The sequence below is a fragment of the Anastrepha obliqua genome, chromosome 3 (genome assembly GCF_027943255.1).
Source record: "Anastrepha obliqua isolate idAnaObli1 chromosome 3, idAnaObli1_1.0, whole genome shotgun sequence".
NCBI lineage: Eukaryota > Metazoa > Arthropoda > Insecta > Diptera > Tephritidae > Anastrepha > Anastrepha obliqua.
Genome location: NC_072894.1, coordinates 5,187,784 through 5,764,499, shown reverse-complemented (window position 1 = coordinate 5,764,499; position 576,716 = coordinate 5,187,784). Strand labels below are relative to the sequence as shown.

Below are 576,716 nucleotides of genomic sequence, written 5' to 3'. Positions count from 1 at the left end.
ACTCGAATGACGATACTAACGCGGTCACCTGTAGAAATATGAGGATTAATTTTTCAAAATAATATTAAGTGTACATACAGGCTTTGATCAAGGTCGATTTAAAATTTAATTGCGCAGACTTTCAGTATGAGAAATCTCAATAAAATGAAAACAAGAAAACAGAGTCAAATTGTAAATGCCTAGTAATAGAAATAGTTGATAAGTTCCATTACAGCAGAAAAGTTGCAAGTCCTCCATGAATTTATAGCAAAAGAAAAACAATAATCGGTTAAGTAATTTTTGATTTGTAGCAGTTGGGAAATTTATTTTTGTGATTTTTAACATATTTTGACTTCTAGGCATTTATATTTTGTATGTTTGAGATAAGCTTCAAAATATTAAAAATACTGTGCAAATCGTAGCATTCTTTGCATATATATTAGCTTGAAGATGTACATATTTTGGGACTTTATTTTATAAGAAGTAAAGATAAATGTAAAAAATGCACACAATAATGAACATGGGATTGAGGCGCTTAGTAGTTGGACTTGGTACTACATTTCAACCCATATTTCAACTTGATAACTACGTAATTAATGGATCCTCAAGCACTTGATAACGGTCGTGAACAACTTAAGACGCATACGAGTTCGAGTGCTTACGGCGTCTCAAGCTGACGATAGCTCTAGAAAGAATGTAAAGTACTTCTCGTCTCTTAACAGATCGGTTTAAAACTGTAGGTGCCTCTATTTGAGGAGCAATAGAATAGTGCACTTTGCCGTATAGAGTAGATAAATTCGGGCCAGGGACAGGACCTACGAGTCCTTGTATTAAGGCGAAGAAGTTTTCTTTGAAACAACTCTCTATTGTCCCTTTGTAAGATAGCTCACTATTAATCTAACTGCATTATTGCTTAATCCGAATTATGCGTAAAGCTTCTGGAAAAAGTATTTTATGGCAAGCAGTATTAGATACTTTGGAAAAGTCCAATTACTTGAGAATGGTGTGGTCGGCCTTATAAAAGAATGGTCGTTTATGATCCACGACTTTCAGCATAGCAATTGAACAGCTATGCTCCTATCGAATTGATATTCCGAAATGAAACCATTTCCTTGATTAGGAGAAGAGAAGGTATCCCATTATTCGTTTTGGCATCAATGATTCAAATACCTTCGACAATGATGACAGAATACTTATTGGCCGGAGTCAGAAAGTCGAGCGGCATTACATGTATTATATTCGCTACTTTTAAGGAGTCAGGTATTCAATGTCCCCACTTTCTATTGTAGTATGGTCAGTGAAGCTATCGATAACACTTCCTTCAACTTTAGCCATATTTTAGGTTCAGAAAATTTTCCTCTACTATATAACTAAATTCCGGAACTCAGTCATATTTTTATAAGAGTTGCTGAGTGAAACTTATCAGCACACCTTCCGCATATTGTGACAGTCGGAAGAAGAGGAATCGCTACTGATATTTCATAATTTAGTAGAGTTATTACAGCAATATTCCACAATACTAAACTCTCTATAGGCCGCCGCCAAACTATCTGATAGAACTATTGCTGAATTTACTTGCCCTCTTTGCCCTCCCTTTTCGGAAGAAGATTTCTTTCACTTCGGCAAATTCACTGCCACACAATTTGTTCTTATTACTTGCTTAAAATCTTACAGAAAACGTTTCCAGAAAAAAAAGCGTAAAATACTACCAGACCAGATTGATTGAATGATCGTTAAATTGTCAAAACAGGATCTCAGGAAGAGTGCTGACATCTAGTAAGAAATTTTTGTTCACCTGGAAAAGCCAATAACTAAAAGATTATTTGCGTTTCGATAGGCAGAAGTAAGGATTCACGGTCGGCTGGCACAGAAGAAGCCATTGGTAACAGCATCTCAACGACAACGACGAATTGAGTTTGCTCAAAAGCACTTATCATGGACTCAAAATCAGTGGCGTTATATTTTAGTTAGCGATGAAACGAAATTTATTTTTAGAGTTGGTCCAGAAGGTAGGAAGTACGTGCGTGCGGTGACCAAAAGGTGCAGCATTCGACCCCAAGTGCGACTCAACAATCATAAAGCACGGAGGAGACTTAGTAATAGTGTAGGGCTGCTTTTCGTGGAACGTTTCCGGGCCAAATCATGGTATTGAAGCTAATATGGATACGATCAAGTACGTTCAGATAATTCAGTAGTAACGTTACTTCATGCGGAAGAGAATTCACGGCCGATTTCGAAATTTTAACAAGTCCATGATTCGAGAAAACCACTTCTCGTGTTGCTAAAAAGTTTTTCCAGTACTATTCTGGATTAGCTATTTTCGAGTGCCGACTTAAATGCAATAGAACATCTTTGAAACGCCGTCAAAAATGCACTCAGGACGCAAAGTATTACAAATTTTGATGAAATATTTAAAAAGGCTAAGGCAGCATCGGAATCCATTCCTGTTGAAGCTGTAGAGATTTAAGGTCGATGAAAAGGCGCCGTGCAGCAGTAATAAATCAAAAAGAATTTTCAACATAATATTAATGTACATTTTTCCCTTTCACCTATATTTTTATTATTTTACTATTATTTTGTTTCATTTTTAAGAAGTTCCGGTGGTCTAGAATTTTCAATAAATCGATTTTTTGTTGATATTTCGAAAGTATAGGCTTTTAAGAACATACTGCCAAATTTTTGGAAGGATATTCCCTATAATTTCGATTCCATAGCCATTTTAGCAGGTAGAGTCAGATCCGACTTGCGGCGCCATCAATGGTCTCATTTAAATGGACAAAACTTTAAACTTAACTTTAAATTAACTCAAAACTACTTTATCGGCCTGGTGTTCTCAAAAAAAAAAAAAAATTAATATATTATTTAACTGAATCGCCCGTACTAGAATCATATTATTATTTCAATTATTTCGAATTTTTTAAATTAAAAAACCGAAAAAAAACCCGATTCCAAACCGCTCCATTTTGTCAATTACTTTTTTTTCTAGTACGGGACATAACTACAGCCATACTGATTAATAATTTTTTTGGTTTGTGTGTTTTAGATAAATATAATAGCCAAAATGGACAAAACCGTTCAGGTCCAATTTTTCGGGAGGGTCAACTTCAGCGCCATTTTTAAAATAATTAAATTTAAAAAAAGTTCTTTTTTCATTTTTGTATGTTCAAGAAGTTAAATAAAGAGTCTAAAAATTTAAATATCGTTTTTAATTTGTAAAAACAAAATTCCTGAAAATACCCAAAATTTTCGAGCTCTAGACCACCGGGACCCCTTCAGTATTTTTCTCGAAGGTTTTTCGAATTTTATTCTCTTTTGTACATGAAGTAAAAAAATGTATGTATCTATGTATTGAACAAAATCTTAAATGGAGAGAACTGGGTATCGTTCTTAAGAATTTTTCAACGGCTGTAGGTACAAGGGTGCAATATTTATATATGTATTTGTGTGTAGTGACTATCTCCTCTACTAACTGCAAAATATTTTCCCAAATGTGGTAATTTAATCTGGTCCAGCAGTATGCGAATAGCTCTTTATGATTTTCAGTATTTTTGTTATTTTCTCTCTCTTAAAATTGAAAACTTAAAACTTGAATATTGGATTAACTTAATGGTATGATAATTAATCAAGTGATTCAACATATAAAGTAGCTGATTACATAACCAGACTGCTTCACACACATACATACATGGATTATCACTCACACGAATTTTAATTTCGATTTCGTTCAATTCACTATTCCAACCTGACTATTCTTTAAAACCAGGTTTATTTTATGTGATTGTTGACCTTTTTCCCCTATAAATATTTACTGTCTCCACATTTGTATGTACTTAGTTAGCGGTCAAGTTGAAGCCGTTTTTTAAATTACATATTTGTTGCCCTCAAATAGATTGTGGATCTGTAAGAAAAGCAGCCGCAAGGATTAGTGCCCAAATGTTGAGCGCTTACAAGTCGCTTATCAGAGGAGCGAAACAATATTTACAGTGACAAAGTACATAAATATGAGCATAAATACCCTGTAGGGAAAACCATTAGTACCAAACTGCACTTCTAGTGAATTTAGCACAATGACTAGCTCGAGTTCCTTCTCTTTTCCATATAAACAGCAGATGAATTTAGCACAGCGATACCCTAGAAATTTAATTGTCGTCCACTTCATCTGTTTATCAATAGTTTGGAACTGGTACTAAATTTAGAGCTAAGATCTCAGATGAGACGAACTTTGCTGTTACTTTTCCATAAAAGTTTTTGTTAGGCAAGCAAAGAAGTGGCGAATCAAAAACAACTTATAAGAAATAAAACAGTTAGCTACTCGGGAATTTCCTAAAGTTGGTGAAATTCAATCATCGGAAGCTCCCTTTATAGCAGTTTAAGAAAAATCCTTCAAATTGCTCTTTAGACTCTTACAAGTATTTTCCTACCCTCTTCCATCTTACGCTGCTCGCCGTCAACTACTAAACTTACAGGCCTCAGAAAGAAGAAGCACCATTCGGTTGCTGATGTTTCTTTTCGCCTTGGTTTGTGGATATTGTGATTTTCCTCAACTGCTCCAGCAAATTGGTTTTAATGTTCCTCGCAGAATCTTACGTTTTCAATCTCTGCTTTATTTTGGTACAGCCAGTGCTAACTAAAGGTTAGTACGTAGCTCCTATTTTTAGAGATCTTTCGGAATTTAATAACATCTCAAAGAGAGTTAATATTAATTAAGTTTCCATTCCATCCGTTTTACTCTTAGTTTAAGTAGCAAATAATTTGTAATCTAGTTCTCATGATTTAGTGTAAGTTTCTTATTAATTTGTAAGGAAGACTTTTATACCATAGAGTGAAATAAATTTAAAATGAAATTAAATAGAATTATTTTTCGTTCCCGATATATATTTCTTTATCCCATTTAATAAGCGTCTCAGATCATTGATTTTATTAATACCACATAAAATAATATTTCATCTAATCATTCAAATTAGTTAGAAATAGCCGACTTCATTCGATCATTAATATTAATTTTTTTTCCTAATTTTCTTTTTTCACTTATGGAAATCAATTGCATTCTGGAATGGGTAAATCTGGTGTTTAGATGATTAAGTTTTGCGAAGTCAGGTCAAGAGTCTTAGGAATAGACGCGTTGTCATGCAGAAGTAACACACTTCAAATCCCTTTTCGTCTTTCTTGTTTCCTTAATGCCGATGAGAAGAATTATGAGTCCCAAAAACATAGTTTCTATCACCATCCTAGTGCATTGTGGCACTTTGAGCTTTTGCAAAAGCGATGTTCCACTTTGTATCTCTACATGCATATACTCTTGCTACGATTCAAGTTCAATGTGAAGAATCCTAGTATCGTATGAAGTAACACTCCGCCGCATAAATCAATTCCGATTCTCGCTAGATAGGGCAATCTCTCCAAATAGAAAGAATTGAAACGAGGAGAAAAGCTACACCGAAGCTGGTACCACTATCTTCACAGACGGCTCCATGATGGAATCGGTAGTCGGAGCAGGGATATTCTCTAAATCAACCTATTTATCTACTTCATAAAAATTGCCGAATACTGGCAGTATTTTTTAGGCAGAAGTTTTTGCGATCGGACAGGCCTAAGGAACGTGGGAGCGAGGTAGATATTAAAATGTTTTCTGTAATCAAGAGTCAAGCTGCGATCAAGGCTTTGACGACGCCAAGGTGCAGACCCAAACTAGTCAACTCCTATAAGGAGGAGTCTGAATTTGTCTCAGAGATCTCTTACCCGATCGTCAGCATCCACCAGACTTTTATTAAAGGATAATTTCACAACTTACTTCTCAGGAAATATTAAAAAACTTCGCGTGAATACCGTACGCGCTGTTGCTGCTGCAGTGCTGTGTGGTTTCTCGGCGCGTAAGTTCCACTGACCTTAGAAACACGAAAGTGATCATGGAGAATATTTACACACGTCGTAGATGATAATCCAATTATTTCTACAAATTATTTATTTATCGAAAATAAAGCCTTCAGAAAAAGTTGTTCTACTTTTCGACCAAAAATGTCTGAGCATGGCGTCTCAATAGGACGGGGTGAGCTTTGATTGTTTTCAATTAACTCTTCACCTTGCTTGAATAGGCTAGGCAATTTATAAATCTTCATTTTTTCTGGATAAGGGTTTCTGATATTGGGTTCTCAAAAATTGAAAAAATTAGTCCTTATTAAAATTTTATTATAGTTATTTATTATTTTGGAAAAAACGAATGATTCTCCAGCCCTGCTCAAACCAGCAACCTTCTGCAACGGCAGCCTAAGTCCCGAAGGTATGGAACTTGTGTGCGAAAAACAGTTACTTTTCGGCTTTGTTACGACCACTCTCCGAAGACAGATATCGCTACTCGCAACGGGATTAGCGGAGTAGTTCGCAGTTGGCGAAATCAGATTAGCTGTAAACCAGCAAATGTCAGCACGAGTTTGAGGTTTCCCTACATGGCAGGTATGCATGCCCATATATGTAAATATGTATATGTATGTATGTATGTACATATGCAAATATTTGTTTTGCGCCAGCGAGAGCAATTAAACAGTTTCCAATACAGGCTTTTCATTGTACTGCTGACTGTAACACTGCCACTGGCCCAAATTCTTGCTATGCGAGTATGCATGGCATTTTTGTTGTGGCTACCATCGATTGATAACACAAAATCGAAAATCTATAAAATTATTATTGACATTAATGGCAGTGAAAAATTGCTGAAAAAAATTTCGTTCTCACGATTTCATTGCACGTCTGCAAAAAGGCTCAAAGCATACTTACACCCATAATCGTAAACACACACACACACACATGCGCACACGCACACGCAACTTACACGTACGTACATATATCACAAATTATCGACAAAACCAAAAACACATATTGGCGTTGGAGGCACGAAAGGGCCAGTATTTGATTATTTTATTTATTTACTCAGGTGTTGCAAGCCGCCAAATTGCAAGTCGCGTAATCGCCCACTCAAGTGGTGGTGGATAAAAAGTCACTTGCGAAAAGATTTCTCAATCCGTTGGGCGAAGCGAACCGTGGGAAAATTACACCCACGGCAAATGAAGCTCTTACATACAAACATGCATACATAAGAACACACGATAACACATACTTACACGTAATATTGTTTAAGAATCCTCACTGCGTGCACACACGTTGGTAAACATGTGTATGTGCACGCATGTATGTATGTATGTATGAACGATGATGATAATGTCAAAAGCAATCAAAGCAACAAGCAGGCGGATCGCATGCGAACGAGCGGTCGAGCTGAGCGGAGCGGAATGGACAGTTAAGCGCGGATTTGAATGCACACCTGAGATAAGAGAATTTCGAATTTTGAAGTGAATTGAAATGTAAAGGAATGTTAAGGTAGTAGGATGGATGGGTTTACATACATACATACATACTCGTATGTACGTAGCGAGAAATCGTAAGCAGCCATAGCATTAACCGCGAGCAGTAGAAGTGCCAGCTTGGCGGCATCAGCGGCGAAAAATTGCCATAATCACAATGTGTGACGTAATAACGAACCGCGCAAAAGAACCTTCATTCGTATGTATGTATATATGTAGGTATGCACAACTTCATAGGCGCAGACGAATTGAGAAATGACTTGCGCACCGGCATGCCAGCCGGACTCAGCGGCTAAGCTGCTGCCAGGAAGCCAGCACCACCGACCCATTCCCGGAACATAGCGCGTCGACGCATGGCGGCTGCAGAATTGTTGCTTATTTCTGCGGTTCGGTTCAGCAGCGGTTGGCGGCTGATAGCTGGTGGCTCAGCTCAGCGTGTGAATAATTTTTCATTGACGACTGCGTGGCAAATACAATGTAGGCAATGTACAACCGAAATGAGTGAGCAGCAAACAAATGGCAAAATTTTTACACATAGACACATGTATGTTATTTGTACCTACACATGTATGTATGTAAGTGTGTTTGTCAGAATATGCGAAAATAATCGTAAGTGCTTTAGCACGTACGCCTGTGCGCATAGCTGGCAGACAAAGAACGCGTTTCAGTAATAAAAAATAAAAAATAATTTATTTGCTTACAATACAATAACAATAAGCGCAAATATGTAAAAGAAAGCAGCAGTCGAGTTTTTAACTTTTCTTATTTAAGAAGACTTTTACATATCTGCGTATATGGGAGTGTTGCTTTCATACATTCATACAGTGAAACTTCGATATAACGAGTCTTGACAAAATAAAAAATTCAATATAACAAACTTTTTGATCATTCCTCTGGGAAAACCACGTTATTACTAAATTTTCCGTACAAAAATTTTCCATAGATACAACGAAGAAATTTTGAATATGACCTATTGACGGTTAAAGTCACGTTAGCCAAACTCTCTACACAACGAAGTCTGATGCGTTGAGTGCACATTGTCAGTATTATTTTAAGAGGGCCAGTTGGTCTAGAAATTTCAAAAAGTCGATTTTTTGTTCTTTCGAAAGTATAGTTTCTTGAAAATATACTGTGAAATTTTCATGCGGAAATTCCCAAAATAATGGCTTCTACAGCCTTTTAACTAAGTAGAGAGCGGTCCGCGCGCTCCTGTACCTCAAACGTTAAACTCATTTATCTCGAAACGACTTTTTTCGGCCTAGTGTTGTCAAAAAAAAAAAACAGAAACTATAGAATCGAATCGTCTGAAATTTTAATATATAAACAACATCAATGGCTGCCGCCCGTACTAGAATCGTATTAATACTATTTCAATTATTTCGTATTTTTTTGATTAAAAAACTGAAAAAAACCCGATTGTCAAATTCAAAACCGCTCCATTTTGTAATTTTTTTATTCTACTACAGCTACAGTCATACTGATTAAGAATTTTTTTGGTTTTTATGTTTCAGATAAATAGAAAAGACAAAATGGACAACACCGTCCAGATCCAATTTTTCGGCAGGGTCAACTTAGGCGCTATTTTTAAAATTATTAAAACTAAAAAAACAATTTTTGAAGTGAAACTTCTTAAGCGTCGATGGATGAGCGAGTATTGAGAGTAAAATTTCAAGGCCATGCAACGTTTTTGGGGATTTTCCTTCCGCGAGAGAGAAAAAAGATATAACGCAGAGGAATAGGAGAGAGAGACCTATACCTTATATATATCTTAGCTAAACTTTAGTCTACTTTTTCTGAGTTTTTCCTTGTGGTTGCTAATTTCTAGGGAGAAATAACACTGCCTACTTTTTGGCGCTTGTTTGTTGGTGCAAACTTGTAGGATATATATTTTTGGTGCCTACTTTTGGGCGTTATATTTCCTTGGTTCCTACTGTTTGGGGCGTTTTTTTGTCCCAATTTTTTGGCGTGTTTTTTGGTGCCTTCTTTTTGGCGATTATTTCTGTTTCCTGGCTAGTGATTGTGCATACTATGAAGTGCTATCCATTCCGGCGTGGGATTTATTGGTATTACCTTGCGGTAATTTGTGCCGTTGCTGCGGTCCTGGAATCGCTGGGTTTGTGCGTGTGATAAACGCTCGGAGTAGTGCGCGTTGCTGCCACGGTTTGTGCCCGGCGTTTACCTACACGGTTCGACCCTTCTCCGTTTGTTGTAAATTGTGTCTATTTGTATTCTCTCCAAATGGGGGTCGTGGAAAACCCAATATGCCTATCCTGTCTTCAGAATGACGACACTGCATAGCATTTCTCTGTAGCTGTCCTGCATTTTCCAGAATCAGACTTAGGATATTGGGATGCGATCTTCCGGATCTCTTAAAATTCATCAATGAATCAAGAGATTTGTGGAAGAGTGACCTCAAACTAATTTATCCGTTTTTACCATCCACCTTTTTATCTTTCCTATCTCTATTCTTTCTACTATATCTATCCGGGTGTAGTAAAATGGTCTACTGACTGAGTGCTTGGACTTGTCCAGCCCCCACAAATCTTATCTAATGTAATAATACTTATGGCGGAATTTTTCCATAATTTTTTTATTTTCCGTTGTATCGAGGTTTTGATATTCTAAAAATATAACGAAACTATAGAAATAAAGCAGCATTTGTTCAACCCCTTCATTCTCATTATATCGAGGTTTCACTGTATCATCACGTGTATCTTTTATTTGCACCTTGTACGCATTTAACTTTATACCGCAACACCTTACCCATACCAACGCAGCACAAATGAGCCAAATGAAATTATCAGCCACTCTATCAGCCAGTTGGGTAATAAAATTTCATGAAGAATTGGTAATACTTTCGATTATTCGCATATATCAGATAAATTTCCTATATCTTATTTACATTGGATGCAAAATAATACAACTACATCGAAAAAAATAGTTTTTGACAATGAAAACGAAGGAAGTTTAGAGACAAGGTGCGGAGGTAGCCCTAAACCAAAAATTACTAAACGTTTAGAGCGATTAATGGTGCGGAAACTTGATAAAATCCCCGGATCAGTCTCAGATTAACCAGAACTCTTCCAAGGAGACTCAAGGAAGAGTGTGGAGCTGTCGTTTCCCATGAAGCTTCTCGCCAGACCGGCAAATATTCTTCGAGATCTGCAAGCAAGGAACCGCTAATTTCTGTAAGAAACGTCTCGGATGCTAATATCGAAACCTATTTACTGACCGACTGTGAAATTCGGAAAAATTTCTGATATTATTTTTAGATTTATCTCAAGCAGAGGATTCGGAGACTTTTATAAAGGGTGAGTAAATTTTAAAGGCCAATGTTGAACGTGAACCACACCCAAACGTCAAGCTTTTTTCTGCATTTCATTTGACATTTTTCAATTTCAGACTAACTCAATTTGAACCACGGAAGAAAATCATCTTCAGTGATGAGGCACATTTTCACTTCAGTGGATTCGTCAATAAGCAGAATTGCCGCATTTGAGCGAATGATAATCCAAGAGTGATTGCCGAAAAACCAATGCACCCACAAATAGTGACTATTTGGTGCGGTTTATGGGCCGGCGGCATCATTGGGCCGTATTTTTTCCAAAATGAGGCCGGTCAGGCAGTTACTGTGACTAGTGTTCGCTATCGAGAGATGATAACGAACTTTTTAAGGCCCGAATTGGAAGATATGGATGTGGACGATATGTGGTTTCAACAGGACGGCGCCACTTGTCACACAGCTAACGAAACAATGGCTCTTTTGCGCGAAAAAGTTGATGGCCGAATAATCTCACGCCGCGGCGATGCCAATTGGCCGCCAAGATGATGTGATTTGACACCGTTGGACTTCTTTCTTTGGGGTTATTTGAAAGAAAAGGTGTACGTCGATAAGCCAGCAACAATTCAAGAGCTAAAGGATGAGATAATTCGGCACATTAACGGCATAGAACCTCAATTATGCCTCAGCGTCATCGAAAATTTGGACCATCGGATGGAGGGGTGCCGCCGAGGTCGCGGCGGTCATTTGGCCGTAATTTTTTTCCATTCATAATTGAGCTACACCAATATTATCATAATAAAGAGAAATGACACTAATTTCCAAAGAATTGTATTTTATTTAAAATCAACACCGGCCCTTGAAACTAAACCCGCCTTTAGTAAACACAATGGACGTGCATGCCGGGTATTTGCTTGTGTCCTGCCGAATTTCACTGAATGCATAATTTTCTTGCCGTGTAAAATATATTTAATTTATGCCTGTTGACCTGTTTGATTAACCTTTGCCTCCATCAATTGCTCACAATTTCAGAAAAAGCGTTTTACAGGTGAGAATCAGGGAAGTGAATTAAAATTTTGTAAGACTTCTTTCGACACTTCTCCTTACATACACATACATACATATATGCGAATAAGATTAAAAGAAAAACTCAACGTAAAATTTTAATTCTCGAAAAGTATTCGTTCTGCGCAAACTTAATTAGACATTTACGTGAACACACATACATACATAATCGTACACACAAACACTCTCACCTCTTCATTGTCGAGTAAAGATTCCAAGCACATAAATCTCGTTCCGCTGAGGATACTGATTGTTCGATTATTGATTTCACTTACTTAGCGGCAATTTGTATTTTGTAAATTATGCGATTTTGCTATGTATGTATGTGTGTAGATATAAGGAACCCACAGTCCATTGGTAGCCGAATGCCAATCGAGTCAATTTCCAGCGCTCCGCCCGAACTCTCCTAGTTCAGTGCACTAACTTAAAAGCAACACTTAAAACCAACAAATGCACAAAAACATCAGTCGCCACATCAGCAGTCGCAGTCGCCGTCCCAGAACTTGTTGCAGTGGCAGATGCATCGATTACATCTTAACTTTATTGCCACTCGCCGCTGAGCTGATAGATAAATGCACTTCAGTTTACTTATTAGAATCTTAACGTCAGCCGACATTGTATGGCTCAAGTAGCGTGCAATGTTTATGGATTAAGCTGAAAAATTATTACCAATTTGCCAAAGAAAGGCGCTGCTGGAGTGCCGCCCTCTGTCGCGCCACACCGATGCCACAAGCGCGGTTGCTCCTCTGGTAGCTGGCGCTTGATTGCATCCGGCTGCTAGTCTCTTGCATGGGCGCATGGGCGTGCAGGCGAATTCTTTGCTTGAGAGTGAATGCTTGGACAGCAGTGGCAATTTGTAGAACAAAGCAGATCTCTGGGTATTAGGTCTCTTTTTGTTACTTCATTTGGGGATTTGCCATAGAATTTGTTACTACTTAATTTATTTGCGACTTTTTGAGTAGAGGATTGGCAGTGCTTCAATGGGAAATTGCAATGTCTTATTATACTATTGGTTACATATTTTCTTCATACACATACATACACACTAGCATGCACGCATACATGCATGTACAATATATCTTTTTAGTTGAATAAACCTTTAGATTGGCTGCCTAACTCCATTGGGGGTAGTGTTGTAGTCAATGGTCATGCAAGCGGTCAACTCCCAACGGTGCCATTGAAGAAGACATAAAATTATGCACAGCCTTTGAGTTACGAATCTAGACTTCAACTACAGATAAGGCTTTTCAAGTCCAATGTGAGCGACGTACAGTTTTAAGAAAATCCAATTTGAAAAAAAATCCTAATGAAATTTCATAAGAATACTTGAAGGGTTTTTGGACGCTTGTCATTAAAACGAATAAGACACAGTCTTATAACAGGGTTTCTAACAAGGAGTATATTTAAACTCTTGCAAGAAGTTTTCCACTGTTCCACGCGCTTTTTCTTAACCCAGATTCCACCTTAGAAAGCGAAATGATCTAGCGCCGAAATGCTGTACCTGACTGCAAGCCTCTTGACAGACTTTGCAATTGTTGCACTTAATATTTTCCGGGGGAGGCGAGAAAAAGGCAACCCTAGTGCGAACCAAGAAATATGTATATATAGGCTTCGATTTTTTTATTAAGAGAGTCGATTTTACGCAAAACAACTAGCGATCGCCAGCTTTTGAGATATGCGCACTTCTTCTATGCCACAATCAGTCTCATTATTTAAAACACACTTCGTTTTATAGTCCGCATCTTTGGTTCCTGCTCGAAATATGTCTCAACTGATTCAAAATAGATGTTATTATGAAACGTAGTAGACCCACTAGAAGGTGCTGGGATATGTGGAGACATACCAAAACATCGTATTTCTGACCTGGGGGTTACGCCTTTGCTACACTACGTATGATGAGCTGTAACTCGATTACAGCAATGGAAAAGATTGGTATTTTTTAGCATAAACTTACATACAACGTTCCTGGGACTTATCCTTGAAAGAGGTCCTACGTAGAAGCGAAACATTGAGAAGGCAACAGTCGCCTTGTATGGTTGCAGGGGCGCTATCGGCAAAATATGGGGCGTCTCGCCTAAATTCACTTTTGGGCTTTATAACACGATTATAAAACCAATCTTGCTGTACGGAGTCCTTGTCTGGTGGAACTCGCTAGAAAGGATGGTATCAGTTAAGAAGCTGGAGAGGGTACAAGGGTCTGCCCTCATTAGAATCAGAGGGCGCTCCGTACCACTCCTACTGTAGCGCTTAACGCTATGCTGAATGTGGCACCCGTGGACATTGTAGGAAAAACTACCGCTGCCTACGCCGCAATCAGATTAAGGTGTTCGGGCCATAACCTAGACTTAAGTTACGGACACTCTAGCATTCTTAAAAATTTTGAGTTCATTCCCATGGTGATGGATCACTGTACACCCACGCTAGGTCCGAGTGGACCTTTTTCTACCCATATTCTCTCAAGGGATGAGTGGGCGGGTTGCAACATTTGGCGGCAAGGCATGGCAAACACGTTCACGGATGGTTCGAAGATGGACGGAAGGGTTGGTGGAGAAGTATTCTGTAAGAAACTTCCCATCAAACCCAAATTCAGGCTTCCGGACCACTGTAGTGTTTTCCAAGCGAAGGTATCCGCAATTAAGGAAGCAGTGGCTTGGTTGCTTACCTCGGTAATTACCGTTAAGGCAAATAGGGCCTTGGACTCGTTGTTTGTGCGTTCGAGATTGGTCGGGGAATGTCTGGCTTCTCCCTCTCTTGGATCCGAATACTTCGACATCAAGCTCATTTGGGTTCCCGGTCACAGCGGCATAGAGGGAGACTGCTGGGCTAATGAGCTGGCTAGACGGGGAACTTTGGAGACGGTTTCGTCGCGAAATGAGAGGATTGGGATTCCGTTAAGAACCTTTGATCTACTCCAGGACAGATAGGTCTCGAGTCAACTCAGCGAGCGCTGGCATAGTGCGCAAATGTGTAAGATCGCAAGATCCTTCTGGGATCGGGGACGCTCGAAGCAACTCTTAAGGCTAACGAAGCCCCAGCTCTCGAATTTGGTGGGTATCCTTACCGGACATTGTCTGTTAGGTGTTCATGCGGTGAGACTTGGGATTGCCTTAAGTCCGTTCTGCAGAAGCTGTCTTGAGGACAAGGTGGAATCATCTCAGCACCTTCTTCTCAGCTGCCCTGCTCTCGTCTAGCAAAGATTTAGACATCTGGGCTCTCAATTTTTCGCTACGCCTGCGGATATAGTGGGTCTAAATATCACAAATCTGGCGAAGTTCATCAGCAGCTTGTTGCTGCTAATTACGAATGGAAATTAGACACCGTCGGCGTCGTCGTAAATTCATGGTCATCATCGTCTCTAATTCCAAGCCTCCTTCTTCCTTCCCCTATCCTTTCTCCTCTCCCCAGTATGGTGTCACAACGGACGAATTTTTAAATATTTGTCCGAGTGTGCCCTAAGCTAGGGCAGCCATTTAACCTAACCTAACGAATCTACGTATAACATTTCCACTTACAAGCTTTATTTGTTCTGTTTTCATACAGTTAAAAAATTCATATCGCCCAAAAAATAGAATTAACTCATGGAAATTTCCATGCTATGATTTATTGCGATTTTCAACGTGGATTATCGAGCCAGTAGTACAGTGATCAGCTTACTTCTACTTTTGGCGTTGAAGCACCACACTTAGCCACTGCGAAACGCTGATACAACGAGTTCCAACGTGGTCGTCGATCCTTGCAGGATAAATTTCGTGAAAGCCGTCCAAACGCGGCTGTTGTGCCAGAAACAATCGGTGCAATCATTTGATAATGCAGATTGTTATATGACATATCGCGAAATAGAGGCATTCTGGGACTGGCACAAATTCCATATTGCATGAATATTCGTGAAGGAGATATGTTTTCTTTAGGTAAAATTATCCAAAAAAGTAGTGTTGATTAAAGAAAGAAATTTTGAAAAAATCCAGGCGCGACGGTTCAAAGCACATCTGTAATATCATAACAGGTCGCAAATCTTGAATCTATGCAAATGAACTGAAAAAAGAGCAATCGACAGTATGGGTATTTCACGATGCGCTTAATCGAACAAAAGCTATTTGCGAAAGAAACTCGAAACAGCCCTGTTTTTTTTTTAGAAAATGTACTCATGTCGCAACTATACCACTAAAGAAACTTAAATCAGTCAATTCTCAGTGATACACAACCATTTGTTTGTCAGAAATTTTCGGAAAATTAAACAAAACCAAACGTGGAAGACGAATCATCCTTCTTCAAGACAATGCGAGCTCTCGTGTATCGGATTATACAATAAAGTTCTTGAATACTCAAGCGATCGAATTACTGGGTCATCCGCCGTACAGCCCTGATTTGGTACCTACTGATTTCTTTTTGTTACCGAACATCAAAAGTAAAATGCGAGGTCAATGTTCTTCAGCCCTTAAAGAAGCTGTTGAACCCTTTAAATAGCTCGTTTTGGAGATATCCACTTCTGAGTGGCAAATGCGATTTGGAAATTGGTTCAAACGGATGCAGAAGTATATTGACTTCCCAGTAAAGGGTGATCAATTCAAAGGTATCGAATTTTAGATTGCAGTAAAACAATGAACATTTAAATTGATTGGGCAATAAATATTTGTTATTGTTGTGTAGAACCATTCATGACATTTATTTTTTAAAGATAATCACTTTCGAATATTGGCCGCAACTGCTCCGTAATTTGGCCGCAAACACCAATTTTGAAAAAACTCGTAGGAGGACTTCGGTCGGTCGGTATCTCGTGAATAACTTTAGTAATGTTGTGTCGAAGTTGATTTATCCACAAAGGATTTGGACTTTACACACCTTCACAAATAAAAGTCCAAAAGTGTGATATCACACCCCAATCCACTAGTCCGAGACGAGAGATATGTTGCTGACCGAAACGACGACGCTGTTTCAGGACTATATATTGTTTCACGGACTATATGGCAAGTAGCGCCGTTTGGTTGGAACTAATGTGGATGGTTATGGAGATCATGGGCTTCAATTTCTTGCGTCAAACAATCGTGACGCGATAGCGTTCGCCATTCACTGTTACATTGATGCCAGCCTCGCCTTTGAAGAAATATGGGCCGATGATTCCTCCAGCCCGTAGGCCACACCAAACGGTTGTTTTCAATGGATGTAATGGCTTCTGGTTGCTTTTCAGCCCAAATACGGCAATTTCGCTTATTCACATAGCCATTAAGCCAAAAATTTGTCTCGTCGCTGAACCCATAAGTTGGTCTGAGCGTGCTATGAATACTTTTCACAGATCGTCGATTTTCGTAATACGATTGCACGTAAACGTTGTTGAGGCGTAAGTCTTTCCTTGACGAAATATCAATGAATACTGAAAAAAAAAATTAATTTAAAAAATTGGAAAAGTACCATTGGAAAAAGTACCTCCAATCTTATCACCTTTTACTAAAACTCATTCTTCGCCAAACAGTAACACATCAACATTTTCACCAATTTTGACGAATTCTCTTCTTGTTTTTTTTTTGCTTCAACTTTCATTATGTTTTTATAAAAGTGCAGCTCATTGTCTTACACAAACCATATAAGTCCTTTTCCACACTTTATAAAAAAGTAGAAAATTTCCGCACACCTTTCATCCCAACTTTAAGGTTTTTTATTAGAATTTCTGGAAAAATTTTTAGTATGCAGTTTTATAGCTTTTTAAATTTTAAATTTAATAAAGTGCAAGGTTGAGGTTGTCAAAAACTCTTAATGATTTTTCATAATTTTTCTCCTTGAAGGTGTTGCGAATTGTTTCCATATAAAAAATTTCGTGGGCGGCGGGTACGGAGAAAGCAAAGAAAAATTACTTCCAAATAAATAACCTTTAATTTTAAAGCAAAAATTCCTCTAAGGTATCTGTATATAATAGCGCCGGTAGCTAAAATCCAAATGTCCCTTTGGATGTAGAAATCACATTTTCTTTGCTTTTGATTAGGAATCGGATTCTGATGTTTGGGAGGAGTTTGGTCGTTGAGGTTTAAATTGATAGATGACCTAATTATGGGCAATTCTCTTATTATTTTTATATTATCCAAAGCACGTGGATTGTATTGCTACCTGACAGAGTGGTAGAGAAGCGTAAGCCTTCCAACTTGCATCCTCAATTGAGTGGGCCAACAGTTTCAAATAGTTTGCTCAATATTTATTTTTAGTCGATATATATTGAGTTGAATTTCTTTTGATTCATTTTTAAAAGGAAAAACAAAAAAGCAAAACTGCCATTACATAAGAAAATGTCAATACTCTAATCCGGATGTAGTGGAAATTAAGATAACAAAATGTGCATTTTCAAGTAAAATACCAAATCGCAGCCAACTGAGCTCACCGAACCACGCAAATGTAGAAGCTTCTCATACGGTGTTCTACCTGCGCCTATAAATCAACAAGTCAAGTCTCTCAGCAGCAACAAAAGCAACAGCTTTGCGCATACTTGCAGCAGCATTGCAGCACACAATGAGTGGCTTTTAGGCGGACAATTGCATCCTGCCGGGCAAAACTCCTACTGAAGTGCATGCGACTGACACAACGTCCCCACATGTTACACGAGTGCATAGCAAGGCGGTGGCGCAGTAGCAAGCTGCAGTCGCTAGCTGCTTATGCGATGGGCATTGTGGCGCACAGGCGTCGTCCAATAGACGTAATTCGTACACCTTTCACGCTACCACCGTCACCACCACCACCACCACCATTAGCAATGGCTGCAGCAACAACAAAACTATGCGCATTCATAGCCACATCGCCACCATCATCATGAATTTCGCAAATGTTGCCAATATTTGCTACAATTTCCTTAGCATTGTCTGCAATTCTTCTTCTACGTCCTTTCCTGCCCTCTCCGCACCCTTCACTTCGTGCCTCGCACGGCGTTGCTGTTCTTGTGTTTGTCGCAATGAAAACTGCGAAGGTGGACTGGATGTGGCCACGCGGTTTTGCAACTGAAATGATTGTGCATTGCATCGATTTGAATGTGAAATGTTGCACAGCCGGCGTGCAGTAAATCATGGCAAGTTGCATCGTTGCAAATATGAGTTAATCCCATTGGCCGCAACGACTGTGATGTGTTTATTTTTGAGCCTACTATAAATCGCAAAGACGCAACAGACTCATCCAGCTGAGATTGAGTTGCAACCGATTTGTGCGACGCTGTGGCATTAAGCGTTTTCGACTTGTAATTCACGCTACACTGTTGCATTTACATGAATGTTGTTGCCTCAAAACCTGCTTTCTTGTCGCTTAATAAGAACGATTTCGCATTACTTGGTGGAGTGCATGATTTATGCCGCAGCAGCTTGCGTTGCAAGTGTCGTCTGCGTGACAATGGTGTGGGTGTTGCCACACGGCAGATTGGCGATATTTATGAAGCGCCATAAAAGACACTTTTTTAAAGATTTATGTAAATGCATTCATACACACTCGTACATACTGCATATGTGCCTGTGTGTGTGTGTGTGAGTGCAATAAAACCGTATGCACACAAGTACGTTTCATATCAATTAAATGGCAATACCCCCGCAATTGCATGTGGCAGGGACACACAACCCTTGAAGACTAACCAAATATGAAGCTTCTCCAAAACGATGCCGGTCTTTCACTTCCTTTTTGGGTGTTGGTCAATTTGTAATCGCGCATTTTAGTGGCGAACATTGGCATGAACTCGGCCTGTGCGGTGTGGATGCATGTGCCGAGGCGCATGCGCATGCACCGGCGTAGAATTTCATACATCGACTATTGCATTGTTTTTATAGCATTTGAAATTTGAATTTTGCATAAAATTTTGGGCAAATCGCAGAAGGTGATATTCACGCACGTGTCTGCATTTATTAGCATGCGAAATTTAATAGAGGAATTTAGCCAAATATGCTTGTATTGAATGCCAGTTGTATCGAAGGCTCCCACATAGAACGTTATTTATTTTAGAGGCTGCTACATTTTTATTTTTATACATACGTGGTCGAGCATTGAAGTCGCTTACTCAGGTTTATTGCTACTACAGGGTAGGCCATTTAAAGCGGGCCCATCGGGCAACCCTATAACTTTTGACAGGAACGTCAGATCGACTAATGACATAGCGCGTTGGAAGCGTCAGTCCAAGACAATTTTTACCATGGAGCAGTACACTCCAAAAGAACGCGCTGAAATAATTCAGCTTTACATCCAAAATAACTTCTCAATTGTGAAAACTCAACGTGCGTTTAAAAAAAAAAATAAAGTTAAAAGTGCGCCATCCAAAAGCACTTTACAGCGTTTATACGCAAAATTTATTAACCACGGTAGTCTCAGCAATACCAGCCACGCATCCAGACAACGTACACGACGTTCTGCTGAAAATATCGAGGCTGTACGAGCCAGTGTTGAGGAGGCTCCGCGAACATCGAGTTATCGTCGTGATACGCGATTTTGTTATGCCAATCATCGAAGAAAATGACATGGAAGGCTACTGGTTCCAACAGGACGGGGCTACATGCCACACTTCACGCGCTACAATCAATTTTTTGAAGCCATTGTTCCCTGGAAGGTTGATTTCGAAAAATGGTGATTTTCCGTGGCCACCGAGATCACCAGATTTGACGCCACCGGACTTTTATTTGTGGGGTTATCTGAAATCCAAGGTATACATCAACAAGCCAAGGACTCTAACTCAACTTAAAAACAATATCCGACGCGAAATCGCCGCCATACCGGCCGAAATATTGGCCAAAACGATGGAAAACGCCGAAAAAAGGACACATTTGGCCATCAAGGCCAGAGGCAAACATTTGAAGGATATCATTTTCAAAAACTAGCTGGAACAAATCTCCTTGAATCAAAATAAATGATTTTTCATATCAACACAAAAAAAAATGTTTTTTTCAATGTTTTTTTTCAGAAACAAATGGGCCCGCTTTAAATGGCCTACCCTGTACTATATTGGGGCAACGTTCAGGTTATAATTCAAGTTCAACTGGTAAACCAACTTACTGGCCAGCGAACGCAAAGAAAATTCCGAATTTAATTGATTTTTCGCCTAAAAACATTCAAGCAGTCCTTTTGTCTGTTACTGGAAATTTTGACATGAGATCGGATCCCTCACTTGTACACCTAGTAATATCGTAAGATGCAGCACGAAGACACGGGGCAACAAAGCTAGTTAATGCTTTCACTGACTGGAAATATTTTCAACTTCAACTAGAGCAAATCAGTTAGGCAAATTGAACTACATAAGCGCCAGCGAGCACCTCGATGACGCGGTACCCACCCTTTATCAGAAACTTAGTAGTAGAAAAACGGGAACTACGGTAACGCTGGCAACAAACCAGATCCCAGAAATTTAAACAAAATAGAACTTAGTAAAATAAACAGTCACAAACAACGGCCAAGACATTTAAAAATGCTAGGTTAAGTTACGTTAGGCTTGCAAAGTTGCTTAAACCACTTAGCTTTTTAAGAAGGTAAATAGTCACTCCAGTGAGATATTTGGCAAAATGTCCAGGTCTTCAAAGAAATAATCGCCAATATATTTCGCACGGCTTCTTGGAAGTCCAGAGCATTCACAGAAGAGGTGTTGTGTTCATCTTCAAAACTCCTATGAGGTACACCCTTTCTACGGGATCGGATCCCAATAGTGCTGTGACCCGTTATAACACCTGTGAGGCCTGGTAGTTGATCTGTTGAATCAAAGTAAACATTTTGTCCTTTTAACATTCAGTTCTGGCCAGAGCGCTTTGCAGACTCTGCAGTTAGTAGTCAGAGACCACCTTCTATGGGTTTCCGCGATTACGCTCAAGTCAGTCGCAGTGAATAGTTCGTTTATAGGAATGCTTATGTACTCTGCCACTCGCTGAAAGTCGAGCCCAGAGTCTTTCTTTGCACATTCATTCGCTCTTCCATTTCTCTCCACTCCAGAGATGCCGGGCACCCAACAAAGTGTGATCTTGTGTTGCTTAAAAATGATGAAAGATGAATTCAAACGATTTCTATCTGGGTTCACAGCTGATAAAAGCACAGAATATTCCATATGGAAAGCGACTAAATTTTTCATTTGACCAACTCAACAAAGGGCTTCTGTTAAAATTGATGAGAGAAACTGGGGTAAACAAACAAGCAAAAGGCCGAATATATTTGGAAAAAACCTTTAGCTCCAATGAAGGCACTGATGAAATAGAACTTGTTGGAAATTGCCCTGAGTACGATGAATATATTATTCCTGTTACACCAGCAGAAGAAAACAAACAAAATGCTGCTTAAAAAGTCCGCTGGCTTTGGTTTAATCACAGCTGAAGTCCTTCATAATTTGCCAAAAAATTGCATTGTCCATTTGACCAGTTTATTTAACAAGTGCCTCAGCTTGAGGTACATACCTATTTATTGGAAATTCGTTACCATGGCACCTAAGTTTGGTAAATCAGACATTGAAGTGACCTCTTACAGGTCCATATAGTAATTTACCAGAGAGCCGCACTGAGTTATCAATTGCACCTTATTTAATACACCTTGGCCCCGCCTGAGGCAGCGCGCATTACGTGATAGCAATTTTCATCTGAAAGAACTAAATGAAACTTTTTTTAAGTTAGATAAATTACCTACAGTTAAAAAAAAAAGTTTGCAAATTTTTTCTTTCGCTAAAAAGTTAGTTGAAAAAAAGTTCAATTCAAACAATCGAAAAAACATACCTCACTGTTTGTAGAATGTTTAGAACCGTTATCATGCCAACTGTTGAAGAATGTGGTCTTGAGAAAAACGCAAAAGAAGATAAAAAAGCTCTCTGCGCTCTCTTGCAGACTTGTCTTCAAATAATCATAACTGTTCTAATTATTCAGATTTTTTTTTGGTTTCCGATAGAGATATTCCTAAAAATATCTACTTTAAAACGTAACAAAAAAACGAATCGATCTTTTTAAATTTCAGGAAGGTTTACCTTTAAGGGGGTATTCTGGTCTAGAAATTTGAAAAAATTTATTTTTTTTGCATATTTTCAAAGTTTATACCTTCAAAAATATGCCCTTCAAACTTCAAACGCGATTTTCTCAAAACTAATTTTTTTAGATGGACGTCATGATATCTCAAGTTCTACTTGACCGATCGCTTTGAAGTTCGATAAGAATTTTTTATTATACATCTGTCTAACGCGCCTGTCTCGGATTTTGAAAATCTTAAGTTTGAAGTGTTTTTAAAAAATTTGAAAAGGTTTTTTTAGAGGGTAAAAAAATTATTTTTTTTTTTTTCAAATTGACCCCATTTTGTAAAATTTTTTTGTTTTTTCTTTGATTTGGCGTAATCCGATAGCGACATCCTAACTAATGAAGAATTTTTTTAATTTGTTTGTGTTTTAGATCACTACAAGGGTTGGAATCATGTCAACCACGGAGCACCGTTTTTTATGTAGTCCCTACTCCGCCGGCTTGTAATTCCACGATGTTTTTTTTTTACTAATTTTTTTTACTTTTCCAATATTAATAAAAACCATAAAAAAATGAATAGTAAAAATTGTTTCCATTTTTTTTAATCTTAGTTCTAAAAATACCTCAAATTAAGGCGTCTAGACCAGAATACCCCCTTAATCAACACGCCATTTGCACGCCTTTCTGAGTTGGCGAACGAGCTATCTAAGTGCATGTCGGGTGTCGATATCGATAACTGTGATGTGATAGCTGAAAATGGCAAACAGTGGTGGAATTTCAGTAAGGTTTGGCAAGTCATAATGAGTTGTTTAACGCCAGAACAACGCTTCCAAACTGTAAAAATTTACTTTCAAAACAAAAAAATTAATTTTTTCGAGAAGTTCGTGGAGGAATGTCGGCATCAGCCGTGCTTAATTCTTTCGTAATGAGGAAGGAGTTGCCGTTACGGTGAATGGAGAGCGCTATGAAGTCTTGCTGACTGAATTTTTGTTTCCAAAAATTAATTAGCTAAACATTGACAAGACGACACAACTTGCCACTCAGCGCACTTAACAATCGATTTATTGCAATATTCAAGCCACCATTGACGCCTTACGGCCAGATTCATTAGGAAGAGTAGTCAAAAATTGGACTGAATTGAATTGAACTCATATCCGCGGTGGGCATATGCATCCGGCAAAAACTAAAATAATAAAAGAAAATTCATTGTAACAATATTTCTGTTTTTTAATATCATTTGAAGTTCTCGAGCTCTTTAAAAAAAACACCCTTCATAACCTTCTTCGGAATATTGTTTTGAATGGGAGTCACGGTGGCTTGAATAGTTTGAATTTATTCGTGACGCTTTCATTTCATCGCAAAAGGCAGTTTCGGGAATTGGAATCAGGTGAACACGGCGAATAGTGTAAAGAAACAATTGACTGCGAGGAATTAGCGCATTATCGACTTGTGAATCGTCTATAAGCTTGTACTCCACAAATCTTGAATAGAACTTGTAAAGACCTTAAGATCCCCAATCCCATTTCAAAAATATTCACTGGTGATTTGTTATTATTTTTAATGAATTCACACAGTTTATAGATGTTCTTTTGAATAATACATTTTTTGGACGATTTGGTAACAAATCGTCACTAAACGAAATCGAAAAAGTCAACCCTTACCGTAGACCTATCAGCTTCCAATTTAAGACATACTTAACCACTCAACTTTACATTTTTCATTTCAAAGATGAAATTCATCGACTAGAGGCCGTAATATTTGCGATAAGTTTTAAGTCAAACGTTCCCAGCAAAATGTTGTACATGCGAAGCAAAGCGGATAATTTAGAAAGCCGTAGACGGAGATAATTCAACGAAGCACGATATAAATTTAAGCTATCACCATTACACTTTGATAATTTCCTCCATGCAGTTGGTCACTTAAACTAAACACGCGCACAGAACTTTGTTGTCCATGCCTGTACCCCTGTGCTCGGATTAATTGTTGCATACTTTTAGGCTCACATTAGAATAAAAATAATAAATAACCCAGCAGAAAGAAAATCACATTTCAGAGAAATGTAAACTATGCTGACAAAATGAATATTTTTTTCGTTTTTTAATTTTTCTAATCTTATGTATATAAATGATAATCAAAAATTCTATATGTTTAAATTTTATGGTTTAAGTTTATAACTTATTCAAATTTAAGTTTTTAAATTACTTTTTTATCAATACGAAAAATAAAACGAAAAAAATATCTTTAAGTTTTAGAAATTAATTTTGGTTAATTTGGAGTTCTTTCCAGAAGCGCCCATAAGTGTTGAATAGGGTTTAAATCTGACGATTGCGGAACATTTGGCACTATTTTGGGAACATTGATGAGATATCATAACTTTACTATATGAGCCGTCTGCTTGTGGTCGTTGTCTTGTTAAAAGCAGTATTCATTTGATAACCACAGCATCTCTTCGCCTTGCTTTAAATTTTATTTTAAAATACCCAAATAGGCAAGCGTATCCATTGTTGAATCAATAAACTCCATTGTGCAGTTTACTGTTGGTAATAAATTTTCTTATTTCAGCACTGTTGCGGTGAACCAAAAAAAAATTTTTTTTTTCGTTTTTACCAATTTATTAGTAACTCTTCCATGATAGCTGGACTCTTCAGACTCTTCTGGCAGCTGAAGTACTAATATACGAGTGTTTTCAAACTTATTCGTTATTTCATCTTTCACTTTTGAAGCTACAGGGTGAGCCATGTAAAATTTGCTTTTTGAATCGGCTATAAAAAAAAAACTAATCATTATTTTTTCAAACTTTTTTTTTTATTTTAAAGATTGAAGATTCTCATTTATGAATGAAAAATAATATCGTTCAAATGACTGCCACGACTGGCTTTACAGTAGGCCATTCGACCAACCTAATTTTTAAGCACATTTTCGATTGTTTGGGCTCTAATTTCATGAATGGCAACTTCAATTTCTTGTTTTAAAGCACCAATCGTCTCTGGATGGTTCGCATAGCATTTGTCCTTAACGGCTCCCCACAAAAATAGTCCAACGGGCTTAAATCATAGCTCCGAGACGGCCAATTGATATCGGAATTTCAGCTGATTATTCGGTTTTCAAAAACGGTAGCCAAAAGTTCGATTGTAACTTTGGCAGTGTGACAAGTTTCACCGTCCTGTTGAAACCAAATGTCGTCTATGTCAATTGGAAACAACTCGTTGAGCATGTCACGGTGCCGCTCGCCATTTACTGTAACCGCGGCTCCTCGCTCATTTTCGAAAAAAATGGCCCGATGATGCCGCCAGACCAAAAACCGCACCAAACAGTAACTCGTTGTGGATGCATTTGCTTCTCTACAGTAACGTGTGGATTTTCTGAGCCCCAAATGCTTATTGACGTAGCCACCGATGTGAAAATGAGCTTCATCAAAAAATATGATTTTTCGGTAAAAATGCTCATCTTCGGTCAAACGATTTTCTGCCCATTGTTCAAGCGTATAGCGTCCCATTTCGTAAATGTCAAACCTTTAAGTAAATTATGAACACATTTGACATGTCATTTGTGTTACCATTCTCAGAAAATAGGTGGCTCAAAAAGCTAACGCTATATGGCCCACCCTATACAAATAATACTGCGCTTTTTCCTTTCTGCTAATTTACAAAGAGGCTTTGAGGCTTGAACGCAATGATACATTCTTGCTTCGGCTGACAGTCTTCCCACCGCTATAAACGCAGCTGGCCATCATTATTATATTTTCATATGTGTCCAAAATTATGTAAAAAAATTTAATCGGCAAAGGAAGTTTTGCTTTTTAATTTATTTTACAAGTTCGCCTGACGTATTTTCCCCCCTCTACGGTGCAGCTGACTATTTTTTTTTATTCTACTAAATGTCAACAATAAAAAAAAAATTTTTTGTCGACACGTTTCGCAGCATCCCATCTCCTTCCCTATCACTCATAAAGTATACCTATACTCGCCAGCGGCGAAACCCACTCAATAACTTTGTTGTTGTTTTTACATGCAAACTGTTCGTGAAGTGAACAGAGCTTAGGGATAGTGAGCAGAAAAGTGGCGAATCGAGAGTGTCTTTGATAACACTTCAATTTTAGTGAAAGAAAACGTGTGCAAAAGTTCAACAAACCTATTTGCAATTTGTAAGCAATTCTATCAGTTGTATCAATCATCCAAACGTTAGTGCTGCCAGTACGTCTTCTTAAGGGGACAGATGCCTATGAATTTTCAAAAAAAAAATTTTTTTTCATAAAATGTTAGTATAATCCGAATACGAATAGGTCAACAAAATTTTAGAACGTAAATTTAAGTATTTCTTATATTATAGATCGCCAACCGTGACGACTCTATTCTTTCCGTTCGAACGAGGTATAAGTATAGTTACGTTGTATTCAAACTTTAGAAGCGTTTTTCTCAAAACTATATTTTTCGCATTGGCGTACACGATAACTCGAAAAGTTATTGTCCGATCTCCCTGAAACTTTGCACACACCTTTTTTATGATATTACTTTCTATGTGAATTTACTATTTAGTTTTCGAAAATTTTTCGAAAAAATAATTTTTTAAAAATAGTAGGAAAATTCGCCCCAAATTTAATTTTTTTTTTTTTTTTTTTGAACCATTTTATTCTGCGAATTTTTTTCCATTTTTTTTATATAGAAGTTATGACATTAATAAACAAAAAAAACTTTGGTTTTTTGTATTCAGGTCACTGACGCCGATGCTACAATGCCCGCCGATTTAGTAGCCCAATAAAGTGCATCTCAATGAGCGCAAATTCAATCCCACCATTTTTATTGAAAAGAAACCCAGTTGTGTTGGCTTAAAACTAATTTTATTTAAAATCGTATTGGTTGCAAAATATAAATGAAATGGTAATAACAAATTGGAGCAAAATTTAATCATTTTACGAGAAATAATTTGACGAGCGATAATTCTACAATTTTTATTTATGCATTAAGTCCGATGATAAAAATTATGAGGCAAGAAACAAAACAATAAATCTATTATCGGCTTGCAATCAGTTTAGTAATTAAAATACATACAATCAATGAAAAAGTTTTGTTTTATAGTGTTTGTGTTGACTTTTGAAAAAATATATTTAGCACAGCTTTGTTTGCGAAATGTCGATGATACAAAAAAGCGTATCAACGCATTACGATTTTGAAAAATTTTCTTTAAAAACTGTTCGCCGTTGTAGGTACATATATACACACACATCTTAGTATATAATACAATGCGCGCATATGGGTATAAATACGATTACATACATATCTTTACGCATACATACCAAGTTTTATAGTGAGCATAAAATTTATTGCCAAGGGAAATTCATTTGTAAAACGCTCAAAAATCACTTTATATGTAAAATTGGGTATTTTTAGTTTTTCATTTACTACTATATTTTATATGTAAATATAATAATTGATTTTTTTCCAAATGAAATTCTTTATGCCAAGGCTGTGTTTCCACTTATTCATTCAGTATTCAGTGGCAAATCAACCTTAGCGCGAGCCCCATGTGAACAAACCATGCCCATAAATTACAAATACAATTCAAAACATAAACAAAGACTGTTTTTATTTTTTGTACAAATTATTTTTGTATGGCTTTGTTATTTTCTGCGAATGATTACTCAACATGGAACTCGCGATAAGGCTGAATGACTTGACATGACGTAACCGATGAATGACTTAGTTGTATTTTAAAATAACAACAACACAATTGATTTAGTGTTAGGAACATAGCAGCAATCAATATTTAGTAGGTAATTTAAAATTAGTTAGTCAATTTATCAAGTGGCCGCGCATCCGCAACGGAAAAGCGGTTCGAAAACGCAGTACGTAGATGCGTTCGCTTTACTAAACCACTTTCAATGCTTACAACTGGCAAATAAGTTTCATTTAATAGTAAAAACAATGCTTGTGTGCATGTATGTATGTGTGTATGTGCATGTGTGTTGAACTAGCAACGAAAAATAGCCATCAACCTAAACACTAATAAAATCACTGTACAGTCACAATTCGACTACAATTATTGGGTACTTTATAAATTAAAGCATTTTTCCATTTTAATAACCATTTTGTTTTTGTTTTTTGTTTTTTTCATTTCCGCAAACTATCAGTTGACAATCTGCGTTAACAGCCACGTAAACCACACAAAGTGAATACTTCGTTTAAATATTTAGTAAATTAATATGAATTGAAATAATAATAAATTCTTTGTTTCTTTGCAAAAGAAAAAGCTTCACAGACCAATTGGTGTTCGCCAGCCGGGCGCAGTTGGACGCAGCCGGCGAAGGAACAAAAAATACTACATTATTACTACTTTGTTACCACTTTCTGGTTGCCGCGCCACTTTCAGCAACGGTTGGGCGGCAACTGAAATTAAAACTCTACATACATATGTATATATATCTCTTTACAAACTAAATAAAAATCTTACATTACTACGATAAATCCATATTTTAGTTCAGCCCATTGCATTCTCGCTACAAACTACAACGGTAATTTGTTCAATTCGTTTCCTTTTTCAGGTTTTTGGTTTTAGTGCAAGATTTCTGTTTTGTTTCTTAGTTAAATGTTATTGTAATTTCCACGCTTATAATTCTAAATTGAGTTTTTTCTTTTTGTGCTTTTTTGTTGGTGTTGTTTTTGTTGAAATGTGTTAACTTAAATGTTTCTTTTTATGTTTTTGTTGTATTGTTTTTTTATCTTTCCTTTTGTGTTAAAAACTTTAAACTACGCTACGTCACTAACACTATATGCATATGTATATATGTATGTATGTATATTATATTATATAATATTATTATTATCTTTCATTATTAACTTTATGATTTTGTGATACTGCAGGTCATCATTTAACTTCGTCTATGAGCCAACATGGTCGCCACTGAACTCTGCATGGAACTCGAGTATGCTCACATACAGGCCAGTTACGAAGCCCACAATGCCGAAAATAATCAGCCCAATGTCCTTCCATAAGCGCCACTTGAAACGCCCGTAGCCGGGATCCTCGTGGTACACAGCCAGCTCGATGATCGACGGTATGATCATGCCGAGCGTGCTCAGGCACACAGCGCCAATCAGCGAAATGAAGGGGCCCAAATTGGGTAACGCCACCGCAATTGCACCGCAAAGAATCTAAAGTAACAGAGATGGAAACATTTAGACCATATATACATTTATTTTTTGCAAAAGCTTTGCAATTCGAGGCTACACTCACCACCAAGACTATACGTAGCGCATATTCGCTGATGTTCTTTCGCTCCTCGGAGATCTTGTGGGAAATGCCCTTCCAAATGATGCTAACTGGCACATAGAATTGCAGCGTAAAGGTGAAGAAGATCGCTATGGCAATCATCAACTTCACAGATTGCGCCAATCTGTAAGCAAACAAATATCCAATTAATAGAGGCTCACATTTCCGGTGTATGTGTCTCTACAAGTAACTTACTTGTCTTCCTTAGGTAGATTCAACGTGATGCTGCCCTGTGTCTCTGGTCCGTATTTCAAGTAGCCAAAGAATCCAACCAATGTGTAGAGCGAAATGACAACACCCATGCCGATGTTCAACACCGAAGGGCAACCGATGAAGTGTGTAGGGTTCTTCATGTCGTTCTCCAGCGACATCACTACACCAATACCTTCCAACGCAAAGATCACAGTGCCGAAGAAGAGTGGCCATTGCACAACATTCACGATGCCAGCACGTTCCTCGGGTGCTGGCAAATCGTCAAAGACATAAATGAATGTAATCACGATGCCAATAAACATCAACACGTTGGCGATCATCGAAAATGGTGTAAGGAATTTCAGATTGCGTATCAAGCACATAACCAGTAGCGGACAAGTAACGATGACGATCCACAAGCGTATACTCAACGCTTCGGCCATGTACTCATCCAATACCGCCTTCACATTTGTTCCGACAAATACCAGATAAATGCAACAGCAGCCAATTAAGTCGAGCACAAGGAAGACATTCACCATGAAACGTATGAAACGAGACCAGCGATTCAAACCGGGCGGGCCATCGAGAAAGGCTTGCTCGGCCACATCTGCAAAACCCATCATGGGAATCTTACGCCGCCGACAAAGGATATGCGCGCATTTGACGAGAATGTGTACGCAATAGGTGCAGAGACCACCAACAGCAAAGGTGGCCACCAAACCGAACCATAGACCGGCATTCATGAAAGCCATGGGCATGGCAAGAATACCTGAGCCCAGCGAACCTTTAAGCAGGTGCATTAGGGTCTCCATGTCGCTGTAATGAAAAGGAAAAACAAAATATGTAAGTAAATGTTTTAAAATATTGCGCTATTAAAACGTAAGTGTGTATTGGTGTATAAATAAAAAGCGAAGATACGAAATGGGTATAAAAAAGAAAAGAGCGGACAAACTGTATCAAATCTAATTTGAAACTAAGAAACATTTGCTTATCCTATATTTGCGAAAACCGTTGGTTCTTGTTAAGTTTTCTATAACGATAATCTTCGCTCAGAAGAGCAACTGTCGTTCAAACCCAGCTCCAGAGGTCAGGGTGACCCATATAGTGATTTCTTTTTAAAGATTAGAAAAATGAAGAAAATTCAAATTTGTTGGTATATTGTTGGTTTATTCATTATTTATGCAACGCAATGTCATTCATTGCGGCCGCCGTAGCCGAATGGGTTGGTGCGTGATTACCATTCGGAATTCACAGAGAAATCGTTGGTTCGAATCTCGGTGAAAGCAAAATTAATAAAAAAAAACATTTTTCTAATAGCGGTCGCCCCTCGACAGGCAATGGCAAACCTCCGAGTGTATTTCTGCCATGAAAAAGCTCCTCATAAAAATATCTGCCGTTCGGAGTCGGCTTGAAACTGTAGGTCCCTCCATTTGTGGAACAACATCAAGACGCACACCACAAATAGGAGGAGGAGCTCGGCCAAACACCTAACAGAAGTGTACGCGCATATTATTTATTTCATTTATTTAATGTCATTCATGGAGGCCATTTGTTCCTCCTATGAACCACGGGAAATATATCTAGGTGCTTTGGTTGGATTCTCAATAGCACCTTCTGTGTTTCAAAACTTTGGAGCGAGTTTCTGGCTCTACCTAATGAATGTTTTGTTCGATACTCGCCTTAGGGTTTAAAGCATTAATGGACTGTTCGCATAAAAACTTTCCTTCACGGTAGGCCCCAAAATGAAGTATAACGACACCGAGTTGCAGCTCCAAGGTGACTAACTGACAGCACCAAGACGGCTACTAACACAATTTCCGAACTTGTCGCGCAAATGATCGGTTGTGAGAAGGCTGTGTTGCATGGCGCGCCAGTCTGCTGTAGCCAAAGTTGTTCTAAGTCCAAGTCTAAGACTCAATAGTACTCACAGTTGATCGAAATGGCGCTTGCAGCAGCATTTTCAAGGAAAAATGGGCCAATAATGTTACCATCTTATGGACTTTGCCATATCAAACAGCGACTTTGTGAGGATGCATTGGCATCTCGGCGATCACGTGCGGGTTTTTTGAACAGTTCCGGGCCAAGCCTGAATGTGCAGAAAACAAACATCTCTTGTGAATTGGCTTTGAAGATTAGTGTTATGCGTAAAATCGAGATAGAATCAAGTTTCTTCAAACTAATATTGGCCAAGCCATCTGTGAGATAGACCCAGAAACCGGCAAAAAGATCTTAGAAAAGTGAGCTGATAGGTTAACCTACCATAACCTAGCCCAAGCAGCTATTTAAAAATGGTTATACAAATGATTTGGAAAATTTAGTATTTCTAGCAAGGTAAAAATCGTTGAAAAATATAGACGGATATTCTTTTATGTATGTATGTACATATGCATACATATAAGTATATAAAAATCCGACTGTCTTGGCGAAATTGGTTTGTGTACAAGTAACATTCGATTGGTTCAGGTCCAAATGTAGACGTTAAACCGGAAACGATCGGTAAGGACTTTTAAAATAGCGGGCATCCCTCGGCAAGAAGAAGCAAAACTCTAAGTGCATTTTTGGCATGTAAAGCTTCTGATAAAGATCATCTCCCTTGAGGATATGACGTAAAAGTATAGCTCTCTGCGTATTTAGGGCGGCATGAAGCCGCACACCACAAGTTGGGGACGAAGCTCGGCGAAACGTCCATACAGGGATGTATGTAAAATATATATATTTACCTATATTTATAAACATACATACATATACATATGTAAGAAGGGCATCGTGCCAAAAAACAAAATTGACATAGGCGCCAACAAAACAAATATTTTGGCTAAACACAATTTTGTAGGTGTACAAAACAACGCTTTACGTCAATGTTTTAAGAATTCACGGGAATGGACAACATATATTTTATATTTAGACATGTCTTCTTTTAAAAGAAAAAACAACAACAATTTCAAAATTGATAAATTAAATAGGAACGAAATAAATTAACGTAAGCCGCATTATTTAAAATCGTTTCGCAGCCCGTGATCATCCCATGATGTCAGCCTCACTCAACCCGATTTAGTTGGCAATTTCTGGCGCCTTTCAATAATACTTGCAAATCGACGCTAATTGTCAGAAAGTCTAGATATGTAAGTGCATATGAAAATGTCAAGCACGAAAGCGCAAAGTTCAAAAACGTTCAGTGCCAAATTTGATCATCGGCCAGCGAGAGTGTGAGAGTTGAGTGATCGCCCTTAGCTGGTGGATTGGCGCTAACTCATACATATGCACATTGAGAAATTCCCTGCAGGGAAAAGCTAACTGGTATGGAAATATGCTAATTCAGTTACTAGTATTTAGTAGAAGAAATCGTACTAGTTCGTCATTGACTAGAAAAAAAACCCGGTAGTAGAATGATCAATTTGTCTGCGAATTAGTTGATATCATTTTAGATAAGAAAGTTTAAAACTCGTCTATGGAAGCGCCAATGCATCGCGATGGCCGGAGATTTTTGATTCGGCAAGATTCCACGAGAGGGTCGAGCTCTACAGAAGGTTTCAATAAGGTGAATGAAAAGGTGGTACCGGAAAAACGTACTATGATGGGGTGTGTGTATTATTTTCAATCACTAAAAAAAATACAGAATGTTAAGTATAAAAAGTTAGGTTTACCTTTCATAGATTTCTGCAATAATGGCAGACTTCCTCATTCTAAAGCATTATATCGGCAAAAATCTTAAAAACATATTTAGCGCCGGTATAATAATGAAGTACAGCATCATAGACGGAGAAAGAGCCTAAAGGCTACTACTAAGTTCACAGCCGTGAAATTTCGCCAGCAACATGCATTTTATTTGCCGTGAAACTTTACTAGCAACATTGATTTTCAAATGAGACAAAACGTTAAAAAGAAAATTGTAAAAATCGCCCGGAAGCAATTGGAAAATTTTGATAAGAAAAGGTATTTATAAACATAATAATAAAGGGTGGTTAAGTTTCAAGGGACGGTGTTGATTTTGAATAAAATATAATTTTTGTAGGAAATTATTGCCATTTCTCTTTATTATGATAATACTGGTATAGCTCAATTATGAATGGAATGCCGCTGCGACCTCGGCGGCACACCTCCATCCGATAGTCCAAATTTTCGATGACGCTGAGGTATAATTGAGGTTCTATGCCGTTAATGTGCCGAATTATCTAATCCTTTAGCTATTGAATTGTTGCTGGCTTATCGACGTATACCTTTTCTTTCAAATAACCCCAAAGAAAGAAGTCCAACGGTGTCGTTGACGTTTAGGTGTGGTTCACATTCAACATCGGCCCTTGTAATTTAACCACCCTTTATAACTAATTCTCTTTAACGGGTTTTACTTCATTTATCTTCTTTATTCAATTTTGTGGTGGCTGCTGTGTTTTCCACTATACTCGTACACAAAATACAGAAACGGTAGATTTATGTTTTCAAAGTTGATATTTTTTAGTAAATTTACTTGTTGATTGATGAAATTTCAGACAGTTTGTCAATTTTAACGAACGTCAGTTTTCGCTCCATTTTAAATGATGTGTGCATTTTAAATTGGAATGAAAAAATGTTGCAGGAATCATGTTGCTGGCATCATGTTGCTGACATGTTGCGCGAACTGAGTACTACTTTGCCATGAAATGCAAATGAAAATTCACGCATATTTCACGGTAAAGCAATTTGTATAGATTTTGACAGCGGTTTGACGTGAAAAGCGAACTTAGTACTATGATTAAGAAACAAAAAATGTGTATGCCGTTTTGGGGTAATGAATATTAAATTAGGTATATCAAAATAAATGTAAATATGTATTTTATTTCAGCCTTTTATAGATGACTTTACCAGCGCTGATGAACCAGGAATGTAATTAAGAAAAGCACTTCAATTGAATAAAAGAAGGATCATTGACGAAAAATCTTCGCTGCACGGAAACATAAAATATTAGTCCGAAATTAAAATAGCATTAATTTTATTTCTAGAGGCAGGCTAATCACCTGTCGGAAGTCAAAAGTATATTAACGAAACCAACGCCAGGCTGAATATTGTCGAGGCCCTATGCGCCCGATAGGAGTGAACAAGAAACAGAAAATTATTCCTAAAGTTTCTAAACTGAATGCATTAAATTTCATTTCTTCATTGGTTTTTTTTTATTTATTTTATTTTATTTTTTTTTTTTAAGATTTACTTATGCTGTAAGTTATTAACAATTTTTAAATATTTAACCTGAAGTAAGTTTCATTTAATTTTAAGAAATCAAAAATTCTGTATAGGTGCCTTCGATTCACTACTTCTCTGCTCGCTATGTTGGGGTTCGGTGAAAAATTTGCATGTGAAAGCAACAATAAAGTTATGGAGCAAGATTCACCGCTAGTGCGTTTGGTTATATCTCAAAAACCAGTATAATCCACTATTTTCAATGCTGCCAACTATCTTTGAAGAGAATTTCATTAAACGGCGCTCATACAGGGAGAGTTTTGTTGCTTCAACATTGCAAATTCTCTTTTGGTGTTGCGCGCCATATTCAAACACCTAGCAATTGTTAGTGTTTAGCCTAAAGTCAACAACAACATTAAGAAGAACAAGCACACCAAAACTGTTGACAGAGCACGAGCGTCACAAGTAACGAGTTGAAGCAAGAAATGTTTACCTGTGTGAATGCGGTCTTACTAGTACTCATTAAGTGCTTCCAAACAAAAGTAATTTTTGGCAGCTCTTTTCCAGTGCTACCAGCAAATGTCTGTTTATACCAGATGCTTTCATCTATTCGCCACTTGTCAACGCTTAACGAGTCGAAGAGGCCTTTATTATGAAATAGAATATTGTTAATCATTGGCCTGAAGCTGATTATTTTAGAAACATATTGTACTCGATTTTTCTTCTTTTTTTGACTAGTATGAACTGGTATTTTTCTGAGCATGGCCGTACAGTTGGCATTTCCTAGTATATCGCCGACTTTCTCTCATACAAAAAAGGTAGAACACGAACTGGTTGAGCTGATAAGTTGTGAACTGATAGTATTTTGCTTCACTACTAGTATTTTTCCCTGCAGGGTTCATATCTTTCATTTATGCATGATAATTAGTTTTTACAACTGTTATGTACCTTTATGGCTAAATTGCTTATTTAAGTGCATACTCCTATGCATGAGTACTTATTGTTCCCTTTTGTGTTTACGTTTCCTTTGCTCTGCATTTTTTCGCGCTCTCTGCGGTTCTCTTCTCATTTGACTATTTTCGGCAACGACAACTAACCGAATATTTTTTGTCTCATTACCAAGGACACTTGCCAAATTCTGTGCCAATTTTCGAAGACGCCATGAAAAAGTTTCCGCTGACGTCGTGTCGCGATCTACAACATACCTTTGCATGTACGTATGTATGTATGTGACTTTTTCGAGTAGGATTTAAATAAAAACGATTGCTCAAGTGGAAAATTACCGGTCTCATTTTTTCTACAAACGCATACACATGCATGTATAATTTGAAAAACAATTTATTTTTGCTTGAGTATCTCGCAACGCTTGATCGAGGTTAGTAATTTCACCGCTTCAACGGCAATGGCTGTTTGAAGTTCAAGATAATGAACGAGCATTGACAAAAAGATTGGCAGCTAGAAATTTTTCGCGCCGCATGCTGCTGATTTATTGAGCGCAAAAGTGATTTTCAATTATCAATTTGTATGTCTGTATGTAAAATAATAGGAAAACTGATTACTACAATACTCTCTGTTCCCCCAAAAAAAAGTAAGGGTTAAGGGAAGTGACTGTTCTTCGACGCACCTAGGCTAGTTAGAGGGCCCTTGCGCTGCCAAGAAGGATACCGGAACTATTCTTTCCCTACTCTACTTGGTCCTCTTTAAAACATTGTGTGGCCTTCAAAAATCTGGCTAGTTTAAGATTCGCAACATTCGCAATGTTGCCCAGAAAAGCGAAACCGAGCAGTCTCAACCGTACATGCGGGTCCAAGGTGTTTGACTGTCTCTTCCTCTTCTATATCCTGACACTGCTGCAATAACCATTGGATGGTGCCCCCCCCATCTCCTGGCATGTCTTCCTATTAGACAGTGCCTAGATAGTAAACCTACTAAAAGTCCTAAGTCCTTCCACTTAATTTGAGTAGCGTCTTAGAGCGATCCATATTCCATTCGGGCCATGTTTGTCTACTAATAGCGCAGCTGTGTAACTGTTTCCTATTGGAAATTGCAACAGTAATGGTATGTCTGACTATTAAAAGTTTACATGTTGCCAGGAGCATAGGTATGTGGATCTTGTTCTGATTAATTTAGAGCGTGGAGCCCAATCTAGGTAAGTTATCTGCCTTAGAGTTACCTTTACTGTTACTACATCCTGGCACCCAGAGTAGATTAATAGAAAAATACTGTGCAAGTATTTTTCATAATTTGTAATACTCTTTTACTGTCTTAGACGAGTTTTTACGTGATAGGAGCGATTTCAGAGCTGTCTGACCCTCGGAGTAAATGAAGGTTTCTCTAACCGTGACTATACTTTTATTTGGTACTAGAAGGCTTTCTGCGATTGCCCAGATTTCGGCTTGGAATACCCTGCAAAGATCAGGCAAGCGAAATGATAAATTGGTGCCTATAGTTTTGGGCCATACACAACCTCCCACTTAATCATTGAGTTTTAAACCCTCAGTATATATACTGACCCAGTTTTCGTTATTTATTAGATCATTTTTCCAGTCCTCGCTGGAGGGGAAATGAATTGAAAAAGGCCTGTCTAGGTATGCTTTCCCCGAGTCACAAAAGTCAGTGGTATTAGGAATACCAGGAATACTAATACTTGAGTGTCCCTGGTTGTTTGGCTTGAGCATCGACGATTCCCTCAATCTCAATTGGCAATAAATGCAGCACAACATTTAGAGCCGATGTTGGCATTGTTTTGAGGCTAGGAACTCTTTGACTACTTTCTAGCCTTTTGATTGACGTTTTCTTATCAAGGGTTGCGAGGATTGTATTTCTCAGAATTTTTATATTTTTTCAAAACTTTACTTTCCTTTCTAAGTGCATTGGGACAACACAGATTTTATTTATGTTTAGCAAACAATCGTTGCCAAAACAGCAATTAAAACAAAGGAATTCGCGTTATTGAGGCAATCTAAATACTTCAATCAAATAATATTTTATTTAGCGCAAGCTTTTGCATTCAATACACCACCGAATCGGTCGCAAATAAAGAAAAATTAATTCAAATTTGCATACGCACAAGGTGGCGCGAACTTAGTCACCCTATGGGAAGATTTTTTTAATTTTTGCAAATGACGTCCTACGTCAATCATATTTGACACTTGCGAACTAGACTGCTGCAGTATACACGCAGGCAAGTAATGGAAAAGAAAGTAATTTATTTTTTATTTAGTAGAAAAGTGATTCAAAAACAAAATTGGTGATTAATTTTCTGCCAAATTGTGCATATGTATGTGAGCGTTAACCGTATATGTAGGTGCGCTGCTTATATAAGCATACCACGGTATTCAGAATGCTATTCGGAATGTTAAGTATTCTTCGCTTATTTTTTATAAAAATAAAGTTCTTACTATAAAAAAACAAACCGCGTAAGTTAAAGTTTCACACTTTGCTTAACCCTTTCAATACGAATTTTTTTTAAGGGGAAAAAATATTTAACCATGAAAAGTTATTACTAGTGATCTAAATAGTATGTCCTCTTGTATAAATAAAGAAATTATTTCTAGGAATTGAGAAAATGTCCTGGGAAAACATTGTCCCACCCGTAATGAACACTCAGTAGATCTATAATTGTCGTTTTTCCACTTACTGACCTAGCACGTGCTACGATTTAACTGCGAATGCAAAACATGTGTAGAGAAAAATACAAAGTATAACGGGTCATAAGGAGCATAATTGATGGTATATCTCGTAAAAAACTGATGGGAAGAAAATACACAGCGATGCAAAGAAATATTTGGCATTTAGTAAATCGAAAACATTCATTGGGACGTATGTGTCCCGTTAGTATTGAAAGGGTTAAATGGCAAAAAAAAAAATTTAACAAAGTCACTTGAAGTCACTCAAAAATCGCGTTAATTAAACAATTTTGTTTTGCTTAAAATGTTGAGAACTTTCGCCCATTTGTTCAGAAGTCTTTCATGTACACACATACGAGTATATAAGTAACTATAATACCGAATATGTATGTGTGAGCCAACGCCATAAGACTTTGAGATCTCGTAACTCTGAAATTGTTTGTAAGAGAGCAGATAACTCTTTAACTGGCAAGAACTATTAATGTTTTTCAACTTTGACGATACAAAAGATCTTCATATTCAGTATTGCAACGAAGGCACTATAGCAACAACAACAAGTAGATGGGAAATTATTACACTTGCTAAAAATTAACCTCATAAAACCAGAACAGATCTCAGTAATTTAAGAAAGCAAATGAAAAAAAAAAAAATATTTTCATAGACACAGAATTTGCTGCTATTTTGTGAGGGCGCAATCCAGAGATTGGACCAAATCCGATTTGCTTTAATAAATTTCGTAACAATATTTACTTTCTTTTTGAATTTTGAGCATGCAAAAAAAAATATTTGGAATACACTTTGGGTTCTGGTTTTCTGCATTCAAATATTGCAAATATTCTTTGAGTTCAGAAAACCAGAGCTAAAAATGCTTACTAAGCCACAAACTATTTATATGTGGAAACTTGCTAGCCTATTTTTCTTCGTACATTAAAAGAATAAGCATATTACGGATACCATTATAAGCAAACGATATTAAAACTTCTGATTAAAATAAAAAAAATTCTAGATACGGTACGTGCCACAGCGATGCCCTTACAAATGATCGGCAAAAACTTACTTTGTGGGATTTCGCCCACTGAAATATTTCAGGATTCACTAGAAAAAATGTCAAGTTATTAGTTTTTAGTACGACTGAAATTGAAGAGGTCGAGCCAAGGAGCACCAGGAGATTTGGTGGCTCCTAAAACACTCAGGCTAAAAAGCCCATTGTATTTAAACGACTGAAATTAGTTAGAATTGTATTTTCTATAATAATTTTATTATTATTATTAAGTATTTTCTATAATAATTTTTTGTGAAGCTTATACGTCTGTTTTCACAACCAAGTTTAACTAATCGAGCTTTGCAAGCCTATCGATTTTTCCTAACGTTTACTGCTGTTTAACTATCTTTGTTTTTTTTTCTTTTGCCTACGCAAGTTAAATTACGTAGTTCAGAATCTATGGCAATGTTTAAAAAACAATTCACTATTTTTTGAACTATTTTTGTTAAACTACCTATTTTTGTTCAACTATATTTGTTCAAATGTTCCATACTTCGCCTTAATTAATTGCATCAGATAATTTTTTAGTCTAGTTGGTCTTTAAACCAATTCACTTAGACCGCTGCTGATCCTTTGTGATATTTTTTACTCTAATCCTAACCAAAGATTTTATTGTAAAATGCATATCAATTAACCGTTAAATATATCGTCCCGAGCGTTTAACAATCTTTGAAGAAAACGAAAATTGTTTATCATTTTTGGGAAAAGGCCAGGAAAAAAGCCTCATATAAGGTCTAGTATGGGGTGTAAGTAAGGAGTGTTTTGGATATCATTTTGCTTTTATAGAATTGAAGTATTTGCCTTTATGTTATCTTCCGAATTCGCTTGCTTTCTCATTCATACAAAGATAATTGTTATATAATATACTTAAAAGAGCTCGTACGGCTTATGCCCCGTCAAGAGTTAAAGGAAAACATATAACTAAGTATATTAAAAAAGCTTCCTGGTAGTCCCGGAAGCATTTTGGCACAATAAACCACTACCTCTCTCATACCAGGCAGGGTGGCGAGAATGGTTGCCATTTGATTTACCAGACGAGGAAAATTCTCAGGCGGTGATCGCTACCATGACTTTACCGGACAGGCTATGCCCACTACAGTGGGTGGATTCGAGTTAACATATTTGCTGCCGAATCTTTCTGTGTCAGTCAGGTAAAGCACCGGTCTACTAAAATACTTAACAAACCACAATGATGAATAACTGATTCAGTACGAAATGAGCCTAATCAGTCGATTCCATGCCGCTCGTAATGATTTAGGAATCTCTCAGTCCACAAAACGAAAAGTTTTGCAAACGATCTTATCTCACTCAATAAAAGGGGCTTTTAATAATTTGGAGTAACGAAAATTCTCTGGTTGAGCTCTACAGAAGTTATATCTGCGAAGGTTTCTGCATCATTTCCACGACAGTCGGTTCTGTGTTATAGGATAAACGCGAATTTATAATTGACTAAAGACATACACAATTTAGAGGGAATGTTTCTACTGTTATAACAACAACAATTGTTTCTTTATATTGATAAAAATTATAAAGCAAGATTCACTTTTTCAAACCAAAGGTGCTATCGCACGTCTCAAGAAAAATACTTTCAGAAAGTCAGTTAAACTTGAGATTTTCGGAATGTTATTACAGAAACAGTCACACTTTGCTTGTAAGGCAACTTTTTATTTCTAAAAATTGTTCATGCCACGAAAGTCAACAAACACACCCCTTTTTAAAATTAAATTTCGGCTGTGTGGTCGAAGGTTTTTATTATGATATATAATATAATGAATAATCTTTTTTTTTATTATTCAAGATGAACTCGAAGCTGCTGAAAACGAGCGGGCGCACTATACCATAAATAGGCTTATATGTTCCGGCTGAAAACTAATTTTCCGTTTATCAAAGCCTTCAAAGGCTAAGCAGAAATTAGATAAGAGAAAACGTATTTTTTGAGACCTAAGCATTTTTTTGTGAAATCGCCTTATAAAAACAGATTATTCTCATTAACTATGGACGATTATTCTCATTAACTATGGACGCAAAATCAAGTTTATCTAAATATTTGCCTGATAGGCAGTTTAATTCCTGCTTTCCAGAAAAATATTTCGCAAAGGGCTAAGGATGCCACGAAAAGAAAGTTTAATTTTTTCCCATTCCTCTAAATCACTTACTTTCAAATTAGATATTCCACAATTCCGATAGCGGCTCTCTTCATCAATACTACGATTAACATTTGGGAGCCGTCTCGAAAAATTTCTTGTTTTTCTTCCAAAAGTGATAATTCTCTATGGCAAAATATGAACTTCCAAAATCAATTATACGTAGAAGTTACAAGAAAAGTAAACACGAAAAAGTAAGAGCAAAGTGAAAGTTTCATGGTCTACTTCGACATTATGGAATGCATTTAAGGTGAGTAATAGTTATAAAGTAGCCATGTAGCAAATAGTGTAAAAAAGTATCGAAAAAGGCATCGCGTAAAAAACTACTTGCTTCCGAAAAAAAGTATAGAGGAAGTATTTGCGACTACTGGTATCGAGGAATCTCTGCTCAAACCTCAACCTATGCATCCCTTACACAAAGTAAAACATAAAGCACATTTGATAAAATTTTGCAGGCAGTACTTACGAGGTTGGATGATCCACTTTCCGGTGCTCGAACGGATTATAATTGACGTCCTCTTCGTCGCCTTTTTTTCGCGTCAACACCAACGGTAACGTGGATCCGGCGGCCTGCTGAGCCGGCACATCAACCATATCCGAACGTATGAATCTGTTCGAAGAAGTGTACATTTCAAACATGTTTGTTGATGAATTATTTTCAATGTTTTTATACATTTTGATATATGTTATTAGATAATCTCAAGTTTATTCACAACACGAAAATACTACGAAATTATAAAAATAACCACCACCAAAACTACAATAAGGCTATATTTAATTTTTAATTTTTTTTTTTTTTGGTCAATAAATATAAGTCTTTAGCAAAATATGCGTACGTATGCAAAAGGTCACTATTTAAAACAACATACTTTGGCTGACTCGAGTTGATCGCGCTACTCCTCGAACCGGTGTGCGTCTCGTTGTCATAGCTCGCCGATACTGTCGGGATTTTCTGCAAAGATATTTGGATAGAGCAAAGAGAAATCGTTAAATTCAAGCCAAATACAACAAGTAAACATTTTTATTTTGATTTTTGAATTACATTCTATGCCCACACATACTCGCACATGCCTATGGCACAAATCATTAATTTTACATTTATTTTTTATCTTCGAATTTAATTTTCGTCCATCGTCTGCGTTCGTCTCATGAGTGAAAAGTTTCGGCTTTTCTTTTGCCAATATATGTAGATACGAAATACGTAAATGTTGCACTCAAGAACACATACGTACAAGCACGTGAATTCGTGTATCTACTGCTTATGCGCTGCACTATGTCTCGACTATGGCCAAAGAATTTCTTAATTTCTTAATCCAACTTTACGTTTCATAAAATTCTTATAACTCAGCAAATATGTAAGGATTTTATTTATAAGACTGTAAGGCGGCAAATAAACCAATTAAATCAATACTTATTTGCAATCAATGAGAACACTTGAGTTGGCACTTGAAATAAAAATGCACAGTAACATATTTGCACTTTACAAGCGTCGTCTACTTGAGAGGCAGTCGCATTTTGAACTAAATATTCCATTATCTCAAGTATCACTTATTTATTTAGACAGATTTTTGAGGACCTGTGAACAGCTAATTTTTAAACTTTCAAGTTGACTACTAAAAAATATTTCATGGATACATCACTCGTTTATTGGTAGAGTGTCATCATCCAAACAAACTATTTTTGTTTTTTTTTGAGATACGAAAGTATGCGAAAATTACTGGCAGCTCTTTTTTATGGCGTTATCTAGTTACTAAGAGCATCGGATTGCATTTATTTTTACTTGAGGTGGAATAGTGCATAGAAAAATTTAAACGGATTTTTTGCAATATAAAATTTTTTAAGCAAAAGCGCAGGTTAGGTTAGATGGTAGTGGTTGCCCAGGGAGTGGGCCCATTTGGACGAAAGAAGTTTGGTTCATCCTTTGTGATACCATTGCAAAAGGGAAAAAGAGGTGAAGGAAAAAAAACGATAGAACGAAAAGGAGAGGGATGGGGAGGGTTGAGTATATGTGATGTTATGCTGCTGATGAAGTTCATCAGATTTTTGATACCAAGACTTGCTATATCAGCAGGGGCAGAAAAGAAGTAAGAACCAAGATGCTTGAATCTTAGTCCCGCGAAAGCTGGGCAGCTAAGTAGCAGGTGCTGAGATGATTCCATCTCATCCTCCATACAGCTGGCGCAAAAAGGACTCCAAATAATTCCGAGTCTCACGGCAGGTATACCCCGCGGATAGTGCCCCGTGAGGATGCTCACGAAATTTGAGAGATGAGATTTTGTCATCCTGAGAATATCCCTCGAACGCCTCCTATCCAAACGTGGGCAGAAGGACTTCGCGACCTTACGCGTTTGTGTACTTGCCCAGCGCTCGCTGAGTTGGTGCAAAGTCCATCCCGCCAGGAGTAGAGCGCAGGTTGTCAGGGGATCCCGATCCTCTGCCTCACCAAAAGCGCAACTAGATACCACTTTTTCTGAGTATAAATAAAGGCCTCACGATGCGAATGAAATCATTAAATGATTAAATTCCAAGCTATAAAAAAATTAACAAAAATTAAAAAAACTACAAAAATTGAAGAAATATCAGGGGATTAATAAACCACTAATAAGCAAATTTCTAAATTTCCTATCAGGTTACTGAACCCTGAGAACGCCAAAAAGTAGTCCGAAGGAGCATGAAAATCCCTCTTCCACGAAAATCGATTGCTAACCGTAAAGAACACCTGCTCAAAAGAAACTGTTTTCGCTATCGGTTTTAAACGGTGATGAATATAATAGAAAAATATTTGTGGTAGGTGGTCGAAAACTGAAGGTGGTCGTAAGCCTGTATTTGTTCGAAATCTGCCAAAATAACACTTTTTATCACAAAAATGCGCAAAAAGCATTTGGAATGGGCAAAAAAATATGCAAATTAGTCGATGAGTCCTAATTCAATTTGTTGTGATTCGATGGAATTAGTTACGCAAAACGTACACTGGGCGAAAATAATTCAGAGAAACGCACTAGAGAATGCGTTAGACAGGCAAATAACCGAATGACTGGAAGCATTATGGAGAAATCTCTAATTCTAGCAATAGAAAACTTGCATTCATGAACAAATTTGCTGTCTCTTCAAAAAAATTCGGTGCTTTGCCTGGTATATTATTTCTTTTTTCTTTCTTTTTTGTTATTAATTTATTAGTTAATAAAAAATTAATACTAATAAAATCAAATATTTTCGGGTCAGAATAGAATTGGATCCTATCGATAAGCTTTGGTAAATCATGAAGATGCAGGTAAGATAGTAGAGACTTAAATCTCTTGCTGAGTTGAGCAAAATAATCGAATGTGAGTGGTATAATAAAATTACAACACTTTTTCAGAAATTCAACAAATCTGTGCGTGAGAGGATATGAGCGGGCATAAAAAATGAAGAATTTCTTACAAAATGTTGAGAAACTACATTAATTGCTACTTAAAAAATGATTTAATAATAAAAAAAATAAAAAAAATATTTAATAATAAAAAGAATAAAAAAAATTATTTGATGCTAAAAAAAATAAAAAAAAATTATTTAATAATAAAAACAATAAAAAAAAATTATTTCATATTAAAAAAAAATAAAAAAAATTATTTAATAATAAAAAACATAATTTACAAATAAAACAAATAAGTTATTTAATAATAAAAAAAAATAAAAAATAAATTAATTAATAATACAAAAAATTAAAACAAATATTTAATAATAAAAAACGTAAAAAAATGATTTAATAATAAAAACAAGAAAAAAATGATTTCACATTAAAAAAAAATAAAAAAATTATTTAATAATAAAAACAATAAAAAAATTATTTAATAATAAAAAAAAATAAAAATATTATTTAATAATAAAAACAATAAAAAAAATTATTTAATAATAAAAAAAAATAAAAATATTATTTAATAAGAAAAACAATAAAAAAAATTATTTAATAATAAAAAAATAAAAAAATTATTTAATATTAAAAAAAATTAAAAAATTATTTAAAAATAAAAAAAATATTTAATAATAAAACAAATATTTAATATTAAAAAGAATGAAAAAAGTTATTTAAAATAAAAAAATAAAAAAAATATTTAATAATAAAAAGAATAAAAAATTTATTTATTAATAAAAAAAATAAAAAAACATTATTTGATATTAAAAAAAAAATAAAAAACAATTATTTAATGATGAAAAAAAGAATTTAGTAATAAAAAAAACTTATTTAATAATAAAAAAATAAAAAAATGTATTTGAAAAAAATAAAAATAATGTAATAAGTAGTACAGATATAGTGAGAAAAAAGCAAAAACAATTTTTTTCTAAAATTTGACACCCATTTTAATAGAATTCAACGGTAATTATATTATATATTCTCACTAACTTGCGTAATAGCAGAAATACCTAACGCTAGAAAGTGTGATTTATTCAGTTGCTGACATTTTTATGACCGCCACCTTGTATAAGTATACTATATGATAATACATCCTAAGATTTTCTTATCCCTTTCAAAGTATGTATGACACGCCACATCTTATGAGAAAAAGTATGTCAAACTTTGAGCCAGCTAAATATGGATTACGAGATTTTATAAATATTTATTTTTTAACCAATCATGTGAGAGCCCGAAAAAGATATTTTTGGGTTTTTTGTCGCAGAACATAATTTTCAAATATCTTTTAAATTCATTTCGAATGCTGCTCCAACTCATGAGAGGTACACTCATTTTGGCACAAAAAAACATAAACAAAAAAAATCTCACTCATTTGCTGTTTCTCCCACTGTGTCTCGCTGCCGGCATACGGTGCGTATACGTATCAAGGCGACCCTGATTTCTTAGAATATCCTACAGATGCATGCATATGTATGTATTTGTTTACAATACACGTATATACTGTACCTAGACGTTGAAAGGCAATAATATTTGATATGTACACATTTATTTTACGACATATGAATGCTTTTTTTTTGTTTTTTTTTTTTTTTTTTTGAAAATATGTGTCGAAGAAAATCTGTTTGCGAAAATATATGATAAATCAGCGCAAATGGAAATTTTCGGGCGGTCAACTACATGCCAAAAAAACAAGCCGCCCACACGCAGAAATTTAGAAGAATAACAAATAACAAAAAAATAAAAAATAAAAAATAGCATATCTGTGCATAAACAAAGCCCCAGTGGTGAGTAAAAAAGAAGAAGAAGAGCAAAAAGGCACAAAAAGAAACTTTTAACCAAAACATCCATTTACTATTATGCGTCAAATTCAGCTGACCACCAGCAAAATAGTAAATAATAGAATAATGAGCTCACAGTTGTGGCGTCACAGCATCAATTTAGAGACTTACGTACATATGTACATATAAAAAAAGTAATCAAAAAAATAGAAAACAAGTAAATGAAATTAAAATTTTTATCAATTGAATAGAAGCCAAACAAAAACTAGATCTTTTTCTCCGCTACTTATAAAATTCAACAGTTGCCCGATGTTAATAAATAAACAAATTTATCTGCATATTTGCATGAATTTCTATATGTATGTTAATGGGCAAGTAGGTGCACATTAGGATGGTCCAAAAATGATTTTTTTTCGTATATATGTCAATGGATAGGATTTTCCAAAAACATATTTTTTTTCTGATACATTTCCAGAGCTTTAGATCTTAAAAAGATAACATAATGTAAAAGCAGAAATATTGTTAGAATGAGTTTTTTTTATTATAGATTTATTAATTATAGATTTCGGAAATGACAAAGATTAAAATCAATTGGTATATGGATGCCAAAAATTGGAACTATTTTGACCCCGAGTGGTTGTCGGTTGACACACCTAGGCCTGCTCTAGGCCCATTGTGATACCACCGGGGCTGTCCCCTCTCCTCACTCTACATTGTCCTCATTGAACGAACCTGTGGCTTTGATATATCAAACAATACTTGTTATTTTTATATTGGCTACTTCTGCCAAGTTATTAAGGGAACTTTTTCCTAAAATATTAAACCTTCTTCTATCCAGAGCCAAGCAACCGCATAGCTATGTTCTATAGTCTCTTTTTCTTCGATGTCGTTACAGCTTCTGCAATAGTCGTTATATGGCGCTCCCAGTATGCTGGCATGCCTGCCAATCAGACAATGCACGGTTAGGACCCCGAGAAGATTTCTCATATTTTTTCAGTTTGGTTTCAACAATCGGTTTGTGCGGGCCAGTTCCATTCCGGCCACGTCATTCTACTAGCTGCACAGGTCAGGGGCTGAGACCATAGCCTGTTGGCAGCACTGATAGTGTGTTTATCTTACAAGTTGCTAAAGGTATAGGTACGTTCGCTGTGACTGGTTGGATCGGTAATGTGGTACCCAATCTCGATTGTTCATCTGCTTTGCAGTTGCATTCTATGTCTCTATGACCCGGCACCCAGAGCAGGTTTATTACAAAGTACTGTGATAGTTCTGTCAGCACGTCGATACATTCTTTTACTGTCTTCGAGTTGGAGTAGCAGTTAGTCGATACAAAATTCTTAAGGGTTGCAAATGTGACTTTTAAATCGAAACTTCTAAATCTTTAACAGTAGCAGCAAATTTCAATTGAGATTCGGAAATTTTATAAGTTGCACTTAGAAACTAAAACTTTCTGGAAAAAATGCAATAAAAATATTTATTAATGTTAAGAAAAGGTAGCTACTTCAGGGATCAAATCTGAAGCTTGTCGAGATCAAACTAAGGCCAGCTTTATTATTTATTTCTTTTAATTAATATTAACACACACTTTTCCATAAATCTAGCATAAAATGTTTAAATATTAAATCTCTTAATTTTTCTTTATAAATCTGAAAAAATAGTACCAAAAATAAAAAACAAGGAAATTCATATTTTTTCTTTTAATTTGAAAATCATAATTTTTTTTAATTTTGGGGGTTTTCAGGGCCACTATAAAAAATTGTAAACATTTTTTTTTTAAATAATAGTTTTGGTGAGCTTATTTTATTTATTTATTTTTTTTTTTAATTCTTTTATTTAATTTTTTTTACTTTTTTTTTGTTCGCCTTCCTAACGCGCGTACATATTTATGAAGGCATTTATTAATGCGAATACTGTGAACCTAACAGCTGTGGCAACTTATTTACCATTTGAATACATTTTCATAAATAACCGACTCAAAAATTAAACGATTAGTATGTCTGAAAATTTTTGCACACTTAAAAAAAAACGTAAACGAGAAAAATTGGCAAACTTTCGCATTCTTTATTTATTTATTTATTTATTTTTTACCAAATCTTTTTTTTCAATTCAAGTTCATTCACTACACAATGGCTATGCATATACATACGGACAGAGGTATGTATGCATGTGCATATTTGTGTGTGGGCAGGGAACAGCATTTACATGATTTGGCAGCGCCTACAAAGACTTAGAGAACAAAAAACTAATTCTGAATGTGAAATGCACGGCATTAAAATAGAATTCACGAGCGTAGCACGGAAATTGAAATGCAAAATAGTAAAGTGAAATAGACTCACTTCACGAGACTCAGAAGGCGCACGCTTCAGTGAATGGCAGAGCTAAACGACGCTGATTTACTAGCTTGTTAAAAGCTCAAAGGTTTTTTCACACACACACACACACACACACACACATGTATAGGAATGTTTCAATATCGACTGTGATACCAGCTAGGTATCTATGTATGTGTGTGTGTTTGTGCATTATTTTCAATATATATATATACTCATATATGTGTGTATGTATGCATATTAGAACGACTAGCAGATATAATTAATTTGCATGAAAAATTAGAAAAATGCAATCGAACAGATTTGCGCGCGATAAAATAATACTTGAAATACTGAATGCTACAAAATTAGAGAAATTCCATTAGTGAACAAAATATTTCAACCAATAACCGCAAGAGGATAAAATTAGTATTTATTTTGCACATCAAGAAAGTTTTACTCAATATTGATTTGCGGTGCTAAAAAGTATTTATTAAGCCTCGGTTGAAGTGAGTGTTGCGCATTTTGCCAAGTACGCTGTGATCTGCAATCAAGTCAGTTATGAAATCAAATTGGTTTAAAGCCCCTACATATCTTTAGTCTCGTTTGAAGTGTCAAAAAATAGCTGTCAACAGCTGCCATTTCATCAAATCTGAGGCTACGCTCAGTGCGCCTAAAATTTCTATATCAAAAATTGTTTGTCTACTCTTGCACAGTACGCAGCTGCCTGATAATCTCTGGATCTTCTTTGTCATAGCAGCTGCTGCGAAAGTCAATGTGAAAGCACTCTAGTCGGCAAGAATGAGCGATGTAAGTAACTCCATAGCTCGGGATATTCTTTTCCTATTTAGGAAGAGAAACTCTTCCAATTTCCCCGCGTTCCACTCTGCCCACCTGAATTTGATTTTGTTTGGATTTCGTTTCGGAAAAATTCCTAAACTCTGATGCTGCAGAATCCGAGCTACGCATATATTTTTATGAAGATCACTGAAAGTTGTCCGGAGGTACTCTTTCTTGCCAGCTCGTTTGCCTTCTCGTTTCTGATACGTTTCAATACCGCGTACCCACAGCAGCCGAGAAGAGACGATAAGGTACTACGACAGTTCGCTTAATTGTGCCTTCATTAAATTGAATTATTAAGCGATGGAGCACATAAATACATATATTTATTTAATTTGTATAACTCAATAATAGGCCCGCGGTTATAACAGAGATGCTGGACGTTGAGCGGTCGAGAAGTGCATGTGGCTATCAAAGGAGGCTTGTATGTTCTACCCACCCGCCAGATCGTCACACAAACGTACTGTTGTTGTTGTGCCCATAAACTGGGAATTCTGCTGAAGTGACAGCCCTTGGAGGGTTATAAATCCGGATCGTTCCGGTTGCGTAGAACCGCCTGTCGTGGGAACGTCGTACATGGCGCTTGCAACAAATATTAGCATTTTTTGTATTTTTGCTAACGACGCTTTTTTATGATCCTAACCTCTGCTGGCAGCACCCGTTCGTAACAAGCTTCTCACAAGATGGCAGTAATTACACTACGCAATATTGCTTTTATTACCATGAATAGGTAAACTTGTTTCGGTAGACTTGGTTAGCTAATTTCGAAGCCGATCTCTTCGTAACAAATTTTCTGGAAACTAATGCAAAAGTTTTGAGATTAAAATCCTTTTTGGGGTTCCACGAGCCAATCTCCCAGTGAAATATAAAAAAATCAATTTGTTGCATAGTGTTATTACTCGATCCTTTTATCATCTTAATATTTGACAAACGTTTCTAAAACCAGGTGGAACTGTTACACGTCAACGCTTACTGCAATAATTAATTGACTCTATGCTCTGCTTCGAAAATACTCAGAAAACTGAAGAAGGCAACACCTGCTTACTTCCTACCAAATACGCCGAACAAAGTTTGCGAGGCAAATGGTAGAGACACATAGTTGGGAAGCACTGCGTCATGCAGCGTATGTACTGACAAGAGGGGCACAGTCCGCAAGAAGTGCAGATCATTTTTGCTTGGCGCCGGGCCAAGAAAGGTAGGAGTTTTTTGAGTGTCGAGATATAAATATGTTCAGCAGCAAAAAAAAATCATCAACTGAATAGAACGTTGGAGGTTTGCCAACGTTACTCATTTGCTAGGAGAGGATAGTATAATTTTCTTGGCCCGCCAGATCTACATGAACGGAGAAAAAAAATTGTATTTACGTGCAATAATCATTACTTTCATTAACATATCCACTACCAGCATCAAATAACACACATCTATTTTTAGTTGAAAAAATTTCGGTTTCATAGGTATTGGCTTGGTAAGTCCATTGAACTCTGCAGGCGTGCAACATCTTTAAAAGATTTTAAAAGATTTAGAATGTTATTGCAGTCACGAAAAAACCGTACTGTTGCCCCTCAATATCATGTCCGCTGCCATGTATGAAACTTTAATGCTAACATAACGACCAGACGACCTTGACAAAGCACTTGCGAAACTAATAAATTTTGTATATACATAAACAAACATTGACTTGTGTGCACTCTCCACCACTTCTCACTCACTAATCTTTTGTTCCACTCACACGCAACAAATTTGCCGTTCCCATGCCCGTCGAAGGCGCTGGTGGTGGTCCTCCAGAATTACTCACTCCTGCACCAGCCGCGCCACCATTGCGCATAGCCATCTTCAGTTCACGTCTGCTGAGCGCTGCTGGCGATAGACGCGTTTCGCGTATCCTGGCTTTCGCCGCGCCACCGTCACGCACCCCACCCCCGCTGCTATGCCTTCGTATCGCATTCGCTGTGTTGTCGCCGCTGTCGTGCCCGTATTTGTTGCCGCCAGTCGTAAACGTTTGCAGCTCGTGTTGCGAGTACTGCGGAATCGGTGGCTTTGACGAGCTCAGTTTGAACGCTTGCGCTGGTCACCGATGCTAAGCGCGAAAAACTTTGCGACATAAACGCGTTCGAACGCGGAATTTAGGAAAAATTCAAAAAAAAAAAAACAAAAGAACGCGCGTCCAGTGTTTACTACCAGTGGCTGTGAACGCCAAGCAAACGATTGGCATACAAACAACAATTGCAAGCGACTGAACGAAATGTGTCGCCAATTTTAAAAAATTCAAGTGCAATTTTTCGTTTGATTTACAAATTTCACAAATTGCATTTATGCATTAATTCAATTAGAGAATAACGCGGACGCTCTGTGCGCGAGAATTATTTATTGCTTTTTGTGTATTTTTTTTTTCTTTCTTTCTTTTTCTTGTTTGTGGTGCGCACCACCAGTGTAAGTACCGTCTTTCCGGAAAATCTGACCTCGACTGTTTCAGCGTGAGTGGAACTGCGCTGATGAGCGAGCACAGAGCAGCGATTTCACCGTCGACAAAATTTGCACATTCCACTGAGCATCCATCCGCCAACTGGCAGTGCGACTGACAGCCAAATTGTCGCGCTGACATTTTGGTAGATCGTCAACCGCGCGGGCGTGCAAAATGAGCTCGCGACCGTGCCGCTCAAAACACAACAATGTGCTTCCACTTTATAATGCTGTTTAATTCGGATAAATACAGACTAAATACTTGCAAACAACTGCCCAAATGAGCGCGTAAGCGTTAAGGGAAGACAAAAGCAAACAACAATAGCTGAGCGCGGGTGAACGAAAATTGTGGGCTCGGTTATGTGCAAGTAAGTGTAGCGTATAATTCGAGATCAACGTTAGATGCAGTGATCAGCAGAGGGGCGATGGAAAGAAAATTGAGAAATAAACGATTTTTTTCTTTAATAGAAGAAAGCTTTCAGAAGAATGAACAGAAATCCCTTAATACTTTGCATAAGACTTGCGCAAGCATACTTTCAAGGTCCAAGAGCCGAGCTTCACCTCCAACTTGTTATGGGCAGCTGGGTGTTTTTCCTATATGAGAAAGATCCTGAAGTGTCATGTCGTCCTGAAATAACAGATGGTTTCTATGAGAAGAGTTTTTAATGCCGAAATACATTCCGAAGTTAGCAGTTGGCTGCCGAACGACAAATATTTTTTTTTTGATACTAATAGTAGTTGTCCGCAACAAGCAACGAACCCTGGAATAGCAGCATGCATGCTACACACAAACACATATGAACATAGTGAGCAACTCTGGTTCAACTGAGAAAATATCAAAAGTTCTGTGTATTACTTTGTACCTACTAAATAGAATCTCAGACAACTAAAGCCTCTATTTAGTTTATGTGCGGCAAGAAGTTGAGTTCGGCAAGAAATCGAGCAATGGATTGTTGAACCTGAATACGCTAATGAAGAAAAGCAAACAGTCGGTGAAGGAACTAACGACGTGACAAAATTACATCAGAAACATTATCATTAAAAATTATTTTTAGATTGGGCAGAGCAAATCGAAGCGGCAACCTCGAAACTTGCACCGATCCCGGTTTTTATTACGTGCAAGAATAGAGAATCTATTGTAAATAGGTAACAATGGAATCAGCAGTGTGCCTTGGATGAAATCTACATTTCGCAGATTTCTGAGCCACAAACTATAGCTACAGAAAAACTCCGTGCGGTTGAGTTTTCATTTGAATTGTACTCTGGTAAGATAACTTGGGTCAGCTAACTCGAGTTTACGTATCAGCAGCTTTACACTATTGACTAAGTTCACTATAAGTTCGGTTTGAAAATGTTGAGATTTTTAAGAAAAGTAGTAGGCGTTACGATGAATGGTGAACGCCATCGAACTTCGCTGGCAAAATTTTTGTTTCCAAACATTAATCAGCTGAACATCGACGACACTGACATAATCGATTAATTGCAATAGTTAAGCCACCATTGAAGCCAAGTAGTCAAAAATCGGACTAATCGAATGGACCAAGTAACTCATAGCCACAGCGCACATATGCGGGATTTCATATTCAGAAAATAAATGCCATGCAATTATCTACCAGGTTATAATAAAAAAAATATATTCCAATAATATTTCTGTTTTTAATTATCGTTTTAAGTTGTTAAGCCCTTAAAAAACACCCTAATAATGCAACTCTTTTTATAAAAGCAGTGTTGATTTATGCAAAATATTGCCTAGTTTTAGGGGCGTACTTAATTTATTGTTTCTTTCATGCAGACTTTCGCTGATGTCATGACTATGAAGTAATTCAAACTAGGGTTGTGAAATAAATAATAAAAAATTCAAAATTGCTAAAATCCACTTAAGACTTATACTTTTTGTAATAAAATATAATAATTTTTGCTTTTGTGAATAAAAAATATCTTCAGTTGAAAATTATTGTTTATGGCGAAAAGTTGAGCCCTGGATATTAAATATATTAAATAGATATTAAATATTCAAATAACTAAGGTTCGTCTTTCAAAAGATTGATGATTTCTAGAAGCACAAGGAAATTATTAAACGATTTAAATTTTTTCATATAAAATTATTATATAATAAAAATCTAAAATTTTCAAATATAATTTTTACAATTAAACCTCAACCTATTAATAGCCGAAAGAGAACGAAATTTCTTTTGACAGAGGAAATATGAAATACAATACAAAGAAGATAGCCAGAAAAGTTCTTCTCTTACCTTATCATAAGCAACTAAACAGAAACGTATCTCGTACGTTGGCGATAGGTCTGTACAGTTGATATCAGAGGAAGAGGCAATCAATTTAGATGAGCAGCTTGATGGGATCGGCAAATGCAAAAACCATATTCAAATGTTTACCGTACAAAGCCAGATTATAAAACTAGGTTGTTCAAAAAATGTTGCAGTTCGATAAGAAAAACAAAATTTTGTGGTTTGTAATACACCTTTTTATTCAGTATAAACTCTCTGAACAGCAATATACTTACTCCAACGAGATTGCAATTTATGAACTCCATCCCTGAAGGGATAATCTGGAAGGGCTGCAAAATACACTTCCACCACTGTAATAACCTCATCATTTGATGGAAAATGCTGAATTTTTTTAGGTCTAGAAAGGATGCAATACGGGGATGCTCCAACAATTCGAACTTAAATTCAAGGGTTTTAGCCATCGCCCTTGTGTGATGGTGCATTGTCTTGATGAAAAATAATTTCATTCTTTTGAAAACTTTTCTCACCAATTTTTTCCTTAATTTGGTCTAAAAAGTTGCAATAATATTCAGAATTTATTGTTTCACCAGTTTGCTAGTAACCCACAATCAAAATTCCTTTCGCATCCCAAAAACTGATGCTAACACTTTCTTGGCCGATTTCTGGACACGAACTCGTTTCGGAGGTGACGAACCGAGTTCACACCACTCGTTAGCCTCTTGTTTTGATTTAGGATTATGGTGATAGAACTAAGAATCATCCATAGTGATGAATCGACACACAAAATCCACTTTATCCTTTCGAAAACGCTTTAAATGTTGCTGAGAAAGTCGCATTCGAATGTGATTTTTTTCCATTGCTAACGAATGCGGCACCCCTTGCGCGCACAGCTTTCTGGAACCCAATACTTCAGTCCAAATAATGCTTAGACTGCCCAATGAGATGCTAAGGGCTTCTACTAAGTATCCAATACGATATCCTAATTTTTTCCCCACGATTTCTGTTGTTGTTGCTGTTTTTTGACGGCCTTGACGTGGATCGTCTTCAAAGCTTGTACGACCACTTATGTTGGTTTAAATTAAGCAACCCCTCTTTCTACTGTAATAATTGATGACGAAAAGTCATTCGCTCATAAATTTCCTTAGCTCGTAAGCCTCCCAAAAATGAAAATTCAATCACTGCACGATACCGGATTTATCCCATTGTAGAAAATACTGTGGCACGTCGAAACTAAATGGCTTACAAACAAAGAAGCAATTGGCAGATTGAAATGAAACTTCACAGACGTTCATATGGAGAGTGAGCCAAAGTAACAAAAAAACGCTATCTCTTATCGAACCGCAAAGCTTATTGAGCAATCTAGTAAATGTCTACCAGCATAAAAGTATGAACAACTTCAATGAGGATTAAAACATAGTTTACGGGTCAAGCTTTTTAAAGCTTTTACACCTATCAGTGCACACAGGCAAAAGCTCTTTCTACACTGAAAATCATGGGAGTTGGAATCACATGTTGTTGTGAAGTTTTGTTTGCAGTGGTAAAGATTTAAAAAGTAATACATATACCATTTCAGTTCAAAATATTGAAGTTGTAACTTGCTTTAAGTTTTATGGCTGTAAAACAAATTTACACAGCTCCGTTTAAGCTTACAAAAGTATTAGACCATTTCGCATTAATGATTTAAACTAATTATAAAAGGCAGGCATAAACTGAAAATTGCGCTTAAAAGATATTAAACATTTATAACCACCTATTTTCTTATGTCATTCGGAGCTGATTTCATGCAATGAGTTCTTCTAAGGAAATGAACGGGAGTTGGGCTGGCTTGTAGCGTTGAGGAAAATAGTGTAGAAGTGCATAAATAATTCAGTTTTGGAAATTAAATCAATGAGATATGAATTTTGTAAGCAGATATTCCTATTATTTAAAAATAAATGAATTGAACCTCAGCAAGCAACAATGGACTTTTAGGAAATTGCTTAGACCTCAGCCGAAGAAAGAACCCTTCATTCATTATTAGTATCGCTTAAAGTTTCATTTTCTTTATTAACATATGTGGATCGATACATTATGTAAGGATTGGGATGGATACTTGCTTTAAAATACACACAGAATTCAATTCTCAATAATGTTGCTACAGATGGGCAGCCTTACTGTGAGTACGCACTTTTCTATAATCATTAAGAGGAACAAACTGCTAGACCTCAACTGCTCGAAATACTACAAGGAAAAAAATAATCATTTCAATATGTGGAACCGACTACTCATCACATAACCGGTATTAGCTATCCCGCTCTATGCAGCAAACAATGTAATAAATATGTCAATTAAACTGCAATATAAAATACCATAAACTGTCACCTTCTTGGCAAGACTCGCTACCACATTTTATGTACGAGCACGAAATTTTGTTAGCTAAACTCAATAGAGTATAAAAACGAGAATTTCTCTAGCAAAAGAAAATGAAAGGCTAAACAGTAAACTCAAATGAGTGAATGATCACTGAATGTGCAGCAGCAGTGCTCCGTGGATCTGCAGCTCGTGTCAGCGGCATGGCTATGCGATGCGATCGAACCGTGATTGGTGACCAACAGGTTTTTGTAGTTGTAAATTTCGAAAAATTGCTTAATTCTATTTGATGTCTACATTGTATTTATTCACGTAGATATGTTTGTAGCAGATAGAAAGGGTTTAGAATGGTTATGAGTTCCTCCAAGAGCTGTCAGCAGCTGTCCCACTTGACGTGGAAATGGAAATCATAGCACATCGCGCACCGCGTGACGTTAATGCTCACTCAGCAGTGAACAGCAGCAAGGAAATGCGTCAGAGCGTACAATGAAATGCGAAAAGCGTCAAACAGCTTTTAGAATTCTCGATTTTGGCTAAGCTGCAGCATTTCAATTTGCATTGTATTTATAAATTTTTTTTTATTTATTTTTTTTTTTTTTTTGTTACTTTGAGTTTTTTAACATAGAGTATATGTGTGCATACCTATTTAAGTAAAAACAACAATACATATGTATAAATATGAGTAAAATAATGGCATTACCGACTACCATATTAAGGCAAGGCTACAATTTTCTTCTCATACGAACTGAAGTGGGCAACATAAACAAGGCGTGGGGCGTATAAAATGCAATGCAGCTTACAAGAATTACATTAAAATAGACAGCAGCAAAAACACATACATAGACATATAAATTAAATTAAGGTATTTTATATAGCATAAAAATTTCTTTCAAGCATACAAAAAAATATTTTTAAATTTTTTAATTAATATTAATATAATAATATAATAAATTGAAAAAATTCGCCAAGCTTTTATTCTATTTCGAATTACTTTTTATGTTTGATATTCAACTTTATTAAATTATATAAAATAAAATTGCATACATCGAGTTCAAAAGCACAACGCAAACAAGCAAACAATCAAACGACCACTTCAACGCAATAAATATCTTTTTGAAAGCTGTTGAAATATTTTTCCTCTATTCAAAAATATTATCATATGCAACATATAACACGTAATGCACATAGAACGTGGAAGTGCTTATGTGCAATTCTCCCAGTTATGTTATTCTTTCACAACATACACGAACAAAAAGCATACGAAAGACGCGATCACAATAAACGAACGTAGCGCCAAGCGCGCTCAACGAGGCGTATGAGCAACCGTGACCCTGACATTCACATGCGCGCATTAGGGATGTCGATATTGGCGGTAATTGCTGCTCATAATAGTTTCCACATAATCCCGAAATTTCGGTACTCATCACCAGATATCTCACCACATCAAATTTCATAATTTTGCTGAAATTTTTTTAAAACTTTTTTTTTTTAATTTTTTTGACAAGCAAACATTTCTCAAATTCAAAACTAGGTTATGGAATGATAAATTTTTTAAATCATATTTACTTAAACTTAAGTTAAAAAGCATCGATGAGATGAAAAAATTTTGACGCATAACCTTAAATTTCTGTTTGAGCTAAAAAAACACTAATACAAGTATAAAAATTCGAGATTTTTTGGTGTATTATAATTATTTAAAATGTACCTGGAAGCTAATTCTCCGAAGCATTTAAAGTTAAAGTTATCGATTATTACACACGAAACCTCGCGAGGAAAATACAATTTTATAGGTAAAAGTAGCAGATATTCTGGTATTGCACAGACACACTAATTTTTTGTTCGTCAAAAGGGAGAGAAATTTGTAATTCGCTTCAATGTAAACTTTTTTCTATTCCAAATCCTACATGAAGAAAAATTTATATATTAACCCGTGGTTCATATTAACTATAGTAATACCCATTTTCGCTGCTTTAAGAACACCGAAGCTCGGGATCTCCGCATTGGCATCCCTAATGTGCATACATACAAAGTATCCGCATGTATGTATACAGTATGAGCGCCGTAGACTGATCTCATTAGCTGCCCTGCGGGAAAAACTTACACTGGTGGAAAAGTGTTGCCTTTCTATCTAATGTATACTAGTGCGTTAAGGGTGGAAATCATAACCAGTTTAAAATCCTATTTTACTTTTTTTCAATTTTTTTAATTAATTTTATATTAGTGTCATTGCACATATATATTTATTGCTAAAGTGTATGTGATGAGCTTAAATTAGGGAAATATAACAGATAAATACTGCGACAGTTTAAAGAAATTTAATGTCGTTTATTGAAACTTCTCTTCAATGTTAACCAAGCTTGACTGTTAAGAAACTAAATACGCCATCAGTAAGTTTTCTGTATGCACAAATCGATATTTTATGACATATTCAAAATGCAATCCTAGTTGAGTACGAATAGAGAAGTCATTGTCACTAGCTAACTAGACAAATATGAAATATACAAGCGTCACACTGCCTCGTTTTGATTATTTGAAAAAGATGATAGAGTTTCATCATATTTCGTTTTTTATTATTTACTAGTTGTACGCGGCGTGCGTTGCTGCTCTTCAGCGCCACCTGGTGGCGAGTGGCATCAATAAGTATATTATACGAACCTTCTCCGTTCAAAAATACATAAATATACCAATTTTTATAATAATCGGCTCAGTAGTTTTGGAGTTCATCGATGACATACAGACAAACATTCATTTTTATATACAAAGATTTCAAAGACATTCTCACAATAAGTTCAGCATCAGTGTTACAAATTCTGTCTTAGACCTTCAATTTGAAAATTATGAGTTTTCCTAAAACACCAGCTGCTACCCTTCAGTGCGCGCGATAGGGGTTCGCTTTTTGTAATTAGAGTTTAGCAAGTACTGAGGTCAATCGCCACCGCAGCATTACATTGTAGATCCCAAAATACGTGCAAAGGGTGTATCGCCCTTTCTGCATCATATTTCGTCTGCTCTGTGACAGTCCATTTTCGCGGTAATGAATGGATAAGGAAAAATATAAGTAACATAAAACATAACAAAAATGAACATAAGTGCGCCGAAAAACTGTTATTTGTTTATGCCTGCATGCGCCTTATGAAGTTGTAACCGAGGAAGAAGTCGAATTAAAAAGTGCACATTTTTTAGGTATTTTGTGATTAGTTAAGCAGCGGCATAATAATTTTTAATTTCATCAATTGTTATGAAAATCAAAATCATTTTAATTTTAAACCCTCCAACAATACAGAAGAATTTTTGTATTTTATGTCCAAAACATTCCAAAAGATGAAAATTAAGAATAGCGAATCAAAAAAAATTTTAGTATTAAGATTTCTCTCACACTACGGAATTTCAGAGATATTACAAGAAGAAAAATATATTTTTCGGAGTGGCCGCCGTAACCGAATGGATTGATGCGTGCCTACCATTCGGGAGAGGGTAGATTCGAATTATCGCGCATGAAAAAATGATAGAAAAACGTTTTTGTAATAACTGCCGCCTCTCGGCATGCAATGACAAATCTCCGAGTGTATTTCTGCCATGAAAAAGCTCCTCATAAAAAATATTCGTTGTCGGCTTAAAACTGTTGGTCGGTCCATTTGTGGAACGGCACAAAGGCGCACGCTACAAACAAGAGGAGAAGCTTTGCCAAACACCCAAAACGGATGTAAGTGCCAATTATATAATATATATACTTACTTGCCGGAAGAAAAGCATTTCTAGGAGTATTCCATACAAAAGATAATAATAATATAATTTACAGACGTTTATTTCGCGTTCTAAATTATTAATAGAGACTGACCAAAGACGTGCGAAATGTAATGCAGAGGTGGCGATTGTCTCCCAGGGTGTATTTTATTTTTTTAAATTTATAATAAATAAAAATAGTGTTAATTTATGCATCTTTTCCGAGTTTCTAGAAGCTTCTAAGAAATTAGAAACCAAAATATAAGTAGAAGGTAATACACCCCACTTTGATTATTTTGATTATTTTTATAGGTACGTCATAAATGCCCCAGGGCTGTTACAGCGTTGAAATAACAAATCTTGATACTATATTTTCTACTCTTCATACCGACCCTACAACGCACCAAAGGCATTCACTATGCCAAAAGCCAATTGGATCCAATTAGATTCCTGTTTGAACCAAATTACATTTTGTATTTGCATTAATTGGTTTATAGCAGGGTGAAGGTCATTTATGAATTTTAGTACTCGCGTTGCAGCTTCTCTGCTTAATAAACACAAAGCAGATTTTAAGTGCTAAGAAAATAAGACAGAAGTTTTTATTACAATTTATGGTTTAATAACAAAATGATTAGAAAAAACGTGAATGCAAATTAATTACACTTTACAACGGAGTCCAACATTTTTCAAAATAACAAGGTTCCGCCAACCTAATATGGTAGGGAGCTAAGCAGTAATCTCTGCTGAATTTTTTTCTCACCTTCTCTGTAAAACAACTGCGTCCGAAATCACCTTATATGTTATATATCCTCATATCAATTTTATATGTCTTTTTTCATAATTTCTTTTTTTTTAATTTTTTTTTCCTTTAGTATGTGCATATTAACCCACAGAGAATGCCTAAACAGAAAATGTCTTCAAACTCGCGTAAGAAACTTCCCATGGCGAAATCTAATTGGTTCAAATACGATTCAAATCGGTTTCAATCGGATTTCAATATAGATTTTACAATGGCGAATTTGCATTGCGAATTTTTGTACCTTCTCTGCCTTCTCTAATTCAGCGAAATATTATTTTACAATTGAATTTTTGTATTGAAAAAATTAACCTTGTCAAAGGATTTCCACTTTTAGCTTTATAGCAGCCTATAAATCACAAACATCATTTAGCATTAGCTCCATTTGGCACTCAGAACGGATATCAATAAATACCAATTTACTGATATTTAAATCTGAGCTAAAGTCGGTCCTCCTTTATGCCTGCGAAACGTGGAATCTGTCGCAAAAAGATGCCCAAGCACTCGAACTCTTGCTGCCCGCTGTCTTCGTGGTTATTATTGTTTTTGTTGCAGCATGTACGGGAAATGCTGTTAGAGTCACAGTCGTTGGCCAGATGTAAATTGGGGTCATTCCGGTAGCATTGAACTGATTGTCATGCGCATATTCTGACCAAATACCATCCAAAACACTCTGATTTGGCTAGACAAAAAGCAGAAATAAATTGCAGTTGAATGGAACCCACAGCGCATCCGCCGCAGAGGGAGCCCGTCTAACACATGGAGAAGGATGATTGAGGCGCAGATGGAAAAGACGAATAAAGCGTGGAGTGAAATCGAAGCGAGTAAAAACAATGTGTTGCGGCCCTATGTTCCATATAGAAATATAGTTTAGCGATGTAGTACTTGCTTTGGCCAGTGTTCCAAGTATAGCAGAGATATTTTTTATTATATCTTGTATACTTTTAGACAGGATGCTTTGAAAAGCAATGGTGGAACAGAGCGCTGGTCTTTTGACCGTCCTACGGCGGGATAAAACAATTTTGCATACCTTCAGGCGAAATGCTTTGAAAATCAATGAAATTACATAAATGCTTGTCTAACCGCAAATAATGGAGTGCTGCCAAATCATTCGCAACGTTGAATTCAAGCGACCCTTTTTTTAATCACTACTCGCCCCTAGTGTTGGTGAATCGAATGCCACAGTAGTTAAATGATAGTTTTCCGGCGGTCAACTCGACATCTCTTGATTATTCTATTTGCGGTATTCGATTTAATTTAATATTTTCCAACTTTGTTCAAGCGAAAGGCGACATATTTTATTAATGTTGAACCGCAAACTAAATTTCTGATGTCCAAAAAATCGTTAGTTCAAATATCAAACGCTAAATGTATCACCCTGTAACTATAGACGAGTATAAAGTAGATTTTTTCCTCATGCAGTTAACTTGAAAATTATTTAGTTAGTCCCATAGGAATGACCTTGATTCAAAAGAGCGCTTTCAACTGTCAGTTAGCTGTAGTTTTAATGATTTTACTAATTTTTATTGCACTCCTATATTTTGCCAGAAGTGGTGCTGCCTCAAAGCAACTACAAAAATGTTAGTTACGAAAACAATTGGAATAGCGAAACTACGTCGCAAATAAAAGTGGTCACCAGCTCACCAACTCATTTTACAAAGCCAAACAAAAACAGACAAATTTCACATTAAAATGCAAAACTTAATAAAATTAAAAAAAAAAAACTAAATAGCTGCACATTTCAGCTAAATAAACAAAAAACTTCTCACTTACATGCACATACATATGTACGTGTTTATAGTTACTTATATGTCATTGTGCAGTACTTATTACAAAAACAAAAAAGCGGAATATGAAATTACAACCGAATTGTTTCTTTGTTCTCTTAAAGAAAACGATGCGACTTAATTCGAATTGAAGCGAGCTAATTAGTGAGCGCAAAAAGCCGGAGAGAAAATTTTAAAATAAAGGAGCTGACTATTTAATTACGAGTATATTTCATCTGATGCTGCTAACAAACTTTGAATAGTGTAATTTCAATCAAACACCTCCTCACCGTGCGCTGTGCCGGAGTGAATCGAAATATGCAAGTGGATTTAAGTAGTTCGTTTTTATCTTTTTCAAATAGCAAGCGCCTTGAAGCTTTGTAGTGCGCCAACGGTAGCCTCAACTTATCGATACTAGGCACAACTTGTCGCGCGATATGCTACCGGAATGTTAAGAATTCAGTGAAGTTACTCCTCTTACGACAAGTATCCTCTTACGATAAGTTACTGCTAACAGTCGGTACAGGCAATACTTAGAAGTGCATAGTAATGTTTGGGCTATCTCACCATTTCCGCATTGTGAAGCATGTTTTAGAGACGTGAGTGGCAAGCAGTCGATACTGAATGAATTTTTTGGACAGTAAAACTTCTTACTCGAGGTTTGGTAAAAAAATTAACCGGCAATGCTCCTTTTTTCGACAATCTGGGACAGTGCGCCAACCTAAATTCCAGCAATCTTCTCCGTTACACCAACCGCTCTGGCTGGCTGTAGATATCTGCCTGCAGAAAGTCTTATAATAGTATCAAAACGTCGCTTTAATGCTACTTGGGGAATGTTGGCGCGGTTCTTCAACCATTACACCTATCTGCCTACCCGACCTTGCAGCTTACTTATATTTCTGTCGGTATGATTGAAAAAAAAAAACAAATCATTATTCAATATAACCTTCAAAAGGTTCGATTGATTGGGAATGGCAACTTTCTGTGAACTTCTTAAAATGTTTATCACTTGGTTCCTATCCCCTTTATTCGGCGTTTGACCGCGGTCCTCCTCCCATTTATGGGGTGCGTCTTGATGTTGTGCCACAAATGGAGGGTTCCACAGTTCTAAGCCGACTTCGAACGGGAAATGCTTCTTTTATGAGTTGTTTTTTTTTTTCTATTTAGAAATACATCCAGAGATTTTCCATTGCCTGCCGAGGAGTGACCGCTATCAGCAATTTTTTTTTATTTTTGGCGTAAAGGAGGGGCCTAGTGAATGCATTTGCCAGACTTCCATTTCTCATACGAGATGAACTTAAAATTGATAAATGTTTTATGAAGCATGAAAGCGTGAGCCTGCTCCAGCATAAAAATATTTAATTATTTACAAATTTAAAAACGGAATACAAAAACAGATAAGAATAAGAAGAAATCACGTGGGAGGTAGGAGAAACAGAAGTTCGAAACACCATTTTTTTATAAATTTCATATTCAGCTTTTATGCATACATTCGTTTTTTATGCCAGAGGCTTTCCAACAACAAATCGCATACGATTTCAGAATTTCCGCGTAATACAGCGGGCATATTTGGAGAAAATGGGAAAAAGAAGAAAGGAATGGATATAATTTTTTTTGTAATAGGGCTATGAATAAGTTCGTGCGGTTTTACAACAGATGGCGTAACTTGATTATTATTCCATCGATCCACATTTCCAAACATTCATTGGAGAGCTACTGTCGTAAGGCACAAACGTCAGTATAAGTTTTTTATTTGAAGCGTAAACAACAATATTTTTACCACACTTGAAAATGTCGAATTTCGTGCCAAATAATGTGTTTTTGCGGGGAATTCTTCTTCATTATTTTAATATGAAGAAAAAAGCAGCCGAAAGTCATCGTATCTTGGTGGAAGTATATGGTGAGCATGCTCTAGCTGAGCGAACGTGCCAGAAGTGGTTTGCACGCTTTAAAAGTGGTGATTTTGGCTTGGAAGACGAAGAACGCGAGGGTGCGCCGCCAAAGTTCATGGATACCGAATTGGAGGAATTGCTCGATCAAGATCCGGCTCAAACGCAAGAAGAGGTTGCAAAAACTTTGGGAGTTGATCAATCAACCATTTCCAAACGTTTAAAAGCCATGGGAATGATCCGAAAGGTAGGCCATTGGGTGCCGTATGAATTGAAGCCAAGAGACGTTGAACGCCGTTTTATGGCATGCGAACAACTGCTTCAACGGCACAAAAGAAAGGTTTTTTTGCATCGAATTGTGACTGGCGATGAAAAGTGGGTCCATTACGACAATCCAAAACGTCGGGCAACGTATGGATACCCTGGCCATGCTTCGACGTCGGCGCAGAATATTCATGGCCTGAAGGTTATGCTGTGTATCTGGTGGGACCAGCTGGGTGTTGTGTATTATGAGCTACTGAAACCGAATGAAACGATTACGGGGGATGTCTACCGACGACAATTGATGCGTTTGAGCCGAGCACTGCGAGAAAAACGGCCGCAATACGCCGATAGACACGACAAAGTTATTTTGCAACATGACAATGCTCGGCCACATGTTGCACAAGTGGTCAAAACATACTTAGAAACGCTCAAATGGGATGTCCTACCCCACCCGCCGTATAGTCCAGACCTTGCGCCATCCGATTACTATCTCTTCCGATCGATGCAACATGGCCTGGCTGACCAGCACTTCCGTAATTACGATGAAGTCAAAAAATGGATCGATTCGTGGATTGCGGCAAAACCGACCGAATTTTTCACAAAGGGAATCCGTGAATTGCCAGAAAGATGGGAAAAAGTAGTAGCAAGCGATGGACAATACTTTGAATATTAAATTTGTAACCATTTTACGTCAATAAACTAAATTAATATTTTTGCAATTTTATTCAAATTTTATTTATAAAATGTTGAGAAAAAAAGAGCGAAAAAATATGATTGTACGATTTTCATGTACTTGAATGGATATTTTCATCAAGTTTGATTAGTCAACTGAGTCCAAAAGTTACTACAATTGAGATTTTTCATATGTAATGAATATTTACTTCATCGTTGACTACAAAGAAGCACTCGAGTGAGCAGTGCAGCTGTATGTTTAATTTGTCGGCAAAATCTATGAGTTGGAAGGGGATGTAAAATAACGCATATTCAAAAGTTTCCATCAACTTTTTCACATTGGTATTAAGATTGTGATAGAAACTTTGTTCAGCGCATTTTTGAATACTTTCATCAAAATCAAATGATTATCACTCTTCTTGCAGGAATGATGTCAAACAACAAAACGATTCATTTGAACATGGACTCAGAGTATGGACAAAGGAAAGAAACGTAAACCCTTTCTAAGAACACGCTTGACGGAACAATATTCTACTTATAAATACTTTTATGTTTATATTAATTCCCATGAATGGTTCAATGCCCACTTTTTACACAACCAATTTTCATTGCGCAATTTAATTACAATTTTTAATTAAAAAAATATGACTTTTTAGCTGCTACTAATTTTGCACAGAAAAGTTCCAAAAGTTTCCATTGAATTTCAGCAAGTCTTAATAGCTGCACCAGCTTATTTTTCATAGAATCCACGTACTTTACAGTCAACTCATCTACATAAAATTCCGAACACGCCCATCTAGTAGGCCCTCTAGTAGACACCCTCGGAGATACGCTCATAATAACTCCCCCAATCGCAATCGGATGAACTGTACTGGAATACAAGCAGCACAAACAAATCCGTTATTCAAAACAAGGATGATATATTACCAGGTTTGGTCAATCTGCTATCGCAAAAAAAAAATTGTGAGAGTAACTTTAGTTAACATGATGGTGGAAAAAATTCAGAATTTCGATCTATCATCCACCACCGGTTTGGCCTTCAGCTATAGTAAAAAACGAAAATTGTGCGAGCCACGTCAGCGGGTACGCGGCAGTCGAATTCTACCCGCTCATTTCACTCGTAAACAAATCAGCTGATTTTTTCAAATTCTCTGAGAGTCGACTAACGGTCTAACCTTGGACACACTTCTAAAAGTATGTTCACCATGTGTTTGTCGGGTCCACGCAAACGAATCAATAATGCGCAACTCATCGCAAGTCTTAAGTGTAGCAACTCGAATTCAGCTGTAGAATCAGCCAAGCCAGCCATTGGAATGCGTTATAGTCCACATACATCGGAGGGTTTACGCTTTCTATAAAAATAAAAACTAATGAAAAATACTAAATGTTTGATTTGGGATCGAACCTCAGCGTAATAGCCAATTTATTATGTGCAAGAACATTCGTTTGCAGCTGTCGCTGTTTCAAATTAGTTAGCTCAAAATTAATTACTGTTCATACTCGCAAACAACAACAACAACAACATGCCTTTTCGATAATTCCACATAAATATGGCAGTTCTAAAACTCTAATAAATAAACAAAAAATCACGTGGCGTTTTACTTCAAGGTCACATGCAATTTCACGCTCTTTTCCCCCTCCATTGCTTATTCATAGGTGAAAATTGTGGCCTTTAACGAGCTAAGCTGCTTTTTGCGCAAATATCTGTTTGTAATTGTATGCAGTAGTTATCTAAACTGCTTTACACCTGGATATATTATACATACTTGTGTGTGTGTGTGTGTATTTATATATGTATGTATGCGCCAAAGCACTTACTCGTACGGGTGATATATAAATACTCGTATACAGAAGTTCTATTTATATGCAGCCCAATTTTAGCTTACTTAGTCGTAGACTATTTCCGCTAATTGAGAAATAATTACAGTTTCATGGGAATGTCTGTAAGAAAGTCGAGTAAAAACAAAATAAAATAAATATTAGCTGTCACAATTCAATGGCTTATTCGGAAGTTGCAAATTACTAGGCGCATTGTTCTCGGTTAATGCTAAAATGTAGAAAGCCCACGCAAAACTTACGTACATATGTATATGTATATATGTAAGTAGATGAAAATGTATGTATGTATTTATATGGGCATATATGCATATGCATATTTATGCAATAATTTCTCTAAATCTCCATCAGAACACAAAATTTTTAATTTCTATGAATTCAATTTGCGTAATATAATTCATAATTTTCTATAACTTAAAGTGGATCAGGAATCTCAATTGATAAAGGGAACTAAAAATTAGTCTAAACAAAAATACCTTCCACTACTTTTTGAAAAATCCTAATAGATATGAAAAAATTAAAAGAACTGGTCCAAAACCCAAGATTGCCGACAAGTGTTAGAGAGAAATAAGACGCTAAGCTGTCAATAAAAACATCAGAATACATCAAATGAGATGTGAACTTTCTCTCAATATGACGAAGAGAAGAATACAGAAAATATTAAGGCTATTCCGGAGCTTACAACACGCCACAAAGCAGCTGGACTCGAATTCCCCGAATCTATTATTTTTAACGATGAAAAAAAATTATATCTCTATGGGCCCGATGATTGTCAGAAGTATTGGAGAGATATTCGCTAACCACGACGAACGCGTCACTCCCGAAACTTCCACGGCGGCTCTCTTGTGATCTGGAGTGCTTTTAGCTAACGTGGCAAATCCAAAATTTTTATTTTTCGCATAAAATAAACACTCAAAATTACGTTGAAATCTTGGATAATTTTTTATAGAATTTTCCGCAGAATTTCACGGTGAGTCTTAAACGGCTTTTACGTTAATCGTCCATTACTGCTCAAAGTGCAATAAACTTAAAGGAGGTTGTCCTCGAGAGGCAATCTCTCAAGGAACATGGTGGCATTTTTAGGCAGTATTTCTCGGGTTTGAGGGCAATCTTTCCAAATAGGCAGGATTGGAACGAATTGAAAATCTGCACCGAAGCTGGTACCTTTGTCTGCACTGACGACTCCAAGATGACATCGGAAGTAGGAGCAGGGGATTTCTCGAAATAAGCGAATTTATCTATTCCTTAAAATTGCCGAATACTGCTAATGTTTTTCAGTCAAGTCCCGATTAAAACTCTAATGATGTCATGGTGCAGATCCACACTAGTCAACTTCTGCAAGGAGGAGATGAACTCTCATGGGGTGCAGTTAACATTTCTCTGATTTGGGTTCCAGTGCATACGAACATAAAGAGAAATGAAATTGCTGATGAGTTTGTCAGGAACGGGTCGACTGAATTGGTCTCAGAGACCTTCTACCCGCTCATAGGCATCGTCCTGACTGTTGTTGAAGGGGAACTTCACAACTTATTTCTCAGGAAAACGCAAGAAAAATTGAGTTTCATTTCTTCACGTGCTATTTCGGGAACTCCGTGGCCCCAAAAATAGGCGGAGGACTCTGAAAATCCTAGGGACTTCATATCATTCAATTTCCAAACTCTTAGCTGTGTTTTTAAGCCATTTGACCATCGGCTAATACGCGGAAAAGCTCGGTTTACCATTTAGCCCCCATTGCAGAAGCTGTGGGGACCTTTCGGAGAAGAAGACTGTTGAACACTTTCTCTGTAAATTTGCGGGCGCTGCAGTTAGACAATTCTAGTGGCTTCTTCTTCTTCTTTCGACAGCCTGAAGTTTATAAAGGCGAACGCCAGTTCAATAGCTATTCAAGAGGAATGGGCAAAAATCGGCATTGGTGTGCTTCAGGCACTCATAAATTCGAAGACTAGTTTCTGTTGCAATAAACAACGGAGAACATACAAGTTATTAAATATTATCTATTTTATATTGTTTTCTAAAGACTTATTACTTCCTTAAGTTTATATTAGTTTTGTTCCATATATCTACTCCCTTTTACGCCCTTGAAAATTATTAAATTTTTGCTATAAAAGGCTGAAAGAAATCCTTTAAAACGTTTTATTCGTACGTTTGTTTTCTGCCCTTATGCCGAAAGGTACAGAGATTTAAGCTCTCATTATTTTATTACAAAAAAAATTTTGTTCAGTGTCCCACATAACTATTTCGCTTGGTGTATATGTATGTATGTATATGTGTATGTGCGTGCATATGTACCTGTGTAAGTACGCGAGTTGTATAATAGCACTTAAAATTGCGATCAAATCATACTCATAACTGCGTATACATACATACATACGTACATATTACAGCAGCTATAAAAATATCAACTACTCGCGTCAATTGATAGGCAGACAGACGATTCAGAACCTCGCGCCTTCGTGCAAACGGAAGGAAAATCTGCGGGCAATCCAATTTCGACGCCTTTTTATTATCAACAGTAACTGGCATTCAGTGGGCCAATGTGTGCCGCGTGTGTGTATGTATGTGCGTGTGTGCGTATATAGGTTACATTGCGATATTGCACTGATTGCTACTGTCCGGAATGACGCCGGAAGATAACGAGCAAGAATCGACAGCGAATGCCAATGCAACGGTGTGGCAGTGCAAAAGTCGTACAGTGGGGCAAAATGCAACAATAGCAAACAAGGAAATTGATTACAGGCACATTTACTAATGTATAAGCAAACACAATTAGCCCACATGCATACCTACACACATACATGCATACACACATAAATGTATTACATGCACACAAAAACAAAACTTCATCGGCATTTGCTGACGTACACTTCCAGATACTTGAGTGCGGGTGCGCTTGTAAACTGAGGCTCTACACATGCGAATAAACAAACAAATGCACGCAATGAATCAGTGGGCAATGAGCTTATTCACCCAGCAGCAAAACAGTTTGTATCCAATTCACAAATATTTACATACTTAAGTACTGACAGGCAACTGTCTATACATTTCCACTCTTTATCCGGCTTTTGATCTGAAATATCTGTAGCTCACAAACTATTAATTCGAGTAGAAGAAATATTTGAATATTTGAATTTTTTTTTTCTTAGAAAAAGGCTTCAAATGCTTTGTCATCACATCTGCTAAATTTTCAACTTTGTGCCTCGCTCTGTTTCCCCCACTTATGTACAGTGAAACCTCCCTTAGGCGCACACTCACCGCCAGCAAGATTTTTAACCTCCAAGAGAGGGGTCCACTCAAAAGAGGGTTACAGGGGGTAGATATAGAAAAAAATGACCCCTCAAGGAAGATGTCCGCCTAATAGAAGTGAGGAGATGTTAGAAGACGTTACACTGGTACTTATATGTTAAAATAAAATCCAAATTGTTTGTGAACAAATCTTTACAATGAAGATATTCTAAAGCACTTCAAAATTTATCAAATAATTGGGGAATAAATTCCTCATTTTTGTCATATACATATTTGGTATTACAGATGCGAAAGCAGTATAGCTAATGTCAACTATTGATATATTGACTAAGTATTGATAATCAGTCCAATGAGTGAAAATTGGAACTTATTCGTAAGTGTCCTTTTTAACACACTTTTCCTATCTGTTGAAAAGAAACATACTGAAATATTTTTTTTTTTAATACTGAATACTGAAATTATTATTTTTTGATCCATAAACAACCACAAATTTACTTACAGCAAATGTTACAGAAGGATATGACTCCGTTGTTTTTTTTTTTTTTTGCTGCTTTTTTCTCATTTGTCAAGCCAAAACAATAGAAAGTAAGTGAAATAGCTTTCATCGTATTCCGGACACGAAATTTTTCACCAAAAAGTATTCTAATTTTTTGGCATTTTATGCTCTTTGAAGGAAAATATGTCGCTGACACCCTAGGCCAAGGGTTTGGACCACCACTGTGAGTACAGGTGGAACCTATTCTTTATTAAAATTAACCTACGAATTTCTAAAGTCCAGTGGAACTCGTAAAATATGTGCAAACACAAAAACTAATAAGTAAACACATTACAAAAAATAATAAATTTGTTCTCAAAACCGGGCCTATTTCCAGCAATTAGAGAGTAAACAAAAAATTACCTCACAAAGAGAGGCAAATGTTCAGAAATTCGACAGTGCAAACTACCATATTTCGTCTCACATTCTAGTATCTGGAATCGAGAATTAATCTAAGTAGCTTTATTGTTTGTTTTTGTTGTTATGAATGGACATGCCCACAAAAAAATTTTGTCGAAATTTTAACTTTTTCCACATAGCTGAATACTCTCCGCGTGTCTTTTATGTCTATGAAAAACCTACTCGGCGAGGACATAGAACTGTCCAAGGATGATAGGTTACTAGGTTTGGCCATGCGAAACAAAATTGTGAGAGTAACATCGACTACCAGGTCACCGGTATCTCGGCAACAGAACTGCCGGCAAATTTCACACACATTCGCCCGATCAGTCGTTGTTCAGATGGCAACGAAACAATTAACTGTGTTGATTTTTTTCGTATATCAATACTCGTAAGACAATCTCAGTTTTTCGTGAACAAATCGCAGGCACAAACCGGTCTAATGTTGGCCACACCAACAGGAAGGAACTTTCGTCATTTGTAGAACAAAATCAAATTACATACCACAAATTGAAAATGAAGGTCATAATAAAAAAAAATATCGAAAAAACGATTGGAAAGTTTTCAATCTGCTATGCTTTCCTAAGTAAAAGTAAAGGTATTTTCAACTAACGAGACATTTTTTTAAACAGCTTAAAAGCAAAGCTTGTAGTTATTTATGCATAATTATCTAAACCAAATTGCTTTCATGATTATGACTCTGTTGAAGTAAATGAGCGACATATACACACAAGCGCACACATACCAGCATGTAGTGCACTCATACATACATACGTAAAAATTTAGAAGGCATACAAAATAGTAAAGCAGTTTCCCGAACACGATCCACTTTTTACAGCAGCCTAATTTCATATGTGCAGCTACCCCACAAGACATTTCTGAGCCTTTTAGACACTAAGCTATAGACAATGAGAAGTTTTAGTCAGCTGTAATTGCATTGTAAGCATAGAAATACATACACAGTTGCCTCTTTGCCTTTGCCTCTTTGGAGCTATGTGATTATGTATATTTCTCTCTTACAATATTAAATTACTATGAGGGAAAAGATATATGTACCTCGCCTTGATCAAAAAGTTCCCGCAATATATTCAAAAGGTTCAAACTAAACTAAAGTGTATTCCTCAAAAGTGATATTACCGCCTACAAAGTACTCCCCATCAACTGCAACGCACTTATGCCAGCGTTTGACCCAGCTTTTGAAATATTTCTAGAACTCTATTTTCGTTATAGACATCAGAGCTTTGTTCGATGTTTTCCTTTCGGCTTTTAAACTCGTTCCCCGTAGCGGTTTTTCACCAGCATAACAGGCGAATTCGATAGCTGTTGGATGGTATTCGTTTCGTTCTTAGCCACAGTGGGTTATCATGGTTCAAAATCCCCCAGTTTTTGTCCCACAAATCCTCTATTTTTTGGCGAATTTTCTCACATAAACGTCTCATAACACCCAAATTATAGTCCTTATTAATTGTCTGAAAGTCTGGAAAAAATTCGTGGCCTACAATACTGTTGTAATCCATGAAAACTACGAGCATCGCTCTCTTTTTCGATTGACGTGTTTTTCACGTGACTTGTACAAATGTCCAGCAAAGGCCACAGGCGTGGCAACCTGACAAAACAACAACAGAACTCAAATCAGTGGACTTAGAGCTTTACCTTGTGGTTGTTCCGTGAACTTTTTTATCAAGGTGGTATAGTAGGAGGAAAGTATATATAAAGAGGAAAGTACTCAGTTTTTTCACGAGGCTACCAGAAATATGAGTACTTTGCTAAGCACTTTTGTGATGAGTGGTAATGATAATATAAGCACTCATTTGATGCTCAGCTGCCTTAGCCGCCGCTTAATGAAGATGAGCACATACATGTGTACATACAAGAAAGAATGTCAGCTTTTTATATGCCTAAAATTATCTGTTACAGTATTTATAGCCAAACTGAGTATGAAATTGAAGAAGCAGAGCTGAAAATTGAACATCTTCACGTGTTGGTGACAATAAAAATTAATAAACATGCACATATGTATGTATGTATATCACATTTATGGGCGTATGCATGTAAAAGAAAGCAAATAAATGAATTGACAATTGTTATCACATATTTTCGTTACACTTAAATTTGTTTTATTATTTCAGTTTTTTTTTATTGTATTTTATAACTTACAGTGAAGGTAATAAATTTTATCTTCCATTATTATCATAATTTTATAAATAATTATTTAAAACTGCTTTTTTATTTTAATTATCATAAAATTTACGTATATATTTATTTTAATAAAATATTGTCACAGCTTGGTTTAAAATTCTATCTATTTCTTTCAAGTTCGCATTACCTCTTTTTTTATTATGGGGTGCCATGTGAGTGCAAATATTATTGTATTACATTTTTCACGCTATCACTTCATGGGCGAACACTGTGATCCAGAAGGGAAAATCCGAAGTGGAGAAATGCAATCTGTTCATACGAAATACAGCTCAGGCTCAGTGTTTACATTAACAAGCAAATTTGCATATCGCAAGTAGACGAGGGAGAAAATCGATTAGCTACATATATAAAAATTTTAACGCATACACATATACATATATCACAAAACTATATGCGTTTCTAGGATACACTGGAGTTAACCAAACTCAATAAGGTCGGGGAGCTTCATTAAAAATGTGCAGTGATTGTAACGCTCATCCGAAAAAAATTTTTTATGAAAAATATATGTAAGAATAATACTAGAAAATACCCGACATGTACTGCTCTGCTGTTAAGGTCAAATATTTTATTCTAACGCCTTAGAAAACACACTCTAAAAGTCTTTCAGGCGGCCTAATCATTGTAGCATATTTCAAGCTGAAATCTAAGCCCAGACTCCCCTCGATACTCACACAAACATCTTCATCGATAGTCAAGCTGCTAAAGCAAGAATGGCGAGCTCTGCGAGAATAGACAGGTCACAACTTACTGGGTACCATGGCACAAGTGAAGAGATAGAATGAGAGAGTTAACGAGCTGCTGAAGCAAGCAAGCTGGCTGGGATAAGTACGTCGGACATATACCCGCCACTCTCAGTTTTGAAAATGAAACTAGACGAGGCACTAACTCTGGAAGCACAGTAGATATGGGAGCCACGACCTCCCACATAATGGCCAAAATAATGCCACGAACTTACAACACGAAAACAATCAACTTTATTTTATCACTCCCAAGGAAGGAATGTAAAATATTGTTTGGACTACGGACGGGATATTGTCTCACTCCATATAACGCAGCTAAAATGGGGTTGATCCAGAACAACGCGTGTAACTTATGCGAAGAAGAAAGGAGTACGTTAGAACACCTCCTTTGCCAATGGCCTGCTCTAAGTAGAACTCGTTACAACTGCCTGGGATCGGTATGCTTTTCATATCTGAAGGATTTTGTTTCATTGTTCTCTCCACTCGGGAGCATAGGGCCTCCAGTAGACTCAGTCTTACGTTGGTTTCGTTAATCTATTTTGCTTTCTAGCAGGGTAGGTGATTAGCCTGCTGCTACATCTCTGAAGGATATTGCTGACAAAAGTTGAAACTGTTTATTAAAATTTGCCTAAACATGTATCACGAACCAAGTTTAACACGACTCCAACAACTCTGGTAACACTACGGACCCTTGTGGCCTATGTGAGATCTATTCAGGTCACCCAGATATACATACATAAGCTAACCTAGGATACACTACGTTTTTTGTTCTCCATCTTCTCTAAAAAAAGCGAACAAGACTGATTTCATTAGTGCCGGTTTACACACAGAGACATCTGGAAGGGGGACACTGAAAATTCTCTTTTGATGTTTTATTCGCGGTCACACAGGCAAAATTGTTTTTTTGTATTGTATTAAAAGTACTTCATATATAAATACTTAACTTAAAATAAACTTGAGTATATAAAAATGGGGGAAAAAATGAGAATTTCACATAAACATGTCCCATAACCTTTTTAAATCATACCTACTTTACTAACAAAAATCAACCCGTATTTTCCAAGCGGCGTTCATCGTTTCTCTCTTCCATTTGATTGAAAATCAACAAAGAACTCAGAAGTTTATCGGATAAAAGAAGAAAACGAATGAAGCAACAGTCAAAAATTGTTTTGCAGCCAACTTTAAGTTTGACAATACGAATAAAAAGCACAAAGCTAGTCGCGAGTACGGGCGACAAAATCCCTTCTCTCTTCCCCGTCCGCATATCCTCAGAAACAAAATGTTTCCCTACCAAATGTTTCCCTGTGTAAATGGGCACTTACAGAAGCGAGAGAGACTACAATTCGAAAAAAACAAAAACAAAACAGCATCAGTTGCGCTTTGTATACATTTTGAAGTGAAACTTCTTAGGCGTCGATGGACGAACGAGAATGGAGAGTAAAATTTCAAGGCCATGCAACTTTTTGGGCATTTTCGTTCCGCGAGAGAGAAAAAAGATATAACGTAGAGGAAAAAGAGAGAGACAGCTATACCTTACATGTATATATCTTAGATAACTTTAGGCTATTTTTCCTGAGTTTATCCTTGTGATTGCTAATTTCTAGTGAGAAATAACACTGCCTACTTTTTGGCGCCTGTTTGTTGGTGCAAACTTGTAGGAAATATATTTTTGGTGCCCACTTTTTGGCGTTATATTTCCTTGGTGCCTACTGTTTGGGGCGTTTTTTGGTCCCAATTTTTGGTGCCTACTTTTTAGCGCTTATTTCCATTTCCTGGCTAGTGATTCTGCGTACTATAAGTGCCATCCATTCTGACGTCGGATTTATTGGAATATTCAGAATAATTGCCATTTAAATGCAGCCTATTTCATTCCAAAAATGAAAATATTGAAGCTCCTCTTCAGACACTTAAAGTTTGCTAGGACTTTAGCAAGTCAATTGGTTCTTTTTTCGCTTTACGAGTTTTCATATAATTACGTCCGTCATGGCGGTACACGGGACGCCAAAAGCCAGGCCTCGTGGACCAGTGTACGTAATTGCATTTGTGACATTTTTTTTACAAAATAACTTAAGTGAACTTAATATTTTCTGCCGGCCAAGTACTAACTTGCTCGCAATATTGGAGATAATAATTATTCATACTCGTAGCGGGAGAGTTCGTCAGAAAAACTTGACTTAAAATATTCAATTTTTGCGATAAAGTAATATTTAATGGCTTGAAAGAAAAAACTGCTAATGTCAAATAAATTATTTTACGAGCCCAAGTTTACAAATACATTCAACTGCATGGCACTTAGAGAATTCTGTCGTTAACAGAACTTTGTGTGTCTCATAAACCAATAGTTAACGGTTTTATATATTTCCATTTAAATTTAGCAAAGCCAGTAAATGCATGTGTGTGGGTGAAATATAGTATTTATGTAAATATTGTATTTAGATGATTACAAGTACCGACTTGGATTACATCATTTCAAGATTTCTTTCATTTCAACAGTTTTATTTTTAGCACTTAGAAAAGTAAGGTGGGAATATACTCGTATGTATGGTACATACAATTTTTTATTTATTTATTTATTATTATTTTTTACACATCATTTCTTTCGTCTAGCACATGTCTGCACTTTTCAGATAGCTCATGAAATGGTAAACTTAAAACGTAAGCTGTATGCAATCTAGACTATTCGCGAGAGCCGTCCGAACAAGGCAGACTCGACTAATCGAATTAAGTGAAGCAACATCAGAATAGCCCGCTGAAATGTCGTTGACAGCGCAACAGACCTTTCGACCAACTGATTTTATTGTTGTTACAATAGTAGCAACAACAACCACTGCCATTATTCAATAATAAAAGGTTGTGTAAAGTTTGACAACTGAATTCGGATGCTACTTAATCCATTGAAGCAATTTGGAAGTAAAGGCAACAGTTTGAGTTTATCTCCTTTCTGAAAACATAGTAAAAAATTGAAAAAAGGTCGATGAGCCATAAAAAAAGTGTATGTACAAGTCCAATAAATTGTTTTGTTTGGGTATTCCAACTTTTTAATCTGCCACTCAGATATGAATTTATCCAGTTTCACAAGATGGGCCAGTTCTTTTTCCAGGTGAAATACACGACAATCAGTAAAGATCTAAATCAAAATTCGTTTAAATTCAACTACACTTTTAAATAAAAAAATTGTTTAAATAAAACTAAATATTAAATATTTATCGATTTGCGTAGAAGCGTCAGCCAAAGGATGGGCCGTCTCGGGTTCATTCCAGCAGTGCAAAATTTCGATAGGCTTCGGAAGAGCATCGCTAGACAACTTCGCTCTCTTTCGATGTGGCCCGATTTCGAAATCGATTGTTGAAAAGTGATACATGCAACTTTTTCGCCCGATTTCAATAAAGTGCCGCATGATTTTACTCAATATTTTCTTTTCATTTTGTCTGTTGGGACATGAACAAACTTAACGCCTTCTTTTGCCCACGTTTAGTGGCTCAACAAAAAGAGTATTACCTGCTAACCTTTTTAGCAAAAGTTTTCATTTCTATGCTTTTGAGTACTTTTTTGTTAGAATTTGCTTTGAAATAAAAGGAGGCATTTCCAAGGGGACATCACGGGAATCAAAATGGCCCACACAGAGTTAAAATTAGACATCTTGCAACACCTTTAATTACTGCTTCATAAACCACTGCAACAAAAAAAAAAAATTACAAAACCCAATTGTTTCTTTAGCCACCAGTGACCCAGGGACTACTTACTGCTGAAACCAGTATTGCCTTTTTCCTGTTCATTCTATCCATTTCTGGCATGTAAATATTCTTATCTTAAAAAATGATGAAATATTTAATTGAGTTTATATGGATATTTTTAAACGCAATAAAAACAAACTAGACGCCTATTTTGAGTAATTGCTTCAAAATGCCTTGCGAATATTTTTACTGTCGGGTCGGAACTTAGCAAAAAATGGAAATAATTTCGACTCACTCGCATAATGTTTTACGAGTAGAAAAACGTATGAAAAGAATGGATGGGCATAATGAAAAAAAAAATGCTAATACACACGCGTGCATAAATGTAAGTACAACACCAATACTAATGTAATTAAAAACCAAAAATAAATAAATATTGAAGTGAGCAAATGAACAAACAAACCAACTGTGCGGCGCTCTAATGTGCACGCTAAAGTCGACCAACTAAGCAGAGAGGCAACCCAAAGGCAACTCGACCGACAGAACGGCAGACCGATCAGCCGACTGACCGAATGACATTTCGGCCACCGACCAACCGACCAACCAACCAAGCAAGCAAACAATTGAATTACACTTGGCCGCTGATTATACCCGCGGGCACTTGTGCAAGAGGGTATTATAATTGAGTTTAGTAGATACAGGCACATACAGGGCGTTAAAAAACTAGAGCACAGTGACTTGTTGACAAGCTTTGACAATTTGTTTGTTTCTTATTTAATTTTAATAATTTTTAATGAAAATTAATGCTATATATAGAAGAAAATACAGCACCGTCAGCAAACATTTTTTTTTAATAAGCGCGATTGTTCGCCACTTTAAACTCTTCATTATATAAAAATTCAATGGGCTATAAAACTGCATGCTCGAGATTTTATTAGAAATTCCGATTAAAAAGTTTGAACATTTTATGACATTTTTACATTTTTTTTTTGTATTTAACACAAAATCTTAAAGTTGGATTTATATAGCTTTTGTTGGAGAATCAACAAGGTTAGATGAGGTTGAAGCGGAACACAACTAGGCACATAGCTCACTGTAATTTCACGTCTAGAACTTGTCTTTAGGCATGCCTGCCTATTGGGCAGTGTCCCATTATAACTAAAATCAGTGTACTTAAACTGTAGAGCTTATTTTGGTAAATGTGGTAAATGAACTATAATTTTATAAAAAAATATTAAAATTAATTAGTAAGCAAATAGATTGCCGAAACTTGTTGATAAGTTTATGTGCTGTAGTTATTTAACACACTGTATATTTTTTAATAAAAAAACATGCTCATAATGACGAAATGAGTCGATTTAGGCGTGTCTGTCCGTCCATCAGTGCGCGTGAAAACTTCAGCTAAAATTAATATTAATATTTTAATAGCTCTTGGTGCTAGATAGTTTGGTGATAAAAGTAGACGAAAACGGTCATTAATACCTTCCATGTGATGTGATTTAAAAAAAAGCGTAACATCTCTGTTGTAAACGATGCAAACTTACTAAAATTTTCTGCAAATAACGAATCCAAGCTAAGAAAAACGGCATAAGTAAAACTTTGAAAAATAGCAGGTGCCACGCCCACTGGATACACGTATTACTTCCCACCTCCCTTCGATCCGACATGGGTATTACTGAGAATGTATAAAAACCACGCCCACTTTATATATTAAGATTAAATTTCCGTCCATCCGATCCTATGCCAACAAGCAATAACTCCCAGTTTGATACTAAAAATTCCCAAATTTCCGCCTTTCCGCCAGATGTTATAAGATTAACTCTCATCGCCTATGAGTATGATTCCAAAAATCAACAGCCAGCCCACATTAAATGTTACTAAATGTGCCCAAAGTCCGGTATATAAAGTTCGGTCCGAACCGAATTTTGCACTCCCTTACTTATTTTTTCTTTACGTTGCACTTTGGTAGTTCAAAATCGCTGACAAAGTGAGAGGTAAGTAGTCGAACAACGAAAGTCACTGATGAACTCGTATATACATAGCTGTGTTGGGGCGTGTGTGTATGTGTGTGCATGTGTGAGTATTTGTGTGGCAGCACAGCAAGAACTAAAAATTCAACTACAAAAATAGCATTAGCAATAACAGTGGCTCAAAACGACTGCCGCCGGAATACAAGTAGATGTCTGACAGTGGCGAATACGATTCAAATTGTTGATTTATAATCGGCATATAGTATTACGAGATATCAGATTGAAGAATGTTTGCATACATACACATATTCGCAAGGTATACTCGTATATAACTACCCGATGACAAATGTAGCATGCCTCATGCTTCTACCAAGAATTCTACTTGCATACATCCATATACATACATACATACAGCAACAGTGTGTCTCTTTCGCGCTTTTGTACTTCGATAGTGAAAAGACAAGGAAGTAGCGCGACTACTCTCGAATAGCCACAAACGAAACTGGTATGGTGCGACGAACCGACAGACTGAATGCAGAGTGCGCACAGTGGAAATTTCCACTGCTTTTTCAAGCAAGAAGAACAATTTTTGTAGCACTGCATGCAATAGAATGAATGCTACACACACGCACACACACACATGCACACGCAAGAGCGCGGGTTAATATGGCTACACTGCGTGGAATACAGTACAACATGAGCGAATAAAACGTGCGGTGTTCCGATATGATGCATAGCTGTAACGTGAGACCACGTCGAAAAAATGCTAAATGCGAAAGATTTAACAGCAGTAGTACAAAAAAAACCTCAATAATAATAATGGAAAAATTTTACGAAAATTTGTTTGTTTGCGTTTGTTTTAGAAATTGTTCATGACACTTGATTTATTTATTTACGGGTTAGGGCGAAAGTTTTTTTTTTGTTTTTTGGTTTGTTTTTGTATTACTTGAAGCGTCGTGTTTTTATAGCTTTTAAAATATGGATTATTGTGAAATAATAAAGAAAATGCTTTGAGGCATGCGAGCGTATGATAAATGCGAACTTTTGACAAGACAAATTTTTATTTTAAAATTTAATATTTAGTAGCATTTGTTTTTAGATCCATAAAATGAGCGAAATGCAATATTTATGTAACGAAAATTTGAGTACACGCACAATTAAGTGACAAAGTCATACATACGAAAAAGGAAAATAAGCTGGGATTGATTGACTTTGTCAGCACAGCGCCATCACAGTCAATTGATATCAAAAATGTTACGCTTATTAGCCTCAATTATGAAGCAGCAGTTAATTGACTGACTTTATTTATTTTATTTTATTTTTTTATTTTATTTTATTTTATTTTTTTTTTTATTTTTTTTTTATTTTTTTTTTATTTTATTTTATTTTATTTTATTTTATTTTATTTTATTTTATTTTATTTTATTTTATTTTATTTTATTTTATTTTATTTTATTTTATTTTATTTTATTTTATTTTATTTTATTTTATTTTATTTTATTTTATTTTATTTTATTTTATTTTATTTTATTTTATTTTATTTTATTTTATTTTATTTTATTTTATTTTATTTTATTTTATTTTATTTTATTTTATTATATTTTGTTTTATTTTATTTTAATGAGGTTGTATTTGTAAGACTTTTCAGTCTTTTATTAGAATTCAAATTCCAATATGTTGCTCCTAATACTGTAGTTACTGTATTCGGTGATCGCAAGCACAGCAGACTCTATAAATCTTTAATCTGATTAAGACAACGTCGTTGCTTGGTGTAAAAGAAATAAGTTAGATTTAAATACAAGCCAGCTTTTTATGTTTCTTATTCAAATTCTTGTTCTTGTTCTCTTATACCCACTTCCTACCACATTGGTGGTTCTAGTTTATCCAATCGCAGTGAAATTATTGATCTGGGTGATTTAAATTTAAATTATTGATCTGGTATCCGACTTTAAATTCTCTTTTCAGAGACATTTAAATCACACCTCTGCAAAGTCATATTCTATACTTGCTTTCATTCGACGTTTTATTTGAGATTTTGTTGATCCACATACTCTAAAGTTGTTATATACCTCTCTAGTGCTTTAGGCATACCTCTCCAGAAAGCTTTTGTGCGTCATGCTTTGCGTTCTTTGAATTACTCTAATCCAATGCCACCCTCCAAAAGTCGGTGCTTGCTCATTAATCTGAAAACACTAGACATTAGAGGGACTATTCTCTCCCTCACTTTCCTTTTCGATTTGTAAGTGGAGCGATTGACTCCCGATTGCTACTTGAGAAAATTTATTTCAATATTCCTCAGCTAGGCTTACGAAATCACTATATTTTCTGGTTAGGTTATGCTTAAAACTAATTATGCTTGCAATACTCCGATTTCTAGTACCTTAAGAGAATTTAATTCGCTTTCAAATCATACTGGCCTAGATTTTTCTTCAACCAAGAATCGCTTCTAAATGTTACTAAATGAATTGTTGAACTAAATTCTAAGTATTATCTAATATTCTTTCTTTGTAAATCACAAGAAATATTACTTTTTCTTTCATTTATTACAATGAAACTAGTAAATTATAAATTTAATTTTTTTATTGAATTATTTATCATTAAACGGTATTTCAGAGTCCGTTAAAAATACTGCAATAGACTATTAAATGAATAAATAAATAAAAAATATGCAGTTTAGGTTTCAAATTTTGGCTTTGAACTCAGTAATAAGTGCATTGCCAGTAAGCAGTGCCAAGTTAAATGTACTGATTTCTCAAATTTGACTTTCTAACAGACACAAATGAATCTATTTATACGAGTAGTACTTCTATTTCATAACACTCTGAAAACAGGTAGCTATAAATATAAATAGAATAGAGAGTTATTAATATATACTTATTAACATGAACTCAATCTGAGTTGTAGCAGCCGAAGCGTCTAACTTCAAGCCAGAACTACATAAACTTTCAGCTATAAGGCATGACTTGTTAGTGGAATAAAGTTTCAGCGCTTCTAGCTGTGTATGTACTGCATATATTCGCGTTGTTGCCGAAACAATCAGCCCACAGTGGTTGCATCAGCTACACTCGGTCGAAGCGGCCCTATGGGCGGTGGGTAGGTATTGCGTGTGTAGCTTCAAAGTTGACTGACATTTGCTTTTGGGGGTTGTAGTTGGCAAAATGTTGAGTGGGTAGTTGCGGCCTACTACACACTTTAAATGCAAGCATACACACATACATACATATATGAATGTGTTTGTAAATATACACCTACTTGCAATTTATATGTAGATCGTTTTCAAAGTGTGTGGCTGGGCGCACCGGTTGGTTGACTGGGTTTGATGTGCGCTCACGGCAGTGTTAGTAGCCGAAAAAAAGCTGCGGCGCACCGCTAGGGGTGGCTTTTTCATTCATCTATATCATGTGCATACGTATGTGTGTTACATATACATACATACATATGTACGTTTGTATCTTATTCGTTTATTAATTACGCGTACATCGCTATGGCAGCGCCGGCAACGCAAATGTGTTTTGGTTATTTATTTTTACAAATGGCATGCAATCAGACCTTGCCAATTATTAACCTGGCTAATTATATCAGCATCAATATACACATACATACATATGCATACGTGCATGTACATATATTTATAGATATAATAGATCACCAGACTGATACTTGCGCGCGGAAGTGCCGGGCGTAGCGATAAGGCGAGTGAGGTAGTGCAAAAAAAACGAAATCAGAAATCAGTAAAATTGGAAAAGATAAGGGTCGGGACCCCATTGGGAGGTAGCATGACTCACTACTAACTGAACGGTTTTCACTAAATTTCTACAACTGCGTGCAAAGCTAGGTAGATAAGTAAACTGAAACGGGTGTGTTTCTAGCAATCCATAAAAAACCGTGTGCTAAAACATATATTTCCCTACCCCATTCCTTTCATTCAACTTCACCACTCAACATTTCCCATTTCATTGATCAAATAAACTTTCACGCTTTTTGCACACACGCACACACACACCCTTTTCCTTATGCAACCCAAATGAACAAAACGCTCATTAAGTGCCATTCTAAGCAAACTTGTAAACCATAAAAAATTAATTTAATGTACCGGCACGAAGCCGCGCATTCACCTCATCCCCCGCCATCCACAGTCATTGTCGCAAGACACCTCACTACTGCACTACCTACGTCCAACGGCAATTGATACGCTGTGAAAAGCGCACCAAATCGCCTCAAACCAGGTATTTGTTAACAGATTCCAGTTTGGACCAAGCGAAGTCCAGCAACTACTAGCGAATTTAGCTTTTCTAAGTACTTACAGTGTATGCCGTTGGCGCCAGTGGCGTGCGTGAGTCACTCTTGTGGAAACTCATGATCGTGAATGTAACAGCTCTTCAATCGCACACGAGTAATATCCGATATTCTTCGACCTCGATTCCGACCTTTGCTTATACGCTGATCGACAATTCCGTAGTGGTTAATCGAATAATTTGCTAAATGCTAAATATCACTATGCAATTCAGGGCTTTCCTTACGCGTTTACTTAAGTACGTACACGGTTTTTGAAAACGCGTCGGCTTTACGTTTTATTTTCGAATGCTTTTCAAACTGTTTCAGAAATTTCCGGACTAAACTTGTACGTTTACGGGGTTACTATGCAATCGTTATACGATTCGAACAGTCTTTGCTCATTTAGAATTCGATTAGTGATATATATATATATATATATATGTATGTATGTATACCTATATATATAAATTACAAATATGTATATCGGTTATATCGATAATACGTTTTTAAGTACTGGAATTTAGAAATGCTTTATTTTAGATCATGAAAATTTTGAATATTTTGTATTTGCGTTTGAGACTATGCAGTGTTGTAGTTTATTATTTAAAAAAAATTGTTATAAAACTGTTGCTTTGCTCATGTAAATCTACGAATACCGAAAAGAGACAACCGCACTGTTTAACATTCAAAGCAAGAATGCCAACATTGCCATTTCGACGAACGAACTCAACCCGCCAGCCAGCCGCAACCAGAGTCCAGAGCCAGAACCGAGACTGGAGCGCCACCACCGACAAACACAGTCAGTTAACCAACACAGACAAGCACCATTGCCGCCGCTAGAGCTCCGTTCAGTTGGTTGGTTGGTTGGTTGGTTGGTTAGTTGATTAGTCAGTTCAACGGTCTGACGCTCTGTTCGTTCCTTCGTTCACTCGCGTCTGTACTCTTCGTCGTCGTTTATTCATTTCTTTGGCTATTTGCTTTCATCACGAACATACATACAAATGTATATGTGTTTGTGACTTCCCTTATGTAACGGTCGTTTGTCGTTTCGGCTACATCAATTGACATGTCTGTCTCACCGTTGGGCTTTCTGCTTCCCTTAATGTCGGTCGGGACGACCAGTTGGTCAGCAGTTCAAAACGTCAATACTGTTTTGTGATTTCGTCCTTCTGAATTCGGTTTGAGGTTTCATTTATTCGTGTTTAGCGCCTTTGTTTCACGTGTGAAAGTAGTGGTGGCTCGCATGGTTGTTGTTGCACCTTTGCGTTCATATACAACTGTTGTTATTAGAAGTTGGTAATGCAATTGCGTAGTATCTAATATTGTTGTAGTTTCAAGTAGATGTATGTACATACGAGTAAGTATGCGTGCATTTCATTGCAAGTATAGAGAGAGAGTTTACGAATGAGAGTTTCACGCAGTATACTCGTACATGTTGTTGTAACTGTAACTCGAAAAGCTCAGACTTAACTTATTCGATAACAAACGTGCATTCACATGTACATACACTTACATATGTATGTATATACACATTTTTTTTAAGTGAGCTTTAAAAACATGACAAATATGAGACCATAAAATATACGACGATAAAGGATCAATGAATCAAAACCTGCGTGTAGGATAAGCGCCGGATTTTGCGTTCTATGATTGAAAATAAGTTTGCTTATTGCCTAAAGATCAATACTCAACATGCACTGGCAAAAACATTTTTGATAGGCACCTTTGCGCACTTCCCTATGGCATAAGCATAGAAAAATACAAAAAATCGCCGAGTATTGTGCGCATTGTCCCTGCAGCCTTAATCAATGGAAATGTGTTGTTCAGTCGGATGAAACAAATTCATTTCAATTGTACTCAAAAAGAAGATCAAGGCTGTGTTTACTCTTTTACTCTTTGGTGAACTACACATGACTTGCAAGCGGATACCCCGACTTACATATATGTTTTTGGCAAGGAAAAATGAGTACATAGAAGCTCAGCATAGTTTCTTATTGGCGTTTTTTGTAGAAGATATTGTTTTTATGAGTAAGTCTTCCAAAAACAATGCATAACCACTTACGGCACTTTATACTCCACTTATACTTTGACAAGAATGTCGAGACATTAAAGTTCAGGTTATATAATATATATATTATATGTACATATATGTATATGTGTATATGTATATGTATAAATAAATTTTGTTCTGAAATTGTCGAAGGCTATATAAACTACAGTGGTCTTAAACTTTTGCGCGAAACTGCATATTCAGACAAATGTATGCATGTTTCTAATAACTAAAAGTTGCACTTGCAAAGAGAAAAACTTTTGATTCCGTTGATAAAATTTTTTTACATTTTTATACAAATATTTTCACATTAAACTCTGCTATCATCTAACGTGAATTTTTGGAAAACAAATTTTCAAATTAATTTTATTTAAAAAACAAAACTATTTCATAAGTTATTTTCAAATGAGTCAAGCTGTGTAAATCTTAATATTTATCCGAAATATTTTCTCGGTAGTTTTAAGATACAAAAATTTTTATAATTCCTGTGGATAACCGCAACTTTTTTGTTATTGCCAATTTTACTGGAATTTGTAGTAGTAATGGTTATTGTTTACAGTAGTGGTAATGTAATGGTAATGTAAATGATATTTATTACATGATATAGTAAGTAATAGTGATAGTAAAAATATTTTCAATGGGAATGATAAAGGAGGTCAGAATCGCGAAGGTTTCGAATATTATTGCAAAGGTATTGGTACTTTTATTAGCTTAATATGTAATGTGCAGCATCATTTTGCATAAAAAAAGAAATAAAATTAGTTTTCCAAAAGGCAACAATCTTAACTTTGTATAGGCATACACACATTTTTACAATATGTAAGTGTATTGTTGTATATCGAAAGAAATCTTATCTTGCATAGATACATACAAACCTAAGAATCAACCGTTTCTTATATTTCTCTTTTACTCAGGCATTCGGATACATGGAAACGCAAAACGGATTAAACGAGCAGGTAAGAAAGTACGAGTATGCCGAAATGGTACATAAAAATATAATATTGTATTTATATTTGCTGACAAACTAGCGTGAAGTGAAGGTAAGTTAAGTTAAGATATGTTAAGTTAAGATAAGCTAAGTTAAGTTACGTTAAGTTAAGTTCGGAAAAGCTAAGTTGAGTTAAATTGGATATGTTAAGTTGTTAATAAGTTAAGTTAAGTTAGGATAAATTAAGATAAGTAACGTTAAGTTAAGTTAGGATAAGTTACGTTATGTTAAGTTAGTATAAGTTTAGTAAAATTAAGTTGAGTAAAGTTAAGTTATATTATAAGTTAAGTTTATTATATTTATAAGTTAAGTTAAGTTAAGTCACGTTAAGTTAGGAAAAGCTAAGTTGAGTTACGTTAGGATATGTTAAGTTGTTAATAAGTTAAGTTAGTATAAGTTTAGTAAAATTAAGGTGAGTTAAGTTGGGAAAAGTTAAGTTGAGTTAAGTTATGATAAGCTAAGTTAAGTTGCGTTAAGCTAAGTTCGGAAAAGCTAAGCTGAGTTAAGTTAGGATATGTTAAGTTGTTAATAAGTTAAGTTAAGTTAGGATACATTAAGATAAGTTACGTTAAGTTAAGTTAAAATAAGTTACGTTAAGTTATGACAAGTTGGGATAAGTTAAGTTAAGTTAAGGATTTAAAATAAAAAAAATTAATCCCTTGTGGTCGTATGTCTATTCCCAGTCACCAAAGTCTTTTTACCATCCCGTCGTTTGTCTACTCTCAGTCACCACCGAAAGGAATCATACTAATTTTATACTGTATAGAATTAATAAATCTTGTTTATCCTTCATAATCTTGCACGACATGAATTACTACTCTTTCAACGGAAATCAATTCCGACCAATACGACACACATGGTCAAATATATGACCGTAGAGTGGTTAGGTTCTCTAAAACGTTTCTCTGCTACATTCTGACTGGATGTCTGGTAAAATTCCATATATTTTACAATTCCATTTAAGAGCTGTCATGTTGATATTAAGTAAAATAGCTACATATCTTTATTCGTCATTTTTGTTTTTCCCGGTCATCCCTTACAGTTATCTGCTACCGTCCTAAGCCCCAGACAATATCTTATCGATAAAATAATCGCACTTAATTTGAATACTCAAATGCCTTCCAATAAGAACAATGAGTAGCAAATGTCGTTCGGTTGCATGTATGTATGTACATATACACAGACACATATATGCATCATACCTGCCATAAGCAGGAGCAAAAAATGTCAACCGCCTCATGCATTAAATAGAATTAAATTTAATTAGTAACTTTCCAAGTAGGAGCACCTACTCACACTCGTATCAATGGCATTATTTTGAAAAAACACGTAACCAACGGCTTCTTATTTTGAAGTGAGTAAACTGAAAATTAAATATTTCTTTAGATATGTATGTATGTACTTATATATTAATAATGACTATGCAACTAATCAGCAAATATCTACCCTGCAGGTAAATCTGAAGTAAGGAAAAAGTACACAACCAAAGTGGAGCGCATTTTCCAACAGGGTATGTGCGGACGTCTTTTGTGTATGTATACAAGTATTGGGTTAATATATCTACGTTAATTATGTGAGAAAGAAAACAATTTTAGAGCACTCATTAAACAAAAATGTCAATTCATTTTTAGCTGGGTGATGACGTCAATATTTTGTACTTATGAATGTATGTGCATATACTCGTATTTGTACCCATGGTTGAGGAAATACAGAAGATTGCGCATATGCGGGATCGCTACGCGACGCTCAGTACCTGTAATGAAATCAACTGTTGCGCCTACGCAATTTTGGACTTTTATTTACATTTTTTTTTTTTGGCTTGCAAACAATTTTCTTATCTCTATTTACTTTCTATTTTTGCCATTGTTTGAATTTACCTCACCAAATATTTAATTTCGTTCTTCTTTATACTTCTGTTAGGTGTTTGGCCGAGCTCCTGCTCCTATTTGTGGTGCGTGTGTTAATAACCGTTACTAGAAAAAAAATTTTCCTATAAATTTGCTGTTTCATGTACAGAGATTCGAACCTACGCACCAACCCATTCGGCCAAGGCGGTCACTTACAGTTATGTCATGGTGAAGTTACGCTCATTTTCCCATCTCCAATCCGCATTACCTTCTATGCTACCATTCTTGGTTTTGGATACACATACGCACACACATACCCGTATATATGTGTTTAAGTTGAAGGACACCTGCTGCTCTTTAATACGCCACTGTCGCATTGTTCATTTGGTCAGTATCCTTTTTTATGCCATTTAGTACCCACGCAAAGTGAGTATTTACTGTAAAATAAAAGACTTTCCGCAAAATTGATGTTTAAATGTATGGATTATTATCCTGGATGTGGAACCACTTTTATATTATGTGTAGGTATGTGCATACACACACCCACTAACAATTGGCGGGCATCGATCCCTGCAGGAAACAAAGTTAGTTACACATATTTTCGGTTCAGTACCACAACCTTTTTCAAGCGGACTTTAAAAAGCGTCCAAAGTATTTCAGCATAAAACATTTTACTTCAGAAGGTATTAAATATATTTCAAAATAGTGAATTATATTTCAGGAAGTGTGAAACGTATTTCAGAATTATAAATTTTAATTCGAATACCTTTAAATTTACTTTAGAATAGTTTAAATGTACTTAAAATTAGTAACGGGTGTTTCAGAACACGTTAAATATACTCCAGAATAGTTCATTATACGTCAGCATTCGTTAGATATACTCCGAAAAGTGTGAAATACAACCCCTTGAACTTTGTGCAACATTTATAAAAATTCGGTAAATTTCATCAAAATTTTTTAGCAAAATTAAAAAAAAGTGCGTGAAGCGTAGTACACATAACAGAAGTGAAACTTTTAAGGCAGGCAAAGAAAGAGGGAGAGACCCGAGAGAGAATGAGAGATAGAGAAAGAGAACGAATATATATCTAAAAAAATTCACAACATTTGCAGAGAATACAAATAGACAAAATTAACAAAAAACGGGGAAGTGTCAACCGGTGTAGGTAAACGCCGGACACAAACCGTGACAACAACGCGCACTAATCCGTACGTTTATCACCCGCTCAAACGCAGCGATTCCTGGACCGCAGCAACGGCACAAATTACCGCAAGGCAATACCAATAAATCCGACGCCGAAATGGATAGCACTTCATAGTACGCACAAGCACTAGCTAGGAAACGGAAATAAGCGCCAGAAAGTAGACACCAAAAACAACGCCAAAAAAATTGGGATCAAAAAACGCCCCAAACAGTAGGCACCAAGGAAATATAATGCCCAAAAGTAGACACCAAAAATATATTTTCTACAAGTTTGCACCAACAAACAAGCGCGAAAAAGTAGGCAGTGTTATTTCTCACTAGAAATTAGCAAACACTAGGAAAAACTCAGGAAAAATAGCCTAAAGTGTATTTAAGATATATATAAGGTATAGCTCTCTCTCCTTTTCCTCTACGTTATATCTTTCTTCTCACTCGCGGAACGAAAATGCTCAAAACCTTGCATGGCCTTGAAATTTTACTCTCCATTCTCGTTCGTCCATCGACTCCTACAAAGCTTAAGGTCGCTCAAAATATTCGTGGACTCTTGATATTTTTTTCCTCTGACAGTTTCGCGCTTTTCCCCTGATGTAGGTATAAAAATAAAATGTCGTGCATTCGCTATAAGTAGAGTACATACATAGTACCTGCACATCTTGAGGTAAATGAGGTTATTGTGGAAGGGGTTGGTGTAAGAAGTTTAATACGAAATACTTGTAATGTTTTGTGAAATACTTGTTATTAATTTGAAAGTTAGTTGACGCTTTCTGAAATAGAACTGACTATTCTGCAGTAGATTTTAGTATTCCCCCCCCCCCCCCGTACTCTTGATACTACAGATAACGGTTAGTAATTCCTATATAGGAAAATGTGCAGTACTAAAGTAGTAAAGCGATATCTGCCATCGATCTATGCATTCAAAAAATGCTCCTTGCTTAGTTAAGCCCGTAGAGTTGATCAAAAAATGGAATACTGCCACTAACGTGGCCTCGAGTAGTTAAAATGGCGGGTAATGTAGTAGTGACGGAGAGAAGCCGTAAGCAGTTTCCCAATTTGTCATTTATTATGTCAGTTTTCGAATTTGTTAAAATGTAAACTATTAAATTTACAATTTAGAGCCAACCAAATGAAAACAAAAATTCAATAAAAATTAGAAATAATTTGTCATATTGAAAAAACGGCAGTAGCAGAGCAGAGCTTCATCGCATTTGATGAATTTAGTGGTAGTTTCAAACTATCGAAAAAGACATGCACCGAACACAACTGAAACTTCTTAACGTATAAGGCCCGAAACAGAATCGGAGCAGACAGCTTGTAACAGGTTGACGGGTGGTGAACAGCTCATCCATTTCCGCAGGAAAGTTCGCTCGATTAAACACAATACGACGGAGACGAAAAATACTATTGCGGCGGAACGGTTTTCAGCTGACGTTTTGAGGTTACAATAAAATTAATTTTGTAGTGAAATCTTTTCGTTTGCTGTATTTGTGAAGCAACTCATTGAAGCTCATTGTTGCAAAAAGCAAACAACTTATTTCTAAAATTAGTTTAAATTAAATAAAAAATTCTAAATTATTGATATTTTGCGAGTTTTCTTGCGCGAATCAAATATTATTTGCTTGTTATTTGCCTGCTGTTGCCTGTAAACAAACAATGATCAGAAAAGCAACCCTGAGTATTCAACCCGGCGAAGAAAATATAAATGAATCTAAATATTTTGCCGTGGCAAAAATAACCGACTGCTATAAATCCGTCCCCCGCTATTCTGTGCAATTTCATGCTATCAAATGTGTTCTAATTTTACCAGCGAGTACCCCTCAACCCGTTTGCTGCAATTCTGTTCAAGGGGTGACTGTCAAGAAAACACCAAGTGCAAATGTAGAGAGGAGAAGCAAAGAGAAAAAGTCACAGTTCTGCATACATTTCGGCGCGAGCATATTTACCTGCAGGGATGCTATGTTAAATAGAGCCGCAAGCAACAGATAATCTTCGGTGCGCGCGTCTTCGTAGATCATTCGGAACGGCTGGCCGCAAGCAGTTAAGCAAGAAACTGGAGCAACATTCATTATCCGCTAATCGACCGACTTTTATAAAATACGGCTGAGGTAGTAGTAGTGGTAGTGTCCTATAATATTTTATGCTCATGAACTTGAGTCGGTACTAGGACTAAGTGGATGACCTAATATTACTTTCCAACCTAAAAGCTGCCGATTTATTTGATAGCTGTGGGTACTTAATTTAGTACTCCATCATAAATATATAATAGCGAATGTTCAATATGTTATTTTTATCATTTCTTTATGTGTAAATAATTTTTCAATAGCGCACTATTTAAGAAATGTACGTATATATATATATATGTGTGTGTAATATATTTATATGTATGTTCATATGTACTCGCATAAGTCGTAGAGTTATTAAAATAAAAATTTCGTTAACAGTCAATTGCACATGTCAAGCACTGACATTTCTCATTTCTCTCAATTTGCGAAGTCATTATGCCGTTACGATTGTACGGCACTGCGCAGCTTTGACTATTTATTTTTTCGTTGATGACGATATGACAAAAAGTGGAAGTCTCCCAACCCACCACAGCCGTTGTCAATTTTAAATATTCTAAATTTATTGCTTGATTACTATAAATTGATCATCATCGTATTGGAAATAAACTGAAATGCTCGGAATGCGTATGACGCGTGCGACAGAAACAAAAACAAAAACGAAAAAATTAATGCCATTCGGCAATTTTCAACGCCACCAACTGACAATTTTGATGCGCAAAAGGCGTATTGCGCTAATTCGTTGTTGTTGCCGCTGCTGCTGACAAAGTTGAAACCAATTTATGCATTGTTTGCAATTTCTCGCTACTTTTTTTAGCTTCATTTCTTATTGTTAAATTAATGTGCGCCGTAATATGAACTGCAAAAATTCCAAAAAGTTGCTATGCTTGTGTCTGAGGCAAAGAGTTGCCAGGTTTTGTAACAAAATCGATTTACAAGTGAACTACCTTGTGTGTATGTATGCATGTGCATCAAAATGAAACTGACAAGTTTGAATATAATTGGAATTTAACCTTTCGCCCTCATAACAATGATTGAAGTTCTAATATTTAAATTCTATTTTTGATCATTTTTGGATTTTGTTTATACAATATGAAAACTAATAGAAATTTCAATATTACAATATTTTTGCGACCGGTTACACAAATTAACAACTAATTAAAGTTTTTTTTACCCAAGAAGCAGACCATACAATTCAGTAATAAAATTCAATCAGTACTCCACGTTTAACAAGTGCGGAGTGTCAAGTCTCCATCTCTCTAGAATGTCTCTCTCAATATCTGTAGAATGGTGAGAAAATTGATCAGCACCAACAATCCAGCTGTTGTTGCCGATCACACCGTCTATTAGCAGTAGCGTGGGCGTGGACAAAGACACTTTGAAGCTGGCAATAAGGCATAACAGAGCATACAGCGATGACCTTGAAGAACTTGGTTGCCGTCCTGGAGGCTGTCAGCTCTGGCGTTGACAAAGTAATCAAAAATACAATAAATGTAAAGGATCTGAAAGATTTTGGTGCGGGCAACGAGTTCTATAAGTGTTACTAATCACTTATTACTCTGCATTACAACTCAACTACAAAACTACTTAAGGGGACAGATACCTGTAAAATTTCAAAAAAAAAATTTATTTTTCATAAAATCTTAATATAATCCTTTAAGAATATGTAAAAAAAAAATTAGAACGTAATTTTAAGTATTTCTTATATATAGATCGTCAACCGATTTGCGTTCGAGCGCTGGGAGAGGTAGGTATAGTTACGTTGTATTCAAACTTTAGACGCGTTTTTCTCAAAACTATATTTTTCAAATTGGCGTACACGATGACTCGAAAAGATATTGACCGATCTTCCTGAAATTTTGCACACATCTGTTTTATGATATTATTTTCTATGTGAATTTACAATTCGAAAATGTTTCGAAAAAATAATTTTTTCGAAGCACAAATAGTGGGAAAATTCGACCCAAATTTCATTTTTTTTAACCATTTTATTCCGCGAATTTTTTTCCATTTTTTTTTAATTCATATGGAAATTATGACATTAATAAACAAAAAAATTTTTGGTTTTTTGTGTTCAGGTCATGCTACAATGTCCACCGAATGAGAAGCCCCGCTGCGACCTTCCGCGAAGATTTGAGTGTACATCCATTCACACTTTGTAATCGAGTATTAATTAAAAAAGTTACGAAGAAAACTCCATTTTGACTATTTTTAGGACTCGCCAAAGAGAAAATGCTCATGACCCTAAAATTATCTCAAAGTAAGGAAAATCCACCATCGACCAGAAATTCATAATACACCAAGTGTTGGAAAAGACCCAAGAAAGGAGAATCTTTTTGTCGGCTTGCATTCGACAGTACGAAAAGGAGTTTGCCGTGATGTCTGAATTTGGTATCGTCACGAAACTAATACAGCTGTGCAGAATATCGTTGCTCAATACCTGCAGCACCGTCAGAATTGGGAAAGATCTTTCCGATCCGTTTGACACCAAACGAGGATTTAGACTCGCTGAGGGGGGACTTCTCTAACCTGATGTTGGAAAAGATCGTGCGAGCCGCAAAACTTAATCGCTTAGGCACTATTTTTTATAAGAGCGTATGCCGATGATATCAGCCCTAGCAACCACGCTGTTAGTGCTGCCTTTCTCAGGCTGGATAAAGAAACAAAGCGAATCGATCTGGCGACGGTTATGCTTTCGATGTTGCAAGAAACTTCGTTTATTTAGGACCCAGCAACGGAAAATCTCTCTTGCGAACAAGTTTTACTTTGGACTAAGTAGGAATAGTAAAATCCTCTCTCGACGAATAAAACTAACACTCTACAAGGCTCTCATCATGCCCGTTCTAAGGTATGGCGCAGAAGATTGGACGATAACAACATCCGATGAGATGTCCCTTGGAGTGTTTGAGAGAAAGATTCTGCGGAAGATTTTTGGACCTTTAGACGTTAGTAACGGCGAGTATCGTAGGCGTTGAAACAATGAGCTGTATGAGCTTTACGAAGACATCGACTTAGCGCACGAATAAATATCCAGCGGCTTCATTGGCTGGGTCATGTCGACCAGCGCATGTCGACAAACGTTCCGAGTCTGAAAGTATTGGAGGGGTACCAGCTGGTGGTAGCAGTGAAAGAGGAAGGCCTCCTCTGCGTTCGAAAGATCAGATGGAGAAGAGCTTGGCTTCACTTGATGTGCCCAACTGGCGCCGGTTAGCTCAAAAAAAAACGACTGGCGCGGTTTGTTAAACTCGATCAAAATGACTTGAACAATTATCGCGGCAATTAAGAAGAAGAAGAAAAGTAGAAAGACATACATAATTCATTTTTATTTCTTTTTTTTAATATCAATTTTTCAAAATTACCGTCAGTGAGGTTTTGCTTGTCGATGGATTGATAATTCCGGCAAAAGAATAAAGTTTTTCCACTGGTGCAAAGGAAGGAAGAGGTGTGTGGTATCTTAAAAATCTTTTTTTTTTTGTATAATAGCAAAGCGATGCGAACACCCCTTACAACGTCATTCAAGTACAAAATTACTTCGCTTGCTGCTAAGTCTATACATTTATTTTCGTCTAAGAAGGAATTTTTTTACAGAAACGTCCTGGATTAGTTGCTTTAATCGAAAAGCTGTGGACCCCTTATTAAATTCGAGAAATTATGTATTATCACTAAATTTCTTTCTTCTCCTGCTGGCTGCCGTTTAAACTCCAGCGCATTTTCTTTAACTTTATCTCGGGCATCATCTAGAGTGTATGACTCAGTACTTTCCAGCAAGGCTTTTGAAAATTTTAATTTGAATTTTATTATTTTTCAAACCCTTTCAGTAACTTTGATTGCATTTGAAGTTTTCGGAAGCTAAACGTTGCATTTTTATTTTGATGGGCAGTAACGCGGGTATAAAATAATTAAACCACAAATTTTGTTCTCTTTGAGTGAAGTCGATTACTTCTGCGATAGGTTGCATTACTCTTGCGTATTCTTCGCTTACTCATTAAAAGTATACCTTTCCAGCTTGTAGCATATTTCAACCTGCTTTTGACTTCTAGAATTTCGAGAGTGCCAAATATTTAAATAACTCTGCTTTTGGCACCAAGAAGTCGTAATTCATTTTGCTAGATTGGATTAAAGGCATCATTTGCTTACACCGCCTATGTACCAAGAATCATTTTTATCAACAAAAGTTTAGTGATAATTCAGTTTTTTTGAACCGACACCAAATTTTCAATGATAATGGCTTTTGCAATTTGATTACCACTGAATAGCCAGCCAGTGGCAGCGCAATTTAGTGATAGTGCAAAGATGTCCAACTCTGTTAAATAGTAAATGTAATCAATGAGTTGGTGCACACCCACACTTGTACGCATACATATACATATATACGTGCATGCGAGTAGCAAAGCGAATCTGTACAAGTTGGTGTTGTTTTACCTGCTGATTGATGCCAGATGATAGAAGTGAGAGTATTTGAATTTTCCTTGCTCTTCTTCCTTCAGGAGAGAAAAGCAGAATTTTACAAAAACCTACCAAATTGTTGTATTTATGGAATCGGTACCACCTTGCTTAGATGCACCTTCATACATACATACATAAGGTCCGCATATAAACAGAGTTTTTGTTTTAATGCTCCAATATAATAAAATAAGTGAGACAAAATTACACTCACTAGCTTACGGTGAGCAACAATTTTTTATCTCTTTCAGTGGCTCATTTTTAAGACACTTGTAGACTTCTCCCAACAACCAACCACCAACTAATTCATAAACAGTTTGTAATTGCCGAGACTATTTACAGGTTCAATGTCAATGGCATATCATTGAAGAGAAAGATGTGCTCAATTTCATGGTATTTCTATTGTCATTATTGATTTCAGTAGTCTGAGCACATATATGTATATATGTGTGAGTATGTAAATTGAATGCTTTACATAATTTATTACAACGTTGGTTGATTAAAACTAGAAAAGTTTAGATTTCACCTGAATGGAAATTTATTGCACAAAAAGTGCGTTATAGTTGGAATTCAATGAAAGTCGCGTGCATTTATATTTGTACATATAAATATTTTAGTCAATTAAAATAACACGTAATGTAAACATCGGCTGAAAAACTTTAAATGAAAGTATTAATTAGAAGAAAAATGAATTTAAATTAGCCAGTCACTTCTTTTTCAGCCATCACTGGACTTTTTCCAGCAAATGCGATCAACTATTTTCTTCGTATGACATTGGGTGTGACGATTGGCATTTTGAAGGCAGTTAATGAAAAGGATTTGGATAGTTATTATTATTATTTATTCTTCTTTATTATTATTTTTCTACTCTATTTTACAGTTATTCTTAATTATATTACAATTTTAAGGCGGCCGCCGTAGCCGTAGTCGGCTTGAAACTGTAGGTTCCTCCATTTGTGGAACAACGTCAAGACGCACACCACAAATAGGAGTAGGATCTCGGCTCAAAAAGGGTGTACGCACCAATTATATATATACATTACAATTTTAACTTAAACATTTTTAGCTTATACAGATAGGACCGTGTGATTTATAAGTTTTTAATACCTATAGTCTTCAAGTCTTCATAGCCTCAATCTTCTCTGAATATACTCATATTATGCTCATTGTTTATATTCTCTTTATAAAGCTGTTAAATAGCTGAAATCGCTTTTAAAAGAGCGAAATTTGTGCAGCATTAGGATTTCTAAGGTGGTATTTTGGTGCATAATTTACATATTCAACTTTATCTGTTAGATAAGGCGGCGCATTAGCATTTTTGATTTCGAATGTCATCATAAGCCACTTTTTGTGTTATATTTTCCCATTTCAACATTTCATGAATTTTTCTGACAGTTGTTGCATTTTAATATGCCTCTCATGCCTTTATTTTGCAGTTTTTGTAATCTATTTAATTAGGTTACAGCAAGTAACCCAATGTCTCTTAATAATAACTGTTCCCGCCTCTCCTTAATAGTTTATCAACGCTGCATATGTACTCCCAATTATCGTCACACTTATCGAATATGCATTCACGCTCTCTCATCACTGCTAGTATATTTCTGCCATAGATCCCTCCATTTGTGGAACAAAACCAAGACGCGTACCACATATTGAAGGGGAGCTCGGCCAAACAATGAACAAGAGATGTAAGCGCACATTGTACAATATTACTTTGAATGGAAAAACTGTGTATTAGTGATTGCTTAAGCATTGATTGTTTTAATTTGAATGTTCATTTTTAAAATCACTCTCGACTATTTTCGATATGTTAAAAAACTACAAAAAAAATGTCAGCAAATTGTTTGAAACGCGGAACAAGTTTTAACGCCTCATCGCACCATGTTATGGGCTCACTTACATATTTCTTCATTAGATACTTTTCTAAATGACTTAAGTCGCCTTCAAACTAAATTTTTATGTAATCTTCAGCGCAGATATTTTTATCAATTTGGAGAAATTCGTCGAAATCAAACGCGAAGTCGAGTACAACCTGAAACTTAACGTCGATGTCCCCGTTTATACTGGATTTTTCGATGAAAATGGTTTGAAACATATTGTTCGCGTCCTGTTCACGTTTTTATTAATATCCAATAGAATGAACAAGAAAATTTACAAATTATTTCTAGGCAAGGTTCTAAAGAGTGAAGAAGGATAACCTTTCTCATGAGGGCATCGTCCTTGTTTTTTTGGAGCAGCATAAATATTTTTCATACATATACGGAGAATACTGCTGAGGTGACAGTCCTTGGTCAAATATAAGTCCGGGTCGTTCCGGTTACGTAGAACTGACTGTCCGACTGGGAACGATTAATTAATTAAAAAACTAATTTAAAAAATACAGTTCATTCAGTGGCATTTTTAAAGTTTGTTTAGAAGACGAAAAATCAAAAGCCAAAAAATTTGAAATTTTATTAAATTTTTTCAATATTCTATGCATCGGAGCATAAAAGGTTTCAGCCGCCCTAACCCACTATAGAATGAATAAATTAGTACTCTGCAAATTTTTTGGTGGAATGTAAAACCAAATGCACTCTAAAATGAGGGGAAGTCTATTACACCACTGATGAGATAAAAAATTAAGGCGAGTGAAAGAACACTCCTTCTATTTTGTAAAGACTTCAAATTTATTAAGGCACATCTTAATAAAGGATGGAATCGGATAAACAAAATTAAGGGATCTGAGTGCGTAGGGAAGAATTTTTTTTTTTAATTTCGTTCAAGTCCACATCAGTAGACATTAGTAGACAAAGATGATGGCACCGACATATAAAAGCAACATATTCCAACTTAGATCGCGCAGGTGAGGTAAATAATAACTTTAGTGTGTACATATGAATCACTATGGATTTGTAGCAAAGATAGTGGAAAAGAGTGTAGTTATAATTAGCCGTGTTTATTCAGTATTTTATATTTATAGCAGCCAGTATTTCCTTACCTATTTTAAAGTAAGTTTAACATTTTCTATTACCTCGTCTAAGAATGCTTGGAGCTTAATTCAATATACCTTTAAATCGATCACATCACGTGCTTCTAATTTGATTTGTTAACTATGTTCCTGATGAAAACAAAATAAAATATAATATTTGGTGCATAGCTCAACCGTCTAAACGGCCTGGTAGTGGCAACCGCATGAAGAAAGTAATCGCATCACTACAGAGGCATTGCACACAGTAAGCAAAAGCCAGCGAAATAATCACTCACACATATTACGTACTCGTATTTGCATGCACATAAACGATCCTACACAGAAACTCAGATCTACCTCTTTCACTCCTGCCAACAAATGTCCACACTAAATCTCTTACGTGTGCAAATTCACGAAATATATTCACTCAATGCACATCCGCTTCCGCACGCAACCTTTGGCTGAAATTCACCTCACTTGTAGATTGCTGTTTAACTTTTGCGCCTGAAAGTGTGCTACGATAATTTGCCATTGTAAGCATTTGATTAGCCACCCAATGGATGTATTTAAATATGTATGTTTATAAGTGTTTATCGTAAGCTTTCAAAGCGATATGCTTTGATTCATAGGTTAATTAGCAAGTTGGAATAGAATGTGGGCCGACAGCTTTTATTTCTTGCTCAGTTTTCATTCATAAATTCGGTTTGTTTATAGATTTGGAAAGAGCGCAAGAGAGTAATTGAATTGTGAATGAATAGGATTTTGTTTAGTGCAGCAAATAATGATGAACGCTTAGTGGCAAATGCCAAATACTACGAAATTAGTGATGTTCGAATTTTTTTTATGTACCGTTTTATTTTATTTTATTTTATAAATATGTGGAAGTCAGGGCATGGGGAAAGCCGAGAATGCCGATTGATTATAAGCATGTGGCGAAATTTCTATACATCCACACCGAGAGATTATTAAAAAAATTTTATTGAGTTAGCTTAGGGTAGATGGTTGACCCTCGAAGGAAAAAGACTCACTTTAACGATGTCAAGTAATCCGTTTATTGTGAAAACCTTAAAACAAAAGGGGAGAAACAAGCGGATTAAGAACTACGGATGAAAAACTATGGACGCGAAACAAAAAATCTTGTTATCTGGCGCTACATCCGTCTATCGGTTTGGGCCGAATCCAAAGTAGCCCGCCAGCTGTTTCTGTTTTTGATGCAAAAAATACTTTTTTTTTTTTTGCATAGAAGAAAACACAACCATCCGTTTTATTTAAGCAAAGCCAGAACGAGCTATGCGTACAAGCTCCAATTGCTTGTTACCTTCGCGAATTAAATGATTTGATTTTTCAGTATCGAAACTGAATTTTTCTTCACAACTGAACTCTTTATTATATATACTTAGTCCTATCATAAGTTCTGTTACAAATTAAGTTCATTATAAATATGAAATTAGAATACTTTTTTTAATGAAATAATAATCATGTAAACATTAAACAAAAAAATTCAATTTTCGTTCGAAACGATCATCGTTTGCTTTTACAGCCTTCAAACGCCAAGGTTCCCATGGATATTGACGGCGGTACCCAAACCAAAAAGTGCTTGAAACTTTCCAAAATTCTGTGAAGTCTTCCACAGGCCATGTTCTCTAATTCTGACTACAAACTGTAGTCCAATGGACTCAGATCTGCACTTCCAGGCGGCCAAACTTCTGCGGCTATGAACCCAGGAATATTGTTTTTAGCCACTGCTCGGTGGTTTTTGCCTTATGGGCTGGAGCGTAATCTAGCTGGAAGATCCAACACTCTCCATTGAGGCGAGTACTGTTCAACTGCTTCACCACGCCTACTAAAACATTCTCCTGGTACACTTTTGCCCCGGTCTTAACCCCTCTTTTGCAGAAATGAAGAGATGTAACGCCTTTAGATGACACTCCCCACCACACCATTACGGAGGCTGAATGGTGGCCACGCTGAATGCACCCTTGGAACAACATTTTTTCCGTCTTTAGAAGCTTTCGCATAGATTTTGTAATTTACTTATTGAAAACTTCTTCAACAGTGAACATTTTTTCATGTGTGAAAATAATATTTTCATGGCCGCGTGCCACCGAAAAAGCTGCTTGCATCTATCGAGTCTAATTTTCTTCAAGCGCGTTGTCAGTTGAGCAAGTGAAGGCTTTCATGTGGAGATCATCTCTAATTGGTCTTGATATGAATCTGATCGATGCATTCATTTCCCTGGACAAGATTTTCTGCTTTCTAAGGATTCTTTCTCGAACGGCTTTTATGGCTGAACTGGTTCGAACCACGTTTCGAACAAAGGATTGATCGTGCGGTAAACAAACGTTCTCGAAATATTAAGTCTTTTTAGGAATTTGTAAATTTCGCTTGCACTTTTACCACACTTTTCTAGTGCAATCACTGCAATGCGGTTTTCCTTAGCTCCTCACTCCATTGTTAACCAGCGAAATTTGCCACGAAACTGAGTATAATTTATAAGTAAAGAAAGCAAAAATAAAGCAGATAGTTTTTATGAGGAGCCTTTTCATGGCACAAATACACTCGGAGGTTGGACATTACTAGCTGGAAGGCGACTTTTCCTATTATTTTGGTGTTTCGTACACGTAAATTCGATTTATGCACCTCTGATAGGTAGTCACTCACCAACCCATTCGGCTGCGGCCGCCGCCTCTCATCTCCATAATATAAATGAACATAATTTTAGTTATGTTGCACCAGTTACAAATAGACAGTAAGAGCCTTTGTTTGTTGGCTTATGAAATAAAAACAAAAAAAAAATTAGAACACCCAGAACCGTTAGTAAAAAAATTCTCAAACTTGCGCTCTATTATATCAAAATTCAAAGGGCTATGAAACTGTATAGCCCCACCTCTACCAAAAACAATTTGCAGCGGCGTTTCTATTTCCTTAACAGCTCATTGGCTGCCCATATTTACATCTTTGAATAGAAACTGTCAACCAACTCATCTCTCAACAACATCTCTCCTATTAACAGTTGTCTTCGTTGGTAGTCATCTCATCATAGAATTAAGACAAGCCCATTACGCATTGCATTCTCCATTCTTCACATACGTTCTATGCTCACACTAGAAAATATCTCTCCACCGCCAACACCACCGCAAAAGGTGTAGCTTCAAAGCATACAGAGAGTGGATAAAAGACATCCGTATATGTTATGCCCTTCTCCTTGCCTTTTTTCATTGCTTTATCTAATAATAATTTTAATTTTAATTTTAATACATAAACCGAAATTGCCTAGTTTTATTCTTATTAACTAAATTAACGGAAAAAGCTTTGCTAGCTGCATCACTAATATTCGAAGTTTTTCTAAAAATTCTGATTAAAAATTTGTAATTTTAATGATAATTTGTTGAACTTTTTTAAATTTATTTACTCAAAGTTTTAAAAGTGGATTTATGTGGTTTTTGTAAGAAAATGAACTATATTTTCGTGCAAAAAATATTAAAATTATAAATAAGAAACAAATAAGTTGTCAAAACTTGTCAATAAGTCACTGTGCTAGTAATTTAACGCACTCTAGTTTTATATGATATCTGCTATCTCCTATATGTAGACGTAGTTAGAGCCTTATCATACAGCCTTAAAAAACAAATTAAGAAGCTCAGATAATTTAAAAAGTAGATACCCCACGGCACCATGGCGTTATTTCATTGTCATCCAATTCAGATTTTAGATAATAATGTAAATTCTATTTTTAGCCTTCCCGGCACGGTGGTCTTATTTATTATAATTATTCGCAGCAACTTAGATCTACATATGTGCAATATCCAGCCTTGATTCTTACTTTCTGTGTGTATGTTTGATGCATAGAAATTCCGCCTGCATTTAAAACCTTTATTAGCAAATTGCCTAGATTACAACTGAATTGTTGAAGAAGTCACGCCACTACATTAACAATAAAAAATGTGTGACCTTTCATGTCAGGTAAGGAAATTTCTAAATCACCAGCCTTTTCGAATTCCCACTCTCTACGGCATCCAGTGCATTTCTCTAGACCTTGAAGAATAAACAAATAATAATGGAATTGTCCAACGCCTACATAAATCTAACAAAGGCATTTATATTGCACTTGATTCCTAAATTATCACAATATGCTGCCACTAAGCATTACAATTACAACGTTTTTTTAGATGCAGCAACTGTGATGTAATACATTTGTAGTCGTGCAATTGAGCTGTAGAATATATGCAAAACTATGGGCGAGACTGCCGGAAGCAGGGTCGGGGGGTGGCATCACCAGTTGCACTTGAAACTCCCACACACGCAATTATGCAGCACAATGACTTACTCACACTTGGGTATGTATGTAGGTGTGTGAATACTTACCCTGCAGGGAAAACTACCAGTTGCCAGTTCACTTTTCAGCTCAACCAGTTCATGTTCCACTTTTTTTTTGCTAGCGAGTGGAATTTTTGTCCTACGAAATGTCAATCAGGCGGTCATGCATCAGCAAAATCTCAGTTAAAATACCAGTTAATACTGGCCAAAAAAATGTTAGTCTCATATGTTCCCTAACCAATCAGATATAGACCAGTAGGTAGGTAGGTAGGTAAGATGGCAAGAGTACCCCAGGTACACTACAAGTAGCACTTACGTGCCGTTTTGATACCATAATGTGGACCACTACCTGTGATAGGATTTAGGGAGGAGATAAGACCGTCTACAGCCATCCAGTGCTGTTGATGTAGCGGAGGAGAGAAAAGCGATCTAGGCGGGAGAATTTCATCAAGTCATCCCCAAAGGGGACGCTGAGGAATCTCAAGCGCCTAGCCGCCAGAGCCGGACATTTGCAGAGAAAGTCTTCCACAGTCTCTTTCTCTGCAGGATTCCCACAGCTTCTGCAAGGTGGGTTGTACGGAATTCCAAGCTTCTCCGCGTGAGGGCCGATCACCCAGTGGCCAGTGATCACGGCAATGAGTTTGGAAATTGAATGGCGGGGGGTTCCCATCACCTTAAGCGTTCTGTTTATATCGTATTGAGGCCACAGTGCTTTTGAGATGGCACACGATGAGACAGACCTCCATCTGTCTTGCGCTTTCTTTAGAAATAAGTTGTGTAGTTTTCCTTTAACGACGGCCAAGGGGATACCGATGTCTGAGAAGGGGGCAGCTGGATCCGGTTCTGCCGCCCCCTTCCTGGCAAGCTCATCGGCAATTTCATTTCCCTCTATATTCCTGTGCCCAGGAACCCAGATGACGGAAATGTTTCCTGCACGTCCAAGGCGTTTAAGTTCCTCCTTGCAGGATCCTTGCAGGAGTTCACGAGAAGAGAGCTGCAATATGGTGACGACAGTGCCTTGATTGCAGCTTGGCTATCGGAAAAAATATTAATGTCTCCCTCCCAACAGCGATCCCGAAGCATTTTGCATGCCTCTGCTTGAAAGACGCTGCTTGTCTCCGGCAGTTTAAAGGAGACCGAGATGCTGGCTGATTTAGAGTAGACCCCCGCTTCCACTCCAGACTCCATTTTAGATCCGTCAGTGAAAACAGAGGCATCTATATCCGCACCAGCTGTCCCCTCTTTCCAGTCTTGCCTGCTCGGAAAGATAGCTCTAGCACAACCCTCAAAGCACAGTTTGCGGATGGAGAGGTCGGTGCGAATATCAGAGAGGGAAGGGGAGATCTGCTTCAAGATGTTGCTATGTCCTACAGGAAGTTGTTTCCAAAGGCCAAACTCCTTCAGCCTAATAGCACTCTGAGCAGCAATGTATTTAACCTGCAGATCCACAGGAATTAAGTGGAGAATAACGTTGAGCATGTTCTACAGGCCCCAGTGATGCCCACACATGTAGTTCTCTGCACTCTCTCTAATTTAGTGGAGTTGTAGCCCTTCTGAAGAGCTACCCACCAAACTAGGCAACCGTATGTCAAAATTGACAGAACCACTAAGTTGTACATCCAAAGTACGACACGTGGCTTGAGACCCCATTTTTTGCCGAACATAGATTTACAGTAGGGGTGGGATTATTTTCGAATAATATTCGAATAAACATTATTCGAATAAAACGAATAATACTATTCGTTTCAAATAATTCGAATAGTTCATTATTCGAATACCTTACTATTCGAATACCTCACTATTCGAATAGTTTACTAATCTAACCGCTAATCTAAATAAATATTTACCAAAAATATTCGAATAGTGAAGTATTCGAATAGTGATGTATTCGAATAGTAAGGTATTCGAATAGTAAGGTATTCGAATAGTAAGGTATTCGAATAGTGAGGTATTCGAATAGTGAGGTATTCGAATAGCATTATTCGAATAAACGAATAAAAAATTCGAATAAATATTATTCGAATTACGAATACCTCTCGAATAAAAGATTTTATTATTCGAATAATTTTTATTCGAATAGTCCCACCCCTAATTTAGAGGCGTAGCAGGCTATATTCGCCTTCTTAGCTCGATTTTCTATGTGCAGCTTCCAGTGGAGCTTGGGGTCAAGTATTACACCAAGATACTTGACTTCCGATGAAAGTGTAAGACACTGGTTATTAAATCTAGGAAGCTTAAAAGGTGGAGGCTTATATTTTCTGGTGAATAGCATCAACTCCGTTTTGTCAGAGTTGACTTTGAGACCGCAACTGGCGGCCCATCTGCTGAGTGTAGCCAGTGCACCTTCCAAAATTTCAGCCATTACTGATGGGAAGGGACCTGAGACCATAAGGACCAAGTCATCATATGCTACCACCTTTAGACCAGTTAAAATGAAAAAACAAAAACAAAAGAAATACCTCGCCTTCGATTCCATCGTTTTAAAACATAAATAAAATATTCCATTTCATATTAAAAGTGTATACAGAACTTTTTTTTTCTTAAAATTAAGTGAAACTTCTTTTAGGTACAGTAATTGATTAAGCATAAAAAAATTGCTTCAAACTTACGCCATATTTACACTGACGACTCAAAGATGGACAATGGCACTGGATGGAGAGTGTACTTGGAACAATTATCCTTAAATATCTCCTTTAAATTCGCAAGCCCGTGTAACGTCTTCAAAGTTGAGATGTGAGCTATAGACAAAGCAGCATAAGACGATACCACTAATGTACTTAATTCCGGCAAACCGTGCGATTTTTGTTGGTAGTCAAGCAATGATTAAGGCACTGGTTTCAGCTCGCATCAATTCAAGAAGTGTTAAAGCATGCAGGAGGCCGCTCTCGATTATCCAACAACACGACACTCCACACTTTGTTGGGTTCCCGGTCACGCCCGGCCAGTGGAAGGAAATGAAAGAGGGAATGAGTGTGCAAGGAAAGGCTCTGGGCTCAACTTTCAGCGAGTGATAGAGGACATAAGCATTCCTCTAAATGAACTCCACACTGCGATTGACTTGAGCGTAGTCGCGGAAACCTATAGAAAGAGGTTTCTGACTACTAACTGCAGGGTCTACAAAGCACTCTGTCCAAAGCTAAATCTTAAAAGAACAGATTGTCTGATTGGAAACAACAGATCAACTACCAGCGTCCTCGCAGGTATTGTGACGGGTCACTGGACTTCAGTAGAAAGGGTGTACCTCGTAATGATTTTTGCAGGAGTTGTGGAGATGAAGAAGAAGTCAAATCGGTACAACCTCCTCTGTGAATGTCCTGCTCTTCAAAGAAGCTGAATCAAATACGAGGGGTACCTTTTATATTTCGGGATTTGGCAACCCTGGTGCTGCAATCTGGCAAATGACAGCTGTATCGCAAAGTTTGGCATTTTTTGGCTTTTACGTACTCAGAACGTTTTGAAATACCAGCGCTATTTGTGTTGTTTACAGTAACTTAAAAGATTCATCTCGGTCCAAAAATGGAATTAAATCGATTATTTTTTACAACTTTCGACGTGGATTAACTCAGCAACATTGCACGGATGAACTTAATTCATTTTTTGGCGATGAAGCTCCATCAAGGACCAGTGTTTATCGATGGTATGGTGAATTCAATCGTGGTCGTAGTTCACTCCAAGACGAATTTCGTGAAGGTCGTCCAAAATCAGTTGTTGTTCCGAAAACCAGTGATGCTGTGCTCGAACTGATATTGCAAGATCGTCATGTAACCTATCGTGAGATTGAGAGAATCTTAGGCATTAGTGGGACCAGCATACATTCAATATTGCTGTCAAAAAAATTTGTTCGCGTTGGATACTACACAATTTGTCAATCGCCCAAAAAAAGGCTCGTGTCGATTGGTCGAAGAAAATACTCAAAAAATACGATCGCGGGGCTTCGAAACACGTCTATGACATCGTGACAGGTGATGAATCATGGAAAGTAAACAGCAGTCGACTGTATGGGTGTTTCAAGATGAGCCAAATCCAACAAAAGTTGTTCGCGCACGAAGCACTTCCAAGCAAATGGTCGCCTGTTTTTTCGGAAAAACTGGACATGTCGCAACCGTACCACTAGAAGAACGCAGAACAGTAAATTCTGAGTGGTACACAACCATTTGCTTGCCAGTTGTCTTCCAAGAAATTAGGAAAACCAATCGCCAAAGACTGATCACTCTTCACCTGGACAATGCGAGCTCTCACACATCGGCTCAAACAACTGTACTTTTTACACCCAAAACATCGAATTAATGGCTCATCCGCCGTATAGTCCTGACTTGCCACCGAATGACTTCTTTTTGTTCCCGTAAGTAAAAAACAAACTGAGAGGTCAACGTTTTTCGACACCTGAAGAAGCGGTTGCGGCATTCAGAATGCATGTTTTGGAGGTACCTCATTCAGAGTGGCAAAAGTGCTCCGACAATTGGTTCAAACGCATGCAAAAGTGTATAGATCTTCATGGAGAATATTTTGAAAAACAATAAAGTGATTTTCGATGATTAAAATTTGTTTTTGTTCTCTAATCCCGACATATAAAAGGCACCCCTCGTACTATTATTTCTTTGAAGACCTGGAAAACTGCCGAATGTCTTACTAGAGGGACTATTTAGTTACCTCATTCAAAAGATCTTAGTGGTTTAAGCAACTTAGTTAGGGGATGGAAATCCAATGCAGGTATCACAGGGCCTTGGGGTCAACGAGAGTCTTGCCTTGGACAAGCAACCTGGCTAACCTAATCTAGCCTACACCATAAGTACGGTAAATCCTACAAAAATTAAAACAAAACCCCGGGCACGAAACACCAATTCATAAAAAAATGTGTTTCTAATATTGGTCGTCCCTCGGCAGACAATGGCAAACCTCCGACTGTATTTCTGTCATGAAAAAGATCTTCAAAAAAAACACTGTCTGCCGTTCGGAGTCGGCTTGAAACTATAGGCTCCTCCAATAATATTATTTCTTCTATTAAATGCCATTATCTGAACTAGAATGTTCCCATACTGTTTTCCATGGCTCTTCCCTGCTGGGTAGTTGTACCATATTTCATAGGAAATAAATATGCATGTGTGTGTGCAAATCAGTATGACACCAGACAAATAGGCGGGAATTAACACGATTTTGGGTGCGATGTGCGTGGAATTTAGATTAGTTAAATAATACTTTTTACTCATAACTGAAAATCCAACACAAAAACGTGAACAATTTTGTCAATTAGGCCTCACTCACTCAATCACTTATTTACATATTTACACTTTATTTTGTTAACTACTTTTCGAGGAACAGCAAAAAATTCATTAACAATAAAAAATAACAAAAAAGTAAAACATTTCACCCGAATTAAAAACCGCAAATAAAAACAATATATTTTTTTTAACTAAGTGTATCCTTGGCGCATGCGGACGTGTGTAAGCGAAATGCGCAAATCAGTGAATGATTGATTGCCATAAACACTGGAAAGTCACAGCTGCTGGCGTACATATGTTTGTATGTGTGTGCCTATGTAAATAAGTAAGAGCACTCACGTCTTTTCCACGTATGTGTGTGTGTGTGTATTCAACGTGCGAATCAATTAAACACACATTTCACGTTCTTATTAAAAAGCGTTGTTGTGCTTCGGTAATTCCCAAACACGGCTGTGACGTAGAGGCCATTCAAATTGAATGCAATAAACTTTGTTTATCAGTTGTAATTCGCAAAATTTGTGTGGGGCCAGTGATTTAAAATTCAATTAATTGTGAAAAGTGATTTTCAAATTGTTTATTATTTTTTAATACAAATACAGTGAAACCTCGACTGGCAGACGCCTCTCGAAATCGGATGAGCGTCGAAAAACCAAGTTTTGGTTTGCATGTTTGGAGTATTTTTTTCCTTCATTCAATAATTGGGAAATTTAAGCAAAAATAATATTAGTGTTGTTGTCTCCTAATATTAGCATTACAGTTATGTGTTGCGTATTTTGAACACTGTCTTTTAATAAAGTTCTCTTAAGACTGGTATGAGTTGTTCGGATTGGAAGCGATGCATTCGTATGTGTCGAGTAAAGTTGGACAGTTCGACAGAAGTTGGATTCGGTTTCATTGCCATACTAAAAAACGAGTTTAGTCCACTGAAAAATTAAAGAGTTTCATGAAATGCTCGTATATGATATGTTTAATGATCGACTACGAGTAGGTACTAGTTTTTGAGTTTTATATGCTCAACGCCTCTCTCAAATTTTTTTTTCGTAAAAGCTCCCTGCTTACAGGGACGCAGACGTCTCGTCTGCCAAGTGGCGACCACTATTAGAAAAATGTTTCTCTATCATTTTGGTGTTTTGTACCCATAGCAAGTTTCGTCTACTAAACAGTACTCAGGCAAAGGCCCATTCGGCTACGGTGACCGCCGTATTCTTCAGCTATAATATATTTACTCATCTTTACTATTTATATTCATATTTACAATAAACAACAAATTCTTACAAACTACTATCACAAACAAAATAATGAGTTTAATGAAAACTTCAAAGAAAAATCAACTCGATAAGAGGAGAGAAATGGTTGAACTCGTTAAGAGAGTGAACAATTGGGGCATTTCGATCGAAATTTCTTTTCTTATTGCTTCAATAAAAACGGGAAGAAATATCGAAGTTCTGTTCTTGGAACATTCAAATTTTTTTTTTCGAGAAGAGCACCATAGTCAAAATCTCCCTTTATAATGTCATATACAAAAGTTAAGGAGAGTACAGACCTTCTACTTCCTAGAGGTTAGATATTCAAAAGAAGTAAACGAGCACTTTGATACCAAACGGGGTTGGTGCCTTTGCTTAGAAATTGAAGACTCGACAGAAAAAAGCGGGGAACTATTTACTATGTTTGTTTAATCGAAATAAGGCGAAAAAGTTTGGAAACTTTTTACTTCACTTAATATATAATAATACATATGTACATACAGGTGGCACAAAACTAACCACCTTGTGGGAAGATTTATACCTTTTTGACTCTTGTGAACTGGACAGCTGGAGTATACACGCGCAAAGTTCAAAATAAAAATTCTCATCACTCAAAATATTTTTTTTATTTAGTAAAAAAAGCTATTTAAAAACAAAATTGGATGATTAATTTTGCGCCACGGTGCCTGCATTATAAATGTTATCAAGCCAACAGGCATCTAAACGCCCTTTAAACGCCCAGCGTAAACTGCGTACACAAATACGGAAGTAATGAGCCGCACAAATGTTTACGAATGAAGCTTCACACAATTGGCGTTAAGAATTCAACAAACTTCATTGTTTACACACTTTTTCATCTTGCATTTTGTTGAGTTTGCTTTGAGTCAATACTACACTCGTTGCCACAATACCGCGATTGCCATTAATCTGAGAAAGCTGGTTAATTTTTCTCCCCCTCCATAACAGTAAATATTCAAAAGTACTCACCTCTTTCTCCTCAGCCATTGCAAATGCTGCTTTTTATGAAATTCGTACTAAAATCACTTCAAAAAATGTAAATAAAAAATCACTTTATAACATATTTCGAAAATTCGCTTCAAATAATTCTCATGCCACCATCACTGCAGATATAAAAATTCTTTAATTTTGCAAAAGTGACAGCACTTCTCAGGTACCTTCGACGGCAACCTGACAGACGCGACTGATTTCGGTCGAGGTGCGCGACCCGACAAGAACACTTTGAGTGGTGGCTCTAAATTTGTTTATATTCACGGACGTGCCAATTTATTTAAATTGTGCGCAGAGATTTGTATGACAATCGTAAATGAAATGCGATATCTGCTGGCATGCGAAGGTGGTACAAGTTTAGGCTTCAAACGGCTAACTCTTCCCCGAAATGCGAAAAATTCTAAAATATGGCAAACAGTTAATTAAAAATATCCATAGGTCAGTCAGATAAAGCAGTGCTGGGCGATTAGGTCTCAGGACTCTTAAAAGCACATTGCGTCCCGTTGACCTTTGAATTCAGCGAAGTGCTGCAGAAGGTCAGGGCGTAATTTCAATATTTATTAATTTAATTAAAAATAATGTTAGATATTAAATTTTTCAATGCCAATGAAATAATTTACAAGTGTGTAGGTGCATACACACATACACAGATGGTTTGATACACATACACATAGATGGCTTGATAGTACGCGCGCTTTGCAAAGCGAAGAAGTATGATTTAGCGTATGTATGTGTGTGTTGAACACCCGCTGAGCTTGAAATTACTCGAAAATACTGAAATTTTATTATTTGCAACTCTGATTGTGGTTAGTTTCTGGCTGTATCAAAGCATGTGCGGAACTGGTCCATTTAAAACTAGTCCTATCAGTGCCATTTGAAACTGCCAAGTTTGAGCTCTCCCTTACTCCTGTACTTAAAAAGAGACCAAATCAAAGGCTTTGGTGAATATTTATAGAAGTCTAGGCTAACTTTTTCATAAAGGCAAACTTTTTTTTTGTTTATGAGCCTGATAAATACATCTATTGTGAACCAAGATTAAAAAATTAAAAAAAATTAAGAGCAGAACAAAAATATAAATTTACTGTTACCCCCTCTCTGATACGCGCATTGTCGAAATTGGTGCCTTGGTGAAATTTGCTATCAATGTTATGCTAGGCACTATTTCGTTAAGATTGATCTGTCATCAAGCGGTTAAAATTGCATTGCCTTAGGCCGAAAGTTTTTTAAAAGTGTCAAACCCCGATACGGGAGGTACCAGAAGGCCAAAATATATGCTTAATAAAGACTTGATCATAAATGGCACACTTCTTCTTCTTGATTGGCGCGATAACCGCTTAAGCGATTTTAGTCGAGTTTAACAAAGTGCGCCAGTTGTTTCTTTCTCGTGCTAACCGGCGCCAGTTGGAAACACCAAGTCCTTCTCAACCTGATCTATCTAACGCAGAGGAGGTGTTCCTCTTCCTCTGCTACCACCAACTGGTACCGCATCGAATACTTTCAGACCCGGAGCATTTGTATCCATACGAACGGCATGAGCCAGCCAACGAAGCCGCAGGAGCTTTATTTGCTACAATATGTATATCTCATCGTAAAGCTCATAAATCTCATTGTTCCATCGCCTGCAACACTCTCCGTCGCCACCGTGCAGAGGTCCAAAAATCTTCCGCAGAATCTTTCTCTCAAACTCTCAAAAGAATGCCTCATCGGATGTTGCCATCGTCCAAGCTTCTGCGCCATACGATAGGACGGGCATGATGAGAGCCTTAGAGAGTGTTAGTTTTGTTCGTCGAGAGAGGATTTTATCACTCAATTGCCTACTTAGTCCAAAGTAGCACTTGTTGGCAAGAGAGATTCTCTGTTGTTAATGTTAATAAATCCCACTTGCCATGTATGTAGATACATATCTCAATATCTGTGCCACCAATAGAATCCATTTTTTTACAAGTAGTGCGTATTTTGAATTTGCATCAAACCAAATCATAAATAAATAAATAAATAAGATAAATCATAAATAGTTTTCGAAATATTCCGACCGCTGCGCCACCCAGCGCGAACCTGTATTGAAGAAGTATTTATTTCCTCAAAATCTTAGATATTTTAGTTACGAGCCAAATCGGACCTTAAAACTATTATAACTTTTCGACATATCTTCATAATAAGAGATAACCAATAATACTCATATACTCCGTACATTTCTCTACTTGTTTCGCATGTCGATATCGGATCAGCTATTTCGGAGAACAGCCTGAGCAAACTGGCAGACAGACAAAAAAACAGCTGAATATATTTGTTAAGGTTTTGTTTACATGCCAATAAATAAGTAACTGACCTTAAGCAACCATTTTGATCATCAGAAAGACACTTCAAATTTATTATATGTATATACATATGTATCTATGCGTATTTAAATATTATTCTTTCCTCATTTATATTCAATAGAAGTACATTCGCTTATTTTATATACACTAATATACTCATATATTTTGAAAGTCGTTTCTTTCTGTTCACAAAGCTCAAGAACGATAAGACCTTTTTTTTATTTTTGGTTACGGATTTTAAAAAACAAAAATTTGAAGTTTTTTTATAAATTGAACTCCAGTACTCCTTTAGAAACTAACACACATGCCCACATAACAGCGATGCTCACTTGCAAATCCCAAATGAGAGCGCTCTGCTTCTGTTAATATATACGCAATAAAACGCACAGAGTTATGTATGTCCTATGTTGATCGTTACATATGTTAAGTAACTAATATGAGATTTGTACTCCCTGTAAAGAAATTACTAAGAATTTGCCAACATTCGCTCTGAGAGAGGCAAAACTAGTAAGAACAAGCAAATTTTGTTGTTGTTGTTGTAGCAGCATAAACATTCCCCATGCATATACGAGGAATGCTACTGAAGTGACAATCCTTGGCCGGATACAAATCCGGGTCATTCCGGTTACCTAGAACCGACTGTCGTGGGAAATTTTCATGGGGCGCAGTTCAAAAAAGTTAAAAAATGAAGAATTGTGAATTGTGAATTACATTGCAATCTGGGTATAGCCTCACACTAATCTTAAGTTAATTTGTTTCTATTTAAACTTTTTCACTACAGATTTTTTTAAATTCAACTTTATAATTGTTTATTGTTCGAGCTTATGATTGAGAACAGCTTTTTTCCGAGCTTTAGCTTAGTCAAGCACAAAACTAATGACGTCGGCATATCTGTCAAATTCCCTCAGAGCTGTATAACGGTCTGCCATGTAATGCACCCCTAAAAATCTTTTTATCATGGAGCAAAGTGTTGCTGAACAACCGTCAACATCGATATGTCGACGTTCTCAACAATTACATATTCATGAGTCGACTTTTCGAAGTCCCACTAAATGAAAACCACTATCGAAAAGAGGAACTCTCGATTGCCACCCACCTGACATCACTGAGACCTCATACTGCACGGCAAACATTGGGCAAGCTGAACGAGCTCGGATGGGAGCTAATGCCGCATCTACCATACTCTCCGAATATCACCTTTTCCGTGCTCTTCAATCCCATATGAGTAACAAGAACTACTCCTCAAAAGAAGCTATAAAAAGGGATATCGAAGAGTATTTTGGCTCCAAGGACAAAAATTGTTTGAGCAGGGAATTAAAAATTTGCTGTAAAGTTGGGAAGACATTGTAAATAATGAAGGAAAATATATTATTGATTAATAAATACTTTAAACATCTTTTTTATTAATTTTAAAACCACCTTTAACAAACGCACGAACTTATGGACTGACCTGATATAATTAAATACAAACTCATAAATAATTTTGGGAAAAATAAACGGAGATGAAGTGACGTAAAGATGAATCAGCTGTGTATCTAATCGAATTTTTAAATATCAAAACTTGTCAGTCTGTCCCTTTCAAAAACTTATTGTTGTTAAGTGTATACGATATTTCATTTTATATGTAAGCTGGTTTCGTTATAAGATAACAACTCTCTCTAATCGACACTTTTGGAAGCACCAAGATTTCACAAACATATATGAAAAGTAGTGATGAGCTCGTATAGACACAGTGATTATGAATGAAGAAGTAGAAGAAGAAGTATTCCATCTTCGTCAAATTCAGCTTTGACAAAAATTCATATATTACTCTCGATTCATCTAGCGCTATTTTGAAGTTAGTCCCAAGGACAGTACTCTAGAACTAGTCCTATTTCAGGACTGTCTCCCCTTTTCCTGCTGGGTATACATTCTACAGCAAATGTTGAGAAGGTATACATATCTCATTTTACATTTTTATCACTTAAATGATGTCGGTCTATTGGATGTTTTAGACAATAACTTTGCGACTATGAGTCATGCAATACAAAGAATTTTATTTCGTTAAAATTGGTTCTAGAAATAATGTAATTGATCATTAAACTGTTAGCGTCAGCTCAATAATAAACAAACCTTACTTATATATCAAGAAAGCGAACCATATGTAATTGCCTGTGATTATGTGTCATTATGTTACTAAAGCCATGAATGACTAATAAAATATTTGTTTTGTTTCCCCTCCTTACGCTTCGCTACGGTCTAAGCGCAATTCTAGAAGAGTTCAACAAACTACTCAAGCCATTATTTCAGGTCTCATTCATAAAGCAAAAATCTGCTGATTCTACTAACCCACCAGTAATGCGAGAATCGCTCAGAAAACCAACTTGAGCAAAAAGTTTCCGGAACAAACGCCAGGTCACGCTCTATGTCAGCTAATTTGAGTTCTATTTGTTTTTTTTTTTTTCTTCGTTAGGTCGCATCTGTAATTAACATTCCTAACAAAATTTTATCGCCATTGCCAGACATTTGTAAAAGTTGCGCCGCCTTGCGCAAATCTACCTTCACACGTGTTTTCGATTTTATATAGTTTTATAAATGGATTTGAATTTGCAACAACGAATTTGTATTAAATTTTGCGTTAGAAGTTGATTCAATAATGCGAAAACCTCAAAAATGTTGGGAACGGTTTCGGCAATGGTACTCTAAAGAAAACGATCATTTACGAGTGGCATTAACACTTCAATAGAGATCGTGAGTCCATCGAGGTTGACGAATGTAGTGCCAGGTCGTCGGCATCGAAAACTCATGAAAATATCAATAAAGTGAAAGAAAAATTGATCAATTACCTCAAACTGGCAGAGGACTTGAACATTGATTATAGATCCGTTCAGGGCATTATAGTCAATGATTTGGGTTTGCGCCGTGTTGCTTCAAACTTGGTCCCAAAAGACCTGAATTCATGCAAAAAAGAGATATCAATGCGATTGTCAAAGACATGATTTAAAAGGCTGAATCCAATCCAATATTCATCAAACGCATCATGTTTGGAGACGAGACGTAGGTGTATGAGTACGATACGGAATCCAGATAGCAGGCGAGTGAATGGGGAGCTGAATGAATCAAGACCCAAAAGTCATGTAATTTTCAGTCAAAATAGATAGCGACACTCACGTTTTCATGGGTTAGAATGGATGGTATTGTACATCATGAATTTTTGCCAGAAGATCAGACAGTTAATAGGGACTATTATTTCGGCGTTATGAGACGTTTAAGGGAGGGGTCTAGGGTTTGAGCATTTTTTTAAATGAATTTTTGAGACTTTGCTTTAGAGATATGAATAGTGAAAATGTATTTAAACTTTTTGTACATTATAAAGCATCATTTCAACAATATTGTACTAAATTTTTGTAAGAAAATATCGGGAAACAAGCCGGTGAGGTAACTTTTCCGAAAACGCCTTTTCCAAAAGGTGATTTGCGGTGACTATCGTATCTAGTTGTAGAATCACCTGAAATAAAAAAAACAGAATTATTTGGTTAAATTATCACCAAAACATCCCCCCCACTGGCTCCGATTTTTTTTTTTTTCATTTTTACGTTGCCAGCGCGTTTTTGAAGCAAACAGTGCGATTTTCACTGATTTTTTCGCTGTATAAGTGGAAACCGCCCTTAATGTAAAACAAAAAAGTGAAAAATTTCTCAGTGGGGGGGAGGTATTTTATATATAGAAGTTGTATACCAAATTTGAAAAGGATCGGTTAAATATTGTTGAAGTTCTAATAGTCACGGACTTTGAAAAAGTGGTTTCGAGAAAAATGCGTTTGAAAAAAACGCTCCGCTCCAAACGCTCGCAGCTGTCGCAGAGGAGTGGGGACAAAAACGTCTATAACTCCAAGAGTTTTGCTCCGATTGAGCTGAAATTTTGGGACAATATTTTTGAGATGATTTACTATAAGAAAAAGCTATTTCCAAAAAATCGATTTTTTGAAAGTCAAATCCTAGACCCCTCCCTTAAGTGAAGCAATTCGCTGATCAAGAGAGGACTTGTCGGAAAACAACTCGTAAATTGTACAGCCTGATAACGTAACGTCGCACATGCAACATTATCCGTGAATTTTTGACCAAGAACGAGACGAATCTAACAACCATCAAAATCACCTGATATGGCTCCCTGCGATTGTTTCTGTTTGATCGAGTCAAAAAACCATTACGGACATTACGTTTTAACAACCCAAAGGAAGTAATGGAAAAATCGAACACGGCTCCGAAAATAGAGTTTCAGAAATGTTTTGAGGGCTGGATCAAACGCTGGAATAAATGCGTTGCAGTTGATGGAGAGTACTTTCAAGCCGATAATATACATTTTGAGGGGAATAAACTTGTATTTTGAATTTTCTGAATATATTCCGAGAACTCTTTGATCAAAGTGGTAGCTTTGTGATCATGCCGCTCACTCATCTGTCGTTTGGCCAATTTTAGTTCAAAATCCGAATAGATGTCACCAAGCGACACTTAACTGCTAATGACAAATACTGCGAAGTTTTGACAGTGGATTCACAGCGCTGAACGGCATTTGAAAGAACGGCAAAAAGAACGGTCTTGAGGTTTGAAATACTATAAGGATGTTTATGCCTTTAAAATATATTTTTTCAAAATAATTCATTAGTAGAAATTTCAAGGATATTTGGACTGGCGAAAATAACACGAAATTTGTCTCTCGTTTGATATCCAAAATAAAGTTATAGAATGTATGAAAATATTTACAAGAATTTTTGAAGTGAAACTTCTTAGGCGTCGATGGACGAGAGAGAATGGATAGTAAAATTTCAAGGTCATGCAACGTTTTGAGCATTTTCGTTGCGTGAGAGAGCAAAAAGATACATATAACGTAGAGGAAAAGGAGAGAGAGAGCTATACCTTATATGTATATCTTATGTGCACTTTAGGCTATTTTTTCAGAGTTTTTCCTTGTGGTTGCTAATTTCTAGTGAGAAATAACACTGCCTACTTTTTGGCGCTTGTTTGTTGGTGCAAACTTGTAGGAAATATATTTTTGGTGGCTACTTTTTGCCGTTATATTTTCCTTGGTGCCTACTGTTTGGGGCGTTTTTTGGTCCCCATTTTGTTGGCATTTTTTTGGTGCCTACTTTTTGGCGCTTAAAGTTCTATCCATTCCGGTGCCATTTATTGGTATTGCCTTGCGGTAATTTGTGCCGTTGCTACGATCCTGGAATCGCTGCGTTAGTGCGGGTGATAAACGTTGGGAGTAGTGCGCGTTGTTGCCACGGTTTGTGTCCGGCACTTACCTACACCGGTCGACCCTTCTCCGTTTTTTGTAAATTTTGTCTATTCGTATTCGCTGCAAATGTTGTGAATTTATTTAGATATGTATATATTCTTCCTCTCTATCTTTCTTTCATTCTCTCTCGGGTCTCTCCCTCTTTCTTTGTCTGCCTTGAAAGTTTCACTTCTGTTGTGTGTACTACGCTACACGCACTTTTTTTTGTAAATTTCTTCTGAAACTTTAAAGAGCCTTTTAAAAATCAAATTGATGAGGAAATGAAAAAGCAATAGAACTTACTACCAAGCAGCAATTGAATGTAGAGCAGCATATATATGAGCTGGCTAAGCTGTTTTTGTTGTTGTAGCAGCATAAACATTCCCCATGCACGTATGGAGAATGTTGTTGAAGTGGCAGTCCTTAGTCGGATATAAATACGGCTAGTTCCAGTAGCGTAAAGCCGACTGGCGTGGGAACGAGCATAACAATTGTTATGTGGGTCCCTGAGATGACCAAGAAAAAAACTAATTGTAAATCAGTCGACTCGGCACTGTATATGGGCATTGCTTTTTCCTTAAGCAAGTTCTAGATTAGGTCGGTCTTCACCACACAGGCCAACAATTGATAAATCACTCAGCCCACTAGTGAGTTTAGTAGTTAGATCTGGCCTAAAATGCATAGACACAGACTTAGGCCTCTCATTCATCTCGACCGACTTTCCATTAGGGCTGTAGTTTTGAGCATCACTGCCCACCAGGAACACATGGAAAATGTGTGTAATTTCCCTCTACTGTATTCTCTCACAGCGGCAGACTCTGGAGGAAGCATTACTGCTCTATAGAGATTTAATGAGAGCTTAGCTGAGACATACTACATATCGGTCACACCTACCATACGAATGAAAAAAAATGAAGAAAGGCTGTTTGCATTTCTATTGAAAACAGGGTAAGACTTAATTTCAAGAAGCAATTCCGAGATATTCAAAAAAACAAATTTGAACAGTAGTTACGCACGCTTATAAAAAGCATTCATATCTTAATTATGTCTATGTGTGTACGTGTGTACTCATATATATGGTATGTAGTAAATTATTCGATCATTGCAACAATGCTAAAGTTATCAAAAGTGTTCTCACGTGGCGTATCAGCAATCAGTTCTTAAAATGATTTACCACCTGACCACTTGTTACGCTGATTATTCAATACAGTCAAAGTAGAGAGTTTGAGAAACGCCGCCCTGCTGATTAAAAATAAAAATAGTAAGCATTTTAATGTCAAATATATGTGCAGTTGTATGTTTGTATGTACCCGTTGACCAAATTAGTAGTTAATTTTAATTGTTAATGGATTGTTTGATATTCACATGTACATACATATGTAGATAGGAAGTTATTGCGTATAGTTTGTTTGCGACTTAATTGCGTATAAGCAGTTGCCATCAAGGTAAGATATTTATATTTTATACTGACAAATGATTAATTAAAATGTTACACACATTTTATTTCAGCAGATCCAGCGATAGCTAATCAGCTGTCTACAGAACATGAAATAAATACTTATTCTAATTGGCAGTTAAATAAATATTTTCTGTATTTCGGATTTCCCATGAGTACTTAGAGTCGTACTTATGTGCGTAATTGCCAAATAAGATTAGATAAAGATGTTTGGAGAAAAAGTTACATTCCGCTCCATATACAATTTTATTCTAAAATCATATATTTTTTACATATTTTCTTCCCACATCCTGATTACCACTCAGTATCAAACCTCAGTTGAACAACATGAGTCGCCTTAATGTAATGGATGGGTTACTGTGGCAATGAATTTAATCAAATTGCTTTCTATATTGGCAAAGCTCAATATATTCAATAAAAACTGATGCAATGAAAAATGTTAATGCACCTTTTATTTATAGCCAAATTAAACTTCAAATGCTAGAACAGGTAAAAGAGAAATGCAAAGTTTAATTTTGGCACAAGGGTCATTTCTGTGATTTCGGTGAAGTAGTTTAGAAAAACTTTTAGAAAAAAAAGTATTTTCAGAAAATCTCTCTAAAATCCTTTTTAATTGCATCTACATATCTATTCTCGCTGATTGGGCGTCTGGATGAGAATTTTCTAACTGAATATGCAAGTATGTATGTATGCATATGCAGCGGTTTGTCTTACTTATAATAGTGAGAAAAGAAACAAAATCAGCTATGTCTCATAGAGATAATAATTTATTGCAACAAAAAGCACTGCTTAAACCTAATAGTGAGTAATACTCTGGTATATGTTAAGCCGGTGAGAGTGCAGATGCCACCTATAGTATGCTGGTTTGCCAAGCAAGAAGGAGAAATAAAATGAGAGCTTAGAAATAGAGCAGCGAGTTTAAGTGTATATGTACTTATGTATGTATGTATGTCAAAGTTCAGTACTGCAGAATTTTTCTAAAAATTTGAATTTTTTTAATTTTGTCCAAATTTTCAAACTTATATGGTTTTTGTATATTTTTTATATGTTTTATAAAAAAATAATAATAAAAAATAGGCTCCTGTGATTCACCATATGTATATTAACGAATGGCGAATAGCTGAAGCAAAAGGTATAAATACACTATTATTGGTAGCACTGGAAAAGTGTTGCAAAAAATTACATTTGTTTGGTACTCTTGATGAGTATTGGTACGACTGTGTTCATACAGGTAATTATTTGTTGATTCAGCTCGTTCCTTGTGATGTTCGTGCTCTGTTAATAGCCTTTGGGCTCTCATTCCTCTAAAAACTAACGATTGCAAGGTATGTGAACGCGACGGGAACATCATAAGAGAATTCGAGCAGTTAAAGCAACAAAACCCTCCCTGCATAAAAGAGGTGTAATTAATACCTCTGGAAAGAGATTTGACAGCATTGAACATAGTGAGTTATACGAGTTTTATGAGATATAACCAAACGCGTTAGCGGCTAATCTTGTTCGATAACTTTTTTGTTGCTTTCACATGCAAATTTTTCGTCAAGTGAGAAAATCCCAAGCTAATAGCAAAACTTTCGTCGCGCTGTTAATATTGTGGACACAGGTGTAGTTAATTACTTATATTGTATTCTAAACGTTTTTTTGCTATTTTTAGCTACCCTCCAAAGACGCTCACTCTTTGAAACTCTTTTTTTTTTTGGTTCGATATTTTAACGCCATCCCACTTGTTGAAGAAAAAACCAAATCACACAATAAACTGGCGGGGTCCCTGAACTATATTCTTGTTATTACTATTTAACCCCCAATGTGGCAAATATTTGGTAGTCACATTTTCTCTATATGAATCTGCCCACGCCCACAAATAATTTTTCTGATACTTTTTTTATTAATTTTACAAACAAGGGACTTGAAAATTGATTTACTTTTCAAATATTTTATAAAACAAAAATAAAAAAAAAATATCACAATCATTTGCCGAATGGAGCGATTTATAAGCGAACATGTCTATGAATACAAATGTAAGATTTACGACTATATACTTACTATATATAGTATTGTAATAAATATATATATAGGGTTTTTCAGTAAGAGCGCTTCAACTTTTGAACTTTTTTGAATAAAACACAAACGGTTTGACTTTTTTAACTAATTTTTTTTTATTATCGAGTTTGAACATATACATTTAAGTATGAAATTCGATTTCTTTTGCATGACCACCGCGTGCACGTTTTACGAAGTCCAATCGTTGAACCCAATTTTCGACCACTCTTTTGCATAAATCGGCCGAAATTCCAGCAATTTCGCGTTCAATATTGGCTCTGAGCTCACAAATCGTCGCCGGCTTGTTACTGTAGACCATTGACTTCACATAACCCCAAAACGGGACGGCTTGTTAAATGGACCGTAAAATGGCCGTAGTGCTCTTAAAGTAGCAGCAACAGAACGATTATTTTCATAAAAAATTTGCACGATTTGCAATCGTTGCTCAAGTGTGTAGCGTTCCATGATGAAATGTATACTAATGAAGTTTACAAATGACAAGCGAAAAATAAAAAATATTGCGTCGTTCGCCCTCCCTATCGGAAAAAAGCTGAAGCGCACCTATTGAATAACCCTTTACTTGCACTCGAATTCTGATAGTAGTTGGAGTATTTTGCATCCGGTCTGCAACCGAACACTAGGGCATTTAGTGAATTACATATAAAGCATTACCATTCTGAGGTGCCAGGCACGAAACACAAATCGATAGAAAAAAGTAATATTAACATTTAACCAAATTGTTAAAATTAGTTATCTAAATCAGTGCTCTGCATGTCAATTTCTTCACTGCCCACGAGACATTGAATTTATTGGATGAGAAGTTTGAAAGTTTCGTATTTTTTTCAAGTGGCCGATCGACTAATTTCTGTCGATCTATGTCAAATCTGTGGTGTATGCAGACAAACCACCGTCGTTTGCCACCCTGAGGTCCAAACAACTGTCTTGCGCTCATCCAAAAAGAGGAAGAATGGTTCATTGGCGAACGTTAGATAAGGTTCGGTTATGGTGGTAGTCGGTCTATACGGCCAACTCACTTATGATAAACGCTCCACTAGACAGGGCTAATTTACTGCCAAAACATTGTTATTCGGACAGCGACGGATTACCTCCTGTGTCCCCTCATCAACTCCTTCACAACGAGGCACAGATGCTCCCAGTAAAGGAGGACAATAAACTACTCAACAAATAGGTTTCACCCTTGCAGACACCTGCTTGAGCCAGAGCCGCCTCACAGGCACGTCAGGATACACCTGCCCAATTACGTCGGCGAGACCCAGGACAAAACGAACAAACATTTACTGGACCAGACAGTGTTTAGACAGACAGTAAACGACATTCACCGGGAAATCATCACCCCCTTCTTAAGCTCCCGATCACCGAATGCCATAATCGGACTCCAACCACCACCTACAGCAGATGAAGAGCTCCAGCTTCCCCGTGAAACGGACGTAACACTGGCACAATTATGTTCTGGATACTGTAGCAGTCTAAACTCCTACTTATCCAGAATTGACCCCGACATGCTAAACATATGTCCTGCATGTGAAGGCACCCCACACGACACTAACCGCCTTTTCACATACCCCTTTAAACCTTCATCTAACACCCCTCTCCCTCTCCCTCTGGATCCAATTTGTCGAAACAGCATGTTTCCTGGGCCTACCTTTAAATGAGTTAGACGAAGACCACTGATGATATACACTAACTTTTCAGGGCTTTTATTGCTGCTTCAACAACAATAACAACCAACTCACTTAGATCTTACAGGTCCGTTTTGATACCATTGTTCCGTAAGAGAATTGGAATAGTAACTATCTAGAAAACCTGCTCCGATTTTTGCTAAGGTGAATCTTAGTATATTTAATGTAATCAAATGCAGGGAAAACTAAAAATAAAAGAATTATGGCAATACCGCCTTAACTACTTATTTAGTTTAATTTCAAGATTCACGCATTCTTGTCGAAAACCTTTACACCCCGTAGTTTTACAATCTCATAATGTAGGGAATTTTAAAAGGAAAAGCTAGTCTCGAATGTGACCGTATAATAATTACAAGCACACTATCAAATTCCTGCTGGGTACTTAGGCACGATAGTTGTATTTCTCATGCAATTATTGTTCTTACGATAACTTTAAGTTACATCGACGCCAACGAATTAAGCCCCAACCAGGCCATAAACCTGTTTTACCAAATCTGAATTATGTTCAAATTTAAAAAGCACTGAGCGAACAAGCAAAAAAGAATTCAAAGGTCATTCATGTTTAAGCGAACAACCAACCAACAAACTTACGGCCAACTGCATTTGTGTTAGTGCCGATGATTTTATCAATTGAATGCTTGAAGTTATGGGTACATAGCCAGTTGGAGGTAGGTTTGGCATACTGCAAGTCTTAAATTGCAATTGTAGCAAATTTTGTCGTTGTGGCGCACCAACCTACCATTTGAATGCTTTAGGAAACCAAATTATTAAATTTAAATACTTCTAGTTTTAAAATGAAGGTTTTTCCTTGCCCATTTAATATGTTTTAATAGAAAGGTGGTAAGTAATATATGCAGGCATACATACATACATACGTACTTATATACATAAGTACCTTTAAATTTTTTTTTATGAGCTTGTTGCTTAGTTTTAGTGCACAGTACATTGTTTTACTGTCTTGAGATTTTATTGGCGCACTACAGTGTCAAAAATCTGCTGACTAATAATAAGGCACACGATTTTTGCTCCTTAAGTAGTGAGCAAACGTATTTATATCTATGCAAATGTTTGACATTCAATGCCACACACAATGACACACTTGAACCAAGTAAACTGAAACTATCTCCATTAACCCATGCCCGCCAGCTGCGCTTTAGAAATTGCAGAAAAATTGGCTGATTTTCGCAAAGTTTAACGTGTTAAGTTTATGAAGCAACCATGTGTGCGCTGGACTTACATTTTAACATTTTCGCTATGTCAAAGCCTCTGCAGGCACATAAAAAGTGTGCCTGTAAAGTAATAAAAAAGTGCATCGTGTTGATGCAAAAAATTTTTTTAGTTAAAAACGTTTGCCGGAAGACAGCAGTAAATGTATTTTATCTAAGATTTTTTAATAAGTTGGCTTATACTTCTTTAGTTGTGCGCGAATATTTGGTGTACTTTGTGCAGTTTGCGAATTGGATGTGATGGGAAAAATATGAAATATTATAAAAAAAAAATAGTTTTATCATATAGAGGGCAAAAGTAGCAGGTGCAGAGAAAAATCAAAGAAATCCGTCAACGCATTATGTGTCACAGCGTTAGTAGGTTAATGGAAAATGTGTGAACTCATCTTATCTCTGATAAGCAGGAAGACGTAGGCATCATTTGGCTGGTAAAACTATTCACGATTAGAATATTTTAAGTGCTTTTAAAATAATTGTTTGAGTTTGAAACTCAGAGTAGTTGAGCAAAAATTGAAGTTTATGACATTTGCATGCGGATTTTTCTTTTTACAACTGAAGAATTCATAAACTTTTTTGCTATAAAGCAGCTGCGTAAGCATTTACGAGCGCTCGCTGCTTTCACGCAATTCGAAAAAGCAGCTACGTAGAAAAACTCTCTCTGTCTCTCCACTTGCAGATTGATTATGTTAAGCTTTTATCTTCAATGCCAAGAATTAAGCAGTATTTTATATATATATAATATCACCTTATGGCATGCCAGTCGCACTGAATAAAAAATAAAATATGTGTTTGGTATAAACGTTTTTTTGTACAATATGTTGTATCCAAATTCAGGCTGATGAAATTCTATACTATGAAATTATACTTCATGAAATTCGAAATGCGAAATGATGTGTGTCAAAATTTTGCTTTGAAGAAATTCGTTAATAAAAATTCATCTTCAATTCATCATTCAAATCGTGTCATACTCTCATTACTGGAAGAGAGACGTGGGTTTATGAGTACGAAACGCAATCCAGACATCAGGCGAGGGAGTGGAGAGCTCAGAATGAACAAAACCAAAAACAAAACACGTCGCTTTAAATCAAAAAAGAGAACGATTCTCATGCTTTTATGGATTAAAACGGTATTATACACCACGAATATTTGCCAGAAGTGAGAGAGTTAATAAGGACTATTAGTTCGGCGTTATGAGACGTTTACGTGAAGCAATTCGCCGAAAACGAATGAATTTGTGGGAAAACAACTCGTGGATTTTGCACCATAATAACATAAAGTCGCACAGCGCCATTTTAGCCGTGAAATGAATGCCATCCAACAGTCATCGGATTCAACTGATGTGGCTCCCTGCGTTTTTTTTTTTTGTTGTGTGTTTAAAAGAGTCAAAAAACCACTACGGGGAATGCGTTTTAACAGCCGAAAGAAAGTATTGGAAGGCGGCTCTGATGGCTACACCAAAAATAGAGTTCCAGAAATATTCCGAGAGCTGAATCAAACGCTGGCATAAGTGCGTTGCAGTTGATGGGGAGTATTTCAAGACGATAATAACCCTTTGGATGGGAATAAACTTGTAGTTTGAATTTTCAGGGAACTTTTTGATCGAGCTGCTATGTACATACATACATACTGTAATAAAAGAGGTGCTAAATTCTGTATTAGAATATTAATTTGCGGAAAAAATGTGAAATAAATTCTGAATAGCCCAAAATTCGTTTGGATCGGAAATTTGTATTCTCTGTCAAAACAATATAATGAAGAATTTTGACTATGTAAATTCTGAATACAAATTTATTTTTGTTCTTAATTCTGTATTTTTAAAGTAATATAAAGAAATGTATGCTATGTTTTAAATTTAAAAAAATAATATTTTGCAAAAAGAGGTGAAAACAATTAGCAACTCAACAAGATTAGCTGCGTTAGGTCATTGGTCAATAATCGGGATCCGTATCATTGCATACAAATGCAACAACAATGATGTGATCCTGATAGAGATCTGTTTCAATTTATGATCCGTTCTGTTCGCTTTGATTTTCGTTCCTAGTGTGGCAGCACAGCCTTTTGTACTATTTGGTTGCACAGACAAGCGAAATTATGCGTACAAACGAATTCATATACCTACATTTGAGCCACTCAATACACACATCGATTAACTCCACTTTTTGAAAAATCTTAAATTTAAGTGCCGAAGCCCTTGGTATAGTCATAACTTTTTATATTTATAATAACTTTCCTGAATAATAAATATTAGCACCGTTAAATGGCAAATTTGATTTGCAACTGAATAATAAGTAATTTATTTCAAAAGCCATTTCGATTAACTCCATAGTCTAATATAAATGGTTTCAGTAACGCCGTATCTGTTCTGGCCCTGCATCGACGCTTATTTGTTTTTAAACAGCCGAAGATGCTCTTTCCCTCTCAATAATATTCGTAACAAAATCGCATCGGTAAACAGGTAAAAAGAAGCGCAATGCAAGCGGTAATTAGTATAGCAGAGATCTCGTACGCTAAATGTTACTGTGTATTTCTTAGCCTTTTCAACATTACTCCCAGATTTTTTGTTTGTTTTTTTTTTTTTGAAGAAATAAATATTATACCGTTATAATCAAGATGAGTGAGACTAATAATGTGAGTGAAGAAAGCAGTGATGATTCTTCAATACGATTTATCAAGAGAAATTCTGGGTTAAGAAGACGTTTATCGTTTTCATCGGATTGCAATAGTACAAACCCAACAAACACATTGATTGGGAGAAAAAGAAGTCGTAAGTGGGCACAGCTATTTGCCCAATGACTCAGATTTTGCCATTATTGAGTCATGTGCGAAAAAAATCACAACATTTTTTCACCATATAACCAAAACATGGAAAAATAAAGCGCCGTTTCATCTAATCCAAATGCCTCACGAAGATTTTTTGTCAATAAAACCTTTAGAACAGTCTACCATTAACAGAAAAATAACCGTTAGAGGGCTTCCAGTAAACTGGCTTGAAATAGATATGCTGGATAAAGTTAGAAAGGTCCAAACCCCATCTCATACAATTCAAATGTGACTATAATGAAGATAGAGAATTTCAAGCCATTAATATAAGAAAATATTTAGTGGGTAGAGAGCAAAGTTTGAAAAATATAAATCAGCCTTTATTATATTCTAAAGGTCGAACTGTGTCAAAAGAAAAATGGAGAGACATGATGGACCTGCTAAAATTCATTCCTCCTTCATTCCTCCTGAGGAGCTCATCCAAACACGCCGTAAAAGGTGCATGCGCCAGGAACTCCATCACTCAAAATTAGTTCTTTTTTTTATTTAGTAAAAAAAGTTATTTAAAACAAAATTATTCACGCTAACGAAAGATTTATAGTTTTTCTATATTATTGTAAGTGCCGTCGTATATCAATCATATTTGACGCTTTTGAACTGGACAGTTGCAATATAACAGAAGCACGTAAATGTCAAAATAAATATTTCCATCACTGAAAATATATATTTTTTTTAATAGTAAAAAAGTTATTCAAAAACAAATTTGGATGATTAATTTTGTGCATTTAAAGCGAACACAAATAAATTATTCAAACAAAAATAATAAATGCTGTCATAATAGGACTATGAATAAGTTCGTGCGGTTTTTTTTCGAAATTTGAAACTTTATTGACGTAAAATGGTTACAAATTTAATATTCAAAGTATTGTCCATCGCTTACTACTACTTTTTCCCATCTTTCTGGCAATTCACGGATTCCCTTTGTGAAAAATTCGGTCGGTTTTGCCGCAATCCACGAATCGATCCATTTTTTGACTTCATCGTAATTACGGAAGTGCTGGTCAGCCAGGCCATGTTGCATCGATCGGAAGAGATAGTAATCGGATGGCGCAAGGTCTGGACTATACGGCGGGTGGGGTAGGACATCCCATTTGAGCGTTTCTAAGCATGTTTTGACCACTTGTGCAACATGTGGCCGAGCATTGTCATGTTGCAAAATAACTTTGTCGTGTCTATCGGCGTATTGCGGCCGTTTTTCTCGCAGTGCTCGGCTCAAACGCATCAATTGTCGTCGGTAGACATCCCCCGTAATCGTTTCATTCGGTTTCAGTAGCTCATAATACACAACACCCAGCTGGTCCCACCAGATACACAGCATAACCTTCAGGCCATGAATATTCTGCGCCGACGTCGATGTTGAAGCATGGCCAGGGTATCCATACGTTGCCCGACGTTTTGGATTGTCGTAATGGACCCACTTTTCATCGCCAGTCACAATTCGATGCAAAAAACCCTTTCTTTTGTGCCGTTGAAGCAGTTGTTCGCATGCCATAAAACGGCGTTCAACGTCTCTTGGCTTCAATTCATACGGCACCCAATGGCCTACCTTTCGGATCATTCCCATGGCTTTTAAACGTTTGGAAATGGTTGATTGATCAACTCCCAAAGTTTTTGCAACCTCTTCTTGCGTTTGAGCCGGATCTTGATCGAGCAATTCCTCCAATTCGGTATCCATGAACTTTGGCGGCGCACCCTCGCGTTCTTCGTCTTCCAAGCCAAAATCACCACTTTTAAAGCGTGCAAACCACTTCTGGCACGTTCGCTCAGCTAGAGCATGCTCACCATAAACTTCCACCAAGATACGATGACTTTCGGCTGCTTTTTTCTTCATATTAAAGAATTCCCCGCAAAAACACATTATTTGGCACGAAATTCGACATTTTCAAGTGTGGTAAAAATATTGTTGTTTACGCTTCAAATAAAAAACGTATACTGACGTTTGTGCCTTACGACAGTAGCTCTCCAATGAATGTTTGGAAATGTGGATCGATGGAATAATAATCAAGTTACGCCATCTGTTGTAAAACCGAACTTATTCATAGTCCTATTACATTTACATCATTTACATCTAATTACATTTTACATCCAATTACATAGAATTAATAAGGTTGGGCATAGTGCACTAAATAATTAAAGCAATAAGCGGATACTTAAAACACTGAAAAACTGAAGGTTTAGTGACAATGAAACCCTTATTTTAACTACCACTGAAAAATTAGTGGTAGTGCAATTTAATGGTAGTGCAAAATGCTCTGCCCTGGTAATTAATAGCACAAACTCGCAACATTTTATAATTTTGCTGCATTCGTTTAGCTCATTTCGCTATTCAATTTTCAAAGTTTTACCGTTATTTTATGTAAATTGTTTGGCCAGTACCAGAGCTGCATGACCCTTGAGTATTGAATCAAGTTTCATCGAAGCAGTTGGCACTCGCAGCCGATTTTTCTTACAATTTTCAGTCTTATAATTTTGCAACAACATTGTGTACGCCCCATTCCACACACATATATACACATGCACAAAGGCAGGAATCTTTTAATAATTGTCCATCTATCTATCAGAAATGCAAGTGGATCTAACTGTCAAAGAGCGACTTACATTCTCCACTCGTGCACTGCCATTAGTTGTGTTGTTGTGCTGCGTTTTCGTCGCGACCACAGTCATCCTGTTGTTTACAAAGGTGCGTTCAACTCGCGCGCAATTATTTCATTCAAAACACGAAAAAGCAAAAACTTCACCCGAAAACAAAAAATGCATATAACGAATTTCGCCCGAGTTTGCCCGCCTCTTTTAAGATTGTTTTTAACTTAAAGTGTTTTTTTTTTGGTTTTTGGTTTTTGGTTGTCACTCAAACGTTTTGCCAAACGGGTTGGCCAGAGTTACTAAATAGCACAGTGTGATGTTTATTGTTTGCACTTCTAAAGTAGAATAAATTTAATTTCTAGCAAATCTTACAAACATGCCGCCCCATTGCACATTCCACTCAAAGTTAACAGAAAGATAATCAAAAAACAAAACATAATAATACAGCAAGTAAGGAAGTGCTTAACTCGGTGCGGAACGAACTTTATATACCCGCGCATATTTAAGTAAAATTTAATGTTGGGTCGAGAAACTTCGACTTGAAATATAATATAAAAATTGGGCGTTGTTTTTTATTCGAACTCAAAAATATTTAAGTCGAGTCTAAATGCGATGGAGGGACACGTGCACCAAGTTTGGACAATTTTTATGATAGTATCGTAAGTCGCTATCGCTGCACGCATTTACCCAAAAGTGGCATGGAAGTACTAATTTTTCAAATTTTTTCCATTTAAAGAAGGTTCGTCACTTTTTTAGATGAAAAAAAATTCCAAAAACTCAGGGCCATTTTTAAGCCAGTTCCAACTTGCACTTTACTGCACAAATATTCAATAGACTACATAACTGCATACAGTAGATTCTGTTTTTATGCGGTCTTGAAATAGTGCGGTTTTTAAAAAAATTAAAAAATGCATGTCGACCTATCGGGAATTGTACACATAAACAAGATTCTAAACCAGCAAAGCAAAAACTCATCACAGATTACATCAAAAATGCTCATCACAGATTACATCAAAATGCAGATCAGACGTGTACATTTCCTCAAGTGACGGAAGTGATTTTACGCCAAATCCTAAACGAATGCGCAACATGCGTGCATTGTCTGATTATATTTCTGACGGTGTAAATTTACTTTTTCGACTCTGACGTTTCTTAAATAAAGATATAATTTTCAAAAATACAATTTTTTGTTTGTGCGATTTTATTTTATTATTTCAGATTCATGCAGTCTATGGAACATGTCTATAGTTATAATATGGGACTAGTGCCCTTTTTTATGCGATTTTATTACATTATTTCAGATTTATGCGGTTCTTAGCACTTTTTAAACGTATCTATAGATTTACTATAGAACTGGTAGCTTTTTTTATGCTGTTTTTTATGCTGTTTCTTGCGGAACGTATATACCGCATAAAAACAGAATCTACTGCACTATAATTTTTTTCAAATGCTAATTAAAATGATTGGAGCAATCAAAGATCACAGCGAGTGGCACATAAGTTGGAACGACGGGCTAGACCAGGATATAAATGGCGAAAATGTTATAAGTTTCATCAAAGCGCACCGGTTAAGATGACTGGGTCATATAACAAGAATGGACAGTACGAGGGCGCAGAAGAAAATTGTAGAAGCCGGAGCGTACCGCACTAGAGTAAGAGGAAGACCGAAAACTAAATGAGCCGACAAAATAGAGGAGGACATCAATAGACTTGGGATAAGGAATTGGAAAATGTCGTAAGCAATCGAGATGTATGGAGGTCGCATGTACAGCAGGCTGAAGCTCACAAAGAGCTGTAGCGCCAAAAGATGATGATGTTGATGATAAATTAAAAAGATTAAACTTTTTTTCAAAATTATAAATTTTTTTTTTTATTTTTACAAAGTTGGAAACATGGTTTTATATGGTTTTTGTAGCAGAATGAACTATAGTTTCATAAAATAACTAATAAGTTAATAAAAATATTTTTTTTTATAAAAAATGAAATCAGAAGCAATAAATTGTCACAACTTGTCAATAGGTTCCGGTGCCATAATTTTGAAACGCACTGTATTTGTTTATACCTGCCTCTGTTCCATTATTCTTTTACATACAACCGTTATGTTGAGAAAATTAGAATACCTTTGTGCACATGTGCGCGTGGTATAACAAACCAGCCACCTCAGCGCATGGAAGCTACTTAAAACAATTAAGCAAAATCAGAATCCAAATAAAACATTGATATTCACTCACTTATTCACCTGGGAGTGAGCGATCGGTGCAAGAGAGAGCCGCTCCACACACACACCTGCAACTTTACTCACAACAAAGCTTTGCAGATTGGAGTTAATTTTCGCTTTCCTTTGACATTTATGGGTTAATTTTTCTACTCATTTAATTCGACATCATTTGTTAGAGCGCTTATTTTGAGTCATTAGTAAGTTTGCACCCCAAGCGAATGTGTATGTGCGTGCCTTCATGTGGAAAAGTAGATACCTGCCCTGCAGGGAAAATTACTAGTTATGAGTTTCACAGTTCACTTTTCAACTCAACCAGTAGGAAAAATACAGTTTTCTAACACGGCGTTGTCCTACAAAATGTCAATTAGACGGTCATGTAAAACAAATTTTATTTCCATATTTTTCCAAAATAAACAGCTTTACGAATTCTTTATAAAAACTATTACAGAAATAAAATTTAAGGTAATCACTTTAGGAATTAAAAGAAGGAATTAAGAATAAAAAAACTGCTAGTTAAACTTCGGTTTCATAATTTATCTGTCCAGTTGTTACGAGTATTTTATATATATTTAGTATAAAAATATTTCGGGTGTTTGCAAAAAACTTAAGCTAAAAATGGTGAATATTGCATCCTTATTTAAGTTTATGGAAAGAAATCATACGTAAATGGTGTGAAATAATTATTTTTTTTTTTGACATTTTAAAGCTTAAAAAAAAAGCATTTTATTCCGCGATTTTTTTTTTTTCATTTTCATTTCATAATTCATATAGAAATTATGACATTAATAAACAAAAAAAATTTCGGTATTTTGTATTCATGTTACTGATGCCGATGCTACAATGCCTGCCGATTGAGAAGCCCCGCTGCGACCTGCCTGGAAGAATTGAGTGTACATCCGCCATTTTAAATGATTAAAATAAAAAAAATTGTATATTATTTTAATGTATAAATAAACTGTATGCCAATTTTGAAAAACATATATTGACTTCTTCACTTTAAATAATTTTAATGAAAATCAGGGAAAATATGGCCGTTTATAGGTATCTGTCCTCTTAAAGAGGTTGTCCGCTGTGGAACACACTCAGACTCATAGCCCATGGGGATGCCGTGTGGGGAACTTGTCCTTATGTCACCTAAGCCCAGTGTGTACTTTTCAAAAATTTTAGAAGATCCCCTATTTCCATAGTACTGAGATCTTCTAATTCATTTAAAGATGTTCTACCTAAAATGATAAATCTATAACTGGATAGAACAGAACAATGGCACAGGAGATACGAGATCGCCTCTTTCTCATCTAGAGTGCTTCTGCAGAAGTCCATGTTTGCACACCCATCCTCTGGGTGTGCCTATAAGACAGTGCACCGTTATAAACGAAATCAGTGTGCTAAGACTATACTTATTTTGGCTTAACAGATATTCTCTGCGTTTTGAGAATTGCATTGAGAGTAGGCCACAATTGTCGCGCGATTCTGCAGGTGGTTTCATTACCCCATCTTTCATTCGCTACTCTTACAATTTCCTCAAAGAACAGCAACCTCAGCAACATTTAGAGCGTTTTCGAAAGGATAAAATAAATTTTGTGCATCGACTCATCGCTATGGATGAGACTTGCGCCTATCGCCATGATCATAGATTAAAACAAGAGGCTAAAGAGTGGTGTGTACCTGGTTCTTCGGCTCCGAAACGAGTTCGTGTCCAGAAATCGACCAAGAAAGTGTCAGCATCATTTTTTTTTTTTAATAAAAAGAAAAAAATATTTTTCATGCACCGTGTCACAAGCACATTTTGAAAATGGCTTCTTCTTCTTAATTGGCGCGATAACCGCTTACGCGATTTTAGCCGAGTTTAACAAAGCGCGCCAGACGTCTCTTTCTCGTTCTAACCGGTGCTAGTTGGACACACCAAATGAAGTTAAGTTCTTTTCCACCTAATATTTCCAACATAGGGAAGGATTTTATCTCCCTCTGTTACCACCAACTGATACCACATCGAATACTTTCAGAGGCGAAGCGTTTGTATTCATTCAGACGACGTGACCCAGCCAAAGTATCCGCTGGATCTTTATTCGCTGCGCTATATCTATTTACTGCGCTATATATAAATCTATCCGTAAAGCTCTTACAGCTCAGCGTTCCATAGCCTGCGATATTCGTCGTTGCCAACGTGCAAAGGTCCAAAAAACTTCCGCAGAATCTTTTGTAATCGTCCATGCTTCTGCCGCATACGTTAGGACGGGCATGATGATAGCCTTGTAGAGTGTTAGTTTTGTTCGTCGAGAGAGGACTTTACTACTCAATGGCCTACTTAGTCCAAAGTAGCGCTTGTTGGCAAGAGAGATTCTACGTTGGATTTCAAGGCTGACATTTGACAATGACTACAATCCATGAATTAAAGCTTGAATTGTTAGAGCATCCAATGTATTCACCATATTTGGCCACTAGTGACCTCCATCTGTTTCCAGACCTAAAAAAAATCAGGCGTGGAATGCGATTGTCATCAAATGACGAGGTCATAACATCTGTGGAAGCGTATTTTGCAAACCTGCCAGTTTCTCACTTCATAAATTGGAATCTCGTTGGAAGTAGTGTATTGCTGTTCAGGAAAACTATACTGAATAATAAAGTGCATTTCAAACCATAAAGCTGAGTTTTTCTTATCAAACCGCAAAAATTATTGAGCAACCTAGTATTTTTCTGGGTTCCAACCCCCATTTTCCTCAATTAGCCGTCCGCAGGGGTGCAACGCCGTCATTGCTTTGCGTACTTTATCTGCGACTGTAAGCCACCAATTTAGAGATCTGAGATCTGCGTTGTAAGAATAATATAAATCCATTCCTCTAATCTTACTGACTTGCGATGCGAGACTACACACGAGAATAAAGTGAATAAATTTCGTGTAAATATTAACTAATTGTTGCTTTTATTTGATGGACTTGGATATTGTATTTTTCAAATAAATATATTCATCTTTAGTATCTATAAGTACTTATACATAACCCTCTTTTCATGGCGGTGCATTGGTGCGTCCCCACACGAGTCTTAAGGGGGCGTCCATAAATTACGTGAGATGTTTAAGGGGGGGAGAGGGTCGAGTTAAATCTCATCTAATCTTACGTTGGAGAGAGGGGGGGTCTCGGCAAATATCACGCAATTTTTTTTCTGATTGAAACAAAAAAAATTATACTAACGGGTGATCAATTAAGAGGAGTTTTTTTCATTTGCGTTTTTTTTACAGATCGCGCGCGAGTTGTGGCAAACTGTCATCGTGGATTTGTTGAACAGCGTTTGGCATTTCATCATGGAAAGACTCACACCGCAACAACGTCTACAAATTGTTCAACTGTATTATGAAAATCAGCGTTCTGTGACAAATGTTTTTCCGCTGTTTTCGAGCAATATTTTGTTCAACGATGAGGCGCATTTCTGGCTCAATGGTTACGTCAATAAGCAAAATTGCCGTATTTGGGATGAAGAGCAACCAGAACAGGTTCAAGAGCTACCTTTACACCCAGAGAAAACAACGGTCTGGTGTGGTTTATGGGCTGGTGGAATCATCGGTCCATATTTTTTCAAAAATGATGATGGCCGCAACGTAACTGTGAATGGTGAAATTGAATCTAATGATCTCTACGACATTTGGTTTCAACAAGACGGAGCCACTTGCCATACAGCTCGTGAAACAATGACTTTATTGAGAAGTCATTTCGGAGAGCAGCTGATTTCACGTTTAGGACCTGTGAGTTGGCCACCAAGATCTTGTGATATCACACCTTTGGACTTTTTTCTTTGGGGATTCGTGAAGTCCAAGGTCTATGCTGATAAACCAGCTACGATTGAAGCTCTGGAAGCCAACATTATGCGTATTATTCACAACATACCAGTCGAAATGCTCGAACGAGTGATTGAAAATTGGACCTTCAGAATGGACCACCTTAAGCGTAGTTGCGGCCAACATTTGAATGAAGTCATATTCAAAAAGTAAATTTCAAAGAATGTCCTTTCAAATGATAAATAAAGGTTTTGAACATAATTTACATTTTTTTTTTTTTTTAACTATTGAAAAAAGCACCTCATGATTGATCACCCGTTATTTTGGTCCATTATCCAGATTGATCTTAAGCGTAATCGTAGTATGATTAAGATCATTCACTAATTCGTTCGAAAGAAAATAATTTCATTCATACTTCGACGTTATATGTACATTACCACTGTCAAACCACCATATTTGTTTTATACCAAATAGCTCAATTTAATCTGAATTTACAGTACAGTGTAGCCCGTCGTTTGTTTTCGCGCCACTATCAGCCGAACGCGCGACTCGATGAACAAGAGCGTACGAGCTGAGTGGCAGCGACACACGGACAGGTTCCAACCTTCTTTGTTTATTCTTGTAAATGTTTTACTCGACTCAGTTCATGCTCTTACTAATTTAAAATGAGTTATCCAGATTTTTATAACGCATACGTCAAAAGATATGTCTATAAGGCGAAGAAGTCCTGCCACGACGATGTGATAAAATTATGAAATACCTCGAAGCGAAAATTCCCGAAGAAAGAAGAGTTAATACATCACATTAAACATGAGATTGAACGGCTTCTCAGGGAATCCACTGAGAGAAAAGTTCGGTCTACTTTATCATTCCTTCAAAAGGTAGGTTAAATATATATGTTTTTAAGAAAATACTTTTTTTATATAAAGTTTATTGTTACAATTAATAGCATAAAAAAAGCTGAAACAGTGAAATTCTTGATAAAATATGCTAAAATCGTAACTACAAAATATTAGCGCGGTCATTTCCTTCACTGTTTTCACATAATTCAAAATCAGCTTCTTGTGATCAGCGATGATGTGGATGAAGCTATGTCGAACACTACACCATCTAACGTACGTCCCACTCCAGCACAAGATACTATGAAGAAACAGATTGCTAAGCTGCATATGGAGCTTGACCTAAGTGCTGCAGCGCACGGCGGAGTGATCTGCATATGATTCTTCACGACCGTTTTCTGCCACCTCAATACCCTATCACTCAGGTTGATGGACGTTTGACAATTTCGGACTTTAAAGAACATGTCCAGCTAAGCAAGCGCGTATGTTCCGCTAAGTGCGACCTTCACGGATTGTCACAAGACGAGCTAATGAGTTACTGTGCGCAAGCGTCAACGGCTTAGAGTGGCTAGATCAGAACGAAGTTGAAGGAGCAGATGATTTTACTGAAAATCATATGGACATGTTGGTCCCAATAGTCTCTCTTGAAACCGCGCATGATTCTCCATGGACTGAATTAGAGTAGATATTTTTTTTTTTTAATCGCAGTAGTTACGATTTAAGTCTTCTATTGTTAAATTTTTATTACACTTATAACTCTCAGCAATATTGATTACTAGTCTTAAATAGTCGTAAATAAGAGCACGGAGCAAATTTTTTTTTTCTTTTTACAATAACAATCCAACGCGTTTACATAAGAAACCCACATTTCGAAAAATCTCACGTGAGATTGGGGGATGGTGGAGGGGGCTGAATAAAATCTCACGACATCTCACCCCTCAGAAAATAAAAAAAAACACCTCACGTAATTTATGGACGCCCCCTAAACTTTTTTTTTTTTAAAACTATTAAAAGAGGAACCGGTATGATTTCTTCTATTAAATACCAGCATCTGAATGTTTCCATTCCAGTTTGACTTTTCCCTGCTGGGTGTATATGTGTTAACATACGTGTCCATTTATGTATGCATGTATGTGTTTGCGGTTTGGCAGTAAATATACTATTATTTTAATTACATCTGTACTAAAAAAAATGTACATTTTTGAGTGGAGCGACACACAGGTGATTGTTGCGTGCCTGCATTCAGTTGTGATAAGGCATTTCAGATGCTCAGATTAGAGAATGTTGGAAATGCTAAATCACACGCCTCAGGCGAAGCTATTACTTTGCCGATAATGTCGAAAGAATGTATAATATTTCTCATAAAATGTCATAAAGCAATTTGAGATAACAAAAACGTAAATATGCTGAGGACAAGTAAAGAGTAGACACAATAAATGGAGAGCTGGAGCTTGGTAAAGTTTCTTATGCTAGTTGTAGGTAATAATAAAATTAATTGAAGCGAATAAATACAGAGCTTTTCATGTGCGAGTTTCTTTTATTTCCATTTACTGCAGACGAGATTTCCGGAAAAAATCATTTCACGTCTTTCTGCAGCATTTTAATCGCCAAAATTGTCTGGCTTAGACGATATGGAGTATTCTATGTAGCCTTCTAAATGACAAGGTTTATGTAAATAAACCAAAAAAAATTTAGTTTTGCAAGAAAACCGATTATGACTCAACGTTATCGAGTACATCGCCTAAAAAAATCGGCATCTGTAAAAGTGCACGCAAGTGACGTCTGTTCATAAGAACTATTATGGTAAATTAAAGGGCAACAGATAAGGAATTCCAATACAGGATACTTTTGTGTTTAATTTGAATTTAAAAAAGAAATTCGAATTTAGTGGCTCTTACAGTTCAGGAAATATCAAAAGTCGAAGATCAAAACTTCAAATTATAAATATCTAAAAAATAAAAAAAAAATTATAGTTGTACTTTTGAAAGATAATTAAAACGTAACTCATCCCTTATTTCCCTTAACCGATTTGCTTTTTAGAAATGTTTTCTTACACTATATTATCAAAATATTTTGGTTAAAGAAAAAAGAAAAGAACCACGACTGCCTCTGCCACTCGAATTTCCATCCATAAGAGCACAAATCGTAATTAAACCAGTTGGTACCATTTTGGAGTCTACCAGGCAGGAGTCTTAGCCATAAATCACAAAATGGATCTGACTTACACAAAAAAAAAAACAAAATCAAAAAACAAAAAAGACCTGATCACACGAGAACTATTTCAGTAGAAATACTCAACCACTTCAACAACAACAACAATTTAGCCATAAAGAAGGTAACTCTGTATCTTAACACATACGTCATAACAAAAACTTCGTAAATAAATAAATATCTTCTCGGACAGGAGGCAGTTATACTAAGATCAAAGCTTGCTCAGGAACACCTGGCAGCTCTAAATGATATTCGCACCGTCTTCAAGGCCAGCCTTATTTGGGTGCCGAGCATAGAGTTATTGAGAAAATTGCAAGGACGATGGCCGGAAAGAGTACTAATCTTCAACTGCTTGAACACAAAGGCAATATTGGAACTCCTATGGCAACTGGCAAACTAAAAATAAAAGACAATCTTCTTCAGGAGGCCAATAGACCATGGAGAGAAGGAAATACTTGTGCTACAGCCAGGATAATTTGGCCGCAAGTAGATAAGAAAAGATCAAGAGAATAGCTTAACCTCTCAAGAGAGATCATCTCGAAGGCAGTGGCTTGTGTCACCGGCCATTGGCTGTTCTATAGGCACTCCTCTAGGATAGGAATATTTTCGCATGAATACTGCAGAAGTTGTAGAGACGAGGAATAAGAAGAAACAGTAGAGCAGTTCCTCGATAATTGTCCAGCCGTAGCTAGGAGTAGAGCAAGGTTGTTAGGAAAATACCATTTTGATTCTCTCACGGAACTATCCGGTGTTGGGATAAGACCTATCCTACGCTTCATAGGAGAATCTAACTGGCTCCATGAGAAATAAGCAGTAAGGTTCCCATGTTACACAGTGGTACCTAAGCAGGCCTACAACGTCTAAATGAGTTGTCTACTCTTAGCCGACTACCACAAAAACCTAACTTAACTAATCTTTATTCACGCTCCCTCAAAACCTTGGATTACAGATAACTTCGAAATGAGTAGAATTTTATAATTATACCGCAGCTGGGAAATCTCTTAGGATTCATCAATTGCCTAATCTAGTAATTTCTCGTAAGAGGAATGTGGAATGAGGAAAATGGTTATCAATTTTTTAGTGACCTTTTGGTGTCTTCCTCAATGTTTTATTATAGCACTGGCAGTAATACTTGAATAGCCCAGCGCGCGTATCCCAAGGAAATGGATTGTCTGGAGATGAGTCAGAAACAAAGTTATCACGAAGAATTTCTTCCTCATTGACTAATTTCCTTGCTTTTTAACCATTTCCAATGCTCTTTATTGAGGACTCAGAGGCCAAAAGTTGCGAATAACAAACATTTGAGAAAATTTTATTTGGGTAAACTCGATATTCGCAACGATATTCGAGATATTTAAAGTCATGGGAAAACACATCAACATTTCGTCGGAATAACTTATAAGTTAGGTTAGCTGATCCACAACGATCTCACATAGACCACATAACTGGTTCCAAGTATTGCCACGAGATAATATGAAGAGTGCACTTCTGTGGACCTTTTCGTAGTAGAAATACACTCACATGAATATCGAAAAATATATTTCATGATCATAAATAATTTTAATACTTCAATGCAGCTACATAAATCGCGATCTGCAAAATGCCTATGTTGAAGGGTACACCCAGGATTGTCTGCGCATGATGCTTCGCTTTGCGGCAATCTGAACTCGGCCGTAAGTTTATATTCCGCCCTTGAGTGTGTTCAAACTTTTCGGAGTAATACAAAGAAGATATACATAAGTATAATTTCCGCCGTTCTGCAAGATATTAGTGCATGCCTCAAAGAATTCGCTTTTAGCTGGTGTTCACATGAGAATTACATATGTAGATGCGATGAATTTAGCTATCGACTCAGTTGCTTTAGATACAGTGAACATTCCGGTTTGAAACATACCGAAATGCTCCCCTCATAGAGACTTCTAGTCTGTAAAACGTCTGAAGCTCGAATTCCAGGGACCGAATCCGGTCAGTTTAGATGGCACTGTTGATGTCCACTGTCAGAGGCAACACTTCTTGAATTTGTTAAATGCGGACAGCGGCGTATGTCACAGAGAATGTGAAGCTCCCGACCCCAATCATTGACAGCACGACTGTCGCTCCGCTACCCGTCCATGAGGAGGTGAGAATGTGATAACGCAGCTAAAAAGCAACAAAGCCGCGGAAGCCAACTGGCTATTCAAACCTGGCGGTCACGAGTTGATAAGGTGCATGCATCATCTCCTATGCAAAATAGGCCAACAAAAAGGCTGATCCTGCAATCTGTTCCAATTACCGCGGAAATAGTTTTCTAAATATCGTCTTACAGGCGGTAACGAGCGTATTGTGGGAAAGGCTGATTGGATCTTATCAGTGTGGCTTTAGACTTGAAACATCCACAATCGACAGATATTCTTCTTTTTTTTTTGTGGGGACAACTAGCAAGTTCAGCACTCAGACATTAATTAAGTCCATTGTACTACACTTGGACTCCCTTTTAATTTCCTTTAAATCTACCCGATCTCCGAAGAAATCTAAGTAGATCTTGTGGTGCCAAGGAGCCAAGATGGTCGCTTCTTAACACATCAGTGCCCAAGACCTCAAACCTGATTCGTGCGAAGGCAGGCCAGGCGCACAGGAAGTAGATTTATAGAACTCGACTACCCCTGATGTGGTTAGGGAGCTGTCTAAGGTCATGAGCGCAGCTTGGCTGGCATTGCAGACACATATGGATCTGCCTCTCCATCGCTTTTCCACAACAAAGTACATCGCTTCTTGAACTGCATACACCTCCGCTTGAAACACAGATGCACGCATTTCAAGAGCAAAGCTCAGTTTTGTCCTGCTGGATTCCACGTAGACACCAGAGCCGGAGCCATGCTCGGTCCTAGAGCCATCCGTGAAAATGCGAAAGCAGTGTTTGCCAGGCTCATTTTCTGAGTTTGACCACAACTGAGCCTCTGGTAGCTCTACACTGTATCTCTTTTCAAGTACGACTCTTGATGGCATTGAGTCAAGGGGCATGGAGAGAATCGATGGGTCGAAGTCCATGCCTTCTCTGTTTTCCAATGCCGGACAGGGGCCGTACCAGTTCACATTGTGTTTCAGCCTGCAGATTGCCTTCAAGGCTTTTCCTTGGATGAAAGCATCAAGCGGTGGCAAACCAATCAGAGCACCTGAAGTAGTCCGAAAAGCTCCGGTGCAACAGATGACCACAGTGCGTTGTACTCTCGATAAGGTCCTCCTGACTCCCACGAGTGAGAGTCTACTCCTCCAGCCCACTGATGCATAGGACAGATATTCACAATGCACTAAGTCTTGGAAAATACCCTTGAAGGGAGGATCGACGCACATCATATTTTTGTCGATTTTAAAGCTGCATTCTACAGCACTAGAAGGAATTGACTATATCCCGCGATATCTGAATTTGCTATCCTCTCAAAAATTATACAGAGTCAGCTGAAACAAAAAACCAAAATATAGTTGTTCAAAAAAATGTTTCTCGAGGTATCCCTTTTTTTGATTTTTAAATTTTTTCAGGCACTTGTAAGCCACAAAAATAGAGTTCTAACCGAAAATTAGCTTATTTGTTATTGTAGGTATAATAATTATTATCGCTTTGAATTATATAAAGAAGGGCTGCGAGAGAGAACATTGAGTAGATTTTGAGTTACGGCGTACACGGACGTCGCAATTAACAATTTTCTGAAAAACGCTTTCAGTCGCGCAGGAAGCAGTGGATGCTCAAGCACTCACAAATTCACCAATATTGCTCCAATTAATTTAGAAAATCAAAAAAAAAGTTAAATTTCTTACGAATTACTCCAAAAAAATTTGGTAATATTCCACCTGATTAGACTTGAACGGCGAATTTGGTCGGCACGAAGAGTACTAAAGTTATTACCCAAATTGTAAGTATGGTAACGGAAAATTCCCATTAACCATCATAAATTTTAATTACCACTAATAAAAAGCATAACATTTGATAATTGGTTTTAACACAAATACTTTAAATCAAAGCGACAAATAGTTAAATATTTACTGTCTCATTTATTTTTGACGTTAATGGCTCTACACAAACACACATCCCATGTACGTATAAGTAAAAATAAGTGGAAGGGTAAGTGTAAACGTGCCACAGAATATGTTAGCATTCCACAGCAACAACAACATGTACAGATAATAACGGAAGTTGGGGGCCCTTGAAATAGAGCAATAACACCAAAAAAGTTCTACGCACAAGTCAATTAGAAATATGTATGTAAGTAGTTACCCACATTCCAAATTAGACGAACGCACACTAACACTGACGCATTATGCTAAATTTGTGCCAGTTTACGATACTAAAATGTAAACTAAATTGTTTAGAAAAATTTGCAATTGTATTAAATTGGATTAAATCTGATAAGCGATCAAGCAGGTATGTGCATGTGTGTATGTGTGCTTGTATGTGTATATGTATTTAGGTGCATACATACGTACAGATATTAGGCTAAGCTGTGGTTTGAGCTCAAATTGGAAATGTAATCGCAACGTACGAAAGATATAAAATTTAAATTGGCATAAAATCACAAAAATTAGCTAAATATATCCTCCATACTTTAAATAAATATAGGGTGTTTCAAATACTTTCTGTTTAACTCTCTTTTCGGTGAGAATTCTGAACAAAAATCCTGGATTGTCTATTTACAAAATTTATATGTTTCAGTAGTTGCTGGCATCACTCTTCACTTCGGTGCTTAGAGCAACTCCAGGTGGATATCGGAGATGCATTTTCATGCCTGCAAACTGAAATATTTGAAAAAAGTTTTTGAGAAAACTCTTCGGAACAGGCAAAGACAACAACGGCGAGTGGAGCATAAGAACTTAACCATGAACTAGACCCACTAGTAAAAGGCACGAATGTTGTGCGCTTCATCAAAGTCCTAAGAATCAGATGGTTAGGTCACGAGAATGAACTCAACGTAAGCTCAACGAACAATAATTTACGCTAAAACATTTATGACGAAAGCAAAAGGTAAACCAACATCAAGATGGATTGACGAACTGGAGGATGACTTGAGGAAACTCAAATTAAAAAACTGGCGGAAATCAACCAAAGATTGGGTCAAATGGTGACATTTTGTTCAACAGGTCAAAACTCATACTAAGCCTTAGTGCCAAACGATGATGATCATGTGCTTAAGGCCAAGAGAAAGAGGCAAAAATCGTCAGTAACCATTGAACCCATTTTATTAAGAGAATGAACTGCGGCCGTCGAGCCAGTCATGTGTAGTATAGGTATATATGTAACCCAATTCATGCAAAAATTTGTCATAAATCACCACACTGTCGAGAGCTAGTTACAGTTATAGTAGAGTTAAATTTACTTCTAACCATGACAACTAGATCGTGAGCAAAGCTGTGACTTCGTATCCGAGATCATCGACAGTCTGTAGGAGCTCGTCAATGATCAATAGCCAAAGGAGCGGTGATAAAACGCCTCCTTGAGGAGCATCCTTTGATTGACTTGACACAGCCCCAGTCTCACAGATTGTCGATCTATTCCTCAGCATATTGAGAACCCACGTTATGATTAGTCTATTTTTTTTCTCCTAACCATACCTTCCTCAACAGAGCTGAAAGCAGCATTGTCGAATGCTCCCGTAATGTCAACCGTTGTGCAGAGGGCGATTTTCGTACCAGGCAACGCCTTTTCGATCTGTGGCAGTTTCTGTCGATGTGTGGCAGTTTCTGTCGACTTGCCTGACTGGTAAGCGTATTGTTCAACATTGAGAAGCGAATCCCTAAGATAAGCATCTCTAACATATTGATCAACTATTTTTTCCATAGCTTTGAGCAGGAAAGAAGTTAAGCTTACGGGTCGAAAGGCCGTGTCCGCCTTTTGGCCCGTTTCCTCAATGAAAGCCACCCTGGCTTTACTCCAATTTTTAGGCACTATGCCTAATTCCAGGCTTATCCTGAAAATATTTGTTAAAACCGGTGCTAATACATTCGTACCGCACTGTAGTAGACACGGCTGTATGTTATCAACACCTGGTGGTTTAAATAGACTGAATGTAGAGATCGCCCATTTAGGTTTATTCACCGTAAAAATTGTACGGCCAAGGCAGAATTCTCTGCGTGTAGACATTAAGAACCGGATGTCCCCAGTGTCTTCACTGTCCTCACCCACACTGACACTGTCCGGAAAGTAAGTGTCCAGCAAAAGCTGTCCCATTTCCTCTAGACTCTCCATAAAACTTCCGTTAGCCTTCTTGAAAGTAGAAAGGCCATTTGAGTGATCTTTGCTGAGTGACTTTTGAAGTCTGCTAGCCGCTGGTAAGGATGCAATCTCCTCACAGTGCTTACTCCATGAGTCTCTCTTTGATTTTCTCAGCTCCTTATTGTACGTCGTTAATGCACTTCTATAAAGGCCCAGTCTTCGGTGCCTTGGCACTATTGATTTCGTCTAATAAAAAAAAAGTTTATGAAGAGCTTTTGGGGCTTTAAAAACGTTTGGCTTAATTACCATGTGGAAATTTCGCCCCCAGCTTCAGTCTCTTGGCGGAATTGATTTACAATTTGGCGCTTTACTTCTTCTGTACTTTCCCAGTCAATTCTATAACCGTTATTTTCTCTAATTTTTAATTTTCTTTCTCATAAATTCAATACGCTTTTAGTATAAAAAGTTGTTTCTAAACTGCAAAAAAATGGTATGAAATCTCAGTGTAATAAATGAATTACATAATGGGAACTCCCATCGTCTAGCCGCCTGCCTAGCAGTTGACAGTGATACACAAGATAATCATACTGATCATAGAGGCTTGAAATTTAATTTTTCTATTTATTTTGTTTCCCAAATTTGCATAAATGCAAAACATGCAAGTGCTTAGGAAAAAGCTTAGCAATCTTTCAATTAAACCGGCCGCGCAATTTTTGTGTGAGCGTGAATATTTTCATAATATGACCGTAATCTACATAGCATCGCCTCCTCTCCGCTCTAACAAGCTACGCCGATTTCCCCTCCTCGCCCATCGCCACTCATTGGCTGTTGACATTTTTAGGTGGCGTGAGTTCGTTTAAGTTTGACTTAATTTCGGCTATTCTGCTAGATTAACATCCAGCCCCTGGTGTAACGGTTATTTATGTTAAGTTATTTAGTATGCGCATGTAAAAATATGAACAAATAAACAACGCAAACACACATTGCGCTGATCACCCACCCACCTTCAATCGAAGTCATTTTCTCATACTCGTTTCGGTGCGACGGGTCGTATGAGTACGCAAATGCACCTACACTCCATTGTGGTGGCTTACAAATCTACATAAGCAGTAATATATGGTATTTGTTTTGTCAATATTTTTCAATGCAAATTCGCACACGTCTAACATTTGAATAGAAAAATGTTTTTGAAAAATTTCAAGAAATTTTCTAACGTTAAATTCCTGACTTTCGAGGTCTCACAAACGTTGACTGTCACGTTCATTACCGTTCACTTGTTTAAAAATTATATTACTTTTTTTTTTTTAGCGAATTCCATGCGCTATTTTTTATACTTATAATTGAGGAAAGCATTTCTACGTACGTGCTACAGCTACTATTATTTACATACTTGTAGTAAATTATTTAATTACACTGATGGTATGTCATAGATTTTGCCAACTAGTTACGCTGCCTTCATTTGATACTCGCCACATTTTACTGTTGTGTAGTTGTCATTTCCGTAGCTAATTAAATTTGAACGTTGTAGCATTTCAATGTGGGAGATCGCATTAATAATTTTCACACGACATGTCGCGACATATTAAAATTTCAAAACCTGCATATCGCAGTTAAATAAAGAAATATAAAAATCAGAAAAAAGTGCATAAAAACATTTAATATTGCGCTTTTACTAAATGTAAGCACATTAAAGGAAAAAATATTATGTCAGCTTGAGTTTAGAAATATGACACCACAGCACTTTCTTTAATTCAAAGTTAGTGTTTGGTTTTATTGAAAATATATTTTCTTAGAAGATAACAAGGCAAAATGGTGTTTTCACCTCAGAATGAAACAAGGCGAATTCGTTATTTATTTTCTGGTACAAAGCATTGTTGTTGGTCTAGTGCCACCACCTTTAATGAATGCGCCTTGGGAGATGGCATTCGACGTTACTACAGTAATGTGCTTGGATATATGCCTGGAGCATGATTCAATTATTCGAGTTTTGACACTTCCTTACAAAAGGGAGTAGAAAGTGGAAATAAATAAATCCTGAGGCAAAAGATAAATCGTTCTACAAAATTGGTATTGAAAAGTTAGAACGACGCCCGAATGATTGCGTTTTTCTGGAAGGAAATTATATACAGGGCCCGCCATCTATCGTTACGGATTTGAACTAGGTATTATTTGAAGAATGGTAACACTTAGCTGTTATCTGATTTGACAGAAAATTAGTTTTACTCTTCCGTTGAACGAAAATGGTTGTGTATACGCTCAAAGGATCGACCACCCAATGCCTTTTCGCTTCGCTTCATGGGCTTGAGATCGACTTGAAGAAGATGAAGACTTTTACCGAAAAATCATCTTTTCGGATGAAGCTCATTTCCATCTCGGCGGGTATGTTAACAAGCAAAATTGCCGCATTTGGGGCTAAGAAAACCCGCACGCACTCGAAGAAAAGCCGATAGCGCTACTTGCCACACAGCGAATGCTACGATCAATCTTTTGCGCACTGTCTTCGAAGATCGCATTATCAGACGAAATTCTGATATCGTTTGGCCGCCTCGGAGCTGCGATTTGACGCCGTTGGATTATTATCTTTGGGGTGCCGTCAAAGACCAGTGTTATGCCAACAAACCAGCAACAATTGATGCACTGAAGACCAACATACGCGATGTCATAGCTAAAATACAGCCGCATACAATCGAAAATGGGTTGAAAAATTGGACAGATCGTATGGGATGGTGCATGGCTAGCCGAGGCAGCCATATGAATGAAGTTGTGTTCCATCATTAACCGGAAGGATTGTACTTCAAAATACAAAAAATTGTTCGGAAAAATATTGAGTAGTTTCTTTTTTATAGCATTTTTAATTCCGTAAAGTTATATGGCGGACCCTTTATATATATATTATATTATTATTATATATATGGTGCAATTTTGCAGTTCGTACATCAGATTTATGCTATTTCGTGTTTTCTTTATTTATTTTTAAGTAAAATTGTTGCATTGGATTTAATTTTACATATTTCCAAGTTAATTATTTATTTTTATTGGTTATTCATCACATTTTTTATCATCAGTTCATAGCATAAATCTGATGCACGAACTGCAAAATTGCACCATATTGAATCCGCCATATTGGATCCGCCATTTTGAATTTCAAGAAGTGCCACTTTGCTTTCGAAAGTAAACATAATTACCTACATTTTAAGCCCTCATAGACCTCTTTTCGTCAAAATCTATTCTGGGGGCAGGGGGTCTCACGTTCAGAAAGAATGCCCCATATATATACAGGGTTTGATTGAAAAGTATATTAATAATCCTAATTTTTTTAAGCAGTTTTATTAAACCTTTTGGCTTATAAAGGGTGTTTTTTTTAGAGGTTAGGTTTTCAAGATGAAATAAAACGTATATAATTTAATGTTATGGCCAAGAATTTAGCTTTATTATAAAGATAAGGGTTTGCCATTATGTTTTAAAAATGATTTCGGGCAATTGGCCGCCGCGGCTGGCTCGAATAAATTCCAGCCGAGAGGCCCAATTTTCGACCACTTTTTGCAGCAATTGGGGCCGTATGTCAGCAATAACGCGCCGAATATTCTCTTCCAAGACGTCAATCGTCTCGGGCTTATCTGCGTAGACAAGCGACTTCACATAGCCCCACAAGAAATAGTCCAGCGGTGTTATATCGCACGATCTTGGAGGCCACGCCACAGGTCCACGGCGCGAGATAATGCGCTCACCAAAAGTTTCCTTCAATAAATCGATTGTTGCGTTGGCTGTATGGCATGTAGCGCCGTATTGTTGGAAGCAAAGGTCGTCCACATCAACATCGTCCAATTCAGGCACGAAAAAGTCATTAATCATGGCTCTATAGCGCTCTCCATTGACTGTAACATTATGGCCGACTTCATTTTTAAAGAAATATGGACCAATGATTCCCTCTGCCCATAGAGCACACCAAACAGTGACTTTTTGAGGATGTAACGGCGTCCCAGCAATGGCTTGTGGACAATTTTGCTTATTGACATACCCATTCAACCAAAAGTGAGCTTCGTCGCTGAACAAAAACCATTATTTTCGAACCACGCGAACCGAACCATTATTTTCGTAATAAATTTGCACGATTTGCAAACGTTGTTCAGGTGTAAGTCTATTCATTGTGAAACGGCAAACCAAACTGAGCATAAATCAAGTGACAGCTGTCAAAAAGACCATCTACAAAAAAAGTAGTGCCAACTTGAAAACCTAACCTCTAAAAAAACACCCTTTACAACTAATATTCTTCAAAATAGAACCCTTGAGCTTCAATACACCGCTGGTTCAATTCGGCTGTCACAGTTTTTCGGATCGCCTCGATGGAGTCGAAACGCCTCCCCTTCAGCTTTCTTTTCAGGTTGCATACCCTGTGATACAATTGTCTAAAGTATTATCCTAGCGCTAAGCTCGTTCAACCTACCATCGAACGCTTCTGGTCAGACGGGCACCTTCCAGGCGAGCTTAAGGAAGGAGTTATAATAAAAATTCCAAAAAAAGGCGATCTCTCGCAATGTACTAATTGGAGAGGAATTACACTTATATGCAGCGTTAATAAAATCATTGCCCATATTATAAACAAACGAATCCACGAAGCTTACGCGGCATCAATATTTCGTGAAGAACAAGCGGGCTTCAGGCCACGCCGATCATGTGTCGACCACGTAAACAGCCTTCGGGTAATAGTGGAGCAAAGCGTGGAATATCGGTCACCGTTTTATTTAATATTTATCGACTTTGCTAAGGCATTCGATACTCTTCGTCACGACGCTATTTGGGCCGCGCTCCGATGTAAAGGCATTCCCGAAAGAATGATTAATCTCATTATAAACTTATATACGGACGCACGCTGCCGAATCCTACATGAAGGACAGCTAAGCGAGCCAATAATTGTTAAAGTTGGAGTAAAACAAGGTTGCCCGCTCTCTCCAACTCTCTTTAACATTGTCCTTGACGCCATTTTAGGTCAGGCTCTTGCTAATCAGAGAGGCATCACATGGGGTCTTCGTGGATCCTTAAACGACCTCGATTACGCCGACAATATTTGCATCCTTGCGCACAACTACGACGACATGGCACGAAAACTCAAATCGATATCGACACTAGCATCGAAAGTGGGACTCAACATCAATGTCTCTAAAACCAAGGCCATGCGCATAAATGCAAACAACACGCGCCCATTCCTACTAAACTCAACACCTTTAGAGGAAGTTCAAAGTTTCTGCTACCTAGGATGCATTATCTCAACCTCTGGCGGCTGTGCGGAAGACATCGAAAACAGAATAAATAAGTCGCTGCAAGCATTCGGTCAATTGAAAAACATCTGGAGCTCCTCATTCTTGTCGCGTGGCACCAAACTAAAAATATTTAATTCCAACGTCATATCCGTTTTACTATACGGATGTGAAACATGGAATGCTGCGCCACGGCTAATACAACGCATGCAATCTTTTACAAATCGTTGCCTTAGTCGTATACTAAAGATAAGGTGGCCAGAAACTATATCCAACGACAGACTGTGGGAGCTGACGAACCATACGCTCATCAAAACAAATATTCTGAAAAGAAAGTGGAACTGGATCGGCCATACGCTCAGAAAACCCGCACAAGATATCACGAGGCAAGCCATTGAATGGAACCCACAGGGATCACGCAGAAGGGGACGCCCAGCGCATACTTGGAGAAGACAGCTAGAGAAGGAGATAACATTAAGTGAAATGAACTGGAATGAAATTAAAAGAATGTCATTGGACAGGGACAGATTTAAGAGTTTTGTTGTAGCCCTATGCTTTACTATGGAGTAAAAGGAATAAATATATATATTATCCTGTTTCAATACTTCACGACTCTTTTCCACACGCAATTGCTTTTGTTCATCAGTCAAAACCTTTGAAGCCAATTTGGCACACACTTTGCGCATTTCAAGTTTTCCGGTCACGATTTCCCGCACATTGTAATAAGTTAAATTTAACTCTTCCCTGATCTCACGTAGACTAGTACGACGGTCAATGTTCAAAAATTCACGAACCCGGTTCACATCTTCGTCTGTTTGCGTCGTCGAAGGCCTTCCAGATCGCTGTTCTTCTTCGACGTCCTCCCGGCCTTCCTTGAACGACTTGTGCCACCGTTTTACCTGGGCACTGGACAGAGATTGGTCCCCGTAAGCCTCCTTGAGTAGCCCAATGGTTTCGGTACACGTTTTGTTTAGCTTTACGCAAAATTTGATCGAGTAACGTTGCTCCAACGATCGCTGCATTTTCGCCACTGCAAAATCCTAACACACTTTTAAAACAGCTTTCACGCGCGGAGCGATGTTGACTGCAGCGCTGTTGCCAGCGAACTGGGACCGGTTTCTAGTGGAAGGGGAAGGTCCAACGATCATTTTCCCCCACCAGATTCGGTTGATCGCTTGGCAGACGCTCCGCGCGGGAAGGCTCATGACTTTTCAATCAAACCCTGATATATATAATTGGCGCGTACATCCTTTTTGGGTGTTTGGCGAGCTCCTCCTCCTATTTGTGGTGTGCGTCTTGATGTTGTTCAACAAATGGAGGGACCTACAGTTTCAAGCCGACTCCGAACGGCAGATATTTTTATGAGGAGCTTTTTTTCATAGCAGAAATACACTCGGAGGTTTGCCATTGCCTGCCGAGGGGAGACCGCTATTAGAAAAATGTTTTTCTTATTTTGGTGCTTCACCGAGATTCGAACCGACGTTCTCTCTCTGAATTCCGAATGGTAGTCACGCACTAACCCATTCGGCCACGGCGGCTGTGGCTTAGGCGAAGTCTAAGTCGGTTTAATTTAAAAATTAATAATAAAATTCTGAGATGGTTTTTTAATATTTGTTGCGTAATTATCCGAGCTTGGTCAAGCGGGGATTAAAACATTGGAACTCTACTGAATTAAAACCCATAGCGTTAGAATTTCCTCTACCAAGAAGCAACCACAGTTGTAAATGCATTACCGGGATACAATTTAGCTTTGAATCCTTCCGCTACACCTAAAATTCTATCCATCCAGTTATTATCTAAAACTTTACTTTTTTCATCACGGAATGCATCGCTGTCCCCTTTTCGTCGATTCTATGAAAAAATCACTGGGAAACTAGGAAACGTTTTTCAGTCTCTGAAGAAGAGGAGATTGCGATAGCAACCCCCGTCTCCTCCAGGATACGCTCTAGCTCATAGAGATGAGAGACTTGTCAATCCATGCCCCTGCCGCCGAAGCGGGTGGATTGCCACTCGTGTGGGCTCCCCTGTAGTAATAAATCCATCGTTTTCCATTACCTTTTCGGTTTTTGTTCGGGACTCCTCCCTAGCCAGTTTGGTTCGCGAATGGCACCCTGATTCTATGCCAACTTTGAAACATCACTCGAGTGTTGGAGCCCAACACAGCTGGGAAGTGTCAGGGCTTCCCTATCCACCACCTGGGACGCGCCCGATGGGAGATCAGGCAACTCTACACGGGAACTCCTGTAGTTTACAAAACAGCTACTTTTTTTCTTCCTAAAGAGCTCTCTGTAAGTATATCGTTACTTTCTACGAACTTCTAAAAGCTTAAAGTTATATTTCCCGCGGTTTATTTTAACTAAAAGTCTTAATTACAAAATAATTACTTGCGCTAAATCTTAATTAAACTAAATTTATTTTGTTACCAGATAGCCGATGGTCGATCCTGCTAGTGCTGCTGCCTTCTTTATATTGTGGCCGAGTGGGTTGGTGCGCGGCTATCATTCGGAAGTGGCCGAATCATTCGAATCATCGAATGATAGAACCAGTTTTTCCATCCTGGCTCGGCAGGCAAAAGCAAACATCCGAGTGTATTTTTGCCATGAAAAAGCTTCTGACCAAAAACCATCTGCCATTTGGTGACGGCTCGAAACTGTAGGTATCCCCATTTGTGTTAGAGGGAGGAGGTCGGCCAGACATCCAATAAAGGGTGTTAGCGCCAATTATATATGTATGTATGTTTAATATATTTCTATACAAACTTGACTTGATATTTTAGCAATGAAGATTTTTTCTTAAAAAAATGCCTTCCACTTCCTAAGCATTAAAAGCAGCTCTCAAGATTTTCCGCTACATTTAAAGTACTCTTAACATTTTCTGCCTTTCTTCATAAAAAAACTGCAGTCCCAGTGAAATTCATATTACGCAGCAGAAAATGTAAATAATTGCAAAATAATCGCCAAAGAAATATTTTTTAAGCTTAAATTTGTTTGTTTACTTGGCTGCTTGTCAGCTGGTGTCGAAACATTTTGCATTTGAGTTTTGCTGTATTTCTGTTTTTTCAAATTCACACGAATTTAACTTTCCTACGACGTCCTCAGTGCTAAGAATGATAGTCTCTATGTTGTCGAAGTTGAAGTCCATCGGCAACGAGGAAGTGAATGAATTAAAGTTAATTTGCCTACTCCAGCTGTTATCAGTTGTTGTTGCCTTTCCAACGAATTACATTTGCTAATATGTGCAAACTCGATAATTTGTGATCTGTGGACCATAACAAGTAAACTGGCTCTAGTTGCTACAACTAATTTACATGCATACCATCCCACTAATAAATATTTGCTCATTTTGTTAGTTCGTTTGCCTAATTTACGCCTTTTTCACGAGTAATGCTGGAAATTCGTTGATGATCAATAGTCTACGATCTGCCGGCTATTCACGTACATATTTACTTTCATCCCACAACGGACGTCACACAGATTCAATTTATTGACCCAGTCTATTAGTTACCTGCGAGTATGTATGTGTTTGTATATGTAAATGAGTAGCGTTATGTAGTCAACTGACTTGAATGTGTGAAAATCAATTTTGTTACAATTGAAATAGGAAAAGCGCAAAATCGCTTTGTTCGCATTGTTCGGAGCGGATTTCATGGAATCTCATTAAATTGTTGACAGCGTTTACGATGCGCTATTATTCTGTTTTGAGCTGATATTCATCATATGCCAAAGTATCAGAGTATCCATTACGACAGTAGGGCGTTTAATTGTAAGTTAAATATTGCTTTTCCGAGTGTAGGTAATTTGCGAGAATTTCCCTGCAGTACCAAGCCAAGCTACGCGGCTATGAACAGGTATTTAAAGAAAGAAATCTTACTAGTGCGATAGTGACCAGAATTGCACCAGTTGGAAATTGACCAAATGGAAGTGCATGTATACAAATAGTCTTGTATTGAATAAGAATGTTTCAAAAACTAAGAATCCAAGCAATGAGGATTAGCCGAATACCACCTTGATCAAAAAGTTCCCGGAACTAAAGCCAGGTGAGACTCTAAGTGTTGTCGCATCTGTGTTTAACGTTCTTATCCAAATTTTATCGCCCTTTCTTGATATTTGTAAAAGTTATGACGTCAGGAGTAAATCTACCTCTGCACGTCTTTTCGATTGCAAAGAAGAACCGTGTTAATATCGCCAAAGACACGATTTCCAAGGCTGAATCCGACCCAACATTCATCAGACGCATGGTAATGGTAATGGTTGTACGGGTTAGGCTAAGGCCTTTATGCACTGCGACCAAAGTGATCTATTGTGCGCCCCTAATTACTTAATTATAATTATTTAGTATACCGAGGCGATTCGGGAGTCTACGCACAAGCATATGCGGACGATGTTGCTTGTTTGGTAACAGGCTCTTCGCTTATGAACATCTGCAGGAAAGTGCAGAAAACTCTGGATCGGATTGACACTTGGTGCTGTGCGAACGGGCTGTCGGCAAATCCCGCCAAGACTGGTATTGTCCTCTTTACCAGAAGGAGGAAGCTTGATGGACTCGTTCTGCCTAAGCTAAAAGAAGTCACAATCCAGCTATCCAAGGAAATTAAATATCTTGGAGTAATCCTCGATAGTAAGCTCCTATGGAAATCACACGTTGAAACAAAGGCATCCAAAGCGCTGACAGCTTTCTGGCAGTGCAAAGGCGTCTTTGGGAAAACGTGGGATCTTTCTCCTAGCAAGGTCCTATGGATCTACACGGCTATGATAAGACCCATTATCACCTATGCATCAGCGAATGAGCAGACTTTCCCTAGTGGGAGTCAGGAGGACCTTATCGAGACTACAACGCACTGTGGCCATCTGTAGCACCGGAGCTTTTCCGACTACTTCAGGCCCGGCACTAGATGCTCTGATTGGTTTACCACCACTTGATGCTTTCATCCGAGGAGAGGCCTTGAAGGCCATCTGCAGACTGAAACACAGTGGGAACTGGTACGGCCCTTGTCCGGCATTGGAACACAGAGAAGGCATGGACATCGATCCAACGATTCTCTCCATGCCCCTTGACTCCATGCCATCAAGGGTCGTACTTGAAAAGAGATACAGTGTAGTGCTACCAGAGGCTCAGTTGTGGGAAGACTCAGAAAATGAGCCCGGCAAACACTGTTTTCGCATTTTTACGGATGGCTCCAGGACCGAGCATGGCTCCAGGACCGAGCATGGCTCCGGCTCTAGGGTCTACGTGGAATCCAGCGGGACAAAACTGCACTTTGCTCTGGGAATGCATGCATCTGTGTTTCAAGTGGAGGTGTATGCAGTTCAAGAAGCGATGAACTTTGTTGTGGAAAAACGATGGAGAGGCAGATCCATATGTGTTTGCAGCGACAGCCAAGCAGCGCTTATGGCCTTAGACAGCCCTCAAACCACATCAGGGGTAGTGAAGTCCTGTAAATCTAGGCTGAACTATGTCGGCAGACATAATAGCCTGATGCTAACATGGGTCCCGGGACACGTGGGTATCGCCGGTAACGAGACCTCTGACTCCTTAGCTAAGATGGGCTCTGAGGCCAACTTCTTTGGCCCAGAGCCCGCTTTGCCACTCCCCTCTGTGGCCATCACGTCCACGGTTAGCAAATGGGTAACTACTACCCACAAGCGAGCTTGGCAGGCTGAGAGAGGCTGCAGATGGACAAAACTGATGTTACCGGTCATGTCCGATCGACTGTCGCAAACCCTTCTGTCATTAAGCAGAGGGGAGTGCAGAAGGCTGGTTGGACTGATGACGGGCCACTTTCTATGGGCAAAGCACATGGAAAGGTTGGGCATGTCAGACAGTGTACTCTGCCCAGCTTGTGAAGAGGAGGATAAGACGGCGGACCACTTCCTGTGTGTCTGCCCCGCCTTCGCTCGAATCAGGTTTGAGGTCTTTGGCACTGATGTGTTAAGAAGCGACCATCTTGGCTCCTTGGCACCACAAGATCTACTCAGATTTCTTCGGAGATCGGGTAGATTTAAAGAAAATTAAAAGGGAATCCAAGTGTAGTACAATGGACTCAATTAATGTCTGAGTGCTGCACTTGCTAGTTGTCCCGACAAAAAAAAAAAAAAAAAAAAAAAAAATACCGAGGCGTCGAACCAGCTCCCTAGGAGCCAGCAATTGTAGGTCTTCCTCCTTTAGTAGGTACGAGCCCAGGAGTCTGTGTCTCCTGTGGCCTAATGCCTCACAGTTGGTGATTTAGCGTTCCATAGACTCGTCTTCATCACAGTAGAACCTGCATAATCTTGGACCAGATAATCCTATTGTGTTAAAGTGTTTATTACAGGCAAAGTGACCTGTAAGTGCTGCACAGAGTAATCTAAGGCCCTTTTTATCTAGGGTTAGAGCAGATTTTGCTCTGTAGTCATTGAAGCTCAAAAACTTTTTGGAATGATTATAGCCGCTTGTGCCATTCCAGTGTTCCCTGATTTTAGTTTAGATCCATTTTTTGGTTTGCTGTTTTATATTATTTTTGTTAAAGCCGAGAAATGGGGTTGGCCCAATAAATAGCCACTTTTTTGGTATAAAAGTCTGCCTTCTCGTTTCCTTCGCGTCCGTCATGTCCTGGTACCCAAATCAGTGAGACCTGATTATGAGTGGTCAGTTTGTTGAGTGCATTGTTACACTCTATTAGAACCTTTGGCTTGAATATGAAACTATTCAAGGCTTTAAGAACCGATTGGCTGTCCGAAAGTAGTTTAATTTTTACTTTCTCGAACCTTCTTTTGGATATGATTTCCACTGTTTCCATTATGGCGAAGAGCTCCGCATGGAAAATTGTATGTAGTATCTGTACTTAGTGTTAGGAATTTGTGTGCTCTAGGCCCCCCTATTCCTGCTCCTACTCTTTGGAACGTTTTGGAACCATCTATGTACCATTTTTGTGGGTCATTTATCCATGCTGGGTTAGTGTTCCACTCTTCCCTAGACGGGAAGATAACCTTGTATCTCTTTATAAAATTGAGTACGAGTTCCGTGTGGTAAGTTCAGACGCATTCATCGATACGCAATCCAGACATCAGGCGGGTGAGTGGAATGCTCCGAATGAACCAAGACCAAAAAAACCACGTCGTTTTCAGTCAAAACAAAAAGCTATACTCGCGGGGTTTATGGATTACAACGGTGCTGTGTTTTGCCAGAAGGTCAGACAGATAATAGGAACTAATATTTGAGCGCTACTGAAGAAGATTTTGCACCATGATAACGCAACGTGGCACAGTGCCCTGATTACACGTGAATTTTTTACAAAGAACGAAGTGAATACCATCCAACAGGCATCGAATTCACCTGATTCATCTGATATGGCTCCCTGCGATTTTTTTCTGTTTGTTCGAGTGAAAAAACAACTACCGGGAACGCGTTTTAAGAGCCGAAAGGAAGTAATAAAAAAATCGAAGACTGCTCTGATGACTATACCGATCGATCTTTTTTATACTCAAAAACTTTCTTGTATGAACCGATACGTAAGAGCTCGCATTGGCTTGGTGACGGCTGATTCGTCTTCGGCGGTTGGTTTTCCTTAATATTACGAAATTTCCGGGAAACAAATGGTTGTACACCCCTCAAAATTGACTGTTTTAAGTTTCTCCGGTGAAAGAGTTGCAACATGACCACATTTTCCAAAAAAAAACCAACCATTTTTGTTAGGTGTTTCTTCCGCGAACAACTTTTGTTGCATTAAGCGCGTCGTGGAATACCGATACTGTCAATGGCTGTTTTGTTACCATCTATTGTTATCATCTGTTATGATGTCATAGACGGTGGCTGAATTTCTTCAACATTTCTTTACACCAATTAAGATGAGTCTTTTTTGGGCAATTCTCGAATTCTGCAAGTACAAATCTATTTGAAGACCAAACATTTATGTGTTGGGTGTACAACTAATTAATTTCGTTTTTGTTACTAATCTCATATCTATTTATGTAGTCAATATTTTGGCAGTGACAGCTATTTTATGTTAAAGCTCGCCAAAAAATCAAGTAAATTTGATATATCACAGTGAATATTAGTAAACACACAAAATTTTTTTGTTCAAACGTTTGAACAAAACAGCATTTGCGGGGAGGTTTGCTTTTGTTCTTCAATTTAAAGAAAAGTGCAACAGAAGCACATCGTTTACTCTCAGCTGCTTATCCTGAATATGCTCCAGAGATTAGAGTATGTCAGCAGTGGTTTGCACGATTTAAAAGTGGTGATTTTGACACAGAAGACAAAGAGCGATCAGGTCCATCAAACAAGTTTGTAGACGAAGAATTGGAGGCATTACTCGATCAAGATCCATGTCAAGCTCAAGAAGAACTTTGAAAAACATTAAAAGTCGCTCAACAAGCCATTTCTAAACGTTAAAAGCACGTTCGTGGCACACGAATTGAAGCCGAGAGACGTTGAGAGACGATTTTGCATGTCTGAAATGCTGCTTAAGCGCCACAAAAAGAAATCGTTTTTGAAGCGTATTGTCACTGGCGATGAAAAGTGGATTCATTACGACAACCCAAAGCGTAAAAGATCATATGTGAAGCCAGGCCAATCAGGCAAATCGACACCAAAGCCGAAAATTCATGGTTTGAAGGTAATGCTCTGTATTTGGTGGGATCAGAAGGGTGTGCTGTACTGCAGGGTGAGCTGTTAAAATCGGGTCCAACGATCACGGGAGAGCTATACAGGCAACAATTTATACGTTTGAAGCCAGCAATAGCCGAAAAACGGCCAGAATGGGCGACCAGGCACGAGAAATTGATTTAACCATCATGACAATGCTCGGCCACATGTTGCAGTACCGGTCAAAAATTTTTGTGGAAAATGCCGGATGGGAAATTCTACCTCATCCGCCTTATTGCCCAGACATAGCTCCTTCTGATTACCACTTGTATCGGTCGATGCAGAATCACCTTTCTGGAATACGGTTCACCAATGTTGAAGGTATTAAAAAATGGCTTGACGACTTTCTCGGCTCAAAAGATGAGAAGTTTTTTTGTGATGGAATCCATAAATTGTCTGAAAGATGGTAAAAAGTTGCCGCTTCCGATGGACAATATTTTGAATACAAATTTTTTCACTTTTATACTTAAATAAATGGTTTTTTTACCCAAAAAAATACGAAATTAATTAGTTGAATGTATGCTGGTCCTACTACTGTCCAAGGATACCTCCATACCGCAATATATCACAAGACGAATTTGCGTTCTCAATTGGCTCACAGCACCGATTGTTTCAGATATAACAATCATTTTTGAACGGCCTTCCCGAAACTCATCCTGCATGGATCAACGGCCACGTTGGAACTCGTTGTACTAGCATTTCACAATGGCTAAGTATGGTGATTCAACGCTAAAAGTAGAAATGAGTTGATCTCTGCACTCCTGGCTCGATAATCCACATCAAAATTACCAAATTTTTGCAAATGCGACCCACGTATTTTAAATATTATGAAAATTATTTCCAATCAAATAATAGTGCATTTGAATAAGTACCAACTCTTGAGTGGGTTCCAATCTGGATTTAGATCTGGTCACAGTTGCTTCAGTGCAATGCTAAAGGTAATGGGCCAAATTCGCCCTGCATTCGATAGCAAATATTTAACTATTTTAGTACTCTTCGACTTATCTAAAACTTTAGATATCAATAGATGTCAATCATAATATTTTACCCTTAAAATTGCAACATTTCTTTGGCTTTACTAAAGCATTAGTTAAATTAATGAAGAGCTGCTACCTTTCCGATTGACTGCAACCAGCGACCATTCGATACCACTTTGGTATTGATACTTTTACTAGTTACTCGAACCGGAGCAAAGTATTGGGTACTGAGCACATAAAGGGAAAGGTATCGCGTATATTCAAGTATCGAGAAAAAAATTGAAATTATAAATACTAGAATTTCTTTTCATTTTTATTATTGAATGGAATTTAATTTGTATGCTTTGTTTGAATTTTACTGAGGGATATGCGCAAAAATTACCTGTAACATGTTTACATTTAGCATAACATACCTACATATATGTATGTATGTATGTAATAAATCCAAAAACCTTTCTCACTAACTGAGGCACAAAAAAGCAATTTCTCAAAATATTTGTGTGATAAGCATGCTTTGTGCTGCATGATGTGAGGGATTATGTGGATTAAAAAAAGTGTTAAAGATACCAGACCTTGTAATTAATAAAGACGATATTGATATTGACTTCCCTTATGCAAATCCGGCTGGTAACAATAGTAGTGACAACATTGTTCTTACAGAAAACTTACATAAAATAAATGCATTAGCCTATAAGTTTGAACAAATACATCGCCAGAACCAGCAACTCGGAGATACAAATTTTGCAGCTCATGTTGAAAGTAGTATGTTAGAATTAGCTAACACAGCTGAGCCAATTGTACATTTTACGAACAGCATAACAGCTGATGGTGAATAAACTACAGTTGAATCTCGATATACTTTTATAAACGCGGAGAAAATTGACATAATCTTACGATTAAAAAATAATAAAAAGAGCTGTGGGGAAGACGGTATCTCAAACTGTTTGCTAAAGAAAACAACAAACACTTTCTGAAGATTCTTAGCAATTATCTTTAATCACTCACTTAATATAGGCTATTTCCCACTGGAAAACAGCAAAAATAAAATGCATTCCAAAACCAAACACTGACCTTAGTTCTCTTGTTAATTACCGCCCAATATCTCTTCTTTCAAATATTAGTAAATTATTGGAAGATTTTTTGCTTGAAGAAATAAAACAACATATTGAAGAGCGACATGTCTTAAAAGACTATCAATTTGGGTTCCGGCCATATCTTTCAACATGCCACGCACTAACTTTACTCTTTGATTTTATTTGTAGTAATTCAAATCGACGACAGGCGACGATATTAGTCAGTCTAGATTTGGAAAAAGCATTCGATACTGCTTGGGTGGAAGGAATCTTATTTAAAATGTACAGGAAGTTCAACTGCGAAAAAAATCTTTGCATAATGTTGTATAGTTATTTAAAAGAGCGATCATTTTATGTTAATGAAGGTATATTTAATTCTTTGACAAGAGACGTTAGCTCAGGTGTGCCACAAGGTTCTTTGTTGGGGCCAATTCTCTATAACATCTTCTTAGCTGATTTCCCTGACCCACCATTAAGTTCCGAAATTAATAATTGCGATATTAAAGTGCTCATATACGCAGATGATATAATTATATTGGGATCTCACCAACGCATAACCAAAGCCAATGAAGCCGTTAACTTATACCTAAATGAATTAAATACATACTTTCACAAATGGAAGCTAAAACTATACTTTAATAAAAGCGAAACAACTATTGTTAAAAAATACGCAAAAACTTATATGAGCCTCAAATTAAAATAAATGGATTGAACATAAAATACAAAGATCAAATTAAATACTTGGGCATAATTTTGGATAGCAAATTCACCTTTGTAAGACATGTAGACTTCATTTTGACAAAAGCAAAAAAAATGTTCTTTAGCTATTGTAATTTAGTACGAAGGCAGGGTGGACTATCGAACTGCATTAAAATAAATATTTACAAACAAATAATTAGACCAATCATATCTTATGCTCATCCGATATGGTTCAACATTTCGTCGAACCAAATGGAGAGACTAAGACGATTTAAACGATATGTTTTAAGAATTTGTAGCGGTCTTAACCGCCAACCTTACAGAAGTGGTACTTTTCGGAAAAGAGTTTCTAATAAAAGTTTATATGAAAAATGTAAAATATTACGCATAGACTTTTTCTTAATGAAATCGTCAGTAAGATTTGTTGATAAACTGATATTCATAGAAAATGAACTGATAAACAAATATCTATCAAAGGCAAGGGAAATATCATTACCTCTAACAGAAAAACATTTATCACCAATATATTTAAAAATACTAAAAAATAATAATATGTTACATAAAAATAGTAAAGCAATATATTATCATAGGCGATACAATACTTACAACTTCAACGATGAAAATTTAGTTTATAACATTTAATATACGTTATCTCCTTTTTAAGCCCTTTTTGGGAGAATATAAATAAGTTTTAAAATTATGCCAAAGACATTCCAAATAATAATCATAACCTATTGTATATATCAAAAGAAAAATAAGCTTTAAACTCCTAGATAAATACAAATGTAATATATGTTAGGATAATGCTAAACAATCTAATTTTATCATAACTTTGTAAACTCCTATGTTAAAATGATTTTGGGCAATAAATGAAATGAAATGAAATGTGCTGCTTTCTAGAAAAGTTTTTCGCAATTGGCAGAATACTTTGCCGGGCTAATACATTTTACGTTTTTCCCCTTGTTTACTCCACTCGGGAGCATAGGGCCTCGACATTTTGTATTCTGCAAGTTTATTGGAGTAAACTCTTTCGTAGTATTTCCATACGGATGATATTGGAGGTTTTGCAACTTTTCAAAATTAATCACACACAGAAGTTACAAGAAAATTAGAACGAAAAAATTACGGAAAATTCAAATTTACGTGGTGATGGATGCAAAAAACATAATTGACAGTCGATATGATAGCTCAGAGGTCAAATTCATCGCATGGAACAGTTCACAGGCACCTGGTTAGGTTGTAAAAGGTTTCAAAGCTGGCAAATAGGGTGAGATTTTTCGACGTATGTACGAAGCGTTTAAATTCGTCTCTGAGACTCGGTAGGCGTTTAATAATTTATTTCTTTTAATATATTTATTGAATTGAAATGTGTAAGCACGCAATAAATTCTTAAAAAGATTTTTTAATGCTGTTTTCCCCTAATTCTCTTTTCACAAGACTTTTTGTAGATGCATTTTTTGGGAACGTATCTATGGTATAAAAAGAGATTAAGGTGTATAATAAACAGAATAGAGTATAATAAATGTAATAAAGCGTACGTTTAAATTTGCTAAAAAATTGTGTTGATTTTTGAAAATTTTTTTCGTCACAGTTTCTTCCATATAACAGACTTTCGAACTTGGGGAAAACAACTGGCCAAGATCAACGCAATTTTTAAGCGTTTTCATATTTACATTTTATTGGACCTAAATTGGAAAGGATTCTGCGATTTCGGCGTATTCAGAATTTTAAAATTATTTCGAAATTCAATGGGTTATAAAGCTGCATACCCAACGCACGAACTTATGGACTGACCGATATATACAAAATATAATATATTAAGCCAAGTGTTATTGAATTTGGAAGTGCTCTCATAAGAAACATACGAGGGCGGTTCCGTAAGTAGCCGTGTTTGATAACAGAGGGGGTTACTGAGGGAAGTTGGTGTTAGCGTCGTGTGCTACCACCTATCAAACGACGGCAAAACAAAATTCAGACTGATTGATAGGTTAGTTAGGATTTGGCAGCTATTCGAGTAAGACGTGTTTCGTGATTTTCGCTAAGATGGAAAAAGAGCAGTATCGATCGGTGTTCGCTTTTTGTTTTTGGATGGGAAATCCTTCAAAAAGACCACGACATGATTCTCGCTGATCGCCGAACGAAAGTGCGCGAAGCAACAGAGCCCAAAGGATTGTCGACTAGAATGGCAGTTAATATTTTACATAAGTTGGGGATGAAAAAATTGTCGGCCCGATGGGTGCCGCAATTGCTCACAAGCAAAAACAAGCGGATGCCGCTGTTAACATCGAAGTAGTGTTTGGAGAAATTTAAGCGAGATCTGAAGGAATTTTTGCATCGGGTTGTCACCGTTAATAAAACCTGGATTCATCATTACACACCAGAAACTACATAAGCAACAATCAAAAAAATGGATTTCTACCCGTGAATCTGGCCCAAAGAAGGCGAAGACCGTCCCATCGGTCGGAAAAGTCACGGCGACGGTTTTTTGGGCTGCGAACGGCGTCATTCTCATGGATTTTTTAGAAATTGAATTGTTGCCGCACCCCACGTATTCACGCAATCTGGCTCGCTACGACTTTTTCTTGTTCTCTAACATGAAGAAATGACTCGCGGGAAAATATGTATTTAGTTCAAACGAGGAAGTCATCGCCGAGACAGAGGTGTATTTTGGAGAGTTCGGCAAATCCTATTTTTTGTAGGAGTTAAAAAATGGAAAGAGTATATCATTCGCAGTCCCTGCGTTGCAAAAAAACATTTTTTTTGAAAAAATGGAGTCCTCATTTCGAGCACGGGTACTTATTGAAGTCCCCTCGTATTACTTATATAATGCATATACATATATAAGTAGTATATACGCACACAGGAGCAGTAGATGCCGGGAAGAAAATGAAAACTTTGAGAAAATTTCTATAACAATCTTTGATTCAAACTTTCGCTTAAATTATTTCGTCTCAATTCAATTTTAAAACAAATAATTAACGAATTGATTTCGTCAATTATTTTTGGTGCCTTGTTTTTAGCAGCCCGCCATTTTGTCTATTGATTCTTCATCAACCCAAGGATTGGCAGTGCTGCCAAGTATTCAAACGAGTTCCTGAGGTGCAATTCGGTATAACACTTCTTCTATAGCAGCGCTAATCTCGTTATTTAATAGTCATACCTCGTATATGGTATAAATGGCGGAAGAGCGATTGCGTTTATTCTATAAAGCAAAACATTGCCTAAGTGGGAGAATGACCGCTTGTCAGGAAGTTCAAAGGTAGCTGCCATTAGCTTCTAGAATCTAGATGAGCTCATTATCATATTATTTTTTTTACGATGAATCAGAAATATGGCGAGAGGCTTTAGCAGCTGTTAATAAAAGACTGATTTAAGAAATTAAGTGTAAATAAATTTACAAATAATTTTTCAGTTGGGAAACTGGCTGCTAAGACCTTCAACTCCAAGTGAATTATTTCGTACATTTTGGCCTGCAATGTAATTTTGAAACTGAATAAATAAAGCACCAAATTTCATAACAACGGTTTAATTTTTTTTTGTATAAATATTGTTTATTAGTATAATCTGGCGGCCGCCGTAGCCGAATGGTTTGGTGCGTGACTACCATTCGGCATTCACAAAGAGTAATTTTCAGAATCAAAAATTCAGTCGTATGACTCGATAGCACTCGCCAGTCACCTTATTTCGAAAGAAATAAGGACCAATATTGCCCCGCCTAACAGAACTTATTGTCAGAAGTGTATTTTGAAATCTCTGCGCTATATCATAAATGAAATTTACTTAAGAGACCAGCTGTAGGGCAAAAATGAGCCAATGCAAGGTGGGTGTGCGGAATTTTTTACCGCTTGTTTCATTGGTAATAGTGTCGCCTAGGCGTTTAGCTAAGTACGCTATTCGAAAATGGAGCGTCTTTTGAATGCCGAATTCGCGTGGAAGCTCTGATGTGTCTGTTTAAAACACTTATACTGGCCGGTAGATCTGTTTGTGTTAACCGGGAGCGCATCGAGAGATCTGGTATAGATTTTGCTTTAAGAAGCAGCCTCGCATAAATTGTCCATTATGCGCCAAAGTTGCCAATCACACTGAATGCCCGCTTAAATGTAAGGCATCTCGATGTCGCTTTAGCCAGCACCAACCTGTTACTTGCTGGCATTTCAGTACACATTCCCAAGCACTTGTCTGCAATAGTATGACTACTTGTGAGTATTCCGTATCCGCAATTTGATGAAGACCATAAATTCTTCTCATGAATGATACGCCAAGAGCGTCGCAAAAACAAAAGCAAAGAGAAACAATTGATTATGCAGCAAGAAGTTAGTGTACAACAACAAAAGCGGTTAGTGATTACGACCAATTGATGATGAGCAAGTGCGCCAAACAATGATGCCATGTGGTTCAGGTATTCATTCAAGTTTTTTTCATGGTTTCTATGGATGTGTGTAAGTGTGCATGTATGTGCATATGTACGTAATGATGTATTTATGAGGTTCGCTGTGAACTCATTGGCAAGTACGGCGCAAAATTACAGGTTTCTACACCCTAGGTAGTGCGCTTTTTGAAAAAAATCGCCAAAGACGCAGAAGAAGCAGCGAAAAAGAAAACGAAGATGCAATTCCCTAAAAGGAACGCTGCACCAAAAAATTTCAGTTTGGTATAGCGGCAAGAAAAAAATGTTTAAAATCACGATAAAAGCAAGTGAATTTAGTAATTTCAATTAAAATTCATCAACATTTACCGTTGCTCACACAAAAGGTGCATAGTTGTTATTACACTGAAAAAAAAACATTGAAAATGCTTGGAAATAGTAAAGAGTGCGAAAAAACTATTTGTAAAAAGCAAAACTTAAATTTTTAACAGTAAATTATTGAAAGCTTTCTAACCTAGTTATATGCATTTTGTTGGGAGCAGCACCTGATTTGAGGGATATAGTTTAATTATAGGTTACTTGTATAGTTGCAATATCGTAATTTAGTATTGTAGTCTGATTTATAATATTGCAATATTTTTTACTCGTTACGTCTGGTCACCCTAATTTTTGTATAGGGTGGGCCATATAGCGTTTGCTTTTTGAACCACCTATTTTTTTGAGAATGGTAACACAAATGACATGTCAAATGTGTTCATAATTTACTTAAAGGTTTGACATTTACGAAATGGGACGCTATACGCTTGAACAATTGGGAAATATTGGAAACCTATTTCCAAAGTGGTGAGTCTTCTTCTTCTTTTCTGATTTTCACATCGGTGGCTACGTCAATAAGCAAAATTGTCAGATTTGGGGCTCAGAAAATCCACACGTTACTGTAGAGAAGCAAATGCATCCACAACGAGTCAATGTTTGGTGCGGTTTTTGGTCCGGCGGCATCATCGGGCCATTTTTTTTTTCGAAAATGAGCGAGGAGCCGCGGTTACAGTAAATGGCGAGCGTTACCGTGACATGCTCAACGAGTTGTTTCCAAAAATTGAAGAGGATGACATGGACGACATTTGGTTTCAACAGGACGGTGCAACTTGTCACACTGCCAAAGTTACACTCGAACTTTTGGCTACCGTTTTTGAACACGAAATCGAAGTTGCCATTCATGAAATTGGAGCCCAAAAAATCGAAAACGTGCTTAAAAACTGGGTTGATCGAATGGCCTACTGTAAAGCCAGTCGTGGCACTCATTTGAACGATATTATTTTTCATTCATAAATGACAATGTTCAAACTTAAAAATAAAAAAAAAGTTTGAAATAATATTGATTCGTTTTTTTTTATAGCCGATTCAAAAAGCAAATTTTACATGGCCCACCCTGTACTTGTACTCGCATTATATTAATACACATTATCCCATATTTGTCATTTCCTAACGTTCTTATCGACTTACATTCTTATATATGTACATGTATTATATACAAGCTGTGCCTAGCAAACATTTCGAGACTTGAATTTCGACATCAGCTGGGACCGGTCAACCTTAGCAATTGTAAAAAGAACAACAAACACACGATCGCGTAAATCTGAAATCGGAAAATAAATTATAAAGTTGTATGAAAATAAAAGTGTTTTTAGTAATTTTAAAATTAATACCTGCCAAAAACACATTTTTTTTACTTGTTGTTGTTGCATTATTCTATATGTATTGTGCTGATTAGTGATGAAATCAATACAATCCTCGAACACACCTCCTCCTCCCGTTAGTACATTCGCATGCAAAAACCTTTTAACTGCTTGCATTTCCACATACACAGGTCTATATGTGGCTGTGTGTATGTGTTAACATTTATATGAACTTTTGCATTTGCATTCTCTCATAATTGCGTTTGCTAACCGGCGCGTTAACCGCATACTTTTATAAACATTTACGACATCAACAAAAATGTTTATGACATTTTCTTAAGCTTTATTACCTACTCAAAAGAGATGTTCACTTACACGCCAACAAATATGTATACACACATATGTACCTTGCATATACTCGTATACTCATTTGAGTCCCTAAATTGTTGTTTCTTTTTTGTCACCACTCACGCGGTGAAATTTTTGGCAACTTAATTTAATCTCACTGGTGTATGTATGTATGCATGGATATATGTATATAATTGTTGTCAGATTTCACCTACACTACTAGTTGCTGAAATTCAACTCTTTTTTACGGTGTGTATACGTATGTGGCTCATCTCTTAATCCTGTTGCTCTCGGCTTGCGCTGTAAGCCAATGGAAAAATTCTGTTCATAAGAAAACCGATTTTTAGATAAAAGATCTGTTGAAGTGCGGCAATTTACTGCAAGGGACGAATCTGTGTTACATCACCGTTGCCGAATGAAGCCAGTTAGAAATTTTGTTTGTTTTTGTCAAATAGCAGTCGCCCCTCGGCAAGTAGTGGGAAACAGCGGAGTGTAGAAATATTTCCACCATGGAAAAAAATTCCCTTTAAAGTGATATCTGCTTTTTGGAGGAGGCATAAAGTCATTGTATGGCGTATATACTCGTATCTGTATACATATATGTTTTTATAATCATTGGATTTATGAAACCTTAAATTTTCCAAAATTTTATTTCGATACATTTCAATGCTAACGCCGCCTGGCGTTTAATTTTTGGCCTAAATCTCACATCTGTAAACTTATTTGCATGAACAAAAAACATTAAAGACAGCGAAAGAAAAGTGAAATGCAATATTTACTAATATATAATATGACGAAAAAAACGATGCATACAAATGAGGTGTTATTTAATTTTGCATTTTTTATGAATGTATAATATAGGGTGCGTTCAGTACTGCAGCACAACTTGAGAGTAAGACTAATTAGCTTTTATTTGAGGCAGAATTTAATGAAACTTCACGAATTTTTTATACAACATTAAATTATTAATAATTATCTATAAAATCATGCAATAAAACTTCCATTAGCGTCGGAAAGGGTTGCATGCCCGAATCAAATTATCCTTATTCATATTGCCCATAACGGTATTAATTGTAGCCTTCAGAAAAGAAATGGTGTTATGAGGATGCTTATTGGTTTCACACTCAACAACGTCCCGCACGTACCAATCCAGGGGAGTAAGGTCTGGGGAGTTAGGCGGCCATAAGCTCGGTTATAATGGGCCATGGACGTTTTCAGCCATCCAATCTTGTATCGCCATCACTCGGTTTTCAGGTCTCTAGAACATTGATATACTCGTATGCAGCAGAAATCCTTGAGTAAAGAAGTGTGGCGCATGACAAGTCATTTGTTGCTCACAACCCTTAAAATCATAACAGCGGCTAGAAACTTCATGTGCATGGCAACGGGAACTTCTGTAGAATTGGAACTTAGCCATCTGCATTTTTTTTAATTTCTGTAGTTTCTTGGCCTTGGCCAACATTTTTTTCGTCAGACATCATAACATCTCAGGCGCAAGGCGTTTAATTTTGTTTAGAAGGCGTTTAGCGGTTCTCGTGTTTGCCCACAAATAAGATGTCTTCTGCGAATGACGAAGGACTTATATCGGAGATCTGCACTAACAACTCGACGGATAAGACCCTCAGAAACCTTAAGCTCACTCACTAGGGTCTTCGTCAATTATCGTTTGCACTTGTTGAATAAATTCTGCAGATCGGATAGTATCAAAACGTTCCTCGTATTTTCTGCGTTTTGCAACAGATTTTGAATCGCATATTGATGCTTCCGATTCATGGCTCATATTTTCAAATCGATGTGATTTGCACATATAGCGACGGTAACTGCATGTCTCTTAATCTTTTGAGTTAAGTTGTAGTTCTCCATGTCTTTTCTGAAAAGAAGCAAAACAAAACATAATAGTTTCGCGAAGTCCTCAAAATCCGTATGCACCCTGTACCTCAAGAAAATGATGTCAAAAATGTCGATCGGAGCAAAATCAATAAAATTATAAGTATTTGCGTACCGTTGCTCCCGGTCGTGTTTCCACACCTGTTCTCTGTATAAGAGTCTCAATCAGTTTATTTGAAGAATCTCTCCAAAGTCAGTGAGTGGCACTTCTACAATTATTTAAATTTCTACTAATCTAGCAGCATGAACTTTCAATGAAGGTTCTTCTGCTTTGCTGACCTCTATGCAAGCGACACATTTCAGCACAGGGCCTAGTTTTCAGAAATGGACGCGATAACTTGACGAGTTGCGAATTAGTAGAGCAAAGGAGCACAGGATGACATCATCGGCTTTAACAATCGCCCTGTTAGTTCTGGATAAAGAAGAAAAGCGCTTGGGTCTATTGATGAACGAGGACAAGACGAAGTATCTCCTATCTCAAACAAACATTCGGTGCACTCGCGCATCGGCACCCTCGTCACTGTTGATTTCGAAGTCGTAAGAGACTTCGTTTATTTAGGACCCAGCGTTAACGCCTACAACAATGTCAGTCTTGAAATCCAACGGAGAATCTCTCTTGCCGACAAGTGCTAATTAGGACTAAGTGTGCAATTGAATAGTAAAGTCCTCTGTCAACGAACAAAACTAACTTTTTATAAGGCTCTCAACATACCCGTCCTATCGTGTGGCGGAGAAGCTTGGGCTAGTATTTGAAAGAAAGACTCTGCGGAAGATTTTTGGACCTTTGCACGTTGGCGACGGCGAATCCCGCAGGCGATGGAACGATGAGCTGTATGAGCTTTACGACGACATAGACATAACGCAGGGAATAAAGATTCAGCGGCTACGTTGGCTGGGTCATGTCGTCCGAATGGATACAAACGCTCCGGCTTTGAAAGTATTCGATGCGGTACAAGCTGGTGGTAGCAGAGAAAGGGAAGGCCTCCACTGCGTTGGAAAGATCAGGTGGAGAAGGGCTTGTCTTCACTTGGTGTGTCCAACTGGCGCCAGTTAGCACGACGCAGAAACGAATCGCATGAACAAAATGGCTTAAACGGTTATGGCGCCAATCAAGAAGAAGAGAAGAAGAAAAAGTTGAAAGATTTTGGGAAAATAGACAATCCCAATATCGAGTTCTTGAAAATAGCTAATCACTTAAATCCAGACTGAATTTGTTTACATTATTTTTTAATTAAGGCAACTTAAAGAAGAGAATTTTAACCGCCTTGAAATAAAATTTAAATAAACTAAAATATTCCCTGAAGCCAATTGAATGTAAAGTTTCCGAAATATCCGGCAAATAATTAGTGGCGGCAAGTACAGTTCACATTTTTCGAAACTATTGCGTTTTTCTTTCGAAATTTATAGATAGATTTCAAGATTTTTTTTTTATATATAATTATATTTTTTTTTCAATTTGGATGTATGCTTTTAAATTAAAAAAACAATGCTTGATTAAAATACCTTGATTAGTAGATTTACTATTTAAATAATTTTTTTTTATTTGCTTGATTTTAGGTGACTCAGCACAAAGTTATGCTGGTCGGCCCAAGGCACTACTTGTGGGAGGAAGTGGAACAGAGATGTTTATAACAGTATTCAAAACACATTTGCTATTTTTAACATTTATTTAGAGAAGTCAAGCGAAAATATAAATAAGGTCTACCAAATAAATGAAGTTACTATAAAAAAATTCAAAAATACTGATTTTTTAATGATTTTAACTACCTATAGCACCCTAAGCTGGATCCTATTTTGGATCCAGTATTTTGAATGCTATAGCTCTCTTACTTAAATGTGTTGCTCTGGCGGCATTTCCTAAATGTGTTAAACTCATTCGCTAATTAACAAAGAAATCGCCAGTCCATTTTTATACCCTACTAAAATTTGTAATATCCACAAGCGGGTTAAACTTCCTTATAATGAAAATATCTAAATTAAAAAAATCACATCTCAGCCGTGAATAGAAAACTAAAGGCCCACTGTGGGGCCATCTAAGACAACAACCTGGATGGACAACACAAATTGGAAGAGTAGTTACGTCACAAAACTAATTTTTATATTCTCTCTTGGTTGGTTTGGCCTTTAACGGCATTACAAAACTGTTGCCATGGGGTAACATAGCGTAACTGAGGTAATTTGACCTAATTTATTTTAGCTTTTGATCTGCCCTTGACAGAGCGAAAAGTTCTGTAAAGTTTTATAGAAGCAAAGATAAGCTGTGCAAAATTTTATCTCAATTCGACTCAAGATAATGGAACTTCAGATAATGAGGTAATGAGGAAAGAATCAAATTTAAATATAAATATTTAAACGAAAATATAAACGAATGTCAAATTTTTCTGATAATTTGATCAATATATTTCTTTTAATTTTAAAGCCGCTGCTAATTATCAGAGAGTATTGTAACTAGTCCTGTTCTACGCCCAATTCAGTATATTTTTAAATTAGCAAATAAAACGGAAATAAAATTTTCGAATTTTTCGACTATAACCTCTTTTTTGATTGTATCGTCCACCCGATTTCAATGTAAAATGCACCGATTTAGGGGAAAGTGACTGCCTTTAGTACAGAAATGATAACCCTGATATATAGACGGAGTCTGGCATCTGACTCATAGACCAAAATGAGAAAACCAATATGCATTCTGTAAAAAAAGTACCGAGAATTATTAAATGAAATCATCAGAATTTAATTTGTCACCTTCAAAATAGGCTTCATTCGAAACAATACACATACATATACCATCGATTAGTCCAGTGATCAAAGCACAAAGTAGTCACCACAATATGAGCCTTGTGAGACGGTGCGTTATCATGGTGCAAGATCCATTAGTTTTCTTTCCACAAATTGGGCCTTTTCCTACGCACATTCTCTCTCAAACGTCGCATAACTTCCAAATAATATTCTTTATTTACCGTTTACCGTAGAAACATTTAGAACGGATTCCTACTGCACAACACCATGATAATCAAAGAAAACGACTAGCAAGACTTTCTCTTTTGACCAACTTTGACGTGATTTTTGGGGGTTTCGACTCATGTTGATAGCACCATTAAGCCGTTTGGTTGCTTGTTGATTGGTTTGCATGTCAAACTCATATACCCACCTCTCATCACCTATTACGATTCGCTGGATTAACGTGGATCCGAATTCACTTGCTCAAGCATGTCTTCAGCCAACTTCTTCCGATGAATTCTTTGAAAGAAATTCAACTCTCTTGGAACGAGTCAATCAGCCACTCGTCTCATGCCCAGCTGATGATGTAAAATGTTGCAAACTAATTTGTGAGACACGCTAAGGCCCTGAGCTACCTCGCTCAAACTTAAATGATGTTTTTCCAGCACCATTTCCTTGACTTTGTTGACGTTTTCATCCGTTGAAGACGTCGATGCGCGTCCAGATCGGGGCAAATCTTCCACGACTTCTCGGCCCTTTGCAAAAGCCTTATACCATTAGTAGACCCTTGTTTTTTATAAAGCACACACGCCCTAGGCTTTCTGCAATATCTTCAACGGTTCGGCAAACGAAATCCTGTTCAATACTTAGCGATCAAAAATTTAAGACAAATTCTTTGTTCGATATTTTTATCCATAGTGAAAATCGCAGAGCACTCTTGCGGTTGACTGATATAATTAAATGCAAGCTAAGTAACACATCACGCTCAAACTCTGTGACACTATAGAAGACAGTTGTACCAACATTCCAGCAAAAAAGAGGTTGTCTGTAAAGTCGGTTTACTGACGATAGTTTAACGTGACAACGTCATAAGAAAATACTGATAGAATGGTTGCATTTTTCAAAACAAAATTTTAATTTTATTTGTTTGATAGATATTTTGTATGGATATAGAGGAGGAGGTAAATGGCATCGCAATGGAATAGGTCAAGTTACATTTACACAAACGTGAAAAATGACGAAATATTTATCAAATTCATGAAAGATATCTTCAATTTCGATTGTGCATCAGACGTTAATAAGTCAACAACAGTAAGAGGCACCATCATCGATTTGACTTTTTCAAGACACATTACACTCGAAACACCCCTTTCATTTCCTACTTTTCCTATCATAGTCCTATTCTCTACAGAGAAATGGTGCATTACCATGCACACAGGAAGAAGGCATATGCAAATACAAGTATGTGAATTTATACACAAATGCGCATATACATACATATATACGCTCACTTAAGTAGGAGAGAGCCAGATGTCAAACGTAGCCGAACGTGAGGGCCGATTGTGCCTCTTTATCGTTCGTTCCGCGCTCTCGCTTGCAATTCAAGGAAGGTAACGACGTGCGTGCAGCCGGCTACATCGAATTATAAGACGTTATCACGTCAAAAAATTTATTTATATTTATTTCTATGGAAGAGATGAAGTTGGACATTTAAGGGTTAAGGGAAAGTAAGTCAAAACGAAATCTGAAGCCAAAGTAACAACGATCAATCAGACCTTATCTGATAATAAAATCTTACAAAAGGTTTTTGCCCCACGCTATTCTTATTGTAACTTCTAATAATAGGAGATACTCGTAATTTGTTTTAACATCGTAAAATATTCCAATAAAAAATTTGTTTTTTTTTTTAATTTTTATACTACAAATAGAGGAAAATTTTCAGTTGTCAACCATTGAAAATTTCATACATATGAAGACTTATCCTATCGAGACGCTAATTGGTTTAATGCATTTAATGAGAAAAATAAGCGAGAAAATCATGGCACGATAATACACACACGCATAAATGAGTATGTATGAGAATATTTCGATTTGTATGTAAATATACAATATATAGAAATAAAAAATTGCAGTCACAGGGCACAATTTTCACATTACCCAAAGTGCGATCTGACGAGATTCGGCCACGAACCACGCAAAGTACATATTCAAACAAAGTGCATACATACTCGTATACATATGTAAGTGTGTACCTACCCGTATGTACTTTAGTAAAAAAACTCCTAATGCAAGTTAACAAAATGGATCGACATTAGCAAAGAAACCAGTGCAAATTCACGAAAATTACACCTTTAAAATATACCTACAAATGCACACATTCATACATACAAACATACAGGCGATAAGTGCCAAATATGCGAAGGCATAGATGTATGTGTGTTTGTGTGGATATATTAAACCACTTATCCCCATGCACAACAATACCTACGAGCATTAAATGCTTTACACACATACACACATACACATGCAGACGAGTATGCATACGTACAAATCCGACACACAAAAGCGTACTTAACTACCCACCAAACCAAAGTAAGAGCAAAACGAGCCGAAGCGCTTGCGCTGCTTTTTTGTGGCAGCTTGGCAGTCGTCACTTAAAACCCGGTGGCTCAATGTGAATGGGATTTAGTCGTTAACGAGCGGCCAACAAGATCATATCAAATTCGGAGATTCAGTTTTGGTTAATTTTATCTGATATCTGTGTACATACAAACATACGTCTCTCTGCATACGAGCATATTTGTCAATGTATATAAGCGTACATGCATACATACATATATACATAGAGAGAAAAATCTGAGATCGGTGTGTGATAATATCCAGCAATAACAATTAGTTAATTTATACAAAAGCATTGTAAAAAACGAGCACAAAAGTGTTGTGAAAACAAAGTAAATAAAATAAAAGCAAACAAGTGAGCAGTAGAGTACAGCACAAAAAAAGGCCGACTGCGCAAACAGCAAAAAAATATAGAAAAATCTTAAACAACATTTTTCGAAAGGTAAATAAATGGAAAATATGCAATGAATGCAAAAACTGTGTGGCATTTGCCGAAAAACTTAGCGTTTGTTTTGAAAATGCGAAAACAGAGTAGGAAAAGCTGCAATATCTGCAATATCTGCAATCTCTCAGCCATTAAATTTCAAAGCTGTAATGAAAAACGCGCAAAAACAAAACATCAACTAATTATTGCCCGCAATTAAAATTGGCATCTCAGTGCATTAATTACGCGCCAGTGCACAGCGACCGCAGCTGCTTGCGGCTCAGCATTGTTACAAGGCCTTCGAAGGTTTTGCGCGCAGCAGTTGCGAAGTTTGCCATTTGAAACACAAGATGAAGAAAGAATTTGCGGAATTTCAGTATTTATTGTTGCGATGCTAATTTTTATTTTATTTAATTTGATTTATTTTTTTTACTTACTTTTATTTTGTTTATTTTTATTTTATTTGTTTAAATTTTTTTTGCTGCATCAGATTTTATTTCGTCTTCATAGTGCATAGTGCAGATATTAACGATGCAGAAGAGCAGCAACAACAACAGAAATAGTAGACCGTATAAATTGTATTAAATCAAAATTAAGCTATGCAAGTAAATACCAAATTTACGCGCATACTTTAGTGTATAAGTATGTATGTGTGTAAATATATGTATGCGCATTACTATAATTTTTTAATTTGCATTAATTTTGTATAGAAATACAAAAATTCCCTTCTTCAACAAATATCAAATAAATGACAGTTAGAACATTTACAAAAATTCACCAAATTTTCTTTAAAACTTCGAACTTTTTAATCAAAATTTAGAAGAAAAAATACACAGTTTGACTGCCCAATAAAATTAAGTATAAGAAAGTGCAAGTTTGAAGCAGCTCAAACTTTCGTTCATGTTTTGCAAATTTTTTCCTTTGACGTGTTTTTTGCGTGCATTTTTTATAGGGCGAAAATGCACAAGACCGGTAGCGAAATAAAATTTCCAAAAGTCAAAGCAATTTCTCAGCCACTTCAAGCTTGCACTTTATTATACCGAAACTCATTGGGCTATAAAAGTGCATACCCCAAAATTTACCAAAGTTTTTCATTAAAAGGTTTAAAATTTTGATAAGAATTTGCTGAATTTCTTTTTTTACTTTGCACAAAGTTTTAAGCCTCAAGTTATATAGTTTTTGTAGGAGAATGAACTATGTTTTTATAAAAAAAAATTATTAAAATTAATTAAGTTGCAAATAAATAGTCAAAACTTGTCAATGAATGCCGGTGCGCTCTATATACCCGTCTGACGCCAGTTAGAAATGAAGCGATTTACTAACACACAGTAAATCTGTCAAATTTCAAAACTGAGCACGAGCTCAGCTCATACATTGCAAACAGTACAATAAAACACCGAGATATGATAGATCATAAATAGGGTCTATGCAAAATTTGGCGTTCAGCCGTCGCACCAGTGCGTATACGCGACATCCAACGCAATCGCTGCGTCCGTCACTTGTGGCGATCCGTTGCTCTCTTTTTTCTTAAACGCCAAGATTAAGAAATATTACAAATAAATTGTGAACAATAAAGTTTCAATTGCTCGTCTTTCGCTAAGGCGAACACTTTGGTTGTGTATTTTAGCGCAATGAAAAACAAAAAATTAACGGAAACGGAAATAGCGCGTAAATAACCAGTTCATATAGAACGACAACAACCACCTACGGATCATAGCAGTACATTTCGCGCTTTATTCTGTGATGTTTATCAATGTGCACATTAGTGACGCCATTAAATTATCCGCAATTTAAGCTAAATGATGCAGAGCTGCGATTAAATGGCAGTCAACTCGTATAGGTTCGCAAACACACGCGCGCTTATGTACAAATTTACTCAAATCAACATACAAGCAGATTATTTGTGTATGTAGGTGGTCAGGCAGTTAGCCGCTCGTGTCATTTCAAGCGCTAAGTGCGATTATTTATCTGTTCAAAAAAGGGTTATTTTGCTTTAATTCACGTTTTCGCTCGGTCACGATTTGTGATTAGAGATTTTCGTTGCAGATATACACACGAACATCTACATATGTATGTACATACATGCAGAAAAGTGAAGTTAAGCAAAGTTCACATATAGATATTTTAATAAAATGTGCCGTTAATTACCGTCATGTGAAGTTTTTATCATTATGCGATTTTTTTTCTTTTTTTTTTTGGCGCGCGATTAACTAAATCTTATCATTTCGCCAAAAACGGAACGACTAGAAGCTTACTTTTATTGCATATAGCAAACATTGTAAAAATAACTTAAGGTTGGGTGAAAAGTTTGACTGAATAAATTATTAAAATAAATAAATCTGAGCAAATAAATAAATAAAATATTTAACATAGTAGTAAAGGTAGTAAAGCTGTAGATTCGGCTGGAGTTGAGTAATAAAACTATTTATTAGCTTAACACTATCTGGCTACTACTAAATACATGGAGGGTGTTAAAAATATAATCTGTAATATATTAACATTTATTACTCTCAGACAAGCCGCTCATTCTCAGTGATCTGCTAATCTTACAGAGACATGTTATATATCAAGCAACCGCGCTACAGCGGCACATTGCCAAAAAATGTTCCCCTTATCTCTGAACATACACACACATACATAAATCTTACAGGATTTGCTTTGACGTCTTTTCAAATGAGACAAATTTGAATTTATATTTCAAATATACATATATGTGTGTGTCTTATTCTTCTTTTTTTTCTATGATTGAAATATGATAAAGAAATGACAAGAATGGGAATGACTTCTTCAATTGCCTATCCACTGAGGGATATTGGTGGTCACCACTAGTTATTCGCATTATTTCAACATGTATTATTTATTTATTTATTTATTTTAATAATACACAATACAAATTACCTTACAGACTAGACAAAAATGTAAAGAAAAGCATGCCAAATTGGGCAACTAATATAAAATATTAGCAATCAATTTAAATTCAATTTTAAGCAACTAAATCTCAATTTTTCACAAAATTAGATCTAAATAAAATGAAATCAAGCATTACTCACAAATTTAGTTACCGGGCCCGGCCAAGCAACTAGCAAACGGTGTAAGCGCCAATTATATAAATAAACGCAAAATAATCATTCAAATTTATTTCACTGAATAAAAACAAATATTTTGAGTGTTTGTTGGAAATCTTTATTTTGATCTTTACGCGCTCCATTGCTCGTCTGTTTGTATTTTGCAGCTCTCCAGTTCACAAGAGTCAAATATGATTGATGCATGACGCCGTTTGCAAACAATTATAAATCTTCCGATAGGGTGATTAATTTTGTGCCACCTTGTATATATATTGTAAGTATGGTATTGGCACGAGAAATACGAATCTGTTGCTGCATTTATATCTTATTCCACCAACTAATCTTGTTGACCGCTATACCTTGCGTTTGAAAACCCTTTGGTTGGTCGGCTTGCAAAATCTATGTACTATGGACTTGAAACTTTAAATTAAGTACAGTAGAAATTCGATTCTTGCACACCTCGATGCTTGCGACAAATTTTTTTTTTTTTTTTCATTGCGTATTCAGTACTTGCGACATTGGGAAATGTTTACCTCGACACTTGCAACATTTTTTGTTTTGTCTTTCTCTTGTTTTTTATTCTTTTACCGTCAATGTCATTCTGGAATGACAATTTTTGAATTGAATCAGTTGAATGAATTTATTTGCTGACGAAATGACAGTTTTGCGCTAACTTTTGAATGATGCGGCCTCGTAATGGAAAAGAGAAAATTTACGCTACTTACAATGAAAGGCAATGAAAGACATTCTGAAGAAATTAATTGCGGGATCTTCCATTTATGCATTAGGTAAAAACTCTCACGTGCATAGAGCAACAATAACTCGTATTAAAGAAAGTTAACAATCGGGAAAAAGTTTGTGCGTTGCTCAACTGATTTGCCGATCAAAGGGCGAAAAACTTACCAAGCCAAGTTATTTCATGCCAAAATTCTGGAAAAACCTGGAGGCTTCCACGCTAGCAATGGTAGGGTGACATGCAATACGATGGCTAATAGGTTAGGTCAGGTTAGCCTGGTTGGCAATAAGCCACGCATAGAACTTTTGATCCCTAGCGATACCAGATGGAGACCGACCTCTATGAATACCGAAAGTAGACATCATGTAGGATGTCAGCGCTTTTGGCGAATCTAAGCAGAGTTGAGAGATCCGCTTGTGATACATTCTCCAGACCCTCAAAAAATGGTGCTCCTAGGCATTTTAAACGCGTTTTTAACAATTCCGGGCAGACGCACAGAAGATGTTCTAAAGTTTCCTCAACATCCTCTCTGCATTTCCTGCATTTGTCCTTGTTAGCAATCCCTATCTTGTACGCATGTGCAGCCAACAGATTATGACCTGTTAGCATACCTATAATAGTTATGCAGTCCTTTCGCGAGAGCGTTAGTACGAATTGAGTCAGTTTTTTGTACTTTGTTCTACACATAACTTTTGCTGTTTTGCATGTGGTCAGATTAGTCCACCTAGCTTCCACTCGCCTTTTCATGTGGTCGTCCATTTCATTGTGTATTGTATTTAGCGGTTTTGGTATGTCGTTCTCTTGTTCAAATGGTAGTCCAACAGCACTTTTTGCTATCTCATCTACTATTTCGTTCCCCATAATGTCTTTGTGACCAGGTAGCCAATAGATATGCCTACTGTTTGCGGCTAGCCGTTCTATGGCCTCCCTGCTCCGTCGAACATTTTTGGACTTAATACAATATGAGCTTATTGCTTTTGTTGCTGCTTGACTGTCCACGTATATACAGGGTGGCTGATGAGTTTTGCTACATTAAGAAGCTCAAATAACTTTTTTTAGTGTATGGAATTCATTTATTTTTTTTTCAGGTTGAAGGTCATTAAATTTTATTAAATGTAGCTTAACTAGTTTTAAAAATAATTGAATTTAAATGCCCCCCATGCTCGTTGACCCAAGTGCGGCATCTTAGTAAAAAGTTGTTCATTGCTGCTTTGAGAGTTGCGACAGGAATAGCCGCAATTGTTGTCCGAATGGATTGTTTTAGTTCATCCAAATTAGTTGGCTTTGTTTTATAAACTTCTTGTTTACATAAACCCCACAAGAAAAAGTCAGGTGCAGTAAGGTCAGGCGACCTGGGGGGCCAACGAAATTCGGAATTTCTTGAAATCAGTTTATTGGGAAATTTTCGTCGCAACTCTGTCATAACAGTCTGGGCTATGTGAGACGTTGCCCCATCTTGTTGAAACCACACAGAGTTGAAAGGAATTCTCTTTCGGCGTAGTTCTGGATAGAAAAATTCTTTCAGCATTTTCAAATAACGGTCTTCAGTAACCGTAACGGTGTGACCATTTTCTTCAAAAAAATAAGGCCCGACAATACAGCGTGAAGAAACCGCACACCACACTGTCACGCGAAGAGGATGCAATTCCGTCTCGTGGAGTATCTGTGGGTTAGAAGTACTCCATATTCGACAATTTTGTTTGTTCACATTGCCGTTTAAATCGAAATGGGCCTCATCAGACATGAAAAGGCAGTTTAACATGTTTTGGTCTTCTTCCACCATTTGCAGGATCTTCTGGCAAAATTCCAAGCGAATCGGCAAGTCTGCTGCATTCAGTTTGTTAACCATTTGAATTTTGTAGGGAAATAAGTCTAAATCTTTGTGCATTATTGTTTGCAAAGACTGTCGGCTGACACCAAGTTGAGCAGATAAGCTTCTTGTTGAAACCCTTGGATTGCTTTGTAAAGCTGCAGCTACAGCAGCGATCGTTTCCTCCGTCCGAACTGGTGGGTTTCGATGATAAGGCCTTCTTGCGACTGTTCCTTGCTCAGCAAAATTATTCACCAGTCTCATTATGGTCCATCTGCGCGGGGGATCGCCGCCAAACATCCGCCTGTACTCTCTCTGTACCAAAACTACGGACTCCAGTGCGTGATAGCGGCGGACTATCCAAATTCTTGTTTGCGTGTCCCAGTTATCCATTTTAATAAATTTTAAAGATCAATCTGCAAATTAAAACAAAAATGGAACAGATAACTTAAAAAGAAAAAAAGTTATTCAATTTTTTTTGGTAGCGGCTTTCATCAGCCACCCTGTATTAATTGTTGAGTTCTTTCCTGTTCTTGTGTAGACTAGCTCCGCGGCTCTCCCCACAGCAAAAACTTCGATAGCTAATAATTTACGGAGAAAAATTATCAACTAAGAGTGACTCCATCAACACATTTTTGGGCAAGTTTAACAACACAATTATTGATTTAAACTTGACAAAAGAGCAAATATACAATGCCAATGAGTCTGGCTTATTTTGGAAGCTCTTGCCCGATCAAACTTTTTTGCACTCAAAAGAAACCTCGGCTCCGAGGCATAAGATCAGTAAGAAGAGAATAACGTTGCCTGTTTGTTCAAATGCTGCTGGAAATCATAAAGTAAAAATAACGGTTATGCATCGTGGTACTGTGAGTCCCTTTCGGAGTTGCGATTCGAGATAGCTGATGATTCATCTAATATTCAATTCATTGCAAATTTGCTTCGGAATCTTTAATCCAGCAATGGATTGTTCAACCTCATTCGGAACCCACGAGAAGAATAAATAATTCTTTATTGAAAACGACGAAAAAGTCGGTGAAGGAACTAACGAATAAAATTGCATCGGAGAAGGCAATACTTGCTTAAACGATGTTATACTATTGCGCAGGCTCCGAAACAGTGTGGCACTGAACAAGCGAGTGTGTACAAAACAAACCAAAATCGAAAATTTCTTTAATTTCAAATTAAATGTATCTCTTTGAATTGTATTTAATCAATATATATAAATGTGAAAATCTGTCCCTATATTCGCTTAAAACTCGAGAACGGCTGAACGGATTTATCTTATCTTGGTCTTGAATTATTCGTGGAGGTCTAGGGAAGGTTTAAAAGGTGAGAAAAATTCGAATAATTACCGGGAAAATGGTCAAAACGTGGACCCGGGTAACCTTTGGTTGTGTATGTACAATATGGGTATCAAATGAAAGCTGTTGATAAGTACTTTAATACGGGGTCATTTTCATACCTATTGATGACTAGGGTCTCGAAATATATGCCAAAACGTGGACCCGCCGTGTCTTTAAACCGAATTAAACCAAACTTACACACATTGTTAAGTAGGTATTGAAGATGGTTTCCGTATAGTTTGAATACCTATTGGTAGATAGGGTCTCGAGATATAGGTCAAAACGTGGACCCGGGTAACCTTCGGACGTATATGTACAATATGGGTAGCAAATGGAAGCTGTTGATGATTTCTATAGTATAGACTATTTTTCATACCGTTCCGTGACTAGGGTCTCGAGATATAGGTCAAAACGTGGACCCGGGTAACCTTTGGTTGTGTATGTACAATATGGGTATCAAATGAAAGCTGTTGATAAGTGCTTTAATATGGGGTAATTTTCATACTTATTGATGACTAGGGTCTCGAAATATATGCCAAAACGTGGATCCACCGTGTATTTGCCCAGCGAAGCGGGCCGGGTTTGCTAGTTAATATAATGAAAACAAAAAACTTAAATTGCTGAACTCCAGTAAGAAGGAGATCAAATCTCTTGGGTGTGCAGTTAACATTTCTTTGATCTGGGGTGATTAAGAACATAGAGAGAAATGAACTTGCTGAAAGGGACAAAATTGGTCTGAGAGGCCTTCTATCCAGTCATCGGCATCCCCCTCACAGTTATTAAACGGGAATTGCACAACTTATTTCTCAAGAAAGCGCAGAAAAATGGAGCTCCATTTCTTCATGTGCTATTTCGAAATCCCCTTGGCCCCAGTACAATGAAAGGAGGACTCAGAAAGTCCTTTGGACTCTTCGCCATTTAATTTCCGAACTAGTAGCTGTGTTTACCGGCCACCGGACGATCGACTTACACACGGAAAAGCTAGGTTTACCATTTAACCCCCATTGCAGAATCTTTGGGGACCTTTCAGAGAAGAAGACTGTCGAGCACTTTCTCTGTAAATGTCCAGGTTTGGCAGCTAGACGACTAAGGTCACTGGGTGCTTTTTTCTTTGACAGCATGGGGCAGTGCGCCAACCTAAATCCAATCAATCTTCTCCATTTCATCAACAGCTCTGGCTGGCTGGCTGTAGATATCTTGCTGTTGGAGGTATTATAATATTATCAAAACGGCACTTTACTGCTACTTGGGGAGTACGAAAGACGTACTTCAACCATTTCACCTACCAAATACTTGGATTACCATCAGTAAAAAAAATATTTTAATTTGCTTGGAAAAATCCGCGACAACCTCAAAACTTGCACCGAGCCCGGTATTCATTAGGTACAAGAATCGAGTTTCTACTGTATATAAATAAATAAACAAATTTTAATAACTTCCCAAATTTGCATCGTAATAAATTCAAAATTGTATAATTTTGTTTTGATGGATTTCTTAGAAAAATTGTGGTATATTTTGACGCATTTGATGGGTTGGTCACTTAAATATCAATACCAATACACTCATGACTGAATGAAAATCAAATCCCGTAACCAGTCCCGAATTATTCGGTATTATATTAAAAGCAGTAATTTGTATGCGATTCCATTTATCGAACTCTTACTGTAAACCAAACTATTCACAACCAAAGTACAACAATCTTCTCTTCTAAAAACCAAACGTTGTTTTTTTGCCTCTAAATAAATATTTGAGTCAATGCCATTCTAACTAAAGATTTATGTTCTTCTTTGTTTCAATTAATTTGTTTCTAATTATTGGCCGCTTCGAACAGCTTTTTAAAAGTTATTTTAATTGGGTTTCCAGTTGCTGCATTCACTTCCGTGTATGATACACCTGCGCATGCTGATGTATGTAAATAAAGTATATATGGGCATATGTATGTGTGTATATATGTATATCCGCATATAAAGTATGTTCGATTGGTTTTTTGTTTTTTGTTTTAGTATTATACTCTGGGTATACAGACCATTTTCTACATTTGCATGTAAGATAATTTTTACAACTCTTTTATTAATTAACTCCAGTTATGATTACATTACGGATATGGTTTTTTAAGCATTTAATACATTTCAGCCTTTGCCCGTTTTTAATATATAATTTTATATTGTTTACTTATTTACATGGCCTTAACTCATTTACTCAACTTTTGAGGTTGATGCGATACTCAATTAAGTCATTCAAAAATGTTGAGCTCCGCTGCGCTCTAAATTGAAACATCTGTTCTACCCAGCAAAACGCTAAGAGACAACAATGGAAAAACAGCTGCCGACTAGATAAGGCACGCAGCAGTTAAAAAATGCTGAAAAGTAAAGTACAAATACATATATAAACACGCATAAATTCATCAGAATTCCAAAAATTAGAAAGCATCAGAACTACTTCTAAATAATCATCTATGGCGTCAAAATTTAATCCATTTGTTATGCATCATAGAATTGCTAAAAGAGGCGATTTTTCTGTCTCCGTTTCATATGCTTCGTATTAAATTGGAAAATCCGAGAAATCCTGGGATTGTTGGCGAAGAGAAAGGCACTTAAAAATGAAAAGAGATAAGCATCCCTAATTCATATACGCATTCATTGACATATACACACACAAATGACTGCAATTTACGCATATATCTCTGGCAGGTATTTAAGCCGAGCTTTTTTGCCAATTTCAAATGCGCATCTTTGTTGTGTTACAAATTGAAGGTTCAATATTTTTATTTTTATTTTTCCTCTCTAAACGGTAAATGGCTTTTTAATAAAGAGCTTTTAACGGCGGATCTATTATAAGACAAATTATCTCCATAATTTTAATATATTGTATGTAGGCATCTTGTGGCTGCTCAAGTCCTACAGCCGGTACAATAGACACAGCCGCTTTATTTAAATATACAATATAAATTAAGGGATTGCGAGTCCCAGTAATCGTTGATATCAGTGTATTTTTAGAACCGAAGACCCTGCTATTAATTGTTGTAATATTAATATTAATATTATTAATATATTGTGTGGATCGGTTGTTTGATGGAAAGCTCAAGGGAGAGATTGCAATATTAAATTACTTGGCAGAATACAAAGACCAGCCTGTACCATAATGGTCGATGCAATCAGACCACGTCCAAGGGAGCCTCTTAATGCACTGACACGCGTTATTCCAATAGATCCGCTTATCGAGAAGATGGCAACCATGAGTGCATTTAGGTTAAATGAAGCGAGTCGCTAGAAGTAAAAAAACGTATATTCTTACCAGTCTCGACAAATTCAGTACACCTCGGAGAGGACTGATAACATCGTCCCGACGGTAATATTCATTAGGAATTTTACCACTTTCTTTTCATCTCAGGAGGAATGGCGTACCAACCGCGGAAGTATTGCTAATTCTAGAACGTACGCAATACTTAGGTAAAGGGTATTTCAAAAGTGACGTTTAGATGACTGTAGTAAATAATTTCTAGACATTATCTTCTTTAACATTTGTCAAGTAGCCAGGCGTATAATTTCACTCGATAGAAATCGCGTTACAATCATTGGAATGTATTATGAAAACGTTCGGCCTTTAAAAACAAAATATCGCAAAATTCGTGATTTGTTTGGTGGAAATAATCATACGAATGAGTCGACAAATCAAAGGTTAATGGAAAAAATTGCAGAAACTGGTTCTCTCGTGAATAGAAAAAAGATTGGCAGAGCAAAAACTGGACGCTCTGTTGAGAATTTTGCTGCTGTAGCGCAAAGTGTTGCTGAACCACCTTCAACACCGATATATCGATAGTCTCCACAATTCGACATTCATGAAACAAAGAGACTTTGAGGGATTTGCATTTGCAAGCTTACAAAATTTGTTTAAGACTCGAATCAGTATCAACTCAGACATTTCGAGTTAAAGCAGAAAAATCACCACCTAAATCCACTAAAATGTATTGTTTGGTGTGGGTTTTGGGTTGGTGGAATAATTGGCCTTTTTTAACTTTTACGGTTTTTTTGAAAAGTAAGGTCTTCGTGAATAAATCAGCAAATGTTCCAGAGCTGAAACGCAACATTCGCATCGAGATTGCGTCCTTGAAAATTTTAATTCTGGAATGACAGCCTATAGATGTGATCATGATGGACATTTAAATGATGTAATTTTTCACACATAATTGCGAAGAGCCCTGTTTTCAATACAACTTGGGAAATAATATAAATTTTGTATGCCTCATTTTAAAACAACATCTAGGCGCGTCTTTGAAATACCCTTTAGTTGTAAAGAGTCTTTTAGACGGTTTCTTCGATGCTTTCTATGGAATATTTATGAGTGTAGAAGTTTTGTTTTTGAAGGTCTTTTGTTTGTATATGTTTTATTTGTAAGAATTGTAAGAGCCTTTTTTATTTTTGTTAAGGGGGGAAACCGGTTTAGATCGTTCAAAAAATTGATTTTTTTTATTGCATAAATCATTAATATAACTACTCAAGAATGTGTGGTAAAAATTTTAAAGCGAAATTCGCATTATTCCCGATTCTATGAGCAATTAAGTGACTGCCCGTCAGTTCCGCACCATAGCGCGCGTTAGTTAGAACGACGTTTTTCTCGAAACTACTTTTTTTCAACTGGTGGGCACTCTAGCTCAAAAAGTTATAGACCAATCGTTATAAATTTTTTTGGACTAATCTTTTTTCAATCCTAATCCATATGTACCTAATTTTGGGATTATATTATCATTAAAAATATTTTTTTTTGAGCAAAATAGATGAAAAAATGTGGTATAAAAAAACTGCTTTGTGTTCAAACGCATCAAAAGCATGCAATTTTCAATATTTTTTTACCACAATTACCACAATTCTTAGGAAATATCTTGTTATTAAAAAAATTGCTTTTGATTTCAAAGGAAAATTACAACTTCAGGAATTCCCACCAGCAAAACACTCGGATGGCGATCGTCCATGGACTGCTCGTTGTAACGCCACTATCTCCCGCGGAAATAGCTTCAAAAAAATTTAAAAGTGTACCTAAAAATATAAATAAAATATCCTCTAAACTTAAACAGTTTCTGATTATTCCTTCTTTGTTCAAAAAATTCTCGAAAAACACCAAAATTTTGGCCTCCTAAGCCGGGTTCCCCCCTTAAATAAACATAGGTTGTTTCTGTTGGTTTTATATTTTTTAAAATACAATTTAAATAGTTTAATTTTTTTTTAAATTAATTTTATTAAAACCATTACACTTTGCATTGCATTTTTATTGAATTTAGCAAAATTATAAATTGGTATGAGTCCCGAAAATATCGGGATTACGTTGAAATTATCCCGAAATCTCGAGATCAGCGATCACCACTATTATTGGCATACCTAACACATACAGACTTACATACTTACACATGCGCATTTTTAGCTAATTTCATACGAGCTTCATTAATGGAGCAACAAACGTGATTGACCCAGTCCAAGTCAAATACTCGTGCGTAAGTATGTAGCCCGCATATTAATTTGCTTTGAAAAGAAATCAAAGCAAACTACAATACTTACCGTTATTTACACAAGTGCTTAATGAGACATTCCCATATGTATGTGTGTAGGTATGTACGAGCATGCATATTCATATATCAAGCACAGTGACGCTTCACACACTTCATTCGCAAAAAACTGTAAAACTGAAAAAAAATCAAAAATTCGCTAAAAGCAAAACTTACTACACAATTCGCCAAACTAATGACCATTTTGGCAATGAAATTGATTTTGGTAGCTAATGCGCCAGACTGAGTTGACAAGATTAATTCCGACTAATTTATGCAAAACTTTAACCGGTTTCTCGGTTTCTCGTTTTCTCATTTATTTTGCTGCTTGTTTTCTTTGCTCATTGGCCAATGTTTATCTTCTCTATTTTTACCTTATTCATACGTATATAGATAACACTACATTGCACTTAAAACATAATAATAATGGATAGAAGCATAGAAAAATTGTTTACATCAAAGCAAAAGCAAAAAATAATAAATCATTAATATTTGAGATAACAGTATTTTATTTAATTTTTCAATGAAAACTGATGTGGTTTATAAGTCCAATTAATAAGAATAGCCAAAACATTTTTAGGGTATGTGTGAGTTAAGACTGCAAATCTCACAATTAACCAGCTTCTATCTTAAGAGCCCCTGAGAGCATCTGGAACACCTCGAAATTTTCACGCTCGGTGCGATCATCTGATGAAACTCACAGACGCAATTCACCACACTTGAAACAAATTGATTTCAATTTGATTGATACGAGTATTTGCTGACTTCAAGAGTTGTCAGAAATTGCCGCAGATCTCTAAGAAGACTGGAATTTTAGTGTGGGGAAAAAGATATCCATTATTTTCGTGTAAAACTTTTGGGCAAATGGTTCAAAACTATTTTATGGTTAATTTTTAGCTCCTTGGCGATGCGACGACTACTAACGTGCCGTTCAAGTTCGATTATTCCTGTGATTTTATGGACATTTTCGACACCCTCGACATTTTCTTTAACATCAGAAATGCCTGAACGGAATCGACGAAACCAAAATTGCACGTAATTAGCTGTTACTCGGTACCATAAACACAATTCACAATTTCAGCGGCCTGGCTAACATTTGCGCTTTTATCAAAGAAAACTTGTGAAATGAACCGAATTTTCTCTTTGTTGACTTTCATTATTAACACCCTGTAACTCACAACTGAATGGAACAAACAAAAAACAACAAAAGAATTTTCTTAGTATGAAATGTCACATCGACAACGAGCATAAACTTTAGATTGGTTGATCGATACTTTACGAGATATCGATCACTACAGCAGGAAAATAATGGATTTATTTTTCCTATTTTCCTATTTTGCGCAGACATTGTTTGAGAGAGCAACTTCACAGCTGTTGAGCAAGCCTGTCTGTTGCAGAAATGAAAGATTATCTGCTTTTACAAAATGAGAGTTGTTGCTAGCCCTTTAACCATCAATGAGTATTCAACTGACAAAATCAGTCTTCAATCTCAGTGGGTGAGCCATTCGATGAACAACCGCTACTTGAGATTCATAGTTGTGCTTACATTCAGCCAGATTCAAGGCTTCCTTCGACGATTTCTGTGGAAGTTGTCGAAAAGTAGAGGAGTGGAAGATCATACAACATCTCCTCTGCCACCGTCTGGTATTGACTAGTTACAGAGCTTAAGCGCTCGGTAGATATTTCTTTTAGAAACTTGATATCAAGTCTACAAAACTTAGGAACCAGCCGAGGTAAATGCAAACTGAGTATCAATTGAGTTTAGAGGAATAGAGGTAAATTGTAAGTGCTTTTATGTATATATATGTATAATCGGTTCTTACACTTTTTTTTTAATGTTAAGCCGAGCGCTTCCTCGTAATTGTGGCGTGCGTCTTAATTTTGTTTCACAAATAGAGGGGAGTACAGTTTTGAGTCGACTCCGAACGGAAGATGATTTTTTTCATGGCAGAAATAACTATGTTCGAAGGTTGGGCTCATTCGGCTGCGTACGATATCTCCTACGGTACCGCAAAAGTCTGAAGTCTAAGTGAGTGCCATTAGGCACAACTGAAGAAACTAATTTAGCCAGGGCCTTCAAGGCAGGGCATGTGGGCAAAAAATAAGGTGAATTTATTTTTCAAACTTCGCGGGATTAAAATTTCGCTCTAGTTATTTTCTTCATCAGTTGGCAGCACCGTTAATAAAATCGGGGCCAACTTTCATGTGAATGTCATTATCAGTAATATATTTACGCTTGTGTTTACCAAACGACCAAGAGTGCATTTTTCGATTTTTACAATGTCTGATTTGATTGAGCAGGGAAGTGCCATAAAATTTTGTTTGCGGAATGAAATTTCGGCTGCGAAAACGTTTACCATGTTGCAGAAGGCATTTGGTGATTCGACCATGTCGCAGAAAAATGTTTATAAGTGGTACAAAGACTTCAAAGAGGGTCGAGAACGTGTTGATGACTTGGAGCGCTCCCGACAACCATCGTCGTCAACAGATGACCAACACGTCAATAAAGTGAAGGAGTTAGTGCTCAAAAATCGTCCGTTGACTGTTAAAGACCTTACTGATATGATCGGAATATCAGAAGGATTTGCAAAAAACATTTTGAAAGACCATTTGGGCCTACGAAAACTCAAATCTCGTTTGGTACCGAAAACTCTCAATTTCTTGGAAAAAAGTCGTCGCGTTGATGTGTGTGAAACAATGCTTTCAGACTATCAGGACAAGCTCAAATGCATCATTACGGGAGATGCGACTTGGATTTATGCTTACGACCCTGAAACAACCGACCAATCAAGCGAATATCGTGCTAAAGGCGAGGCCATACCGAAAGGAGCACGTCAAAGTCGTTCAAAAATAAAGGCCATGATGACAGTTTTTTTCGATTTTCGTGGTCGGGTGCACTATGAATTCCTTCCACCTGGCCAAACTGTTAATAAGGAATATTATTTGAGCGTTATGCGTCGTTTACGTGAAGCAATTCGTCTAAAAAGACCAGAATTATGGGCCAACAACTCTTGGTTTTTGCATCACGATAATGCACCGTCTCACACTGCACTCGTTCTTCGTGACCATTTCGCCAAAAATTCCACGCATATCGTTCCGCAACCACCGTATTCGCCTGATTTGGCTCCGTGTGACTTCTGGCTATTCCCAAAACTCAAGAGACCACTCCGGGAAACGCGTTTCGAGTCGATTGAGGAGATAAAAGCTGAATCGAAGAAGGTGCTGATGGCTATACCGGAAATGGACTATTTGGCATGTTTCGGGGATTGGAAAAATCGTTAGCATAAGTGTATTTCATCGAGAGGGGATTATTTTGAAGGGGATGAAATTGATTTACAAGAATATATTTGAAAAAATTGGAAATGCAAACAGAAAACTTTGCATGCTTAATATTCTTATGTCTACGTTCGTGCGCCGGGGATAACTTTGCGCCACATGGATAAGAAGTGCCACGTCGGTTGTACAATGAGTGGGGTGGCGTGCTTCGTTAAGGATCGGATTTTTAATCTATAAATTAAATCTTTAAAACTAAGCAATATTCGGCCAAACACATAGCGGCTATGCCAAATGCCGCAATTAAGAAGGCCCTACCTACTAGAGCAATTGACAAAATGAATTGCGCTATTGTTCGAACACGTCCTGCGGAAATTTCTATTCGAGCGTCCCTAAGTGAGAGAGTTTTGCATCTATTTAGAAGTTCTCAGGTGTTTCCATTTTATTTTCATTCCTACATTGACGTTGATTCCCATGCTTCTAAGGTAGGTGAGTCGAATGTCAACTTGGTTACAATTTCTCCTACCCCCACCCCCCGTCAAGCATCCGAGACCATAAGAAACACACTAAATTCAATATAAGACGAGTTGTTTGTGAATCAATTCTATATAAAGCTCGATTACTTAATAAATAATACCAAGCTTCGTGAAGTCTTATGATAAGCCATTCGATAGTGGCTAAAAACGAAAGATTTCTACATAAAGGGGCACACTACGCTAAATACCTCTCGAAAATGTCACCGCCAATCTATGATTAATATTATATTATGATAAATTAGTTTACTTTATGTAAGTTTCCGCTGCTAATTTTTCGCGAATACCATAAAAAGAATCCGCATTGATACTAACCTCCATCGCACGGGCCAACTGGCGTGCATACAAGCAATTTGAATGCGCGTGTGTATAAGTGTGCTACGTATGAATACATTTAAATACCAATAAGGCGATGCAAGCTACTTTTTCATTCATGAAGTATGAGTTATTATGTCTCAGCGCTGATTTGTGGCCTTTGTACCCTCCATGGCATGTTTTGATCGTTTTCAATTAATTCGTATTGATTAGCCGTAGACGAAGGTTGGCCAAGAACACTGAACTCTTTGATGGCTGTGGGCTTGGCGTAAAGCTTATCTATCAGTTTACAAATATTTGTGGGTAGCATAAATACATAATTTAACGGCGGTACTCTAAAACATTTTAAATTATAGACTTACACAGTACAAAAAAGCCTTGGAACTAAAAATAAATAAAATAAAATTAATTAAAATAGCATAGAGAATTTAGTTATCAACTAAATATATTTTAACTCAATTCGCTTATAATAGGCCAAGTAGTTTGTTGCCGTTTCTTTGCTTCTGTCTTATATTTTGTGCTCCAGTACTCGTACAAATAGTCATTATAGTGGGTTTTGGTGAAGTTCAGTGAATGTGTGTCAGAGCAAAAACTTTCGCCACTCGTCAAGCAATGACCATTTTCTTACAAAGCTTACATTTAAAGCATGCTTTGACGTCATAGCAGACGATATCAATATCATATATCATAGGCATACGCCAACAATTGTGCGATCCTATAAAAAATTATGCCTGAGCGGTTAAATTCCGCAGCTGGCACGATCTTTTCCAGCATCAGGTTAAAGCAGTCAATAAACAGCGAGTCACCCTGTCTCAAACCTCGTTTGGTATCAAACGGCTCGGTGAAGTCCTTCCCAATTCTGACGGCGCTGCTGTAATAGAGCAGAGTCATTTTGCATAGCCGTATTAGTTTTACGGCGATACCAAATTCAGACATCGCGGCATACAGGTAGCTCCTTTTCGTACTGTTGAATACAGCTTTGAAGTCGACGAAAAGATGGTGTGTCTCGATTCTCTTTTCATGGGTCTTTTCCAAGACTTGGTCGATTGTAGACTTTCCAGGTCTCTAGCCACACTGATAAGGCCCAATCAGTTGATTGATGGTAAGTTTCAGCCTTTCCCAGAATACGCTTGCTAGAACCTTATAGGCCATATTTAGAAGACTAATCCAGCGATAATTGGCACATATTCCAGGATCACCCTACGTATGGATTGGGCAGAGCTCACTTGAATTCCTACCGGCAGACATGCTTTCATCCGACCATATTTTGCATAGGAGCAGCTCCTCGCCGCTATGTTTGAATAGCTCAGCCGCGTTATCTATTCTCACTTCATCATGGTCGGATAGCGGAACAACAGTTCCGTCGACAACGACCTTTTACCTATTGGCCAATATCTCCAGCTCCTCACACTCACATAGTTCAGCCTCTTGTTTCTTCATTCTGATAATACGTCTCAGCTCGCGATAGTGATCCCACATGGCTCCCGTTGTGTCCGATCGCAGCGTGGCCCTATACGCAGTATCCTTTCTTTGCGCGGCAGCAAAACATTCCTAGTCGTACCAATTGTTTTTTCAGGCTCGCCGAAGTCAGATTTCTTCTTCGGCGGTACGTAAAGAACGAAAAATGTTGCACCGTTGCTCGTGCATGACGGATTATTGGACAGTACTCTCTGAGAGCAAGAGTGAAAGTCGAGAGGCGAATACTCTGGCTATCTGTTGCGAATGCAGCTTCCCATTATTTGGGAAGTTGTCGAACATTGTTTGCGTAGTTAGGTTTTTGGTTGCAACAAGGTAATGATCCGAGATGATGTTGGGTCCTCCAGACAGCTACGTAGCTTGGTGTATTTATTATGCTGGAATCTGGTGCTGCATACTACCATTTTCGAGCCCTAGCGAAGTCGATCAGGCTTTCTCCGTTACCAGATGTTTCGTTGTGCAGGCTGAATTTCCCAACTGTGGGCCCAAAAATTTACCCCTTGGCCGCCCTGGCACTGAATTCGCCAAGCACGATTTTTATGTCGTGGCGGGGACAGCGCTCAAAAGAACGTTCAAGGCGCTCATAGAAGAAATCTTTGGCCGCATCGTCCTTCTGTGCCGTCGGGGCGTGGGCGCAAATGAGCGAGAGGTGAAAGAGCCTCGCTTTGATGCAGATTATTGCGTTACGCTCGTCCACCGGAGTGAACATAACTACTTGGCGACGAAGTCTCTCTCCCGCAACAAATTTAACAAACGAATTTGCTCTTTTGCTCTTTTGACACGTATTTATAAAGAGTAATGTTTTTGTTGGAATAAAAAGTATATCGAAGGCACAGCAGCTGAAGTTAAGACAGATTTCAGATATCGTATCACATACATTTTTATATATATGTAATAGCAGCAAGTGACTGCGAAATTTTTAATATTTATATGACTTTTAAAACACAAAAACATTAAGTTAGTGGTCGAAAGGCTTGAATTGTGTATCTTTGCATATTGGGAGCTTAGAATTAAATTTTTAAAAATGCCTTAAACTTGTAAAGGATTTGATAGATCCTGGATGTCAGTAGTGAATAATTCCTAGACTGTAACTTTTTGTTATGTCATCTTTGACATTTGCCAAATGGGCATTGACGTCGTATCTTTTTCGACATTTATAACGAGCCCATATATTTCCATTTAGTCATTGTCATAATGACTTTCTAGCGCATGTTTGCTATATTCGATTAAAAAAAAAATACAAGAAAAAATAAATAAATCATGCCATAATATTTTGGTTATGAATGTGCATCAATCTAAAACTATTAAAATGTTTGCAATCGCATACCACTAAATCCATTTCCGCACTCATCGACAATTCACCAATTCACCTATTCCGACATAGTAAATTTGCATATACCAGCCAAAGCAATGGAATGCTTTTGAAAATAGTGGAAATTTTTAGATTGAACGCCAAGCAAAATGACGGCAACTTACTTAATGCATTCATTCCAAAAATATGATAAACATTTGGGTTCTCTAAATGTGGTGGTCACGAAATTTCGCTAGTAGTTTTGTAGGGCAGTGATGATAGATCACTTTTGAAATACAAACACGTTCCACAATTTTTACGATCAGTGCAAAGCATTCATATTTTTACAAAACTCACAATGATTTTTTTATATAAAAATATAATATATGTATTTCTTTATTTTTTTTTTATAAAAATATGGTACATTCAATAACATAAACCATATAAATCAAAAATATATACATACATACATATTTAAGTATGTAAATGCATGCTAAAATAAGTCCATATGTGCGCTAGGCTACGTGGCACTGAAGGAATTTCTGGCACTTGGTGTGTCATTAAAAAAGGTTGGCACGGGGAGTTAATAACGGAATGCAAACACGTGCTTTTAACTTCTTCTAAGCGCACACAGACTTGCTTATATGAATATAATATTGGGCGAATGCACATCAGTGGCTGCGCAGCTCTTGAAAAGTAAATGCAATTACACACCATGCATATGTACGTATGTATGTATGCAGGAACCCAAAGAAATTTTCTTAATTACTTATTTCAGACCAATGATTGAACTTGACATTGTTGTAGCCATTTGTAAAAATATCAGCTGGCATGCCGTGCGAATAATCTATTTTTAAAACCATAAATTTACATACATATATGAAAGTATGTATGCGTCTGCCCTTAGATATATACATATGCGCATATATTTATATCTGCATATGATGCGCGTTGATCTACAAAAATTTTGATCACTATTTCCTGTCTGCGACATAACATCAGCGTCATTACACAAACGCCCGTCTGGCACAATTTGATTTTATTTAGACACTTAAGGGCCATCCACATACAACTTTCCCATAGCGTACGCAAATGAATAAATTTTTTATGGAAGTTCAAGTGTGTAGTTAGTACGTACTTACATCCTTTGATTTAAGGTTAAATTAAACGTGCTTTAGGTGCAGGGCAACACTGCATTCGATTAGTAGGTCCATACCACATTGCCACAACCATAACCGTAACCGTAAACATAGCTATAAATTGAATTTTTGTTTCTCGCCATAACCATAAACAGCTGATTACCGTTTTGTTGCATTTATTGTGATTTTATTTGTCGCATTCACTTAACTCTGTTTCGGTGAGTTTTAATTTGCAATTTTTACGTGTGCTTCTTCTCGTGTTATTTGGTTTTATTTATTTTGAACATTTTTTAAATATGACTTGATGCGAAACTGCTCGTTTTTGTATGGCAAATAAATCTATATTAATGGGATGGGCACGCCGTCGTCTTCTGCGCTTCGATTTCTCCCTTTTGGCATCTTTTACTTAGTTTCTGCACTTTCAAAATGAACAGTTAAATGACTAGGTATGTAAATATCAGCTGTTTATGGTTATGGCACCATTAATGAAAGTCAGTAAACATCGTTCAGGTCTTAAGTGGCTTTCAAGTTATGGTTATGTCATTACGGTAAGACAACTCCAATTTAACCTTTCGTACTTCTAAAGGAACGGCCCAGATTTGTATGTCCCCTCCGAACATCAGATGAAGAATAGAATTATACTCGACGGTTTGTCTTTGCCTAACAAGGAGTGAAGCTTAACTTATTTGAGCGAAATAATCTACGCCGCATTCTTAGATCGGTGCGGATAGATCACGTCAACTATCGTCTACGCTACAACGATGAATGCCTAGCTGAGCTTAACAACTTCCAAAATCTTATGAGGACTGGACATGTTCTGAGGATTGATAAAAACGAAATTGCAAAAAATATCTACAATATTATTGCTCAAGGGCAATAGCAAGCTGTATATGCCTTATAAAAGCGATCGCCTAAGGAAAACCTGGATTGGTGCGGTTAATAACGGTCCAAGATCGTCGCTGTAAAAACTGTAGGAAGGGATCGCGATTCTTGATCGAAGTTATTGAGGGAGGCCAAGGTTCAACGAGAGCCGCCATGCCAATGATGATGAACGAAGAGGAACAGATATTTGAAAAGTCTTGTTTATTGAACCTTAGGGTAGCCGAATAGCAGGCAGGTCGTTGGTCGCTTTGAACAAATTGCATACAAAATATACGTGAAATAAATACTAATAGTATTTAGGAAATTTATACTTACCCATACTTTATTTCAAATATTTATTTCTTAAAATCGAAAAAAATAAATATTTACATATTCATCTACATATATAAATATTTACATCAAGATATGTGAAAAATTCAGTGCTTGACTCTCAGCTGTTAACGCAAAGCCAGCACAGTAAAGATGCTCTCTGTTGACGACCCTTTAGCTTAAACGCTTTTGTGCGGCAATTTTTCGAGTGAATGTGAACGCCAAGAGTTAAGAAATCTCGACGCTACACTGCTATCCTACACTTAATGGCATCCAACATATGTAGAAATACGCTTGTACGAGTATGTAAGTACATACATACATGCACCGCCGTTCGATATAATAACAGTGGCATATGGCATAATCAAAATTGCTACCAAAGGAAATAGTTGGTATTTTGGCAGATTACTTAAATTACCATTTCTTAAAAATTCACATTGGGAATAAGACAGAGTGCCGAGTTTGTCTGGAGGATGTTGAAACCACAGAGCATATGTAGTGCAACTGTATTGCCTTGGAAAAAACAAGAGGCAGAGAACAACTAGGTTAGAAAAACCTGTTGCAATATGATACATTCAAGGCAGTAGTACCAGTCATAGGACTGGTATTAACTAGTAACTACTTCTAAACATGTAGTAGAATACAACACATCTTTATTATTATTTTACATACCCCACTGTTCGAAATAATAACAAATAACTAAAGAAAAAATATCTCAAATCAATATTTCATCTATAATTTTTTTATTGACAATTGCATTTACAGTTATATAAAGGGTGGTTAAATTTCAACGAATGTCAACGACACCGTTGGACTTCTTTCTTTGGGGTTATTTGAAAGAAAATGAAAGAAAAGGTGTACGTCGATAAGCCAGCAACAATTCAAGAGCTAAAGGATGAGATAATTCGGCACATTAATGGCATAGAACCTCAATTATGCCTCAGCGTCATCGAAAATTTGTACCATCGGATGGAGGTGTGCCGCCGAGGCCGCGGCGGCCATTTGGCCAATATTTTGTTCCATGCGTAATTGAACCATACCAATATTACCATAATAAAGAGAAATGACAATAATTTCCTAAAAAAATTGTATTTTATTTAAAATGAATAACCATGGCTACTGTGGCCTTAAGCTAGACTGAGAGATGGTCAATTACTGTATATGTATGTATGTATGTATGTTATATATGTGTCTGTGGAGCGTTAGTTGAATTTCATTTAGGATATTGCAATATTTTATATGGCTCATAAGTTTAATAATGTTGTCTGTAGAGTCGTTTAAGAGTAGATCTGTAAGTTTTGTGTTGTTAAGAGATTTCCTGTGTTTTCTCTAGGATGTGTTTGATGCTTGGAGCTGAGGTATTACAGTAATTGCAGATATTCAAATATCTTTTTATTCGATATTCGTTTATTAGGCTTGGCTATCCGAGTCGTAGTCTATTTATTTTTGTAATTTCCCTTCTAGTTATGTTTAGTATTGTGCGTTCATCATTACTTGCTTCGTTGGGTTAGCAAATTTATACCAGCTTGATGTTTGATCGAATAGGGATTATTGTTCATTTTTGAATTTTCTTGTTATGCGATTTCTTATATCTGTGTGTAGGAAGTTTAGAGACATAGTTAGAAGACGGTTTTGTGCTTACAAGTATTTTGCTGCTAAATCTGCTAGTTTGTTGCCCTTGATTTTTGCGTGACCTGGTATCCATATAAGTTCGATTTTGCTTTGGTATTTTATTAAGCAGTTTCTAATGTAGTGTAGCAGTTCTAAATGGAATTATTATACATTATTATTATTTATGTTTTTACCATTTTTAATGAGTTTAAGGAATCGGAACAAATTGTAAATTTTTCAGTGGATTGGCTGGAATATTTTACTGCTTCAAATATGGTCATTGTTCCCGCAGCAAAATTTCAAAATTTATGCTCTAAACGTAAAACTCGTTAAAAAAAAGAGGTTGTCTGTAAAGTCGGTTTACTGACGATAGTTTAACGTGACAACGACATAAGAAAATATTGATGGAATGGTTGCAATTTTCAAAACAAAATTTTAATTTTATTTGTTTGATAGATATTTTGTATGGATATAGAGGAGGAGGTAAATGGAATTGCAATGGAATAGGTCAAGTTACATTTACACAAACGTGAAAAATGACGAAATATTTATCAAATTCATGAAAGATATGTTCAATTTCGATTGTGCATCAGACGTTAATAAGTCAACAACACTAAGAGGCATCATCATCGATTTGCCTTTTTCAAGACACTTTACATTCGAAACACTCCCTTTCATTTCCTACTTTTTCTATCATTGTCCTATTCTCAACAGAGAAATGGTTCATTACCATGCACACAGGAAGAAGGCATATGCAAATACAAGTATGTGAATTTATACACAAATGCGCATATACATACATATATACGCTCACTTAAGTAGGAGAGAGCCAGATGTCAAACGTAGCCGAACGTGAGGGCCGATTGTGCCTCTTTATCGTTCGTTCCGCGCTCTCGCTTGCAATTCAAGGAAGGTAACGACGTGCGTGCAGCCGGCTACATCGAATTATAAGACGTTATCACGTCAATAACACTGAAACTTGTTTGCTTTGAGCCTTTTGAACCGTCTGGGAAGATTATTTTTTTTTGTAATTTTTTTTTTGTAAATTTGTTGGTTAATTCTGAGAAAAGTTTTGAGAAATTTTTTCAGGGGTGTAGCTTTTCTTCTGCTGTTGAAGTGATGTATCTACGGAGTTGAAAGAAAGTTGCCATTCAGAGAATCAGATAATGGTATCTGATTTATATTATATTATTTTTTATTACGATTTATTGACAGTACACAATTTTTTATCTGTATAAGCGTGTGTGAAAAAAACATTCTGATTGCGATTAAAAATAGCAGTTGGCAGCGTATAGCATCAAAAACAAAACTTATAAGAAATATTTAATTATAAACCTCAAATAGAACATAAGATATTAATATTTATTTCCGCGAACGGGCTTTGCTGGCGAGTACTGCTGCGCATATACGAGGCATTTTGCAATCATTTTTGCTGTACAGCTCAGCAAAACTTGTAGGTTTTACCCTCCGACAATAATTTGTTAATAACTATTTTTTTTTTCACCAGTACAATTTTTAGCACGAAACATTTCTTAAAAACAAAAAACAAAAAAAAACGATACTATTGTAATATTTTGCAATCACTGTACTGGTAAAAAAACCAAAAATATTAGGACAATTTCAGTTTCACCCGAATGCCTCCAAATGCCTCATCTGCTTCTATTGCACAGCTTTGTATTTTTGAGCTCAGTAAAAATGGAGTGCGTGGTACAAAAATTAATGGTACTTTTTGAATATAGCAGCATAGGTTCTATGAAAAAATGTTGCCCTTCGACGGTGTACAAATTCTTCAATATTGCACCAAATCCTGTCGAAAGACATGCTTTTTATCTACTCAAAAAAAATCACAAAACTCTGCGAGTATGTATCTATCCCTTTCTAGCGTATGAATTTTTTAATATTAACGTTTTAAGTAGTTTGCTGATTTTTAGGGCAACCAACTTCACTAAAAAAGCTTCGAAAGTGTGAAAAAGTTCCTCCTTGGCCTTCGCTGAGTGTGGCATTTTTTAAATAGAACACAGAATATTCCCGCCGGACTACCAGGTGTATCATCTACCTGCATATCTCTACCGTCTGGCACTAAAAAGCTTTACTAGCAGTAGCTATTTAAATTTAAAATCAATCAAAATATTTTTTGTTATAAGCAAACAAACTCAACAGAGCTCTTAACTGCAATTAAAGTCTTTATGAAAATAGACTAATATGCACTTCGAATTGAAATACTTTCTAAGATGTTTCACTTTCTTAGATTTTAAACCTAAAATGCAAATCCAATCGAATCGAATCTAAAGTAAAAATATTTTTTACCGAATTCTCAATTTTGCTTGAATTTCTTCGCTTGACAACTAGTTTTCTTTGTATGGACTTTGACTCGGATGCCAGCCACGCAGCCCATTTTGTATTTGTACATAAATAATGGGTGTTTTTCAGGCACACAGAACTTTCGAAAGAGTCCTTCGACCCAGATGTCCATCACCCATCCAAGAAAACACATTTCTATGACTCACATTTATATATATTATATTCAATATTCTTTGGCAGTAAATTTCCAAACGTAGACTTTAAAGGTCACAAATCGTGGAAATTATTTCACAAAATCAATGTTCAACAAAAAATTTATAATTGACGAAGACGAGGCTGATTTCTGCCTTAGTGGCTTTGTGAGGGCGCAAAATTATCGCATTTGGAGCGACACGAATTAAGAACCAAAAAGATAAAAAATTCACTATTTGGTGTGGTTTGCATGGCAGAGGCAACATCGATCATAATAATGATCATCAATCATCATAATGATAGCCTCCACAAGAAAGAGATTCGGCTTTATGGGGTCACATATCAATATAAGTCATCTAAGTGTTAAATGATTCCAACGAGATGGAGCGCGTCAGGTGACGGTATCATCTCAAACATGACCCACCTAGTCTATTGATTTCTTTGGACTACTTTTTGTGGGAATATGTCTTCACGCATCTATATTGAAAAACGCGCTAGGAGCAACAACTTGAGAGCCGCTGATATACTAACTACGATTGACGACCTGGATGCTGGGAAACTTAGTACCTCATCGAAACGACGGGATGGTGCAATCGAGCTTGTCATATACTTGAAATTATTTATAAATATCAAACAATTTCTAATTTCCGAGCTGATAAAGCCATTTCATTGGTTTATGTTTTTCACTTGAATCACCCGTTGTTTGTTACTCATACTCAGCGTAGGACAATTGTCGTTGGCTTGATATTTACATGCATTATTTTTGCTTCACTCTGCGACGCCAATGATCGCACAAGCGAGTACTAACATGAATTACTAAGTATATATAATATTTTTTTATACTTTTTGCAATTGCAATTCCTTTCTTTTATTACTCTTCAACGCCGTGAGGCAACATATATCTGGCTGCTGTGTATGTACTTATCCATATAAAAGTCACATCCATACATATGTATGTACATACAAGAATTGTTGTCTGCTATATTTTAGGTTTTCGTGACAACAATTAAATATGAGCAGACGCGCCAACAGTTTTAAGTTAAATTAATTTCTTCTTCTGAAATTCACATGCTCAGGCTACTAAAATATCTCATCTTTACTTCTCATCTTATTTCTCTAGTCTACTATTTTTAGCTACTAAACTAATTGAATCTGGCGAAAGAAGAGCGTAGATTGTGATTCGTCTAGTACACTGAACTCGAACGTTGAACCAGCGATTTTATGATGAGCAAAAATGGGCACAGCAATCCTACATTCATTGGCGACAATATTGTCAGCGACAAAGCGACCAACAAATATTCACTGGAGTTAGCGGAAAAGGGTGGCACGACGGTGGGTATGGTTGCGAAGGATCCTGGATACGAATATGAACCCTATGACAATCGTGAAGTGGAACATCCAACTACGTAAGTAGAGTGAATATGTCATATTGCACCAACAGAGTTCGATTAATCAATAGATCAGAAGGGAATCTTTGTTTGCGTGCTAGGAATGATTGGGAAAATAAATAAAATGAAAGGGAAAAGCCAAAGATTTGAATTAAATGTTTAAAACACATATGAAATTACATTCTGTCAAGAAGTTAAAACGAATTGGGCAATAAAACACAAAATTTTTACGACTCACTCAAATTTTTTATACCGCTCCCAATTTTTTGTATCGCCTTCCGAAATGAAAGTAACGAATATCAATTCAATCATCAAAAAAGTTTGGGGAATCATTTGCAAATTCATTATTTTAACTTTGAAAGAGAATAAAGTCGTGAGTTCAAGTGATTGTGCGTTGCTATTTGTTGAGTTCTCTGGTAGAAATTCGTGCACGTTAATAGCCTGGGGTGCCGGTGAGCTGTGGTGCCCCAAAAATCTATTAATTTTTACCCCACAAAGCCCATTCAGTCTTCAAATAATTAACAAAAAATTGTACTTAAATCATATAAATTATTTTAATCTTCGCAAAAAATCATTTGAATTTTAGAAATTTGAGCGTAAGAAATTGTAGATAAAAAGTGAATTGGAGACCCCTAAAAACCAAGTGGTGAAAAGATATATTGCACTTGATATATTGCCTGAATAATGGTATGCGTCGAGGGTTACGTTTGTTTTATTAGGAGGTTGAATTAGTTTTAAAGGTGACACACAGATGGCGCTATTTATCACTTTATCGCGTTGGCAATACTGAATATATATTCATGACAAAGCCTCATCCCTAGGCTTTGTTTATCAGTATCTGTCATTTCGCTGAAGTATAAACAACGCAGTGTTTTCGTGCTCCGAGTATGTCAACTTTCGTGCCGTCGAAACGCAATTTGCGGGAAGCTTTGCTTTTCTGCTTCAATTTGAAAAAAAAATACAGCCCAAGCCCGTGAATTGCTGCAGGAGGCCTACCCAGACCATACTCCGTCGATTTCAACATGTGAGTGCTGGTTTCGACGATTCAAAAGTGGTGATTTTCACACCGAAGACAAGGAGTGTCTTGGCCAGCCCAAAAAGTTCGAGGACGCGGAATTGGGGGAATTGGTAAACGAGGACTCGTGCCAAACCCAAGAAGAGCTTGCTGAATCATTGGGCGTTGATAAATCAACCGTTTGCAAGCGTCTAAAAGCGATGGGAATGATCCAAAATCAAGGACATTGGGTCCCGTACGAGTTGAAGCTGCGCGACGTCGAACGGCGATTTTTTACGTGCGAATTGCTGATCGAGCGACAAAATCGGAAGGGTTTTTTGCATCGGGTGGTGACTAGCGACGAAAAATGGATCCACTACGATAACCCAAAACGCAAAAAATCATGGGGTTTGCCCGGCCACGCATCAACGTCGACGGCCAAGCAGAATATTCACGGCAAGAAAATCATGCTCTGCATTTGGTGGGATCAGGTCGGCGTCGTATATTTTGAGCTGCTCCAACCGAGCGAAACAATCACGGGGGATCGTTACCGACTGCAATTGATGCGTTTAAGCCGGGCATTGAAAGAAAAACGGCCGGAAACGGTAAAAGGGCACGACAAGGTTATTTTGCAACATGACAACGCTCGGCCGCATGTTGCTCAACCTGTCAAAAAATACCTTGGAACGCTTGGCTGGGAAGTGTTACCCCACCCGCCGTATAGTCCAGACATAGCTCCCTCCGATTATCATTTGTTCCGGCATATGAGTTTCGATTTGGCGGACCAGCGGTTCTCCTCGTACGAGGCTACCAAAATATGGGTTGAGTCATGGATAGCCAAGCAGCGGCCAGAATTTTGGAGAAACGGCATCCGGAAATTGCCCGAAAGATGGGCGAAAGTTGTAGCTAGCGATGGCCAATACTTCGAATAAAATATTTTGTACCGTTTTTTCACAATAAAGCCCCAAATCTTCGAAAAAAACCTTTAAAACTAATTCAACCTCCATAATTGTATTTATTTTAATTATGTTACATAGTGTAATATTATAGTTCTTTAAATAAAATCTCATTTGCTCAAGAAAAAATTTTTGTAACGTCATTCTACCTACTCCGCAGCAATTCGGAAACACTCTTTCATCTGCTGAAGAGTTCTTTGGGCACAGGCATTCTGGCTATGCCAAATGCTTTTCGCAATGCTGGCTATGTAACAGGTAGTATAGGTACCGTTATCATTGGCTTCATCTGTACCTATTGCATTCATCAGCTCGTTAAAGCCGAGTATGAACTTTGTCGACGGAAAAAGGTTTGAAACCATTTGAGTCACTTTCCAAACTTTTTTAAACATTTTTTTGTTGTTCACGTCAAGGTGCCTAGCATGAATTATCCGGCCGTTGCAGAGAATGCATTTATGGAGGGCCCTTCCTTCTTTCGTAAATGTGCGCCCTATATTGGACACGTCGTTAACACATTCTTGCTAATCTATCAATTGGGTTGCTGTTGTGTCTATGTGGTTTTCGTAGCGTCAAACATCAAGTCGGTTGTCGATTTCTATCTAGAAGAACCCGTTGATGTACGGCTATGCATGCTGATCATACTTCTGCCACTGATTCTCATCAATTGGGTAAGTATCCGAAAGGAATTTATACCTGCATATTGAAATGAAAATGCATGCATTCATTAACTCAATCGATTTTCCTCTACTTTGCAGGTCCGCAATCTGAAGTACCTGGCTCCATTTTCAACCATTGCCAATGGCATTACAATGGTTTCATTTGGCATCATCTGCTACTACATATTCCGTGAACCCTTCACCACCGATGACAAGGTAGCCATGGCGCCTCTTTCCGGCTTTCCGCTCTTCTTTGGTACAGTGCTCTTTGCCCTCGAGGCTATCGGTATTATACTGCCATTGGAAAATGAAATGAAATCGCCGAAAAAGTTTGGGGGCAGCTGCGGTGTACTCAACGTATCTATGGTACTAATTGTGTTTCTGTATTCGGGAATGGGTCTCTTTGGCTATTTGAATTATGGAAGTGAAGTTGAGGGATCAATTACGCTTAATCTGCCATCGAAAGATATGTAAGGGAATTTACTTTATTTGCGAGCTAAATGTACAATTTGTCTCGTCTACAGTTTAGCGCAATGTGTGAAGGGCATGCTGGCGTTTGCGATATACATCACACATGGCTTGGCGTGCTATGTAGCCATTGACATCACATGGAATGATTATGTGGCGGAGAAGTTGGGCCCGCAGCGAAAGAAACTTTTCTGGGAATATGTAGTGCGGACGTCTATGGTTCTGGTGACATGTAAGTACCCCTAGTAGTAAAATGAAGCAAGTAAAGTATATGACTGCCATCGTAGTCGAGTGGGCTGTGCGTTAGGTAGGTAGAATTCGCCAACGGTCTACTCACTTAGACCGTTGCCGATCCATTGTGATACCTCAATGCAACGTCTCGTTAAATCATTTGGTTTTAAATACAAATCCATACCCCATACCCAAACATATACCCCTCAGGTCAACAGTATCATTCAAGAACAATGAGCCAAAGTATCTAAACAGTGGTGCGTGCCACGCAGGACAATGACAAAGAAGATGACAGAGGCTTCCTCATTCTTGCAGCTTCTGCAATAGGCGAAATGAGGTGCATTCACTATTTGAACATGTCGGCCTAGGAGACAATGGCCTGTAATCAAAACAACTAACATAGAAAGATTTTTCTTTAACCGGTTAAGTAGCGCCTGACGTCCCATTCCGGCCAAATTCTTTTTCAGCCTACAGTCTGTGTCAGAAGAAAAGAACCATTTTTTTTCTTGTAACTTCAGGATATATTTCGTTTTTCTTTTTGCTGCATAAAAGTCCCACTGAAAGGCTGCGACGCCAATGCTAACTGAGGTTAGCATCGTTCGAAACTTTCTCGTAAACGCAACCAAAAAAAATGAGTGAGAAGTACGCGAAGCATTTTGAGGCGGTATAGGGAACAGAGTTTCAGTATCAACACCATCGAACGTCGACTGAAGGAGGCAAACAGATCCTACCGTCCCACATCATCAAAACCACTGCTCTCAAAAAAAACACATTGAGAAACAACAAAATGAGCAAATGACAGTATTGGACTGGCGTTCCCAGTCTCCAGACGCCTACCTCATTAAAAATGTGTGAAGAAATATGAAAACGCATCTTACCGGAAAGCTAGTCCATGATTTAAAGCAACTCGTCCGTCAAGTTCGCAAAATCTAGTCTTGTTTGTCGACGAGCTGCGCAGAAAAGCTGGTTCAAAGCATGAAGAAGTTGCCAGGCTATACTCGACAACGATGAAAACTACACGGCTTATTGAGTAATTGTGACACGCGGTTGTGTACATACTATCATGCAAAAAAATTTTAAATATACATATATTATATATTTCATACGTCATGAATAATCGCGGTTCCTTTTTTCTGACACAGACTTTTAACCCAGCTCGTGTTGGCCGAAGGGAAAAAGCTACGGGTACTACGCCAATTACCATAATCTCTGTATCAAGAGGAAGGCGAGTAGTAGTGCCCTCTCTCGCTAATTTGCATGCCTTACAATGCCCTTGTATGTCACTATGCCCTGGATCCCATGTCAAATGGGGGCGGAAATATGCCGACATCTAGTTAAGAGATGCTCGGCATTTGCGAGCAATGTTGAAATTAGCGGCACCCTCCACGAGATTTAATTGCTACTTGGCCATCAGAATAAATATAGATTTCTCTAAAGGTAATCATATTTGCGTTACTGTCATTCTTTTGTCTTAGGTTGAAACCCACAGTAAGCATGACCCATCTAATCAGAGAAAAACTTGTTTCTAATAGCGGTTTCACTGTATTTCTGCCACAAAAAAAAACTACTTATAAAAAACCATCTCCCCATTTGTGGACGTGCACCACAAATTGGAGTAGGAGACGTGGTCCACAAATTGGAGTAGGAAGGAGCTCGGCCAAACACCCAACAAAGAATGCACGCTCCAATTACACTGCCCAACAGCATTTCTGATGATTGGGTTATGATACATGTTTTTAGTCCAATTTTTAATGACAATTTCAAATCTGTAACTGAAATTCCTGTATCAGCTCTATATGACTCTATATGACACATTTGACTTTTTGTAATAAAACACTATAGATTTAAAGATTATTTTATTTTATCGCTTTCTTAAGTTTAAAAACATTTTCTTTTATATGATTTCCTTGCTGAAGTTGAAGGCATAGAACTGTTGTTAATGCTCCAACAATAGTCGGCCATCATGTATGTGTTCCAGTAACCTTGATAGCGTTCCTCCATCGTACGAAGGTCCTGGTGGAATCGCTCGCCCTGTTCTTCGCTGAGATCCCCAAGATTGGCTGGAAAATAGTCCAGATGGTTGTGAAGAAAGTGTAACTTAATGCTTATATTACATCCAACCCTTTGGAAGTGACCCATTAGTTGTTCGACGTTATGTTCTCTTCTGCGATAGCAAGAAAGTTTAGTTTCTTTTGTGACTAAGTTTCTTTCTTTTAATCTAGACGCCAACATTTCTGAACCAGTCTTTGACAGTCCCAAATCTCTAATGAGGTCGCTTAAATCATCTTGGTTAAATGGTTTTGGTTTCCCAGGTCACAATCAAAGTCCCTATCGCTATTGTTTGTTTTTGCTTCAAAATGTAAAGGTTCTTCCTGTGAAGCACCAGGTTGAGGTTCAGATGACATCGTAGGGCTCAAAACACGTCTATGTGCCGATCGTATGGAAGGATATTCCCATTTGCCTCGATTTTTTCGTTTAATGCCAGTTATTTTTACCATACAAAAATAATAGTCGTCGTTGTGATTCACAGGTTCAATTCAGATCATAGCAGTTTCGTATCTAAATTTATTCCTTTTCTTATTCGTCCACAAACGTAGAAACTCAACGCACGTCTTGCATACCTTTTGTGGAATCCAAGGCTTATTTTTCATTTCCATTGGGTGACCGAAGTAATTTTTGTACGCCTCATTTACGAACGATGTCACATTCAAACGGTTTTCTTCAAACATATACTCTCCGCAAATAAAACAAAAACTATTCCGGTCATTTATACAAACTCGTCTTGACGATGCCATAACAAATAATATTAAGAAAACTTAATATTTGTTTAAATATTCGTCAATTAAGACTGAAATATAGTGGTTTTTTTGTGATAGCTATAACTCGTAAACAAGAGCTGTTACAAAAAAAATGAGGGTATATTTAGAATCAGCGTTGTCAAATTAGTTAACATCAAGTATCAAAAGTCATTCATCAGACAAAAAGTGCGATTTTGTTTTTTTGTGTTATTTATATACCCACATATGTACATATATATATACATACATATATTTATACGAATTATTTAATACGATCTAATATTTAGAAAATAATTTTTTTCCTTTCTCAGTTCTTTTAGCCGTCGCCATACCAAATTTGGAACTCTTCATTTCCCTATTCGGCGCGCTTTGCCTTTCGGCGCTCGGATTAGCGTTCCCAGCAATGATTCAAATCTGTGTCCATTGGTATCATATGGAAGGTATGGCCAGAATATGGCTCCTGACCAGCAATTTTGTGCTTATAATTGTCGGCATACTCGGCCTGGTAATTGGCACATCAACCTCGCTCTCAGAGATCATCGCCACCTTCTCCAAGTAAATGAAGGTGCTACATTAATGATATTACACAAACATTCTAATTGAATCCGTGATATTTTAAGTTACTGTTCCAACAATATTAATTTTATTCCTAAGACAATTAATGTAAAGCAAATGCGAATATGCGCATAAATGAATATTTTCCATATTGTTAAATAAAAAAAATTGTGTAAGCCTGTGAAAATGTAATGAAAAGTGCTCGAACGAATTGCCAAAAAGGTAATTACACTTCTTGTTAATAACACTGAAACCGTTAGAATATGTAATTTATTAAGCAAAATTGTTGCCATTTTATATAAAATAGTATGTAAATAAATAGTAAATAGAATATTCGTAAAACAGAAACCATACTTTAGTATCAAATAAAATACTAACTCACAATCTTTCCAAAAAGAGTGCCTTCGAGAATCGCTAACATTGCATCGTTGTGTATAAAGTATTTAAAATATATCTTAAAAGTAATGTACAAATTATTTATGATAAAATAAAAGTTTTCAAAACTCGCAATCTTAGAAAAAATATTAAGAAACATGCGTTTAATTTTACTCTTAAATAGTTAGTCCTGAATTTTTTTCAGTTTTCGAATGGAGACTAGGTATTGAAACATATTGACGTGATAACGTCTTATAATTCGACTTAGCCGGCTGCACGCACGAAAAAATGTGTCGTTACCTTGTTCATTGCCGTTACCTTGCGCATTTGTCGTTACCTTGCTCATTTGTCGTTACCTTGCTCATTGCATTGAATGAACTGCAAGCGAGAGCGCGGAACGAACAAAGCAAACGAACGGCAACGTTCGACATCTTGCTCTCTCCTACTTAATTGAGCGTATATATGTATGTATGTATATGCACATATGTACATATATAAATTCACGTATTTGTATTTGCATATGCCTTCTTATTGATTATTATTAATTTGATTTACTTGAAGAATTTAAAATAAAACCAAGTTTGTTAATAATACCTGTTGTTTTAATGTTATTATTATTAATTTTTTTATTATATATGAAGGAAAAAATGTATGGTAATATTTACCATATACCTTATAAAATATGTTGTATAAGTACTAATATATATATGTATATAAACATGCATATATTGTACATATACAATTTCACGCAATTTTCAAAAAGAACAAATCTATATGTAAAGATGCACACAAGTCATATGGACATATCAAATATACGAATCTATTCCGTACGCAAGCAAATGTAAGCTAATGTGCTTGAACTGCAAGCGAGAGCGCGGAACGAACGACAAAGAGCACAATCGGCCCCTGCATTCGGCAACGTTCGACATCTGGCTCTGTCCTACTTGAGTGAGCATATATATGTATGTATATGCGCATATGTAGGTATATAAATTCACATACTTGTATTTGCATATGCTTTCTTCCTGTGTGCATGGTAATGAACCATTTCTCTGTTGAGAATAGGACAATGATAAAAAAGTAGGAAATGAAAGGGAGTGTTTCGAGTGTAAAGTGTCTTGAAAAAGGCAAATCGATGATGGTGCCTCTTAGTGTTGTTGACTTATTAACGTCTGATGCACAATCGAAATTGAAGAAATCTTTCATGAATTTGATAAATGTTTCGTCATTTTTCACGTTTGTGTAAATGTAACTTGACCTATTCCATTGCAATTCCATTTACCTCCTCCTCTATATCCATACAAAATATCTATCAAACAAATAAAATTAAAATTTTGTTTTGAAAATTGCAACCATTCCATCAATATTTTCTTATGACGTTGTCACGTTAAACTATCGTCAGTAAACCGACTTTACAGACAACCTCTTTTTTTTTTGTTTCTTGGACTCCAACCGCCAACGCGAGGTGTACCAACTGTTTTTTCGGGTTCGCCGGAATCCGATTTCTTCTTCGGCGGCGGTACGTAAAGAACGAGAAATGTTGCTCAATTGCTCGTGCATGCCGGTTTGTTGGGCAGTACTCTCTGAGAGCAGGAGTGAGAGTCGAGTAGCGAATCTTCTGGCTGTCTGTTGTGAGTGCAGCTTTTCGATGTTGAACATTCTTTGCGTAGGTAGATGCACGTTTTTTGCTGCACAGAGCCGTGTGCGCAGTTTGGCTGCAACAAGGTAGTGATCCGAGTCGATATTGGGTCCTCGGATCGTACTTACATCTAATACACTAGAGGCGTGCCTTCCATTTATCGCAACATGATCCATCTGGGTTCGTGGCTTTCAATCAGAAGTAGCCACGTAGATTGGTGTATTTTTTTTATGCTGGAATCTGGTTCTACAGACTACCATGTTTTAAGCCCCGGTAAAGCCGAATAGCCTTTGTCCGTTACCGGATGTTTCGTTGTGCTGGCTAAATTTTCCGAGTATTGGACCAAAAATTTCCTTTGGCATTGAAGTCGCCCAGCACGATTTTTGGCCCCTATTATGAGCAACATTCGATCTTCGCCTGTAGTCGAAAGTGCTGATCGAACGAATTTTCATTTGGTATTATGGTGCTGATTCGTTGAAGAATAGGACTATTGTGAATTTCGATCGCTCGACGCATTTACAATAGATAATTTTTTCTCAGCTGATACAGCAAATCAAAATAAAAGAAAAACCGATTGTACTGAAATTCTTTGCTAATAACATTTTTAAAAGTTAAAAAAAGTATTTTTTGTGAAAATGAGTACAACGGAGTTGTGGTTCGACGATTTATCGGACGATGAAAGATTAGCGGAACTAGCTAGAAGTAGAAAACAGTTGAGGGCCGCATCCAACCCCCTAGAAATGGCTTCCACTGAGTACATTTAGAACTTTCAAAAAGTGTTGACGTACTTAATATTACAGAAATTTCCTTACAGATTTTTAAAGAACTTTAGATCACCTAAAGAGGCGTTTATGAACCTACTGTCCAGTACAGAAAACTAGTTGCAGCAGTGCACCCGAGCCAAATCCATTCCAAATATTTTAAAGCTAGCCACAGTTCTGCGATTTTATGCTCTGGGATCGTATCAATTGAGTATTGGTAATGAAGGTATGCTAGGACTTGCTCAACCCACTGTGTCTGTTGTGCTATCGGAAATAATAGATGTCCTAGAAAATTATATTTGCCAAAGCTGGATACAATTTAGTAGTATAGAGGCTGATCTGCAACAAAGAAAAGCACATTTTTATTGCAAATACAGCATAAGAAATGAAATTTTTAGAATATTATAGAAAAATCTAGAAAGTATTAAATAGAAACCTTTACGCCACAGTTTCTGTTTTATTTTTGTTATAAATTTTCTTTATTCAATTATTCGTCATTCGAAAAAAATATGTATTTCAGTTCCTCTACGTATTTCAGCCCATACCTGCCAAGGGAAAATAAAAATGTATTTCTATAAACATCACAAAAAATAAACCATTATTAACCTTAATCCATTTCGCTGCCGTTCTAACTGGTGGTCCCAAGCAATTCAGCTCCGTTGTGAATTCCTCCAATTTTTTTGCAGCTTGAACTTTGGTGCAAATCCCTTTTGCGAATTGTGGATTCTCTTCCATTAATGAAACTAGCCTTTCTAATTGCTGTTTGGTGAGTACCTGGACTTTCGACCTGCATAAAATTAACAAAATTAGTATATATTTATTATTTGGTTACTATAAAACCATAAATAATCGCAAACAACTTACATTTTAACAAGTTTACCCATAATACGCAACACAATCGAAAGCAAAATTGCATTCGACTCTAAATTCGGTATTCAACGAAAATTTCGACAGGGCTGCACCGCTCATAATACCAAATTGACATTCGATTTTCGATCTTCGACAACCAACGAATATCGAAGATCGAATGCAACTCATAATAGGGGCCTTTATGTCGTGGCGGGGGCAGCGCTCTTAAGAACGTGTCAGGCGCTCATAGGAGGAATCTTTGGTCACATCGTCCTTCTCTTCCATCAGGGCGTGGGTTAAAAAAAATGAGCGATATGTTGAAAAATCTCAACTGGGAGATAAATTTATCTACATTGTCCTGTCGATCAAACTCAGACAAATTATAGAGAAGCGTTTTATTGGAGAAAAATATAACGATATACCTATAACTAAATGAAAATCTGCTCAAAACTCTGGCAACACTGGGAGTATTTATTTATATTACATCAAAAAGTAAACACATCAAGTGCTTGTCAATTTTGCTAAAGCAACAAGATTCGTGAATTCCAAAACACATTAATAAAAACACTTTTATTACTAATTATCTATGATGGGTTGCTTACGCACAGACGCGATTTTTATGGAAATTCTACAAGAACGCAAAACAATAACGGGTTTCCTTGATGCGGTTTTTGGATTCCTTCGAAGAAAGTATGCCGATAAGTTTTATGGTCGCCTTCAATATTCGAAATACAAAAGTAAATTATATATTTATCTTTTTATTAGAACCGATTTCTATTACATTAAAAAAGATCCCAGTGAAAAAATTGGGTTTGTTAAGGGCGTACGCGAGCAGATTCTATTTGGTGCGATGCAGCGCTATGATCCGGAATGCAAATTGAATAATCTAGTCGCCGAAAGTACGGAAGACGATGGTATTTATGCGCCCCCTGCTGTGGAAGAAGTTGAAGTAGAAACAGAAGAGATGCATACGGACCTCGGAAAAGATGACAATTCTTCACAACAATCCAAAGACTTGAATACTGCTGCAGCGCCAAAATTGCAAGGCACCGATTTCGCAGCAGCAGATTATAAAAACGGCTCATGTTTTAAAAATTACTGTTGGTCACAAACATTGAGCGAAGTAGAGTTACATGTTAAATTGCCTAGTGATTTAAAAAGTGCAAAATCGATTAGCATTGATGTTAAACCCGACCAGATTTCGGTGCAGAGTCGACTTAACCTCAATGATATTCTTGTAAATGGCCAGATCAGTAATAGGTGCAAACACAACGACGCAGTATGGACGATAACGGATGGAAAACTATCAATAAGTCTGGGTAAATATATCGAAAATATAACAAACACCGGTGCCTTATTTACAAACTACAATGAAAATGTGCAAGCTACGCATCTTTGTTCAGAATCAACAAACCGCCAATTCCGCTTACGCTCGATTATTATGTTTATAAATAAGAGAAACTGGCATTTCACCCCAATCTTAATAATTGGATTGCATTTATATGTATAGTTAAATAAAATGGAATATTTTCTTACATTTTGTCAGACAAAACGAAAGAAATATGGTGGGAGAAATTCTTCACCACAGAAGATCCGATAGATGTGAAGAAAATTGATTGCGAGCGGTACATTGATGAATTGCCAGAAGATTCACAGGCTGCAATACATAAACTACGTACTCAACAACTAGAGCAAGATGGTATGAATACGGAGCAGGCAACGACTGACATCGACAGCAAAGACAGCACTCTTGAGAGATTACGGACAGCGTGGGATGCAGAAGGATCACCATTCAGAGGGCAACCGTTTGATCCATCCGTTGTAAAATTCAGCTAATGATATTTTATAAACTTTATTATTAGTATATTAGTACAAAAATGTGGATGTTATCTAAATCTTAAGCACTATAACTTATTGCAATGAAAGATGTATTTTAATTAATGCTTTGTGTGTTGAGATTGCGTTGATCTTGCGCATATTGTGTTGGCAAATCTCTATTCGGTTTTGAGCTCCTGCACTTTGCGCTGAAATTGATTACGTTGATATGCAACATCACTACGATCTGTTGACCAAGCGAAGAACATGTAAGTCGTCAGTAACAGTGCCAGCAACAATCTGTCTATAGTCATTAGATTCGTAGCCCATAAGATTACACTTAATCCGACAAAAGACGGATGACGTACATGACTATAGAGTTGACGCAGCCTAAATGATTTGTAAGCGGACGGTTGCGCATAATCCTTCATGTCATAATAAGCCTAGGAAGCAATAAAAAAGATAGTACTGACAGCTGCGAACATGTAAAATTTGTATGGAGATGCAACAATACCTGCTTTACTCCCAGTATTTCTGGCAGATCCATGATAATGCTGCCTCCATAAATTATCATCCAAGCAAATGCATGTACCAAAGAAAACGTCCACCACAACACATTACTAGACGCCACATCCACCTGCCAAATTACTATGGACTGCGCAGGTAACCAATGTCGTACAAGATACTGCGTATACAATTTGTAAACAAATACATATTAGTGCCAACAACAAAAATAAACAAGTGATTATGAGTACATGTAAACTTAACGATGACGTAAGACAATATATTGATCGCTCAGCTGCTGCCAGTCCCATCTTTTCCATAATACCTTTTACGAGCGCAGACTTCATACAACTATGTTGTAATATAAATCCAATTATGTAGAGAGTGTCAAACACCATTGGGCCGTAACTAGTTTCCAAGCGAGATTTGTTGTCCAGCAAATTAAACACCCACACATAAATTTTTGGTACATTTCGAGGACGCGACAAGAAAAGCATAAACGATCCGACCACATAAAATGTATATACAAAAGCCACCAAGGATATTAGGAAGACCAGTAATTGTTTTAATGACACCATGGTCCTAAATTTATTTGTAGGTGGTTGAATCAAAAATATAATCAAGCCTTGCGTATACACAGCACTTCAACGACGTGAACAATTGTGGGAACACAGATGAAAGTGTCGTACGGGAACACACCTATACCTATCAGTGTGGCCACACTGATTTCATTATTCATTATTCATTTTTATTCACTATTCAACGGAATTTAACGTCGTTATGAATTCGAAGAATTAGATCATTCGAGAAGCGTTCTTTCAACTACAAGACACATAAAAATTAGAGTTCTGTTACAAATTAATATATTCATCTTAATCTTGAGTTTTATTGGAAATAAAGCGTGTTAATTTTTATATAAAAGTATATGTGGAGTTTTATTCCCCCACATAATTGGTGACCCCTACAATTTACCAACGCGCATCATGGAAACATTGCAAACAGAAATTGAAAAAACTGGCGATACTGACCCCGTCGTACACAGCGGAGCGTCCAACGAAGAATTTTTCGAAGCAGTTAATATCTCCCAGCTACAAACACCCTTGGCCGCACACATCGACCGGTTCGAACGATTGGAGCTGCCACCGTTTTGGAGCCAACAAGTCCAATTATGGTTTGCTGCAATCGAGGCGCAGTTCCAGCTCAGGAAGATCACAGCGGACGCAACGAAATACTATGCAGTAGTCGCCCGCCTTGACCAAGATGCGCTTATGATTGTGGAAAACATCGTTGCGAACCCACCCTCATCAGATAAGTATATTGCGTTAAAGGAGGCTCTGGTCAACCATTTTGAAATTCCGCAGGAGCGCAGGTTCAAAATGCTGCTGGCTGGAATTGAGTTGCGGGAACGACGCCCTACTGAACTGTTGGCAGAAATTAATCGGCTTGGAGGAAACAATCTGGACCCAGCATTCGTCCGCTCGATGTGGCTAGATCGACTTCCTCTACAGATTCAATTAGCACTCACCGCTACTGGTGAACAGGACAATGCCAAACTCGCGCAGACAGCAAACAGGCTTATGGCAATTCAGCGTGACTCCGAAAACCACTGCGTAATGCCAATCGCCCGAGAGACTGCCGCCAGCAGTGTTATACAGAAGCAACTGGACGAGCTAGCTAAACAGATCGAGAAACTATCACAGAAACTTAGCAGATCGACAGTGGGCGAAGACAGCCAGAAACGCTTCAACAACTCGACAAACGTATCTCGCAGCACCACCGACAATACCTCAACATCCACGTGCTATTATCATCGGAGATTCGGCGAACGTGCCAAAAAGTGCACGCAGCCTTGTGCTTTTCAGGGAAACGCCAGTCGCCCCCAGTAGACACGGCGGATACTGGTGGCAAGTCAATTCCTCGTCGATTATTTGTATACGACCGTACAACAGGTACGAAATTCCTCGTCGATACCGGCGCGGATATTTCGGTTGCCCCACCTTCGCGCCAAGACCAAACAACACCAACACAGTTTCGACTTCAAGCTGCAAACGGCAGCAAAATAGAAACGTATGGTGAGAAGGTCATCGTGCTCAACATCGGCTTACAGCGACCGATCCGTTGGATTTTCCGCATCGCTAAGGTGCCTTATCCGATCATAGGTGCAGATCTCATTCACGCTCTCGGGCTAATAGTGGACCTCAAGCGCGGTCACTTAATAGACCCCAACTCAGACTCGCACAGCATAGGATCGTACGCTACGGCTCCGGTCACGGCCATCACAGCACTTACTCAAACCAACAAATTTACAGCCATCCTCAAGGCTTTTCCGGAATTGCTGGGTAATCCTTCCAACCTCACGGCATCCAAGCATTCCGTCAAACACTTTATACCAACCACTGGGCCACCGTGCGTACAACGCGTTCGACAGTTATGCCCGGAGCGCCTCAAAGTGGCCAAGAGGGAATTTGAACTAATGGTCGAGTTGGGACATGCCAGACCGTCAAACAGCCCTTGGGCTAGCCCACTGCACATGGCTAAAAAGAAGAACGGGGACTGGAGACCATGCGGCGACTACCGTAGGCTTAACGAGAAAACCATTCCCGATCGGTACCCGATAGCGCTCCTCAATGACTATTCAACAATTTTAGCAGGGAAAGTCATATTCTCCACCATCGACCTTCGGCGGGCATTCCATCATATCCCGGTGGCAGAGGAAGATATACCAAAAACCGCTGTAATAACCCCGTTTGGTTTATTCGAATTCGTTAGCATGCCTTTCGGACTGCGCAACGCAGCACAATCGTTTCAACGTTTCATTAACGAAGCGCTCACTGGACTCGACTTCGTCTATGCATACATCGACGACTTGCTCGTAGCATCGAGTGATGAACAGCAACACATACAACACCTCCGATTAGTATTTCAACGGCTCAACAAATACGGCCTTTGCATTAATGCGGAAAAGTGTGTGTTGGGAGCTGCTGAAGTAGATTTTTTGGGTTATCGGGTAACAGCGCTCGGGTCAGCACCACTTCCTACCCGAGTCCAAGCACTACGTGACTTTCCCAAGCCTAAAACGATTATTGAACTAAGGAGATTCATCGGAGCAATAAACTTCTACAGGCGACACATTAGAAATGCCGCTACGACACAGGCGCCTCTCAACGAATTTCTGAAAGATTCAAAGAAGAATGATCGGAGGCCAGTACCATGGACAGCAGAGGCAGACAAAGCGTTCGCATCTATCAAGGATCAACTCGCAACCGCAACTTTACTGGCACACCCTTCACCATCCGCTGAACTTCGTATCACTTGCGACGCATCCAGCACCGCTTTAGGGGCGGTATTAGAGCAAAATAACAATAACGTTTGGCAGCCGCTTGGATTTTTCTCTAAGAAGTTATCACCCGCGCAGATTAACTACAGCACGTATGATAGGGAGTTGACGGCTGTGTACGAGGCCATCAAACATTTTCGCCATTGGGTCGAAGGCCGCGAGTTCGTTGTGAGAACAGATCACAAACCCCTCATTTTCGCCTTCCGACAGCAATCAGACAAATCATCTCCTCGCCAAATCAGACAGCTGGGATTCATAAGCCAATTCACCACCAACTTCGAGTACATTTCCGGTTCAAACAACAATGTAGCAGACACGTTTTCTCGCGTGGAGACTATGCACATGCCAGCAGTGATCGACTACGACGAACTATCGCACGCCCAGGCTGCGGACGAAGAGTTACAGTACCTGTTGACTCACAATGAAACATCGCTTAAACTGCAATCACTGATTTTTGGTCCTAATAGTCAGACTGTGTTCTGTGACGTCTCAACCAGCAACATCAGACCATTCGTGCCAACATCGCTACGCCGAAAGATCTTTGAAGCCTTACACAACCTCGCACACCCCAGCGGCAGGATAACAGTCAAAATCATAGCTCAACGGTATGTGTGGCCATGCATGAATAAGGATGTAACTCAGTGGGCTCGCGAGTGTGTTCCATGCCAGCGCTCCAAAGTAGGTCGCCACGTACATCCGACTCCTGCCGAATTTCCTAGCCCAGACGAGAGATTCGACCACGTCCATCTGGATTTGGTTGGACCTTTGCCGGAATCTCAGGGGTACAGATACTGCATGACTATGGTCGACCGATTCACGAAATGGCCCGAAGCAGTACCCATTAGAGACATCACGGCAAACACGGTTGCCAATACATTCTACGGTAGCTGGATTGCTCGATACGGATGCCCCAAGCTGCTCACCACTGATCAAGGCACACAATTTGAAAGTGCGCTCTTTACGGCCCTATCTCGCTTAGTGGGTGGAAAACGCATTCGTACCACGGCATACCACCCTGCAGCAAACGGGTTGGTAGAAAGATGGCACCGCACTCTTAAGGCGTCAATCATGTGCCACCAGATTCCACAGTGGACTCAGGTTCTACCATCGGTACTTTTAGGCCTAAGGACCTGCTATAAAGAAGACCTTAAAGCTTCACCCGCGGAGTACCTCTACGGAACAACCCTCCGAGTGCCAGGTGAGTTTTTTTCGGACGGAGACCCACCAGTGGATTCCCAGTTTTTCCTCGAAGATTTCCGCACACATATGAGAAGAATCAGGCCAGCTCCAACAACACACCACGGTCGACAGAAAACGTTTTATTTCAAAGAGTTGTCCGCGTGCACACACGTATTTTTGAGAGTCGATGCAAACAAACGACCTCTCGAGCCACCGTACTCAGGTCCGCATAAAGTTATCAAGAGATTGGATGAACGGGTCTTCACCATAGAAGTGAATGGCAGAGAAATAAACGTAAACATCGAACGCCTCAAGCCAGCCCATCTAGCCAGCAGCGAAGTTTTCGACTCTACATCCCACCGACGAGTTCTCATCAGACCAGGGAGTTTGCAGCCTTGCACCTCAACGAGCCTACCCGTACAACACTAGGTGGAAACCCGCTCCACGGGTTAATCATGAGCATTAAACTCAACCTTATCGGTTCCCAGATAAGGCTTTCATTTGGGGGGAGTTGTGTGGGAACACAGATGAAAGTGTCGTACGGGAACACACCTATACCTATCAGTGTGGCCACACTGATTTCATTATTCATTATTCATTTTTATTCACTATTCAACGGAATTTAACGTCGTTATGAATTCGAAGAATTAGATCATTCGAGAAGCGTTCTTTCAACTACAAGACACATAAAAATTAGAGTTCTGTTACAAATTAATATATTCATCTTAATCTTGAGTTTTATTGGAAATAAAGCGTGTTAATTTTTATATAAAAGTATATGTGGAGTTTTATTCCCCCACACAATGTAAACAAAATTCAAGCTATTTTGGTTTTCATAGAGTTGCCTTCATTTCACAAATTGTCGATTGTGAAAAGTCGGCTAGCAAATGGTGTACGTTGAAATTTAAAACTCACTTGCACAAGGAACACTGAAAAAAAACACTTTGTACCTGTGAGTGTATTTCTGTACGCACGATTTATATGTATAGCTTATAATACGTTCACATATAAGTAGATGATCTACTTTTTCGCACTTAACTCAAAAAACGTAATTAAAAGGCGCGATTTCCCATACAAAATTTCTCTCCCAAAATCTGAGATTATAAAATAATACTAGATAATAACGATACTTTTCGACATACAACCCTGTGTTTTCGGTGTTATCGATAATTATTATTACGAATGTAACGAGAAACATCAAAATAAAAACTAAATGAAATATGATAGATGCCGACAAAGAAAACAGGTCTGTAAACATAATTCGAATACAATTTTTGTTAAATATTATTAATTATTATAAAATGTTAGAATTAGAATATCACATGCACATTGCTGCCATAATTTTTTGCAACCTTAGTAAACGTCGTATACGGATTTCCTCCAACTGTTTATTATTAGCAGCCAATTGCGCAATTAAATTAGCAATTCCTTCTGCTTGTATTTTCTTCATATCGTTAATAATAACAAAAGAAACCAAAAACACCGAAATATTCGACCAAAATAGTTTCTATGAAGAAAAACCTCTCAAAGCAGTCTTAACAGCTGATTGTCAATGTTGCAGGTAATCTGCCATATGTGAACGGGTAGATTAATTTGGTGGATTTATAGGTGATTAATGCATATTGGAACGTATTACTAAATTTTATGGGAATGGTATAGCCTTGACGTCTGGTGGTAAAAAAATAGACTTACCATTTGCGTGCTTTCCATTGTTCATGTTTCTACACGTTTTCTGATACTGATCTCGTGCTCTTATTCTGTGTATCTGCGGTTGGTAAATTACTCTCCCATTCGTAATTGGGTATTTCATTCATAATTCGTTTCCCAATTATCTTTCGAATTACTTCATTCGGTGTTCAAAATTTTTAGAACGAATTATTCATTTGTAAATAATTCAGTCTCCATTACCTTGCGGACTACGAACAAATCGTAGTCTTAATTAATTAATTTTATTTTATCGGAAACTTATCGAAATTTGCTGTCAGTCCAAACAAAAAGTAAGTAATAGCCTAGACAAACGGTGGCGTTAATCGGGATTAACGATTTAAGGAATTAAGGGCAACTAATGTAGAGACTTAATTATGATAATTAAAGCAAATTAGGGAAATTTTCGATGGCAGCATTACCGAAATAATAGTTAATACCTATTGTGAAAGAAAAATAATGAAACTTTTTAAGGGAAGAACAAGAAAGACTGATTGCATTCATTATTTTGATATTTCTTAGCAGTTTGAGAAATTGCAATTTAAGATTTTTTTAAATAAATCATTATTTCTTAGTATCAAAGCCACCAATACCTGTATTTGTTGCCGGCGGTCCATTTTTTACTGACAAAACTATTCAATAAACAAATCAGTTGTTCACTAATCTGCGTAACAACCGTCTGTCACACTACAATTTTAATTCGAATTAACTGCGCCGTTAATCCAGACTAACTCCGCCGACTGTCTACGCTATAAGACACTGCGTGCAGAGAACGTTAAATATAGAGAAGTCTCACGAGCTACGAATGGTGTGAATTGTCAAAAATGAAGTCTAACCGCGGCCGGGGTTTAACAGAGCTGATTGCAGTGAATTCTCTCTTCCTATATTGGCTCTGCACACAGAGAACGTTCTCTGTATATCATAACGTTCTCTGCTTTTGCTTCTGTAGAAAATCAAATTGACGATTAGCCGACGGCATTTTGCAAAGAATTTGCTTGTTCATTTCTACATATGTTCCCTTGATGAATGAAAATTTATTCAACTAAATGATTATTGATGAATAATTTGAATATTTATTATATGCGCCAACATTTCAAAATCAAAGTAACTTTAATATTTTGATTTAATTTAAAAAAATGCACTATAAAACGACCTCTCACATCTTGGTATGTGCATTTTAGTAAATTGAAAACTATACAAATTTGATGAAAATTTTTACATACAAGTGCTTTGGTATTTTGACATATGTATGTAAATATATGTATATCAATATATACATATGTATATGTATTATGTTAGCTATGTTTGTGCAAAAGTTCAATTGGATCTTCAATTCTTATAGTGTTACATATGTATGTATATATCATATTTACATTTGAATATGCATTCATTTGTTCCTTTGCAAACGAAATTTTTTTCAATTTAGATTTATTACATGGAATAATATATGTATGCATTTTATAGATAGTATAAAACTTTGAAATTTAAAATAAATAAAAGAAAACTTCAAAGAAACGTATGTATTTGCATATATGTACATATATATTTGTTATTTTTGGACAAAAAGAAATTGGGCATTGTTATACATACATTTGTTTGAAATAAAATTGACCGACAGCATTTTGCAAGGCATTTGAGGCAATACGTTTTTATTTCTGTTCTGTAATTTTTCATCCACATCCTATTGCAGGAGGTACACAAGCATGGTTTGTATACAAGTTTTGATATTCAAAATAAATAAAAGAATAATTTTAACAAACCCAAGATATCCTCCATATTTACATATTTTATAGGATAAAAAAGCATATTCGTATGTTACCGTAAGTATGTATATTTGGATTAGTAACAAAATCTGTTTAAACTGTTTCTTACTACAAACATATGTATGTACATGTATGTATACACATGTAAGAAACAATTAAGCAAAAGTTCAATGTACTGAAGCAACCATGACCTACCTCACGTATTGGCATATTGATGCCCTATTGTATGTATGTCCGTACATACATATACATACATTCTCCACTCCAAGCAAAACTACGCTTATTAATATATACATACATATGTATGTACATACAACAGCACACACAAAGCACTGGCTTTATGCCTCTGCACGCGTATGTTTCCAAAGCTAAAATTATAAGCCGAGCGACTGCAAGAACAAAATACATTCATAGGCGCAGTCGCAGCGGTCAGATTTTTTTAGTCGCAACGACGCTGAAAAATCCAAAATATTCTATAACACTAAGTTCGAGCTCATATGCCCATATGCCCGTATGCCAATTTTCTCGCCAATTCGAAAATAGTCAATATTGTAATATTTCGCGTTGAATTATTTGCCAATATTTGGTAAATCTTCAATTTTTGTGAAGTCGAGTGGCCGCGGCTCCGTACATATGTATGCATCAATATATGTATGTAAATATGTGTTCTAAATTCTCGACAGCAATAGCAAATCGAAATATTCTGTCGCAAGTGCTCGCAGCCTCATATGTATGTATGGCTATGGCAGTTTGTATGCATGTATTTATGTACTATATATGAGTGTTTTGCTTTTGCACGTCCATAGGAACAATTTTTCATATGCAGATATTTATTTTATTGAGCTGAACGAATATGTGTATTGATATTCTAATGAAATCCTGTCGAATTGTATTATTGGTATATGTCTCTTTAAGATCCTCTTACCAAATAAATATTATTACCTTAAGAAAATGAAATACTAGTTTTAAGATACTACTGTTGGAGGGCCCTTGATCGCAAACTATACCTTTCAAATTTAACCCCATTTTTTTTAGTTGTGCGACATTTTTGTCCAAAATGGACATCAATGTCTCCGTACGTATACCACCACTGGAGATATAATACGAAAACACGTATTTCCATTTGGAGCACAATCCCTTAACCATAAAAAATAAACATTTATTCCCAATTTTGTTTTCGCGTTGACCTTCCCCATGGTCTACAAACCCATCGATAACATCTCTAGCTTTATTATAGCTCAAGTCCGACTTGATGATAATTTCATCGAATAATAGAACGCTTATGCGTTCGGTGTCGGACATATTTGAAACAATTTTTTCTAAATTATCACAGACATTGGCATCGAACCCCGGAACAACATATTTGATGGGGCGCCAACGCGAAAGGGATGATTTATGGGGCAAAGCAAAACCTAGATCGTCACGCATAAACGTATATGCTTTGGAGGACATATAATTGATGTTTTGGGCCAATGTCTTTTCCTCCTCGCTATAACGATTTTTTTGGCCACTGACGATCATTCTTGCGAAAGTTACAGCATCACTGCTTGAAGTTTCTTCCGCAAGAACTGCACGAGTACACAAATATTTATATTTTTGCAGTAGCTTCTCATTTTCTGCTTCTAACTCTTGAATTCTTTTTTTTAATTTTATTTCATTGCTCCGATAATAACGAGCAGCCTGAGCAAATCGTTCGCTACTGCTTGTGATTTCTAAGTCCTCACAGATGTTTTTGTTTTTGGGTACCTGCCTTGTTTCCTCTAGCATAGAATATTTTTCGAATTCTTCTAACGTGAGATCATTTGCTACACCTACACCTACTGTACGATTTACGTACACTTTAGTAACGGGCGGGCAAACCCAATCAGAGCCAGTACTAGGTGAGCGACTTCTAGTAACTGGCTCTAATCTTAAAGATGGAACAGCCCCATCTAAAACTTTATAACGAGTTACTTGCTCTGGACTAAAGTGGCGCTTACAAACATATAGCTTGTCAGAATCTGCTGGTTGCACGTTGCAAGCCAGGGCCCAACTAATTCGAGCCTCTCCTCGTCGAGGAAATTCATACAACGTATGACCCTTTTCCACCACGCATCCTACCACGCAACAGCTCCGTTGCTTTTTTGGAATTGTACAGCTGTATGTAGGGTCATCGTCGTGCCCTATTAAGAAAATTTATTTTATAATATAATATAAACGTATAATAATTCAAAGAAGGTTATAGGCATGTTTTTATGATGGAACTCCCTTCCCACAGCCCCCAGGCCGCGCCACCACTCTCATTCATCACTAATAATCGAATATTGCTGAATGTACTTTAAATCTCTTCCTATTAGTCCCTACTCCTACTACTACTATTTTTACCTTACTTTCCTTTTAATACTTTATCTTTACTACTATCTGTAATTTTAATTTTAATTTTGATTTTACTGTTTATCTTTTTATGTAAACTATTCTGAAGGTCAATCATTGTAAAAATAACCTATGGTTGTATGTTTTGACTTAGTAATAATAAATAATAATAAATAAATAATATTTGCTTAAATTTAATCTAAAAACTCTTAGTTTTCCCTATTTCCCACTATTTATAGCACACTCTAGACTTCACAATCCGCATAAGCTGTTCAAATGCAAAGTTCAAAAACGGTTTGAGATAGAAAATTAATAAAAATAATTTTGCTTGATATTTTTCTGATTGGTTGTTTTGATTTTATTCAATAAGGCATAGTAACGGATGCCGGGTATTGTAATATTATGGTTATTAATAAAAAATTATTTTCTATGAAATATATGCACATACACATTCAAAAATAATTTAAATTTCTTAACTTCCTCCACTTTCCTGCCTCAAAACTCTAATGCTACCAGTTAGCAAACCTCACCCTCAATAAAACCTATCCACCCTAATATTATATCAAATGTATGCAATAAAACCTATCCACCCTAATATTATATCAAATGAATGCAATACATCAGTAGGTATGTGTGTTTGATATTATTGTAGGTTCGCTTTAGCGAAATATAAAAACACACATACCTACTTATGTATTGCGCAAAAACTTACCTAAACGAAGGGTGGGGATGGCACCCTTTTTCAAACATTGTCCCCCCACAACACATGCCTCAAAGTGTTTTACACACACAAATGAGTTGTGGGGTGGAAGATGTTCCGTCCTGGCAATATGCAAATTCTGCCTCCATTTGTCTGCTAATATGGGGTCCTGTGGGAAAGAAAATAATTTCACTTCACTGTTTTTTAAATAACACCCGCGCACACGACACGTTCTGCTCATTTTTAAATCGAAAAAGTTTAAAAAAATTCGGAAAATCGAAAGCGTTTGAAAATTGCGCGACGTCAATCAAAAGTTTTTCTCAAACTAAAGTTCATTAGACTCTTTTGGTTTGACATGGAAATTTTGGCGCAAATTACGCAAAATCAATTCAAATTCAAAAATGAATTTTCATGCAAATAAAGAGACAAAAAGCACCTGTAACCTAACTTTGGCACAAAACGGAAAGTTTCCAAAAAACAAGCTCTTAATTCTCAAAAGCTGTTAAATTTCTGCAGTTGAGCATATTTCTGTTAACGTTCTGTGAAAAATGTCGCTCAGATGTCGCTGTTGTGTACCACGCGCGCAAAACGAGTACCCCTGAAAAGTGCTGTCATTTAAGTCATTGAGACTTCTCTATATTTAACGTTCTCTGCTGCGTGTCACTAGTTCTAGGTGATCATATGGGCTCCGCATGATTCAAAACAGAACGGCCATTTGCCTTAAATGTTCCCAGCAACAATTCTTTGATTTCCCTCGAAGGGCTACTGGCTAGCGATTTGAGGACGTTGTTGCGATTTTGACCTTAAATAGCGGTTATACGGGCTAAGAAGCAAACTATGAAGTGTAACACTTAGTAACTTGGGGGTTATTGCCAGTCAGTGTTGGCGAGCCATCGGCTTTAACCTTCCGTTGTAATTTGACCTCTTTTCTATGGGTGCTGATTTGAACGATGTTATATTTGATACATAATGGCATGCATGACAAATCTTGGATCTACGCACATGAACCAGAAACAAAACAGCCATCGACAGTAGGGGTGTTTCAAGACGAGCTTAATCCAACAAAAATTGTTTGCTAAAGAAACACCTTAAAGTATGATCGGCTGTTTTTCAGAGAATCTGGTCATGTCGCAACTTTTATACTGGAGAAACTTAAAACAGTAAATTCTGATTGGTACAAAATCAAGCACTGAAGACAAATGATTCTTTGCCCCGACAAGGCAAGGCTTCGCGTATCGGCTCACACAAGAGAGTTTTTGAGCACTCAAAATATCGAATTAATGGATCACCCGCCTAATAATTTCCGTTTTACTTCCAATATCAAAAATAAAATGTGAGCTCCACTGTTTTTCAACACTTGAAGAAGCTGCTGAAACTTTAAACAGCTCGTTTTAGAAGTGTCCACTTCCGAGTGACGAAAGTGCTTTGGAAATTGGAGCGAGTGTAAAAGTATATTGACTTCCAAGGATAATATTTTGAAAAACAATAAAGCACTTTTCATTATTATTTTACTGTATTTTCATTATTGGGCGCAAAGCTTAAAAGGTAATCCTCGTACAATGATTTTAGAACGATTCTTAAATCAAAATCAGTTGACATATTTTTATACAAAAAAATTATCACAAATAACGTAAATAAAAAATCTATCGAACTCCAAAATTCTTTTTTAAATTGACATACATACATAAATTACATACCCCGAAAAATTTTATTTATATACCGCTATTTGCAAAAATGGGCGAAGTCAATGAGCTAAATAATGAATTCGATTGCTTACTGGAGAAACTGGAATGTATTCATCAACACTTGAATTTCCGCGAAAAGTCCATTGTTACCGAATGGATAAAAAAGCTAAAGAAGTCGAATGAAACTTTGGACGAACTAAAACTGCGTTTAGATTTTATTGAATATTTTATCAACTGCTGGAAGTGCGGCATCTTTAGCTCGGAGCCCTTCAATAAAGTACCACAGCCGAACACCCCGTTGCACAAGTTGCGATATATGTTGGTATGTATGCACGTCACTCTAATCTGATTTTGTAAGTATGCACGCATGTTGCTATGTTAGTAAATTAAGGATAGCTAACTGTGCATTGCATACAGTGATGGTAAATGTAGGGAAAATTCCCTACATGTAGGGATTTTTGTCGAAAAATGTGGGTGTAGGGAAAAGAAGGACAGATTTTTTTAAATTCTGTAAATGTAGGGAATTTTCAAGAAGGACAGAAAAAATTTTAAAATATCGGGGTAAAATTAAAAAAGTTCATTTAAAATAAAAATCCGTAGTAAGATTTCATGCTTTTCCTTATGGCAGCATACTTTTAAAAGCGTTAATACGGCAACATTGCCGTTTTTTTCTTCGTTAACGCTAGCACGATTTTTTCTTTGCGCGAAAATTGTTAGTTGTCCCACGTTTTCTGGTGCTTTTCACTTTTGAAGTAAGTTTACAATTATTTTAGTTTTAGCTTTTTTTATATTTAAAATGCATATATTTTACAAAAATGAGCTGCTCCTCTTCGACTGCTTCTTCGGAGGAACACTAGGAAAAACAATGCAAGTATCGGAAACAAAAGTTCAATAACAAGTGGCTTGACGACGAAATTTTAGTGGCTAGTTTGAAGCTGTAGCTAACGATTTATTCAAATGCAAATGCACTGCGTGCGACAAAGTTTTGAGCTGTGGCAAGTCTGATTTACAGAAGCACGCCGAAACAAAAATGCACCAAAAAAAAGAGGTTGTCTGTAAAGTCGGTTTACTGACGATAGCTTAACGTGATAACGTCATAAGAAAATACTGATTGAATGGTTGCATTTTCAAAAGAAAATTTTAATTTTATTTGTTTGATAGATATTTTGTATGGATATAGAGAATGAGTTAACATTAACATAACATAATATACTTTAACATAACATAACATAACATAACATAACACAACACAACACGACATAACATAACATAACATAACATAACATAACATAACATAACATAACATAACATAACATAACATAACATACCATAACATAACATAACATTACATTACATTACATAACATAACAAATTACCCCGTATTAAAGCACTTATCAACAGCTTTCATTTGATACCCATATTGTACATACACAACCAAAGGTTACCCGGGTCCACGTTTTGACCTATATCTCGAGACCCCAGTCACGGAGCGGCATGAAAAATACTCTGTACTAAAGCATTCACCAACAGCTTCAATTTGATATCCATATTGTACAAACACATTCTAGGGTCCACGTTTTGGTCTCTATCTCGAGACCCTAGTCACGGAGCAGCATGAAACATACTCTGGACTAAAGTATTCACCAACAGCTTCCATTTGATACCCATATTGTACATACACATCCGAAGGTTACCCGGGTCCACGTTTTGACCTATATCTCGAGCCCTATTTCCAAAATAAAATATAATCCATGTTACTCGTGGATGATGTAGCTTTCGAATGGTGAAAGAATTTTTAAAATCGGTCCAGTAGTTTTGAGCCTATTCATTACAAACAAACAAAGTTTTCCTCTTTATAATATTAGTATAGACAACATATCTTATAAGGTATATGGTAAATATTACCATACATTTTTTCCTTCATATATAATAAAAAAATTAATAATTATAACATTAAAACAACAGGTATTATTAACAAACTTGGTTTTATTTTAAATTCTTCAAGTGAATCAAATTAATAATAATCAATAAGAAGGCATATGCAAATACAAATACGTGAATTTATATATGTACATTTGCGCATATACATACATACATATATACGCTCACTTAAGTAGGAGAGAGCAAGATATCGAACGTTGCCGTTCGTTTGCTTTGTTTGCTTTGTCGTTCGTTCCGCCCTTTCGCTTGCAGTTCATTCAATGCAATGAGCAAGGTAACGGCAATGAGCAAGGTAACACTAATATGAGCAAGGTAACACTAATGAGCAAGGTAACACTAATATGAGCAAGGTAACGGCAATGAGCAAGGTAACACTAATATGAGCAAGGTAACTACATATGAACAGTAATGAGCAAGGTAACACTAATATGAGCAAGGTAACGGCAATGAGCAAGGTAACTACATATGAACAGTAATGAGCAAGGTAACTACATATGAACAGTAATGAGCAAGGTAACACTAATATGAGCAAGGTAACGGCAATGAGCAAGGTAACTACATATGAACAGTAATGAGCAAGGTAACTACATATGAACAGTAATGAGCAAGGTAACACTAATATGAGCAAGGTAACGGCAATGAGCAAGGTAACTACATATGAACAGTAATGAGCAAGGTAACTACATATGAACAGTAATGAGCAAGGTAACGACACATTTTTTCGTGCGTGCAGCCTGTTAAATCGAATTATAAGACGTTAAAAATATGAAAGCAATTAAAAAGACATCTAAAATAAACAGCTTTTTTTAGAAAAGGCGAGTAAACCAAATGGTTCCAGAAATTTCGAAATAAGACTTAGCATGTTCTTCGCTGAGCATAATGTCGCCCTGCAAGTGGTGGACCATTTAATCCCACTCTTAAAAGAAATCGTGCCCGATTCTGAAATAATAAAAAACTCTGAGCTCGGAAGAAAGAAGAGCACCAGCATAATAAAAAATGAATTGGCAAAAGAAGAAAAAGACAATTTAGTTAAAAAATTAAAAATAAACAAATTTTCCATAATGATCGATGAGAGCACAGACATCGGACTCAATAAGCATATGTGTCTCATGGTGAGATTTTTCGACGAGGAAAGCGAGCGACTTGTGGTTAAGCTGCTGGATCTAATTCCAATAAGAACTGATTGCACTGCAGAAGCTCTGTACGGAATGTTTAAAAAATCTTAAGCAAACAATTCAAATTTGACGTTGCAATTGCCTCATTATAGTGTAAACACAGGAGAAAAAAAATGTAGGGAATTTCGTAGGGAAAATTTGTTGTAAGCGTAGGGAAAAGTAGAGAATTTTTTTGGGCTGTGTAGGGATTTTTCAAAAAACCATTTACCATCACTGATTGCATATAGAATATATCCGAAATTAAAAAATAAATCACAGGGACAGAGTAAGGACTGCTGTGTTTAGAAAGATAACTCGACAATTTAAAAAGGATTTCTCTTGCGCAAATGCAGGCCCTTAAAACATTTTTTGAAATGTTAGTAAAAACTACTTTGAGGAATGAAATTCGAAATAATTTCTATTTGCCGTGGGACATACTTGTTCTTGTTTTTGCAGCAGCATAAATATTCACCAGACACGCATGGAGAAAAGTCCTTGAGCGAAAGTCCTTGACCGGATATAAATCCGTCTCGTTCTGGTAACGTAGGTCCGACTGTCGTGGGAACACCTTGGAACATACTCTTATACATTTGTTAAACTGAAATAACTTTAAAAGAAATTAACCCTGTTTTATATTGCTATCAAAGAAAATTCATCAGTAGAACAACTGATTGGTTTTTTTCTTGTGACTTGGTGGTTTGAATGTCAAAGTGATCTGGTTTTTGTGATTTTGTTTTTTGTATACATTCTGATTTTAATTTTGACATTCAAACCATCAAATTGCAACAAAAAAATATAGGGTTTTCCAAACGGAGGTGTTATTTTGATATTCAAGGAAAAATGATATTTCCTAATATAAATGATCGGATGTCTATTTCATTATAAAGAGGAAGGTATGCCGGTAATAGTGGAAAATAACATCAGGCAAATGACCACCACGACCACGCTTACAGGGCAATATCCTCTCCATGAAAATTTCCATAACCGAATTGCAAAGTGGCTGCCCTATGTCCTCGATAGCCTCGAGAATTCCATCTTTGATGTCTTGAATCGAACCTTGGCTGTTAGCGTAGACCTTCTCTTTCACGTGGCCCCAAAGAAAAAAGTCACAAGGTGTTAAATCACAACATCTCGGGGGCCAATTGTGACTACCTCTTCGAGAGATAAGACGGTCCGGAAACTTTGCCCGTGAAAGATCAATGGTTTCGTTGCTTGTGTGGCACATAGCGTCGTCTTGTTGAAAATAAACGTTGTCCAGATCAAAACCATCCAATTCCGGCCATAATAAAGCGCAATACATTCCCCAATAGCATCTGTTATTGGAAAGACCCATACTTGTAAGTTTTGCATATCTGTCGGGTGTTTTTTTAGCTGCATGATAACTATCGATTTAAGGTTTGACAGCTGAGAATGGAAAACTGTGTTGTCATTTCTGTTCAGTAGGATTTGGCAAGGCATCGAATTCGCTTTCGAATTGAGGAGATTTACTTTGAAAAAAAAAAGAAAATCTTGTCGCGATGGTCATAGAACCTTCCTCTTTCGAAAAGAGGAAGCTGCTGCCGTTGTGCTGCCAAAAATTAATCAGCTCAACATCGAGAACCGCTGCAAAATGGCTGTTCGATAAGAAGTTCGCATAGATCTATCACAGACGTTGGAATACCGTTGCGTTATGTGGATTTTCATCCCGCCATTTTAATTAAATTTAAAAAAAAGCATCACCGATATTTGGTTCCAACAAGATGGCGCAACTTGTCATACAGCGCGCTTAACAATCGATTTATTGAGATATTCAAGCCACCATTGACCTCATACGGTAGCTTTATTGGAAAAAGTAGTCAAATTGAACTGATGGAATGGACTATGTAACACGTAGCCGCGTCGGACATATGCCAAATATCATATTCAAAAAATAAATGCCATTACATTATCTACCAGATTATAATACACAAAAATACATTCCAACGACATTTCTGTTTCGGATTATCATTTCAAATTCTCAGGTTTGGATAAAAAGAAATCCACTATTTTCGTGTATAGTTTTTGCGCAAATGGTTCAAAACTATTTTATGGTCGATCTTTAGCTCCTCGGCGACGCTACTACTACTAACATGCCGGCCAACTCCGATTATTCCTATGATTTTATGGACATTTTCAACATCCTCGACATTTTCTTTAACATCAAAAATGCCTGAACGGAATCGACGAAACCAAAATTGCACGTAATTTGCTGTTAAAGTATGGGCACCATAAACACAATTCACAATTTCAGCGGCCTGGCTTGCATTTTCGCCTTTATCAAAGAAAAATTGTCAAATGCACCGAATTTTCTCTTTGTTGACCTTCATTGTTAACACCCTGTAACTCACAACTGAATGGAACAAACAAAAAACAACAAAATAATTTTCTTAGTGTGAAATGACGCGCTGACAACGAGCATAAATTTAAACAAAATCGATACTTTACAAGATATCGATCACTACAGCTATCTACCGAGAAAATAATGGATTTCTTTTTCCCCAAACTAATATTTAGTAAATTAAAAAAAAAAACAGCTGCTCAGCTGACGTACAATTTCGTCAGTTTTGTTTACAAACAACTTTTTCCCCGCTCTACTCCCTTCTTGGTTTTCATCAACTTAAATTAACTTTTCATTTATGTTTAGATTAAATTAGATTTGTGAGGGGTTGGGCAAGTCAAAGTACTCAGTCAGGAGACCATTGTACTACACTCGGATAGATTTCAGCAGAAAGAATAGAGAAGTAGGAAAGATAAAATTAGTTTCAGGTCACTCTTCCACAAATCTCTTGGATACGTTGATAAATCTTAAGAGATCCGGAAGAGGAAGAGTATGAACTTATATATCGCAACCCAATATCGTAAGTCTGATTCTGGAAAACGCTGGACAGCTACAGAGAAAATGCTCTTCGGATAGGCATATCATTTATCCACGACAGTCGGTTCTACGTTATCGAAACGACCCGGATTTATATCCGGCCAAGGACTGTCACTTCAGCAGCATTCCCCGTTTGTAAGTATGGGGAATGTTTATGCAGCTACAACAACAACAACAACATATCATTTATGTTTACAAAAACCCTATTTTGACGCTTTCTTCTTAGTATTTCAACTCACTTCATCTGTAATTACGTCACAGCAAAATTTTATGCTCATTTCTCCATTTCGATCTGCGTAAATTTTTACTTATCATTCGTGAATTCGTTTGCCCATTAATTGCGTAAGCAAGCCATTGACATAAGTACGTATGCATTATCTTTCTTCAGCCACCCGACCACAAAATTCGCAGTGTTGATGCAACTTCAGACGAACAACGCAGACTTTATATTGAAGAAATGTTTGAAAGTATGCCGGACAGAGGCGCCTTTCTCTCCGATCAACCGGTGCCTTTGGATGGAACATTCTTTTTGGTGTTGATAAATCAAAAATAAATTTCGCACAAACACTAATTTTATTTTATTTCAAAGTATGTATACATAAATTTAATTTTAGTCAAAATGTACATATGTATGTAAAATTTAAAATTGCAACTTAGTTCTATACATATTTTCACAATCTTAAAATCATTCATATACGCGTAGTTTTAAAATACACTCGTATATGTTTGCATTATAGCTCGTATTTAAGTTGTATTTTCTTGATTACTTATTCGATTACTTTCAACTCCAATTCACGACAAAATTTGTTTTCGTGCAATAAAATGCTTACATTTACATTTATATTAAATTATCGGTGTCAATTACATACATACTCGTATATATATATCCTCTTAGTTTGTATTTACAATCTTACAAATGCAATTTTATTTTATTTGAATTGATTCCATTAAAAAGAGCAAAGAAAAACTAAGGTCGGACAGAACCGAACTTTAATTATATACTCGGTGCAAATTTTTCAAAATTTCTAAACGGCCGTTTAATGCCATAGAGGCCGCATGCCAAGCTGATATTTCTACCAATTTCAATGCGCGGTTCAACACATATTTATATGTGTACATATATGTATACCGTATACTTTATAGACGGACGGAAATTAAATGTTTGTTTTTGTTTGTATGTTTTGTTATTGCACTTACTAGCGGTCGGTACCACGACAAGTGTACTAGCTTTATTAAAATTATATAGTAAATAAATTTGTAAATTTTTACTCGAGTTTTCGGGTGCACACACAGACGGACTGAAGGACGGCCGAACGAACATACCTGCTGGCTTGAGCGATTCTGCCCATCATTTCAACATTTTAGTTTATATATGTATGTTCACATCCAACTCAACTCCGCTATGCTCGTACAAACAACCGTTATACTAATGCGCTCGGGTATAGAAAATAAATCAAATTTGACTGTAATCCTACAAGTAAGCTAACCTAAGCCACATCTAGTTGGTACTTACATATTTTAAGTGCGGGCGTGAGTTTTAGTTTTTAGTTCCAAAACTTCTAGTTGTGGCGAAAAATAATATAAAATATAGAAAACCAGCATCGGTTGTATATGTACGCAATATTATCATCTATTACATGATTATATTTTTTTTTTTTTGTTGAAAAAGTAAGTAAATCCAGTATATATGTACAGGGTTGGCCATATTAAACTGACCCATTGAGTAACTTTATAACTTTTTACTGTAATTTGAAATCTAAGGTTTACGTCAACAAGCCAAAGACACTAGGCGCACTTAAGGCCAATATCCGACGGGAAATAGCCGCCATATCGGCCGAGACGCTGGCCAAAACTATGGAAAACGCCGAAAAACGGGCACATTACGCTATACGAGCTAAGGGCGACCACTTGCGCGATATCATATTCAAAAAGTGATGTAAACGAATCTCCTTGAACTAAATTAAATGTTTTTCACAATGAAACACAAAAAAATGTTTCTTTTTCCATATTTTTTTAATAATCACATGGGTCAGTTTAATATGGCCAACCCTGTATGTATATTTATATACTCGTAAAATTAATAAAAATAATGACAATAAAAGAGGTTGTTGTGTCGCTATAGTGCTTAAATACGCAACTGCGCTTTCAACAAAATTCATTAATTATTAGATCCCTATGGCTAGTGCATTTAAGCAGATATATATTTAAATAGTGTTACATATAATTACTTAACTTTAGCCAGATCTACAACTTTTTAGCGAGTCAAATAATGCAACTCCGATGTTCTTGTAGATGGAGCCTAAACCAATGTATTGTTGTTGTTAAATGTTCAGCTGCGCCAAATTGTCAGATTAGACGTTCTTAAAAACATTTCTGTTGAGAGTAAGAAACCTAACTCTTCTGTGAAGTATTCGATTTATAGCATAACCACAAAAAGTGCGTCATTGCAACATTTTTTGGATGCAGCATGGATACTGGGCCATGAGAAGTAGGCTTTTGAACATTTTATGAGCAAAGAAATAGTCAGCAACAGAGCTCGTATTTGCGCTGTGAAAAAGGCAATACAAGCCTTGCCGTAGACTCAAGCGCAAGTAATCGTATCAAACTTCATGATTGTAAACTTCAAAATCTTGCTATAAAATACATAATGAATAAGCGTAGGTTCAGCGCGTGGGACCCATCGAACACGATCGAGCGAGAGACCCAGTTTTTAGTTTTGCAAGCAAATGAATTGAAGACCTGTCAACAGCTTTTAACCACGTTGTGCTCATGGCATTCTTGGCGTTAAGTTAAAAAGTTTCGAATTCAGTTGCCAGAAAAAGAGGGGACTTCTTCTTTATCATTTAAAAAGAACCTCTTCACATTTATATTTAGTTTATGCATTCATCTCTGGTCTGTATTAAATCTGTAACTTATATGCGAGCGCATTTACTAAAATTGTGCAATAAATTTGAATAAAAATAGGGGCTCTGCTAAATCTTAATCAATGTAAATATGTATAAATATAATTTCAATTGATATACATATATTTACGTACGTTTTGAGCATAATTATCTAGGTACTTACTATACCATTGCATAATAGAGTCGTAAAGTTGATTAACGGACTTATTAAGCAATTTTAATAAATCGTTGTTAAAGCGTAGGTAATATAAAAAAAAATTCCTTTCGTAGCTCATTCAACCGATTCATAGATTTCTGCATAACGAAAGTGCTTAAGTAGTTGTGTTAAGTTATACATACATATACACATGCATACATGCGTGCATTGCTTACCCAAAAACTACTTTCAATTTCGTCAATCATTAATGCAAATATTAGCATTAATATTTTTTTAATCATTAACGGGGTTGTAATATTAAAATCTGTCTGTTCAACTTACGCATTTTCATACCCTTCCTTTTTTACTCTACGATTTCCTTGTTTTACTGAATAGTTCAATCAATTCGTCACTGGTTGGCATTTTTGGTTCCCAAGCTGTGGATGTAGTCAGCGGAACGGAACTTTTAGGTTCAACATGTTTAATTATATTACTTTTTCTTTTTCGATCAGTTTTTCGATTTCTCCAAATTTGTTTACATACTCGTAGTGAGATCTTGGTCGCATTTTATGGTGCTGTGGTGGGTATTGCTTAGATCTGTGCTGATGACTACTACCACTTCTGCTAGTAGTTGTGGCATCAGATTTTACAGATTGTATCGACATGTTTTTGCAATGCGTCTCATATAATTCTGTAGTTGATTTACGTTTAAGGCGTTGCGCTTCGGCACGTAATTGTTGCCCTTTGCGACGATTTGCTCTCTCCAAAAGTTCGAAACGCAATTTTTCTTCTTGTGCTTTTATCAGGCGCTGATTTTCTTTATGCTCACTATAGGTTTTGGCGAACGATAATGTGGCACGATACCGTCGTAGCTTTTCAGCTAATTCAGCTTCATCTTCAGCCGATAGCTTTTTAATCGCTGCATCAGTATGAGTCGAGTTGGTAACAAACGAAGATGGATGATTTGGTGTTGGACGAGATTGCATTGCAGGCAGTGTTGTCGCGGTTGAGGTGGGACGTTGCAAAACTGCCTTATCGGGTCTTGTAGTTTCCTTCTTTCGGTGAGCGACACTTTCTGCTGCTGCAGAAATGTTTTGCTTTGAATGGGTTGGTTTATTTTTTTCAGTGTTTGGACTATTGAGCGTTGTTTGAGACTTTTGGTATGGATGGAAACGATTGGTTTTACTGGAGGGTAATGCCGATGCAGCCAACAATGTTTGTTTTGGCGGTGCTGTTGTGCGTGGGGATATAGAAGGAGTTTGGTATGGGGAAACATTTGTAGCTTTGGTATCACTGTTTGATTTTACAGCCAATAGTTGAGGAGAGTTTTCTATTTCTTTAGATTTGGTACCAGTGCTTGATTTCACAGCCCAAAGTTGTGGCGAATTGTGCACTTCAGCTTTAATACCACTGTGTGACCTAACTGGGACCTTTTGTGGAGAGTTTTCTACTTCTTTAGATTTTATAACAGTGTTTGATTTAATAGCCACCTGTTGTGGAGAATTGCCTACTTCTTTAGTTTTAATACCAGTGTTTGATTTTACAGCCAGAGGTTTTGGAGAATTGTGCACTTCAACTTGAATACCACTGTGTGGTCTAACTGTGAGCTGCTGTGGAGAGTTTTCCACATCTTTAGATTTTACATCAATGTCTGATTGAATGGCCACCTCCTGTGGAGAATTGTCTTTTTCTTTAGATTTGATACCAGTGTTTGATTGAAAAGCTACCTGCTGTGGAGAGTTGCTTATTTCTGTAGCTTTAATATCAGTGCTTGATTTAACTGACGCCGGTTGTGGAGAATTGATTACTTTTTCTTCCAATGATATTACACTGCAGGTTTTGAGATCATTTTCATTTCTCTTATTAATATTTAGATTTATATTGGTTAAGAGATTTGCTTTTTTCGGTAAGCTTAGACCCATAGTAGTAGGAGTTTGTGTTTTAATTTGCACTAAGTTTCTGCGTAGGATGTAATATTTCTGCGGTGAAGATAAAACGACAGAGGAAACACTACTTTGCTTTGTGCCTAATTTATTACCAAGTATTATAGTAGGAATTGGTTTTGGGGGTAAATCTTTCGGTGAGTCCGAATTTAACGGAACGTTCCTTTGCTTTTCGCAAGTTCCTGCACATTGCTCAGGCGGCCCCGCTACATTCTTAACATCGGGTTTTTCTAATGTTTTTAACTCATCTTTTGAAGCTGCAGCCTTGTTCGGATAGTTGTCTACGGTGCATTTAATGGATGTCGGTTGATTGTGCACAATAGACTTAGAAACATTTACTCCTGGCTCACCTTGAATTTTCATTTCAGTTGACTTGCCATCATCGATCTGAACTAATTTCTGTTCGTTCGATATTACGGTGCACGATTGATTAGTTGAATGAGTTGGTGGAATTCCCATTTCTTTTTGGCTTTGTGTGTCATTTTTACAAGTACTTGTATGGGCCTGAACAGCTTCTTTTATATTTTCTGCATTTTTCTCCAATTCATTATTGTCAGAATCTTTCACGGCATTAAATTCTGTTCCTAGGCTTTTCGCTACGTGGTCATTACCTAAAACTGGACTCGATAGTTCAATTTTATTGCTTAAAGCCGGCGAAGCTGGATCATTATTCAGAATATCGAATAAATCATTGGTTGATACAGGCTTGTTGACAGATTCAGTACAAACTCGCTTAGCGGGTGGGCCCTCCAGTTGTTGGAGTGACTTTCTAGCTTTAGAAGTGCTCGGTATTTCCTCAACTATAAATGAGTTATTCGGTGAAATAAGCTCGAATTCATCTTTGATCGGTTCATCCAGTGTCGGTGTAGAATTTCTGGGCGGCTGAATGATATCAGTTTCGATTTTACTTGCATTTGGAGTAACAACTTGTTTAGGCAGATTTTCATGGGACGTATGCGAAAAAACTTGCGGTGAAATACTCGGTTCTGGGTTTATACGTTCCAACCGATTAGTTTGGCTATCTAATCTGATAATCGGCTGCATCACGGGTGCCGGAATTGTTATAATTTCGGTTATTTCTATAGGAGTTGAGGAACGCTTCGGCCCTATTGTGACTGGATTTATTATTTCTGTCAGAGTGTCATCAGTCATATTTTTTAACGCTACTTTTTCCAAAACATTTGCTTTTAAAATTTCAGAACCACATCCGTCCTCAGGTGCGAAGGGTACTTTCAATATGTTTTCGTTTAAATTAGGTATTTCAGTGGACTGAACGCTTTTTGCCTTCTCTGCAGTTTCAGTGACAATTGCGTTCTTACTTTCGGCATCTTTAAATTTCGATGCTGTAATGTTATCGCCTGCTACTTTTGCGGCCTTGTCTGATTCGAGGGCCGGCATATTGATTGCAGTTAGTTTCTTTTCGTCGCTTTTTGTGCTCTTCTCGTCTAACTGTGAAGCTTTGGTATTCATTTTTGCTGGGGAAGATATTTCTTGAATGTTTTGCGTGTTGGATGTTGGCCCTTCCTCTTTTCATCGGTGTTGGAGTTTTTATTTTGTCTGTCTTTATCACTTTCCAAAAGGGTTTTGGATGGCATTTGGACTTTGAAAATGTATTCAACGCTGCCGGACTCTTTGTCGAAGAAGCAACAATCTTCTGAGGTGACGGCACAACTGGGAATATCGATGGATTAGATGAAGTTGACTTTTTGCGAACTTTTGGTCCGGGCTTTTCAGCCTCAACAGAAGTTGTATTTTGATGATGCTGATGTGTTTTACTCGCATCTTTTTTATCAGCGCTTAGCTCAGGCTCATCGGCTGCATGGAGAGGTCTTGGTGGTGGTGTATTACAAGCATTCGAGTCTGTCAAAAACGAATTATTTCTACTTTGAGTTTTGTCCAGCTCTGAAAATGGAAACAAGTCACTACCTGCATCTGACAGGAAGTCCGAAATGGTAAAACTTCCAACCAAATCAAATCCTGTGGTTGGAACTTCTACCTCATCGAGTGGGCTAATGGCGCTGAGAAAGCTTTCTTGACTAATACCAAGAGCATTTTCACTTGCAGTTGCCGACTTACCATCGATGGTAATTGTGACTTTCTCTTGAGGGAGTGGCAGGTCGCGCTGATCTTTTACTCTAACAACAGTCTTTGCCTGATCAAATTTGGCTTGCGTGCTCGAGATAGGGGGATCCGTTACGGATATCATACAGTCAATAGATTCACGCACTTGTTCGAAGAGCATTGCGTTCAGGAGATCGGAATACTCGTTGTTTATAGTTAGGTCATTTGGAATGTCAATTGCACTAATGTCAGTAATATCCGATAATGGGAAACCAGTATCAGTTTCCCCTAATCCATCATTTCCTCCGCCACCACATTTTAATGCTTTTTTAGCGTTTTCCCGTTCTCTTTTTAATTGCTCACCGTTTTTAATCGGACTTTTCGCTCGAAGTTCGAGAGTAAAACTAGGAGTTCGCAAACCATCATGGGGATGTTCAGCTTCTGTGCGCTCAGTAGATTCTTGATGATCATACGTATCGGTTATATCATCAGCTGTTTCAGCTTTTTTTATTAGCAAATCTTCAAGACTTAATATTGGTGCAAAGAACAGCTCATTTGCACTGTCATCAGCATTGCTGCCTTCACTTTCATCGTCCGCAAACAGGGCCTCGGGAACTTTGGCCGAAATTTCCTTTACGCTATTCAACGAGTTTCGACTGGAAGGTTTTCGAAGGCATTCGTCTTCTTTGATGGTTTGTCTTCTGATTTTTTCAGTTGCGTGCCTGGGATCCTCCTTCTCCAACTGCCCTGTAATTGCAGTGGAAACAGAACTCTCTTCCTCCGTATTTTTCGTAAAACTGAAGTTGCCTAAAACTATATCAATCGATGTATCTAAGAGCTCTGTTGTCTTTTGTTCCTCATCAGACTTTTCCACGGCGCAGTCATTTATCTCTGTAAGGGTTTGGGACTCACTACTCTTCTCAATATCACCAGCAGCTTTCTGTTCTTTGCCAGCTTCGGTGTTTTGTAGATTTTCGAGCGATAGTAATTTAAGTTCAACAATTACATTTTTGGCAATCTTGTTCATGATATCTTCAGTCTCAATATCAGCCGTCTTGATAATTTCTGAAATGGTTGCATTCTGTTGCTTCTGTTCAACTACACCCTCAGATTCAAAATCTAAGCCGACTTTGGATTTCTCTTGATCAACGAACGAAGCTTCCGAAGAATTTTCTTCAATTTTTGGACTTTTAAGTGCGACAGAGATCACGTTTGGTTCCTCAATATTACTGGCTTGTTGTGCTGTTGAAATGTCACTTTCTATATTCGACGAACTAGGTTGTTTGCCTTTGAGTCTTGTTTGAATCCTTGTATCTTTTGAAACTTGTTTGTCTCTTCTTTGTCTGAGTTTCCTAATTGTTTACCTTTTCTTATGGCCTCGAAACGCTGCCGCCTGTTTGTTTATCTTTTCTTCAGTCAATATGACATTGGAAGGCTTTAAAATTATCTCTTTCGAATGGGACGTTGAATCATAATTTAAAAACAATTGAGGAGTATCAAGAGCGTCTACAGATACTTCTTCTTCTTTAATATCGATGTTATCCGTCGCGAATTCAACATTTTCAATCTCCTCTAACGGTTCTGTTTTCATCTCGGTATCTGACACAGGGCGATTTTGTGTCTCTAAAATTTTTCCAATCACAGGCAAAACTTCCGACACATTCAAAGATAAATTAGTATCCTGAGTTTTCACCTCATCAGTAGTTTTTGTAATATGCTTTTCTTCTGAGGAGGCTGATTGTGCTGCTGGCAGAACGGTATTTAGCAGGGAAATATTTGGGACCGAAGATAAAGATGGCTTTCTTACTTTTCTGGCAGATTTAGTCACGCGTCCTTTTTTAGACTTCACCAACGAAGATGGTGCTTTATTTGAAGAATCATTTGATTCTAAAACAGGAATTGTCGGCTTAACTGGATGCTCGTGGCTAGATGCTAAAAGGTCTTTACAAACTGAGTCTACGCTCATTGCTGCTGCAGGTTCAGGCTGAGTTGAAACATGCGTGTCAATATTCAGGCTTGGCTTCACAGTGTTATACATATGAGGTTTCATTCGTTTAATTCTTACTACTGCCTTTTTCGGTTTGGCTAACGCCAACTGTGAAGATGGCTTCTCCGTAGGTATTTCTTTTTCAATGTAATTGCACGACTTGTCGTCCTGTTTCTCGATCGCGAGAGCTTCATGTTTTTCCATCGCATCCATTTGTGTGACATTCAATTTTAGTTTCGCCACACCAGCATTTATTCGACTCACAGTGGCAATATTTACTTTAGATGGCACCGTTTTTCCTAGATTTTCTGCGGGTAATGGTGTGACCTTCTCATCGGGAACTATGAAATCCGATCCAGCATCTTCAACTTCGACATATTCCCTATGATCACCTTTAGTTCGCCTCTTCTTTTTAGCGCGCTCATCCTTTCGCCGCGAAATAAGACTCACCGGATAGATAGGAATATTGTCTTCAGCATTTACAACTTTCGCCACATCTTTCGACTCATTTACTTTTGTGGCCACTAACTGTTCTTCTTGTACATTCTCAATTACTAAATGCTCAATTTTCTTACGACCGCGTCTCTTCTTTACCTCCGGCATTACTTCAGCCGTATCCTTCGGATCAACTTCTTCCTCTACATTCCAATTTGCATTTAATTCCAGTAGTCGTCGCTTTACAATTTTATTACCGCCTTTGCGTAACACACAGTCAGCTGAACGGAGCTTCTTTTCCTTTTTCTGAAATTTCGAAGTACCCGCTAAAGCTTTCTGTTTTTCAATCATTAGCTCCTTTAAGTTTTCTTCATCGTAATGCACTTTCTTTTTCACTGAACTGTCGTTTGCATCTGCCTCCTTGAAAGCAGATTTTAAAATCGGTTTAATAAAGTTAACCACATTTCTATGCTCCTCTTGATCTACATTCAGCGGAACTTTATCAAAACCGGCATTGTCATCAGTATACTGGGGCACTGGACATACACCAGAGAATTTTTTACGCATATTGATCAGTGTCGTCACAGCCAATATTTCCTCCGAATTGTACTCTGAAGGTAAGCATTCTTCCAGTTCCTTTTGTAGTTCTGATTCCTCATTTTTCTCAGAATCACCCTTGGGCAATGCAGTACTTATTTTCCAGGTATCAGTAACCACATCCTTTGTTTGTTCTTGCACACTTTCAAACGCAATTGTTTCCTTCAAAGAACTGGATATACTGGCGCTATATTGTTTTTCTTCCTCATTTCGTTTTGAGAGAATTTCTGGAGACGCTGTATCATCATCTTTAATATCAAAACATTCAATCAATGTACTTAATGCAGTTACTCTATCGTCAACTAGTTCTTTATCGTTGGACATTGGATCAGTTTCCTTGTTTGACGTTGCCTTGTTTATGGCCGATTGCTCTCCAGAAATCGGTGGCAAGATAGAACTTTGCGTAGCATCCCTTTGCTCAATACCAATAGTTAAATTCTCTAATTCCGAGCCTGCAGTTAAATGTTCTGATGCATCACATTTTTTCTTATGCTCGCTTTCGTAACAAGAATTTGCAGTCATTTCTGCTGTAGCTTGCACTTCATCGGCTATTCGCGACTTATGCACTTCCACTGCAGCTTTGACTTCTCCTGTTACTTGATTGGTATCAGCTATGCTGGAAGAGGATTTCGAAGAGCTGGAGGACTCAGTTAGACTAGGTTTCTCGCACTCTTCGTGCACTTCACATTCGTTTCGCTCTAATAACGTCAACGCAGTTTGATCTTTAGAATTAGTTGAAGCATCATTTTGCTCGGATACACTCAATTTGGTTGACTCTGGACTGTGACATGACAAAACCACTTCAGGTTCGTTAGTTGTAGTAATTTCACTTTTTTGTTGCTCCACCATTGAGCAGTCACTACTTGAAGGTAGAATTGGTTTATCTGATGTTTGGTCATCAATCTGGTCGACTTGGTTATCCTTAGCTGATATAGCTTCCTGCATTTTTATTGAAGAATTAGCGGTGGATTGTGAATTAATTGCATTCACACTTGCCTCTGCTCCCGATTCTTCTGATTGATCAGATTTTTGTACTATTTCTATTGCGATATCAGGATTTCCAGAGACAGATTCATTCAAGCTACTAGAAGATGAATCTATGATTTCATCAGCCTTAAATGCAGTCAACTTTGCAGATTCTTTTACTTCCATTGAGAAGTTGGCATGTTTATCTGTCCCCTCGGATACTTTTGTGGATACTTCCAGATTAGTTGTTGTTGTTGTTGTAGTAGTATTTGCGTTAGGTTGTTCTTTTAGGCATGTGGGAATTTCTGCAACTTTGGTACAGGGCTCAGTTATTGCATCACATTTTATTCCCTTTTCTCGTTCACTTTCCAGCGTTAACAACTCCCCCAGCGGGTTAGTGATTGTAGGCGATTGCTGTCGACGTGTCATTGAAGCTTTAAGATCACCCATTTTATTGTCTATACATTCGTTGTGTTCTTGTATCGCCGCATCAATAGAACTATCGTCTGTGTGCACATTCTGGACCAAAGTTTCTGTTTCTTCAATAACCGCAGAACAGAATTCATGCACTTCTTTTTGTACTAATGGTTCAGTGTCGGCATGTAACTCCTCAATGGTGCTCGATGTAGCCTCAGCGCGAACGGAGCATGTCGCGTTTATTTCATCACATTCTGTTAATTTTTCGGTAGAGCCAGTATTTGTAAGTGAAGCTTGTATTTCACTCGCTGATTCCACATCTTCCCACAAGGATTTATGCCTTTCTAGCTCAGACTCAGCAGACTCCATCGAGTTAGTTGCTGATGTTTTCTCATTGTCAGTAGCAGTTTCTTTAATTTTTAATTTGTTAGAATGTTTAGATTCTTCTTCTACTGAAGTGCACAAGTCTTTATTTATATTCACAGCTTGAATTACCTCACTGTCGCCTTTCGAAGATTTATCATCAATTTTTTTATTAAGTAACGAGTTTTCAGTATACTGGGAAGCGCTGTACTTTTTAATAGAATCCTTAACACTGTTCGGTAGCACTTCTATATTAATGTGACACATTATTTCATGAACTTTTTCTTCACCTATGTGGACAGTTTTGTCAATCTGTTCTGGCGATGTATGCGAGCTTCCAGTGCCTAAAGGTAATGCCACAACGTTAGTAGAATCTGATACAATAGTGCAATCCGTTTTGGTTTCATTTGGTGCACCATCCATTTCTTCGTCAATTGGAGTTTCAGGTGCAGGACGAGATGCAATGCGGTTATCCGTTTTGGTTTCATTTGGAGTACCAACCATTTCCTCTTCAAGTGGAGTTTCAAATGCAGAACGAGATGCAATACTCCTATCCGTTTTGGTTTCATTTGATGTACCAACCATTTCCTCTTCTAGTGGAGTTTCAGATGCAGGCCGAGATGCAATACTCCTATCCGTTGTGGTTTCATTTGATGTATCAACCATTTCCTCTTCAAATGTAGTTTCAGATGCGGGACGAGATGGAATACTCCTATCCGTTTTGGTTTCATTTGATGTACTAAGCATTTCTTCGTCAATTGGAGTTTCAGATGCAGGACGAGATGCAATACTCCTATTCGTTTTGGTTTCATTTGATGTATCAACCATTTCCTCTTCTAGTGGAGTTTCAGATGCAGGACGAGATGCAATACTCTTATCCGTTTTGGTTTCATTTGGTACACCAAGCACATCTTCGTCAATTGCACCATCAGACGTTGTAAGCGAATGCTGAATTATTAGCGGTATTGCTTTATCATCGCTTGGAAGAGAGTCTTCCACCTGAGGCTCTTCTGCTCTTTCTATTATAATGGGTGATACCTCTCCGAAATTGCTAGTTATTGACTCGGGTATTTGATGAAGGAATCGTCCATTATATCGACTTGCCGTTCATTTTCATTTGAATTACTGCTTAATGGCGAATCCTGATGAAATACATTTTCGTTTATTGTACTATTTTCAAGTAAATCATGATGAAAATTTGTTACGGTTTTAGCCTTTTGAAGATGGTCCTCACTGTGTTCATTTGGATCTTTCTTAACTTCATTTGGATCTTTCTTAGCTTCATTTGGTTCAACTTCTATTAGAGGATCAGCGATTTTAATCGCTGCTTCTTTATCCTCATGTATTTGATCACCTGCGCTAAGCTGCTTGCATGGTTCTTTTTCTGACGCGTATGTGCCCGCTGATATGTCCTGATTAGAAGTGGGTAGTGTATTAGAAACATTCACTTGATCGACTTTACTTTCCTTTGGTTTGTATAAAACTTCGATTTCTTTCAACGAATCAGAGCTTTCAGTGTCACGTGGTTTGATTTCGCTAACTTTACTTATTGAAGAGACATTTGTGGGTAAGTCCTCTTGACTATTACAGGGTAATTTTACCTCGCTAAGACAACGTGTGTTGTCTTCATCAGCTTGATGTTTTTCGTTGTTACCTGTTGCGTTCTCAACGTTCGTAGGCGGAGCCTTTGGTTTCTCCACTGGTGCTTCAACATCTAGATGGGAAGTCTCATTGCTATCTTGGGTGTGACAGTCGTTTAGCTGATCTAAGCTTTGTATTTCTTCTGCTGAGTTATTGTCCTTATGTAGCGCCGCTGGCGCTTGCAATTCCATTGGTTGAAGCTCTGTTAGGTTATCGATTCCACTATCGGCCGGCAAATAGGTTTCCTCAATTAGATTATCTTCACTTAATTCAGAAATCTTGCGATCATTTTCATTAATGGCTACTTTCACTTCTGACTCAATTATGGCATGGGAATTTGGTCCGACGCTGCTGGTTGCGCCGGCTTCTTCAGTAACTTCTTCTTCGGCTGCTTTTTTTATTTCATCCCGGAAACTCATTGATGTATTGGCGTCACTAGAGCAGAGCTTATTAAATGCATCGTTAGACGTGTTGTCTTGTACATCTTCATCTATTGAGATATAGTTTTCCGATAGTGGGACTGTATTGCCACGAAGGGATTCATCTTCATCGTTGAGTTGACCGAGTTTGCTAATTCGGCTTGAACATACTTCATTTGCTCTTAGCTCAGAACTTTTGATAGAGGCACTGCCTCTGCTGATCTCTTCATTTTTAAGGCCTTCACCTACTTTTTCATTATTATGCGTCAAAGCGTCTGTATTCAATAGTCCGCCCGATTTCAATTCCTTTTCAACTTTTTCACTTTCGACTTTATCCGTTACGTTCGTTTTTTCTGGGTTTTCAATCTTAATAACAGACTCTCTTCTATTGTGCGAATCGTGTTCTTCCACCCTATTCTCTGCTGCAGACTCATTCGATGTTTCAATGCAGTCGCTGACAGAATTGTCTTTTTCTACCGCTTCGCATGACATTTCTAAAGGTTCTTTTTCACCACACTGGCTACTTATAACATAATTAGTGTGTTCTGATTTTGATTTAACAACTTTCTTTTCATCGGTCCTTTCTTCGATCTCCAAACTTATTTCGTCTCGTCTGACTACTTCACAGCCTTCACTACCTTGTTTTATCGACGAATTCCGATTATCTACGCCCGCCAGATCTGGACTTGTTCGGGTAGCTTCAAGGGTTTCACAACTACCAACTTTATTATTTTGATCTAAGTCATCAGATGAGTGGTCTGGTACAAGGAGAACTTCCTGTACCTTCTCACCGTAATTCGTATAAGTCCTATTTTTCTCTTTCAAGTGTGTCAAGTTGATTTCGGAAGATTTTCGCAAATTTTCATCTATATCCGCCAAAATTTGGTCGATTTCAGCGTTTTCATTATCATTGTTAATAATTCCACAACTCTCATTAGCTACATCCACGTCATTGTTTCCCACTAAACTTTCTGTTAGACTCTTTTGTTCTGTATCTGTGATTCCGTTATCAACTGAAATAGTAATTTTTTCGAATGTCGACAACATTTCCATGTTTGACTCGTCATTATCAATTTCAATGATTCTAGATTCTTTCCTATTTTCTGCGATTTCAACAGAGGTTTCACGTGCAGTTCGCTCCTCGGTTGTGCAGTCCTCGGCATTCAAATCCTTATTCGAAAGCGAACATTTTTCTGCATTGGTGTTAATGCTATCGCCATTACTTCCGTCGCCCACATTTATTTCATTTTGCCCAGCATCAGTTAAGTGAGGCGTTACCTTCGGCACTGCATCTTTAGTAAAGATATTTGATTCCGTTGGTGTTGACACAATGTTGTAGGCATATCTGGAGCATGTCGGTGCTTCTTCGTTGATGGGGGCTACGCTAAGTCTGTCTGTGGCATGTGCCACTATAGGAGCTGCTTCGACTACTCTCAAAGCTGTCGATAACGCTACGCTTTCAGGCGTCTGTATTTTGGGGAAAATTTCGGTCGATGAAGTAGCCTCTTCGACTACTTTGGAATAACCTGGTACTGGCACAACGCAACCATTCGAAATTTCATCATCATCGCCGGCATCACTGCCAACAGTGACATCGTCGCGGGATCTCTCGAAGGCATCATCATCATCGTTTTCATCACCACTGTAGTCAATGCCCAACAGTAACTTGCCAGGCTGGAAACAGCTTTCTGCCATTACAATTGGCTGGCGTACATTACGACATTCTAGTATCTCTACAGTACCGACTTCACGCGCATTTTCATAAGCACTTGCATTATTTACCTCTAAGCTCGCACTACTGGTAATTGCAGGTGCGTTATTATTGCTCTCCGATTCGAGCACATCATGTGAAGTGGTGCTGGAGACCTCACCTGGAATGCAATGTTTTTCTTTTCGTACAGGCTTTATCGCCACACTTCCTATTAGAGAGCATCGTAAGGGCATGGAGACCATTCGTTGTGAACGTTGTGCTCGTTGTGGTTCAGCAGTGGGTACAACTTGTTGGGCTACTGTATTGCTTATTTTATTTTCATTTCCTTTAGCGTCCCCGGTCAACGATGTTTCTTCGCCATCGGATGACGAATCTAATACAATTGTGTCCAATTCTCTTGGTTGTGTGGCTTAACCACATGTGATACGTCTGGTTTGGCATATTTTGATATAATTCTTGAGCGCCCTATATGGCGCCGAGCTATTGACTGTCTTTTAGTTCACACTATTTGTTGTTGTGAGCTTTGGTAGATTTTTTCAGTGATTGAATTTGACTTTTCGATACTCTTTTTCTCATTTTCATCTTCGTCATCGGTTGAATCGAGCGAAATAATACCATTATCACTAACGGTGCAACTTAAACTAGTACTACTTTGGTTCTTAGGTCCTAACAACTTACGATTAAGTCTATTATATTTTAAGGGACTACTTAGCTTATTTCTCTGTACATCATATCCGACTGATAAATGCGTTGTTCTACTGCTACTGCTGCAAGAATTTGAACAATTTGGCCTCCGCCGCCCGAAATGTCTTGTTGGTGTAGTTCCGAAATAAACTCATCGGCGTCCTTGGGGTCTTGGGGTGTTCCCTTGGAGTGATATATGGTTTACGTTGTGATTTGCTCTAAATGAAAAACAAAATACATTGAATATGTTTAAATTAAGATACACAAATATTTCTTTTGAATATACTTCAGCTTCTTTCAGTTCATAGTTCAGTTCGATGTAGCAGATTTTCTAATCTCATCATTAAATAAATTTACGACTTCAATAGGAATATTCTCGAAACTATTTAAATGAAGTTAATAAGTTAAAATTTTTCGTTTTCTGTCAATTTAAAAAAGTATAGAAATTTAGTTTCAAGTGTCTCTGTAGGCCTATGTTTATCCTAAGTTTTTAAGCCGTTCGTAGTTGATTGATTTATTAATAATGGAATATTGTTGATTGAAGATTAGGGGGAACGCCAAAAATGTTGATTGAAGCAAGTCTCCTTCCATATGTTGATTTCCTGTGGGGTTGGTGTAGAGTTTCCAAGGATTGAAGATAGTTTAAAGTTGATTGTTGATTGTAGACATTTTACAAGGGATTGTTGATTGTAGACATTTTACAAGGGAATGTTGATTGTAGACATTTTACAAGGGAATGTTGATTGTAGACATTTTACAAGAGAACGTTGATTGTAGATAGTTTATTGTTGAATGGCGAAATGTTGATTCAAATATAATTTTGTTGAATGGCGAAATGTTGATTCGAATATAATTTTGTTGAATGGCGAAATGTTGATTCAAATATAATTTTGTGTTGACTGTTGAATGCATATCTGAGCCTGGCTCGTTTGGGTATTATTTTTAATTTGGTATTCAGCCCAACCCGTTATATCAGCGCTAGTTTCTACCTCTACATAGTGATATACGATACACTAGACAGGGCTAGTGTACTGGGGCGGCAGCCCTTGGTCGGGAAAAACCCGAGTCATTCCGGTAACATAGAACCGGCTGCCCTGGGAATGACATCGATGGCCTGTGTTCCAAAGTGAACAACTACCTCACCGACCTTTCTCGCTTTTTCACTGCGAGGAACCTCCAACTTTCCCCCACCAAGTCCACGGCGACCCTTTTCACCACCTGGACAAAGGAGGTCAAGCTGTCCCTTAAGGTAAAAGTCGACGACACACCAATTCCGACTGTGAATAACCCCAAAATTTTGGGTGTAACCTTTGACAGCTTGCTCTCCTTCTCTGCGCATACAACCGCAATTGCCACTAAAGTCCAAAATCGCAACAAGGTCCTCAAATCGCTGGCCGGCAGCACTTGGGGCAAGGACAAAGAACTGTTGCTTTCGACATTTAAGGCAATTGGCCGGCCGGTTCTAAACTATGCTGCGCCTGTCTGGTCGCCTGGTACTAGTGATTCGCAGTGGATAAAGCTTCAGACATGTCAGAATACCGCCATTCGGACAGCGACCGGGTGCCTCCTGATGTCACCCATACAACACCTCCACAACGAGGCACAAATGCTCCCAGTAGCGGAGCACAACAAATTGCTCAGCAAACAGTTCCTGCTCGACCCCGACATACCAAACACATGTCCGGCATGTGAAGGTACCCCGCACGACACTAACCACCTCTTCACATGCCCCCTTAATCAGACTCATCTAACGACCCTCTCCCTCTGGACCCAACCTGTCGAAACAGCATGTTTCCTGGGCCTACCCCTAGATGAGCTAGACGAAGACGAACGATGATATACTTACACTGACAGGGTTAACTATGCTGTTAAAAACAACAACAACAACAACCTCTACATAGTTTTCATAATTTATAATACATTGTTTTATTTTTACATAACAAACATACGAGTATAAAAAAAATCAGTCTTGCATAAAATTTAGGAACTCTACAAATGAGGTGCATTCGAGAATACAAGGGCAAAACACAAAGGACAGTCATGTTTATTACCCTCACATAAGTCCAAATAGGAGCAAATACTATATTCTAGACTATCCTAAATTCAAGAACATCAGTATTTTGTCCATAACGTGATTGGATTAATATACTCCAGCATCCGAGCAAAGAAGTCGAAATAGATTGCAAATTTCCAACATTTTTGGTTACCGTATAATTAAGATACTGTGTTTTCTTAAAAAAAAAAAAAAACTATGCCTCTTGTATATTAACTTTAGTCTTTGCGAACAATGGCCCATAAATATTATTGTGAATTACTTTTTCCTTAAGCACGGTGCTCTCTAATTTATAGGTAAAACTTTATAATTATATTGTTGGATAAAGTCAAGACTTCTATGCAAAATTACTGAAATATGGAGCGAGCTCAGTAGTTTCAGTACTGAAACAAAAAAAGTCGCAAATGTAGAGTTTCAGGAAATATTCCTGTACATACAATAGTTGATATACACTTCGGACTTTAACAACTGTAATAGAACATGGTTTTGCACAAGGCAATGTGCAGTTTTAATTATTATTCATCATAAAGATCACTCTTTCCATAACTTCTATATCGTTAGTGTTTTAAACTTACTTTCTCCAAATCTATTCGACAGAATACTCCAAAGCCAAAATCTTCATTCAGTTGGTTTTGCATACACTTGAAGATATTTATCAATTGTAGTTTTCAGTATATCCAGGCTTAAATCCTCTTCCAGTAATTTTCTAAAATTTCAAATTTAAATTTTTGTCATGCCAACTCAAATGTTTAGGTAAAACGAGTATCACCTTGTTCCCTGCTTGTCGGACTCATCAATAATATGAACATTATAATCCACTTTATAAAATGGGTCCTCAACATTTTTCGGTACAAGCTTCGGTAGATAAGCAGAACCATCTCGAATAGCGAGATCTACGATGTCTTGTTTTCTCCTATTCGAGTAATGAATCCATTTTTGAAAAGCTAAAGTTTTTAAACGGTAGGTGGCATAGTCACTGTTCTCCAATCGAACTTTCGGATGAGTTAGGAATTTTCTACAATAATAATAATAAGTAAACTGACGTATAAAGTACATATAACCCTATATAAGGTACCTGAACATATCATCCAATAAATTGCCCATTTTTTCTGGAAAATCTATACGTAGCAAAGTCAAAATTTTTAGCTTAACGTCGTCATTTAACAACGACGATACCGTGTTCATCAGTGATTCTACTTTCATCTTATAGTTATTCTCATTTTGTCCGATAATTTCAATTTCGTAATTTATGTAATATGTCATTAATTCAGTTAAATACCAGTTAAGTTTTTTGTAATATTTTGTCTAAAATGAAGATAGCAATTAATCTGGCAATTCATATTTTGCTTATTTTATTTCTACAACTTACATAATTTGTAGTGCCATACGCAGGCTTCATTGCACTAAACCAAATTTTGACCACGTCCCATAAGTGTTTTACATCATCTGAGGATTCTGACTCTTGGAAATGCTTTACTGCTTTTACAAATTCTTTCATATCGATATCCGGGAAATCCTGCTCATATGGATACCCAGACATTGCATTTAACGCAGTGGCGGGAATTGCTACTGCAACCGGCCTCTCCTTGTCGAATAGATTTAAAATTTGATGAAATGTCAATTTATATGCTTGGCGTTTGATGTCCTCATATCTTTTGCTGGTTCCTAAAAATTTAATTCGAAAAGTTCTCTAGATGGTTGATAGATCAACTTTGAGAATGAAGTAATTACCTAATAAGTCTTGTTGTTTGTCACTGTCCAGGGGTTCCGTGGCTGATTTTTTGCAATCATCGCTTAGCTGTCCACTGTCCATATTTTTTTGTTCACCTAATTTTTGTTGGAAGCATTTATATTATAATCATTTTAATAAAACGAGCTGCTCTCTGAATAACTATTATTGTTTTTATTATCTTACCTGTACTTATCCTAGGGCTACAACGTTCATCTTCATCACTGCTAATACTCACAACTATATCTGTATCGGTAGTTGCAACTTTACTTGTATTCTCGGTATTTCCAAATCGATTGCTTAATTCACTTTCCGAGCTGATTTTATGTGCATTCGAGTGATTACCGCGTTCATACCTTTCGGTTAGTTCTTCAACGAAATTGCTCCAACACTCATTACTCAGCTGTGGTAACTTTAAAGCCGGTTCATCTTCAACCAGAATAACTTCCTCGAGTTCACCAATTTCATTAGATAGTTCCTTTAAAGCCAATTCGCCATCGTCATTAAAAAAATTGTTCGGGTCCTTTTGTTTTGACGCTTCTTTACCCTTAGCTTTTGGGGACGACATGTTCGACAAACTCCGTAATTGAATATGTTGGTAAATTTTGCTTTTCTTTATTAACTAGAATCCTTTTTATCAAATTTTCGTAAAATGTGCAAATAGCTTTCGTTACTACCAAATCGTTTTCCCCAAAAAATATTATTCACCAAATTAAACAAACACAAACAACGGCTTTTGCTCAAAAACAGCGTTCAGACCTTAATGGCTGAAAATGTTGATAAGCGCTCGCTCTCCTATGTCGTTGAAACGAAATTCTATAAATTTTCTTTTCCAAAGTTCTTTGTTGCTGCACACGGTGAAGCGTACTGCAGTTTTAAATGTCTGTATCGCCTTTACCAATTAATTGCACTTTTATCCTTATATTAACACGCGAAAAATAGCAAACACTTTTTATTCCTCGTGATCAAAATTGAACATTAGTCGTGTATAAGCAATATTATTCTTAAAAGCATGAATGAAATATTTATTTTTACCAATTTTTCTCTACCGTATAAAGCCAAGAACGACCGCGCTGAATTCTGTGTATGTAATAGCCATTTCGTTTTTTCGTGCTGCCACAACAAACTGAAAAGCACTGCCACCAACTTTTTATAAACATGTGCATGCGCTTTCAAATATACTTTCAATCATAATTTTTTTTTTTAATTCACATAGTTTAAATTCTGCTTCCAAACTTTAAAATAAATTATGAGTTTAACTAATATTTCCTTGTTATTTTAGAATTAATGCGAAACCTATTTGGTGGCAATATTGTTTTTAATAGCAGGAAGCGTCTGTACTCTTTTGGCCTCGGGAGACGGTCCAGCATGCTTGACTGAGCTTTGTGTGTGTTAGTGCAGTCGGGTGTCGTCGTGTCACACATACTTGTTGTCGGCTTTTGAATGATGAAAATCAAAAATTTTAGATATTAGCGTCAATCAGCCGACACGCACACACATAAAGTTCTTGTCAAACAATGCTTGACCGTACCCGAGGCCATTTGTCCTTGTCGCTTGTTTAGTACTAACGAATTATTTATAAGTATAAGCGAGTGTGAGGAGCACAGCCTTTTCATCAAAAATCGTTGTTTCTAACGAGTTTTCCCAGGTGGTGGGTTATCTATGGGTGGTGGTGCCAAGTTGGTTAGTGTAGTAAGTTTAACTAACTGTTATTTCAGAATTCATGCTAAGTCTATTTTATTGTAGTGCTTCGCAAGTAAAAACACTCTCAACAGGTTGTCAAAAAATACCCACAGCTGAGATCACCTGATTCCAAAACGCTCTTTTATGTAAATGGTTGCATAAAAAATTATTAAAAATCACAGAAAATCTATCAAAAAATCTAAAAAATGGCGTAAATATTTAGATATTCCTCAATAAAAAGCATTATTAAAGCTAAGAAATATATTCAAAATATTTGTTATTGTAAATTTTCCACGTCAAAGATACTATTTTGTATTTTTCTCTGGTCGATATTTTATTGTTATTAATGTTACCAGAAAAATTCTACTTTGGTTTAGTAACCTCGCCAATACGCACAAGGAAAAATATCAAGCACTCACCCTATCACACACTTGACTGCCTGTCAAAAACACACCAATAGTGTAGTCACAAAATAGGAAGAAAAAAAATTATTTTTGTACAATGGTCTATTTGGTGGCAATATTGTTTTTAATACCAGGAATCGTCTTTACTATTTATTGTCTTTTTCGTTTATTCAATACTAACGAATTATTTATTAGTAATAATAGCGTGCATGAAAAACACAACTCGTTGTCGAAAATAACGTTGGTTTCTAACGAGTTTCACTAGATGGGGATGCCAAGTTGATTAGTACAGACAAAGAACAGGTACGTATTGACGTCTCAACAAATCGTTTTTAACAGAGTTGATCACCAGCCAACTTTGAGCCATTCAACTTTTTTTCGAGCAAATATTTATTTAGTTAGGTCTATTATAAAATATGGTTTAGACATTTGAAATTAAGTAGTAACGTAAAAGGAAAATTAATATGACTGCAATGGGACATTACGAGAGTAATTTCAAATAAAGCAATATTTCAATTTAACTTTAAGTATACATTTATAGTCAGTTAAGTCTACGTCAAAAGAATTTTCGAAAAAATTAAATTCATAATTAGGAAAAATTTTTAGGAACTCTTTCTGAACTATTTACACTAATTGCGAAGTACGGTCTCGAAATAAACCATACACACAAAAGCGTTTATGGGTCTGAGGAAGAATTGATAAATTTTTCAAATGCAAGTGTGGAGTTTGTTACTGCATAATTAAAATGTGTAGCAGAGGGGAGCGTAGTAACAAAATACACTCTCAAGTCAATAAACTCACCAGCAGAATTTAGTTAAAAGTTAACACTGTTAAAAGGCATGTGAGCGTGACAAAAAACAATGCTTCGTGACATTTCTTAATGTGGAGATGCAATACTCTAGAAAGACTCAATTAATACCAAGACAAACTAGCTTAGGTATAACTTTGGAACCATAGATGACTAGATGTGAAACTCTTTTTCTCGTGAGAGCGCTGAAAAATGTGCATTTTTTATAACATTTTCCAATATTGCCACACCGGTAGAAACATGAATTGGGTATTTTTGAACCAAAGGTCTGGAATTTTTAGTTTCCACACCACCATTGAGGTTAGTATTTAGTGTGCGGTTGCTCAATAGTATATTACTCGTAAACACCTACAAATGCTAAAAATAAGCACAATCCGTATGAAATATGTACATAAATAAGCAAAAAATTTAAAAATTTATATGTAAATGAAATTATTTAAAACTGAAATACAAAAGTAATTTAATAATAATAAAGTAATGAACGCGAAGAACATAAGTTATAATTAAAAACGTGCGATTTTTTAATATAACACAAAAATTGGATAACAAAAAAAAAAAAATTCTCAAACAACGAACAGAATAAGTTAAAGCAAATTACCTTTATTTTTTGTAAAATATCTCAAACACAAATTCAGTTCCCTTACCTACGCTTTTCAACCATAGAATATTTACGTATATACAAATTTACATAAACCAACACACAGTTTTCAATAAAATTACATTATGTAGATAAGACTAATTAAAAGTAGAAGTCGAAAAGGATATAACGAGCTTTGGATTCTACAAACTCACTTAAATTCAAATTATTACATTTCAATTGAATTAATTTTAAGACAAATAATTATAAACATTTCAACACGTAATTTCTCCATTAAGCAAAAACGAACTGTTTTCGTCTGTTATTTTTGGCGCGTTTCTTCTGGCAGTCTGCCATTTCGCCTATCAGCTGTTCAAAATCCCATAATGTGTGAGTGCTGCCAAGTTTTGAAACGTCCTCATGGGCGCGCTCTCCCTCAAAATGAATAAGTTTCACATCTAGTTATCTATGTTTGGAACTTTATTTATCCCTTCAATAATCTCATCATCTCAGAGAACAAGAGAGCAGAAATCAATGCCTAAAGACGCGATATAAGTTCAGTCTAATATCACGCAGATCAACAGCGGACACATCGTCATCAGATGCGAAATTAGATGAAAATAAATCAAAAAGTAAATCGTAAGTAATTCTTTCCCCGAAGTAGCAGTGCTTGATGACTTTCTCTTAGATTTTATATATCACCAGACATTGTTTGTGTTGTTTCTTACATCCAGCTCAAAATTTCGAACATACATCCAATAGAAAGACTTGTTTTACTTGTTGAATTGATTTTTATTCGCTAAAATAAGTCCTAAAGCGCTGCTCATTAGTGGTCTTCAACTTATTAGAAAGTACGGCAGCTATTATTATTTTTTACATTTGAAAATTTTCGGGCAACCTGCTACTTCACTAAGCAGATTAAAGTAACAAAGCTAGCTTTGTTTGTGATTGATATTAATATAATATATAATAAATTGAAGAAATCATATTACAAATTTGTTTTGGTATTTTAAGGACGTTTTAGCCCTGCCTCTCGTATAAACATGGTAGGTAACTTTTTCACATTCAGTTTCTCTCCTACTTTTGTTTCAACTAATCGCCTTAAAAATCGCCTCATGTAAACACTTTCATTTAGTTTACAGTTTACATTCGATGGTGGTGCCAAGTGGAATAATGTTCAACATTTTTTCCCAAATCACTTAATAATGACTTTGATTAGAATTTTATTAAGTAAGACTAACAATTTTAAGGATAAGTAATAAGTTATATAAATAGATGACGGATTGAAATATTAAAATAAAAGTTTTTGAGTGCCTTGGTACATATTGGCGCATAATAATAATCTTGCGGTAAGGTTTAGTTAAAGTGGGACTAGGCATTTATTACTGAATGTAGTTTTTTACACATAATCAATTAACTGCTCTGCTTTAGTACCAGCTCTTGATTATGCGTCATTATATTTACGGCTTTGAGAAATATGAAAAATTTTTAAGTCTGGTAGCTCGAAATCTGATGGTGATTTGGAAACGAGATATTGCAATAGGTCATCGTTTTCTAAAAATATTTATTTATCAAAATGTTTACCTTATGGACACTTGTGGAGGCGTCTTTGTTGTGCCTGAATGCAGTATGTGTTTTACATGAGGAGCGTTTCCTTGCAAAATGTAAGTAAATTATAAAATTGTTGGATGTTTCTTAACGAATTTTTATAGTTGGTTGGGGTGCACAAGCCTCCAACATGCAGGACTTTGGCCAGCCAACGGCGAAAGCTCAAATTCTAAACCTGATCCGTTCTATTCGCACCGTAGCAAAAAGTAAGTTAATGGATCTATGAAATGTATTTCAACTACTCACATGTTTTCTTCTAGTTCCGCTTATATTCCTTAATGTGCTTGCGATACTGATAAAGTTAATACTTGGATAACATAAACATTTAGTTTGCTTTAATTTCTTTAATAAATCTAAATATTTATATTAATTACAATAAAGTTTTAATGTATTGTTGATTTTCGTTGGAGTACTGATTTTACCCGATTTTCAAGTGCAATACTGTAAGCATCCAATTTGTAAGCGGCAGCTTCCAACTTATCCACTGTATCTGATATTTCATCAATTTGCTTCATAAGAGGGACCTTAAAAATACAAATTGCATTACATTTAAAAAATCGTATATAAAATTATAAAAAATAAAAATTACCAATAGTTGAAATTTTATGCTTAATTCATTAGTAGACACACTGAGGTTTTCAGCTATTTGCTGCATATCTGAATATTTAGCCACAGTAGCTTTATTCATTTCCTCCAATAACTTGTAGTCTTCAAGGGGCGCATTCAATTCGTTGCTAATATATTCCTCCGTTTTTCGAAACATTTTTGTTGCTAATTTGCTTAAATTAGGATCATGCGGATCCAATGCTTCGAAACTTGATGTACTTGTTGACAGTGTGGGACCTCGAATCGGGGAATCAAGTAATGCGTTATGTTCCTGTGAAATTTGAGACGCAGTCGCGTCGACAATAATTTCTTCATTTTTATCCATCGTAAATGAAGTGTAAATATTTTGCAATAATTCTAACTCAAACTTTACATGTATTGACAAACTCTTAGGTTTGTTTCTTTACTTTTCTATCTGAAAAGAGTGAGATTGAAGTTAATCATAAAGCAATAATATAATTTAATTTTGCACAAAACAAAACCAATTCAAACAAAAATATTTGTCTGAAGAAATCGGCACTCCGACGCTACCATTTTTATCCCCAAAATCGGAGGTATCCATTATAAAGTTTTCTTCCAACAAGGATTGTCACTTCAGCATCATTCCTCAAACCTTTATGGGCAATATTTATGCTGCTACAACATCAACGGCAATACTGCTGTTTCCGTGACGCCGCAATTTAATGGCGGATTCTTATAGAACTCGACAAAAGAAAACGAAATGAAGGAGTAAAATTTTTTGATATCTCGCTTAGTTTTCGAGATATTAAATAAAACAAAAAATGATAATAATTTTTTCTTCAGTTTCGATAGAATTCGGCGAGATAAGAAAAAATATAGGAGTAAAAATTTTCGATATCCCGCGCTTTAAAAAAATAACCCTCATCAGTCCAACTCCGGCTACGCAATCCACAATATTTTTGCGTAGAACTTTTCTTCGCCTGGGCGACCTTCGGCCGCGCTTCAAAAAAATAACCCTCATCAGTCCGACTCCGGCTACGTAATCCACCGTATTTTTGCGTAAAACTCCTTTTCGCGTGGACGGCCTTCGGCCGCGCTTCCAAAAAATTACCCTCATCAGTCCGACTCCGGCTACTCAATCCACCGTATTTTTATTCAATATCTCGAAAACTAAGCGAGATATCAAAAAAATTTACTCATTCATTTCGTTTTCTTTTGTCGAGTTCTATAAGAATCCGCCATAAGATTGCGGCGCCACGGAAACAGCAGAATCCCCACATCAACAATAAGTTATATTTTTTATAGTATATAGCTTTACAAGTAACCATAAGATTCAGTCTTATTATTTAAGTTTAACCTTTCACTTGTGAATGAAAGAAATGCTCTTTCCACAGATATTTGCCTAGCTAATAAAGAGAGTCATTTGAAATTGCTCAAGTTTTGATAATAAGGAAAATATCTTCATTCAATTATAACCGCTTGTGAAGATTTTCAAAATTGCCGATATAAATAATACTTTGCTTCAATGGGGAAACCTTATTCAATAATATAATTTGTATAGAAACAAAGCTAGAACCACCTTTGTCGATTGGTAAACAACCAAACAGCTGATTCGAAAGCAGACAGTGCTGCCAATAATCCGAAAAACTTTTGACCCCCGTTGCATTATACTTTGACGACTTATGAACATTGGCGAAGCATCTGGCAACAATACCATATATGACTGAAGCGAGACCCCTTTTCTTGTGAAGGAGAGTTTTTATAACTTTTGTCATTTAAGAAATACCGTAAGAAACTGTAATTTTGTATTTTTTAAACAAAAATTGGCTGGAATTTAGAACAATGTATATTGGGCAATTTTTGGCAAACTATAATGTTTTTATTAATGAAACTTGGTGGAGATGTTAGTGAGGTGTTAAGGAACACTCTTTATAACTCCGAATTATTCGGGAAATAATAATTTTGTAATTATTTGCCTTCAAAGTGCCCTCAGGAACTTCGTTATAATTTGTCACATTACACTATATATATTTTAACACTTCACTGAAATTCACCAAATATACACTCACACGCGTGTTTTTACTGATTTTTATGCTTATATTCGAATTGCTTCTATTAAAATTAAATGCAAATTCATTTGTCCATGCAATCACTTTCCAATTTTAAACGCGAATAAGAAGAAAATTGGAATGGCAACAGTATGGTGTTGCCGGATGCCTGCAAATGAAACTAAAATACAAATACAAAAATTAAGTATTTAAGTTTAGTGTTAATGATGGGGATAGTGGTTATTGTGCGTCCTTACTACATACACGCATATGATATTTTAATTTTGGGTTCAATGGTTTTAACACGGAAAGGAGATCTACGCAAAAATACTGTGGATTGCGTAGCCGGAGTTTGACTGATGAGGGTTATTTTTTGGAAGCGCGGCCGAAGGCCGCCCACGTGAAAAGGAGTTCTACGCAAAAATACTGTGGATTGCGTAGCCGGAGTTGGACTGATGAGGGTTATTTTAAATTTTTTAATTTTTAAATTTTAAAAAAATACTGCACTTTTACAATGAACCTTCCACTGACACCCCTGCATACCAACTTCGTTTTTATTTCAGGTGTATGGCAACACCAACTTTTCGCTAAATTAGAGAACTTTAACATTAAATTACTTAAAAACTATAAGCCTCCGGCAGGTTCGGTTTTTAGTTTTAGATGGGGATACACCCCTCTATCCCCCCCTTTTAACCTTTTTTTTCAAAGCGATATACATTATACTAAAGTTTTCCCCAAAAATTGTCAATTTCCGGTTTCCACACTACCATTGATGTATGCAAACGCTGCATTACGGAAGTTAGTATAGGGTGTTCGGTTTCCCATCCGGTTTGTCACTTCAGCCGTTCCACCGACATTCAGTCTACCTCACCGGAACAACCAGAATCTATATCCGGCCAAGGGCTTTCACTTCAGCAGGAATCCCCGTATATGAATGGGGAGTGTTTATTTGCTACAACAACAACAACTCAGATATCCATACATACAATAAAAAAGGCATAAATATATATATGCATAAATAACCAAAAATATTCCAAAACTATCATGGAAATGAAATTATCCAAAATTGAAACACACAAATAATGAAGACGCAAAATATAAGTATAAAGAAATACAAAAATATGAAGTTTTTAAATACAACATAACAAGTGGGTAACAAAAATAAATTTGTAAAACAACAAATAAAAAAAAAAAAACAAAATACATTCATATTATAACTTAAAAAAAGTTAGCAAAAGTATGTTTATAAAATATGTCAAACTAATGAGATCACAACCCAAATTTTATTTGAAACAATGTATAAAATATTATATACATTACATAAAATTAAAATTTACATAGACACAACACCCAGTCCGAACTTGCATTAATTAATCATGGGTTAGTGTATAAGATGGAGAAAGAAAGTAAGTTAAAACAAAAATTTTCTTTGTTTTATAGCGAGGATTGTATTAATTTCTTTTCATTTTCCAGAAATAAGATAAAGTGCGAAAGGGCGCCGGTAGAGATATAGGGCGAAAAAACAAACGAGTTGCGTTGATGCCTGAAGAACAACCACATACTTTTAGAAATGGAGCCGGAGGTGCAGAATCAAGGACTTGTGTACTCGGTGGGGTGTATGAAAATGCACAACTTGAGTACGCAGTACCTCTGGATGCCATTTGCTCTCCTCTACCATTCTTGGGGTACTCCACGCCCTCCACGGCAATAATTTCTTTCACAATATCTTTTTTCTTTCTTTTTTTTTTGCTTCAAGTTGTATTTTACAGGTTATTATTCTACGTTTGCTAGTTTTTTTCTGGCACACTGTTGTTGTTGTAACAACAACACAAATATTTTGAAAACGCTATCTTTGGCCGAATGTAAATCCGTTTCGTAGATCCGAACTGTCGTGGAAACACGGTTTTGGGGTGAGGTTCAGTGCATTGGACAGTGCTTACTCTTTCACAAATTTTGGGGTAATTTCAAAAATTTGTGCTTGTAAATTAAGAAGACTGAATTAGTTTTAAAGCACGTTTACATATGTAGCGATTAGCAATAAATCTAGAAAAATTTATATACCCGTTCACATTTGGCAGAAATTTGACAATTAGCTGTCAAACTGTTTTGAAAGGATTTTCTTCATAGAATTTGGTTTGGTGGAATATTTTAGTGTTTTTATACATACATATGTAAACTAGAAATTTAAAATACCGTTAACCAAACGACTAGCCGCCGCCACAACATAATCAAGTGCTTGTATGAAATAAGCTGTGAGCAAAGATACCGCATTGTGGTTGCATTTCATCCCGTAGTGTGCGTGGGACTATATTTCCACGAATTAGCAAATCATTTAAGGTACTTGACCACCTTGGAAAGCTAAAAAGTACAACATATTCAATAATTTTTTTTCATGTTCTGTATAATATATTAAAATAAATTTTTTTTAAATTTTTATTTAGAGCTTATATAATACAAAAAAAAATTGATTTATTAAAATTTCTTTTTTTAACATATATCCAGGAGGCGCCAAAGTCGAGGCCTGAAGAAAATCATGTCTTGCGGCGGACAGTTAATCTTAGAAATGGTAATTCTAAAACAAAAGAGAGAAACAAAATTTTCAAAAGGAAGGTTCCTTGCGTGAGAATTTACCACAAACTGACAAAAAAAAAAAATAATAAAAAAATGGCGGATGTTTGAAAAAAAGTTAAGAAAACACCCCTGTTTTTCACAATGTTATGCTTAAAAAGCAATACTTTATTAACTTTTTTTTTGCAAAATGTGGTAAATTGGCATACAAAACATCTTAACAAATAAAACAAGACCAAAATCATTAAAATCGGCTAAGCAGTTTCGGAGATAAAGTGTCCGCCATTCGAAAAAAAGTAATTTCTGGAAAAACGCGTTTAAAGTTAAAACTTGCTATTTTCTTTCCGCTGAGTCAGCAAGTAATGAGTGCAGGATGCGCCTGCACATTTTCACTGATTTCACTTTGTTAGAATTCGAATTTAAAAAAACAGTTTCAGGTGATGATTTTTAAAAGTATAAGGATTGAAAAAATGTAAAAAAAAAAATTTAATTTTTTGAAACTTATAAGGTGGTCAAGTACCTTAACTACATATTTACATACATTTTTTTTTTAATTGCGACAATTTTTCATTCTGCAATAATTTAAATTCATAAACTGAAACTGCATGAAATAGCTGTGAGCCACTGTATATAGTTGGTGCAAGGGGGTACCCCTTTTGTGTGTTTAGTCGAGCTCCTCATCTTATTTATGGCGTGCGTCTTGATGTTCCACAAATGGGGGAGACTTTTGAGAAGCTTTTTCAAAGCAGAAATACACTCACAGGCTTGCTATTGCCTGCCAAGGAGCGACCGCTATTAGAAAAAACATTTTGAAAAAGAGAAAACATTTGAATCTCTGCACTTCTGTGATAGTTACGCACCAACCAGTGAATATTAAATTTCATTAAAATTGTAATTAATCTAACAATATGGTAATATAGCGTACTTGAACTCGAGATTGCTAATTCTATTCATAGCAAATCGCACAGCTAAACAGTTACTGATTCCACTTCTTTGGATGCAATTGGTAGTAAAATGTCACAAACCAACGTCGACCGAAAGTTGAAGCATTTGTTTGATGGTACTGATTGGAATGTTTACGACAACGACATCCTAAATTTGGGCGTAGGAGCTCCAGGTCCAGATTTGCTCGAAAACTGTTGCGATATATTTGAAGAGGCAACAAAGCACCGTCTAGTGAGTATTTTATTAGTTTAAATTCATATTTCATAATTTAGCTTCTTATTATTTACTTTTTTATAATTTAGAAATACGAAAAGCAAATAAATGTATCTTATCTTTTTCAATACGGACCTACTAGTGGACCGGTAGAGGTACGAAATGCCATCGCTGAATACTCTAGCGCTCAGTATGGTGATACTCCTATGAAAAGGTATGCAAGAATATATGCACCATCATCATATATATCTTGACACTGGTGAAATATTTATATCTGTATATATGTACATATGCTTTGCAGTGAAGATCTTATCATTACAACCGGCGCATCACAGGGATTGCACTTTGTCTTATCTACTCTGGTTGATTTAAATGGAATAATTTTCGTTGACGAAGTTACTTATATGATTGCACTTGATGTTATTAAGCAATTCACAACGCTAACTGTCATACCACGTAAGTTAAAAATTAAAACTACAGTTGAGCACTAAAATAGAGCTACATTTTCAGTTGTAAAATCAGTAATTATGACAAACTATATTATATAACATTTTTAAGTATTAATATTGTCAAAGGAAATTGAAAGATAGTAGGTAAAATTAAGAAGCTACCGTATTGAAAAGTGTTTTATATAATTATATATTTTGACTGATGTTCAGCTCTATTTCACAGTATTCCTTTATACGTCAGAAAAACAAGTTTATCTAAAAGTTAATTTTCGCAAATTGCAGTAAGTCTTAATAAAGATGGCGTGAACGTGAAGAAATTTGAGGATATTTTACAGACAAAACGTTTTCCGTCCACTTCCAAATCGTTTTGGGCGATGTACTATGCAATTCCCGCCTATCATAATCCAACTGGAATTGTATTTTCTGAAGGTAAAATGAAGTCACTAAGTACTCCGGGAGTAGCTTCACATATATTTATATTTTTACTTTTTTCTTCAAATCAAATCTAGCTGTTTGTCAAAGTCTGGTTGACCTAGCTCAAAAGTATGATTTCTTAATACTCTGTGATGACGTTTACAATATTCTCAACTACACAAGTCCCCGACCACCAAAACGCTTATTTGCGTACGATAAGGGATCTGGAAATATAATTTCGAATGGAACTTTCTCAAAAATAATTGGACCAGGTGTTCGTGTAGGATGGTTGGAGGTATCTGCGCGCTTAAAACCTATTTTGGAAAGATCGTAAGTTCGAAGAAATTCAGTTTTTTCTTAATTACATAAATTAAAAACAAAATTTTTATAGTGGAGTATTGAATAGCAGTGGATGTTTTAATAATTATACTTCTGGCATATTAGCCAGTCTTTTCGAGCTGAAATTGGCACAAGAACATATTCACAGAGTATCACTTGCATACAAGGAGCGCATGTTAGCCACTTGCGAGGTGCTCGAACACAATTTGCCGACTAGTTGTGATTGGACAAGACCATCAGGTGGATATTTCATTTGGATTTCCTTACCGCCACATACAAACGCCGGCGAATTCTTGGAATACTGCATGAAAAGTGAAAAAATATTTTTTCTACCAGGATATCGTTTTGCACACGAAAGTACAGTGGCAAACAATTGCCTGCGTTTAAGTATTTCTTTTCACAGCAAAGAGAAGTTGGTCGATGGCGCCACACGATTTTGCACAGCATTAAAACGCTTTCTGGGAGCTGTCTAAGAAAAGCATTTATGAATTCGCAGAATATTATTTAAGGGTGCTTAATAACATAATTTATTTTAATGTAATGAACGCAAGTAATACATTATAAATAAGTTTTATGTAAAGTTTTTCGATACTTCCTTCCTTATAGATTCACAAAATAGATTATTTAAGGAACTTATGAATGTTTTTTTAACATATGCCGCTGCAGATCGATTTTACGCCAAAATTTCAGTTTGCATTTTGTACATTGGTGTGTCTTGCCGGTAGTGTGTATGGCCAGATGTTGCTTAAGGTGGCACAATTGTGTAAAGGATTTGGAGCAGACATGGCAAATATGTTTGCGTTCATTTTGATGTTGGCTCAAAACATGTTTTTTTAAATGATCCAGCGTAGCAAACGGTTTGTCACAAAGCTCACATTTGTGTCGTTTATTCAGTGAATGTACGATACGAATATGTTGTTTAAAATTAACATCGGAGTAAAAGTTTCTTTTGCAGTATGGACATTCCTGCGGCACTTGTAAGTAATTACGCAAATGGGTCTTTACATGGTAGTTGAGTGCGGCATTGCTTCGAAATATTTTGTCGCATATCTCACACTTCATCAAATCATCTTTAGCTTTTTGCATTGCATCAAATTGAACGCGATGAGTCCTTTTATGATGAATCCATTGTGTGTAATCCTTGAAACTGGAGTCACATTTATTGCAAATTAACACCTGCAGTCCATGTTTGGAAGCAATATGCAGCAATAGAAGCTTTTGGGTCAAAAAGCCTTCATAACATATTGGACATTTGAAGGTAAATTCGTTATTTTGAATTATGCTATTTTTGTTATATGAGTAATTTTCATCGGAATTCGCCAAATGCAACATATCTGGCAAATTCAAATCTAATGCATCCCAGCATTCGGAAAAATTAAAAGAGTTCTCATTAACATTATTTAGAAGAAATTCATCAAGAAATTCTTCGTTCATTTCAATTTCGACATCGTCTTCATCTTGGCTCGCAGGCATAAGTAAATGCATTTCTTGGTAGTGTTGTTGTAGTGCTGCCCTTGAGGGAAACTCTATATGCGAGTTTCCGGTGCGGGGACATAGACTGCAATAGAACAGAAGTGCTTTGGCATTGTGTGCACTAGAGTGCACGTGCCTAAGCAACTGCCCACGACTCTTATATGTTTTTGCACACGGTGCACAGAGATATCGTCCATTTGCATGGCTCTCACTAATATGTTTTTCTAAAGTTTCCGCGTTGGCGTACAAGCTGCAGCAATAAACACAAATACTGATAACCCTGTCTGTCAGAGACGTGTGAAGCGCTTCGTGCACTTTCAGCTGGCGAAACGAAATAAATATGTCCGAACATTCGCTGCATTTATACAATCGTTTCGAATTCCTTTTTATTTTTTCATCATTCGTTTTTGGGAAATTTGTGGGCATATTACTTAACACTAAATGCTGCTCTTTGGGTAGGATTGCCCGATACTTGATATTGGGTTCGCTCTTTTGTACCTAAAATTAGAAATATGTTATATATTTTTACTCGATGGCATTCCGCATCAACATTAACTGCATTAAATATTCCGTGATCTGAATTAAGAACCAGATGACCCTCCGAAGTCGCGTTTCGTGCTTGTGTTAAATATGTCCATTGCAACTCCGATCCTACGTTGCCAGTTTCTGCTCCAATTCCAGCCTCTGTTGTTGCAGGTGTTTCGCATTCGGTGGTGACATTTTCCGTCCTAGGCGATGTTTGTTGTTCAGGGCACCAAAACGACAATGCATCAAATATATGTCGCTGTATTCGCGCTCTTTCTGAAGTGTCTATTAGACCGAAATTCGTGCTAATCAAATATTTATTTAGCAACCATTCAATGTAAAACCAGAATGTAAGTTTTTTCATACATACTTGCGTACCAGAAATCCGAAAATGGTCTCAATAAATTTGTCTAGCGTTTTTTGCTCTTTGAAAATCTCCAACAAAATCTTATCTGTGCACAATTGACCCATCATTGCTAGATAATTGAAGCAACCAAATGGGGAAACTTAGAAATTAGGACAGCCGATTGTGATGGAAAGCTGGAAGCTATAGTTTTCGGGTTATTTCAAGTTAAAGAGTTGTTATCCACACAAAGGTATTTCCCTAAGAAGATAAGCACTTATACGGATATTTTTCATTTCATATTATTTGAACTGCTACCTATTATTTTGATCATTATTTTTAAAAGAGATTATTAAAATACAATAACAAAGTTGTTTTAATTTGTCCGCTTTCAAGCATAGATAACTAGATGTGAAACTTCTTCATTTTGAGAGAGAGCGCGCCCATGAGGACGTTTCAAAACTTGGCAGCACTCACACATTATGGGATTTTGAACAGCTGATAGGCGAAATGGCAGGCTGCCAGAAGAAACGCGCCAAAAATAACAGACGAAAACAGTTCGTTTTTGCTTAATGGAGAAATGACGTGTTGAAATGTTTATAATTATTGGCTTAAAATTAATTCAATTGAAATGTAATAATTTGAATTTAAGTGAGTTTGTAGAATCCAAAGCTCGTTATATCCGGGAAAATACCCATGTGTTCTCCCGACTTTTTTAAAAAAAGGGGTATAAGGGGGGGTAGAGGGGGTATTCTACTATCCAAAAGTGAAAACTTCACTTGCCGGAGCCTTATAGTTTTTAAGTTATTTGAGTTTAAAAATTGTAAAATTGACCAAGAATCCTCCTATTTTGGTTACTACAACCAGCAGAAGTGCTGCCAGACATCGTATAAATAAACAATTTTAGAAGATAATAAATGACTAGAAATACAAAATTTTACAAATTATTTCTATATTATATACGTCTATTCATATATATATATATATATATTTATTATTATTTATATACATATATATATTAATGCTTGATTTTCAGTAAAGTATGTTTGATTGTATGCATTTTGAATATATGATATATATATATGATATATATATTTTTAATTCCAAATTTTCACTATATTATACATATATATATTTAAAAAAAAAGAAAAAAAAAGCGCCGCAGGCGAAAATTTGGAATAAAAAATCGCGCGATTTTTAATTCCAAATTTTCCCTATATTATGAATATATGATATATAATTATACATATATATATTTAAAAAAAAAAAGAAAAAAAAGCGCCGCAGGCGAAAATTTTCACTATATTATACATATATATATTTAAAAAAAAAGCGCCGCAGGCGAAAATTTGGAATAAAAAATCGCGCGATTTTTAATTCCAAATTTTCCCTATATTATGAATATATGATATATATATATACATATATATATTTAAAAATAAAGAAAAAAAAGCGGCGCAGGCGAAAATTTGGAATAAAAAATCGCGCGATTTTTAATTCGAAATTTTCCCTATATTATGAATATATGATATATATATACATATATATATTTAAAAAAAAGAAAAAAAAGCGCCGCAGGCGAAAATTTGGAATAAAAAATCGCGCGATTTTTTATTCCAAATTTTCACTATATTATGAATATATTATATATATTCTTTTTTATATATTAAATATCTATATATAAAAAAGAATAGTTAAAAAATTTTAAAAAGAATATATACACCTTAGAGGTTGTAAACCCCCATTCCCTCATATTCTAACAGAAAAGAGTGTGTGGAAATTATGTTCCTATGTTGCTTCGTTTTCAATCGCATTCTATTATTTTTTTTTTTATTTTTTGCTTCTGGCAGCACTCCATTCAGCCATGCTTTTCAGTTATTGTAAATTTAGCTGGCATATTTGGAGTTAGCAACTTAAAAATGCAATATAAATGGTTAATTTGTGGTATAAATAAATAAAAAGAGTTAAAAACGTGTGTGTATGTTAATATAGTTTCAATATTTATTAAAATAAATGTGATAAATGCACTTATTCTATCAAAATTTGGTGAAGGTAAAAGACAAACTTTATCAACAAATAACTTAAAAACTATTATTAACAGAATAGTGTTGGTGCTAGTTTTAGCAAAATAAGCACGAAATGAACATCTCCTGTGAATTTCATTGAAAAATTCGTAATATTTCTCTCAAAACAAGTGAGGGGAGAACACATGGAGTCGGAGCCTTATATCCTTTTCGACTTCTACTTTTAATTAGTCTTATGTACATAATGTAATTTTATTGATAACTGTGTGTTGGTTTATGTAAATTTGTATATACGTAAATATTCTATGGTTGAAAAGCGTAGGTAAGGGAACTGAATTTGTGTTTGAGATATTTTACAAAAATTAAAGGTAATCTGCTTTAACTTATTCTGTTCGTTGTTTGAGAATTTTTTTTTTGTTACCCAATTTCTGTGTTATATTAAAAAATCGCAATAAGTCATGTTTTTAATTATAACTTATGTTTTTCGCGTTCATTACTTTATTATTATTAAATTACTTTTGTATTTCAGTTTTAAATAATTTCATTTACATAAAAATTTTTAAATTTTTTGCTTATTTATGTACATATTTCAAACGGATTGTGCTTATTTTTAGTATATGTAGGTGTTTACGAGTGATATAAGGCTATTGGGCAACCGCGCACTAAATACTAACCTCAATGGTGGTGTGGAAACTAAAAATTCCAGACCTTTGGTTCAAAAATACCCAATTCATGTTTCTACCGGTGTGGCAATATTGGAAAATGTTATAAAAAATGCACATTTTTTAGCGCTCTCACGAGAAAAAGAGTTTCACATCTAGTCATCTATGCTTTCAAGTACGAAAAATTGTTCGAAATTCATAGCGAAAGAACGTGTTGCCACATAGTATAAAAAAAAATAATAATAATTAAGCATTTATTTAGTGGAGTGGAATTTGTTATAAAAATTATACATAAAATTTCTTTCTATTTATTTAATGTCTTATAAGAAATATTAAGCATTCAGGAAATTACAATTTTCGCTTATTTGTCCTTGGTACAATTTTGAGTTGGAGGCATATATATTCGCATATTCATAACATTCCAGGACCGTATAATCTATGTATGTACAAACATTTATCATAAATCAGGCTAATGCTACTCAGGCTGGACATAATCCTGAGCAGTCCAATTACAATGTACTTGCGGTCTGATAGGACGAGTTCTACAGCGATAGTGGAAAGAACTAGTTTCCATACAGAACCCCACCAGTGTTCTTCACTGATCAAACTGTATCTATCGAAATAGCAATACTTGTCCATTTTACGCTATATACATATTTTGCAGTGGTGGTATAATTGACTTTTAAATTTTTGTAAGCTGTTGGAGTTTCTTTTATATATGGCCTGTTCGCCTGTTAAACCTTTATAGTACAAACCTTGCTTTAGATTTTGCGTTGGGAAAGATGGAAGTTTAAAATTATTGCTAACACGAGACTTGCTGGGAATCAAATAACTCAGGTACTTAAACCCCTGAGCACAATTCAAAAAGAACTAGTGGAAAACTTGTTAAGAAAGGCGAAAGGCATATGGATTAGCTGAACCAATTGTTAAGTTGCCAGAATCATGTGTTAAAACGTATGTATACTAAATCGGCTTTATCGTTCGATAGAAGGATCTGCAGAGCTTTCGTTGGTATACTAACAGGGCACTGCCTAGTTGCCGTGCATGTTTACAAGTTAAATCTAACTTTTAATGATGCTTGCAGAAAATGTAACGAGCCGGCTACAAGAGAAGCCCTAGAACATCTTCTATGCAACTGTCCGAAAATCGAAACTCCGTCGAAAACTAGATTATGCTTCCTGGGTGCTCTCTCGCGAACCGCACATATAGCGTGATGCATATTTTCGCTAATACAAAAAAAGAATTATTTTTTGGTATACAACCTAACCTAACAACATGCTTCTAGCTAATGTATCTGCAAAATTCTACCTACTTATGCATTTTGTTCTGTTTTGGGGTATCTCGCTGCACTAACCTTTCGCTTAATTACACAATTTTAACAATTAATTATTCAAAACCTTAGTTTCCGGAGGTGGTTTATAGGATCGGAATACAACCCTCTATCCCCCTTTTTATAATTTAATTTTGGTAATTATTTAGAAGAGCGGCCCTTCAGAAAATCAATATTTTTGTAAAATTTTTTCAATGATATCAATAAAATGTATTGTAAAAGAGTGTTTAAGATCGGGGGAACTATACTTTTATGTAGGATTTACTGTTAATATGAATATCAAATCCGGCGGCCCTTCAGAAAATCAATATTTTTGTAAAATTTTTTCAATGATATCAATAAAATGTATTGTAAAAGAGTGTTTAAGGAGTTCTACGCAAAAATATTGTGGATTGCGTAGCCGGAGTTGGACTGATGAGGGTTATTTTTTTGAAGCGCGGCCGAAGGCCGCCCACGCGAAAAGGAGTTCTACGCAAAAATACTGTGGATTGCGTAGCCGGAGTTGGACTGATGAGGGTTATTTTTTTGAAGCGCGGCCGAAGGCCGCCCACGCGAAAAGGAGTTCTACGCAAAAATACTGTGGATTGCGTAGCCGGAGTTGGACTGATGAGGGTTATTTTTTTGAAGCGCGGCCGAAGGCCGCCCACGCGAAAAGCAGTTCTACGCAAAAATACTGTGGATTGCGTAGCCGGAGTTGGACTGATGAGGGTTATTTTTTTGAAGCGCGGCCGAAGGCCGCCCACGCGAAAAGGAGTTCTACGCAAAAATACTGTGGATTGCGTAGCCGGAGTTGGACAACATTTCAAAACACTTATATAATGTTCAAGCGGTAATTCTTGTTGTGTCGCCCGCCGGATTTGATATTCATATTAACAGTAAATCCTACATAAAAGTATAGTTCCCCCGATCTTAAACACTCTTTTACAATACATTTTATTGATATCATTGAAAAAATTTTACAAAAATATTGATTTTCTGAAGGGCCGCTCTTCTAAATAATTACCTTAATTTTTTTTTCATAGCGTGCAGCATTATACTAAATATTCCTCCGTGCCAATATTCATTTATATGATTTATTTTATTAAATGGTATTTATTTTTCAATAGATATGGCTACATTTGTTTGCCGCGTATTTTTGATGGATAGTTTTAGTTGGTTCTAGCTGTCAAAGTGGCACTATTACTAACCCCGCCAACGAGTTGATTTCTTTATTGGACTTTTCTCGTTTTGGGTGCATTTTTCGTTTTTCAAAACAAAACTAAGCTCAAAAGTTTGTGTACACAAAAACAAAGTTTATAATGATCTAAACATACCGCAACATAGTGACATAGTTTCATATCATAACTCGAAATTGACTTGTCCATGGACTACATTAAAGTTCAGTGACCCTGTCACGCTAACCCAATAAGGCAAATTACCTGTAGCGGAAACAGAATTCGGGCGATATAGAAATCTTGAATATATTGAAAACTAGCAAATTGCACACATGCAATATTTCACAAGTGCCAGAGTTACTCAGGAATACTTTGATACGCCAAATACGCTGCCTCTTGGGCCATTCTCTATGTTTGTGATATTCTTTTACATCAAGCTATTGTACATATTGGTTGCTTTATACATATCATTGCATTACATCAACACGATCGGCGACTAATACGTGTATACAGGTGCGAGTGGCGACGTAAGGGAGGGACGGGAGAATCGTGGTGGGGGTTTATAATACAGAAATGTATCACTTTTTGGCCACATGTGCGCCTGAGCCATTGAAGTTATCGGAAAGGGTGCAAATACCTGGTCACATACGACAATACCTGAAGGATTTCCAAGTTGATACACTTCGTTTTTTACACAGACATTTAGCTAATCGGGATTTTTGCATACTGAATGACGAGAGTGGGTTAGGCAAATGTGTAGCCACTGCTGTATACCTAGGCGCAATAGCCAAGAACAATAAATGTCTTATTGTTGTTCAAAACGACGATGAACTTGTAGCGGGTTGGCAATTTCATTTCGATGTACTTACCAAACTATCCGTTGGAGTTTTAGGCCCGAATATGAGTAAGTTTACCATTAGAATGAATGTTTCTATGTTTCTTTAGCACAATTTTTAATCAATTTGTAATTGCTGCATTGGCATTCAATGGTCGCATGCATATTTTATTATCACTGCACTCTTATCAGTTACAATTAGTTACACATATACTTAACACTTACAAATTCCACATTGTATGCCAACGCAATCCATATTTCATTTTATATATGTGTATGTAGGCTCCTTGGATCCTCTTCCCAGCGTAATTATTGCAAAATGGGCTACTCTACGTTCGATGGTCGATGGAAACAAATATAACTTTGATTACATTATTATTGATAACAGAGGCCAAATGATGAGTAATAACTTCTGCATGTCCATGCTTTTGAGTAATTACGAACGTAAAGTCAACTTACTTATTTCAAGTATTGATGTAACGGTGAGTGCCATCTATTAGTTGATTATATTGAATTTGAAACTTAATTTTCTTATTATAGTCTGATTTGAAATTGTTGCATAATTCGCTTCGATTGGGAGGCCACTTGGACCATCAGTATGAGCAGTTCAAATCTTTTGAAGCAAAGTATAAACTCCCAGAGTTCAAAGATGTACTTAACAAAACAGCTGATTTGGAACAATATTTCCTGAAAAGGGAAATGATTAGTGACTATTGCAAGTAAGAAAATCCCTGCACACCCCTCCATACTTTTTCTTGAAAACCCTTAGCTTCTTTTAAAAATTTCTATAAATTAGGTATGAACCTCTTTTAAATTAACCTCTGCTTAAATTGCCCTGTTTAGAGATGTTCGATTACGCCGTTACATACATCAATTTGAAGATCAGTTGCCTCTTGTGGATGCGGAAAGATATAGAATAAGTTTAGAGTTGTGGCATACTATAAGCAGTTCAAACAGTTCACAAAAGTCTAACGACAATTCGAATAACTTGAACGCAAATTCTGAAACGGCGACAGAAGAACTTTTCAACCAGGCGCAAGCTCTGGATCGCGAGATATGCGGTATAGTAGAAGCACGACAGAGTCATGGTGTGGATTTGCAAAACAATGAAACATCGGAGGATGCAGACAATATGTCGCCGCTTCTAATAGATTCGGAGTCGTGCAGTAGTGGCGAAGCAGAAGAAGTAATAGAGGTGCCAAATCATCAGGCAATAATGGCTCAAAGCACTCGAACGGAGCCTGACGTGTACGAGTTTGTGGACCTTTCAAATGAACAAGGTTCGGAAGAGTGTATTCGTATTGGGAACTCAGAAAGACAACATATCACAAATAAATCGACTGAATGGCAGTCAAATTCAAGATCTCTCACAAAGAAAGGCAATAATCAAAAGACATCCGTAATACAAGATGAACAAGGAATTCAAAACTCAAAAGATTTGGAAGAGAATGAAGTCGGTGGAAAAAAGACAAATCCCCAATGTTGTAAGGAAACTTTGGAAAAAAAGACAATTGATGAACGCAAAGGAGAATACAAAGATAGCACCTTGAAAGTGAAAACAAATGTAAATATAAACGATAATAAAAATGCTTCTTCGTCCAAACGCCATATGAAAACAAAATACGAAAAAAAACTAGACGAAGTTGCTAAAAAACAGAAGTCAGTCGATACGCAGTCTAACTCTGATAGTGTAAAACTAATCAAGCGTGGAAGATTAAAGCAGACGGAAAATAACTCAAAAGAAACTTCAAAAAAACTAAGATCTACTGATAACGATAGAGATGCTATGAAAACCAAACGCCAGGCATTAGACCAGACAAAAGAGTTAAACAAAAAGACGTGTAAGAAACCAAAAACGACTGATAAAGAAGCTAATCCTCTTAAAGAGACAACTTTTTCTGCAGCAAAGCATGACTCTTTACACGAAGCTACGCAGCATTTTAATGAGACATCGATTGAAAAACGCAAAACTGATCAGGAGAAAAATGCCGAAATTAAGATAAAAGCAACTAAATCCACTCAAAATATGAGTGAGATTTCCCCAAGGCGGTTGAGGCATGCAAGAGATAAATCAGACATTCACAATGATAAATGCTCTGTTATGTCTGATAAAGCGGGTAGCTCAAAATCGGTTTCGCCTACAACTCCAAAAAAAAATTCATCCAAATATGACGTGGTCGGAAGAACTAAATCCTCAAGTAATTCAACAAAATATGGTACAGAAAAGCGAAACCGTAAAGACGATCCAAAAAATAAACCATTAGTAGAAGTTCCAAATTCGCCCACTTCACGATTTACGCGAAGCATGCAGCGCGTAACCCGATCCAGAAGGAAGTATATGACGGAGCCACTTACCTTAGTGCGTAGTCCAAGAAGAAGAAACGGGAGAGGTGCACTTACTAATAATTGCGACAGGGTTGCAACCAAAGACAAGCAAAAAGATGTTGGTAAATCAGTAGAGGCAAATAAGGCAAACAGTAGTAAGAAAAACAAAAACAGCAATATGGAACTCGAAAATGACGTTCGTAAAGAGTCGCGGAAGAATGAAGCTAAGGATTCAAAGAGGCAAAAAACATTAGCTACTTCGGAAGAAGCAGCAAAGGTAACGGACATAGCCATACTCCCATGTTCCGATACGACGGAAGATATGCAATGTGGTCAAAAAATAATTGCAGACACACATTCAGATAACGGTTTTCTACGACCTCCAACACCGATCCGTGCTATACGAAATTCTGAACCTAAGCAATTTTTACCTACTCCAAGTAGTTTTACTGAATCCGATGTAGTATTCGTACCCCCCCCTGACGCGTCTAATAAAACCCAACAGATTGTTGTATTATCCAGTTCAACGGATGAGGGCTCTCTATCATCTCAACAATTTGTACAGAGTCGACGCACACGTGCACTCAAACAAAAAAAGTCGGTGAAGCGTCTTACAACGGACCGTGAACGTTTAGCGGAATTATCATCAACACCAACTTTCGGCGAATTGCTTGCTAAACAACGAGTACATCGCAAATCACCCGATATATTCAGTGCGAGCACAGATCTGGGGTTAACGTGCACACAACCAGTAGCTGCGGATGGGCTTGAGGAAACTGAAACTTTTCAAGGTTTTAAGATATTTGGCTCTGAGGTAAAACAAATGCAGCAGCAGCACGCACTTAATTCAAGTGGAAAGCAAAGTAAATCGAAGCAAGTTTTAAGTCGTGGTCGGTCGTGTTTGAATATTCTAGAGAATATGTTTGAACCACCTAATACAGATGGCACAGATAAAGCTCAAAGAAAACAGACAAAAAATCCCCAGCAATCGTCGAAAAAGTCGCCAGATGCTAAATTGGTAAAGAGAACGACCAGAGGCAGTCAACCAGTAGTGCCGTCATTACCAAATACCGTTTCCGTCACTCAGCTGCAACAGACACAAAACAACAACAAACATAAACAAACGCAGAGCAATAACACCGCCAATCAAATGATAAGTGGTCCAATGGTGGACGAGGAGATATTTGAAATTACAAATAATGAAGCATTTGGCAGTATGATGCGAATAAATGCTAATGGCGAAATATCTCCCGTTCAGACAACTCGGAGCCAACAAACGACGCAACACAATAAAATCACTAATTATCTTATTGGTACGACTCAACTGACGCCAACAGAAGCAACACTGGAAGAACGTACGCCAAGTAAACGCGCACAAATGCAGCTGTCAGGCACAGTGGCGCGCAGATCTCCAAAAACTAGATCAACACAATCGACAAAGCTCACAAAATGGTTTCAGAAAAATGGTGCAACGCTGAATGCCGCTCATTCGAATGCAGAACAGAATGAAATGCGTGTTAGGAAGCATACTAGGAGTGCGATTGCTAAGCGACTTAAAAGACGTTGCCTAGAGTTATCCTTCAGCAAGTGAATTGAGAAGTGATTTGATACGCTAAATGTATATATTGCATGTGTGTATTATATGCACATTAAACAATTTTATCTGCATGTATTTAAATCTAAAATTATAATATAGACAGTTTTTATGTACCTTTATTAAATTTTATCGCAAATGCCCACAGATTTTTATAGTTATTAGAAACTAATTAAACACATCCATACACAACTCTTAGTTCAAAGTAGAGACAACACATTGGAATTTGAAATACCCATTGTCAGTACAATATTGTATAAATAAGTATGAACGTATGCAACTGCTGAGTACAAGTTTTTGGCATCCTTACATATGCACCCACGTATGCTGAGAATGTAATACATTTAAAATCAAATTGAACTAGTTGAAAGTTTTACATACATATAGAGAGCTAAATATATATTATTACAGTAGTTTAATGTTTTACAATTATGTGTTTACACTCCCGTGTAAATTAAAATCAAATGTTTAAATTGAAATATTTGCAAAAAACCGCAACAAAAAAAAAAAAAAACAAAAAACAAGAAACTGAAAGTGATTGAAATAAATGGAATTATAAATGAATTGAAATTCGTTAGTAAGAATGTGGTTTTTTACTGAAAATAACGGTCAAATTGTGTATGACTGCTTGGCGCTGGTATTCCAACTCGCGACGGCAGGCTTCACCCAAGAATGGTGGGCACTGGTACTGTATATGCTCGCTGCAGTAGGTGTCCTTGCCCGCGGCGGTACACTTAAATTCGCTAATCGAGTGTACTGTAATAAAATGATAAAAAATAAACGATATTATCTTCTGTTTGCTCATATAAAGACATGCATACGTATACACACATACATACATATGAATTTTGTTCCATTGGAGTGGCGAAAAATTAAAATTAGCTAAATTAAAATTAAATACTCTTCGTTAGTTTTTGTACAGGGTCGTCGAGGTGAATCCGGAATATTGAACTTGAATACTACAATATAAAATAGTGGTATATTCGCGCATCATGCCATCGTCGGGAATTCTTTAATGCAACCTCCGTCAGATAGAATAAGGTTGCCTTGTGAGCAAGGGCAGAGTCCAGCTCGTCGGTTTCCCGAAAAGCTCTGGCAATGTTGTAAACTCAATTACCTACTTATCACAGCTGTTGTTGTTGTTGTTGTTGTTGCAGTAGCATAAACATTTCTCATACAAATACGGGTAATGCTGCTGGAGTGGAGAGTGGATGTAAACGTGACTGGTTCCGGCACTGACTGTCGTGGGAAAGGCTTATAGCAGTTGTTGTTGTTGTTGTTGTTGTTGTAGCAGTATCTATGCCCTGTCAGTGTAGTGTAAGTTACCGGTCGTCTTCGTCTAGCTCATCTAACGGTAGGCCCAGGAAACTGGCAGTTTCGACGGGTTGGGTCCAGAGGGAGAAAGGTGTTAGATGAGTGGGTTTGATGGGGCATGTGAAGAGGTGGTTAGTGTCGTGCGGGGTACCTTCACATGCAGGACATATGTTTAGTATGTCGGGGTCGATTCTGGATAGGTAGGAGTTTAACCTGCTACAATATCCAGAACGGAGTTGTGCCAAAATTACGCGGGACTCTCGGGGAAGCTGGAGCTCTTCGTCTGCGATAGGTGGTGGTTGGACTCCGATAACGGCATTCGGGGGTCGGGAGCTTAGGAAGGTGGTGAGTGTCTCCCGATGAATGTCGTTAATAGCCTGTCTGTATACCGTCTGATCCTGGAGAGGTCTGTCCGTTTTGTCTTGGATCTCGTCCACGTAATTGAGGAAGTGTCTCCTGATGTGCCTGGGAGGTGGCTCGGGCTCGAGCAGGTGTCTGCATGGGTGAGGCCTACGGTGACACCCAAGCAGAAACTGCTTGCCGAGCATTTTGTTGTGCTCCTTAACCGGGAGCATGTGCGCCTCGTCGTGTAGGTGGTTGATAGGGGACATCAGAAGACATCCTGTCGCGGTCCTGATGGCAGTATTCTGGCAGGTCTGAAGCTTCGTCCACTGCGAATCACTGGTTCCAGGCGACCAGACAGGTGCAGCGTAGTTTAGAACCGGTCGGCCTATTGCTTTGAAAGTCGACAGCAACATTTCCTTATCTTTGAACCAAGTGCTGCCGGCAAGCCACCTGAGGAACTTGTTGCAATTTTGTACTTTAGTTGCAATAGCGGTTGTGTGCGCTGAGAAGGAGAGCAAGCAGTCAAAGGTAACTCCCAAAATTCTGGGGTTATTAACCGTCGGTATTGGTATCATCGACTTTCACCTTAACTTGCACCTTGACCTCCTTTGTCCAGGTGGTAAAGAGGGTCACCGTGGACTTCGTGGGGGAAAGTTGTAGGTTCCTCGCAGTGAAGAAGCGAGAAAGGCATGCGAGGTAGTCGTTTACTTTGGCGCACAGGCCATCAATGTCATTTCCCGACGCCATTATCGTGCAGTCGTCGGCGTAGGAGACGAGGGAGACTCCCTCTGGTGGCTGGGGGAGTTTCGAGATGTAGAATTTAAAGGCAAGGGTGAAAGGACACCATCCTGCAAGACTCCTTGCTCTATTTTCCTGTTTTGATATTTGGAGTTCTTCTGTCCTTCTTTGACACTTTGTTGAACTACTACGAGTTAGCGCACTCTCTTCATTCCAATAGCAGGCAGTTCTACGTAGTGGAAAGACTTTGCTTTTACTGGTCATGGTCTCCCGCTGCGGTAAACCAGCTCTGCCTAGTGCGTTGAACCTCGCCCCTTGCCTATCATCACTGGAACAGCTACATGCGGCATGGCTGCTACCAATACTTCTTCTTATTCTTTCTGGCCTTGAGCCTAACCGTGTATCCGAGGTTTATTTCTGCCGCGTTTGCCTAAGTCGGCTTTACCCCAACTCTTCTTCGGTTAGATGTAATCAGTGCAACCTGATCAGGTCTTGAGACTAACAAGAGAGTGGCCCACCCGTTATGTCATCACTCCTCCTATTGAAACTGGGAAACCCGTCCGATAACTCTCCTTTCCTCAATAATTCAATAGTGAAGAAATTTCAGTCCCTCCTAATCTCGCTATTCTCGAGACACCTAACCCTAGCTACACATCAGCATAGCTTGCGCAGACTGCACAGTACCAGCATAACAATTATCAAATCCGGCCTATTAGGTTCTGAATTGCGATGTGCCCGTCTAGTCGCCTGGCACAAGTGATGCTCTCCTGATGTCTTCCCTGCAACATCTTCACAATGATGTTGATTCTAACGCAACTGCTACCTAAATGCTTTCCACATTTATCTCGGTGCCCCTGTATATATATCTGTATGTACATATGTATGTACATGTTATGCCATAGAATTTATGCATATTAAATATTGGCGCGTTTATTGGAACTTACAACAATAGGTGCCTTTAAAGAAGCAAGTCTTGTGTTTCGACTCGATCGCATATACGGCGGGATCCACTCCTGGCATGGTCTTTGTGACAATATAATCCGCTTTCGCCTTATTCAGCCAGTAGGGCCAATGCGATAAACGCTCCGTATATTCGACTGTGTAACGCCAGTCGTGTGCATGCCCACTATCGGTGATAATTTTGAAGTCCAAGCTAGGGAGGCCAAACAAATTACCATTTAGTTAGAACAAAATATGCAGTTTTATATTCTAAAAATTATTGTTTATCTACTAACTATTCTACATAAATATGTGCACATGCATGAATGTATGTTAATATACACACGTACATACCTATACATACACATAGTACATATACAGACACATTCGCTATGCTTATGAGTTCACACGTAAATCTAGCTCGATAAGCTACAAAACAGTACAACTAAAGAGCGTCATAACCTCGCAACAACAAATTAAAATTTCAAAAGAATGTTGAAACAATTGAAATTAGCAGATAGAAGTGTATTTTTTACGCTGCCACATCATATCGCTCCTTTTTTGCAAGAGTGTCAAAACGAACAGTGGGAAAGCAAGGTTTTTACACCAGCGCATATTTTAGTAAAATTTAATTTGGGCTGGCTGTCAATTTTCAGAATCAAACAAACTAATTGGCAGTGAGAGTTATAGCTTTTCAAGTAGACAGGCGTACGGAATTTAGTCTTGGCATATAAAAAAAATGGGCGTGGTTTCGTATTTATATCAAATCTAAATGAGATGGAGAGCAACACGTGTACTAGCTTTGGGCGAGTTTTATTATGTTGTTATCACGATACACGCATTTATGCAAAAGGGGTCGTATAAAAGGGGACGTATCACCGCCCCTTTCACAACATTTTTGAAGAAAATTTGAATAATTTTACTTTGTTTATAATAGAGGTATTACGTTTTTATTTGTTTTTTTATTGCAAATTACGCTTATATGGCAGATGGACTTGGTTAGTAGTCGATACCCCCCATTTTCTACACGAAACTGCTTTGGGAAAAAGTTATATGTGCACCTAGTTTCATTGAAATATATGAATATTTGCTCCAGTTATTGCGAAAACGGAGGGGCATGGCTAAATCGACTTCTCTCTTCTCGACTTACACATCACCGTTATATGAACAAAGTTCTAATACCCTTGTACATATGTATATGCATGCGGGTGTGTGGCAAGTATATTTCCGATTTTGAGTCGTGGCGCTATTGAACCTAGCGAGTTTTATGTGCAAATGCGCGCACGTTTCAATGAATTGCGTACAAGGTGACTTCGGTATAGCAGCAGATTTGTTTCTTTATTTCTGCGATTTGGTGTTTTGAATGCTAAAGTGCCCTACTTCCCCGATATTTGTTTGCTTTATCATTGCAATTTTACATTCCGATCGCCAAATTGCAAAAATAAAATGCATATACATGTTGTTGTTGCTCTACCAACGCCACCTATATATGCATGCGTGTATGTACCTACGCACATATTTCCAACATTTGTTTAAACATTTTTTATTTGCCTCGATAGATCCTTATATTGCACGCCACATCATCTCCACATTAGCCTAAAAAGCATTAATACATATGTATATGTATGTACTTATGTGCATATGTATGTATGTATGTATTAGTATTTAATTGTATATGCATAGTATGTAGAGCATACACATATTTTACTTACATTGTCGGGTTGAGTAAACGCATTTTACTAAAATCTGCCACATATTCCCACACCGCTTCCGGTTTACTATTGTCGATCAGCACATCAATTTTATATTTTCGAGATCCACTCGTCATCAAGACATACACAATCAGTACGACACATCCGTAAAGGGCTAATCTTTTTATATTCCAACGTTTCACAAGCATTTTGTATTCCTCTAACAACCAAGAATATCAAAAGGAAATAATAGCACACCAACAAAAACGCTGCGTTCGCTTTTCGATATGCCTCAATCGAGTATATTACTTGAATGAAATTTGAAAACTGTTGGGCTTCGCCGTAATATGGGCGCAGAAGCTGGGATAAACAAAATAAGAAACTCAACACATGCGAGCCGCACTGGACTTTTAATGTGCGCTATACTCTTGTGCATGTTGGCATGTATGTAAGCATCCCTATCTGAGTATGTATGTATGTATTTACGGTTGGGTGAAAATAATTAAGAACGACGACAAGTCAAAAAAAAATTTGTGGACATTTATGTTGTTCTGAAGGTTGAGCTTTTACTTCCTAAAAAAAATTCTTGCAGGTAAAGGGTCTTTCTAAAGAGACGTCTAGATATGTAAATGTCAGTAGTGAATGATTCCTAGACGGTACTTTATTTATGTCATCTTAAAACATTTATCAAGTTGATAGATGTGCAATTTTACACGATAGGGTAGGGTGAAAAGGATCGATCTTCAAGAACAGCAGATCGCAAAATTAGCTTTTTTTATTGGAAATAATCTTCCGAATGAGTCGGCAATTCAAAGGTTGGTGAAAAATGTTCAAAAAATTGGTCCTGCCGAAGAAAGAACAAAGATTGACAGACCAAAAACTGGCGCAAAGTGTTGCTGAATAACCTTCAACATCGATATCTCGACGTTCTCAACAATTAGGTATTCAAGAATCGACTGTTTGGCAGATTTTATCTGTAGACGTGCTCATGGTGGCCCTCTAAATGATGTCATTTTTCACATATAACCGGTAAGAGCCGTATTTTGAATAAAAATAGTGAAACCTAAAATAATCAAAATTTTTCCATATTTTATTTTAAAACAACATCTAAGCGTATCTTTTAACATACCCTTTATATTTATTGAAAAACAGGCAAGCTTGTAATTTCCTAAAATTCGCATTTGCACGCATTTAATACGATCCCATCTAGATTCACTTGTTATATTTTTCGTTATTACGAAATCCGTCGGTTGACTAATTTATGTACCCCATTAGAAGTAAAATATGATAGTTCGCCGAATTGTGAGCTACGCTTAATTTATGATTTAAATAATAGCAAATAGACGTGTGAAAAATTAATGCAATTGATTAATTTTCTCAACTATGTAATAAGTAAAATGCTCAGGAAACAATTTCTGCTAGGGTGTTACCGTAGGAATCACCCCTGAAGGCATTTATAGCAGACATCCCTTCGCCTACACAGACAAGACCCAGGACCAAACACAACTGCAACTACTGGATCGGGCATTATACAGACAGGATTAAACGACATTAATTGGGAGTCCATTTGTGGAACAACATCAAGACGCACGTCACAAATAGGAGGAGGAGCTCGGCCAAACACCCAAAAAGGGTGTAAGCGCCAATTATATATAAGTATATATAATCAGGAGTATCTTACCACCTCCAAGCACCCTCCGTTGCAGGCCTTCTTCAGCAACCTCGTGAAACCCGCATAACTTTGACTCAATTATGTTCTGGATATTGTAGCAGGTTAAACTGCTATCTATCCAGAATCGACCCGGACATTCTACTTATATATCCGGCATGTGAAGGTATATCGAACGATACCAACCACATATTTGCATACCGTCTTAAAGCCACTCATCTAATACCTCACTCCCTCTAGACACAACCTGTCGAAACAGCACGTTTCCTGGGTCCACCGTTAGATGAGTTAGACGGTGACGATTGATCACTACACCGCACTGACAGGGCCGAATGAGCTGGTAAAACATCATTGCTTGAAAATATTCTGCACAATTCTTAAAACTATAATAGAATACATGTCAATATCGTTTACAAATAATCGTGGAATCGCCTCCGCATTCCGTTTAACGCTTTCGTACTAAGCATTGAAATTTCTTAAGGGGGTCTTCTGGTCTCGAGGCCCTGAAATGAAGGGTTTTTTTGGGGATTGATTGCGACAAATCCTGTAAATAATAAAAAAATTTTTTTTTTTTTATTTTAAAGGTACATGTCTTGGCTTTTAAAAAATGGTTTTGACTTTGAAAAAAATTAACACCCGCGACCTTGAAATGGCGCTGAAGACGTCCACCTCCAAACGAAACAGGTCTCCATTTTGGTCACGGTTTTTCCACCTGGGTAATCAGAAAGCAAAAATTAGATATGCGTTGTCTTCAGAGTTGCCCTGGTTAAGTTTTCCCGTGACAGATTTTTTTTTTTTAATTTTTTTCAAAAGTTATGCAACAATTTGCAAAAAAAATTTTTTTTTGCTCATTTTTTGAACTTTAAAAGGTTATAAAAATGGAATGAAAAAAAATTTCAAAAATCGTACACGGGGAAACTTAGCGGTAAGTTTTCCGAACCTTTTAAGACCAAAACCATTGAAATCGGAGTATAACTACTATGAAAAGTGTGACCAAAATGCTTAAAAAACACGATTTTCGGGGAAACGCGTTTAAAGATAAAGTTTATGATAAAACGGCCGGAGGAGGGTACACTTCGGTGCCCAGAAAAATGTGAAAAAATGCGATTTTCAAAAAATCCTTTCTGTGGCGTATTCTCGCATACACATATAACAAAATTATGCGAAAAAAAAAATCGATTTTTTTTTCGCTGGAGACCAGAAGACCCCCTTAATTTGTAATTTCGAACCTTCTTCTTTAAGTATAGCCAAGGGTTTTCTATAGGTGTAGGTCAAAACTATACAGCGTTTTTCAATAGGTGCGCTTCAACTTTTTTCCGATAGGGAGGGCGAACGACGGGTTTTCGCTTGTCATTTGTAAACTTCATTAGTATACATACATTTCACCATGGAACGTTACACACTTGAGCAACGATTGCAAATCGTGCAAATTTTTTATGAAAATAATCGTTCTGTTGCTGCTACTTTAAGAGCAGATTTTCCAAAAAATCATCTTCAGTGATGAAGCTCACTTTTGGCTCAATGGCTTTGTCAACAAGCAAAATATGCGTTACTGGGCAGAAAGCAATCCACACGTGATTCATGAGGCACCGTGGCATCCCGAAAAAATCACTGTTTGGTGCGGTTTACATGCCGGCGGCGTCATTGGCCCATATTTTTTCGTTGACGAGAACGATCGCCACGTTACTGTGTATGGAAATCGATACCGCGACATGATTAACGATTATTTTTGGCCGCAATTGAATGGTATGGACTTAGACGACATGTGGTTTCAACAGGACGGGGCCACAAGCCACACAGCACACGCTACAATTGATTTGTTGAAGAGTAAGTTCGATGAGCGCATTATTTCCAGAAATGGATCGGTCGAATGGCCGCCGCACTCGTGTGATTTGACGCCTCTAGACTATTTTCTTTGGGGTTATGTGAAGTCATCGGTCTACAGTAACAAGCCGGCGACGATTTGTGAGCTCAGAGCCAATATTGAACGCGAAATTGCTGGAATTTCGGCCGATTTATGCAAAAGAGTGGTCGAAAATTGGGTTCAACGATTGGACTTCGTAAAACGTGCACGCGGTGGTCATGCAAAAGAAATCGAATTTCATACTTAAATGTATATGTTCAAACTCGATAATAAAAAAAAATTAGTTAAAAAAGTCAAACCGTTTGTGTTTTATTCAAAAAAAAAGTTGAAGCGCTCTTACTGAAAAACGCTTTACGAGGACACGTCTAACGAAGTCACTATATTGTTTTGAAACTACTGAGCTCTGTGCTCATTTAACGGGCAGGGTTGCACATGCAGGCGCCAACAAAATGCCGCCCATATTTAAAATGGTTCATGTTTTTTATCATTTTTGAGAATAGGACCAATGCATTGCCAAATTATATACTCACCATCATTTTTGAATTTTGGCCTTGATTATTTGGATTTCTGTCCTTTACAATGTGGATAGCAAAAACAATATTTGTTTCCACTTGTCTGCTATCCAGTGGCGATATTTTCTCTTAACTTCAAACGATTCCTTTTGTACCGTTCAGAAAGCAATGGCATATTCCTGGAAACACTTATAAAAAAGCCTGCTACACGTTATCATTTTTGTATGGTTGTTGTTCTAGCAGCACACATATACGGGGAATGCTGCTGAAGTGACATTCCTTGGCCGAATCTTAATCCGGGTCGTTTCGGTTACGTAGAACTGGCTGCGTGGGAACGTTTTGTATGGTGTATACCGCTGGTGTCCTCTCTTTAACAAAAATTGCTACTCGTATTTCGTCCTTATCCTATCTACGTGAATTATTTTTCCATTCGCGTCGATCAGTTCACCCTCACTCGTAATGGCGCTTTCTCGCTTCTTTAGACTTGGTTTGTGGTTTTATTTTTATTTTAAGTTTTTATCACCTTAAAAACGGACTACTCGCTGTCTCCTGGCGTATCGGTATAAAATGGGCCCGAGTGCCTTCCCTGGGCAATGTCTTCTTACCCACTACTTTTATAGACTTTAATTATTGAACTGATTGAATATAAAAATTTTCAATGACAATTTTAAGAAATTTTAAGAAAATCCTAAGTCGTACTAACTAATTCATAAGTTTCCTTAAGGAATGTAAGCGCGTTGCTAATTATATGCACGACTTTTATACTCGAATTTGCATAAGAACTGCAACTAAACTTGAATGAGTTTTTACTTCTGTTTGTACATCTTTTTCAATGAACTATACTTTTCATAAAATAATCAAAATATTTACTTTTTTCAAGTTTTAAATAGTAGTATAATTCATAGGGACCTGTCGTTATTAGTTGATTGCACGCATCTGTATATACATACATACACCATGTATAAATTCATATATACAGTGGCTCACAGAAGTATTTTGCATAGTCCCTCGTACGCACAACTTTCAAATTGCTTATGTTTAAATGCGTATGGCAATGAGATTCTGTGCTCATAGAAAAAGTTTTGCTTAGTTATTTATTTTTAGTTGAACTGGGGTTAGCACACTAGATATTACTAATGTAACCTTAACGCTGTTTTGCTCCAGGAATAGAGGAAAATACCTGCCGAATTTCGTCGAAAGTTGGTAGAATCTCTGCCAATATGCTGAGAGGTTTTTTCCAAATATTTGTACCACTGTATGTATAAGTATATACATATGTATATGTACTTCTTTGTTTATCCAAAGGGAAATGTTGTGAACTATTTTTGCGCTTTTACTGCCAATACCATTTCAATGAGTGACTTTTCGCTCAAAGCAAACCTCAATTTTATGATAATACGAGTAACACAGTCCAATAGTATTTGTGGTACATAAAAGCAACCAAAAAATCTTGAGAGTATATACCTACATAATAATCGGACTACTTTTGTAGAACGGTGTTATAGTTCAGCCCGTTGCATTTTTTTACCAGTGGGTCAAAGTTTCTAAATTTTAGTCAAAAAAATATTTATATTACGCGTTAAAAGTATTAAAAGTCAATTTCTGAGAGAAACATTATTGCCAATGATTTATAGTAGAACTTCAGGAGGATAATTTTTGGTCGCCTGGTGCTAGTGAGGAACTCCAGACTTGTAAAAATGAACACCTTCACAACGAGACTTCCGTGCTCCCGGTCAAGGAGTGCAGTAAGATGCTCAGCAACCAATTCCTGCTTGGGTGATACCGCAGAAATCTCCTCTGCAGACATTTACCAGAGCTTGAACCACCTCCCAGGCGAGCCAGGAGGCATCTCTTCGACTAGACCGACGAGATCCAGAACCAACCACGACTATTGCTACTGGATCGAATAGTTTAGAGACAGAGGTATTCTGGGCCTACCGTTAGATGGTGACTATCGGCGACTACACCGCACTGACAGGGTCTAATGGATTGCTTCAACAACAGAATAATTTTTTTTCCGAATTTTAAAAGCTCTTTTAAGAAAAACATTTCGATAAGACCAAAAAGTTTTACGAAAATATTTGTAAAAAAATTTCAGTTGGGAATAGGTTAGGTTAGGTTAAATGGCTCCCCTAGCTAAAGGGCTCACTTGGACAAATGTTAGTAAATTCGTCCGTTGTAGTGCCATACATGGGAGAGGAGGAGGGAGTGGGAAGGAGTAAGGAGCCTTGGGATTAGAAGCGATGATGACCATACATTTTTACGACGGCGCCGACGGGGGCTGATTTGCGTTCGTAGTTAGCCGTAACAAGCTACTAATGAACTTCACCAAATTTATGATATCTACACCGGTTATATCCGCAGGCGTAGCGAAAAAGTGAGAGCCCAGATATCTAAGTCTTTGCCAGACGAGAACAGGGCAGCTGAGAAGAAGGTGTTGAGATGATTCCACCTCGTCCTCCAGACAGTTTCTGCAGAACGGACTTGAGGCCATCCCAAGTCTTACGGCGTGAACACCTAACGGACAGTGTCCGGTAAGGATGCCCACCAAATTTGAGAGCTGGGGTTTTGTTAGCCTTAGGAGTTCCCTTGAGCGTCTCCGATCTACCCGTGGCCAGAAGGATCTCGCGAATGCGAATACCAAAGAAACAAAAGTCCCCAATAAAAGCGTTTACTATAGCTCTGATCTAAGTATTTTTTCTACATCCATGCAATACTTATGCAAAAATACAAAGTCAAGTAAAAATTTCTGAGTTTTTTTAGTTAGGATTGTCCGATTTTGAGCAAATATGCTAATTTTTGCTCAAAAACTTTTAGCTATTCTTAAGTTAGTAAATATTGATAAATTGGTAATTTTGAGACGCCTCTTGAGGTCAGTTTTGTATCAATAAGAAAGTTTTGCAAATGTCTAAAACGTTGATAATCGCTGGGAGCAATAAAACCTCCAACACTCCCGGAGCTTCAGGCGCCTATGTACGGCCTGGCATTGTGTTGGTGAAACATAACGCCTTTTCAATTTCCCAATTCTAGTCGAATACTTGCTTCAATCTAGTTATATGCTTTCTGTGGAAGTCGGGACTCCTGCGTGTAGCTCGATGATAGCAGCCCAGCAAAATATTCTTGGCTATTAATCCGGCTAGGCGATCGTATGGACTGGCTCAGCATGATTTTATGACACGATTTCATATGTGATCCACTTCTTATCCACTTAAAAAATAAGTCAACTTCATTACGTTTTAACAAAGAATCGCAGGCGTTAGTTCGAATTAAAATGTTTTTTGAGCGGCAATGCGCACCCATACATCGAGCTTCTGTTTAAGAACATTTCTGTGTAAATAGTTTGTAGAGGCTTTGTGACTACTTTTCAGTTACTGGCAATGATTCTATTTTTTTTTTTCATTATTAAGGGGTTATATACAGTTAGAATTTTCAAAAAATTAATTTTTTTTTCTTACTGTACATATAATATAATATTTAAGAATACACATAGAAAACTTAATATCGTTCTGGTGAATATTTTCGAAGTTGCACGCAAATTTGAAAAGGCGTTTCAGAGATAAATATATATTTTTTTATAAACAATTTAAGGCCATTCCTTCGTTTATTTACTAGATTTAACATTACTTTAACGAAATCTGTTTGGCTTTTTAATTTCAGAGAATCCAATTCAGAGATATAGTGGCCACCGCAAAACGTCTTTTTTGATAGGAGCTCTCGGAGATCAGCTGTAACTCCTTTCTAAATAAATATTTTTACTAATACTAAGTCTTAAAATACAGTTAAATGATAACATAATATGTGTACAAATTTTTAGATGAAGAAATTTAGAAGTTTTCTCAGAAAAAATCGTTTTTTTCCGGCCTTCTAACTGCATATAACCCCTTAAAGCATTTAGGCCTTGTGACTTTAACTCACTCACTATTACTTCGCTGTCGCAAGAATGGTAAAGGTTTTTAATTATTACCTTGATAGGTCTATTTTTTTTATCCTCATAGCTGTACCAGGGAATATTTTCATTTAATAGTAACTTTGTTACAGACCGATAGTCGTGCGAATCGAACGTTTTTACTTTGCATGCATCGTTGCTTAAAAGTTGAATGAAACTTTGTTTTTTTTTTTTAAGGGAGGAAGTCCATGTAAAATTATCAAAAACTCGATTTTTTTCGATATTTTAAAAGTATAGTATCTTAAGAATATACTGTGAAATTTTCATGCGGAAATTCCTATATTATAATTATCTTCTATAGCCCAATAACTATGTAGAGAGCGGTCCGCGCGCTCCTGTACCTCAAACTTTGAACTCATTTATCTCAAAAATGTATTTTTAAAAACTGCTCATGTTGTAACTCAAAAAGTTATTAACCGATTTTTTTGACGTTTGGTGAGGCCTTTCTGTATATTAGTATCGGAAGGATAAACTGAAAATTTCAGATATTTCGCGTTGATAAATTACTTTTTGGGGGTTAAAAATGTCAATAAAATAGCCCTAAATTATGATTTTTTTTTAAAGGCTTGTTTTATAATTAATTTTATGCTTGTTTTTTAATTTTATAGGTTCATCCTTGCCATTAATATGTTATAAAAAACCAATTTCATTATTGTGTTTCAGATCGATAGATTAAGAGTAATAAATAGAGTTTGGAACCTCGCGCCATAGGCAGCCGATAAGAAATGATCCTGAGCCGCCATTTTCAAAAAAAAATGTTTTTTGTACTCTCTAAAAGTTATATAAAGTTGTGTTAAAGCTTTAAAATAATATAATGAAACTATCACCTTTAAAAATATGTTTAAAAAATGACCGATTTTGAGGCTTCTACATGGACTTCCCCCCTTAAGTCATTATTACAATTGATAATTATTGGAGGAGGACGAGGTATTTTTTCAACGTGTTTCTTTTTGTTGAATCATTTTTCACTATTTGCAATCATGAAATAAATGTTCATATACCGGTCCATATACTCCTCGATTTCTATAACGATTGACCTATCAGTACAAACATGCTAAGCCTTTTTACCTTGGCTATAGAGTGATGAGAACTTTTTACTTTTCGCACATTATTATTTGTAATAAATGAGTCAAGTTTTTACAAAAAAAACGTACGATCTGCATACAATCTATCCAGCAGACGTTTGTGACACTTTTTATTTAAAGACGTCCAAATGAGGAGGTGGCTTAAAAAGATTTCGCGAAAGATACATAGACAATGCATCTAATGAGTCATATATGAAACTCCCTCTGGAGATTGGTGAAGCTTTGACCACTGATTACTGGACAAAATTGCAATACAATTTTTTTTTACGGATTACTGAAAAAATTACAGTAAAAAGATTTTTTTACTATTTACTGAAAAAATTTGCAATAAAAATATTTTTTACTGATTACTGAAAAAAGCTCCAGAAACACATTTTTTTACTGTTTACGGAAAAAAATTGCAGTAAAAATATTTTTTAATGATTACTAAAAAATTCCAAAAAAAAAGGTTTTTTACTATTGACTAAAAAAGATTTACAATAAAAATATTTTTTACTGATTACTGAAAAAAGTTTCTGAAAAATATTTTTTTACTGTTTACTGAAAAAATTGCAGTAAAAATATTTTTTAATGATTACTAAAAAATTCAAAAAAAAGGGTTTTTAACTATTGACTGAAAAAGATTTACAATAAAAATATTTTTTACTGATTACTGAAAAAAGTTTCTGAAAAATATTTTTTTACTATTTACTGAAACAAATTGCAGTATAAAGATTTGTTTACTGATTACTGGAAAAAATTGCAATAACAATTTTTTTACTGATTACTGAAAAAAAATTCCAGAAAAATATTTTTTTACTATTTACTGAAAAAAATTTACAATAAAAATATTTTTTAATGATTACTGAAAAAAATTCCAGAAAAATATTTTTTTACATTTACTGAAAAAAATTTACAATAAAAATATTTTTTACTGATTACTGAAAAAAGTTCCAGAAAATTTATTTTTTACTGTTTACTGAAAAACATTGCAGTAAAAATATTTTTTAATGATTACTGAAAAAAATTCCAGAAAAAATTTTTTACTTCATATTTACTGAAAAAAATTTACAATAAAAATATTTTTTACTTTTTACTGAAAAGAATTCCAGAAAAATATTTTTTTACTATTTACTGAAACAAATTGCAGTATAAAGATTTGTTTACTGGTTATTGAAAAAAATTGCAATAAAAATATTGTTTACTGATTATTGAAAAAAATTGCAATAAAAATATTTTTTTATTGATTAATGAAAAAAGTTTTAGTAAAAATATTTTCTTATCGATTATTAAAAAAATTTTAGTAAACATATTTTTTTACTGATAACTGAAAAAAAATTTAGTATCGATCCCTTTTGGAGATTGCAAATTTTTTCTCCAACTTTAGCAGTAAGAACAATTTTAAGTTGTTTTTTAATTCGAACTCAAGGGCCACTGATAACTATTTGCAGCAAAATGTCTCAATTACGAAACACAGGCAATACAATTTCGAGTTATAATCTTTCTAAAGCTTTGTCATGAAAATAATTTGAATTGTAGAGAAGATCGAAATGACTTGTTTGTGACTTTTATGACGAGACCGAGTTCTTCTACGAATTATAGAGGTTTTCGTTATCGAGATTACGATACATAATATAGAAGTTCTATTGCACATCAAATGAAGCGCATTATCAAATAAGGAATGGAAGTACGTCCTAAGTTTCTGTCTAAGTTATTTGACTTTGAAAATGAGACCCTTCAGACTACCCATCCAAAATTCATTTATTGAGAATATTAAAGGGATCCATAAGTTCCTATATTGTTCAACAATTTGAAAAGATTTTTCCAGCTCAGGCTTAACTATTCTAATATACCGTTACACACAAGTAAAATTAAATAATTCTTAATTTTGAAATTTTCTGCTGCATACTTTTTCGACTTGCAATCAATTTATTCGCTAAATCTTGCCAATTGCTGGCAGATTATTGATGTTTACCCATGAAGAAAAATTGTCAACGCTATGAAGCAGCTAACTATTAACGTATAGTCGGTATGAAAGAACGTGTAATTTTTCTTTAGGACATATTTTTATTTATTTTTCCAACAACTGACTGTTAATTATTCAGTTGACGTGTTTCCCATAAAATCACTTGAATTTACACATCCGAATATACATACATGCATACACAAATGGCCAGATGTGCACCAACGCAATTGCTCTCTCCACTAGCTCAGTTGGTAATCTCATACAACCACTTCACTCTATTTTCCCAGTTAAAAACAAACGGCACAATTGTTATGATATTTCAGTCTGAGAATTTTGCGGTGTTATATCATTTGAAGTGGAATAAAATTAATGCAGAGACATGTGCGCGAGGAGTAAGCTTTGAGCGAGTGTGTATTTGGTTTGCTCTGCAGCGAGTTGCCATCTGAGAGCTATGAAGAGCATGTTGACGTTTTTTGATTAACCAATTGTTTTCCGCGGGTTTGCCTACACTCGTTTTCAGTATTCAGTAAGAGTTCCACATAGCCGGTTGCTTGCAAACCAACTAAACGTGTCGTGGTGAAGATAACAATAAAATTAAAAATATTTACATGTGCAAATATATCAATTGTTTTGATGATTATCATTGTTGTTTTCGCTGTTTTAAAATTGGTCAGGTGAATTGTTGCTACAACTAGGCGTCGTTGAGTAGCAACGCGAATTCAATATTCTATCATTCGGTCGCTGGTGCGCTTTAGGTTATGTGTTTACAACTAAACAATTTCATTTGTTGCAATTAATTGGTTATCATACAATGTTGGAAAGCATTTAATTGAATACGTGGACGGATATTTTCTAGCATCAGAATAACTAACAATTAAAACAAGAGGACGTTTTTGCCATGAATTCAATAATGAGAGTGGGCATTTTAGTAAAAAATGTAACGGCAATAACAACGTCGTATTATAGCAGATCAAGTAGTTGTTATAATTATTCGAGCGTCGCAACAGGTGTTACTGAGTCAAAGCATCTACCATCAGATGGAACACCAGCGCCAACAACAACCACCGGAGCGGGAACAAACATAGCTACTGTTTCCACTCCTAGCTATGTAAAGCGTGATTCCAAAATGGTAATAAATGTAGGGCAATTAAAAGCGTCTTAACATTAGGTGCTTCAACACACATAAATACATACTTTAAATAATTAGATGTTAAGACTCTTAAACAACAAAAAAATTGGTGGGCAACATTTTCAATTCACTGACCATGAAAGTATGACTATTATAGTGATATTAGTATGAAATGCTAAAAGTTGGTACAGGCAAATTTCACCACAAATGATGATAAAGCTAATAATTTATAAAGCTTAATTATGATAACTGTGTAATTATCTCTTACGCATATCTACATACACATGTACATATATGTACATACATACGCAGGTAGACGCGCAAATTTTGGAAGTATGAAATGCCATAAACGAGGACATTATTAACACATTACCTACCGCATGCACATATTTGTGCTTTTCTTAAACTTCACCAAACTCCCGTGTGCATACATTTGAGTGCGCCGATAACCGTTAATTTTAACTTTGAATCAAATAACATTATAGAGTGAGACATGGATAAAAGTGCATACATACATATATTCAGAAGAGAACTTTAAGGAGAGCCTTTCAGATAGTTTTATGATATTCAAGTGATTGTGAAGATGAAGTTGCCAATGGAAATTCTGATTGGTCAGAAACTGATATGCCAAGAAATCAACAGGGTTTTCAAGGTACTCCAAGCAAAAAAGGTACAACCAATTACCGAATCCTCCCTACCTCCGAAACGAAGCATTTCACCCTTCCACTCCCATATGATTTTTTATTCCTATAGCCATTCTCTATCTTCCCATATACACAGTCCCATGAAAACGGTACATCTTGTTTTTTATTCTTTTTTATTTTCCCCGGCACCAGAGAAACTTTTTTTGTAAACATTAGCGGTAAGTAATGTGTTAAGAGGTTAGGTGGGTTTGAAAATTTCAAAAAATCGAATTTTGTTTTTTTGTCTCATTAAATAGTACAGTATGTTTAAAATACTCTCCTAAAATTTTAAGTCAATCCGAGTAAAATTCTAAGAGATAGACCCTTCAGAAGTTCCGCCCATTAGGCCATGTCAGTTGAGTGCTTCGCTCGTATACGTGTTTATCTCAAAACTCCATTTTTTAAGTCGGTGGACACGATATCTCGAAAAGTTATGAAGCGATTTAGTTCAAATTTTGTACAAATCTTTGAAATAACATTATCTAGTTATTGAACGAAGGATTTTTTTTGTTAATTACAACAATTTTTTTTTAGCCAATGTATGTCGAAAATTTCACTAAAAAAATGTGTTTTTTGGTTCAAAGCCTGTCATAAATTCAAATTTTGATTTTTTTTCCCTTCGTACAACAACGAGATTTATCCATGTACTAACGAAATCCGTTTGGTTTTCTGATTTTAGATGAACCAAGGCAAGAGCATTTTTTTTGAGACGTCAAGGAAGATGAGGTACCAACGGCTGAAACCCACCTAACCCCTTAAAATAATTTCGAAAGTTCACACGGCCTTAGCTCTAAAGATTTTGGGGGTTGTTGTTGTTTTTTCATCACGCTGAAGGTTTTAGACGCTTCAATACGATCCACTTTAAGGTCTACACATTCCTTACAAGATGCCAGCTCCTTTGATGGCGATATATTTTTGTATGAGCTGTTTATTTTTCGTTGAATTAAAGTTAACCAGGAAACATATGTATTTTGATATAGCATGCATATGTACATATGTGTGTATAGCAAAATGTTCAGAACTCAAAGAATTTATTTACAGGCCTCTTCTACATTCTGGTTCCGTAGAGTAACACGATACAGTTCCCTATCCCTTTTTATGTTGCTTTTTCCAATCCCGAGTAAGGATATATCGATTATTTCATTCCGACGACTCCCAACAAATTGTATCGCAAACAAATATTATTTCTTTCGATTCGGAGCAGTTTTTTTGGAATCAATTTTTTTGGACAGACAGTAACTACGTCAACCAATCTTGTAAAAGAGAGTTTTATTTTTGCTCTTTCGTCTGCCCTTGCAACTAGTTCAACAGACTTGGTCAATAACCACACAAATTTCCAATTTATTTCGAATCGAATGAAATAAAATAACGGTTATTTATTCTTTAAAATACTCGTTATAAAGTGCCACAATATCAAACAGGCATTTCAGATCGACCATTCGATCTAAGGATTAAATGAACATTTCAAAGACAAAGTGCACATATGTATGTATATAAATTTTGAATATGAGCATTGACTTTTACCGATACTCTTCTATTGCTTATTTTATCAGTATTAATGTAATTAATAAAATAATCAAAATTAATTTTTTAATGCAGTATGTGTGTGTCATGTTTGATTTGTTGTGACTAGGTACCGCGATTTCTGAGTTCGATGAGAAATATAACAATTTTTTTAAATTTGTATTTTTTATACTTTTAGTCAAAGGTTGAGCCGATAAGCATTCAGCCACTAACAGATACTTTTGGACGCCACCACACATATCTCCGGATCTCATTGACCGAACGTTGTAATTTGCGTTGTGAGTAAGAAGAAAACAATAAAAAATAATAATTATCTCAATACAACTGAAATCGTGTCCAAAATGTGATGTATAAAATACTGGGCAAATAGGAAGCGTATTTCTGACACTTTGTAGAAAATGAATTTACAGAATTTTATTTATCTGTTAAAACTTAAGGGGGAACACCACTGTGATTTTTCAAAAAAATCGATTTTTTATTGCATTTTCTTAAAGTAGATATATACATATATTAAATATGTGAACAAAATTTTAACTTAAAATCTTGAAAATTGACGAAGCTATACCCAATACAATAAGTGCATGCAGTGAGTTACAACGGCCAATGAAAACTTTAAACGCGTTTTTCTCAAAACGACTTTTCTGAACGCGGTGGCCTCGATTTCTCGAAGACTTTTGAACCGATTTTAATTTTTTTTTTTAATTTTTGTACATGTATTGGTTACAGTCGTACATAGCCGTTTTTAAAAATTCCAAAAATTAATATTTTTTCAAGCCTTTCGAAAACCAAAAAAAGGGTAAAAACACAAAAAAAAAAAACCGCCACGTACGGCGATAGCCATTGATGTACAGATTAAGAATTTTTTTGGTTTTTTGCTTTCAGATGATTTTTCACGCTGTATCGTGGCCACGAGGGTGCATCTTTTTTTTATGACGTCATTGCATTAATATTAATAACAATTGTAATTTTTAATATTTTTTAAGAAAAATTTGTGTCAGTATAGTTGAATATATCGCACTTGTTACGTTAAAGCGTAACAACTCAAAATGAAAAGGAAAAGAGTAACAACTCAAAAATTTGTTATTTTAGCGCAACTACTAAACAAATAAGAATGAAACAACCGTTATATTGTTTTTAATGATATTTTCGTGCAATTACATATTTTTTTCCTTGTAATACCTATTCTATTAATATTTACGGAAACAGTTTTTCGTCTCTACTGAAAATGTTCAGATTTTGAGTTGTTACGCTTTAACGTAACAAGTGCGATATGTTAAATAAATTATAATTTGTCCGATCCTCAAATAATCATCCCTACTTATAAAAAAAAATTCATGAAAATCACTTAATTTTCACACTTCACAGTGGTATTCCCCTTAAAGAACTACTTCAATTTATTACTATCTAAATGCAATTTATCTTAGATAAGATATTACATTAATTTCCAATTGGACAGCAGCGAAATTAAATTATTTTGACAAGTCATGATGCAAGTTATCAGCTTCATATGTAATATTCCCACTTAGGAATAATTTCTAACCCTTGATATATATATTTTTAGGCCAATACTGCATGCCAGAGGAAGGCGTGCAATTACAACCGAAAACAAATCTTCTAACGACCGAAGAAATCATCTATTTAGCACGAATTTTTGTTGAACAGGGCGTGCGTAAAATTCGATTAACTGGCGGCGAGCCTACGGTGCGTAGAGATATAGTAGATATCATTGGTAAGTGCATACATTTGGGTATTAAACTTCTTAGTAATCTCGCCTCTCGCATTTTTGAATTACAGCCAAAATTAAATCTATACCTAAACTTGAAAATGTGGGCATCACCACGAATGGGCTGGTATTAACACGTCTACTATTGCCAATGCAACGCGCTGGGCTCGATGCGGTAAATATTAGTTTGGACACTTTGCGCCCGAAACGTTTCGAAGAAGTCACACGACGAAAGGGTTGGGAACGGGTTATAGCTGGGATTGACTTGGCCCTGCAATTGGGTTATAAGCCGAAATTGAATTGTGTACTCATGCGCAATTTCAACGAAGATGAGATTTGTGATTTTATCGAGTTCACCAAAGATCGTGCGGTGGACGTTCGATTCATAGAGTATATGCCGTTCACTGGCAATAAATGGCAAACCGATCGATTGGTTTCTTATAAGTACGTACGTATAATATATGCATTAATTTAAGGTTACAGTGCATGAAACACTAAAATGATAGAAAAAGTTATTTCTAATACCGGTCGTTCCTCGGCAGGCAATGGCAAACCTCCGAGTGTATTTCTGCCATAAAGAAGCTCCTCATAAAAATAACTTGCCGTTCGGAGTCGGCTTGAAACTGTAGGTGTCCCTCCATTTGTGGAACAACATCAAGACGCACGCCACAAATAGGAGGAGCTCGGCAAAACCCCTAACAGGAATGTACGCGCCAATTATTTATTTTTTTACCGTGTTTTTTGCATTGCTAGACAATTATGTTCAAATAGTCGATGTTCGATGGGCCACTTTGTGGCCTTTGCTTCATAATACTTACTAATACAATAAACCGTTTAGCCTAAGTGTGGGGAGGCAGGAGGAAGTATGTATACTTAAAACCTAAATTTAAAATAAAAATATATGTTTATAGGGGATGCATGTGTTCAATATGTATTTTTAATGCGTTTAAGTCTAGTGCCATTTTTATTATTATGGGTCCCTAGTAGACTGTGACCTCCAACGTAGTCAACTGTAGTGTACCCAAATAAGTGAATATAACTGTACACAAATTTAAGAGCTATGTTTTCATTACAGAGAAACTTTGGAGATCATCCAAAAAAGGTGGCCTGACTTTCGAGCCTTACCAAATGGCCCAAATGATACCTCAAAGGCATACGGCGTGCCCGGCTTCAAAGGACAAGTGGGTTTTATCACTTCGATGACTGAACATTTCTGCGGAACCTGCAATCGATTGCGACTTACCGCCGACGGAAATATTAAAGTTTGCTTATTTGGCAATAAAGAATTTTCTCTGCGCGATGCTATACGCGCCAAGTGCTCCGAAGACGATCTGATTGCATTAATTGGAGCAGCAGTTAGTCGGAAGAAAAAGCAGCATGCTGGTAAGTTAATACGTCCTGTTTTTGAAATCTCTTAACCAAAGTAGACGTGCGTCAGCCATAAATGCAGTATGTCTTGAGGGGCCAGATGCCAAAATTGTTAATTTCTTTTAAATTTAAGTGAAAGTCGGTTTATCTAAACTTTTTAAAACACACGTTTTAATTTCACATTTATAATCATTGGATGATTAATCCATTTTATTTGCATAATTGCAGGCATGTTGAACTTGTCACAAATGGAAAATCGTCCAATGATACTAATCGGTGGATAGTTTTATAGCATATGATCAAATATGTAAACTCACAACCTACGACAATGGCTTAAAAATACGAGTAAGGTCAGTGTAAAGTAAAATTAACCACCGCTATGAAAATATTACAAAAATATATGTATTTAACTTTTGCATATTATTCATTCCCGTTTCTATTTTTTCTTTTCTAGAAAGATTCATTCATAACGACATTGCCACAGCACGAATACATCATAAACATAATAAAATTTTTGAGAACCAGCAGTACCATTGGACAATTTCTCAGAACTATAGCGACCATGTGTCATTCCCAGTTACCTTTCCTTTTATTGCTAGTCGCATCAGCATACAACCAATACCCAAATATGCGCAAACACGTGGATTTGGTACGACGAGCATAAATAGCGACTCTTCTGTTGGCAATAGGGATACTAATTTGACTCATGTAGATGAAGCTGGAAAAGCTCAAATGGTTGATGTCACAAAGAAACAAAGCAACCAGCGAGAAGCCGAGGCACGCGCTAGAGTGGTAGTTGGATCGCACATTGCTCAACTTATAAACAAGAACACCATGATTAAGGGCGATGTCCTTAGTGTGGCCCAGCTGGCTGGGATAATGGGCGCCAAACGAACTTCTGAACTAATACCGCTTTGTCACAACATTACGTTAACCTCAGTAAAGGTGGAAGTTAAATTAAGTCTGCCGACAAACAGTGTAGAAATATATGGTCGTGTAAAGTGTACAGGCCAAACTGGTGTGGAAATGGAAGCACTTACTGCTGTCAGCTTGGCGGCGCTTACTGTTTACGACATGTGTAAAGCCGTCTCGCATGATATAACAATCACAGATATAAAGCTTTGGCAGAAAACAGGTGGTAAACGGAGTTTTGATCGCAATATGGACAAATCCAATACATTTTAGAAAATACGAATTTGTATTATGTATCATATTTGAATACGAACTATATTTATTAGGTACTGCTAGCAGTATGAAGTGAAATATTTTGTAATAAAAAGACAAATAAATTTAAATGTTATTTGCATTTTAGTAGGATGAAATATGATGATTGCTCATCTTAAAAGAAGCGATATATTCCATATATTTCTTAAACTTTTTGTATATTCTGCTAGAATATCAGTTTACTATTTCTGTTAGCCAATGTTTGTTCAGTTCTTTAAGTAGCTCTTAGACAATTTAATTTTGTTTCAAAAATATTGTGAAGAAGGGATTTACAGTTCTATTTATATACTATTTGTGATAAACATTATTATTTTAAAAAAGTATTTTAATTAAATATACATATATAATTTTAATCAATGCGTGTACTTATTTTGATCGGCCCATATTTCAAACTGCGATGGAAGCAAGCTGAACCGCCAATTGTAGACAACTGAACTATAGACTTTTCTTTTTAATTGAAAGTTAGTCTTATTATCGAAATTAATTGTAAGTGTTATCTTTGATTATTGCGAACTCCCAATCTCTAGAAACATGGACGAGAGTCGAATGGGCACAGTACGCGTAGTTATTGATCGCATTACACATTCATTTCCCCCCAATTTGATTAATTCGACACTAAAACATTTCTGTTTTCCGATTTTTTTTCGTCTTCCTCACTTTTTGGTGTTTCATTGGACATTTGTTCTCCCCGTATCTTAATATTGTGTTCCTCTTTAAATTTGTTGATCTGTTGTCCTTTAGCGGTGAGATCTTCGTTCACGCGTGTGATCGTTTTCTCGATAAAGTCTTTATTTTCAATTAGTTGCGGTAACACATCCTTGACGGTCCGTTCTGCTAGCACGCCGCCAATCAATCGAAAGCATTTGCGCTCTGGATCTACTGTTTTGAGGGTTTCTATCACAGTTCTAAAAGAGATTCAATAAATAATTCTAACTATAGAATATGGAAAATGATTTGATACTCAAATCAAAATTAGGCAGTAATTGAGGTTATGTCTGCATACATACTTGTGCTCTTTCAAATCCATCTCCAGCGTATTTAAATTGTTTACGAGGTTTCGTTGTTCATTTCTGAGCTGTTGGAATTCCCCAATAATCTTCTCGTTCAATTTGGCTTCTTTAGCTTGTTCGCTGGCCATTGTTTTCTGTGATTTTTGTAACAGATGTAAGGAAACAGCAAATATTCTCGGTAAATTTGCGTCTGGTTGCAATTACTAATTTCGGCAAGACATTTGACAGTAACGACTTCGCCGCGCCAGTGTGGAAACATTCTTTTTATATATAGTACTATTTATTGAAAATTAAATTTAGTACTTTTTAAATGTTTGAAAACAATAAAATATATGCATCACAATTTAATTTTTATAAATGCGTAATAACTGCCATTTATTCAGAATAAATAATGGCGCACCCAGTCATTTGTATACATGAAAATTGTTATGTGCGTTGCGACATAATATCTTCTGACTTTTAAAAACTTCCGCTCGCTGATTTTTGTAGCACGCTTGTGTAATCATTCTCAATTCTAATTGTAGATATTACATGACCAGTGCCCACGAAACCAAAAAATTTGGCTTGCAGGAACATAGTGTACTAGTTGCTTATTAAAAAAAAATCTCTGGCAACACTATTTAGAATTCGCCGTGAGTAAAGGGCGAATTTTACCATTAAATTTGTGTTATCACTTTCCAAATATTTATTGGATTCTTAATATTTCTTTTTTACACTGAGTGATTCAGAGCATACACACAGTAACGCGTAAAATGATTCAAAACATAATTGACTTCTGCAATTACTGGTGGTTCCGCTATCTTATGGTCACTGAGCTGTATATGGTCGAAAAATGGGAACGTGTTACTATTCGTAAGTAATCTTATGTTCCTTATAGTAACAAATTAATAATTTAAATCTATTTAATTTTCAATAGATGTTATTTTTGCGGTACTCTTTTGCCTATTTTGGTACTTTAATTATTCGGTGCTTTTATCGTTCACGGGTAGTGTACTTGGTATTACACCTATTTCCAGCATCGTCGAGCAACATAGTAGCAAAATTTTGTAACTATAGCATTTCCATTCAACATTGGTCAATCAATAATAGTGAAATATTCCATATCTGAAAATGTAATGGAAACCGTAGTCATAATAAGTGTTTTAAAGTGAACATAGAGCCACTGAATAACCAAAATATGTATTAACTCATAATGCCGCATCCTAACAAAGACAAAATAGCGAACGTTATATTTCATAAAGGGCACTGATCCTTGAAACATAACCACATCCACTTTTTTATTTACTTTTTGTCGTGCTTAAATAGTATGTTGTTGTAAGTAGAATCATCAAAAAACAGTAATTTTGTTATATATGTATATACAATATGTTAAATAGAAAACATCGTTCAATATGCTGTAATCGGAAAACTGTGAAAATGCTTTTTTAGGAAGCATTTTTGCCATGTATGTATAGAAATGCGTTTTATTTTTAGTAAGTATTTTACCCGACTCCCAAACATAATTAAAACAGGGAAAATTAAATTCAATAAATATGTAATCACTTCAGATTGTGACTTGTTGTCGGAACAGCATAAGGCATTCCTATATGGCCCATAATGTATGACAATTCTTGCTCTTCCTGATAACGTAGCCCGTTTTAACAGCTTTCCAGTGCAGTGCAGCCTATAAATGCTCCGCTTCAATGAGATGGACTAGAGCGAACGAGATTTGTGGTAGTAAATATGTTGCGTACGTCGGATCAGAGGTAAGCGTTAACCCGCTACAATATACAGAACGCGAATTTTCCTCTGGCAATAGGTGGTGATTAATCTACTGGGTAAGAGTTAGTGGTAATTACCTCTCGATGTAAATGTTCAAGCAGCAACAATATGTCGAGAGACTCATTTATGTACGTGAATGAGGTTGAACAAAGCAAATGTATTTGTATCTATTATGTCTTGCGGGATTTTGGTATAGAAAGTTAATTGATTTCATATTTTTCATCGTATATGCAAGAAAACCAAGTGTGTATGAAGCAAGTATGCTTCTACTAAGTCTTTATAAAAACTTCAAATTTTATTTTATATCAATTTCCATAATATTGCATTTCATAGTACAAACGCTTTTAAGATTTATTCTATAATAATTATCTACATATTAAATACGTTTTAAAAGCAAAGTCTCCGGCAGATAGATTTTCTCAATTTTTTCCTCGACAAATCGTTCACGCTTTTCTCTTAATACAGCAGCATTCAATTTAAAATCTGATTTCAGGAACTGAAAACTCGACTTGTCTTCGTTTACTTTGATATTATAGTATTCGCAGTCAGCTAACAAATCATCTGCGCGTTCATATAATACCAGTTTGCTTAAAAAGCTGGACGGAACAACCAATAGCTTACAATTATAAGCGTGAGCAAATACCAAATAAACTTTGCTATAAAAGGCAATATATGAAAATAATGGATCATTTGAAAAATTACTATAGTATATACCGTCTTAATATTTGCAACTTCAAAGCAGTTATTGCACTTAAAATATGTGGGAGTTTCTGGATCCCCGCAAGTACTCTGTAGAAATTTCCCTGATAATAACTTATAGCTATTTGATATGCTAAATCAAACCGTTCGCTTTTTCTGAAAATTTGAGTTAGGAAATAAGATTTCTAATTGCTTTGAAATCGTCAATAGTTGATTTACCTTACTTCATCAGGCAGACTCATTGCGCGATTTAGCGCCTCGGTCGTCTCTAAATTGAATAGAAGATACATCGCTTCAACGAAATTGCGTCTATTTAACTCGTTCAAATTGAGACTGTTTACATTAGAATCATCATAGCAACATAACGCGCGTTTCAGGCATTCTTGCAGGTGTTGATCGCAAATTTTTGGATCGAAATTATCTATATGCTCCTCACAAAGCCTGAATATATGGAACAGATATTTTAAAGAGCGTGAACAAAGTGGATAGAATTATACCTATAACGGCTGTAAGCTAAAAACATCACCATTGGCTCAAGCAACTTCAAAGTCTGTCGTGCATTGTAATTCTGCATCACCACCTCCTGTCGGACTGAACGTAACCGATCGAATACGAAATCATATATAAAATTATACGGCTTTCGTTTATCTAAGATTATACTAGAAAGTTGTTTTAGAAGCTAAATATAAAAATTCGTTTGTTAATTGTTAACTTACTCTTTTAATAAGTACTCGACAGTTTTTTGTAAGCAGCGTTCCGTGCGCAAATCCTTTGCTCTGGGCCCTTTTACGCCAGCAGCTGAACGCGCAAAGGCTTTCACCAACTTGCCTGGCACGTTCTTTTCGCCGTTTTTTAGTTCATAAAAATGTAAAAGTCTCTCTTTAATTCGACTGCAAATTTATATAATTGACTTATATCTTTGGCGACTTTCAGTTTAAGTATTCAATGAATATCACTTACAGTTTTGCTTCCCCTTCTGGACAAAAAAGCTCACAAGTGCCTAGGTGTAAAAATTTAAAGAGAAACATTTTCAAAATAAATAGATAATGCACATTTTAATGGTACCTCTAATATGGCTCGACATCGTTATTACGATATTTAATTTGTTGAAAATCCGATATAAACAAAGCTAAAATCTTCCAAACAAGGCGAATTTAATTATTTGTAAAGCTGTACAACAACAAACCAGCTGCTTCTCGACTTGTAGCAAAATAATCAAGGCGAATTGAATATCTACGGTGGTGCCATTAAAAACAGTTACTTTATTTTTCGCGATATTGACAAGTCTGACGTCAGCCCGGTTCGCAATACAAAACAAACAAAAGTAGGAAAAATTACATGATTGTGAAAATTCCGGGAATGGTAATATCAGAGAACGTAAATTCATAATCCATTTGCGCATGCAAAATGCCGACGGCAAATAAGCATGAAAGAAAAATGTACAAGTCTTCTGTTATTTTCTTTTCCCTAGCATATCTATGCAAACTTGAGGTTTACACGGCTCAGATTTTAAGTAATTTGCTACGTTCTAACATATACACACTTTTGCAAATTGACCACCCGCCCGCCAAGTCGTTATAATATGTTCCCATACAAGTAGATTATCTAAAATACATGTAACTTTGTGCCTTTGTACAACTGCTATCATCTTGTATAGACACGCCTTGGATATCACCTTCTATATGTAGATACCATTCTCGTTAGAGCGCTGAAAAATTTGCATTTTTATAACATTCGTCAGTAGTGCCATACCGGAACAAACATCGAACGGATCGCCATTGAGGTTAGTATTTAGTACGCTTTTCAATCATAAAATATTTACGCCAAATGTATTCATATATGTACATAAGACTAATTAAAAATAGAAGCCGAAAAGGATATAAGAGGTTTTGCAAATTCTAAAAACTCACTTCAGTTTAAATTATAACGTTTCAATTGAATTAATTTTAAGACAAATAATTATAAATATTTCAATCATGGAATTTTTCCACTAAGGAACTCTTTTCGTCAGTTATTTTCGGAGTGTTTTTTTTTTCTGTCAGCCCGCCATTTTGCCTATTAGCTGTTCATCATCCCATGATCTGTGAATGCTACCAAGTTTGAAACGAGCTCATGGGGCCACTCTCACTCAAAATTAAACAGTTTCTCATCTTATTATCTATGTTGAACATAACTGCATAGATCATAGATAATGCAAAGATGACTAGCTGCGAAACTCTTTTTTCGTGAGAGCACTGAGAAATGTACATTTTTTATAACATTTGTCAGTAATGCCACACCGGAAAAAACATTGAGTGGGTATTTAAAAAAAAAAATTGGGAAATTTTAGTTTCCACACCATCATTGAGTTTTGTATTTATTTAGTGTGCGGTTGCCCAGTTGGCTTATATTACCCGTATACAACTACATATAATAAAAATAAGCTCAACCCATAAGAAATGTTAACATAAATAAGAAAAAAATTCAAAAATTGGTGTGTAAATGAAATTATTCAAAATTGAAATACAAAAGTAATATAATGATAATAAAGTAACACGAAAAACATAAGTATAATTAAATACATAAAATATTGCGATTTTTTATTATAAATACATAAAAAGTGGGTTACAAAAAAAGCTGAAACAACGAACAGAATAAGTTAAAGCAGACAACCTATACTCTTGTAAAATTTCTCAAACTCAAATTCAATTCCCTTACCTACGCTTTTTAACCAAGAAATATTAAAAATAGAAGCCGAAAAGGAAATTGCATAAACTCACTTCAGTTTAAATTATTACGTTTCAATTGAATTAATTCTAAGACAAATAATTATAAATATTTCAATCGTGGTATTTTTCCTATAAGCGAAAACGAACTCTTTTCCTGAGTTATTTTCGGAGCATTTTTTTCTGTCAGCCCGCCATTTTGCCTATTAGCTGTTCATCATCCCATGATCTGTGAATGCTGCCAAGTTTTGAAACGAGCTCATGGGCGCGCTCTCACTCAAAATGAAGGAGTTTCGCATCTTTTTATCTATGTTATTATCTATGACTGAATTAAACGACGCTTTGAGCTGAGAACGACGGCGCAAATTTTAAAAATAATTTCACTGCCGAATGAAGAAATAAAGAAGAAAGAATTAAGTTTGTCGAGTGAGAAATTCACGGGTGTATAGATGTTAATTAAACTGACTGGTCACCGCAAGTTATACTTAAATAATAAAACAGCGCAGAGCCGAATGAAATATCCATTAATTTAACTGGAGTTCCAAAATAGCGTGGTGACCATAGAATTAAAAAAAATACTTTATTAAATTAAGGAGTTAAGTGATACCAGAAATTTAACCAATCGACGTAAATTAAATCGTGCCTGTATACGAAATTTGTCCGAAAACACGAATACCGCTTTGAATCGATCGTAAGTGAGAAAGAGAGACAAAAACGAGCAGTACATAAAAAAGGATCATTTGACAATGGCGACTTTCCACATACATGAAGATGCAGAGAAGGAGAATCCACAAATTCCTGCGGTATTAAAGGAAAAAACCCTGGGTGCCGGCGGCAATAGAGGGAATCCCTTTCAGCCTTCTGTACTTGGGGGTGCCTTTCTGCCAATTAAGGGAAAGCAGATTGACGGTATGGGGCGCGCTAACATGGCAGTGCTAAATGCAAATTCAAATAACGGACATGGACGCAAGGCAGCTGGTGGTATGGTGGGTAGCAAAGTGGCGTTTCGAGAGGTTGGGAATGCAAATATACACAATGATAATACCGCAATATTAGCAGCAGCGGCAACAGCGCGTACAGAGGTTACACAAGAAGAAAAAGAAAATAATTATATAGTCCAGCAAAATTGTCTTAACAAAAATAACTTTAGTGATGCTTCACAAAAAGGAAGGGTTTACGCTGACGATGAATGCGTTCTTGAATCTACGCCAATGTCTGTGTCCGAAGTGCTGTCGCCGATGTCCGTAGATCGTTCCCTAGCTGATATTACTCAACAATCCGAGGTGTTTGAGGATAACAATGACGACAGAAAAGTCGCTGATTTAACTACCGAAGCGGAGGAACGAGAACGACGCCTCCTCATTCCTCGTAATAATCGACAACGTTTCTATGAAGTTGTGGAATACCAAAGAAATATCTTGGAATATTTCCTTGAAAGTGAGAAGAAACGTCGACCTAAACCGTACTATATGCGTCGCCAGGCTGATATCAATCATTCAATGCGCACAATTCTCGTGGATTGGCTGGTAGAAGTGTCCGAGGAGTACAATTTGGATACAGAAACTTTATATCTTTCCGTATCGTATATTGACCGTTTCCTTAGCCAAATGTCAGTAGTGCGCAGCAAATTGCAGCTGGTTGGTACAGCAGCCATGTTCATTGCATCAAAATATGAGGAAATTTACCCACCAGATGTCGGCGAATTCGTGTTCATTACAGATGATACCTACAACAAAGCACAAGTTTTACGAATGGAACAGATTATTTTAAAAATTTTAGCATTTGACTTGTGCACACCGACGGCTTACGTGTTTGTCAACACTTATGCTACGCTGCTAGACATGACAGATAGACTCAAATTTCTGACTCAATATATTTGTGAATTGTCACTTCTGGAAGCTGATCCCTATTTGCGTTTCGTACCGTCGTTGATATCTGCTGCTGCCCATGCATTGGCAAGACATCTGTTGGATTACACGATTTGGACAGTTGAATTGGAAGAATTAACATCGTACTCTTTAGAAGACCTCAAAGAAGTACTCTTGCACCTCTGCAAATCACATAATGGTGCTACAAAACTAGCGCAACAGGCCATACAAGAAAAATACAAGGCCGATAAATATAAAAAGGTATCTACAATCAAACCTATTGAACTGGATGAAGAAGCATTCGAATTTATTTTACGCAAAAACAATGAATTGATTAGCAGGGAAGAAATACACGAAAAGCCCGCATTGGGGATAAATAACGAACATATACGGCGGACGGTCTCTCTGATGTTCAATTGATCCAAATCAGATGAGAGGACACATCTCAATACCTACTTTAAAAGGTTTTTGTGTTTGTTGAGAAACGCTTAATAGTCTTTGTTCATAATTTATGTTTTCTTTTATATTTTTGTTTGTGTTAAGGGATGGCTAAATTTTCAAGTCAAGCATATTTTCTCACGTCGTAAAACTTTAATTCGAAAATTAAACTTATATATGGTTGATGTAGTCTCAACACAAAAATATAAGGAATTTAAATGGTAAAATACTTAATTACTTAAATAAAATAAATAATTAAATAAAAAAATCCCTTGCAGTAAAAGTTAAGCTGTAATACACGAGTATTAGTTCGGCTAATAAATGTTATTTCATATTTGTTATTTCAGAAAATGTGAAAAATAAGCATGCAACTACGTCAATCATATTTATTTATAATTTACGCGACATGTATACAAACTGACGCATTTGCTGTAGTATAATAATATATCTATTCTTTCTTTCTTTTCTTCTATTTATTAAAAACAAAACAATTTTCAGTTGTTCCCGCCAATCCTTATCCGAAATATCATATGAAATAGTTTGTCTTGATTTTTAGCTGTAAATTTTTATTTTTATTATAAGTTGTTATTTATATTTTTGTATTTTTATACGATTTTACTTTCTTACATAATCACAACAATTTTAAAAATTCGCGAAGAATTAGTAATCCGCACTGGATTAGTAACCCGATTTCGTAAACAAAATATGAGCTTATTAGATACTGTAATGCATATACAAAATTGCAAATATTTATGTAATGTCGCAAAGGAGATATGCCCACTAAGATAATATATTTAAGAATTCTGACATACATTAGTGCACAGCTCTTTTGAAACATTGAATGCTTGTAATATGCGTTGAATTTTTTCTAGATTATCCATTAATAATCTCACTAGTAAAAATTTGTTCGAGTTGGTCCAATGTTGGCAAGCGATTTGCATAGGCTTGATCTTTGAAAATGTGGAGCATACAGCTAGGGTAGTATGATTTTTCCACGAGGTTTTGTTATGGCATTTGGTACTTGGACACAACCGATCGTGTAATTATTTTATTAAAATGTTTGGCTCTGTTTATAATATTTTGTTTATCAAAAAATAATATTGTAATAAACAAACCAACTGCACTAAGGCATATACATGTAATGCTAGCTATTTTTAAAATAATAAATATATTCAGTCAAATATGTAAAATAAAAAGTCTAATAATCTAACTCAAATGAAGGACTGCAGGAACAATTCGTCTGCAAACGATGTCGTTTCTGCAAGCAATTTTGCAACTCTATTGTTTGTCTACGACTTGTCTGTATGTCGATTACGTTGGAAACGCGTTTTCTTGTAAATGGATCACTGTGAAAAATGTTTCAACTGCTGATGTTGTAGCAGTATACTTTGCTCTGTCAGTGTAGGGTACATCGTCAAGCTCATCTAACGGTAGGCCCAGGAAACTAGCTGTTTCGACAGGTTGGGTCCAGAGGGAGAGGGGTGTTAGATGAGTGGGTTTGATGGGGCATGTGAAAAGGTGGTTAGTGTCGTGTGGGGTGTCTTCACATGTCGGACATATCGCACCCTAAATACAAAAGGGTCACAACTCAAAATACTAAGATTTTCAGGAGAGACGAAAAACGTTTTATGTAAAAATTATTGTAATATTTAAAGAAAATATTGTACCATCATGAAAATATACAACATTGAAGAAGGTTCTACTATATTTTTTTCAATTTTATATTATGTTTGCGAAAATAAAACAAAATTTTGATTTATGACTCTTTAACTGAAATTTTTTCGATTAACTAGTGATATTATCTTAAGTTGTGCCTTTTTAACTGATAAAATGTTGTAATTTTATAAGTTTCTTAACCTAATTGAACTCACTTTTCACAACTAAAGAGGCACAATGCAAAATAATATACCACGAAATTTATCACTTTTTACAGTTATAGAGGCAGAACTCAAAATAAAACTCTTTATGTGTAATAAAAGTAATCAGCTGTTCTTGAGCCCATTAACGCAACTCAAAATAATTCTCTTTAGTTGATCGTGCAAAAGCAACACACTTGACATAAAAATAGACATAACTGTATTTTTGCAGTTAAAGAACATAGTTATGTGAACGAAATATTTGCAGCAGTTAGAAATGTGTACTCTGAATTAATTTATGCAAAAAACTCAGTTTTGGAAAATTTTGAGTTGTGACCCTTTTATATTTAGGGTGCGATATGTTTACATAGTATGTCGGGGTCAATTCTGGATAGGTAGGAGTTTAACCTGCTACATTGTCCAGAACGTAATTGTGCTAATGTTACATTCTCGGGGAAGCTGAAGCTACTCGTCTGCAATGGGTGGTGGTTGGACTCCGATAACGGCATTCAGGTGCCGGGATCTTAAGAAGGTGGTAAATGTCTCCCGCCGAATGTCGTTAATTGTCTGTCTGTACACTGCCGGTCTAGTAATTATCGGTCTGTTTTGTCCTGTATCTCGTCGACGTAATTGAGGAGGTGACTCTAGAATTGCTTGGGAAACGGCTCAGGCTCAAGCAGGTGTCTGCATGGGTGGGACCTGCGGTAGCACTATAACAGAAACTGCTGGCTGAGCAGTCGACTGCTGGTGTGGCGTCGACTTTTTGCTTAAGTTGCAGTTTGACCTTCTTTGTCCAGGTGGTTGTTGTTGTAGTAGCATAAACATTCCCCATTCTTACATATGGGGAATGCTGCTGGAGTGACAGTCCTTGGTCGGATATAAATCCAGCTCGTTTCGGTAACGTAGAACCGACTGTCGTGGAAACGACAGATGATCATTTTGATTGGTTTAGATGATTTCATTTTGTTGATGACCCCCTGGAACCTTATCACTGGAGAAAGCAAGTGGCGCACTGTTGTTCGTCAGTTTGTGCAGCCGTTTAATGCACGACGCTTTGATCGCGCGGAGGATGCAGTATGAATTTCCGGCTAAAATAGCTCGCGCATCTCTTCGGGTCCGACGAAGTGCAAACGTTGAAGTTGATATCCTCCTTGTCTTGTGTTTCGTCGGGTTTGCCATTGACATTACAGTGGACCAGAGCTTACTCACACCAGAGGTGAATTTGCAAGTCTTCAGATGTTCTTTCCATTTAAACTAAAAGTTCGACCCAAATTGGAGGACATCAGAATTCGTTTTAGAGGCATATATATATATTATATATACCGGGTCGATTTGTGGGGAGGCAAAAAAATGGCCCATTGCTCTGTGAAAATCATATTCTCAAAATAAGAAACTTTGCCGAAGGAACCATACCTCTAAAACGAATTCTGATGTCCCCCAATTTGGGTCGAACTTTTTAGTTTCTTTTCTCATGTAAAGGCCAAAAATGGTGATATTTTGAAATGATTGTATGGGGAACCCCCCAGGGGAGTTCCAGGGGGTGTGCCACTGGCATGGGTGGATCGGCCGTCCAAAGTTCGTGGGGGTCGGTCATACATTTGGACTCGATTAGAGCACTCTAAATGGGTCAAAGTGGGATTTTTCGTTCGACCCAAATTGGGGGACATCAGACTTCGTTTCAGAGGCATGGTGTCTTCGGCAAAGTTTCTTATTTTGATCCCTAGAATACGATTTTCCCAGAGCAATGAGCGTTTTTCAAATGACCCGCCCTAATATATATATATAATATATAATATATATATATATCCTGCCGGGCAACAGGAGACAAGTGGTCGGACTATAAACGCTATAAATCCTTTCTGTGCACGTCATAACCATCCCTGGTAATCAGGGAGGAGCTAGCGTGCAGTTTTGTTTCTTGGACCGGAGCTATTTTGATTCCATGTCGGCTCATGAAGTTGACTATCTGGTTTATCTTGCTCGTTAGTCCGTTGCAGTTAAGTTGGAGGAGCTTGAATCTCCTCGGGAGTATTGTCATAACTCGGAGTGTGCGTGAGGTTGTCTCCGTTGGTCCTGCTGTGCGTTTCGCAGTTGCACGCCTGATGTTGATGGGCGGCCGCGCCATGGGGGGTGGTTGCGGGAGGCAGAGCTCTGCAGCAGGGGGCAACGAAGCCATTGCAAGACTTGCACTTGACTGATGCCAGGTTCCAAGGAACCCTGGTCTGACATACGGGACAGACTGTGCTCGAGACCAAGAGCTGTTGGTTTATCCCCGCACTGGGATTGGAGCAGAAGGGGTTGTGGGTCAGAGAGGGAGTTGTACTGCACCGGTGGGCTCCTAACAGTTGAGGTTTGATTAGTGGCGGCAGTTTGAAGTGCCGACGATGACGCCGTCGAGGCAGAGGGAGCAACACGTGGCCACAAACCGTGTGCACTACTCCCTTTGTGTCTTACGGCCTGAGAAGGTCTTAAGATTGCACCACCCGTTGCACTTGTTGCACCAAATCCAGGTGGAGTTCGGGTGGAGCCGTTTGTGGCACATGCAGCAGTAGAATACTTCTGGTGCAGCCCTTAAGAGAAGTATTTGGATCAAGCATGCTGCGTAGGATTGCTCCTGTGACGATAGATTGGGGGTGGGGTACGACACGTTAGACAGGGCTAGTTCACTGGGGCAGCAGTTCCTGGTCGGGGAAAACCCGAGTCATTTCGGCAACGTAGAACCGATTGCTAGGCAATGAAAATATTTCAAATCTTCGCTAATTGTTTGAAATATTACAACAACAAAACAAATAACAAATAAAAATATCATTTTGTTTTATCGTGGTAGATCATATCACTCTATATAACTATATATATAGATTCGCCTTGGTACGTATGACGTCAGATATCAAACTATGAAATTTGTCCCAACCTTATTTCTTTTAAATACAGAATCAAGGTGCGAATGGCTCAATGCACACACGAACGATTTGTTCGCCAGGCGCTCACTTCGAGATACATAGATGTATGGCTGTAAAATTAGAAATTTAGCAGAAATTAACATTGAGTGACATTGGCAATCATGTTTGTGTACATATTTGTTTACCAGCTGTTATCTGTTTTGTTTCTATATATTTTTTCTATGCAAATTCAGAATTGCAAAACGAAGTAAGCGTCTAAATTGTATTTTATTGCATAAATCAGAACAAAATTTATTGGAAACGATGGATATTTAAACGATTTAGGGATCAACATCAATTTTTAGCTAGTAAGACGTATGTATGTATTTCCTTCATCCTTCGTAAAACGTACTTATATAATTTTTTGTAGTTGGCAAATATGCTGCTCCGTTTTAATTCAGTTATTGTTAAAAGTAAACATCAGCTGCCACCTTTAACTTGGTCATATATTTTATTGCGGGACATAAGTACCGAATTGACAAACGCCTTGCGGCCATTTTACTTTGCGGTGCATCCTGATTTCTTTGGCCAGCATCCAATGCAGAGGAATGTCAATGAGAACTCTTTGAAGCTTTTAAGTGCGCATATGGAATCTTTATACGAGCGGAAGTATCAATCATTGTACGAAACTAAAACGTTACAGTTCTACATACGAGACGGAAATGCCAGTTCGCGAGATACCTTCAAACTAATCAAGGTAACATTGGACCGAAGTACAAACGATCCAAAGTTGGTAGTGCAACGATTGTTGGAATTATGCAACCTTCCTACGGACTATGTTAAATCTATTAAATCAATGCCTGTGACGGCAGCCACGAGTGCAACAGCAACAGCTGCGGGTTTCGCGAATGCCGCAAGTTCTTTTAAAGCCGGAACCGATTACAACTACGGATCCCAGTTCTCGGCCTTCGAAAGTGCTTTTTATAATGTAAGTTTACAAGTAATTTATGCATATGTGTAAACGAAGCTTTTTCAAAGAATAAGGTTCTTTCATGTAATATGTAAATATTTATTTGGTTTTATATTTATACTCAATACCACGCCATGGTGAGCTTTATACACAGCTCATTTCAATCAAATCGTTTTAAGATGTAAATCCTCGGTAATTTGTGGATTGCGTTTACTTCAACGTTAGTCACCTTTCAATGGCAAGTGGCTTTATTGCTTTTTTGGTGGCACAAGATCACTGAGGTTAGCTTTTAGGCATGATTTTTCGCACGTACACCGGTCGCAGATTTAATGAATACATACTATGAGTTTATCGTTTATTAGTTACTGTGAACCTCTTTTAATTAAAGAGTGTAAGTCAACGTTTTAAGATTTCTATTTTTTACTTAATTGCAGACAAAGAAAGAGCAAAAGAAAACACTGGATTCTTGGTTAAAAAAGAATGCACCATTGGCAAAATTGCGCACTGCTGAGTTGGATGACTTAAAAGAGGAGGTAAAAAAGTTGCAACAAGCTGTAACGAAGCGTTTGGATCTGAGAGATATTCGTTATGACTGCGGTTGGAATTATGAACATTTTCGGGGGTGCCTGAAATCCTTGGAACGCATGACAGACCTGCATGGTGATGATATGGGTGCGCTGAAAAATCGTATTCTAGTTTTTGCGCCGTTCACTGGTGTGAGCTTGGAAGGGCACATTATGTTATTTACTGGGGATGTGCTGACAAGTTGGATTGATTTCATAAAGAACATTCCAAAACACGACGAGTTTTTAAAGAGAGTCCCCTTCTATGAGAATACGCTCTCGCAGGTACTGCGCAACATAAAAATTGGGCGTAGGAAGTTTATGCCTAAACAACAAGCGCGCGAATATGCGGCACATTTGATAAAAGTGACAACGACACTTGGTGATTACCTTACTGTAAACAAGTTTCCAAAGTCCTGGCCACCCACGCTAGAAAACTATGAAATAGTCATTGAATCGGAGGCTGGTCCGTTAATGGTGAATCCTACCGGTCAGCTAATAGCACCAGCAACATGCCCCGGGTTCATGTTAATCGATTTCATTACCGCCAACTTGGATATAGCCAAAGAACGTACAGAAAAATATCAAACACAAAAGACAATAGAGCGGAAATTAAACGCGCAATGTATACAGCAGTTACGATTACAGACCTTGACAAAAGATGACTCCGTAACACCTGACAAAATGATAGAAACAATGAATAAACTACTAACATATAACGATAAACGCTTCCGGGAACTGAATCTGCACATAACGAACTATTACTCCGTACTGACGGATGGGATTGTTTGCATACCCTGGGACTTTGAACCAAGGTAGCATACGAATTTCGCGTAATAAGGAGGTAGAAAATATTTAATATTTTCTATAGTGATTTTTAGCTCTTGCAAATAGTATATAATACATGTTTTTTTTTCGATATATATTTTTTGTAATTCTAGAATATGACGACTACGCCTAAATAAAAACGAAAATATTAGTATAAGTAATAGAAATTTACAATGCTCTTTTAATACGTTTTTCCAGATTGGCACTGTAACAGCAATCCAATCCAATACAATCAGATAGATCTCCTCCACATGATCTCTCTCTTCTTAATGCCTCCAGTGCGTATTGCGTCGGATACTTTCAGGCTGCAGCGTGCCTTGACCTTAACAGCGGAACCGCGAAACTTACTTGGTTACATTAAGTCGATGAAAAGATCAAACAGCCCATCGTTCTACCTCTACTATACATAAGGACTAATAAACTGAACTGGTTTAGTGCAGCATATTTTACCCCTTGCCCTTCGTCACTGCAGCATCTCTATGCAGCTATGTTACGCCAATACTTCTGATCAGTGCTGGCATCGAGCCTAACCGTGTATCCAAACTTAGCTTCGGTTAGAAGCAATTAGTCGAGCGAGTGGAGCCACCTTAAGACCTGTTCAGCCCACCTTTAGACCGCTAAAACTCATTAACGCACCAAACGGTATGTAACCCCATGATGCTAACGTCAACAGGTGTCTTCACCCTGCACGGGTTTTATTTGGTGGAACGTGGCGATGCCTCCCCAAAGCACCCAACATGGTATATTTACAGTCCCCGGGCTAATCAGAGTAGTGTAACTCCCCCTCTCGTCACTTGTAATATTGATATTTCCAGATCAAATCCCTGAACAGAAGAGGATAAGGCAAGGGTGCTAAAGGGTAATACCTTTTCTCCCTTTCTTTTCAATTTCTATATCTCAAAGCTTCCTCGAATATCAAAGCGAGTTTCCTTGTTCTTATGCGCTGATAATTGTTCCATATTGGCATGTGACGTCATGGTCTCTTTTCGAATGTAAAGGTTTATATTAACAATCTTTGTAATTTCTTCAGCTCGGAGCCTGACATCAGATAAATGAAACTCTTGCAATGGCTGGTGCGACTTTTCGAGATGCTCTGGCCTGCGCACTATTCGAGCTTGAACACGTGATTTCTTTGTACCCTGCTTTAGAGGTCTGCATTTGCAAGCGCCCACTGTGGCGCGGCCGACTACCCCCACCAGGCCACAACAATACAGTGTACACCCAGGCCGCCGTAGACAACCCCACGCGTCCCTCACACCCCGAATTACTACTCTCATCGCGAGAAGTTTTAAGCTTCTACAACTGAGCTGCAACGGGGTCTTAAGTAAGATTGATGACGTAACCGATTTTATGCATCGACATGGAATGCTAAAAGCTGCGGACCAAGAGAAAAAACTGCACATTAGTTTCGCCCTGATCAGAGAGGGCTACAAAGTGCACCGAAAATAATGCGAGCGACACAGTTGTGGAGGCCTAGCGTTTATAGTCCACCGACTGTGCAGTGTCGGGTTTTCGATGAAGGCATCGACCGCAGGGACAGCACTTTAGAATGTCAAAGAATATTAGTTGGGTCAGGCGATGCCGAGTTCGAAATTTTTAATATTTACATACCGCCTGTTACCTGCTGCCCTGTTGGATATCACCCTGAAATTGGTGTACTCATCAGAAGTGAAAGCCGCTTGGTTGTACGAGATCCAGGACAAAACGAATATACATCTACTGGACCAGCCAGTGTTTAGACAGACAATAAACGACATTCATCGGGAGACCGTCACCCCCTTCCTAAGCTCCCGATCACCGGATGCCGTTATCGGAGTCCAACCACCACCTCCAGCTTCCCCGTGAGACCTGCGGAACACTGGCACAATTACGTTCTGGATACTGTAGCAGGTTAAACTCCTACTTATCCAGAATTGACCCCGACATACTAAACATATGTCCGGTATGTGAAGGCACCCCGCACGACACTAACCACCTTTTCACATACCCCAACAAACCCACTCATCTAAACCCCTCTCCCTCTGGACTCAACCTGTCGAAACAGCATGTTTCTTGGGCCTACCTTTAGATGAGTTAGAGGAAGACGACCGGTAATATACAGTACACTGACAGGGCTTGTATCACTGCTACAACAACAACCGATTCGTTGTAGATGACTTCAATGCGCACCACGATCTCTGACATTAAAGCCTGCTAAACGATTGTGGAGAATAGCCACTGCTAGAGCAGATAGACGATTCAGCACAGAGAAAGACGGCGTCCACGACAGTCGGTTCTACGTTACCGAAACGACCCGGATTTATATCCGGCCAAGGACTGTCACTCCAGCAGCATTCTCCGTATGTAAGTATGGGGAATGTTTATGCTGCTACAACAACAACAACGACGTCCAGGACAGTGGGTAACTGCAGCAGCTCGTCTGACATAACAAATAGAGCTGGTGTTATCGATAGCATAACTTGGCGACCTATGTTATCTCTGGCATCAGACCAATTACCCATGCCGACCTTGTTTCCGCGAATCACCGATCCTACGTTAACTTTAATAAAGCTAATTGGGCCGCCTTTGCGGAATTCACCGAGTGCAACTTCGCCGTTCTTGTGAAAAACTTTACTAAACCAATTTTTGTCAAAAAAACCTACCAGATTAAAGTTAGAAACCCCTACGAAATAGTTATAATGCTATAAAAGGATGTAATACCTGAACAATTTCCCTTGGATGTAAAATTAAAAAAAAACCAGACTTTGTATAAAACTCGATTGTATGTAGCTCGATTCCCTATACCCATATATGGTGAAACCATCCTCTCCGGCCTACATGGCCTGCTGTGCGCCTGCAACAGTCTAATTATCGTAATTGTGGTATGCAAAATATTTATTTCATTAAACTTCATAAAGCCAACTTTTTTTCGTCACAATTCAGATCAAATAACTGCAGTCCTCTATCAGCCATAGGCATTCATTTTGATACAGCTGGAAGTCCTCCGCCCGACGAGTGTACGCATGCTGCTCCGATTGGCTCCACATTGTCTGATTGCCGCCACACAAATATTGACGCATATTGGGGTCTACAAAAGCGACGTTATTGCCCACGAATAATACTTGCCACACACTTGGCGGTGCTGAGCTGTACACGTTTTTAATAAATGCCGGCACAGAGCCATTGCCATTGGGATAGTTGGTCTCCAATTTGATGAAACGTTTCCAAAACGTACTATGGAATGTATACTTGTTGCCCAGCAGGCGCTCCACTTCGAAGACTGAGCGATACTTATAGGCACTGGAATAGGTGCACATCAAAGTAGTTTGTGCGCATTCGCTTAGATAAGCGAAATTTCCCGTAGTGTTGCGAATACAAACAGCGCTGGCATTTTGCAGCGCCACCATAGATGCCGGCAGGAAAATACTGATTTGCTCCGAATACTTTGGTGGCAACTTGCCCATATCGCATTCGCTTAGAAGTTGTTGAACATCATTGTAGAGTAGCGAGTGAAAGTCTTTGTTCCTATTCAAAAAAGCCAAATGTGTTACTAAACGTTGGTTGGCGTTCAAACCCAAGCAGTTGAGGGCCGCTGCTACACTCCTATTGCTTTCTAGTAATTCCACAGCGTCAAATGCCACGTTCAAAATTTCTTCGAAAATATCTTCATTCAATCGCTCCAATTGGCTGAGAACTTGGCGTACCACGGGGTAACTTGTTTCGTTATTACAGATGGAATTTGTAGCGTTATAATTGACGGCATGCAACGGCACCTCAAGTAGTTGTGCGCTTCGTTCGATGAGATATGCACGAATTTCTAGCCCAAGTGAGCGAAATCGTTCTGAGCGGCAAATATCATGTCTAGACAGGGTCACATTCTTCATAGCCAAATACAAATCTATAATATTTTTAGGGTCGTAGTGCAACTTATTCGCTTTCAATTTCCGCCACAACACTTTGTAGGCAATGAAATGCACTGTGCCATTTTTTGTGTTAGCCGTGAATTCATTCATAAGATATAGCGCCAATGGCCATTCGCTGTTGTCGACCGCTCGCCACAAAATATTCTCCAATTCACTTGCGCCATTCTGTCCTTTGTTGGCACTGCTAGGTTGCCTGCTATCCACTGTATCCTTAGGCATCGAGTCCCGCTGAAGCAAGTCATTGAAGAGCCTCACATGCACATCCAACAGAGTTGAGTTATTGCCCAATTCTTGTTTATCCCTTTCTAACCCTTTGTTGCCTTGTGCCAGCACTTGATGCAGGAACAGCAGTTTAACTAATAAAAGCGGCAGTGCAGCCATTGTCGGGCGAAATGCCTCTTTGTTAAGCGTAAACAGAATACCTTCGAAAACTGCTGGTAGCTGCCGTTAAATACCTCCGGCAGGTGTAAATAAATGCGTTTTCTTATCGCGGGGAAATGCGATCTGAGATGCATTAAGCGCAAATTTACATTTAAGTGGCAAGTTTCTAAAGATCTCTCTTTAAATATTGACTTTCGAGTCGCAACATTGTTAATTAAATGCAACAATTTAACAGCCCGATGGATCAACCGGGGGTAGGCGGTGAAAGATGTAGAGCAGCGCACCGGAAATCATAGTTTGTTTTAAATGTATAAGTAGTGGAAAACTGCATATACATGCACATGTGGGTTTATCATTTCCGGTAAGCTCTATCTTATTAGATGGGCCTGTTTCTTAGCCCAAGACATGCAAATAATGCATACCAGACTATCACGGGAACATTTTATTTTTTATATTTATATCCAGTGCACCCTAGCACATTAGGATGTACTACAACTTTGTTTCTGTAATGAGGTTTTGGAGTAAAATGGATTTGAAAGTGGAGTAGAATATGTAGAAAAATTAAATTTATTGTAGCCGTAGCTGAATGTGCTTGTGTGTGAGTGCCGTTAGGTTGACCTCGAGTTCGAAACGTCCAAATGATGAAAAAGTTCTATCCAATAGCAATCGCCTTTTGGCAGATAATGGCAAATATTCAAGCCAAAAGCTTCTCACCTGTTCGTGCGAATCGTAAACATTTATATTTGAAATAAATGAGTGCAATAATAGAGGTGTCCACCCTTCATATAAACCCACTGTCTTGATGTACGGATGGTGATGGCATACAAATCGTTTCATGCCGTGTAATAGGTCTGCTAATAGGTCTGCTTCTTCTTTATTTGCTAATCGTAATCGAATGTAAGCGATTATACAATTTAAAAGTAATACCTACACTTTTTTACAATTTTTTGAAGTGAAAACTTCTTTAGAATCGTTGGGAGTGATTTGAGAAAAAGTGAAACGAAAAAAGCGACACTCTTGGCTACGAAGCGTTATATTATATGTTGATATAAACGTAGCGACGAACTAAATAACTTATAGGCCAGCGCCGACAGCATGGCGCGGTAGCCGAGCGACTAGCAATGTGATCTTCCGATCCAAAATCCTTGGTTCGAGTCACAGGAAAAAATTTTTTTTTATACAGTTATTTTATTTTATTTTATGATATGTTTATGAGGAGCTTTTTTTCATGGCAGAAATACACTCGGTGTTTTGCCATTGCCTGCTGAGGGGTGAGCGCTATTAAAAAAATAGTTTTCCTTAATTTTGGTGTTTTCACCGAGATTCGAACTGACGTTCTCTCTGTGAATTCTGAATAGTAGTCACGCACCAACCCATTCGGCTACGGCGTTTGTTTAATTTTACTGATGCAAAAATGAGGAAAAATATATGAATAAAGTTTGCTTACTGTTTACACATTTTCCAAAGGTGACGGAGAACCAAAAAAAAAAGTCGATTTTCAAACAAATACGAGTGCATATGTGTAATTGTGTTAGAGTTTCGGTCACGCAGGTTTTGCTGGGGACGCTCATAATAGCAACCGCGTGTGTATTTTTATATTCTTAAATATTTTCATTTTTAAATATTTACCGCAATTATGCCGAAAAATAATGCAGAAAAGTGTCGTGAATATCGACAGAAAAAAAATCAATAAATAGCATCACGAAATTCATTCACGAAAATTTAATAAAGTATACACCAGAAGTATCGCGGATACTTAGAAAAGATTACAATAAAGTTCCAATGATTTTAAGTGGCGATTTTAATGTATATTTTGCATTGGACACAGCGGTTCCTTTAATTGACGTTCTCAATACAACATTCAATTTAAAAATGTGTAACAATCGCACTGAATCGACAACACGATCAAAAACAACCATTGACGCGGTATTTCAAAGACATGTTGACAACATCGAAACCAAAACATTTGTATCATATTTTAGCTATCATAAGCCACTCGTATCATTTGTTGAAATTGAAAACATTGAGGATGAATAATAATAAAATGAAGAAAATAAAATATGAACTTTATAGCAATATTATAATGAACCTATAATTATCCCGCTCCTAATGCTGCTTTCGTCTTATTCTCTCTCAGTTTGTTTTACGGAAGGTTTCACTTCTATCGCGTCTAACCGTTAGACTGGTGTTTTTTTTAATTTTAATTTTGTACTATATTTCAAAATGATTCGCGGTCTCTAGCTGCTTCCAAGAGGGGACCCACAAGTTGTATACCGGTCCACTGCCTTATGTTTCTCAACCACGAAAACTGCTTACGCCCGACACCTCTTCTTCCTTCAATCGTGCCCTGCAATATGAGTTGCAACAGTTCATATTTCGGGTTTCGTAGAATATACCCCAAATATGAAGTTTTTCGCCGTTTTATGCACTTGATTAGTTGCCTGTCGCCGTGAACTCTTCGCAGCTCTTCTGCATTAGAAAGTGGTCGGTGCATGGTATCTTGAGCAATCTCCGGAGAAGCTACATTTCAAATGCTTCCAGTCTATTCATGTCGGAGAGTTTTATGGTCCATATTTCCATGCCATATAGTAGAACTGACCATACATAGCATTTTATGAAGCGCATTTTTAGTTGAAAATTGAAGTCACGACATTTTAGATTTTTACCATATTTGAGAAATGCGGATCGTGCCATTTCGATGCGGCATCTTATTTCTGTTGAGACATCCCAGTTTTCGTTGAGAAGGCAACCAAGGTATCTAAATTTATTTACTCTTTCTACAGGAGCATTGTTTATTGTTAAATAAGTGTTGTTAGCAAATCATTTGTAACAATTAAGAGAGTAAAATGTCATTTCATTTTGAGGGGAAGTTGCAAGTTTTTGCTGGATACATTTTTACTTGTAAGAATTTGCAAGTGAGAAAAATAGCTGCTCGCAAAGTAACGAATCAAAATTTGAGAATTGAGTCAAAATTCTAAATTAAAAAAAAAAAAATCGTTATTAAAATGGAGAATGTAAGTATGTATTTGAAGTCATATATTAATTGTGTAGGAATCGGCTAATGATATTGGGATGTATGCACAGACTGCAGTCACTGTTGCTGCAGTTTCCGAAATACAAATTGAAAACATTGAAGTTATATTTTGTGTTTTACGCTTGCACTTCTTGGTTATTAACTAATTTGGCAATATACATATGTACATATACTATATACAGACGTGCATAGGCGGAAGCAAGAAAAATATGAAGGAAAGGAAAGTTGTTGTTTTTTTTTTTTGTTTTGGTGGGTGAGGTAGGGTTCATAATGCCTTCGCACTTACAGCAACCGTAATCTACTGCGTCTTGTGGTGTGCCCACTAAAACAATCACTCCGCTCTTTCTGGGGAGACACCCTTCCCGGGGCTACTTTTATATTCCTTCGGGAGGGTGCAGAACGGCATCCATAAAGGACCAATTCTATTCACCCACGTCTGGATCCAACATATTTGTGGCCAGCTTTTATGCTATAGGCTCGTCTCTTGTATCTCTATCTATCTGTGCGGCTTCACTTGCTGGCAAGGTGTCGAGGTCTAACTTTTTTTTCGAAATACGTTTCCTGATGTACATATTTCTTCACCGCGTTCCAGCTGTCCTCGCGTTCGAGTATTTTGCTGATTATGTTGCTCGGTGCTATGTCGCCAATCTGCTTCCTCAGAATTTTTCTTTCCGCGAGCCATCTGTCCCAACTAAAAAACGTGTGTTCCGCGTCATCGCTCGGCGCTTTGCAGTATATGCACTTGGAATCGCTTATCTTGCCTATGTGGTTTAGGTATCTCCGGAAGTATCCGTGGCTCGAGATGAACTGAGTTAAGAAGTAGTTCACTCCACCGAAGTTCCTTTGGACCCATTAGTCAATTGATGGAATAAGTTTCGCCGTCAATATACCACTCGGTTCGGTGACCCATCGGATTTGCCACCGTAGCATGGTTTGGTATATCCTTTCTGAGAAGCTAGTGATGACGTGTTCCTTCTTGGAGTCCCACACATCCATTCGTTCCCGGCCATGAGGTCGACGGATATCTTCCCGCTGATCACAAATACTGCAGCGCCAGAGACAGTGCGGTATGCTGAAGCAAAGGAAAGCCGTGATTGTCACAACAATACAATTGCTAAATTAATGTTCTCCATCTGACAACGAAGATGAAATGGAACAAATTATTGTGGTCACATCATCTGATGTTAAGCTCGTTATTTTGCATTTTATTTGGGTTTTTTTTTTTAATTTAATACGAGGTAGTTCAACTGAAACCTTTTTTAATTTTTGTGATTTTTCCCCCCAAACAATTTAATCAGCTATTCGTAAAACTTGCAAATTGTTACTTTGCGTTGATGCACTTTTTTTGATATTTTTCTCTTCGAGAGCGAGTTGTCGGAAATTAAGTTACTGGAAAGTTACTGGATAAGGTTTACATGAACAAACCTAACAGCAGGTGTTCGTTAAGCTCGACCAAACATCTAACAGAAGTGTTTTAACAATAAAATGTAAAAAAAAATTGTCTATGATTTTATGATATTTCGAAATAACCTCACTTTTGTGCAGATGGGTGAAAAAGCAGAATTGGAGTGTGAGTGGTTCATTTTCAAAAAAAGATAATAGAGTAACGTGAGTACTTTTTTACAAAAAAAGTGAGGGAGTGGATATACTCATCCTTTCCATTCGACGGATAATAATTTTTCCGCTTTTCAACTGGTTTTTATACTTTACAACTAGTTTTTATATATGGTTCTGTGAACCTTAAACTTTTTCATTATTTTTATATTAATATGCGTGACCACCATTCGGAATTTGGAGTACGTTGGTTCGAATCTCCGTTAAATACTAAAATGAAGAAAAAGTTTTTTCTAATAGCGGTCGCCCCTCGGCAGGCAATGGCACATCTCCGAATGTATTTCTGCCACGAAAAAGCTCCTCATATCTACCGTTCGCAGTCGGCTTTAAACTGTAGCACCCTCCACGAAAAGGAGCAGAAGCTCGGCCAAATACCCCAAAAGGGTGTAAGCGCCATTTATATATATAAAGAGTTTTCCAATAACAGGTGTTATTTGAGAATGGATTGCGCTATCGAGTGATGATTAACGAGTTTTTATGCCCGGAATTGGATGGTTTTGATCTGGACAACGTTTATTTTCAACAAGACGGCGCTACGTGTCACAAAGCAACGAAACTATTGATCTTTTACGGGAAAAGTTTCCGGATCGTGTTATCTCTCGAAGAGGTAGTCACAATTGGCCACCGAGATGTTGTGATTTAACACCTTGTGACTTTTTTCTTTGGGGTCACGTGAAAGAGAAGCTCTACGCCAACAGCCCAGGGTCGATTCAAAGTCAAGAGTTCAAAGATGGAATTCGTGAGGCTATCGAGGACATAGTTCAGCCACTTTGCAATTCGGTTATGGAAAATTTCATGAAAAGGATATTGTCCTGTAAGCGTGGTCGTGGTGGTCATTTGCCTAATGTTATTTTCCACTATTACCGGCATACCTTCCTCTTTATAATGAAATAAACATCCGATCATTTATATTAAAAAATAGCATTTTTCTTTGAATATCAAAATACCACCTCTTATTGGAAAACCCTCTATATATATACCATATATACATACAATATATATATTCATTTCCATCTTGAAACAGTTTTTTTTCAACGCATTATTAATTAAATGCAGTAAATGGTTAAGGTGCTTTTGAGTTGTAATAACTGCGGCAGTGTTACTTTCTATGAGAATTGATAATGGCCGCCACAATAGGTCTCTTCTATGCGCCACTTTTCTGCTCGCTATCTCTCTACTCCATTCCAGCGCTGCCAAGATATGTTTGTTTATACCAGTTGCTTCATCTATTCGCCACTTGCTAATGCTTGCTGAAAAGAAGAGGCTTAAGCCAACGTCCCGCGTTCTGCCAGTAAAATGTAGACATTCTGATGCTAACCAAACACCAGCTAATCAAGCGCATTATAAAATTCCTCCATTCTAATCTTCACGCGGATTGTTAATGGAAGAGGAAAATTAAGTTTTTATTTACTTTGAAGTTTTTTTATTGCTTATTTATTGTTTTTAGCCCAAAACTAAGTTGAAATGAAAGGCAGTCATTTCCATATTTTCGAACGACACGTCCGGCGCGAAACGATTCCTGCAATATTTCAGCCATGAAAAGAGTAATAGGGTCGCAATATTGTGGGCGAGCCTCTGAGCCTCAGCGTAAATAAAGGCTCTTTCAAAAAATGCGTCTAGCTGTTTTTTTTAATTAATTAAAAAACATGCACAAATTCAGGTTCTTTCAGGTTTCGTTATTTTTCTTCAAAATACGGCTTTTACCGGTTATATGCGAAAAATGACATCATTTAGAGGTCCACCAAGAGCACGTTTACAGGTAAAATCCGGCAAACAGGCGATTCGTGAATACCTAATTGTCGAGATGTCGATGCTGAAGGTTGTTCAGCAATATTTTGCGATACAGAACGTCCAGGTTTTGGTCTTTGGTCTGCCAGTCCTTTTCTATTCTCGAACAAATTTTTCAACAACCTTTGAATTGCGACTCATTCGAACAATTATTTCCACTAAAACAATCACGAATTTTGCGATCTTACGCGAATTATTTTTTTCTTAAAGATCGACCATTCTCATAATAAGTTTGAATAACAGAGAACGTTAATGTTACATTAAGGGAGGGGTCTAGGGTTTGAGCATTTTTTTTAATGAATTTTTGAGACTTTGCTTTAGAGATATGAATAGTGAAAATGTATTTAAACTTTTTGTACATTATAAAGCATCATTTCAACAATATTGTACTAAATTTTTGTAAGAAAATATCGGGAAATAAGCCGGTGAGGTAACTTTTCCGAAAACGCCTTTTCCAAAAGGTGAATCACCTGAAATAAAAAAAACAGAATTATTTGGTTAAATTATCACCAAAACCTCCCCCCCCACTGGCTCCGATTTTTTTTTTTTTCATTTTTACGTTACCAGCGCGTTTTTGAAGCAAAAAGTGCGATTTTCACTGATTTTTTCGCTGTAGAAGTGGAAACCGCCCTTAATGTAAAACAAAAAAGTGAAAAATCTCTCAGTGGGGGGGGGGGGGGGGGGGGGGAGGTATTTTATATATAGAAGTTGTATACCAAATTTGAAAAGGATCGGTTAAATATTGTTGAAGTTCTAATAGTCACGGACTTTGAAAAAGTGGTTTCGAGAAAAACGTAACGCTCCGCTCCAAACGCTCGCAGCTGTCGCAGAGGGTGGGGACAAAAACGTCTATAACTCCAAAAGTTTTGCTCCGATTGAGCTGAAATTTTGGGACAATATTTTTGAGATGATTTACTATAAGAAAAAGCTATTTCCAAAAAATCGATTTTTTGAAAGTCAAACCCTAGACCCCTCCCTTAACATTACACCCATACATTAACGTTCTCTGTCAATAACTTTAGCGCATTGATCTATCGTGAAAGATTTTATTTATAAGTACATGTCAAAGATGACATAACAAAAGTGCCGTCTTTTGAAAGACCCTTTACAACAACCATACACTGTACGACACGGAAAAAACCATGTCGCTAATATTCAAAATAGGCGAAAGGTTAATAAGACACCTGCTACTTTTTGAAAATCGTATTTAACGAAAATTGATTGTGTCTTCCAATGCTTTCCTCGGTTTTCGGTTTTAATAAAAACTCGTTGTTTGATTGTAATTACAGTACGTTTTCAGATATATATTGTTTCAAACATAAATAATCGACATTTAAGTGGCTTAAATCAAATAATTAAACTTTTACAAGCAAAACATTTAAATGTAATTTATACTTAACATTTTTCATAATTTTTAGTTTTCGGAAATAGATTTATTTTCTTAGTGGGAAGCCAAAGTACGCAACAAGTGTACAATACGACAAAGTTTATATGCACTTATTTCAACTACATATCTCATATTTTTTTGTTTTTGCTTTTTGTATACTTTTAATAAAAGAATAGAAAACTTGCTGACTTAATAGGTTTTATTAATTAGAAAATATGTAAGTAGGCATGCATGTATGTATATATATATTTATATATAAAATAACAACGTGAATATTTTTTCATAAAAGTTAATAGTAATAAAATAAATAAATTTTCTTCTCTACACCGGCAATTTGGCTAGCTCAGCCATATTCTAAACATGTTTTTCTATTGCAAATCAATGCCGGTTGTAAATTTCGCTCGCTCGTAAATTACGCTTCAAATTGGTACATTTGCGTATGATTTCGTCACTTAATTTTTGCAACGTTCGTTCGTTTTGATAATTTGCATCGTATTGCAACTTTTCAAATAGAAGTTTCGTTCAACTACTGTGGTGTTTGGCTTGAGCGGCGTTTCTCCTTTTCTTTTTCTTTATCGCCACCTTTGCGGCCAAATATCCGGAACATGCCACTGCGGCGCTCCTCTTTGCTTTTGCTTCCCTTCACACCAGATACGGAAGAAATGGACTGAGCTTCACTTTCGCTGGAACTTTCCGCAGACACGCGGGAAAAACTTATAGAGTCTGGCTGTAGAGAGACTGGACGATTGCCATCAAAACGTGATGTGCCCCAACCTAAGAAAATAAACGTGAATCGAAACTGAAATTAATACACTGAAAGTTGCATATTCTATTTTGTAGTTCGAAACGGTTAATAAGATAAAACAAGCAAATACGGATAAATCAAATAATAGCGCATGCATTAAAAGCCAAGAGAAAGTAGACAAGAAGATGCAGAAAGGGATGCGAAGCCTTTTCGAGTCACTACGGCTACCAGATAATTAGCATATTAATTAATAGTTAACTTTAACCAAAACCATATTTACTTTGAAGACTGTTGCGTAGATAAGAACGGCTAAGTTTCACCGACTTAAGTGCTGGTCCTTAATTACAAATGTATAAGACATGCAATAAACAACAACAGAGAAGTAGTATACTCGCACATGCGTAGCGAATTGACAGCGAATCAATTTTTCAAAATTAAATACGAAAACTTAGATTTTACCTTAATTACTTTTCTAACCTAAAATGCTTTCGAACAAACGGTTACTAATCTTGAAATATGTATTATACAATTTAAAAAAATTTTACCTTTCGAACAATTATTTTTTTTAAAGAAGCAAGAACCAATCCAAGATACTCAAATTTTGAGGTTATCTTATTTTAATTCTATCAGTAAAAAGTAGTGTCCGAGTTGGAGTGGAAACGAGCAAAATGTAAACAGCGCATTTTTTTCTGTATTTTGAAAAAAGATTTATAATTGGAACAGACAGTGATTGTTTCAGTGTTTTATGTTATTTCTTAAATCATTGTACAAGGTGGCGCAAATATAATCGGAAGATTTATAATTTTTGCAAATTATTTGACACTGGGTCACTAGTGGACAGCTGGAGTATACGAGTATAAATAGACAAGCAATGGAGCGCTTAAGGGGTTATATACCTTTGTTGGACTAAAAAATCGAAATTTTTTTATGGTATATTCTAAAAGTACATCATCTTAAAAATATAAATTGAAAAAATTATTATGGTCGGAGCACTAGAACGAAAGTTACAGACCGTGGAAGCGCGCGACCTTTCTTGGAACGTGAAGTGCACGCAAAACTTTAGACGCGATTATCTCGAAGTCGTGTTTTTTGAAAATTACCGTCGCGGTGATCATTATTTATCAAAAACTATTGTTCGAAGTTACAACCTCGTGAATCTGAACGGTTCATTTTTTATAAAGATTTGCACAGTTCGCTGGAATTAATGTTTTTTTTTTAATTTTTCAACCCCTCAAAAATCGTTTTTTGGTGCAAAGCGGTTTTCATATCGAGAAAAATTTTTTTTGGGTAAATAAACCATTAAGATTAACTAACTAACTAAAAAACATTTTTCTACAATAATCATTTAATTTTTTTTATTTCAGTTGAGCTGCTCATGCGCTACCGTGATCACCGCTAGCCTCTTCTAAAAAACGGCGTTTCGGGGGCGATATCAACAATACATAATAAAATCTTTTAAAATAAAAACACCAAAATGTATTCTTCGAGAGTTACCCTTCAGTATGATATATGCCTTATTTGAATAAAAGTTCTAAAACATATTTAAAAAAAATTATGACAATCGCCCTTTTTTTCGGGGTATATAACCCCTTAAAGGTAAAAAAAATTTTTTTTTATTTTTTTATTTAGTAAATGGGGTCGCCGTAGCCGAATGGGTTGGTGAGTGACTACCATTCGGAAGTGCGTAGGTTCGAATCTCCGTGCATGAAACATCAATATGAAATGAAAAAGTTTTTAATAACGGTTGTCCCTCGGCAGGCTTCTTATAAAAAAAAACATTTCGAGCACAAGTTGATATGTAATGATTTTCCTTTGCGAATGAATTTGTTAGCTAACATTATACAATGTGGCACAAAATTAATCAAACTATCGGTAGATTTATAATTTCTTCAAATGGCGTCGTACGTCAGTCATATTTGACACTTGGACACTATGGAGCGCATAAAGATTAAAACACAGATTCCCATCACTTTTGTTTCGTAAAAATGTTATTCAAAAACAAAATTGGACGATTTATTTTGTGCCTCCTTCTAGTTCAGAACGACGAGTATATAAGCGATCCGGTGCTCTGAGTGGCACTCGGGCAGAAAATCCTGAGGTCGATCCTTAGGTAGGTAGGTAGGTAGAAGTGGCAGTCGGGCTCTAAACCAACTCACTTAGACCGTTGCCGATCCATTGTGATACCAGAATAGCAGTTTATCTGCCACTCCTCGTTAAACCATTTTGTTTTAAGTACAGACCCATTGATCTGGCTGAAGGTTATATCGGTATAATTCAAGAACGGTGAATCAAAGTATCTATCATGCCAATAGGATGCCAGACGGGACAGTAACAGAGAAGAAGTCTCACAGACTCTTCCTCCTCATCATTCTTGCAGCTTTTGCAATAGTCGAAATGAGGTACGTTCAATTGTTGAGCATGTCGACCAAGGAGACAGTGGCCTGTGATCAAAGCAACTAACTTAGGGACGTTTCTCCTTGATCGATTAAGTAGCGCCTTTGAGCGCCAGACATCACATTGTGGCCAAATTCTTTTTGCAGCGGGACAAGTCAGATTATCAACCCATCTCGTGTTGGTTGAAGTGACACTGCTACTTGCACCACGCAGTTTGTAGGTCGAGAGGGGTGCACCTACAATCTCCATACCAAGAGAGAGGCGAGTGGTAGTGCACTCTCTCGCTAATTTGTCTGCCTTACAATTCCCTGGTATGTCACTATGCTCTAGTATCCATATCAAACGGATACCGAAATATTCCGTCATCTTGTTAAGAGACGCCCGGCTTTTGCAAGCAATGACGGAATTGATGACAACCTCACCAGGAGATTTAATCGCCACTTGGCTATTAGAATGAATAAAGATTTCTCTAAAGGTACATTTTTGCTTAATCTCATTAATGGCGAGAATTTCAGTCTGAAATACGCTACAGTGATTAGGTAGACGAGCCCAAAAGCAAATTTTTGACTTCTTACAGTAGACATCAAAGCCAACTTAATCGTCAAGCTTTGAGCCATCAGTAAAGTGCCGTTAGCAGCTTTTACGACCAGGTATATTATCAATCTTTTCACGTCTATCTAGAATTCTTTGATAGTACTAAATAACTTACTAAAATATGGTTCATCCAAACAATAGTCATCTAGTCAGAATTAGCTGGATCTAGACCGGGTGTCCAACACATAAATCGCGCCATTAGTTGCAGCAAGCCGAACAGCAGTCTTCCCTGCATTCTGTTTACCAACCAATTCTCGGGGAGGTACGAAGAAAAGAGTACTCAGAGTATCAGAGGGTGTAGTTCTAAGAGTGCTACTGATACATACTTATATAAGCGCCATTAGTTGAACCCTTTGAAGCCTGTTTCTAATAGTAGTCTTATCGAAAGGCGTCCATCAGACTATAATCCCGTAAAGTAGGATAGTTCTGATAACGGTTCTATACAGCCAGTGAATGTTATTCGGAGAAAGACCCCACTTGCGTCCTATTGCCTTTTTGCATGAGAATAGAGCTTCAGCAGCTTTCCTTATTCTGTGCTCTACAGTCTTGTTCCAATTTAGTTTCTTGTCGAAAATTACATCCAAATACAGGGTGGCGCACGAATCGTGCTACAAAAACAAAACGTAATAACTTTTTTTCTGTGTGAGTAATCGGCTTTTTTTTTTATTTTGCAGATTAGTATTTAGATTTACAAAAAATGGAGGCTTGGGATACCGAAAAGAGGATTTGGATAGTGCAGCGGTACCATGCTTTGCAGTCCATCATTTCCGTCCAAAGGGAATTTAGGCGGGAGTTTGGCGGCACTCCCCCGAGCAGATGGACCATTATGAGGCTGGTGAACATGTTTGCTGAATCTGGAAGCATCGCACGCAGACCGTACCATCGAGATCCCCATGTTCGGGTCGAAGCCACAATCGCGGCTGTAGCATCGTCAATTCAGGCAAATCCAAGAGTTTCGACTCGTAACTTGTCGGCGCAAATTGGAGTTAGCAGCGGATAGTTCATGATGACTTAAACTTGTTTCCGTACAAAGTTCAAATCACAAGCAAATTAAACCCTCTGGATTTGCCTATTCGCCTGGAATTTTGCCAAAAAATTATTGAAATGGCCGAAGAAGACAACAACTTCATAAATTGCTTGTTTATGTCTGATGAGGCCCATTTTGATCTAAACGGCAATGTAAACAAGCAAAATTGCCGTATATGGAGTCAATCAAATCCGCAAATACTCCATGAGATGGAACTGCACCCAGAACGAGTCACAGTGTGGTGCGCAGTTTCATCAAGGTGCATTGTCGGGCCATACTTCTTCGAAGAAAACGGTGTAACAGCGACTGTAAATGGGGGCCGTTATTTAAACATGTTGAAGGAGTTTTTTTATCCAGAACTGCGGCGAAGACGTATCCCTTTTAACAGCATTTGGTTCCAGCAAGATGGAGCAACTGCACATATAGCCAGACCGGTTATGGAGGAGCTCCAACGAAAATTTAGAAATAAATTGATATCCAGAAATTCCACTTTCCGCTGGCCTCCAAGGTTACCTGACCTCACTGCACCAGATTTTTTTTTATGGGGCTATCTCAAACAAGAGGTGTATAAAGCAAAACCAAGTAATTTGACTGAATTGAAGCAGTCCATCACAACAATAATTGAGGCGATCCCGACTTCAACCCTTCAGTGCGCAATGAACAATTTTCTTATCAGGTGTCGCATATGCGTGAATGAGCATGGAGGTCATTTACGTTCTATTATTTTCAAAACTAATTAGTTACATAAAATAAAATTGAATTATCTATACAATAAAAAAAAACAAAAAGTTAAATACATTGATTAGAAAAAAAGTTATTACGTTTTGTTTTTGTAGCACGATTTGTGCGCCACCCTGTATTTGGCGCTATCTCCTACTTTTAGTCTTATACCATTTAATGTTGGCTTCACAAATTGTGGAGTTCGATCCTTACTACGAACATAAAACGACAGAGTAGAAAAGGATACGTCGGATACGCCATAGCCTCTCCTCACATGCACGATAAAATCAAGAACTACACAATGAACTCAATTTACCCAGAAAAGAAGAGTTGGACAACAGTGCGTATATATATCTGTAGTAGACAAGCTCTATCTAATACATATGGACAGAAAAATGTCGAAAGCTTGATATTTTGTACAGCAAAATTACATAAGTAGTTCATTAAAATTTTTAAATTTTCGTAACAGTTCCCAAGCTTGTAAGAAAATTAATGCGAAGTTGGGGAAACTATGCAAGAAATTATTCCATATTCGAATTTGTCTCCTTGTATCGGTTACCTTTGCGTAAATATTTGAATCAGATTGAAAATGTTAGTATAAATGACATACAAAGTAAAAATAAAATATGTAGAATATCTAAATATAAAGTCAAAAATAGCGGCAAATAACCAAATATCTCTGCGTTATCTAACTAATTAAGATGCGGTTAAATGTGTAAGCAGGCATAGCGAGTTTAAGTGCAGGTGTATGAATAATGGGTAGGTTATGGCTAACCGGTTCCATCGCTATTGCTCAAGCCCATGTAACTTGGATTATTTATGGAGTTGTTATCGGTTGTAAAATGCCACACAGTGCGACTAGTCGTCGTAGATGATGATGTTGTTGTTGTTGTTGTTGTGGCCGTTGTTGGCGACCCAGTGTTGTTCGTATGTAACATGTGTTTACCATTGTTGTTGTTATTGTTGTTAACGTTGGTGTTGCTGTTACTACCGCCACTCGAATTCGAGCTGGTCGAAATTGTTGTGTGTATAGTGCGCTTGGCGGCTTTAACGGTCGGCGGACTGCCGATACCGCTCGACTCCACCTCTATGAACTTTCGCGAGGCGTCCATGCGTCCACTTGCAACGGGCGTGCGCGCTATTAGGTGCTGTTGAGTGCGCATGTAGTTGCCTTGTGACGAGTGCAGTTCCGGTTGTTGTTGCTGCTGCTGCTGCTGGTGGTGGTGATGCGGATGCTGCATTGCTGCCGCGTTTAAAGCATTTATACGCTGTTGAATTTGCGGATGGTGCGAATGGGTACTTCCCACAGGTGGCATAGTTGTAGGCAAAGGTGGAGGATTTTCTAATTTACGTTTGTTGGGGTGGATTGATCAAGAATGAACGTATGAATGATTTGGTTTACACATACTTTAAATGAAAGCTAATATTCTAACAATTATGGACTTTATTCATATCTCTTGATATGTACAAGGACAAGGGGCTTTGTGTTTAACAGAAGGGAACGTGTTTTGGGACAGGGAATTATTTCAAATCTACATTTTGCATGTACCTGATTGTCTGGCCTCACTATTGCGTTTAAGCACAACATTGTCGTCATTTGAACCGTTTTGGAAGCCGGAAATGCCTGCGGGTAAAGTGGAGGATTGCAATCGCGATGAGCTGCCGCCGTAATTAGCTTCACTCAAATCTGTTGAAATATGATTTATTGCAGGATTAAAATGCACAATGAAAAGTTACAGCAAAATGTTACCATTGCTGGAGTTGTTGCGATTTCTCAGTACCACTAGATTCTCGGTACTTTGACGGTGTGGCACTGGTGGTGGTGCACCTCTGGGTGGTATTGGTGGCTTCTGCTCAAAACCATATGATGCCGTAGGTGAGGATGGTGATGTCTGTTGGAGCATTTTCCAAATTAAAATTAAACCGTTTTATTCATCCGCAAAGTAGTAGCGCTTACCCTTTGTTGCTGTTGTTGCAACTGCTGCTGTTGCATTTGTTTTTGCAGGAAATTCATTTGTGGTGTCGCGGAGCTTGCCGACATGCCGCTGTTGATCGAGTCGTTGCGTGAGATGGCACGTCTTTGCGAGTCCGGTGACGATGTTCGCGAGCTTACCGGCGATTCTATCTGACTACTGGCAATTTTAATATCTGGGAAACTGTTCGACTGTTGCTGTAAATACAAAAATATATGAATATAGTAGTATCTGCGTTTCTGATCTTACACACAGTTGTATATACATACCTTCATTGATTCGTCGTAACTCAGCAGTTGTAGATTTGGTGGCAGACTAGCATGGAAAGATATCTTACGCACCCAGTCGTTCATTATTTCCAACGACGGCGCTTCGAACAGGAATTCGGATCCATCGGGCAACTTCAACCTGAATACGTACTTCTTCTTGGTGTAGTCTTCGGCACGTTCACATTTGGCGCCGAGAATATTGACTGGTGCATTCGCTGTTTTCTGTTGTAGGAAATCATTTTCATCCTTGAAGAAGCACAAGAGTTGGCCACACAGCACTGTATGGAATTGTTTCCAGGACCTCACTGGTGCCTTCTTACCACCCGATTGCAAGCCATGCTTACGTTCCAGCATTCCCTGTATTTCGACAGGTGGTAGATCGAATCCTTCACCTTTCTGATTCTTGCGGAACGATTGAGCACGACGACGTGTGGTGAATGATGGTGTGCGCTTTGGTGGCTTCTGTTGGACCTTCATACTCTCGGCACGCTTCACATTTGTGTCCGAGCCGCGACGTAAGCGATCACCGAACATGCCACTGGAGCTGCTTTTCTGCAATGAATACTGATCCTCGTCGAAGGGTGAACGCAATGGCGATGTGACAGAAACGGCCGGTGATTGTGGGGCATTGTTGGTGTTCACAGTGACCATGGGCGTTGAAAAGATTGGTGTCTTTTCTTGTGCAGCAGCATTTTGGCGGTTTTCTAATTGCTTTTCGGCGCGTCTTCGCTCATCGTTGAGTCGTTGCAATTCTTTCTGCTTCAGCATCTCTAGTCGTTCCTTCTCTAAGCGTTCTTTCTCTTTCTGTTTGGCTAATTTTTCGCTTTCAACTTGTTTGCGGAATCGCTGTTCAAGCAATGTAATGCGCTTGATGGCTTGGAACTTCTCCTCCTGCGCGGCGACGGTCTTTTCGAAATCTTGATGACGGCGCAATAAATCTTCAACTTGTGGTATCGAATCGCCCAGTTTGGCATCTTTTAATAGGGGCTCGCGACTTATTATCCAGTTTTCGAGGATCTCTGCGTCCTTAAGAAAGATTTGTGTATCCAAGTTAAGTTCGTAAATTTCTTTGCGTTGTTGCAGCGTATTTTTCAAAAGTTCGTGTCGTTGCTGCAGTACCTGAATCTTCTCTTCAATTTCATGCGCAAGGAAATGCTTTTCGTTAATTAACTTCTTCCCATTTGCAGTGAAGTTAGCGAAGGTCTCATCACGCGCATGTATTTCAGCGTGGTGCTCTTTCACACTTGCCAACAGCGATTCTGCGCCCGCAACTGTTGTCGCCAGATCTGGTGCTGTGATCTTAGCCAGCATTTCATTGATCCAGGCAATTAAGTCACGATACTCATCAAAGTAGGACTGTAAATGCTCTGCCTGTTGCAATTTTTCTTTGCGTGCATTCGTCTTCTCCATCAGGTCGGTCCATGCCTCCACAGTCTCATCGCGTTTCACTTCGATGTGCTCCCTTGCGTCGGGATAGATTTCTCCTAATTTGGTTGCCTCAATAAGCACTGTATCCACCTGTTCCTTGATTGCGACAAGTTCGCCTTCAAAAACTGAGTGTTTGCGGCTCAAAGCTTGGATGCTCTCCAAATCCTGCCCGTAATCCTCAGATATAAGTGAAGCCTCCTTCTCGTTGATCAAGGAAATCGTTTCATCGGCCACGCGATCGTAGACATGTACTTGCTTTGCACCAGCCAGTGCATCCTGACGTGCATTGACTAGATCCTTCAGCTCTTCCCATAACTGTTTGGTCTCACCGCGTTTGGTTTTAATTGAATTACGGTAAGGGTTGTTTTCTTTGATAAGTTCATCACCATGCTCTAAACAAGCTTGCACGCGTCCTTCGTTAGCATTTAGATTAGATACGAAAGACTCGAACGCCAAAATTAATTGTTCAACATGCTCAACGTCCTCTCCATAATCCTCGGACGCGGTGACTGCCATCTGATCACCAATCCATTCGTGCAAATCTTCCACCTCACGCAAGTACTCGAACAATTTCTTGCATTCGGTTAAACGCACTTCCCGGTCTTTAGCCAATCGCAACAACTCTTCGTATTGTTTAGTCACTGTATCATTCTTTGCGGAGATATTATCACTATCGAAGTGATTACGTTCAACAAGGCCGGTGGCAAGTTTGTTGACCTTCTCTATCGAACTCTTAAACGCGATCAGCTCACGTTGCAAAACTTCGAGCTTCTTTTGATGCGATTGCACTGAGGTCTCATCACGACCGTAGTCGCTGGAAGCAAGTATTGGTCGTTTTTCGCGTATCCATGCTTCTGCTTCGTTCGCCTCCACATAAAACATTTGACTCTCCACCGCATCCAAAAGTCGCAATCTGCGTATACTGGCGACGTCTCGAAGATTTACTAGTTTCTTTTGTAGCAAGTCGCATTTGTATTGCACCTGTTCACTAGCGAAATGGTCGTCGCGTATCATCTGTTGTCCACGCTGTATCAGTGCCTTAATTAGCGGTTCTTGAGAGATAATCTCAGCCTCAAGTCCCTGATGTTTCTTTTGAAGTACTTGCACAGCTATTAGGCTACTGCCCAAATCTTGAGAATTGGCTATTGCCTCCTTTTCGGTTAACCATTGCAATTCATCTTCCGCATCTCGAAGAAATTGTTGAAGACTCAAAGAATCTTCGAGATTTTCGCGGCGTATAGTAATGGGTTCGTGCATTGTACGATAGCGCTTGATTGTTGCCATAGCGCGCTCGTGTATTTCCTCTTTAAGGAAATGATCGGCTTGGAAGAATTTTTCATCGGTTTGTTTGATTTGATCAGCCAGGTCGTTATGGTGGGCTACGTCGGCTTCAAGGCGCTCATGTTTCTTAATTAAATGATTTACTGTGGCCAAATCTTTGCCGTAATCTTCACTCGACAAATGCGACTCAACTTCGTCCATCCAGTTATTGAACTCGTCCAGGCTGCGATTGAATGCTTGCGCTTCGTAAGCTTGATTGAGTTTTTCTTTTTTCTCTTTAGATGCTGCTTTCAGTTTGCTCCAATCACTTTCAAGCATCTTCAGCTGTTGGGCTATTTCCTCCTTCGCAAAGTGTTCGTCCTTGATGAGGCGTTCCCCTTCATTTATTACGTCGTTAACACGCGATGCATTTGTCAACAATTCACTGTCGAATGTGGTGTGTTTCTGTATTTTGCTTTGCAAATTGTTCGGTTCGCGGTAGTTTTCGTCTAGCGCCACTTGCATCTTTTGCACCAGCCAACGATCGATTTCGTATAAACTACGAAGAAACTCGTGCAGTTGTAGTGATTGTATCAGCTTTTGCTTACGTTCCTGTGACAACCCGTTTAGCTTCTCCTTTCGTCGGAGCACATAATTCAATTTCTCTGTTATGACATCTGCATCTTTCGGCTCACCCTCCAAAATGCTTTTGGCGAACTTCTGCAGTTCCGTTACGTTGTCTGAGTCCAACAATTTTTCAAATGCGTCGTGCTTTTTAATCAGACGTTCCACGGCGGGATATGAATCACCTAAGTCATCATTGTTTAGGAAGGCTTCTTTGTTAGCCAACCAGATTTCCACTTGCTCCACCTGAGCCTTGAACAAATGCAGTTGATGTGCTTCGGTCAAATCTCTGGCTCGTTCATTCCATGCCTCGTGCAATGTGCTATGTAAATCCTCAAGTATCGTCAAGTACTGTTTGACGTTTGCTGGTTTCTTCATACCGCTGAGTGTTTCTCCATGTGCCTTTAAGTCATTAAATGCCTTATCACGTCCGTCAATTTCCACTTTGCGTTCTTGGTGTAACTCTAATTGCGTCTCGCAATCGCTTATTGTCATCGGCGCTTGTGCGGCTTTCATTTTCTTTATCATGTCGTTCACCCAGAGCTCCAACTCCTTTATGTCAGAGACGAATTTATGCACCAAATAAGCATCATTGAGAATAGCGCGTCGTTTAATTGATAAATCTTGTAGATTTTGCCATGATGTACGAAGCTCGTCAATTTTCTGCTCAATGTCCTTGACGCGATCAGGATAACGCTTCAGTAGAGTCTGCGCAACTAGTTCGTGCTCGCCGATCTTCTGTTTCACCGCCGACATATCGCGCTCCAGTGCATCCTCGCGACGAATAAGAGTTTCCACGGCTGCCAAATCACGACCAGTATCATCGGAACTCATGGCCAGTGCTTTTTCGGCAATACGATCAGCTGTATCGTCGACATCGCGGTTGAAAACGTGAATTTCATTGGCTTCGCCAAGAAGAGCCCTATAGGCGCTTAGTGCACCTTGGAGGTCACGCCATTTGCTGTTAAAGTCGCGACGTCGTTTATCAATACGCTTAGTTTCTGCTGGTACTTCACCTTGACTAATAAGCTTATCAGCCAAGTTATTGATGTGCTTCACTCGTTGATCATCGACCCGCATATCTGAATCTACATCATCCAATTTGCGTTCCAGCGCATTGCAGTGCTCCAAATCTCGACCGGTGTCACTAGCTTGAATCATCATTTCCTTGTCCCGAATCCAGGCGGAAATCTTGTCTAGCTGATTATTGAACTCCAATATGTCTTGAGCTTCCTCGAGACCTCGTCCCCGGTTGTCCAACTCCTCGAGTAGGTTCTTCCAGGCGACCACGACTCGTTCCACTGCTTGTTTGATTTCCAACGAAGATTCGTGCTGTTTAGTCAAAAGAATCATGCCGGTTTCCTGTATTTCTTGTATTCGACCTTGATTGGCAGCAACTTCGGCTTGGAAGGCCTGGTGCTTTTGGAGTTTCTTTATCTTTTCATCTAGATTGGACACTTCAGCGTAACTGGCTGCATCAGCTTCAAGTTTTTTCTCCTTTTCATTTATCCACGATTCAGCTTCGGCGCAATCACGTACGAATTGGGCGTACAAGAGCGCGTCTTCCAATTTGTATCGACGCACGGCGCAAAGATCTTTTACTTTTTGTCGGCGCGCTAAAACACCTTGTAGGATGGTTTGAATATTTGCGCTATCGTAATGGCGTTGCTCAATAAGTTTGCGGCCATGCTCCTGCAACAAGGCCACTTTTTCTTCCTGCGTCTGAATGAGACGTTCGAATTCATCGTGCTTCTTTATCTGGTTCTGAACATCTTCGACGGTTTGACCAAAATCGGAACTGCTGAGCGCTGCCTGTTGGGAACTAGAAAGATTGTCGATCTGCTTCGCATCGCGTAAGAAACAGAACAAATCAATTTTCTGCTCCAACATTATCTTCTTCTTGTTCCATGCCGCATGCAACTTCTGACGTTCGTCCAACATAGCGGCGCATTTTTCCTCTACTTCTGCGGCAGCATAATGGCCAGTTTGCACCATAGAATCGCTCAATTCATTCAAGTAACGGAATTTATCCTCTCGTGCTTCAATTTCACCATATATAGCATCATGCTGGATCTTCAACGCTGTCGCACCAGCAGCATCGCTGACATGCTCTTCAGCCTGCAGAGCAGCACGTAGATTGGACGACCAAGACATAATGTCACGCACATCTGTTAAGAAGGATTGTAGATCCGAACTAGCGGCTAACCGATCGCTGCGAGCTCCTGAGCGCTCTTTCAAATCATTCCAAGCTGCCACAACCTTGTCTTGTTGCTGAGCTATGGCAGCAGCGTTCGAGGGATATTTTGCTTGAAGACGAACAGAATCTTCAACCAAAACCTGTAGTTGCGCTTCCAAAGCGACGAGGTCATTTTCGAAACCTTCATGTTTTCGTAAAAGTGCCAAAGCTGAGTTCAAGTCTTTGCCCAGCTCCGAGGAGAGTGCTGCATTTTTGTCTTGAATACGGAAAAGTGCCTCGGCAACATCGCGATGGAAACGATGAATTTCACCCGCAGCATGCAACTTTTGCTCCCGTTGATTTAGTAATTTCAGCAGATTTTCCCAAGATTCCCTAAAACGAAGTATAGACATAGTTGGATAATTTATATATTTACACATACATATGCATTACACCTCAATTTTTACTCACCTTAGTTGTTCCTGGCGCTTCTCAACATCTGTGGCGTATGGACTCTCGGTGTCGATAAGTTTCTTGGCCAATACTTCACACTGGTTCACACGATCAGAGCCTATTTCAACACGATGTTTTAGGTCGTCAAACTTGTTTTGAAGCAGCTGAAGATGTTCATAGTCTTGTCCGTAGTCCTCGGATGATGCTGCTTGTTCTTGCTCCTTAATCCATTGCTCTACCTCATCGGATTCCAAGAAGTATTCGTGCATATAGAGGCTCTCCATTAGACGCATTTGGCGTTGTGAAGCTAACTTATGCAGTGACTTTAACATTTTGTCGATAAGTTGTTGTTTCGCAGTAAGAATTTTACTGTCCGGATGTCCGGCGGCTACCATGGCGGCACAATTGTGCCCCATTTCGGTAACAATACCAGAGTACGTGTCCAGCTCCAGTTCGATTGTCTTGTGTTTGGTCAGCAATTTAGCGGCTGAATCGCGATCGCGCCCATACTCAGTGGAGCGCAGTGCATTGCTTCTCTCACCCAACCATGATTCAATCTCCCCGGCGTCGGACAAGTACTGCTGCGCCTTCAATGACATCTCCAGCTTCTTACCGCGATCACTTGAATCACTCTCTAAGTCTGCCCAGGCATCTTCTAACTTTGCACACAATGCCTTCACGTTCTCTTTTTCAGGGTGACTTTGTGCAATCAGCGTTTGTCCTGACTGCAAAGCTTTGTTGATCATGGGCTGATGGCCTTTAATTTCGGCTTCGAGTTTTTTATGTTTCTTCGAAAGAGTCTGTGCTTGGTGCAGATTTTGTCCTAATTCCTTAGACTTAGCTGCTGGCATGTGATCATTGATCCACTGGAATTCGGCGTCCAATTCAAAGACGAATTTGTGGTAGTTCAAGCTCTCTTCAAGTTCTTCACGACGCTTCTGTACTGGTCCGCGCAATAATTTGAAGCGATTTTGAATGTCCTTTGTTTCGTCTTTGATGTGGACTGCATTAAAATGACCCTCATGTGCCATCTCGTCTCCAGTACTAACCAGTTCGACGATCTTATGCTCCCATACCGTTATCTCGGACTCGAGTAACTGATGTTTGTTGATCAAATCCTTACAGCTACGTAAATCGTTACCAACGTCCCTACTCTTCAAGGCAGCATCTAATTCGGCCACTTTCTGTTTAGCATCATCAATAGCACGGTTGTGTTCACGCTGTGACACGGCTTGCTCCAACTTGCGTCCCTTATCTTCTGAGAGCAATAATAAGTCTTTCCACTTTTGATTCAAATCGACCATTCTACTCTCCACTGCAGGCACACGATTATTTGCGGCTATCAGTGCCTTTCCGTCCTTATTTATGTTGCGCAATTGACCTTCATTTGCTCTTAGTTCACGCTCGAAAGCTTTGTGTTTCTGCAGCTTACGTGGCAGGTTGGTAAGATCACGATAACTTTCATCGCCGGCGATCTTGGTTTTGTCGCTCAACCACACGGCAAGGTCGTCAGCCTCAGCAGCGAATTTGTGGTAGTCTTTCGAGGCTTGAAGTGAACGCTTGCGCTCAAAGGCACGGTCTTCCACCGCTTTCCTTTTGCCCAAAACTTGGTTGCGTCTGTCATCGATGCTGGAAAAATGCACGAAAAATTATTTTTGTAAAGTTAACCAATATTTGTTCTAGATATAGGGTTGGTATAGTTACTATTTTTTATCGTAGTGGTCGTTGGCAATCAATTTGTCGGCATTGTCAGAAAAACCTTTGAGAATTTTATCCTGAGCCATTAGGCTCTTTTCAAAATCAAGATGTCTCTTCAGTATAGCTTCCACTTCATCGAGAGAATTCTAGAATGAAATTAAATAAGAGAATCTATTCATAGGAATTTTCATGTGCATTTAGGCGTCAACTTACACCCAAATTATTGTATTCGAGAAAAGCTTCATGGCTTTTTGTGGTTGCATCGATTTTGTCTGCTTCCCTATTAAATATTTGTAGCTCAACGCATTGTTGTAACCATTTCTGTTTCTCCACCCAACCGCGGTGTATAGCATCTTGTTCGGCCTTTAGACGATCAATGATTTTTACGGTCTCTTCCATATTCGGTTTTCCATCGGACAGTTGCTTTCCTAAATTAATGACCTCAACAAATTCATTGTCATGAGCCTTGATATCGTCGCCTAAATCGTTGTGTTTCTTCAGTAGGTTGTTGGCCGTTTCAACGTCACGCGCTGACTCATCGGCATTCAACTGATCTTTGACGGAATCGATCCAAGCGAGCAACGTTTTTGCACTAAACGACAAAGGAGTTAAAAAACAAAAATTAATCAAAACAAGTAAGAATGGCTAATATCGGTCCGGATCGAATGTTATGTACCCGAGCGAGCACATTTACGATAAAAAGTACAATAAAATTTAATTTGGACTGACTCTTAATTTTTAGTATCAAACGAACTCATAGAGATGGGGGTTATAGGGTTTATCAGATGGGCGTATGTAAGGTTTACCTTAACATATAAAAACTGCGCATGGTTCTGAGCCCAATAACATTTAAGTAGAATGTAATTGGGGTGGGGAACAACATTTGCATCAAGTTTGGATCAGTTTTATAAAGTCTCTAGCAAGATAGCCCATTTATTAAAAAAATGGTTCATCGTTTGTACATAATTTGAGTAATTTAGCTTCATTATAACAGAGATAAATACCTGTTGTTGAAAATTTGTTGACCAACTGCGCTCTCAATGCGCGCCCGCAACTCACTGCCTTTGCCATGGACCTGCTTCCACATATCCAACACCTCCTGTTGTCGCGCCGTTACATTATTTCGTTCCGCAGGATATGCATTCTTTACTCTGGAAACATAATTAGATTCGATTTAGGGCTGAGACAACATCGAGTTTCGTATATGTAAAGAACTTACGAATTTCCCAGATAGTTAACACGATTCACTTTCTCCTCCACAGGTGCTAGCTCACGTTCCAAGTTCTGGTGTCGTCGCTGCAACGCTTGCACCGTTTTCAAATCTGGACTAATTACAGCCGTATCCAGCTGGATCATCTTCTCGTTCATCCAAACCTTAGCCTCATCACATGTACGATTGAAGAGATCCACACTAGATGCTCCTTCCAAACTCTTTTCACGTTGCGCTTTTGCGTTATTCAGGCGTTGCCAAATTTGATGTATCTGTCGTTGACGTGCAATTATTTTGTCCAGTTGGGAATGCCCTTGACGGCGGAAGTTATCAACAGCACCATCGATTTCCTCAATGCGCTTCGAGGCCGCCGATAAGTCAGTAAGGAATTTTTCGAACTTTCGTTTTGCATTCTCCACACCTTCACCATCGTCCGAATTAATAATGCGCTCTTTTTCTTTCATCCATTTCTCAAAATCGTCACATTCCCGATAAAAGCCGAAAAGATGTATAGAGTCTTCGAGTAGCGCATGACGTTTCTGTGCGGTATCCTGTAATTCATCGTAGGTGCTGTTTATACGTTTTTGCCGCTTCTCTACACTATCGGCATTCTCGTTAATACTGTTCGAGGAAACGCGTCGCTTGATTAGTGGTTTTGGAGGCGCTGCAATTGGTTTGATACGCTTGACGGGTACGACTTGGCGCACCAAGATAGTCTTTTTCACCTTCTGCAGTGTTTTGACCTTTTCTGCTTTCGGCACAATGCACGCCACGGGGCGAGGATCGATTTCACGCACATAATTGGCCGGAACAAAGCCTTCCAAGCCGTTTTCTTTACGTACACACCACCAATCGTCGTTGGTTTTCGACTTCAGCAGCATCACCTCACCCTTATCCATTTTCATACCTTGACCCTCGAAGGGAAACATTGAACGGACGTGTGGCAATAATTTCATTTCCGTAACTTTCTTATGTTCCAGCTTCTCTACCCACTCATCCTCCCACACCTCTTTTGGCACAAGGCGGGTCTCGTTCACCCATTCTTCCTGCTCAATTTCGGGCATTTCTGGCTCAGCAGCTGAAAGCTAAACCAAAAAAAAACCAAGTAATCAACAATTTTAGTACTGATTTCTTCCAGAGGAAACGACCTACATACCTCAAGTGTACAGATGCCGGCTTTAATTAGCTTGTCGGCCTGTTGGTTCAAATTAAGTATATCACCAGAGTAGGCATTCAATTCGCCCTGCAAATCGCGATGCCGCTGTAGAAGCGCCTGTGCTGAAGGTTCATCGGTGCCGTAATCATTTGACTTCACCAAAGCCATTTTTTCATTTAACCACGATTCCGCCTCGTTGGCATCAGTGTAGAATTGATACGCCTCGGCAGCATCTTCAAGCTGGCGACGACGCAGCTCCACCAACTCTTCTAAAGCCTTCCAATGCTCTGCCAAAGACTCAATACGACTTTTGATGTCTAGCGAACGTGGATGTTTTTCGCCAATCAACTTCTTGGCAGCGTCTGACATCTGCGCCGATTTCGGCTTTCGCACCTTTATTTCATCCTCGAGAGCTTTGTGCTTCTGCTGCAGCGAAAGTACCGCGCGCAAGTCTTTAGCTGTTATACCCGTCTTGCAGATACGTTGTTTGTCAACTAGCCAACCTTCTTCATTGTCATAATCTTCCATGAAATGGTAAAAGTTTCTCGCTTCCTCCAGACATGCGCGTCGCTTTGCACATAACTTCAGCAAACTGCAAAGGTAAAAGCAATTCGATTATCAATTGGTATTGTCGATAGGTTTGACATTTTCCGTTATACTCACATGGCATAGGCCTCTTCCAGCTCAGCGAGACGCTGCACAAGTAGCGCAGCATCTTTTTGCTCAGACGTTCTATATGGTTGTGCTTGGCGGTTGAAACGTTTCAATGTTTCGCCAAATGTGTTCACTTGAAGTTCCTGTAACGAATGCGCCTGCAGCAGCTCTTCTACACCCAACAAATGCGGGCCAACATCCTCGGATGCAAACTGTGTTTGCAATTCCTTTACCGCTTCAGTTGTGCTGGCGATTTCGCGTAACAAATTCATGAGTGTGCTCATTTGAGACAAATTCAAACGTTGATTCTCAAGCAGTTCCAGTAATTTTCGCCACTTATCCATAACTTCTGTCTCGCGTTTCTTCACACGCTCCTTGCCATGATAGTTTTCACGCTCCAATTCATTGGCCATGGCGGTCAGATCGTTAAAACGTTCCACACGTGCCAATATGTCCGCCGAAATGGCTTCGTGCTTCTTCAGAGTAGCGTCCACTTGCCGCAAGTAACGCGGATCGGAGAGCACTTGAATCATCTCCTTCAGGTATCCCTCACGCAGCACGGACTTCTTCTCAAATTTGTAATTGAGTTGTTCGAGCTTCTCTTGGCGCAAAAGTTCCTCGCGGAGTGCAACCTCACGATTGTGCTCAGCATATTCGAGCAGTTGCCACGCCTTTTCAATATCATTTACCAATTGTCCCTCTTGTGGGTTGTAGGGCGGTTGGTTTAGTGCTTTTAACAGTGTATTAATGGTAAAGTAAAGCGCTTCGATTTCACTGCGTTCCTTATACCTAATCGAGGCAGTGATGAAAAACAATCAAATAACAATTCATAAGCACGTAAATATGTCGATTCAATTATTCAATTTTTGGGTAGACAACTTCAGCTATACTGCAATTTCTACATACTTTTATTTCTGTTACTTACTTTGGCGGCTTTTCAATTGTTCGGTACTCCTTGAACGCCAGCAATTCTCGCTGTATACCCTCCAACGAATTGGGAAAATCTCTTTGCTGTAATTCCAGCGTTTTGAGTCTGATCCAACTTAAGAGATTTGTTGTTAGGCGCTCGTAATAGATTTTTTTGCGGTCAGCATCCATCAACTGTCCCACAATCTGGAAAAACAATCAATGAAATGATAAGAAACTTTCAATCATAGGCGGAGCAATGCGATCTGGGCTTGACTTAAAAAAGTGCATGAATATGTACATATATACATTGTACAAAATAAATTAAAAAACAAAAAAAAAAGAGAATTATTTTATGAAACATTTTCGTTTGACTGCTCACCATAGACAATAAGGTGAGTAAAAATCAATTATGCTTAGGTATGCACATTCTATGGGCTAGTCATTGAACCTCACTGAGGCAGCAATTAGAGCGTAAAACATTTTAATTGTTGGGTTTGTAGCATTGGTATTGAGTTGCGTACATAATAGAAAAACGGATAGAGTTTCAGTCCACTACTCGTATAAGTAAATGTCTATGCAAATAGATTCGGGTGAGGCGGACGCTTCATATAATATTTCATCTATGTATTGATTTCTTCTTTCACTTACATTGGCAATACGTTTACCGCTCTTTTGCTCATTTTTCATGCGAGCAAATGTGTGATAGTACGAAGCCACGTATGTCAAGATGGACTTTTCGTCGGGACGCGCAGAGTCAACGTCTTCAGCATCCAGTAAACTGTAAACAAATTGTATGTAAATAATTGCATCCCAGGTATGGCATAAATGCATTGATGCTTACCTTGGTATGCCCAGTTCTGAGGCAGCCAAATCGAATGCGTGGTTCAGATTGTCAATATTTGAGTTTTTCGAGTTGACAATTGTGCTGTACTCAAAAAGATCGGGCCGATGTGAATGTATAAGCGCATTGAAGCCCAGACCAGAACGCCAGGACGATGTGAAATCTTGTATATTAACGCCAGGGTAACCGTGCGTTTTACGTTGACACCACAATAGCAGCGCATCCTTGGCCGAACGTTTCTCGGATGATTCATTCTCTTCATCCTAGAAGACGAAAAAATACGAGTAATATATAAATTTTGAAATAAATGAGTAATACCAAAATGGGCGCAAACTCACCACATCAATTTCAATTTCTTGTATTTGAAACCGCAAAATGATGGTCCAAATCAAACCTAAAATTAATCTGGGATTTCCGTCGACGATGTCCTCAGCACCGATTGATTCTAAACGAACCTGGAATATGAGATATTTTGCTTTTTAAATATAAAATAATAAATATGTATAGTATAAGTTTTTGCGAATAAGCGCAAATAAATAATAAAAAACGTCGTTTAACCCAGTGAAAAGATTTTTGGCACGTTTGAGAGCAAAAAGTGAGCGCCTATTCTAATTTGACACGGCATCAGCACTTCGAAGGAGATGGACACATCTAAATACAAGTACCTATTCATCTTGAATGTGTAGGCTCGACATAAAACTGGATGCATATCTGTATGAGTTTGCATGTTTTCCATAGAGTGCAAAACTGTTGAACCGGTTTTTATGAAATTTTCACGCGAAGTCCAGCTGAGCATGGAGCGTGTTTCTATGTAGCTCCTGTAAATGCACCTCATTTTTCGAAATTGCATTTTTGGTTTTTTAATATATAAAAAATTATTTATTTTTGTGTACGATTTTTAAAATATGCCCACAAAGATTTTCAAACTTCTTTGGATATGTTTGGTGGCCCAGTAGCCGAGATATTTCTAAAAATATTCGTATACACAAATATAGCACTGAGTCCATTCAGGTTTTTAGGCAGATTTATATCTTCCACAGCAGCTGCATATCTTCAAACTTGATCAAAAAGTTCCCGAAATATTTTCAGAAAATTCAATTACAAAGTTCCTCAAAAGTTGTATAACCTTTAAATTACTTCCCATCAACTCCATTGCACTTATGACAGCGTTTGATCTGATTCTTGAAACATTTCTGAAACTCTATAGCCATCAGAGCCATCGGAAAATATCTGACCGTAGCATCCGCCGCACACTGAAAAATTATCTCAAAGTCAAGCCTTACAAGATCCAAAAGGCGCATGACCTCACACCAAAGTAGCAACATGTCAGACTTGAGAAAGCGAAAGAGTTACTTCGCTTGGTCGAATTGAGCAATTGGTAAACTCCCAAAACGATAGGGTTTATTTGACCGACCGTTTATACGAGAATTTGAGTCATCGATTGGACACCTGCCACAGCTAATTGTTTTGGCCGCTGTAACCGCAGATGGGCGCTCTCCAATCATTTTCATCGAGCCTGGCGTCAAGGTAAATATAAAATATTATCGGGAAAGTATTCTGGAGGTTGCTTTGAAGCCATGGGCAGACAAACATTTCGGTGGTGGACCATGGACATTTCAATAGGACTCGGCACCGTCTCACAAAGCTCGAGTGAACCAAAAATGGCTAAAAATCAACGTTCTGAACTTCATAACGCCCAGAAAATGGTTCTCATTCATTCTCAAATTCACCAGACGCGAATGCGATGGAATATTTTCTTTGGGCCATTTTGGAGAGGAAGCTCCGAACTAAAAGATTTACAAGTCTCCATTCGCTGAAAAAAGCCATTGTCTGCGAGTGGGCCAAAATACCTGCAAGTAACATTCGGGCAGCTTAAGATTCGTTCCTGGACAGTCTCAAGGTCATAGTCAAGACAAAAGGTGATCATATCGAGCAAAAGTAAATTGATTCTTAATTTTGTATTATTTTCACACATTTTCTACTTTAAATTGAATAAAAGTAATTTTCCAAACTAAATTTATGACCTTTTTAATTGGTTACACTTCGAGTGCCGGACCCTGTAACATCGTTGTAATCAATTGTGAGGATCTCTTTACTTTTTGAATGAAAGCGGCGTGGTCTAGGTTTATTTGATGAATTTTGGGTGGGCCGCAGCTTTGGAAATCATGTATTTGGTGATATCAACGTGGCGCCCTTTTTGCATGGAATTCAAGTACTTTGGGACCAACTTTGTAGCAACGAGGCGCAAACCCAAATCATTAGCTACAATTTCGTGAACGGATCCATAAGCAATGTTCAAGTCCTCTGTCTGTGGTCAGCTCTCTAAAGGTTAATTTGCGCTTATTGATCAACTCTTCTTTCACTTTATTGATGCTTTCATCAGTTTTCGATGTTGACGACCTGTCACTACGATCGTCATCCTCGAAGGATTCACGAACTCTTCTGAACCGTTCAAGCTCCTCGTAAACGGCCGTTTTCTTTAGAGTATCATTACAAAAAAAGTTTCCCAATAGTTCTAAGTTTTTTGCACCATTAAATCCATTTTGAACGCAATTTAATATAAATATATAATTTATTGGAAATTCAAATCATTATTAAAATTGTGAAAAGCGGAAACACGTGCAAGGAAATTACTCGACGGCGTAACTTTTACAAATGCCAAGTAATGGCGATTAAATTTTGGTAGGAATGTTAATCACAGGTGTGGTGACCTAACAAAAAAAAAAAAACAGAACTCGAATCAGTTGACTTAAAACTTCACCTGGTAGTTGTTCTGGGAATTTTTTGATCAAGGTGGTATTTTCTTGGTTTTTGGCGGTTTCTATAAGCGACCAATATACAACAATTAATATCTTATGTATACATAAGGGTGATCGTAGATCGTATTTAGAGATAATCCCTTTCAAATTTTGGCCACAACTGCGCCGTAATTCGGCCATTCGTAAATACCAATTTTGATTGACTCGCTGGAGGACTTCGGTCGGTATCTCGTGAATAACTTTAGTGATGTTGGCTTTCAATGCCTCAGACGAAGCTGGTTTATCCACATTTTACGTACCCCACAAATAAATGTCCAAAGGTGCGTTGTTTTCAATGGATGTAATGCCTGTTCTTAAATGACGTAGCCATTCAGCCAAAAATGGGCCTCATCGCTGAACAAAATTCGGTTTCCAACGCGAGTGATGAACACTTTTCACTGAGCGTCGATTTTTGTAATGGAATCGCACGATTTTTAAACGTTGTTGAGACCCAAGTCTTTCCATGATGAAATATCAATGAATACTGAAAAAAATTATGTATTTTAAGCGTGATCTGTCTGGAGTACCTCTAATCTGGTCACATTTTAATTGTCATGCAAATGCTTTATTAAGCCTTTTGTCGAGCTTATCTTTCAAGTTGTGTTAGATTCTACTACAAAATGAAGAGACTCTACTACAAATGAAGGGGCTCACAGTTTTATGCCTGTTTCGAAAGGCAGATTTCTTTTCCAAAATAACCCTTTTCAATGCAGAAATGCCCTCGTAGAGTTATCTTTCCTGTTGCGGTGCGATCGCTATTAGCAAACCTTTCTCTATGATTTGATATGCGATGCCCACAATGATATTTGAACTCATGCCAGTCACGCATATGCCCCCGCGGCTGCGTCGATCGCCAATATGAGATAATGAATTTTGTAATAATGTAATGGAAATAAAGGTTATTTTGAATGTTCTTTTTCTTGGTCTGCGTACCCGTGTTGGATGTGTGCGATTACACACAAACGTTATTTTGATCTTAGCCATACGATTGCCAGATCATATTATTAATGATATCATTGAATTTGTGTAGGTTGCTCGCTGCTTCTGCTTTTTGAATAACCATAACAATATATGGGTGGATTAGGTTGAAATTGTAGGCATCTTATCAGTTCTTTTACCACTTCCAGTTGATATTCATATCATTAAAATCTGTTTATGCTTTTACATTTTCGTACATCTTACATCCACATGCAGATCGATCGCTTATGAGTCTATCCCTGGAGACATGACAAAAAACCAAAATGGACTTAATTGAAGTATCCCGCAAAAATCAGAAAACTAATATCAATGATTTTTCCCTCGAAGATACCAAGAATTCAACAAATATTTAGTATGTACAGGTCGGGCTCTAGGCAAGTTCATTAATCATTGTGCGCAAATGGCCCATAGCAGTAAGTGACAAATGTTTTTATTATTAAATGTTTTTGAAAGTAAAACTTCGATACTTTCTTGAAAATAAGCAAGTCAGCAAACACTGTGTGCGGCAGGTCCATACGCTGGGTGAATACACAAACATGAGCAACAAATGAAGTAAAGTGAAAACTGACGTGATGGCGGCACAGTGCACCTTGCTGATGACAGCCAAATAGGCAGAAAGCAAGCGAGCAGTAGATAAACCGTTAAGTAAAAAACTTTCACTAAAACACAGAGAGACATGGATAATTTACACGTATTTACACATGTGTCAGTACTTATGCACAAATATATACCCAGAAGGAAATGGTGCAATATCTTGCCTTCATAAGCTATTACAGAACAGCTTCTAAGCAAGTGAAATGCTTATGTCAACAACACTGCTCACAGAGTGTTTCCAGTGCTCATTCTCGAGAAGTGAGTAGGCAAGGTGTTACAAAATAAACTGTCGAGCTAACGTTTGTACCTATACACAATTGTCGAAATTTACAGTAGGCGGTACAAACAAAAAAAAGGGACGCGTTCATTTCTGTAAATTTATTAAAAGTGTATTTTTGTGATTAAAAGACGTGCTTCGGAAAGTTAGAAATAACTTAAGTAAAATTTATAATAAAAAGAGTGAGTGTAAATTAAATAAATAAAAATATGGGTAGAAGAGGAATGAGCGCGAGTTCTATAAAAAGAAAAATTTTAAAGGAACGAAATAATTTAATACGCAAACTTAAGCTATGTGAAAGAAATTGTTTGCAAAATAATGTGCTTATTCCTCTACTACACAGCTGTATGCAGTTAAAAAAATTCTAATTAAACTTTGACATAATTTTAAGGCAAAAATGGCAGAAAACAAGAATGTTTTCCGGCGAATGACTGGCAACTTAGGCGTTACAAAGTCATACGAACAAATAAATAAATTTGAATTGGAAATGAGTGCCTTAAAAGCGTTGGTAACTCAACAGAGCGAAACTATAAAACAACTGCAAGAAACTTTTTTAAGCCAAAATGAATTAATTGTGAATGAGCTAGCATCCATAAAAATATACGTACGCCAGCTAGCAGCCAAAAATCAACAAAACTCCCACATAATTCAAATGTTTCCAATAAAAAACATCGATGAATTGAAGCGACTTGAGGAAGAAATACTAAACCTTGCAGAGTATGAATTGGTAAATAAAAAGCCTAATTACTTTTTTACGACATATATTTATATGAAACAGATAACGAGTAAGAAAACCACACTAAAAATATTTTAAAAAATTTTCTTGATCGTTACTCCATGACTGTAAATAAATACTTCATTCAGTTCTCCATGTAATAGATGAACTTATAAATTGTCTTTTACTTACAGATTAATACCACAACAAAAATATGTGAAAGGGAGGGCATTTCCAAAAATATCCACAATTTATTTGGAAAAGACGTATTCCTTAATTTCAATTACGACGGAATACAAGGAAAAGAATCATTTAAATGTTATAAAAGCGTAAATGATATTTTGTATAGTAAGTTGCAATAACAATAATCTTTAATCCAATATCTAACATAAGCATTTCCTTTCAATTGTAGAATCTGTTGCAGAAAGCGTAATTACATGGGACAACTATATTGTTGAACTTAAAAAAGGTTTCAAAATCGCAAAGAATCGAGTACACAAGACTACATGCCTTGCTAAGAAAAAAATAATTTAATTACATTTATTTATCTTTTTTGTTTAAAATTCATATTTATAAAAAATAAATAAATAAATAAATCATCTATTAAAATACTTATAATTATTAAAATTAAAATGATTTTTTGAAATTATCGTTGCTGTTTGGAAGTAAGATAACATCACATGACAAAGACGGCTTCCTGCAGCCCTTACAAAGTAAGCGAGCAAGAAGGGCATACTGCCAGGCGTTTGTGAAGCGCTTGAAGACAGCTCCTTCTCAAAAGCATTCTCGTACAAGCGGTGGCATAATGACTTGCAATAACACCTTCTATAAGATGTTCCATCGCAAGCGAAAATGCAATGCCTTGCGTTTTGGCTCATTTCATATAAAAAATAATTAAGGAAATCATGGAGATGGTAAGGCCCTCCCGATTCCAAAGAAGAGCTTCTGTAATCGCTTTTCAATCCTTCTTTTTTCTACTGGGTATGTATGTATATGTATGTGTGTACGTATATTTACTAACAGCTTTGATAACAAATTGCAGTCTTCAAGAATCGCGTCTACGAACAGCAAACAAGCTATTTTCACATACACACATACGAGCATATGCACTCTCTCATCTCTCATCTCTCTATCCAGACACTGCCACTCAAATTGCTAACCGGCAAATTACCTCCCCGCACAACAATAAACACGATTCGAAGCACTGTTTTAATTAGATTAAGTTAAGTAAAAATCCGTTGCAAGTTAGCGCAACAAAAATTGGGGCCACACAATTTGCCACAACAGCTGAGTGTTGCAGAAGTGAACAAGCAACATGCCAACATACACGCGTACATATCTATATAAGTATTTATGTATAAATGGGGGAGACTGGCATGGTAAGAAGTGTGTCGCACGCTATGCGCCAGCGCTTCAAGTCGACTATTATGGGGCAGCCGTGAATAGTCGTATATTAGTAGGAGCTCGGCAAGAAATGTGGAATGTCTCCAGACTAGTGAAAAACTAGTCCACTTTGTATATACTAAATTGTTGTGATTAGAGTTCAAACGAATACATGCTCAACAGGTATTATTTTGGGCCCAATAGACCACCAGCTCTTGTTCGACGAACTAAAACTACACCCTACAAATTTCTTAGCGCAGAAACGTATTAACGACGAAGTTCGAGTAAGAAGATTTTACGACGTTGCATCCGTGAGTTCATAACGAACGCAAGAGCGCGTAAATATATTGTACAATAGAAGTATGTATATATTATATAAAATTCAGATCAACCTATTTGCACTTGATATGAAAAACTAGTGCTACTTGAATATCTGAATCCTGCTTTTTTAATGCGTTGCAGTTGTTTCATAATACTCCATAGCCAAGTTCTGTCGCTAGTCCTTTTTTAACTCAAAAAATGCGGGTGAAGTTAGGTAAATGGGATGAGAAGGATACATATATCATTTCAGAAAACACCCACCTCTGCCGGTACGGCAGTGTTCAGGAATCTTCGGGGATGGCAATGGGGTCCTCTTCATTTACTCTACTTCTTCTTCTCGAATTCCCCCCTGTAAGGAAGTGCTCTCTGAAAGCTTTTCCTGAATAAACTAGGAACTGGCTACTCATTACAGACTTCTCTTTTAAGTGCAAAATAGGTATTCTTTCGGATAGCCAAGCTGCAATCCAGGAACTGGATTTAGTTAAAACAACCTCTAAGCAGGTGGAACAAAGCAGAAATAGCCTTACCAGCTTAAGCGAAAACCATAACCTTACCTTGATCCCGGGACATCGGAACTTTGAAGGTAATTAAAGAGCGGACGAAGTGGCAAGACGCGGATTTGCTATGAAAAACATTCTTGTAGAATCGGTATTCACACCACTGGATGCAATTAATAATACATTTTTCTCGAATACTTCCGAGTATTGTAGAAGCAGAGATCAGCCGATATGAAACATTAGCAGAACGTTAGGGCCCACCTACAACCTCAAACAAACGCCATCATTGACATTCATACATGAAACGACGCACAGTGCGGCCGATTCCCAAAAAGCTGGCCAAAAGTCGAAAAAAAAGTTTCTAGATAGAGTTTTTTTGTCTTTGGGTTGGCTACAGTAATGCCTTGAGTAGTGAAAACCGTTCATAGCAACGTCCTGTACCCTAAGTATCCTCTGTATTTTCAGTCGCAACGTGGCCTTTGTTTGAGCATCGTATTACTGTCGATGAATAGTGAAAGTTGTACACATTTGAAAGATTTTGTAATGGAGTAAATTGAACAAAACCAAATGGAATCATCTTCGGAAGGTTAGTAAAATACGAGAAATCTTTAGTACATATCAATACCTCGACACAAAATTTTTAGCTGCAGCAATACGTAGATACATTTTTTGCAATTTTTTTTATAAAATTTGAGTTTTCAAACTGTATAGTAATACAACGCCGTCATATGCTGCTTTGAAACCTATTAAAGGTTACTCAAAAAAGTAATGGTTGCTGAATAAAACAAGATTCAGCTGCTACCACTTGCTACCTTGCGACCCCGAAAACATATAAATTTACATGCATCTTGATTATGTTCTTGAATATACGCTATTTCACGTGAGGGGGTGGCCAATAGGGGTGGAAGGGGGTGGATTTTCAAAATTTTAAGATCAAATTCGTAATCAGCGACCCCGACAACTCCCGAGTAAGAAATTTTGAATCAATTACTTAATTTTTTGAGTTTTGGCCAGCTTTTTGGGAATCGGCCACACTGTGCGACGGGACGCTTAAAGACTCACGACCGTCATAACTGGCTTTTGGTCTGTCGGGGAACAAGTAGCCAAAATGGGCATCCCTCGCAACACATACTGCCACAGTTGTAAACAACCAAAGAAAAAGCAAACGATTTTTAATTTCCTCTGTGAATGCCCTGTCCTATGGAAGGAAAGAATGTCAACACTTGGCAAATCACTGTTCAATAGTCCCGAACAACTGTCAGGCTTAGATGTTAACAACCTGGCGTGCGTCTTGACGTTGTTCCCCAAATGTCGGAACCTACAGTTTCAAGCCGATTCCGAATGGCAGATATTTTTTATGAGGAGCTTTTCATGGCACCAATACACTCGGAGGCTTGGCATTGTCTGCTGAGTGGCGACCGCTTAGAAAAAACTTTTCTTAATTTTGGTGTTTCACCGAGATTCGAACCTACGTACTCTCTGAGTTCCGAACGGTAGTCACGCACCAACTCATTCGTCTACGGCGGCAGACTGGATATAGTCATGCGGTAAATAACCGTTAAACAAGTTGGTAGCGAGGATGTGGTAACAAAATGGTGCGGAAGCGCAAGTTGGATTCTGGATGAATCACCACTTAAACAACCAACCAATTAGTAAAATTTAACGAAACTTTTACTCGTATTTCTGTCTGTAGGTCTGCCTATACATATGAACATATTTGAGATGTCTTTAAGAATCTTCATAGAGAGGCTATTGGTTTTGGTGTGGGTTGCAGTTTCAAAATTGATATATTTTATTCAAAATGTAGTTAATCTTAAACTTATAAATTTGTAGTACTCCAACTGTATATAAAATTTTTAAAAATGTTCAGGTTCATATTACGATCAGGCGATCTGCGAACGGACTCGGTTGGAAAAACACTACATAAACCATTAAGTCCCTCCTCCATTTTGAGTTGAGCTTTTGAAATCCGATCGATTTCTTCCATCCTAATTACTCTATTGAATTTCAACATTTTATCGGAAACGGAAAATGACAAAATTTGTAGAAATTGAAAAGCAGCTATACTTGACCATGTCTGACAATGATATTTTACTAAAAATATGCCCCGATTGACAATTTGGTCCCGCTCGAGCTTTAACTTGTTAGTTAGGTAGTTTAATTGATACTCTCACTATTCCTGCTGAGTAGATTTTTAAAGAGCTCACAAATTATTTAGTTAGTCTGGACGGTTTCCAATGGACAGGTTTTTCTTTCATCACTGGCAACGCAAACGATGTCGACAATTGTTTCAATGACAGTAATGAGAAATGTGCAGGCATTGTGAATTAAAAATACGAACAAAACCTACATATTTACATGAGTACATACATATGGTTGTCATTCTATGCTTGCTATGCACGTACTATAAGTATGAGTGTATGTACATATGTATCATATGCCACTATTGCGCCTGTGTATGTGTGCAGTATTGCACCCAAATGCGAGTGTAATTAAATATTTTCTGGGAGTACGAGTTTGCAGCACAAATAACTGAAACATCTTGGCTTTTGGCGCTTGCCGCTTGTCATGCTGGCATCGGTGAATGTGAACTTTCGAATGGCAGGCAAATAAACAAATATCTAAAATAATGCAAAAGACACTCAAGACAGTCAAGCCAACAAATAACAAACAAACAAAAGCAATGGCAAATGGTGTGTAAGTGGCACCGACATACCAGCACACATATTAGCGCGTGTAAACTTACATGCCTGCACATCCAAATGTACAATCGCACATACATACATATATAGTGCCATATGTGTGAGTGTATGTGTGGGTATGTTACGTGTTTATTTATGGTTTACATTTAGTTGGGGAAAGGCAGCAACACGCTTTTAAGCATACAAAATACTCAGCGCCATGAATGCAATTGCGAGCGCAAACTGCTGTATTGCGCAGCCACACGTTAGCATTTGCGCGACAGCTGCGCATGCGTAGAGCACTTCTCCCAAATGTTGTTCGCTGCCAAATGGCTTGCATTGGTGTATCAATCGACCTTTGGAATGCATTCGTACGTATCCAGCAGTTGCCACATGCCGCGGCACGAACAGTGTGTGCGACAACAAGCGCGGATTATTAGTTTCTATTAGCAAACCTCAGAGATTTAATTTTCTGCGGAAACCCTGTGGTTAAAACGATATCGGACTAGTATCACAACAGAACTAGTTCCTTACTCCATAGATTAGTCTTCTACTCCCTCATAACTGTATTCGAACATATGGTACAAACTGATATCTATAAACAGCGGCGCCATCTCTGCAAGTATTGCCAGATCTCCTATAGGTTTTGCTGCGATTGGAAAAGTTTCTCAAACTGTAAGACCCTAAATTTATAGGAAAACAGCAAGATGCTCACCGCAAACTGGAGGAGAAGCTTGACCTAAACAATTTACAGTGATGTTTGCTTTAGTCTACATATATAGAAGTCCAAACCCTCACGGGTGTTCCAGCTACATTTGACACATGAGAATTTTAAATAATTTTAACAGTTGTTGCTCATCGTGCTTCTTCTATAGCTTTTAGGAAAGGAAAAACAAAATTGTGCGTGGAATTTCGGCTGCCACGCCACGGGAGTGATTCGCTAGCCAAAATCTGCACGATAACTTCACACATATTCACACACTCGTCCAATCAGTAGTTGTTCAGACGGCAACAAATGACATTGTGTTAATTTTTTCGAATATCACTAACACGTTCTTAGTTTTTTCGTAAACAAAGCGATTCATGGCTCTTGCTACGTCACCCTAAGAGCCTGATAGCCGAATAACGGTCTAATATTGGCCACACCATATAAATATTTTCACCATGGGCTGCCACGACATCGGGGATTCAGCAGCAGGATTTTGCCCGCTCATTCCACACGCATTCACGCACTCGTCCAAACAGTCGTTGTTCAGGTGGCAACGAAGGGACACACACGAAGATTGTGTTGATTTTTTTCGTATATCACCAGCACAATTTTTTGTGAGAGCCGGTTAACAGTCTGATATTGGCCAAAAATCTAAAATCATTTCATCATGCCGTTGTCATAACCCCAGTTACGTCAGCAAATCAGCTCATTCTTTCAAATTTGCGGATAGTCGGTTAACGATTTGTTCTTGGCTAGACCTCTGAAATCTTTTTACCATGTGTTTTAGAAAGGCAGGTACAGTTTAATCTTGACAATGGAGTGGTGCAGAACGCGCAGATAAAATGACATTTTAGTTTGAAAATAACTCTTCGACTGAAACGAATTTTTAACATTCAGTGAATACAAAAAAGGTAACTTGTGCGGAAATCTAAATCTTGCGGGAATATTTCAACTGCGTACTATGGAGGCTGTTCATAAGGATGTCCGTGAGAACTTCAAGACATCCTTTCGCCAGCGTTCGATGCAATTGAATCTTTCGAAAATCGAGGATAATCAGTTGGAGCATTACTGGTTTCAGCAGAACATGCCCAACTGCCGTTACTGAAAACAACGTTCCCTTAGCGACTCATCTACGAAAACGGCGATTTGGACTGGCCTGAAATTTGAAATTGAAATTTGATTTGGTCGAGTCAAGGACTACTAAAAGATTTGGTGGCTCCTAAAACACTCAGGCTAAAAGCCCATTGTATTTAGAGCTCTGGAAAGAAGGTAAATAGTCAAGGAGGAAAGGAGAAAAGTATCAGGGACAGAGACAAAGGTAGTTAGTCCTGTGAGAACTTTCCAGATGCTTTGGCAAATCTGTAAATATCCTCCAGTTTTAGAGAACGAATATTATTCATTCTCACGACATTGGAACCCGAAACTCGTAGTCTTGCTCTAGCAAAGGCAGGACACTTACAAAGAAAGTGCTCAGTGCTGTCCGCCTCTTCCAAGCAAGACAGGCACATTGGACCCTCAATGATTCCAATGGTGGTCATATACTGACCCCATGGGTTGTGTACTGCAATAATACCGACCATCAACCGAACGTGTTTTCTACCAAGTTTTAGTAGAAAGTTTGACAGTTTTCTGTTCGGACTTGTTCTGGACTGGCCACCTGCTCGCTTGATTTGACACCGCCGGACTTAGTATATTAACCGTACTCTTGTGATGCTACTTAAAACGATAGGTGTACACAAATAAACCTTAAACATGCAACTCTCTGAAGGCCAATATGAATATTCGCGAGAAAATTGGCGTAGAAAATGTGGGCAGTTCAAAAATCGAGAGCAATTTATAGCATTGAACGTCAATTGGTCCGAAATGGACTAGTTCTGCGCTAACCTTAAATAGTATTATTTATTGCGGGTTTCATACATACTCGAACGTAAATACATACATATACATATATAAGCATGGTTGCAAGCACGTATGCACATTCTCGTATTTATACACCCTCTATTAAAAAAAACCAAACTTTATTATAAATTAAAAATTCATGGCACCATTTTTAGGATATTCTTTTTTAATTCAATATGCTAGTCAATCGATCCCATAATGTGAAATAAGTATGACATCTGAATCTATTGAAGCCATTCAAGTCGCAGTGGACACCATCCGAGGCAAAACTCCTGCAAAGGATATATATATATTTGCAGCTTATTTGATAACTTGCAAAAATGTGTAAAATTTTGTATCGAAGCAGAAGGTGAATAAATTGTTTATTTAAAAATATTTGTTCCTATTTATAAAAAGTTCGTTTTTTTTTTTAATAGGGTGTATGCAGATACGTCCATAGAGAAATGTGCTATGCTATGCGCAGCTATTCTATAAGAGCAAACGCATCTGCAAAACAAATCAACGATCTTAGCCGCAGTTGCTGCCACAACTTTTTGCTGTTCACTGTTCACTGGTTGCTATTGTTGCTGGTTTACTTTCGCAGTTGCTGGCTGTTTCTGTTGCTGTTGCTTACCTTGGTGTGCAAGAATGCCAGACTCTTGTTGACATTTTCGATTTTATGAACACGCATGCGACCGTTATTTGGCTTTCCCAGTTTCTCTGACGATATGATCTCCAGCAGCTTAAGTAATTTGATGCCATCGGCTAGATCTGTGAATAGGTCTTCGACCTCCATTTTTGCCTGTAACAAACAAATCAACATATACATACATACATTATTGGTTATTAAGAAAATTAAGAAGTAAAAATATTTCTCTGCCTTATTTGTTTGGGCATTTAAGTAACAGTTGAAGATTCTTAGCCGCAGTGTTGATAAGTATGCAACAACAACAAAGACAAAAATATATTCATAATTAAAGTGTAAAGAAGATATATTACAATAAACTTATATCCATACTTGTATATTTATACACATATATATGACGCGATTCACACCTACATACAAATCGCTATTGAAGCTTGGAGTGAAAAGTACGTCTATTCATTTAGATTTTATAGTACAATGCACACAAAGAACTCTCCTAAACAAGATTTAAAAATATTGAAATTCTTTACCATAAATAAACCTCATAAGCTGCCGTGTTGCCCAAAACTTTCGAATTAAGCCAGAGAAGAAGGCGTCAAAGGAATTAAGGCCAATCTTCATATCAAGTGTTGCACTTCGCTTGGCTGTTGGAACTCATAGTTTTAGAATGGCTCTAAATGCGTCGAGGAGAATCTTATACATAGAGGTAATATAAAAAATCTACATATAGGGTGTTTTTTAGCAGCATGCGACCTACAGATATTGACAACTATAGTTTGAAAGCCGAGAATGGCAAACTGGGTTGACTTTTCTATTCAGTCAGGTTTGGCAAGTCATTGTGAACCGTTTAATGTTAAAAAAAAATAAAAATCTCTTCGCGAAGTTTATTCTTCGTCTATTTTAAGCGTGGATCACCGATCCTTATTTCTTTTGAAATGAGAAGGAGCTGCTGTTACGGTGTATTGGCAAGCGCTACAGAATAATGCCGACTGAATTTTCGTTTCCAAATTAATCAGCATACATCGGCGACATTTGGTTCCAAAAGACGGTGCAACTTGCCACACAGTGAACTTAATAATCCCTTTATTGCAATATTCAAGCCACCATTGACGCCATACGGCCAAATTTATTGGAAAAAGTAGACAAAAATTGGACTGATCGAATGGACTATGTAACTGTGTACCCGTGGCCAACATATGCCGGAAAAAATTATAAAAAAAAAATAATTCATTCTAATGCATTGCATTATCATTTTAAGTTCTCAAGGTCTTACAAAACCATCTGACATTATAAAAAGAGCCCCACTGACGCTGATAACTCCGATTTGCACACCATTTTTTTGTATTTTGAAGTCAACCACTCCTGGAAGGTGTTTATTTTTATATAAATTGCATAAACTTTCGTGTGTTTGTTGTATGAAAAAAAAGTGCAACACTGCCAAGGAAAAATCCGAGGGCTGTACCTTTTTGTATCTGTTTGTTATCTGCCAAAAGCCTGAACCAAGTTTATGTTATGGGTAGGAGGCTTCTCAGAGAGTATCAAACGTTTCGACAAACTTTGAAACTTTTCGAAAGGCCGTATTTATTGTAGTAAAGGGTATTTTAAAAGTGACACCCCCATCTCTATTTTTTAGTGAAATTTAAATGATATTTCCAATATCGCCGCCAGTCTGAGCACTTGAGCTTAAAACAATTACAAGTGGCAACCACTTTAAACGATAAAAGTTGGTACATAATCTTAGTACAACTTTTTACTCTCTTCCATATTGGATGCTCTGGAGATTGCAAATACCAAATTTTGTTAAAATCCTGTAGAATTTTCCTCATTTGACTTTCATCATAGTTTATCCCCTCAAATTGAGGTGAAATTGTGCACCTTTTAAGCACAGGGTGCTACAAAGCACGCTTAGTTGTTGTTGTTTTCACTCCAAGCTACATATCTGCATTAATGTATGTATGTATGTATGTCTAGGCACCTGAGCTAATTTTTTTACTTTAATGCTAGAATGCTTTACTTACTTTTATCAAAAATGAATTCATCCATTTTGTAAACGTTTTCTTTTGTATGTGTAGCCGCTCCTCCTGTAGCGTTTTGATGCGCTCATTCTCGAATTTGATGATGCCATCACGCTGGTTCATGGTGGCATCTTTGCGATTTTGTGCCTGCAACGAGTAACCGCCCGGTTCATATTGTGATGCTGTAAAAGAAAGAAACAGAAGGAGTAAGTCATTAATTGTCCACTTATGAATAATCTAAAGTGATGCTAAAAATTAAGCAAAATAAAAATTAAATAAAAGTGAGAAAAGCGCAATACTTTTGGAGTTGTTCTGCTTATTAGGGTACTAGAAGTTACTCTTTATTTTCTTATAAATATGTTTTTATTGCAAAATTAATCTTCTCGAGGTCTAAGACTCTAGACATCTAAGACCCGATTGAATATTGAATGTACAAATATATGAGCATAATGATCCATGACAAGTGCATAATCACTTATGATAAGATTTGGTCTAGCGTGTCTTCCGGCAACCCAGAAAACTTGCCGTCCATTTACTTAAAAACAGATGTTAAGCTGATAAGAACAGCCATACTTGAACTTTGATCTTAGCCATAAGGCCGAGAAGCGATTTTTTTGTGCATTGCTTCATAAAATACACCAAGATGGGTTCTAGAAGTCGTCCAGAAACTCTGCGAGAAGGAGTTATTCATATTTTTAATTCCTGATTCGTTATAGGCTTTAATTTTTTCTCCTGATTACTCCGTTGAGGAGCATACGGCCTCTATATAATTATACATAAATCCAGTTGTTATTTCAAGAAAAAGAATGCATCTCTTCTATCTAGTGCTATTTAAAACTTTCGAAATGTATTTTAAATTATCGGATAGCAACTTGAATCTGGGCGGGTAGAATAAAAAGCTGAACCCCAACTCATAACTCTCTCTAAGGTCAAACTAAGAGTGCTCGCATTCTCACAGGTCACTGCAGCTTAGGTTTATTGAGAGAGCTGAGCTTGGATCAAGTACTGTGATGAGTAGAGACCACAAAAGGCCGTGAGGTCGAAGTGCATACCTCATTTTTTTTATTCATTTATTCATCTGCTTGAATAATAATCTGATACAGAAGTTCTCAGTTCTGTGCAGCCTGAATATTTTTGAATCGCCTCCGTGGGTGGGCACCGTAAAAAATCGGTTTGCGCTTAATCAAGGGTTTTTCATTCAGTCGTTTAAAAACTGTCCTGATATTTTATTTATAAAACAAAAGAGTTAGGGAAACAAAAGCTAAACTTAAAAAAAATATATACTCTTATCAGATTAAAGAGGAAAATTACAATAGTTTATATGCATCGTGAAATATTTTAGAGGTCTGGCCAATATCAAGGTTGAAAACAACATTTTTTTTTTTTATTTCTTCCACAAAATATTACACCTGTCGTTAGACAATAAGTAATTTGATTTACAAAAAGATGGAATGAGATCAATCAATCTGTCAGCTTATTTGCTCAGAGCCGAATAGCGGTCTGCTACGAAGCACACATCTAAAAATCTTTTCACCGGCTCTCAGCGAATTTGACAGAATCAGAATGAACGGGCAGAAACCAGCTGCCAGGAGTCCTGTGACGTTACAGCTGAAGTTGGTTTGCATTTCTGGTTTTTACTATAGCTAATGAGCAAACCCGGTAAATCTATTATACTTAGCTTATATATGTATACACTAGGGCCGGTCGATTTAAAAATCGCTCATTGCTCTGTGAAAATCGTATTCTAGGGATCAAAATAAGAAACTTTGCCGAAGGAACCATACCTCTAAAACGAATTCTGATGTCCCCCAATTTCAAAATATCACAATTTTTGGCCTTTACATGAAAAAATCAGCTAAATGGCTATGTTTTTTCTTTATTTTTATTTATTTATAATAATATTTATTATTTATTTATAATATAATATCTATTTGTTCTCTTAAGAAATTTATTTAGTCAGAACATATGTAAATGAAAAACTTTATTTAAGTGAGTTATAGAAAAGAAACTAAAACCAAATTGCTTGATTATTTGGTTTCTCGGTAAAAAGGTGTCAAATAAATACATTTTTATTTGAGAATACATTTTTGTTTTCTGACTTTGTTGGCGGATCGGTCTGCTCCCATAAGCCTACTTGTTATTCTGTTTGGCGAAATCGAATTTTAGCGAAATCTGTTTATTTCTAAGGCTTTAGAAGTTCGATATACTAAGATTTTTTTCCATTGATCGTTTTATAGCCTTGTACAGTTAGCTCTTCAGAACAAATTATTATTTTTCGAGGCTGTTAAAGTTGGTATTCACATAAAGGTTTGTAGCTTCCGTCAAAAATACAGGGTAGCCACTTAAAGATTTGTATACGTATTAAAACTTAAAATTTTATTGCAAATTATTTAGTAATATTATAAACACAACCTTTATTAAAAATAAAAAAATAAATGCTGTATAGTGGCCGGTTTTTGATTTGAAAAAAAGATCAATACAGAAATTAACAAAAAGATCGACAAAGGTGATTAAGAAAATGCATAAATCCGGTTTTTTTTTCGGAAAATCGAATCTTTCTGAACATCCCTCGCATTAACACAAACGAGTACACTTACACATGTAAATGTTTCCATTCCTCATATATGATTTTAAAATCTATTTTGTGCTTTGCTTAAATTTTATTTATTTTTTTTAAAGAATGAAAAAAGCAATGCAAAAAAAATTAAATACAACACTCATTCAACAAAGTCGACTCTGCATTCAACAACAATAACAAAAGCAATCTTGGTGTGGCATTTCGTATAGAAATAATTCCACCATTCAATGGATGTTTATGTACTCTTAAAATGCACACTTAAAATCTCTTCGGAAGCCATACAAGAGCCAAATCGTTGCGCCTCAAAAGTGAACAATTGAGCGTTTGCGGAAGCGTCAAAAAATCAATGCATACCTACACGTCGGATTCATGTTTTTATTTCAAATATGGATGTGTAAACCCTGCAGGGAACACCTGAGCTGGTGAAACGAATTTTTAACTCAATGTGAGAGAGTGTCAAAGTAGCGAAGATTTGCAAATAAAAAACAAAAATTAGGTTAGGTTAATGTAAACAAAGAAGAGAATAAAAAGAAAACTGTTGTTGGCCAACACAAAAACGTAAATAAACATCTACATTTACGTCAGCGCAATTCATCGAGTGCTGAATAGCGATCCGCGTGTGCGCAACCTTTTATACAATATTATCTCAAATGTGCGACACTGTTAGCGCTGAAAAGTAATGCAAAATATCGCTCTTTACACTTATTACAGTTGTTGTGTGATGTTTCGAGTTGAACGGGAAATTACACGATTTAGAGAATGCAGAAAGTAACGCCTTTAGAAACTCGCTAACTTATTTTTGGCAAATTTGACAATTGAGTGACGTCGGTACAGAAAATAAACAAACGTTTGTATGCAAGTGTAAGCACGTGCAGGTGTATGTGTGCACGACTTATTCTATATACTTGGCTTCGTTTCCTTTTCACTTTCGCTTATTATTCCTCTTCTTTTTGTTTGTGTATATTGTGAACTTACGTCACGGCTTTTGGGAATGCGCCATCTTGTATTTCATCATTATTGGGAAAGTTATATGTGTGATGGGTCACATTTGACCCTCAATTGAATTTAAAATATTTATGTTATAAATTAAAGCCCAGTGATTTAAGAAATAACATAAAACACTGAAAAGGTGTCCGAAGAATTGAATTTTGAACCTCCTGAATAAATAGTGCGGCACTGTCAGACCTCAACTTCATCGAATATTACGATAACCGTAGCAGCGTGAGCAGGGTTAGAGTTTTGTTTCTCATAGGTGTAATTTTTACAGGACACAGAGCCTCTCATCTCTTTTGTACTTTTATCTCATCTATCTATCTCATCTATTTATTACTACTTTGGAAATCCGAAAGCGGGATGCAACGCTAGATAATCGCCTCTTTGTAGGACATCGATATATATTATATAAGTCACCGATTGCCTAAATGCAATTGAGAAGAAACGCAGACCAGTCATGACTCTAAATCCAATAGCAGCGCACCAGTTCGTTACTGATTCATTGGCCTGCAGGGTATGGACAACACCTTAGTTAAGGTGTATTATAAAAGTAAGTGGCACCAAAAAAGCATAAAAGTGAAGTTGTGTGTAGTTGAATGTGATTATGTAATGGAAGCGATTCATTATGGACTATCGCAACATTTCTTTCGCTTCACTTTCTTCAGCAAAAATGACCAAAAATATATGACTGAAAGTTTGATGGATTTCAACAACTAAGCTCACGTATGCACATACAGTGTTTCACAAAATTTATCACTTCAGAGGCTTAAAAATAAAATATAAAAAAATGCTGACCAGATATACAATTTCTCATAAAACTGAAGTTTTCCATAAAAAATTAGTAGGAATAATAATGATTATTTAACGTTAACATTTTAAACGAAGCTTGACATTTAGCTTTATAGGAGTAAAGTTAGAAAGTAGAGTTAAACAAGCATTTAAAAATTTGCTCCGATAACTGTAGAGCTTAGAGTTTCATACAGAAATGCGAATCACGTAAATGTGACCAATTAAGAGGTAACAATATTCGAGTTTCAACCCGTGTGATGAACACTTTTAACTGAGCGTCGATTTTCGTAATAAAATTTTACGATTTATAAACGTTGTTGCGGCGGAAGTCTTTCCCTGGTGAAATGTCAATGAATATTGAAAAAAATTATGTATTTACCTTGACTCACTCATAGTCACTCGTGATCTGTAAAAAACCATATTGGAAAAAGTAACCCAATCTGATCACCCTTTATTTACATACTTTGTATAGGTATTTGAAGATCTGTTTATTATTTGCTGCTGAGGTGAAATCACTATTTTGGAAGAACTATTTTCAATCCATTTATAATAATATTTCTTGAGTCTTAGACGAGGAAGTTAACAATCTGTTTGCCTTTCAATTTCCAGCACTCTCACTCTCTTTTACCAATACACTCACACTTTTGAAAACTGAAAGTCAACCTAGAAAAATAATTTATTTTGAGACGAGAGGCAATTTTTCGTTAAATTTTAACAGCTGAGAACAACAAAACTTTGAGCGAAGTGAAAATTTTCAGTTGCTTCCTTGACGATGACTTCTTAAAATCGAAATGACCTATCAAATTCCTTGCAGTGTAGATCATAGCTGTCGCTTCATGTAATTAATGATAAGTTATAGATGAGAAGAAATTGAATGGCAAAGCTTGAACATATAAATGCACAGTTAAATTCGTCTTTGTAGGACGTTTGTGGGGTAACATTTTTTGCCAAACCCCAACAAATTTATGAAAATGGCTCCATCGAAAGTTGAGTTCAGTATACTCGTAGAGCAAGTTCTTAGGCACTTTTTGGTCATCTACATATATGTGTAGGTGTGTACATATGTATTTGTTTGTCATTCACATTCAAGGGGAGATGCAACTACCACAATCGAACATTTGACCGACTTTGTGGCACCGAGCGTATATTCATATATCTACTATTATATTTTTATGTATGTATGCACACATAAGCTCGTGTCTGCGAACAAAACATACATACATATAATCAAATACATAAATATTTCAAACTTGATTATAAGTATTCGATTTTGCTATCTTGGTCATCCAAAAAAAAAAAACGTATCGCACCAATACTCCTGTACTGTTGGATAAGCCATTTATGAGGTACGCAATGGCAGCAATAATGGTGATTATCAATGCAGAAGTAGTAAACTTATAGCAGCTTTGTATGTTAAGTATAAGAATGTGCATGGACATACACAGTTTGCCAAGAAATTGTTTTGACATACTAAAGTATTCACGTTATTCTCACTTCTTCAACTAAAATCATCGCTACTTATTGAATTAGAGAGCCCTTCAAAATGATTTCATTAACTTATATAGTTACCAATACCTCGTAATGGCAAACTGTTTGAATTCACCAAAGCAAGCAAAAATACAAAAACAAAACAAATGCTTCTCTCAACTGGCAAGAAAGTATTTTTACATAGATGACTATTTTCGGCATTGTTTGCTAAGATGATTTGATAATCCGTTATCTCAGTGAGTTATTACACACGAGTTAGTCATCAGATGATTGCAAGAGTGACTTGTTGATCAAAATATTAAATCAAATCGTACGCAAATTATAAAGAACGCAAAACTGTTTGGAAAATGGACATGGTTTGAGGTGGCTCAGTCGGTTTATTATAATTATGCAATAGGAAGAAGTGTGCAACAGTTATCAGAAATGTTTTATTTAACCCGGTAAACTATTATAACACAATAAATCGTGCAAAAAATGAAAATAAGTTGGAGTTAAAATCTGCAGGTGGAAGACCACGGAAAATATCTCACCGCGCCAAACGCATTTTGTTGAGAAAAGTAGTCGCAAACACGCAGATTTGGAGAAGAAATCTTGCTAGTGAGCTTAGTGATGAAATTGAAATTATAAAGGAGACGAGCCTAGAAGCGCCGGGAGAATGGTAACTCTTAAAACACTCAGGCTAAAAAACTCATTGTATTCGAAGTTCTGGGAAGTAAAAGGGTTGACTGTCAAGAAGGAAAGGAGAGATATGACAGAGAGGAAGATATAGGATAGAATAGAGACAGAGAGAGTTAGGCTATGAGAATTTTTCAGATCCTTTGGTAAATCTGAGAATATTCTCCAGCTTGAGAGAACGAATCTTACTTATTCTCATGACATCGGAACCCAAAATTCATAGCTTTGCTCAAGCAACAGCACGTCGCTCACAGAAGAAATGCTCAGTGATATCTGGCTCTCCTAAACAAGACAGGCAAATCGGTTCATCAATGATATCAATGGTGGTCATATGCTGACCCTATGGGGCATGTTCTGTAATAATACCAACCATTAGCCGAACGTGTTTTCCAGCAAGTTTTTGTAGAAAGTTCGACAGTTTTCTGTACGGACTTGTCACAAAACACTTTGCAGTTCTGCAGCGTTCTAGACTGGACCATCGTTCTTTATGTAAATTTCATACATAATAGCTGATCCAATTCATGATTCCGCTGATCCGCAGTTGGTCTATTCATCGGCAGTTTCATTGCCTTGAACACCGCGATGTTCTGGAACCCATTTAAGTACAAGCCTATTCCGTCTTGCAACAGAATTGAGCTTCTTCTTAAATTCTTGAATAATCTTTGAGGTTTGCTTTGCATTTTCCAGGGCCTTCGTGCAGTCTGACTGTCACTGAAGACTCCAATCTGTTTCCTGGTCCAACTCCTCTCAATTGTCCATTCTTCGACTTTCAGAATGGCAAAAACTTTCGTTTGGTACGTACCTAAAGCAACCGCATAGCTACTTGGACGATGTGAAATTCTGCGATTAGACCAAAATCATGCTGTATTACATCGATGAACCCAATAGAGTGTGGATGCAGCCATTAGAAACATTTAAAAGGCGAAATATTATGCCGACAGTGAAATTTGGCAAACTTTCAGTTATGTTGTGGGATGCATATTTGGTGGTTATAGCAGATAAAATAGATGCACGAAAATATTTGAATATTCCGTAATGCGATGTGAAAACAGTCCAACAAAATTTGGCTTGATTGTTGACAACAAACCTGAGTTTGAATTCTACCAAGAGAAGGGTTTGAAATATAAAGCTTTTATGTAAATATATGTAGTCAGAATGTAGTTATTTTTTATTGCAGTAAAGTATTGGTTACACCAGCTTTTGCTTTTCAACATCTATCAAAACCATTCAAAATAAATGTGCAAAGAAAATTTTAACTAGAAAGCTTTTGGTCAAGTGCTGAACAGCGGAATTAAATTATTATAATTAAATTTAGTTGCCAATTCTCTTTTAAACTCAAATTACTTTTATGGCTAAAACAGGGTTTTCGAGGCAAACACCTTTCCACTTTCAAATACTCTGAATGCAATTTAAATGCAATAAATGGATTAAGTACACAATTAAGGCAGCAAAGTAAGAGAAAAAAAACAGAGACAAGAAAGTAAAGCTATTGTATAAATAAACGAAAAAAGTGAACTGAAAATTAAATTAAATGTGTTAAACACATTTACGTGGTGAGATAATATGTATGTGTGCCTATATTGTGCGATTGATTTGAGGCTAATCGGGTTTCGAAGATGCTTAAAAAAGAAATATTCTAAGATACTAATATGTATGTATGTACATATGAGAACGTATGTATCGTATAGCTCATTTGCTGCAAGGCTGTGTTAATCCAAAAAAAGGGGTTTAAGCTAAACAAGCAGAAATTACCACAACTTCTTCTCTTACGCAGCGTAAAAAATGCATGGCCATATTTATGCATTAACAGATACTCATTAGGTAAAAATGTGTCTTTGCATAGTTAGTGTTTTCCCAATACCGACATATAGTCGATTCCTCTACTCGTTAAAAATATAGAAGAAAAGAATCGGTGCTACAAAGGTATCGGAGAGGAGGATTTGATATTTTTCGTATCAGAGTCATTTTAAAATTCGGTAGAACTTACTTAAAAATAATAAAAATAATTCGCTCTTTAAGTAATTCGCAAATTACTCCGTTTCCATGGCGCGTTTGTCGTAATTCACTTGGACAGTTCTTCTTCTTGTGCTTTACCTTTTTTACTATTATTTGCTGTGAATATCGGTGGTGGAGCAACAAAGTAAGTTAAAATTAAGATTCTACTTTCTTTTATAGTCCGCATCTGAAAAGTACTATAAAGGAAAGTTCGTCAACATGCTGACAGTCTGCCTCCCAGAAGGATTGAGTTCGATCATAAAATATTTGTAATAAATATTTAAATATTTCAATATTTTAAATATTTTATAAACACAGCTAATGTACAGGTAAGTAAATTGGTGGAAGGCAAATTTTGAAACGCTTTTGTGAAACAATTCCGGCGTCCTTAGAGAATAGATGTTGCTATCACATATAGAAACCTCTTCTTTGCTATTTTATAAAGGATCGAAAGTGCACCTTTAAGATCTGCCCATTCTTCTTCATTCGTCGTGTAACCTACGAAAATTCTTCAACATCTTTTTTTTTTGTGCCCAAGCACAGGATGTCAAAAAAAAAAAATCCGACTCAGCACTGCTTGAAGCATTGAGAGCTTCAGCCTTAACAAGCGCTCTAACCTTAAGGGCTTGAAATAAATGCATTTGAATCTCGTGTCCACACTCATGTCCTGATCCGATGAACAAGTTACCAAACCACTACAGCATTCACGTATTTTCAACACAAAAATGGTTGTAAGTAAACACTTTAACCACGTAGAAGGACTCGCAAACAAAAAGTGCTCAGTATTTTAGCAAAGTATAGGGTATTTACCTTTAGTTCCTAGTATCGCAGCAACACTCGATATAGTAAAATGAAAACTTTGAAGCCATTTTTCTCGGCATCTTGGTTTTATGGTATGTTTTCTCGTAATAAAAATTTCCTCAAAGCGAAATAACTTAAACATATTAAAGTAGCTTCGTCAAATATCGCTATATACCTACGTTTGTATGTAAATATTATATACTTAGTGAAGACCCTTAGAAAAAATTAACTTAGTAACAGAACGATTTTAATAATAATTTAAGTTTTTAAGTATTTAATGACGTCATTATTCCATTTCACGTTTTATAGAGAAATTTTGCAAATATAGAGTTTAACCCCAATACTAATCCGTTAAAGGCTTGAATCAATGGTATAGCTGATAATTCATACATAAGTACATACACATACAATAAAATAATATTGCTTTGACTCCAAATTGCAATATAAGGTAAAAATATTTATTATTGATACCACCATACTTATATATGTATGTGGGTATTATATGTACATGCATACATATGCATACTTAAAAAATTATGCTCTGCAGGGAATTCCACGCCTTTGCTCATTATGTATTAGGAAAATCCGCTAATACCGAATTGGTTCACTCTACTTAATTTTAAATCATGACTAGTCTGTGTTTCTTCTATTTTCCAGCAATAGGAGAATTAAGTGATGTCTTAGGAAATGTCAATGAAAAGAGTTTTAGAGACTAAGATCAGAAAGTTAACCGGCTCTCAGCGATTTTGAAGGAATCAACTAATTCGCTAATAGGAGTTATGACAGCGGTTTGCTTACGAAAAAACAGAGATTGTGTTGGTGAACAGCGACTGATTCGACTGATTGGACGAGTGTGTGAATACGTGTGAAATGAGCGGGCAGAATTCCCCTGCCGAGTCTGCGTTGAAGTGGCAGTCGAAGGTACTCGCTCAAACCTGGTAATTGTCATCCTTGATTGTATTCTCGTTCTTCTCAATGTTGTTACTGGCATGAGAGTAAAAACTAATAATTGCAAAGTGTGTGCACACGACGGGCAGCACCAAAAGAGAGCTGAAACAACAAAAGTCTCTCTGTATGAACACTTTCTCTGCGAGTTGTCGCCAGCAAAATCAGAAATAGATTTAATTCGCCCTTAACGACAATTTGCAGTTTGTAGCCTGACGTCGGGCGGTCATAAAAATAATTGCGTTAGGTTAGGTTATACTGGCTGGCCATAGTCACACAGAGCCCAAAGCTAAAGGGTGTTTTTTTTAGAGGTTAGGTTTTCAAGTTGGCACTACTTTTTTCGTAGATGGTTTTTTGACAGCTGTCACTTGATTTATGCTCAGTTTGGTTTGCCATTTCATAATGAATAGACTTACACCTGAACAACGTTTGTAAATCGTGCAAATTTATTACGAAAATAATGGTTCGGTTCGCGCGACGCATCACAAGAAAATTTTGTTCAGCGATGAAGCTCACTTTTGGCTGAATGAGTATGTCAATAAGCAAAATTGTCGCATTTGGAGTGAACATAATCCACAAGCCATTGCTGAGACGCCGTTACATCCTCAAAAAGTCACTGTTTGGTGTGCTCTATGGGCAGAGGGAATCATTGGTCCATATTTCTTTAAAAATGAAGCCGGCCATAATGTTACAGTCAATGGAGAGCGTTATAAAGCCATGATTAATGACTTTTTCGTGCCTGAATTGGACGATGTTGATGTGGACGACCTTTGGTTCCAACAAGACGGCGCTACATGCCATACAGCCAACGCAACAATCGATTTATTGAAGGAAACTTTTGGTGAGCGCATTATCTCGCGCCGTGGACCTGTGGCGTGGCCTCCAAGATCGTGCGATATAACACCGCTGGACTATTTCTTGTGGGGCTATGTGAAGTCGCTTGTCTACGCAGATAAGCCCGAGACGATTGACGTTTTGGAAGAGAATATCCGGCGCGTTATTGCTGACATACGGCCCCATTTGCTGCAAAAAGTGGTCGAAAATTGGGCCTCTCGGCTGGAATTATTCGAGCCAGCCGCGGCGGCCACTTGCCCGAAATCATTTTTAAAACATAATGGCAAACCCTTATCTTTATAATAAAGCTAAATTCTTGGCCATAACATTAAATTATATACGTTTTATTTTATCTTGAAAACCTAACCTCTAAAAAAAACACCCTTTACTAGGCAGTGCTTTATTAGTACACCAACTAGAGTTCTACAGTTCCTTCTGTCGAACGATATATAACCGATTTAGTATACTGGTCATCATATGCGTGTTTTCACATGATTCTGGCAACTTTGCAATTGGTTAAGCTAAGCCATCTGCCTTTCGCCTTTCTTTCGCCTCCTCTAATTCTTTTTGAATTGCGCGCAGAGGTTTAAGTATTAAACTTATTTGAACCCCTGCCAGTCTCGCGTCTTCTTTAGCTATTCCATCCACTGTCTCATTTCACTCTATGCCTTTATGCCCCGGAAACCAGTAATGCTATCATAAAAACGTGTGAATTTCAATATTAGACAGAGGCTACCTGTCGCTACTTGGTTCTCGGTGAATTTAACAGAATTAGCCGGCACGAGCTGACGTATTTATAGATTCTTGTTTACAAATCCATCACTTTTTGATGTAACCCAAATTTTAATTTTTGTTTACAGATCTTCAATATTTTGTCGCTCACTTCTTAGTTCTCTTACGCACCTCATCTACATTTATGTCACGACAAAATTATATTCTTTTTTCCATTTCAAACTGCGTAATTTTGTATGCATCATTCATTTTTGCGCAGTTAGCACTAAATTTGCTTCATCAATTTCGGGTTTCCTGCAGGGTAGTGTACTTACATACACACAAGTATATACATATATTTAGCTATATTATTTTGAATAGGAAATCGACAAACATCACACCCAAACCACTAAATCAATCGAAAACAAATAACAATAACTTGACTGTCAATCGTCCACTACTCAATCACTAACTCAAATACGTAAAATACATATAAACATGCATACACACATACGCATACATATATTTTAAAAACGAATGAGTAACCGAATTAAAAGCTTTTTATTTATAAAACAAACTTTGTGTTGTCGAGCTCAAGAACGACCTTCTAGTTTTTAGTGAAGAAATTTTTCAAATGTTTTTGTCGGTTGACAGTGCAGAGTTGGCGAAAAAAATACACAAAAATTACCAACTGACGTACTTTGTTGTTGTTTTTGAGTGAATCAAATGAGCAATTTCACATTCTTGCGTAACAACTATAAGGCATTGAGGAAAAATATACATATGCGCGTATAATTGAAGTAAATAAAAAATAAATGTCGAAATCAGCACCGATAAGCGTTAAGGGCGAAAGCGAGTGCTTGTAAACATACAGGGGTTTTCAATAGGGTTGCTTCAACGCCGAATTTACTAAAAATAAAATGCAACCCTGCTTGGACACCTGGTGGTAGCAGAGGAACAGGAAGGCCTCCTCTGTGTTGGAAAGATCAGGTGGAGAAGGACTTAACTTTAGTTGGAGTGTCCAATAGGCGCCGGTTAGCACGAGAAAGAAACGACTGGCGCGCTTTGTTAAACTCGGCCAAAATCGAATCAAGTAAATAAATAAAATAATAAATAAATAATTGGCGCGTACACTTCTGTTAGGGGTTTGGCCGAGCTCCTCCTCCTATTTGTGGTGTGCGCCTTGATGTTGTTCCACAAATGGAGGGACCTTCAGTTTCAAGCCGACTCCGAACGGCAGATATTTTTATGAGGAGCTTTTTCATGGCAGAAATACACTCGGAGGTTTGCCATTGCCTCCCGAGGGGCGACCACTATTAGAATAAACTTTTTCTTAATTTTGGTGTTTCACCGAGATTCGAACCAACGATCTCTCTGTGAATTCCGAATGGTAATCACGCACCAACCCATTCGGCTACGCGGCCCCCATAGAATCAAGTATGCAACCTTGCTTTCGATTCGATTAGTTTCGTTTCTTTTCATTCCCTTTCTTCTTCCTTCCTTCTTTAGTCAACGGATGCTACGATAATAACGGATAATTTCATATCAGTTTTGCTCATTAATTTAATTTCACATTTCATTGCTAATTAATTATGACAAGCTAAACAAAAATACACTAAAGATTGCTAATATAAACAGGACCTACAGGGATATAACATAACTTTTGCAGAACCCAGTTGCAGAAGCTTCGGTGCATGAAATGATCAGGAGTGAAGCCACTTCCTGACTTCAAAGGCTCTTGTCGTGGTGTAGGCCAATAGATTTACCTAAAATTCGTCATATCGTCATCCAAGAGGTTCCCAGTCTCTGAGTGCAACGGTGAGGAATCGGCTGATTTCGCGCATTTAAAGCTGTAGCACTTACGGCTGAGATATTTTCGGTGCGTTGTCGGACCATTCAACATGGTTGGCTCGAATTTATACAATAAAGCATTTATAGTCTCTATGATAGATGGTGGGTCGATTATTATGGCCGAAATTTAGAGGTAGGGCTCTTAAATACTCAGAATTGCGTTAGCGATTTTTCTAATCTTCAAAATTTGCTTGATAATGAACTTTGCCTTGATAAAATATAAACCTTGACTGACATTTTGATCTTGCATTTGGATTTAAAATCAAAATTATTTTGCCCTTAATTCAATCCCCTTTCAATTTAGTGTTGATTTTTCACTTAAGAAAACAGCGAAAATATTTTAAAATTTTTAGACGAATAAATTTACTTTAAAAGCTGCTGTGGCTAAATGCTACTGTGTTTAAGCTGGTTCCTAACCCTATTACGGTAGAAAAGATTTACTCTAAATAGAAGAAAGCAGCTGGCCCCTATAACCTCCATTGCGGCTGCCATAGTCAAGTATGTGGACGCGTATCAAACTGGCGAAAATCGTGGAAACAGGTTTTTATAATATAGCACCGATCGTAGCTCGTCAACCAAATTTAGTTGGCATAACACAGCTTGAGATGAGAAATGATTTTCTTATAACAGTCGTCTCTCGGCATCTCATATTCAGGCCACCATTGACGTCATACAGCCAGATTTATTGGAAAGAGTAGTCAAAAATTGGACTGATCGAATGAGCGATCTTTGCCGGAGTTCTACTATTACCTACCAGAATCTACTATTCTACTATACAAAATTCATTCATTCTTCATTAAAGTTCTCAAGCTTTTAAAAATGTATCCCATATTATTGTAGCACAGCTATTTTGGTCGAACAAAATTATAAAATAGATGATGTTTTTTCACTTTCGAAGTTAAAGCTGACTCATGACGAGAAATGGAGTTGATGGCTACGGCCGAGAGAAGCTTAAATGTCGGCAATTAGGTATAGCTTAGGCTAGATATGTTCATTGACGACTTTTATCTGAGTTTGGGGAAAAAGAAATACATACACAATTTTTCGGTAGATGGCTGTTGTGATCGATGTCTCGTAAAGTACCGATCAAACAATTTTAAGTTTATGCTCGTTGTCAAGGTGCTGCTACAACAACAACAACAAGTTCTATCTTAGTAGCTGCTTTTAGAACAAAGAAAATTAAGCAAAAAGATGACGTTTTTGTGCTTTGGAGGATGTTTTAATTATATTACAACTAAAAACTGCTGTTAGAAATCCTTGGTTTATGTAAAAACTGGTCGTAGTCGGGTATAAAACTATGCTTGCTTATTTTCATTCGCAGGATAGAGGCGAAAGTTTGTCAAAAATGTGTACGCAACATTAATATTTCAACAAAAATATTTCCATGGATATTTATGTTTGAAAACTTTGGCCACTTCTTATCGCAATAACCTCTCTCTTTCGCTCTCTCTTTCTCGCGATTATTTATACAGGTAGTTCATACATATTTAACGTGCTTATGTCATAATTATTTCCCGCTCTACTCTACTCTATATTTTCTATATTTTCGACTCTCTGGCGGTGCTGTAAACGGAAACTGATAAGAGCCGCGACACAGACGAATTTGTCATGCTATGGCTACTAATTTTTGCCACAACAGGTGTCGTTGTTGAAAGTGATTACTTTTAATTTTGGCATAGCACATGATTACATTTTTTACGGCACTTTAAGGTGAATTTCAAAGCAATTTCAAGTTCACTAAAGGCCTGCACTGCAACGAAAAACTGCATAAGTCAATAACCTTCAGTCCATTTGCATATCAAAATTTACTTTTAAATAATGCGGCATTGTTTTAACCTACCAAATATCTGTCTATCAAACGATATGTATCGTTTGTACTGATACTTTGTGAAGTTCGAGTACATATTTCCAGGTAGTGCTTTTCAAAAATTTACGATCCAAGCATTTGTTTAGATTTCACGGACGGTGGTACAAGTTAGTATTTTCGTTATATTTCCTTCTGCTGAGTTATCAGTGTAAAGTATAAAATATATATTTAGAAAACCAAAAATAGTAATAAATTTAAATACGCCGTCAATGCCGTTTATTGCCCGTCGTTTCGTTCGTTGCAACGTAGTTAAAGGTGTGCGCGCCGTAGAACCACTAATATTACTGACAGGTTGTTGACGGCGATTTCACGTAAGATTCAGCCGACCACCCAATAGAGTTAACCAATATATTACACATCCACCACTTAACTATCCACGCACACAAGCTCCCAACTGCCCTTAGCTTATCAGTAAAGCCGTAAGAGCTGAAGGTACGAAAAATTTTCGCTTGCTTCTTAGCGTCAAAGAATTCGACGAAAATACTATAAAAGTGTGTGGAATGTGAAAGATTTAAGAGACAAAAAAAAATTTTAGCTGCTTCTTATGCTAAGATATTAAATTCGTTATACGCTTGTCGCAAGTTAGCGAATTTTTATTTCAATACGAAATTGTATGTGTAAAATTGTTATCTACTCGTTCTTTCGCCAAACAATGTCAACGGGAAAATTTTATCAATAAAACCCAATGAAAATAGTTACGGTTATCTTATCAACGGTGTGATCAGTATGCCAAAGTAGGGCGAGAGTGGAGTGGGGGAGACTCAATTGAAACGCAAGCGAGTAAGACGCTTTATGAAGATAATAAATATGCACATATGTAAATATGTATGTATTTATAAAAGGATATGTACATATGTGGAATATGTTGACGCTCATAGATTTGTACATAAAGTCAAATAAAACCCTACAGAGAAATCCGCTATGACCGAACTTCTTCACTTTTAGTTAACAGAGGTCCGTCACTCAAACAGCAAACCAAATTGTATGTAAAATAAACAAAACTTAAAGAACAAAACCTTTATGGGGAAAAGCCAAGAATGATAGAAACAACATTGCGCCCACCAGAGAGTGCGTGACGACACAATAGTCTAGTTGTGCAAAGCTGCTGCCAACCCTTTGCTCTGCGCAATAAATTTGGTACTTTTTTATGGTTAATGGTTAATGGTTGTAAAGGGTTAAGGTATGGGCCTTTAGCACTGCGACCATATTGATCTATTGTGCACCCTATGCTGTCTATTGACTGTTAAGTATGCTTATGAATTGTACAAGCTCCTTCTGAGGGAGTGATTGAAGGTCTTCATCTGTAAGCATGAACTTGTTTAAAAACCTTTTCCTTCTATGCGTCAACCCCGGACATTCGATAATGAGATGTTCCATAGACTCCTCATCTTCGCAGCAGAATCTGCAGGTGCTGGTGTTAGTTATGCCTAATTTATGTAAGTGTTTGTTGCAGGTGAAGTGACCCGTGAGGGCGCCTGTGAGAGTGCGGATGCTCTTTTTGTTTAACGTGAGGACCATGTTGGCTCTTTTAGCGTTGAAACTTAGGAACTTTTTGGAGTGTCTAAGACCCTCTACATTGTTTCAATGCTGATTTAATAGAGTTTTGGCCCAGTATTTTACTTTTTGTTTTAGGTTGTTTTTGTTGAATCCGAACATAGGACTAGGTCCGATGAAGTTTACATCTGCCCCTTTTTTGGCTTGAAAGTCTGCCTTTTCGTTGCCGTCATATCCCTCATGTCCCGGTACCCAAATTAATGAGACATTGTTTTTGGATGCCAGATTATTGAGTGCCTTGTGGCATTCTAAGAGGGTTTTTGAGTTGTATGTATAGCTATCTAAAGCTTTTAGGACTGATTGGCTGTCCGAGAGTATTTTAATCCTTACTCTCTTGTGGTTTCTGCGTTGCATGATGTTTACTGCTTCCATTATTGCGTATAGTTCCGCTTGGAAGATAATGGTGTCCCTGGTGAGAGTGTATGATTTGTGGATTCTGGGCCCCACTACACCTGCTCCTACACCATAATTTGTTTTTGATCCATCAGTGTACCATTTTTGTGAATCATCATTCATCCATTTCGGGTTTGTTTTCCACTCGATCCTCTCAGGAAAGGTAACTGTGTATCCTTTTGTGAAAGAGAGGGTTGGGTCAATGTGGTCTGAAACATGAGCCATGCTTATGGTGTTATTGATTTTATTTAGGATATTTAGGCGACCGGTGAGGTTGCCCAATTTGAAATTTACTTTCATGTGTAGCATGAGTGCTTGTGTAGCTGCTTCCTCTTGGATTGCTATATGAAATGGTGGGAGATTAAGGAGTGCTTCCATGCCAGCTGTTGGGGTAGTTCTCATAGCCCCTGTGATGCATAGGCAAGCAAGCCTTTGTACTTTTCCCAGTTTGGTTATCGCTGTTTGTTGGATAGATTTGCTCCACCATACTAGTGCCCCATACAGTATGATTGGTCTAACCATTTGGGTGTATATCCAGAGGGCCATACTAGGGCTGAGGCCCCAGGATCTCCCTAGTAATTGTTTGGTTGTCCACAAGGATTTCGTGGCTTTTTTTGTTATATTATTTATATGTGATTCCCAAGTGAGTTTTTATCTAAGGTTAAACCTAGATATTTGACCTCTTCCTTTAGTTCTATCACTGTTTCATTTATTTTCAATGCAGGAAACTCTAACTTTCTTTTTCTTGTGAAGGGGATTATTGTGGTTTTGTTAGGGTTGATCGACAGCCCCTCCTTTTGCACCATTCTCATGTTGCTTTCAAGGCATTTTGCATTAAGTCTATTAGTGCCCTTTCATGGATGCCTTTTATTATAACAGATATGTCATCTGCATAACCAATGGTTATAAATCCCTTATTGTTTAGGTGCTGCACCAAGTCATCAACTAGTAGGGACCATAGCAGTGGAGAAAGAACTCCTCCTTGCGGACATCCCTTTACTGTTGTGACATTAAGTTCAGCTTGGCCTAACGAGGCTTTAATAATCCTCTGATTAAGCATTTGGCTTATCCAGTGTGTTAATATTGGGTTTGCACCTCTTTTTTCGAGTGCTGTTTCCATGGATTTGTAATTTGCGTTGTCGAAGGCTCCCTCTATGTCCATAAAGGGACATAGGGCTATTTCTTTTTGATTTAGGGCCTTTTCTATATTGACAACGAGTGTGTGCAGTGCTGTGACTGTGGATTTCCCTTTTTGGTAAGCAAATTGCAGCTTATGAAGGGGTTTTTTGAAGATTACTTCTTCTCTTAGATGGTATTCGAGTAGTTTTTCCATTGTCTTTAACATGAACGACGATAGACTGTTTGGTCTGTAAGATTTTGGAGAATCAGGGGGTTTGTTACCTCCCTTAGGAATAAATATTACCCTCACTTTCCTCCATATCTTTTTTATACCCAAATGCGAACATTTTTGAGTTTGGTGCTTGTTTTTATTTTTAATTTGAAGCTACCAAAACTGTAAGTTAAAAAAAAATTATAATTAAAAAGAAGTTAAAAAAGTTCACTCTTGCATTTAAAGCTTGTGTTGAGAAGATTTCAGTGCTATTGAAAATTGTTGATTCTTATAAAATTTATTATTTTTCAAGTGAAAATCTAATTTTTTGCTAATTTTCAGGTAATGCCAGAATATTGGATCTTCTTCTCTCAACTATTCTTAACATTTAAAACCTTTCTAAAAAATTTAGAAAGCTTTTAAATTCACTGAACACGAACTAAAGCCATAGAGGGAGTTCATAGTAAAAAAAAAATACCAGATGGTACTACAGAAACCATAAAGAACTTATTGAAAAAGTAGTACCTTATCTCGTTACATCATCTTAAATACAGCAAACAAGCATTTTTCCTTCTTGAAAAGAAATTGTCTTAGCATAAGTTTTAAATGCAAGGATGATTTTTGAAAAGTCTGTTTTCGTTTTCAAAATAGTCTATTAACCCAACCACAACAAATTAAAAAAAAAAAAACGCACACAGTAAAGACAATTTGTCACGCATACAAAGTACTTTAAGTAAATCAAGAAAAATTTGGTATTTCCCTTTCTTTCAATTGGTACTTTAGTGCGTTTTTATATCCAAAACTAGGCAACACTGCAGTTGCGAGAGAGAGATTTGACTGCTCGAAGAAGAAGAAAAAAAGAAGAAGAACAAACTTGGAAAGAAGGCGAAGAAATGTAACACATAAAAGCAGCATTATTCTCTCCATCGAGGGGAGATTTTTATGCTGTTACAAAAAAAACCACAACAACAACTTCTAGCTAATTTCGTATTGCAAGGTGGCGCAAAATTAATCACTCTAAATGAAAATTTCTAATTTCGGCAAGTGACATCGTTCGTCAATCATATTTGACACTTCTGAGCTAGACAGCTGCAGTATACAAATTGTCAAGCAATGGAGTGCGTAAAGGTCAAGGTAAAGATTTCCATCACTCAAAATCATTGTAGTAATTATTGAAAAAACAAAAATAAATTAGATGATTATTACTCACATTTATAATTCCAATAATTTACATTTTATTAAAATTCAAATTTTATGCATCACGTCATTTGCAGTCCTACTCAAACCATTAATTAATTGCATCCAACCATATTAATCACGCTATGCTATGGTCGTAATGCAAATGTGTGGGAATGGCGATTACACTGGTTTACAAATAAATCATGATTATTTACCCAAGAACCAAGTCATCCATTCCTATGTATGTATGTATGTATGTATGTAAAATCGGTCGTGGAGTCCGAAAACCTACATAATTTTTCTGTTTTTCGAGATATCACCAAGTAATGGTTTTGGATTAAAGAAAAAAAGATATACCATAAAAAATTCTAATATCTGGATAGCCTGTGATATATCCAATTAAAGGTAATTAAATTTGTTATCTTTCGTCATGCTCTATCATTACAATTATACTTTCTCAAGATATTACAAAGTTTGAAAAAATGTATTATTTTTTATCCAAAAATATGAAAAATTGAATTTATATTGGGAGAAATATAATAAAAAGGATTTTCAAAAAAAATCTGTTTATTCATTTCTTAAACCCGACATATATATGTAGAAAAAGTTTAACCCTACGTTGGACACCTTTTTTAAAACCTTCGGTTGGGCACCCTGTTATGGGATTTTTTCGTTCTGTTCGAGGATCCATTTTAAAGGGTTATACAATATATGTATATAAATCGATAGAAAAATAATTTTTAGGAAGCTACTTGAAAGCTCAAGTCGTTAGCTATAATAGAAAAGTCTGGCCAGAAAAGTCTAGATCCGGGTGCCCAACGGAGAGTTAAAAATAAATGAAAAAAAAAAACAGAGAGCCGATTTTTGGGATGTCAATAATTTTCTTTTTTAATACCAAATTTGTTTTTTTTTCTTGTTCAGGGAAAGTAGGTAAATGTGGAAAAGTGCGAGGACCGTGCTTTACGTGCCACGTAAAGTAACAAATTACTTAGGGTAATAAATATAATTATAAAGCTACATATAAATACCATCTCCAATTTTCAAGAACAACCAGAATGTGGGTATCAAACTTGGAAGACGCATTTACAACAAAATGCGAACTCATCAACTGATTTTACATAAGAATCCAGAAATTCCTTTTACTGGTTTAGGTTTTCCCACAGGGAAGCTTGATTCCGCAATATTAACAACCCTCACGTGTATATGGCTGTGTGTATATGTACGCACTTATTTTCTTAATTCCTATTGAGTTGTAAAACAGAGTGGATATATTGAGGAATTTAAAGAATTTTGCAAATAATAAAACCAAAGTCTCAAGTATTATTAACAAAAATGAGTAATAAATACAGTTATAGACACTAAGCATTAAAACCTGCGCTTTTAGAGAGAATATTTGCCAAATAAGCTTGTGAATAAATGGGGTGTAAGTGAAAAAGTGACGGCGACCTACTGGGAAGATAAAACAGCAATTGATAGAAAAAGTTTCTTATAGTTTTGGAAAAGGGTAATTTTTTCGGACGAATGTAAATTTAATATAAAATTGTCCGATGGACGCATAAAAATTTAGAGAGAGTGTAATACTAGCCTTCAAAAACGAAATCTGCATCCTTCTTTCAAGCAGGGTGGTGGTTCTCTGATGGTATGGGGATGTTTCGGGGCAAACGGAGTACGAAAGTTGCATTTTATTGATGGAATTATGACTGCGAGGCAATATAGTGATATTTTAAAAAAGAATCTACGCAAAAGTGCCAAGAAATTGGGTTGCAAAAAAAAATTTATATTCCAACAAGATAACGACCCTAAGCACACGGCGTTAGATGCAAGGTTATGGATCCTTTATAACTGTCCATATTAACTCAAAACACCACCACAAAGCCCGGATATTAGTCCCATAGAAAATTTATGGTCGATTTTCAAAAAGCAACTGAAACATCATCAAATAAGGAACCGAGAACATTTAAAAAAAGTCCTCAAATCAGAGTGGAAGAAGATTTCTCCAAATCTCACAAAAAAATTGGTGGAATCTATGCCGAAGAGATTGTCTGCTATTTTAAAGCAACTAGGGTATCCTACAAAATATTAATTTTCTGAACTATCTTTTATTTACTCTTTAAATCATTAAAAATACATGCGTACTAATACGAATTTTGCTTCTGTGAAAAGTGTTAATTTTTTTCTTTCTTATTTTTTTTTTTTTGCAATTCAATACACTTTGTGAGCGGTTTTGTTATTTGGCCTTATTTTAGTTAATTATCTATAAAATAAAACGGTTTCAAGCATTTGTTTTAATATTTATTTGAAAATATACGTGGTTTGTTTTATAAGGGGGTGTACTAATACGAATTTTGCATACTGTAGGTCTTTGACTATTCTGGTTTTAGTTTTTCTTGTTTTGAATGTTCATTATTTTTGTGTAAAAGTGTAGCTTCATTGTCTATTAAAACCCATGTAAATCGAATTTTCAGACTTTGTGCAAACATTTGAGAGTAATGCTGATTTTTTATAATTTTTTTTCTTATGATTTTCTGCATTTTTAAAAAAACTATCGGTTATTCATTATGTAATATAAATTTATTATTATTTAATAATAATTCTATAAAAGAACATTTTTTGGGACAAGTTAATATTTCTAGAGTAATGAATAATTTTTGAAATTTGCACACTGGCTAAAGCAAAAATAAAATTATTGCAGGGGGAGAGTTTGCCAGGAGGCAGTAATGCTAAGTGACTGGGTACCGTTCATCGGTACGGAGCACAAGAATTGGCAATCAGGATGAACACGTCCACTTTACCATGCCTATGCAGCGCCAAAAGTACTTTTTGATAGAAATTTATTTGGTATTAATATACTTTACAATTTAAAATTGTCTATATAACAGTTAATAACCATCGTTTTTTTCAGTGTGTCAGTTCTTTTATTGGCCACTGCAGTCTTATCTCTTTGGCAAAGTCTTGCCGTTTGTTATCAAGAAGTGATCAAAAGCAGGCCAATGCACTCTTATACCAGAGTTACTGCCTATTTTTAGGCGCATGGATAAGTATCATTCTGGATTTTCGAAAATAATTTTTGAAAGACGCAGATGCATTTACATATGATTCTTTGTGTTTATATGATATATGTGTATGTATGTATGCATGTACTTACATAAGAGTCTGTCTATTAAATATATTTATGGGCACGCAGCTGTAGGCAGTTCTGCATCCATACCCATTTCAGCGCAATTGCCATTTTATTGATGTAAACAATGTATCTATTTAAGCGAGTGAGTGTGTATGCACCTTTAAGTATTTTTAGAAATCATTCAAGCAGAGACAAACAGAAAGAGAAAGTAATAACTTCATCCGTTAACGGAGCACATGGCAAATGTTTTAACTTGGGTATTGTAAATAAACAGAGACTTTCAACGCAGGAGTGTGCGCGTATTTATGTACTTGTATGTATTTTTTTTTTTTTTGTATTTATTTATTTTATATGTATATGTCTGTATGTACATAAGTATGCATGGCTGGAAAAGTGTATTCTACACAAAGAACCATAAAATGCAACAGAAAAATTAACTGCAAGTCAGCTGAAATTCTCTGGTGCCTACTTACATACTTACATACACACATATACACACGTACTTGCATGTGCACTTATAAGCACACTTGCACTATGTAGTGCTTCTCTAAATGAGGATATATACATACATATGTACATGCATATGCGCGTAGGTATGTAAACGCAGTTATACATACACGCACACATGCGACACAGATGCGTGGCGTGGCTTTGCACTTGCGCAGTTCCTGTTTCACTGAGTGTGCAATGTGTGCCACTTTTATGACTTGGGCCAAAGAAATTCTTACAACCTTACGGGGTAGTAGGATATGCAGATATTGACGTTTGTTCATTTTCAAGAGAAGCCATCAAAACTTCAGAAGAAATGTTGAATAGTTAATATGTATGTACATATGTACAATATTTCTACTTTTTGTTTAGTAAATGGAAAAAAATTTAATCAAGCATAAAAACATTTAAACAGCTACAGGAAAGATTCCAAGGAATAGCTATTTATTCTTAAATACTATTTCTCACATACGAATATAGGACGATCTGTGCTATCTGCACAAAATATAAAAAAAAAACGTTAGTCTTTTGCTTTGGACCATATTTCCGAACCAGAAGATTATTAGGACGATAAATCGAAATACATATGTATGTATAATTCCCTCGATTAAACTTGGAAAAAAATCTGTTATGGTTTGGGCATTAAAAACTGCAATAATGGAGGAATGGCAGAATATACCGAACGTATACGACGTAGGAGAGTTGGTCCATTCCATGAAAAAGCAAGCGCCTGCTAAATGTTATTGAAGCAACCGGTTATCATACCAAATATTAAATTAATCAAAAAATTACGTATTCACATTATGTATTTAATAAAAAAAGCCTGTATTAAGGTGTGTAAAAACAGTTTATTGACAGTGTTGAAATAGTGTGTTATTTGTTTTTCTTGCTTTAGTTGTTGTAAATATTTCCAAAGAATTTGAAGTTTTTTTATTAACTCCCACTGAATGCTGTGAATAAATATGAATCAGTACAAAAAAGAAATCAAAAATAAATAAAAAGTGCCATTTTTTGTTATTGAAGTCGAAAAATTGAATATACATACATATTTTCAATGTCAAAACTCATTCTTGACATACTGTATGTGCAAAGAAATGTACAAAAATATAATTTTTCAAACGTCAGCTTCATGCACCGAGAGTCGACAAACAAAATTTGTTTAACAACAAAAAGATTGTGCAATTAAAGTAATTTAAGTTCGGGCCAAGTTTTCATCAGCTCAATCCTTTCCGAAAAAATACAACATCTAAAGTGTGACGGTAGGAGGGCATCAGTCTATTAGACGACAACCTAGACCAAGATGTGTTGAATAAGCTCTATCCTTCACTTCCCTCTACAACTCTTACAGTAATCGATGTAATTGCCTAGACAGACGGCGACGTTGGCCGGGATTACGAGCGGAGTTAATTCTGATGAGAGTTTTGGTTTGACAAACGGTTGTTACGCGGATTAGTGAGCAGCTGAAAGTAAGGTGAATTTGGTTGTAAAATGAAAAATCTTTATTTATTCTTGTAAATCAATTTCATCCCCTTCAAAATAATCCCCTCTCGATGAAATACACTTATGCCAACGATTTTTCCAATCCACGAAACATGCCAAATAGTCCATTTCCGGTATAGCCATCAGCACCTTCTTCGATTCAGCTTTTATCTCCTCAATCGACTCGAAACGCGTTCCCCGGAGTGGTCTCTTGAGTTTTGGGAATAGCCAGAAGTCACACGGAGCCAAATCAGGCGAATACGGTGGTTGCGGAACGATATGCGTGGAATTTTTGGCGAAATGGTCACGACGAACGAGTGCAGTGTGAGACGGTGCATTATCGTGATGCAAAAACCAAGAGTTGTTGGCCCATAATTCTGGCCTTTTCAGACGAATTGCTTCACGTAAACGACGCATAACGCTCAAATAATATTCCTTATTAACAGTTTGGCCAGGTGGAAGGAATTCATAGTGCACCCGACCACGAAAATCGAAAAAAACTGTCATCATGACCTTTATTTTTGAACGCCTTTGACGTGCTCTTTTCGGCTGGCCTCGCCTTTAGCACGATATTCGCTTGATTAGTCGGTTGTTTCAGGGTCGTAAGCATAAATCCAAGTCTCATCTCCCGTAGTGATGCTTTTGAGCTTGTCCTAATAGTCTGAAAGCATTGTTTCACACACATCAACGCGACGACTTTTTTCCAAGAAATTGAGAGTTTTCGGTACCAAACGAGATTTGACTTTTCGTAGGCCCAAATGGTCTTTCAAAATGGTTTTCACAGATCCTCCTGATATTCCGATCATATCAGTAAGGTCTTTAACAGTCAACCGACGATTTTTGAGCACTAACTCCTTCACTTTATTGACGTGTTGGTCATCTGTTGACGTCGATGGTCGTCCGGAGCGCTCCAAGTCATCAACACGTTCTCGACCCTCTTTGAAGTCTTTGTACCACTTATAAACATTTTTCTGCGACATGGTCGAATCACCAAATGCCTTCTGCAACATGGTAAACGTTTCCGCAGCCGAAATTTCATTCCGCAAACAAAATTTGATTTCACTTCACTGCTCAATCAAATCAGATATTGTAAAAATCGAAAAATGCACTCTTGATCGTTTGGTAAACACAAGCGTAAATATATTACTGATAATGACATACACATGAAAGTTAGCCCAGATGTTATTAACAGTGCTGCCAACTCATGAAAAAATAACTAGAGCGAAATTTTAATCCCGCGAAGTTTGACAACTAACTTACCTAATTACTAACCTTACTTTTTGCCCACAGTAGTACATTTACACAAACGTGAAACATGACGAAACATTTATCAAATTCATGAAAAAACCCAAAATAATTGATGTAATTTCGAACGTGTTAGTGCAAACTATGTTTGTTTTTAGTCTTTCTTGATCTCCTCATTGAAACTCTCACTATTTTTCATTCACAATAGTTATTAACTCTCATTTTTCGGCAATGTTGCCATCGAAAATTGCCCTAATCGGCTTAAATTATGAGAATGAGTCTACACATTAGTTGCACTTGATACCTAAGATAATTTCGAATTAAGTCGTTAATCCTGATTAACGCCACCGTCTAAGCTATTAAGCACTGCAAATGCGACGACCATTTGCGCTATAATACACTGTAAGCATTTTTCAGCAAGTCATATATTCGTTCTGCTTAACTACCAGCAAAACTAATAAACTTAATGTTTGGCTTGTAAGGACAAAGGACTCCACACGAAGAGAGGAGTCTTGGCTCTAGAGTTTGTACAATTTTCAGCATGACAACTCTCAGGTCCTTAAAACCTACTTCAGAACACTGAAATGTGGCCACGTGTTCCACCCATCCGATTGCTGACACTTAGACTGGCTGAGTAGGCACAGTGATGGTAAATGATTTTTGGAAAAATCCCTACACGGCCCAAAAAAATTCCCTCCTTTTCCCTACGCTCACAAAAAATTTTCCCTACAAAATTCCCTACATTTTTTTCTCCTGTGTTTACACTATAATGAGACACTTGCAACGTCAAAATTGAATTATTTGCTTAAGTTTTGGACTTGGCACTTTATAACAAAAACAAATTTTATTCCAAATATACACCTATTTATTATATTATAAACACATACATATATAAAGAAAAATTCAGCAAAAAGACTAAAAATTAGATTTTTTCATTACATTCAGTTCTGCTTAAAACAAGTTTTTATTTTTTCAGAATCCGGCACGATTTCTTTTAAAAGTGGGATTTAATGGTCCACCACTTACAGCGCGACATTATGATCGGCTTTTTCTTGAAAAAAACTGTTTATTTTAGGTGTTTTTTTTATTGCGTTCCTATTTTTTTGGTGCATTTTCGTTTCGGCGTGCTTTTGCAAATCAGACTTGTCGCAGTTCAAAACTTAGCCACAGCTTCCAACCAGTCACTAAAATTGTCGTCGTCAAGCCACTTGTTATTGAACTTTTGTTTCCGATACTTGCATTGTTTTTCCTGGTGTTCCTCCGAAGGGTCAGTCGAAGAGGAGGAGCTCATTTCTGTAAAATATATGCATTTTAAATATAAAAAAACTAAAGCTAATATAATTGCAAATTTACTTCAGAAGTGTAAACCACCAGAAAACGCGCAGACAACTAACAATTTTCGCGCGAAGAAAAAGCCGCGTTTGCGTTAACGAAGAAAAAAATGGCGATATTGGCGTATTAACGCTTTTAAAAGTATACTGCCATAAAAAAAAAGTCTGGCATGATATCTTACTGCGGATTTTTATTTTAAATGAACTTTTTTTAATTTTTCCCGCTATTTTAAAATTGTTTTTGCCTTTTATGAAAATCCCTACATTTACAGAATTTAAAAAAATCTGTCCTTCTTTTCCCTACACTCACATTTTTCGACAAAAATCCCTACATGTAGGGAATTTTCCCTACATTTACCATCACTGAGTAGGCAGTTTCATTCTTAAGAAGAAATTAAAAATTGTCATAGTTGCCAAATTGGTGCTTTAAACACTAGATATAGAGCTTTTTGAAAAGTAAAACATCGCAAAAAGTGGTTTTGTAGCCTGCGCCTTTTTAGTGTGCGATATTTCTCATGGATAGTTAAAATTGTAAAATATAATATTTAATTCTAAATAATAATTCTAAATAAATATACCACTTATAAGAGAAAACAAAATAAGAACAAACACTGGCTGCGAGGGCCTTCGACTATAAAAATATAATATAAAATAATTTGGAATAGTTAAAACTGTAACAGAAGGAATTTACAAAAATCTTCAAATTTAAATTAATTAAAATAGATCCAAGCTAAGACTTATAAAGACACAGCTGGTCTATATTCATGAAATTCAGTGAAATTCAAGGTATGAATCTCTGTTGAAAAATGTTTGCCATAAGAAAATGAATTTCAAAGAGCAGAGGGCGTGGACTTAAATTAAAATTAGTATTAAGTATACAAGTAAACGTGTAAGTGTGTCTATTTAAATATGCAAATGATGGTCCCATATAAATTACAAAAAATTAAACGGGTATTATATATGCACATACATATCCATGTTGCATGAATTGATACTCACCGAGCATACCTGGTATACAACTAAAAAATCCCAACAACATAATTTCTGCCAAATTTAAAATTCATAGCATAAGACATTAATGTCTTAAAACCCATGGAGAAGGTAGTAAATATCAGGTAGAAGAAACGAATCTAGCGACAACTTTGAATTTTGGCAGACCATTCGGCCTGTAAACAATAATCAGCTTCTTGCAAAATTATGCAAATATGCAGAGCTCGAGTTCTTCGCCACCAATAATAATTCGCTTTTAAGTATGCACGCATGTGTGTATGTATGTATGTCGGTAGGAACGTATACAAAAAACACATAAATTGCCTCATCACGAATTCAAACACTTAAAATTCTATGATTCAAGTTGGTAGTGTAGCATCTATTCCGAATTGCAAACGTGTTTGAATTTTAATTGGCCGAAATATTTTTGTTTCTGTTTTATTGGCTAGAATAAGCGAATAGCCAGCTAATTATAAAACTTAAAAGTATTATTATAATGTTGTTTGCATGATAAAGGCGTTTAGGTATTAAAAATGAGTTCACTTCCAAAACGTTTTAAGACAAAATAACAAAATAACAGTACCATTTATTTCCAAATCTGGAGAGATGAAAATATGAGATATGCGGCTATCAGCTTTCAGCTTTGTGCACATTGAGTAAAAGTATATGCCGAAGTTTCAGTACTAAAAATAATCAGTCCATTTAGAAACGCTCCAGCTATTGAGTAAATAAATCAACAAACCAATGATTGCTCATATGAGCGCTCAAGTCTTGATTACTCGGCAAGCGTTGATTTTTGGTGGTTACTAAGTGTCAGAGGTACACAATAGGAATAGCTTTATCACTTAGCAGTACTATTAGCAAATATTTATTTAATATTTGTATGCATTTAGCAAATAGTGGAAAGGAACGCTGGCACCAAATCTCTAATGGAGTAGCCAATAAGTAAAGTAATTACAATCGAATTCGTATTTATGTATAAAATATACAGGCTTTAGAATTTAAATGCCCTAGGGTTGCCAAATAAAAAGTGAAAAGTTTCTTACACTCTTGTGGCATTTGCTGATTTCAAAAAACGGCGGTTTTAAAACCGGACATTCAATCATTACACTGCGCAGCTGATCAACGTGGCAAAGTATGTATGTATGTACATAAGTGAACCGCTCCATAAGCTCTGTTTGTTTCGAAGCGAATTCCATGTCGAACGAAATACAATTTTTTGTATGTTAATCTTGAAAACGTTTTATTTTCAAGAAAATACTGTGTATGAACTCATTATTTGGCAACAGTGTCATACATAAGTACCGTTATATTGTGAAGTTCACTGAAAGTGACAAAGAATCAATGAAGAAGCAGTTTAAGCGATTTTTTTTTTTAATTTTTAAATGAGTAGATCAGCGCATCAGGATAGTAAAAATTGTCTCGTTCATTTGCGGCAAGAAAATAAGAGATTGGAAAGAATGTCTACGCCAACAGCCCAGGGTCGATTTAAGACCTCAAAGATAGAATTCGTGAGGCTATTTAGAACTTAAGGCAGCCACTTTGCAATCCGGTTAGGGAAAATTTCATGAAAACGATATTGTCCCTTAAGCGTGGTCGTGGTGGTCATTTGCCTGATGTTATTTTCTACTATTAACGGCATACCTTCCTCTTTATAATGAATAAACATTGATTATCAAAATAACACCTCTTATTGGAAAACCCTTTACTTCTAGATTGTATAATATTTATCTAACTTTAAGCTATTAATATTACAAAAAAAGTGAAACAAATAAATCCAATTTATAACAAAAAGCAAATTATTAATAATTCTGAAGCGTGTAATGTCTTTCAAGAAAATTTCCTGCAATTATTTGTTCTGTTACAACTGATACACAATTACGCTCAAATAAACAACAATGAAAATGTTAAATATTGCTTCCATTTCAATGATTTATCAGAACCTTGTATGCCAAAATTTGGGCAAATAAATGCCTGACGTTTTGTTACGTCACATGTATGTACCTAAAGAGTTAAAATAAAGCTATACCTTAAAATAAATGAGAAATTTTTTGTTTCAGTTGCTCCTAAATTGGTTTCCTTAAGATAATATATGTATATGGAGCTATTCCATTTTTGCCGCTGTACGGATAATTTTTATACATAGTGTATTATTTAGCATAATTTTTTCCCACCAAGCTATAAAATAATCTGCCTCTTTAAGCTATAATTTATTTAAAAGTAACAATAATCTTTTGTTCAGCATAATTAGAAACGCCATGGAGTGAGGTAACATTCCTAGTCAATAATATTTCTCCATTAATTTTTGTTTAAATTCAACAAACTGCACACAAAAAATATATTTATATGCACGTATGCATGTACATACATATGTGTTCGTGCACAAATATTTGGAGCATAAATATTTTGGTCAATTCCAAAGGATAAATTTACATTTGCTGATTGCCTAAGATCGATTCCACTCAATGTGAAAATATTTACCAATGCCTGAAATAGAAATTTACTTAATATAATATTTATACAATATTTAAGGACAAAGAAAACGTGGATTGCTTGAAAACAAAGCAGCGAGTTTATTTAGTTAATTACATACTTACAATGCAGTGCAGCGCAAACCCACAATTGTTCAAAACAATAACTCTCACTTGACAAGCGGATTTTTTCACTTATTTATCGCAAATCTACCTGGTCATGCATTTATCTACTTGTAAATACCTTTAGATGTATTTTTACATTTACACATCTGTACATTAATGTCGTGCGCCTATGTAACCCATTCATTCAATACAGTTCATTTGTGTTTACTTTGCTTGGCACCGCACAGCTTGATTACTCCAGCTATCATCTAAGCTCATCATTTGTGACCACGAAACAGTAGCAATAATGGCAGCAGACAACCACACCGGCATTTCACGTCACACATATGTATGTATGTATGTATGTGCCTAAACACGATCAAAGCTAGCTAATAAATGAGCACGCAAAAACTTACTCCCAGCATATTGACAAACACATGCGAATACCTCTAACGGCCTGTGTAAATATTCGTACTCACTCACTCGATTCATTCGCTTGGAAGTCACAATGTACTGCGAACGAATACACTCGTAAATATTGTGAATCTATTTACTATGAGCAAATGAATATAATCATGTATTAATACATGCACACTAATGCATATATCGTGCATGTATGTATGTAATTGTATACGCATTTGGTGCGCGTGCGTAGTCACTGTCACTGTCATTCGTTAACATCGCCATCACCGTCACCGCCACCGTCACCGTCACTGCCGCCTCCACTCTACATACATATATATCTACAAACATACGCATATGCCTCATCGCATAGCAAAGCTCAGAGCCGGCAAGCCGCGATCAACAGCAATGATCGCACTCATTGCTGATGATGTCATAAATCTTCTAAACCATCGCCAATTCGTGTGTTCTCACTCTGTGCTTTGGCGAACATCAGTCCCCCAGTTTGAATAAGCACACGCCATGGGGTGTCGAGGAGAGGTAAAAGTTGAATTGTTGATTTTTTGTTCATATCTCCTCTGCATAAGAAATTCAATCAAGTTGAGTGTTTTTAACAAATTTTTGCAAATAACTCTGGGCTACAGTTTAACAAACCTTACAGACAATAAAACAAATGAAAACAATAGCAAACATGCGAATAACAATAGTAGCAACAAGAATAGCGTTGTAGAGATTTTTTAATGGTGATGTCATTATTTTGCAATAGATAATTTTTAATAGTTAAACTTCAAGTGAATATTTTTTCGTGTCGCGAGTCATGCTGGGTATGCAATCAGCTCTATGTGAGTGCATATGCATGTACATACATACATACTTATATATGTATGTATCAAACAGCGTGATTTTTTACCGGCGACAGTCAAAGCAAACCAAATTATTGGTAGCGACCAAATAGTCGTAAACAACATTTGGCAGTGTGATTTTGCAGAAATATATGCAAATACATACATACATATGTGTGTATGTATGCATGTATGTGAAAATTCAAAGCGTTATCTTTGAAAATATTTAAAAATCTAGCTAATTAAAAAAGCATTTATTTGGTCTCACATTGCAGCTTTGGCCACACCGCTGATCACTTCATTTGAACGCAAACGAGCGTCATAGAGACGAGCGCGGTAGCAACCGTTTACACCCATCCTTCATTAGTTTTAATGAATTATGTTTTTTCAATTACAAACACTTATTCGCTTTACCTATTTACACACATTTCAAACTGTGCTAGATGAGATTAGGTCGCTGTAAATTATTATGTAGAAAATTTAAATTGGCGTTGCAGAAATGACGTCGCCACTGTGGTGCTTCCACTGTTTAGTTTCAGTAAAAAAAAATAACTAAAATAAAATTTGAAAATCTTTTATTGACAACAAAATGAAATGTTGATGAGATCTCGCAATAAGTGAAAATTGCGGGCTTTAAACAAAAATATACACACATACATACATATGTTCGTACATTTATAATATCCTCTAACACCGGGTGGAGCTTAGGGCTTTAAAAATTGTATTAGAAAACAGTAATTTAGCGCGTAATAGGTAGAAAGCGAGAGGTCGACTTTAGCTATTTGGTCAAAAGTCCACAGAAATATTCTGCGAGACTGAGCGAGCCGGTGAGTTTTAAAGGGAATAGGAATTTATAATTGCAGCTCTCTGACTACACCTTGCATGTCTCCTATTTATTTAGGAGGTTACGTCAAAGAAGCCGAATATGCTATTCAAAACTGATTTTCCTTTAAATTTTATCTTCACTCTTACAATTAATCATGAACATCATGAACTCACAATCTTAACTGAGTAAATTAATATTTATTATTTTTTAATTCGCACACCAATTTTATGCCTTACAAAATTTATTGAAATTTGAAGGCGGTTCTTCTATTTTCTTTCCTATTTTTGTGCAAGCGTGGTACACTGTGCGTCGTACATTATGTCTCATCACCCTTTTTTCGCTTCTAATGACGTTCCAATGGCAAATATTACATATTTCTTGGATGACGATTAAATTGAACTTGAAACCCATTACACCCACTTGAAGCGCTCGTTCGAATGATAGCTGAGAGACAGAGGAGATTACATTTCATGGCGGTTACTTCATCGGGCATTCTTAGAAGGAAATATTAATAAAGATTTTATTTGCATACGGGCAGTTAATTGTCCTTCAATTTCAATAACAATAATTTTCGACACATTTCTTGCGCCATCATTTACAATGACGCATGCGGGTATAAATATGGTTTATTGTTTTAAGATCATCTGACTGCTGAAAATTACTGGGTAAAAAAATTGAATCCATTCAAAAGTTAAGAGGTAGACCGCTCTAGCGGCCGAAAAAAGGATGCAGTAAAAATAATAAAAAAAAGAGATTAGAGCTCATTTTCAGTGTTTTCAGAGTTTTGTTTAATATATCCGTGGCAATAACAGCCTAAGTCAGAAATCATTTTTTTAAGAAAAGTTGAACAAAAATGGAATTTAATAAAAAATTAATTAAAATTAATAGTTTTTAAAACCAATATTGTTATATACATCAGTTTTATCAGTGAAAAAAAATTTAATCGCTTGTGACGACAGATATACTGAAATATGTAAAGAAGATATCAAATCTCTGGGTGTGCAGGTAACATTTCTCTCTGGGTTCCAGGACATAGGAACATAGAGGAAAATGAAATTGCTGATGAGCTTGCCAGGAAGGGGACTGAATTGGCCTACCCGGTCATCGGCATTCCCTGGACAGTTGTTAAAGGGGAATTGCACAAATTATTTCTCAGGAAAGCGCAAAAAAGATGTAGCTCCATTTCTTCATGTGCTATTTCGGAAACCCCATTGGCCTCAAAACGATATACGAAGGACTCAGAAAGTTCTTTGGACTCCTCGCTATTCAATTTCCAAACTCGTAGCTGTGTTTACCGGTCACTAGACGATCGACACACACGCGGAAAAGCTAACCCCCATTGCAGAAGCTGTGGGGGCCTTTGAGAGAAGGAAACTGTTGAACACTTTCTCTGTAAATGTTCGAGCTTGGCAGCTACACGATTAAGGTCACTGGGCGCTCTTTTCTTCGACAGCCTTCAACAATGCGCCAACCTAAATCCTATCTGACTTTAGCTATTTGCCTGTTGGAGGTCTCATAATGGTATCAAAACGATCCTTTCGTGTTACGTGGAGAGTGTCTGAGTGGTACTTCAACCTTTTCACTTACCTACCTAAGACTTGGAACAACAAAAACAAAAATATAACACAGGCTCACAGGCTTTGATTGACTTTCAGAACTAAGATCCAGACTACAATTGTTTAAAGGTTCTTGGCGTGCCGCACCCAAATCTAGCATCAGAGAATTTTCAGCAGCTTTTCGAGATATTCCGAAATAAAATTGCGAAATTTTTGGTTATGTTTGAGGTTATTTAACGGCATGAGATGTCGAATGGTGTATCACTACTATGCGGAAGTGCACAAGCTCGAAAACCCGGACACGAAGCACAAATTGATAGAAAAAATTTGTCTAATAACGGTCGGTCCTCGGCAGATGACGGCAAACCTCAGAGTGTATTTCGGCCATGAAAAATTCCTTCCATAGATACCTTGATTTGTGGATAATATCAAGACGCGCATCCGAAAAAATGCGAAAAAATTTGGGCTTCCCCTTTTAGATCAAATTTCATACTTCAGCTCACTTACGAGCCGCTTTATACGAATCAAGTACTGTAAATTCAATGGACCATAAGTATCTTAAATTTTACATATCAAAATTAGAGTAAAGGGTGAATAGTTGAATTTTAAAATGCTGATACGACTAAAAAATATATTTGAGGGTGTCATATAAGCACAAAGAAAGTACCAAGCCAATATTACAATTAAATAAAATGTTATTGTGAATAGCTTTCTGCGCACTTATCGATAATGGACAAATCGATAATTGAACATTTGACAAAATATTTTTTTACTACAACACTAACTGGATATTGTTTTCAAGACCCTCAGCTATTATGCGATCAACTTCGATTCGCAGCCCTAATTGACCCAGGTAAATACAAAGAAAGGTTGAAACGAAAAAAGCCGCACCATCTGACGCAGTACCCCACTTCTCTGCAAACTTTGTGCAGATCATTGTTAAATTTATTTTAAATTTTGTTAAATTTATTTGTATTACACTTAATTAAATCCAAATTATTCGTTAGTTTATAATTTGTTAATCAGTTACAAGGTAAATTATCGATGCTTGCAAAATCCTCTCTGAGTAGCATTACCCCTTAATTACGCTATGTAGGCAAGCTTCGATTTGTCACTCTCTTAATAAGCACGCAATCGATTTCTCATACAAATGAAACTGATTTATTGTCGCTGTCGCTTCGGTACGTTCTAAAAATATTTCTAGTAAAATTTTTGGTATAATAATTAATTAAAAAAAAAAATTACACACAGAATTTTAAAAGAAGCGACTTCAACATGACCTAAGCCTTTTCAGCAGCAATCAAGCTTACTTTTTTTATACGAATATTTTCTTCTACTGATATCTTTTGCATGCCAATTCCAAAAGCATTTAAACTCGAAAACAGTCGCTTCAAGCATGAACAGTTTTTTTTTTGTTCGCTTCATTCACTTGTGCATTCATCATTTTATTTCTGAAACAAATGATCGTTTTTTAGCTTGAGCAACCTAATAGTATTTAACGCGCTTATTATAGTATTAGTCATAATCCTAAAATTGACCAACATGTGTGGTTAAAAATAATACATACACATACCCACACACATGCATGTAGTCATTAGTTATTGAGTAGTAGAATCTACGACAGATGATTCATTATTTGAACAACAATCGCCGCAATGTTGGTCCCCTTCAAAACTTCCTATAAATTAGGAATTTGGTATTTGCTTTTGTCGCATTAATGGCTCACTTCCTTTAACAGTTCGGCATGGTCAAAGCTTGTGGAATAGATTACCTAGCTTACGAATATTGGATATTTACTTTAAGTCATGCTATATTTGAGTGTGAAATTTCCGCTGCTTGTGTTTGCTATTTTTGAGTTTCAATGTGTACTTCGAAGGAAATAATATTTTTTTTATCTTGAATGAGCTTGCGAAAGCGAAAAACAATAATTAAAATATGTATTTTTCAAATGTGCCAGTTTTAACAACAATTAAACGCTCTAACCAGCAGTAGATATGTTGTTGTTGTTGCGGTTATGCAAATATAGGCATATGATGTGTACAATGTAAATAGCCTTCAATTTCACCCTTTGAAATCGGTAAGAACTTCGAGTATTTTTTCAAACCATTTTTCTCGGTCGATAACAGGCGCATGCGGAGAGAAGAAGAAAAGAAGAGTTATTTTTCTGCTTCAACATTTTGGTAAGTTAGTGTATGTGAGTATGTGTGTATGTGTATGAATGTATTAGTGAACTGAATTCATTTGTCACTTTCGAAACAATTCCAATTAAAATCCAGCAGTTGGGTAAACAAAGTCCGATAAAAAAAAAATACAAAAATTGTTGAAGCAATACGAAGACATTCGGTAGTTATATGTACATAAATTATTTTTCAATTACTTTTATAATTGTTGAATCGTTTGTGTGTTATGCAATAAGAAAAACGCTTTATTTGAACAATAATGATAATTTACCTCTTTGCGATAATATTTTATTTGAAGACATAAGTGAATTTTATAAACGATAGCTTCACTACTCGCTTCACCAATTTTTAATGAACACAATTGTTTGATGGATTCATGTCACAGTTTTTTTTTTCCAAGCACTCGGTGTGTTCTCCTTTTTAAAGTTTGTTGCATTTTATGCTTCTATTTGACAACGCAAAGATAAAAATATTGGCTGCTGGCTCTTAACACTTCTATTCTGTCAAATGTCTGTATTTTAGCGGTGAATTTTATTACCGAATACTGTGAACGATTTTAGTAACCGGATTTCAGGCGCATTGGTAACGTTGTCAACCATGGTGAAAAGAATTCAGAAGATGTGGCCGAGATCAGACCGTTAAACGACCCTCAGAGAATTTGAAAGAATCAGCTGATTGGCTGGCGTCACCGGTGTTACCTCAGCAGTTTGTTTATGAAAAAACTGAGATTGTGTTGGTGATAAACGAAAAAAAAATCAACGTACCTATTGTTGTCATGTTCCTTCGTTGCCGTCTGTACCGAGGCGATTGGGCGAGTGTATAAATACGTGTAAAATGGGCGTGCAGAATTCGGCTGCCGAGTATCTAGTGACGTGGCAGCCAAAGCTGCCACAATTTTATTTTTACCTATAGGAGATTGGCCACATGGTGGAAAGATTTGTATAGGTGGTCAATAACAGGACATTAACCAGCTTTCAGCGAATTAAAAAAAAAACTTAGATAGTGTTGGTGATATACGAAAAAAATCAACGTAAGCTTCGCCTATATTCCTTCGTTGCCGTCTGAACTCGACTGATTGGACGAGTGAGATATGAAATGAGCGGGCAGAACTCGTCTCTCGAGAGCTGCTATTAATAGTTAATGGCGGCCTCCGTAGCCGAATTGTTGCCGCGTGACTACCATTCGGAGTGGTAGATTGATAGAAAAAGATGTTTCTAATAGCGTTCGTCACCGGACTGGTCGAGGGGCTGAGAGCATCGAAGCCAAGACTGCCGATGTCGCTGAGATCCAAGAAACGCCAACCAGAGGATGGGTCACGCAATTGGGCATCATCAAACGGACCGTACAGCAAATTTGAGTGAAATACTCACACATATTCTCGTACAAAGTGTAAGCAGTGCTGTAGTTAATGTCTGCTGAACGGCAGTCGCGTGTGAATTACTGTCAAGCCATCCTCTATCTCAATAATGAAAAGGAGGATTTTGTGTCGACGAAGCCCATTTCAACGTTTATGTTAATAAGTTACATAAATCTTCACATTGAAAATCCGCAAGGTATGCACGAAAAGCCATTACATCCACTTAAAGCTGCTGTGTGGCGCCGAATTTACGAACCTACTTACTGCCGGAATCGGATGAGCGAGGCTTGGTAAACATGTGGTTTCAACAAGACGCTGTAACTGCGCACACAGCACGGACTACAATGGATATTGTGAATGAAGCGTTTCCTAGTCGCGTAATTTCCCGTTTAGGCGATCAGCAAAACCGCCCGATTTAACCATCCCAGACTTCATTCTTCGGGGTCACTTGAAGCCGCGGGGTTATGCCAATTAGCTCAAATAATCGCAGTCCTTACGGATAATATTCCATTTCACCGGAAATCATGCAAGAAGTCATGGAAAATTCGATAAAACAGGCACAAATGGGTATCAATACTGGCGGCAGCCACTCAACGGATATCAAAAAAAATTGCTAAAGTTCAAATAAAAATTTAAGTGATACAAATCCTTTTTTAGAAAAAAAGTTAGTAAAAAAAACAAATTTGTCTATCTGCCAATATCTAACGATTTAGCCAAAAACCACTTACTTGGTTTAAAAAGTTTTAGCTTCAGCTCAATAAATCGGAAAAATATCTGCTATTTTAATTCAGCTAACATATAAATGATGTCTTGAGCTCAGTTATGAATGATTATTATTAAAAATATTGTTTTAAAGCTCGGCAATTTAGTGCTTGACAGGTAAAAAGTGCCAAATTAAATTGAAGTTGTTTTTTCGAAAATGCACAGCTATAGTCGTTTGTACTCTCATTTATGTCGCAAGTGACTTATAATGTTGATGGAAAGGAAAGAACTTCGAACACGTTTTGTAAAATTAAATTTTGATATCAGTCAAACCATTGACTGACAACATCAAAGAAAAATGTACCAGCGAGCCCCTTTCCTTCGAAGCTCGCAGTCCAATAAAAAAGTGTAACTCGAAGAATTGTTTGTGGGTTGTGCGTTGTGCATTATTGTTATTAAAAATTAATTGGATTCCAATGCTGAGACCATGACGACGATAGTGCCAATGCCACTTGTACGCGCCACCATGACTTTTCGCCCTTTTCTTGGCACATACATACATACACACATGCAAACATACACACAAATGTGCCGACAAGCCGACAAAAAGGGAACGAAAGCACTGATTTTAAATGTGCGTACATTTTTATCAAGGCACATTTTTTTTAAATTTTTTTGTTTATTTGCTTTACAAACAATTTAATGCGATTTTAATTACCACAAATTGGTGTCAATTTAAAATCAAACAGCCTTAAAGTATAACATTTATTTGGGAGGAATTAAGAAATATTCGATAAAAATTTATTTATTCAGTAACTAAGAAAAGTAAGCGAGTTAGGGGAAGCAAAGCGGAGATATTCATGCCAAGCAATTTCGTGCATGCATTCACATATGTATGTGTAGGTATGTATGTATGCGTACAGTTTCCTTGAATTAAGTGGCTTTGACTCGCGGTAAGAAATATAGTATGCAGTTATTAAATGTTTAAAATTTATTAAAGCCCGATTATTCTTAATTATTAAGAATAGTTGCATGCCGGTAAGTAGCCAGGCTGCTAGCTTTATTGCACGGCTGATCTAATCCGTACACAGGTGGTGCGAGTATTGTACGCATGTTTGTGTGTAATATTAAAACAATGGTGAATAATTAATTATAAGTAAGTTTTCAATTCTACTGAGATACAAGATAAATAGTCACACAAGCGAATAAATGAATAAAAAATGAGTAAAAACTGAAATAACAAGTAATGAAGTGCTGAGATCGGTCGTGACCGAACTTTTTATACTCACGCAAACAAACTCATAAGCAATGAGAGTAAAGGCCCGATCCACACCATCGTGCCTGTCACGGTACGGTTCTCGGTCCGTTTTCGGTCTGGTAAAGTGGATGGTATGGATCGGACCTTTTACACCGTACAAAAAGAATTGTGAGGCCAAGATGAGTGTGATGATATCTACTAATGCAATAACAGAAAAATGTCCCAATATCGTTTCGTTGATTGCATGTTTAAAACGGTATCTCATAACCGAAATTATTTCGAATTTATTGCTGGTATTTTGCAATAGTAACGCGGAAATAATTATAAGACCAAATACGTTTGCTTTTAATGAAATGATTGCTTTAAAATTATTATATACTAAGTTATTTTAATCGCTTTATCTCGTTCTAATGTTTATGCGGTTGCTTTGGTTTAAGAGCAAAAAATATGCCGCGCGATAAAAACTTTGTTTGAATTTGAGCAGAGAGGCCTTGCGATGCGAGAGATTGCTTCATAAAAGCAAAAAATCTGTGGTTTTGCAATACTTCCGTTTGAAAGAAAATTACGGACGTACTCAGGGAAGTGGTAGAAAACTTAGCGCTGGAGATGTACGGGAACTCAAATGTTTAGCTATAAATAAATCAAATTGCCCTGCTTAAATCAAAAACACTCTTAATTTGGAAGTTACTACCCATCGTGTGCACTAATTTTTGCCAGCGGATTCTAGTCTAGAATACGTAAGTTACCCACCTAAACCTAAGTTACCCACACGACACAAACAGGCCATATTGACATTTGCAGAAAAGTACCAATTTGAATGAATGGGAAAGCGTATTTTTTCCAATGAAAAAATTTAATCTAGACAAATCAGATGGTTCCCAAATGTATTGACCTGATAGATGGAAGAAAAAGTAGGAGAGAATGACTTGTAATTTCGGATGGGGTTCTGCCATAGTGTCAAAGGCAAAACGAATTTATGTTTCATATCCACAAACATGAATAGTGTCAAGTATGTGGAACTTATAGACGAAGTAGTTATAACCTTTTTTGATGATAATTTCGATAAGGAGTGGAGTTTCCTGCAAGTCAAAGCAGCCGTTTATGTTTCCAAAACAATAAAAAAGTTTTGTGCAGCGAAAAAAATACCAATTACTAATGGGCTGTCTGTAGCCCTGGTATCACAAATATATGGGCAATACTCTCTCACCAGTTTTCAAAAATGGAAGACAGTTTGATAGCGCTAAGAGCCTTAGAATTGAGATTAAGGTCGAAGTCTCAGAAATGTATCAAAATATTATGAAAAACTTAATCACACCGATGCCTCAAAGACTTCAAAAAGTTTAAATCAAAGGGGGATCCTACACAAATGACCAAATTTCAAATTATAAACTAATCCCAAGAATTATATTAGTTTATTTTGAATAAAATACCGTTGGTCTTATACTTTTTTCGTTCTATAGATTTTACGTTTCTTAATAATTAATTTAAATTTTGTGAAATTAGAGCTTATTTTTGAATATTTTTTAAACATTTATCATTAAAAGTTTAAATATTAAAAGCAAAAATTATTGCCCTAAACTGATAATAAAAATATAAGACATTTAGTTGCTCTTATAATTCTTTCATGTGGCGAAGATAGATTTTTTTACTAACGGCGGTTGTTACCCACTTGAAAAACCTTTCACTTTAAACTGCTTTTTGAATTCTGTGTTTCAGAATATAAAAAATTATGTGGCATTTGCTTCATTGAGAATAAATTTTATTTCTGAGCAATAAGCGACTAAAAATTGTCGCAGATGCCTTAATATATGCACACAAAAATTATTTACAAAACAAACAGGTATCTCATTTTGCTTTATTAACAAAAACGCCTCAAGCCTTACTCTTTGTATTGTCATATAGGGTGTCCCATTAAGGCCACCTACTTCGAATTTAGCTTGCTTTCGATTTGTATCGGTCGTTTCTTGTGTGATGAATAAAGTGAAGGGTGTTTAATTAAGATGGCCTACTTTGAATTTAGCTTTATTCTGCTGCGTGTTCCTTAAGGTGTTCTCTTTAGCAGACCGTTATTCAGATCTGCGCGAATTTGACAGAATCAGTTGATGGGCTGACGTCACTTGGGATTTGTTTACAAAAAAACTGTTATTGTGTTGGTGATTTACGAAAAAAAATAACCAGTGACACTTCGTTGCTGTCCGAACACGATTAGACGAGGCAGCTCTCTTGTGACGTGGCACTGCTCCTCACAATTTTCTTTTTCACCATAATTAAGGAGCAAGTTTTGACAATCTATCATCCCTGCTAAGCATCTGCCGCATGCGTATTTCTACTATAGCACCGTCAGCTTTATCGCAAATTCAAAATTATCGATGTTAATGGAAGACCCTTTATTCATGCATGCATACGAATCATTTCATATACAAGATAAGATAATTTCCATTTTATACATTTCAAGTAAATTTTGCCCGCTCCAGTTGCATTGGAAATAAGCGCCGTATGTGAGCGTTCACAGCGAAATACGTGTAAATGTATGTACGTATACGTATGTATGTATGTGTATGCATTATATAAATAGTTCTATACATTTGTTAGATACGAAATTACGTTTTTTTATTACAAGTATGTTATGCAAATTAGCAGCAAATCGCATGCAAACCAATGACAATAAAAGTAGGAACAACAGCATGGGGCAAAAATTGGAAAGCAGAGTTTATTCAAACATACGTAGGAATTCGTATGTATGTGTATTTTTTGTGTATTTGCATTCATTTCATTAACTTGGTAAATATTTGAAAATCGCTGACATCAGGCCCCATTTCTTTCAAGTATGTTATCAAGGGGCGGGGAGAGATGGGGGAAGCAAAAGAATGCGATCAATGGAGTGCAAATGAACTCCATAAGAGTACGTAAGTGCCTATTTACATACACACATACATAGCAACGTTGAAGTTTATCTACAAGCTATGGCCAGGCGCATTCATCGCTCACCGCTGGAACGGTCGGGTCGGTTGATCAGTTGCCAAAGATCGAGTTGCTTCAGCAATTGGCCGCGTTGTTATTTAGCACATTGAAAATTATTCTGCAGCAAGTGTGAGTTGAAACGCGCATACAAAATTATGGCATTTATTTATTGTTGTATTATGGCACATTTTCATTTTCCATATGCAAAACACGTTGAAAATCTTCGGCACGAAAGTGTAATTGTGCGCTGCTCGTGTCGGGGGAACGCAAACGAGTTTGCAAGAACGTGAACAAACTGCGCACACGAAAAATGACAGCAGGCAGCATGTAACCGAAGGCGAGCGGACGGTCGGTAGGTGGCAGAAGTGATCGTACGTGCATTTGCAGAGCGATCGCAATCCACCAAGAAAGTTGCACAGGAATCTGGTACAATATTTATGTAGCAATTTCGCTAAGACTTCAACTTACACTGTTTTGGAAAAAAACACTTTCTTATTGTTGTTGTTGTTGTTTATGTAGGAGTTGTTTACATTTGCAAGTAAACTTTGTGATGAAAACTTTGAGTTAAATCAACTTCTGCAGTGAGATAGCCTGCAGAACCGATTACTTAGAAATTATTGGTTTCTATTGTTCCTTTCAAATTTCCAGCACTTCCTTTCTGCTCTAGTACGGCCATCATTATTACATCCGCTTTTGTGCAAATGTTTCCTTCAAAGAATGCAAAGTCGATGAGTGTCTCTGGCAGAGAGCACAGATGCCGATTGAATATACTCAAAACTTGTAGAATTTAAGTGTTGAAGAATGTCAAGAATGCATTATGATGTACAGTTGTAGTAGACTGATAAATCCTTCTCTGCTCTCTACTCGACACCCGGACAACCATAGAAATTTCGTATTACACACAAACCCATCCCTAGTCTAACAATTTCAAAACGTTATTTTGAGGATTAAATATTCACACTTCATTATTCTTCATGAACGAAAAATTACTGCCAAATTCGCATTCACGATTGAAAGTTCCTGTGCTGGTGACACAAAGCAAATTTGAATTACCGAGGTACAGAGTAGTAGCTGTAAGTGCTTCATTTCAAAATAAGTTAAGTCAGTTCACTATCCGACGTTCATAAAAATCTTAGTCTGTGCCAACCAATACGATGAAATAAAGTCAAAATCATTTGATGCACCGATGTCCCTATTGAAAAACTCTGTAATAATACTTAGTGAGTTGCTTCAGTATACAGGTTGAAAGTTGCTCTCAAGATTTGTAAACGAAATTTGTGAATTTTAGATTTCATGGTGAATAAGCACCATCTTGTCAAGGTCAATGAGCTCTTAAAATTTCATAACACTATCCGAAACCCAGAAGAGATAATGGAACACACTTCTTAAATATGTAGCATAGATGACAAGTAATGGCCAACGTATTCAGATATTCAGGTAAGATCTTAATAAATAATTTATTCTACTATTGGAAATTCGAAAGAGCAAACAACAGAATTACTTTAATTTCCAAAGAATGTCAGAGTCACAGAAGGTAGGTAGTTAGGTTGTAGGTAGAAGTGGCAGTCGGTTTCTAAACCAACTCACTTAGACTTTTGGCGATCCATTGTGATACCACAGGAGCAGTTTATCCGCTAACCCTCGTTAAACCATTTTGTTTTAAGTACAGATAAATTGATCTGGCTGAAGATTATATCCCTAAGGCCATCAATAACATTCAAGAACGATGAGCCAAAGTATCTAAACCTACTGACGTGGCACGTAGGGGCAGTCAAAAAAAAGATGTCTGATATACTCTTTCTCCTCCTTATTCTTGCAGTTTTCGCAATAGTCGAACCAGGAGACAATGGCGTGCGATCAAAGCAATTAACATAGAGACGTTTTTCCTTAGCCAATTAAGTAGTCTGCTTTATTTTTGATGAATTTGACAATAGAGTGACGTCAGTATAGAAAATAAACACATTGTCGTGGGCAAATGAATGCTCGTGAAGGTGTGTGTGCGCACGTTGCATTCTATATTCTTGCTTTTCCACCCAATTTCGCTTATGCTTCCTCTTCTTCTGGCTTGTTTATTTTTCTTTACTGACGTCACGGCACTTGGGAAGGCGCAATCTTGTATTCTACCCTTACAAGTTTGACTGAGCATTCTTCGAAGAACGAAACGTGTCGCAGTTCTAATAGTATATTTTTCACTCAACTGCGAGTTTCATTTGTGTCTACTTTGAGTAATTCGCCTTTTGTGGTTCGTTACGCTTTTTGATTATCGATTTCATTCTTTTGTGAATTTATTAGTTTCACGAGCGAAGCACAACAAAGTATGGGTGGCATTGGCATGCAAAATAATTTATTTTACGAGTATGAATCTCAAGAAAAGACTAGAGGGGAGAGAAAATGCAATGCACATGCAGAAAGCCGTGAAGTGGAAAGTAATTGAAGGGCTTTCTTTGCGCTTATTATAAAGCAGAATAACAGTAACGAATCATTTTCTTTGCTTGCTCGCAATGCAGTAATGGCATCCAAGATCACAGCTCAAAATACGAAGCCAATTCGACGTACATTTATTTATGTATATTAGCATCCAAGAACCGGAAGCACAAAAGAATAAATTGTAATAACGGACCGTACAAATGTGTTTTCATTCAGCAAACTAATCTTCAAACTTCATTCACTTCACTCACTTCTGCCCAGCCCGCCTAACACGCTTGACTACCATTGACCAAGCATTCACGAGTGTGCGCCGTTGGCTTTCAACCAGTTCGAAGTACCTGCTTGAATAAAGTAGTAAACAGCTCATCAAAAGGTCAAACACTGATTGGCAAGTGGATACCCTCTGACAGCCGTGGCACCATTTAAAACGAGTATGTTAAACAACTATGCTTAACTCCAACAACAACAACAATAATAACATACCAAGTCATATCACCGATCGGAGTTTTAGAAATCGCTGCGAGATAATTCGATTAATCATTTTTGTGCCTAAGCTTACGAGTAGAGTAGTTGTTATTATTTTTTGCCCGCAAATTCAATTTTCAACAACAACTGGGCAGAGACCACCAGCCCCAAAGCTGCCACCGCCGCCGTCGCCGCACACGTTAGTCGCCTATTCGCTGATTTGTAACTACACCTTAGAGTTAATTAAACAAAAAATCTTAATTAATAATTTCGCTTTACAGCAAACAAGCAACGAGGTGGCGGACGACCAGGCGCACACGGTAGGCCGATCATCATCACCCATGCGAAAAAGTGTGATTAAAAATGGTCGGGTATCAGATTGTTTGGCACGGCTCGGTTGGCCCATGCCACATATCGAATGAGCAAAACTAATTTCGCATTATGGAACTGGCACGAGTTTAATTAATTTTTTTCAACATTTTGTAGTTGACGATTTTTGAATTGCTTTATTGTAAACATTCTCTACTTTCATGCATGCGTTTGTTTCCCAAGTGCATCGAATTAGCGGAGGACACATATCCGCTCCAAAACCTTTAAATTGAGACAATAAACACAGATGTGAAATCATAAAACATTACGCGCCGAGCTGAGTTTATTTAATTAACATGCGAGACGGTGAAATTGCACTTTGGAGACTTGGCAATTTACGAATCATATTAACTTACATACACAGATATGCATGTGAATTTTTATGATTTCCAAATTACTCAGAGATTAAAATGACTCAAATTTCAGTGAATTTGGTTGGGTGTTTAATCGAATGTAATGGAAATGCAATTGGCGAAACAATTTGCTCAAACAAACAATTTGGCCTCCACTTGGGGTTGAAAGCGACTTATTGGACTTTGGCAGTTTTCGTTTTTATACTAATAAATTCTGATTTTCCATTTTTATAATAAACTCAATTTTCCATTGCATTTAACATTTTAAATCGTAAATTTCAATACACTCACAACCGGTTCTTTTTCATTCTTGCATTTCTTTCATTTGAAATTACGGATTATTTTTTCGCAAAAATATGGCCATATTTCAATTTCGCATCAATGAGAAGAAGTAGATTATGAAATAAAAAGTATTGTTTTTTAAAATCGATAGCTTTTTGTCATCTCTCATTTAATTTAATGGCACATTCAGCGCCTCCAACAATTCTGCAATGGACGTCTTGTTGTTGTCGTACCAATTGAAGGAACTATAGTTTTGTGCCTCCTCCTGATTTTTATGAAAAGCTTTTTCATGACCAAAAGGCACTCGGAGACCTGCTTCTTACCTGCCGAAAGGTGGCCGCTTTTATGAAACACCTTTTCCATCATTTCGTGTTTCATTTCCGCTGTGTCGATTTTGAATTCGGTTTCAAAGAATGGTAGTCATGCAAAAACCATTCGACCACGGCGCCGGCCTCCCTTTTGTTGAAGAGAATCCCCTATTGATCAAAACAGGTGCAAGTCAGAAGCGACCAGGTCTGGTGAATACTGCGAGTGCGATCAATTTTTCCGACAAAGTTTTGAAAACAACTTTTTATCAGTGTAGCTGCGTGAAGGCAACGCGAATATCGCAGGCGATGCACAGTGCGGCCGATTCCCGAAAAGCTGGCCAAAACTCAAAAAATTAAGTATTTGATTCAAAATTTCTTACTCGGGGGTTGTCGGGGTCCCTGATTACGAATTTGATCTTAAAATTTTGAAAATCCACCCCTTTCCACCCCTATTGGCCACCCCCTCACGTGAAATAGAGTATATTCTCGAACATAATCAAGATGCATGTAAATTTATATGTTTTCGGGGTCGCAAGGTAGCAAGTGGTAGCAGCTGAATCTTGTTTTATTCAGTAACCTTTACTTTTTTGAGTAACCTTTAATAGGTTTCAAAGCAGCATATGACGGCGTTATGGCGTTGTATTACTATACAGTTTGAAAACTCAAATTTTATAAAAAAAATTGCAAAAAATGTATCTACGTATTGCTGCAGCTAAAAATTTTGTGTCGAGGTATTGATATGTACTAAAGATTTCTCGTATTTTACTAACCTTCCGAAGATGATTCCATTTGGTTTTGTTCAATTTACTCCATTACAAAATCTTTCAAATGTGTACAACTTTCACTATTCATCGACAGTAATGCGATGCTCAAACGAAGGCCACGTTGCGACTGAAAATACAGAGGATACTTAGGGTACAGGACGTTGCTATGAACGGTTTTCACTACTCAAGGCATTATTGTAGCCAACCCAAAGACAAAAAAACTCTATCTAGAAACTTTTTTTTTCGACTTTTGGCCAGCTTTTTGGGAATCGGCCGCACTGTGCGATGGAACGATGAGCTGTATGAACCTTCCGACGACATAGACATAGCGCAGCGAATAAAGATCCAAATCTCAAATGCAAGCATTCAGCTGTTTGAGTTAACTGTATTGCGGTGGAAACGCTTGATATTTATGACTCTTAACTTCGGTCAGGCTTATGCTGAAAATAGACACTTCTGCTTAAATTTCATAATGGGGTGTCAAAAACAATGAGAAGTACAACAACCTCAAACAAGTTTATGTTCAAATAAATTTTTATCAAAAATGTTGTCAGCAGTTATTTAAGGAAAACTTTCTTAACTTGGAAACTTAATGAAAAACGGTGTTTGACGATTTGTCCGTCGCAAAGGTTGTAAGCAATAATTGCCACAAACAAGTCATAGATAACCGAGCAATAATCGAAAATTGCCTTTTTGCAGACGTGCTGATTACTTGATGAAATGCATTACTTCACTTTGTTTTTCAGACCTTGGCGCTAAATGCTTTGGTATCTATATGTGTCAGTCAAAGAGCTGTTAATAAATTAAAAAAAAAAAAAAAAAAAAAAAAAAAAAAAAAAAAAATATAAATTCAATGTAGGTTTCACAAGCGTGAAAATAATGCAATCAGTTCACATCAAATCAGAATGAGCTCATGCTATTCTTGTGACTACTTTTGCAAACATGATAAGGATTTCAGCAAGTGACAAAGAAAACTGATTAGTAGACAAATAGCGGTACGTAGAATATACTTATGTATGTGTGAATATTTAGGTATGAGTGCATGTATAGCTATACATATGTACAAATGTGCATACGAGCAGTGTTCCAACCTCACAGCAATTGCAGTAAATTTACTACGCTAATTTAGTATCCAGTACTGCAAAAATTTCCGATCTTGGCTTGGCAAAATTTAAAAATAGAGTTTCGTTATAAAAAAATGAATTTCTACTGAATAGGCGTATTCTTTTCGCAATAGGCGTTGTGTGATTTGTTAGTTTTGTGAAGAATTTAGAAAGCGTACGTTGTTTTTAGAAAATGAGTTCCGCACATGAAAAACGATTTGAAGCACACCCTATAGGTCCAAAAATGTATCTGCAGCAAAATATTTGAAGAAGTCGAAGACGATCATAAGTAAGTGGATGCCACGGCATACCCAAGTTAGAAAGGTTGACGACTTCGTCGAACGTGGCCCAAAAAAATATAGATTGATCAGAAGATCATTGATTTCTTTCTGACTAAGTCGAACTTATCTATGGGTGAAGCTGAAGCAGTTTTAAGGAAAAGTGTTGTTGATGCATCCAAAAATACTATTCCAAGATGTTTACATGCAGAAGATCTCAAGTTCCGCAGCACATTGAAAAAACCGTTACTCTCAATATCATACATTGAAAAAGGACTTGCTGGCAAATTCAGTACGAAATTGGGCAAACGCAATATTCACTGACGAATCCTACTTTTGGGTGAATAACTACGTATATCGATCCTGATAAGCTGCTGATAATCAACAACTTCAACGAACTGAACCAATTTGATTACAGTTTTGATGAATAAAATTTACCAAAAAGCATCATTGCCATCAGCTGCGAAGATATTTTGAAGAACTAGGCAACCTTAGGATAATAAAGGCAAACAGTATAACTTTACAGTGAAATAATTCGACAAAACGAAATATGGTTCCCGTGGAAGCTAAGAGTGAAACCTGAAAATTTTTGCCAGCTGATATTTATGTTGTTTGTACGCTTATAGCGGGTGTTTTTTTTTGTTAGCTGCAGGAGAACTATCAATATGGAGAACTATCAATATAACTAGGGTTTGACAGCAGAGAATGGCAAGTCATCATGGTTTGGCAAGGCATCATAAATTGTGTAACGCCAGAACTACGCTTCCGAATTGTAAAAATTTACTTTGAAAAAAATTAATCTGTTCACGAAGTACATAAATTCGTCAGCTTAACAATCGATATATTACAAAATCAATTTGGTGACAACTTTATTTCGAGAACTGGTCCTTCTCACTGGTTCCCTGGCCCCCTAGATTACTTTTTATAACCTAGTCTGATAGTTTATGATAGTCATTGGTTTATGCCGACAAATCAGCCACTCTTGAAGTATTGGAAGTCAATACCCAAGCCACCATAGACGTCATACGGCTAGATTTATTGAAAGAAGTAGTCAAAAATTGGACTGATGGAATGCAGCATAAACTTTAATTATTTACCAGATTATAATAATATTATCATTTTAAGTTCTCAAGGCCATAAAAAAACACCCGATACAATGTTATACTGCACAGAAATGTCAGAAGTCCGTTTTTTCTTAGCCAACAGCTTTGACAGATACCCTTATCGAAATTTCTATGCATCTAAAAAATCACCCGTTATATAATACAAAATAATATACAATGTACTTTCTCCTACAATGTACTTTCACCTTTCTTAAGCGGAAATTTTTTCAGTGCATACCACAAATCCTTAATAACTTTTTTTTTAATTTTTTCTCATGAGCGGACAATCCTCCCGTAACACGTTAACCCTCCTATAGCAAATTATTAACTTATTTTACACGTTTCTCATAAGCGGTCATATTTTTCAGTCCCTTAGGTGTCGGCTTAAGAGATATTCTCTCTGTAAATCGTTGCTATTAGTAAAACTTTAACTGCTTAGGCCGAGTCACTCGCTTCATTTTGCAGTTTAAGCCACTGACCTACTCTCTAATCGACCTATTTCGAAGGGCAACGCCCCAATGTATTCCTCCAAAGAAGACACCTCTCGAAGTTTTGTTATTATTACCCATCGTAGTTTCCATTTCATATGATTCCATTAAATGCGAAGCTTCTGACCTCGTGACCTTGCCCCCATGACCAGCCTCATTTATTTGTGTATTAGCTGTGATTGTATTGAATTTAAGTGTGCGTGCAAATTATGTAGCGAAAGAAGTTTTTAAATAAATCTTTTATATTTAATTCAACTGTCAGTTAACTGTTATTGATTAACTTTATCGAGTCGTGTTGCACTCAATACTAAATAATAGTCAGTGGTCAATTGTAAGAGCAATTAATACGATAAAAACAATTAATTGAAATGCTCGTAAAAATCGTAATAAGAGAAAACGATTTCCTTCAATTAATAGTCGCATGAGAAAACGCATAATTACTGATTTTGAGTCACACACACACATGCAGGTATATATGTAAGTAAATACCAGTACTTTAAAGTTACATGTAATTTAAAACAAACCAACTACAACTACAACTACATCTGTGCTTCTGTCAAAAACCATTTCTGAGGAATGCTGTTTTCCAAATTCCGTATGTCTGCTGCATTGGTCACAGCAGCGAGTACTGGTCAAACCAGGTCGTTGGTTTCATTTTAAACTGCTCACGAACATACATACACACATGCACAGGTACGTACGTATGTATGAGTAAATATGCATGTGTAAGTAGATATGTGTGAGCCCTGTTGGGAAAACCTGAACTAGATTAATAAAAATGTCTGGTTCAATTTGCCAAAGGCAATGCAAACAGATCAAAAGTAAAAGAAATGTGGCAACAAATGCAGGACACTTTTTTTATATGGAGAAAATACGCAACATCCTAAAGGAAAGAAATTATAAAAAATCAAAAACATTTTTCAACAATGTCAAACTTGCACTTTTTATATTAAAATTTAAAAAGCTGTAAAACTGCTTAGCAAAAATTTTCTGTAAATTGTAATAAAATTAAAAGTTTGTGAAATTTTGCCACTTTGTGCTTTGTTTAAAGTTTGAAACTTGGGCTTACATGGTTTCTCTTCGGCAATGAGCCATACTTTTATAAAGAGAAATAATGAACATTCGACAAAAAACAAAAAAAAAAAAAATAAGAAAAATCGTCAAAACTGGTCAAACTGAGGGCGGAATAGTTTTCATGACTATAACATAACTGATTTTTTCTTCCTTTATTGAATTTATTGATTAAATTAATGAAGAAATTTTTTAAAAATTATGAATTTATTGATTAAATTTATAAAGAAACTTATTAAAAAGTTGTGAATTTATTGATTAAATTAATAAAGAAATGTATTAAAAATTATGAATTTATTGATTAAATTTATAAAGCAATTTATTAAGAAGTTATGAATTTATTGATTAAAAATATTTTTAATTATAATATTTATATATAATTTACATATTTTTGATTGAAAAATTTATGTCAAATTTTCTTACGGTTTACATATAATTTTTAAATTGGTGGACATATAGAGCAATGTGTACAGTGATGAACAAAAGTCTACGTACACCCGCTATTTTCATTGGTTTGAAAGTCCATAAAGTTAATTGAAAATTGTGTTGACACAGTTTTATTTTAAAAATTTTCTAATCACAATAAATTAAAGAAAAATCCATTATTTAATATGAAAGTACAAAGCTTTTTGGGGAAAAATGTGAAAATCAGCGTTGACAAAATTTGCATACAGAACGAAGCTCCAAGCTTGTATGTAAACTCGTATGTTGCGTTGTGATAAGGTAAAGTACCGCTTTTTTAAATTCTTTTTACTAAATTTGCTGCTTTACTAATATTAAATTCAATGTTCAGACACTTAAGCATCAAAAAAAAGGCTCCACGAAAAGAAATGTGAGAAATTTGATTTTTGGTTTATGGTAAAATTGCAAAAATGTTAAACTTAAGTCGGTCAACAGTACAGTCCATTGTAAAAAAAAACTTTAGAAATATTGGTTCAACCGAAAATAAACCGCGCAATGGCCATATTCTCAAAGAAGTGAATAAAAATCCAAAGTTACTGATTAAAAATTAGACGAACAAGTAGCGAGCGCATCAGAAAAGTGTATTCACCAAGGATCTTTGAATAACTCTGAATAATAACAGTTTGCGCAGCAGAGCACCACGCAAAAAGCCTCTATCATTTCTGAAAACAAGCCGTAAATTTCGTTTGGAGTTTAGAAGCACTTGAATAAAGAGTATGGATTTTTGGCAAAAAGCCTTGTTTATAGATGAGTAAAAATTTAATATATTTAGCAGCGATAAAAGGGTAAAAGTTGGTGGAAAAAAATACTGCTCTTAATCCGAAGAATTTTTTATCAACTGTCAAGCATGTCTGGATACAAATCTTTACTGGAACACAATTTGAAGACTTCTGTGGATGATTTGGAGCTTTGGCGCGGGTTAGATCTTTCAACAAGATAACGAGCCAAGACACACCGCATACATTGTTATGTATTGGCTGCTTTATTATGCACCAAGGCAATCAAACACAACACCGGAAGCCCATATTTAAATATTATTGAAAATTACAGTTTTACGCCGATAAATGGTTTTTTAATGAGGAGGTTTTTCATGGCAAAAAAGCAATCGGAAGTTTGCCATTGTCTGACGAGTGGCGAACGCTATTAGAAAAAACTGTTTCATTCATTTTGCTGTATTTGCACGGGGGTTCGAACCTACGCACTTCCAAATGGTAGTCACACACCAATCCATTCGGCTACGGTGGCCGAATCAAGCTTTCACTTAAATTGAAGAAATATGTGCAAGGAAAGATTCTGAGCTTGACATTCAGCGAGCTTGGCATTCATAAGCATTCTTCCAAACGAACTCTACACTGTGATTGACTTCAGCGTATTCACGGAAACCAATAGAAAGTGGTCCCTGACTACTAACTGCAGGGTCTCCAAAGCACTCTGGCCAAAACTGATACTTTAAACGGACAAAATGTCTGCTTGGCTTTAACAAATTAACTACCAGCGTCCTCACAAGTGTTATAACGGGTTACTGCGCTATTGACACCCTAACCAAAAGAATGGGTGTACCGCACAATTACTTCTGCAGGAGTTGTGGAGATGAAGAAGAAATTGAGTCGGCACAACACCTCCGCTGTGAATGTCCTGCACTGTAAAGAAATATCTTGCCGATTATTTCTTTGAAGACCTGGGACATTTGCAAAATGTCACTCTGGAGAGACTATTTAGTTATATACCATATATACAAGGAGGAGGAGCTATTTGTGGCGTGCGTCTTGATGTTGTTCCACAAATAGAGGGTCCTACAGTTTCAAGCCGACTCCTTTTTTATGAGTAGCTTTTTCATGGCAGAAATTCATTCGGAGGAGCGACCGCTATTAGAAAAAACTTTTTCTTCATTTTGGTGTTTCACCAAGATTGGAACCTACGTTCTCTCTGAATTCCAAATGATAGTCACGCACCAACCCATTAGGCTACGGCGGCCGCCGTTACCTTCTTAAAAAGATTCAAGTGGTTTAAGCATCTTAGTTAGGGGATGGAAATCTAATCACAATGGGCCTTAGGGCCACCGAGTGTCTTGTCCTTGATAAGCAATCTGGGTAGCCTAACCTATACTGCAAGTAGACTTTTGCCAACGCTGTTTTCGTACTTTTTCTCTATAATTTTCTCATCTTATTTTAAAGAATAAATCCATTATTTGTCTTTTGTTTGTTGTGATTAAAAAATAAAACTGTACCAACATAAATTCAATAAGCCTTTTGGACTTTCAAACCAACGAATATAGGGGGTGTATACATGTATACTTTTGTCCATCACTGTAGTTGTCATTCGTTTTATTTTGTTTTTGAAAAATGATTTTTTGTTTTTTTTTGTGATTATGATCAAATCAAACAGCCAACTGACATCCGATTTATAATGCACTCGTTTGTATAATGAATATATAAAAAACACGGCCGATACCAAAAGTAATGGAATACAAGAATGCGCCTTCAACGTTGCGCTTTCTTTTTTGATTTAAGCTTGACAGTCAGCTGCTTGAATGTGACGTCAAAAACGTAAAGAGAAACCCAAAACCATTTTGGTGCACAGCTTTTCCACTTAAGCTACTTAGGCAATTTGGGTTACGAATATTCACGGACGGATTTATTTACTTGTTTCTGCTAATATAATATTTTTTTCATAATGAACTTATAAATAATGGTTATTTTAAGATTTTGCACAAACCTTCGCAAATTTATTCATGCTGCAAGTTTGTTTCCACAAATAGTGTCAACGAACACCCATCACTGCATTTTTAGGTAGCTCTTATTTTCCTACGCATTCAGAATTATCAGTTGATGGCTTGAGATGAAAATAAACGCGAGAAAGTTAAGATTTCACATTTATCAGCTCTCCGCTGATTTCCCTACAGGGCGCGGGTACAAAGTTTACACGAATAATTGCGGTGTTGCCTTTTTACATATGCACAAACATACAAACGCATACATATGTAAGTGCAATAAAGCCGTAAGTGAATAAAAAATGAATTTAACCAACCACAGCGCGCGTAAGGCAAAACCAGTTAAAAAACTAACTAAGCCGCCGAACGAGATCGAAATCGAGTGACGATCAATTTGCGCGCGTTTCGAACTTGTTTTGTTTTGTTATTTTTGTTTACTTGCATTTCGTGCTAATGTTAATAAAAACAAACAAGACAACAAATTAAAAATATGTAAAGTTTTTAAACAAAAGGCAGCAAAAGGCAAAACATGCAACAGACAAAGTCAATAATAATTTCATAAATAAAATTAGCAAAAATTAAAAAAAAAATACAAAAAAAAAAAACAATTGTATGAAAATACCGATTAATACTCTCATACACACACATACATACATACGTGTGAATGTAGCGGGCTAATAACGGTGAGGGCATAAGCGCGGCAAGAAGTAGAACTTGAATATTTCAAGGCTAAAAATTAATATTGCGCACCTGAGAGTTTCGTTGTTTAAATATTTACTGTTGCAGATAGTCGCACACACACACACAAATTTAGTTTCATATACATATAAATATGTATAAGCACGTAATTATATTCACATTGAAGGCTTATTTTTATAAGTGCATACAGTACACAATCCTCGTTTACGAGAAGCAGGTCATAACTCCAAAAATAATAATTTTAAGCTAAGAAGAAATGACCACAAGCTTTCCTTTTATACTGTGTACGGCGGTATTTATCAACTGCATCTTATTAGATGAGAATGTGACTTTACATTGCATTACTTAGGGTGGCACAATAATTTGGAGACTTTGAAGCCATTTTTCTCGAGCTTTTAATTTTTTGGTTTACGACGTTCTTCCAGCAAACGAGCGATGTATTTTTTATATATACATGTGTATGAGTGAATATGGGCGGCACATTACGCTGTCAGGAATGTTTGACCGACGTCGTTAGAATAAAGTCTTACTTCTACTCAATGCGTCACTTAGCAGGGCTGTGGGCGTAGAGTTACAGCTGCCATTTAACCTTTGCGCAAATTGATTAAAAAAAAAAAAATCGAATATACGCACATACATATGTACACGTATACTGAATGCAATGTATATGTGTATGTATGTATGTATGTAAATGCGAGTGCAAGCACTTCATTAAAGCACTGCTGCTTTGAAGTAATAAAATTAAAAGTTCAACTTAACTCAGTTCAAGCAAATTACTGCTCCAACCAGCTAAGACTGTAAACAACAATTTTTGCTATTGTTCGTTATATTTTTTTTTGTTCCCGCAAGCCGCATTAATGTAAACAGTGTATTTTATGTTAATTAACAATTAAAAGACAATGAAAAGTCAGAGACTCGACAACTCCCGCATCAGAAATTGGCTATGCTCAGCGAGAAATGAGAGTTTGGAGAAACAGAAGTGAGCTTCATGGCTTACACCCTCTATTTAAAAAAAGCCCAAACTTTTCATCAATCGAAACAGCCAGAGCACATTGTGTGGAAAATATTTAGAATTAATCAATTTGTTGGTCTTCTGATTCGATGCAAAATTTTTCCATGTTATCAAATGCGGGCATTGGGACCGTTATATTCATAATATTGTTTAGAATGGTGGTCACTTACAACGGCTCGAATGGCTGCAATCACTTAATTACGCTTTTCTTTCACCGGCAAAAGCCATTTTGGGAATAGATAATAGTCTTCTTCTTCTTGAATGACGCAATAACCGCTTACGCTATTTTGGCCGAGTTTAGTAAAGCGTGCTAGTCGTTTCTTTCTCGTACTAACCGGCGCTAGTTGGACACACCACGTGATGGCAAGTCCTTTTCTACCTGATCTTTCCGAAGCAGAGGTGGCTTCCCTCTTCCTCTGCTACTACCATCTGGTACCGTAACGAATGGACAATACATAGATAATAAATAGTTAATGCGTGCAAAATCAGATGATTGAAAAAGGTTGAGCTCGTACGATTACATTCAATGATGCCCTTACGAGGCACATTTAAATGAATTTTTTTTGGTCGCTACCGACTCGATCAAGAGATAATTTTGTATCACATTTAATGAAATCAATTTGAAGGGAGAATCCAGTCTGTCACTAAACGTCTCTCTACCCGATTGAAATTGCGTATGTCACTCATAAATTTGTATAATCGTCGTCATATGATTTTTTAATCCTTCAAGCATTGAGCGCATTTCGGAGCTCTCTGATTGAATAAGAGCCAATTTATACAGTGACCTTCCACTCTGGGCTATTTGCAAATGCTCTTTTAAAGAAGTCTTCAAAAATCTTCGATCATTTACACGATGCCTTTTTTTGCGGCTTTCCATGCGTATTTCTCAAATTTAAGCGGAACATTTTCTTTGCCTTTTTATTTGAGTATTGGTCCAGGCAAGTGAGTAGAGAGCTCCGAATGAACCAAGACCACGCCGCTTTTATTCAAAAAAGGAAGAGATGCTCCCAGTTTTTATGGATTACAACGGTATTGCATACCACGAATTTTTGCCAGAAGGTCAGACAGTTAACAAGGACATTTGGACATTAGGGGACTTTTTTGTTTGGTTTTATTGGAAAACAGCTCGTGGATTTAGCACCATGACAACGCAGCGCCGCACATTGCCATCATTATCCGTAAATTTTTTACCAAGAACCAAATGAATACCACCAAAAAGGCATTGGGTTCACTTGATATGGCTCCCTGCGATTGTTTTCTGTTTGACCGAGTCTAAAACTCACTACGAGGAACCTCTGCGCCATTTTAACGGCCGAAAAGAAGTAATGTCGATCCAGAAATGTTTCAAAAGCTGGCAAAAGTGCGTGGCAGTGGATGGGAAGTAATTAAAAGGTTATAATATAACTTTTGAGGATTAAACTTGTATTTGAATTTTCTGAATATATTCCTGGAATTTTTTTATCAAACATAGGATATTCTATATTTTCTCAAATAATGCGACACATACATACAACAGGGTTTGATTGAAAAGTAATGAGCCTTCTCGCGCGGAGTGTCTGCCAAGCGATCAACCGAATCGGCTGGTGGGGGAAAATGATCGTTGGACCTTCCCCTTCCACTAGAAACCGGCCCCAGTTCGCTGGCAACAGCGGTGCAGTCAACATCGCTCCGCGCATGAAAGCTGTTTTAAAAGTGTGTTAGGATTTTGCAGTGGCGAAAATGCAGCGACCGTTGGAGCAACGTTACTCGATCAAATTTATCGTAAAGCTAAACAAAACGAGTACCGAAACCATTGGGCTACTCAAGGAGGCTTACGGAGACCAATCTCTGTCCACTGCCCAGGTAAAACGGTGGCACAAATCGTTCAAGGAAGGCCGGGAGGACGTCAAAGACGAACAGCGATCTGGAAGGCCTTCGACTATGCAAACAGACGCCTTCCTCTGCACCTCTGTATTGGCCAAGATGGGGGTTCCGGTGCTTCCCCACCCTCCTTACAGCGCAGACCTGTCCCCTCCGAACTTCTTCTTGTTCCCGCGCCTGAAAAGAAAGCTGAAGGGGAGGCGTTTCGACTCCATCGAGGCGATCCAAAAAACTGTGACAGCCGAATTGAATGCGATTCCGGCGGATGAGTTTAAAAAATGTTTCCTGCAGTGGAAGGACCGCTACCAGCGGTGTATTGATGCTCAAGGGTCCTATTTTGAAGAATATTAGTTGTATAAGCCAAAAGGTTTAATAAAACTGCTTAAAAAAAATAAAGCTTATTACTTTTCAATCAAACCCTGTACATACATACATATATTAGTATGTATTAATGTATACCAAATAGTTACTTATGTATTTACGTGTATATGTATATGTTTGTACACACACTTGCACAATCCAATCATATTTGCTTACACACAAACATATGTATGTACGTAAGTACGTGTCAGCATCATCCATATTTACGAATACTTATGCGCACTTTGTGCAATTGTATCTTCCATCTTTTTATTTAAATTTGCCTCCAAGAATCATATTGCAACAGACTCAGAGCCAGCGACTTTCAGCTGCCAGTAGTGCACCACGAAATCAAAAATAGACGCACAAGTATGCATGCGGTATGTGCAACATATGAATTTACTTTCACCCATACCTACATATTGTTGTGTACATATGTATGTATGCATGGATGTATGTATATACACACATATTTTGTCCCTGCTGCAACTGTTGCACAACGTATAGACACCTCCTTGTGCGTGATCAACGTGTTGCACACATCAATACCACCACCAAAGGCGAAGACGCATTATAGCACATTTGTATGTGCATACAATTTTCATGTATGTATGTATGTATGTATGTAGGTGCAAACGTACGCTGTACAGCAATGTGTACAGCAGAGAGAAAAAAGGTTGCGAAGTCAAGTCACTCAGATAACTTCAACGCCGCCGTTTGTTGCATTCATATTAGTGGCATATTGCTTTGTTGTTGCCCTTGCCGATCGGTGCGCGCGTAATTCCTTATAAAAACTGCTTGACTTCAGCCGCCAACAGCAATCAGCAATCACTATTGGCACCACTCCAATGTTATTGTTGCAGTTGTTGCAATTGTTGCTGATGTTGCAGATGGATGGATGGTGTGTTTATTTTCAGTGCTCCCCTCTCTGGTTGCAACAGATTTTTTTCGTTTTAATTCTACGGTATTGTTTATATATTTCATGATTGTTTTCGCTCGCTACATTTTGTTTCTGTTGTTTTTTCACTGCTTTTGGGCGCAGTTGCAGTACTTTTTTAGTTTTGTAACAAATGGCCTTGCGTAAAATTTGATATTCAATTTGGGAAATATTTGTAGCTAATTTTGAACTGTGAAAACGATGAATGATGAAATTGCTAACTAAGTGGAGTATCAGAAATAAAATCGCGCTGAATATTAAACAAATTTTCATAAAATTTCATAATCCTCTTCCTTCGGTCTTATATTTCGAGCTTTCTAAAGTTAGGTAATTTTTGGATTTTGGAGTCTTATTTGATTCATGTTTTACTTTTATTCATCATGTGAATTAAGTGATTCCTAAAACCTACTCCAATTGAGCGTTTCGAAAGCGCTACGCGAATGACTTCAAGAGTTTCCTACCACTTTGAGCGTAAACCATAACGTTACCTTAAGCTGGGTCTCGGGACATTGGAACATTGAAGGAAACGAAAAAGCGGATGAACTGGCAAGAGGAGAATCTGCCATGAACAACATTCTTCCAGAACCGGTATTCGCACTCCAGGGTGCAGTCCGGAGTGCAATCGCCTCAAAATGTCTACGAATCGCGGATTGTAGATGGAGAGACCAGATGACATGCAGACCGTCATGGCCCACCTACAACCACAAATAAACGTCAACATTGACAAATATGAAACGAAGGGATGCCTGCAGCCTCACAGCAGTGATAACTGGCCTCTAGTCCATAGGAGTTCAAGCAGCCCAAATGGGTATCCCTTACAGTATATACTTCCATACTCGTAATCAACCGGAGAAAAACGAAACTATCTTCCACTTCCTCTGTGAATGCCCTGCCCTAAGGAAGACGGGGATGGCAAACCACTTTTTGAAAACCTCGAAGAGCTGGCTGTTACAGACGTAAACAACCGTATAAGGTTTCTCAAGCGTACAGAGTGGATATATGTAGCAGTGAAGGAATAACCGTATAACTTGTTGGTAGCGAGGATGTGGCAACAAAATGGTGCGGAAGCCTAAACGCTTTATAATTCTTTAGTTCGCTCAAAATTGGGGTATGCTTCAATAATCTGGAGTCTAAACTAATAGATACCGTGAGCGACATAATGAATAATACACTCAATAGTGCATCAATGGGCAACTCAGGCAGGCTTGGGTATAAACTGCCATAAAACGGATACGATACTTTTTACTAGAAGGTACAAGATCCCGAGTTGGCACCGCCTGAAGCTAAACGACATAGAACTGACTCTGAAAGACCACACAAAGTACCTTGGAGTAATTTGGATAGCAAACTATCATGGAAGCACAATATATTGGGGAGGAAGAAAAAGGCCAGTAACGCACTATATGCATGTAAAAGAATGCTGGGAGTTACAGACCCCATGTACCCCTTCAATAATGTATTGGTGCTACTCAGCTGGAGTAAAGCCAATATTACTCTACGGCGGACTGCTTTGAGAAAAACGATACACAAAACACCTATGGAAAGTATTCAACGTCTTAGTGCACTCTGCACGACAGGGGCAATTGAAACTACTCCTACGGCAGCACTTGAAAGAATACTCAACCTACCACCGATTGACATTGCGGCAGAAGATCTAGCAGCTATGTAGATATGCCGCAAGACTTAACGCAACGGGTGAATTTACCTGTAAAGACATAACTCAATAGGTATGAGTTATTGGACCAGTACGGATTATATGACTCCGAAATGCAATTGGGTGAAGAGATTCCGAACAACAATAGAAGAAAGAGGTATGAAACCTAGCCCCAATACGCTTAATATATTTATTGACGGCTCGAAAATGATAGATGGAAACGGCCAGGAAACGAAATTGTAGATGAGATTGCTAAAAGCGCTGTTTACATACAATTCGAACAAGAAAACGAGATACTGAAACCTTTAAATACGGTATACAATGACATTTCTGCGGGCATGAAAACACGGATAGACAGGAGGTGAAATAATCTACCCACTTGCAAAACTACGAAAATCATGTGTAATGCAGATAAATACGCCAGATTCGTACTGGCCCTATGTAGAAAGAAAAGCAGAACTATCGTAGATATACTGACAGGCCACAATTTGTTAGCGGCACACGTATACAAGATGGGAATTGCAAACAATGTTAGCTGCAGATTTTGCAATGAACTAGAATAGAGGGAAACTCTTGAACACCTTCTATGTTCTTGCCCTGCATTAGCTAGAACCCGAATGAAATGTTTAGGAGCTCTACAATATGAGAGGTTAGAATGCTTCTCGGGGTTAGAGCTTCATAGCTTACTTAGATGCGCAAAAGACGCAGACTTATTACAAGAAGCCTACTACAAGGAAACGCAAGGGTCTAGCTCCATCTGGTACCACTAAAGACCAATAGGTCTATGTGATGGCTTTCAGCCAGCCAGGCCAACCTAGCATAACCTAATTAAGAAACCATTCTATAACTCCAACGTAACTTTGTTCGTTTAAATTCATTAAAAATATTCACTAAAAAGCAACCAGAAGCTGTTGAATTTGTGGTTCAATTTTAGACCCAACTTTGCTCTTCAAAGCTCGAACTCCATACCTTGCGTTCCAGACATTACAGCTTTCAGCGCTTTATTTAGCTATAAGACTTCTCTGCTGCCGTTACAGTTAATAGCAAGCGTTATCGAGCCATGCTGACTGAATTTTTGCTTCTAACGACATTTCGATTCGACATTTCAAAAAGACGACGTAACTTGCCATACAGCGCGCTTAACAATCAATTTTTTGTCATATTCCAGCCAACATTGACGTCATGCGGCCAGATTGGAAAAAGTAGTCAAAAGTTGGACTGATCGAAAAGGCCATACAACTCGTAACCGCGGAGGGTATATGCCGTATATCACATTCAGTGGCCCAATGCTCCTTTGCAGATCCATACGATATTACATATGCATATACATATGTAAATATTGAAAAAATAAATGCCATCCAGATTATAATAAAAAAAATCATACCAACAATATTTCTGTTTTTATTATCATTTTAAGTTCTCAAGCTCTTAAAAAACACACGATATTTCGAAGAGAATATTTTTTCCACCTGTGGTGAAATTGGACGAATTTGTTCTGTCTCTTAGCACGGCATAAAGCGCAGTTAATAATAATTATTTTTTTACATCTTAAATTTTTTTTTAAACTTTGACAATTCCTTCCTTCTAAAGCAATCCCAAAAAAATGTTGTCCACTTGAGTTCTAAAGGAAATGGACTTTCATATACAAATGTGGCAGGTTTTCGCGGTTGCAAGCCTCATTTGAAAGAAATAAAGATTTTTTTTTTATTATCTGTAGCTAAAAAATGTTTAATATTTTACTTAGCACGTCCACCAACGCATTCCGTTTGTTGGCTTGTTTATTGAACTCGGTGCTGATAATACTTCCAAAAATTGGAATTAGCTGCATCAGTTAGAACTTCATTATTTGAAGTCTCTTGGCTCTAGAAATGCATTATCGATGAAATTAATTTTTGGTGGATTCGAAAGTATTTGTTTATTTGCTTTTTTACTACTCTAAATTAATAAATACATACATACAAGATGAAGTCCAAAATAAACAAGATTGACGTCATACAAATTTTTTTGATGGCACCATCTTTTTAATGAGTTAGTGCGTTGGAAGTTACATCCCTAGCGGACTTCCAGTGAAAGCTTGATGACATTCGGTTCAGTGCAAGCGAAGTTATTGCGTCTAAAGTGTCAGCATGTTTGTGTCAGCGGTACAAAAATGAGTTTCGAACAAAAAGCTAATAACAAATTTTGTTTTAACCCTGCATGCCCACTGTTAGTCATTTCGACTAACATCACTGCTTTTTACATTTGTAATTTCTTTTTCTCTCATTGTATCAATTTCATTTTTAACGTTGAGAGAGTTTATTCAGTTGCAAAGGTGCTCCTGATCAGTAGGGACTTGTTGTTTGGCTGGCTTAAGTGGTATGTATGTATTTGTAGAAACTGCGTAGTCGAAACGACTAACATTGGGCTTAGTGCAACTTTTTTAGCATTGAAAATGAGGCCGACTAAAATATGTGAGGAAGAAATTGAAAAAATTTTGGCTATGTCGGATGAGGATGAAGAGGATTTCAGTATTTCCGAAAGCGAATTCGAAACGAATTTACTAGAAGAGGGTATGAATTCTTCGGAGGATGATTCTTCGGACAATTCGGAGGACTGGAATGAAGAACCACCACCTCAGGCGCCGCAGGATAATATAATACCATTTTCCAAAAGATTTTTGCGTGGTAAAAATAAATATAAATGGGCGACAACTAAAGGAAAACGGCGTCGGTATGCAATTATATTAACATAGTGCATCATGATAAAGGTCCAACAGGAGCAGCAAAGAATGTTACGGCTTGCACTGAAGTGTTTAAATTATTTATCACTGATGAAATTTTAAGTATTATAGTTCATTACACCAACATCGAAATTGAAAAAAGGAACGGAGATTTTCCAACTGAAAAGCCGGTGAACAAAACAGAACTTGAAGCACTGATTGGTATCTTAATATTGAGCGCTGTTATGAAAGACAATCATTTGACCTCTCTTGATCAAATGTGTAGTGTTATGTCGTGCTCAAGGAAAACGAAGAGATGGCGAATGTGCATGTTCTATGGCATACTTAATATCGCGTTTGTTAATAGTTATGTGATATAGGTATGTTCATAACGCATTAAGCGCGAAAACGAAACCTCTTTCACGTCGGGAATTCATGAAAAAACTTCATTGAGATCTAGTTAAACCGCACATGGCAAACCGCCTAAAGAATCCTAATCTGCACTCGGAATTACAGCAGAATATCCGAGATATTTTATCCCTGCCAGTTGAGGAGGCAAGTGTTAAGAATGTACCCTCAAAAAAGAAAAACAAATGAAAAATTTGTTCTATCTGTCCTTACAAAAACACCGAATGACGAAGAGTGTATGCTCAAAATGCATGAAACATGTATGTATGTGGTGAGCACAAGGTCGAGATTTGTGCCTATTGGGCAAAACTTTAATGTACAATTAACATTTTTTATCAACTTTATATTTAATGAAATTACTTAAACTTTATAACGGCAGGAAGCCTTGTTACTTTTTATGTTCTTTTTAATTTATTTTTAATTTTTTCTCAACATCATGTGTTGAGCAATAAATAAATGTTAAGCTTTCAAGCTAAAAGTTGAGACTTGTGCCTAATCTACAAAACTTTTATTTTGAACTCTTTTTATGCTTAAATAATATAAAATAATTCTTTAACTTTATATCGGCAGTGAAATGTTTTTTAATTTTAAGGTTTTTTAATTTTTAATTTTTTTTTTTTGTAACCCTAAGTAAGATATCTAAGACTGAAGAGTAACAAAATGTGATAATAATAAAAATAAATGAAAAACAGAAACAATTGAAAATGTTGTTTTACTTTTGAATAAAGAAAGGAATAATAATTAAATTTTTCAGTAACTTTTAAAAATTATGAGCATAAGTAGTTCTGCAGCATCGATATTTTGAGTATGTTAGTCGAATCGACTAACATTGGTAACAACGTACAAAAAATCACGGTGGGCATGCAGGGTTAAAATCGATAAAACGTTTACCGAAACATTTGAATTGATGAAACAAGTTTATGGCGATGATTGTCTATCTCGTGCCAGCGTTCATAAGTGGCTTACACGTTTCAGAGATGGATGTGAGGACATAAATGACAATGAATATACGGGCCGTCAAAAATCAGTAATCACCCAAACTACATCGAGATTGTTCGTGAACTTATCAAAAATGAACCGAAATCATCATTGAAATTCATGGAATCGGAGTTGAATATCTCCAAAACATCGATGTATCGCATTTTAACTGTTCATTTGGGTTTACGAAAGATCTGTGCACATTTCATTCCGCACAAGTTAACTGAGGACCAAAATTTTTTCAGAATTCAACATTCGAAGGACCTCATTAAAGAGGCGAGGAAAGACGAGAACCTGAAACTATGCATCAAAGTGCCGAATGGAAGGACCCAGACGAGCCACCGCCCAAAAAATTGCGTTTGGAGAAGTAAAAATCAATTCGATGTTCATTTGTTTTTACGATTCCAAGAGAATTGTCCGCAAGGAGCTCGTGCAAACAGGCCAAACCGTCAATGCAATTTTCTATCTTGGCGTTTTGAAGCGTTTGTTGCATCGCATTCGTCGAATTCGCGCTGAATACCACGAAGAAGGAAGCTGGTGCTTATTGCATGATAATACACCATCTCATCAATCCACTCTTGTGTACGATTTTTTGACTAGAAATCGCATTTTAACGATCTTTAACCTAATATGGCTCCCTGTGGCTTCTATCTATTCGGAAAAAGTCATTTGGCCATGAAAGGAAAACGTCTTGCGTCCGTAGAGGCCATCCAAAAAGCTTGTACCGTCATCCTGAAGGACATTCCAGACAATGACCTATTTTGAATAAATAAACTCGAAGTTATCAGAACAAAGCTCCTTGTTTATTTTGGACTTCACCTTGTATACACGTATGTATGTATGTGACATAATATAATTCGCATTCCAAAACATAAGGACCTACCTACATTTTATATGTAAAGGTTTCTCACATTTCTATTCCAATCATAATCACAAATCTGTCAGGCTTTAATTCACTCCCAAACACGTTGCTAAAGTGTACGGCACCTCTTGAGGGGATTCATCAAATTTTCATACTTTACAGTTTGTTGGAAAGTCCAAAGCACAACAGTAGTGTGAAAAATATGATATGCAAGAGAACTTGTTAGTGTCGGACATAAACACACCAAAAACAGCTAATCAAAAGACAAGATAGTGTCTGCCCTTTGGACGGCAACTGGGCCTTTCACTACTAAATTTGTGTGCGGCCACAACGTGCGAACCGAAGCGTAGTGCCCAAGATCGCATTCAAGTATTGTTTCTGCATTCAATACCAGCTCAAGGCATCTGAGCGGCGAGCAAGAATGCGCTACCATACATATGCACATACACACATGCGCACATTTGCCCATGTAACCTATGAGTGTGTATATATGAATGAATTTTTATGAAGGCATATTTATGTTTTGCGTTTGTTGTGCTTAACTGTTTTTCAGTGTAAAATAAAGCAAACACAAAACCGAAAACTATTTTGCGGATTAAATGGCAAAAACAAAAAGTAGCGCAGGCATAGATACTATGGCAGAAAAAGATTGGGCTGCCAAGCGTAACTTAGAGGGTGCAAGTGAGCACGATTATCGGCCTGAGTGGAATAGCAGAGCAGCTAAACAAATCTCCAACTTAGTTAGTGTCATTCTGTCGGACGACTCACCAGGCCGTACTTAGCCTAGTTAACAACGTTAAGTACATACAAACAAATACATTTACGTGAATCCAATTGTACGAGTAGCTAAACAAGTACATAAGTATGTGCGTGAATCGAGTATATACAGTCATGTGAAAAACAAATGCACTTTTATAAATCAATAATTGAATCAAAGATAAATAAAGATTAAATAAATAAAAGAGGGCATGCAAAACTTTTACGGCGACTTTTGTGCATTTCTTATAATATTCCCTAATTTTGGTGGTGCGTCGCAAATGCGGTGTGTATTTATTTATAATTCATGTTATTAAAAATGTCTCAAAATTAATGGCAGTCTGTGAATGTTTTTTGTTATTATCATTATAGCGATAACTTGTAAGGATTTGTATTGAGATTCCACCCAGTGGAAAGTGGGTAAGAGTGGAAAGGTGCTGTTTAGCGTATATTTAAAGCTTCTCAAGGCTAATGAACGGATACTGCCATCATGGCTTCGATGAAACTTCTTTTGCTAAAGAAAAACCTGAAATTATTGAAAAAATCGGGAAAAGTGTTAGTATATCATTTTTGGCAAACATATTTGGACTAGCTATGCAAATCAACAAATTCGGAAATAAACAGAAAGGGACGTAATGGCATCTTTCATCAGATAATTGAACGTCTAAGGGGAAGACTCTTAGAAAATACGAGTACTATGTCTAATGATCTCTTGCCTTTCTACATATGTGCATATGCAGTTTGGACAAATAGAACAAGTTTTTAAACAAAAATATTATATAGATACCGGCCATGATCCTCTGAACAGGACTTGCAATAATTAGCTCACAATATCTGGACACAACTGCATTTACTGTTTAAGGTTCGTACTTTGAAATTTATAATGCTATTGTATAAAATTTTCCAATCGAGCTTTGTAAATGTCCGAAATATTTAAGTTCTATTTAAGACTTTTGCGGCTGAAAAAGGGTGATCCATAGTACGATATCTGTGATGGTGATCCATAAATATGATATATTAATATACATAAATTCCACATGTGAAATAAATCTAAAATTACTGAGCACAGCTAATGAGATCTTCAACAAAGAAAAGACAATCCAAAAGTCCATTTATCGAAATATGAATCAGAATTATATCAATTTGATTGTAGTATTAGAAAATAAAGCTATCAGATCTCATGCACGCCAAACAACGCATTTCCGACTTCGCCCCCTAAAAGTAGTTCTTGCCGAACCGGGCCTTCCGTCTCCACACGACAACATGGAGGACAAAATATTCAGACTCTATCCAAGGCTTACTCCAAGCCCCAACCTCCTTATTGGCAAAAACTTCCAATCTACAACCTCACTTCTATTTACCCCTAAAATGCTCTCTCTATAAACACCTGCGCCTTATTTCAGAAATATGCGGAACTGCCGTCTAAACCACACACTCTGCGATACACTAATCACCCACCGTGGGTGGTGAGCAAAAAATCCTTCATTAATGACCTAACTTCCTTACGGAAAGATAACAATTGGGTCCCACACTTCCTACACTGTGGTAAAGGAAAATCAGGAAGCTATTGTGTACGGCCTCCTTTTTCATTCTGCTCGGTTTTCAACGCAGAGGAAACCGCTATATTGCAAGCCATTCAATACTGCGCCAAAAGCAAGGGCAAACACATAATTTGCTCCGACAAATTGTCTTGCTTCCAAGCCATCAAAAACCACAACAGGTCAAACAACATCATCATCGATTGTATTAAAAACACACTTATTTCCCATCGGAGCAGTACCAAAATCATGTCGATATCTAGGCAGTCTGGCAGCACACTTGCAGTCACAATTCCCAAGGACATTTCCGTCACCAACAGTCACAACCGAAGTTCTCCTACCTAGCGACATACTCGTATACCGACTTATTTATCGACAGCGGCAAACAAAGTTACTAAGCGAATTGTCGCATTGTAAATACCATTTGGGACATAAACCCCAACCAAATAAATCCTGCCTATCCAACACCGGTACCCACCAACCACATTACACACGTCTCCGTATTGGGCACACCGTAATCACCAGCGCACACTTGTTACAGGGTAGTATTTATATCCAGCACTACCCCTTCTGCCAAGCTACAACTACTGGTATCCTGCCCAGAACTTGCTTTTCAAAGGCATCACAGTTCGACAAGAAGGTGCCTTTCCTACTTTTAAAAGACGCCGCTGATGACAAAATCAAAAATATCACACGTCATCAGGCAGCCGAAAGCCTCTGTTGCTACTACTGTGTTTACTTGAATTTACCTAATAATTTTTAAAATAAAAAATGAAAGTAAAAAATAAGATTTCATACATATCTTTTTATTATTTTATTAGTTGAATTTCGGTACAACCGAATCTATCGGTAGCAAACTATTAAATTTTTAAGAAATTAAGTTTTTAAAGTACGTATTTCAAGAAAGAATGTCGTAGATAAAAAGGGTTTTCAAAGCAATTAAAGCATTAGCAGATCTTTCTATTTGCGAGAAACTAACTTTTTCGCAATTTCCCATTAAAATAATAGATTTTACTTGCATAGGTATGTTCATAAATGAAAATAATTATAATATACTTCAAAGTAGAAATCATCCCAGGCTTTGTTAGAAGAAATTCACGTATATAAGACAGCAAAAAAAGTTGCTTTAATTTTGCCAAATACTGTATCTAGTACATACATACATACATACATACATACATATCATAGAAGCGCGTTCGTAGCGAGTCTTATTGCACTGCAGCTGGCAAAGTACTGTCAGCGCCGAGTTCGTCTACTCACATTATTGCCTGCACATCTACATGGACACTCACGAACAATATGCCATATACACAGATATGATAAAGCATCAGCCAGAAAGCACAGCCAACATGGTCACATGTAGCCGCACAACACCTGTGACTGACTTACTAGCTGGACATTGTGCACCTTGCCCCACCGCAACTGCTGCAGACTAGCTGAATGGGGACGAAGCTGTGCGCGTTTGTATGCCCTGCTGTTTCGCGACGTCGTGCAATTATGAGGTTTCCACGATACTTTTGTTACTGTTAATTCTCTTCAAACCGGCCGAGCGGGTTGAGCGCGGATTGTTGTTGGCTGAATGTCACTTCCACCGCATTCCAAATAAGCCAACAAGCTATCAAACCATCAAGCCACCAGCCCAACAACCCAACAGCCAACCAAGCGACCATTTGTGCGATGCCAATGCCAGTTAAACAAACACAATACTGAATCCAGCACCAACAAATAAGCAACACAACACCAGCACAATTGTCTATTGTCCGTGTGCGTCAAGCAGGGACCAGCCAGCCCCACCAGTGTTTAATTCTCAATTCTTTTGATTTGAACACTGACTTGGTTGGTTGGTTCATACTATTGCCCATGTAGTGGTGTTGGCTTTGCCGCTTGCGCTCTGCTGCTATTGTTGGGCGCCGTGCATATGTATGTATGTAAGTATTTTATTACGTTGGTACACGCAATTATGATCACTATCTGACACGGCAAATTGTCAAAAAATAAATAAATAAATAAACAATGCCACCAACAATCATCGTAGAAATAAATTCGCAGAGCGAGATCGCTGGAGTTTGCGCAGGTGAAGTGACTTTTAATGCGATTATGCAACATTCGTGAAAGTGTTAATCGATTGGCGTCGATTTTGTGTTATATAATTACATTTGTATGTATGTAGTTAGTTTTTGTGTTCAATTAGAGCAGTCATTGAAAACGAATCTGAGGCAATGGAGCTCGTTCGCAAATAAATATGCATCTCACATACATATGTATATAAATATATATATTATATTAATTAGTATTTAGCAATAATATGCATGTGTATTTCATACATTTATATACATACGTACATATATGCATGTGATAAAAATAATAACAGAAATGCTGACATCTGCATGTGACAACAAAGTTTGTGGTTTTTGCCCCGAATGATAACTGAAAGATAATCAGTCACGTGTTTTCAATCTGTTTGACAGCTGCAGGTTGAGGCCTGATACTAATATCTCTAAAATTTAAAACATTAAAAATTGTTTTTTATGTATTTAATTTTGGGAGCGTGTCATTATTCTGTATTACAAAATTCTGGGTGACAAAATTCTGTAAATTGCAAAAAAATTCTGCTTTTTAAAATTCTGCTTTTTTAAAATTCTGCTTTTTAAAATTCTGCTTTCTAAAATTCTGCTTTTTCAAAATTCTGCATATTTAATGCGAAAAATTCTGCTTTATTCAAGTCTTGTGATTTTCGTCATACAAGAAGAGAGTCAAAGTTCTCATCTCCAGGTAATATTTGATTGCAAACATATGTACATACCAATGTATAACTGTTATCAACTATAATTAATGTAGGTATGCACATATGTATGTACGAGGGGATTCTGCTGTTTCCGTGGCGCCGCAATTTTATGGCGGATTCTTATAGAACTCGACAAAAGAAAACGAAATGAATGAGTAAAATTTTTTGATATCTCGCTTAGTTTTCGAGATATTGAATAAAAAAAAAGGCTGGAAGGCCTCAATGGTTTTAACACGGAAAGGAGTTCTACGCAAAAATACTGTGGATTGCGTAGTCGGAGTTGGACTGATGAGGGTTATTTTTTTTAAGCGCGGCCGAAGGCCGCCCACGCGAAAAGGAGTTCTACGCAAAAATACTGTGGATTCTATCGAAACTGAAGAAAAAATTATTATTATTTTTTTTTTTTATTTAAGATCTCGAATAATAATAAAAAATAATAATAATAATAAATTATATAATTACATTACCTCCTTAACATTGTTAACATTATATTTTAATACATAATTTTGTAATACAGAATTTTGAAAGCAGAATTTTAGAAAGCAGAATTTTAAAAAAGCAGAATTTTAAAAAGCAGAATTTTGTTTTTAGAATTTTGTACATACAAAATTTCGACACCAACCCTTTAATTTTATCTATTTATATGAAATAGTACGGCAACCAGCAGCTGGGGCTATCGGCCTGAGAATTGACACTTAAGCAGTTGCCTATACGTATACACATTTTTGTGCAAGTATGCAGCAAGAAAGAAACACGAAGCAAATATAGTCTAAGGGTAGTTACTATGTCAATCGAAGGGCCCAAGTGTAGAGCCTGTGGAGTTATAGGTTTTGGCAAATTAATCCCCAATAAGTCTGCGTGATTGACTTTTCTAACCTAAAACTTGAAAGCACTGGTGTTGGAATAATAACGATTTTCTATAAAATTCTAATAAATGCTTTAACATTTGTTTAGTTAAAAAAATTGAAATACAGATCTACTGCTTTGCATAACTGCGTAAGCAACCTCCATATGTACTTATGTATACATACAATATATGTGCTATATATATGTACATATATGGGTATGAATGTAATTGTTTACCTTTAACAGCCTCGTAGTATCCCAAATCCAGCGTGAATGTTTTGTTTTAATCCGTGCAGCGGCAATAAATTTTTTGGTTAATAGTCTGCTGCTGTGCTACTGGTAACTTTCTAACTGGCTTCGCTTGTGTTGATAACTGCTGACGGCCGAATGTTGGTTGCTGTGTCTTAAAACGAAAATACCGAAAAAGTCAAGTTGAGATGCTGAGCACCTAACTGAAGGCTATGAGCGTTGTTATTATTATTGTTGCTGATAATTTTGGATTTTGGTTGTTTCTTGCTTTTTACTTTTTACTTTTTGCTGCTTGTATTTTATATTTTTCTCCTACTTTTTTGGTTTGTGTATTTCGTTTTCCCCCGTTTTCGCCGACGTTGTCCGAAAGTAAGTAAAACCGGCAAATGAGAAGCGAACCAACCGAGCGTGTGGTGCTGAAAATGAAATAGCAATTGATCAAGAAGTTGTCTGCTGGGAGAGCACACAGGCGAACCGGGTTGTTAAATCAATGAAAAGAATTTGAGACGGACCCGAAAAACAAGATTATTATTTTTGTTTTTGTTTTTTTTTTTTGTGCGCGATGGTTTCTTCCACTCAGCCTTTTAACTTTTCTACTTTTCTTATTACGATCTTCTCTGATTCTGTTCTCTGTGCCCTTACTCCTCTTATGCGTTTTCACTATTTTCTTTGGCACTGGTGTTTTATTATTCCTTTTGGTATGGAGCTTTCCGACTTGTGCTGGTGATTGCTTTTGTCGTTGAACTGCGGACTGTTGGTAAAACTACTCCAATACAACTTTTGCTTAAGCAGTTATCTACTCACTTCGGCTTTTAACTACATATGTATGTATGTATGCATGCATGTACATAAGCTCCTATTATTTCTGCTGTAACTAAATATACTAGAGATTACTTTCACGCTTACAACTGCACCTGTAATTCTACACAACAATAGCAATCAATTCACAAAATAACGATTCATTTACAATTTTTTATTGCACAGCTTTCCTTTCGGAGCAAAAAACTACTTTACATAGAAGTTTCAGTTATTTTCACCAATTTCTTGTATTTAGATCGCGATTCAGTAAGATTTGAATCGAAAGTTGAGTTTTGCAATTTGCTATGTTTTTAAACGAAAGTGGCACAACATGGAGTACATTTTATAAACACGCGAACGATAATTTAAACGCGACGTTGCTATTTTTGCTTCTGAACATTGCCATTGCCACATAGCAGCGAGCGAATCAGCCAACAAGCCAGTGAACAAGTCGATAGCTTGAGGAATTTCTAAGCTACTCCTCCAAAAGCGGAGTACAAGTACCTACATGTACGTGTACCCATAGGTGTATGCACGACTTGCGAAAACAGAGGTTATACCTTCTACGCTTTGTTGATATTTTATAGTCTGCCTAAGTAATAATTAAAATACTTAGGTACGAATTAATAGTAAAGCTCAGAGACCTTTAAAAATTAAACAGCTGAATGTTGACATATTTTTTGTAATTAATTTTTTCAATTATTGCTAATGCTCAAGAAATTACTGAGAAAAGTGCAATATGTGCATGATTGTATAAATAAATCTCACTTAAAATCGATGCAATAAAAATGCATTTTACCGATTTCGACTCGAATTTCACTTAGTCTGTTTTTTGATATAGTTTTCCTTCGCGCATCGCTTCGTTGGCAAAGACTTTTCGGCGATCTACTTTTTGTCATTGAATATATTCAGCCGCAAAAATAGCAAGCAACTGGTAATGGCACGACGCGGCGGAAATGCAAGATGGCGGTAAATATGAATTTCACTTAATCACCAATATTTAAGTACCTTCACAAGCAATTTACTCTATGACTCGCACTTGTTTATAATAATTTTCAGTTTTAACATTGAAAAATATTTATTTTAACATAATAATTTAACTCTGAACCCGAAAGAATACTGTGTAAATTTGGAATTTTTCAACACTGCGCTCTTGTAAAAACTTCGTTGTTGGCTTCACGACGGCAAAGAAGAGAATGTTGTCTATGGCGTTGTTGCTGCCTTTGCGCTGCTACCGACGGTCTCTGTTTCTCTATCTGCCGCTGTATGAGTTTTTGGCTTGTTGATTCGGCGCTGCGCCGCTATTAAAGCCAATATAGCTCAGTGTTGCTGCGCAGTTACCTTATTTTTTGCTGACAGCAGCGCTATTTGGTTTGCTCTTCTGTGTTATGGACATTCTTTTACACATTGCTTTGCGTTGTATTGTATTTACTAAGCCAATACCATAACAAAAGTCGCGGCAGCACACCAGCTACGCTAGCAGACGCAGAGCATGCCGGCAATTCGGTGACTGCGTCAACAACAAATTCCAATACGTAGAGCTCCTCGCTGAATTCTCGCTCAGTTCCTGCTGCTTTGTGTCGTGTGCGCATAAAACTAGTTTTAGAGAAACGCTCATATGCAGGTAATTGAAAATATCCATGCTATTCAAATTTAGCAAGTCGAATACACTTCACAAATTCTCACTTAAAGCTCTCTCACTACTCTCAGTATTCCAATTAGCCTACGTTTTTTCTTGTACTAATGTTAGAAGTGTTTGTTTTCAGCTCAATCTTTGTTTTTTACTTGCTTTTCGCGAAAATAATCAACTTGTTTTTGTTTCCTAAAATCATTTAAATTTGCCTCTCTTTCAGCACTATACTTCTTTAATTCTCTAAAGTGTCGAATTGATAATCGCGCTGTCCGTAATCCACAAAATGCACGTTTGTTCGCGACGGAAATCAACTTATAACTGAAATGAAAACTGAAACTGCGACCGGATTTTGATGGAGAGCAGTACTTTTGCCAGCATTGATCTCTGCGTTACACCGCTCCACACATCACCACACAATGGGTTGGCGCAAACGGGCACAAAAAATATCTCACAGCTAAATGAAAAAAGAATTCAAAAATAACGTCCGACTTAATGAAATTTAAAATTGAAGTGTTGCCTATCTTATGCGAACAGGGCAATCCAGACAAAACTGTGAATGAGTCACTTTTCAAGGTTCAATTCAATGTTTAAAGTAAATATATTTGTATTTATATCAGTGAGTTTAAGTGTGTTCGTGGGGTGAAAATGTGGTTATCTTTGAGATCGTTAATATTATATTATATATTAAGTCAAGCCGAACAGCCAAAAAGAATAACTCTAATTTATTAGAACATATTTCAGCATATTTTGCGATAAATTAATAATTTTGCATATCCAAAAAAAGTGGCATAATTTTCAATTTTAAAGCATAAAAAGTATACTTGTTTGGTATAATCCTATTTTTTAATTATTTTCGTATATTTCTAAGTTAAATTTGTAATATTAAATATTTTAAACAATGCGGCGAAACGACGCCGATAATAGGAATTTCGATATTGTATGCAACAAAAAAGCTTTAACAAATGCTATTTTTTTTATTAAAAAGTCAAAGTATCAATATGTATATATCTCACTTTAAAAAGGACGCATATGCAATCCTTTACCTTCTATATTTTTAAGCCAGAACTGTGAAGCCCCGGGCATGAAAAACTAATTGCTACTTCTCGGCAGACAATGGCAAACCTCCGAGTGTATTTCTACCCTGAAAAAGTTCCTCATAAAAAACCATCTACCCTTAGGAGGCGACTTAATACTGTATGTCCCTCCTTTTGTGGAACAACATCAAGACACACACCACAAATAGGAGGAGGAGCTCGGCCATACACCTAACAGAAGTGTACGCGCCAACTATTTTTTATTTATTTTTATTTAAATAAGCTGGCATACATTCGAGGTGTGTTTAAAAAATATCGCGAATTTTGTGTTTTTTCAAAAATTATTTATTTATTCATTAGCATCTATTTTGTCCCCTTCAAAGTAATCCCCATGAGATATTATGCAGTTGTGACACCGTTTTTTCTAATCTTCGAAAGACTTCAAAAAATCATTTTTTTATCTTGTTTAGCTCCTCCTTCGATGCCGTCTTTATCTCGTCAATCGTAGCGTAGCGTCGTCCTTTCATGACTCTTTAGTTTCGGGAACAAGAAAAAGTCACAGGGGGCCAGATCTGGGGAATACGGTGGCTGTGGCATCATTAGTGTGTTGTTTTTGGCCAAAAAGTCGCGCATAAGCAACGATGTGTCTACAGGGGCGTTATCGTGATGCAAGAGCCAATTTTTGTTCTTCCACAAATCCGGGCGTTTCTGGCGGATTGCTTCGCGCAAATTGCGCGTAACTTGCAGGTAATATTCCTTATTGAACGTTTCACCCTGTGGCAAGAACTCATGATGCACAACGCCCCTGCAATCGAAGAAAACGGTAAGCAAAACTTTTACATTCGACCGAACTTGGCGCGCTTTTTTCGGTCTTGGTTCGCGCGGCATCTTCCATTGAGATAATAGAGCTTTGCTTTCCACGTCATAACCATAAACCCACGATTCGTCACCAGCTATGACCCTCTGGAGCAAATTTGGGTCATCGCGGACAGAGTCCAACATCTCATTAGCAATGTTCATGCGATGCAGCTTTTGGTTGAAATTGAGCAGTTTTGGTACGAATTTTGCGGCGACCCGTCTCAGGTCCAAATCATTGAAAAAAAATGGAATGGCACGAGCCACGGTGATTCGGTGATTCGACGATTTGCCAATACCATTTTCTTCACTTCATCAATTTTTTCGTCTGTTGTTGAAGTTCTCGGGCGTCCGACACGCTTTTCGTCGTTCAGATCTTCTCGGCCTTCTGAGAACATTTTGTACCACCGATAAACGTAGCTTTGGGCCAAAGTAGCTTGTCCGTATGGCACATTTAACATTCGGATTTCATCCGCGCACTTAATTTCGTTTTTCACACACAATTTGAAGACGAGCCGAAACACGTGCAAGCAAAGCAGTTGTCAAAAATTAACTGAACATTCAAAGTAGCCGAACTCGTCGGCATGAGTGAGAGACATGACTACCAACATATCGCCACAAAAAAATCGAAATTCGTATATACGTAACCTGCGAAAATTCAAAATTCGCGATACCTTTGGAAAACACCTCGTACTTATGTATTCCATATGGCATTCCATTTTATATATAGCCGACTTTTCTCTCTTGTAGATTGATGTTTTGCTAATGTACTATTTGTTAAAATATTTAGTGGCATAAATAAAAAATCGAATTCGTAAAGGAAAATATATATTATATAATCCAATTGGAGGATGGTTCCATATGTAGAAGTCCACGCAAGTGGGGGAAGTTACTGATCGCCATTCACTTGGGAGTGGCCATATGGCTCAAGCAGCTTATAACTTCCGGGATTAGCGCAAGTATCCTCCATGTAGGTTCTGAACACCCGTTCGGGAGTGAGCCAACGTGAGAAGGCGAAGCATCCCAGTATAACTGGTTGTGCACTGGGTTTGGGAAACGCCACTTAAAAATCTTCCCCCATCCGACGAAGTCAGATGAGAGCTTCCTCCATGTGGGATCGCTACCGAGAGCTAAGAAAGGAAGGGAGGCGTATTATCCGAAAGAAGAAACGAGAGGCCGAAATATGTGAGTGCGAGGAGATTGAGATGCTGGCCAATAGGAACAACGCCCGAAAATTCTACCAGAAAGTTCGGCGGCTTACAGAAGGTTTTAAGACCGGGGCGTTTTCTTGTAAGAACAAAGACGACGATCTGGTGATTGACATCCAGAGCAATCTTAAATTATGGAGCGAATTCTGTTAAATAGTGATAGCTGCGCATGTCGCAGAGAATGTGAAGATCCCGATACCCCAATCGTTGACGACGGAATTGTCGTTCCGCTACCCGAGCATGACGAGTTGAGAATAGCGATATCACGGCTAAAGAACAACAAAACTGCGGGCGCCGACGGACTGTCGGCTGAGCTAGTCAAACGTGGCGGCGAGGAGCTGGTAAGATGCATGCATCAGCTTCTATGCAAAATATGGTCGGATGAAAGCATGCCTGCCGATTGGAATTTAAGTGTGCTCTGCCCAATCCATAAGAAGGGTGATCCTGCAATCTGTGCCAATTACCGCGGGATTAGTCTTCTAAATATCGCCTATAAGGTTCTAGAGAGCGTATTGTGTGAAAGGCTGAAGCCCACCGTCAACCAATTGATTGGACCTTATCAGTGTGGCTTTAGACCTGGAAAGTCTACCATCGACCAAATATTCACAATACGCCAAATCTTGGAAAAGACCCATGAAAGAAGAATCGACACACACCATCTTTTCGTTGACTTCAAAGCTGCATTCGGCAGTACGGAAAGGAGTTGCCTATATGTCGCGATGTCTGAATTTGGTATCCCCGCAAAACTAATACGGCTATGCAAGATGACGTTGCTAAATACGAGCAGCGCCGTCAGAATTGGGAAGGACCTCTCCGAGCCGTTTGATACCAAACGAGGTTTCAGACAGGGTGACTCGCTGTCGTGTGACTTCTTTAACCTGATGTTGCAGAGGATCGTACGAGCCGCAGAACTTAATCGCGCAGACACAATTAAAAACCTACCAAGAGCCATAATATCGCTGGATCAAGCATTCGTTGAAGCTCTGTTGGATTTAAACCGTCGGAGCAAGGCTAATTATAAGGCGTGAAACTATTAACCGCACATCTAATATTAGTTTCAAATACGATTTCCTCAAAGTTTCTGTTCCGATATTCATCGTTATTCTGCTCGTTATGACGTAACGCTGGGCTGACAGATCCAGTATGGACGCCTGAGCTGCCTAATTTGCCTATGATCTGAGAGCGAGTTCTGGGTCAATGTGATATCTAAAACCTAAAAAGGAAAAGGAAAAGCTCTCTCGCGTGACAAAAGTCGGTTGCTCACCTATGTGGCAAATGCATGGTGAAAATATTTTTAGATGTGTACTCTTTAGCATATCGTTATTCCGCTCTAAACGAATTTGACAGAATCAGCTGATGGGCTGTCGTCACTTGGAATGCGTTTAAAAAAACTGAGATTGTGTTGGTGATATACGTCCGAACGACGACTAATTGGACGAGTGTGCGAATACATGTAAAATGATCGTGGGCTGCCGATTCTTTCAAGTGACATGGCAGCGGAAGTTCCCCTCACCATATTGTTTTTCACCATAGTTCAATAGCAAAGAGTACCTAGTACCCAGGACACATTTTGTGGGTAATTTACCCCTTCATCATTAATTTATAGCGCTACTTCTCACAAAGAGTGGTGAGCGGTAGCGCCTCATGCTGCAACACGCCCCTTTTTAAAGCTATTAGCTTCTTGTTTTCCTTGTTTAAAAATGGTTCGCGGTCGTTCAACATGGTCATGAACGAGACTGATGGTTGGCATCACCAGCAACTAGAATTATTGAGCTCAAGGCTAGCTCCTACCAGATCGCTTTTACTAAGATTTGATAAAATGGATATACCTACATATCATGAGCAGATCTGACAAGAGGGGAATCTGCCATGAATAACGTTCAAACCACTAGGTGCAATCAGGAACACAATTTCCTCACAATACCTTCGAATGGATTGTAGATGGAGAGACCAAAATGGTGCGGAAGCGTGAGTTGGCTTCTTGATGAATCACTACTTCAACCATTCAACCAAAGATCTGGCTAAAATGCATGCGGCTGACCGCTTCATTATATAGACCAGCTAAGAGGACGCCTTTGTTTAGCTAAATGTGCCTCTTTGGTCTCTGCTCTCATGGCAGAACTAGTAGTCGGTCTGTTAAAACTAAGAGCAGAAGTAGTCGACCCCGACGCTTTTGACTGCTCAGGAGTGCCAAAGCCAGGCCCTACCTAGGCCTTAACAGCGTCGCAGCTCAGGGATTGAGCAGTGGCGGAAGCTGAACTGGAAGGGTTACCTTCTTCTAGTTTTTAAGAGATCCGGACGCTGCACTTTTAGTATTTTTTAAAAAGTATGTCATTTTTGGTCTCACGATTGTAGAGCAAGCGAAGCTCCTCTCGCACAGTGGCTCCTTTGTATAAGTATGGTAAGGCTCCAGGACCGAGCTTGGCTCCGGCTCTGGGGTCTACGTGGAATCCAGCAAAACAAAACTCTTGGAATGTATGCATCTGTGTTTCAGGCGGAGCTGTATGCGGTTCAAGAAGCGATGAACTTTGTTGTGGAAAATCGATGGAGAGGCAGATCTATATGTGTCTGCAGCGACAGCCAAGTTGCGGTCATGGCCTTAGACAGTCCCCCAACCACATCAGGGGTAGTCGAGTCCTGTAAATCTAGGCTAAACTATGTCGGTAGACATAACAGCCTGATGCTAACATGGGTCCCGGGACACGTGGGTATCGTGGGAAACGAGACCTCTGACCTTTGACGTTGAAGTGATAGATGAAAGTTCTAAACAAGTTTTAATTAAATCTAAAAAATGAGGATAATAAGCAGATACTTTTTAAATTTTCCGATTTTTTAGATTTGTTTCACGTGATATTTGTTCAAATATTTCATATTATAACGAATTTGTCCGTTATTGTTCAGTAGAACAGTGGATACATCTCATTAGATAGTGCGTAATTTGTTAAAAAAAAAACATAGATATTCGCGAATGATTACCAAAAACTATCAGCACTTGGTGTGGGCCTGCGCAAAACTCTAGCAACATTAGAGAAAATTAAGAGAGCAATATGACATTTCATGTTGAGCGGGAACTGGTAATTTTTGCTCGAAAGATTTTTATCAGCATAGAAAAACAGCTGGTTACAATATATTCAAATCTGAAAATTTAATTTGGAGGCGGTAAATATGCAAAATTTTAATATTGAAGAATAAGTAATAATACGTTCACATATAAGTAGATGATCTAATTTTTCGCGCCTAAGTCAAAAGCGCGATTTCCCATACAAAATTTCTCTCCCAAAATCTGAGATTATAAAATAATCCTAGATAATAACGATACTTTTTGACATACAACCCTGTGTTTTCTGTTTTATCGATAATTATTATTACGAATGTAAGGAGAAACATCAAAATAAAAACTAAATGAACTGGATGCCGGCAAAGAAAATAGGCCTGTAAACATATTTGTAATAAAATTTTTGTTAAATATTATTAATTAGGGATTCATTTTACAGAAAAAAGCGTGTGCCCATAAACGGTTTGTCATCTTATTACTTATTATAAAATGTAATATAGAATTTCCCATACGTATTGATGCCATAATTTTTTGCAACCTCAGTAAACGTCGCATACGGATTTCCTCCAACTGTTTATTATTAGCAGCCAATTGCGCAATTATATTGTATTTTCTTTATATCGTTAATAATAATTAAAGAAACCAAAAGCACCGAATTGTCCATCAAAATAATTTCTATGAAGAAAAACCTCTCAAAGCAGTCTTGACAGCTGATTGTCAATTTTGCAGGTAATCTGCCATATGTGAACGGGAAGATTAATTTGGTGGATTTATAGGAGATTAATGCATAAGTGAACGTATTATAAGTAAATCTTCTTTGGAGTACATCTATGGAAAGTGCTTGAAGAACACACGACGTCCAACTTTTTTGAATTTTCTATTTTCAAATTTTACTTTTAATTTTTAATTTAAACAAACTGATCATGAAATTTGAAAGTTTTAACTGGTTTATTTTCGTTTATTTCTTTTTCAAAACTGTCCTCTTTGAGGGAGTTTGCGATTCGCCAAAATTTCCCTACTGAATAATATTTACCGGAAGACTAACCGAACAAACTTTCTATTTTATCGGGTTAATAATTATCCTCTTTAAAGCGATGTTATTATAATACTGACAATTATTAAAACAATTATTAAAACGCGGCAACTACAGACAGTGTGGTAAATAATTTCGTACATTTTTAAAAATTAGCTAAACCTGAAAAGCTCAAAGTAGAGGTGACATAACCATTACCATATGAAACAGCTGATCCAACCAACCTTATGGGCAACACCATATACGGTTAGTGTTACCATATCGTAACGGTAGTCATAGCCATCACCTAAAAATTGCAATGAAAAACTGCAAAAAACTGAAATGGGCTCAAATAAGGATTTTACAGAAATTGTCTGGCAGCATTGTTTTTGGTATTCTTTCTGCGCCGTGTACTTACAATAATGCCAACTTTGACTCATCCGCCTTTTAAGCGCCATAGACTTCACTTATAGATGTCGCTACTGTAGTTTTTGAGCATTCCCTTCATCCACTGATTCTTCGCCGTCATTACCAACTTCGCCTTGTGCACCACCGAATTTGACCAACGAAATTTTCATTCATTCTTCATTAGTTCATATGAGAGGTATAATAATTGGATCGGGCGTGGAGAAAAGGTCTTTTTCAAATTGGTTTTTTCTTCAGTGAAAGAAAAAATTACAAACCGGAACTTATGAGGAAAAGTGCAGGCGGTGGAAAAGTTTTAATTTACTGAGTGCAGTTAAATGTCGCAGCGGAAATTAATAAAAACGGTGTACTGGTATTCGTCGCGTCGGATGAAGTAGAAAATTAGAGATATTTTCTTGTGGCAGTTTTCAGTTGTCTACCTGCCGCAGCCGCTACCAATAACGGCGGCAACAACAAGAGCACCAATAAATACTTTAGCGGTAGCGCGAGCAACAACAACATATCTGCTCCAAACTCCATTCAACCTGTGTGGTTGTTGGGTGCTGCCGTCATCGTCGCCATCAGAGTTAGTGCCGCCTCCCAAATGGCTGAGACGTGGAAAATCGCTAATTTTTAAAAGAAAATTTTACTCAAGCATAAAACAAAGAAAAAAAGTTCGGTGAAAAATGAAAAATTCGTGAGAAGATTAGGAGAATAGTGAAAGCAGCAAAAGAAAAGGAGTACACGAAAGCGAAAAAGAGAGAAGCCGCTGTTGGTGTTGTTCCTCACAGCAAAAATAGGTGTGAATTCGAAATAGAATTTATAAATGTAACAATCAAGTTTCATAAATTTATTAACGTAAAAGTTCAAATATATGTGTGTGTGTTTGCATGTAATTCGATTCAAATAAAATAATTCCACATTTTTGCATTTAGAAACTTGAGAAAAATTCCAAACACAAATACAACAAAGATAATAAGGAGAAGTAGATGTCATGAAGTGATTAAACTAACGATGAATATCATAAATGAATAAGAAGAGAAGAACAGATAATGAAGTGAAGCGAAAAGTGCAAAGTGGGAGACTGGAGTAAATTACAAAAGAATAGAATTAAACTAAATAGAAGAAGTGAATAACAGTAATAAAAGACAAACATAAAATAAAAATAAACGAGAATTATTTCTTTAGAAGGCATATAGTGAACAAAAGGAGAGGAAATAGCAGAAAATAGCAAATCAAAATGGCGCACCAGCAGCAACTTGCCCCATCTGTGAACTGTTCATTGGATGATATCGATTTGAATGCATTGAAGGTTAGTAACCAGTATTCACTGGTATTTTCTTCTCGATATATGTTTACAAAAACTTATCAGTTACAAATTTACTGAAGTTTAATGAAAAACGAATTGGACCGCTTTGATGGGATGTAAAATTGACTTGTTGAAAGAACGTACAAATGTATGTATGTAATTGTATATAATCAGTTGAGCTCTTCGAAATCGAAAGAATTCTTTGTGACTGTGCAAGCATGACTTTTCAATGTATCGAAAAATTATATTCAAAGTTTATGAGATTCCACCTTTTTAGCTGCAACTGCCTTCACCCGCCCTCACACATCTCGCCTATTGCCTATTGTGTCACTTCGAGCTTGCTGCACATTGCAGCCCAATAATTTTTCGTGTGATTGCTCCGCTGGAATAGGTGTGGCCGGCTGTCTTGTTGCCTGGTTGGTTTTGCTGACACTGCACACTGCAGTTGCCGTCATCTTCGCTGGCTGTCTTATTGCAATCATATTCTGGTTTGTTGGCTTCTCCTACAACTTCCTTTTCTCTTTGTTTTTGTTTTTGTTTTTCACATTCACGTCTCTTCTTCCTTCGTAATTATTGTTTCCTGCTGGTCCACACACTTTTGCATAGTGTATAATTACTAATGCACTTTGTGAACAGTGGCGAATAGCCAATTATATACCTACCTTCCACATTTTGTTTCCTCTTTTACTTACATTTTCTGGGTATGCACCCTTTTGTTTTCCACTTCGGCACTTCATTCGGTTGCATTTCAATTGGAGCCGAATACATCAAATTGACAAATTCACTTTCAATTACGCGCACGCGAATGTACACACACATGCACATGTTAATAATGCAGCTAGACTGGTTGAAGTGAACTGTCGACCCCTCCTCTTCCACCCACTGGCTGAGTGACACTACTCTTGTTATTGGTGCTTCATACTGAAGCGGCTGCAATTGGCAATTAGGGTTGAAAGATGTTGTGTACCCGCATCCATGTCCAAACGTTGTCTGGTGGTAGCGGGGTTTGCCAAAGGCTGTAAAAGATTCTGTTTTACAAACTTTATTTTGAATTGTAAAATACGCCAGTGTGCGTTTTTTTTTTTTCATTAATTACGAAGAAATAACTTAATTAAGTATTTACTTAAATGTAACGTCGTCAATAAGCCGTGTCAGCGGCCCGGAAATCGTTGCAAAAACTTGTTTGTTCGGCTGTTACTAACTTAGCTGTAAGATTTAAAATAAAATCATGTAAAAGAAAATCATGCGATTCTTGAAATAGCATATGAAATCATCGAAACGGTAGTCTTTTTTAACTTTTAAACTATTTTTATTTCCTTTACGAATGTAAAATACATTGAAGTTTGAATGTTACTGTATTTACTGGACGACTTTCTACGAACAAACTCTTAAATTTGAATAAACGACTCAAAATAGAGTCGACGTCACGACAGTCGGTTATAATTTATCGGAACTAGCCGCATTTAGATATACAGCTGTTGACAGCTAATTAGAAACGGCACTTATTTCAAAATAAATTTTCCATTTTCCTTTTAAACACGTATTTTCATAACTTTTTGCCAATTTTATTTAAACATATGATAAACTTAAAAACTAGTGGAAAACAATTTAATCGCAATTCTTTATTAAATATATATATTTTTTTTAAAGCATGTGAAATGCACGATTTGGATAGGGCAACTAATTAGAAACAGTAATGTATTATCAGATCAACATAAAGATTATGTTAATATAGTATTTGGTTCCATAACCCTTTTGCTTCAACACTGCCTCACATCGATTGCGCATTGATGTAATGAGATGCTAACACTTTTGGCACTCACGGCTTTTTTAACGTCACCCCAGAGATGCTCTATTGGGTTTAAGTCCGGACTGGATGATGGCCATTCCAAAACATTGATGGAATTTTCGTCGAAAAACTGTTTCGTCAACTTTGCCGTGTGCTTTGGATCATTATCCTGTTGAAACTTCCATATAACAGGCAAATTTTCCTCAGCCCACGGCAACATTACATTTTTTAGTATATCGACGTATTTCTCCTTATTTAAAATTCCATCAATCCTATGTATTGGGCCAACACCATTCAGCCAGAAACATCCCCACACCATGATTGATCCTCCACAATGCTTCACTACCCGTGAAACGTAGCGAGGGTTGAATTCTTGGTTGATTGGCCGTCGAACATACCTTTTACCATCTGGGCCTATGCGATTTATCTTGGTTTCATCGCTCCAAACGATATATTTCCATTGATTTGGAGTCCATGACCAATGGGATCTCGCAGAGACTAATCGCCGTCTTCTTTGTATCTTGGTTAGAAGGGGCTTCTTGCGTGCTGCTCTGCCATGCAGTCCAGATTCGACCAGACGCCGAGCAATTGTCCTCTTGGATATTTCGAAATTATATTGATCCTGAATTTCCCGTTGGATGTCAGTGGAAGTCTTTTTTGGGTTTCTTTTGGAGATGATTGCTATCTTGCGGTCAAGTTCTGCTGAAGTTTTCCGGGGCCTTTTCTTACGTGGAACATTGTCAACAGTCTTAAAAAGTTAGATATGCTTTAAGGCATTAAAAACCATTTTTTTGAGCATTTGACTTGCTTAGAAATTTCACTGTACGACTTTCCAGCTTTACAAAGGTCAAAAATGGAGCTCCGCAGGGCAGGTGTACAGCTGCTGCTTTTTCCCATTACAAATCTTGAAGACGAATATTTTAGTTGCTTTTAAACAACCAATTTAAAATATATACATACCAAAAAGTCGATTATATTACTATTAAAATAACACAACTTGCCGAATATGCTTCCATTGAACAACTGTTTCTAATTACTTGTCTCGTTTATTTACCTTGAACTAACGATACTTCAATTTCACAACTACAAAACTTGGCGCATTGGGTAGTAAATAGAGTAACAAAAGCAATGCAAATGATTTTAAGAGAAAAAATAACGGTAAATTTTAACAGTTTAATATTATACTCATCAAGCGTTTATCAAAAGGGAGCGTTTCTAATTAGCTGACAACAGCTGTATCCGGCTAAGCACCCAAACTGCAGCAGCAATCCCCAGACATGTACGGGGAATGTTTATGTAGCTACAACAACAATGGCTCAAACAGTGTTTGGTGTTTGTAGCAATTTGTACTTTAATTCTGTGATTAGTTCTGTAGCTGTACTATAATCTTCAAATTTAGGGCCGTTTATCTATTCATGGAATCTAAATATTTGAGCCTTAAGGTTTAATTTCTTAAGATTTGGGTGTTGAAATCTGTAATCATAGACCGACTAGAAGCCTTTGGAATGTAGTGCTATAGAAAAATGATGGAATGAATTGGCAAAGAATCAAACGGATAGGATGCAAACTTCTGATGGGCATAAAAATAAGAAAAGTCGCTTATTTAGGACATTTAAAATCAGGCAACAAATGCGATGTTTTAAAACTGACGATATAAGGAAAAATCGAAGGACGAAGAGTAAGTGGGCAGGTCTTCAAACATTTTGTGAACTGACCGAGTTAGCAAGAAACATACACAAATTCAATGGTATCATTGACCTGCCAACGTGTGACTAAGATCCAAATAAAATTAGTATGTAATCGCGAACATACAGCATGGATTCGTCGACCAAGAGGAAGATTTTGATTTGAGTTATTGAAACTCAAATCTATGTTATTATGTTATTAACTGCATCTCTGTGGTTAGCAGAGGCACTGTAGGCAAATTGTATATTGGACATTGCGTTTACCAGCGACTTGGGAAGATTCCGCCATTTTTTGTACCTGTGCACAATTATAGTTTTGTTCACATAGCGCTTGCATGTAACAGCATAAAAGAATCGAAATATATGTATGTAGACATACATATGTATGTATATGCAGCAAACGGCTCAGAATAATGAGAGGAGTCGATATAATCTTATCTGTCCGTGCTCACGAAAACTCGAGCAAATATTTATATATGTCAATGAAACCTGGTACACATCTGTATGTACCAGGTGTATAAGCTTAAATCCGCTGTTTTTTAGTAAAAAAAACCCATTTTTTTTATAGAAAGCAAAAAAATAATTTATTCAAAGTATTTGCCCTCGCTAGCTATACATTTTTCCCATCTCTCGGGCAATTTGTGTATACCACGCCAAAAGAATTCTTCATCTTTCGAGGCGAACCACTCGTCAAGCCATTTCCGGACGTCTTCGTACGAATCGAAGTGCTGTTCGGCGAGCGCGTGACCCATCGATGAAACAGATGATAGTCCGAAGGAGCCAGGTCTGGTGAATAAGCGGGATGAGGTAGCACCTCCCAATTGATTGTCTCCAAGTAGTTTTGGACCATTCTTGACGTGTGCGATGGGGCGTTGCCGTGGAGGAAAATCAGCTTCTCATGTCTTTCTTCATAACGAGGCTTTTTTCACGCAAAGCACGGCGCAATGTGATGAGTTGTTGGTGGTAGCGATGAGAATTAACAGTTTCACCAGGTTTCATCAGCTCATAGTAAACGACACCCTGCTGATCCCACCAAACGCACAGCATCGTCTTGCGTCCAAAGCGATTAGGTTTTGATGAAGAAGTTGATGGTTGGCCGGGATCGACCCATGATTTTTTTCGTAAGTATATCCACTTTTCATCGCTAGTCACCACAAGATGCAGGAACGACTTTCTTTTATGCCTAGCCAGCAAGATTTCGCATGTGTTTTGGCGTCGCTCCATCTGTCTATCGTTCAATTCATGGGGTACCCATTTTCCGACTTTTTGGACCTTTCCCATGGCACGTAAACGCATGGAAATGGCTGGTTGAGTGACACCTAACTGCTCGGCAAGCATTTTTTGCGATTGGGTATCGTCCTCATCCAAAAGAGCCTGCAATTCATGGTCCTCAACTTTTCTGGGCCGATTTTCACGCTTCTTGTCACTCAGGTCAAAATGGCCGTCTTTGAACCGACGAAACCAGTCTCTGCAAGTTGTTTCCGATAATGCACTGTCACCATAGGCTTCCACAAGCATTCGATGCGATTCGGCAGCCGATTTCTTCAAATTAAAGCAAAAAAGTAGATCTTCCCGCATATGCTCTTTTTTTGGCACAAAATTAGACATGATTACGCAAGGAAAAAAGTGTGTTGCTGTATGAAAGCACTGATGATGTGCAGTGATTGATGTAAACAGGTGTCGAACCCATGCAAAAAAAAAATATGGCATTTCTATGGTAACTTGATATGCTCACTAACGCCATCTACGAGCAATCAGCGGATTTAAGCTTATACACCTGGTATTACGTTTTGCCCATGGAAAAAGGACACTTCATCTGACTAAACAATGCCCACTTTTTATGAGCTACAAGGTAATTGCCTCAGTCGACGTGCTATTTTGCCAACGAAAATGTTGATGTTCAAGAGAAAACTTTCTGATACTGATTTATTTCAAATAAATCGACACTGAGGGTGGATGAAAACGAAGTAGTAAATTATTCAATTAAATTCAATTAATATAGTAAGTAGATGGCAGTTAACTCTGTAAAGCGAAATTAGTATTTTGTACAGAAATAGAATATAAATAAGTTATGTCTTATGAAGTAAAAATTATTATGCGGAAGTGAAACATGGCAGGTGTCTAACACCGCCACACAGGAACTACAATTTTCCGTTAACTAATGTTTCCACTTCATCTGTAGAATATTCTGGTTGCACACCATGAGCAACGACGCGCTTTGAAGATCAAAGAATAAGGAAGCCATCCAATGGTAAATCAAACGCAGAAAGTAGCGATGGATAGGTCACATGTTTAGAAAACCACCACATGGCATCACGACCTCTGAACGCCGTCATAGGAATCCAACCACCACCTATTGCTGACGAATAGCTTCAGCTACCCCGCGAGTTCCGCGTAACTTTGGCACAATTACATTGTGGATGCTGTAGCAGTCTAAACTCCTACATATCCAGAATCGACCTCGACATACCCAACATACAGCTGCGGTCTAAATCTTTAGAATTGCAGCACAACGGCGTTGCATGGAGTCAACAAGTGTTTGACATCTTTCAATCGAAATCGACTCCCATGCGCTCTTTACAGCTTCCCATAGTTACGTATTATGTGTCGGCTTGCGTTGGGCTACTGCTTCCTTGACATCAACCCACAAATTTTCAATGGGGCTTGTGTCTGGCGACTGTGGCGGCCATTCCATTACGTTGATCTGACTCTCCTCAAACCATCTTTTAGCAACTTTGCACGTGTGTTTGGGGTCGTTGTCTTGCTGGAACGTTCAAACAAGCAGCATTTCGTCTCTGGCATATGGCAGCATGATGTCCTTGAGTATATCAGCAAATGAAGCCACAGTCATAATTTCCTTAACCCAATGAATGGGTCCCACGTCTAGCCAAGAAAAGCATGCCCAGTCCATAATGCTAGAACCACCATTCTTTATTGTTTTTGTTGTATACTTTGGCTGGTATTCGGTGTTAGGTGGTCGTCTTACATATTGGCGCGAACCCCTTCCACCATACAAGACAATCTTCGACTCGTCCGACCATAAAATGTTGCGCCATTTGGTCGAAGTTCAATTTATATGTTCTTTGGCAAATCGAAGCTTCTTTTCTACATGCGTTTTTGGCAACAACGGTACTTTTCTTGGACTGTGGGCATCCAGGGCGCGCTCACGCAAACGCCGACGAACAGTCTCAACGCCCGAAGACACTTTTAAGGCATCTTTTATCTCAGCGGCAGCCGCAAATGGAAACTGCTTTGAGTATCTGACGAGAGACTTAACTTCTCTTGCTGACATTGCTAGCTTTCTTTCACGCTTTCTGCCACTTGTTTTGTACTTGACGGTATTACGTACCATTTTTGGTGAGCAACCAATGATATTTTGCACTTCCACATAAGTTTTTTCATTAGCAATTAATTTTTTCATAAGGGCGCGTTTCTCGGGTTTACAATTTTTCCTTCTGGACTTTACTGAATGATTTTTTTTTAATTTTCACAAAAAATAGTTGCGATAATATTAATTTTTCACACATTTCTTCACGCACTACTAAGATTTTAACTGACTAAAAAGCCGTTGCAACTAAATTTTCATGCAAAATTAACGAAATCAACAGGTTAAGTTTAACAAGTGATTGCATAACTTGAAGCTGACTTCTTAATCTAAAGGATTTAACAGTGGATGGCGAAAAATTGTTGTGATAAAAAAAACGTGGCCATTTAAATATTACGAGGCATAAGCACTACTAAGATGCTGACCGCAACTGTATGTCCAGCACTGGAAGGCACTCCCCACGATGCTAATAACCTTTTCACATGCCTGCTTTTTCTGCTTTCAGCGTGAACTATATGAAGGAGTTGGCTCTTCTTTTATGAAATTTATTTTAATTTAAACAATTTTATTTTAGTTTTAACACCAGAATATGATAAGAATGAAATATGAAACAAAAATGGTATATCAAAAGTATTGTATTCATACGGCAATCTCTCAGTCATCCGTAAGGGAAAATTGTTGAGAAAATGTTTTTCTGCCTCCGCGTTGAACAATCATACATCGTCTATATATGTATTCAGTTTACATCTTTACGGTAAAGTGACATCAACAGATATGTAATCAATTTGACACCATTCAATTTTATCCATTCTCTTGGTTGATGTTCCAACCGAAATCAGAAGTTGTACTTTCTATCATACTGAAGAATAAACGCAATCTTTTTTTTTAATTTTTTTATTTACAGTCTAATTAGACCTTTAATACATTTAGGAAGTTACAATTTTCGTAAATGTGGTACAAATATTTTTAGTATAATTTGATGAATTTTTACAACCTTAATAAATATAAACTGTGGATGGATAGCATTAAAAAAAAAACCAAGAGAAGTTAGACATTATAGAAAGAGTAGAGAGCCTGTGCAATGTTAATAGGGAGCAAATAAAAAAAGTATATAATTCAACTAGTGAGCCATGCGAACAAAAAAATCAACTTATAAGTGAAGTTTTGAGGGCTACAAACCAAACTGAAGAGAAAATATCAGATCAGTCCATAAGCTCGTGCGTTTTTTAAAGGTGATTTTAAAATTAATACAAAATATGTTTAAAGTATTTATTAATCAATAATATATTTTCCTTCATTATTTACAATGTCTTCCCAACGTTTAGGCAAATTTTTAATTCCCTGCTCAAAAAATTGTTTGTCCTTGGAGCCACAATACGCTTCGATATCCTTTTTTATATATTAGCTTCTTTTGAGGAGTAGTTCTTGTTACTCATATGGGATTGAAGTGCACAGAAAAGGTGATAATCACAAAGTGCAATATCCGGAGAGTATGGTGGATGTGGCATTAGCTCCCATCCGAGCTCGTTCAGCTTGCCTAATGTTTGCCTTGCGGTATGAGGTCTTGCGTTGTCGTGGTAAAACAAATATTTGCATCTATTCACTAAAGACGGTCAATTTTTTTTAAGTGCCTCATTCAGGTTTGATAGCTGATGGGAATAATAATCCGCAGTTATCGTCTGGTTTCGTTCCAGAAGTTCATAATAAACAATACCGGCCATATCCCACCAAATAGACAAGAGAATCTTCTTGGGCTGAAGGCCATCTCTAGGGGTCGGTTCTTGTGTTTCATCTTTAACCAACCATTGGTGTTTGCGAACAGGATTATTGTAAAGGACCCATTTTTCATCACCAGTAACGATACGGTTCAAAAAACTTTCATTTTCAAGCCGTTGCAGCAGCTGAGAACATACATTCACTCTCTGCTGGCGACGGAAAGTCTATGCGGAACCCATTTTCCCAGCTTTTAAACCTTTCCCAACCGAACCAGGTGCCTGTGAACTGTTCCATGCGATGAATTTAACCTCTGAGCTATCATATCGAGCAAGACGTCGGAGTTAAAGACTGCAGGACGACCAGCGCGCGGGGCATTCTCCACGTCGCAGTTACCACCTCGGAATTTTGAAAACCACCGTTGCGCAGTCCTTACAATCACGGCATCCTCTCCGTGAACAGTGTTTGTTTCTGCAGCAGCAGTTGTGGCATTTTTACCACTTTTTCTTTTTTAAATACAAAATATGCCTCTTATACGCGTTCGATTCCATTTTATTTTTTAACAACACGTGCTTCTATCCGCAATTAAAATGACTTGTTGAATGCACAATATATCGAAGAAAATATAAATAGTTCCGTTATATTCCGCGAATAATTTTTCGTATGCAAAAATCGTACAAAAGTGAACTTATGGGTAAAATACGCACGAACTTATGGACTGACCTGATAGTACGGGTGTGTCGTATGCAAACTCTTTAAAAGCTGTATTACCTCCTATTATTGTTAAGCCAAAAAATAAAAAAAAAACGGTTCCAAAGACTAGGCTTGACCTTAATAAAATTAAATTATATATTTTGTAAAATTTGATTTAAAATGAGAAGTCCCCACAGTAACTTCGATACAAGTGAGCTGCTCATGTGCCCGCTGCATCTCAAATGCGTCAAATATCCGATAATAATGAAACGAGATAAAATGTGATCTACAAAAAATGCGATCTGCCTAATGGCTTCTGGTGACGGTCAAGCATTGTTTGACAAGAACTTTAGATGTGTGCGTGTCGGCTGATTGACGCTAATATCTAAAATTTTTGATTTTCATCATTCAAAAGCCGACAACAAGTATGTGTGACACGACGACACCCGACTGCACTAACACACACAAAGCTCAGTCAAGCATGCTGGACCGTCTCCCGAGGCCATAAGAGGTTAAAATCTGCGCGGGCCTACTAGTGCACTTGCGTATTACATGCAAACTGTAAACATAACATAGCTATGTTCTCTTATACGCTCCCACTATACTTTATGTTAACATTAACATCATGTACCTTTGCAGTTATGCAAGTGTGGCTTATTTTAATAGTTATGTAAAATATTTTAAGATCTGTAACAAAGAACTAACAAAACAACAATACAACAATACAATGTTCCCACCGTTAATTTGGAGAGTATAAATTATAAAGATATCGGCGGTTTTCCGTTAGTCAAACATCTTTAATGGTTATGATAGTATCTACCATTTAAAGAATCCGGCTAAGGATTTTCAGTTCAGAAATATTTTATGCTGTGACATAACATTAACAATGTTAATACTCATATGAAGCGGTAGAGAAGTGAGTTGCTCTCCAGAATTTATTAATTTATTTTTGTTTTGCAAATCTAATAACCTGAAGTCATCTTAATACTGCATATTTCACTAATATTTTAAAAATAAATGAATTCATACGTAAAAAGTACTGCCTTACATACTACTCCAAGCAACCAAAAATTAAATGCGTCCCACATGCAAATATTTTGTCAAATAAATCCTGGGTACGGAGGTTTAGAGGTTAAGTTGTTGTAATTAATTGCAGTAGTGCTCGTCAAAGAATTTTACTAAATTTAGGGCGTTCCCACGACAGTCTGTTCTACGTTACCGAAACGTGCCGACATCCGGCCAAGCACTGTCACTCAGCAACAACTTCATTTATGATTATTTTTTTTGCTGAAAGCTCAATTACTTTAATACCCAAAAAAAAAAAAAAATACATTGCAAGTTTTTGGAAGGTACATCCAATTTATTTTTTGCCAATAATTATTACCACTTAAGTATGTGCAGACAATCTACAGTGTTACACTAAATTTTCTATTTCATTGCATATCGGCTCCATCCCCACAACATACTCACCTGCACGGCATCATAATGTCTGAAAGAATTGACAAAAAGAAGCACATGACCCGGCATGTTTCAGCATGGTTGGCTGTTTGTTCTCTTTAACAATCTGTCTGTAACGCGCGCGACAGTGCGTGCTAGTGCGCGTAAGAATACGAAATCGGTCAGAAGGGGAGGGGATGTGTGCCCATCACATGGCATTAGCCCAGCCGGTGTCGTTAAGCTTTTTTGGCTTTGTGCTATTCGTAACTCTTAACATTTGCTGCGTCTGCGCTGTCCGAATGGCATTGTGCCACTGCTGGAGGCGTTGGGAGAGTAAAAACCAAACAGAGCTGGAAATTAGGAATGTTTTCCTAACCAGAGAAAAAAGTAACGAAAAGCAAAAAATCGAATTGCACATTCTTAAGTAAGCTCCATTAATGTGCCACAAAAGACCAAATTTTGTCAACTCTTGGTGTGCAGAGTGGTGAGGCCTCGGAGAGCAATGACTGTGTGGCAACAACCTCCATGTAAAATCGTCTCGACAGCTGCTGAGCTTATCAATACTGTATTTAATACGCACATAAGTAGGTACTTTACGGCTTTTGATGTGCGTTCAAATGTTCACACTGAGATGGCGCACGCAGAGGGTAATGTGCTCCAAAGGTCAAGAAACAAAAGTTGCCGTCGCTGTGGCACACAAAGAAGGCGAAACAAAATGTGCGAGAATATGAAAATAATTAAAGGAGACAAGTGAGTTTCTTGAAATATTTCACTTGTCCGGAGTACTACACGGGCCTATGTTGTGTGGGAATTAATTTATATAAATTTTTGCCACCTTTATTAGATTTTTACCAAAATTGATGCACCAGATTGGTTCTGAGTAACGAAAAAAACAAAAGAAAAAAAAAAACAAGTGCTCATATCGTCGTTGTCGTCAATCTCGTCTAACGGTATGTAAAGTAGAGAAGCTGTTTTGGCAGGGTGCAGCGCTGAAAAGCCTACTGCAGGTCATTAAAATTAAACAATTGTAAATGCTGGACGTCTAGAAAGATTTTTCGGAGCTTTCTAGTAACCAGCAAGTAAATAAAATGCCTCCTTGTAGTATCTATGCACAGCCAGCCGTTTCATGGAACAGACACTATAGTCCACTTTTCTGCTCAAATTGGTATGATGTTTGAGGAAGCGCTTGAAGTTACATATACATATATATAAATATATATATAATTGGTGCGTACACCCTTTTTTGGGTGTTTGGCCGAGCTCTTCCTCCTATTTGTGGTGTGCGTCTTGATGTTGTTCCACAAATGAAGGGACCTATAGTTTCAAGCCGACTCCGAACGGCAGATATTTTTATGAGAAGCTTTTTCATGGCAGAAATACACTCGAAGATTTGCCATCGCCTGCCGGGGCGACGGCTATTAGAAAAATATTTTTCTTAATTTTGGTGTTTCAGCGAGAATCGAACCTACGTTCTCTCTATGAATTCTGAATGGTAGTCACGCACCAACCCATTCGGCTACGGCGGCCGCCTTGAAGTTAGTAACGAGAATTACCGATACTTACCCGAAGACGGCATATGAAGAAATTCCAGGAAAAATACAACGGAGGGTACCCTAAACGCACTTTTTATTGTATTACAGCCCTTCTAACAGTCCTTCCTCTACAAGAAGTATGCGCTTGCCTTTAATAAGGAATGTGGACACTGATTTGCTATACTCTGATAGCTCAGATTTTGAATATTTTTTTTACTTTGTACTTATAAATATGAATTTGTTGTAATTTTTTTTAAAGAAATGGCTAACTAATGAATTTTTTTATAGAAGAAACCAATTTTATAATTTTTGTGTACAATTAAAACTTTTATATTTAACTTTTTTTAATTGAATTTTCGTATATAAATTTTTTTTTTATAATTAATTTTTTTTTTAATATAAAATTTTATTATTTCTCACTTACAAATGTTGTCATTAAAATTTTTATTCAATAAAAAATTGCATTCGTTTCTCATTTCTTAAAAAATATTACAACAAAACAAAAATTCCGAAATAATTATAAAACTTGTTTTTTTTAAGAAATGTGGTTATTGAATGAAATTAGTTCCTTGAAAAAAAAATTAAGAATTAAAAATATTAAAAATTAAAAAAAAAATTAAAAATTAAAAAAAATCAATTAATAATCAGTTTCATTTTTTCTGAATTGTGAAAGAAAAGCGATTCAAAATATCTAATTTACTTTGGAAATTATTAATTACCGGTTGAATTTAAAGTAAATATTCGATGAATATCATAATATTTCCATGATACACATAAAGGGTCCTTCAAAAGACGCGCCAGATATTGTTTTTAAATAACACATGTACAAATTTAGATTCTTTCAGATTTCATTAATTTTATTCAAAATACGGCTCTTATCAAATATATGAAAAATGGAATCATTTAAATGTCCACGGTTCTAGTGGTTGTTGAGAATCGAGATATCTAATGTTGAAGGTTTTTCAGCAACACTTTGCACTACAGCAGCAATATTCTCAAAGGAACATAGAGTTTTTGTTCTTTTCGTCCCTTTTCTATTCTCGACAAAACTAGTTTATTGAAATTTTTTCACCAGTCTTTGAATTATCGACTCATTCAGACGATTATTTCCACGAATTTTGCTGTATTTGGATCTGGTCGATTCTCATAATAAGTTTCAGCGTGTAAAAATGCTCATTGCCAAATGTCAAAGATGTCATAAAAAAGGTGCCGTCTTGGAATTATTCACTACTGGCATCAAGGCGTCATTTTTGAAAGATCCTTTATTTTTGTTCGAGCGCATAGAAAGCATAGGTCCAGGCAAAGTACGGTTCCACCAAGTAACTGTTCACTGATCTTAATAGAAAAATTGGCTTGAATTGATTAACTAAAACCAAAAGATATAAAAAATAAAATGTTTACTTGGTGAATTTTATAAAATAAACTATGTATGGCTGTCTGATTCTCGTTTCCTTGCAATTAGTGGTGCCGTATAGCCATAACGCCTTAGCCCAAACCAAACCATAGGCCCAACATTATAGCATTTGTCGATTAGTCATGCCGTAACCATAAACAGCTGATTTTGAAGTTGAATTAATGACAACATTTGCATTTTGCCAAAAACACACGGATAATTTTCAGCTAAATCAATTAATTTTTCGTCGTTCATTTCTAATATTAAATTCGTTTATCTCAAGTAATTAAACAAATATAAAGTATTTCACAGCTGCTTACGGTTACGCTTACGTTTACATTGATGCCCATATGCCCATCGATCAGAACAGCTGATTGCTACGGTTACGGCAACACTTTAGTTGGGATAACCAATGCAGTTCATTTAATGCGAATTTAGATACACATTTTTGTATATAAAAATAACCGTTATATTTGTACAATATATAATGCTAGTTGCTTTCGAATTACTTGAAATTGAATTGTATGCATTGTGGCATTTTACTTTATTTAATTTTATATTAACCCACATTCACTCGCCTCAATTTGTTAATATTTTTTGGCAGTAAGATAAACATGTTCGCCCACCTCAAATTCGAACAGTGGCAATAGTGAAAATACTAGAAATCTACAGCTATAATACAGCAACGCAGTGGCGACGAGATACGCGTATATGTACATATGCATGTATGTATGTATTTAGTCGTGTGGCAGTGTTACCGCCCGAACAAACTGCATCAAATCCCCCTACAGGGTTTTGTTATCTACCTCTGGCATGAAATGGCCCGAGTAAACAGATTTGCTGGCCATACACAGTCTGCGGGTTACTATGTACATATGTATGTGTGTATGTATGTATGCATGCTCGCTTCCACAACGTCGCGCAGGAGTAACAGCAACGGTGACGACATCAAATGTTTCGGTCTGTTTATGAGTTTGATATTATAAGTAAATGCGTTCAGCTGGAGTGAGGCTTGGATATGTTGGTGCTATCGCTGTTGGGGTCGAAGAAGTATTATATCAATGCAAAAAAGTATAAACATTTATCCAACATATGCACATATTTATAAATGCTCGACCAATAAGTATGCGACAGTTTTTCAGGTCAACATTTTTGAACGGAAAACACCCAACTGATTATCAATCCACCGATGGGAATGGGGTTTTATAATACAAATCTGAACATTTTGTAAAGAACAAAGTTGAATTCAGCGGCAACATATTTCATATTCTAACACCAACACTGATCGCTTCGACCCGAACACCAAACAATAGCGCTAAGTGCTTGGAAAGCTAGGCGAGATTAGTTGTTTCCGATTCACCATTTTTCTGCTCGCCAGAGAATTCTGCTGCTCGCTAATTAAAAAATTAATATGTGAAAGCACAAGCAGTTTAGCCATAAAGACACGACTCTGTTTATAGCCGGCCAGTGCTTCCAAGTATAAGTAGAGATATTTTTTTTATTACAATTTGCATGCTTTAAGCAGGATGCTTTGAAAAAAAGGAGATTACTTAACTGTTTGTCAAAACGATAATAATGCAGTGGCCATTTCATCTGCGACGTTGTACTGAAACGATTGTTTTTTTTTTTTGTTTTATTCACTACCCGCTGCGTGGTTGGTGAATCGAAAGAGGCTGTTATAAGATTTGTTCGGCGACTACTCACTTGGTATTTCCGATTGGCTTCGATTAACAAGAAGCATAATGCTGAAGAGAAGAAAATGTATCGCAAAAATATTTAAAATAAGAAAATATTTCACTTCTGGATTATTCATATAACATTGATCTACAAACAAGAGTCTAGCAGGGACTAATAGCAACTCGTGGTCGGCCAATTCACATCATCAAGACGGCTGAAAACATGGCTGTCGTGCTTAGCGCATGAAATAGCGATTTTGCTGTTTTGCTAGACTGCTGAGGGTGTAGCTCGTCCAAAATGTGTCCTTCATTTTCAGCTCACAAAAAGTAGGTAATTGTAGCTTAGTAATCGAAATGGGAGTTTCGATTATGCCACCACTTCTAAATTGGCAGCGAAATTTTTTATTATTGGTTGGTTGGTTGGTTTAAGAGGTGATTCTTCCAGAATCCAACTAGCGCTTCCGCACCATTTTGTTGCCACATCCTCGTTACCAACTTTACAGCGTAACTATAATATATCCAGTCTGTGCGGTTCAGGAACCTTATCAGGTTGTTGAAATCTAAGCCAGACAGCAATCTAAGCCACCGACTCTCGGACAGCGGTTTTCCAGTCTGGGTTAACATTCTGTCCTTCCATAGGGCAGGGCATTCGCAGAGGAAATGGAAGATTGTTTCCTTTTTCTCCGGTTGTTTACAACTGTGACAGTATGTGTTGCGAGGGATGCCCATTTTGGCTGCTTGTTCTCCCACAGACCAAAAGCCAGTTATGACTGCCGTTAGTCTCCAGGCGTCCCGTCGTTTCATGTTTATCAATTTTGACAATTGCTTAAGCTTGTAGGTGGGCCATAACGTTCTGCTAATTTTGCATTTCGTCTGGTCTCTCCATCTACAATCTGCGATTCGGAGGTATTTTAGGGAAATTGCATTCTTGACTGCACCTGTGAATACCAGTACTGCAAGAACGTTATTCATGGCAGATCCCCCTCTTGCCAGTTCATCGGCTTTTTCCTTACCTTCTTTGTTCCGGTGTCCCGGGACCCAAATTAAGATTACTTAATGGATTTCACTCAAGGTGGTAAGGTAAGTGCTTTGCTCCACAACTTTAGAGGTTGTTATAGCTAAACCCAGTGCCTGGATTGCAGCTTGGCTATCCGAAAGAATAGCGATATTGCCCTTAAAAGAGGGATCTGCGATTAGTAGCCTACAAGTTTTATTATTAGTCGTTTTTATTATTATGTATTGTTCTTGTTGTAACAGCATACATATTCCGCCATAAATAGTAGAGGAATGTTGCTAAAATAACAATCCTTGCCGGATAAGCACATACATATGTATGTATGTATACAGTGCCTCACAAAAGAATTAGGAAATATTTTTCCCGGGTATAAAATATCAGAAACTCCTTTCACTTTTTTATTTATTGCTCAAAAACTAAATAATTCAGTAATTTCATTGTGGTCTAAGCTTTTATTTAAATATTGTAAAAATTATATTACTCTTGTGTATTAGTTATCAGGCAACGAAAAAAATATTGCTCATCTAATAACTCTTATCAAACAACTTTTTCTTAGTTAAACTCCAGAATTCCGGCAAAGTTTTCAATTTGAAATTTGAAATAACTGTTGTGATTGGTCCCTGTCAAATTGCCATTTTCTTCGGTTCCATTGGTTTCTTGACAATTTTGTTTGTCAACATAGCCGCCAAACTAAAAAAAAACTTGTTCCAGAGCGCACTTTTTTGAATCATTTAACGGAATATTCCCCGAAAAAAAACTCTCTCTTATCTCCAAGAGCGAAATAATCCGCAATAAATTATGTTTTTGTTAAAGTTTGAAAAATGAATAATTTCGGTAATCCTGTAACATTCTTTTTCATTAGAACAAACAGTAAAAGTCTTGTCGACGCAAAGTATTTTGAGTACATCGCGCATTTCGAGCGGTGATGCAAAAGGGTGGAATAAAACGCACAATTTGAGCGACACAACACTCAACTTTAGAAGTATGTAAGTTTCCATGATATGGTTGTTGTTTTTGTAGCTGTTTAGGGTAGGGCTTAGCGGTAGGTCCAGGGAATGTGCTATTTCGATGGGGTGGGCCGGGTGTTAGATGGGTGAAGTATTATGAATTTACATTCGCTAAAATTTCGCCTTTGAATTGCTTCAAATACTATTTCATACCATTTTTAAAAATTTAATATGTTCTGGGTCTGTTTGGGCTACTTTCCTTAATGACGATTTTATATTTACAAAGTTTTTTATTTTGTAAAAAATGTAACATATTAAAATATTTTTATATTTATAGATACATATTTTAAGTCAAATCTGCCCAAAATAAGGTGCAGTGCAGTGCAGTGAGCGATCTAACGGAATATTTCGTTATGTATGTATATACAAATTTGTTATTGGCGACACATTTTTTCCAAATACGGTTGGGAATTCGAGTTCTTTCATTCATACATACACACATGTATACATATATATATATATGTATGTATGTATGCATGTACATACTATATATACATATAACTAAATGATACGAACACTTTTTGCTGGGGCTTCATCGTCTGACTCGTGCAACTTAAAAACTCCACCTTCTCTTGGTTTCATACACTGCATTATCTACGGCTTCCACGCCTTTGCTCGATTGTTTCCTTCTTCTATTTCTACTTTTGTGCTGCTCGTCTGTCTTCTGTTTTCGATTCTTTTTATAGTTTTTGTTACTTTAAACATTAGCATTGTCGGTCTGTCTCCAGCTGTTCGACTGTCGGTAGAAAGGGAACAGCACAAACACAAACGTATGCTCAGATTACCAGAGCTCGAAAATTCATATAGCGTCCCATAATTGTTAAATACTTTTCATTTGAACTTTATCTGTGTTTTTTTGGTTTTTTTTTGTGACTGCGCATGGAGTTATGGAGAATTCAGGGTACGCACAAGCTGTTGGAGATTAGTTCTACATCTACATTTGTACATATGTTTTATGCGGAACGTCGGTAAATAACGGTGTTGGAGAATCTAACACCTGAGTCCGGTGAAACTGATGAAGTAATCACCATAAATATTTATAATTGCACACACACATATGCGTTCTGACGCTCTTCCATACATCCATACATACATACATACATATCTGCAAATGCACGCTCCAAGCGTTTCTACATCTACACCCACCCACACACGTTCCCACTTCACCGTACTAGTGCGGCAGAATTGGCCGAGTGTGGAAGTGTTCATTGTTTGTTGTTGGTTAAATGACCGTTGTTACTTTAACACTAAAAAGAGAGAACAGCTATGTACTTATACTTATGACCCTGCAGGAAACTTTGAACTAGTGAAAAAAATTTCTTACTCGACGCCAATGCTATTTACTATGGCTCTTAAAATTATTCGAACGGCCGATCTTCAAACGAATGCTACTATTCGAATAGTTGCAGCTTTTCAATTACTCGAATAATCGAATACTTGTTATAATGCGAAAGTCTGATCGTAGCGTTAGTTACTTGCGGTGTTTGAATTTATAATTTTTTAAAATACGCACAAGAAAATTGAGTTGAGTTTGAAATTTTTTTAAGTTCCGGCTGTAGCCAAGTTACTTGTTCCACTTGTGATGCAGTCTTCTGCTTCCACAACGACCTTAGGCAATCACCTGAAGCAACTTGTGCATGCCAGCTACATCAGCGGAATTCGACCAAGATTTTTCGTTTCGCCATGAAGAAGATGCCTATTGTCAAAAAACATTAATATTCGTTGATAATAGAAAAAATTTATATGTAACTAGGAAAAACTACTATCCAATATGTCGCTACTAAACTGACTATACCATCACGACAGTCGTTTCTACATTACCGAAACAACATGGATTTATATCCAGCCCAAGGACTGTCACTCCAGCAGATTCTTCAAACATTTATCGGCAATTTTTTTCTTTGGAAACCCAATATTTCACCACTTTTGCTGTATTATTGGATTCGTTATCATGCATGAATAGCTAGTTTAGTGGCTTGGACTCGTGGCTTTTTGAGCTAAGTTAATTTTGAGCATTTCAAGCCATACAGACTTATACATATTACATTCAATCTCACTATTGGGCTAACTCCGTCCCAATGAAATGATCCTCAAATTTTCAAGTTCTCCCCGCCATGTTTTAAGGTCGTTGTTGTAAATCGGGTATTGAACTTCTTGCGTTTTTTACGATAAACGAAAATATTCGCATCACAATCATTCATAATAATTTTAGTTTCGTCCGTAAAAAGTATTTTTTCCAAAATTTTATGTATTTGTTTCTATGGGCATTTGCGAAAGACAAACGTGCCTTGATAGTTTTTTTTCAACAGTAATGATTTTTTTCTTTTGACACGCTCCTAGAACTTATTTGCATTAAGGCGCCTCGTTTACAATATTTCCAGCGTTATCGCTCGAGAGGACTTAAAGGGTCACAGTTATTTTACTGTACGAATATCAGTTAATTTTCTAAGAAATAAGAATTCTTATTCGATTTCGAGAACACCAGAAGTGCGCTATTCCTCTGTCCATATGTATGTATACTACTTACAATGGTTTCAAAATATTAAATTCATAAAATTCGATTGTTAATTCTATAGGTTAGATTTACCACCCTTTATTAAAACTAAAAATATATATGGTATATTAAAAATAATAAATAAATTACTAAATACCATGTCAATATGTCGTCGGTAATACAATTGGTCCACCCTAGTCTTTCATTTTGTAAAATTGCCCAGCGAAAAGAATCAGCGCAAGCTATTCGTGGTTTCCATTTCTCTGGAATCGCATTCGTTCGACCGAAGGGCTTTCCCTGCTGGGTAGTAGTAGTTGCAGGAATCCGTGTGTATATTTGTGTGCGCATTTATGAGTGTTTGTGTGCATATGACACATATTTTCTTCGTTGACTTAAACCGCAAACGAAAAAAAGTACTTACCGCAAAATGAAAACAACACCCAATCAAAGTGACAAAAAGGTAAAACAAAACCAAAGCCCAAAATATTTATGTACGTTCATATATATTACATACATACATACGTACATACATGTGTGCAAGAAAAGTGTGATAGAAAAGTAAACGTGTATAAGCATGCACGCCTATCATTCGGGTTTTCCGAATCGTTCGATTCCTTCACATTGACGTCGCGAGTGGGAGGCAGTTACCGCTTTCCACACTATACCCCTCCTCCGTCATTCCGCTAGCCATTTGCATTCATTGGCACTTCTGCTGGATTTTTCAACACTATTTTTGCCCTTCTCATTTCTTTTTTAAACCTCTTCGTGCTACTTTACACTACTCACCACCTCATTGTTCATTTTTGTTGTTTTGCTTGTCGGATTACATGCCATATCATTGTTTTGCATCCTTCCTTTGGCTTCTGGTGCAGGCGTTCTAATTGTTTTTACCTTTGCTTTCCTTCATTGACGACTTGACTGTGTGGGTGCGGCAGTTGTGTGTTTACTGCACAATAACAATAGCAAAGTACAAATTTTTATTCGTATGCCTGCCTTTGATATCCATCTGTAGCCTCATTTGTTGTTTGTTTGTACTTTGTTTTGTAATTGTTGTAATCGAAGTGTACCTGTTGAAATTGGTTGGACGAGTGTGTACTCGTCCAGAATATCCGAAAATAGTGAGATTATAGTAAACAAGATTCAAATACATAGAATAAATCTATTGTTCAATTCTGTTTAGTGTTTTTTTCTTGAGAATTTTTCGCTCGCCCTCATTCTTCATTCTTACCACTTTATTTTTGTATTTGTTTATTTTTTCCGCATGTCATTGACCTGGGTATCTTTGAAGTGATTTGTAAACAAAGTGATTGGCATGTGTGCTTCGTCAGGATATTTTTCGCCTATTTTGAACTTTTTTCTAATTTATAATATAATATTTTATATAACAAGAGGATTTCTGTAACTTAACGATTATTTATCTATTTCATATTTCAGGATCCCGCTGGTATCTTCGAGCTAATCGAGGTCGTCGGCAATGGCACCTATGGGCAAGTCTACAAGGTAAATAATTGTTTTATACCTATTTAATAAGCAATAAAAGTTATTAAGGAATATATTTAAGAGTAGAGAGTTAGCTTTTTAAAAGTTGTGAAACTATAGGGTGTTCCATTAAGAGTGCTTATTTGGAAGTTAGCGTAATTTTTTGTGCCGTTCGTATAGCACCTGGGGTTGCAGCTCCCATATATTCGTAAGAACTTTGAGATAGAGTCATGCAGAATTAAGTGAATGAAGTGTTTTGGATATTGTCGTAAATTCTGCTTAACATTGGTTTATTTGTAGACTTGAGTATTATAAGAAGTAAATTGAAAAAATTAAAAAAATATATAATTTTGAGATTTATTTAATGCTAAAAATTTTGGTATAGAGTTTTTTAAATCTTTTTTAATTTTTTAAAAGAATATACTCAAACAAATTGTATTTGAAATAAAAAAAAATGATAACTATAAAAAAATGCATTTCATAATAAAAAAAATTATAATTAAAATTACAAAAGAAAAATTATAAATTTGGGATTTACAGCCAAAAATAAATTTTAAGCTCCACATCAGTAGATGATAAGCGTTTTGGGAAAATAGGCATATGACAAATATTTTTTATTAATATATATTATAATCCCCAATACCAGACGAGAAAGATATTCTACGTAGAGATTATGTTAGTTGAGTTTTGTGGGGTAGAATTTTCTAACAAAAAATCACCTCTGTGTTAACCCTTTCAACTGGAGAGGTGAGTCTCGCTCACCACTTTGTTTGGTGCGGAAATTCGATGGGCATGCATCTCGGCAGTTGTTACGTCAAATATCATACAAAGAAAAATTACAATACCTAATGTTTAAGAATTTATCTTCGTAAAGATGTAAAGATACGTTAGATATTAAAATATAAAAGTTCTATGTGTCACCAAAAGCGCTACGAAACGCTTCGATTTATGGCGAGGCCGCGTGGAAACGGCTTCCAGTGCAAAGGGCTAAAGCAAGGCAACACATTACTTACCCTGATTTCGTTGATGGTGCGTCAACTGCCCCAAATTTTGCAGTTGATGCTACATACAGCTGTGTTCAAAATAATAGGAGCGCGACGAGATTTCTACTTTTATCTCCCAATTTTTTTTTTTTTAACTTTTTTAGAAAAGCACCACAATAAAAACCGTATATCTCAAAGCTTCAAACTTTGTGCAAAATTCCCAAAATTCAATTAGAACCTTAAACAACTTTAAGGTATAGCCACTTCAATTCTGGTATAATAAAATATTAATTTGAAGTCGCTCAAAATCGCATTGTTTTTTCGCAATTTTTTTCATACGACATTGAGAATTTTCTTTCTTATAAAAGACTCGCGAATTTATTCTTTATACGGACGAAAATTTTCAACTTATTTACACCCCTCCTTTAACCTCTGAATGTTCCATGCGTTTCTTTCATTGTACGAAATATTATTGGATATCTTCTTCTGTCAGCAAAATGCGGCGATATGTATGGGAGAAAATGCTCCACACACAGCAAAAAAAAAAATTGTCAAAAATCAAAAAGAATTTTGAGCCACTTCAAACTTGCACTTTGTACTAGAATTAAATGGGCTATAAAACTGCACACCCACATTTTTTTAATTCTAAATAAAAATGTATTGTGTGTGATGCATTCCTTTTTTTGAAAATTGTTTAATTTTTTCTGGCTTTTATACCAAAATATGCACTATGCCCTACAAAAACATCAAAAACAAGTTTTGTATTCAAAAAGTTAAAACTGGTTAGTTCGTCGCGCCCCTATTATTCCAAACACATTGAAGTTATCTTTGCGCTATTCGGAGAATTCCCTCATCCACAAACTACTAGTCCTTAAAGTTCTTAATAATCTTCTTAGTTTTCCTTACTTGTTTAGTAAGGGCATTGAATTTATATATTATATAAATCCAAAATTGACAATAGCTTTACGCGCGCAAGAAATCTGAGTTCAATATCACATATGAATGCGTGTATGTACATATGTATACACCTGCTCCACGTACAGCCATATAGCAGCTTATAGTTAAAGTCAGCTAAATCGCTTCCTGGTAGTTTCATTTAAACTTATTTAACTTTTAGTACACGCCTTGTAAGTAATTTGGTAATAAAATGGCTTGGAACAGCACCACATTTTGTCAATAAACAATTTGACATACATATACATACATACATACATAAATACACTTTACCTTGCTTCGCCTCGAGTTGTAGTTAATTTTTATTATTGCCTACAGCAGTGGTGAGAACTTTGAGCGCAACCTTCGCATCGTTTACACTCGCATACACACGCACACTCACTCCCGTACAGGTACGCGCCTATACCGTTGCGAACACGAAAGAAAATCTCGCGCTTATAAACGCAATTTTGTTTTTGTACCGCTCTTAATATTCTCAATATTGCACTGACAAAAAAACCTATGAACTATTCAGCCTAATGGTTGTTGGCTATATTTTGCTGTCTTATGCCAATTGCCCCTGTTCGTCTCCTTCCAGCAGCATCATCAACGGCCCCTTGGCCTTATGAACTCAATTATTTTTTTAATATGCATACGAGTACAATTATATTTACATACATATGTACATATGTATGTATGCATTTGTATCTGGTTCTTGTGCGTTTAGTGAGTAGATATTCCCTGTAGAGAAACCGACTGCTTCCCAACTAACTAACTAAGACATTTAAAACCCCTATAAACGTTCGATCAATCTCTTGAGTACATAACGGGTAAGTGACTATATTCGTCAAATTAGATTTCGTTTCCCCTCAACACTTAGTTATTCAGAAATTCATAAAATCGAGGTTTTAATCAAAATAAATTGAGCGATATAATTTTTTGTATTATTATTTGATTAAAGTCCGTTGTATTCTCCTTCCAGGAGAACAATAATTGGATGGTACGAAATTAGTTAGTATTGATCAAAATTGTGCCAGTTGTGAACTAGATTTTAGTGAAATGGTTCACTAGTTCTTCCCTGCAGGGTCTGTAAGCAAATATTCATGCGTATGAAAATGTGCAGATGTGAAGAATAAACATAAATAAAGTGCCAAATGGTTTAGCGTCTTTTAATTTTCGTCAAAATATTACAGAGCTTAGGAAGGTAGGCTAGTCTTTGCCTAGTGCCTTAGGGTTGTAAAATACCTGAGTTATTTGCTGCGCAATCTTAAATGTTGGCAAGCGAACCCGTATGTACTTGCTTGTCTGCAGGGTCTTCCAAGCTCGAGTTTCTTCTTATTTTAAATTCAAATTAAATGTATAAATATATTTTCATTGGGAATTCACTATGCCTCGATTTATACAGAGAAACATTTTTTTTTCGTGGGAGAAGGACGGACGGGGAAGAGAGCGATTTTTGTTTTTCGTACTGGCGACGCGCTTTGTGCTTCTTATTCGTATTTTTAAACTTAAAGAAGTGAACGTCAAAAGCAACGCATGTTGCCGAAATCAATTTTGCTCTTATGACCACGAATGAAACATCAAAAGAGAATCTCCAGTGTCTCCCTTCCAGATGTCTCTGTGTATAAATCGGGACTAAATGTTTATTGCCATATTTAGGAGAAGTATAAAATGTACGAATGGTAGAAGATATTTATCAAATGTACCTCACCGTGCACGCTGTGACAAGCAGATGTATACTATTTTGTATATTTGGCCCGAGGCTCTCACAGTAATTTTCTTTTAAAGCTGGCGGCTAAATGGTTGCTAATTATGAAATTATTCTTGCTAGGAATTTTGTTTGGAATAAATTGATTACCCGCTGGTTGCGTGACATGTTTGTTTATTTACTTATTTAAGTTTTAGTCAAAAACACAAATGTTCTTACTGACTATTGACTTAGTGCTAATACAAACCATTGAATAATAAAACAACAAATAAAAACAGCTAAAACTAAAATACAGCTTGATCGATACAGCAACAATTCTATTAGCGAATTAAATGAATTGCCTTCAACAAATAAGAGAATTTAATTTTAGAAATTTTAAAATCTAACGAAATGAGAAATAGGTGAATTGGACTCGAAATGCGTTTTGAATATCTTGAGATAAAAAGGGTGAGATAGAATCAATCGTCTGCACTCGTGAGATTCAGCGCACTATACAGGGCTAGTTTACTGGGGTGACCAGCCATTGGTCGAGAAAAAACCCAAGTCATTCTGGTACGTACTGCCATGGAATAGTCACGGGACGCATCCTTATGCCCCGCCTGATTCACCTTCAGAAGGCGGCTTCCATGCTCGCGGTCAAGGACCACAACAAAATGCGCAGCAAGTTTGGGTGTTACTGTAGGAAACCCCAGAAAACATTTAGTAGAGCGTGAGCCACCGCCTGGTGAATTAGAAGACATCTCTTTAAATACACTGACGAGATCCAGGGCGAAACACAACTGCAACTACTGGGTCGGACAGTATATAGACAGACTCTATACTACGTTCATCGGGAGACTCTCACCCCCTTCCTAAACTCCCGACTCCCGAATGATGTTATGGTAGTCCAACTACCACCTATTGCATACGAAGAGCTTCAACTGCCTCGTGAAACCCGCTCAATTTGGCTCAATTACGGTCCGGATATTGAGTAGCTTGTTAAACTTCTACTTATCTACCGCCATACTCAATAGATGTATATTAAGGCGGGCCGATTTAAAAATCGCTCATTGCTCTGTGAAAGTCGTATTCTAGGGATCAAAATAAGAAACTTTGCCGAAGGAACCATACCTCTAAAACGAATTCTGATGTCCCCCAATTTGGGTCGTAATATATCCAGCATATGAATGCACATCGCACGATACTAACCGCCTATTCACATGCCCTATTAAACTCACTCACCTAACACACATCTCCTTCTGAACCCAACCTGTCGAAATAGCATGTTTTCTGGGCCTTCCGTTAGATGGGTTAGACGAAGGCGACCGAGCTTAGTGAAGTGCTAAAACAACAACAACAATAACCTTCCGCAGTCAAGCAACTTTAATTAATAATAAGCGGGAGCTATAAGAGGAAAATGGAACAGAAAATCTTAAAGATCTTAGAGCATATTTAACTTTTGTGTCCGTTCTCTTCTTGTGAGAGTGAATTGGTGATAAAATCTCCAAATATGTGAAGCATTTTCCAACTTAGACCGAAGAAAAGCGGGAAACAGTAATTTAATCGTGTAAGGATATGAGTATAGTGCAAACTTCTCCAACAAAGCCCAAGGACGAATATGATTTTGAGACAATATAACTGATATGACTTGAGAAAGAAGAATAAGATCCAAAAAAAGAAAATTTTGAGTAAAAATGACTTCAAAATTTTTGATATCCCACAGATTGAAGGACATTATTAAAGATATTATATGGGGTTTGCTGAATATCACGAGATTTAGAGTAACTGGCTTGAATACATTTTTTTTTATTTTAAAAGAAACATGAGTATATCGAATGACGTCACCAAACCGCAATAGTATTGTAAAACGTTCTCATAAATATTGAAGCAGCTTTTCCAATGTTCAAAAACGGCCGCCGTTAATAGATTTTTCTGCGGTTGTTAAGCGAAATTAGAACGTTTTAGAAGATTCTTTGTAGATTCTTTTTTTTTTTAGCATCCGTCAAAATCAAGAATGATGCGCCTTTCCATTAAATACGCGACACCTCGTTTTCATTAGTTTATTTAGTTTAAATGTTAGAACTCACGATATGCCATCCACTGAAGTTTTACAATCATGTAATTTTTCTTCCTTTTTTTTGCTTTGTTTATTTGTTTTTTATTATTGTGGAGGACTGCGTCGGCCGGTTGTCGAAAGCGCGAAAAATAAAGTAACGGCTTTCGGAAGGCGCCACCTGCTGTACTCTATTCGCCGTGTGTCAAAACAAGACTGGGCAAAAAAGAAACTTGAAAGACCCTGTACATATTGAAGTATGCGTATGGCATTTTTGGTCGCTGTTGGTAGTTTCTACAGCTTTTATTAAACTGTTTTTAATTCGCATCTTTATTTAAGATCTACAAGAAATAACAATCATTTTTATAATCTTTTAATATGCAAACTACATAAATTTAAATACGGAGTGCAAGCAGAGGTTGCAGGAATCTTTAAAGCTTGTTAAACAGACGAGAATCCATTTAATGTTATTTCTCAAACATAAAATGAACAAAAATCATTCTTTTTTCGGTGAACTATGGTTTCTTCAAAAAAACTGTAGTCCCCTGCCGTAGCAGACCATTCTATGGATATGAAATGTCCAATTATATACTATCAAAAATGGTTTTTTCTAGTAGCGGACACGTTTTGGCAGCCTATGGCAAACCAGCGAGTGTATTTTTGCCCGAAAAAAGCTCCTCATATAAACTAAAGGGTGGTTAAGTTTCAAGGGCCGGTGTTGATTTTGAATAAAATACAATTTTTTTAGGAAATGATTGTCATTTCTCTTTATTATGATAATATTGGTATGGCTCAATTACGTATGGAACAAAATATCGGCCAAGTGGCCGACGCGGCCTCGGCGGCACACCTCCATCCGATGGTCCGAATTTTCAATGACGCTGAGGCATAATTGAGGTTCTATGCCGTTAATGTGCCGAATTATCTCATCCTTTAGCTTTTGAATTGTTGCTGGCTTATCGACGTACACCTTTTCTTTCAAATAACCCCAAAGAAAGAAGTCCAACGGTGTCAAATCACATCATCTTGGCGGCCAATTGGCATCGACGTGAGATTATTCGGCCATCATATTTTTCGCTCAAAAGAGCCATTGTTTCGTTAGCTGTGTGACAAGTGGCACCGTCCTGTTGAAACCACATATCGTCCACATCCATATCTTCCCATTCGGGCCATCAAAAGTTCGTTGTCACCTCACGATAGCAAACACTATTCACAGTAACTGCCTGACCGGCTTCATTTTGGAAAAAATACGGCCCAATGATGCTGCCGGCCCATAAACCGCACCAAACAGTCACTCTTTGTGGGTGCATTGGTTTTTCGGCAATCACTCTTGGATTATCATTCGCCCAAATACGACAATTCTGCATATTGACGAATCCACTGAGGTGAAAATGTGACTCACCACAGAAGATGATTTTCTTCATGAAGTGCGCGATATGCATATTGATTTGAACGCCCGTTTTCATAATAAGCCTGAATAACTTTAACGTGTTGCTCGATTGTGTATCTTTCCATGATTCAAATGGAATTAGACTGAGATTGAAAATTGTCAAATGAAATGCAGAAACAAACTTGACGTTTAGGTTTATAAGAGTTACTCCGGTATTTGTGGGATATCATCAAACAGAAATTCGCGCGTGTACTTTGTATGGAAGAAAAGGCGTAATAGCTTTGTGCAAAAAAAAAAAAATCAAAAATTAGCGGTATTCTGTAGTCACTTGAAACTTGCACTTTTTTACAAAAAAATTCAATATAATATGTTTAAGTTCGTGCGGTTTTTTTTCGAAATTTGAAACTTTATCGACGTAAAATGGTTACAAATTTAATATTCAAAGTATTGTCCATCGCTTGCTACTACTTTTTCCCATCTTTCTGGCAATTCACGGATTCCCTTTGTGAAAAATTCGGTCGGTTTTGCCGCAATCCACGAATCGATCCATTTTTTGACTTCATCGTAATTACGGAAGTGCTGGTCAGCCAGGCCATGTTGCATCGATCGGAAGAGATAGTAATCGGATGGCGCAAGGTCTGGACTATACGGCGGGTGGGGTAGGACATCTCATTTGAGCGTTTCTAAGTATGTTTTGACCACTTGTGCAACATGTGGCCGAGCATTGTCATGTTGCAAAATAACTTTGTCGTGTCTATCGGCGTATTGCGGCCGTTTTTCTCGCAGTGCTCGGCTCAAACGCATCAATTGTCGTCGGTAGACATCCCCCGTAATCGTTTCATTCGGTTTCAGTAGCTCATAATACACAACACCCAGCTGGTCCCACCAGATACACAGCATAACCTTCAGGCCATGAATATTCTGCGCCGACGTCGATGTTGAAGCATGGCCAGGGTATCCATACGTTGCCCGACGTTTTGGATTGTCGTAATGGACCCACTTTTCATCGCCAGTCACAATTCGATGCAAAAAACCCTTTCTTTTGTGCCGTTGAAGCAGTTGTTCGCATGCCATAAAACGGCGTTCAACGTCTCTTGGCTTCAATTCATACGGCACCCAATGGCCTACCTTTCGGATCATTCCCATGGCTTTTAAACGTTTGGAAATGGCTGATTGATCAACTCCCAAAGTTTTTGCAACCTCTTCTTGCGTTTGAGCCGGATCTTGATCGAGCAATTCCTCCAATTCGGTATCCATGAACTTTGGCGACGCACCCTCGCGTTCTTCGTCTTCCAAGCCAAAATCACCACTTTTAAAGCGTGCAAACCACTTCTGGCACGTTCGCTCAGCTAGACCATGCTCACCATAAACTTCCACCAAGATACGATGACTTTCGGCTGCTTTTTTCTTCATATTAAAAAATTCCCCGCAAAAACACATTATTTGGCACGAAATTCGACATTTTCAAGTGTGGTAAAAATATTGTTGTTTACGCTTCAAATAAAAAACTTATACTGACGTTTGTGCCTTACGACAGTAGCTCTCCAATGAATGTTTGGAAATGTGGATCGATGGAATAATAATCAAGTTACGCCATCTGTTGTAAAACCGCACGAACTTATCGATAGACCTATTATATAACATATAACCATATACTCCCAAAAATTCTGACTAAAAAGTAAAAAGTTTTGATGAAATTATAATAAAAATTTTTTTTTTTACAAAATTCGAAGCTTTGCGTTATGTGATTTAAGAAAATGTCGATAATACCGAAAATGTCCATAGAATCACAGAAATAATCGCAGTTGACCGCCATGTTAGTAGTCGTAACATGGCCCAGGACCTAAGGACCGACCATAAAACAGTTTAAAACCATTTGCGCAAAAATTTGACGCTAAAATAGTGAGTTTCTTTTCGCAAACTAACATTTGGGTATAAAACTTTATTATGAAAATGAAGTATTTGCATAAAGCTACAAAAATAACCAACAATCGGCAAGACGAGAAAAACTCCGTCGGGCAAGTGACGGAGGTGCACACACCGCTGCGCCAAGTTTTCTATGTTTTTTGCATTGTTTCACCTTAACTAGTTCATGATTCCGTTCCGTTGTCATTTTTCGCGTGTTCTTGTTGCTGCTACACCGCTCCAGCGCCCGTTCTCGTGCGCTCAGCTATCTGTGGTTGTGGGACAATTCCGCAGAAGCCCACACAAAAATTAGCATCAGTAATTTAGGCGAATAGGTACACGAGTACGAAGAGTACAAACAAACCAGCCATCAAAGTACAGGCGTAAGCCAGCCAGACAGGCAGCCAGCAAATGTACGAGTACTTCACGCCTTCGCCCGCCACAACGACCCCATTTACAAGTAAGCCAGCTGCAGTTGACTTGTTCGCGTTAATACCCAGCTGTTTCAACTGGCTGCTGCCTCCGTCACGTACAACAAAATGTGTACACACAAACGCCGAACAACCAAGCTGCAATAATCCACAAGCATCCAAAGACGTATCGGCGGCGTGTGCACGTTCAGCCGCGGCATTCAGTGTTGGAGGTGCCTACTGCTGCTGCTAGCTGTACAAGCGTACGAGTATTATACGACAGAGCAAATTGTAACAAAGTAAACGGCTGAGTGGCTGGCTGGTTGGTTGGTGTTGTTGACTAGTGTTAGATGCATTGGCTGGCTTGCGAAAGTGGTTGCATTAATGTGGCGCACTTGATTGGACTTGTAGGAAACCACAAAAGGCGCACGCGCATTCGCGGTCGGGGTAGAGCGATCACCCGCTTCGTCGCGCACCGTGCGCACGATCCATTGCTCCATTGTCATGAAAAGAAAAACTGGTTTGTATTCTTATCATAGTAAAACGTAAATAATAAGTATAATAAAATAATATTCAACTGCGACACAATGAAGCAGACCAAACAGACTAAAGAGATACTTCCAATTCGAAAGATAACAATTAACGTATAAAGTTTTATATAGTAAAGAGAAGAAAAGAAAAGAAATAAAAGCGAAGAAAGGAGTGGCGATGAATAGACGAAGAAGGTGATGGGGTGGCGCGCGGCTGCAGGGGTAACTTTTAATAACTTGCTTATTCATGCTTTTGGACGGGAAATTGGCTGTCAATCTGGCGTTAGCATTCTTCTGCTAAGCAGTCCGAAAGCGTATCATCGCATTTGCTATGCGACGAATTCACAGTTAATGTGTATTTGTTCGCCAGCAGTGCTGAAGTTCGACAAATAACCGATGCCGGTGGCGCATTTGCAGTTTGCCTGTCATGGCCAATGATGATTCAGGAATCTGCGTTGTGCTGTGCGCACAGAAAATGGCCACAATATTTTGGACTTTCTTCATAAATTGAGCGCAACAACAAGCATGAAGAAAAATAAGCAGGTAAACAGAGTGTGCTACAGCAACAGCAACAGCAACAAAAGCGCGCTACTAATCTCTTCAGCTTAACACGGTGGTCAAGAAAAACACTGCGGAAAATTGTTTAGTTTTTTCTCCAAAAAAAAAAGAAAGGAAAAAATCTATTAACACAGCCAGACAAAGACAAGACTTTACGAAAGTGGATAAAGTCTCACAGTCACATCAACGGCTTGTATGCACAACTGAAAGTTTCCGCAAAGATGTCGTCGATTCATCTTCGATGTGGGCAAAGGTAAAAGTAAAAAAAACATTCACTTAATTCATGAATATTTATTGTTAGCGTGCAAGTGAGCGGTAGAAGAGCCGTAAAACGCAGAAACATATGCATAAATATTGATTGTCACCATTTTTTAACAGAGGTTCTATAGGGTGGGCTATGTAAAATTTGATTTTCAAATCGGCCATAAAAAAAAACTGATCAATATTTTTTCAAACTTTTTTTTTTTAATTTTGAAGATTGAACATTGTAACTTATGAATGAAAAATAATATCGTTGAAATGACTGCCACGACTGGCTTTACAGTAGACCATTCGATCAACCCAATTTTTAAGCATTGATTGTTGGGGCTCCAATTTCATGAACGGCAACTTCGATTTTGTGTTTTAAAGCATCGATCGTCTCTGGATGGTTCGCATAGCATTTGTCCTTAACGGCTCCCCACAAAAAATAGTCCAACGGACTTAAATCACAGCTCCGAGGCGGCCAATTAATATCGGAATTTCAGCTGATTATTCAGTTTTCAAAAACGATAGCCAAAAGTTCGAGTATAACTTTGGCAGTATGACAAGTTGCATCGTCCTGTTGAAACCAAATGTCGTCCATGTCATCCTCTTCAATTTTTGGAAACAACTTGTTGAGCATGTCACGGTAACGCTCGCTATTTACTGTAACCGCGGCTGCTCGCTCATTTTCGAAAAAAAATGGCCCGATGATGCCGCCAGACCAAAAACCGCACCAAACAGTGACTCGTTGTGGATGCATTTGCTTCTCTACAGTAACGTGTGGATTTTCTGAGCCCCAAATCCGACAATTTTGCTTATTGACGTAGCCACCGATGTGAAAATCAGAAAAGAAGAAGAAGACTCACCACTTTGGAAATAGGTTTTCAATATTTCCCAATTTTTTTCAAGCGTATAGCGTCCCATTTCATAAATGTCAAACCTTTAAGTAAATTATGAACACATTTGACATGTCATTTGTGTTACCATTCTCAAAAAAATAGGTGGTTCAAAAAGCAAACGCTATATGGCATACCCTGTACAACTGAAAGCGCAGATAATTTCAAAATGTAGTTATTTTCTATACCTTAAGGGGTTTATCCCTTAAAGTGCTTGAATCTGAAAGCCATGTTGAGAAAAATAAGGATCGATTTTCATAAGGAAGTATGCTGCAGTATTCCACTGGCCACCGCCGGATTTAGAAAGCATAGTTGGTCATCGATCATGGACGATGACAACATCCGATGAGTTTTGCGCCCTCTACTTGTCACAGTTCGTCAAACAAACCCAGTTCGCTTAAAAAAAAATAAAATAAATAATTGGCGCGTACACTTCTGTTAGGTGTTTGGCCGAGCTCCTCCTCCTATTTGTGGTGTGCGTCTTGGTGTTGTTCCACAAATGGAGGGACCTACAGTTTCAAGCCGACTCCGAACGGCAGATATTTTTATGAGGAGCTTTTTCATGGCAGAAATACACTCGGAGGTTTGCCATTGCCTGCCGAGGGGCGACCGCTTCGCTTAATAAACCTAAAATAGAGCTGGGTTGCGCTGAGTCGAGCTAGATCTGGGTTGTGTCGAGATGCCTCAACCCTTTTCGCACTAAAACGTCACATTTGAAAAGAAGCTGTGCAGTAGTCTCCGGTAACTTGGCGCAGAAACTACAGAAGTCAATGGACCATACCCAAAGTATGTGCAGATGGCTACGCAATCTGCAGTGACCTGTGAGAATGCTCGTGTGCTGTTTCGTTTCATCCTTAGGTAGGGTTATGAGTTATCTGAACCTTCTTTGTTCATTTTCCTCCAGTAGGAACTTCGCGTAACCTCATAATTTGGTGCCAGCTCACGTCTCTTAACCTTCTTAGCTCTTCACTTCTAAGATTCTCCTTGATTGTGTTGTCCCGTAGCAAGGAAGATTTTCTTCCTTATAATGGAAAATCTGGAAAAAACAAAAAAAGAAGAGCAAAATATACGCGATATTTGTCCCACATCAAACTTGCACTTTATTACAGGGTCAGGCACTCGAAGTGTAACCAATTAAAAAGCTCATAAATTTAGTTTGGAAAATTACTTTTATTCAATTCAAAGTAAAAAATGTGTGAAAATAATACAAATGAAGAATTAGTTTACTTTTGCTCGATATATGTAACCACCCTTTGCCTTGACTATGGCCTTGAGACAGTCCAAAACGAATCGCAAGCTGCCCGAATGTGACTTGCAGGTATTTTGGCCAACTCGCGGTCAATGGCTTTTTTCAGGGCCTCGAGACTGATGAATCTTTTAGTTCGGACCTTCCTCTCCAAAATGAATGGTGAATTTGAGAGCCATTGTGTGGTCGTTATGAAGTTCGGATCGTTGTTTTTTAGCCATTCTTGGTTCACTCGAGCTTTGTGAGACTGTGAGACTCTTCCACAAATTCTCGTATGAACGGTCGGTGAAATAAACCCTATCGTTTTGGGAGTTTACGAATTGCCCAATTTGAAAAATTTTCCCGAAAGAAAATTCAATGTTCAGAAATTGACCGCTTTCGGCCAAGCGAAGCAACTCCGCTCCTCAAGTCTGACTTGTTGCTGCTTTTGTGTGAAATCATGCGCCTTTTGGATCTTGTAAGGCTTGTCTTTGAGATCATTTTTTAGTATGCGGCGGATGCTACGTTCAGATATTTTCAGTTCTTTAGCCAATTGATTTCTTTCACTTTTTTAACCATTTCTCTTGACGCGTTGCAGTCTTTTGATGACCACCTCCATGACGTTTCGCGATGCTACGAGTATCGTTGTAACGAGTAATGGTGCGATAAACAAAAACTTTATTTATTTTAAGGTCCTCGAGCTCACGAACAATCGCTGGTTGTGATTAGCCCACCAACAGACAGCTGATGCCCGTTCATCAGCTGCGCGAGTGGCCTGAAGTTGGTTACACTTCGAGTGCCGGGCGCTGTATACCTAAATTGTATTGCCTAAAAACTTTTTTATTGTAATTCTGATTGAAAATTTTCAAATATTTATCAAAATGTGTTGAATTGTTTTTAAATTTTCTACAAAATTCGAAACTTATATGGTTTGGTTGCCGTGTGAAATGTTTTTTTTTTTTTTTTTTAAATAAATAATGAAAAACAAATTAAACAAACCAAAAAACATTTAACGAAAAAAAATTCTCAGCACTTTGGAATATGTCATACTGTTATTATTGTGAACACTGGTAAATAAAAATCTAAGGAATATTGAATATATGTACATATAAGTGAGAAAATTGCGTAATGGGTGATGATTTTCCGAAAAGTATCAGTTTTCTATGAGCCGAAATAAAGAAACTATAACTGGAAATACTCATAGCTCTTCAAAAGTTAACCCTTTGGGGACGGAGCAGCTCGACGGGAGAGATTCGCTGAGGACGAGAGGTATTGGAGTGCGCAGTAAAGAAAATAAATAAAGGGTTTTTCAATTGGCACGGGTCGATTTTGGCGCCCTGTGGCAGCCATTTTGTTTTGGTGACATCATGGCAAGTTACACGATTGAGCAGCACGTTCAAATGATAAAACTTTATTATCAAAATGAGTGTTCATTAACGCAAACGTTGCGCGCATTGCGCCCATTTTTCGGTAGACGTGGTGGCCCTTCCAATTTCTTATGGCCCATATTGAACCATATGGACCTAGACGACATGTAGTTCCAGCAGGACGGCGCTACGTGCCACACAGCAAACGCCATTTTATTCCATTTCAACATCTACCCGCCCTTATTGAAAAACCCTTTACGTTGAACGTTATAAAAACTAAGGCTTTATTTAGCACAAGAAAACATTTTTCATAAAATCAAAAAATAATTATAAGCAAACTGCTATCACTGCTAGTGCTGAAATGTCTGAGTGGATTCCTTATTGCACGGATTTCACTTCCACTTGACGAAGTAATGCCGTCATCTTCCGTCTTATCAGATTCAAAGTAATATCCGTCAGAACTGTCTCTATCTAACGTATCATCTCGCTTAGTAATAGTGCGTATGATGAAATATAAAATATATAAAAAGCCTGCTGGTTATTCTGACAGTGACACTAATAGACTGAATCGAAGAACTGAAATTCGTTCTGACTCTACCGTCGTCTCACATCGTAACTTTATATTATAAGGTAGTTTTCATCGCTAGAACGACAGACGTCGCAAAAGCTTGCAGCTACGAACTAATTTGGGCGGCTACATGACCACACTGGTCCCCAAAGGGTTAAAGTTGATCAGAAAACTCATTCGTTGGGTTCATCGCAATCACAGTGGCAATGGAAAAATGAGAGAATACAGGCGCTTCTGCTACTCGGCTCTCTGGGAATTTGGCAGAATCAGCTGTTGAGCTGATGTACTTAACTGTAGAGTTTTATTCAAAATTGTTTGCTTGCAAGCAACTATTCTTTTTCTAATATTTCTATTTCCATTATCTTCCTTGTTTACATTAATCTAACCTAACTTTTCAATTTGTTTAAAAATTTGTTTGAACACTACCTGAAAACTTGATTAACATTGAAATATTTACAAGAGTTCCCATCTCCAGCATAATTTTGTATTGCGTGCCACATCATTCATACCCTGCGCAGTAGAAAAATAACCGTTGCACATTCGTAGAGTCTTGCTGAAATCCGGTTTCGATAAATCCAAACGCTTTTGTTTTTTGACGCAAGTGACTCAACATTTTCATTTGGCGCTGTGAGCGGCATCGTCCTGCACCCATCGTGGTCTTCAGCGTCATCGTCTGCTTCCAGGAATTTTAATACATTTTCTCATTAAAAATTTTACAGTTTTTTGTTAGCTCAACCATACATCAATTGAGTAGTTATACCAGCTCGTCCACTCGTGTTTTTCGCCCATTTATCGTTGGCCACATAATTTGACGTAGTCGCAGTTGCAGTCGCAGTTGCAGTTACAGTTGCTCAGTAGCTGGCACACGGAATGGCGCATGTGCTGTTGCAAATATTTTATTTTGCTCGAGCGATGCATAATGGTGGGCACGGGGCGAACGATATTGGCTGACATGATAATTACCATCGGCTACTGATAATGTTGGCGACATGTTTACTCACACACACACACGCAACAGCTATTGCTGGTTAGTGGGAAGGACCAGTTATAAAATGGGGTCACAAGATTGTATTTAAATACTCACTACAAATATGCGTATATGTACATATGTGTACGTGTATGTGTGTGGGTTTGTAAGTGTATGGATATGAGCAAACCAGACGGTGGAGAATGAAATTGTGGCACTACTTTCTGATTAGCTGTTTGTATTTGCGCTTTTTCAATTTAGACTTGCTAATGACATTTTTATAACTGTTTGTTACAAAAACCTGTGTTGCGAGCGCGAATGAAGCCGCTAATTGGTTGTGAATCTGTGGCAAGTCAAAACATTAGTAATTGATTAGCGTCTAATTGGATTGTCATCTACTTTGAAAAGGAGATATGAATCAACAGGCAATTAAACAGCACCCCCCCGTTTGCGAGTTATTTTATGAGGTCATCTTTGACGCATCTTTGTTATTTGTGGCGCGCTTTGTTGAAAGGACGTCGTGAATTAGAAAATCTTGAAAGTTCTTAATTTACTATGCCTCCCTAAGTAAAAGGGTTATAGGGTTCGCCATGAATTTTTTACGCAGCATGAACCTAGAGCTGGTGATAACTTCTGCACACAGTGGCGATCAAAATAATAGCAGTGCATTCCCTCAGTACATTTGAGGGGTTAGGGGTAGTCAGAATTTTCAAAAAAAATGGATTTTTTTTGCATTTTCTTAAAGTATAATATCTTAAAAATATTGCCTGAAAATTTTAAATGTATCCGTATCAATTAACAAAGGCCGCTCGGACGCCCCGGAGCGTTCAAGAGCAAGTAACAAACTTTAAATGCGTTTTTCTCAAAACTATATTATATTTTTTGAACTGGTAACTTAAAAACCGCTTGGAAAATTTCAATGATATTTATACTGCTTTTGAAAAACATAAAAAACTTGTGTCTGATCGAAGGATTTTTTTTTCAGAAGTTTCCATTTTTTTTAACAATTAATTGCCGGTTTTTTTCTCGAAAATCTGACAAAAAGTTTCTGAAGCCGCCATATTGATAATTTTGAAAAAAAAGGTTCAACCAGGCACAATATTATCTATTAATAAAACTAATTTCTCTTGTCCGATTGATTTTAGATGAATCACCAAGGATGTTCACCGCAAGGGACTTCTGGAGAAACAGATTCCACACAAACTGCGATAACTTTTACAATCACTAATTCTTTTTTTTTTTTTGAAATTTTACTAAAGTCAAGTCGAAACATGATGCATTAATGCCATGTTTTTATTCTTGTAAAATAAAGCAAATGACTAGCAAACAATTTTTTCGGGCCTCTGACTACGCCTAACCCCTTCAAGGTAACATTGCGCATTTAGTGGAAGAATGGGATCATAGTAAAAAACATTTTACAGTAGTGAGCGAAATATGAGCAGTGCTATAAATTACAAAGTTTTAATTATTGATTTAATTCTTTGTTTTTGTTTTTATAAAAATATAGTCCGCATTACAACAAACGCCATATAACTCAACGTTTCATATTAAAAAAAAAACTTCACATTACACAAATTTCGAACTTCTTAGTCAAAAATTTTAGAAAAATTCTGGGAATGCAGTTATGTAGACCATTCAATTTTGGTATTACATTGAGCAAGTTGAAAGTAACTTTAATTTTTTAATACAAATTTTGGTGATGTGTTGCCTATGTTCCTCCATATAGAGAAAATCTAATGAAAGTAATAAACAAAATTTATCAACTTAAAAAGTATTATAAAAAAATTCTAATAATACTAATAAAAAAATAATAATTATATATATATGTATATATAAATATAAAAAATCAAGGCAACACGTTTGCCCACTTTTCAAAGACATCAGCAAGTTGAAAGGAGCTTTAATTTTTGAATGACATTTTTTTGGTTGCGTATTTTCCTCCATTAGAGAAGAAGAAATAGAAAAATATATTTTAAAATGCCTATTTGTGCACTGCGACCTAAAAAGATACATTGTGCAGCTCACTAAAAAAATGTTAGGCTATTAATAAATCCTAAAACTGCTGCTACCAGGAGGTTGGGATCTATAATCCCGCTTCCCAGGTAATTTAGTCTGCGTCGTGCCACTACTGGGCAGCCGAATAGAACATGCTCTGTTGTTTCTTGTGCCTCTTTACAGAGCCTACAAGAATCATTTTCTGCTACACCAATTTCTTTCATGGTCATTTCTGTTGACGCCAGTCTTGTGCAATGTTGCATGCGATCGGCTATGGAAGAGTCAAACTTGCCTCTAACCATAACAACTAGATCGTCAGCAAAGTCCTGAACCTTGTATCCGAGATCATCGAGAGTTTGTAAAAGCTGACCAATAACCAAAGGAGCGGTGATAAAACGCCTCCTTGGGGTCTCCTCTGGTTGACCTGACACATAATCTTTTCGGCCCAGTGCAAAAGATTATTATCCTATTCTTCAGCATGTTGAGAACTCACGTTATGATTAGTCTTACCTATTTTCTTCCTAACCATCCCTTCCTCAATAGAGCTGAAAGAAGGATAATGCCATAATGCGTAATATCAACCGATGTACAGAGGACAATATCATTGCCACCCGACGCCTTTGCGATCTTAGACGTACGGCTATGTATAGCAGTCTCAGTCGATTTGCCTTAATGGTAAGCGTTCAACACGGAGAGGCGAATCCCTGAGATAAGCATCTCTAATGTATAGATCAATTATTTTTTCCATGACTTTGAGAAGGAAAGAAGTTGGGTTTGTGGGTCGAAGGGCTTTTGTGGTATGGCCCGCCTTTTTGCAAGCTTTTGGAATGAAAGCTACCCTAGCTTTAGTCCAATTTTTAGGCACTGTGCCTAATTCTAGGCTTATCGTGAAAATATATGTTAAAACCTGTGCTAACACATTCACGCCGTACTGAAGTAGACACAAATTTCGAACAAAAAAAAAATTAAAAATTAAAATAAAAAAAAAGAAATAAAATACAAAAAAAAAAAATTAAAATAAAAATAAAAAAATAATTTTTTTTATAAAAAAAAAGTTAAAAATTCAACGCAAATATTTATCCACTTTTAATAGACACTGCAATTGCACTAAAAATATCATGGATTATAGAACTGCATCTCCAAATTTTTTTCAATTTTTTTTTTTCAAAATTCTGACTAAAAAGTTTAAAAATTTGTTGGAATTTTATTTCTTAATATGTATAGATATCCCCTCTGATATTGTATAAGAGTACATATGTATGTGTGTGTATCTAATTTTGCTCACAAAAATCCGTTTAAAACATTGGGTATGAAGAAAACGTTTAAAACAAACAAATGCCTTGCATTCAGCCATCAAATGAAAATAGCAAAGAATCACAAAATCACATCTGATTCATTTATGGAATTCGTCATGCCTCTTATTTTCATTTATTTCGAATTCTTTGCTGTTACTGATAAACAAAAAATCATATACTAAAATAATTTTTTATCAGCTACAGTTGGCTGGCACAAAAATTTAACGATAACGAAAAAAATTATTCAATATGGTATATTGCATACTTCCTACATGCACAAATGACAGTGAATCGCCTCGAGCATATGAATTATTTTTACTCATTTGACGAAGGTCCACTTAAGGTACAATACTTGTCTACCTGCAAATTTATTTCCGTAACTTCTGAGTAAGCAAACAAAGAATGTCCAAAAGCAAACAAAAAAAACTTAAATATATCTGAGCAGCCATTGAAAGCACTTCATTTTACATATCCGATACAGATAAGCGCCAGAGCTGAGCGTTTTTCGATGAGTGCTACTGGTGCTCTGAACCAGTGGCGGGAGGTTTGGTTAGCCAACTTCATCATTGTGGCTGCTTCATTGCGCGTTAGAATTCAAATTCATATACATCAAATACCTTGTGAATTTATTTTTAACTATTTGCTGTATTTGTTTTTGTTTGGTAATCAGAAGTGCTTCGGCATTCATTCATCGCCAGTAGCATCACAATGGTCGTCATGACGCAAACCATAAGTCAGCTGCTCTGCGCAATATTTGTTCTACTATTTACTTAACTATTTTTAGAAAAAACTTTGTATTGTGTACCAAATTTTAATAGTTATAATAATAAAAGCCAAATGAGCTCGTTTATTGTGTGGTTATATTATATTAAAATTTCTAAACGAACCCAAGTTCGAGCTGCATACATAGCTAACATCATACAGGGTGGGGTGCCCAGTGGATTCTTAAAAAAACGAATTTTTCTTTTATTAAAATTTATTTTTCTTATTGTATATTATGTAATATATTTGAAGAAAAAAGTTGGGCTTTTAGTTTTAGATAAGTTTTAAATGTCACTTCTTGTGTGGGGTGTAATTTGAAAAATATACATATGTATGTACGACAGCAAGCAAGGCTTGGACATGAAAGTGCCCGAGCTGACCACTCACCCGTAAGGGCCAGAAGATTACAATAAAGACCAAACGCGTTCAATCACAACCATAATGGTCAACAGAGTAAACAAAAATCTGAACGTAAAATGCATTTATTTATTGATTTATTTCGATTGCTGGAGAAATTCTCGTAGGCTTCTTTGGGTTTATACATACTTAGTCCTGCCATACGTTGTGTTACAAGTTAAGTCCGTTTATACATATGAAATTAAAATACTTTTTTTTTTGAAGCTAGTTTTATTTAACCATATAAATATTTAAAAACGAGAAATGTTAAATTTTCATGCGTAATAGTCACCATTTGCTATTGCAGCACGCACAGCTTCCATAGATATTGACATCGCTGTTCGAACCAAAAATTGTTTGAGCCTCTCCAAATTTCTGTGAGGTCTTCGACAGGCCATGTTCTCCAATTCTGACCACAAACTGTTGTATAAAAGATTCAGACGGTCATCTGCGGTTACGAACCGAGAAATATTGTTTTGTTGGGAGGTGCTTGCCTTATTGGTTGGAGCGTTATCATGCTAAAAGATCCAACGCGCTCCATTGAAGAGAGCACTGCTCCCACGCCTTCCAAGACATCCTCCTGGTACACTTTTGCACCGGTCTTAACCCATTTTTCGCAGAAATGAAGAGATATAACGCGTTTACAAGACACTCCCCATCAAACCATTACGGAGACTGGATGCTGGTCACGTTAAACCCTTGGAAGATCATCTCTAATTAGTCTTGACATGAATCTGGTCGATGCATGCATTTCCCTGGACATGATTTTTCAGATTGCTTCTCAAGTAGTATTTAATAGAAAATCAAAAATCTATTTATTTCGGTATTTTACTGATTCATTTTTCCATTATTTATGAATCCTGTTAACCCACTTTTCCAAGACTTTGGTGAAAGCTTCTATTACTATCTCAAAAATATCAGGCTTCATATTCGCCTCAAGGGCCTAAATCGTGAACGGAGTATTCACATAACATCGATTCTTCACGGCACCTTGCAAAGAATAGTTAAATCGCAGCTCAAATATTATCAATTGAAATCGTCGAGACAGCTAATAACACAATTATTGAACTTGGAGCGCAAAAAATCGATTTTAGCGTAGGCTGTGAGTCATGAGGAGCCATTCTGCTGAAACCAAAGATCGTGCAAGTCGATGTCTTCAATTTCCGGCCTTAAAAACTCGTCCATCATGCCCTTGTAGCGCTCACATTTGAACGAAATGGCAGCATATTCAAAGAAAAATTAGTCAATGATGCCACCGCTCCTAAATCCACACCAAGCTGTCACTCCCTGAGGATGCCCTGGCTCGTTGACGAGCATGTGCCGGTTTTCCGATCCCCAAATGCGATAGAAATTATGATTTTGACTTCTTTTCTATGAACCCACGGTTTTAGCTACACAACATTGACTAAATTTGCAACATTTCTGAACGTTATTCCACCGTGAAGTAATTTATTTCGTTCAGCGTAGATATAATACTGATTTTCAACTGGGGAAAAATTGTCACTATAAAAAAAATAACATCATCATTATTGTAAGGTCAAAAACACGGTCCGTATCTTAGTTTGCCGGGCTTCCATGATAAGTTAATTGTTTGAGAGATTGCCATCCTCGTGCCTACCCCCTTTAGAAGGGCCAGTTCGCCTTTTCCAGTTAGTTCTTTTTATTTCCATTGGGAAGCAATCCCGGTCCGAATCTACGCTTGCTGGGCTTCCGTGACAAGTTTATTTTTTTCGGACAAGGTTGCCATCCTCGTGCCTACCCAGAGGGTCAGAGGAGGACAAGATCACCCTTTCCAGTTAGTCCCTTTTATTTCCACTGGGGTTGGGTGCCCAATCTCGGATTAGGTTAACAGTTCCATGTAAGAAGATTTGGGGGAGATTCAAGGAGGGAGGTGAGATGTTTAATATCTGATCTCGTACTTTGTGACAGCACAAAAAATACACTATATGGTCTGTCCACCCTGTATGCACCTATAGTAATGCTATAATACACCACATGATTGATTGCTAACACAGGCAGGCATGTAGGAAATACAGAATTGAAAATTGCAGGTGATAAAACAAAAATTTACATATCACAAATAATTGCTGTCAAAGATCTGCATCACCCTTGAATCGTACTGCTCAAAATTGGATTAGAAATTGCATCAATATGACTTGTAGGTCGTGTCAATTCGCAGTGAGTAGAGAAATAAGCACTAGAATCGGATAAACAAGGAGGAAGATAATAAAGGTGTGGTTACAAAAAAATTTGTTTAATAAGTCAAAGGACAGAAAATTTTTTTTCGAAAATATTTAAAATTTCCAGTTTTATTTTGTTTACTCTTAGCTACTTTTTGTTCCACCTGTTCTAAATCTTTCATCTTCACAACTCACGTGGCCGTCCAGTTTAAAACCCACTTTAAGAGTATTGAATATTGACTCAGCTGTAAAAAATAAAAACTCGAACCTCTTCCATTCCTCTAACAGCCATTCACTGTACACAAACACTACATATATGCGCTGGTTGACTGTTGGACCGCGTAAAAGGTAAATTGAAGTTCATTACGTGATTGTCAGAAATTAAAATCAACGACTTGATTTAATAGTTTCAGTTGTTCGGCTTAACGCTCAACTGTAATTGGCGGTGTATTGTTGTGATGTGATTTTGGAATGTTTTTATTTTTGTTTTTGCATAGCATTGCCAATGTCAAAACCATTTTGGCCGCAGCTGCCGAGCAAATTAGTTGGATCACACAAAAACATGATTTTTAAAAATCATACGCATAGTTGCGCCCGCTTGCACCATACACTTGCTTGTACCAATGTTTATATGCATGTAAATACGAGTATGTGTGTGTGTACGTACTCTTGGTCGCATTAGCGCTGACACACTCGCGCACAACAATTATTACGCAAATTATACACAATAGTACAAAAATAAATGGCAAATAACAATTCATAAAGAGTCATTGACATGTGTGTTGTACCCCTTGCAAGCACACACACACTCACATTCGCATACACAGGCATGGTCATAATTTGTTTTTGTACATAGCGAGTATTTTTGTACATGACTATCAACTTTAAGGCATAAGACACTCGCTAAAGTGAAAATTGACAAATACATGAACGCACTATCGCACACATTCACACATGCATATAAACAGTCAAACAGAATCATGTGTCGTCGCGCCATAGCTGTAAGATACTCACTCGCTCTAGTCGTAAATACAAATTAAACTTTTTGTTGGCACTTCTTGTCTCGACTCATTCATTCCTTTTAAATATATTTTCAATTCAATGCGTTTATCAAATGGCATAACTAACTAGGCCTGCCTAACTGAGAGGTTTGCCGTTTGTTGTGCATTGCTCACGGCTCCATTGTGTGTCATTCGGCGGCACACAGCGCACAACAACATACACACATACGCACGCATGAAATAAAGATGTACCGGACGCTCACTCGTATGATGGGAGTTAATTATATTCTGGTGCTTTTTCGAAAATGCTATGGAAATTCTGCTAACTATAGAAAGTCAAGAGCGTTTATACATCACTGCCCTGGTTCGAATCCCACTGTGGACATAAAAATATGAACCAGTTGATAATAGCGACAAATTTTCTAAAAGCGGTCCCCCCTCAGCAGGCAATGGCAACTCTTCTTCTCTCTTTCTCTCTCTCTCTATTTTTGCCATGAAAAAGCTTTGCAAAAAAAACTATCTGCCGTTCGAAGACGATATTAAAATGTCGGATTCTCAATTTGTAGGAAAACTTCAATATACAAGAAACAAATTAGATGAAAAGCGCGACCAAACACCTAACAAAGGATGTAGCGCAAATTACGTTTATGTTTGTATGGTATATGCTTATGTATAGGTATGTGGGCACATGTGTATGTAGTAGGCTTATTAGGCATTAAAATAATTAGTTTGCTGTATTATACAATTTTCTCATTCAAATCACGTTTTCAGGCCTGGAGTTACTTATGTACTAATTTTCTGTAGACCTCCAAAACTTGTTTTATTTATTATGTGCATACAAACATATAAATTTTCGAATATTTTAAACTGTAATTTGACTGTTATTTTTTTAAATTTTTGCGATTAGAATCTGAAACCTCGAGTCTATCGTTTCAGTGGTGTTAAGCAATGAAACGTCGTGAAATATGCCGGTAATAAGTGGCACGTTCTCTCAAGTATTTTAATTTAATGATAATCAGGTAGTCGTATCTATAGCCCTGATAAATTTTGGCACAGCCGCTCCTTTAATTTTAATTGTACTTGTTAATCTTTTCCTATATACAAATAAAATGGTTTTCAAGTAGCTTATTAATAGCGAAAATGTACTCGTGTCCTATGCATTATTGCACCACTGATTTCTTGATGGGATGCTAGCAATAGAACTCACTGACAAATTCACTTGGCAGGTTCTCACTTTTAACTTACTAATCAATTAGTGTGCAAGTGATACGAGAAATTTCTGACCCATTGTTTTCCATTTATTAATTAATTTTTTTGTTCAACGTTTCCATTACCAACTTTATTTTCAAGTTTTTCTATCACACGGCAGCAACACCCGGTACCAGCTTTTTTGATGATAACTATGATAACTATTAATATTCTATGATTTTAATTTGAATTTCTATAATTTTTATTTTAATATTGTATTTTTTTATTCAGATTTATCTGATTTTTTTATAGTTTATTTATTCCTCAATATTTTCATTTATATATTTTATATAGTCTTATATAATTTTTATTCATTTTCTGTAATTTTTAATCACATACAGTGTTGGAAAAAATAATAGAAACGATGTGAATTTTTCTTTCTTTTGGGTATATTTCTTGCAAAATAATTTTTGCTGTTGAAGTTCATATCTTTTTATAAAGAAACAGTTTTATATAATTAACATATAAAAATAGAGGTACTCAACTCTTGCTACATTTTTGTAAAAAAGAAATCATGAAGTTCATTTTATTGTCCTTGGAAAAAATAATAGAAACGACGTCCTTAAAGCTAATAAACATAAGTATTTTTCTTTAAGATAATTAAACAAAACATTTAAAATTGTAAACAAATTAATATTTGGTTGTTGCACCCTGGGCTTTAATGACTACGGTGCAACGCCGGCTCATTGAGTCCACTAACTTGGCACAAACTGATGGGTTTATACTAAACCATTCTGCCTGGACTTTTTCCCACAAATCTGCTTTATTTTTTGCCTTATAGGCGGCAATTCTCTTCGTCAGAATGCCATAAAGGTGCTCTATTGGATTCAAGTCCGGGGATTGTGAAGGCCATTCTACTAACTTTACATTGTTATCCTGGAACCATTTCTTCGCCAGTTTAGAGGAGTGTTTTGGGTCGTTATCTTGTTGAAACTCCCAAACAATGGCATTTCTTCTTTGGCATATGGAAGCATAACATTATTTAAAATATTTACGTAGTCCGCAGCGCACATCTTATCTTTAATCCAGAATAAAGCACCAACTCCTGCCGACGAAAAACATCCCCAAAGTAGTATATTACCACCTCCATGCTTCACGGCCTTCAACGTGTGCTTTGGATCGTATGCAGAGTTTTTAGGTCGTCTTACATGTACCTTGCCATCAGACCCAAACAAATTAATCTTTGTTTCATCTGACCATAATACGTTTTTCCAATTTGCACGCAGTAGATGTTTCTTTGCAAACAATAATCTGCAGGTTATGTTTTTTCTGCTAAGGTATGGTACTTTTCTTGCACTATAGGCCTTTAATCCCCCAGATATTAATCTATTTCGGATTGTTCGACTGCTTACTGGCGCTTGTAAAACATTTTTCAATTCTTCTGAGGATAAAAATGGTTTTTTTTTCGATTCTCGTATAAGCAGTTGGTCAAACTTCTTTGATGTTTTTTATATTCAAATTTTTTATATTTTATAATTTTGTTTATAATGTGTAAATTTCATTTTTAATTAATTTTTTTTTTTCGTTTTGTATTTTTTATTCAGATTTTCTAGTTTTTCATAATTTTGTTTAAATTTTATAATATTTACTTCTCCTTTTTTTTCATCTTATATTTTTTGTGTAGATTTACTAATTTTTCATAATTTTTTTTTTTATTTTTACAAATTTTTATTTGTACTTTTTTTATACATTTATTTATCTTTTTCATTTAGTATTTTTTATTTAGACTTTCTAATTTTTCATATTTTTATTTAGATTTTTTAATTTGTCATAATTTTTATTTACATTTTATAGTTTTGAATACTTATATTTTTGATATTTATTTATTTTTTTTGTGTTTTGATATTTAATTTAAATTCTCTAATTTTTCATAATTTTTGTTTATATTTTAAAATATTTGAAGCTCAAGCACCTGGGACCATTGGGAGTAGGATTTCTCACAAGGGTTTTCAATCTGTCCTTGGCCACTCTCATTATCCCTGACAAGTGGAAAGCAGGGAGAGTGGTCCCACTACTGAAACCTGGGAAACCCGCCAACCAAGGGGAATCTTATCGTCCGATAACTCTCCTTTCCTCAGTAGTGAAGACACTTGAAGCCCTCCTACTCCTACTCTTCACGAAACACCTGGCCCCAGCCCCACATCAGCACGGTTTCCGACGAGTGCATAGCACCACCACTGCACTCACCGCCATAAACGCCCAAATAAACCGCGGGCTTAACCAAAACCGCCCCTAGTAGCGTTGGACCTGAAGAAGGCTTTCGACACAGTCAGACATTCCACGCTCTTAGATGATATTTATCAGTCGACACTCCCGCCTGGGCTGAAGAGGTGGTCCGCAAACTACCTGAGCGGTTGTCACTAGTCAGTGATTTTTCGAGATCAAACTTCAAAACAGAGGAAGATTAAGCAAGGTGTACCGCAGGGTGGTGTCCTTTCTCCCTTGCTGTTCAACTTCTACATCTAGAAGCTCTCCCAACAACCAACGGGAGTCTCCCTGGTCTCATACGCTGGCAACTGTACGATAATGGCGTCGGGAATGACATCGATGGCCTGTGTTCCAAAGTGAACAACTACTTCACCGACCTTTTACTGTGAGGAATCTCCAACTTTCCCCCACTAAGTCCACGGCTACCCTCTTTACCACCTGGACAAAGGAGGTCAAACTGTCCCTTAAGGTAAAAGTTGGTGTGTCGTCGACCAATTCCGACGGTAGACAACGCCAAAATTTTGGGTGTAACCTTCGACAGTTTACTCTCCTTCTCAGCGCACACAACCGCTATTGCAACGAGAGTACAGAATCGCAACAAGGTCCTCAAATCGCTTGCCGGCAGTACTTGGGGCAACGACAAAGAACTGTTGCTATCGACATTTAAGGCAATTGGTTGACCGGTTCTGAACTATGCTGCGCCTGTCTGGTCGCCTGGAATTAGTAACACGCAGTGGACAAAGCTACAGACATGCCAAAATACTGCCATTCGGACAGCGACCGGTTGCCTCCTGATGTCCCCTTTTCAACACCTTCACAACGAGGCACAAATGCTCCCAGTTCCTGCTAGGATGTTACCGCAGGTTTCACCCCTGCAGACACCTGCTTGAGTCTGAGCCGCCTCCCAGGCACGTCAGGAGACACCTCTTTAACTACGCAGACGAAATCCAGGACAAAACTGACAGAAATTTACTGGACCAGACAGTGTTTAGACAGTCAATAAACGACATTCACCGGAAGACCGTCACCACAGCATGTTTATTGGGCCTACCTTTAGATGAGCTAGACCAAGACGACCGGTGATATGCCCTACACGGCGGGGCTTCTATTACTGTTAACAAACCAACAAACAAGCTTGCCAAGTGAACCAAATAGTTCATGGCACTCCTAAAAGAAGTATTCACGCATAATAAACACACGAACTAATGTACATAGAAATTTATTTATACTTAAATAATATTTATTAGCGTTAACCCTTGTGTTGCCACCCAAAAAAATACGCTGCCACCTGGATACCCCGATAGGCATAAGTTCTCTATATTCCGAAATAGTTGTATACATTCGATAAATAATTATTTATTTACTCATAGGAAAAAACTTATTCAACAAAATGTACGCCGATGGGCTCCCGGGTACCCGAGGGGCAACACAAGGATTAAAGTAAAAAAAGATGCTAGTATTCTTGGCTCTCTTACTGGGATGGGTTTGTTCATTGTACTGCTGTTGCATAAATTTGTCGAATTTTTATAAATCTTTTACAAAGTTTGAAAATTATTTTTTATGGTATTTGTGCTATATTTTTATATAAAATTTATGAAAATTAATAAAGCAGAAGAAAATAAGTAAACTGGTCTAAATAACGCATTTCTATCATTAAGTTCTGTAGAATTGTTTATTATTGATTATCTTTTGCATTTAAATATGAATCGATGAATGCAATAAATGGGATTTTTTTGTGTGAATAAAATGGCAGTATTATTTTACAGCTGAACTTCCATGATACGGAGTGTGAGTCATCATCATCAATATGCACTTTTTTAATCTCTTATGTCCGTCGTATCAGTCATTCTTCTTCGCTTACCAAATTTCAGTGCCTTGGAATGCGGACGCGTACCTACATATATACATGCATACATACATACATAAAACGTATGCATATACAAACATTTGTATATAAATATGCTTGTGTAACATTGGTAAATAGGCCCTGCAGTTAATCGAACAGGTATAGAATTTGTACGGAACTAACTCATCAACGGCTGGTAGTGGTTCTCACTTTATTCCCACGCAATACTTTAAACTGTCTACAGCCTCGTGGGGAGCAATAAGAGAGAGAGTGAGCAATGGTCGGCCGCTGCAGGGCTTTGGAACAGATTCTGAACTGGTTCCATTTTAAATTCTTTCATTCGATTTTACGTTCTTGCTGCGTCGCTGCATAATTAGTCGATTCTTCGCACAATTTTTAATAATTTTTTTTCACAACTAATGCGCGTTATATGTATGTACATTTTATTTTTTAAGAATTTATCAAAATTGATAAATTGGAATAACCACAGCATACCCCTCTTCACCACCATTAGACTAGCAACTTTCCGCATCAGAAGCTAAATCAATTCCGAATGCATTTATACGACCGCTATTTTCTCCTTTTGCTATTCGGTTTTCACAGGCACAAAATGAGTACTGCATGCAGGCTAGTGCGTCATTCGCACCAAATCGAGCACAAACTGTCCAACTCTGCAGCCATTTTGCACTAGTTCGAAGATAGTCACGGCGGGACCAGTGGTGTAAGAGACTGCCTCAGTTTTCTACTCCGGGGCGCTCACAAAAAGCGATCGCAAGAACGTTCGCTTGTACGTATACATATGTAACATATATTTGTGTGGTTGTGTGTTGCATGTTTACACACGCTCTCTTTGTAATAAAACTAATTTTGGAGCGAAAAAACTGAACACTTTGACCTATTTCGGCTGACCGACCGCACACATAGGATTCTTTTTTAAATATATAGAATGCAGCTGCCAATACAAAAACAAAAGTACTTGAGCGCTCTCAGAACATTTTTTGAAGTGTTGAGGTTTCTGAATTGTATTGCTACTCCGCGTATCATTGCCTCGTTAGTTTTGTATTTGTCACAGACAGCCTCTTGTGATTTATCAATCCATCATCGTCTGCAAAAATCGTCATGGTATACCCTTAAGGATTAAGAAATATCCAAAGAATTATGCTCTAGAATAAAAAAATAGACTTTGAATAGGTGAATTTAGCAATAAGTTAATTCTATTTTCGTCTTTTTTTGTACTGGCATGTTTTTATATTGTAACACGCTCCAACCTGGCCGCAATGGTTTGGGAATCTATAAAACCTTTTGAAATTATTTTTATTCGTATTCAGCAAAATACTAAAAAAAAAAAAAAATAAATAATATAATTGGCGCGTACACTTCTGTTAGGTGTTTGGCCGAGCTCCTCCTCCTATTTGTGGTGTGCGTCTTGATGTTGTTCCACAAATGGAGGGACCTACAGTTTCAAGCCGACTCCGAACGGCAGATATTTTTAAGAGGAGCTTTTTCATGGCAGAAATAGACTCGGAGGTTTGCCATTGCCTGCCGAGGGGCGACCGCTATTAGAAAAATGTTTTTATTAATTTTGCTTTCACCGAGATTCGAACCAACGACCTCTCTGTGAATTCCGAATGGTAATCACGCACCAACCCATTCGGCTACGGCGGCTACCTCACTTTATTTTCGCATGTATTTTTATCAAATAAATTGCAATAACTTGCCAAAAGTTCGCTTGCTGAAAGTCTCTACTTGTGACTAGAGACTGCTTACTGAATACCGGCATAAAGCACCTACTTACTCAGAATATACCTCGATAGAACGTATGTTCTATATGTGAGGAATCCTCCTATGATATTAACCATTTTTTCACAGGCTCATCCAAACCAACTCAAGTAACGCTCAACGCCATTTGGTGCCAAAGCGTCGAAAACAATATGGTGTTCTGGATCTGTTGTTCAATGTCAATATATAGGGAAACATCCACCTAGGCAGAACTTATTAAAATTACTACAAAAACAAGAGAATCTAAATTCAGCTAAAATTTTCAAAAGTTATTTCTTCCTTCTACATATGTAAGTGGAGCCGAGCCTTTTCATTTTCGCATCGTCTGCAATTTCAAAGGTGACTATCCTTATAGATTCAAAAATGCATGTTTTTGACCTAAAACACCTCGTTCCGGCAGTCGGTGCTACGTTACCGGACCGACTCGGATTTACATACGACCAACGACTGTCACTCAAGCTGCATTCCCCGTAATTGTATGAGAAATGTTTATGCTGCTACAACAACAATAATACTTTTTATATTCCCATCAAAAGTCCTTAAATATGATCCCCCCCTGCTTCATTCAGACCACCCAATTAAAGCCAGAAGCTCCTAGGCAGCCGAATTTATAATTGCTAAGGGGTCGACCATACCAGATTTAAAGCGTATCAATCTTTGGATGGCCAAGGCCGATTATTCACATAAAATGTGTTCAACGCAGTCAGTTGTGGACGTCTGAACGGATAGCGAATAAACTTACGTTACTTTTGTTAGTTAGTAAAACTGACCTTTCATGTGCACATAAACTTTCCACTACAGTGGTATTAAAAAAGTTTCCCCTCTGAGCCGAAATGTTTTTTTAATCGGAATTCCCCAATGAAAGAAACTAAAATATTTATAGATAAGTTTCTCAGATATTTACGTGGTATTAAATGAAACTCAATTTGCATTTTTTTCTGAAATGATTTATCATGCTTGAAAAATAAAAAAAAAAGAACTCATTCGTTCGATCTGCCGCCGCTCGTCTCCGTCCGCTATGCTCACGAGATATTTATTGGCACGCTGGAGAGCCGAGTTTTTTGTGGGCAATGATTAGCGTGAATTGGAAATGAGTCAGTGGCGGCAGCAGGGTTGTACTCGGCGCTAAACAATTTACATATTTACATATGCGTTGGTATGTATGTATGTATGCGTGTATGTTGGCATAAATTCATGCGGAGTATTTGATAAGCGACAAAAAATATCACAATTCATGCGATAATTTCGTTTATTTGAATATAAGTGAGAGTGTGAGTGGCTGCCACGCGACAGATCGACGAATGGTCGGAGCGGACTGACTAAGTAGCGCTGCGCTTGCCGTGCAACAGCGGACGCACTAGGTAAAAATACTCGTATGCATATCGTTGGTATCGGGCCGAAGTTTATTTGCATATGAGTTACGCGCACACTTATTGCCTTATGGATTTTTTTGTTATTGAGACGCGGCTGTGTAGCACTGGTTTATTTATGATTTTTTTTTTTTATTTTATTGTTTATTTTAGTTTTAGATATCGCATTTGGTTGTTATTCATTTTTTTCCATTGCATTTGCGACACTTCTCGATAACATTTGGCATATCATTTTTCCGGTTTCTTTTTTATGTTTTTTTTTTAGATATTTTGCCCCCACACTAAACGATTTATTGGAATTTCGCAGTTACAATAGAGGAGAAAGTAAAAGCTGATGAGTTGTGTGACTTTAATTTGGGCGCATTAACACGACTGCTCTATGGCATTTGGTTGGGGTTGATTTTTTCGGGTTCTGTCGTTTCGTTTTTTATGTAACACCACGGGCGTCATTTAACTGGCATAATTAACATTCTTAATTTAGAAAGAAGAATTAAAAAAAAAAAGCAAAAACACAGTAAGCGATTCAGTTTCGTAACACGAGCAGGGTGTGGTTATTTTCGGTTAATATCGATGGATTTTTAATTGAATTCACGACAATCTGACTATTTAAAAAAATATTTATGTATGTATGTGTGCACTCACTCGTAAAAGTTACATTTTAATGAGCATAATTTCACTTTTTCGTTGTTTTATTGCATTTGCCCGCTGCTATTCTAAGCCATTCCCTTGCAAAGGCTAAGGGGCATCGTACGTACATATGTACATACACACATATAGTGCATGCATCTATACATGTTTATGTGAGTTAAACTTGCTTTAAAGTTGGAAGTCTAATTTTGTATTTGTGTAAGTGGTAGGTCTTTGTCCACAATTTTTTAATGATCCATTGACCCGCTATGACATCTATCGGCTGTGCCGTCTGTCGTTTCATGTGCCTACTTTTATGTATGTGTGTGTATGTGCATGTGCATGACGCATATTCAGTGTGTGGCCTGTTGGCAGTTGATTGGAAAGTGCAACAGTTGCCAATGTGAGACTTATGGAAATTAGGGTGACCAGATAGTTTTCAAAAGTAGTGTTAACATAAAAATTGAATTCCAGAATAAACAAAATTTTTTTCGCAAAAAGTATTCAAGTCAATTTCTAATAAATAATATAAAATTAGTTCTAATAAATAAAAAAATTATAAAGGGTTTTTCAATAAGGGCGGGTAGATGTTGAAATCGGCAATTGTGGCGTTTGCTGTGTGGCACGTAGCGCCGTCCTGCTGGAATCACATGTCGTCTAGGTCCATATGGTTCAATATGGGCCATAAGAAATTGGTTATCATCGTTGTGTAGCGCTCGCTGTTGACGGTGATCGCCTCACCAACGTCGTTTTCAAAAAAGTACGGACCAATGACGCCGCCGGCCCAAAATCCACACCAAACGGTAACTTTTTGAGGATGCATTATCACCTGGTGAACCTCGTGTGGTCGTCCCATGTACGGCAATTTTGTTTGTTAACACAGCCATTCATCCAAAAATGCGCCTCGTCACTAAAAATGATTTTTCGCCCAAAACTGGGGTTCTCTTCCAAATGATTCGAAGCCCAGTCAGCGAACAAACGGCGTTGTCTATGGTCATCAACTTTGAGCTCCTGGGTCAGTTGGATCTTGTACGGGTGTAGGCCCAAGTCCCGACGCAAAATTCGCCAAGTTCAAGTCTGCGAAAGGCCAAGTTCTTGTGCACGGCGAGGAATAGACTGCCTCGGGTTCTGCTGTACACTTTCACGGACCGCGGCAATGTTCTCGGCTGATCTTGCGTTCCTTGAACGTACGGGTGTTGACTGATTGTTTACTGACCCCGTCGTCCCAAATTTGGCTACTAAACGTTGAAGAGTCGACTTTGAAGGGCCACCACGTCTACCGAAAAATGGGCGCAATGCGCGCAACGTTTGCGTTAATGAACACTCATTTTGATAATAAAGTTTTATCATTTGAACGTGCTGTTCAATCGTGTAATTTGCCATGATGATTTGTCATAAACAACTGAATAATAAACAAAAGATTTGACAGATGTCACCAAAACAAAATGGCTGCCATAGGGCGCCAAAATCGACCCGTGCCAATTGAAAAACCCTTTATAAATTATAAAATATAGTAATAATAATGAAATTATGTTTTATAATATATATAAAACAAATTTATATTTTATAATTTATATAATTTTTTTATTATTATTATATTATTATTATTATATTTCTAAAGACTTTATTGTGAGATAAGCACACTTTTCGCTTATTGTTTGCATTATATAGAACACAAGTCTTATCGATTTCTGGCAATGAAAACAAATTTAAATTCGAAACTATTATTTTTATAAATATTTCCCAAAAGCTTTCCAACCATAAAAATTTCGATTTCATGAATTTGGCCAGAGAAAATATTCCTCATAGGTGGTCCTACTGTTTTGAGTTTGTGTCCTCCGTTGGACACCTTTTTTAAAATCTTCGGTTGGGCACCAGGATCTTGCCTTTTTTCGTCCTGTTCGAGGATTCTTTTTAAAAGATTATATCCATGAATCGAAAATTGAAAATGAAATTAAGAGTCGAGTAGTTAGCTTTAATAGAAATATGCTAAGTTCGCGGCCAAAGTCTGGTAATACGCGGGAATTTATTTTGTATTTTTAATTTAACGCTTTAGCGCTTTTGTGTTTTTTTTTATAATTAGAAATTGTGCAAATCCACTTTCCAAATAATAGGGCCTTAGGTAGGGAGCTGTTCGACTTTTTTTTTTTTTTTTGAAATCTCAAAATAGGACCTCTTCATGAGATAACCTATATTCGTTTCCTTACTTTTTGGTGCGAATTTCTCTCTTCCCATTCAAAATAATTTCAATGTAATTGGCGGGCGTTGTACCTAAATGACTTAATGAATGACTGCCAATCAAATGCTCCCAGGCGACTATAAGCCTCCCTTCTTGGTGGAGTAGAGTGGAGCAGTTGGGCTATGCCGACGGAATGGACTGCGTTATTCCGGCAGGGTTATCTATGTGAGTCAGGCTAACTCTGAGATGCCAGACTGAGATTGGTACAGCATTTTAAGCTAAGGTGTTGAGAGAGTTGCATGGCTGATAGTGCCTAAAAAACCAGCCGCTAACGGTCTCCTCCGATGCCCGGGCAAGTTCAGTATACTAAGTGCTGTGTTTCCGCATGCCTGCTCTGCGGACGAGTGACCAACCGCTTCCGAGCATTCTCTCGTGTGCCCAAAAATAAATAACAAAAACAAAGTAACCCAAATCAGTTGACGCTATGACAACGGACGCTTCGACTCGGACGAAGATAAACTTATGGCATCTAGTCAAGATAGCAAAACAGCAAGACAGCAAAGAAGACAGACGACACAGGCAGATTCATAGTCAAATTAAGATAGTTCGATTCGAGAAAATGACATTTTTTGTGCTAATTGTGTCTGGGCTGTGTCACTCGAACAACATCTCTACTACCATGAAACATGAAGTCATAAAAAAATTATTTAGCGGTTGCTCTCGAAATGCAATGTCTCGCCTACAAGTTTAATTCTGAATGAAAAAAGCTTCATGCAATTACAAAATGCGAACTTAAATTAGTTGCTGTTTCCTCTCGTAAACGACGGGAGTAGATTTTTAGTATTTGAAAAAATGAAGCTTTTCTCGTTAAATGTGTTACAGACACGGCGCAGGTTCCGGTCTTGAGCTGTATGGGCAACTGAAGAACACAAAGGAGATATTTAATTTGGATGTGACATGTCATGACGATATATTCACTCTTCATTGCTAGTTCTTTGTACACGCTTTGTAGTTGTTACTTCTATTACCCCAACATGTTACCACCACCCCAGAGGGTGGCTATTGGGGAACTACATCAGCCAAAAAGTTATCCGCTTTGCGCGCATTCCACGTATAGATACTCGTATAGGCATATTATAAATATATACATACATACATACAAATACGTGCACACATATATAACACATGGGCTAAAAAGTCCCGGGCCTATCAAAGAAACCATTTTTTTTGTTCAAAATTAGTTTCATTCATCAACGTAATTTTCAGCAAGAACTACGCAATCATTCCAGCACCGCTCTAACATTTCAGTACCACTTTTGTAGAACGATTTATCTTTTGCCCCAAAATAGGTCTCAGTTTTAACGATAACCTCTTCATTCGAGCGAAATTTCTTACCGGCGAGCAATTTTTTAGGTCTGCGAACAGCCCGACTACTGGCTGTTCGCAGACCCAAAAAATTGGGATCCAAATCTGCCGGATATGGGAGCAATTCGAAGTTCAATTCATGTAGTTTTGCCGTAGTTTTGATTGACTTGTGATACGGTGCGTTGTCTTGATGAAACACATTTTTTTCTTTCCGTATGCCGATGGATTGCGCTATCGAGAGCTGATTCATAATTTTTTATGGCCGGAATTGGATGGTATTGATCTGGACAACGTTTATTTTAAACAAGACGGGTCTAGGTGCCACACAAGCAACGAAACCATTGATTGAATATCAAAATAACATCTCTTATTGGAGAACCCTGGTATTTTCCTTCTCAAGATAGTCGATGAATATTACACTACGCACATCCCAAAATACCAAGGCCATAACCTTTCCAGCCGATTGTTGTGCTTTCGAGCGCTTTGAACGAGGTTCACCAGTTGCTGTTCACTCAGATGATGATCGTTTTCGATCGTTTTGATGGATGCATGTTTCATCCGTTGTCACACATCGACGCCAAAAATGCGGTTTATTACATTTAAACATGACCAAGCACTGATCAGGATCATCAACTACGGCACGCATCTTGAACAGAGCTTTCTAATAGTCAAATGCTCATGCAATATAAAGCCGCCAGCTCGTTCTTTTGATATCTTTACGATGTCTGCTAATTCATGCAACTTCACTTTTCGATCATTCAAAACGATTTTGAGGATTTTTGGATGTTTTCTGGTGTTACCGCCTCATTTGGAGGTCCATTGCGTTGGGCATCATCGGTCTCTACGACCACGTTTGAAGTCATCAAACCATCGCTTTATTCTGGTTTGATAGAGCGAAGTCCCCCATAACATTTTTTAAGCCATTGGTTCGCTTGTACTACATTTTTCCCATCAAGAAGCAGTATAAAATTAAAACATGAAATTCTTCTAATGAATAGAATATAATAAAATTTAAGCAGCTGTCTTTTTAAGGTTGGTACTAACTGGCAAAGAGGTGAATGCAATAAAATTAGTGCCGTCTACGTGTTAGACCCGTGACTTTTCAGCCCATGTGTGACGTACCATATTTAGTTTTCTTTGCATTTTCACAGAAATAGTTGAGATGCTTAGGTTGCTATTGCGTTGCTTACCTTGTCTTCTTTTTTCGGTTTTTTTTTTGTCTCATTATATCTATAATTCTCCAGTTGCACCTGCAACAACTTGTCTTATGCAACTCGGAATATTTTTGCTGGTTTCAAAAGACACGCTGCTGCCTGCGTTGTGGCTTTGTGGCTGCTTTGCCCATTGTCAGCATTATTTTATTTTCTTTTTAATATTTTTTTATCTTTATTTTTGTTCATCAACTCAGCAGCGCGGCGTGTATGGTATGTATGCACACAACAACAACAACAAAAATAAATATAAATAAAAATAATAATTGACTGATTATGCATTTCCATTGTTTGCATTGAAATTAAACAGCCTCGGCGGCAAAGTTGTTGTTAAACCTCAAAACCAACGACAACCAAGCAAATAGCGTACTGCCAATGCAACTAATCTTAACTGTATAGGAATATATACGTATGTGAATATATGATATAAAAATTGCCACCTCTGCCCAACCACCATTCGGATAAACAACATTGCGATTAAGGTTGGTTGGGCTGCCTCTTCATAGTTTTCACATTTCTATTTTTTGAGTTAACACTAATTAAGCGCAGGATGATATGTGCATCTATTATTAATAAATTAAATTCACAAATTTTTACAAATTTTAAATGATGTTTTTGCTTGCTTCGCGGGATAAAACTTCCACCTGCCATTATCGCTCCGGTTTGCTGAGTTTGCGTTGGCTGTGGCCCAACGCCGTGCAAAGTAATTTTACCGCATACTTGTCTGTGTGTGTATGTATGTGTGCTTGCACTTAAAAACAATGCATTTTACATAGTTTCTGCACAAAGTCAAATTAAAAAACGTCAGCTGAATTGTTTGCTGCGATATGGCGTATTGTCATAACATCTGTTTGACTGTCTCCTCATACTTTTGTGCCTTTTTTGCTGCCATTCGCAGTTTGACTTTTTGTTTTTGTTGATTTCACCTTAAACTGGTCTTTCAATTCTCAGCGTATTTTAGACGCTTTAAATTATTCAAAATCAATTTTTGTGATTCATACGGTAGCGGGAACTACAGAATGTCATTAACTTAATCAAGTACGAGTATGTACGTATTTCAGAAATTTCACAACGGAGTTATAATTTCAAGAATTTAAATTTATCAGTAGCTGACAGTCATTTGGGGGAGGGCCCATGCGGGTGTTAATACTAAATGTGTGCGTGTATATGTGTGTATGTATGTATCAGGTAGTGCTCTCTATGTATGTATATATGTATGTATGTGAGTGTGAACATATACAAATAGGGGAAAAAAGTGGTATTTATTTTATCTCTCAACATTTACTCGCTTACATACAAATTCTACATTTTACAGATTTAATTTCTCGCCTATAACTGCACTTTTCAAATCATATACGAGTGTGTAGGTGTGACTGGCATTAGATATTAAAACATGGAGAAATAGTTGCACTCATAATGTTCTCTACTTAACACGTTCGCAGCCGTGGATGCTAGGATGTAGATTTTCAATGCGAAGCAAAGTGGCATAGCATCCATGTCTATTTCGAATTTGAAACCCATTTATCAGTCAGCAATTATGTTGTTGTTGTTGTGGCAGTTCACTATGGTCTTTCAAAACTGCTGACGTCACGATGTCGGTAGAGAATAATTCCTAGACCGTACTTTTTTTTTTTTTTTTTTTTTTTAATTCTTGAGTCCTCTCTCTCTTGAGACCTGATGGCACAAAACTGCCCATGAAAGTAAGGTTTTCAATTATGCTGAGCTTTTACCAAAAAAATAAAAAAATGCTTCAACGAAATGTTGCCGTGAAATTTGGTTTTGGTTTTAGCGTAATGCCGCATGAGCAATTTTAGGCAAAGTTTAATGATTTGTTTAATGAAACTTGGTGGAGATGTTAGGTAGGGTTCTTGAACAACGTTTATAACTCCCAAATTTTCGGAAATAATAGTTTTGCAATTATTTGCCTTCAAAGTGCCTTCAGTAACTTCACCATAGTTTGACACATTACATTCTGTCAAAAAAGTCATCAAAGCACCTTTTAAACGCGTTTGAAGAGATCTTCAACGAATTCTCCTTATTGGTCTCTATCGACTCAAAACGGCGTCCGCGGAGTTGCAATTTAAGTTTTGGGAAAAGGAAAAAGTCACAGTCGAGTTTTTGGTCAAAACAAATGTTCACAATATGATCCTTGTGATCGTGGTGCAAGATCCATGAGTTTTCTTTCCACAAATTGGGCCGCTTCCTCTCAAACCGCACATTCTCTCTCAAACGTCGCATAACTTCCAAATAATATTCTTTATTTACCGTAGAAACATTTGGAACGGATTCCGAGTGCACAACATCATGATAATCAAAGAAAACGAATAGCATAACTTTAACTTTTGACCGACTTTGACGTAGTTTTTTTGGGGTTTCGGCTCATGTGAATAGCGCCATTCAGTCGCCTGTTGACTGGTTTGCATGTCAAACTCATATACCCACGTCTCCTCACCTGATGCGCTGGATAAACGTTGGGTAGAATTGACTTGCTCAAGCATGTCTTCAGCCTCCTTCTTCCGATGAATTTTTTGAGAGAAGTTCAACTCTCTTGGAACGAGTCGAGCAGCCACGCGTCTCACGCACATTTGATGGTGTAAAATGTTGCGAATTGATTGGTGCAACACCCTAAGGTCACGAGCTACCTCCCTTAAACTTAAATGATGGTTTTCCAGCGTCATTTCCCTGACTTTGTCAACGTTTTCATCCGTTGAAGACGTTGATGGGCGATCAGATCGGGGCAAATCTTCCACGACTTCTCGGCTCTTTGCAAAAGCCTTATACCACTCGTAGACCCGTTTTTTGACTAAAGCACACTCGCCATAGGCTTTCTGCAACATTTTCAACGATTTGGCACACGAAATCCCGTTCAAAACACAAAATTTAAGAAAAATTCTTTGTTGGATTTTTGTATCCACAGTGAAAAGAGCAGAGCACACCTGCGGTTGACTGATACAATTAAATGCCAAAAACAAGCTAATTGACAGAAACTCTGTCAAACTCTGCGACACTTCAGAGGCCAGTTGTAACGCTCGCTTTTTAAATGAATAATACCCGACATTTTTTTGACAGAATGTATACTAAATTTTCTTCTAAACTTCACTTTGCAAAACTTGTGACTTCCTTATATACCACAAGTACTGTATTCCCATTTACTTAGTGCGTAGATGCCACATTTGTATGGACGAACGTTTTAAGCTGTTTGCAATGGTATATCAACCACTTCTACACAAGATAAGACGAATGTTTTGGGTCATCATATTGTTGAAATGGCCAAGTTGTCCCATTAAGGCGAGTTTTTCGACACTTGGACTTAAATTTCCTTTAAGAATGTCGCGATACACATGCTTATCCATTGTCTCATCTATGTAAACGAGCTTTCCGACACCAGATGCCGCGGAACACTCCCAAGCCATCAAATTTCCTCCACCGTGTTTAACTGTTTCGAGCAGGTTGTTCTATTGAAGCTCTTTATTTGGCTTTCGCCAAATCTTTTGTGCTCCAACTGACCCAAATAAATTGAATTTTGATTCATCACTAAATATGGTGGTATTTCAAAAAGCGTCGGACTAATTTAAATGCTGTTTAGCAAATTCTAGCCTCTTTTTCTTATTTACCTTCGAAATGAAGGGTTTGCGTCGAGGAATCCGGCCACGATGCCCAGCCTTATACTGGGTATTCCGAACAGTTTGGGGTTGAAATTGATTTCAAATGAATTTTGCAGGGTCTCGCACAATTTGACAGCCGAAGTTTTTGGATCTTGTGCCACTGTGGACACCACAATTCCCTCCTGTCGTTTGGTTAATTTTTTTGGGCGGCCAGTATTGCAATAATGCATAACGATGTTTCGAACGCTGGACCATGATTTATCGGCAAGTTTGCCAATTTCGCGATAGGATTTTTTTTTGTTTTCAGTGTTATTATTAATTGGCCTAGTTCTAGGGAAACTTCAGCACCACAGCCCATTTTGGACTATGTCCGTAGAAATCGCGATCGAAAGTGATATGGAATTCCTAAAAACGTACGAATAAGTAAAAAAACGAGAGTGGAAATAACGGGAGTTTACCGTTACGACGCCAAAAGCATAAGCTAACATAAAGAATATGCCAATACTTTTTTGATGTGAAGTTGTGTCTTATTTTACCTTTCAAGGGTGAGCTTGTAAACCTATGCAGATATAAATTGTTTTTTTTTTTTGTTCAAATACGTAATAAATAAATACATTTAGAAATCACCGTTTTCTATTTTTTATACTTTCATTAGAAGAAAAGTTATAGCACTGAGCATTTTTATATTTCGAGTGTGCCAATACATTTTTGACTCACTGCAGGCTTATAAGCATTCCACCACACCAAAATGCATGGTATTGGAGAGTTTACCGGACAGGCAAACAAGCCTTCATTTTTATATTTTAGATAACGGTAAATATTAGAAATTGTGACTATTTTTTACAAAGTATGTCTCAATCAAATATCGAATAATACAACCAATAAAGGGGAAAAAAATCGGCCGTCTATTTTTGCTGAAAATTTTACTGCCTGCGAATGGGTTAAACGCAGTATCTAAATATTCTAGACAAAATGAACAAAGAAATGCGGCTCACTTTATAGTCTTTGTGTATCATTAATTGAAGTGCGATTATTTCAACTTCCGTCAATAACAGATATCTTATAATGTGGTTGTTATTGTGGCCGCTTTACTAAGCCTTGCCTGAGTACGTTTAGTGTTGTCATCTCGCGCATGTGCAGTGGGCCCAGGAAACTTACTGATGTTGATGACAATGCTGATGGTTGTTAGATGATTCGACCTCAGGGGCATGAGGAGAGGTGTATTATAGTATTACGCCGAACAAATGTTTGGTGTGTCAGGATGAATTTTAGATAAATAAAAGTTAGCAGTGTTACAGTACACCAATAGCGCCAATACTTGCGGGTCTCACTTGACAATTCTGTTGTTGTTGTTGATGTTGTAGCATCATAAACATTCTCCATACATGAACACGGAACACTGCCTGGAGTGACGGTGTTTGACCGGACACAAATCCGGGTTGCTCCGGTAACGTAGAACGTGGCAATTATGTTCGACTGCGCTGGATGAAGGCATTAGTCTATAAGCTCTTTTAATAGATATTTCTTACGAAATGTCTTTAAAATATAATGTAAGGAGATCGAAAATGCAATCGCATAGCTAAACGAGAAATATTAGTTTTGATGCTACGAAGCCTTTGTCAAAAGTCGGAAGAAATTGTAATTAAGCCACATTTCATACTAATTTTTCTGGAGCTCAAATGTTACCTTAAATCGTATTAATTTGCCAGAAAGTAAAATGAAAGAGCTGAATTTTTTTATGAAACAAAATTTTGCTTAAAATTCAGAGAAGCTAAAAACAGTGAAATATTTACATAATAAAAGAGTAAAACTTCATCAGCAAATTTTCAGTTTAAAAGCTGGAAATTTCTTCTGGCCTCGGATGTTTCGGATCGAATGCTGGGTCTAACAAAGCCAAGCTCCCATTAGTGGTGCGGTTCTTAAGCGGGCACTGTCTACTGCAATGTTGAAAAAAAAAATACCACGCAAGCTAAAAATCTTAGAAATAAGTTATGAAATTATTTTAATTAAGCATTTTGAAATTAGAATTAAAAAATTATTTTTATTAAATTTAATAGCTTTGATATTTGAAAAGTCGGGTGCGAAATGAAAAAACGTACTTTAATGTGTTGTGCGGAAATTCGCTAAAATAGCAAATTCATTCAACTTTTGGTTAAAAAAATTGTATAATTTAATATGTATCATAGGTTAACAATTTAAACCTTACACTTATGTTTAACAGAACACCTGATCACTAGGCAGAATGCCACATGCAGTAACTTAGTTTTTTAAGAAAAAATAAAAAAGTGTCCGTGGAATTTTGCTTCCATTTGCTCACAATTGACAATTGAATGAGTTGAACAGTTACAGGAATGAATTGTGTCAGAGCGTAACAGTTTTGGCAGTAGCGCAGGGGAATATAGGCAGGCCGTTAATCGCTGGCAGTGCTCTGGCATAGGGGTATATTTTCAAAAGCGGCGCAACACTTTTTCCAACAGACATACTGTGAGCGTCAAAATAAAGTGTACAAAGCATTTTGCTAATATGGATTTTATTTCAGTCTTTTATAACAAAACAATATATTTTTAATACTAGAAAACAACAAAAAAATAAATTACAACAACTCCGCTTGCCGCCATACATCCCCACACCATCACCGAACACCCACCGTGTTTAACTGTGATTATCAAATTTTGGTCGGGATACTCACTATTTTTGGTTCTCCAGACTTTAACCGGTTTTTTTCTGCCCAAATACCTCGAATTTACTTTCGTCGCTAAACAGGATATTATTCCAGAAAGAAACATCCTGATTTTCGTATTTTTTTGCATAATTAAAACGTTTTTTTTTTATTAACTGTCGATATTAGCGGTTTTTTTCGTGGGAGACGACCATGTAACCCATTTGCGTGCAACGCTAGACGTATTGTGCCGGCACTTACGCTAGTATCTGATGCAATTGAAACTTCTTGGGATATTTTGACCGCACTTTTAAGGGGATTTTTCTTCACATCACGCACTATAGACCTTACTTCAGTCTTATTTAAAACTTTTGGATGGCCTGTACCTGGGCGATTTTGCCGAGCTTTTTGTATTTGTCAACAATTTTTTTCACAATATTATGGCTTTTGTTGGTAATAGAGCCAATTTCACGAAAGGTTTTACCTTCATTGCGAAGCTTTAGTACCAGTTCTCTAACATCAGTCGAAGTTTGTTTACCCATTATTGAAAAAAATTAATAATACAATTTAATTTACTGTAGTAAAAAACCTTTCTCTGTCGATCGCAACCAGTGAAAATACAATATGAAAAAAGTTTCAATGCAACGAAAAAGGAAGTAAACTACCAAATATAGCGGTATTTTTTACGGTACGCTGTACACTTTATTTTGACGCGTAAAATATGCACTAAATTTTGTTTTAAAACTTTTGTTGTAATTTATTTTCTTTTTGTTTGCTAGTATTAAATAGAGAATGAAATACTAATTTAAAAAACATGAAATTAAAATATATTGTTTTGTTATGAGAGACTGAAATAAAATCCATATTATAACAAAATGCTTTGTACACTTTATTTTGACGCTCACAGTATGTAAATATGCCCGCTTTGTCGAAATTGTAAATTTCTTCAATTATCATTTCATCCTATGGCCCATGCCCCTGTTTTTAATCTTATCAGCGATCATGTGTTCCAACTATCATCATCATAGTTTCCCTTTATCACCAATTGGTGCATAGGGCCTCACCAACCACATTTTCGCAGCATACGTGCAAAATGTTCGTGATGATTAATGCCTGCCAGTCAGTGATGGTAAATGATGTTTTGAAAAATCCCTACACAGCCCAAAAAAATTCCCTACTTTTCCCTACGCTTCAAAAAATTTTCCCTACAAAATTCCCTACATATTTTTCTCCTGTGTTTACACTATAATGAGGCACTTGCAACGTCAAAATTGAATTAATTGTTTAAGTTTTGGGCTTGGTGCTGTTTTGACACTTTATAAGACACTTTAATAAGAAATTTTATTTCAAAAATATATATAAATACACATATTTATTATATTATAAACACATATATAAAGAAAAATTCAGCAAAAAGACAAAAAATTAGAATTTTTCATTACATTCAGTTCTGTTAAAAACAAGACAGATTTTCTATTTTTTCAGAATCCGGCACGATTACTTTTAAGATTGGGATTAAATGGTTCACCACTTGCGGCGCGACATTATGCTCAGCGAAGACCATGCTGAGCTTTATTTCGAAATTTCTGGAACCATTTGGCTTTTTCTTAAAAAAAAACTGTTTATTTTAGGTGTCTTTTTTATTGTCTTTATATTTTTTTGGTACGTTTTTGCTTCGGCGTGCTTCTGCAATTCAGAATTGCCGCAGTTCAAAACTTAGCCACAGCTTCCAACCAGTCACTAAAATTGTCGTCGTCAAGCCACTTGTTATTGAACTTTTGTTTCCGATACTTGCATTGTTTTTCCTGGTGTTCCTCCGAAGAGTCAGTCGAAGAGGAGGAGCTCATTTCTGTAAAATATATAAATTTTAAATATAAAAAAAGCTAAAACTAAAATAATTGCACACTTAATTCAAAAGTGAAAAGCACCAGGAAACGCGGGACAACTAACAATTTTCGCGCTAAGAAAAAATCACGTTAGCGTTAACGAAGAAAAAATGGCAATGTTGCCGTATTAACGCTTTAAAAGTATGCTGCCATAAGGGTAAAAATACTGGCATGAAATCTTACTGCGGCTTTTTGTTTTAAATGAACTTTTTAAATTTTTCACGCTATTTTAAAATTTTTTCTGTCCTTTTTAAAAATTCCCTACATTTACAGAATTTAAAAAAATCTGTCCTTCTTTTTCGACAAAAATCCCTACATGTAGGGAATTTTCCCTACATTTACCATCACTGCTGCCAGTACAAAATGAAATTTAGAACATTTTCTACAATTACTAAATATGCACAAATTTTGAATATGTGGAGTTGCCGTTTTTTTAATTATCAGGCTAAAAGTAGAAAAAACAATTGCCTATTGATGTAATATATCGGGTGTTTTTTTAAGAGCAAAACAAAAATATTGTTGGTGCGATTTTTTTTTATAATTTGGTAGATAATTTCATTCCATGTATTTTCTAAATATGATATCCGGCATATGTCCACCGTGGCTACGAGTTACATGATCCATCTGACTAATTCGTTCAATTTTTGACTACTTTTTCCAATAAATCTGGCCGTATGGCGTCAATGGTGGCTTGAATATGGGCATCCAATGCTTCAAGAGTGGCTGATTTGTTAGCATAAACTAATGGAAAACCTAGTCTCATAAAAAGTTATCGAGAGGGCCAGGGAACCAGTGAACAGGACAATATTTTGAAAGAAAGTTGTCACCAAAATGATTTTGCAAGAAATGGATTGTTAAGCGCGCTGTATGACCAGTTGCGCCGCGTTGTTCGAACCAAATGTCGTCGATATTTAGCCGATTATTTTTTGAAAACAAAAATTCAGTCGCATGGCTCGATAGCGCTCGCCAATACACCGTAACGGCAACTCCTTCCTCAGTTCGAAAGAAATAAGGGCGAACAGATTTATTTATTTTATTTTATTTATTGTATTTATTTTTTTATTTTTATTTTTTTTTTTCAAAGTAAATTTCCACAATTTGGAAGCAGTGTTCTGGCGTTAAACAATTCGTGATTTGCCAAACTTTACTGAGCAGAAATATCAACACAGTTTGCCAAACCAAAGGTATCGATATCGATAGTTCCCATGCAGCTAAAAAACACCCGATATAATACAATGTGGTATGCATGTGTGTATGTGTGGCTACACATTTGCTACAACATTTTATTACGAACTGGAAATCAGGTCTCTCATTGGTTTCTGAGCAGGTGTGTATATGTTTCAGTGCTCGATTTCCTAATTGCCAAAACAAGTACGCGCTTTCGTTTGTGGGCGTTTTTTATGCCTTATTTCGTTTTACACTCATAACGGGAAAAGATTATTGAAAATGACGGTTGTAAGTCGTATTTGATTTGTTATTTCACATTCGCTTAGCTGCTGCGCGCACACATACGTGCATATGGATGTGTGTATGTGTGAATTAATATGTACTTAAATAATAATTGTTTGTGTATTTTCTTTATCTCATTTGTCATTGAGAAACGATGATTAAGCAAGCAATTGATGCCTTATTTGTTGTTATTGCACGCACTTTCTCTACACACGCATGAATGCTTAAAACACTTACATACATACATATATGGGCATATGTTTGCCTGTACGTGTGTGTGTGGATATTTACTCCAAATAAGTCCGTATAATTCAATTCTGTCTGGCTGAATTTGTATAGGATTATTTGCAAAATAAATTACTTTCATATTTCATTTACATATTAGAACAAAATCTGTAGCATAAATTCAGTTCTTATGCTCGTCTAATGCGTCATCAGAATATGACATATGTATGTGAAATAATAAAAGTACATACATATATTATATCCTCACGCCATTTACTTCCTTATTTATTGTTGAGTTAAGCATCTCGAAATTATCTCTCTTAACCCTGCATGCCCACTGTTAGTCATTTCGACTAACATCACTGCTTTTTACATTTGTAATTTCTTTTTCTCTCATTGTATCAAATTCATTTTTAACGTTGAGATAGTTTATTCAGTTGCAAAGGTGCTCCTGATCAGTAGGGACTTGTTGTTTGGCTGGCTTAAGTGGTATGTATGTATTTGTAGAAACTGCGTAGTCGAAACGACTAACATTGGGCTTAGTGCAACTTTTTTAGCATTGAAAATAAGGCCGACTAAAATTTGTGAGGAAGAAATTGAAAAAATTTTGGCTATGTCGGATGAGGATGAAGAAGTATTTCCGAAAGCGAATTCGAAACGAATTTACTAGAAGAGGGTATGAATTCTTCGGAGGATGATTCTTCGGACAATTCGAAGGACTGGACTGAAGAACCACTGCCTCAGGCGCCGTAGGATAATATAATACCATTTTCCAAAAGATTTTTGCGTGGTAAAAATAAATATAAATGGGCGACAACTAAAGGAAAACGGCGTCGGTATGCAATTAACATAGTGCATCATGATAAAGGTCCAACAGGAGCAGCAAAGAATGTTACGGATTGCGCTGAAGTGTTTAAATTATTTATCACTGATGAAATTTTAAGTATTATAGTTCATTACACCAACATCGAAATTGAAAAAAGGAATGGAGATTTTCCAACTGAAAAGCCGGTGAACAAAACAGAACTTGAGGTACTGATTGGTATCTTAATATTGAGCGCTGTTTGAAAGACAATCATTGACCTCTCTTGATCAAATGTGTAGTATTATGTCGTGCTCAAGGAAAACGAAGAGATGGCGAATGTGCATGTTCTATGGCATACTTAATATCGCGTTTGTTAATAGTTATGTGATATAGGTATGTTCATAACGCATTAAGCGCGAAAACGAAACCTCTTTCACGCCGGGAATTCATGAAAAAACTTCATTCAGATCTAGTTAAACCGCACATGGCAGAACGCCTAAAGAATCCTAATCTGCACTTGGAATTACAGCAGAATATCCGAGATATTTTATCCCTGCCAGTTGAGAAGGCAAGTGTTAAGAATGTACCCTCAAAAAAGAAAAACAAATGAAAAATTTGTTCTATCTGTCCTTACAAAAACACCGAATGACGAAGAGTGTATGCTCAAAATGCATGAAACATGTATGTATGTGGTGAGCACAAGGTCGAGGTTTGTGCCTATTGTGCAAAACTTTAATGTACAATTAACATTTTTTATCAACTTTATATTTAATGAAATTACTTAAACTTTATAGCGGCAGGAAGCCTTGTTACTTTTTATGTTCTTTTTAATTTATTTTTAATTTTTTCTCAACATCATGTGTTGAGCAATAAATAAATGTTAAGCTTTCAAGCTAAAAGTTGAGACTTGTGCCTAATGTACAAAACTTTTATTTTGAACTCTTTTTATGCTTAAATAATATAAAATAATTCTTTAACTTTATATCGGCAGTAAAATGTTTTTTAATTTAAAGGTATTTTAATTTTTAATTTTTTTTTTTTGTAACCCTAAGTAAGATATCTAAGACTGAAGAGTAACAAAATGTGATAATAATAAAAATAAATGAAAAACAGAAACAATTGAAAATGTTGTTTTACTTTTGAATAAAGAAAGGAATAATAATTTAATTTTTCAGTAACTTTTAAAAATCATGAGCATAGGTAGTTCTGCAGCATCGATATTTTGAGTATGTTAGTCGAATCGACTAACATTGGTAACAACGTACAAAAAATCACGGTGGGCATGCAGGGTTAAAATGTCAAGTTTTTTGCCAAACAACTCTGGGAGGTCTCTTTCAAGTTTGATAAAGCAATTGAGTTTTTATTTTTATTTTGTTTTATTTTTCTTGTTCATTCCACTCGGGAGCATAGGGCCTCGACAACTGAGTCTTGCGTTGGTTTCATTAATCTATTTTACTTTCTAGCAGGGTAGGTGATTAGCCTGCCGCTATTGAGTTATAGAAGTTATATAAAATTCTGAAAGGGTGACACAAACAGAGCTGGGTGAATGCAATGTCAATTAGTTCCTCAGTAGTTGTAGTTGGTAATCAATTCGTTCAGTTCACAGCAAAAGGATTGATTACTTTCTCAATTCTTTAGAAGCAACTTCAAAAGCAGGGGCCATCGGGCACACTACAGTTTCAAAATTATTATGAAATTAACTTCAAAAGCTACTTTTGTCATTTCCATCACAAGGAATTACTTATTAATTTTAAGTAAGTAATTAATATAATTAAGTAAAAATTAATTACTAATCTAATTATATTTAATGTAATTTTTTCCAAGTAGATACTTTGTAAAGGAATTGCAAAAGTAGTTGTTTTCTTTCAATTCCTCAAAGGAATTGTAAAAGCAATTGAAAAGCTGAAAGTTCTTTCACGAATGCGAGCTCTCCTTTTTGAAATGATCGTTATTTTTCAGACTTTACATTATGTGCCATTAAGTTAACCACATATCCAGGAGCATTTGTTCCAAACACTTCCTCACTGGTTGTTATTTTAATAAAAAATGAAGACAATTACGAGGGTGGCCTTTTGTAGTTTGCGCCCAATAATGAAAACACAGTAAAATAATAATGGACTTAGAGCTTTATTGTTTTTCGAAATATTCTCCTTGGCAGTCAATACACTTGGCACTCGCTTGAACCAATTTTCAAAACACTTTTGCCAATCGGAATTGGATAACTCCGAAACGAGCTGTTTAAAGCCTTCAACAGGTTTCTTCAGGCGTTGAAAAACGTTGCCCTCGACAATAGAATGGTTATGAGACACTGCGAATTTACTGTTTTAAGTTTCAGAAAAACATTTGTCGTGAAGTGCACTTTTGTTTAAGCTCACCACCTAAAAGCTCATATGCATGGATCCAAGATTCTTCTTCTAATTGAATTTCTTCTTTTCTTGACTACCAATTGTTTAAGCAATATTGAATCTATACTGGTCCGACTAATGCCCACGGATGACTCTACCTCGCGATATGCCACACGAGGATATCGCGTTATTAATTCACGTAGAGCATAGATTGTTTCTGTCACCTTCTCGAAATTCATCCTGCAAGGATCGACGACCACGTTGGGACTCATTGTAAACAGTGACTAAATGTGGTGCTTCACCACCAAAAGTCGCAAATAAGTCGTAATAAATCATCACACGTAAATTCCGTTTTTTGGGCGAAATTAATTTTTCAATTCACTGAAAAAAGAGTAAAAAAATGTGTATATATAAGTTTATGCTCAAAAAAACCAAAGTTTCCGATAAAAATACTGAATTACAGCTCATCACGCGTAGTGTTGCAAAGGCGATCCCGTTAAAATGCAACCTACGTATTACACAAATAACTAAACTTTCAAACAGTTCTGGCAAAAGTTTCACGAAAATTTGTTTTAGATGATATTAGATTAGATTTAGATTTATTGGAGGTTTGAACTTGGACCCCATGGTCTTTTGTGCCCTCTACTCATCACAGGATGAGGTATCCAGACGCCGTTCCCTTATTAAACTTAAGATAGAACTGGGTTGGACTGGCTACAAATGACCGAATACCCCAACCTTCTCCGCGCTATACCGTCCTAGCTAAGAAAGTACATTGGAGTCTGCAGGAGTTGGTCGCAGAAGTAACAAGAGTCAGCGGATCATATTCTGATCTGGTGCAGACGACTGCGCAGTCGGCAATGGCCTATTTACTCGTAGTCGCAATAAAATAAATATTTATATAAATTCTAGCGTGACAGTTCTATTCGTGTTTATAACTAAGAATTTGAGGAAAGTGATTTCACTTAACACATTTTTTTATGCATTTTTTCGATTACATTCTAAATTACTTTGAAGGATCGTAAATGGAATTGGAAACAAAAAATATATTTTTTTAATTCCATTCTATGGAGTTAAAAAAAAATGATTTCATTCTCAATTACTTACAAAGTATAGGATTTTCCAATAACACGTGTTACAGGTGAATGGATTGCGCTATCGAGAGATGATTAAGGATTTTTTATAGCCAGAATTGGATGGTCTTGATCTGGACAACAAGACGGCGCTACATGCCACACAAGAAACGAAACCATTGAACTTTTACGGGAAAAGTTTCCGGACCGTGTTATCTCTCGAAGAGGTTATCACAATCGGCCACCGAGATTTTGTGATTTAACACCTTGTGACTTTTTTCTTTGGAGCCACGTGAAAGAGAAGGTCTACGCCAACAGCCCAGGGTCGATTCAAGACCTCAAAGATGGAATTCGTGAAGCTATCGAGGACATAGGGCAGCCACTTTGCAATTCGGTTAAGCAAAATTTCATGAAAAGGGTATTGTCCTATAAGCGTGATCGTGGTGGTCATTTGCCTGATGTTATTTTCCACTATTAACGGCATACCTTCCTCTTTATAATGAAATAAACATCCGATCATTTATATCAAAAAATAGCATTTTTCTTTGAATATCAAAATAACACCTCTTATTGGAAAACCCTTAACATTAAAAAAATTATTATACATTGAAATTACTTTTAAAGAATTTAAGAAGCAATCAATTCCTTTGCACTTTTATGGGTTCTTTGCTATGAGTCTTAATGTTTTTCCACAAATGGAGGCACTTACAGTTTTATGCGGCCTCCAAATGGCAAATGGGTTTTTATAAGGAGATTCTCATCTCAGGAATACACTCGGGGATCCGTCATTGCCTGTCGAGGAGTGACTGCTATTAGAAAAGCACGTTTTTTGTTATTTTGGTGTTTCATGCAAGGATATTGGAGCCTCTGCACTTCGAAATGGTAGTCACGCACCAACCCATTCGGCTACGGGCCTGCTATTTATTGCTATCGAAAGTGCTTCTTAAGCCGACAAGAATGCTCAGCTTGATAGGATCGAACACATGGGAAATATTTGGCTTAAAATCCTGGCATGCTCTGTGATTAGCATCGCGGCTGGCTAGAAATAATCTTTATATGAAAATCTATTTCGCGGCCACATATTCGATAATAATACGGCGCTCAGGTTCTCTAACACCCTTGGTTTATCGACGTAGACCACGTGCTTCACATATCCGCATAGAAACTGGTTCATAGGGTGATATTACACATGGAATGGAGGCTGGCTGATACGGCCCATAAAGTGAAATGCGACCTGCATTAGAAGTTACTGTTTAATTGGCCATGAGATTAGTTGTTGTAGATGCATTGCAGAGGAGGAAAATGATCAGCCAGCCTACCTGACTCTGGCTTTAAGAAAGTTCGTTGTCTCGACGTTCCTTGCCTACGTTTAGGGGAGATGTACTACTATCCACTCTCTAGCGATTTTAGCCTTACTTTATGGTAATGGAATTCACTCTGAATGACTTTTAAATGTGATTATGTTTATACAATTTCCATCCACTTGATCGTAGTGCCAACGGTATAAATATTTATAATATATTAAGAGGTATTGTTTTTCATCGGCTAGTTGCTGCCGGTAATACCCCAACGGCATTGCTGATTTTGACGCTAATCTCCGCAGTTAGCGTCGAGTTCGCGCTGTAAGTGCACATTGAAGCGTGCAAAGACAATAGTGGCGGTGCGATTGCTGACAATTTTCGTTTAATAATCAAACCGGATATCGAAACAATACATAATCACAGCCGATTGCAAAGATACAATTCAATGCAGGAATAGCTGGAAGACGCACTTAAACTTAAACGGCCATGCGTTGCCCGTAGTTGGAGGCATGCGAGTGCAGTGACTTTAAAAGCTCCAAACTGAGCGGTGGCAGCGTAATAATTCTGTCTGAAACGTAAATATTATTTCTGGTAACCGCATATCAAGGTTGACATACAAACACACAAATACGCGCGCGCTTAAAGAGCATATCAGCCACTTTGTATGTAGATATGTAAGGAGTATGAATGTGTTTTTTTTTTTCATGTGTGTGATTGCGCACAAACACACACACACACGCACGCACACGAATCCACACTATATAATTCAAAAATCATTCGAAGCAAACGTCGGGGTATTTATTGCCACCAGCGAGCATGCCCAGCCACACCCGTTCACCTCTGCCGCTGCAGCGTCTACGTCGGCGTCAGCATCAGCTGCATATGGGCACATAGCAGTTCGATTATTTAGCGCTTATGCACATTTTTTGCCTTCTTTCTGTTACACATTGTTTTTGGTTGTTGTTGTTGTTGTTGTTGTTTTGTTTGCTTCTTGCTCTTTCTCAACTTTGCTTTGTTTATTTAATCACTCAGTCATTTATTCGAAGCTTGTCGACTTTTTGCTTGCGTCTCCATGACGGAACTGAAAGAATCTCCTCAATGCGATTGCACCGACTTGTACTATTACTAACTCTAATACATATGTACCTACCTATTTATGTGTGTATGCACCTTTGTCAGTGTATGGCCTGTTTTGTGCTATAAAAAAACTGGCAGGGTGTTGGCACCCCAGCCTACTTGCACTCCTTGTAAAAGTTCAAGATAATACAAAGCAGCAGTCACACTGGCATACACTCAGGCATACGCACATACATACACACACACATGCACATGTACAGAAAATGCATGTATGCGGCTATGTGTGCATAGATGCTTGCACGCAAACACGCGCTTACAGATTTAGCGTGAATAGTCTTTGAAACGAGACACTGAGACGAGATTCAATGACTCTGACTGGCAGATGATGAAAACAGTCGACAACAACAGTGTCGTTAAATAAAAGGAGATTGCTCTTAAGTGAATGGCTGACTGATAAAAACATATCAATTCATTTCCAAATAACCAACCGCCACTTACACATATACATACGCACACACGCACTACGTGTTTACATACATACGCGTATGCATGCATGCATGATTGACCTTCTAATTTATATTAAGATTAAAGAAATCGCATCAAAATTATGATTTAGATTTGGTTCTGCATTGCAAAGTTTGGAACAGATTAGTTTTTGTTGTAATATCGTTCCCGTAATGTAAAACTGATTGCCATGGGAACGTGGTGCTGACGCCCTTCCGTCTGACGCAATCTACGCCACAGATGGCTAGGTGCAAAACTCTTGTTCTAGTGAGAGCGCTGTAAGATGTGCATTTTTTAGAAAATTCGTGAGTAATGCCACGACGGAAGAAACATTGAATGGGTATTTTTTAAACAAAAATTGGGAATTTTCAATTTCCACACCACCATTGAGATTAGTATTTAGTGCGTGGTTGTCCAGTAGGCTTATATCGCCCGTATAGACCTGTATGTAATAAAAATAAGCAAAACTAGTATAAAATACATAAATAAGCAAAACATTCAAAAATTCATATATAAATGATTTTTTTCAAAATTGACATACAAAACTAATAAACTGATGAACAGAAAAGCATAAGTAAAGGGTTTTCCAATAAGCGGTGTTATTTTGATATTCAAAGAAAACTGCTATTTTTTAATATAAATGATCGAATGTTTATTTCATTATAGTGGAAAATAACATCAGGCAAATGACCACCACGACCACGCTTAGAGGACAATATCTTTTTCATGAAATTTTCCATAACCGAATTGCAAAGTGGCTGCCCTATGTCCTCGAAAGCCTTACGAATTCCATCTTTGAGGTCTTGAATCGACCCTGGGCTGTTGGCGTAGAACTTCTCTTTCACGTGGGCCCATAGAAAAAAGTCACAAGGTGTTAAATCACAAGATATCGGTGGCCAATTGTGTTCACCTCTTCGAGAGATAAAACGGTCCGGAAACTTTTCCCGTAAAAGTTCAATGGTTTCGTTGCTTGTGTGGCATGTAGCGCCGTCTTGTTGAAAATAAAGGTTGTCCAGATCAATACCATCCAATTCCGGCCATAAAAAACCGTTAATCATCTCTCGATAGCCTTTTATCAATTTAAATAACACCTGTTATTGGAAACCCCTGTATAAATAAATACATAAAATAGCGCTTTTTTTAAATATACTATTATAGCATAAAACGAGGGTACAAAACAAAAAACCAAAAAAATTTTAAACAGCGAACAGAATAAGTTAAAGCAGATTGCCTTTAATTTTTTATATTATAACTTACATAAAAATAGTTAGCAAAAGTATGTTTGAAAAATATCTCAAACTCAAATTCAATTCCCTTTGCTACGCTTTTTATAAAATATTTACCGAAGTACAAATTTACTGGCATAAACCAACACCGCCGTAGCCGAATGGGTCGGTGCGTGACTGGCATTCGTAATTCACAGAGAGAACGTAGGTTCGAATCTCGGCGAAACACCAAAATTAAGAAAAAGTTTTTTCTAATAGTGGTTGCCCCTCGGCAGGCAATGGTAAACCTCCGAGTGTATTTCTGCCATGAAAAAGCTCCTCATAAAAATATCTGCCGTTCGGAGTCGGCTTGAAACTGTAGGTCCCCCCATTTGTAGAACAACATCAAGACGCACACCACAAATAGGAGGAGGAGGAGCTCGGCCAAACACCCAAACAGCTTGGCGAATAAGTTCGTAGCGTTTTTACCGAAGACTTTTATTTAAACAAAAATCAATAATTATATAAATAAGCTAATCAATTATATATTCGCCGTTGTTTACAACCTCTTCCCACCTCTCGGCCAGTTTATTGATGCCGTTCCTCCAAAAAACGCTTGGTCTGGTGTCAAAGAAGTTGTTGAGCCAGGTCTTAAGGACATCCTTGTTATCGAAGGTAACGGCCTTCATATGGTTTGGCAGGGAGCGGAAAAGTTGGTAATCGGTCGGTGCAAGGTCCGGAGAATACGTGAATGCTAAAAGACCTCCCATTTGAGCTCTTGGAGTTCGGCTTTGACGACTTGTGCAATACGGAGTGTGGCGTTGACGTGACGGCGTATATTTTTATCATGTCCATCAGGTCTTTTCAGTCGAATAGCCTCATTCACGCGGTGTAGCTGGACAATGAAGATCTCTTTGTTGACCGTGACATTCTTTTCAAGCATTCCCCAGTGCACTATGCCCTCTCAGTCCCGCAAAATACATATCACGATCTTCTTTGGATTAAAATCCGGCTTGACTCTTGGCTTTGGGTTATCTCTTGGAGCTACCCACTCCTTTCTTTGCTTCATATTGATGTATAGGCACCATTTCTCATCTCCTGTGACGATTCGATACAAAAAGTGCTGTTTGTGACCGCGTGTTGCTCGATGGCGGGCGAGATGCTGAGAAGCAACTTGAAGGCGACTTGTTTGTTTTTTTTGCGTTGAGCTCATGAGGCACCCAGGCTCCCAATTTTATGGTAAATCCCATTGAATGAAGGTGATTAAGAATTGTTTTATGATCGCAGTTTTTCCGCCAATTCACGACTGGTTCGGCCACCGGCAAAGAAAGGCAGGTGTCAAAAGTGTTGATTTTTAACTTCTGAGTATGCCATTTCTAACGCTCCAACCAATACTTTGCAGTCTTCCCCAGACAGTAAAAAGATAAATAAAAAATACAGTTTGCAGTTTCTGTATTCCAATTCCTTAGCATAATTTTGGCAGTTTTGTACGAGGTTGAGTGTTCTCATATCGACTGCGCTTCCAGAGCAAATCAAAACGCACAGCAAGCATTTGAGGACAAACCTGAACAAATATACTTTTATTTAATATAAGTTTAGCATTTACCTAAATACATTTAAGACCTAATTTTTAACTGAACTGAATAGATTTTACATAGATTTAACGGTGTGGCTCGTTTTAGGGTCGCCATACGAAGACTGGTCAATTGGCTGCCATAAAGGTGATGGATGTCACCGAGGACGAGGAGGAGGAAATTAAATTAGAAATCAATGTGCTTAAGAAATACTCAAATCATCGTAATATTGCAACTTATTATGGAGCTTTTATAAAGAAATCTCCCCCTGGTAAAGACGATCAATTATGGCTGGTAATGGAGTATTGTGGTGCCGGGTCTGTGACCGACCTCGTCAAGTCGACAAAGGGTCAGAGCCTTAAGGAGGAATGGATTGCGTACATTTGTCGCGAAATATTGCGTGGTCTCAGCTACTTGCACTCAAACAAAGTTATACATCGTGATATCAAGGGGCAAAATGTGTTGCTCACAGATAATGCCGAAGTGAAATTAGTTGACTTTGGTGTGTCCGCACAACTGGATCGCACGATAGGTCGGCGAAACACATTCATAGGTACGCACTGCAACTTCATACATACATACATTTGCATCCGAATTGTTAGCTTCACTAAGAAATTGTAATCGATTTGCTTTTTATGTTGCAGGCACTCCATATTGGATGGCACCGGAAGTGATTGCCTGCGATGAAAATCCGGAAGCCACATACGATAACCGCTCGGACTTGTGGTCGTTGGGCATAACAGCACTGGAAATGGCTGAATCTCAGCCACCGCTGTGTGATCTGCATCCGATGCGTGCATTATTTTTGATTCCACGCAATTCTCCGCCACGTCTAAAATCGAAAAAGTGGTCAAAGAAATTCCACGGATTCATTGACACAGTTCTTGGTAAACTCTTAGTATTTATTAAACTGGCCACAGTATGAACTAAATTTCAAATTCTATTCTACCGAAATTTCGCGCTATCCAGTGAAAGACTACCACCAGCGGCCTTACACAGAGCAATTATTAAAGCACGCATTCATTAAGGATCAGCCCACAGATCGTCAGGTGCGGATACAGCTGAAGGATCACATCGATCGTTGCAAGAAGCGGAAGCAGGAGAAGGATCGTGATGACTTTCACTATTCCGGTTCAGATAATGATGACGATGAACCGCAGATTGCTGGCGAGCCAAGCTCCATCATACAGGCACCGGGCGGGGATACCTTGCGTCGCAACTTTCAACAGATTCAGGAAGGACGTATTGCTGCCGAGCAACAGCAGCAACAACAGATTGCAGCGGCTGCTGCAGCTGCACAAGCCCAAGCACAGGTGCAGGCACAAGCCCAACAGCCGCAAGCTAATCGTAACCAGAAACCGCAATCGGTATGTATCAAAAAGTGAGAACTTGAAATATAATTAAATTGCACTATGTATTTTGAACTATTTAAAGCGCGAACAAAGGCAACAAATCGAAGAACCAGGACCGCCATCACGTCCGGCCTTGCCTCAACGCGTTATTGTGGTACCCGATCCACCACTTGCAAATCCACCACATGCCAATCGCCCGTTGCCACCGACTCCGAAAAGCTCAGAACCCACTGCTCAAACGCCACAGCAACAGCAGCGCAATTCTCAAAACAATTTCAAACCATCGGTACGTATGTGTGTAGTGCATGCCACTTTGTATATGTATATGAATATGTATATGAATATGTATATGCCAGTAAAATAGTTGTTGCTGTTATGTTTACATAGATACCCAAAAGCTTATATCGAAAAGTGTGTCTTTGATGTTCGTACCAAAAACCAAAAAAAAAAAAAAAATAACAAAAAAAATTAAATGTACTGTAAATAGTGATTTCCAAAGAATGTACTAAATTATACTGTTTTTGAATTCACGTACGAATTTTTATTTTCATGTTTTCCGTTGTCCCCGTCATACATGTTTGTTTTTTGCTTTGGATACGGAACATAAAACCAATAACAAATAATTGTTTTGGTACCACATTAAATGTTTGTTGCCCGTCCTCTACATTCAACGACGCCCAAACTTATTATCTCTGCAACATTGGAAACTCATACCATACACTTCACATGAAAACTATGAACACAACGAACACGCATTTCATTACCGTCATCCATCATGAAACACCAAACAGTTGCCACCAAGGAGACCTGAGGTATGTTTCCCCATTTTCGTTTATTTCATACACAAATTTCACCAAATTAAATACGCACACACACATAAGCACACTCACTTTTTATATGCCTTTATATACCGTTAAAGTTATTTTTTTTTGTAATATTGATCATTTAACTGTAAGTGATATCGTATTTATATGTTCATCCCTATAAAATATTACCGTTGGAGGTGCCACAAAGTGTCTTAGTTTTATCGCAATAACCTCTTTATCTGTAATTCCGTTAACGCTGCATGAAAGGGCTTAACACTATTAATTTGGAATTGCTTGGTATTAGTAGATTATTAGAGTGGTTACCTCCGTCTGATTAAATGCATTTCTGTACGATTTATGTAGGATGGATGGTTGCATTCAAGCGCTCCAATTCCTTCGTAGTCGGTGGTTAATAGACCAACAGATTCTCTATGCTATCAAAAACTTGCTTACTTTCTAAAAAGCTACCAGTTTCACCAACAATAAAATTTTTTTTAAATGCAACCGCTTTTTTTTTGTAGCGCTGCTTATGGCTTTTAGTAGACGTACTTAAATTAATATGCAGAACTGCTGTATAGGTAACCATATATGCTTTTGATGCTGAAACGTAAATGCCATTTAATGATTTTAGTATAGTTTGTGAGAGCACAGAAAACCCAAAACTTAGGTCGAGCAAATTTCAACTATAAAAGTCGGGTCAATTTATATTTCCGAGGGAAGTTCAAAAGGTTTCTGAATTAGGGGGTGGTGGATGGATAAAATTTCTCACTAAGAAAAGAAACACTTCGCAGACAATTACGGAAATATTTTCCTTGATTGCTTATGGGAAAAAATGAGATGGGGAAGAGAAAGAAGCAGTTGCAATTGACTTCCTTTGCAATTGTCCAGCCTTAGCTAAAATCAGAGCAGGTTTTCTAGGTAAATATTTTTTCAATTCTCTTACGGAACTGTGTGCGCCTCATAAGAGCCACAAAATGGTTTCACGAAGAAAAATAAATGCGGTTCCCGTGTCGCACAGTGGCATCACCGTGGACCTATAAGGTCTAAATGAGTTAGTCTTACAGACCGACTACCACTATAACCTAATGTAACTTGCTTGTGGGGACTCTTGCCCAGGAGAAACAAGAATTTATAATATTGACGTAGTATATTGAAGCAGACTAGAAAGGCTATAAGTTCTCTGCCCGGCCAATTTAGGCATAGCCCAAAAAGTGAAATTGTGTTGTGAAAGATGTAATTTTGAAAAATACACTAAACGCAAAAATGATTGAGGTATTTTCTATCACCGTTTGGAACAATTTTCATGGCCATTTTCGCTTAGCAAAGTTACTGATCTTGCCAAGAATACCCACATTACTTCAGAAGTAACCGTAAGTAGGGTGCTCATGCGAGTTTTTTCAATGTTTTGGAACGCAATCCAAGTTTTGACCCCTCTTGAAGGGTGTACAGGTGCATTATCCTGTTGAAAGATCCAATTAATGGGTCTAAATGTTTCACGCATCTCGGGAAAATATGATTCCAACAGAGCGCTTTGGCTGTTTCGAACGCGCCATAACACGATATTACTCCCTATACCATAACACCATCTTCACGGTGGATGTGATGTCGAGTCAAGGTACTTGACGGCTTTCTTAAATCATGGATTATAATTGTAATTCATCCCGCCCTTCCAGATTGAACTTCTTTTCGTCACTAAATACTACCTTTTTCCATTCACCGGGAGCGTTATTTATAACAGAACTACTTAGGCTTAGACTAGGTCCCTTACAAAATCGAGACGGTGGTCCTTGCGAAATTTATTTATATTATTATTTTTATTTTTATTTTTTATGCATTCCTTAGGATTTTGCTGGTCTCCTTCGGTGTTAAAGCCAACGCAAATCTGCCTTTGTAGTTCTTACCATAGGAAGCACCTTGTTTCATGTAAAGATCCACAACATTTGGGCATCGACCAATCTTTTTAGTAATTTGGCGATTTGTAATCCCCTCTGAGGTCAAGATATCGATTGACCAAACGCCATGAATACTGAAAAACGATCCCTTCTCATAGCTTTAAAGCTCAAATAATGTAGGCCAACTGAGTTCCACTATTCAAGTGAACTAACGGTTGCTTTAATAACCATTCTATTCCATAAAAATTATTTCGTCTAATCAAATGCGCCGGACTGTATGAAATACGCAGTGTCTCACAATCTATTTTAATAATAAAAAAATACACCTGATACGTCTGATTTTAACCCTCCGTTGGACATCTTTTTTAAAACCTTCGATAGAAAATTAAATTTTAGTAAGCTACCTGGAAGCTCAAGCCGTTAGCTAAAATAGAAATATGTTAAATTCACGTCCAAAGTCGAAAAAGCCAGTCTAGCCAGACCCGGGCGTCCCCGGAGGGTTAAGACCTATCGAGAGCTGTGCCGCGTTATGTAGGGACAACAAAGTGGTCAAAAATGTTTGTTCTAAGAGTCAGCGCTCAGAACATAATGAAAATGTATTTCTATATTACCTTCAAAATATTTTCGTAAAACCTGCTGCCAAAATACGTTGACCTGCACTTAGGAAAAAATCCATTTACAAACCAAGAATTAAAGGAGAAACTCAGTAGAAACTTCATCATCTCTGTATGCGCCAATCTATCAATTTAAGTTTTTATCTTACCGCGATATTGAAGACGATTTCGTAGGACTCCTTACAGTTTCAAATGACATTTCATTACTACAATTGGCATGCATACCGTTATTTCTAGCCATACCTCAATAAGAAAATTTGAATAATCGGAATAATGCCATAGCTTTATCCAGCTTTGCCTTTATTATTTTTTTAACTGCTTGCTTGTAACTGCATCCCCAGATATGCTGAGAATAGTAAAGTATTTCTAATAACCACTCTAATTCTACTTTTACTATTTTTCACAATTTTTTCACCAAAAATGAAATCTATCAATTGAATTGGTAAATTGACGTATCATCACCGTTAAAAATCAAAAACCAAAAAAATCTACATCACCCGTACACGTGAACAATCGTAATCGTACCGAAACATCCTCCAAAAATTTATTACCACATCACCAAACCACCACCTCTTTAAAATCAAAATATCTGCACCACCATATACCCAAATCCACCATACAAATAAAAAAAAAACCAAAAAACAAAAACTAGGATTTGGACATGATAGCAGCACAACTTAATGAATTGGGCGTCTCTCAACAGCCGCAGCCGCAGTCGCAACCGCAGACCACTTTCGGACAGCCACAATCACAATTGCAGCAGCAGGCCCAACCGGAGGCGCCACCACGTAATAATCGCCAATCGGTGCCACCTTCTTCATCGCAGATGAAATCGGCTCCAGCCGTACCACCGATATCGAACAATCATCATCATGCGCAGCCAATAAATCCATTAGATCCGCTGGATAGCAGCGACACAGATAGTGAGCCCGATGAGCCCAACGAACGTGGACGCAATGATGGCACCTTGTTAGCTAGTGATCCACCGAAGCCACTGTAAGTAGAAAATAAGAAAATAAAAGCTGAATGCGAGGGTAACAATTGTACGTTCTGATGGCTGGATAAAATGTATAAGTATGGGGTGATTTTTTAAGAGCTTGAGAACTTAAAATGATAATACAAAACAGAAATATTATTGGAATGATTTTTTTTTTTTATCATAATCTGGTAGATAACTGCTTCTAGAAGAGGAAGATAATGTCATGGCATTTATTTTTTGAATACATGTATATAAATCATTTTCTATGGTTTCGCGAGGGAGCAAAAGCGCACTCAATATGACCTCCGTCATATGTCCGCCGCGGCTCAGAGTTACATGGGCCATGCGGTCAGCCCAATTTGTGACTATTTTTCCAATAAATCTGGCCGTATGGCGTCAATGGAGGCTTGAATATTACAATAAATCTATTGTTAAGCAAGTTGCGCCGTTTTGTTGGAACAAAATGTCGTCGATCTTTAGCGGATAAGTTTTTGGAAACAAAAATTCAATTCAAATTGGCTCAATAGTGCTCCTTCCATCCTGGGCGATGCTACGACTACTAACATGGCGGCCCACTTCGATTATTTCTGTGATTTTATAGACATTTTCGACAATTTCTTTATCATCAAAAATGCCTGAACGGAATCGACGACACGAAAATTGCACGTGATTAGATGTTACAGTATTGGCACCATAAACACCATTCACCATTTCAGCGGCCTGACTTGCATTTTCGACTTTATCAAAGAAAAACTGTAAAATGTACCGAATTCTCTCTTTGTTGACATCCATTGTTAACACCCTGTAACTCACAACTGTATGGAACAAACAAAACGCCGCAAAATAATTTTTTGAGTGTGAAATGTCACCTTGACAAAGAGCATAAATTTTAAATTGTTTGATCGAAACTTCACGGCAGTTATCTACCGATAAAATAATGCATTTCTTTTCCCCCCAAAGAGTATTGTGTTTTTTTTTATTTCCAAAGTAAATTTCCACAATTTGGTAGCATAGATCTGGCGTTATTAAACGATTCATGATGACTTGCCAAACTTTACTGTACATAAATGTCAACACAGTTTGCCATGCTCAGCTGTCAAACCATACTTATCGATATCGATAGCTCTTATGCCGCAAAAAAAACACCCGATATATGCATTATTTGTTGAATGAGCGTTTCGTCATTTCATTGCTTAAAGTTTTATGAACACACATATCATTATTATCATTAAAATTATTCAAATTTGTCTGTTCACAAAGCTAATTTGTAGCCAAATATAAAATTATATTTTCTCGATAAAAAGTTATTAGACCTGAAATTGAATATCATTTCTATTGCTGTTTGAATTTGTAAAGATTTAGTTTTTAATCCACATATTCATGTATTTAATATCACGCAAACCGTTACGTTGCAAACTAATAAACATTTTGTTATATTTTCTTCTATTTCTTCTTCGTCATTCTTAAACTCATTTTTTTTTTTTTTTTTTTTAATTTAATGCGCCTTTTTTTTTTGACAATCATCGCGTATTATTTACCCCCGTTTCGCTCCCTGCTCTTTTGTTTTTGTGTATTTTTTTATGGTACAGTCCTGAATTTTCATATAGGCCTGGGCTTGGACCCGTTTCCGAGGACACAACGACCACTCCCATCAGCCATGGCAGCAGCAGCGGCGGCGGACCACCAAATCGTCCATTGCCTCCCACACCGGACGACGATGATCAGGCTGGCGATCGCACATTAATCATGAAGAGGGTAAGTGAGAAACTAAACACAAGTGCCTCTAAAATTTTATTTTACTTTTTTCATATCGTATGGTTAGTTTATAAATAAGTTTAAAAGAAAAATTGAAGAAAATTGGTGATTTTTTGAATTGAAAATTTGATGAAAATTGAGTAAAGGAACAACAAAGTATGATTAAAAATCGCTTAGCTGGGTTAGGTTAATTAAAGTTTAGTTAAGGACTAAGCCGCAGCGAGTTCCAAGCTGAATTTTGAACTAAAACCGTTTTACGACTATTGTAATTATTATTGTAAATTATCTAAATATTTCATGGTAAATCGCTTAGGGTTGATGGTGTGTAAACTGTGATAGTAAATATTTACAATATTATTTATATTGATTATTAATAACAACGTTGACGAAGACCTAATACAATATTGATTGACTATTCGTACTTATTAATTTTGCATTTCACAACAAAAAACAAAACCAAAAAAAAAACAGAAAAACAGAAAAAGCAATAAACAAGTGGTTGTGGTTCTTACTGTAAAATTGTAAGATAAATTCAAATTTTTTCAAGTAACTGACCCAACGCGTGCGTCGCATCCTAAACGTACCGTAGACGTTTCACACCTTCTTTACAAATGCGTAAATATATATTTTCTGTTTAACAAGTTCTCTTATTATAGTTTGTAATTAGTTGTAATAGTTTTATAATTTTAACGCCTTAATCATATACATATATACTTACTTTAAACTATAAGTTAATTTTCAAATGCAAGTAACCTGTTGCTGCTTTTACGTGCGCAATGGGAAAGCTATGCAGTGTCTGCCTAATTTACAATTACTTATACATTTATTCTATGAACTGTGCAAATATTTTTCGTGAATTTTTCTTTGGAACAAAACAAAAATCTTTTTATTTTTCTATTTAACTTTGCATTTTTACACTTTACTACATCTTATCTGATAATTTATTGCATTATTATTTATATATCTTCGTACGAAAATCGGTTCGAAAATCAGAAACAAATCAAATCAGAAATTACAGCAAATTTCCGTCATCTAATGTTTTATTATTTTTTTTGATAACTGAAAAATATGTGTTAGAACTGCCAAAAACACGCTGGTGCATATTTTGTGTGTTAAAAGCGCACTGTCTTAATCCAAATGCATATTCTATGCACGCATATATACCTATATATATATCCGATATACATAAATGCTCGTACAAACAAATGCACACACCTCTGTAAATCTGTAAATACTCGGTATGTATCATTTGCGTGCATACAAGCAAACACAATCTCATCATTCCATTGCAAATAACAGTCGAATGCTCGAAAACAGCAACATTTTCATTTTTAAAATGAGCGCAAAAAAGCGCAATAGGAAATTCAGAAAGAAGCGAAAATTCATGAAAAAGTTTGCAATACTTAACCAAACCGTCACACACTCCCGATTTCCGTTTTCCGAATTCCGAATTCCCCACTATCTATCGCTATATTTCATCAGTCTTTCTTAAGTCGTTGAGAATGAGATTTTATGTGCCACAACTAAAATTTCACACAGAAACTCGAAAACCAAAACAAAATCCAAAAGTCTGCCTCCACAACCTGTGCCAATCGTCCATCCCGAGATGAAGTTGTACTCATGCGCGAATGGGACATCGAGAAATTCTTTCCGCACCGCGAAGGCGGCAGTAATGGCAACGCTAACAGTAATGCCGCTGCAATCTCCAATTCGAGCACACTGAAGGTTGAACAAAAGCTGCAACGCAGCAGTGTTTCCGAGATGTCGCGTCGCAATTCCCATCATAATTCGCCAACGACGCGACAACAATTACAGCAACAACAACAGCCACCACCCGTGCCACAAGGCTTCCAGCCTCTAAAAGGACCCAAAGAAACGCCACAAAAAACACAACAGCAACTTCCGGTTCGGCCAAGCCACACCGCTGGCGGTAACGCTAGCAGCAACAGCAGCAGCAGCAGTAGCAGTGCGAGCACCACCAGTGCAGGTGCACAAAAGTCGAGCGGCTCCAACCGCATCAGCAGCAGTTGTACTAACGCGGTCAGTGTCAGCAGCTCCGCCGGTGCACAAAAAGCACAGCCCCAGCAGCAAGTGCACAAACGCCAGGAGTCCGATTCGAAGCTGCCTAATTTCATGCGCAGCTTTAGGCGTGAAAACTCGGACTTCTTCCCACAAATGAAGCGCTACTCTGCCGTGCTGAGCAGCAATAGCAGCAATCTAAGCTCGCCACAATTAGTGCAAGCGCAGCGGGCAAGCGTCATGCTACCTCGCAGCAGCATGTACAACAACAAGGGCGATATAGCTGCCACCGACAATAAGCCAAAGGAAATGAAAACATGTAGTGCGACCACTACTTCCACAGCCACTACAGCGACTAGTGCTTCCAATGCTGCTAAGCAGCAAACGCCATCAGAGCAGCAACAAACGACGACGCCAAAGCCAATCAGCACTCCAAGTGCTAGCAAAGCGAGCACGCCCGCAATAACGGCGCAGCCACAAACCAAAACAAGCTGGACAAATAATTTGACTCCGGGTAAATTAGATTTCCTACGGCCTAGACGCGAAAAGACTGAATCGGTAATTGTGTTGCAAAACTCCGCAGCTAGACAGCAGTCATTCCTGGCGCAACAACTACTACAGCAGCAGGTAAACACACACACACACACACATAACATAGTCAATCACACATTTTGAACTATTGCTCAAAATTGTTAAAGAGTATGAGAATTGAATAGAGTAAAATAAAAGCAGTCCTTCATCTGTCTATTGTCCACTTGTTGTCCAGTTTTGAAAGTAACCATTTTGAATGCTCAACGGTTGAGAAATCGAAAGTGCTGATCAAGCTGAAATCTATTTTTCTCATTTAACCATGAAACCATATTCCACCATCGTGCAACTACTTTGATTGCGTCGCAAATTGACACGCATTTCTATATGAATTGAAAAACACAAACTAAAGCATTTTCTCTCTAAGCTCTCCCGCTCCGTCTATTCTCACTATTTTTCTCGCTGTGTATTTTTAATCTTCTCGGCTCTCTGCTAATAAACAAACATTTTGTCAATTTGCTTTTACGAGTATTCATATTTGCTTTCACATTTTAGTAAGTTTTTAATTAATCATTATTTATGTTTTAAATGCTTTTTTGGATGTGGTTTGAAGTACATTTTTGTGTTCATTTATTTGCTTTATTAAATGCTTGAATCGAAGGGACTGTGGGACTTGTATTGCTAACAATCACGTGCCGTTTTTAACTAGAACTTGACTGCATTTTTCTGGTACTGTTTGGTTTGGATGAAATTTCTTGTAGTTAAAAAACGATAAATTGTCGATCACTTGCGATTAAAAGGAAAGTTTGCGCACATGAAACTCTATTCCAACTCAGTTCATATAGCAAATCGCAACGTGTAAAAATTTGTTGAACTTTGGTTGAAGTCATTGATATAAATAGGCCAATTAAAGGCCTAATGCTTATTTAAAAATAAAAAAAAATTGGAAATTGCGTACGCTCAGCGAAATTAACCAGCTTAACTACTGACTTGAACTAATTGTAAATATGTATGTAAATAACCGCTAACAACAAGGTAACCAAAATCATTTCATACTCGCATTGCTTCGAAAGTAAATAACGCTGCCCTAGCGCCTACTACCGCCACATTAATTCCAATAATAATTATAAGTATTTAATAAGCAAATGCATTCAAAAGTAATTAACACTTTTGCTTTGGATTGAAAATTCATTAAAATATATATAAATCAAAAATCACCAATTGAAAGAAAATAGACGCGAATTGCACGCTTATATGTATGTGTGTATGTATGTATGTATGTTTTTATATATAATATTTAATCATAGTCATAAAAATATGTTGTACTTTATGTGAATGTTAATTTTGTATAAAGAGTTTTTCTAATATGTAACTGTATGTATATAAAACCAAGCAAAGTTTTTTTTTTCTTTAGATTCACACTTTTTGCAAGTGTTTATGTATGTACAAAGCTATTAAGAGTTACCTGACTTGTCGTAAAACATACTTTCTTTAGTAAAACAAAACCAAAATAAAAACTCTTCCTTGCGCCAATATTCCTTTTTCAACTTAACTTATTTAGATACGCATGTCGTTTTTCCTCTTACTAAAACTAATTTCTGCTGTTTGCTTGCCCAGCCTATGCTATTTGCTATTAATCCTTGTTTTGCATTAGATAAATAAAAAAAAATAGCTTTAAAAACTACGGCATAAAGAGCCTCCACCATTTGTGCTAGTTTTTGAACAGTAATAACTATATCGTCCACGAATTCAAGAGGCTGTCCATTTAATGCAAAACATCCTCTGTGTTCATCAACCCTTTAACTGATTATGGATTATGACGAGCGAGCGCAATCGTATGATGAAGCACAGTTTTCGCTTATAGTCGAGCACATTCGTCATAAAAAAAATGCATCCGGGTAAGACTCCGTCAGAAAATATGAGATTTGCAAGTGGTCTTTCGATTTCTTTGAAACTTTGGGAAATATTAGTTCTAGGTAAGATACATTCGAGCCTAAAAGGATTTTGAAAAATTTTCAAAATTGAGTCATCTACGCCATGTTGAAAATCGGGACCGTGTTTTTTTCAAAAATCAATATTTCTTGAACCGTTGGATGGATTTCAATGCAATTTACAGACAATATAGAAACAAATAAGTAGTTTAAATTAGTATTATGTTAAAAAAAAATTTCGAAATTTTGACCAAAAAAAAAGTCAAACAAATTTTTTGAATCAATTTTTAGTTGATTTGGCCAGTTTTTTAGATTTTCTGTTATACACGGAACGATTCCTTATGATTTAACCTTTATTTTGAAAAAAAAAAATTTTATGGTGTCTATAATAGTTCTCGAGATATTGCGATTTTAGTGGAAGCGCGCACGCACGGTTCGCGTTCATACAGGAAGTGACTGGAGCAGACTGCTGCAGGTCTGTGCGCGTTTTTCTACTCCCGCGCTGCGTAACCGCGAACTTCACGGTGCGCGCTTCCACTAAAATCGCAATATCTCGAGAACTAATATATTATACACCATAAAATTTTTTTTTCAAAATAAAGGTTAAATCATAAGGAATCGTTACGTGTATAACAGAAAATCTAAAAAACTGGCCAAATCAACTAAAAATTGATTCAAAAAATTTGTTTGACTTTTTTTTGGTCAAAATTTCGAAATTTTTTTTTAACATAATACTAATTTAAACTACTTATTTGTTTCTATATTGTCTGTAAATTGCATTGAAATCCATCCAACGGTTCAAGAAATATTGATTTTTGAAAAAAACACGGTCCCGATTTTCAACATGGCGTAGATGACTCAATTTTGAAAATTTTTCAAAATCCTTTTAGGCTCGAATGTATCTTACCTAGAACTAATATTTCCCAAAGTTTCAAAGAAATCGAAAGACCACTTGCAAATCTCATATTTTCTGACGGAGTCTTACCCATCCGTATAATCAATCAACACTTGACAACGTATTTTTTTTCTGAAAAAGAGCAATTAAAAATTGTTTTTTCCTTTATTTCTCTATTCCTCTATAGTGAGGAAATACTCCACATAAACTGCAACGCACTTCAGCCATTCGTTTAATCCAACTCCCGGAAATTTTCTGGAACTCCATTTTCGGTATAGCCAACAGAGCCGTCTTCTCGTTTTCCATTACTTCCCTTCAACTGTTCAACAAATTCCCCATAGTGGTTTTTTTGACTCAACCAAAAAAAAATCGCTGGGAGCCATATCAGGATAATTCTATGACTTTTAGATGGACTCGTTTCGTTCTTGCTCAAACATGCACGATTAATGATGGAAAATCCACGAGTTGTTTTCCCACAAATCCTTTTTTGTTTTTTGGCAAATTGCTTCACGTTAACATCTCAAAAAGCCCAAATAATAGTACTTACTAACTGTCTGACCTTCTGACAAAAATTCGTGGTGTACAATACCGTGAGCATCGCTTTCTTTTTTGACTGAAAACGACTTGCTTTTTGTTCTTGGTTCATTTGGAGCTCTCCGCTCACTCGGCTAATGTCTGGATTGCATATTGTACTCATGAACCCACGGCTTGTCTCCAGTAATGATGTGTTTTTAACGAATATTGCGTCGGATGCGGCCTTGGAAATCTTGTCGTTGGTGATATCAAAGCATTAAATTCAGATCCAACCAACTGCTGGGACCAACTATGCAGCAAAACTGCGCCAACCCAAATCATTGACTACAATGTCCTAAACGGATCCATAAGCAATGTTCAAATCCTCTGTCTGTGGCCAGCTCTCTCATGGTTAATCGGCGCTTATTGATCAACTTTTATTTCACTTTATTGATGCTTTCATCAGTTTTCGATGTTGACGGCCTGTCACTGCATTCCTCATCCTCGATGGACTCACGATCTCTTCTAAAGCGTTCATGCAACTCGTAAAGGACTGTTTTCTTTAGAGTATCATTGCCGAAACAGTTTCACAACATTTCTAAGGTTTCCGCACCAAAATTTAATACAAACTCGTTGGAAATTCAAATCCATTTTTAAAGCTGGAAGAAATCGAAAACGCTTGTAGAGGTAGATTTACTCAAAGGGCGTCACTTTTGCAAATGTCAAGCCATAGCGATTAAATTTAATCACAGATGTGGCAACCTAGCAAAAACAAAAAACAGAACACAAATCAGTTCACTTAGAGCGTCCCCTGGCGTTTGTTCTGGGAACTTTTTGATCAAGGTGGTATTCAAGACGAATTTATTCAAGGTGGTAAAAAACCAAAAGTTATAGGTATGTATTTTTTTGCTTTTAGTACACAAACGTATTTCTACCAATTTAGGAACCTAAAGAAAGTACAAATTCCACCTTCCAGCCTTTTAGTGCACAAATCAAAATTTGCAAAATAAAGTGTGGTTAAGTTTCAAAGGCCGGTGTTGATTTTGAATAAAAAACAACTTTTTTAGGAAATTATTGCCATTTCTCTTTATTATGATAATATTGGTATGACTCAATTACGTATGGAACAAAATATCGGCCAAATGGCCGACGCAGCCTCGGCGGCACACCTCCATCCGATGGTCCAAATTTTCGATGACGCTGAGGCATAATTGAAGTTCTATGCCGTTAATGTGCCAAACTATCTCATCCTTTAGCTCTTGAATTGTTGCTGGCTTATCGACGTACACCTTTTCTTTCAAATAACCCCAAAGAAAAAAGTCCAACGGTGTCGTTGACGTTTAGGTGTGGTTCAAATTCAACATCGGCCCTTGAAATTTAACCACCTTTATTAGTTTGGGGAAAAAGAAATCCATTATTTTCTTTGTAGATGGGTGTAGTGATTGATTTCTCGTAAAGTATCGATCAAACAATTTAAAATTTATGCTCTTTGTCAAGGTGACATTTCACACTAAAAAAATTCTTTTACTGTTTTTGGTTTGTTCCATTCAGTTGTAAGTTACAGGGTGATAACAATGGAAGTCAACAAAGAGAAAATTCGGTACATTTTACAGTTTTTCTTTGATAAAGGCGAGAATGCAAGCCACGCCGCTGAAGTTGTGAATGGTGTTTATGGTACCGAGTAACAGCTAATTTCGTGCAATTTTGGTTTCCTCGATTCCGTTCAGGCATTTTTGATGTTAAAGAAATTGTCGATAAAATCACAGAAATAATCGAAGTGGACCGCCATGTTAGTAGTTGTAGCATCGCCCCGGAGCTAAAGATCGACCATACAACAGTTTTAAACTATTTGCGCAAAAATTTTTAGGAAAAATTAATGGATTTCTTTTCCCCAAACTAATAATATTTTCACTTCGAATCGGAAATTTCACGTAGCAATGAAATATGTACAGAAAATACATTTGTGCACTAAGACAAACAAATCAGATGCTCTACTTTATAACGTTTAATAGATTCGACTTGGTAAAATAAATTTTTATATTTTGAATTTCATTTCATTTTATAATTTGAATTCAAAATTTTCATTTTATGATTTGAATTGCTTAAAATTTAATGTAATCTTTTTTTTCATATCTACACTGACATAAAGTTATTTATTATAAATTTTGTAGCATATAAAATGTTAAATTTTTTATCAGTAAAATAAATTTGATTTCTTAATTCGAAAGAACAAACTGAATTTTTTACAAAACCAACAGGCAAAGGGAACCCTTGATTATTAATTATTAGTTAATCTTCTTGGCTGAAAAATAATTAAGCAGATAGAAACAGCTTTTCGAAAAAAAAAAATTAATAATTAAAAAACTAAAAGAAAAGTTGTTTTTTTAATAAAGCTTTATTCGAGATTTTAAATTCGGCTTTTGTTCGAGGAAAAATTGTTTGCCAATCAAGTTTGAAAATAATTTAGAGATCAAAATCAAATTTCTAACAAAACTCGCTTTACTTATGTGTGCACTCGTATTTAAATTCGCTATTTCGAAAATTTGTGGTAGTCTTAAGTCAGCATAATCTCAAAACAGCTCTTATTCTACATACAATCATTTTTGCTTTAAATTTACCCTAACGCTTTTCCCCTTAAGTAACCCACGTAACTTTGAAATAACACTCCGCTTTTCTAAACCAAAAGAAAAGTTTGCCATCATTCTTCCAACAAAGTCGCAATCATTTTGAGTGACTGGTTTTTATGCCAACCAATAAATGAATCTATGATTTCATATTTGTGAACTTTTGGCGAAACAACTTAAATCGGCTTATGTATGTTTGCCTGACAAGCGCTAATTTACTATATTTTAACTATTAACACGTTGACTGCCGCGCCGGTACCCATTGCCCGGCGCATGGCTTTTCAATGGCGCCGCGCCGGGCAATGGGTGCCGGCGCATTGTTTTTGGTGTGGTGGTGATGCACACTTGTGGCGCTGTGTGATAACCAGCAAATTTCGCTCGGCAGTCAACGTGTTAATGAGTCACAATTGTCGTTTTCAAAATAAAAAAAGATTTACGAAAATACGCGACATTCCCGTGAGAGATCAGAATTTATTGATCCGAAGGCAAAAATTGCTAGCATCGAATTGGTTGTTTCATTGAAAGTCCACAGATTGCTTCAAGTGGCTTAAAGCCTAGGCAGACGACAGTGTTAATGGAGATTACCGGCGCAGTTAATTCTGATTAAAATTTATTGTTGACAGACGGTTGTTACACGAAATAGCTGATTTGTTTATTGAATAGTTCTGTCAGTAAAATATGGACCTCCGGCAACAAATACGGGTATTAGCTGCCCTGATACAAAAAAATAATAATTATTTTAAAAAAAGCTTAAATTTCAATTTCTCAAACTGCTCCGAAATATTAAAACAATTAAGGGAACAGATACCTGTAAACGCCATATTTTCCCTGATTTTCATTAAAATTATTTAAAATGAAGAAGTCAATATATTTTTTTCAAAATCGGCATACAGTTTATTTATACATTAAAATAATAAAAAAAAAATTTTTTTTAATCATTTAAAATGGCGGATGTACACTCAATTCTTCCAGAAAGGTCGCAGCGGGGCTTCTCAATCGGCAGGCATTGTAGCATAGGCTTCAGTGACCTGAATACAAAAAACCAACATTTTTTTTGTTTATTAATGTCATAATTTCTATATGAATTAAAAAAATGAATTTTGGGGCGAATTTTTCTACTATTTTTTATTCGAAAAAATTATTTTTCGAAAAATTTTCGAAAACTTGTAATTTCACATAGAAAGTAATCATAATCATAAAAAAGATGTGTGCAAAATTTCAGGGAGAGCGGTCAATACGGTCGTGTACGACAATTCGAAAAACATAGTTTTGAGAAAAACGCGTCCAAAGTTTGAATACAACGTAACTATAGCTCTCCCAGCGCTCGAACGCAAAGAATAGAGTCGTCACGGTTGATGATCTATAATATTATATAAGAAATACTTAAATTTACGTTCTACAAATTTTTTTGACATATTCTTAAAGGATTATATTAACATTTTATGAAAATAAATTTTTTTTTTCGAAATTTTACAGGTATCTGCCCCTTTAACGTAATTTCGAACGAGTTAGTGCAAACCAACATTGCATTCAGTCTTTATTGTTCTCTCTATAAAAAGTTGGATAATTTTTCATTCACAATAGTTTCTAACTGTCACTTTTCGGCAATGTTGCCATCGAAAATTCCCCTAATCGGCTTAAGTTATGGGAATGAGTCTACTTGTCAATACGCATTAGTTGCACTTAATACTTGAGATAATTTCGAATTAAGCCGTTAATCACGATAAACGCCGCCATCTGTCTAGACTATTAGTTACTAAAAAAGCTTACCAAGACTAAAAACATTAACAAAAAAAATTAATTTCTCACGAATGATTGCAGCCTCCTGCCGCTCTAACCAAACGCTTACTTTTACTTAAACTTATTTACTAAATATTTATATTAATTTGTATGGTTTATTGTTGAGCTATCGCTATTTTTTTTTTCTCAATCAAAATCTCACAGTTATTTGAACTGCAGTTCGATGTTGTATCTGAATGCTAATGAGGTTAGGTACGGTAAAAACTGAAGTGAAGTCGACATTTTTCTCTTGCTGGTTGTGGTAAAATCTTAAAAACTTTTGTATAGTCTGTCTTAGTTAAATAAACTTAAACAAAGTCTGAATGCTCAATATATCGGTTTTAGCTTGCCCTTGCCACACTACATTTACTGGAATCCACATGAAACATAGAAATCAGATAATTTTCTTATACGCCCATCGGGTTTCATAGGCTTTATCAAAATTGTTTTAAGGCTGTATTTGCGACGGCGTGCAGACACGCTTTTCTATGTTTTTTTTATTATATAAAATTTTATTATATAACAACAAAACAAAAGAAGAAACAAAAAAATTGTGAAATGTGATACTTACCTGCTGCTGTAGGGAGATATGGTTCTTTACCCTCAATAAAATAAAATAAAGTAATTTATGTATTTTATCTGCTTTAAGACAATTTTGAAAATTTTCTATAAAAAAGTATAAAACTCTCAATAAAAAAATGCTGCAATTCAAAGTCATAAATTATTATACTCGTACATTTATTGTATGCATACGCCTGTCATAGTAGCTTATTGGTATCAATTTCATGTGAAAAATAAAATAAAAATCGTTATAGACTAAGAGCCCGCGACGCCCAGACCTTCGTTAAATTATAAAAGTTGGAAATTTTTCTATATACGTCTCCTATACAGGTATAAGCAAACCCAGATTATTAAACCTGGGTCGCGGTGGCTTTGGCAGGTAACAGGTAGTAAAGGTGAGTAAAATTGAGTCTCAAATTTGTAATAGTATAAAGCTTAGTTTTTATACATTTCAACTTACAATCATATCAGAAACTGCCTCGTCCATTGGCGGACACTTAGGGCGGTAACAACCCCTCCCCAGACACCCTAACATTCTAATTATTTATAAATCTACTTTCGTCATAGTATAAAATCTAATTTTTATATATGTTATTCAGAGATCTATAAAAATAATGTTTTCACAATCCCCAGACAGTTTCGATGGTTCCCCTATCTTCCCAGACATAATGAAGTCCACTCCAGGCGTGAGCGCGATGAATATATATGTACGTTGGTGCGAGTGAAATAGCGCGATTGGTCTACGGCGATCTTTTTCTGCGCATCAGCTGTCTTATACTCTGTATAATACTCCGTATTGTATATTATGTAGTGTGAACTGTTATACGTACAGCAAGCGTTTAATAATTTATTTGCAAAATTTATTATAAAATAAGTGGTCTAGTTGTGATAAAGTGTTGTCATGGAAACGGAGGAACCGGAAAAAAACAAATTAAGTTGTTTTATTTGTAAGAAAAGTGAGGGGAAATTAATATTGCTTTCTGAAGAGACATTAAAGAAGTGCCGAACTGTTTTGAAAGTCAGAAAAAAACACAACCTTAAATATGCGAATGTTATTTTGCCTGATGAATATACAGATGGAGGTTATCACCGGGAATGCCATAAAACATTCACAGGCGTTAATAAACAGTACTACAATTCGGAGCCTGCAGATTTAAAAAAGAAAAAAAGAGTAAACAAAGAGTCGATTAGTGTAGACAATTTATCTCCAGATACACCGATAGTACCTGAGTTCACTACCGAACTCGCAACAAAATCTCCAACATCATCAGAACAAAATTTATATTCTGAATTGATAAAGCTCCAGCCTTCAACCTCCACAGAACAATCTCATTTACCGCCTCAACATACAGAACCTTCAACAATTTCACAATCGACTTTAGCTAGTGAATCAGAGGTCTTACAATCGACAAGTTATCAAAAAAATGGTGACATTAGTACACCAGATGTTACTGAAGTAAACAATGTAATTGAGGACGTAAATACTCAACCCGAAAATGTTGTCAGTAGTAATGACTCTCCGATTGTTTGTACTATATATTTTGTAATAAACAGAAGAAGAAAGTGCGCTCAAAAATGCTTCCACTTCATGCAGCTGAAACAAATCAATTTAAAGGTAGTATTTTTTCTAACATTGAAGGTTTAGAAGAATATAATGAGTTTTCAACTACATTGAATAATTACTCTGCTCCAAAAATATATTATCATACTGATTGTCGAGTTCATTTTAACAATGATGTGTCGTCTAAAAAAAAATCATCTAGTAAAAGTCATTGGCATTACAATCGAAGTATCACAGACAAGTTTTTGACGAAATTGGCAGCATTATCGAAGAAGATATTATTAAAACGGGACGATGTTATTTTTTAATATATTTACATGAACTGTATAAAGAGTCATTGGAAAAAATTTATCAAGATAATTCCGTTGAAATGAACTTCGTTTTCACAGCACACCATCTCGAAGAAAAAATTATGAAAGTATATTCTGAAGATATAAAATTTTTTACTATTCGAAATAAAAAAATTGTCGCACCTAAATATTTACAATCAATAGATGAAACAGTTCTCGACAGCTTACACACAGAAAATATTTTACAGAAGTCCGCATTACTTTTAAGGAAACTAATTCTGAAAATTGAAAAAAATAAATTACCTTCTAAAAATATAACAAATGATCAATACCATTTTAAATGGTTTGAAGGAGATCAGCTACCTACTTATGTCAGTGATTCTCTACAAACTTTGTCAGGTATGTTATAATGTTCACTGTTTATGAAGAAATTATCAACCATTCATAATTATTCTAACTTGCTTTAATTATTACAGAAGCTGATGAAGACGATGACATTCATGAGGACAAATCCGCAGAATGGAGTAGCGGTGATGAAGATAATCGAGATACCGACGAGGACGATGAAGTTGATTAAATATTTTTTTTGATTTAATAATAATGTTTGACACATTATATTTTTACTTTGTATTGTAATGGCTATAATTATAAATATAATTGAAATCTTTTTCGATTGGTTCAATTACGATCTAAATTATTCTCTCTCCTTACAGTAAAACTAACATGCATACAAATTTATCTTCTTAACTTTAAACTTCTAGAATTTTACCATCAGCTGTCGATTTTTCGTATTTTTTTCTGCACAATACTAGAAAAAATTTTCGATTGATATTTACAACTTTCGTAGATCTCCACTTGACTCAATAAAAATCGCATTATTGTATTGTTGATTTAATAATTTGTTAATATGAAAATTTTTCTGCGTTCTCCTTTAAAAATTTACTTTTTTTATCTGTTATAAATGTATATAATGAATTTTCTTGATAAATTTAGAGAACAGATCGCACTATTTCACTCGCACCAACGTACATATATATTCATCGCGCTCACGCCTGGAGTGGACTTCATTATGTCTGGGAAGATAGGGGAACCATCGAAACTGTCTGGGGATTGTGAAAACATTATTTTTATAGATCTCTGAATAACATATATAAAAATTAGATTTTATACTATAACGAAAGTAGATTTATAAATAATTAGAATGTTAGGGTGTCTGGGGAGGGGTTGTTACCGCCCTAAGTGTCCGCCAATGGACGAGGCAGTTTCTGATATGATTGTAAGTTGAAATGTATAAAAACTAAGCTTTATACTATTACAAATTTGAGACTCAATTTTACTCACCTTTACTACCTGTTACCTGCCAAAGCCACCGCGACCCAGGTTTAATAATCTGGGTTTGCTTATACCTGTATAGGAGACGTATATAGAAAAATTTCCAACTTTTATAATTTAACGAAGGTCTGGGCGTCGCGGGCTCTCACTCTATTAAGAAATAATTTCATTAATATTCACTTGTAAGTACATGTGTATGTATGTATGTATTTATAAATAATTTGTAACTCATTGGCATTCATATACATAACTTTTGCAGACAAGAAACGATCTGTGTGAGATTCATACTATAAATTCAGAACTTATACTCGTACTCTATTATGTGTTGTATTGCGTTTATAATTTTACATATTTGTCTACATACTTCTTTTTTTATATGAATATTGCCTGTGGCTGAGTGCGAACTACTAAACATTTTTGTACTCTCCATTTCTTCTACCATCGCATTATACAGAATCGTAGCAGTGAGAATAGCGGTCTCGGCACTCCAGGAACTCGCACAAGCAGCGTCTTACCCGATTTGCTTAGTCAAGCTTCACCGGCAACGCCACCGCGCCATGATAAATCATCCAGCGAGGAGGTGAGTCATACGTTCTATACTCGACCCGAGTCTATCCATTTGTTGTGCGTTTTGTTTTCCGTCACATCTTATGTTCGTACATACGTATATCAGTTTTAATTTGAATTTTTACGAGCGTTCATTTAATTTATTTTAAGTTATGTCAATTTATTGAAATTATTGTTGTTAGCTATAGTTGCGTTTTGTTGTCCTCATTTGTTTCTCTAATTGCGATAACAAAATATATTTATGTGCATATAGATAGTAGTATGTATGTTGGTATATACGTAACAAACTCATACCATACTTTGGATTTTGAAGGCATCAACTCCGCCGAACCCAAGAATTGGAACTCGTCCAGCTGATTCTAGCATAGAATTCTAGGTCCCTTTTAACATTTGCTTAGTTTTGCCTTCACTAATTGCAAATTTAGGCATATAAATGTACAACAGTGTCAACAAGAAAGCAGTCGGCTTAAATTCTTAAAAAAAAAAAAATTTTTTAAAAGTCAACATTCTTAAAGATCCTTTAATCTATTGCAAAATAATATCGGTTTGAGGTAGTACACAATTGCTTAGCAGTATATGTATATAGGCGGCCGCCGTAGCCGAATGGCTTGGTGCGTGAGAACGTAGTTTCGAATCTCGGTGAAACACCAAAATTAAGAAAAACATTTTTCTAATAGCGGTCGTCTCTCGGCAGGCAATGGCAAACTTCCGAGTGTATTTCTGCCATGAAAAAGCTCCTCATAAAAAGTATCTGCCGTTCGGCTTAAAACTGTAGGTCCCTCCATTTGTGGAACAACATCAAGACGCACACCACAAATAGGAGGAGAAGCTCGACCAAACACCCAAAAGGGATGTACGCACCAACTATATAAAGGGTGTTTTTTTAGAGGTTAGGTTTTCAAGTTGGCACTACTTTTTTCGTAGATGGTCTTTTTGACAGCTGTCACTTGATTTATGCTCAGTTTGCTTTGCCATTTCATAATGAATAGACTTACACCTGAACAACCTTTGCAAATCGTGCAAATTTGGGCCCAAAACGAGATGGCCACCGATCCCGATTTTCACAAGAAAATTTTGTTCAGCGATGAAGCTCACTTTTGGTTGAATGGGTATGTCAATAAGCAAAATTGTCGCATTTGGAGTGAACATAATCCACAAGCCATTGCTGAGACGCCGTTACATCCTCAAAAAGTCACTGTTTGGTGTTCTCTATGGGCAGAGGGAATCATTGGTCCATATTTCTTTAAAAATGAAGCCGGCCATAATGTTAGAGTCAATGGAGAGCGCTATAGAGCCATGATTAATGACTTTTTCGTGCCTGAATTGGACGATATTGATGTGGACGACCTTTGGTTCCAACAAGACGGCGCTACATGCCATACAGCCAACGCAACAATCGATTTATTGAAGGAAACTTTTGGTGAGCGCATTATCTCGCGCCGTGGACCTGTGGCGTGGCCTCCAAGATCGTGCGATATAACACCGCTGGACTATTTCTTGTGGGGCTATGTGAAGTCGCTTGTCTACGCAGATAAGCCCGAGACGATTGACGTCTTGGAAGAGAATATTCGGCGCGTTATTGCTGACATACGGCCCCAATTGCTGCAAAAAGTGGTCGAAAATTGGGCCTCTCGGCTGGAATTTATTCGAGCCAGCCGCGGCGGCCACTTGCCCGAAATCATTTTTAAAACATAATGGCAAACCCTTATCTTTATAATAAAGCTAAATTCTTGGCCATAACATTAAATTATATACGTTTTATTTCATCTTGAAACCTAACCTCTAAAAAAAACACCCTTTATATACCTGATACCTATATGTATAACAGTAATCAGTATAACACTCAGATTACGCTAAGATGTCGTACCAGTGGATTCTGCGATTTTTTATATTTTTCTTGTAGTTTCAGACGACTCATTGCCTTCTCGAACACGTAATTGCAATTTTCTGATCTGAACCACTTATCATTTAGTGCCAGACGTTCCTTGGCGGTCTATTTGTGAAGCTGTGAAGCTGATATTCAATTATGATATGAATTATCAAATCTTTGTTCTTCACCCCTAAATTGTTCCGATATAAAAGGTGATCAATTTACAGGTATCGGATTTTAAATTGAAATAAACCAACTAAAACTAAAATTGATTGGAAAATCAATTCTTTTATTTTTGTGTAGAACCATTCATGTAATTTACTTTTTAAAAATAATCTCTTTTGAATGTTGGCCATAACTGCGCTGTAATTCCGCCATCCGTAAGCACCAGTTTTGAATGACTCGCTGGAGAACTTCGTTCGGTGTCGTGAATAACGTTAGTAACGTTGGCTTCCTATACCTCAATCAAAGCTGGTTTATCCACAAAACATTAAGACTTTACAAACCTCCACAAATAAAAGTCCAAAGGTGTGATATCACACGATCTTGGTGGCCAATCCTCTGGTCCGAGACGATAAGTAAATTGCTCACCGAAACGACGACGCAGTAAATCCATTGTCTAACGTCTTTCAAGAAAAATGGGCCGATGATTCATCCAGCCCATAAGCCGCATCAAACAGTTGTTTTCAATGGATGTAGTGGCTGGCACAAATATCTATCACTGAACGCTTGACAGATAAATGATAAAGAACTTTAGTTGACCAGGCACGTGAAATAGTGTTTGTCAAATGGAGGGAGGAGAAATATTTCATGATATTGTAACAACAAATTCCGAATGTAATTTTCTACTCGAAATTGGAGCTTCTGTTACAGCAGAGAAATACTCGTGCAAAGCTATTTTTTTTTGTACGGAACTCATTGCGTTATTGCTTCTACAAAAGAAATCTAGTTTCTTGAGAAAGGCCTACTTCCTGTGCTTACATACAAATTATTTCATTCAATTGAACTGACTGTTTTCCTATTGCAAATGTTGTACCTACAAATTTAGTTTAAATTGACTTTAAATTTATTTATCTTGACAATTTTAAAGGAAATACCTATTGAATGTAATCCCACCAAGTTTCTTTATTAATTATTTCCTAGTTCGCCTCGATCGCTACTCTCTTGGGCATTAAAGCAGCTTACTTGAATAAACGTATATAATGTTTTACATAGGGTGGGTCGTTAGTTGGTTTCTTTAAAAAATGCTATATATAACAAAATCGACGTCCAAAGTTTTTCAAGGATATTTGCTACAGGAAATTGCGAAGCTTCGAATGAATTGTGGAATTTAACTTTATTTATATGTCTACCCTGTTTGTGCCCGCCGTGATCGGTGATAGCCCATCTTGTCAGCGCACCTGGTTTTTTAACTGCCAGTTGCTGTAATTTTGTTTCTTATCATAGCTGGGGAAGCTAAATTGGAAACTCATAGTCGCAGGTAGGGTGCGCAAAGAAGCGTCAGCTTTGAACTGCAGCAAATCTATACAGCGATAGTTAGGCCAATTGTCTACTATGGCATTGTAGTGCGGGGGAACGCCTTGCAAAGGGTGTGAACATTAATATATGCACTCGTAGTTGACAAGGTTCGAAGGTTCGCATCTGTTCTCATAACGTGCCAAGTGCAATGTCAACCACGCCATCAAAAGCATTATATGTGACACTGAATCTTTCAGAAGAACTGCAGATAAATAATAATTAATGCAATAAGCGGATAGTTAAAACACCGCATGGAACTGAAGATTGTTGATAATGAAATCCTTATTTTAACTACCACTAAAAAATACCCTACCCTGCAAAATATGTCGTGAGCAGTGGGGCAATAAGATTGAGCTCATTAAGAATGTGGTCAAATATGAGTAACGTTCACGGTTAGGATATTAACTGGTATTTCGGAGATGCTATTTGGTGTTTCGGAGCTTCCCGCCCTGGTGAACTGGCACTCCCTCCTCCATTGCGACTTCCCACCCTCAAGGGCACATTTGAGGGTCTCACTCAGCTTTCAGCTCCCCTGATATTGCAATGTTTTTCAGCGCGAACTAATGTCAATAATTAAAGCTTTGGCATTTGTGCTTTGAGATGTCATACCACATTTCCCACTGACATCCAGCCAGCAACAAAATCCCTCACAAAGTAGTCGACAACCTGCAAGGTAGCCATGAAATGCCACACGTCTCTGAATGAGATGGCTGAGATTAATTTCGCCTCTTGGCGATTGCGACATCGAGGTAATTTAAGGCAGATAAACTAGCGAGATTCGGCACCAAACATCCTAAACGAGGGGTGAGGATTAGCGCACTAGTTATGGCTACTTTGCTGCGCAGCCCTTGGTCGGTAAAAGCTGGAGTCAGCCAGGAACGAAGAGCCGGCTGCCATGGTAAAGCGCCTGAATATGAAGGTGCCCCGCACAATACTAATCACCTATACACATGCCTCCCTTAAACTCACTCACCTAACACCCCTCTTCCGCCGGACCCAACCTGTCGAAACAGCACGTTTCCTGGGTTTTACCGTTAGAAGAGTAAGCTCATGACGATTGGTGACTACGCCGCACTGGCAAGACCTGTTACAACAAGATCAATCAAACTTCCTAACGAATACACAAACAATGACGTGGTATTTTCTTACAAACAGGCAAGTTACCTATTTTTGAGAAGTTCGCAAAAATAGCGGTCAGAAAATGGCGTAGCGAATCCACCTACAGAATCGCCAGCCAATTGGGGCTTTCACTCAATGTTAAACGTGTAGGTTCCCTGTTTGGGTAAAATAGACAGAGTCTTAGCGCACTAATTTATGTTACAATGCGGCGCTGTCTAATTGACAGACACGCCCAGGGGCAACACCCGCAAACACATGAAGGTGTCTAGTTGAAAAGGAGGGAGATTCGATTTCGCTCCTTCTGTGCCGCTCTCCTGCTCAGTCTATACGAAGATTCGCCATTCTAGGTGAAAAATTCTTTAACAAGTTGAGACATCTAAACCCTGTAGAAATCAGAGATCTTCTAAAGTTCTTGATCACCACACATTTATTTTAGCAGAGATCAGGACAAACTCTCCATGCGGAATCACAATAGGCTACGAGCCTAAGTGTGTCCTATGGGACACTATGGGAACGCTACACTCTAACCGTTACATTCTAACCTAACCTCCAGCCGCTTAGCTCAGAATACGTCTCCTTTTATACATTTTGGGCAACACAAAACTTTTTTTGAAAGCAATTTTTTAATATTTCAAAATTTTCAAGCCCAAAGCGATCTTCCATTTCGTACCGCAATGATGTGATGCTGGGTGTCTGCAGTGCCAAAATAGCATCTGATTCAAAAAGAAACTAGCCAATGATCCACCTAAGCCATTTGTGTAGAAACTGGTTTCAAGAGTATACATTTGAATTCGATAAATTCTTTTTAACAAAAGTAAATTTTCTTTGACTTGCAGTTGACTTGTATTATTCAGTTGACGGTGATAGCTGCAGTGTATCGTAAATAAATTTAGATTATAAAATTTATGGATTATTTCCCAGCTGTGAGAGCAAAAAACGAAACTTATTTCAAATGAAATTCTACTAATTCCGCTTAAAACAGTGGCTCAAAAAAATAGTTAAATTTCTATGAGGCTTAGTAGCTTAGGGGCTTTTAAGCTGCCGTGCTTAGAGCTTTTCATTCTTCCGTTGGGGCTTATAAACTAGGGAAATCCATTAGAATTGAACTTTTGTTTCTCTATGTTTGGCTCACTAATATCATAAAACACGTATTTGTGTAGGTGTGGAACTCAATCTAAACAAATCAATTAATAGATCTCTCTTCCTATGTGTGACTAATACCAACGAGTTGATGGCAATGAAAATCATTTGTTTGGCGTGGCGTGTACTGTTTACAATTACATACAACTAAAAACCCCTTTACGTTTTGCATACATTTTTATTAACAAGCGAATAAACAACAACAATAACCACAACAATAAGAACAACAATACATTTAGAAAAACAAAAACCAAAACGACTGGCCTGCTCGCCAACACTGATCAATTTCGGACAAATCTGACCACTTTCGTTTGTTTGTTTTGATTTGTTGATTTGTGGGCATCTCAGTGTAGTTAACCAAGCTTTTCTAGTTAATTTAACAGATATGTAGATTAGTTAATGTTTTGTTGATAATGACGATGATGATGATGACGGCGACGATGATGAAATTTCGAATTGTGGCTAGCGTGATTGATTAAAAAAATTTCTGTTGGCATGCTTGATAGATTTTCCTTTACCAACCAAATACAAATAAACGTTTTTTATTATGATTATAACAAAATAAAATTTTTCTTCATTGTGCTTTGTCTTTCCGCGACGTTTGTGTTTGAGCTGATGGCCACAACGAAATTTTTAACAAATTATCAATATGCCAAATTGCAATTAAAACAAATAGTAAGTATTTCCATACAACAACAACCAATAAAAACATACAAACCAAAATAATAGCAGTTTTAAATTAGCAAGCATTCGCAAATAAATAACAATATGAGTAACAAAGTTGATAGTGTCTGTAAAAAAACAAAATACTATATGATGTTTATACATTTATGCAAATATAGAAAAATATATATACATTAAAATCTATAAGTAAAAAACCACTCGCAAGTTTCTAAATGTTTTCTTTCTACTTTGAACTACATACTTTTTTTAACGTATTAGCACAATAATTTTAATTTTTTCTCCTACCTTTTATTACACCCTTTTTGTATCATATGTATGTATGTATTATGTTTTATTGCATAGTTACATAGTTGCATCGAAATAGTTTTCCGATTGAGATTAGCAAATTTATGTGTACAAAGTCTTAGTTGCTGCCTCTAGGTTTCTACCGATCTTCTCATTTCAAACGGATAGTATACAAAATTTATAAAGATATATGTGTATGTATGTTTGTACATGCAATTAAAACAAAATATGTAAATTATGAATAACATCTTCAAACAAAATTCTCTTGTAGAAAATATGTTTTGTTTTGAGTGGAATTTTCTTATATTTTACTTCTTGTTCATCTTTCATATGTTTGCTATAGTTTGTGTGGCATGTTAGAAACAGTTACGAGTATCTAAGCAAGGTTTTCTTAAAAAAACACAAAAAAAGAAACAAAGAAATCAATACATGCATCTATTCATTACATAAAAGGAATTTTTACAAATTGTGACTAACACGAGTTTTTAAATTACTAAACGTCTTAAGCACAGATTTCGCGTTATATTTTGTTTTAATGCACATACATATAGTATGTAGGTACATTTCGACTCTGAGAAATATTTCACATTCGTATACAACACAGAATTCGGTACACCGACAAAAATCAGTTGTCTCAAAAACAAATAAGTAAAATAATAAAGTTCTGATTTTCGAAAAAAAAATCATTTACAAATTGAAGCAAAACTAAGGCTCTGTTGGTCTTCCTGATCGATGTGAGTCGGAGAGATCGAAATTACCGAATCTGAACTTAGAAAACCGCCGAGCATCTACGGCACTCGGGTAAACATCGCGAATGTTTTTGTTGCATAACTACCCTTGTGGTTCCAAGATAGAAACGGGAGTCAGGGCAAGGATTTTCTTTAAATCAGCCAAAATATCTATCACCTTTAAACTGCCGAATACTGCTAGTGTTTTTCAAGCAGAAGTTTTTGCGATCTTGCAGGCATGCAAAATGCTTAGGGAACGCGGGAGCTATTAACACAGCGGCGATAAAGGCTCTCACGCTGCCATGGTGCAGAACGAAATTAGTAAACTCCTGTAAGGAGGAGAACAAATCTCTTGGGTGTGCAGGTAACATTTCTCTGATCTGGGTTCCATGACATAGGAACATAGAGGGAAATGAAATCGTTGATGAGCTTGCCAGGAAGAGGACTAAATTGGCCTCAGAGACCTCTTACTCGGACATCGGAATCCCCCTGACAGTTGTTAAAGGGGAATTGCACAAATTATTTCTCAGGAAAGCGCAGAAAAGATGGAGCTCCATTTCTTCATGTGCTATTTCGAAAACCCTTTGGCCCCAATACGATATACGAAGAACTCCGAACTCCTCGTCATTCAATTCCCAAACTCGTAGCTTTGTTTACCGGTCACTGAACGATCGGCACAGACGCGGAAAAACTAATGTTATCATTTAACCCCCATTGCAGAAGCTGTGGGGACCTTTCAGAGAAGGAAACTGTTGAGCACTTTCTCTGCAAATGTCCGGGTTTGGCAGCTAGACGATTAAGGTCACTGGGCGCTCCTTTCTTCGACAGCCTGAGGCAGTGTGCCAACCTAAGTTCCATCAAGCTCTGGCTGGCTGTAGATATCTAACTGTTGGAGGTCTCATAATGGTATCAAAACGCCGCTTTAGTGTCACTTGAGGAGTGCCAAACAGAGTGCAACGGCGGATATGGATATGAATATATTCTGGTATTTGGCTAGCCATTTCACTCAAAATAGCGAAAGAAAATTAAGAGTTGAAGTTTTCTCAACTAAACAAGTCACTATAACTTTGAAATGTCTCTCTTTGGCGCGACTTTCAATTAGGCAATGAACTCATAAACTAAGAGCATTGGGATGCGAAGAAACGACATTACTTTTCGGTCCCCTTAATATAATAATCGGCCCTTTCGGCGCTTATCATTTTCAACGTCGTGGCATTTTTCCTTCCATGGCGATACTTTTAAATATACCTAAGGCCTCTTCTATTCGCCTAACTTGACGAAAAATGTGCATGTGAAAGCAAGAACAGAGTTATCGAGCAAGATTCGCCGCTAGAGAGTACTTTTTATGTAGCTCATAAAACTGGTATAACTCACTATTTTACGAATAAATGTAATTTTAGGCAGCTCTATTCCAGCAATGTAATTCCCGCTGAGATATGTTCATTTATACCAGTTGCTTTATCTATTCGCCACTTGCTAACGCTTGGCGAAAATAAGAGACCTATATTTGCATAATAGCAAACCAAAAAACAATCAGCTGATTTGCCTTCTAACTGTGTTTGCAGGTTATTGCAATTTTGTGTTCATTGGCTTTGTTGGTCATTCAGGCCCAATGGGACTTTATACTCAGTTCAATTTTCTCGGCGAACTTCCTGTACAACCAGTTTTTTTCGTATACCCACGCACCTTATATCAAACCGGTAGCAAATGTCGATGTGAAAGATATGTAAATGTTAGCTTTCTCAATAAGTTCGATTAGGATTATGTATGGAGTTCAAGAAAATCTTCAGAATATATAGAAACTTAAGAGCGAAATATCGTTGACATCAATAACGGTTTTTGAATATTCTGCAATTAAGGCCAACTCGCATTTCTTCTAAACTTTCCATATATATAAATTTAACTCACAATATAACACTCACGTGTTCGTACGTATGGGCTCGCAGCTTTCAAAAACAAAATCCGTTCACTTTCATATTCCTTGTTTCGAAAATTTATTGCAATACACCATTAAGTAATATTTAAATAAAAGCAAATCACCAAAATCACACATGCATACATACATACATATATACATACACAGATTATACACTCACAATAAATACGACCACAGCTTCTAAATGAATGCAAATATGTTCGACCCGTTTGTTTTCTTTTGTACCGCGGTTTCCATGGCGTCTGGGAAAGACTTAACACATTCTATCTATGTACCTACAATTCTTTTGCTGCACCTATTAGCTGTTAGTGTCTATAACTATAAAAAATAGCTTATTTTTTTTTTGTAACTAACACAAAATCATTTTATGTTGTCATTTGTGCCTTTTGCTATCTCTCAAGCCAAAGGGGTAACTGTGTCAATTTACTCTTACATTTCATTCAACTTTCTTCGCTGGTGATAAGTTCTATATAATAAGTACTCGTAAAACACTTGTTTCCCTATTCTCTGGCATGTTAAGCATACAAGCAACTGGTGAATATTTCTTCTTGAAACCAAAACTAAGCTTTTAAAACTCATTTGTGTAAATATTCATAAAAATATTATCATACCAATCCATCGAGTCAGCAAGAAAATTAACGAAGTATTTTTATTCTCTTCCCTCTTAAAAAAACACAAAAACAAATCTGTAATAAATCTCGTCGTTAATTTTATCCGCGCTGTTGACCTTCGACTTTGTTGCTCTTCAGTATCAAGCGGCCATCAACTCATCAGTGCATTCCACGCCGTCAAAGTCGTTTATTAGTTCGAACAATTCGCCGCAGTCGACAATTTCATTGTCGTCGTCCTCGCGACAGAATAGTCCGAAAAATTCAATTAGCAAAACTAGGTCTACCAGCAGTATTACTAATCTATTGCACAATATTTCATCTTCCAATATCTCATCGCCGCAATTGTCCGCCAATTTGCCGCCGCATGCGTATGCGCTACAACAGAAACAGCGTAGTTTCCTCACGTTTGGCTTTGGTGCTGGTGGCTCGGGACCGACACGTCGTGAGTCGCACATAAATGTGAATGTGACGCCAACGTCGCACGAGGCGACCAGCGACACACCGGAAATACGTAAATATAAGAAACGCTTCAACTCGGAGATTCTATGTGCGGCTTTATGGGGTGTCAACCTATTGATTGGCACCGAAAATGGCCTAATGTTGCTGGATCGCTCTGGACAAGGAAAAGTATGTGGTAGAAAGTTTTTAAAAAAACATATACCAATTTTTTAAGTCATTATTTAATTGTACATCTTTGCTGTGTGTTGCTTTCAGGTGTATCAGTTGATCTCGCGCCGTCGTTTCCAGCAAATGGAGGTGCTAGAAGGTCAAAATATCTTAGTTACCATATCTGGAAAGAAGAATCGTGTGCGCGTTTACTATTTGTCATGGCTGAAATCGAAAATCCTACGGACTGATGGACTTTCTGATGTAAGTAAAACTAAATTGCGCCCAAAATGGAACCTTTTGGTTGAGTTTTATAATTTTCCCTTCTGCAGCAAGTGGAGCGTCGCAATGGCTGGATAAATGTTGGTGATTTACAAGGTGCTGTACATTTTAAGATTGTGAAATACGAAAGGATTAAGTTCCTAGTGATCGCATTAAAAGACTCAATTGAAATTTATGCATGGGCCCCCAAGCCATACCACAAATTTATGGCATTTAAGGTAATGTTGACCGATAGTCGATGGTATCATGACATGAGTTGACGATGTTTTTGCGCTTTCTTAGAATTTTGGCGATTTGGAACATCGTCCGCTTTTAGTAGATCTCACCATAGAGGATCAGTCACGTCTTAAAGTGATTTATGGTTCTGCAGAGGGTTTCCACGCGGTCGACTTGGACTCCGCTGAAGTATACGATATTTATCTTCCTAAACATGTAAGTGCATGTGCCTTTTTATGCAATATTTTGTTTATAGATTTCTGTTTCTCTTCCATATACAGACTCATGATGCAATCATTCCGCATTGTATAGTGGCGCTTCCGAATTCGAATGGCATGCAACTTTTGCTCTGTTACGATAACGAAGGTGTCTATGTAAATACGGTTGGACGAGTTTCCAAGAATATTGTCTTGCAGGTATATTGTCGCAAATTCAGTAATTTGTTTATTCGTTAATTGTTAATTGTGTTATCGGTGCGCTTTTGCAGTGGGGTGAAATGCCGACATCCGTGGCCTACATCGGCACTGGACAAATCATGGGCTGGGGTAACAAAGCAATAGAAGTAAGAATCGAATGTCTTAAATCGGACCAAAAGTATCGTCTATATGTATAAATATTTGTTTTTGTGCAGATTCGTTCGGTGGAAAGTGGTCATTTGGATGGCGTGTTTATGCACAAAAAAGCTCAGCGCTTGAAATTCCTGTGCGAGCGTAATGACAAGGTGTTCTTTAGCAGTGCCAAAGGTGCTTCATCGTGTCAAATATATTTTATGACACTCAACAAGCCAGGCATGGCCAATTGGTAATCAGTCAGCGAATTCATGGAATTCGAAGTGATAAATGCGCAACGTAGCAACGTACGATTATAATGAGCGTAGAAAATATTGAAACGAAACAAATAGAAATGCTGATTGATTACGACGCAATCGACGACAGTTTGTTTCTCGTAATTATAAGTGAATTTTAAATTAAAGTATATTATAAACCCAATAACGAGAGATAAAAAACAAAAAAAAAAAACAAAAATAGAATACAAAAAATAAAACGCTAAGTTGCTGCTTGATACTGCTGAAAACCCGTATTACATTAAGCATTAGCAGACTTACGATACAAAGAAGAAGAAGAAGAAGCAATGAAATGGAATATCAGCCATTTAATTTGAGATATATATACCGACACACGAATGAGAATCAAATTGAGAGTTTTGTACCCTAGAACGGTACTAAAGTATATCTAAAAATATGTTGATGCGGGATACACAAAATTGAATTTGCACAGGCAGAGAAGCAATAGTGAATCGAGTTGAAAACATGAGTTTAAATTAATGTTATTACTTAGTTGTGTTATTGATAATTTATATAGAAAAAGAAATTGAAGGAAAATTCAGTTGAAACAAAGCATAGACATCGTAGACAGACGAAATTTCCATATACATACTTATGCACAGCTACACTCACTTCCCTTGCGGGCATATATTTCGGATTTAAAGTTACAAAAAATTGTTATGACTCCTAATTTTATTAGGCCTTTGATGAGAGGAGTTCACGAATTGAAAAATGAATATTAATTTTGAGCTTCCGTTAGGGCAACAGTTGCATTCGAAAGCATTCTCTTTTTACTATCGAATCTAAAGTTGAGAAAATCTGTTATGACTCCTAATTTCATTAGGCCTTTGACGAGAGGAGTTCACGAATTGAAAAGTAAATATTAATTTTGGGCTTCCGTTACGTCAACAGTTGCATTCCAATGCATTCTCTTTTTACTATCGAATTTAATGCTAAAAAAATAAGTTATGACTCCTAATTTCATTAGACCTTTTGAGTAGAGCAGTTTACGAATTGAAAAATGAATATTAATTTTGTGCTTCCGACATCTCAATAGTTGCATTCCAATGCATTCTCTCTTTACTGTCGTTTTAAATTTTTGTAATATTTGCATGAGTAAGTAAACTTTAAATTCGAATTTTATGTTCGCAGACGTTGTGGCTCATTTTAAGTGTGGGCAACTGCTTGTGTATAAAATTTTTTGAAAGTCGTCTATTTACATTTCATTACGATGTAGATCATTATTTAACAATTTCCGTTGGAACTTTTTGCTGCATTTCACTGCACCAACGTCTCTTATCTTTGCCAAATCTGATTTAAGAGATTCGGTAATTCGATCAATCTGATTTTTGCTAAAACAAATCGTATGTGAGCTTTACTCACAATGAGTGCCAACTTTTTTATTTGATCAAATAGTTTGTATTTGACTTAATTTCTTTATAAGTAAACTTTCGAAAACTGCAAAATATTAACTTTAACGGTGTGTTTTAACATTAATTGAAGGAATGCCTGCGCGTAAATGCACATAAATTGATAATTTGGCAACAAATTTCGAGTAATATTCTAGCTTTTATACTTGGGTGCTCGTTTTGTGCTGTGAAAGCGCACATTTTACATTTGGAGAGCTCAACTTGTAACGTTTCAATTGCAAATGCGACTTGCCTTGGGTCGCTGCAATCGGCGCTAGCTCCACTTATATTTGCTATTTCTTCTATTTTTTTTTTTTCTTTTTTGTATTTTATATTAAAATCGTATTTTTAAGCTAAGCCAATATGTCCTTGCAATATTCAAAAGCCACAAATAACAAAAAATTATACGAAAGCTGTCGTATTATTTTTTATTTATCTTATATGCTGGAATATAATTTTTTTCGGTAATGAATTTATTACATACTATTAAATATATACACAAATACATTTACTCTTTACATAAAAAAATATGTAGTTTACATTTTGCTGGCCCAGTCGATGCGGTGCAAATGACACCCCTATCGATGCACCACCGTTTCTTGGGCTTATTTTAGTTTGTCTTAGTTTTGTTGAATGTTGTAAAATTTTTAGTTTACTCTTGTTTTTTTTTGTTTGGTTTTTTTTTTCTATAAAAATTGAATCGCCATTTGTAAAAATATAAGTGATAGTACATAAATACAAATGAAAAAGTATATATATAACAAGGAATATAAAATTGAGTGGAAAAATCTTTGAAAGTGTAATGAATGCATAGAAATTGTATGGAATTCGAACTGTGCATAGGAAATAATCCATCAAGGAGTGAAGTGGGGTGTCGTTCATTGAGGAAATATTATTATAAATACATAAACATAGCGTGAAAAGAAAAGAAATTTAAAAGAAAATTAAGAGATTCATATAGCCAGATAAACACACACACGCGCACCCACACACAAATAGACACATTTAAACAAAAATAAACATTGAAAGTAAATAATTTATATGAAATAAACAAAAGAAAGCTGTTTATATACATACATAAGAATACTAAACGGCCTAGTTAAGCATTTTTTACTGAACTTTTTATAAGGAGTCTTGAAGAGGGCTCTCGCGATAAAAACAAATGCATACACTCACACAAATGAATTAAAAATTTAATACATATACATATATGTATGTAGATATGTATATGCGTTGGCGGTGTATTAATTAAAAAAGAAAGCAAAGCAACAAATTAAGAGTTAACACATGCAATCATAAAAAATCAAATAAGAAAAAGGATCTGCAAGAGTTGAATTTTGTAATTTTTGTTTGTAATGTGTTTTTGGTTTTTCTTTTTTCTCTTTCAATGATCGCTGCAATAAATGATAGATAAATGTGTTCGTACTTCACCTCACTCTCTTACAGGTCCCCTAAATGAATGTCGAGTACAACATTTTCAATGTACACTTAAATACGCATCTAATTTGTAGCTCGATTAGCAGAGAATGGAAAGTCAGTCTAACCAATCGTCATTTTATGGCCGATTGTTTTTACTTTTTTTAAATGCTGATTATTCCTATTACGGCGCTTATGTAAAATGCTGATTTACTAAATTTTCTCTTGTCGACGTACAAAGTTGGATCTTCACATTAAGGTGGCCAAGTCAATTTTTATGTATTTGTATGTGTGCAACACTTGATAATCTTTGTTTTTTAGCTGAAACATTTTCAAATACAATATTTGCAGATTTCTAATTAGCTGTTTTTGCTTTTTCGTGTTTTTAATAAAGTCAACAAAAGTTAATAAAAATTTATAAATTTTAAGAAGCATTGGAAGTTACTTCAATCGATGTATAATTGTTTGTTTGTTCGTTTAACGCATAAGTTATTATTATTATTAATATTTGGATTTGTGTTATTTGGCGTATTGATAAAGTCTACTGTATACCCTTAAAATGCCAATCCCTACCCTATGAATCCCTTCTTCTTCATTTTCCCTATTGATATATTATTTGTCTGTTTAAATTGATAGACCGATATTGATTTGAACAGTTTATCGTCTTATCAGTAACCTGTAAAGCGCATATATCTTTAATATTAATTGAAATAAATATGAAATATATATATATATAATCTCAAACTTAAAATGGCAAAAATAAAAAATTGTGTATTTTTTCTAGTGCGTTAACTTTACCAAATGCTACTTACAGACGACGACTGCTTTAGCTGGATTATTCTGTTGAACGAAAATTCAAAAATTGCACACAATAAAACGAAATAACATTCAGATTTTTTACACAATGTTAATTTTCTTAAAAAAAAACTTTAATTTTTCAAATAACTGCTATAATTGTTGCTTGATAGCTTTTTCCCTAATCCACTCATTTATTCTTTAGTTGGAACATACATACATACATATGTACATGCATACGTCGTCAGTATAGGATCACACATTAGTCTTGTTCATGTGAAAATTATCCAGTAACTTAGTTCCACAGAATTTGCTCTCAAAGAGAAAAATATCATTAAAAAACATGAACGCAAAACCAGTAACAATTTACAAGTTTTGTGCACAGCTGTTTAAGTTGCAATCGCAAAAAGTTAACATATTTTTAGTTAAGCTACCTCGTATTCAATTAGAAAAAAATAAACAAAATATAGAGCTTAGCGTCACATGATTTTATTTGGTCCACAATAATTTGTTCTATTTATCATCGCTGCAGATGAACAGCATTCCATTTGCAATTTTATTGTTGTGACAATCACAGCTTTCTTCATATTTTCCTTGCTTCCATCTATGCATGAATGTATATACATACATTAGAGTGGGCCGAAAAAAATTTTTTTTAGGATCGAATTCTAATAGTGCGGAAAAGTTGCATAATAATAATAATAAAGTGTGTGCCAAATTTCAACCCAATCGAACGATATCTTCTGTCGCCAGCAGAGGCCTCAAATATTGAAAAGTTTTTTTCGGCCCAGTCTAATGTACATTTATATACCGCAAAATAAGTTAATAAACAAGAAGCGCAAGCATTAAACTCGAAATACTCGTATAACTTCAGTGCTTTCAATTTGTGTATCGGAAATTGCAGCAACGGTGGCTGGAAGCTGTGGTTAGAAGTACACCTCTATATCATTGGCCGATTTAATATATGACTTCAACAAGCTTTGTAACTTTTATCTAAATTATATTTACTTACATTATCCATGTTAATCACCATTTTTATTTAAATTTGCAATTTTGACTCAATTCGCAAATTTCAATTCGTATTTATTTTTAATTTGCGATCAGCTATTTTTCTCACTTGCAAATTCTTACAAGTAAAAATGTATCTTATAAAAACTTGCAACCTCCCTGAGTTTTTTGGATGCATCAACACCAAAACTTGATAATTTTAATTTGTTGTTACAAATTATCTGCTTCATGAACTACACAGGTCTGCAAAAAAATGGGTTCGGAATGTTCTATAAAAGTGTAGTGTCATTTCCGAAGTAATTTTTTGCGTAGAATCCGAATCCGAGGTTTAAATTGCTCTATCACGTCAGGACTTTGAGATATCCTAACCTAAAAGTGCAAAAAACGCTGTTTTTGCCCATTTTTGTAGCTACGAAGATTTTGCTCTTCATAAAAAAGTAGACGTAGTATTTTAAAGTATAAGTCTTCCTCTTCTAAATGCCGTTGAGTTTGCTCAAATATCTTAATTTTTCACTGAGATATCGCATTTTGAAGTCTCCATGCTATTTTTTTTGTGCGACTATGTAATCGACCGTATCACGTCTCATGTTATCTCAATGGATTTTCGAATATCGAAAAATTCACAAACATGGTGTAATTTATTAACTTTTCTCTAGAACCATCTCATCAATATGCCTTAACTCATATTTTACATATTTTAGTGCGTTTTCGTTTCCTTGCATGATATGTTAAATGGATTTATTAATTTTTATTTAATACATAAAAGCTGTGTTCCTTTTGCTACCGATCGTTAAAAGAACACGAGAAAGTTTAGCGAATTACGTGGAAAACAACAACACGAAATATCGTCCTTGAGCAATAATGGTCCTTGAGTAGATATTGTAGCTGGTTTGAATTGCAAGCGTATGAGCGCGTTCCGAAAGCCGCTACTTTATTTTCCGCAATTTTGACAACCGGATGTCGTCAGCGGTGTAGATGAACAAGCAAAAGGTCTAGAAATTACTGGTTTGTAAATATTCCGTGAAGTACTCGAATGAAAATAAGATTTGAACTGCGACCTCATGACCTTTTATGTCCTCTACTCATCACAGAAGGTGTCCTGGAGTCTGCGGGTGTATGCCTCGGTAATATTATGAATGTAAGATTTGTGATTTTTAAATGAAACAAACTAATAAAAATAAAGTGCCACGTTTTAAATTATGAAGTCACGAATTATAAAAATACCTACAAATGCAGCGTGTTTGCATTTTTTGATGATGATAGAAAGAAAGTGTATGCCAAAAGTATTTGGCACCCCATTAATTACTAAATTTTTTGTTTTTTAAAGTGAGGTAATGATCTTTTATTAATAAATCAGTATGAATTGAAGCATTTTTCAGGGCTGTTGCTATGCTGTGTTCCTTTATCTTACGTTACAAAATAACCCACATGTACTTTTAGGGCTTGCATCCTTTTAAATCTGTTTCTAGAAGTCGTCTTCTAGCTATTTCGGCACTAATGGATTTTCCAATTTCTTCCGACAGGTCAGCTGCAAAGGCAGAAGAGGTCTTTTTACTTTTCTTTAAAGACTCGCTTATAAGCTTTCAGTCTTCCCCTACACTAGTGAGGTGTTTTCTTCCACTGTGCACCGTAAACATCCAATCAAGTTGGCAGTTTGCCAATCTCTTTTAGAGTTGTTAATATTGCAATAAAGATTATTCACACATTGACTACAAAATTTATAATCCCAAAATATTTTAAATATACCTTTAAAAATTCAACTGTTTAGTATTCACGCACCAAATGTGCCCATAATTTAATTTATTGTTGCAATGAAAAGTTAAACACACCAGTGACACATTTACAAAAAACAGCTGCCACATTTGAATTACTTGTATTTTAGTGGGGTGCCTAATATTTTTGCCCAAGGCTGTAAGTGTATATAAATTCTTGTGTTTGGCAATTTCAATTTTATTGGGAAGGCAATGATTTCGATTTCAATGGAATGGTTTGGGAAAATGCTATCCTGTGACACCAAAAGTAAGTACTTAAGTGTGTACATAATACTTTAAGGGGTTATGAACAGTTATAATTTTCAAGAAATCGTTATTTTTTATTTTCTTAATGTCCATGTAAAGGGTGGTTAAATTTCAAGGGCCGATGTTGAATGTGAACCACACCTAAACGTCAACGACACCGTTGGACTTTTTTCTTTGGGGTTATTTGAAAGAAAAGGTGTACGTCGATAAGCCAGCAACAATTCAAGAGCTAAAGGATGAGATAATTCGGCACTTTAACGGCATAGAACCTCATTTATGCCTCAACGTAATCGAAAATTTGGACTATAGGATGGAGGATTTTTTCGCATCGATAAATATCCTTTTTTTATAAAGAATTTAAAGTCGAAATTTTGGTAAAAAGAGGTTGTCTGTAAAGTCGGTTTACTGACGATAGTTTAACGTGATAACGTCATAAGAAAATACTGATTGAATGGTTGCATTTTTCAAAAGAAAATTTTAATTTTATTTGTTTGATAGATATTTTGTATGGATATAGAGAATGAGTTAACATTAACATAACATAACACAACATAACATAACATAACACAACATAACATATCATAACATAACATAACATGCTGTTCAAGCACGGTAACGACGCATTTTTTGGTGCGTGCAGCCGGCTGCATAGAATTATAAGACGTTGTCACGTCAAAAAACAATAATAACATTAAAACAACAAGTATTATTAACAAACTTGGTTTTATTTTAAGTTCTTCAAGTAAATCAAATTAATAATAATCAATAAGAAGGCATATGCAAATACAAATACGTGAATTTATATATGAACATATGCGCATATACATACACATAAACGCTCACTTAAGTAGGAGAGAGCAAGATGTCGAACGTTGCCGTTCGTTTGCTTTGTTTGCTTTGTCGTTCGTTCCGCGTTTTCGCTTGCAGTTCATTCAAGGTAACGGCAAATGAGCAAGGTAACGACAAATGAGCAAGGTAACGGCAATGAGCAAGGTAACGACACATTTTTTCGTGCGTGCAGCCTGAAAATCGTCACGTCAAAAATCGATTTTTTTTTTTGAGAAACCGCCATTTTGTCAAACAAATTTATTTTGCATATTCCTTCGTTTAATTACTAGATTTAACATTACTTTAACGAAACTTCTTTGGTTTTTTTAATTTCAGAGGATCCAGTTCAGAGAAATAGTGGAGAGGAGAAGAGCTCCCGGAGATCAGTTGTAGCTCCTTTCCAAATAAATATTTTTACTTATACTAAGTCTTAAAATATGTACAGTTAAACGATAACATAACATAATATGTGTACGAATTTTTAGATCAATAAATTTAAAAGTTTTCTCAGAAAAAATTCTGGGAAATTCGCTTTTTTCGGCCTTCTAACTGTATACTGTAATAACCTCTTTAAAACCTCGCTTGTCCCTTCATTATTGTCTGGTTTCACTTTCGATTGCATCCAAATTCTTTGACCCAAGCCTTATCTGGGTGCTTAGTCATAGCGACATTGCGGAAAACTCCTGATATAGCAGCTAACAAATACTCAACCCTCTCCTTCCTCCCCCCACCCTCTCCTCCCGCTCTCTCCTTTCGTTCTATCTGTTTCCTTCACTTCTTTTCCCTTGAAATGGTATCACAAAGGATGAACTAAAATTCTTCGCCCAAGTGAGCCCACTCTCTGGGTAACCATTACAACCTAACCTAACCATTCATTATTTCGCTAAGTTAGTCAATTAGTCAATTTATTAAGTAATAGTATTAAATAACGACAGGCTGTTCTGACTTTTCAAAGTGATCTTGAATATTCCTACCTTAAATATCTAGAAAGGAAGGCAGAAGATATGAGAGGAGGCCTCGTACAATGCGTGCATCCATCTTCGATACTGTTTATAAACAGGAGCCTGATCTTACGTATTATATCAGTATCAATAAAGAAACGGGTTTTATTGGATATTTGTACGAGTTTCATAATAGTTTTCCGATAAATTGCCCACTGAGCCCAAGAAATTAAAATGTTATCAGTGGAAAATTCTAAATAATGAAACTTAAATAAAGTGTTCTCCATAGCTTAAAAATTTCGAAAATAGCGCAATTCGTTCAATTGAAAAACTAACTAACTATTCGTGGCTTAGGAAAATTTGCTGTTAATGGAGTCACTGTGTAAATATTATATATGACTTTATACTGAGCTATCGATTCATCCATATCCATATGATATAAATAAACCTTTTCTAGGAAAAAATGATTGAGTAGGAAAAAAAGTTGAAAAAACAAAAACGAACCCCTTTTTTATAATAAAATTTCATATTGTAAACCTTATTTACATAACTTTTTGGAATGGCGTTATTGTGAATAACAGTAGCGAAAGGAAGTGCGCTTCGCTCACAATAAGAGACTTGTCACGTTCTTACAATTAAGTTGGCGGCATTGACTGTCAAATGTCAAATTCTTATGTTTGGCACTTTTCTTCCTCTTCCATGTTCCTTGTTTCTTATTCCTTTCCTCTTTCTTTTGTAATTTTTCTGGCTCGGTGGGTGTTTGCGTTGCAATATTATCTTCGAATATTTTAATTTCTTTAAACCATCGCCAAAAAATTTCGATCATAAAGTGAAATGAAAATGATTATATCTGTGGAGAATAAAATATTTTGTAGCTTTGTAGCGTTTTAAATATTTTTAAAGCACACGAAATTTTTGTGATGGCGACGTTTTTTTTTTTGTAGATGCACACTGCCGCGCATAGATAACTATAGCAAATAATGTTGTGATTTTTATTCTTTCTAGGTATTGAAAGCCAATAATGGGTCGTGTTATTCGTGCACAACGTAAGGGCGCTGGGTCCGTCTTCAAGGCCCATGTGAAGAGGCGTAAGGGAGCCGCTAAATTGAGGCCTCTAGATTTTTCTGAACGTAATGGATACATTCGTGGTGTGGTTAAGGTAATTTGTTTAAAGTTAAACTATATGCAATTTGTATTAAATATTCCATGTTTTGTTTGTAGGAAGTCATCCATGATCCTGGCCGTGGTGCTCCTCTGGCTGTTGTACACTTCCGTGACCCCTACCGCTACAAGGTACGCAAGGAGTTGTTTATCGCGCCTGAAGGTATGCATACCGGCCAATTCGTGTACTGTGGCCGTAAAGCTACATTGCAAATCGGCAATGTGATGCCCTTATCAGTCATGCCTGAAGGTACCATCATTTGCAACTTGGAGGAGAAAACTGGTGATCGTGGCCGTTTGGCGCGTACATCTGGTAACTACGCTACAGTAATTGCCCACAATCCCGACACCAAAAAGACCCGTGTTAAACTGCCGTCTGGCGCCAAAAAGGTGGTGCCCTCTGCCAATCGTGCTATGGTCGGTATTGTTGCCGGTGGTGGTCGTATTGATAAGCCTATCCTGAAGGCTGGTCGTGCATACCATAAGTACAAGGTGAAACGTAACAGCTGGCCCAAGGTTCGTGGTGTGGCTATGAACCCCGTTGAGCATCCTCACGGTGGTGGTAACCATCAACATATTGGTAAAGCTTCGACCGTTAAGCGTGGTACATCAGCTGGTCGCAAGGTCGGTCTTATCGCTGCCCGTCGTACCGGTAGAATACGTGGTGGCAAGGGTGATACCAAGGACAAATAAGCTGAAAGATGATCACAATGTGTGCATTGTTGTAGGGAGCAAATGTTGTAGAATTGAAGAGTTTGTGTTTATGCTGGTGAATTTAAACAAATTGGGACAGAATCACCTTTACACAGTAAAAATAAAAATAATTTTTATTCTAAAAAATTAAATATTTGTATTCTTAATGATTAGTTGGTTACAATCAATATTTCGAAGTTATTAACATTGTGTTTTGGATACGTAGTTTTGTTGTGAAAGTAACTCTTCCCATCCATTTTTGAGGATGGAGGCGATGACAATCCTGTCAGTTAACAACCAGTAATCTAAAACCGACTGTTATATATAGAAACTGAAAGGTTTTCCTTATTCAGTTAAGGAAAAACGTCTCTATGTAAGATGCTTTGATCGCAGGCTGTAGTCTCCTAGGTCGACATGCTCAAAGATTGCACGTACCTCCTTCGACAATTACAGCTGCTGTCAGACAACTTCTTTGTTAATGTCCCGCGTGGCATGCCAATAGGCTTAGATAGTTTGGCTCATCGTATTTGTATGTATGATAATGACGGCCTTTGGGATATATGTAAGTGCCAATCAGATCAATGTGTTTACTGTTAAAACAAAATTGTTCAACAAGGAGTATCAGATAAACTGCTACTGGGTATCACAATGGATCGACAACGTTCTAAATGAGTTGGGTTAGAAACCGACTTCAACCCACTGATCTATGTAGACACCTTGGCCGTATATAAATCCGAGTGACTCCAGTAACACTAATCCTACAAGGAAAAAGGTTATTATATGTGGACTTAAAAATGATTGATTATGGCTTTTTACTAATAAAAATTCAAATGTATTTATTTATTTAATTAATTAATAGTCTAAAAAATATAGTATTTCTCACAGACTATGAAAACAAATTAACGCTAAATAAATTAATCTAAGTAAAAGTAAACTTATAATTAACTAGTTTCAATTGTTATGAGTGAAAGAAAAAGATAACATTTCTTATAATTTACAGAGGAAGATTATTAGATAATACTAAGAATTTAGTTCAACAATTCATTTAGAACCAATTTGAAGTGATTCTTTGTGGAAGAGAAATCCAGGCCAGTATGATTTGAAAGCGAATTAAAATCACCCAGAGTTCTGGAAATCGGAGCATTGGAAGCATAATTAGTTCTTACCATCCCTAACCAGAAAATATCATGATTCCTTAAGCTTCGCTGAGGAATATTGAAATTGATTTTCTCGAGTAGCGGTGGGGACTCAATAACCCCATTTATCAAATCGAAGAGGAAAGTAATGGAGAGAATAGTCCTTCTAATATCTAGTGAATTTAGATTTATGAGATAGCACCGACTTTTATAAGATGGAATTGGATCAGTGAAATTTAAAGAACGCAAAGCATAACGCACAAAAGCTTTCTGGGCACATTCAAGCCTACTAATATGACAAGCATAATATGGTCTCCAAATAAAGGCGGTGTATTCCAACTTCGAACGCACCAGAGACATATATAACAACTTTAGAGTATATGGATCAAAAAAGTCCGAACTAAAACGTTGAATAAACGCAAGTGCGGAATAAGACTTTGAAATGGTATGATTTAAATGTTTTTGAAAAGAGAATTTAGAATCAAATACCACACCAAGATCAGTAATTTCACTTCGATTGGA

The 576,716-nt window shown here is 36.9% G+C and overlaps 23 protein-coding genes, 1 long non-coding RNA gene and 1 pseudogene across 45 annotated transcripts; 14 read left to right on the top strand and 11 right to left on the bottom strand.

Annotated features, from left to right (window-relative positions):
• Window positions 1-29,294: 29,294 nt before the first annotated feature.
• LOC129240342 (proton-coupled amino acid transporter-like protein CG1139) lies at window positions 29,295-132,419 on the bottom strand. 4 transcript variants are annotated; one of them, XM_054876090.1, is made up of 6 exons: window positions 132,109-132,419; window positions 42,889-42,971; window positions 42,486-42,629; window positions 30,057-30,869; window positions 29,826-29,985; window positions 29,295-29,743 (listed from the first exon to the last, which is right to left on the bottom strand). In XM_054876090.1, exons 1-6 carry the CDS (start codon window positions 132,172-132,174, stop codon window positions 29,471-29,473), a joined length of 1,539 nt encoding a protein of 512 aa, XP_054732065.1. In that variant the 5' UTR covers window positions 132,175-132,419; the 3' UTR covers window positions 29,295-29,470. The 4 variants fall into 4 exon arrangements, with proteins under 4 accessions (XP_054732065.1, XP_054732068.1, XP_054732067.1 ...); XM_054876093.1 differs by lacking the exon at window positions 132,109-132,419 and adding an exon at window positions 112,674-112,887; XM_054876092.1 differs by lacking the exon at window positions 132,109-132,419 and adding an exon at window positions 85,403-86,075.
• A 45,189-nt stretch (window positions 132,420-177,608) lies between these two features.
• LOC129241683 (proton-coupled amino acid transporter-like protein CG1139) lies at window positions 177,609-212,339 on the top strand. Of its 2 annotated transcripts, none has more exons than XM_054878148.1 (7): window positions 177,609-177,992; window positions 204,921-205,192; window positions 207,285-207,471; window positions 207,535-207,789; window positions 207,877-208,247; window positions 208,302-208,477; window positions 211,586-212,339. In XM_054878148.1, the coding sequence occupies exons 2-7, from the start codon at window positions 205,008-205,010 to the stop codon at window positions 211,831-211,833; spliced, it is 1,422 nt and encodes a 473-aa protein (XP_054734123.1). In that variant the 5' UTR covers window positions 177,609-177,992; window positions 204,921-205,007; the 3' UTR covers window positions 211,834-212,339. The 2 variants fall into 2 exon arrangements, with proteins under 2 accessions (XP_054734123.1, XP_054734122.1); XM_054878147.1 differs by having other exon boundaries at window positions 204,907-205,192.
• A 3,634-nt stretch (window positions 212,340-215,973) lies between these two features.
• LOC129242447 (nudC domain-containing protein 3) lies at window positions 215,974-217,378 on the top strand. Its single transcript, XM_054879085.1, has 3 exons — window positions 215,974-216,143; window positions 216,219-216,772; window positions 217,000-217,378. Exons 1-3 carry the CDS (start codon window positions 216,040-216,042, stop codon window positions 217,287-217,289), a joined length of 948 nt encoding a protein of 315 aa, XP_054735060.1. The 5' UTR covers window positions 215,974-216,039; the 3' UTR covers window positions 217,290-217,378.
• Window positions 217,290-218,418, bottom strand: LOC129242448 (nurim homolog). Its single transcript, XM_054879086.1, has 3 exons — window positions 218,024-218,418; window positions 217,783-217,953; window positions 217,290-217,711 (listed from the first exon to the last, which is right to left on the bottom strand). The coding sequence occupies exons 1-3, from the start codon at window positions 218,348-218,350 to the stop codon at window positions 217,448-217,450; spliced, it is 762 nt and encodes a 253-aa protein (XP_054735061.1). The 5' UTR covers window positions 218,351-218,418; the 3' UTR covers window positions 217,290-217,447.
• Window positions 218,419-230,412: 11,994 nt separating this feature from the next.
• On the top strand, window positions 230,413-238,065 carry LOC129241454 (uncharacterized). Its single transcript, XM_054877782.1, has 2 exons — window positions 230,413-230,814; window positions 236,869-238,065. Exons 1-2 carry the CDS (start codon window positions 230,542-230,544, stop codon window positions 237,031-237,033), a joined length of 438 nt encoding a protein of 145 aa, XP_054733757.1. The 5' UTR covers window positions 230,413-230,541; the 3' UTR covers window positions 237,034-238,065.
• A 471-nt stretch (window positions 238,066-238,536) lies between these two features.
• Window positions 238,537-261,452, bottom strand: LOC129240502 (uncharacterized). Its single transcript, XM_054876338.1, is given in 13 exon segments — window positions 238,537-240,014; window positions 240,017-242,995; window positions 242,997-249,345; window positions 249,348-252,468; window positions 252,471-252,893; window positions 255,332-255,431; window positions 255,433-255,502; window positions 255,566-255,811; window positions 255,872-256,101; window positions 256,166-256,461; window positions 256,528-256,629; window positions 256,661-257,147; window positions 261,432-261,452. Coding segments are annotated over 13 exon segments (14,550 nt in total). The 3' UTR covers window positions 238,537-239,888.
• Window positions 261,453-261,469: 17 nt separating this feature from the next.
• LOC129241453 (immediate early response 3-interacting protein 1) lies at window positions 261,470-262,003 on the top strand. Its single transcript, XM_054877781.1, has 3 exons — window positions 261,470-261,661; window positions 261,710-261,811; window positions 261,866-262,003. The coding sequence occupies exons 1-3, from the start codon at window positions 261,574-261,576 to the stop codon at window positions 261,919-261,921; spliced, it is 246 nt and encodes an 81-aa protein (XP_054733756.1). The 5' UTR covers window positions 261,470-261,573; the 3' UTR covers window positions 261,922-262,003.
• On the bottom strand, window positions 261,930-263,694 carry LOC129241452 (biogenesis of lysosome-related organelles complex 1 subunit 2). 2 transcript variants are annotated; one of them, XM_054877780.1, is made up of 3 exons: window positions 263,530-263,694; window positions 262,195-262,626; window positions 261,930-262,129 (listed from the first exon to the last, which is right to left on the bottom strand). In XM_054877780.1, the coding sequence occupies exons 2-3, from the start codon at window positions 262,534-262,536 to the stop codon at window positions 261,989-261,991; spliced, it is 483 nt and encodes a 160-aa protein (XP_054733755.1). In that variant the 5' UTR covers window positions 262,537-262,626; window positions 263,530-263,694; the 3' UTR covers window positions 261,930-261,988. The 2 variants fall into 2 exon arrangements, with proteins under 2 accessions (XP_054733755.1, XP_054733754.1); XM_054877779.1 differs by lacking the exon at window positions 263,530-263,694 and adding an exon at window positions 262,743-262,804.
• Window positions 263,695-267,636: 3,942 nt separating this feature from the next.
• Window positions 267,637-269,728, top strand: LOC129241421 (uncharacterized). Its single transcript, XM_054877715.1, has 6 exons — window positions 267,637-267,964; window positions 268,036-268,160; window positions 268,248-268,402; window positions 268,678-268,824; window positions 268,905-269,139; window positions 269,201-269,728. Exons 1-6 carry the CDS (start codon window positions 267,803-267,805, stop codon window positions 269,619-269,621), a joined length of 1,245 nt encoding a protein of 414 aa, XP_054733690.1. The 5' UTR covers window positions 267,637-267,802; the 3' UTR covers window positions 269,622-269,728.
• A 34-nt stretch (window positions 269,729-269,762) lies between these two features.
• LOC129241420 (zinc finger protein 271-like) lies at window positions 269,763-271,885 on the bottom strand. Its single transcript, XM_054877714.1, has 4 exons — window positions 271,808-271,885; window positions 271,517-271,750; window positions 271,178-271,451; window positions 269,763-271,119 (listed from the first exon to the last, which is right to left on the bottom strand). Exons 2-4 carry the CDS (start codon window positions 271,618-271,620, stop codon window positions 269,782-269,784), a joined length of 1,716 nt encoding a protein of 571 aa, XP_054733689.1. The 5' UTR covers window positions 271,621-271,750; window positions 271,808-271,885; the 3' UTR covers window positions 269,763-269,781.
• Window positions 271,886-277,159: 5,274 nt separating this feature from the next.
• LOC129240560 (protein suppressor of underreplication) lies at window positions 277,160-281,529 on the top strand. The gene is made up of 4 exons (XM_054876459.1): window positions 277,160-277,563; window positions 277,777-277,976; window positions 278,035-278,213; window positions 278,338-281,529. Exons 1-4 carry the CDS (start codon window positions 277,233-277,235, stop codon window positions 281,408-281,410), a joined length of 3,783 nt encoding a protein of 1,260 aa, XP_054732434.1. The 5' UTR covers window positions 277,160-277,232; the 3' UTR covers window positions 281,411-281,529.
• LOC129240561 (uncharacterized) lies at window positions 281,513-286,765 on the bottom strand. The gene is made up of 3 exons (XM_054876460.1): window positions 286,462-286,765; window positions 284,755-284,963; window positions 281,513-282,169 (listed from the first exon to the last, which is right to left on the bottom strand). Exons 1-3 carry the CDS (start codon window positions 286,647-286,649, stop codon window positions 281,988-281,990), a joined length of 579 nt encoding a protein of 192 aa, XP_054732435.1. The 5' UTR covers window positions 286,650-286,765; the 3' UTR covers window positions 281,513-281,987.
• An 11,079-nt stretch (window positions 286,766-297,844) lies between these two features.
• LOC129240776 (molybdenum cofactor biosynthesis protein 1) lies at window positions 297,845-305,183 on the top strand. 2 transcript variants are annotated; one of them, XR_008582102.1, is made up of 7 exons: window positions 297,845-298,590; window positions 300,976-301,075; window positions 302,359-302,526; window positions 302,592-302,964; window positions 303,596-303,903; window positions 304,117-304,238; window positions 304,343-304,452. XR_008582102.1 is itself a non-coding variant. In XM_054876757.1 (6 exons), exons 1-6 carry the CDS (start codon window positions 298,360-298,362, stop codon window positions 305,071-305,073), a joined length of 1,911 nt encoding a protein of 636 aa, XP_054732732.1. In that variant the 5' UTR covers window positions 297,847-298,359; the 3' UTR covers window positions 305,074-305,183. The 2 variants fall into 2 exon arrangements, 1 of the variants encoding a protein (XP_054732732.1); XM_054876757.1 differs by lacking the exon at window positions 304,117-304,238 and having other exon boundaries at window positions 297,847-298,590; window positions 304,343-305,183.
• LOC129240777 (probable prefoldin subunit 2) lies at window positions 305,178-306,358 on the bottom strand. The gene is made up of 2 exons (XM_054876758.1): window positions 306,120-306,358; window positions 305,178-306,017 (listed from the first exon to the last, which is right to left on the bottom strand). Exons 1-2 carry the CDS (start codon window positions 306,248-306,250, stop codon window positions 305,717-305,719), a joined length of 432 nt encoding a protein of 143 aa, XP_054732733.1. The 5' UTR covers window positions 306,251-306,358; the 3' UTR covers window positions 305,178-305,716.
• Window positions 306,359-306,754: 396 nt separating this feature from the next.
• Window positions 306,755-307,668, top strand: LOC129241154 (uncharacterized). The gene is made up of 2 exons (XM_054877344.1): window positions 306,755-306,974; window positions 307,039-307,668. The coding sequence occupies exons 1-2, from the start codon at window positions 306,875-306,877 to the stop codon at window positions 307,170-307,172; spliced, it is 234 nt and encodes a 77-aa protein (XP_054733319.1). The 5' UTR covers window positions 306,755-306,874; the 3' UTR covers window positions 307,173-307,668.
• A 489-nt stretch (window positions 307,669-308,157) lies between these two features.
• Window positions 308,158-309,867, bottom strand: LOC129240211 (germinal-center associated nuclear protein). The gene is made up of 7 exons (XM_054875856.1): window positions 309,648-309,867; window positions 309,543-309,582; window positions 309,299-309,472; window positions 309,080-309,241; window positions 308,802-309,023; window positions 308,598-308,738; window positions 308,158-308,539 (listed from the first exon to the last, which is right to left on the bottom strand). The coding sequence occupies exons 1-7, from the start codon at window positions 309,664-309,666 to the stop codon at window positions 308,260-308,262; spliced, it is 1,038 nt and encodes a 345-aa protein (XP_054731831.1). The 5' UTR covers window positions 309,667-309,867; the 3' UTR covers window positions 308,158-308,259.
• Window positions 309,868-311,417: 1,550 nt separating this feature from the next.
• LOC129240210 (G2/mitotic-specific cyclin-A-like) lies at window positions 311,418-314,786 on the top strand. Its single transcript, XM_054875855.1, has 2 exons — window positions 311,418-313,814; window positions 313,941-314,786. Exon 1 carries the CDS (start codon window positions 312,034-312,036, stop codon window positions 313,573-313,575), a length of 1,542 nt encoding a protein of 513 aa, XP_054731830.1. The 5' UTR covers window positions 311,418-312,033; the 3' UTR covers window positions 313,576-313,814; window positions 313,941-314,786.
• A 3,717-nt stretch (window positions 314,787-318,503) lies between these two features.
• On the top strand, window positions 318,504-320,856 carry LOC129240209 (T-cell activation inhibitor, mitochondrial). Of its 3 annotated transcripts, none has more exons than XM_054875854.1 (3): window positions 318,504-318,696; window positions 318,759-319,316; window positions 319,733-320,856. In XM_054875854.1, exons 2-3 carry the CDS (start codon window positions 318,768-318,770, stop codon window positions 320,678-320,680), a joined length of 1,497 nt encoding a protein of 498 aa, XP_054731829.1. In that variant the 5' UTR covers window positions 318,504-318,696; window positions 318,759-318,767; the 3' UTR covers window positions 320,681-320,856. The 3 variants fall into 3 exon arrangements, with proteins under 3 accessions (XP_054731829.1, XP_054731828.1, XP_054731827.1); XM_054875853.1 differs by having other exon boundaries at window positions 318,504-318,707; XM_054875852.1 differs by having other exon boundaries at window positions 318,505-318,703.
• A 2,680-nt stretch (window positions 320,857-323,536) lies between these two features.
• Window positions 323,537-324,992, bottom strand: LOC129240417 (uncharacterized). The gene has a single exon (XM_054876198.1). It carries the CDS (start codon window positions 324,970-324,972, stop codon window positions 323,608-323,610), a length of 1,365 nt encoding a protein of 454 aa, XP_054732173.1. The 5' UTR covers window positions 324,973-324,992; the 3' UTR covers window positions 323,537-323,607.
• Window positions 324,993-332,976: 7,984 nt separating this feature from the next.
• LOC129240415 (spectrin beta chain, non-erythrocytic 5) lies at window positions 332,977-444,480 on the bottom strand. 8 transcript variants are annotated; one of them, XM_054876189.1, is made up of 21 exons: window positions 444,201-444,480; window positions 441,530-442,415; window positions 368,422-368,600; window positions 366,392-366,559; window positions 353,265-353,381; window positions 352,927-353,189; window positions 352,734-352,863; window positions 352,102-352,289; window positions 351,186-351,965; window positions 350,523-351,114; window positions 349,376-350,451; window positions 349,161-349,307; window positions 348,370-348,748; window positions 348,163-348,302; window positions 346,477-348,087; window positions 340,518-346,398; window positions 340,233-340,445; window positions 340,026-340,167; window positions 339,825-339,962; window positions 339,222-339,617; window positions 332,977-333,569 (listed from the first exon to the last, which is right to left on the bottom strand). In XM_054876189.1, the coding sequence occupies exons 3-21, from the start codon at window positions 368,539-368,541 to the stop codon at window positions 333,322-333,324; spliced, it is 12,729 nt and encodes a 4,242-aa protein (XP_054732164.1). In that variant the 5' UTR covers window positions 368,542-368,600; window positions 441,530-442,415; window positions 444,201-444,480; the 3' UTR covers window positions 332,977-333,321. The 8 variants fall into 8 exon arrangements, with proteins under 8 accessions (XP_054732164.1, XP_054732168.1, XP_054732166.1 ...); XM_054876193.1 differs by having other exon boundaries at window positions 441,530-441,957; XM_054876191.1 differs by having other exon boundaries at window positions 444,339-444,480.
• LOC129243293 (U2 spliceosomal RNA) lies at window positions 368,935-369,028 on the bottom strand (annotated as a pseudogene).
• LOC129240500 (nucleoplasmin-like protein ANO39) lies at window positions 432,669-433,152 on the top strand. Its single transcript, XM_054876337.1, has 2 exons — window positions 432,669-432,776; window positions 432,831-433,152. The coding sequence occupies exon 2, from the start codon at window positions 432,853-432,855 to the stop codon at window positions 433,150-433,152; it is 300 nt and encodes a 99-aa protein (XP_054732312.1). The 5' UTR covers window positions 432,669-432,776; window positions 432,831-432,852.
• A 7,232-nt stretch (window positions 444,481-451,712) lies between the features above and the next one.
• Window positions 451,713-568,363, top strand: LOC129242395 (serine/threonine-protein kinase mig-15). Of its 7 annotated transcripts, none has more exons than XM_054879012.1 (19): window positions 451,713-452,341; window positions 452,730-452,853; window positions 474,044-474,109; window positions 531,082-531,526; window positions 531,618-531,860; window positions 531,943-532,340; window positions 532,408-532,611; window positions 533,117-533,137; window positions 536,290-536,633; window positions 538,224-538,371; window positions 539,911-541,017; window positions 552,859-552,984; window positions 563,001-563,489; window positions 563,577-563,732; window positions 563,801-563,968; window positions 564,033-564,182; window positions 564,248-564,382; window positions 564,454-564,528; window positions 564,598-568,363. In XM_054879012.1, the coding sequence occupies exons 2-19, from the start codon at window positions 452,782-452,784 to the stop codon at window positions 564,769-564,771; spliced, it is 4,521 nt and encodes a 1,506-aa protein (XP_054734987.1). In that variant the 5' UTR covers window positions 451,713-452,341; window positions 452,730-452,781; the 3' UTR covers window positions 564,772-568,363. The 7 variants fall into 7 exon arrangements, with proteins under 7 accessions (XP_054734987.1, XP_054734986.1, XP_054734989.1 ...); XM_054879011.1 differs by having other exon boundaries at window positions 452,477-452,853; XM_054879014.1 differs by having other exon boundaries at window positions 451,713-452,853; window positions 536,341-536,633.
• Window positions 551,397-551,766, top strand: LOC129242396 (uncharacterized). Its single transcript, XR_008582181.1, has 2 exons — window positions 551,397-551,471; window positions 551,549-551,766. It is a non-coding gene; the product is annotated as an uncharacterized LOC129242396 (long non-coding RNA).
• Window positions 568,364-574,184: 5,821 nt separating the features above from the next.
• Window positions 574,185-575,210, top strand: LOC129241707 (60S ribosomal protein L8). The gene is made up of 2 exons (XM_054878184.1): window positions 574,185-574,363; window positions 574,426-575,210. Exons 1-2 carry the CDS (start codon window positions 574,226-574,228, stop codon window positions 575,056-575,058), a joined length of 771 nt encoding a protein of 256 aa, XP_054734159.1. The 5' UTR covers window positions 574,185-574,225; the 3' UTR covers window positions 575,059-575,210.
• The last annotated feature ends 1,506 nt before the right edge of the window (window positions 575,211-576,716 follow it).

What these genes read in the sequence shown, in the direction of transcription:
- LOC129240342 (XM_054876089.1), bottom strand. Translation starts at nt 52,168, where the DNA reads ATGGCTATGCGCAATGGTGGCGCGGCTGGTGCAGGAGTGAGTAATTCT. An exon ending in AATCTACCTAAGGAAGACAA is followed by an intron (nt 29,986 to 30,056) that starts GTAAGTTACTTG and finishes GTTTGCTTACAG; the next exon opens with ATTGGCGCAATCTGTGAAGT. An exon ending in CGCTACGTATAGTCTTGGTG is followed by an intron (nt 29,744 to 29,825) that starts GTGAGTGTAGCC and finishes CTGTTACTTTAG; the next exon opens with ATTCTTTGCGGTGCAATTGC.
- LOC129241683 (XM_054878148.1), top strand. Translation starts at nt 205,008, where the DNA reads ATGATGAGCAAAAATGGGCACAGCAATCCTACATTCATTGGCGACAAT. An exon ending in GAAGTGGAACATCCAACTAC is followed by an intron (nt 205,193 to 207,284) that starts GTAAGTAGAGTG and finishes CCTACTCCGCAG; the next exon opens with CAATTCGGAAACACTCTTTC. An exon ending in AATCTGCCATCGAAAGATAT is followed by an intron (nt 208,248 to 208,301) that starts GTAAGGGAATTT and finishes TCTCGTCTACAG; the next exon opens with TTTAGCGCAATGTGTGAAGG.
- LOC129242447 (XM_054879085.1), top strand. Translation starts at nt 216,040, where the DNA reads ATGATGGGTTGCTTACGCACAGACGCGATTTTTATGGAAATTCTACAA. An exon ending in TTTGGATTCCTTCGAAGAAA is followed by an intron (nt 216,144 to 216,218) that starts GTATGCCGATAA and finishes TCTTTTTATTAG; the next exon opens with AACCGATTTCTATTACATTA. An exon ending in AAAACTATCAATAAGTCTGG is followed by an intron (nt 216,773 to 216,999) that starts GTAAATATATCG and finishes ACATTTTGTCAG; the next exon opens with ACAAAACGAAAGAAATATGG.
- LOC129242448 (XM_054879086.1), bottom strand. Translation starts at nt 218,350, where the DNA reads ATGGTGTCATTAAAACAATTACTGGTCTTCCTAATATCCTTGGTGGCT. An exon ending in CGTCATCGTTAAGTTTACAT is followed by an intron (nt 217,954 to 218,023) that starts GTACTCATAATC and finishes TTGTATACGCAG; the next exon opens with TATCTTGTACGACATTGGTT. An exon ending in AAATACTGGGAGTAAAGCAG is followed by an intron (nt 217,712 to 217,782) that starts GTATTGTTGCAT and finishes ATTGCTTCCTAG; the next exon opens with GCTTATTATGACATGAAGGA.
- LOC129241454 (XM_054877782.1), top strand. Translation starts at nt 230,542, where the DNA reads ATGGGCGAAGTCAATGAGCTAAATAATGAATTCGATTGCTTACTGGAG. An exon ending in ACAAGTTGCGATATATGTTG is followed by an intron (nt 230,815 to 236,868) that starts GTATGTATGCAC and finishes ATCTTTCTTCAG; the next exon opens with CCACCCGACCACAAAATTCG.
- LOC129241453 (XM_054877781.1), top strand. Translation starts at nt 261,574, where the DNA reads ATGTTTACCTTATGGACACTTGTGGAGGCGTCTTTGTTGTGCCTGAAT. An exon ending in GGAGCGTTTCCTTGCAAAAT is followed by an intron (nt 261,662 to 261,709) that starts GTAAGTAAATTA and finishes GAATTTTTATAG; the next exon opens with TTGGTTGGGGTGCACAAGCC. An exon ending in TATTCGCACCGTAGCAAAAA is followed by an intron (nt 261,812 to 261,865) that starts GTAAGTTAATGG and finishes GTTTTCTTCTAG; the next exon opens with TTCCGCTTATATTCCTTAAT.
- LOC129241452 (XM_054877780.1), bottom strand. Translation starts at nt 262,536, where the DNA reads ATGGATAAAAATGAAGAAATTATTGTCGACGCGACTGCGTCTCAAATT. An exon ending in GCATAAAATTTCAACTATTG is followed by an intron (nt 262,130 to 262,194) that starts GTAATTTTTATT and finishes TGTATTTTTAAG; the next exon opens with GTCCCTCTTATGAAGCAAAT.
- LOC129241421 (XM_054877715.1), top strand. Translation starts at nt 267,803, where the DNA reads ATGTCACAAACCAACGTCGACCGAAAGTTGAAGCATTTGTTTGATGGT. An exon ending in GGTGATACTCCTATGAAAAG is followed by an intron (nt 268,161 to 268,247) that starts GTATGCAAGAAT and finishes TATGCTTTGCAG; the next exon opens with TGAAGATCTTATCATTACAA. An exon ending in TGGAATTGTATTTTCTGAAG is followed by an intron (nt 268,825 to 268,904) that starts GTAAAATGAAGT and finishes AATCAAATCTAG; the next exon opens with CTGTTTGTCAAAGTCTGGTT.
- LOC129241420 (XM_054877714.1), bottom strand. Translation starts at nt 271,620, where the DNA reads ATGATGGGTCAATTGTGCACAGATAAGATTTTGTTGGAGATTTTCAAA. An exon ending in TTCGGATTTCTGGTACGCAA is followed by an intron (nt 271,452 to 271,516) that starts GTATGTATGAAA and finishes ATATTTGATTAG; the next exon opens with CACGAATTTCGGTCTAATAG. An exon ending in ATCACGGAATATTTAATGCA is followed by an intron (nt 271,120 to 271,177) that starts GTTAATGTTGAT and finishes TTCTAATTTTAG; the next exon opens with GTACAAAAGAGCGAACCCAA.
- LOC129240560 (XM_054876459.1), top strand. Translation starts at nt 277,233, where the DNA reads ATGTATCACTTTTTGGCCACATGTGCGCCTGAGCCATTGAAGTTATCG. An exon ending in AGTTTTAGGCCCGAATATGA is followed by an intron (nt 277,564 to 277,776) that starts GTAAGTTTACCA and finishes ATGTGTATGTAG; the next exon opens with GCTCCTTGGATCCTCTTCCC. An exon ending in TTTCAAGTATTGATGTAACG is followed by an intron (nt 277,977 to 278,034) that starts GTGAGTGCCATC and finishes TTCTTATTATAG; the next exon opens with TCTGATTTGAAATTGTTGCA.
- LOC129240561 (XM_054876460.1), bottom strand. Translation starts at nt 286,649, where the DNA reads ATGCTTGTGAAACGTTGGAATATAAAAAGATTAGCCCTTTACGGATGT. An exon ending in CGTTTACTCAACCCGACAAT is followed by an intron (nt 284,964 to 286,461) that starts GTAAGTAAAATA and finishes TGGCCTCCCTAG; the next exon opens with CTTGGACTTCAAAATTATCA. An exon ending in CTTTAAAGGCACCTATTGTT is followed by an intron (nt 282,170 to 284,754) that starts GTAAGTTCCAAT and finishes ATTTTATTACAG; the next exon opens with TACACTCGATTAGCGAATTT.
- LOC129240776 (XM_054876757.1), top strand. Translation starts at nt 298,360, where the DNA reads ATGAATTCAATAATGAGAGTGGGCATTTTAGTAAAAAATGTAACGGCA. An exon ending in TAAAGCGTGATTCCAAAATG is followed by an intron (nt 298,591 to 300,975) that starts GTAATAAATGTA and finishes TTATACTTTTAG; the next exon opens with TCAAAGGTTGAGCCGATAAG. An exon ending in GATCGATTGGTTTCTTATAA is followed by an intron (nt 302,965 to 303,595) that starts GTACGTACGTAT and finishes TTTTCATTACAG; the next exon opens with AGAAACTTTGGAGATCATCC.
- LOC129240777 (XM_054876758.1), bottom strand. Translation starts at nt 306,250, where the DNA reads ATGGCCAGCGAACAAGCTAAAGAAGCCAAATTGAACGAGAAGATTATT. An exon ending in ATGGATTTGAAAGAGCACAA is followed by an intron (nt 306,018 to 306,119) that starts GTATGTATGCAG and finishes AATCTCTTTTAG; the next exon opens with AACTGTGATAGAAACCCTCA.
- LOC129241154 (XM_054877344.1), top strand. Translation starts at nt 306,875, where the DNA reads ATGATTCAAAACATAATTGACTTCTGCAATTACTGGTGGTTCCGCTAT. An exon ending in ATGGGAACGTGTTACTATTC is followed by an intron (nt 306,975 to 307,038) that starts GTAAGTAATCTT and finishes AATTTTCAATAG; the next exon opens with ATGTTATTTTTGCGGTACTC.
- LOC129240211 (XM_054875856.1), bottom strand. An exon ending in CCAGAAGGGGAAGCAAAACT is followed by an intron (nt 309,473 to 309,542) that starts GTAAGTGATATT and finishes ATAAATTTGCAG; the next exon opens with TCGAATTAAAGAGAGACTTT. An exon ending in AGTCTGCCTGATGAAGTAAG is followed by an intron (nt 308,739 to 308,801) that starts GTAAATCAACTA and finishes TCAAATTTTCAG; the next exon opens with AAAAAGCGAACGGTTTGATT.
- LOC129240210 (XM_054875855.1), top strand. Translation starts at nt 312,034, where the DNA reads ATGGCGACTTTCCACATACATGAAGATGCAGAGAAGGAGAATCCACAA.
- LOC129240209 (XM_054875854.1), top strand. Translation starts at nt 318,768, where the DNA reads ATGCTGCTCCGTTTTAATTCAGTTATTGTTAAAAGTAAACATCAGCTG. An exon ending in TCGAAAGTGCTTTTTATAAT is followed by an intron (nt 319,317 to 319,732) that starts GTAAGTTTACAA and finishes ACTTAATTGCAG; the next exon opens with ACAAAGAAAGAGCAAAAGAA.
- LOC129240417 (XM_054876198.1), bottom strand. Translation starts at nt 324,972, where the DNA reads ATGGCTGCACTGCCGCTTTTATTAGTTAAACTGCTGTTCCTGCATCAA.
- LOC129240415 (XM_054876189.1), bottom strand. Translation starts at nt 368,541, where the DNA reads ATGAACCAGCGTGATGGCATCATCAAATTCGAGAATGAGCGCATCAAA. An exon ending in TCGAATACAATAATTTGGGT is followed by an intron (nt 348,303 to 348,369) that starts GTAAGTTGACGC and finishes ATTTCATTCTAG; the next exon opens with AATTCTCTCGATGAAGTGGA. An exon ending in AAGCGCCAGGAACAACTAAG is followed by an intron (nt 346,399 to 346,476) that starts GTGAGTAAAAAT and finishes ACTTCGTTTTAG; the next exon opens with GGAATCTTGGGAAAATCTGC.
- LOC129240500 (XM_054876337.1), top strand. Translation starts at nt 432,853, where the DNA reads ATGAGGCCGACTAAAATATGTGAGGAAGAAATTGAAAAAATTTTGGCT.
- LOC129242395 (XM_054879012.1), top strand. Translation starts at nt 452,782, where the DNA reads ATGGCGCACCAGCAGCAACTTGCCCCATCTGTGAACTGTTCATTGGAT. An exon ending in TCGGCGAAACACATTCATAG is followed by an intron (nt 531,527 to 531,617) that starts GTACGCACTGCA and finishes TTTATGTTGCAG; the next exon opens with GCACTCCATATTGGATGGCA. An exon ending in AGTGATCCACCGAAGCCACT is followed by an intron (nt 536,634 to 538,223) that starts GTAAGTAGAAAA and finishes ATTTTCATATAG; the next exon opens with GCCTGGGCTTGGACCCGTTT.
- LOC129241707 (XM_054878184.1), top strand. Translation starts at nt 574,226, where the DNA reads ATGGGTCGTGTTATTCGTGCACAACGTAAGGGCGCTGGGTCCGTCTTC. An exon ending in ACATTCGTGGTGTGGTTAAG is followed by an intron (nt 574,364 to 574,425) that starts GTAATTTGTTTA and finishes TTTTGTTTGTAG; the next exon opens with GAAGTCATCCATGATCCTGG.